Source organism: Triturus cristatus, chromosome 4_2, assembly GCF_964204655.1.
Source record: "Triturus cristatus chromosome 4_2, aTriCri1.1, whole genome shotgun sequence".
Taxonomy (NCBI): Eukaryota; Metazoa; Chordata; class Amphibia; order Caudata; family Salamandridae; genus Triturus; species Triturus cristatus.
This window is the reverse complement of record NC_140586.1, coordinates 780,136,194-780,712,909: the sequence shown is the minus strand read 5'-3', so window position 1 is coordinate 780,712,909 and position 576,716 is coordinate 780,136,194. Positions and strand designations below refer to the sequence as shown.

The 576,716-nt window shown below is 45.1% G+C and overlaps 1 protein-coding gene across 1 annotated transcript; it reads left to right on the top strand.

Annotated features, from left to right (window-relative positions):
* Positions 1-213,308: 213,308 nt before the first annotated feature.
* Positions 213,309-495,300, top strand: LOC146835036 (cytochrome P450 4B1-like). Its single transcript, XM_085602696.1, has 12 exons — positions 213,309-213,634; positions 228,998-229,142; positions 291,303-291,347; positions 298,082-298,209; positions 304,178-304,302; positions 332,763-332,914; positions 333,005-333,111; positions 398,457-398,647; positions 419,217-419,350; positions 454,699-454,763; positions 475,460-475,542; positions 494,797-495,300. The coding sequence occupies exons 1-12, from the start codon at positions 213,431-213,433 to the stop codon at positions 494,960-494,962; spliced, it is 1,545 nt and encodes a 514-aa protein (XP_085458822.1). The 5' UTR covers positions 213,309-213,430; the 3' UTR covers positions 494,963-495,300.
* Positions 495,301-576,716: the final 81,416 nt, after the last annotated feature.

Here is a 576,716-nt window from a genome sequence, read left to right as displayed (position 1 = left end):
ATATATGGCTCATCCATGGCGGCACAACGGTTTCTCAGGGTGGCACAGGGAAAGTGATGCATCTCTGCAGATGCATCACTTTCTTGTAAATCTGCCCCACAGTGTCAAGTTCTGATGGGAGGGTCTCTGAGTTTATCCTGCAGGGTCAAAACACATAATGGGCTCAAGCAGAGCTGTCTGTTGGCCCCCTTTTGTTTTCCCTATATATATTTGATCTCCTAGGTACTTTACACCAAGTGAGGGGGGTTGCCCCCAGAATTGGTGTGATGTCTATTGGCTCTTTAATATATGCCGATGATGTGGCCAGTTTTGATTTAACATCTATTGGTCTGCAAAGCCATTTGGAAGCTCAAGCTAAATACGCCAAAGCCCGCTTTCTGAACATCAATACTGCCAAAAGCAAGATTTGGACCTTTCACAAGAAAGGGTTAAGATTAAACAGGCGATTCCAATGGCTGTTTGGTTTAGTTTCCTTGTATATTTCCTCCTTGGCAGCGGTATTGAGGTGGGGCAAATCACTCCTGGGAAGCAGAGGGGAACAAGTGTACACTTAGGGCAGCTTTGAAGGTTGAAATATTTACAATTTTAAAAGAACGGTTAGACTTTTTTAGGTCCCTTGAGCAAGCTAATGAAGTGTTTAGGCTTAGCTTGAAAATTGGCTCCTGTTTGTCAAAGTCTGCTTTGAAGATAGTCATAAAGAGCTCTGTGTCCAATATTAGCTCGGCCAGAGATATTGCCTTAAGTCAGTGTAAGCTGTGAAATGAGGTGGTGTGTGGGAGTACTTTGGGGAACAAACTGCAGCCTTATTTAATTTGGAACTTACCTCTAGGGATCAGAAGGCTGATCCTCTTGATGAGACTGCACCTGTTGCCTGACGAGAAATTACAGGCATTTGTGATAAAATACAGAAAAAGGATAGAATCTGTGAATGTGCCATCAATGTATTCAGGATATTAATCATGTGCGGTTTGCGTGCCCGTTGTTGCGTAATTTTTTAAGACATATGTTTATTAAATTTAACATTCACTCCGCCTTTGAGGCACATTCATTTATTCTGTCCCCCAAAATAAAATGATTTGTAATAGGATTTATCAATTGTTTAAAACTTTCTTGGATATTTATTAGGAATGTTATTGTTATTTATTATTTTGTGATTTTTATCTCTTAAATCATCAGATGTGCTGTTATTTTTCAAGATTGTCTTAATTTTCCTTGTATTTTGTACATTGCATTTTTGCATGCTGCTTTTTACAAGATTGTTTTAAATTCTCCCTTTGCATAGTGCTTTATTTGTATGTATTATCTGTTTTTTGCAGCTGGTATTAAGCATGTTTACATTTTACAATGGAAAGTTATTTATGGAGGAAGTGGATTGAGAATCGATTGCCTTTAAATTATGACTGTACATATGAATAATGCATTAATGTATTATTTGTTGTTGTAGATTATGTGGACCTCTGTTGGAGTTCCGTACTTATTTATTAGATCATGATGAATATGAAAACTGAACAATGAGAAATTCATGAAGTGCTGACGAAATCATTAATGTATAATTACAAGTTATGGTTCTCATATAGTAGCATATGGAGTGATATCATAATATATCACTGTTTTGTCTTTCTGAGCAAAGTATATCTATAAAGTATGCACTCCTTTCTTTCATGTTTGGGTTGCATTAGTATAATGTTGCTTTTTCATATTTTCACATTCTGGCTTTGGAGTTTGTTTATGGTGCATAAGGTGCTGTTGGGTAGGCCCCATTTCCTTGTGTTGTTTGCTGCACACACACTGCTATGCATGGTTGATTGGTTTTAGTGGTGTAGGATTTTGACAGTTCTAATCTTAGGACTGACGTATAAATGTCTTTGTACAAATATATTTTTGTGTATACATGATTTTTGTGTGTAGAATTTTATACCCTTTCACTTGGGTCAAGGACATTTCATTTCATAATATTCCATCCCTGTACCCATTGATAATGATGACAATGATGCCTCTATTCCGACGACTCCTGTGATCTCCAACCAGCAGCTGAAAATGCTCTCTTGGAATATTGCCGGGTTCTCCAACAAAAAGGATGATGATGACTGGGCTGCCTTAATCTCAAACCATGTTTTGATATATTTGCAAGAGACTTTGGTCTTAGAAGCTATAAACCTGAATGGGTTTGTTGGCTATGCGATCTCTGCTACTCCTTCTTCTTCTTCTGGAAGAGCCAACGGTAAGGTCTAATTGCATACATTTGAGTAACCCTGGAGTACCAAATACGTCCAATCTCTCCTGGTCCAGCTGTCCAAGCACTCCATTTGAAGTGCCCAAGTGGCATTAACACTGTTTTTATTAACTTTTATAATGTGACTTTTGGTTTGGATGTATGTTTTAATATATATCCATTGCTTAGCTTTGTCTTCGGCCTGGATATCGAATGAGCTTATTTGACCACAGGGTTTCATATTGTGGTAGGTGGAGATTTGAATGCTAAATTTCCCGACTTGCCACAGACTAACGAATTTGCTATTTTTGAAAAAGCCTGTTTGATGGAGGTACCCCAGCAAGGGGAACAGAAAACCAAGGCTCTTTTAAATATGGTTAATACTGTAGATCTCTTTAATTCCTGAGCTGAGGTTGATCCTACTTATCTGCCGAGTGACACTTTTGTAAAGGGGGGGGACTGTGAGTCAATTATTGATTACATCTTTGCATCTTGGGCTCTAATGACGAGGGTTCGAGTGGGTGGCACCAGTGTGAAGGCACTGAGTGACCATTATCCCTTGTGGCTGAGCCTTAGTATCCATAAATGTTATGTTATGTTATGTTATGTTATTTATTCTTTTGTATAGCGCAACGGTTACTCAAAAAGAGTGTCCCGGCGCTTTTAGGTAAGGGGAACAGATTTCAGAATAACACAACACAGCTAAAAGAGGTTAAAAGATAAACAAAAAGAAAGCAAAACTACTGGCAGACCTATTGGGAAAACAGCCAGGTTTTGAGACCTCTTCTAAAATCAAGGAGAGTAGACGCACCCCGCAAAGGGAGCGGTAGTGCATTCCACAGAGGGGTAAGTATGGTTAGGGACAGCCCTGCCTCATCTTTAATAGTTAAGTCCCAGGAGCTTCGCTTAGTCTGGAGGCATGCTAACGTGAGTGCTTTATTGAACAACATGTGTGCCAACCGCCTTGGCGCAATCCTTGACTGTCTAAACCCCCTGGTTGACTTGCTGATAAGGATAACTGTTTTGCCCATCTAAGGCTAGCCATTAGAAATTGTCTTATGTAGAAAATTAGACCCGTTACCTCAGGGGCAAGGTATTTTGATTCCTCTTGTAGGAAGGCCTCCTCCAATCTGCAGAGGGCTTTGAAGGAAATTCCCAGAGATAACCAGAAGATTCATGTGCTTAGACAAAAAGAGATCAAAATGGAGTATTGGTGGAGGCTGGTACAGTCTTGTAGAGCGAAGGGTGCCACGACTTTCTGGAAGGTGCTTAAGTATATTGGTTCCATGAGCTCAAGTGATGACTCTGTCTTCACTATTATTAGCTCAGAGGCATGGGTGGCTGATTTTAGCACCTTATACCGCTCTTACTTGTCTCAAATAGGCCCGGAGGTAGCGGTGTAGTTGCCAACTAACATGAGCTTGGAAGAGATCTGGGATGCTATTATGAAGTCATCATCTACCAAGGCCCCAGGGCCAGGTGGGGCCCCTATATACATATACACAGCAGTCCCGGAACTCTGGGTCCCAGTATAATGCAATTGTTTCAATGCCTTTACCAGCACTGACCTCCCTGATTTGTGGCACACTGCTACCATTGTACCCATTTTTAGAAAGGGTGACTTGCAGTTTCCATGCTGTTATCAACCAACTTCCCTGCTGTATTCTGTTGTAAAAATCGCTGGGAGGATGGTGTTGGAGCGCCTGTTGTCCTGGGTCAGGGAGACAAACATGCTGTTGGAGGTGCAATATGAGTCCTGGGAGAGTCTGGGAACTGTCAAGTCAAGTCATGGATATTTATTGAGCGCACATATCACCCGGAGGTCTCATGGCGCTTGTATAGACTCCTCTAAAACAGAAAGACAGAAGGAAAAGGGAAAAGAAATACAATTAATGATCGAAACACCAGGTTTTTAATTCCTTGCAGAATCGATTATGATCTATAATGGAGAGTAGATGGGGTGAAAGTTTATTCCAAAAGGTAGGTGCCAGATATGAGAAAGATCTCCCGCCATTTCTGGTGGTACAAACTCTGCATGGAGTGAGGAGAAATTTGGTACTTAACCTTAACATCCTAATCGGCTGGTACCAGCAGAGTTTTTTTGCAAAATAGCCAGGCCCGCTTCTGCGCACGCTCTTAAGCACTAGACAAAGAACCTTGAACTGAATACACTTTTTTTATAGGTAGCCAGTGAAGGTGCTTAAGATGGGGTCTTAATGGGGATCTAGAAGGAAGGTTCAGTTCTATTTTGCAGAACCTGGTGCCTGGAAAAGAGCTATTTATTGATCGAGGCCAGTAGGGCATTTCCGTAATCAATATGGCTGATGATCAATCCCTGAACAAGTGGCTTCCTCGATTCAATTGGGATCCATTGAAAGATTTATTTTAGACTACACATAATTCCATAACAGGTGCCAATTACCTGGTTGACCTGATTTTTCATCGATAGCTGGTTGTCGATCATTACCCCAAGGTTCCGCACCACTGGTTTTGGGGAAGGGCAAGGACCCAGATTTCAGGGCCACCACTCGTTAGACCAAACTTCATGTGCCCTACCAAATAGAATGACCTTCATCTTGCATCCATTTAGCTGGAGATGGTTCGCACTCATCCAGCTATCGATTTGAGTCATGCAGTTTTTAAAATGCGTCTTTGTGTTAAGGGGATCAGGTCCCAGGGTGATCACTAGCTGGGTGTCATCAGCATATGACACCACGTCAAAGCCGTAGGACCTGATCACTCTAGCCAGAGGTGACATATAAAGATTAAAGAGCATAGGGCTCAAAATAGAGCCCTGGGGAACACCCATCTTTACTGGCCGGCTAGTGGAGCAATCCTTAAATTTGCATTTAATATTTAGCAAATATACCATCGCAAAGCAGGGCTCCCTCTGCCTAGCTTTCATGGACCTGTCGAGTGCCTTCAACAGTGTGGTACGATCCAAACTGTGGGCCTTGCTGGAAAGTTTTGGGGTGGACCTAGGGCTTATTCAATTCTTGCTGGCCCTTCATTTCGATCTCTCAGTGTCTGTAAGGTATGGTCCAGCTGAGAAGCTCACAAGCAGCTTTCCGTTGGAGAAAGTGGTACATCAAGGATGTGTGTTGGCCCCCATACTATTCCTATTGTATATAAATGGTCTTGAGGATGCACTATCTGCCTATGCTGCGCATGTACCATATGTGGGTGAGAAAAAAAGTTCTGGTGTTACCCATGCGGATGACGCCATCTTGCTTGGGAGAACCCATAAGAGCCTCAATATCCTTATTCCAGGAATTTGGTAACTTTATGGAATTCCTAGGGTTATCACTCTTAAACCTTCATCATGTTCTGTAGTTCCAAATCCGTGAAGATGAAGCACATGTTTCTGCATGGCCACCCTGTTGCTCCTTGTTGGACTAGGCCCTTTTTGCAGGGTCAACCCTGATTTTTTTGCCTTCCTCCTACCCTTTTTTCTGACATGGTGTTGGTGGGGCTAGGGCTCTGGGCACTGCTGTCCAGTGTAAAGTGCATGTGCTCTCTGTGGTACACATGGTAAGATTGGTCTACACCTGTTTGGCATATTTAATTTACCTGTCAGACCCTTGTAAAGTGGTATTTCAGATACCCGGGGCCGGTAAATTAAATGCTACTGGTGGGCTTGCAGCGCTGATTGCGCCAACCCCCAAAGTAGCCTTTCAAAACTGTCTCAAGCCTTTGCCATTGCAGGGCCTGCACGCGCAGTGTTACTGCCACTGTGACGTGGCACCTAAAGTGTGTGCCATGTCGGTGAACCCCCTTTTACTCCATGTCAGTCATCCCTAAGGTAGGCCCTAGCTAGCCCTATGGGCAGGGTGCATGGTAGGTAAAAGGTAGGACATGTACCTTAAGTGTGTGACATGTCCTGGTAGTCAACCAAACAGCCATTTGGTTTCTCACTGCTGTAGGAATGCATTGGGTATTCCCTGATAAGTGTTTCAGTGGTAATTCCTGATATGAGAGGAGCAGCGTGGTCAAGTTCGGTATGGTTGGAATAGTAATAATAAATGCTGCGCAATGGTGTGCGCAGATTTATTATCGCTATTTTAGAAATGCCACTTTTAGAAGTTGGCATTTCTGTGTGCTATGTGTCTGCCTGCCTGGTGTGTATTGCATGTCTGGCTCTGGAGTGACACGGGCTGGTGAGGTGTGTGTGGCTCCAGGGAGGGAAGGGTGAGTCAGTGCTAGGCTGAATAGGGGCTCTGTATTTGGAGTAGTGGGAGGAGTAGTCCCCTGACCCTGAATAGGTCTGAATAGGGCTGTGCCTGCCTGGGTAAATGCTGGCTCCTCCCCCTCTGGTGGTCTGATGACCGAGCCCCCACCTGACAATGGGGAGGAGGAGCCCTGTAAACAGAGTGCTCCAAAAAAAACCAGAACCAGTTCAGGCTGGTTTCCCAAACACTGTGCCAACGGCAGAACAAAGGAAAATGGGGTATATATGCAGGGGCTGTGACCCCATGAGGATGTGCTTCTGTGCGACTTGCTGCTGCTGGGCCCCAGGAGGAATCGCCATGATCGACTGCCTCTCTGCCAGAGGACCCAGTGAGCTGGCCTGCCTGGGCCAGCTTTGTGCCCTTGAACTTTGGGACCCAAAGCGCCTCATGAGCGCTGCACAGTTGTCTCATGTGCCCCAAGACGGGGAAGAGTGCTGGTGCTTCTGCAGCGTGGAGCTACGGAAACTTCAGAAGGAATCCCGACGTGGGGATTCCCCCGCATTTGTGGGTAATTCAAGGCAGGAGCCTACCCCGCATTGTGGGGGATGCGGGAGCCCAACACGCATTTATGCTGCTGAAAGCGGGAGCCTAACCCGCAGTTTTGATACCAATTTAGCTGGAGCCCATCCCGCATTGATGCCTTTCTAGCGGGAACCCACCCCGCATCCTGGTCTGCGTGGAAAAGGGGCTGCCGCACCACGGGTGGCGACCCGGAAGGCAGGCTGCCTGACTGTGGGCGGAGCCAAGACCCGGAAGCTGACAGCCGGCCGGTCGGAGGAGCGGCAGAGTGACGTGGCAATCCGGCTGACTGTGCCTGCTGGAGAGCGGGCCCCCGTGTGCTAGTGGAAGCCCCGCAGTTCGTCAAGAGAAGGACGGTGCCTGTACCCAGCCCAGGAAGGACCGGAGAAGTGAGGAGAGGCCCTGGGTGCTGGGACCCGCCGAGGCACATTGTCGGTGCCTTTCTGCCTCGTCGGACGAGACGAAGCCTGCACATCCAATGCCCCGGTGAGTGGGGGTTAAGTGGAGCAGCGTTGGAGCTCCAGAGGCACGATGGTGCCAAGGCTATCCTCTTCAGTTGCCCCGCTGGACAGCGGGCAGCTACATCCTTGGGGGCCATTCTTGTTCCCTGAGTTCCAGGGTGGGACTTAGGCGGCACGGAGAGTGCCAGTACCGAGTCAGTTTGCGCTGCATAGTGGTGCCAATTGAAGGCACCGGAAGGGCCTGACTGAAGTGGCCCCCCGAGGTACCGTGGTGCCAGAGCTGATTTATTTTTGGGGCAATATTGTTTTAGAGTCCCAGTGGGACTCAGGAGGCACAGTTGTGCCAGGCCTCATTTCCCCAGCTGTGCAGCAGGAGTGCGGGCAGCTGCAACACGGGGGCATTTTAGTTTTCATGATGAGGAGGGGGTGAGTTACACTCCCCCGTCCCCAGTGCATTGCGCACCTTGGTTGCCCTGACATTTGGGACAAAGGGCCTTTGGGCCCACAGTGAAAGGCCAGTTGGCCTGGGGTCATTTTTATGGTGAGGCCCAATGAGATGGTGTAATGTGTTTATGCCTAATATGATGATTACATAATGTGTTTAATGCTAATGTGATGCCTAATGCAAATGCCATGCTGTGATGTTTAGGCCTAATGAGATGGTAAGTGTTTATGTGCATGATGTTTCATGCCTAAGGTGATGCTAAGTTCATTATTCTACCAGTCACTGGTTGTGTTTTATATCTGCTACAAGTGTTTCTAAAGGTTCTGACAGTGGCCCGATTGGCCCTGTCCTGTATATAATGCCCCGTGACTATTACCTAGTGCCAGTTAGCACAGTGTATATTGTGTGATTATGATTCTAATGTGTTTTGGACAATACAAAGGCTATTTTTTATATAACTTTGTGTGGAGTTTCTTTTGTGGTGTGCCTAGTGTGTTGCTGCTGTGTGTGTGTGTGTGTTGCGCAAGCGCTTTACACATTGCCTCTGAGATACGCATGACTGCTCGTGCCAAGCTACCAAGGGGGTGAGCAGGGGTGATCTTCGGTGTGTAACTCCCTTGACCTGACTAGAGTGGTGTTTTCTGCCTGGCTTTGGTGCATGCCTTTGCCAACCAGAAATTTCTTACACTCCTACACAGGATTCTTCTTACTTGGGCGTGGTTTATGATGCTAGGGGTAACTGGGGACCCTGTAGATATTAAACTTCTCAAAGGCTTGCCAATGCTGCAGCCTATATTTACAACATGGCCTCATGCATTGGCAAAACATCCGTAGCCCCCCTCTTGGTGTTCCTTAGGAGCAAATGTCTACCTATCCTCAAATATGGGGCTGGTATCTGGGGATATTCTAACACCACCACCATTAAAATGGAAGAGATTAGGGTCCTGTGACGCATTTTAGGAGTACGGTTGGCCTGTACCACATACATTGACCACCAGAAGCTGGGAGTTGAGTTCATTGAAGATTGCATTCATCTGAAACCCCTGGTGTTATGATGCAGTATTTGGGCAAATTTGCACACAGGTTTTACCAGGAAGGCAATCTTTGATTGCCTAGCCTTCAATAGAGGTATGGCTATACCTTGGTTACACTATGTCAAGCAAAAATTTTCCATCTTGGGAGACAGGAACTCTTGCCACCCCCGGCAACTTCCTATCCCCAAGGCTGATATTACCTGGGTCAAGAAACCACTTCTTAGCAGCAAAATGCAGCTGAGAGAGGTGGGGATATTTGCCAAAACCTCAGTTAGGGAGTATGGGCCCTTGCAGACCACTTCCATTATGCAGCCATATCTGTCTTGAGTGGAAGCCATCTGGAACAGAGTCCTCTTAACCAGATCTAGACTTGACATTATAAGGTGGAATCTGAGTTTTCCATGGGGTCAGTTTGACCCCAATACTGTTTTAATCTGTCCTTGTGACTAGTGTTCGCCTCAGAGTCTTCTCCATTTTACTTTCTTCTGCAAGTTCTATTTAGTATTTTCCAACAGGTTTCTAATTCCTTTAATTCGAGCTTGTGGTATTAGAAGATGTGCTGAGGCCCTGCTTTACCTGCAAGGGTTAAAATCCCCTACACTTTGCATCTGTGTTTTTTCCTTTTTAGAGGGTACTAATGCCAGGAGAAAACAAATGTTGTTTTGATTGCCTGACCCACTTAGTTTGACCGGTTTTATTGATGACTGTGGGGCACTGAGTTCCATGGCAGGATTCCCTTATATCGCTCGAGTGGGACTTTGTGATTTTTAGAATTGTTTTATTGATATGATCATTAAAAGTGTTTTTAATGATGCTTTTTATCTTTGTCCCGTGCTTTTATGGTTGTGCTTCACTGCCGGAATAAAGTAGTATCTGATCTGATCTGACCCTTTCACTTATGCATGTTTTTTATGTATTGTTTACAACCCTGAGGAAATTCAAACATTTAAATGAAACACGTTGGCTGTTTTCAAGCTGTTTTAATGGAACACAACAAAATGCAATAAAGGAAATTTCAAGATACGCAGGATTGTGGACTCTTTAATGATTGGGTAGACCATTACATATGATCGTTTCCATGTGTTTCTGCTCAGCAGCTATACCATGCAACAGCTGGTACTGAAGAAAGTGTGCACCAAGCCTTGATTTAAGGAACTGGGTGGTGGGTGTGGTTCTAAGTGTCAGCTCTTGTGCTGGTTCTTTATGTGACTTGCACAAATCTGATGGACTGGCATGTGCCATCTACACTTCAGATGGCACAGATCATTTTCTCTGTAACTTCGAGGGTCTGGAACTGTGCTTCCAAGATGGTACTGCACAGCATTGCCACTGAGATCAAGCTAGCCTGGCTGATGAGGGGTGGTACCCCAAAACCAGTACCAGGATGCTTGTTTCTGGTCTAGGAAGGATCTGGCCTGGGAGTTCGAGCTGGACTTTTCCCATGGGGAGAAGGGCCAAGACTGATATGATTATGGCTGGGTCCAGACTGAAATGGCATGGTGAGTCCCAAAAACAATGAATTCAATCCCAGATCTCTGTACTGGGGTGAATGTTTGACATTGTTCAGCATTCCGTCCATCAATTGTTCTTTTTGCACTGCACAACATTAAACATTCAACACGATTGGGTAGAAATGCAGATCGGCCCTTAGCTGAAAATACACATTGTTGGCATGTTTCTTCAGGTGACCAGCACATTGTTAAGTGGGTTCACAAAAGACATATTAGGGGTGGCTTATAAATATTAAAATAGGGTTTTCCTATATGGCATCCACTTTTCTCTGCCATGTAGTGCATTTAAAAAGTTTTGCACCTGTCAGAAAGTTGATTATTAGTTGGGGTGGATGGTAGTACACCAGAAGTAATAATGGCACTATCCTTTTTAGGTCCAGTAAAGGTTTCAGTGATTTAAATCTGAGCTGAATCCCTAGTTGCTATGGCACAGATCAGAGAGGCTTAACTTAGGAAAAAGTGTAAAGCATTTGGAAGAATCATAAATCAAAAACGCAACTCAACAAAAATCCTACTCCAATTACAAAAATAGAGAATATTTTAACTAACAAAAACCCCCTAAATGAGTTTCAAATAAAAATAGCACCAAAAGTGCAAAGTGCCAAATGAGGGCAACTGGTCTAGCTAAAGTGAGTGAAAGTCAAAATATAAGGCCCAGCTGTCAGATACAGGGACCAGGTTTGTCCCTGGGAAAATGTACCATCTGACTTAGAAACTTTTATGAAGAAAAAGTGTTTGTTGATGAGTTGCCGGTGGGGCAAGCTGCAAGCTGGATCAGAAGCAGGGCTTGACAATGGCAAGTTGTTGAAGAGCTGGGTCTTGGTGTGGTTGTGAACAAAGGCAGGAACGCTTAGGGCAGACGAAGTCCGAAGTCTTTGCCCAGGGATGCCGATCTGATGCTGCTTGGTGATGGCTCCGGTGAAATAGAAGAAAAATTATGTATGAAACCATGTCTTAATGAAACCTTCAAGGAATTCATTGCAGTTCATACTAATATCACAATCAGAAAGTCACTGTACATATTTTCTTAGCTGTAGATAAGAGAATGCCCCCATCTTGGGGAGCCTGTAATCCCTATTCATGTTGTGAAAAGGTTAGAGTTCCATTCTTAAAAAACTGACCTAAAAAACTGACCTAAGTACTGAATTTTAGCTAAGTGTTAGCATTTAAGAAAATTATTTTGGAAGGAAAAAGGGGGTTAGAGTGTACTGATGAAAGCTGGGTACTTGACAGGTATCTCGAATAACCTGCCAAACCAAATGGTAGAATAACAATGTCTTAAATCACGTATGCTTAAAGTAAGCAGCATCAACCAATCTCAGGAAAAAAACCTGCCAAATCCCCTGCACTAAGCCACACCACTGTGAAGAGCCGGAACTTAAGTGCAGCTGAATAATAGTTGTACAAGAGTGGGAGCACAAACGCCCCACCCCCAGAAGGACGTTGAGGCTAGCGAATGGCACAACATGGTTGTTTGTAAGCCCAAAGCTCATTTGCAGAGATACAAAGGAATTTACCTAAATAAATGTAGATAACCAGGCAACATATAATATTGCATCTCCCAATTTGACCAAGATGTACTCTGTTTCATTTTCTAAATAGAGAAAGGGATTCTGCATATAGTGCTTCATAATTCAGGAATACGACAGTGTTCATATCCAACGATATATGAATATCCAAGTGTTTGGCTGAGGTTACATAGTGAGGGTCCTTATTAGATTCCTCTTTAATGATGACCTCCATTTTACTGCTGTTCAATTTATACCCCTGAAACATGAGCAAATACAATAGCTGTGTCTTCTATTGTAGGCAATGCCGTTGGCAGAGATTATATAAGCACAGCAATATCATCAGCATAGCATACAATCTTGGCCTCCCAATTGCTCAGCCACAGTGATGGAATTGAGATTGTCAACTTTAGTAGACAAATATAGGGATCCAAGTATATGGCAAAGAGCAACGGGGCAAGAGGTCATCCTTGCCTGGTTCACGACTTATCTGAATAGACTCAGAGAGCATTTCCATACATAAAACTTTTGCTGTCAGAGTTGAATATAGTGACTTGCTCCTGGTTGCAAAGCCCGGCCCTAATCACATCTCTGTCATGACCGTCTACAGGTACGGCCAGGAGATCCTGTTGAATGCTTTTACAGCTTCCAACAGGATCATCTTGGTGGATCCCTTTAGTTCCCTCGCACATCCAAAGAGGAGATAGCAAGATTGACATGAGAGGTGGAATGCTGCAAGGTAACAAATCCATGCTGCATTAGGTCTAGTAATGAGGTGATCATGGCAGCAAGTCAATTCAACAAGACCCGAGTATAGAATTTAGAATCAAAAAGAAATGGGGCGATATCAGCTACAATTCAGAGGATCTTTGTTTTTTTTACTAATATAAAAATATATGTTTCCTGATGTTAAAAAAGCAGATGGGTTAACTAAATCAGAGAAAAGAGGTATCGGGATAGAGTTCGGCCCTGCAGCTTTACTTCTTGCCAGTTGCATAATAGCCATTTCAATCTTTTTCTTAGTAATTATGCCATCCATAACTGCTTTTTGCACCTTTGTAAGCTGATTTAGTCTTGAGATCTGCACATACAAATCAATCATATCCTGAATAGCGACACATTCTTCCTTTTATGTCTCCAAATAGAAGTGATGGAAAACCAATAACATCTCAGGACCACTTGTAACCATCTTCACAACGGAATCTCTAATACCCTGAATCAAATTGTTATTACTCCTTTCCTTCAATTGGAAGGCCAAGACCTGCCCTTCCCTTTGCTATTTTTGAAGCACAATAAACACCACGCTCTGTACTTAGAGCAGGTCCTTTTCCCAATATGTTTCTTTAGCTGCTTCTGCAGAATAGTCATTTGCTGAGACAGCTTTAAAGTGCTCCCTGGGCAAGTCAGGAACCTTTGACAGTGTTCCAACTCAAGCTGGACAAGTCATTCCTGTAGCCTAGCCTCCGTAGCCTGCTCCTCCTTGCCTTTATGAATAGTATAGCTAATGGTCTGACCCCGAATAAAAGCCTGTAGAGCATCCCAGACCATAGCTGAACAAGCTGTCCCCCTATTATTAGGAGAGGCTGTGGCCTTACAGGGGATGGTGTGGCATAATGGCCAGAGCTGCCAACTTTGGAGCTGGGGATCCAGGTTGGTGTCTTGGCACTGGCTCAGCATCCAATGATTTCTGGGCTAAACACGAAATCTCCCACTTGCCTTGGAACACTGACTACACACTCTCACAGGTTATTAGCTGCTCTTTACAAATCCAAGTATTTATTAATTTATTAATACAAATAAGTTCACTCAAGCCAGAACCCATGAAGTTAATATATTGGGGGTCAATAGCAACTTACAGTCAAAAGTCCATCTACGCAATGGCAGAGAATCGGACATATAGATAGATTTAACAGAGTGACAATCACTGCTGTCAGGAAGCTATGGCTAACAAAAAACATATCCAGCCTGGAAGATGTGCCTTGAGGAATAGAACAAAACTTAAATCCTGGCTCATGACCGCAGCATGCACTCCAAACATCAGAGAAAGCATGTGTAGTGTTAATTTGCTGAACAGCTGCCCAGGATTTGGCCATCCTCCCCTGAGTGGCTACCAGAAGCTTTTGGATTCTCCCACTGCTCCATAACCAGATTGAAATTCCCACAGATAACAATTGGGTCTTGTCAAATGCTACGTTCACCTAGTAGGCAATTGAACAGGGAAGGGTCTTCCATATCTGAGGCATAAACACACAGACTATTTATGTTATACTAACATTACCTGTACATGGATTATCCATCTCTCAGACCTGTCAGGTTTAACCTGACATGCAGACCATCTTCTCTCCATAGAGATAAGGGTTGTCCCCCTCTTCAGGACATCGGTCCCAGCTGCAGCAAGGGTATGGCAGTCTAAACTATTAAGCTTAGTTAGTTCCCCAATGGTAATATGGGCCTCCTGAATACAGACAAGATGAGGGTTAAGCGTACAAAGTTCTTACCTCACATATCTAACTTTATCGCTGGAGCACATCCCATTAATGTTCCAGCTAAGGATCTGTTCCCCTGGTTGCAATCTGAGGCAGTATTATCTATTAATAAATTAAGACATATCCCTAAACATAAAATGATGGTTCAACTCCACTGCCACCCATACTATTCTTCCTCTATTTAACAGAATTAACCCAAGTGCACCCCCAAACCTTAGAAGGCTTACCCACAACCAACCGCAGTCCATCAATCCCTCCCACCCCACTTCTATACCCTCCCTCTAAACCACCCACCCCAGATCGCTCCAACCAAATCCATTCCTGTCCCACTCAATAGTGTAGGATTTTGTTGTAGCCCTAGGTGTGAAATCACACCTACACCACCAACATAGAATTGGCGCGCCTGACACCAAAACCCCCCTCCCTGTCCCAAGGTTAATCAAAAGCTCAATAGTAACAAAATATACTCCCCTACCGTGCCTGACTCACAGTTGGCAAAATAGGTCCTCTGTCCCTGGAGCAGGTCCCTTTGTTCTCTCCATATGACATGCCGTCTTTGCACAAGGTCCCCATCTTAACTTGCTTGTCTTGCCCCTCTTCTCCAGAGGGAGAGAGCACTGTAGAAACACACCCATCAGACTGGGTCCCGGGATCCCCACAAAGCAGCTGGCCCTCCAACGGTGCTCCATTCACAAAACCCAATGCTTTGGACTCCTTGGGCGCTTTGGGCTTCTTCTTGTGCAGTTCGGGAGCCGGCCCAGACGTAGCGCTACCTGCCTCAGCTCGCTGGTTCTGTAGCCCTCATGAGCCTGCAGTCTGTCCGGGCTGCATGTGTCCTGAACGCAGGTGTGAACTTCTGACTCCCGCTCTGATCCTCGTAGCCTTGGTTGGTCGCCCTCCTGAAGGGCTTGGCATCTTCTTCTCCACTTTCCGCAGGGCTTGTGAGTCAGCCCCCTTCATCAGGATGGATCACATGGCACCAGGTAGGGAGCCTGCAATAGATGCAGGGGTATGCCACCGCCTCCTTTCACTAGTTGCAGCAGAACAGGGGCTGGTGCAGGGTGGAAATCCTACCCATTAATGTTCTTTCACACAAAAGGTGGACGTGGAGAATACCGGCAAAGAAAAATGCACCAAAGCAAAATTTGATTAGTCTCAGGCCCGCACACTAGCTATGGCTTCAGCGATGGTTCCGTCATCTAGATAGGAGAGTCAGTAGCACTCTACTCCATACCCCTGAGAGGTGTAGAGGTAAGGTGAGTCAGCCCTGCACCGTCATCTTGCTGGGAATGACATGGTGAGCTGTTCCTATTTTCAAAAGAAATTAGTTTTAGTTTGTCTTGTGATGTAGAATGTGACATCCTGAGGAGAAAAAGATTTGTCCTCAACATCTAAAGCCTTCACACCAGAAACTCTCCTAAATAATAAAAGACACAAATGCATGGTTAATTTAGCTGACACTTATTTTCATAAAAGAATTTCATTGTTTTGCCAAAGAAAATGAAACGTGTCATGACCTTTACATCACGGAAACCTGAATACTTTGGGTTTGGTGGAGCTTTAAGTCAGATACATTTTAAAGCCCAGCAAATCAAAAAATGTTTGCCCCCTGCCTCTCCTTTCATTAGGATGTGGTCTTCAGAAATAGTGGAATGATATGAGTTTGTTGCTCTTTAAGCTTTACCTGAAAGAAAAAGGGATACAAAAAAATGTACAACTTCTACTTGAGGTGCAGATATGGGATCAATGTCCCATTCCACACACCAGCTAACCCAGGGAGTCCATGCTTAATATTAACGGAATAAGTGGAAGGAGCCAAGGAATCATCCGAAACTGCTGATGCCTGAGCCAAAAGTCCCTGAACATACCAGGCTGACCTGAAATCCTCTATAGCATGAGATGAAGATGGCATTGAAAAACAAACTCGTGGGACTGGACATGTGAAGGAGAATTGATTGCTATGGAAAAATGCCCACTGCTTCCACTTTTGGATCTGGTCTCCAGCTGAAGAAGTGTAGAAGCTTGAGATTGAGATGTGAGGCATAAAGATCTACTTGAAGAGGGCCCCATAGATGGAGAATGTTGTGGAACACTTTGGGATGGAGAGACCACTCACTGTTTTCGGGAAGAAATCGGACCCATGATCTGCTACGGAGGTAGGAAGGCCCGTACAATGCTCTGCTTGAAGGAGAATCCCTCTGTCTAGGCAATTGTGGCAAAGGTCCTTTTCTACATCTGCCAAACCCTTGGATTGTACTTCTTATAACCTATTGATACATCAAACAGCGAAAATATCGCCCATTGAGAGGAGAACAGAGCAATGTATTTTGGCTGCAGCTAGACATTTTTACTGCAAAGTAACCTGCAAGCGGTTCTAAACAGTTAATGTAATATTGAGATTCCTCTTTAGACCATTTTCCTTCTGTTAATGCAGGTATGCGTCATGCACCCTAACCTGTTCTGCGGGTGTCTGGCTGTAACATGAAACATGGGACCCGGCCAGAAATGAATTTCCCATTCCAGGCTTCCATTTTGGAGAGCCATCACTCCAACTCCTCTTTCACCTCTAGTGACAAGGAATTTATTGCTGAGTAGGGAAAGCCTTTGCAAAGAGGAAGAGCTTTTAGTCATGGGAGTACCAGATCATGAAGAGGAACAGGGAATGGTATGGATCCTTATAATAGACCTACAATCCTTGCTAACATTATAAGGGAGAAGTTGTTGAGTTTGAGATTTGTTTGTATCTCTTTATCAATTTGATTTTCTTTTGTGGGAGAAAAATTGCTGACTTTTTGCAATCTATGATGAATCCTAGAAATTGAATCACTTGGGATGAGTTTATGATTGATTTCTTTTGGTTTATGACAAAGCCCAAGTCCAAAAGAAGGGAAAGCACCCCTTGAGCTTGGGAGAATAAGAGTAGTTTGGAATTGCCATCACTAACATGTTGTCTAAATACATTGTCAGTCTATTTCTGTATAACCTTAGTAGTGCAATCACTGGTTTCCTCTTCTTGGTGAAACACCAGAGGGCTGAGAAAAGTTCAAAAGGAAGTGATTTGGATTGGAACTTGCTCCCTTTCTATAGAAATTGTAGATAGTGTGTGTGCGACGGATAAATTGCAACCGATAGAGAAGCATCTTTGATGTCTATCTTCACCAACCAATCTGTTTTGAAGGAATCCATTAAACAATAAATCCCCTCATTTTGAAGTGTTTTAGTTGCACAAAGTTGTTGAAAAGTTCACATTTATGACCTGACAATTGTCTTCATCTGCCTTTTGGACCAAGAAGAAGATGCTGAGTAAACCCTGGGTTTGGAAAGGTCTCATTTGAATTGTATCCTTGCAAATTAACTCTTAAATCTCTAGTGAAATCAACTCATTATCTAATACTATCGGATGAGGAGAAATTAATTATACTGGAGGAGAATAGAATTATATTTTATTCCTTTGTATCATCTGTGGAACCTATTGGTCCAATTTGATAAGCCTCCAGTGGTGGGAAAAGAGGGTGAGTCTCCACCCAAATTTCTCAGAGAAGAAAGTTTTAAAATGATTTGACCTGCTTGGTTTGGCTCATGCATTTCCTCTATTTCATTAAAACCTTCCTCGGCATCTAGCTCCCACGCTGTGGAATGAATGGCGCATAACCTGGCATCTCATTGAAACCGGCAACATGGTCTCCTCTAGGGGCATGGAGTATGTTGGAATGAGCTCTCCTGAGGAAAGCTGGTGAATGATATCTCCCTCCACCGGCTTTTTGAAAAACACAAGTTGTGTGAAAATCATGTCCAGTGACGTGAATTTCAGTACATATGCAGAAATGTCCTTCACAAAATGATCCATAATAAAGTGGCCTTCTGCTTCCGGACCTAAGTCTTTTTCTAACATTTCTGACAACTTGGTATCAATCCTCATGAGGATGGTTCTACTTCTTTCAGCCGAGATAGGCGCTTTTGCATTGTCTAAAATGCAAAAGGCCCGCTGCCTCCATCATCGGAGAAGAGGTAATTTTGCTAGAGCACCTGCAAGTGCTGCGTCCTCAGTAACCTCCGTTTTTTAGTTGAGTGGCCCAGAAAATCTAAGGATATGTCTTGGCAATGTCGTAGAGCCTTATGTAGCCCCTTTTAGTGTCCTTGTCTTTCCTAGAAGGGAAAGCAAACACAGCAGGATCCACTTCCAGAGCAACAGATTCCTCCTTAACTCACAGGCTTTTTGTGATGAATCGAATTCTTTCTTCATTGAAAAGATAGGACAATCAAAGACGGTATTGGTCCTAGCTCCCCTGTCAGTCCCACTCCTTTGGAAGACAGGAATCCACTCCATCTTAACGCCTTCCCTCCAATCACTAGGAATGATCTGTCAAAGCTACTAATGGAAGTCAAATCTGGTTCTCCCAGTGCCTCTGATTCAAAAAAACATTTTTTCAAAGTTTCCTGAATCAGCAATGGCTATACTTAACCTATCCCTGAGCCAGGGCATCATCCCTATTAGTTTTAAGGAAGCAGTGGTTCTGCCTCTCTTGAAAAATAGTGGGAGACGACCCTTCTATTTTAAAGAATTACTGCACAATCTCCCTCCTCCCCTACCTAGCCAAGATCCTGGAAGCTCACATCGCTCATCATCTCTGCTCCTTCATTGAAGGCTCATCTTTTTTAGACTCACACCAGGCGGGCTTCCGGCCCTTTCACTCTACGGAATCAGTAATTCTCTGCATAGTAGACGACATGAGAGAGGAGGAGGACAAGGGTCAGCCCCGGGTGTTAGTCCTTCTGAACGTTTCGGTGCCTTGAACAAAGTGGACTATGACATTCTTTTTGACTGTGTTGAGGCTGTGCCCTGGATTTGGATGAAGTATTTTCTATCGAACTGCTGAAAATCGGTTCACTCTCCCCCTTCTGCTCCTCTAAGGTTAAGCTCAGTTGGGGAGTGCCTCAGGGATTATCTTTATTTCAATCCTTTTTAATTTCTATATTCACCCACTGGTGAAAGCCCTACAAAGTCGGAAAGTAAAAATATACATCTATGCCGATGATTTGCAGCTAGTATTCAACCTCTTGGATACTCCTGACTCGACAGCATTCTTCCAGAGCACCATGGTCTTCATTCAGGAGTGCATGGACAATCACCAACAAAAGTTGAAACCAGGTAAAATTGAGGTGATGATGGTCAAGAACATACTACACTGCTGCAGTCTTTCATTTTGGTCCCGAGAGTTATGCTCCCCTCCCACTCCTAAAAAAGAGCTTCTGCATACTTATCGATGAAGATCTATCAATTAAACCCAACATTGCAGCAGTGACTTCTTCCTGTTTCTTTCAGCTCTGTAAAATAAAACAAATCTGAAACTTTATTCAATTGAAGACTTCATCCAGATTGCACTTGCACTAGTGATGTCCCGCATCGACTATGCTAACGCCCTGTACCTAGGTCTCCCAAAGGGTCAGAGCCAAAGACTGCAGATGGTCCAGAATCATGCAGCTAGATTGCCTCTCAACAACCTAGATACTGTCTCAATACACCTCTACTAAAGAAACTCCAAGATGCACAAAGAACCTTGTTTAAAACAGGCTGCACGATCTTCAAATTTCTGCAGAGTAAAAGACCCATGTTTGTCTCAACTAGAATATAGAACTATACTCCTAGGCACAACCTCAGGTCAGTTCAAATCAATTTCCTAGAGGTTCCCAAATTATATAGGAAGGTGCTAGGGGGAACTAGGTTTGCTGTGTTGGCTTCCAGCACTTGAAACTCTTTTTTACTGGCAACATAAGTGCAGCAACCTCATATGAGCAATTTTGAACTCTGCAAAAAACATGGCTCTTCAGACAAGCCTATGACTAAGCCATATCTCTGCCCTGCTGCTAGCGCACCCAGCGCCATAAAACCTTTTGGTGAATGTGCGCTTTAGAAGTTCCCTATAACATAACATACGATTAGGGTGCAAAGATCTGGGGCACTCGCTTGGAGTGTATTACGGTTGGCCTTGTTCATTGGCTTTCTTAACCAATGAGCAAGGAAAGAGGAAATGGCCGGAGACGGAGGGCATTAGTTTGCTCTTGGATGTGATATTACTGCTGTGTCAAAGAAAGGTGTATCTAAAGAATCATGGAGGAATTCAGAAGAAGTGGGATTAGGAGTCTTTGGGTCTTGGGAAGTCTGTATCTCCCCTAAGTCATCGTCTTCAGTGTGTGGAAGATGGGAAAGGAGAGAGGATACTGAGTCTGGATGGGAAGCATGTTTGTCCGTTTGTCTCCTAAGGAAAGGGGTACCTCCAAAGGAAATTATCCTAGGCCTTGTCGGGGGAAGAACTTGGAATCCTGAGTTTGAAGGGATAGACATAGCTGTTGATGGTAGATGTGACATAGATGTCTCTGCACTTATTTTTCTAGAGGGTACAAGTTTGTTTTTAGGTGAATGCGAACTGCATCCCAAACGGTTTGCGTTTATTCCCTTGGGCGAGGAGGAAGATACGTGATCAGTCTATCAAATGAAGCTGCAACTGAGCCCCTCATTGACTGCATTGCTGCTATTACAGTCCATCGAATGGCATCTCTTACAGTGACTTGTCCCTCTCTGGTATACTGCTGCTCAGTATGCCTTTCCCGGCGTTCCTTTTCTGCAGAGGAATCAGAGTCATGGAGCTCCGAATTGAAGGAGAATTTTGGAACAAAATTCCTTTTTTTAGCCCAATGTTGTCTCTATCCTCCATCATTCACCTTGTAAGCATACATTCGGAAGAACCAATCCTTCAGTGGAAACAGAAGGAAATAACTGTAAAAGTATAATAAAGTAAAATAGAAATGTTTTGGCTTGTTATGTTTTTTATATGAATAATACAGGTCAATTTCTTGGAAAAGGAATAATTTGGCTCCTTAGAAGGTGTTAGCAATAGTTTATAAATTTTAAACTTAAAGCAGTCACTAGGCTGACTCAAAAAGCAGAGCTCAGCCTAGTGTGGGTGAAGAAATAGCCTGAGGGAAGTTGAATGACCAATGTTTCAGGTTCCTTTTCATGGCTGCAGAGAAGAAGCGCAACCGCTGGTGAAGGCACTAGGAAGCCACAAAGTACCTCTTCCTGTGAAAGGCTGAGGAAAGCCCCGGGCGCCCATTGAAACAAACAAAGGCGCGGGCTTTTGAGCACGCGAGGGCTTACTGAGGGCAGAGCAGTTAAAAGAAAGCGAACACATTGCAAGGTAAACATTTGTCAAGTAAATGGCATATAAACTTTAAATTTTAACCCTACAATATATGATATACACTTTAAGGTGATTGTAAAATAAAAATAAATAGTGCAACACTTATCTCCGCTGGAGCAGCAATGAAGAGGGAGTTCGCTGCTTTGCAGAGATGATTATGCTGTGCTCGTGTGCCGATTGGTGGACTGCTTATGAGGTCACTGGCACTCTGCTTCACTGATCGCTTTATATCTTCATGATCATTATTGTTATCAATGTTACATGTATAAACATTTTTTTGGGGTGTTAGAGCGTAAATAGTAAAGAAGTAAAGTCATAATCAACCCTCTGGTCTTGTAACAGGACCAGAATGATCGAGTTTCAAGGTGAACAGAGAGCTCGGAACTATTCTGAGTGGGTGCAAACTCTGACTCGGTGCACAATGTCTCTCTGGTAAGGGGCACCATGCCCAGTTCGAGTGATGTCGCTGATTCTCAGCTCCGATGCTCTGAAAAGTGCTGAAATTGAGGGTCCAATAATTACCCCAACAACGAGTATGGCTATTTTGTGGGTGCGCAATTTGCACCAGGATTTGCTCTCAAAGCATATCGAGGGCCCAGCCCAGGACACATTTGTAATCCTCCATTTGTGTCGTTAATTCTGTGTGCGATTGTTCATTTGTAAAATGATCATTATTACGTGCATACCCATGTCTTTTGCAGGTGGCAATAAAGTGTTATTTACCCTTTTCACCCCGTCGCTGACACACGCCTTACTGGTGTTTGGCTGACGTCACTGAAGAGAAGGCACTGGTGAATTGTCAATGAATCCTGTTGAGTTCAACTCATTTTAGAGCTCAGTTACGCAGTACGTGAATATAGGTCAAAGAAAATGTAATACAACCTTTCGCCCCAGGGTGAAATTATGTGATGTTAACATCAGCAAAAAGAGAAAAGGGCGAGCAATTCTCTTGCAGCATTTTATGATATAGGTTGTGTATTTTCCAAATAGGAGCCTGGATCATAAGGTGTACATCCAGCTCGTTTGTAATCTTTTTGTGTTATGTTGCGTTGTGTACTTAGATAAAGGCCATTGAGTTGTGCTGTCTGTACAAAGGCCATTGAGCTGTGCTGTCTGTACAAAGGGCTGCAGCTCGCTTCCCTCGTTCCAATGGACGCACCACTGCTCTTGGCTGGGGTTAATCTCCAACATTAGTCAGGGTGGGAATGTGCTTGGCGCGTCACAGCTATTCAATGATACCTGATACATAGAAAAGGAGCGTCACAGCGCCCTTTCTCCCAGTGGTGAGAGGACGTACAGCAGTGTAGAGCACACAGTGCCAGCGGCCCTCCTGTAGCATGTCCTGCTGTAGAATGCTCGTTGTTCCAATGTAAGCATGGATATTAGGTTTGCACCTGCCACCATTGCAGCCCTGTTGCGTTGTGTTCGTTTATGGAGATTGGCAGCAGGAAAGCAATGTGTACCACCTGCGTAGACACAGGGCGTTGAACTCTGCTCCCTGTGCAAGGGTTGCCAGCCATTTCCTCCCTTCTAAAGGATTCATTCCTGCGCTTCACAGGAGCAGATCTCTGAACGTGCCTGACACATGTCTCTTAATCCCCCCTGGTTACTATTATCCTTCAGAGGGCTCCCTACTCTGAAACCTGTAATGTTGGGCCTCAGGCCCACATGACGCTCAAACGCTGACACGGACACGAGGGTTTATGGAGTAGTAACTCGCCACGAGCACGTGCACTCGGGCTCTTTTATTGACGGGGCCACGTCACTCGTGACGCCCGTGATGGATGGGTGTGGGGTGCAGTGTGACCAGCCCTCAAGGGAGTGGCTGGAGGTGCAACTTCCTGCGGGACACTAGAACGTGTCTCGCAGGACACTACATTCCTCCCCAACTTTATTGAAGGACAAGCAAAGTGTCAGTCCAACCTGTGGGGAAGAAAACAAACGGTTACCTAAGTACCACAGGGTCCATCAGTCTCTCGAGTCAGGTGGCAGGACGACCTCAGACATGGGCTGGTGAACTTGGCCAGCGGCAGGACCTTCTTTAGCCGACACCCGTACTTTAACCTGAAGGGCTCAGGCCACGACTGCTGGCTTGGAGACGTCCGCTGCATACCGACAGTTCGCTGGCAAAGACATGTCTTGTATGGCTTCCCTTTTGCTGACGTCGGTGATGGTCTGTGGTGAGTTCTAACAGTTCTTTTAGTATGCTGCGTCGTGACCATGGATGGAGTCTCATGTGAGATTTCAAGTGGGTGTTGCTGGACCGACTGTCCCTGTTGAACTACTTGGCGGTGACCGGTATCATGTCGGTGGGGAAATGTCTCTCCTTGCTCTCCCGCCTGGGGAGGCCCGTCGTCGGGGTTGCTGTGGGACTATAGGAAGGCTGCACTGGAGCCGCTGCTTGTGTGCCATCTGGTGGCAGCTGCAGGACCGCCGAGGAGCCGTTGCTTGGTCGCACGCCCAACCCTCATGGGTGGATGATTGTTGGTCAAGACTTGCACTCGCTGCCGCGGTTCCAGTGTAGGCCAGGTTCACAGGTGGTTTCTGGTTCCCTTTAGTCGGCTTGTGTGGCAACGGTTTCGGACTCCAGTCCATCGGTACTCGGGAAATGGTGTTTGACGCATGTGCTGATGGCTGGCGTGGTGATGGCTACCAGCCAGGTGGTGAGTCGGAATGACAGGTGGTGGTGGCTTGCTGAGAGAGTTCGGGTGTCAGAATGGACCTGGGCAGCCACGTGCATCCGCCTTGCTGATGTTGAGTGTCCGTGGCGGTTTAACACGTAGAGTGTGTTGATCCTCTCTTGCCTGGCTTGGGGCCACTGCCGATTCCATCTTGAGGCGGTGTGAGGACGGACACTCAGAGCTGATCTTCACCCGTGGCATCTGCGGACAGGAGCAGGGATGCCACTTGACTTGGACTGCTGACACTCGGGGAGTGGCCGTTCACCTGGGGAAGCGTTGTGGAGAGACTCGGTTCGCGACTGCTGCAGCTTACATTCGGTTCTCCCGTGAGGCTGTGTCCAGGGACGTTGGTCCGCCTTGGTGGCTGTCGGATGTGTCAGGGTGAGCTCTTGGCTTGCTGTGAGTCCTCGGTCTTCTCCCTTTACTGGTCTGTTCAGCCCACCTGTGTCTTCCGGTTTTCAGGGCGACAGGCTGTCACTCTTCTTTCTTCAAGGGCGTTGCGCTTGGGCCTCGAGGCGGCGCGGTCGTGGCGCCGGCTTCTGCCTTCGCTTCAGCGCGCTCCTTGCTTGCCGGGCGACGTGACATCCAGTCGCGTGTCGCTGGTGTTGGAGCGTCTGTTGCTGTGGCGGCCTGCCACGTGGTGTGTGCGACTCCTCTCTTGCCTGTCGTGGGTCACCGCCGACTCCATCTTGAGGTAGTGCTGAGGAGGACACTGTGTCACGGACACTGTGGCGCTTTCGGGCCGCTGCGGGTGCGACTCCTTTCTTGCCTGTCGTGGGTCACGGCCGACTCCATCTTGAGGCAGTGTTGAGGAGGACCCTGTGTTGCTTTCAGCCCACTGCGGGGCTTCGCTGGTGCAGTGGGGACGTGGTCGCTCTCTGTGCTGCGTTCAGCTGTGTTTCTGTGTAGAGATGTCTCTATCTCCCGGGCGCCTGCCCGTGTTGTCGGATTCACTGGTGCGGTCTTCTGCGTGCTTCGGACCACGTTTGCTACGTCTTTGCCTTGGGCGCTAACTTCCGGCACTGGTGTGCCTGTGGTGTGGTTGGCGGTGGTGCCTGTTCACCAGAAAGGGGTAGGTGATGTGACCTCTCCCCTGGCGGTGGCGTTGGGCAGCCACGTGTGGTGCGTGCCCATCACTAGTTGTCCTGGCGCTATTGCTGGGGCAGCTTCCCTTGAGACGTTGCTGTCTTAGCTGGTCGTCCCTTCTTGTTGGTGGTGGCTGTCCGTGTGTAGCTCTGAGCCTCTTGTGGCTTTTGCAGGGTTTAGCAGTCTCTCCCTGTACTTGCAGAATTGACAGGTAGCGCGCTTGCTCCTCTGAAGCTGGGTTGCGCTGGTGCAACTTGGGGCACCTTGGGGCTCTTAAGGGTGGCAGCTGCCTGGAGACTTTGCTGATTTAGAAGGCGTCCTTGCCGCGCTCACTTGCAGGGTGCAGAGGGCTGTTTCCTGGACATTCTTCGCGGAGGGCCTGGCTTGCTGCGTCTAGTGCCGTCCGTCTTAGCAGCTGGGCATGAGTAGGCAGTCTTCCTGGTGGTGGCAGGGCTCACTCTGGGACCTGTTGACTGCTGTTGCTGGCCGGTTCGCAGGACGTCGTGCTGTGCTCTAGCACTGCCGGTCTGTGGGGTGTAATGCAGCCACACCTGTCACTGGCCTGCCACTCCTGCCTGCTGTCAGTCACGGTTGGAAAGTCAGTGTGTGTGAGGTGGCTTCTTGTGGGGTTCTTGATTTCTCCCTCTTTTCCAGGTGTAGCTGACTGGGCAGGAGCGCATGGGATGCAGTCCTTACGCAGCCAGTCTCGCTTGTTGCCACTTGTTACAGAGGTGGCCAGCAGTGCCCTGTGCTAACGCTTGCTGAGTTCAGTGATGCAGAATGGGGGCTGCACTCCTCCTTGTACCACTTGTCATGCCACGTCGTGCAGGTGCTTGTGTTTTTGGTTAATTCCCTCTTACCCTGAGTGACTGTCTTGGAGCCGTTGTGTGTTCCCGTTCGTGCTGAGGTAAGGTTGGCTGCACTCACTGCTTGTATCGTCTCAGTTCCCTCTGTGTATGTGAGTGCTTCACCTCAAGGGCTCAAACACTGCCTGCAGGTTTGAACTGGCGGCCGTGGTGCCTTATGGGGAAATGCTTCCACCAGAGCTGCTTTGGTGAGGTGCTGTGATTCCGCCGCTAGGTGGCGCTGTTATCTGCTGGAGGTAGGTTTGCCGGTGTTTTCCCCTCCCTGTTAAATCAGTCGATCTGCTGTCCCTGGCAGCCAGGTGGCGCTGCCGGTAGTTTGGTGATCCTTCTCTGTAGTTACCGGGATTGAGCATGAGGACCGGAGCTGGTCCTGCGAGTGCAGCTGGATGAGCTCTTTCTCCCGGGCATTTTCCCCATTGCTGCTGTGGTGCGATGCTATAGGCAGCCGCTAGGGGCGCTGCAGCCACTTTGCGCGTCCTGCGACGATGGCCTGATGTGGTAAGAGTGCTGCGGGCCAGAGCACTTCCTGCCCCTGCTAGACCATGGCCCCGTGTTGCGCTGGATCAACTCACCAGGGAAAACGTGAAGATGAGTGCCGGTTGGCGCGCTGTTCTTTATTTTCACATCACGCTCTGGACGCGGGAAGCGATCCTTGCCCCCAACCCTCTTGCGTGTGCAGTACTTTCTTCTGAGAACACGGTGAGGGTGGTGCAGTCGTTCGCTTGGGCAGTGCGGCGTGACTCCGGTGGCCACTGCCAGAGTTCCGGTGCTGGGCAGATCAAACAGTCAGTATTGCATTGGCGCCGCACTTTTTGGAGTTCGATCGCCCAATGCCGGCCTGTGTGCTCTGCTGCAAACTTTTGTTTTGTCTTTTACCGCGATGGGTGTGATCCGCCAGGCAGTATCGGGCAGGGCTTGTCCTTGTGGGCCTCTCCGTGCTGGGGCTGGCGTGGCGTGTAGCTCGGAGAGTTGTTTGTGTTTTACCCGCCTCGAGGTGGCTCGTGCAGGTATCTTTCATCAGTCTCTGGTCGGTGCGAGAGCGGGGGAACACACGCATGCAGGCGGCCACCGGTGGGCTCCTCGGGAGAATTGCGGCTGTGCTAAGTTTGAGTGGAGATCTCTGCCTTCTCTCCTAGGGGCACCGGGACACTACCTTGTCTTTCTCCGTGCAGGAATCGGCAAGTGGGCAGCCTCTGGATACCTCCGGGTTGCAGGCCAGACATACGGCTGCCTCCACCGCGGCGCTAGCAGTGGCGCCACTTCCCGGTTACCCTCACCGACCTCTCAGTGGGGCTGCCTGGTGTCGGGGCTGCTGCAGCGGTGGTATGTCAGCGGTTGCGGTGCTGGGAACGCCCACCGGGTGACCTCTCGCTTCAGCTGACGATCTGCCTGGGTAAGTGTTCCAGCAGACTACGCTGATTTTGCCGCGTCGCCGTTTCGGCTCATTCTCTCACCTCCTGAAGGACGATGCTGCGCCGCGTAGCAGGCATGCGGGGACAGACCCACTTCGTCGCCAGTGTAATGTTGGGCCTCAGGCCCACATGACGCTCAAACGCTGACACGGACACGAGGGTGTATGGTGTAGTAACTCGCCACGAGCACGTGCACTGGGGCTCTTTTATTGACGGGGCCACGTCACTCGTGACGCCCGTGATGGATGGGTGTGGGGTGTAGTGTGACCAGCCCTCAAGGGAGTGGCTGGAGGTGCAACTTCCTGCGGGACACTAGAACGTGTCTCGCAGGACACTACAAAACCCATGAGTTGATTTCCTCACACATAACATTGCACACTACTGATGGAACGCCATGTGTGAGTGATCACTTTGCGAGAGTGAAGCCATAGTTTTTTAATACAAAACGATACATCACTCTCTTAACCCCTTCGCTGCTAAGCCTTTTCCCCTCCTGTGCTAAGCCTTTTTTGGGGTATTTGGGGTAGTGCGCGCTTAGGCCCCTGTAACTTTTTGACCACATTAGGTATCTACGCCAAATTTGCGTCCTTTTCTTCCAACATCATGGGGATTCTAAAGGTACCCATGGTTTGTGGATTCTCCTAGAGGGTTCCCAGAAATTAGTCAAAATACAGCAACATTTTGTTTTTTTGGCGAAAAATGGGAAAAACTGGCTGCAAATGAAAGCGTCTGGGTTTTTCTCTGCAAATGGTATCAAAAAAGGGTTTATGGGGCTGAAATCACCATTTCTCCAGCTTTTAGGGAATGACAGATTTTTGTCAGAAAACCAACATTTTTTACACAGTTTTGGCATTTTTCTGGGACATACCCTAGTTTTGCTATATTTTGTGCTTTCAACCTCCTTCCAGTTAATGGTAGAAATGGGTACAAAAGCAATAATGGATCCTGGAATGCTATACATGTTTGGAAAGTAGACAAAATTCTGAATTCAGCAAGGGGTCATTTGTGTAGATCCATCAAGGTTTCTTTATAGAAACTACCAGTTGAATATAGGAAAAATGAAAATTAGTTGAAAAAAGCAGCCTTTTGTGTCAACGTTTTCACCTGTAAATTCTTCTAATTATGACATCTCTTTGAAAGCAATGTACTGTTACATCCGCTGGACCTTCCTGGTTGTGGGGATATATAGGACTTGTAGGTTCACCAAGAGCCCAACGAACCCAGAGTAAAAAATTGAGCAGCATTTTGTAATGGTTTTTTATTATGTTCCGGGTATATAGCACTTATTGTGGGAAAATGTGTACATGGAAAAATCGGTATGAAAGACACCTATGTATTTCTGAAATGGGAACAAATTACAGAGTTTAGAAACAGTGCATATTTGCACATTTTCGAAATTGGGAATACTCATACTAGCATGAGATTTATTGGTCATTTTTCAAAATGACTTTTTTTTTACACAATGTCTTTCATTTGGACGGGAGAAATGCATCAAAAATCAATAGGTAATAACAGTTGCTTTACAAATATGAACTACCCTCAGTCTCCCGATACAAATGGTACCTCACTTGTGTGGGTAGGCATAGTGCCCACGACAGGAAGTGGCTCAAAACCTAACGTGAACACACCACATTTTCACAATGAAAATTTACACATTGTTTGCGAAGAGTCTAGCTGTAGTTTTTGAACCCTAGCTCTGCCGGCACCTAGGGAAACCTAGCAAACCTATACATTTTTTAAAACTAGACACCCAGGGGAATCCAGGATGGGGTGACTTGACTGCCTCCCACCATGATCTGTTACCCAGAATCCCTTGCAAACCTAAAAATTGACAAAAAAAACACTTTTTCCCCACATTTCTGTGGTGAAAAGTTCTGGAATCTGCGTGGATCCATAAATTTCCACCCACCCCGTGTTGCCCAAAGTCTTACGAGAAAAATGGTACCTCACTTGTGCAGGTTGGCCTACTGCCCGCGACAGGAAATTGCACAAAATGCAATGTGGTCACACCTCAATTTCGTAGTGAAAAATGACCCTTTTTTGGCAAAATGCCTAGCTGTAGTTTGAGCCCTAGCTCTGCCGGCACCTTGTGAAACCTAGCAAACCTATACATTTTTGAAAACTAGACACCCAGGGGAATCCAGGATGGGGTGACTTGACTGCCTCCCACCATGATCTGTTACCCAGAATCCCTTGCAAACCTAAAAAATTGACAAAACAAACACATTTTCACCACATTTCTGTGATGGAATGTTCTGGAATCTGCGTGGATCCACAAATTTCCACCCACCCCGCGTTCCCCAAAGTCCTACGAGAAAGATGGTACCTCACTTGTGCAGGTCAGCCTAGTGCCCGTGACAGGAAACGGCGCAAAACGCAACGTGGTCACACCTCAATTTTGTAGTGAAAAATGACCCTTTTTTGGCAAAGTGACTAGCTGTAGTTTTTTAACCCTAGCTCTGCCGGCACCTAGGGTAATATAGCAAACCTATATATTTTTGAAAACTAGACACCCAGGGGAATCCAGGATAAGGTGACTTGAGTGCCTCCCACCAGGGTCTATTACCCAGAATCCCTTGCAAACCTAAAAAATTGACTAAAAAACACATTTTCCCCACATTTCTGTGATGGAAAGTTCTGGAATCTGTGTGGATCCACAAATTTCCACCCACCCCGCGTTCCCCAAAGTCCTACGAGAAAAATGGTACCTCACTTGTGCAGGTTGGCCTACTGCCCGCGACAGGAAATTGCACAAAATGCAATGTGGTCACACCTCAATTTCGTAGTGAAAAATGACCCTTTTTTGGCAAAGTGCCTAGCTGTAGTTTTCGAACCCTAGCTCTGCCGGCACCTTGTGAAACCTAGCAAACCTATACCTTTTTGAAAACTAGACACCCAGGGGAATCCAAGATGGGGTGACTTGACTGCCTCCCACCGTGATCTGATACCCAGAATCCCTTGCAAACCTCAAAAATTGACAAAAAAAACACATTTTCGCCACATTTCTGTGATGGAATGTTCTGGAATCTGCGTGGATCCACAAATTTTTACCCATCCCGCGTTCCCCAAAGTCCTACGAGAAAAATGGTACCTCACTTGTGCAGGTCGGCCTAGTGCCTGCAACAGGAAACGGCGCAAAACGCAACGTGGTCACACCTCAATTTTGCAGTGAAAAATGACCCTATTTTGCCAAAGTGACTAGCTGTAGTTTTTTAACCCTAGCTCTGCCGGCACCTATGGAAACCTAGCAAACCTATATATTTTGAAAACTAGACACCCAGGGGAATCCAGGATGGGGTGACTTGAGTGCCTCCCTCCAGGGTATGTTACCCAGAATCCCTTGCAAACCTAAAAAATTGACCAAAAAAATACATTTTCCCCACATTTCTGTGATGGAAAGTTCTGGAATCTGCGTGGATCCACAAATTTCCACCCACCCCGCGTTCACCAAAGTCCTACGACAAAAATGGTACCTCACTTGTGCGGGTCGGCCTAGTGCCCGCGACAGGAAATGGCGCAAAACGCAACGTGGTCACACCTCAATTTTGCAGTAAAAAATGACCCTTTTTTGGCAAAGTGCCTAGCTGTAGTTTTTGAACCCTAGCTCTGCCGGCACCTTGTGAAACCTAGCAAACGTATACATTTTTAAAAACTAGACACCCAGGGGAATCCAGGATGGGGTGACTTGACTGCCTCCCACCATGATCTGTTACCCAGAATCCCTTGCAAACCTAAAAAATTGACAAAAAAAACAAATTTCCCCACATTTCTGTGATGGAAAGTTCTGGAATCTGCGTGGATCCACAAATTTCCACCCACCCCGCGTTCCCCAAAGTCCTACGACAAAAATGGTACCTCACTTGTGCGGGTCGGCCTAGTGCCCGCGACAGGAAACGGCGCAAAACGCAACGTGGTCACACCTCAATTTTGCAGTGAAAAATGACCCTTTTGTGGCAAAGTGACTAGCTGTAGTTTTATAACCCTAGCTCTGCCGGCACCTAGGGAAACCTAGCAAACCTATATATTTTTGAAAACTAGACACCCAGGGGAATCCAGGATGGGGTCACTTGAGTGCCTCCCACCAGGGTCTGTTACCCAGAATCCCTTGCAAACCTAAACAATTGACAAAAAAAACACATTTTCCCCATATTTCTGTGATGAAAAGTTCTGGAATCTGCGTGGATCCACAAATTTCCACCCACCCCGCGTTCCCCAAAGTCCTATGAGAAAAAAGGTACCTCACTTGTGCGGGTCGGCCTAGTGCCCGTGACAGGAAACGGCGCAAAACGCAACGTAGTCATACCTCAATTTAAAACCTTTTGGTGAATGTGCGCTTTACAATTTCCCTGTAACATAACATACGATTAGGGAGCAAAGATCTGGGGCACTCGCTTGTTGTGTATTACGGTTGGCCTTGTTCATAGGCTTTCTTAACCAATGAGCAAGGAAAGAGGAAATGGCCGGAGAAGGAGGGCATTCGTTTGGTTTTGGATTTGATATAACTGCTGTGTCAAAGAAAGGTGTATCTAAAGAATCATGGAGGAATTCAGAAGAAGTGGGATTAGGAGTCTTTGGGTCTTGGGAAGTCTGTATCTCCCCTAAGTCATCGTCTTCAGTGTGTGGAAGATGGGAAAGGAGTGAGGATACTGAGTCTGGATGGGAAGCATGTTTGTCCGCTTTTCTCCTAAGGAAAGGGGTTCCTACAAAGGAAATTATCCTAGGCCTTGTCGGGGGAAGAACTTGGGAATCCTGAGTTTGAAGGGGTAGAAATAGATGTTGATGGTAGTTGTGACATAGACATCTCTGCGCTTATTTTTTAGAGGGTACAAGTTTGTTTTTAGGTGAATGCGAACTGCATCCTAAAGGGTTTGTGTTTATTCCCTTGGGCGAGGAGGAAGATACGTGATCAGTCTATCAAATGAAGCTGCAACTGAGCCCCTCATTGACTGCATTGCTGCTATTACAGTCCATCGAATGGCATCTCTTACAGTGACTTGTCCCTCTCTGGTATACTGCTGCTCAGTATGCCTTTCCCGGCGTTCCTTTTCTGCAGAGGAATCAGAGTCATGGAGCTCCGAATTAAAGGAGAATTTTTGAACAGAATTCCTTTTTTTAGCCCAATGTTGTCTCCATCCTCCATCATTCGCCTTGTAAGCATAAATTCTGAAGAACCAATCCTTCAGTGGAAACAGAAGGAAATAACTGTAAAAGTATAATAAAGTAAAATAGAAATGTTTTGGCTCGTTATGTTTTTTATATGAATAATACAGGTCAATTTCTTGGAAAAGGAATAATTTGGCTCCTTAAAAGGTGTTAGCAATAGTTTATAAATTTTAAACTTAAAGCAGTCACTAGGCTGACTCAAAAAGCAGAGCTCAGCTTAGTGTGGGTGAAGAAATTCCCTGAGGGAAGTTGAATGACCAATGTTTCAGGTTCCTTTTCATGGCTGCAGAGAAGAAGCGCAACCGCTGGTGAAGGCACTAGGAAGCCACAAAGTACCTCTTCCTGTGAAAGGCTGAGGAAAGCCCCGGGCGCCCATTGAAACAAACAAAGGCGCGGGCTTTTGAGCACGCGAGGGCTTACTGAGGGCAGAGCAGTTAAAAGAAAGCGAACACATTGCAAGGTAAACATTTGTCAAGTAAATGGCATATAAACTTTAAATTTTAACCCTACAATATATGATATACACTTTAAGGTGATTGTAAAATAAAAATAAATAGTGCAACACTTATCTCCGCTGGAGCAGCAATGAAGAGGGAGTTCGCTGCTTTGCAGAGATGATTATGCTGTGCTCGTGTGCCGATTGGTGGACTGCTTATGAGGTCACTGGCACTCTGCTTCACTGATCGCTTTATATCTTCATGATCATTATTGTTATCAATGTTACATGTATAAACATTTTTTGGGGGTGTTAGAGCGTAAATAGTAAAGAAGTAAAGTCATAATCAACCCTCTGGTCTTGTAACAGGACCAGAATGATCGAGTTTCAAGGTGAACAGAGAGCTCGGAACTATTCTGAGTGGGTGCAAACTCTGACTCGGTGCACAATGTCTCTCTGGTAAGGGGCACCATGCCCAGTTTGAGTGCTGTCGCTGATTCTCAGCTCCGATGCTCTGAAAAGTGCTGAAATTGAGGGTCCAATAATTACCCCAACAACGAGTATGGCTATTTTGTGGGTGCGCAATTTGCACCAGGATTTGCTCTCAAAGCATATCGAGGACCCAGCCCAGGACACATTTGTAATCCTCCATTTGTGTCGTTAATTCTGTGTGCGATTGTTCATTTGTAAAATGATCATTATTACGTGCATACCCATGTCTTTTGCAGGTGGCAATAAAGTGTTATTTACCCTTTTCACCCCGTCGCTGACCCACGCCTTACTGGTGTTTGGCTGACGTCACTGAAGAGAAGGCACTGGTGAATTGTCAATGAATCCTGTTGAGTTCAACTCATTTTAGAGCTGTTACGCAATACGTGAATATAGGTCAAAGAAAATGTAATACAACCTTTCGCCCCACGGTGAAATTATGTGATGTTAACATCAGCAAAAAGAGAAAAGGGCGAGCAATTCTCTTGCAGCATTTTATGATATAGATTGTGTATTTTCCAAATAGGAGCCTGGATCATAAGGTGTACATCCAGCTCGTTTGTAATCTTTTTGTGTTATGTTGCGTTGTGTACTTAGATAAAGGCCATTGAGCTGTGCTGTCTGTACAAAGGCCATTGAGCTGTGCTGTCTGTACAAGGGCCATTGAGCTGTGCTGTCTGTACAAGGGCCATTGAGCTGTGCTGTCTGTACAAGGGCCATTGAGCTGTGCTGTCTGTACAAAGGCCATTGAGCTGTGCTGTCTGTACAAAGGCCATTGAGCTGTGCTGTCTGTACAAAGGCCATTGAGCTGTGCTGTCTGTACAAAGGCCATTGAGCTGTGCTGTCTGTACAAAGGCCATTGAGCTGTGCTGTCTGTACAAGGGCCATTGAGCTGTGCTGTCTGCACAAGGGCTGCAGCTCGCTTCCCTCCTTCCAATGGACGCACCACTGCTCTTGGCTGGGGTTAATCTCCAACATTAGTCAGGGTGGGAATGTGCTTGGCGCGTCACAGCTATTCAATGATACCTGATACATAGACAAGGAGCGTCACAGCGCCCTTTCTCCCAGTGGCGAGAGGGCGTACACCAGTGTAGGCACACAGTGCCAGCGGCCCTCCTGTAGCATGTCCTGCTGTAGAATGCTAGTTGTTCCAATGTAAGCATGGATATTAGGTTTGCACCTGCCACCATTGCAGCCCTGTTGCGTTGTGTTCGTTTATGGAGATTGGCAGCAGGAAAGCAATGTGTACCACCTGCTTAGACACAGGGCGCTGAACTCTGCTCCCTGTGCCAGGGTTGCCAGTCATTTCCTCCCTTCTAAAGGATTCATTCCTGCGCTTCACAGGAGCAGATCTCTGAACGTGCCTGACACATGTCTCTTAATCCCGCCCCCCTGGTTACTATTCTCCTTCCGAGGCCTCCCTACTCTGAAGCCCGTGGGTTGATTTCCTCGCACATAACATTGCACACTACTGATGGAACCCATGTGTGAGTGATCACTGTGCAAGAGTGAAGCCACAGTTTGTGAATACAAAACGATACATCACTCGCGTAAACAAGCCGTTACCGTTTCCTAGTTTGAAACATTGCGGACATCAACACTAACAATGAGCAATGCCCCCATGTGCGGGAAGAGGATTCCATGCGCATCAGGGTCATTGTTAGTTTAATTTCAGACACAAAGTCGCAGCTTGCATTGAATGAGAAGGGTGCTCCATCTTGATATGGATACTAACACTGTGCTACGAATTATAACCATTATGCCTGCATCAACATATGCCATTGACTTGCAGATCAGATGATGGCTAGCTCACACATAATGACGCATACATGTACATGCGCGCGCACAGTTACACACGCACACGCACGCACACACGCACACCAGCAGTATTTAAATGTTTTAATATTATTGCCCTGCAGCGTGTCCCTCTGCCTTCCATCAACTGTCCATCCCCTTGTGTCCGAGTTCACACATGGCTCCTGTTCCCATCACATGCAGAGGTTGACGTGGGTGGGGTCTATGTGGAACGACATGTTAATGCCTTTTTAATTTAACAAACATATTCCCCCTACGTTTTGTGTAAAAACAACCGTTCTGCAACCTTTAAGGCCAACAGTTGAAAAGGTTAAGCTGAGAGTGGAAGCTGGGGAGGTCTCTGGTGCAGAGCCAAGGGAGGGACAGAAAGCGAAAGAAGAGAGAAGCCTCGGCACCAGGGTGACTCTACCCGAGTGCAATTGGCTAATCAGCAAATGTAAAGGCAGCCTGGCAGCCAGTTTTGGCTTCAATTGATGGAGTCACTTGAAGCTTCCTGATGTCAGTGTTAGAAGTGGGGGGGAACGGAAGGGCACGGCGTGCCCCTACTTTTAAAAATTATGCTAGTCCGTTCTCCTACTTCTTGATTTTAAAAAAGCGTCCCGGGACTGCCCTAATTCAGGCCCGGTTCTAGTAAGGCTTGAAGGCAGGCGCCAAACGCCATGGGGCTCAAAGTGCTTCAAAGCCCGGGCGCGCGCACACAGTTTCATAGTACCCCCAGGGGCACCCCGCTCACCCCCCTCCCCCAAATTAGGTTACCCAAAGAAGACACAAGAAACAGTTGTAGTTGGGTAACAAATGCTGCAGGATTTATTACATAATTCCAGGATATGTAATAGGTGGGTTATCTTACGGGCGATCCAAGGGCAGGCGGCCATCTACTTCACCTGCCCCGCCTGATGAGCCGGGCAGCACGGGAACGACCCGCAAGTGCTGCCCCCCAAGTGATTCTTTTTTCGATCACGTGCCGTTGAGATTCTACTCACACCCCCCCTCTCGGGGCGGAGCGTCGCATAGCAAGCCCCCGGTTGTTCAGGCCCACAACCGCCCACAGGCCTAGCGGGGCGCCGACCGGCTTCCGGGACCTCTCTGGAGGCTCCTCGTTTTGGCTCAGGCACCACGTGGTGCCGCGCAGAGGTACCCTTTGTACCGGCCTGCTTCCAGATCGCCCTGTAACTCCGCCTGCAACGAAAAGAAAAACATTAAAACGTTCAGCCAAAAACCCCACCCCACCACACCACGCCGGGTAAGCGGTAGGGAGGGTAAAAGGCGAGGTGGGCGACAAAGAGGTCGCCAGTGAGGGTGGGGGAAGGCTAAATAGCCTTCCCCTCACACCTGGGCCCGGAAGTGACGCGCCTTTCGCGTCACTTCCGGCCCCTGACACGGAGGGGGGCACAATCAGGAACCTTGCCCCCGCCCCCCCCGAAGTATGGAGTGGGGAGGGGTGACCGGGGCCCCGGGGCCACTAAGGCGCCGACCGCCGAGTGGCCCCCTGCGGGGACCGCGGTCAGCGGCATAGTACCCCCAGGGGCACCCCGCTCACCCCCCTCCCCCAAATTAGGTTACCCAAAGAAGACACAAGAAACAGTTGTAGTTGGGTAACAAATGCTGCAGGATTTATTACATAATTCCAGGATATGTAATAGGTGGGTTATCTTACGGGCGATCCAAGGGCAGGCGGCCATCTACTTCACCTGCCCCGCCTGATGAGCCGGGCAGCACGGGAACGACCCGCAAGTGCTGCCCCCCAAGTGATTCTTTTTTCGATCACGTGCCGTTGAGATTCTACTCACACCCCCCCTCTCGGGGCGGAGCGTCGCATAGCAAGCCCCCGGTTGTTCAGGCCCACAACCGCCCACAGGCCTAGCGGGGCGCCGACCGGCTTCCGGGACCTCTCTGGAGGCTCCTCGTTTTGGCTCAGGCACCACGTGGTGCCGCGCAGAGGTACCCTTTGTACCGGCCTGCTTCCAGATCGCCCTGTAACTCCGCCACAGCCCTGGAGGCGGCTAACCGTCGCAGCCAGGGCCCCCCACCAACCTAGCTCTTTACCTGCACCCTCTATTCACCAATGCTTCGCTTAAATCCAATAAAACAGATCCATGCCTCTTTGGGAGAGGTGTACTCCATCCAAGTCGAAGTACCCCTTTACATTCCCCCGGATCATCTCATGGCGAATAAAGCCCAAACCCCTTTGGGCGGGACTCAAACCCTGTGAGATCCCTTATAACCACAGGCCCAAGACATACCAGTGAGCTATAGCCCTGGATTGTAGATGGCCCCATCTATGTCCCCAATCCCTAGACGCCATCCCAATCGGATGGGGTCTGTTGAAATAGAGGGGCCTGTGAAGATGTGCGATAACTATTCGCCCCCCCAGCGGGAAGGTTACACCTATTCACCATCCTGGGCCTGCCCGCTTTGACTATGACGAGAAGGGTTACTTAACATTTGTACAGTCCCCTCAGATAGTTAACCTGGGGCACAGGAGTGCACCTCACTGCCAGCGCGTGACCATGGGCAAGGGGCGACTCTTGCCCCTGCCCCCCATCCCTTATACCTTATAGGAATTATGCCCCTACGGATCGCTCAGTGATGATCCCATAGGCATACCAGCTTCGGGAATCTGTTTGGCTTAAGCGTTGCGCGCTGTCATAATGTCCCCTTGTATTTGCCCCGCTGACACCCCAGATATTGGGACAGCAGCACCAGTCTCCTGCAGCTGCCGTACGCGACCAGTGATTCCGGTAGGGGGTGCCACCAACCGCAATGGTCCTCCAAGCATTACGGAAAGCCCCTTTTACCTGGGCCTGTCTTCAATTGATGGTGATTACACCCAGCTGAAGGCCAGAGGCCCGCCTAAGGAGCCTATTCACTTGTTTTGCTACCCGGCTCCCTTGTGGGAGGGCCACAGGGTTAGGGCAACGCGTGTGCTCCCAGGGCACGGAGCTGCTGGAAAGCAGATATCTGATACTCACAAGCTGGTATCTTATCTGTTGCTAAATGCCCTACTGCAGGAAGTTTCCCAAGAACCGTAGGCTTCGCGGTCCCACCTAACTTGATCCCATCACCTGGGGGGAACCCAGTGGTGGCAGGACCTGCATGGTAACTCCATCCCGGCGTAGCTATCGCTTATTTGTGCCGCCGAAGCAGGCAATACCCCCTTAGGTCAAGTTCTACCCCTGGAGGATAACCTTGGGAGCAGACAAGTCTGTGGGAACCAACCGGAGACTTTGGTGCAAATACCGGCCCTATTCTGAACGTAGCGAGTGCTGCACGGTCAATAATGCCCTGATGCCCTGGGGCTCTACGTGGTCTTTACCAAACTTTGAACGACCGCACACTTGCTATATAACAACCATACCACCCACCAGCCGGGTGGAAGGTCTTCATCGCGCAACCCGAAATCTGTCTTTGGTTGCAGGGGAATGCCCCCCAAAGTACATCTGGACCTATTCCTATATGGTTCCTTCAGCTAATCCTCCTGCAGGCCTAACTCTTGGTTATGGAGCCCAGCTCAGTGTTCTGCAGGCCAAACGGCTTAACCATGAACTATCGGTCGATTTGAGACAGAGGAAAACCACGGGTTGCAATCCGCTCGCGAGCGGCGCACCCGCAACCACTTGGACAATCACGCCGGTAACCTTGCCGTGATTAGGCCCTAGTGATGCGCTATGTGGTGACCACTTATTCTTTTGCCGCTATGCCAGTGCGTCCCCGAATTCAATGGGATTGGGGCGCTGAGCTGCACCCATATCTACACCATCTAGTGGCTCCATCCAGACTTCCTTTAGCATTAGATAATAACTACCATTCTATCTCGGTTGCGTTGCCCTGCCCGACTAGGCACCCACCCGGGTGTCTAGGTTACAGTTAGATATGTGTGAGTTCCCCATGTCAGTGACCGTTGAAGGCGGCCCACATAAGCATGTTGGCGGGGCCAGTTGCGGGCTTAAGCATACCTCTTTAAGACTGTCGGCAGCGACCCGTGTTTAACTGTTACTAACATGGCAATGACAGTTCTACGTCAGGACTATCCCCACACTGGTCCGCCCTGCCCAAGGACTGATGCACCTGGGAGGGCGAGGCCGTAAGCAATGGGGGTGGGTGACGAGACAACAATGACAAGCGACCCACGCCCCCTTTCAGCAAAAGGTTGGAGACGAGCGACACGTGGTCACGTGTGGTCAGGATCGGACTGCGCGACCCTTACTGTAATTAGCCCTTATATGTCGCGCGAACTCGACCCGAAGGTAATGGCGCGCCGGTCATGAGCACCGTATATACATACATCATCAGGCACGTGGATAATAATTATCTGGCCAGAGTCACCGCGTGACCCGCCCGAAGGTGTTGGGGGTGCAGAACATGAGCCCCGTATTTACATACCTTATTCGGGCACGGTCGATTAGTGATTAGCTCAAACCGTACTGCGCACCAAATAATTAGAGCGCCGGACACAAGCACCGACCAAATAACCCGTTCAGGTGCAGGAGGAGTCGTAATGCCCGGGATCACCTAATGCGCGCGAATGTGGGCACGAGCAACTTCTTGTGAGTAATACATGTACCTGTATCATGTGTCTGCATCATAGGAAGCCAGCCACCATATGTTGCCTATTTATCTAGCGCGCGCTCGACCGGAAGGTATTTTGGTGCAAATTTTGTGAACAAATGCCTGCACTTGTATCAAGTATCTGCCTTATAGGAAGCCAGCACATACATGCTGCATATTTGTGTCGCGCAAACTCGACGCCAAAGGTATTGAAGCGCTGTATATGAGCACCGAACCTACACAAGCCGGCACGGGGAGAATAGGGGATTCGTACCATATAACACGATCGCCGTGCCAGGCCACACGAGCACCGCACCAGATTAACCCTTGCGGGGCGGGGGGGATTAGTAATACCCGTAATCGCGTGATGTGGACAGTGCATGTCTTGGTATCATGTGTCCGCCTTATAGGAAGCCTGCAATTACATGATGAATAGTTATATCGCGCGATCCTGACCGGAAGGCATTGGAGCACTTTAACATGAGCACCGTATTTATATTACCTCTTCAGGCAGGGGGTGTTTACGACATTCATACCATATTACCCGCTCCCCGCCCGAACCGCGCGAGTCCCGCACCAGATTCTCCATTGAGGTGCGGGGGGTTTATTAATGCCAGTAATCGCGTATGTGAAAATTGCATGCACTTGTATTATTTATCTGCCTTATAGGAAGCCAGCAATACATGTTGCATAATTATATAGCGCAAGCTGAAGGTGTTGGAGCGCCTTACCTGAGCACCCTATTTACATTACACATTCAAGCACGGGGAGCATACAAGATTCGTATCATACTAAACAATCCCCGTGCCAGATCCATTGTGCCTGCCGCACGCAGCCCACTGCCTGCCCCCCCACCCTCAACGGCAGCGTAGCCGACGGGAGGGGGGCGATAACCTTAACCAGGGAGCGCCACATGTGTTGCACCTCCCGCGATCAGCGGGGACCCAGGCAGCTCCCGGCCGTGCAGTGCTGGTGTTTTGGGGCCGTGAACCCCGCTAGTCTCCTACGTGCTCGAGTATATGGAGCAAAATCTTGCGAGCAATGCATGCACTGGTATCATGGATCTGCCTATATAGGCAGCCCGCAATTACATGTTGCATATTAATATAGCGCGAGATCGACCTGAATGTGTTGGAGCGCTTTACAGGAATGCCCTATTTACGTTACACATCCAGGCACTGGGCGCTTAATTCAAAATACAATATTACGTGATCGAGTGCTACTTCTACTAGTCCCTTTGCAGGCTGACTCGTCAACAGTCTGCATTAAATCACAAAGTAGAGACTGTTGATTTCACCCACGACCCAAAAATGTACATCTTAGCGTCCAACCATCGCATCATAAAAGTTAAATACTATGCATGTGCAGATGCAGATTTAAAGTGTATTGGGTTCCGAGTTGACAAGAAAGATTACAGCGATGTCACCTTCTATGCAGACAACCCTTGGTCACCCCCTTTGCACAGCCCTTTCAGCGCCTTATATGTTTGATGGTACTAGTGTTTGACCACTACGCCCTCTAGCTACCAGGTTTGCATTTTGACGTTTTAGTTAGGTCTTTACAAAGGATATATGCCAAATAATCACTATTTATTAACTACATCTTTATCGATTCGTAACTTTCGGTAAAGCTGAACTCCCCTCCACGGGGCACCCTTGAAGAAGCGACATACCCAGCTCTATAACCCTAGCCAGTAAAACCCATGCGAGGACACATGGATAAGCACTATCTCCAAATGTGATAATATTCTGGCCTGACGTCATTTCCTGACAATCCATTGAGTGCATTTCAGTGCGGGCATCGATCCCGCCACCTCCCGCGGGCCGAGCAAGTGCTCCGCCATAACGGAACTGCCTCCCCAGCGACACCATGCACCTCCTCGAGTCTTTTGTCTATCAAAGGCCACTCAAAACTTTTTTGGGGTGATTTGGCATAAGCGACAGGGTTCCATTTCCCGTGATACCATGCACGGGCCATTAAGCGTGGCACCAACAGACACGTCGTACACTGTATGGTACCTATACCGCATTACCTTTGTGGTATTGGTGGGTGGCTTGCCGTAGTACTGACCAATACTAAATCAGGAAGCCATGCACTAAGACAGCAGCAGCAGAGCATGCAGCCAGTTCAGACCGGGAATATAACACGTATATATCACGGGCAAATGGGGGATATCGCGACTAGGGTTCCCGCCTAACTCCAACCCGTGAAGACACCTAGTTCAACCCCTGCCATTTCCGACGACAGGATAAAGAGAAGGGCTCATAATTGCATATTATATAGCGCAAGCTCGACCCGAGGTATTGGAGCGCTTTACACATTACAGTGTTTACATTACAGATTCAAGCACCGATAAAGAGAAGGCTTCTTGAAATTAAGTAATTTGCTCATATAATATAGCGCAAGCAATACCCAAAGGTATTGGAGCGCTTTACATAGTACCGTGTTTACATTACCGATTCAGGCACCGATAAAGAGAAGACTTCTTGAAATTAAATAATTGCTCCTATTATACAGCGCGGGCTCAACCCGAAGGTATTGGAGCGCTTTACATATTACAGTGTTTACATTACAGATTCAGGCACCGATAAAGAGAAGGCTTCTTGAAATTAAGTAATTTGCTCATATAATATAGCGCAAGCAATACCCAAAGGTATTGGAGCGCTCTACATAGTACCGTGTTTACATTACCGATTCAGGCACCGATAAAGAGAAGGCTTCTTGAAATTAAATAATTTGCTCCTATTATACAGCGCGGGCTCAACCCGAAGGTATTGGAGCGCTTTACATATTACAGTGTTTACATTACAGATTCAGGCACCGATAAAGAAAAGGCTTCTTGAAATTAAGTAATTTGCTCATATAATATAGCGCAAGCAATACCCAAAGGTATTGGAGCGCTTTACATAGTACCGTGTTTACATTTACCGATTCAGGCACCGATAAAGAGAAGGCTTCTTGAAATTAAATAATTTGCTCCTATTATACAGCGCGGGCTCAAACCGAAGGTATTGGAGCGCTTTACATAGTACAGTGTTTACATTGAGGCCTGTACCTACAAAGCATACGCGCTACCCCTGAGCTACATCCCCTCATTGCGACGTTAGTGCAGCAGACGACACCTCCTCGCGCCCCCCCCCCCCACAGTATCGCGCCTGGGGGGCCCAGTAAAGGACGGCGCCACGGCCGCGAGGCACGCAACCTTCCTCGGCGACAGATTCGGCGACTGATTTGGCCCGGGTCACAGCACGAACTCGACCCGAAGGCCATGGAGCGCTATACCTGATCCCCGTACTTACATACAAATTCGGGCACGGGGCGATTAAAGGATTTGCCCAGAGCCCCTGCGCGAACTCGCCCGAAGGACTTGGGGCGCTGTACCGAGCACCGTAACTACATACCCACGCGGGCACTGGGAGACTAAGTGATTTGACCCGGTTCCCAGCGCAAGCTCGACCCGAAGGGCTTGGAGCGCTGTACATGAGCCCCGTATTTACATCTGCATTCAGGCACGGGGAGATTAAATGATTTGCCTGGCGTCACCGCACGAACTCGCCCACCGGCATTGTAGCGCTGTGCATGAGCACCATATTCACGGACATGTCCAGGCACGGGGAGATTAAGTGATTCGCCTGGCGTCACTGCGCGATCACGACCCGATGGTAACCGGACCGCCATGCGTGCGCACTGTATTTACATCAAATCCGGCCACAGGGAGATTAAATGCTTTGCCCAGGATCCCAGCGCAAACTCGCCCGAAGGTCCTGGGGGGCTGTGCCTGCGCACCGTATTTACGTATATGTTCAGGCACGGGGAGATTAAGTGATTCGCCCAGCGCACCGTTTTTCCATCAAATTCCAGGCACGGGGAGGTTAAGTGCTTTGCCCGGAATCACAGCGCGAGCTCGCCCGAAGGTATTGGGGCGCTGTGCATGAGCACTGTATTTACTTATATGGTCAGGCACGGGAGATTAAAAGAATCGGCCAGCGTCACAACGCGAGCTCGACCCGCCGGTACTCTGAGCACTGTGCATGAGCACCGTGTTTAACGGCGGCTGCCGAGTGCGTTTTGAGCTTCCCCCCCCTGCTTAACTATTCCGCCCTCTCTGGCCGCCGCACAAGCATGTATCTTGTGCCCCCTCCGCCCGTGGCAATCGTGCCACAGGGCCCCGTCGACCTGGTACTGCCCAGGGACAGGGCCGGGGCGGAGTGGGTGCAGCAAGACTCACCGTTAATGAAGAAGCACGACGACAAAGCGACGACCTAGATGCGGCGATGAGGCGAGGTGGGCGACAAAGAGGTCGCCAGTGAGGGTGGGGGAAGGCTAAATAGCCTTCCCCTCACACCTGGGCCCGGAAGTGACGCGCCTTTCGCGTCACTTCCGGCCCCTGACACGGAGGGGGGCACAATCAGGAACCTTGCCCCCGCCCCCCCCCGAAGTATGGAGTGGGGAGGGGTGACCGGGGCCCCGGGGCCACTAAGGCGCCGACCGCCGAGTGGCCCCCTGCGGGGACCGCGGTCAGCGGCAGAGATTAACGCAGCAGTACCTGAGTACTTCACAGGTCTTTAAAAGACCATTTACATGTTAACGAGGCTTTGTTTATTTTTTCACCCCTTCATCTCCAACAGGGGCATGGCGAAAGGCGACAAATCCTTTCTTTGGCCGCGGTAACCTTTGCCCACTGTCCTGCTGCGTGGATATTTCTTTTCCTGTGCAGCGCAGGAGAAAAGAAGTTTGTTTATTTTGATTCACCTTTTCCAACCCCTGCAGCTGCTTATCACTTCAGGCTGCGACACTAAGATTGACTAATGGAGTAGGTAGGAGAATGTGTCACTATTTGTATTTATTTTTAAAATCTGCACAGGCGCAGCAGGACATGTACTTTGTGTGTGCTTCATTTAATCCGTTTTTATCATTATCATGGCCGATGCAGGACAACAATAAGACAATAAAAGAAGCCCAGATACCGCTGGTGATTAATGATCCTGCTGGAGAGCCATCATTTCTCTGTTAATAGTTAAGTGCAGATGAACTGTATTTTATGTGGGTAGCTCAGTGGGTTACTGCCTTTGTCACAGAGATCCTTGTGTTACTTGCAGTTCAGAAGTTACAATCCTAACATAGGACAGTGACCAATGAACTGTCATCAAAGAGCTGCATGCAAACCTGAATGATATACTTAGAACTTCGCGTTTTTTGTTTTGTGATATAGTTAGAACTTCTCCAGTCTTTCATTATTCTAATGTTGCTAAAATGAGTATCTTTGGGCAGATATACATTTTTATCAGTAAAGCCAACCCCTAACCACTGGAGTACTCTTTAAATCTTGAGTGTGTGCTTCTCCAGACCAAACCCTCTTAAAATAACTGCCCACCAGTATGTATGACATGTGATTCATACACCTTGTAATCCTCATTGGCTTATGTGACATTCCCTGTAGGCTGATTTACATACTTGTATGATTCGTTGTCTCTGTATAATGTGTGCGTGGTGTAAAATACTGACACACACTATACTGATATGAGTAGCGCTACACAACAAATGAAATGCATATGAGAGAGTGGCTACGTAAAGCTGAGGGGCACTGTTGGAGGGTGGCAGTGAGGGAATCCAAGGAGGAGGTAGTGGGAGGGGCTATGAAGCGATGAGGGGCACTGTTGGAGGGTGGCAGTGAGGGAATCCGAGGAAGAGGTCATGGGGGGGAGGGGGGAGCTAGGGAGAGATGAGGGGCACTGCTGGAGGATGGTAGTGAGGGATTATGAGGAGAAGGTCATGAGGGGGAGGGGCTAGAGCAAAATGAGGGGCACTGGTGGAGGGTGGCAGTGAGGGAATCCGAGGAGGAGGTCATGAGGGGGAGGGGCTATGGGGAGATGAGGAGCACTTGTGGCGTATGGCAGTGATTATTGGTGTGGCGCCAAAAAAGACTTTCGCATCAGCACTAAAGCCGGCCTTGTCATGGCCTTTCTGTTTTTGTTTATTTAATTAGCAGTCGGGTCATAAGGGCTACTGTGGAACATACTTTAAAGTGTGTGCTAATTATATTTACTGCTATATTCAATGTTTTAAGTTTGAAGGTGATTTTACTAATGTTTTTACCGGGAAAAATGAAAGTGGAGCCCGATGGTGCCTGATATGGGGCTGGGGCCCAAGGTCAGCTGTGAGATAAGGTGCACTGGAGAGGAGTAGTGGATAATCAAGCCTGTAAGGGAGTGCGTAGCGGAGTCTAGGGTCAGGTGGAGGTAGCAATGAAGAGGGATCCTCCATGAAGGCTCGAACAGAGGGAGCCCAAGTAGTGTCACTTGCCTGATACTACCACCTCAGAAACCTCCTCTTCCCATCAAAGGAAAATTACATAGAAAAAACAGTTTTTGAGAGTGATAATATTTAGAAAGAGATTTGGAAAAGAGTGCGATTTACTGGGCCTTGTAAGACTAAGAAGAGATAAAGGAGGGCCCGGAGGATTTGCAGTCTGGGTGTTGCTACTCCCAAGATAATTTTGAAAAAAAAACTATAGGGTCAAATACTGCATTTTATTTTCAACACCCCAATTTTACACAAATTCTCCCCAAAGCCATTACTGTGCCAAGACAACATCCCCAGGAGTTGACCACATTTTTTTCCAAGATGCACAATATGTTCCTCCCATAAGTAAATATTTACCTCCACTTTGCCAAGGCCTGTGTTTTGTCCTGCTTGCTCACATGTTATCTCACTCAGGCTCACTACCCCCATTATTCATTCTCATTCACTTTCCCTTTTACTGAAAATTGCTCACTTGCACTCACTCTTCAACATTCGGTATCACATTCTCACTCACTCAGTCTCACCACTTTTTCCTACTCTGATTACCTCATTCTAACTTACAGTTTCACTTACTCTACGTGACTCCTTCTCACTCACTTTCTCTCACTTTCATCGACATACACTCTTTCACTCATGCTCAGTTACATTCAGGCACTCAATCATTCACACCCACATTTACTTACTCGCACTCATTCTTCTTTGCAGGACACTTGAATACATATGTGCTATACTATGTTTGAGCAGCTAGCTGGCTGACATGAATAAGAATTATTTATTTATTTCACTTGTAAAGCGCACTCTCACCTAACAGGCATCCTGGCGCTGACAATCAAGAGTGCACAATTTGTGGATAAGAAGGAGCCCTTGTGGGTTTCCGTGAGTCAGATCAGATTCTCTTGAAGAGTTCCTTTGTCTCTGAGCCCTGCTTAACACGTGTACAGGAGGAGCCCTATATTCATGTCCTCAATGTTTGAGACAAAAAATACTCATTGATTTCTGAACGAGAGTAAAAGCGTTAAGGTAACATGTCGTTCCTGCTTATATTTTGCATGCTTTACATAATCCTGCATTCCCTATGAGTATCTGCTTTTCCCAGAATGTTGTTACTTTTTTTCAGGCACTGCATAATTTGAAATGAGTCACATCCAGGTGCTTATAATGGGGCAGAATTGGGTTGTAGGTGAAGACAGTGCGAGTTTCACTCAGTGGGGCAGAAGGGTGTTCGGTGGGGATAGTATGTGGCATTATGGCCAGAGCTACCAAATTTGGAACTGGGGAACCTGGTTCAGCCTTCATGCCTTGTCCATCAGACTACTCCTGAGGGAGCACCCATGATAGACTTTAGAAGGCCCCACTAGACCTTAGAAGCCCTGGTCTCTTAGCACCAGCAGGTGAACCCTACCGGTGGCCAGTTGGGTAAACTTGAAGCCCTGTCCACCACAATTCATACCCAGGTTCACCACCAGTCTTGCGGGCAGGTCTACCAAGCAGCACACCCTAGAGCAGCAGTGGCTTTGTCACGCAGTAGTTTTCCTGCAATAATAAAAGTCTCCCACACAACCCCCACGGTTTTTGACGCATTCATAGATTGACAAGGACTTGTAATCCTGGGAAAGCGGCAAAATCTTGCGCTACCCCAGAGGAGGCATAGCTAGGAGAAATATCTTTATTTCTCCTTGCTTTTTCCTCTTTCAAACTGTGCTTTATTCTGCAGCCCACATAGAAAGATGAAAAAGCCTCTCAAGATTGTTTTTGTACAGGAAGGTGCCCCTTCCTGCACAAAAACAATCCTGCATGCAAAGGAGGCACCCTTGCACCCTTGCACCATGGGGCAAGTGTGCCTGCGTTGAAGCTAGGCTGTCGAAATGGCGCCAGTGCAGGGGGAAAAGACCGGAATGCACCATATTGGATAAATACGGCACATTCCCGCCCGTTCCCTGTGACGCAGGGCAGCGCAGCAAAGTAACTTGCTGTGCTGCCCTGCGCCACCATTCCCATAAATATGTCCCTAAGCTCACAAATAGTAAATTGACCACACTAATTATCTGTGTAAGAGCATGTATTGATAAACACAATAAGCCACTGACCTTTTTCTTGGACCTTGTTGAGTTGCCAAGCACAGCAGCAGATCTAATCTTAGATGCCTTACTTGCATGCTTAGAGAGACACAGTTTTACTGATGAGTATTTAAAAAGTCATTTGGTTCAGCTTGTAACAGATGGTGCTTCCAATATGATAGGTAGGAAATCCGGTGTGGCAACTCTTCTGAAACTGAAATATCCACAGTTGAGTGTATGGCACTGTGCTAACCACAAGCTGGAGCTTGCTGTGGGTGATGTTTGTAAAGAAGTCGCAGGCATTAATCAGCTCAAATTTTTTTTTGATAAACTATATACCACCTACCATGCCGCTCCGAAAAATCAGAGAGAGCTTGGGGAATGTGCTCTGGAGGTAGAAGTAAGACTTCTGGCAATTGGAAAGGTGCTAGATGTACGTTGGGTGTCCTCAAGTGAAAGATCTGTGAGAGCTGTTTGGAATAACTACAAAGAACTTATTAAACATTTCATGGAATCTTCCGAAGACTCAACGAGGAGTGACATTGAGCAGAGGAAATATGCTGGTTTAAACCGTTTATTAACCTCCCTGGTGTTTGTTGAAAATATGGGCATTTTATATGATGCTCTCATAGAATTGGGTGACCTATCCAGAAGGCTGCAGCGGCGTGATATGACCATATATGAGGCCGATCGTTCAATACAGATGCAGATTTTAGTGTTTGAATCAATGGCTGATGCACCTGGGCCCTTTGTTTGCTACAACTGCATTAGATGATGCTGAACGGATGCAGTTTGCTGGTGTAGGACTGCAACAGAACAAAGGCTGTGTTAGCATCAATAGGGCACAGTTCTTTAGGAGCGTAGCAAATAACCTGCGAAAAAGGATGACAATGTCTAATGCATCAAATGTTTCTAGATGCACAACCACAAACAATGATGAAATCGAATACAAAGAGTTAGTACATAGAATGAAACTCCTACAACCAGTTTATTGGCCAGATCCAGTAGACATCTTATACGGTGAGGGAGAATTACAAAACCTTTGTAGCAGGTTGCATGTATTTGAGACCAGGCAGTACATCCTTGGTTTCAGAGAGTACAAACAAAATAAAAATTGCATCTCTGAAAGCCTGAAACCATTAATGCACATTATAAACACCTTTTGTACCTCAACTGCTTAATGTGAACGGGGCTTTAGTGTAATGAATGATGTGCTCACACCACTGCGGAACAGAATATCAATCAATCGTCTGTCTTCTACAATGTTCATAAATATCGTGGGGCCACCTGTCATAGAATTTAAACCTGAATTTTATGTTCAGAAATGGTTAGAAAAAGGGAGGAGAAGTACAGATGAAAGAAACTGCATGGCTCGGAGACAAATGGCTTATGATTCCACTTATAAGCGTATTTGGAATATTCTGTGATTGGAAACATGTCCCACATTGTAAATGAATTAAATATAAACAACTTATATATTAAACCTCAAATAAACATGTTTATTGATTCTTTGAATTAAATAACGTTATAAGCTGTAACTGGTCAGTGAAATGCCAAACGTTCAAAAATTGGTATGTTTTGCTATTTCTAGCCACACCTCCGACTCCGCCCACTAATCCAAACCTTGGGTTAGTCCCGCCCCCTGAGTCTCCGCCCACAGTTCCCCTACTTTTTTTTCCCCACTTCGACCACTGCCTGATGTCAAAGATTTATTCTTTTTGAGAGGTAATGTAAAGGACTTACCTGGTGAGCTCTGTAGTGTGTGTTATAATGGACATTAGTAAACAATGTTTGCTCTATGTAAAGTTAAATTCTGTATTATTAAAATGTATTGGTCTGATTTAGATTTTGTTGAATGGGGGACTCGGTTCTCTTCCAAACCTTCGGCCCATCTACCTCATTCAGAGACAGATGAACCTTAACTTTTTATCTATGGGGCCCAATTGGCTTACAGAATAGGGCCCGTTGGGCAAAGGACATTACACCATCTGCCCTATTTATGAAGATAGTGCAATTTCTTTATGTCCGTCACATCTAGTAATGACACCTACACATTAGGAGAAACTCTACAAGGTGTGAGGGTCATTTCTTTGCTTTTCAAAAACAAAATACCCCTTTGGGAATATTTTCTGGAAAACAAAGAAATTAAAAAGTTTGGTGAATTGCACTCAAAACAAACAGGAAAAAGTTTGGCGAATTGCAGTCAACACTGACAGCGGCCGTCCACCGAACCTATTAAACATTGACAGGAATGTTCTGTGGCATGGCTTTCTTTCAATGTACAGAGTATACTGCTGGGCCAGCAGTCATCTGCAAATTTGATGGACAAGAGCCTGTCAGTGTGGCTGAGGTAACGTCCTCCTTCACCCTGGCAGAAGGCGGCGTAAACACTAGAGGAACATATTACTATAGATATATATATATATATATACTATCTACTGGCGACCGCCAGTAGATAATATATATATATATATATATATATATATGTTTCCATAGGAAATCCGCAACATTCTATTTGGAATAACTTTGGCGCCGGTTGACGAATCCTCGCGAAATTTTCAAAATAGGTGGGGCGCTCCGCTCCTACCCTGAAAGTCTCGGGGGGATTCGTCAAGCGGGGGCTGAGAAAAAAGGGGGGTCCCAAAACACGTTTTTCCCATGCAATTTTCCATAGGGACCTTTAGTCCAAGGTACAGCCCGAACGGCTGAACAGAATTACTTGAAATTTGGCAGAGAGGTAGTCCTCAGCTCAGGGATGTGCCTTTTGCATATATGGTGTCAATCTGTTCAGTAGTTCCTGAGAAAATCAAAAGTAAAATCACATACATATCTGGGCGGAGCCTAATGACACATCTCATCGTGAGATCTGATTGGCTGTCAGTACTTCATCCAAGAAGTGTTGGCAGCCATCTTGGGACCAATATACATGATAGCACCTCATTAAAAAGCATTGCAGTTAATAGAAGGTTTTAAGACTTTAGTTACATTATAAATCATTTGTTGATGGTACCATACTCATTTTAGGAATTGTGGTGTGTTCTAAGGTGATTTTACCATGTGAAAAAGCCTTCTGCTGTGATATCATGAACCATGTTTGAGAGAAAACTATTTTCTCATGCTTTTCCCACAGAGGTTTGGAAGGTGATCTATAAGCTAAACTGAGAGCATATTTTCTGTAAATTCACATTATCTTTCTCAGCCATGTAAGAATGAAGTCTGACATTCTCAGTAAAACATGTACATCCAACAAGGGCAGAGACTGTCAGTTGATTCCTTTGTGTTCTACTGCAGCTTCCCAGAGTGCTCTAAAGAACAACTAGAGCGCTAACAGTCTTACTTATGACAAAAGTGTGGCACACCTGAAGCCATCTTGATTGGAATAAAGTGGTAACACTTAAAACATTTAATTTACAAAGGAACAAAATGATGGGGTTCATTTTGCCATATAAATTATGATTAGTGCTGCAGAAAGAAAAACTAGGGCACATTTTGACTTCTGAAATCCTCTTTTATTTCATAAAAAGATTCTGACATGCAGACTGAAACATGCACTTTGAATACCAGCAGCAGACTTGCCTGGTGAGCAGTATCTTTACTACAGTGATCTAATGAGCAACTAGAGAGCTAACATTCAGAATGTATGGAAAATGTGTGACACATCTGAATGTCTTCTTGATGGAATCAAAGTAAAAAACTGAAAGTATTTCCTACTGAGGAGACTGTAGTAAATGAGGAAATTAGGAAACTTCATAACAAATAAATCTCCCAAGATGGCCACCAGAGACAAAATAGCCCAAATGTAGCCCAAATATCACCCAGATGTAGCCCAAGTATAGCCCAATGACAGAATGTCCCAGAGTGTTCTTAAGAACAACTAGAGCGCTTACTGTCTTACTTATGACAAAAGTATGGCACACCTGAAGCCATCTTGATTGGAATAAACTGGTAACACTTAAAACATTTAATTTAAAAAGGAACACAACGAGGGGGTTCATTTTGCCATAGAAATTATGATTAGTGCTGAAGAAAGAAAAATTAGGGCACATTTTGAGTGACTTCTCAAATCCTCTTCTATTTCATTAAAAAATTCTGATATGCAGACTGAAACATGCACTTCTAATACTAGCAGCAGACTTCCGTTGTGAGCAGTAGCGACCACGTCCCCACTGCACCAGCGAAGCCCCACAGTGGGCTGAAAGCAACACAGTGTCCTCCTCAACACAGCCTCAAGATGGAGTCGGCGGTGACCCACGACAGGCAAGGAAGGAGTCGCACACTCCACGTGGCCGGCCGCCACAGCAACAGGCGCTCCAACGCCAGCGACACGCGACTGGACGTCACGTCGCCCAGCAAGCAAGGAGCGCGCCGGAGCGAAGGCAGAAGCCGGCGCCATGACAGCGCCGCCTCGAGGTCCAAGCGCACCGCCCTCGAAGAAAGAAGAGTGACAGCCTGTCACCCTGAAAAACCGGAAGACACAGGTAGTCTGAACAGACCATCAAAAGGAGAAGACCAGGGACTCACAGCAAGCCAAGAGCTCACCCTGACACATCCGACAGCCACCAAGGCGGACCACCGTCCCTGGACACAGCCTCACGGGAGAACCGAATGTAAGCCGCAGCAGTCGCGAACCGTGTCTCTCCACAACGCTTCCCCGGGTGAACGGCCACTCCCCAAGTGTCGGCAATCCAAGTCAAGTGGCATCCCTGCTCCTGTCCGCAGATGCCACGGGTGGAGGTCTGCTCTGAGTGTCCGTCCTCACACTGCCTCAAGATGGAGTCGGCAGTGGCCCCAAGCCAGGCAAGAGAGGATCAACACACTCTACGTGTTAAACCGCCATGGACACTCAACATCAGCAAGGCGGAGGCACGTGGCTGCCCAGATCCATCCTGATATACGAACTATACCAGCAAGTCACCACCACCTGTCATTTCGACTCGCCACATGGCTGGCAACCATCACCACGCCAGCCATCAGCACATGCGTCAAACACCACTCCCTGAGTACCCATGGACTGGAGTCTGAAACCGTTGCCGCACAAGCCGACTAAACGAAATCAGAAGCCACCTGTGAACCTGGCCTACAATGGAACCGCAGCAGCGAGTGCAAGTCTTGACCAAGACTCATCCACCCATGAGGGTTGTGCGTGTTTTGGGACCCCCCTTTTTTCTCAGCCCCCGCTTGACGAATCCCCCCGAGACTTTCAGGGTAGGAGCGGAGCGCCCCACCTATTTTGAAAATTTCACGAGTCCCGCAGCAACCCCGACGACGGGCCTCCCCAGGTGGGAGAGGGAGGAGAGACATTGCCCCACCATCAGAGTACCGGTCACAGCCAAGCGGTTCAACAGGGACAGTCGGTCCAGCAACACCCTTGTGAATCCTCATATGAGACTCCATCCATGTTCACGACACAGCACACTAAAAAGAACTGTTAGAACCCACCACAGACCATCACCGACGTCAGTCAAGATGAAGCCAAGCAAGACAGCAAGACATGGCATGGTCAGCGAACGGACGGTATGCAGCGGGCGTCTCCAAGTTAGCGGTCGTGTCCTGAGTGCCTCAGGTTAAATTACGGGTGCCCGCCGAGAAGGTCCTGCTGCAAGCCAAGTTCACCAGCCCACGTCTGATGTCGTCCTGCCACCTGACTCGAGAAGCTGATGGACCCTGTGGTATTTAGTCAACTGTGTGTTTCTTCCCCACAGGTTGGACTGACACTTTGTTTGTCCTTCAATAAAGTTGAGGAGGAATGTAGTGTCCTGCGAGACACGTTCTAGTGTCCCGCAGGAAGTTGCACTTCCAGCCACTCCCTTGAGGGCTGGTCACACTGCACCCCACACCCATCCATCACGGGCGTCACGAGTGACGTGGCCCCGTCAATAAAAGAGCCAGAGTGCACGTGCTCGTGGCCAGTTGCTACAGTACCGATCCTGGTGTCCGTGTCCTTCCTTGTCATGATGGGGGCCTGAGGCCCAACATTACAGGCAGGTAGGAGAGTGCAGAGGCAACAATTTGACCACACTAGGCAGGCAGGAAGGGCAGTGGCAGCACAACAGACTATGGAGGGCAGTGGAAAGGGGGGCAGGGGCAACAAACCAACAATACAGGACGGCAAGAGAGGCTGTGGCAATATAATAGACCATTGTGGGCAGAAGGAAGAGGCAGCGGTCATACAACCATACATGCCAACAGACCCATTTCAGCCAGGAAGCATCCAATGTTTTTAAGCTCAAATGGGCTTTACTTGATCTGTTTCCTGTCTACAATCTTCTCTTTTTCAATGTAACTCAAAGGGGAAAATCAATACCCCAGTTTTATTTCAAAATCTCCCTCTTACCAAGTTCAAAATGTTCGCAAGTATGGTACATTGGATCATGGTAGGCAGGATGAATTGGGGTAGGGACATGGACTCGGATAACAGAGGACAGGAGGGACATTGAGAGGTGCACCAAACTGACCCTACAGGGCAGGCATCAGGGTTTGCAGCAGCACAATACACCACACAGGGCATGCGGGATGGGAGTGCAGCACAACAATCCATAGAAAGCAATAAGGAGGGGACAGGACCATGCACATGGACAACAGACAACAGAGGGGAAAGAGGCAATGGTAGCTAGCTGACCATAATGGACAGACAGGAGAGAAAGCTGCAGCATAACAGACCATAAAGGGCAGGAGGGACGGATCAGGGGCATTACAATGGAACTGCCAAGCCAGGAGGGAGGGAATAGGGGTCTGCACATGGAAACAGACGGCTGGGGGCAAGGGGGCAGGGCAGGAGCAGCAAGATGACCATGGAGGTCAGGCAGGATGGGCACTAGAAACAAGACACACCATGGAGAGCAACAGTGAGACTATGATGGCATACACACAGACCATGGAGGGAAGGGGGTCAGGAGCAGCTAGCTGACCACACAGGGAAGGTGGGAGGGGCCATGGCAACATGGCAAGCGGGAGGGTAAGGGGCAGCACAATGGCTATGATGGGCAAGAAGGAGGGTGCAGGGGCATGCACAAAGGACCATGGAGGATAGAAAGGAGGGTCAGGACCTGGGCACAGACAAGAGAGTTCAGGGGAAGGGGCCTCACAACAGACCGTGCGGGGCAGGCAGGAGGAGCAGTTGCAGCACAACAGACCAGGGAGGGCAGAAGGGTGTGGCAGTAAAATGGACAATGGAGGACAGGAGGAAGGGGATAGGGGCATGGCATGTGGACAGGCAGGGTGGAGGTGGCAGGGACAGGTTACAGTCATCTGACAATGCTAGGCAGGTGGGAGGGGAGCTCAACAGAACACTCAGAGTAGATAGGAGTGGCAGGTCCATGGAACATGGTGGTCAAAAAGGATGGAGCAGGGGCATGCACAAAGACATCGGAGGGCAGGGGGAAGGAGAATAGGGGCAGCAAGCTAAGCACAGAGGCTAAGCAGGAGGTCAATGATGGGCCATAGAATTGGGCAATGGAGGGCAGGAGGAGTGGACTGGTACATCCTGCTAAATGGAGGGCAGTGGCAGCACATCAGACCATGCATGGCAGGAGGGAGGAGGCTAGTCCATGGATTCAGACAACAGAGGATAGGGAGGAGGTGGATGGGGCAGCAAGCTAACTGTTCATAGAAGGTGGCTATTAGGAACTTTATTGTTTTTAAAATGTGTGTCTGTGCGAACTACTTAAAATATGAACTAGTATGCAGCATAATCTCACTTTTATTCAGGAAGAAGAGGACGTTTGGGACTGTGACTCTGGGCTCACTTGGCAGAAACATTCCCTTACCCTCCACCCCCCATCGCAAAATGTAATGCCCGTGAAAAGGGTAGGTGGACGCAGTGTTATATAGAACATAGTCCTGAGAGCACGATTGAAAATGAAAACTAGATATAGTATATGGTATAAACTATGCACCAAAAAGTGTGATATAAGATGAACCGGGCCTTGAAATATAATATGCAATACATTGTGCGCAATGACAGATTCATTGGAGAGCGCGAGATAGCACAGGCACTAGCGCTTGCTATGTGATATGCGCCTTGGAGTGTAATATGCACAGGGCAGTGTTGTGTAACCTAAGTAGTCTCTAAAGTTGAAATATAAAATATGTGCTGGGTAGTGTAACATTGCATATGCACTGTGACAAAGATATGGATCCCAGATTATAATATGTATGGCATAGCGCTGTGCTTTAACATAGGCATCGAGGAAGGCACGTTAGATGGGGCAATATAACCCGTGCGAAGGCAAGTGTGGCATGACATATTCATGGGGTGGTGTTACAGTGCACATGGGCTAGAGAGTGTCATAGCATATGCACTAGCTGGTGGAATACAACACAGAGGTGTGTGACACTCGGCGGGCTCTGGTGGGTGTAACACAGCATTGGGCTCAGCCAGGAGCACGCTGTGACTCTCAAGTGAGGTTTGTCTCCTTTCCAGAGAGTAAAATAAAAAGTATTACACATCCGGCGTTGGATGTGTGTTTTATTAACCGTGAGGGGGTTTCTTGCATAGTTTGGTCGAATTTTTGTCGAATCCCCTTTGAATGTCTTGGTGTGCATGTGTATTAAATGTGCCCGTCAATAGCTACCCATGTTTGTATAAATAAACGACAAGGGTGTCTACTTGGAGAGTACCCACCAGCGGGGGCGCCGGGATTAGGCACGGTAGGGTGTCAGACATGTCAGGGCTTCACTAGCGGTGTGAATACATTCTACGTGGATTCATTGTATGCATAGTCGCCTTTTAATGAATATCACGCAAATCGTCATGGTGATAGGTACATACGGTTTGTCCGGCATGTCCTAGGTGTTTCCATAAATATATATTTTTTTAGAATAATAAAAATCAAAGGCCGGCCCCGGGGGATGGGGTCCCCGGGGCCATAAGTGGCCTGAGGAGGGGGGCAACACAGCCCCCCTCCTAAAGAATAAAAAAAAAAAATAGGCCATGACCCGGGGGTTGGGGTCCCCGGGGCCGATTAAGGCCTTGGGAGGGCCAAATTAATTTTTTTCAACAAAAAAAATTAGGGTGCAGGCCCTGGGGGATGGGGTCCCCAGGGCAAAAGAAAGGGGGCCACACAGCCCTCCTTCTAAAAAAAAAAAAAAAAAAAAAATAGACCGGCATTGTGCCGGAGGCCACGCCCCCTCCTTGCAGCACTCTGCAAACACGCCCCCTGGCCAGTTGTAAGTTGAGAAATTAATTCCCCTTCAATACTGAGGGTCCCTGAGGGCCAACTAGCCCAACAGGTAACTCCAGTATGCGCCAGGGAGCTGCGTTGCAGACAGGTGTTCTGAGGCCACGCCCCTTTTTACACCTCCATGCAACGCAGCTCTGTGGCGCTTACTGGAGGTACCTAGTGGGCTAGTTTGACCATAGGGACCCTTAGGATTCAAGGGGACTTAATCTCTCAACTCAGAACGTCCACAGGGCGCGTTTACACAGTGGTGAAGGGAGGGGACGGGGCCTGAGGTGAGGTGTGCAAACACGCCCTGTGGCGCGTTTTTAAGTTGGGGAAATAATTCCCTTTCAATCCTGAGGGACCCTGGGGTCCAACTAGCCCACCAGGTGCTTCCAGTAAGCACCACTGCTCTGCGTTGCAGAGAGGTGGTGCAGGCCGTGCCACTTTTTACACCTCTCTGCAACGCAGCTCTGTGGCGCTTACTGGAGGTACCTAGTGTTCTAGTTGGACCCTAGGGACCCTCAGGATTCAAGGGGACTTAATCTCCCAACTTAAAACGACTACAGGGCGTGTTTACACAGTGGGGAAGGGAGGGGACGGGGCATGAGGTGACGTGTTCAAACACGCCCTGTGGTGCGTTTTAAGAGGTAGTTTTCATCCCCTGCCCTATTATATACTAGGAGCTTACAGAGGAGGTCATGTTAATCACAGGGGGACCCCAACGCATAGTGTGCCCTAGTGTATGTAGGTGTTTTCACTGTATTCTGAGTGTCTTTTAACATAGAACTGGCTCTAGGACTGGTTAGTCAGACTCAGTTACCACCAGTATCCGTCTGAAAAAGTTGAGGGTACAGGATGATTTTGCAACAAGGCTTGTTTCTGCTCTTCTGTTTGTTCTTTCTGCACGTTATACTTCTTCCTGCACTTTTCTTCGTCTTTGAGGACTTCTGTTGCTTCTTTCTGCATTTCTTTTTTTTCTTTCTGTGCGTTTTTCCTTCTTTCTTCACATGTCCTAACTCTGTAGGCATAGCTAGAAATTAGCATTTAAAAAACCTTTGAAATTCACTGAAAAAACCATAGGTTTCAGGCACATTATAGCTAGGAATTAGCATTTAAAAAACCTTAGAAATTCACTGAAAAAACCATAGGTTTTAGGGGCGTTATAGTTAGCTGGACTTTTCACTCGTACAAAACCATAGAAATTCCCCCGTTATAGTTAGTTCAGCTAACTATAACTCGCGCGCCCGCAATGCACTGCTGATGACGTCACATATTACATCACTCATGACATGGTCAGTGACATCACTCATGACATCACTGATGACATCAATGAGGACATCATCCTTGTGATAGAGTGGCAGACCTCCTCTCCCCCTAATATAACCTTTGATACACACATTCAAAAATAGAAATTAAAATTTTCAAAACAATGGACATACCAATACCAGTTACAACAACCTACTCAGTAATTGTAAGATCCACATCCACATCCACTCATTCACCAACAGTCCTATACAGTCACTCATACATGTACTCACTCATCATATGTACTCATACACCTATACATCCTGTTACACAACGCCACTCATCCATAAAGTTACTCACACACATAGTCACTCATGCTAATAAAGAATCAAACATCCGTTTACCTGCATACACAGTTATACACACACCACCACACTTACTTCTACAGAAACTTACACATACTTAGTCTTTTAAACAATCACTTATAGAAACACATACTTATTCATACCGGAACTCTTTCAAACTCTCACTCTCACATATACTCACTTATATACACCAATAGTCACATATACTAGTTTGAAACATATGTAGTTACTCAGAGAGACACTATTGAGACAGTCATTCACTCACTAACACACCCATGCACACACTCATCCACCCATACAGTCCTGCACACATGCTGTCTTCAACACATACAAACAGTGAGTCACTCATTCATGCACCTATGCACTACCTAATACCCCCCACCGAACCATACAGACATCAGATACGTATACTGATACTCAAAAACCAACTAATAACCTATATAGACCCTCATGTAGCTACTCACCAACCCATGCAGCCACTTATACACAAAGTGAGAGACTGATACAGATATTTACATATTTAAACATTACTCACTAAGCCATGTATTCACTAAGATACACTTAATCAGTCAGTTATACAATCAATTTTTCAAAAACAAATCATCCATTTAGACACTTATATACCCATTTATTCTTCCATCAACCTTGAGATATACATATATAAAACATATGTAATTTTCAGAAAAACACACATTCACTGGATGATGACATCAGTGATGTCATCAGTGATGTCATTTGAGATGTCATCAGTGATGTCATGAGTGATGTCACTGACCATGTCATGAGTGATGTAATATGTGACGTCATCAGCAGTGCATTGCGGGCACGCGAGTTATAGTTAGCTGAACTAACTATAACGGGGGAATTTCTATGGTTTTGTACGAGTGAAAAGTCCAGCTAACTATAACACCCCTGAAACCTATGGTTTTTTCAGTGAATATATATATATATATATTCACTGAAAAAACCATGGGTTTCACACACGTTATAGTTAGGAATTAGCATTTAAAAAACCTTAGAAATTCAATGAAAAAACCAAAGGTTTCACACATGTTATAGTTAGCTGGACATTTCACTCGTAAAAAACCATTGAAATTCCCCCGTTATAGTTAGTTCAGCTAACTATAACTCGCGCGCCCGCAATGCACTACTGATGACGTCACATATTACATCACTCATGACATGGTCAGTGACATCACTCATGACATCACTGATGACATCTCAAATGACATCACTGATGACATCATCCAGTGAATGTGTGTTTTTCTGAAAATTAAATATGTTTAATATATGTATATCTCAAGGTCGATGGAAGAATAAATGAGTATATAAGTGTCTAAATTGATGATTTGTTTTTGAAAAATTGATTGTATTACTGACTGATTAAGTGTATCTTTATGAATACATGGCTAAGTGAGGAATGTTTAAATGTGTAAATACCTGTATCAGTCTCTCACTTTGTATATAAGTGGCTGCATGGGTTGGTGAGTAGCTACATGAGTGTCTATATAGGTTATTAATTGGTTTTTTGAGTATCAGTATGAGTGTCTGAGTGTCTTCATGGTTCGGTGGGGGTTATTACGTAGTGCATAGGTGCATGAATGAGTGACTCACTGTTTGTATGTGTTGAAGACAGCATGTGTGCAGGACCGTATGGGTGGATGAGTGTGTGTATGGGTGTGTTAGTGAGTGAATGACTGTCTCAATAGTGTCTTTATGAGTAACTACATATGTTTTAAACTAGTATATGTGAGTATTGGTGTTTATAAGTGAGTATATGTGAGAGTGAGAGATTGGTAGACTTCCTGTATGAATAAGTATGTGTTTCTATAAGTGATTGTTTAAAAGACTAAGTATGTGTAAGTTTCTGTAAAAGTAAGTGTGGTGGTGTGTGTATAACTGTATATGCAAGTAAATGGATGTTTGATTCTTTATTAGCATGAGTGACTATGTGTGAGTAACTCTATGAATGAGTGGCATTGTGTTACAGGATGTTTAGGTGTATGAGTACATATGATGTGTGAGTACATGTATGAGTGATTGTATAGGATTGTTGGTGGATGAGTGGATGTGTATGTGGATCTTAGAATTACTGAATAGGTTGTTGTAACTGTTATTGGTATGTCCATTTTTTTGAAAATTTCAGTCTCTATTTTTAAATGTGTGTATCAAAGGTTATATTAGGGTGAGAGGAGGTCTACCACTCTGTCACAAGGATAATGTCATCAGTGATGTCATTTGAGATGTCATCAGTGATGTCATGAGTGATGTCACTGACCATGTCATGAGTGATGTAATATGTGACGTCATCAGTAGTGCATTGCGGGCGCGCGAGTTATAGTTAGCTGAACTAACTATAACGGGGGAATTTCAATGGTTTTTTACGAGTGAAATGTCCAGCTAACTATAACATGTGTGAAACCTTTGGTTTTTTCATTGAATTTCTAAGGTTTTTTAAATGCTAATTCCTAACTATAACGTGTGTGAAACCCATGGTTTTTTCAGTGAATTTGCAAGGTTTCTTAAATGCTAATTCCTAACTATAACGTGAGTGAAACCCATGTTTTTTTCAGTGAATTTGCAAGGTTTTTTAAATGCTAATTTTTTTTTTTTTCTTCTTTTTTTTTTTACATATTTTTATTTTAATTGTCTATCCTTTTTTAAAGACTATGGTTAAATTTTAAAAATTCTACAATATGTTTTTATTTTACAATTTTTTAAAAATAAACAGGTAAAATTTATTAGCAATACATTTTTTTTTTTTTACCGTGCGCATACGGTAAGTGCACGTCTCGCTGTAATTACGTTAGATTTCTACGCTGTTTGCGTTCATTTACGCAATTTGCGTAGATGCACGTCACGCGCGCATAGCGCGTAACGCGTACGCTGCACGCGCACGTTACGCGGAAGTGAAGGGGCGTGCCTGTTTTGCGCATGCGCGCGTGCACGTGTCTTTTTTACGCGCATGCGTACTTTTGCCGTAAGCGCACCGTAAGCGTACCGTAAGCGTACGGTAGGTCATGTGATCATGAAACACAACTTTTGATTGGTTGAAACTACTTTCAGTTCTAGAACTCTCCTACACCACACCCATTCCCCTCATTTCTGCTTGTGATCCCTTAGGAGAAGGAGCTGGGTTTTCTTTGTGATACGATGGCAGAACAGCAGAGCTCTTCTGAGAGTGAGGCTAGCAGCACTACCTTGAGGCAGAGAGCGAGGAAACAAAAGACCTCTTACATATGGGAGTATTTTTCTTTTCCAGAAGGCCAGCAAAAGGTAAATGCACCCTTAGTGACTTGTAAGCTGTGTAAGCGTGTACTTTCAAGAGGGAATCCCGACAGGAAGTATTCCTTTGGGAATCACACCATGATGAGACACCTTAAGGATGTACACAGAAGGACACATGCTCGACTTACTGAAGGTAACCCTTCAGTAAATCAACCAAGCACATCCACAGCAGCTCAGCCTGGACCATCATCTGCAGTGCTGAGTCCTTCTTCTGCAGGTCAGGTGAGCCCTTCATCTGTGGTGGGAGCATCTCCTTTTTCTGGTCCTCTGGAAATTAACCCTCGGTTTGCGAGGGTTGAAGTACGGTGCACCACTTGTCATGATCTAATTAGTTATAGGGAGACCAGTATTTCCCTAGTGAACAATAAAATAGATCAGCACACTTGTCGTACCATCTAATATTCCCAATCTTTCTTTCCTCTGTCCCTGCATGAACACAACGGCTCTTTTAAGAGCCAACCTTACCTTTCATCTTTTTTTTATATATGTTTTTAAAAACTTTTTTTTTTTAAAAAACACTAAAAATCAATTATCACATTACAAGGTCCTTGAGAGACTACAATTAAAAACTGAAAATGTGATTGTAGAGAAGTGGAAAAAAGGGACCATGATATTATTGACTTACCATACCCACTCCAAAAAATATTTATTCATTTAAATGTTTTTTTAATTGCTTTAAAAATGGTTCTAGTTTTCGAAAATTTTCTATCTCAATCTGAAAAAAAAGAAAAAAGTATTAATATTTAATAAAACATTTTATAATACAGTACACATATTTACATATTTTTCAAAAAATATTTTTGCCTTTTTTTTGCTGTTTTCAGAATATATTGCATTTCACTATAAATTGTGAAACCAATTGCATTCATCATTTAACAGCGGGCAAAAAAAAAATTAACAATCTCAAAGATTGTTTTAAAAAAGCCCACAATCTCTTTTTGCATAAACATAACTTTATAGAAATGCATAATATTCTTAAAAAATATCATCTAATATCAATACTTATTTCTTTAAAATACCGTCTGATATTTTTGTTTCATAAGTATAATCACAATAATATATCTCAAATAACTCCACAATACATCTGGTTCCATTTCCTTTAGGCCAAATAGTAATTTTAAAATTCTTTTTTGGTTAAATTTCCAATGGTAATCCAATAAAAATCTAAAGTTTAAATTGTACAGATCTCACCGATTCTCTGTAACATTTTGGTTACCGAAAGATTTATTAATAATTAAATAAGTCCACAATAGAATTGTTTACCTTTCCGCATGGCCAAATAGTAATTTTAAAAATCTTTTTTGAAAAAATTTCCAATGGCAATCCAATAACATTCCAAAATTTAAATTGTGCAGATGTTACCGATTTTTTCTACATTTTTGGTTTTCCAAAGTTTTCTTAAAAAATTGAAAAATTCCACATTACAATTGGTTACCTTTCCATTAGGCCAAATGATAATTTGTTAAATCTTTTTATTTGTAAATTCCAAATGGTAATCCAATAAAATGGTAAAATTGTTTTGTCCAGATGTTGCCAAATCTCTCTAAAATTTAGCTTTCAGGAAGATTAGATAGGAATTTGCTAAATCAAAAGGCAAACGTTGCTTAAAAATCAATTGGGAATCATTACACAGTGTCCAGCCTTTTTCACATTTAAGATAAACTGTGTAATGACCAGAAGTTACAGTAGGTCCATCATGGAAAATTATTGCAACTGTTACAAAAGTTTTTCCTGAAATTGATAATTGCTGTCCTGTAAACTTCTTTATTAAAGTATCCAATTTTGAACCATCAGCTCTACATCGTTGCATCATTAAAATTACATACTGTCCGTATTCCTTTAAAACTAACGTTGAAAACATGTCAGATTTACACTCACCGCATTGCATGCTATGATTAGCATCTTTAACTAATTTAGCAAAAGTGACTGTTTTACTCTCTGGCAATGTTAAATAAATAAACCTTTCATTATCAACATTAGAGCCACATATATTATAACAGTTTTCACAACTATGTTCCCATTTATAAGAGAGACCAAATAAATTTTCAATGGGAACCCCTTCTTCTTCCAGTACCTGAAGAAAATACATCAAGAATTCCTGTGCGTCTTGCTGTACATTTTGAGAAAACTGTGTTGGTCCTGAACATACATCTAAAACTTTTCTAATTTCAGTAGCACTTTCTATTTGAGTTTTATCATTACTCAGCTTTTCAAAAAGGAGACTCAGCACAGAACAGAATCTTTTTCCCTGATTTACTATTATCTGCTCTTGCAAACTTTCCAGATAAAATGCAATATTCAGCACTACATTAGCGTAGCAGTTGACACCAGAGCTATTTTCAAAATGACATCCTACAACCTGTTCTTCATTTTCCTTATTCTTTTTGCTTGCAATTACATCACTCCTCTTTTTTTTCCTCCTCTCTACATCTTCATTACAGATATTCTCATTTCTCCTTTTACGAGAAACTACACGTTTCTCCAACACAGGATACTGACCTAAATGAGGAGCATAGCTTCTTCTTAATCTATTATACTCCTTTACACAATTTGTATCAGCACTAACTTTTGAATCATCAAAGTCTATCATGAATAAACCTGATAATGTTTTCACTCGTGACAAAGCAACATATGCCATACCTTCTTTGAACACAGTTGAACCAATGTTCACAAATGCACAATCTACAGTCAATCCTTGAGACTTGTGAATAGTTACAGCATATGCTAGCGAAAACGGAAACTGCTTCCTACGTACATATAAGTCTTTCACAAGCATGAAACGAACTGAACAACGACAAATGTCTTTAACTTCTTCTATCTGATCAAATTTTATTTTTAAACATTCAATTCCATCTTTTTTCTGATAATTAATAAAACCCACAACTCTTCCCATAGCTCCATTAACTAAACCTTTTTCAACATCCAAATTTCTCCTTAAAAATACTCTACAGTTCATGCAAACATATAGATTTTTTTCTAATCCAGCTGTTTTGGAAATGTTCTTCTCTAGTGAATCCAATTTATTTTTCAGTGTGCCTGTTAATGTGACAGTAATTCTTCCATCCTCAATTTTGTCCACTGCTTCCAATTTCCTGATATCTTCCTTTTCCAATTTCAAAAGCTCCTCATTGAATATTGAGCATTCACGTAGAGTTGGCATTAAGCAGATGACACTTTTCTTTTCTGCAATGTTCTTGTATATCTTCTCTGCAACTATTTCTTCCTTTGGAAATAAATTATGTAGCAGCCGACTCTGTAATGCTTTTTTGCCAGCTTCAGTGAGTAGTCCAATTCTGATATCTTTCAGAATACTTCCATATTCTTCATCGTTTGCTTGCCTCATATTAGTAGTAAGTTCCTTGTACTCAAAGAAGGACCAAATATTTGTATTACCGATGCTTCCCAATGACTTCTTCGTGTCTTCATGTGTCATAGTATTAAACACTGGTTGTCCTTTAACTGGAGTAAGTTGCAAAAGATCTCCAAAAACTATGACGTGTTTTCCTCCAAATAACACGTCATAGTCTGTCTTCAGAATTTGCTGCATTCTTAAATGCACAAAGGCAAGCATTAAGTTTGATACCATGCTCACCTCATCAATAATGAGAACTTGCATCTTCTTCAATACTCTTGAAACTTCCAAGCATGCTTCTCCAGTTAGCTTGTTGTATTGTATTTTGTTCTCATGCTCCACTGGTAACATTAGCAAACGATGTAAAGTGATTCCTTTTATGTTATATGCTGCTAACCCAGTTGGAGCAGTAACCACACAAGACAAAGTAGAATCCGTTTTTTGCTGTAGGTAGCTTCTGATGACTTTTATTAGGAAACGTTTTCCAGTTCCAGCTTGTCCGCTTACATACATCCTGATTGGATGAAATGATGTGCATGAGCACTCTTTTTTTTCATGTAGAAATCCGTGATCAATTTTGTTTCTGATCTCTTCATAAATTTGTTGCTGCTCTTCGTTCAGTTGTCTTTCCAAATTTTGTAAGTCTATAAATTCTTCTTGAGCTTGATTCATAGCCGTTTCCACTTCATTCATGGCTATTGATGCTTCATTTTCAACGATTGGTTGTCCTAGGGGATCTTGACTGAGTGTTCCTGAACTTTGGCTGTCCTGAGAACTGTCTCTAGCTATTTCTGCTGCAATTGTAGTTTCCTGTTCAATTTCTTCATTTAACATTTGCAGATAACTTGAGAATGTACTGCATTGTATGCTGTCTTTGCAAGCATTAAAAGAATCTTCATAGCTTTGAAATTCTCCCAGTAGTTCATCCTCTGTACGCCATGGTTTAAACAGCTGTAAAAGAGCCAAGTAGTAAAATTCCTTTTTGTCAGTAGTGTCGCAACTCAGCTTCCTGTGATTTATCAAACTTCCTTTTGTTTGCTTCACCAAACATCCTTCTTCACCAATGACTTTATATTTTCCATTGTTGATGTCTTCTGTGGCTTTCCGTGAATAAATGTAGTTCTGCAGCACTTCATAGAGACACATGTTCTCCAGATGATGACTTCTCTTGGGATAATATGTGTCCAACATGTTTGATTTCAAAATATCTGTACTTTCCGGGTCATTCTCGGCCAAATATTCAATTTCTCCAACAGATTTCAGTACCCAATTTCTCATTGCTGCAAGGCCTAAACTTGCCCAAATTATTCTTCTTGATTTCGAGTAGAGACTTGCAGAAGATAACCTATCTGAACATTCGTAGGATCCAATTTCTCGATGCGATAACATCTTCAAACTGAAACTGTACAGCTTCTTACTGACAGTTTTCTCGTGAGAAATCTCTTCCCACATTTCCTTCAATTCTGTTTTTTCTGATTTCGTAATGTAAGACGTTACATATCGAGCAACAGCAATGGAATTGTCAGCTACATACTGTATATCCATGTTAGCGTTCCACATGGATAAAATCACTGGGTTGTAGTCATTTATATTTTTTGATTCTTCTTTTCTTTTAAGGTTGTAGGTATTCTTAGGTGATTTTCTTGTGATAGTATGTCTCACAGATGACATAAAACTGTTAACTCTTCCATTTGAAAGAACAGGTCTAGGAAATCCAAATCGACATTTAGTGTAGTATTTATCTTTGCTCTTGTATTTCCGTCGACAGTATTTTCCACACCGATGACTTTGGAAACGTAAAACTTGCTCCTTTAACTTTTTCTCTTCTGTGCTTTTTGGTATAGCACATGTTGCATATTCTTCAATGTAAGATAACACTGCTTCATCAGTATCTGTTCCAAACTTTGGGGCATCCTTGATCCACAACAGCATATGAATATGAGGAGCACCTCTTGCCTGGTACTCTTTTCTCCAAAAGAAATCCACTACTTCTCCTAGAGGTGGATTTTTTTTATTGCAGATGAAGGACATCATAGCCTCAAATCTATGATTGAAATATCTGCAAACATTAACCGGATCCAATGAGCACAGTTCTCCTGCTGTCTTGTATTCGATGTTTTTAATGTTTGAATTTGCCTCTCGTAGAAAATCCAGTAAATCATCCCAAGCGTACTCGGCACAGCTTAGGGTAACGAACCATGTTGGTGTTCCTAAATTCAGTAACATGCATTTTAATTCACCATGGCGTCGGTACCAATATTCATTTGTCCCACGCTGACAAGCCATCAGATTGATCAGTTGTGTTTCCAAATGATCATCTCGGTGCTGCACTTTCTCCATAAAATCCTTAGCAGACACATTTTGTAAATGTACTCCACTTTTTAAAATGTGATTTACTGCATAAGACAATGCAGACAAGTCGCTTTCAAATAAAAGATGCAACAAATAAGGAATACTTTGTCGAAATCTGGGATCTTCAGCATATAGTCTTGTAGTCCGATACTCAGAAGCTGGAATCTGTTCCGGACGTTCATCGTATCGTCCTCCTTTTCCTTTAGGAAACAGCTGGGGAAAACATCGAGCTTCCAAGCTCTCCTCCCATACACTCACGGGAGTTCCTTTTGCTTTCTTCATCTGAAATAGATCAATATTGTCTCCCATAACTTCTTTTGAATGAAGAGGATGTATGCTAAAATGTTCATAAATTTCTTCTTCCTTTGACTTGTCCACTTTTTCAATTTGTCCAGTTGGTGTTTCTGTGTCTTCTTGTAAATCTTCTTCTTCTTCTTCTTCTATATAAATTGATTCATACCATTTGTTATTCCTTTTCAAATACAAATTTGCTCTTTGTACTTTCCGTACATCTACCAGCTCCTGCCAAATCTTCTTATTCTTTGTAGGTACACCATTAACCAGAATAATTAATGGTTCAGTTTCCAAACTATCCGTATCAATAGTTTCCATATTTTTTTTCAAATCCAAGGGCAAATACACCACTCTACCTTTTAAACCTCTCAGTAAATCTGAAGGAGGTAATTTACCAGTTTTGGGCTCCATACGTACTATGGTCTGGAACGGATGAACACATTGAATGAGTATAGACTCATATGTATTTAATTCAGAAAGTTCAGCAGGAATAGCATCCAATTCTAAATTATTATGTACAGCTCTGGTCGGCATTCTATTTTCCTCTAACTTGTTGTAACAGTATTTACAAATACGCGGATCTTCACCCAATTCAAAACAATTTTCAAGAAATATATATGTGGCAAAATCCTTCCACTTATAATTATCTTCATTTTCACTCTTTCTGTAGAGATCAACATTCCTAGTTTGTTTTCTATAATGAGTTCTGCGGCAACAAATACAAGTAATATTTGGTCTTTCATTAGAGATTATTGCAAATTTTGTTATGTGATCATTAAATGTCTTACTTACAGAGGGTTCTACATTCACTTCCACTTCTTCCTCATTTACTGTGTCCTTCTCTGCACTGTTTTGTTCAGGACCAAAGTAACAAAACTGAATTTCATCAACAACCTTCTCTACATCTGATACCGTTCCACGGAACAGAGCCCTATTCAATTCATCTAAGTTTATTGCTGGACTTTTAGCAAAATACAACCGTCTCACAAACTTTCTCATTTCAGTATGATGAACAGCCAGCATCCTAAAATGATGGAAAACACTATTACACACTTTTCTAGATAGACAAGCCAGAGAATGACCCTGCAAACCAGTATTCTCTCTCACTCTGCATGGATCCAGACTTTGAAGCACCTTAATCTTCTGTTTTACACTTTTTTTACTATATTCTCTAAGAAACTCACGAAATTTATCAATAGATTCCTGACGCACAGTGCAAATACTACTACAATTCCAAGTGTACACTGGGGCTTTAGGACGTCTCCCCATAGCCTCATCCGCCATCACTTGTACCTCATCTCTTGGAACCATTATCTCCTTCTCCATTATGCAACCATTTTTCACTTCATAAGCACGACCTCTGGTGTCAACTGCATGCAGCAAACTATTACTTTGAAAATAACTCTCTTCATTAAAAAAAGGTTCACTACTTGAACTATGCATCCATTTTCCTAAAAACACTTTAGAAAAGTTTGTTCTGTTCACTACTCTTTTCCTTTTGCTATGTGATTTCAGTACATTAACCATTTTGTCTAATGTACGCATCCTATTCAAAATTAAAATGAATAGTTTCCTTTTTAATTCTAATGCCTTTGCTGCAATGGCTTCAATTTCTTTTTTTCTCTTATAAAACTTAGCCTTTTGCTTATATTTCTTCACCTCCTTTATCAAATTGGACATAACTCTTCTCTGAAACATTTTTCTACGTATCTCTTTAAACGCTGTTTTTCTGTTTAAGTTAATCTTTTTAGTTGCAGAAGGTATATTTGCATTAACTAAATTCTCAATTTTTTCCTGTCCTTTTCTATTGAAAACATTCTTTCCAGTACAGACATTTTGTACATTTTTCCTTTTTTTGAATATGTTCTTTAGAAAATTTTTTGTCTGCTTACCAGAAGATTTTTTCTTTTTCCCAACATGAGCATCTTCAACTAACTTAGGTCCTCCAGTTGTCTTCAAATATACGTTTTTTTTGTGGTCTTTTTTTACTCTGGATTTTGTAGGCATCTTAAATTTTGTTAACTGCTCTTCAGCAATACCTGAAAAAAACTAAAAAAAAAATCCTTTATTTTATTTAAATATATTACTACATTTGTTTTCACATTAGTCACAAAACGAAATTTCTTTGCCAATTTGAAAGCACACTTACTACTCTTTTTTTTGGCAAGTGATAATCACTTTTACAGACTGACACATTATGAATCCACTTTTCAGATTTTTTAAAAAGCACATGTCCAAACTGCTTTTTCAGACCAGCACCATTTGTAACCTGGGTGACTGCCTACACTCCAGCAAGGGCAACCAGCCTTAGTGATGCTGAATGTATTTGCATTACTGACTGAAACCTCAAACCCCACTCGCTTGTGAATACTGTGCATGATTCCACATGGTAAGCAGCTGGGTGTGTGCTAAGAGTCTGCTTCTGCACCAAAAAATGGCTCCCCCTTTCCATCTAATGCAACTGTGAAATCACCAGAGCAATACGCAATACATCTCTGCCTGTAATTCCTCTTTGCACACAGAGTCATGTTTTCACATTAGTCACAAAACGAAATTTCTTTGCCAATTTGAAAGCACACTTACTACTCTTTTTTTGGCAAGTGATAAACACTTTTACAGACTGACACATTATGAATCCACTTTTCAGATTTTTTAAAAAGCACATGTCCAAACTGCTTTTTCAGACCAGCACCATTTGTAACCTGGGTGACTGCCTACACTCCAGCAAGGGCAACCAGCCTTAGTGATGCTGAATGTATTTGCATTACTGACTGAAACCTCAAACCCCACTCGCTTGTGAATACTGTGCATGATTCCACATGATAAGCAGCTGGGTGTGTACTAAGAGTCTGCTTCTGCACCAAAAAATGGCTCCCCCTTTCCATCTAATGCAACTGTGAAATCACCAGAGCAATACGCACTAAATCTCTGTCTATAATTCCTCTTTGCACACAGAGTCATGTTTTCACATTAGTCACAAAACGAAATTTCTTTGCCAATTTGAAAGCACACTTACTACTCTTTTTTTTGGCAAGTGATAATCACTTTTACAGACTGACACATTATGAATCCACTTTTCAGATTCTTAAAAAAGCACATGTCCAAACTGCTTTTTCAGACCAGCACCATTTGTAACCTGGGTGACTGCCTACACTCCAGCAAGGGCAACCAGCCTTAGTGATGCTGAATGTATTTGCATTACTGACTGAAACCTCAAACCCCACTCGCTTGTGAATACTGTGCATGATTCCACATGGTAAGCAGCTGGGTGTGTGCTAAGAGTCTGCTTCTGCACCAAAAAATGGCTCCCCCTTTCCTTCTAATGCAACTGTGAAATCACCAGAGCAATACGCAATAAATCTCTGCCTGTAATTCCTATTTGCACACAGAGTCATGTTTTCACATTAGGCCCTTAAACGAAATTTCTTTGCCAATTTGAAAGCACACTTACTACTCTTTTTTTTGGCAAGTGATAATCACTTTTACAGACTGACACATTATGAATCCACTTTTCAGATTTTTTAAAAAGCACATGTCCAAACTGCTTTTTCAGACCAGCACCATTTGTAACCTGGGTGACTGCCTACACTCCAGCAAGGGCAACCAGCCTTAGTGATGCTGAATGTATTTGCATTACTGACTGAAACCTCAAACCCCACTCGCTTGTGAATACTGTGCATGATTCCACATGGTAAGCAGCTGGGTGTGTGCTAAGAGTCTGCTTCTGCACCAAAAAATGGCTCCCCCTTTCCATCTAATGCAACTGTGAAATCACCAGAGCAATACGCAATACATGTCTGCCTGTAATTCCTCTTTGCACACAGAGTCATGTTTTCACATTAGTCACAAAACGAAATTTCTTTGCCAATTTGAAAGCACACTTACTACTCTTTTTTTTGGCAAGTGATAAACACTTTTACAGACTGACACATTATGAATCCACTTTTCAGATTTTTTAAAAAGCACATGTCCAAACTGCTTTTTCAGTCCAGCACCATTTGTAACCTGGGTGACTGCCTACACTCCAGCAAGGGCAACCAGCCTTAGTGATGCTGAATGTATTTGCATTACTGACTGAAACCTCAAACCCCACTCGCTTGTGAATACTGTGCATGATTCCACATGGTAAGCAGCTGGGTGTGTGCTAAGAGTCTGCTTCTGCACCAAAAAATGGCTCCCCCTTTCCATCTAATGCAACTGTGAAATCACCAGAGCAATACGCAATAAATCTCTGTCTATAATTCCTCTTTGCACACAGAGTCATGTTTTCACATTAGTCACAAAACGAAATTTCTTTGCCAATTTGAAAGCACACTTACTACTCTTTTTTTTGGCAAGTGATAATCACTTTTACAGACTGACACATTATGAATCCACTTTTCAGATTTTTTAAAAAGCACATGTCCAAACTGCTTTTTCAGACCAGCACCATTTGTAACCTGGGTGACTGCCTACACTCCAGCAAGGGCAACCAGCCTTAGTGATGCTGAATGTATTTGCATTACTGACTGAAACCTCAAACCCCACTCGCTTGTGAATACTGTGCATGATTCCACATGGTAAGCAGCTGGGTGTGTGCTAAGAGTCTGCTTCTGCACCAAAAAATGGCTCCCCCTTTCCATCTAATGCAACTGTGAAATCACCAGAGTAATACGCAATAAATCTCTGTCTATAATTCCTCTTTGCACACAGAGTCATGTTTTCACATTAGTCACAAAACGAAATTTCTTTGCCAATTTGAAAGCGCACATACTACTCTTTTTTTTGGCAAGTGATAAACACTTTTACAGACTGACACATTATGAATCCACTTTTCAGATTCATAAAAAAGCACATGTCCAAACTGCTTTTTCAGACCAGCACCATTTGTAACCTGGGTGACTGCCTACACTCCAGCAAGGGCAACCAGCCTTAGTGATGCTGAATGTATTTGCATTACTGACTCAAACCTCAAACCCCACTCGCTTGTGAATACTGTGCATGATTCCACAGGGTAAGCAGCTGGGTGTGTGCTAAGAGTCTGCTTCTGCACCAAAAAATGGCTCCCCCTTTCCATCTAATGCAACTGTGAAATCACCAGAGTAATACGCAATAAATCTCTGTCTATAATTCCTCTTTGCACACAGAGTCATGTTTTCACATTAGTCACAAAACGAAATTTCTTTGCCAATTTGAAAGCACACTTACTGCTCTTTTTTTTGGCAAGTGATAATCACTTTTACAGACTGACACATTATGAATCCACTTTTCAGATTTTTTAAAAAGCACATGTCCAAACTGCTTTTTCAGACCAGCACCATTTGTAACCTGGGTGACCGCCTACACTCCAGCAAGGGCAACCAGCCTTAGTGATGCTGAATGTATTTGCATTACTGAGTCCAACCTCAAACCCTTAAACTATTCTTTTTTTATACCAGTACACCTTAATTTATCGTGAAAACATAGTCCATATTATTTTACATGTTCCTCACATTTAAATTTCTCCCAAAACAGAAAATAATAAACACAACTTCAACAAAAAGAATTGCATTTCTATTATTCATTTCTTAATTTACCATATACATCCCCTCTCAAACTCTAAACTCACCTTTAAAATTAGTTAGTTGTGAAAGAAATGTGGCACTCAAACAGCAGATTATCAGAGCCAGGATCTCTGTTCTTTACACCTCTCTCCTCTCAGCAGAACCAGATAATGGCAAACTTTCCCTCTCTTTTTCCACACATATACATGTTAATTTCAAATCTCAGTGCTTCCCCCTTTTTTTCAAATGTAATCACACATTTCTATTGGTTGAAAACCAACCCTTTTCCAAAAGTACCCTTCCCCCAACTTGACTTCTGCCTAGTACCCTTCCCCCAACTTGACTTCTGCCTGCTACCATAGCAACAGCTCATGGAACACTGCTGTGTGGAGTTAGGTCAGAAGTTCGCCAAACAATGTTTCAATTCCACAGAGCAAGAGTGCTTGACTTTTCTAACCTAACAGCAAATCCATAGTACTGTTCTTTGGTAACACATTTTTCTGTTCCAATACAAAACATGCTTCTATAAATTTACACATACAGCCTAGTTTTTAGTGTAGAATGGTATGAAACAGCCAATCAGTTCTTTTTTTAAAAAAAAATATGTATGCCTCCATTTCCAAACTGTCTTTCATTTCTTTTTACCATTCTACTGAAATACACCTCCTGAGTGCATCCAGATCTCCTTTGAAGATGTTCACAGTGTGGATTGTAGGACACAGCTATGTCTTCTGGAGTGAAAAGTTTGCAGAGAAAACAGGTATGTGAGAGACCTTGCTTTGCCAAATGTAGACATTAAATGGATTGGTCAGAGAGGGTTAAAGTGGCACCAATTGATGCCATTGGTGAAATCCTTCATGCAAAACCAACACCCTGACCTCATAATAGTGCACTGTGGTGGCAATGACCTAGGCACTTTGACTGGGGTAGGTCTGGAAATGCTTATGAAGGACACCTTTGCACAACTGTTTTCACTTTTCCCTAAAACTGCCTTTGTGTTTTCTAACATATGCCAAAGGCAAAAATGGAACTGGTCCAATCATTTCTGTCCACAGATTGACAAAGCAAGAAAGCACGTCAACAAATCTGTTTCTGCTTTCCTCCGTGACTATGGTATGTGTTCCATTTACCACAACAACTTGCGTTACGACATGCAAGACATTTATAGAGGAGATGGTGTGCACTTCAATGATGAAGGGAACAGAGTCTTCCTCTTGAACCTTAGACTCTGCATCGGTACTTACTTGTAGGTACCACTTAAAAATCACTTCATAAACACAACGGCTCTTTTTAGAGCCCCCTAATATCTAAACACTTAAATCTGCATTTCATTTCTTTTTTTTTTTTTTTTTTACCGTACGCTTACCGTACGCGTACCCCGCTATTTTTTTTAAAATCAATAGATGTTTTCTTTGTACTTTTCTGTCCTTCTTTGACCCCCTTACAAATGTTAGGGGGTCTGTAACTCTCCTCCTTGCCCCCTTTTCTTGTTATCACTCTTTTTTTTCTGAGTGAAACACACAAAATGGCGGCCGCCGCTTCCTGGTTTCGGCCGATTCGAATGTTTACTAAGATCTAAGAGCCAATCAGAATCGTGCTCGCGCACGCCACCGTACGCGTACGGTAAGCGTACCGTAAGCGCACCGTAAGCTGGCTCAGATATATATATTGATTTAAAGGCTATTTTCTCAGAATCTACTGAACAGATTTACACCAAACCTACAAAAGGCACTTCCTTGACCTGAGGACTACCTCTCTGCCAAATTTCTAGTAATTCTGTTCAGCCGTTCGGGCTGTAGCCCTGTCTAAAGGTCCTATGGAAAAATGCATGGGAAAAATGCGTTTTGGGACCCCCCTTTTATCTCAGCCCCCGCTTCACGAATCCCCCCGAGACTTTCAGGGAAGGAGCGGAGCGTAGCGCCCCACCTATTTTCGTCGTCGACCGGCGCCAAAGTTATTCAAAATAGAATGTTGCGGATTTCCTATGGAAACGTGGTCTTAACTATAACTACCTACTGGCGACCGCCAGTAGGTAATAAATATATATCTATCTATATATATATATATATATATATTACCTACTGGCGGTCGCCAGTAGGTAGTTATAGTTAGGACCCTGTTTCCATAGGAAATCCGCAACATTCTATTTGGAATAACTTTGGCGCCGGTCGACGAATCCTCGCAAATTTTTCAAAATAGGTGGGGCGCTACGCTCTGCTCCTACCCTGAAAGTCTCGGGGGGATTCGTCAAGCGGGGGCCGAGATAAAAGGGGGGTCCCAAAACGCGTTTTCCCCATGCATTTTTCCATAGGACCTTTAGACAGGGCTACAGCCCGAACGGCTGAACAGAATTACTTGAAATTTGGCAGAGAGGTAGCCATAAGGTCAAGGAAGTGCCTTTTGCAGGTCTGGTGTAAATCTGTTCAGTATTTCCTGAGAAAATAGCATTTAAAAGCATATATATATGTGGGCGGAGCCTAACCACACATCTCATCCTGAGATCTGATTGGCTGTCAGCACTTCATCCAAGAAGTGTTGGCAGCCATCTTGGGACCAATATACATGATAGCACCTCATTAAAAAGCATTGCAGTTAATAGAAGGTTTTAAGACTTTAGTTACATTATAAATCATTTGTTGATGGTACCATACTCATTTTAGGAATTGTGGTATGTTCTAAGGTGATTTCACCATGTGAAAAAGCCTTCTGCTGGGATATCATGATTGAGAGAAAAATATTTTCTCATGCTTTTACCACAGAGGTTTGGAAGGTGATCTATAGGCTAAACTGAGAGCTTATTTTCTGTAAATTCACATTATCTTTCTCAGTCATGTGAGAATGAAGTCTGACATTCTCAGTAAAACATGTACATCCAACAAGGGCAGAGACTGTCAGTTGATTCCTTTGTGTTCTACTGCAGCTTCCCAGAGTGTTCCAAAGAACTACTAGAGCGCTAACAGTCCTACTTATGATAAACGTATTGGCACACCTGAAGCCATCTTGCTTGGATTAAAGTGGTAACTCTTAAAACATTTAATTTAAAAAGGAACAAAATGAGGGGGTTCATTTTTCCATAAAAAGTATGATTAGTGCTGCAGAAAGAAAAATTAGGGCACATTTTGAGTGACTTCTCAAATCCTCTTCTATTTCATTAAAAAATTCTGACATGCAGACTGAAACATGCACTTTCAATACCAGCAGCAGTTTTCCCTGGTGAGCAGTAGCTTTACTACAGTGATCTAATGAGCAAAAAGAGTGCTAACATTCTGAATTTATGGCAAATGTGTGACACATCTGAATGCCTTCTTGATGGAATCAAAGTAAAAAACTGAAAGTATTTCCTACTGAGGAGACTGCAGTAAATGAGGAAATTAGGAAACTTCATAACAAATAAGTCTCCCAAGATGGCCACCAGAGACAAAAGAGCCCAAATGTAGCCCAAATATCACCCAGATGTAGCCCAAGTATAGCCCAATGACAGAATGTCCCAGAATGTTCTTAAAAACAACTAGAGCGCTTACTGTCTTCATTATGACAAAAGTAAGGCACACCTGAAGCCATCTTGATTGGAATAAACTGGTAACACTTAAAACATTTAATTTAAAAAGGAACACAATGAGGAGGTTCATTTTGCCATAGAAATTATGATTAATGCTGAAGAAAGAAAATGAGGGCACATTTTGAGTGACTTCTCAAATCCTCTTCTATTTCATTAAAAAATTCTGACATGCAGACTGAAACATGCACTTTTAATACCAGGAGCAGACTTCCATGGTGCAGTAGTTTTACTACAGTGATCTAATGAGCAACTAGAGTGCTAACATTCAGAATTTATGGCAAATGTGTGACATGTCTGAATACCTTCATGATGGAATCAAAGTAAAAAACTGAAAGCATTTCCTACTGAGGAGACTGCAGTACATGAGGAAATTAGGAAACTTCATAACAAATAAATCTCCCAAGATGGCCACCGGAGACAAAAGAGCCCAAATGTAGCCCAAAATCACCCAGATGTAGCCCAAATATAGCCCAATGACAGAAGTGTGCAAAACACTTATTATTTTGTGTTTTTGCAGTGTTATATAGTGCAGACTTGTCAGGTATTGGAGTGCTTTACATGAGCATTGGTTACATCACACAAGAACAAATTCATTTTGGTTGTAGACATGGGGAGACTAAGTGATTTGACCAGAATCACAGAATGTCGAGCTGAAGTAGAAACTTCAACCTGGTTCCCCAGTTGCAAAGCCTGCAGTTCTGGAAGTAACACCACATCCTCTCCCCTAAGTGCAACATTTAATCAAGTGGTCAACTGGATAAAAAAACATAAAGATAACAAATAATTTAAAAGTGCTTTGTCGCTATTTGAAAACTCAGAAAATATGTCCTTATTTTAGTCTTTTAGAGCACTAACCATAATTTTGATGCCAATAAGACCCTCTCATATATGTAATTTCTAAAGGAAATGCTCTAGGTATTACAGTTTTGATTACATCAAGATGATGTCAGGCGTTTCACACTTTTGTAATAAATATAGAATGTTAGCAATCTAGTTGTTCATTAGGATACTGTTGAGAGGCAGAGGCCAGGGGCACGGACTCTGAAAATTGAAGGCAGGTAGGAGGTTGCAAAGGCAACAATTTAACCACACTGCGCAGGCAGGAAGGGCCGTGGAAGCACAACAGACTATGGAGGGCAGTGGAAAGGGGGGCAGGGGCAACAAACCAACAATACAGGACTTGCAAGAGAGGCTGTTGGAGGGAAGATCTATTACGGGTCAAGGAAGCTAGGGGCGGTCCCCAGATCCCCAGGAGCCACCACAGAACTGAGCAGGAGAGTGAGTCAGGGACAAAAGGGGCACCTTAATTTGAGCCGGGGTGCCTAGGAACGCTTGCTCCAAAAATGAAGAAAACAGACATATGAGACATGGAATTGGAGGCAGAATACAATGGCAGTTTAATGAGAAGATGCAACTTCAAAGAAACCGCAGAATAGAGACATAAAGTACAAAATACAGAATCCAGATAATCATACAGCTGTCATAATATTCTCTGTATCTCAATTAATGTACTGACAGAGAGAGAGAGAAAACACATCTATAAATGCATCATGAGAAACAAGTTACACCAAGGAAAATGTTACCTAGGAACACTCACGTTTACTCTTAGAGCAAGCATTCCTGCAATTACAATACAAAATCTTTTAAATGCAAAAGTAAAGAGAACAATGGTTAAACATAACATGACATTTCATATAGGTAAAATAGAATAAGATACTTCAAGCAAAGCAGAGCAAGACATTTTAAGCAAAGGAAGACAAGAGCTCCCAGCTCTTGGGGAAAACCTGCACTGCCTGTTAACCTACATACAGACGGCGAGGTAGTCCGTCGATATCTGTGGGTGCTCCCTTTTTATATCATTTTGTGGGCTCCTTTGCACGCTACATCTACCTACGTATGCTACCCAAAAGCTTCGTCTGCAGATTTTACCAGACATTTCGTCATTTACCCACTTAATGCTGACAATGGACTGGGTAAAAAGGTCAGTCTCTCAGGCCAATCGCTTATCGTAAGTTCCATAGAGCAAGCAGAAAATAATGGGTATTGTACGGGAATTCAATATATTCATGTATAAAATCTCCTCAGTTCTCCTAACTTGACGCTCTGCGGTTGCCACTTCCTTAAAAGCGGGAAACCTGCCCAGGAAGCAAGTACCAGTCCAGGATGCAGCCTACTGTATGTCGACAGCTTCAGGGGGATGTTGAACTTTGATACCGAGCACGGAGCACTCGGGTAGGGTGGGGGCTACTAGTTTGGATCAGAAGGCCTCGCAGACCTGCCTTCAGACTGCTATACACTAAAATTGCAGAGCTATGGTCAATTTAACAAAGAGGCCTACATATTGAACAGAAGGGCCTACACAGGGGTTTTATGCTGGCTGAGTGGTAAGGATGTCTCAGGATAATTATATAGCAACACAGGACCCGCTGGTCAATTTAATACAGCCTACAAATGCAGCTGGCAGGGCAAGGACAAGGGTCTCATACTTCAGGTGTGGACAGAACGGGCCAGGGGCCCCCTGTGATACAAAATCTACCCTCCTTCAAGGCTGTGGCAATGTAATAGACCATTGTGGGCAGAAGGAAGAGGCAATGGTAGTACAACCATACATGCCAACAGACCCGATTCAGCCAGGAAACGTCCAATGTTTTTAAGCTCAAATGGGCTTTATTTGATCTGTCTCCTGTCTACAATATCCTCTTTTTCAATGTAACTCAAAGGGGAAAATCAATACCCCAGTTTTTTTTCAAAATCTCCCTCTTACCAAGTTCAAAATGTTCGCAAGTATGGTACATTGGATCATGGAACGAAATGGGATAGGGACATGGACTTGGATAACAGAGGACAGGAGGGACATGGAGAGGTGCACCAAACTGACCCTGCAGGGCAGGCATCAGGGTTTGCAGCAGCACAATACACCACACAGGGCATGCAGGACGGGAGTGCAGCACAACAATCCATAGAAAGCAAGAGGGAGGGGACAGGACCATGCACATGGACAACAGAGAACAGAGGGGCAAGAGGCAATGGTAGCTAGCTGACCATAATGGACAGACAGGAGAGAAAGCTGCAGTATAACAGACCATAAAGGGCAGGAGGGACGGATCAGGGGCATTACAATGGAACAGACAAGCCAGGAGGGAGGGAGTAGGGCTGGGGGCAAGGGGGCAGGGCAGGAGCAGCAAGATAGCCATGGAGGTCAGGCAGGATGGGCACTAGAAGCAAGACACACCATGAAGAGCAACAGTGAGACTGTGATGGCATACACACAGACCATGGAGGGAAGGTGGGAGGGGGTCAGGGGCAGCTAACTGACCACACAGGGAAGGTGGGAGGGGCCATGGCAGCACAGAAGACCATGCATGGCAAGTGGGAGGGTTAGTGGCAGCACAATGGCTATGATGGGCAAGAAGGAGGGTGGAGGGGCATGCACAAAGGACGATGGAGGATAGAAGGAAGGGTCAGGACCTGTGCACAGACAAGAAAGTTCAGGGGAAGGGACCTCACAACATACCACACGGGGCAGGCAGGAGGAGCAGTTGCAGCACAACAGACCAGGGAGGGCAGAAGGGTGTGGCAGTACAATGGACCATGTAGGACAGGAGGAAGAGGATAGGGGCATGGCATGTGGACAGGCAGGGTGGAGGTGGCAGGGACAGGTTACAGTCATCTGACAATGCTAGGCAGGTGGGAGGGGAGTGGCAGCTCAACAGAACACTCAGAGTAGATAGGAGTGGCAGGTCCATGGGACATGGTGGGCAAAAAGGATGGAGCAGGGGCATGCACAAAGACATCGGAGGGCAGGGGGAAGGAGAATAGGGGCAGCAAGCTAAGCACAGAGTTTAAGCAGGAGGTCAATGATGGGGCATAGAATTGGGCAATGGAGGGCAGGAGGAGTGGACTGGTACATCATACTAAATTGAGGGCAGTGGCAGCACATCAGACCATGCATGGCAGGAGGGAGGAGGCTAGTCCATGGATTCACACTACAGAGGATAGGGAGGAAGGGGATGGGGCAGCAAGCTAACTGTTCAGAGAAGGCGGGTATTAGGAACTTTATTGTTTTTAAAACATTGTGTCTGTGCGAACTACTTAAAATATGAACAAGTATGCAGCATAATCTCACTTTTATTCAGGAAGAAGAGGACGTTTGTGACTGTGACTCCGGGCTCACTTGGCAGAAACACCCCCTGACCCTCCACCCCCTATCGCAAAATGTAATGCCCGTGAAAAGGGTAGGTGAACACAGTGTTATATAGAACATAGTCCTGAGAGCACGATTGAAAATGAAAACTAGATTTAGTGTATGGTATAAACTATGCACCAAAAAGTGTGATATAAGATGAACCGGGCGTGAAATATAATATGCAATACATTGTGCGCAGTGACAGATTCATTGGAGAGCGCGAGATAGCACAGGCACTAGCGCGTGCTAAGCGATATGCGCCTTGGAGTGTAATATGCACAGGGCAGTGTTGTGTAACCTAACGTCTCTAAAGTTATAATATAAAATATGTGCTGGGGAGTGTAACGTTGCATATGCACTGTGACAAAGATATGGATCCCAGATTGTAATATGTATGGCATAGCACTGTGCGTTATAACATAGGCATCGAGAAAGGCACGTTAGATGGGGCAATATAACCCGTGCGAAGACAAGTGTGGCATGACATATTCACGGGGTGGTGTTACAGTGCACATGGGCTAGAGAGTGTCATAGCATATGCACTAGCTAGTGGAATACAACACAGAGGTGTGTGGCACTCGGCAGGCAATGGTGGGTGTAACACAGCATTGGGCTCTGTCAGGAGCACGCTGTGACTCTCAAGTGATGTTCGTCCCCTTTCCAGAGAGTAAAATAAAAAGTATTACACATCCGGCAGTGGATGTGTGTTTTATTAACCGTGAGGGGGGTTTCTTGCATAGTTTTGGTCGAATTTTTGTCGAATCCCCTTTGAATGGCTTGGTGTGCATGTATATTAAATGTGCCCGTCAATAGCTACCCATGTTTGTATAAATAAACGACAAGGGTGTCTACCAGGATTAGGCACGGTAGGGCATCAGACATGTCAGAGCTTCACTAGTGGTGTAAATACATTCCACGTGGATTCATTGCATGCATAGTCGCCTTTTAATGAATATCACGCAAATCGTCATGGTGATAGGTACGTACGGTTTGTCCAGCATGTCCTAGGTGTGTCTATAAATATATTTTTTTTAAAAATAATACAAAACAGTGGCCGGCCCTGGGGATTGGGGTCAAAAAAATATAATTAGGAGACTGGCCCTGGGGGATGGGGTCATCAGGGCCAATAAATTAGAATAAGAAGGGGAACCAAACAGCCCCCCTTCTTAAAAAACTAAAATAAATAAAAGACTGGCATCGTGCCGGAGGCCATGCCCCCTCCGTGCAGCACTCTGCAAACGCGCCCCCAACAGGCATCTCCAGTATGCGCCAGGGAGCTGCGCTGCAGCCAGGTTTTCTGAGGCCAAGCCCCTTTTTACACCTCTCTGCAACGCAGCTCTGTGGCGCTTACTGGAGGTACCTAGTGGTCTAGTTTGACCCTAGGGACCCTTAGGATTCAGGGGGACTTAATCTCTCAACTTAGAACAGCCACAGGGCGCGTTTACACAGTGGTGAAGGGAGGGGACGGGGCCTGAGGTGACGTGTGCAAACAGGCACTATGGCACGTTTTAAATTGGGGATATAATTTCCCTTCAATACTGAGGGCCCCTGGGGGCTAACTAGCCCACCAAGTGCTTCCAGTAAGCGCCACTGAGCTGCATTGCAGAGAGGTGGTCCAGGCCGTGCCACTTTTTACACCTCTCTGCAACGCAGCTCTGTGGCACTTACTGGAGGTACCTAGTGGGCTAGTTGGACCCTAGGGTTCCTCAGGATTCAAATGAACTTAATCTCCCAACTAAAAATGGACACAGGGCGTGTTTACACAGTGGTGAAGGGAGGGGACGGGGCCTGAGTTAACGTGTGCAAAAACGCCCTGTGGCCTGTTTTAAGAGGTAGTTTTAATTCCCATGCCCTATTATACACTAGGGGCTTACAGAGGAGGTCATGCTAATCACAGGGGGACCCCAACGCATAATGTTCCCTAGTGTATGTAGGTGTTTTCACTGTATTCTAAGTGTCTTTTAACATAGCACTGGCTCTAGGACTGGTTAGTCAGACTCAGTTACCACCAGTATCCGTCTGAAAAAGTTGAGGGTACAGGATGATTTTGCAACAAGGCTTCTTTCTGCTCTTCTTTTTGTTCTTTCTGCACGTTATCCTTCTTCCTGCACTTATCTTCGTATTTGAGGACTTCTGTTGCTTCTTTCTGCACTTCTTTTGTTTCTTTCTGTGCATTTTTTCTTCTTTCTTCACATGTCCTATCTCTGTAGGCATAGTTAGAAATTAGCATTTAAAAAACCTTTGAAATTCACAGAAAAAACCATAGGTTTCAGGCACGTTATAGTTAGGAATTAGCATTTAAAAAACCTCAGAAATTCACTGAAAAAACCATAGGTTTCAGGGGTGTTATAGTTAGCTGGACTTTTCACTTGTACAAAACCATTGAAATTCCCCCGTTATAGTTAGTTCAGCTAACTATAACTCGCGCGCCCGCAATGCACTGCTGATGACGTCACATATTACATCACTCATGACATGGTCAGTGACATCACTCATGACATCACTGATGACATCTCAAATGACATCACTGATGACATCACTGATGACATCATCCTTGTGATAGAGTGGCAGACCTCCTCTCACCCTAATATAACCTTTGATACACACATTTAAAAATAGAGACTAAAATGTTCAAAACAATGGACATACCAATACCAGTTACAACAACCTCTTCAGTAATTCTAAGATCCACATACACATCCACTCATTCACCAACAGTCCTATACAGTCACTCATACATGTACTCACTCATCATATGTACTCATACACATATACATCCTGTTACACAATGCCACTCATCCATAGAGTTACTCACACACATAGTCACTCATGCTAATAAAGAATCAAACATACATTTACTTGCATATACAGTTATACACACACCACCATACTTACTTCTATGGAAACTTACACATACTTAGTCTTTTAAACAATCACTTATAGAAACACATACTTATTCATACAGGAACTCTTTCAATCTCTCACTCTCACATATACTCACATATAAACACCAATAGTCACATATACTAGTTTAAAACATATGTAGTTACTCATAAAGACACTATTGAGACAGTCATTCACTCACTAACACACCCATACACACACTCATCCACCCATACAGTCCTGCACACATGCTGTGTTCAACACATACAAACAGTGAGTCACTCATTCATGCACCTATGCACTACGTAATACCCCCCACCGAACCATGCAGACACTCAGACTGATACTCAAAAAACCAACTAATAACCTATATAGACACCCATGTAGCTACTCACCAACCCATGCAGCCACTTATACACAAAGTGAGAGACTGATACATATATTTACATATTTAAACATTACTCACTAAGCCATGTATTCACTATGATACACTTAGTCAGTTACACAATCAATTTTTCAAAAACAAATCATCCATTTAGACACTTATATACCCATTTATTCTTCCATCGACCTTGAGATATACATATATAAAACATATTTAATTTTCAGAAAAACACACATTCACTGGATGATGTCATCAGTGATGTCATCAGTGATGTCATTTGAGATGTCATCAGTGATGTCATGAGTGATGTCACTGACCATGTCATGAGTGATGTAATATGTGACGTCATCAGCAGTGCATTGCGGGCGCGCGAGTTATAGTTAGCTGAACTAACTATAACGGGGGAATTTCAATGGTTTTGTACAAGTGAAAAGTCCAGCTAACTATAACACCCCTGAAACCTATGGTTTTTTCAGTGAATATATATATATTCACTGAAAAAACCATAGGTTTCATGCACGTTATAGTTAGGAATTGGCATTTAAAAAACCTTTGAAATTCACTGAAAAACCAAATGTTTCAGGGGCGTTATAGTTAGGAATTGGCATTTAAAAAACCTTAGAAATTCACTGAAAAAACCATAGGTTTCAGGGGTGTTATAGTTAGCTGGACATTTCCCTCGTACAAAACCATTGAAATTCCCCTGTTACAGTTAGTTCAGCTAACTATAACTCGCGCCCCCACAATGCACTGCTGATGACGTCACATATTACATCACTCATGACATGGTCAGTGACATCACTGATGACATCACTGATGACATCTCAAATGACATCACTGATGACATCACTGATGACATCATCCAGTGACTGTGTGTTTCTGTAAATTTTAAATATGTTTTATATATTTATAGTGAAAGGCCTGTGGAAGAATGAGTGGCTGTACAAGTGTGTGAATGGATGATTTTCTAGGTGCGTAACTGACTCTATAAGTGAGTCATTAAATGTATCTTACTTTAGACTAGTGACTAAACTGTGTGAATGTCTGTATGTTTCTGTCTGTTGGTGTATAAGTGGCTGCATGGTTTTGTGAATAGCTATATGAGTGTCTATTTGGGTTATCGATTGGTTGTCTGAGTATCTGTATGGGTGCCTGAGTGTTTGTGTGGGTAGGCTGTGTGTGACTCTGTGCATAGATGTGTGAGTGGGTGATTCTATGGGTGCATGGTTTTAAGAGTGCATCTGTGATGAACTGTATGGTTGAGTGAGTGTATGTATGGGTGTGTTAGGGATTGAATGTATATCTCAGTGGTACATTTATGACTAACTACATATGTGAAAGGCAGTATATATGCGTGTAAGAGTATATAAGTGGGTATATGTGAGAGTGTGTGATTGTGAGAGTGGCTGTATGGATGAGTGTGTGCTTGTATCAAAGATTGTATAAGAGCGTAAGAATGTGGTACTATTTGTATGAGTAAGTGAACTTGAGTGTGTATAACTGCATAGGTGAGTAAATGGGAGTGTGATTAATTATTTGCATGACTGACTAGGTGTGACAGTACCTCTATGGATGATTGGTGGTGTGTGAGTGTCTACGTAGGTGTATAAATGCATATGATAGTCTTGTACAGAGTGACTGTAAGTATGAGTGACTGTACATGTGAATGAGTGGAGGTGTATGTAGTTATTGGTATTGGAGTATCTATGGTTTTGAGAATGGACGTCTGAAATTTTGAGTTTGTGTATCAAAATTAAATTAGGGTGTGAGAAGATGCAGTAATTTATCACATGGATGATGTCATCAGTGATGTCATCAGTGATGTCATTTGAGATGTCATCAGTGATGTCATCAGTGATGTCACTGACCATGTCATGAGTGATGTAATATGTGACGTCATCAGCAGTGCATTGCGGGGGCGCGAGTTATAGTTAGCTGCCCACTGCCCAGTGGCAGTGGGCTGGCGCGCAGACGCTTAGAGAGCTCTCAGAACCTTTTCCTGCATCTCCTCAATTTTACTGTGCAGCGTCCCGCTGATTCGAGCGGTCGGCGCTTTCACCCTAGGCGAGGGTTTTAAAACTTTTATTGGTAACCCCTGTACTTTTGTTATGCAGGTAAAATAGCTATACCTTATCATTCCAGGTATTCTGCTGGCTGGGGGCTGTTTGAGATCGCCGGTCCCCGCCGGTAGCGGCCGCCATCTTTGATTGGGATCGTTTGATTGGAGTGGAGCCCTGAACTCCACCCTCGCTCCGCCCCTATTTAAACGGCCTCCATGTGTCGGCGCAGCGGATGAGCGCAGCGGGCGCGACGTAGGCGCGCCGGAGTTGCGCCTGGGTTAAGCCCGTCTGCGCCCGTCCGCGGCAGGCCGGGGCATGGGGCATGTCACTCTGCTCCCTTACTCATCTACACTCGCACCTTTCTAGTCTGTGCTCATGATCCTGCCCTCCCACCCCCCCTCTCCGTACCGAAACTGCTTCTTCATAATCTGTTCACGACTAGAACCTCGTTCCCGGAAATTTCCCCTATCTTTTTCGATAATGGCGTCCATTCTTCAAATCCCGCGTCCCGGGCCCAGTCTCTCCCTCGCTCTACTTCCTCCCCATTATCTGTGATGTATCTTAACACCCGGTCCCTGGTCTGTCATCAATCAGAAATATTTTACCTCCTGGACTCGGAACAGCCTGATGTCCTGTTCTTGACCGAGACCTGGCTCACTGACGATTCATCTCCTGACGTTCTGGCGGCCATTCCCCCAGGCTACTACATCCTGCAGACCAACCGCCCTGCTGGTAAAGCGGGCGGCGGCGTTGCAGCCATCATCAGACACCCCATTAGGTTCTCCCCAGTGTTCTTTCCTAGTATCGCCTCGACAGACTGTCTCGTATTAAGACTGGAGCAGCCTGGGTCTTCACTCATCTGTGTGTTGACCTATCGCCCCCCTCAATCTATGCCTGACTTTTCTATCCTGTTCGGTAACATGATCACCCAGCTTACCATCAGCAATTCCAACGTGTTGATCATGGGCGATTTTAATTACTGGCCATCAGACACTCATGAAACTGCTGATTCGCGTGCTTTTTCTGACCTAATGTTGAGCCTTAACTGCACTCAACATATACATGCACCCACACATGTTAAAGGCCACATTTTAGACCAAGTCTGGACCACCTCTCTTGCCATCTCTGCTCCCCTCATCGCCCCTTGTCTCTGGTCTGACCATCACCTCATCACTTTCTCCGTATTCCTGTCTTCCCCTATCACCGCTGCCCACCAATCCAATTTCCTGGCGCGCAATTGGAATAAAGCCGACCTTAATAAACTTACGGCTCTCCTGAGTTCTTCACCCCCACTCATGACTGGACCCAACATCTCTATCGACCTTCAGTCCAAAACCCTCACACACTGGCTTACCGCCGCGGCCGACTCTGTGGCACCACTAAAACCGGTTAAGACAAGGCGCAGGCACGATGCTCAAAAGTGGTTTACCGCTGAGCTCCGCGCACACAAACTTACTCTCCGCCAGGCAGAGAGACGCTGGCGCCGGGATTACTCCCCCGAATTGAAAATTATCTTCTCGTCTCGGCTGAAGGAGTACAAGAACGCTATTACTGTGGCTAAATCATGCTACTTCTCAGGCAAAATTTTAAACTCATCCAATAAATCTAAAGATATTTTTTCTATAGTGGATGAATTATCCAACCCGGAAAGAGTCATCTTAGCCCCTCTCCCTTCTCAATCCTTGTGCGACTCTCTTAATCAATTCTTTGTGGAGAAAATCACCAAAATTAAAACTAGCATTTCCACCTCCCCACCTGCCCCTACATCCTTTTGTGTCCCCAGTTATTCTCCCACACACACCTTTACTCACTTCCCTCCTATTTCCAAGGATAACTTTCTCTCACTCCTACACAACGTCTCTTCTGGCTCTCCCAGCGATTGTTGCCTCCCCTCGGTCCTTCGAGAAGTTTTTACCGCCTGTCCTGACCCCCCCCTTGCCCTCTTGAACAACTCTCTAGCCATAGGGGAGGTTCCGGGACCCTTCAAACAGGCCGAGGTGGTTGCCATCCTCAAAAACCTTCGGCAGACCCTTCCATCATGAGCAACTTTCGCCCTATCTCTCTTCTTCCCTATCTTAGCAAAGTTCTAGAGTCGCACGTCACTCACGCTCTCAGCTCCTTTGTGGAAGAATCTGGTGTACTGGACCCCCAGCAGGCTGGATTCAGACCTGCGCACTCAACAGAAGCCGTCATCCTTTCTGTTATGGAGGAACTGCGCAGGGGCGCGGACGTGAACATCTGCCAGGCCTTGGTCCTCCTGGACTTGTCGGCCGCCTTTGACACGGTCGACCATCAAATTTTGGTCGATCGTGTCAGGGAGGCTGGCATCCAGGGCACCGCTCTGGCCTGGGTCCGATCCTTTCTGACCCAACGCCATCAAGCTGTCAGACTATCCCAGTTTACTGCCTCCCAGGTCAAACTGTCCTGTGGTGTCCCACAAGGCTCTTCCCTCTCCCCCCTCCTTTTTAATTTGTATCTTTCCCCACTTATCCGCGCCCTCCGTCAGTTCAATGTCACAGCATTCAATTATGCTGATGACATACAACTAATTTTCAACATCAACTCCTCTGCTGACTCTATTGCCACCTTTCAAAATACCCTGTGCTTTATCAGCAACTGGATGAGCTCAAACCATCTGAAGCTCAACCCCGACAAGACCGAACTCGTTCTTGTCGGGGGTCCCCTCAACCCTTGGGATTCTTCTTTTTGGCCTCTCAGCCTTGGCAGTCCACCTAGCCCCGCCAACTGTGTTAAAAGTCTGGGAGTCGTCATCAGTAGTAATCTCTCCATGACGCCCCAGATTAGCGCGGTAGTCTCCTCCAGCCATTTCCAATTAAGGAAAATTAAGAAAATCTCCCGGCTACTTACTTCCGAGGCTCTTACCTTGGCCCTGATGGCGCTTGTAATATCGAGGTTAGACTACGCCAACGCGCTCTATGTAGGCATCCCAGCCTACCAACTCAGGCGGCTTCAGCTGATCCAGAATCAGGCTGCCCGCCTGATCCACTGCCTCCCTAGAGATCATCATGTCCGTCCCCTCCTAAAGAGCCTTCATTGGCTCCCTGTAGCCGCCCGCTGTAAGTTCAAGCTGGGTTGTATCATTTACAAATCTCTAGCCGGCCAGGGCCCCCTCTTTATTTCTTCCCTTCTTCAATCCTACGTCCCTTCCCGCACTCTCCGGTCTTCCCAAATGGTCTTGCTTTCCATCCCTAGATATAAGAGGAAGAAACACGGCGGGCTCAAGTTCTCCTTCCTGGCTCCCACTTTTTGGAACTCCCTCCCCTTGTCCCTGAGATTGACCACTTCGTACCCCAGCTTCAGATCTGCCCTTAAAACTTTTCTTTTCACAGAATCTTATCAATAAACGGCCTTTGCGCTATCTTCTGCTCTCTTTACTTTGGCGCCAAGAAACCTAATGGTGTTAGTTGCGCCCCTATAAATTTATTTAACATAACATAACATAACTGAACTAACTATAACAGGGGAATTTCAATGGTTTTGTACGAGGGAAATGTCCAGCTAACTATAACACCCCTGAAACCTATGGTTTTTTCAGTGTATATATATATATATATATATATATATATATATATATATATATATATAGTATCCACAATGACGCTGAACTCAAAAGATTCCTGTAAAGTTCTTCTTTCTTCAGAGAACTACACTGCAAACGAAAAAAGACACTATCCCCTGCACAACCTGAACAAGAAGAAATAAGAAAGGAAGAAGATAATTTAATAATAAACCTCTCTAATCATATACTAACGGAAGATGGGAGATCACTACTTAAATCACTTCAATTACGTAGATACTAGGATTGATATATACAAACATATCAGAAAATAGAAATTGGCAAAAATACATACAACTAATCCTATTGGACACAAAGATCATACACAAATTAAACCCATTAAAGACAAAGATAACACGTTAACAATAGAACAAATTCCAGATCTTAAAAACATGTTTGACCATATGTTTGATCTGAATGAGAGAGACATGATGGAGAGTGAGCTACTGCTGGAATTGGCTATAGAGACGGACCAACATTCATTCAGCAAATTCAAGAGTAAATCAAAGTACTGTCCATCGTTGTCACCTGGAAATAAAATCGATCTTTTCACGGATGCTGCTGTTTTGAAGCATGAAAAAATGACCAATTCTAAACATTCCAAATATGAAAATCTATCTCTGAATGAACGGAAAGCTTTAAACAACTTGATGAATAATGAACAAATCAGAATAACGCCCGCGGATAAAGTGCGAAATATAGACCTGTTAAACAGAAGCGACTATATGCGAAAGGCATACAGGCAACTAAAGGATGTGACCAAGTATGTGCAACTAAGAGCCAATCCCATCAATAAAATGACAGTCGAGTTGATAAAACAGTTGAATCAATGGTATGAAGCAAATCTCCTCAACAAAGATGAACACCAATTCTTATTGAAAGAGCAACCAACGAAGCCAACCATATATTTTGTGCAAAAAATCCAGTAGACCCTCATAAATACACCAGGTAGACCCATTGTTTCATCTTGTGACTCACTATATGACAATCTATCAACTTATGTGGACACCTACCTAGCTCCTATAGTCCATAGTCTGAGTTCCTATATTGGAGACACACGGAGACTTTTTACGCATACTGGCAGAAACCAATTGGAACAACAAGTACCTAATGGCAACCACAGATGTGGTGTCACTTAACACATCCATTGAACATGAAAAAGGACTACAGCTTGTGCCTATTTTTTAAGACAAAGAAACATCAAAGAACTACAACACTCGAAAATGCTATTGCAGTTGATTGAAATTTGTTTGACAAACAATGTGTTCCCGTTCAACCACAAAGTCTATCACCAACGTTGTGGTACAGCAATGGGAATTTTCTTTTCACCAAATTATGCCAATATTGTGATGGGTTGGTGGGAGATAGAAATAGCTTGGGGAATGGACAACCAAGAGGAACTGGAGAATATCACACTTTGGGTCAGAAATACAGACGACCTATTTTGATATGGAATGATATGAAAAACTTTCCATGAGATATTTCAAGAAGCTGAACCAGAACCATATAGGACTTTCCTTTACATGTACAGTTAGACAGACAGTGACTTTTTGGATACACATATCTATATAGATCAAGGGACAATTCACTGGACCTTGTTTAGGAAACAGACAGCTACGAACAGCATATTGCACTGAGAAAGCTTTCACTCCCTTCATTAATAAAAAGTATCCCATATGGTGAGCTCATAAGAATGCAAAGATATTTCTCTAAAGATGAAGACGCTGAAATCAAATGTGAAGAAACGATATTGGAGATGAAAAGGAGGGGATACAAACACAAGGATTTGATGACTTGCTTGAAAAAGATAAAAATGAAATCACGAACGATAACACTCATAACGAAAAAGGAGAAACAGCATCAAAAACCCGAACAGTTGCAACAGGAAGTCCCGAGATTGATAATTACTTACAGCAAAGAAAGCAAGCAAATAGTGAAGCAGCACAAAACCATTGGTAACTTATAAGAAAACTAAATATCTCAAGAACTAACTAGTGCCAAGCCATTTTACAAGAAATGAAAACACCCAAAAAACTGGCTATCAGAGACGCAGAGTGGATTTACCAAATGCCACAACTGCAAGACATGCAAAATTGGAATAAACAAAAGAAGTGTGATGGACAGAGAAGGTAAGACAATTCACATTAAGTAACACATCACATGTAAGACAACTCATGTGGTCTATGTGATAGATTGTAACTGTGGTCTCCAATATATAGGAAGTACAATATATATGCTAAAGAAGAGAATTCTAGAGCACATAAGAGCGGTAAAAAACAAGGACACCAATTACGCTACAGCAAAACATCTGATGCAGTGTCAGGAAGCAGACCAGAGCGTACTGATATTTTTTTGACTAGATATGATACCACAGAACGAACATAGGGGAGACAGGACTAAAAAACGGAGACAATTGCAATCACGATATATAATCAGATTAAAGACAAAGACACCGACAGGCCTTAATAACGATGAGAAACTTTTCATATACCTATGAAAGATTAAGACATATCCATTTTGCAATAGAGACCAAATGGGAAGATAATACTGTAATTGGAGAATTGATGAACTACTGTACTATACCTGTATGGCAGCATGATTGATACTACATTACTAATTACTATTGATACTTGGATCACCGGAGTATGGTTAACGATAAGAACTGGATCCTTATATAGTACATACAATTTGAGCACTTGCTGTATTATAACTGAGTGCCTTAAAATGTACAAATATGCATACATTCCAGTCGACCAATCATAAGGAATTACGTAGGTGAATTGGTATTCACCAGGAATTCATGAAATGCTTATTAACTTCATTTCATAAGTATGAACTGATGTTGTGTTGGTAAACTGGCATTACTAATTAGATCATAGTACAGAACATCATATACAACATTATAGTAAAAAACAAAGTTATCCATATACACACACAAAATGGTTTAAAAACCCAATGTGATTTTGTAATGTTATGTTGTTGAACTACAACTCCCACAATGCCTCATTATGGGCTAATGATGAGCATAGGTATATATATGAAAAGTGAAGAAAGACTCACTTACTGTGAAAAAGACCCTGTGAGGTCGAAACACATTGGTGTAGCAGTGCTGTTCTCTGAATAAAGAAGAACTTTACAGGATTCTTTTGAGTGCGACGTCATTGCGGATACAAAATGATTTATGGGTTCAGAGGTTCAACTCATCGCCAGCACCCGCAGTAGAGCACGCAGGGACTAAAACTGTTTGTGTAAAATAAATAAACATTTATATATCTATATATATATATATATATATATATATATATATTAACTACTGGCGGTCGCCAGTAGGTAGTTATAGTTAGGACCCTGTTTCCATAGGAAAACCGCAACATTCTATTTGGAATAACTTTGGCGCCGGTCGACGAATCCTCGCGAAATTTTCAAAACTAATGGGGCGCTACGCTCCGCTCCTACCCTGAAAGTCTCGGGGGGATTCGTCAAGTGGGGGCTGAGAAAAAAGGGGGGTCCCAAAACGCATTTTTCCCATGCATTTTTCCATAGGACCTTTAGACACAGCTACAGCCCGAACGGCTGAACAGAGTTACTTGAAATTTGGCAGAGAGGTAGTCTACAGGTCAAGGAAGTGCCTTTTGTAGGTCTGGTGTAAATCTGTTCAGTAGTTCCTGAGAAAATAGCCTTTAAATCAATATATATATCTGTGGCAGCTTACGGTGCGCTTACCGTGCGCTTACCGTAAGCTTACCGTACGCGTACGGTGACGTGCGCGAGCGCGATTCTGATTGGCTTTTAGATCTTAGTAAACATTCGAATCGGTCGAAACCAGGAAGCGGCGGCCGCCATTTTCTCTCTCGCACTCTGAGGGGGGGAGGAAAAACAAAGGTGGAAAATATGTAAAGGAGCATGTTAGACAGCTCCTAACCACCTACCATTGATTTACGTGCCCCACAAGACCCCCCAAGGCAAAAAAATCTATTTTATTTTTTTTCGAAAAAACGCCGATTACGCTTACCGTACGCGTACGGTAAAAATTAATTATAAAAAAAAATGTCCACAGTCACCCCTCCCCCGTGTGCAAAATGTGCCCGCAGGCCACTTTTTGTGCATGGCATATATATAAAAGGAACTATTAATAGATTAAGTTTCTCAACGAAGCGCATAATATGTCCTCCGTGTGCGGACGATGCGCGAAGCGCATCGTGCGTACATGGTCCATCCAGCGTAACGTGGGCACGTGGTGAGCGTAGCGCACCGCGTGCCCACCGTGCGTGCACGGCACTAACTGCGTAAAGTGGGCGCGTGGTGCGCGAAGCGCAGCGCGTGCACACTGTGCGCGCACGGTGCGCGAAGCGCACCGTGCGCGCACGGAACGAACTGCGTTAAGTGGGCGTGCACGCCACGAACGGCGTAAAGTAACTTAGCATTTAAAAAACCATACAAATTCACTGAAAAAACCATAGGTTTCACACACGTTATAGTTAGGAATTAGCATTTAAAAAACCTTGCAAATTCAGTGAAAAAACCATAGGTTTCACACACGTTATAGTTAGCTGGACATTTTACTCGTAAAAAACCATTGAAATTCCCCCGTTATAGTTAGTGCAGGCAACTATAACTCACGCGACCGCAATCCTCTGCTGATGACATATGTGTCTTTATCAAAAAAAAATATTTGTAATATATAATATATGTATAGCTAAAATTTAATGGAAGAAGACATGGGCAAATAAGTGTCTAAATACAGTATTAGCATCAGCAGAGGATTGCGGTCGCGTGAGTTATAGTTGCCTGCACTAACTATAACGGGGGAATTTCAATGGTTTTTTACGAGTAAAATGTCCAACTAACTATAACGTGTGTGAAACCTATGGTTTTTTCACTGAATATATATATATATATATATATATATATATATATATATATATATATATATATATATATATATACATATATATATATATTCACTTAAAAAACCATAGGTTTCACACATGTTATAGTTAGCTGGACATTTCACTCGTAAAAAACCATTGAAATTCCCCAGTTATAGTTAGTTCAGATAACTATAACTCGCGCGCCCGCAATCCACTGCCCATGACGTCACATATTACATCAGTCATGACATGTTCAGTGACATCACTCATGAGATCACTGATGACATCATCCTTGTGATAGAGTGGCGGTCGCTCGAGTTATAGTTATCTGAACTAACTATATCGGGGGAATTTCAATGTTTTTTTACGAGTGAAATGTCCAGCTAACTATAACATGCGTGAAACCTTTGGTTTTTTAAGTGAATTTGCAAGGTTTTTTAAATGCTAATTCCTAACTATAACGTGTGTGAAACCTATGTTTTTTTAAGTGAATTTGTAAGGTTTTTTAAATGCTAAGTTATGTATGTATTATTATATTTTTTATATATTTATTTTACAATAAACTACCTATGTATATAGTTATTGATTGAGTGTATCCTGTAATATGGAATGGCTTGTTTAAAAAAAAAAAAAAAAATGTTTTTTTCACCCTTCGGGGTCCTTCAGGGACCCCCTGACAAAGGCTAGGGGGTCAGGAACTCTCTACCCTGCCCCCTTTTCACGTTCTCCACCTTTGTTTATCACTGTCGCACTGTAAACACACAAAATGACGGCCGACACTTCCTGATTTCGACCGATTCGAATGTTGACTGACATGTAACCACCAATCAGAATTACGCTCGCGCACGTTAGGGTGCGCGCACCGTGCGCGCACTGTGCGCGCACAGTGCGCGCACGGTGCGCTCTTATAGATATTTATGTGCTTTTAACTGCAATTTTCTCAGGAACTACTGAACAGATTGACACCATATATGCAAAAGGCACATGCCTGACCTGAGGACTACCTCTTTGCCAAATTTCAAGTAATTCTGTTCAGCCGTTCGGGCTGTACCTTCGACTAAAGGTCCTGTGGGAAAATGCATGGGGAAAACGCGTTTTGGGGCCCCCTTTTTTCTCAGCCCCCGCTTGATGAATCACCCCGAGACTTTCAGGGTAGGAGCTTAGCGGAGCGCCCCATTAGTTTTGAAAATTTCGCGAGGATTCGTCAATCGGCGCCAAAGTTATTCAAAATAGAATATTCAGATTTCCTATGGAAACACGGTCCTAACTATAACTATCTACTGGCGTCCGCCAGTAGATAATATGTATATATATATATATATATATATATTCACTGAAAAAACCATAGGTTTCACACATGTTATAGTTAGTGGAAATTTTACTGATAAAAAACCAATGAAATTCCCCCGTTATAGTTAGTGCAGGCAACTATAACTCACGCGACCGCAATCCTCTGCTGATGCTAATACTGTATTTAGACACTTATTTGCCCATGTCTTCTTCCATACATTTTTAGCTATACATATATTACAAATATTTTTTTTTCATAAAGACACATATGTCATCAGCAGAAGATTGCGGTCGCGTGAGTTATAGTTGCCTGCACTAACTATAACGGGGGAATTTCATTGGTTTTTTATCAGTAAAATTTCCGCTAACTATAACATGTGTGAAACCTATGGTTTTTTCAGTGAATTTGCAAGGTTTTTTAAATGCTAATTCCTAACTATAACGTGTGTGAAACCTATGGTTTTTTCAGTGAATTTGTACGTTTTTTAAAATGCTAAGTTACTTTACGCCATTCGTGGCGTGCGCGCCCACTTAACGCAGTTCGTTCCGTGCGCGCACGGTGCGCTTCGCGCACCGCGTGCCCACTTTACGCAGTTAGTGCCGTGCACGCACGGTGGGCACGCGGTGCGATGACAAAGCAAGAAAGCACGTCAACAAATCTGTTTCTGCTTTCCTCCGTGACTATGGTATGGGTGCCATTTACCACAACAACTTGCGTTATGACATGCAAGACATTTATAGAGGAGATGGTGTGCACTTCAATGATGAAGGGAACAGAGTCTTCCTCTTGAACCTTAGACTCTGCATCGGTACTTACTTGTAGGTACCACTAAAAAATCATTTCATAAACACAACGGCTCTTTTTAGAGCCCCCTAATATCTAAACACTTAAATCTGATTTTCATTTTTTTTTTTTTTCTTTTCTACCGTACGCTTACCGTAAGCTTACCGTACGCGTACCCCGTGATTTTTTTAAAAATCAATAAATGTTTTTTTTGTACTTTTCTGTCCTTCTTTGACCCCCTTACAAATGTTAGGGGGTCTGTAACTCTCCTCATTGCCCCCTTTCCTTGTTTTCACTCTTTTTTTTCAGAGTGAAATACACAAAATGGCGGCCGCCGCTTCCTGGTTTCGGCCGATTCGAATGTTTACTAAGATCTAAGAGCCAATCAGAATCGCGCTCGCGCACGCCACCGTACGCTTACCGTAAGCGTACGGTAAGCGTACCGTAAGCGGGCTCAGATATATATATTGATTTAAAGGCTATTTTCTCAGAATCTACTGAACAGATTTACACCAAACCTACAAAAGGCACTTCCTTGACCTAGGGACTACCTCTCTGCCAAATTTTGAGTAATTCTGTTCAGCCGTTCGGGCTGTAGCTCGTTCTAAAGGTCCTATGGAAAAATGCATGGGAAAAACGCGTTTTGGGACCCCCCTTTTATCTCAGCCCCCGCTTGACGGATCCCCCCGAGACTTTCAGGGTAGGAGCGGAGCGTAGCGCCCCACCTATTTTGAGAAATTCGCGAGGATTCGTCGACCGGCGCCAAAGTTATTCAAAATAGAATGTTGAGGTTTTCCTATGGAAACGTGGTCCTGACTATAACTACCTACTGGCGACCGCCAGTAGGTAATATATATATATATATATATATATATATATATATATATATATATATATATATATATATATATATATATATGCCACAAGGAATCGCCTCACCAGCCGCACAGCATTTCAGCGCGAAAGACGAACACGGACCCAAAGTAAGTGCTTGGTGGTTTTATTCAATCAACAACCCAGTAGCTGCCATGACGCGTTTCGGCCTTCAAGAGGCCTTGATCACATGTATATATATATATATATATATATATATATATATATATATATATATATATTCAGTGAAAAAACCATAGGTTTCACACATGTTATAGTTAGCTGGACATTTTACTCGTAAAAAACCAATGAAATTGCCCCGTTATAGTTAGTTCAGCTAACTATAACTCGCGCGCCCGCAATGCACTGCTGATGACGTCACATATTACATCACTCATGACATGGTCAGTGACATCACTCATGACATCACTGATGACATCTCAAATGACATCACTGATGACATCACTGATGACATCATCCAGTGAATGTGTGTTTTTCTGAAAATTAAATATGTTTTATATATGTATATCTCAAGGTTGATAGAAGAATAAATGGGTATATTACTGTCTAAATGGATGATTTCTTTTTGAAAAATTGATTGTGTAACTGACTGATTAAGTGTATCATAGTGAATACATGGCTTAGTGAGTAATATTTAAATATGTAAATATCTGTATCATTTTTTCACTTAGTGTATAAGTGGCTGCATGGGTTGGTGAGTAGCTACATGGGTGTCTATATAGGTTATTAGTTGGTTTTTTTGAGTATTAGTCTGAGTGTCTGCATGGTTCGGTGGGGGGTATGACGTAGTGCATAGGTGCATGAATGAGTGACTCACTGTTTGTATGTGTTGAACAGAGCATGTGTGCAGGACTGCATGGGTGGATGCGTGTGTGTATTGGTGTGTTAGTGAGTGAATGACTGTCTCAATAGTGTCTTTATGAGTAACTACATATGTTTTAAACTAGTATATGTGACTATTGGTGTATATATGTGAGTATATGTGAGAGGGAGAGATTGAAAGAGTTCCTGTATGAATAAGTATGTGTTTCTATAAGTGATTGTTTAAAAGACTAAGTATGTGTAAGTTTCCGTAGAAGTAAGTGTGGTGGTGTGTGTATAACTGTATATGCAGGTGAATGTATGTTTGATTCTTTATTAGCATGAGTGACTATGTGTGTGAGTAACTCTATGGATGAGTGGCATTATGTAACAGGATGTATAGGTGTATGAGTACATATGATGAGTGAGTACATGTATGAGTGACTGTATAGGACTGTTGGTGAATGAGTGGATGTGTATGTTGATCTTAGAATTACTGAAGAGGTTGTTGTAACTGGTATTGGTATGTCCATTGTTTTGAAAATTTTAGTCTCTATTTTTGAATGTGTGTATCAAAGCTTATATTAAGGTGAGAGGAGGTCTGCCACTCTATCACAAGGATGATGTCATCAGTGATGTCATCGGTGATGTCATTTGAGATGTCATCAGTGATGTCATGAGTGATATCACTGACCATGTCATGAGTGATGTAATATGTGACGTCATCAGCAGTGCATTGCGGGCGCGCGAGTTATAGTTAGCTGAACTAACTATAACGGGGCAATTTCATTGGTTTTTTACGAGTAAAATGTCCAGCTAACTATAACATGTGTGAAACCTATGGTTTTTTCACTGAATTTCTAAGGTTTTTTAAATGCTAATTCCTAACTATAACGTGTGTGAAACCTATGGTTTTTTCAGTGAATTTCTAAGGTTTTTTAAATGCTAATTCCTAACTATAACGTGTGTGAAACCCATGGTTTTTTCAGTGAATTTGCAAGGTTTTTTAAATGCTATTTTTTTTTTTTATTCTTCATTTTTTTCAAACATATTTTTAATTTAATTTTCTTACCTTTTATAAAGACTATGCTTAAATTTTTAAAATCATTAAATATTTATTTTATATAAATTTTTTAAAATAAACATGTAAAATTTATTTCCAGATTATTTTTTTTTTTTTTTTTTGTTTTTATAGTACGCGTACCGTAAGCTCACGGTAAGCGTACGGTTTACGCAACGCCCGTAATCTATCTACGCTGCTTGCGTATAGTTACGTACTTTGCGTAGCCGCGCGTACTGCGCGTGGGTCGCGTGCGCGCTTACGCCACACGCGCACGTTACGCGGAAGTGCCGGGGAGTGACTGTTATGCGCATGCGCGCAAGCGCGTGTCTTTTTTACGCGCATGCGTACTTTTTGCCGTAAGCGCACCGTAAGCGTACCGTAAGCGTACGGTAGGTCATGTGATCATGAAACACAACTTTTGATTGGTTGAAAGTACTTTCAGTTCTAGAACTCTCCTACACCACACCCATTCCCCTCATTTCTGCTTGTGATCCCTTGGGAGAAGGAGCTGGTTTGTCTTTGGGATACGATGGCAGAACAGCAGAGCTCTTCTGAGAGTGAGGCTAGCACCAGCAGCACTGTCTTGAGGCAGAGAGCGAGGAAAGTAAAGCCTTCTTATGTTTGGGATTATTTTACTTTTCCAGAAGGCCAGCAAAAGGTGAATGCACCCTTAGTTACTTGCAAGCTGTGTAAGCGTGTACTTTCTAGAGGTAATCCTAACAGGAAGTATTCCTTTGGGAATCACACCATGAAGAGACACCTCCAGGATGTACACAGAAGGACACATGGTCATCTTTTTGGAGGTAACTCTTCAGAAAGACGAGCCAGTACATCCACAGCAGCTCAGCCTGGACCATCACCTGCAGGGCTTACTCCTTCTTCTCCAGGTCAGGTGAGCCCTTCATCTGTGGGGGGAGAATCTCCTTTTGCTGGCCCTCTGGAAATGAACCTTCGATTTCGGAAGGTTGATATTCATTGCACATTTTGTAAAGGTCTAATTTGTCATAGGGAGACCAGTGTTTCCCTAGTGAACAACAAAATAGATCAGCACATTTGTAGCTTTGAATGATTTTCCCATGCTTCCTTTCCTCTGTCCCTGCATGAACACAACGGTTCTTTTAACCCCTTCAGTGCCCATGACGAGCTGGACTCGTCATGGGCCGCGGTGGCGCTGTGCCCATGACGAGTCCAGCTCGTCATAGACCCCGCCCGCTAATGCAACGGCCGGCACTGGGCGGGGAAAGGGGCGGGCACTGAAGGGGTTAAGAGCCAACCTTATCTTCCATCTTTTTTTTACTTGTTTTTAAAAACTTTTTTTTTTTTTTTTTACCGTACGCGTACGGTAAGCGTACCTTTTTTTTATTTTTTAAAAAAAAACACTAAAAATCATTTATCACATTACAAAGTCCTTGAGAGACTACAATTTTTATTATTGACTTACCATACTCACTCAAAAAAATATTTATTCATTTGTTTTTTTAAAAAATTGTTTTTAAAATGGTTGTAGTTTCCGAAAATTTTCTATATCGATCTGAAAATAAAGAAAAAAGTATTAATATTTTTAAACCATTTTATAATACAGTACACATATTTACATTTTTTACCAAAAAATATTTTTGCCTTATTTTTGCTGTTTTCAGAATATATTGCATTTCACTATTAATTGTGAAAGCAATTGCATTCATCATTTTACAGCGGGCAAAAAAAATTAACAATCACAAAGATTGTATTAAAAAAGCCCAGAATCTCTTCTCACTTAAACTTATCATTACAGAAATGCATATTATTCTAAAAAAATATCATCTAAAAACAATACTTTTTTCTTTAAAATACCGTCTGATATGTTTGTTTGAGAAGTATAATCACAATATTATATCTCAAATAACTCCAAAATACATCTGATTTTATTTCCTTTAGGCCAAATAGTATTTTTTTTTTTTTCCTGGAATAAATTTCCAAGGGAAATCCATTAAAATTCTAAAGTTTAATCTGTCCAGATCTCACCGATTCTCTGTAACATTTTGGTTCACGAAAATTTTTTGAATAATTTATTTAGTCCACAATAGAATTGCTTACTTTTCCACATGGCCAAATAGTAATTTTTTAAATCATTTTTGAAAAAAATTTCCAATGGCAGTTCAATAGCATTCCAAAATTTAAAATGTGCAGAAGTTACCGATTATCTCTAAATTATTGGTTTTTCAAAATTGCATTAAAAATTAAAAAAGTCCACATTACAATTGGTTATCTTTCCTTTAGGCCAAATGATAATTTTAAAAATATTTTTTCTACAAAATTGCAATGGTAATCCAGTAAAATGGTAAAATTATTTTGTCCAGATCTTGCCAAGTCTCTCTAAAATTTAGGTTTCAGGAAGATTAGATAGGAATTTGCTAAATCAATAGGCAAACGTTGTTTGAAAATCAATTGGGAATCATTACACAGTGTCCAGCCTTTTTCACATTTTAGATAAACTGTGTAATGTCCAGAAGTAACAGTAGGTCCATCATGGAAAATTATTGCAACAGTTACAAAAGTTTTTCCTGAAATTGATAATTGCTGTCCTGTAAACTTCTTTATTAAAGTATCCAATTTTGATCCATCAGCTCTACATCGTTGCATCATTAAAATTACATACTGTCCGTATTCCCTTAAAATTAATGTTGATAACATGTCAGAATTACACTCACCACATTTCATGCTATGATTAGCATCTTTAACTAATTTTGCAAAAGTGACTGTTTTACTCTCTGGCAATGTCAAATAAATAAACCTTTCATTATCAACAATAGAGCCACATATATTATAACAATTATCACAACTATGTTCCCATTTATAAGAGAGACCAAAAAAAATGTCAATGGGAACTCCTTCTTCTTCCACTACCTGAAGAAAATACATCAAAAATTCGTGTGCATCTTGCTGTTCATTTTGAGAAAACTGTGTTCGTCCTGAACATACATCTAAAAGTTTTCTAATGTCAGTAGCACTTTCTATTTGAGTTTTATCTTTACTCAGCTTTTGAAAAAGGAGACTCAGCTCTGAACAGAATCTTTTTCCCTGATTTACTATTATCTGCTCTTGCAAACTTTCCAGATAAAATGCAACATTCAGCACTACATTTGCATAGCAGTTGACACCAGAGCTATTTTCAAAATGACATCCTACAACCTGTTCTTCATTTTCCTTTTTCTTTTTGCTTGCAATTACATCACTCCTCTTTTTTTTCCTCTTCTCTATATCTTCATTACAGATATTCTCATTTCTCCTTTTACGAGAAACTACACGTTTCTCCAACACAGGATACTGACCTAAATGAGGAGCATAGCTTCTTCTTAATCTATTATACTCCTTTACACAGTTTGTATCAGCACTAACTTTTGAGTCATCAAAGTCTATCATGAATAAACCTGATAATGTTTTGACTCGTGACAAAGCTACATATGCCATACCTTCTTTGAACACAGTTGAACCAATGTTCACAAATGCACAATCTACAGTCAATCCTTGAGACTTGTGAATAGTTACAGCATATGCTAGAGAAAACGGAAACTGCTTCCTACGTACATATAAGTCTTTCACAAGCATAAAACGAACTGTACAACGACAAATATCTTTAACTTCTTCTATCTGATCAAATTTTATTTTTAAACATTCAATTCCTTCTTTTTTCTGATAATTAATAAAACCCACAACTCTTCCCATTGCTCCATTCACTAAGCCTTTCTCAACATCCAAATTTCTCCTTAAAAACACTCTACAGTTCATGCAAACATATAGATTTTTTTCTAATCCTGCTGTTTTGGAGATGTTCTTCTCTAGTGAGTCCAATTTATTTTTCAGTTTGCCTGTTACTGTGACAGTAATTCTTCCATCCTCAATTTTGTCCACTGCTTCCAATTTCCTGATGTCTTCCTTTTCCAATTTCAAAAGCTCCTCATTAAATATTGAGCATTCACGTAGAGTTGGCATTAAGCAGATGACACTTTTGTTTTCTGCAATATTCTTGTATATTTTCTCTGCAACTATTTCTTCCTTTGGAAATAAATTATGTAGCAGCCGACTCTGTAATGCTTTTTTCCCAACTTCTGTGAGTATTCCAATCCTGATATCTTTCAGAATACTTCCATATTCTTCATCGTTTGCTTGCCTCATATTAGTTGTAAGTTCCTTGTACTCAAAGAAGGACCAAATATTTGTATTTCCAATGCTTCCCAATGACTTCTTCGTGTCTTCATGTGTCACAGTATTAAACACTGGTTGTCCTTTAACTGGAGTAAGTTGCAAAAGATCCCCAAAAACTATGACGTGTTTTCCACCAAATAACACGTCATAGTCTGTCTTCAAAATTTGCTGCATTCTTAAATGCACAAAGGCAAGCATTAAGTTCGATACCATGCTCACCTCATCAATAATGAGAACTTGCATCTTCTTCAATACTCTTGAAACTTCCAAGGATGCTTCTCCAGTTAGCTTGTTGAATTGTATTTTGTTCTCATGCTCCACTGGTAACATTAGCAAACGATGTAAGGTGATTCCTTTTATGTTATATGCTGCTAACCCAGTTGGAGCAGTAACCACACAAGACAAAGTAGAATCCGTTTTTTGCTTTAGGTAGCTTCTGATGACTTTAATTAGGAAACTTTTTCCAGTGCCAGCTTGTCCGCTTACATACATCCTGATTGGATGAAATGATGTGCATGAGCACTCTTTTTTGATATGTAGAAATCCGTGATCAATTTTGTTTTTGATCTCTTCATAAATTTGTTGCTGCTCTTGATTCAGTTGTCTTTCCAAATTTTCTAAGTCTATAAATTCTTCTTGACCTTGATTCATAGCCGTTTCCACTTCATTCATGGCTATTGATGCTTCATTTTCAACGATTGGTTGTCCTAGGGGATCTTGACTGTATGTTCCTGAACTTTGGCTGTCCTGAGAACTGTCTCTAGCTATTTCTGCTGCAATTGTAGTTTCCTGTTCAATTTCTTCATTTAACATTTGCAGATAAGTTGAGAATGTACTGCATTGTATGCTGTCTTTACAAGCATTAAAAGAATCTTCATAGCTCTGGAATTCTCCCAGTAGTTCATCCTCTGTACGCCATGGTTTAAACAACTGTAAAAGAGCCAAGTAGTAAAATTCTTTCTTGTCGGTAGTGTCGCAACTCAGCTTCCGGTGATTTATCAAACTTCCTTTGGTTTGCTTCACCAAACATCCTTCTTCACCAACAACTTTATATTTTCCACTGTTGATGTCTTCTGCAGCTTTCCGTGAATAAATGTAGTTCTGTAACACTTCATAGAGACACATGTTCTCCAGATGATGACTTCTCTTGGGATAATATGTGTCCAACATGTTTGTTTTCAATATATCTGTACTTTCTGGGTCATTCTCAGCCAAATATTCAATTTCTCCAACAGATTTCAGTACCCGATTTCTCATTGCTGCAAGGCCTAAACTTGCCCAAATTATTCTTCTTGACTTCGAGTAGAGACTTGCAGAAGATAACCTATCTGAACATTCGTAGGATCCAATTTCTCGATGCGATAACATCTTCAAACTGAAACTGTACAGCTTCTTACTGACAGTCTTCTCGTGAGAAATCTCTTCCCACATTTCCTTCAATTCTGTTTTTTCTGATTTCGTAATATAAGACGTTACATATCGAGCAACAGCAATGGAATTGTCAGCAACATACTGTATATCCATGTTAGCGTTCCACATGGATAAAATGACTGGGTTGTAGTCATTTATATTTTTAGATTCTTCTTTTCTTTTAAGGTTGTAGGTATTCTTAGGTGATTTTCTTGTGATAGTATGTCTCACAGCTGACATAAAACTGTTGACTCTTCCATTTGAAAGAACAGGTCTAGGAAATCCAAATCGACATTTAGTGTAGTATTTTTCTTTGCTCTTGTATTTCCGTCGACAGTATTTTCCACACCGATGACTTTGGAAACGTAGAACTTGCTCCTTTAACTTGTTCTCTTCTGTGCTTTTTGGTATAGCACATGTTGCATATTCTTCAATGTAAGATAACACTGCTTCATCAGTATCTGTTCCAAACTTTGGGGCATCCTTGATCCACAGCAGCATATGAATATGAGGAGCACCTCTTGCCTGGTACTCTTTTCTCCAAAAGAAATCCACTACTTCTCCAAGGGGTGGATTTTTTTTATTGCAGATGAAGGACATCATAGCCTCAAATCTATGATTGAAATATCTGCAAACATTAACCGGATCCAATGAGCACAGTTCTCCTGCTGTCTTGTATTCGATGTTTTTAATGTTTGAATTGGCCTCTCGTAGAAAATCCAGTAAATCATCCCAAGCGTACTCGGCACAGCTTAGGGTAAGGAACCATGTTGGTGTTCCTAAATTGCGTAACATGCATTTTAGTTCACCATGGCGTCGGTACCAATATTCATTTGTCCCACGCTGACAAGCCATCAGATTGATCAGTTGTGTTTCCAAATGATCATCTCGGTGCTGCACTTTCTCCATAAAATCCTTAGCAGACACATTTTGTAAATGTACTCCACTTTTTAAAATGTGATTTACTGCATAAGACAGTGCAGACAAGTCGCTTTCAAATAAAAGATGGAACAAATAAGGAATACTTTGTCGAAATCTGGGATCTTCAGCATATAGTCTTGTAGTTCGATACTCTGAAGCTGGAATCTGTTCTGGACGTTCATCGTATCGTCCTCCTTTTCCTTTAGGAAACAGCTGGGGAAAACATCGAGCTTCCAAGCTCTCCTCCCATACACTCACGGGATTTCCTTTTGCTTTCTTCATCTGAAAGAGATCAATATTGTCTCCCATAACTTCTTTCGAATGGAGAGGATGTATGCTAAAATGTTCATAAATTTCTTCTTCCTTTGACTTGTCCACTTTTTCAATTTGTCCAGTTGGTGTTTCTGTGTCTCCTTGTAAATCTTCTTCTTCTTCTTCTTCTTCTATATAAATTGATTCATACCATTTGTTATTTTTTTTCAAATACAAATTTGCTCTTTGTACTTTCCGCACATCTACCAGCTCCTGCCAAATCTTCTTATTCTTTGTAGGTACACCATTAACCAGAATAATTAATGGTTCAGTTTCCAAAGTATCCGCATCAATAGTTTCCATATTTTTTTTCAAATCCAAGGGCAAATACACCACTCTACCTTTTAAACCTCTCAGTAAATCTGAAGGAGGTAATTTACCAGTTTTGGGCTCCATACGTACTATGGTCTGGAACGGTTGAACACATTGAATGAGTATAGACTCATATGTATTTAATTCAGAAAGTTCAGCAGGAATAGCATCCAATTCTAAATTATTATGTACAGCTCTGGTCGGCATTCTATTTTCCTCTAACTTGTTATAACAGTATTTACAAATACGCTGATCTTCACCCAATTCAAAACAATTTTCTAGAAATATATATGTGGCAAAATCCTTCCACTTATAATTATCTTCATTTTCACTCTTTCTGTAGAGATCAACATTCCTAGTTTGTTTTCTATAATGAGTTCTGCGGCAACAAATACAAGTAAAATTTGGTCTTTCATTAGAGACTATTGCAAATTTTGTTATGTGATCATTAAATGTGTTACTTACAGAGGGTTCTACATTCTCTTCCACTTCTTCCTCATTTACTGTGTCCTTCTCTGCACTGTTTTGTTCAGGACCAAAGTAACAAAACTGAATTTCATCAACAACCTTCTCTACATCTGATACCGTTCCTCGGAACAGAGCCCTATTCAATTCATTTAACTTTATTGCTGGACTTTTGGCAAAATACAACCGTCTCACAAACTTTCTCATTTCAGTATGATGAACAGCCAGCATCCTAAAATGATGGAAAACACTATTGCACACTTTTCTAGATAGACAAGCAAGAGAATGACCCTGCAAACCAGTATTCTCTCTCACTCTGCATGGATCCAGACTTTGAAGCACCTTAATCTTTTGTTTTACACTTTTTTTACTATATTCTCTTAGAAACTCTCAAAATCTGTCAATAGATTCCTGACGCACAGTGCAAATACTACTACAATTCCAAGTGTACACTGGGGCTTTAGGACGTCTCCCCATTGCCTCATCTGCCATCACTTGTACCTCATCTCTTGGAACCATTATCTCCTTCTCCATTATGCAACCATTTTTTACTTCGTATGAACGACCTCTGGTGTCAACTGCATGCAGCAAACTATTACTTTGAAAATAGCTCTCTTCATTAAAAAAAGGTTCACTACTTGAACTATGCATCCACTTTCCTAAAAACACTTTACAAAAGTTTGTTCTGTTCACTACTCTTTTGCTTTTGCTTTGTGATTTCAGTACATTAACCATTTTATCTAATGTACGCATCCTATTCAAAATTAATATGAATAGTTTCCTTTTTAATTCTAATGCTTTTGCTGCAATGGCTTCAATTTCTTTTTTTCTCTTGTAATATTTAGCCTTTTGCTTATATTTCTTTATATCCTTTATCAAATTGGACATAACTCTTCTCTGAAACATTTTTCTACGTATCTCTTTAAATGCTGTTTTTCTGTTTATGTTAAACTTTTCAATTGCAGAAGGTATATTTGCATTAACTAAATTCTCAATTTTTTGCTGTTCTCTATGTTTTGTTACATTTTTCCGAGAACAGACATTTTGTACATTTTTCTTTGTTTTAAATATTTTGTTTAGGAATTGTTTTTTTTGCTTACCAGAAGATTTTTTCTTTTTCCCAACATCAGCATCTTCTACTAACTTTGGTCCTCCAGTTGTCTTCAAATATAGTTTTTTTTTTAGCGTTTTTTGAACTCGAGATTTTGTAGGCATCTTAAATTTTGTTCACTGTTCTTCAGCAATACCTGAAAAAAACTAAAAAAAAAATCTGTTATTGTATTTAAATATATTACTACATTTCTTTTCACAATAGTCACAAAACGAAATTTCTTTGCCAATTTGAATGCACACAAACTGCTCTTTTTTTTGGGCAAGTGAAAATCTCTTTTACAAACTGTCACATTATGAAACCACTTTTCAGATTTTTTAAAAAGCCCATGTCCACAGTGCTACACTCCACCAAGGGCAACCAGCCTTAGTGATGCTGAATGTATTTGCATTACAGACTTAAACCTGAAAACCCCACTGGCTTGTAAATACTGTGCATGACTATACACGGCAAGGACATGGGTGTGTGCTAAGCCTCTGCTTCTTCCCCCAATAATTCGCTCCCCCTTTCCATCTAATGCAACTGTGAAATCACCAGAGCAAGACGCAATAAATCTCTGCCTATAATTCTTCTATGCACACAGAGTCATGTTTTCACATTAGTCCCAAAACGAAATTTCTTTGCCAATTTGAAAGCACACTTACTGCTCTTTTTTTTCGGGCCAAGTGAAAATCTCTTTTTACAATTTGAAATCACTTTTACAGATTGACACATTATGAAACCACTATTTTTGATTTATTTAATTGCACGTGTCCAAGCTGTTTTTTTTTCAGACCACCACCATGTGCATTCTCTGTGACTGCCTACACTCCAGCAAGGGCAACCAGCCTTAGTGATGCTGAATGTATTTGCATTACAGACTTAAACCTGAAAACCCCACTGGCTTGTAAATACTGTGCATGACTATACACGGCAAGGACATGGGTGTGTGCTAAGCCTCTGCTTCTTCCCCCAAAAATTCGCTCCCCCTTTCCATCTAATGCAACTGTGAAATCACCAGAGCAAGACGCAATAAATCTCTGCCTATAATTCTTCTATGCACACAGAGTCATGTTTTCACATTAGTGCCAAAACGAAATTTCTTTGCCATTTTGAAAGCACACTTACTGCTCTTTTTTTTTCGGGCCAAGTGAAAATCACTTTTTACAATTGGAAATCACTTTTACAGACTGACACATTATAAAACCACTTTTTTTGATTTATTTAAATGCACATGTCCAGGCTGTTTTTTCAGACCACCACCATGTGTATTCTCTGTGACTGCCTACACTCCAGCAAGGGCAACCAGCCTTAGTGATGCTGAATGTATTTGCATTACAGACTTAAACCTGAAAACCCCACTGGCTTGTAAATACTGTGCATGACTATACACGGCAAGGACATGGGTGTGTGCTAAGCCTCTGCTTCTTCCCCCAAAAATTCGCTCCCCCTTTCCATCTAATGCAACTGTGAAATCACCAGAGCAAGACGCAATAAATCTCTGCCTATAATTCTTCTATGCACACAGAGTCATGTTTTCACATTAGTGCCAAAACGAAATTTCTTTGCCAATTTCAAAGCACACTTACTGCTCTTTTTTTTTCGGGCCAAGTGAAAATCTCTTTTTACAATTTGAAATCACTTTTACAGACTGACACATTATGAAACCACTATTTTTGATTTATTTAATTGGACGTGTCCAAGCTGTTTTTTTTTCAGACCAACACCATGTGCATTCTCTGTGACTGCCTACACTCCACCAAGGGCAACCAGCCTTAGTGATGCTGAATGTATTTGCATTACAGACTTAAACCTGAAAACCCCACTGGCTTGTAAATACTGTGCATGACTATACACGGCAAGGACATGGGTGTGTGCTAAGCCTCTGCTTCTTCCCCCAAAAATTCGCTCCCCCTTTCCATCTAATGCAACTGTGAAATCACCAGAGCAAGACGCAATAAATCTCTGCCTATAATTCTTCTATGCACACAGAGTCATGTTTTCACATTAGTGCCAAAACGAAATTTCTTTGCCAATTTGAAAGCACACTTACTGCTCTTTTTTTTTCGGGCCAAGTGAAAATCTCTTTTTACAATTTGAAATCACTTTTACAGACTGACACATTATGAAACCACTATTTTTGATTTATTTAATTGCACGTGTCCAAGCTGTTTTTTTTTCAGACCACCACCATGTGCATTATCTGTGACTGCCTACACTCCACCAAGGGCAACCAGCCTTAGTGATGCTGAATGTATTTGCATTACAGACTTAAACCTGAAAACCCCACTGGCTTGTAAATACTGTGCATGACTATACACGGCAAGGACATGGGTGTGTGCTAAGCCTCTGCTTCTTCCCCCAAAAATTCGCTCCCCCTTTCCATCTAATGCAACTGTGAAATCACCAGAGCAAGACGCAATAAATCTCTGCCTATAATTCTTCTATGCACACAGAGTCATGTTTTCACATTAGTGCCAAAACGAAATTTCTTTGCCAATTTGAAAGCACACTTACTGCTCTTTTTTTTTCGGGCCAAGTGAAAATCTCTTTTTACAATTTGAAATCACTTTTACAGACTGACACATTATGAAACCACTATTTTTGATTTATTTAATTGCACGTGTCCAAGCTGTTTTTTTTCCAGACCACCACCATGTGCATTCTCTGTGACTGCCTACACTCCACCAAGGGCAACCAGCCTTAGTGATGCTGAATGTATTTGCATTACAGACTTAAACCTGAAAACCCCACTGGCTTGTAAATACTGTGCATGACTATACACGGCAAGGACATGGGTGTGTGCTAAGCCTCTGCTTCTTCCCCCAATAATTCGCTCCCCCTTTCCATCTAATGCAACTGTGAAATCACCAGAGCAAGACGCAATAAATCTCTGCCTATAATTCTTCTATGCACACAGAGTCATGTTTTCACATTAGTGCCAAAACGAAATTTCTTTGCCAATTTCAAAGCACACTTACTGCTCTTTTTTTTTCGGGCCAAGTGAAAATCTCTTTTTACAATTTGAAATCACTTTTACAGACTGACACATTATGAAACCACTATTTTTGATTTATTTAATTGCACGTGTCCAAGCTGTTTTTTTTTCAGACCACCACCATGTGCATTCTCTGTGACTGCCTACACTCCAGCAAGGGCAACCAGCCTTAGTGATGCTGAATGTATTTGCATTACAGACTTAAACCTGAAAACCCCACTGGCTTCTAAATACTGTGCATGACTATACACGGCAAGCACATGGGTGTGTGCTAAGACTCTGCTTCTTCCCCCAAAAATTCGCTCCCCCTTTCCATCTAATGCAACTGTGAAATCACCAGAGCAAGACGCAATAAATCTCTGCCTATAATTCTTCTATGCACACAGAGTCATGTTTTCACATTAGTGCCAAAACGAAATTTCTTTGCCAATTTGAAAGCACACTTACTGCTCTTTTTTTTTCGGGCCAAGTGAAAATCTCTTTTTACAATTTGAAATCACTTTTACAGACTGACACATTATGAAACCACTATTTTTGATTTATTTAATTGCACGTGTCCAAGCTGTTTTTTTTTCAGACCACCACCATGTGCATTCTCTGTGACTGCCTACACTCCACCAAGGGCAACCAGCCTTAGTGATGCTGAATGTATTTGCATTACAGACTTAAACCTGAAAACCCCACTGGCTTGTAAATACTGTGCATGACTATACACGGCAAGGACATGGGTGTGTGCTAAGCCTCTGCTTCTTCCCCCAAAAATTCGCTCCCCCTTTCCATCTAATGCAACTGTGAAATCACCAGAGCAAGACGCAATAAATCTCTGCCTATAATTCTTCTATGCACACAGAGTCATGTTTTCACTTTAGTGCCAAAACGAAATTTCTTTGCCAATTTGAAAGCACACTTACTGCTCTTTTTTTTTCGGGCCAAGTGAAAATCTCTTTTTACAATTTGAAATCACTTTTACAGACTGACACATTATGAAACCACTATTTTTGATTTATTTAATTGCACGTGTCCAAGCTGCTTTTTTTTCAGACCACCACCATGTGCATTCTCTGTGACTGCCTACACTCCAGCAAGGGCAACCAGCCTTAGTGATGCTGAATGTATTTGCATTACAGACTTAAACCTGAAAACCCCACTGGCTTGTAAATACTGTGCATGACTATACACGGCAAGGACATGGGTGTGTGCTAAGCCTCTGCTTCTTCCCCCAATAATTCGCTCCCCCTTTCCATCTAATGCAACTGTGAAATCACCAGAGCAAGACGCAATAAATCTCTGCCTATAATTCTTCTATGCACACAGAGTCATGTTTTCACATTAGTGCCAAAACGAAATTTCTTTGCCAATTTCAAAGCACACTTACTGCTCTTTTTTTTTCGGGCCAAGTGAAAATCTCTTTTTACAATTTGAAATCACTTTTACAGACTGACACATTATGAAACCACTATTTTTGATTTATTTAATTGCACGTGTCCAAGCTGTTTTTTTTTCAGACCACCACCATGTGCATTCTCTGTGACTGCCTACACTCCAGCAAGGGCAACCAGCCTTAGTGATGCTGAATGTATTTGCATTACAGACTTAAACCTGAAAACCCCACTGGCTTGTAAATACTGTGCATGACTATACACGGCAAGGACATGGGTGTGTGCTAAGCCTCTGCTTCTTCCCCCAATAATTCGCTCCCCCTTTCCATCTAATGCAACTGTGAAATCACCAGAGCAAGACGCAATAAATCTCTGCCTATAATTCTTCTATGCACACAGAGTCATGTTTTCACATTAGTGCCAAAACGAAATTTCTTTACCAATTTGAAAGCACACTTACTGCTCTTTTTTTTTCGGGCCAAGTGAAAATCTCTTTTTACAATTTGAAATCACTTTTACAGACTGACACATTATGAAACCACTATTTTTGATTTATTTAATTGGACGTGTCCAAGCTGTTTTTTTTTCAGACCAACACCATGTGCATTCTCTGTGACTGCCTACACTCCAGCAAGGGCAACCAGCCTTAGTGATGCTGAATGTATTTGCATTACAGACTTAAACCTGAAAACCCCACTGGCTTGTAAATACTGTGCATGACTATACACGGCAAGGACATGGGTGTGTGCTAAGCCTCTGCTTCTTCCCCCAATAATTCGCTCCCCCTTTCCATCTAATGCAACTGTGAAATCACCAGAGCAAGACGCAATAAATCTCTGCCTATAATTCTTCTATGCACACAGAGTCATGTTTTCACATTAGTCCCACAACGAAATTTCTTTGCCAATTTGAAAGCACACTTACTGCTCTTTTTTTTTTCGGGCCAAGTGAAAATCTCTTTTTACAATTTGAAATCACTTTTACAGACTGACACATTATGAAACCACTATTTTTGATTTATTTAATTGCACGTGTCCAAGCTGTTTTTTTTCAGACCACCACCATGTGCATTCTCTGTGACTGCCTACACTCCACCAAGGGCAACCAGCCTTAGTGATGCTGAATGTATTTGCATTACAGACTTAAACCTGAAAACCCCACTGGCTTGTAAATACTGTGCATGACTATACACGGCAAGGACATGGGTGTGTGCTAAGCCTCTGCTTCTTCCCCCAAAAATTCGCTCCCCCTTTCCATCTAATGCAACTGTGAAATCACCAGAGCAAGACGCAATAAATCTCTGCCTATAATTCTTCTATGCACACAGAGTCATGTTTTCACATTAGTGCCAAAACGAAATTTCTTTGCCATTTTTAAAGCACACTTACTGCTCTTTTTTTTTTCGGGGCAAGTGAAAATCACTTTTTACAATTGGAAATCACTTTTACAGACTGACACATTATGAAACCACTATTTTTGATTTATTTAATTGGACGTGTCCAAGCTGTTTTTTTTTCAGACCAACACCATGTGCATTCTCTGTGACTGCCTACACTCCACCAAGGGCAACCAGCCTTAGTGATGCTGAATGTATTTGCATTACAGACTTAAACCTGAAAACCCCACTGGCTTCTAAATACTGTGCATGACTATACACGGCAAGCACATGGGTGTGTGCTAAGACTCTGCTTCTTCCCCCAAAAATTCGCTCCCCCTTTCCATCTAATGCAACTGTGAAATCACCAGAGCAAGACGCAATAAATCTCTGCCTATAATTCTTCTATGCACACAGAGTCATGTTTTCACATTAGTGCCAAAACGAAATTTCTTTGCCAATTTGAAAGCACACTTACTGCTCTTTTTTTTTCGGGCCAAGTGAAAATCTCTTTTTACAATTTGAAATCACTTTTACAGACTGACACATTATGAAACCACTATTTTTGATTTATTTAATTGCACGTGTCCAAGCTGTTTTTTTTTCAGACCACCACCATGTGCATTCTCTGTGACTGCCTACACTCCACCAAGGGCAACCAGGCTTAGTGATGCTGAATGTATTTGCATTACAGACTGAAACCTGAAAACCCCACTCGCTTGTAAATACTGTGCATGACTATACACGGCAAGGACATGGGTGTGTGCTAAGCCTCTGCTTCTTCCCCCAAAAATTCGCTCCCCCTTTCCATCTAATGCAACTGTGAAATCACCAGAGCAAGACGCAATAAATCTCTGCCTATAATTCTTCTATGCACACAGAGTCATGTTTTCACATTAGTGCCAAAACGAAATTTCTTTGCCAATTTGAAAGCACACTTACTGCTCTTTTTTTTTTTCGGGGCAAGTGTAAATCACTTTTACACACTGACACATTATGAAACCACCATGTGTAACTACAACAAAAACAATTCCCATTTCTATTATTCATTTCTTAAGTTACCACATACATCCCCTCTCAAACTGTAAACTCACCTTTAAAATTAGTTAGTTGTGAAAGAAATGTGACACTCAAACAGCAGATTATCAGAGCCAGGATCTCTGTTCTGTTCACCTCTCTCCTCTCAGCAGAACCAGATAATGGCAAACTTTCCCTCTATTTTTCCACACATATACATGTAAGTTTCAAATCTCAGTGCTTCCCCCTTTTTTTCACATGTATTCACACATTTCTATTGGTTGAAAACCAACCCTTTTCCAAAAGTACCCTGCCCCCAACTTGACTTCTGCCTAGTACCCTTCCCCCAACTTGACTTCTGCCTGCTACCATAGCAACAGCTCATGGAACACTGCTGTGTGCAGTTAGGTCAGAAGTTCGACACACAATGTTTCAATTCCACAGAGCAAGAGTGCTTGACTTTTCAAACCTTACAGCAAATCCATAGTACTGTTCTTTGGTTACACATTTTTTTGTACCAATACAAAACATGCTTCTATTAATTTTCACATACAGCCTAGTTTTTATTCTAGAATGGTATGAAACAGCCAATCAGTTCTTTTTGTTTTAAAAAAATATGTATGCCTCCATTTCCAAACTGTCTTTCTTTTCTTATTGCCATTCTACTGAAAGACACCTCCTGAGTGCATCCAGTTCTCCTTTGAAGATGTTCACAGTGTGGATTGTAGGGCACAGCTATGTCTTCTGGAGTGAAAAGTTTGCAGAGAAAACAGATATGGTGAGAGACCTTGCTTTGCCAAATGTAGACATTAAATGGATTGGTCAGAGAGGGTTAAAGTGGCACCAATTGATGCCATTGGTGAAATCCTTCATTCAAATCCAACACCCTGACCTCATAATAGTGCACTGTGGTGGCAATGACCTAGGCACTTTGACTGGGGTAGGTCTGGAAATGCTTATGAAGGACACCTTTGCACAACTGTTTACACTTTTCCCTAAAACTGCCTTTGTGTTTTCCAACATATGCCAAAGGCAAAAATGGAACTGGTCCAATCATTTCTGTCCACAGATTGACAAAGCAAGAAAGCACGTCAACAAATCTGTTTCTGCTTTCCTCCGTGACTATGGTATGGGTGCCATTTACCACAACAACTTGCGTTATGACATGCAAGACAATTATAGAGGAGATGGTGTGCACTTCAATGATGAAGGGAACAGAGTCTTCCTCTTGAACCTTAGACTCTGCATCGGTACTTACTTGTAGGTACCACTAAAAAAATGACTTCATAAACACAACAGCTCTTTTTAGAGCTCCCTAATTTCTAAACTCTTAAATCTGCTTTTCATTTATCTATTTTTTTTTTTTTACCGTACGCTTACCGTAAGCTTACCGTACGCGTACCCCGTGATTTTTTTTTAAATCAATAAATGTTTTTTTTGTACTTTTCTGTCCTTCTTTGACCCCCTTACAAATGTTAGGGGGTCTGTAACTCTCCTCATTGCCCCCTTTCCTTGTTTTCACTCTTTTTTTTCAGAGTGAAATACACAAAATGGCGGCCGCCGCTTCCTGGTTTCGACCGATTCGAATGTTTACTAAGATCTAACAGCCAATCAGAATCGCGCTCGCGCACGCCGCCGTACGCTTACCGTAAGCGTACGGTAAGCGTACCGTAAGCGGGCTCAGATATATATATTGATTTAAAGGCTATTTTCTCAGAATCTACTGAACAGATTTACACCAAACCTACAAAAGGCACTTCCTTGACCTGAGGACTACCTCTCTGCCAAATTTCAAGTAATTCTGTTCAGCCGTTCGGGCTGTAGCTCGTTCTAAAGGTCCTATGGAAAAATGCATGGGAAAAACGCGTTTTGGGACCCCCCTTTTATCTCAGCCCCCGCTTGACGAATCCCCCCGAGACTTTCAGGGTAGGAGCGGAGCGTAGCGCCCCACCTATTTTGAGAAATTCGCGAGGATTCGTCGACCGGCGCCAAAGTTATTCAAAATAGAATGTTGAGGTTTTCCTATGGAAACGTGGTCCTAACTATAACTACCTACTGGCGACCGCCAGTAGGTAATATATATATATGTATATATGTATATATGTATATATATATTTTGATGTCAGTATGTTATGCTATGGTCCCTTCCAAGCAATTGTGTTAGTCCACCCTTGTCAATACTAAAAAAAATGTCTCAGTTTTTCTCTGGCCGGGGATTATAACACACTTCTGAACAGTGGTGGCTTCTTTGCTATGGCGCCCCACTGCATTTGAGCAGTGCAAAGTAAAGGAAATATAAAATGATAATAACTTTGATTTATTTTCACTTTATGTTTTCTTTGTCGGTGGGGTTGCAGCTGCTCTACTCTCGAAGCAGAGCAGGGGAGGAGCGGTTTGCCCACTCGTAAGAAGCAATGACTGTTTGGTCGACCCTCTTGGGCCACCCAAAACAGTCATGCACACTTTCATTTTCCAGTCATGCATTTTCAGTTTTAATTGCAGCCAGCATGGAGAACATGCCCAGGCCCCCATTCCCTGGTTGAATGTCGAACCAAGGTGCTCAAAACCAATCACAATGTTGCATTGCAGCGTTGTTATTGGTCAGGGTAGCCTGGGTGCTCACCAATCACAATGCTGCATTGCAGCATTGTGATTGGTCAGAGGAGCTTGTCTGTTCTTGCTGGCTTCCTGTTCCTCGAGTCCCATGAGGAGTCGCGGGACCCGGTGGCAAGGTAATTGTATAATTTTTGCATTGCCCAACCCCGTACCCCTATGTATCCCCAACCTACACGTGCCCTCCCACCACCCACACACACACATCCAACCCCCACCCTGCCATCCACGAGTCATGCCGGCCCCCACTGTTTCTGAAAAAACCTGATTCAATAATATGGTCGCTTTATTCCTTCAGAGGATTTCCCTTTAAATTCCAGACTGGTTCTTTTTACTTTACCTTTTCTTGTCTTCACTTGGATTTGTTATTGTTAGACCTAGCTTGTCAGGCTGGTTTATTCCTAGACCTTTTGGTTTGTGGTCTCCTGTTTTGGACCCTGGTAAGTCCCTAGTACAGTGTACTGTGTTTGCCCAGGGCCTGGAAATCAAATGCTGCTAGTGGGCCTGCAACACTGATTGTGCCACCCACATAAGATGCCTGTAAATGTAACTCAGGCCTGCCACTTCAGTTTCTGTGCGCAGTTTGGCACTGCCATGTTGACCTGGCAAGTGCGCCCACATCCCAAACCCTCGCCTTTCCTTTTCTTACATGTAAGACACCCATAAGGTAGGTCCAAGGTACCCTTCTGGGCAGGGTGCAGCGTTTGTGAAAGGTGGGACATGCCCTGATGTGTGTGGCATATCCTGAAAACGAAATACTACCAATTGCGTTTTTCACTATTGAAAGGATAGAGTGGGAGTTTATTTATAACATCTTATAAATATAACTTCGCAGTGGGACAGGATAGAAAGATGGAGTTTAGTATGCTTGAACTCAGAATATAAAAATGCATATTTTAGTAAAGATGATTTTTATATTGTGTATTGGAAATACCACTTTTTCTTGCTATCTCCTTTCTTGGGTATTTTCTTGCTTAGCCATCCTGTGTGCCTCTGCTGGTTTATGGATTAACTGTCTGGCTTTGGAGTGACAGGGGCTGGGGATGTGCATTGTCTCAGACAGCCACCGGGGGGGGAGGGGGGTTCATGTGTGTCCTGCCTTTCCTGAACGAGTCAGGGCTGGGTTGAATAGACCTGGGTTGCATTCAGAGGAGGGGGAGGAGTTCTCATTAGCACCCGAATAGGCCTGGTCTGCATTTTGAGTGGTGGGAGGAGATTTCCCTTTCACCTGAATAGACCCTGTCTGCCTTACACAATGGTGTCTCGACCTCCTGCTGGGCAGCTGCACCAGAGAGGAAAGAACTGGTTTTAGCTTGGCAAAGAGCTTCTCTCCCACCAGATGACAAAGGAATTAGTTTTATAAAAAGTGGGGCCCAGAACCCTGAATTTAAGATTATTGCTGAACTAAGGAACCTGCCAGGAAGAAGAACCAGGAAAGCTGGAGGAGGAGTACCGCACTTGTGCTGTGTGCTGTTGCCCTTCAGTGGTTGCTTCTGTCTTGGGCAGGGAAAGGTCTGGACTGTGCTTTCATCATCCTGCTGTTACAGTTTTCTCCAAGGGCTTGAAGTAGAGCTTGCCTCCTGTTGGAAGTGTCAGGGATAGAAAAGACTACATAGATCACTTCTGGGAATCAAGAGGATCCTTGGCCAAGGATAAGAGATGGAGAAGCTAAGGAGGAATATTGCCCCTGTGCTGTTTGCTGTCTGGGGTTGGCCTGCAGTGGCTACTTGCTGCCAAGGAAAGGAGAAGGAATTTGCTGTTTGCTGTGTCCCCTGCTTGAGGAAGATCTCCATGGGCTTAAATAGAGCTTGCCTCCTGTTCTAAAGTTTCAGGGACACACAGACTTCACTCTGAGTCCCCCCTGAACTCCTTTTCTGGGAGTTCTGATGTGCCGAGAGGTGCCTGCCAGTGTTCTGGACCTCTGGAGGTTGTTTTGGGACTGGAAACTACAAGAACTGTGAAAATCGACGCATTGCCTATTTCTGACGCATCGCAGCGGTGCGAGAAGAATTTTCCGACGCATCGCCGCTGTCCAAGAAATGATGCAGCACCTGCTCGTGGCTGAAGTGTCTGCTGTGCGACGAATCCTGTGCTCCGATGTCCGAGATCACTGCACCGATTCCGATGAAGGACCGGTTGAAGAAGAACCGAAACATCGTATCGGATCATCATGCATCACATCGAAGCGCCAAGTCTGTTGCATCATTGTGGGACGCAGTAAGAAACCGACGCATCGCCTCCTCTCCGGTAAGGAACTGATGCATCACCTCCTGTGCGCATCAGTAAGGAACCGACGCATCACCTCCCCCGGAGCAAGGAACCAATGCATCACCTTCCCTGAGTGTAAGGAACCGACACATCACCTTCCCTGCGATCCTTTTTACTTGCATTTTTCGACGCATCCAAGACACTTTGGGGCATATTCACAAGAAACTATTGCCGAGTCAAAGGCACTTTATTGCAGCCAAAGTTGCGATAAATCTATCGCCCCATTCACAAGCTGGTGTTAACAGCCCACAGCACCAGTTTACCCGCGATAGCAGCCGCAAAAAACATCGCCACAGAGGCCCCCCGTAACTATCGCTAATGAAATGCAGAGTGGGCATTCCCGTGCCAGAAGCCGCGACAACATCACACCTCAACATTCACAACAACCAGACAGAACTGCGATAAAAACACAAAACAGGTGATAAGGCGCGTTAGCACCAGGAAATCTACACCTGCTCTGACCTGCTGTAAAGTAGGACGGCAGCCTGCACAACAAAAGGGAGACCAGCCCAGGGCCACATCGGAAGGGCAATAGATGCCATGGAGCCACCCATTATGCGGCCCGGACACCCAAGAGGGCAACAACACCCACCGACACCACCCCCAGGACCACCCCTCCTTGGCACCCCCCGACCAAAGACATGCCACATCAGCTACACCTAAACATGCACAAAATAATCTGCCTAACGTCGCACAATCACAACTGGTGGTATGCATGTGTCGACACAGAAAAGAGCAGCACATATTCACTTTCTAAGCAACAAATGAGACTTTGTTAAAATGAACAAAGAAATTACATGAAGACACATGGCCGCTCCCCTCGGGACAATCCGTAGGTCACAGCCTGCAAGACAAAAATCATGATGAGAAGGTGTGTCCTCCGCGCATCAAAGGAACGAGAGAGAGCGAATGGGAGGGAAAGTAAGAGAGGGGGAGAGAGGGAGAGAGAAGAAGAGAGGGGGAGAGAGAGAAGAAGAGAGGGGGAGAAAGAGAGAAGAAGAGAGGGGGAGAGAGAGAGAAGAAGAGAGGGAGAGAGAGAGAGAGAAGAAGAGAGGGGGAGAGAGAGAGAAGAAGAGAGGGGGAGAGAGAGAGAGAGAAGAAGAGAGGGGGAGAGAGAGAGAGAGAGAGAGAGAGAGAGAGAGAGAGAGTGCCATCCCTGCGCACACAGGCCACACTGCTCACCTGCTGCCACCGGTGTGTCTCCAACCACGGGCAGGTATGTATCGCAGTTCACCAGGTCACACATCTGAGTCAGAGCTGCCAGCTGAAACAGAGTCCAGATACATGACTGGCAGAGTACACATACCTGCCAAGACAACATTGCCTGCTCGCCCATGCACACCCAGGCAGAGGCACCCCAACCCCTCCCGCCGCCCATCTGAGCATGCCCCCATGCCCACCCAGGCAGAGGCACCCCAACCCCTCCCACCGCCCATCTGAGCATGCCTGCCCATGCACACCCAGGCAGAGGCACCCCAACCCCTTCTGCCGCCCATCTGAGCATGCCCGCCCATGCACACCCAGGCCTCACTGCTCAACTTCCGCCACCGGTGCGTAGACAGGAGGTCCCACCACGTGCTGCTGCAAGCCACAAGCCCAGGGCCCGTGGACGTGGCACCCTCCACACCATGCAGCCACGCTCCGCAGGCCAACAGGTCTCACGTTAGGTGCTGGGTCTTGATTACTCCATGGCAAAGGACATACCAGTGCACCCTGCACCATCTTAGGCTGCACACCCGCTCAGCCCAATGGGTGCCACTAACTCTGGGATCCCAGAAGCGACACCACGTGGCAGTAGGCCCGCGCTGCCCGGTGGCTCAGGCCTACACTGTGGTCCAGCAGGGCACACAAAACCTGAGCTGTCCAGACCGCCGGGACGGGGCAATTTCGTAGGCTGCACACCCGCCCAGCAGCTTAAGGTGCCACTGACTCACTGCACCCAAAGGCACCGTTCCTTGGCGGGGTGCCGGTGCCAGCTGCAATGCTCAGAGTGCCACTAACCCTGTGCAACCCCAGTCAGCACCACGTGGTGGCAGGCCTGTGCCGGCCACAAGGCCTCAGATGCCAATAACCCTGTGCGCAACAACTCATGGGCCCTTTATGAATGAGAAGCTTGGAGCAGCCGTCATCCAGTCACCATCAGAAGAGGGGAATGTGACGTTGTTGGCCCCTTATGTTAGCGGAGTCACATGGCCAGTGAGGCCTGTGCCGGATGGGTGTGGTATGTGTGCAAATCTGCCCTCAGGGAGTGGCTGTGACATGCTGACGACTAGACGAGTGACCTGCACACCACCAGCGAGTATGCCTTCGACGGGTAGCAATGAGGGCCCCCCCTCGGATCGTAAGCTGAGTGGTCTGGCCTGACGTATGCCGGACCAGCGCAGGGCTTGCCACAATGACTCGTGGGCTCAGGGTGTGGTCCAGTCCATGTCCGGACAAGGAAGTGACTGATGCGTGTGTCCCTGTTGCAGTGTTCACGGGACCAGGTACACAAAATGCAATGTCGCACCCTATGAGTCGCATCACACAGGATGAACATCATTGACGCAAGGGAAAGCACTGTCCCCACATTCATCCACACATCCATACCTGAATGATGTAAGACATGACACAGCAGTGCGTCACTGGATGTTTATTTGCACATCCAGTGCAGTCATGCAGCCGGAGCGGTACAGGGCAATGCTGAGCACACTACACAATATGAGCCTGTGGAGGGCCAGCCAGAGTCCATCCGGGGATTACATGTACTGCGGAAGAGGAAGGGTACAGTCCGCAGTCTGTCCGCCGTGGTATTGGTCGTCGAACAGGATGTGGCAGCCCATGTCGCTGTCCAAGGTGAGTGCATCGGAGTGTTTCGGGGGTCAGTGGAAGGTCATGAGGCCATGTGCGGCACCAAGCAGAAACAGGCCAGGTGGTGGAAATGAATGCTAGTGCTTCCTGATCACAAACCCATCCACGTCCTCGTCCCCGGATGTGTGCCCTGTCCCCCCCTGTGGGTGTTGCAGTCCCGGCTGCGGCACTGTGTGCCACTGACACATCAGGGGCCTGGGTGGATATGTCTGCTGCACTGTGAGGCACTGACACACCAGGGGGCGGGATGTGGATGGTGTGGGGGCAGCAGCATTCATCAGTGCCACGCCTTGTGGCGGCAATGCTATGATGGAGGTCTGCAGGGCATGATAGAGCCCAGCAACATTCCGATGATGTGCAGCGGTGGCTGCCATCCTTTTCGCCTCCATATGCACCTTGTCCTCCATGAGCCTCCGCATGTGTGCCACCTCACGGATGGTATCGCTGGAGCCACTCTGAGCGGACAGCTGTTCTACTCTTCGCGTCATGACTCCAGCTATGTCAGTCAGGGCTCGTTGGAGACCATGGGGCGGACATAGACACCCAAGGATGGTGTCCGGTTTGGCAGCCATGAGTTCGAACCCCACCCGCACCTGCTCAGCCGTCCCCCTCTGGCCCTCCAGCACACGGCGTTGGAAGGCCATTTGTTGTTCCTGGGGGACTTAGGAGGGTGTCGGGCTGTGGGTGCCTCCTGCTGGGTGGTTTGGGTGGTGGGTGGCGTCTCCTCGATGTAGCTGGGCTGCCCTGCTCCTGAAGGTGAGTCACGGATGAGGTCAATGATGTCTAGGAGGGCTTGTGCGTCGATGCTGGTGTTGTCCTCCTCGTCATCAGTGAAGAGTGTCTGGGACTGCTCTGCAGGAGGTGTTGAAGATGCCCCTGGGATGTGAAGGGGAGATGGTGTATTACAATGTGTCCACATGTATGTAGCCGCATGGTACAGGTTGACATTCTGACAGCATGGCATTGTACATTGTGACAGTCGGTGGGTCTGGGCGAGGTGCCAGAGTCATTGTGGGTGTGTACTGTGCCCTGCCTGATTGTGCATGTGTGCCATCATGGCCATCCCCACCCATCCCCCCAGTACCTGGTGGTCACTCACCCTGTTGTGGTTGTGTTGTGTTGTGTTCTGTCGAGCAGTGTCCGGTCCCCCGACTCCGGACACAGTATCCACACTGATGTCTGTCGACACCAGCTCCTCCATGTCATACAGGACGAGCTGTGGCACTGGGCCCCCACCTCCATTCTGCATTGCTGCCTTCTGGTTGGCGGAGAGTTTCTCCTTGGTCTTCCGCTTGATGTCATTCCATCGCCTCTTGACCTCGTCCATTGTCCGCTTGTGCTCTCCGACGGCATTCACCTTGTCGACGATGTCTGCCATATTCCAGTTGACGAAGAGTTGTTGATGGTGTTCCATCACCTCCGTGACTATGATCCTGTTCGCCTGTGGACTGAACTTCGTCTTCCTCGTCTTCTTGTCCTTGCCCTTCCCTGTCCCCGATGTCCCGGATTGGTCGTCCGGGGTGCTTGTGGGGTTGCGCTCGTCCTCTGCACCTGCTCCGGCTGCTTCCATGGTGCTTGGGTGTAGGTCAGTTAGGGTGTGGGTATTTTTTCTACTTTTATGGTGATTTTATGGTGATTTTTTCGGCCTGCCAGGTGTGTGTTGCAGGCCTGACGCTGCTTATTGCTGATTTCCTCAACGCGCTTTGGCCCATCGCGTGTATTTTGGTGTTGTGGTTTGTGGTTTTATCTCCGTCGTGGTGGTTGTATCGCGGACATTGTCTGTGGTGTCGGCGGACTATCGCATGGTACCGCCTTGTTGTGAATTCCACGTAGACACAGGGTTATTTTCCCGCGATGGACTGCCATATTGGAAGTTGCGTTGCGCTACTCTTGCGGTAGTTATCACACAGTCTTGTGAATATACCCCTTTGTGTAAAAGTGTTGCATCCACATTATCTTGGAACTGAACTTGTTCTACATTTTAAGAATCATATTTATAATACTTTATTGTGGATTTTTGTCGTTTGATCTTGTTTTGGTTAAGATAAAGATTACTTATATTTCTAAATGGGTGTGGTGTCCATTTGTAGTGTTTTGACTGTATTACTGTATGTGTTCACAAATACTTTACACACTGCCTCTGAGATAAGCCTGTCTGCTCTTGCCAAGCTACCAAAGGGGTGAGCCAGGGTTAGTTTGAAGTGTATCCCGCTTACCCTGACTAGAAGCAAGGGTCCCTATTTGGACAAAAGGACCTACCTCTGCTAAGTAGAGACCCCCATTTCTAACATTGGTGGTCAGCAGTGAGGATCTGGACTTGCATTTGTGTCTTACAGACAGTGATGGTTTACACTACTAGCATAGTGCAGACCATTACGCAATCACATGCTGCTTTTTTTGTTTTCTGGTGTCCTCCTTGAAGTATTTTTGATACTGACACTCTGGTTAGTTGTTGCCCCTGTGAAGTCTTGAGAAAGTGGAACTTGACTTCTGGCACATGTTCATCTATACCATGAGGGATCTACGTGTGTTCTGCATAGAAAGGGGGATGCCTGTGAAGAGAAGGTCCAGGGAGGATCTAGAGGCAGTCCTATTTCAGTATGAGCTACCCCGCTGGGGGCCAACACTACCAGTGGAGTCTGAGGAGGAGGACGTCCTTGAAAAGTGAGGGAGAAACAGAAAGAGATGGCTGGTTTCTAGCTTGTGAGCAGAGGCAGAGAGAGCTCGAGAGGGCTGATGCCAAGAGGGCCGTAACCCAGGAAGAGGAAATGTGTGTAGCTCAGGAAGTGAGCTTGGCTGGGCTGGAGTTGGAGTCGAGCTCAGGTGGTGGCAGCAAAGAGGTGTTATTTAGTGCTGAGGGAGCAGTACACACACCCAGAGATGTGGCACCTGACTTGAAGGAGGGGGTTGACACACACCAGGGGGTTCAGGTTTATGAGGTAGCTCAAGTGCTGTGCAGTGTCCCTGAAGTGGATTGGGGAACTGCCACAGGGAATCATATTCCTAGTGGTGGGAGGGACACTCTACTGACTCTAGAAGAGAGGTGTAGGGAGAGGGGTTCCCACATGGTAGAAGCCCTGGTATGTGGGTGTGGAGACCAGGAGAGAGTGGGTTGAGTGACAGAGACAGTCAGGCACTGTCTTGCCAGTCTCAGGAGAGTGATGTGGGGTACTTGTGCGAGGCTCTAGATGGTGAGGCAAAGGGTAGCTTGGTTAACAACTGTGTGGGGCTGTGTGATTCAATTGGTGGAGAGCATATTGCAAGTCCCTGTTTTCCAGAGCTATGCCAACAACTGGTGGACTGTGAATTCTCTGACCCCAGGGAGCTCACACTGGAGGCAGACCTTTTGGTGGATTCCAGAGGGTCTGAAGATTAATCTGGGGGTGATCCTAAAGGAGGTGGCTCAGGTTTTTCCCAACCATGTGGGGTAGGGGAAGGTTGTGGTGGCCAGTGCTTAATTTGTAAAATAATAAGTGCAGGGGCTCTCGTAATAAGGCCACTGCAGCTTGCACTACACATTGCCCCTGCCGTGCTGCCAATGATGGTAAAAACACAACTACCAACCATCCATCCCACTCCTACAACTGTGTAGCAGGGTGGGTTTAAGTGTTTTATTTATTATTCTTTCCGAGCATAGACACCTGCTTCAATGCGCTGGCAGTTCAGAATGATGCACAGTTCCTGAAAGCTGTACAACGTCCTAACTGTGAATCATCATGGTTATGTGAGCAGCGATGCAAGACTAATCCGAACACGTTTTGGAAGGCTCTTTTGTCGAGAAACTATGAGGCAGTCATGAAGTATTTATTACTAAATGTATGTGACCTTTAGTCCCCGGTGCCAATTGTTTTCATGAATAATGTTCTCTCTGACTCCAAAGTAACCTACAATTTTTGAGGCACCTTTTGAAGATGAGTTGCATCTTGTGTATAAGTGTAAGTGTAGACCCGGCCCTAATAATTAAATGCCGGTGCTAAGCACCGGAAAGCACCGGCACACATTAAGCACTGGTGGTGGCCCAGATAGGTCTCACAGTAATGGGAGGGGTATCGGGTCCCATGTTCTGTCTCAGAGGAGAAGGAGTGGGAGGGGGCTGTGTCCTGAGGTGCCTGAAACCCAGTCTCAAGGCCTGGTTGGTTCCATAAGGGAACACCAGGAGGGGGGGCCTGGTCTGTATCGGGAGACCATCCCCTGTGGGGGATCCCCAGGTGTCAGTTGAGCTGGGGGAGACCGCTCTAACTAGCATTCCACCAGCTCTGGTGTGTGGCATCACCTCTCCAGTTGGGAAAGGGCATGAGTCCAGAGAGAGGGGGACGCAGTGGAAGGACCAGTGGGTCAGGGGTTGCCAGTTCTGAGGTCAGAGCACCCCAGAACTGACCCTGGTGAGGCCACTTCTAGTCTGGGGGAGTGGGCTCTTCATTAATCATGGGCAATGGACTCTGCTCTGCTAGCAGAGGTTGCGGAGACTTGGTATACATAGCGGAGTTAGCCAGTGGCGTAGCTAGAGCTTGTGGCGCCCGGGGCTATCCCTCAGATTGCCGCCCCCCCCGGGGGGGGGGAAGGCATGCACTTCAAAGAGGTCTGAGAGACACGTAGTATCGCCGCTAATAGTTACCTTGATCATGCAAGTTACATGCACATACATGACACGGTCCAAGGCTACACAGTTGAATACACCGGCAGTACAAAAGAGAACACACAGACTGCATGATCTATCTGGGGACTCAGAAAAACCGCATGTGCCATCCATCAGAGAGCTGCGTGAACAATTACCTGGTAATCCCCTCAACACAATGCAAACATGCACATACATGACACTGTTCATGTAACCTTCATCTACAGCTGACATTAAATGACCATACATCATGGTCCCCCCCCATTAAAGCAGTGGGGACCTGCACAAACGTGATGTGCTCTGTGGACCCAAAACCAACTTAACAGTGTCGAAGCCTGTGATTCTTCATCTTTCAAAAACAGCAAATTAATTATTCACAGGGAATGACTCACTGTGTGCCCTTAAAACTAAACGCAGCACAAAGGGGTCAGTCAGCTCCACCTTGCCAACACAGACCGGATACAAAGCCCACTCTGGTGGCCCCAAAGGCAACAACCAGGGGTCGCTCCCTGTCATTACTTCCAAGCAGCAGCAACCAACTCCTTGGGAATGAAAAGACATGTGCTCTTGGTACCCAAAACCAGCTTGTAATAGTGCATCTCTCCTTCACAGCAGCCTCAGCACACGCATGGTGCACAGCCTGCCTGGGGGCCCAAAGCTAAAATACAGGGAGGGGCGACACATTATGATCACAATCCTTAAACACAGTTGTGGGGGCCATGGGAACTTGTTCAACTCTATCCAAGACCCGGGACAAACTGTTCCAGCGCTGCGGCACTCCTTGAATATTCAGAAGAAACAAGAAAAATAGGACCAGTAAAACTCACTCTTTTCCAAATCTCTTTCTAAATGTTATCACTTTCCATGTAATGTTCCTTTGATGGGAAGAGGAGGTTTCTGAGGCGGGAGTATCAGGCAAGTGATACTACTCAGGCTCCATCTGTTCGAGCCTTCATGGAGGATCCCTCTTCATTACTACCTCCACCTGACCCCGGACTCTGCAACGCACTCCCTTACAGGCTCCCTCTGTGCGAGCCTTCAGGGAGAATCCCTCTTCATTACTACCTCCACCTGACCCCGGACTCGGCAACGCTCTCCCTTACAGGCTCCCTCTGTGCAAGCCTTAAGGGAGAATCCCTCTTCATTACTACCTCCACTTGACCCCGGACTCGGCAACGCTCTCCCTTACAGGCTTCATTATCCACTACTCCTCTCTCCAGTGCACCTTATCTCACAGCTGACCTTGGGCCCCAGCCCCATATCAGGCACCATCGGGCTCCACTTTGCTTTTTCCCGGTAAAAACATTAGTAAAATCACCTTCAAACTTAAAACATTGAATATAGCAGTAAATATAATTACATGCACTTTAAAGTATGTTCCACAGTAGCCCTTATGACTTATAATCAAATAAACAAAAACAGAAAGGCCATGACAGGGCCGGCTTTAGCGCTGATGCGAAAGTCTTTTTTGGTGCCACACTAATAACCTCTTTCTCCGTAAATACCTTTACTACCACCTTCCAACAGTGCCCCTCATCCCTCCATGGCCCCCCTAGTGACCTCCTCCTCAGACTCCCTCACTACCACCCTCCACCAGTGCTCCTCATCTCACCCTAGCTCCCCCTCCACACCATGACCTCTTCCTCGGATTCCCTCACTGTCACCCAGGGCACAAGTCCTAAAAAAAAAAGAAGTGGGGGGACGCTGACTTCACAACAGCAAGTGATGTCACGAAAGATGGCTTGCACCATCAGACTCATTGCCTCCCCTCGCTCACCCCTTAGATGCCATTGCATCAGAGAAGCCAGCGCGTGAGCAGCGTTCTGAATGAGCTCCAATCTCGCCCCAGAGAGGCCAAAGAATAAATGTGTGGCTCCATTTGCTCCAGTAATCGAGCTCCTGTTAAAATAAGTGAGGGGACGCCGTCTACCCGCCTGGTACCCCGACTCGAGCCCTGCAGTCAGCCTCCACCAGTGCCCCTCATCGCTCCACAGCCCCTCCAACTACCTCCTCCTCAGATTCCCTCACTGCCACCCTCCACCAGTGCCCCTCATCGCTCCGTAGCCCCCCTCTCATATGCATTTGTTGTTTAGCGCTACTCATATCAGTGTAATGTGTCAGCACTTTACACCACGAACACATTATACAGGGACAATGAATCATACAAGTATGTAAATCAGTCTACAGGGAATGTCACATAAGCCAATGAGGATTACAAGGTGTAAGAATCACATGTCATCCATACTGGTGGGCAGTATATTTTGAGAGGGTTTGGTCTGGGGAAATACAACCTTAGGATTTAAAAGAGTATTCCATGGGGGTCAGCTTTACTGATAAAAACGTATCTCTGCCCAAACAAACATACTCATTTTAGAAACATTAGAATGATGAAAGACTGAGGAAGTTCTAACTATATCACAAAACAAAAAAACTATACCATTCATGTTTGTATTGTATGCAGCTCTTTGGTGACAGTTCATTGGTCACTGTCCTATGTTAGGATTGTAACTTCTGAACTGCAAGTAACAGGGGGATCTCTGTGACAAAGGCAGTAACCCACTGAGCTTCCACACAAAATACAGTTCATCTGCATTTAAAAACTACTAACAGACAAATTATTGCTCTCCAGCGGATCATTAATCACCAGCGTTATTGGGACATTTGTTATTGTCTTATTGTTGTTCTGCTCAGCATCAGCCATGATAATGATAAAAACTGTTTAAATGAAGCGCGCACGAAGTACGTGTCCTGCTGGGCCTGCGCATATTTTTAAAACAAAAATAAATAGACTCTCACACATTCTCTTACCTACTACTCCATTAGTCAAACTTAGTGTCACAGCCTGATGTGATAAGCAGCTGCAGGGGTCAGGAAAGGTGATTAGGAATAAACAAACTTCTTTTCTCCTGGCTGCATATAAAACGAATTAACCACGCTGCCGCAGCAGACTGCCCCAGGCCACAATTGGGTCCTCACGAGAGTGCGTAGTGGTGAAGCGCGTGACGCGTCACCGCTAGCTCTCATCGCGAGGGCCGGGCAAAAATGTAGCCCAGGGCCGTCATTGGTAGCGCTGGCGCGCGCTCTCCAAGATTAACGGCCCTGGAGCAGGCTGGGATGATCAACGTCATGGTGCGGTGGCAATGATTGCAATGCAGCAGCAGGCGCTGACGCACTGGCGCACTCAGCACTACAACCAGGTAGGTGAGGTGCGCGCAGTGCGCTGCTTGCACAGTGCACTCTTTAAAACTGGGCCGCCCGGCCGCGCGCGCCGGACTTTATAATTTATTTAGTGACACACTCAGGGCCGGACTGGGAACTGAAAGCAGCCCTGGCAAACTTTGCCAGACCAGTCCCCGTCCGGCATGTAGCGAGCGAGACCGACCGCTACTAGGGAGATTTGGGGGGGGGTTCTCCCTTCCAACCTCAGCTAGTCCAAGTACATACTTTTCTAATTCTATGCTGATACTTGAAATAGTTAATTTAACATTGGATATTTAGGGCTGCATATACTACGATGCAAAGAAAATAAACTTGGACTGCATGGCATTGCCTGGACCTGGGGAACTGGAAAGCCCAGCATTTGACAGGCAGTCCCCAGACCGCGATCTTCCCGGCCCTCTCCTAAACCGCACTGATGACATCACCATGTCTGCAACGAATGAGGCAATTCCAATAATTGATCACGTCATCCATGTACAACTGAGCCAGTTCATAGGTATAATGGATGGTTCCATCACAATGCCCTTGAGCCAGAGAATAATTAAAGACATCATCTTTGTGCCATGGTCACTACTGGGCTGGGTGCTTGTGGTCACTGCAGGAGTGCAGTGCTGCCAGAAGACCACATGCCATGACAATAGGTGCTACTCTTGTTTCCCAGACAGTACCTTGCATTCTGGGACATGTAGTTTTGTTTTTCCAGTTATGAGCCTGGGTCTAGATTTTCATGCAAAGTGCTGAGGCTAAAAGGTCACGATGGGGTGAAAGTATCACACGCTGCTCAGGAGTCATTTTACAGTCTGTTTTTCAAAGCTAATCATAATTGCATCAACCAGTGGTGAGAAAAATGAAGACAATAAATGTTTTTGACTTGTAGAGACACAGTGTTTTGGCCTCCTCAATAGCTACCACTCACTACACCTAGTATCTGTATGTGTGCCCACATACTTGGGTCTACAGGGTACTGCTGACATGATGCCAGTTACCAAGTGGCTTTTCCTGGTGCCACCAACTTTCTTTCCCATCCCCCTCCAGCAGCAGTGTGCCCCTGAACCAGCCGGCATCCCATGGTTGTACACACATCAGGGTGCCTAGTATGTTAAACCACTGAGACACACATAACCCTAGCACCTAATCTGCACAGACTACATACAAGTCAATCATGGCCAGCACCCTGTCCATGCTAAACATACGAAGGAAAACAGGATTTCCACACACAGACGTGGGAGGACACCTTACAAGCGTCATCTGTGGTTTGAATTCTCATTATAAATGCTTCGCTTTAAAATACCATAACAGAACACCAATATAAAAATAAATACAGGACTGCAAGTACCAGAATGCACTCTGCCTTGCAGAAGTCCTATATACAACAATGTGCACTGTACATGCAGTTTTCATTTTCATAAATGCAGGAATTCAAGTTCCATAAAGCAATATCCCATGAGAAGGTATGATATAAAAAATTCATGTAATTTTGAGTTTCATTCTGGTTCTGTAAGTACCAGAGATATGCTACAAAAATACAAACTGTACATGTTGCTTTGATTTTCATTTTATAAATGCAGGAGTACAAGTACCAGAATGCAATATTCCTCCTACGTGTATTATATAGTACACACCGAGTACGTGTTCTGCTGGTTTTCGTTTTACAAATGAAGGACTACACGTATCAAAATGCATCCTAGGTCAATTATAGCATAAAACACAATGTACATGTTATTTTCATTTTACAAATGCAGAACTACAAGTACCAGAATGCAATATTCAATGTACATGCACGATATAAAACAATGCACAGTTATTTTGATGCAGGACTGCAGCTACCAGAATGCAATATCGAATAGACATGAAGAACACAAGCTGCTTGTGTAGTTTAGATTTTCCTCCTATGAATGCAGGCTTGAAGTAAGAGCACACAAAGTGCGAAACAGGGCAAGATGATAAGTTGTTGTAAAAACACCTGAGGTGCTAATTCGCAAATCTCTAGCCACACACTGACCTGCTAAAAAAGGAGGGATGCATCTCACTCACTCAGCACTCCATCATACCCCAGGACCTAAGCTCCTCACTAACCAAGCACCTAGGAGGTATTACGTGGTTCTTGGTAGTGCTATAGATACTCATCGCACAGACCTAGCTGCAGATAGTGGTGTGATGCAGACCCCCCCTTCCCCAGCAAAATGAGCTGAGGGGCTACTGAAACTCATCCTCACAGAAATTCTCAGTATGGAGGCTGAACTGGGGGGCCTTAAAGATGGAACGACACCACCGCAAAGGCCTGCGCTGGGCCCCTGGCTGCAGAGAGACAGAAAGGCGTCGTGCCAGCGCTATGCAAATCATGAAAATAAAATGAAAACATATACAAAAGCTTTTTTTTAATTCATTAATATGCATGAAACTTTGCATACATTGAATATATTGATGTGACGCACATCCCTTTATAACTGAACAACACCTCTTTGCCAAGCAGTCCTTTCATTATGCTCTGAAGGTAGGGCCATGCTGACGTGTTACAAAGCCAGCAAAACAAAAAACAGCACGCCACAACAACGACGCGGTTTGTCTCAACCGGATGCCTGTGCCGGTCTCATCGCCTCCAGCATGGCTTGGCGCAGCATTAACGATATATTGGATTGCATTTGCATTGCATGCAATTTAAACGGCTGGCGTCCAGTCATAATTAAACAGACTCACCTGCGGGCCTCTCTTTCCCAGTCCTGTCTCTAGCCTCTGAGATGCCTGCCAGTGCCTTCTCGACCTCGCCTCGGAGTCACGCGCACTTTTTAATGCGCAAGCCCAATGCGCAGGTCATGATGAGAGTCACCAGGCAGCAGAGACCCCACCCTAAGGTAAAACTAACTGTAAAACCCCGGCGCGCAGACGCGGAGGCGGAGACATCTGCGCGCTGCGCGCCTCTACGACTATACGAACGTCATCATGGTCAGGTCAGGTGGTTTTTAATAAATTGTAATGTGTGTCACTCAGGCCCTGCTGCCTAAATGAAATTGAAATCGGCGGGTCAGCACTGCTCCGAGCGGCCGCCCTAAATATAGTGCCGCCTGGGGCGGTCCGCCCCCACCGCCCCCCCCCAGCTACGCGCCTGGAGTTAGCTACTGCACCCACAACCCTTTGATAAAAGAACTTTACCTTTACATGCTTAAAAGCATATAAACAATTCATAAAAGTGAACTTTGAAAAATACCAGGCAATGAGAGAGGTGATGATTTTGGGGTTACCCCTAACCTAGGGGAAGGGCAAGCAGATGCCTTGAACACAAAGAACATATCATGCTGAACGATTCGGTGGTGGTCCCATCCTCCTAGGACCACCCCAAGCAAAGTTATGGGCAAAAAATACAATGCCAACCAAAGGCCCAGCAAAGCATTATGGGGTGAGATTCTAGAGTTTAATGAATATTATAGTATTAGCTCTCAGCTGAGCCTGAGAGCCTGCCCCTTGAGGAATGTTTTGATATTGGATACTATAATATTCACTGCACTCTACAATCTCATTCATAATGCTTTGCAGGGCCTTTGGTTGGGATTGTATTTTTGCCCATAACTGTGCTTGGGGTAGTCCTAGGAGGATGGGACCACCACCAATCGTTCAGCATGATGTGCTCTTTGTGTTCAAGGCATCTGCTTGGTTCTCTCCCTAGGTTAGTGAGGACACCAAAATCATCACCTCTCTCACTGCATTTTCATTTTTGTGAGATGACTATATGCATTTTTCCTTGTAATGATAGAGGGCCTTGTTATTTTATCAAGGGTATATGTGTTTTCTGTTTTATTAATGGGGATGAGACGGAGTTTTGTTCACAGAGTGTTTGTTCAATTCTGCAGAATTCCGTGTAGTGGTAGTTTGCTAACTACGCCCAGCCTCAGTCTATATGCGCTGTCAGGTAGACAGGATGCTGGAGATCTGTGCCAGGCAGACTCTTGCACAACACCAGAGGAGTCTGTTTCCTTTGGTGGGGGTTGGTGTACTCCCCCAGAAGTCCTGGGTTGCAAGGCAGTGGTCCAGCCTACAGGTACAGACCCTGGGTTGGAAGGCCAGGTTCAGGGTGCACCTGCCCTGGAGAAAGGGGCAACTGCTAACAGGGCCCCTACCGGTTTGTCTTCAGGGGGCAAAGCTCCAGAGCGGAAGGTGCAGGGTCCCAGTAGGGGGTGGGGAGAGGGCAGCCTCTCCCCTGACCCCTGCCCAGTCTATGGATACAGATCCTAGGCTGGGATCCCAGTTGCAGGATTGAACCCCTGAATTGCTGGGCGAATTGCGCAGGACATCTGCCACAGGTGCCCTGACAATTCTGGAAGGGGGTACCACTCCAGGGGGGAGGGTGCAGAGCCCCAAGGAGGATGATCGGGTGTGGGAGAGCCCACCTTAGTCCCATGTCCAGTCTCAGGGTACAGACCCTGGGCTGGTGGGTCAGTGTCAGGATGTCATCCCTGACCTGACAGGAGGAAGAGTAGACAAAGGGTGCCAGGCACCTGGGGCTACTGCCCGCCACTCTATGACACCACATAGGTTTGATGGCCCCTGAGAAGCATAAGGCCTGGGTCTCATCACTGACAACTGTCAGTGGCCACTGTGCCTTGCTGTCCTGGTGGACAGAGTTGCCCCTGGGAGGGGGACAGGAGTCACACCCCAGGGGTGGACTGGGCCACACCACTGTGTTGACCATGTGGGTACTGTCTGCCAGTTCGGACACACCTGTGAGCAAGCTAAGGTTAGGTGCTGCACAGATGGTGTCCACAGCTGAGGAGAAGGGTTCCCCATGGGTTAGCTCAGTAGGCTATGAGAGTATGGACAGAGGGATCTGACTGGGTTCAGAAAGCATAAAACCAGAATGTACACCCGCTGTTGTGGGCCATGTCTAGGTTCTGTCGCCACAAGCATGGAAGGCTATCAAGGGGTTTGATTAGTCTACCCTGGCTTTAGGCTGGAAGAGGGCAATGTTAGACTTGGCTTGTCCAGCGGGTTTATCCTTAGACGTTTTGCTTTGTGACCTCCTGGTTTTTACTAGTTTTTGTTTGGTTTTATGCCTCTGGGCACTTTACCACTGCTGATGTTCACCAAGTCATTTTAGAATTTCGAATTGTATTCAGCGTTTCCAGAATTATTTTTTTCCTTGTACTCTCAATTAAGCAACATAGTGCTAAGCACACAACCCCAATCTCCATGTCCTCACCCATTGAACCCATTGACCAAGTGGAGCTAGTCCCAAATTATGAACACAACATCCTGCAGCTTGACATTTAGTTAGCTGGTGTTTGATGTTCATGATACTGCCCTACTGAAAACTTGTTACCCCAGAGGGATAGATTGCGCAAGAGACTCTAAGGGGATTCTGAACACTAGCTCCTTACTGAGTAAGTGATGTGCATTTTTGGGGGTTGCATTTCTACCCAGAAAGAAGTAGGATCGCCTGCTACTTTTATGGATTTTTACTGTGGTTTATTTTGTTGTTGCATATATAGATATATAATATGCTATTTGACCCCTGACAGGACAGTGCCCTTTAATAAGCTCTATGTCTGTTTGTTTACCAGAACTTGAGTTTCACTCTTGTCTCTTAATTAACAATGCAATCCTGCCAAAGGCCCTGGAACACCAGTGGGTAAAGAAATGTTGCTCACCTGAGAACTGCACAGTAACCGCTGACTGCTACAGTATAAGGAGAAAGGCCTGACATGAATCTAGATACAGCCCTGACAGTGCACCCACTAGTCACCGATGGCAAATCCTCCTATTTATAACTGGGAACTGTACAGCACCTGTAGTGAAATTGAACCTGCACTTGAACCGCTGCTTCTTTAGGTGTAGCCAGTCCTTATGCCAGCCCTTATGTGATCAACAGAAAAAAGGAAGTTTCAGGAGCACTACAGAGAGGCACTGTTGCTTCACTCATATGTTGGTTACCCTGAGTACCAAATTTGATTGCACTAAATTTGTGTCATTATTGCAGTTTTTGCCTTGTGGCAAAGCTTATCCTCACTCGAACCGGAATGAGTTGGTTATGGTAAAAAGTCATTGATCAAGGCTATAGGCCTTACCTGTTGACTGTGAAATAGTAGGCCTGGCTTGTTTTTTTATTGTAAAAATCATATGTAAAAGCCAATAGGCCTTTGAAGGAAGCTTGTAAGTAACACTGTGTTAAAACCAGTAGATCGGTACTTTCTTATTGGGAATCTCGGATTCCCATAGTAGGCAAGTTGTTTGAGGTTGGTTACCTCCTGTGTCAATCCCCAAGAGTGGATGATTTCCACTTTGAGAATCCTTGTAATGCCAGTTTGGGATGGGTCATAAATTGTTTTGCCAATTGTACATATTTGGGAGAGGGCCAAAATGTTGATTCCCTTGAGTACAGATTTTGATTGCCTTCTGCAGAAGAGGAGTGCTTGTATGGCATTTTTTACTTTCTGGGAAAGCTTATGCTTAAGGTAGCAGTGCTGAGTTGGTGATGGTAACACACCATTAGTAAAGGCAATAGGTCCAATTAGTTTATTATGAAGATTTATGACAAAGGAAGTAGGCCTGACATATTTATTGTCAAAATCATATGTGATCGCTATTAGGGGCCTCATTTATGAGGTTTTGCCGTAGGGCAGCACAGCAAGCCTTCCTCCTGCGCTGCCCTACGGCAAAAGAATGCAGCACACGTAGAAAAAGGAAAATGAGGAGAAATAAAGATATTTCTACAAGTTGCACTTCCCTTATGCGTAAGCTTTTGGTGCTGCCTCAGATTTGGGGCAGAGTCAAAAGGCCATGGATGTTGCTGAGAACAACCCCGGCAACACCAATTGCACAACCCTTTAACGCAGAACACCGAGTTAAAGGGACTGATATTTATCAGGCACCATTAAGTCAAAAAAAGTGGCTTAGTGCTGCCTGATAAATATCACGCAGGCTTCTGCGCCACGGAAAAAAAGTGACGTTCCCGAGGCACAAGGGTCCTCATAAATGAGGCCCTAGGACTTTAAGAGTGGTTGTCATTTGCATGTGCTAAGCTGGTAGAAAAGTGTTGTCTTACTGGGACTAATCAAAAACCAAAGGAAATGATGGACGGAGTGTTGAACATTGCAAGCACTCACCCCCAGTCAACTGATCTGGGTTTAATCCATCACCGTTCTTTAGCCCACTCTGCCACCCCAGTTCAGACATGGCCATATGCAAATCAGTCTGACCCTGTGCCTCATGGGAACAGTCCAGCCCGAACTGCCAAGCCATGTCTTCTCTGGACCGGAAACAAGCTTCCTAGGACCGGTTTCTGGCATTTCAGCCGTCTTCAGCCAGGCTTGCTTGAATCCAGTGGCAAAGTGAGCAAGGGACTCACGTCTGAGCATACCCTGCCAACCTATGGCGAACAAAGCAAAAACCAAAGGAAATGATGGACGGAGTGTTGAACATTGCAAGCACTCACCCCCAGTCAACTGATCTGGGTTTAATCAATCACCGTTCTTTAGCCCACTCTGCCACCCCAGTTCAGACAAGGCCATATGCAAATCAGTCTGACCCTGTGCCTCATGGGAACAGTCCAGCCCGAAGTGCCAAGCCATATCTTCCCTGGACCGGAAACAAGCTTCCTAGAACCGGTTTCTGGCATTTCAGCCGTCTTCAGCCAGGCTTGCTTGAATCCAGTGGCAAAGTGAGCAAGGGACTCACGTCTGAGCATACCCTGCCAACTTATGGCAAACAAAGCAAAAACCAAAGGAAATGATGGACGGAGTGTTGAACATTGCAAGCAATCACCCCAAGTCAACTGATCTGGGTTTAATCCATCACCGTTCTTTAGCCCACTCTGCCACCCCAGTTCAGACATGGCCATATGCAAATCAGTCTGACCCTGTGCCTCATGGGAACAGTCCAGCCCGAACTGCCAAGCCATGTCTTCCCTGGACCGGAAACAAGCTTCCTAGGACCGGTTTCTGGCATTTCAGCCGTCTTCAGACAGGCTTGCTTGCTCACAGATTAATGTACCAAGTAAGGGTTTTGTTGTTTGCTCCCCATATAGAAGATGCTTGTGTTAGAAAGTTTGTACTTTGAGAGAATCCTTGTTATCCCATTTAAGGAAGGATTAAACACTGTTTTGCCAACTGTAATGATGTACATAATGTATGACTGTATGCAGTTAGTTCTCTTGTGGAAAAACTAATGCAGATCACAGTTGGCTTAGGTTTGTTATGGTTAAAAGCTAGAGTAAAGCCTGTAGGCCTGATTGGTTCATTAGAAAAAATGGTATCAAAGGATATAGGTCAATTCATTTTATTATGGAAAGTTATAACAAACATAGTAGGTCTGATATATTTTAAGAGAGATTATGTTAAAGCCAATAGGCCTCTAAGTGTGAGTTCATATTTCAATGTGTTAAAGCCTGTAAACACATATTATCACGTGGGTTCTCGCAGATTCCTGTAGTAGGCAAGAGGTTTGATGTTGGTTTCACTTTCAAGTTTCTCTTTCAGAGAAACCCTACGGGAAGAAGATTTGCACTCTGATAATTCTTGTTAATATTCTTAAAAGGAGTTAAATATTGGTTTGCAATCTAATTTACTTAGATATTTATATGATCTGTATGTCTGAAGGTTGCCTTGTGGGAAAGCTTATTCAAAACTCAGTAGTCTTAACTTAGTTATGTTAATAAAGTCAGTGATAAGGGCTATAGGCATAAATGTTTCTCCAGGAAGACTTATTTTGGATGTCCTAGGTCTGATATGTTCATTATAAAAGCATATCACAATTCCAGTAAGTCTGACCAATTTTTTGTCAAAAGTGTTTGTTAATGCCAATAGACGTTTAAGTGTGGATTTTCAATAGACTGTGTTAAACGTTGTGGATATACATTGTGTTATATGGAATCTCACAGATTGCTGTAATAGGCAAGGCTTTTGGTATAGGTTACCCCTCTAAAAACACTTGGAGTTCAAGATTTGCAATGTGATAATCCTTATTAGGTCCTTATCATGAGAGTTGCCATTTCTTTGGGACAAATGTAATTGTGTATATTTTTGTCATTGTAGGACTTTTCCTGTTGGTTGCTGGTTTGTGTGCAATACAGGATGCCTCTGTTTGTTATGGCAGCAAACCATGAATATAGGCTACAGGCTTCATTTGTTCATTGGGAAAAGTCAGGTCAGATACCATAGGTCTATTCTATTTATTATGAAAAGTTATTAGAAACGTGGTAAGTGGGACTTCTATACTGTGAAATGCATTTATTGAAGCCAATGGGCCTTAAAGGGGTGAATGTTGTCACACTTTGTTGAAGAATGTAAACAAGTATTTTGTTACTTAAAATCTCACAGATTAATGTGGTAAATACGGTTTTGGTGTTGGAGTAGAGTGGTGTGGCTCACTGGTTAGAGGCAGCAGACCCGGAAGCAGAGGACGGCCTGGGACCAGGGTTCAGTTCCCGACGTGGCAGGGTCGTGGACCAGGGCCAGCGGACTCAATAATTCTTGCTTCGGTGCCTACTCTAACCAGGGATCACACTCAGCAACTCTGGGCATTAGCTTGCCTCATCTCCACAACAGCCCCCCACATTCGACGGGGATGCCTGGTTTCACCTTGGAGATACCCTGGAGGGACCATCTTGCAGGGATAACCAGGACGAGTTCCCCAGAGGTCTACAGCGCCATGACGCCTCAGGGCAGCAGTGTGCTTTACAAGACACATACATGTACATTTACCCCCTTGGTTTAACCCTTTGGAGTAGAAGATTTGTACTGTGGTAATCTTTGATAGACCTTTGTAAGTGGGTTAGTGTCTGCCTGGCATTTTAAAAGAAAATTTCAAACAACTCCACATACATACATATATATACAGAGAGGATCTTTGGTGGCATCTGCTTCTGACTTTTGAGGTGGCATTCTCTTTGCACTTCTCCCTGTTAGCCTACTTCTGCCATTGACTCTATTACCCTGCGAGTAATGGGGCGTGGCCTGATCCCATGTGCACTAGCTTTAGATACTTTAGAGCTCACTGAACCTGTCCTAGATGGTTTTGTCAGAGGGCCTGGCTATCATTGCGATAATGCTTCATCGCTGCATTTATTGAGAATTGTAGCATGCCTTTTGTTTTGTGCAATTTCTGTTTCTGGAAACTATACTTTACATTGTAAACATTTTTATGTGTATTTCAAGATATGAAAGTATTGTGTTATTACTCAATTATGGATGAATCTTCACATCTGCTTTGCAACTATGATAATTTTGTTGTACTGTACTTAAACTTACTTGCACCATCTCTCTTGAACTTGGAGTTGACTATTTGATCACGTCTGTCCAACAAGTCAAGGAACTTTCTGCTGCAGATTTTTTATGTTAAACAGTGGTTGCTAAGAACAGTCTCCATTTTCTCTTTTGGAGTGCTTATTTACCCATGCATCTGTATGCCCAGAGGAAAATACTGACAAATACTACATGCATCACAACTGGACAAGCATATTTAACCCTTCCCTCCCACTGGCAGAGAAAAAGAGGTGAAGCTAGGGTGGAATAGGGAAAAAGGTCACCATTTGACCATGGATGTAATGACTTTTCTCTGATCAGAAAATATGACTATTGTCTGAATTATTGACCGTCATGAGTATTGTGTAGTCAAAGCTGTCAGTTTTACATAACATGCTAATCACCGTCAATACTCTGTGAAATGAACAACCAAAATTATTGCTTTATATGATAAAAGTCACCTCAACAATAACATAAGGAAAACAAAAAGTAAATAGGACAACAAGGAAATACAGTGAGTGGGAGAACAGGAGCAAATCCCTATTAATAAATAGTCTTACTTAAATCAACTTTATTGCAGCTCAGTTGACCTATAAAAGTACAAGGTGAAAAGATCCAGTATTTGTAAAGCGTGAACATTTGCCAGAGGGCGTCAAACTGCTGAGGGCCGTCAGGAAGATTAAGCAAGCTATTGCCCAGAGTCACATGGTGCTGGGCTGACGCATGTTCCGGAGTCTGCCGCCCTGGCCGCTGCGCCACACCTCTCCCTACAAGGGAACAGTATATATAGTTAAAAACATTATAAATACTAATCTGAGTTCATAAATAATCATACAGCATTAATTGTCAAGTGAAATGCCACAGTGCTCAGATAAAACCAAACAAAAACCTCAAAAGAAGTCATAAAATGAAGCTTGTTAACGGTCCGGTATGTCCCCCTTGGTTATCTAAGCAGGAAATCAAACATATTGAGGACAGTCAATACACGATAAAAGGGACGACAATTAATATAAAATAAAATCCAATAAAAACCACCAAAGATTCCTAAAAATCACATAAGAACTTATAGCCCTCTGCTTAAAAGCACATTCAATATATGTGGCAGCAGAGAAGCAGATCTTGATAGTGGGTAAGGTTTTTTAGGTAAATAAAGGCGGCTCTACAATAAGTCATGTTGCCTGCCCTAAGAATGGGCAGCAAGTAGCGTTTCCTCAACAACGAGTAAAATTTACAAAATAAGATAAAATGTAAGGTAGTTTGTGGAGATTGGAAGTTGTAAACAATGCGTTCCTTGTGATGGAAAAGCAGCAAGAAAGTGCACTGTGCATAACCTGAGTCTCATCAGTGAAAATATGTAGTGTCAATTTCCCACGCATACTAAGTATGGCGTAGGACTTACAACAGGATAATTCCCCATATAGGTTGGGACTATTGGTTTATCAATACAAAAAACAGAAACCCATTCCCCCCACTGACACAATATATGTAGGCAATACGTCCATAAATTAAACTGTGTCCACAGACCAAACAAAAATAATTTTTTGAATTATTTTTTCACATTTTGATTTATTTTTCTAAAATGATGCTGTACATACTACTGTAACTGTTGTAGCAAAATTGCTACTGATATTCAATTAATACATATACATCAGGTACATTGTAAAATGGACTTTAACACAATAGAAAAAAGAAAACAATCATATGCGCAAATCCAACTGTAATAAACAGCCAGACAATGTTTAAAGTTGATTCAAACCTATCAAAACAACAGCAAAAAATACAAAATTATTGAGAAAATACAACATAACCAAGACAGTGAAGCGCCAACGCGCGTTTCGGAGATCCCAAGCTTGTAAGTGAGCTCCTTCTTCAGGGCACAAATATCTTTAACAGTCTCAGTAAGTTAAACCAAGTAATTTCTTTCAGAACTAAGTAATAATTTACATGTCGGGTAAGTAGCACAAAGTACGTTGAAGGTCTGTGGAACACAAAACCAAAATTAGAGTAATATAAAATACATAAAACTACAGGCACGGATGCAATCCAAAACTCAGATAACCAATGTGAGAGTAATAATCCGTCACCAGAAAACCGTGTACTATAAAAGACAATGAAAGTGACATAGTATAGATAACCCTCATTATAGATACCAAAGAATGGAGAAAAAAAGTAACCCAAGTAAAGAAATGTATATTTTCCAGAAATTTTGTATATATAAAAAGAGAGAGAGACACAGTAAAAAAGCATGTAATGAACCAAAGAAATTTAAAGTATGTGATGAACCAAAGAAATTTAAAATATAAAGAAGAACGATAAAGGAAACGAAAGAAGAACATTTTATCGTACTTAGGAAACGGGGAGTCTTCCACTCCAAGAGTATAAGTCCAAAATGTACTATTTTGTAATGTATTTTTTTACGGCTCCTCTCATCTATATACACTTGGTTTCTCTAGGTCTTAGAGACTCACGAGGGACCCTGTAATTACTCGTATCGCCACGAATGATTTATATTTGAAACCATACTTGGTGAGTCATTCATATATTAGCCATCCCGTCCCTCTTTTTCATAATAGATTTATTTAGGGCATTTAACCTTTTTTCTCTGTTCTTTGATCGTTAGGGACTTGGGAGGATACATTATACTATCTGGTATTTTCCATCATTGTGGACCCACCATTGGTGCGGGTTTGTCCCGTATTTGAGGTATGTTTGACTCTGGATGAACTGCGTGCCCTAGCCGGCATTTAGCGCTTGAACTCTTTTTAATGCTTACCTACCCTATATGTTGTAAGCTATTTTTTTCATCTAATACATGTCCTTGTTGAATAGGTTATAAAAACATTATCCTTTAAAACATAGAGACGTTCGAAGAATTTTTAATATCCAGATTACTTTTCTGACGACTTATATATAATCAACCTTTGGTGCCACACATGGTGAGTCATCTATATGTTTGTCCAGTGTTTTCTTTTCTTTATTTTAGGCGGTTTAAATTAATGTTCTCAGCCTTTGTTTAGACTTTGATAGACCTGGGAGGATAGGCAATATGATTCTGCTTGAGCATTTCTCAATATGTGGGACCATCTACTATTACGGTTTTTCTCTATGTGTTGAGACATGATAGTTTCTAATTGTTTTAGAGATTAGTTACTAGTGTTTGCCAATAGAACTTATTCGTGTTGGTGTGCATTTTCGCTGTGATGTGTAGGTCACTCTTTCTATATATGCTTTTTTGCAGTGAGTTCTAAATTTACCACTTTTCCTTATTCGTACCTGTGATTGTATTATCCTGTTTCTACATGATATTCCCTTACTTATTTAACAGGTGTGCTTTTCAGCTAAGAATTTTTTTTCTGGCTACAACTTTCTGTCCTGAGGGATACGTCAGATTTTTAAGTCACACTTATATTTTGGACTTATACTCTTGGAGTGGAAGACTCCCCGTTTCCTAAGTACGATAAAAAGTTCTTCTTTCGTTTCCTTTATCGTTCTTCTTTATATTTTAAATTTCTTTGGTTCATCACATACTTTAAATTTCTTTGGTTCATCACATGCTTTTTTACTGTGTCTCTCTCTCTCTTTTTATATATACAAAATTTCTGGAAAATATACATTTCTTTACTTGGGTTACTTTTTTTCTCCATTCTTTGGTATCTATAATGAGGGTTATCTATACTATGTCACTTTCATTGTCTTTTATAGTACACGGTTTTCTGGTGACGGATTATTACTCTCACATTGGTTATCTGTGTTGTGGATTGCATCCGTGCCTGTAGTTTTATGTATTTTATATTACTCTAATTTTGGTTTTGTGTTCCACAGACCTTCAACGTACTTTGTGCTACTTACCCGACATGTAAATTATTACTTAGTTCTGAAAGAAATTACTTGGTTTAACTTACTGAGACTGTTAAAGATATTTGTGCCCTGAAGAAGGAGCTCACTTACAAGCTTGGGATCTCCGAAACGCGCGTCGGCGCTTCACTGTCTTGGTTATGTTGTATTTTCTCAATAATTTGTATTTTTTGCTGTTGTTTTGATAGGTTTGAATCAACTTTAAACATTGTCTGGCTGTTTATTACAGTTGGGTTTGCGCATATGATTGTTTTCTTTTTTCTATTGTGTTAAAGTCCATTTTACAATGTACCTGATGTATATGTATTAATTGAATATCAGTAGCAATTTTGCTACAACAGTTACAGTAGTATGTACAGCATCATTTTAGAAAAATAAATCAAAATGTAAAAAAATAATTTAAAAAATGTTTTTTGTTTGGTCTGTAGACACAGTTTAATTTAGGGACGTATTGCCTACATATATTGTGTCAGTGGGGGGAATGAGTTTCTGTTTTTTGTATTGATTATTCCCTGACCACCTTCCCCTCCCATTCATTGTTTCAGGGTCCCTCTTTGTTGTATTATTGACTATTGGTTTATCTACAGCACTCCTCATTTTATTCTCCAGTCATCCCGATAAAAATGCATACTTCAGAGTCCTATTAGAGCTGGCTAAAGCAGTGAGAGGAGAGGTAATCAAGTCCTCCTGTTCCAAGCAGCTACTGTATGTACTTCACCCAAGGAATTCTCAAGCACTGGTCAAGTGTTAAGCAGTCTGCAAGCACAGCCCTGTTAAAAGATGTCTGGATTTGATCCAAATTCTAAGCCACAAAGGAGGGGTTGGATTTTAATAAAGTCGCTAATATAACCACGCCCTACCTCAGTGTGACAAACAAAGGAACTAGTGCTAGCAGCCTCTTAATGACACTATTCTAAATTTTTTCAAGAACCCCCTGATCTTCAATTTCTCACACCCCTGCCCTGTACGAGGCAACAGAACAGCATTTGGCTCAGTAGACTGGCAAGGGTTCCTTAATTGGTTTCTGACCAAGTTTATGGGCAAAATTACAATGGCCTCCACTGATTTGGAGAAGGCAGCAGCTCTACTGGTCTTCAGGAGTCCCCATGAGAGTTGTGTTAAAGGGGATACCAAGGTAGGTAAAAATAGGAACAGAACCAACCTTCTTGCTGTTCATTACAAAGGAAACATTATCATTCTTCCTTCCCCCAAAAATCATTATGTGGGTCTTATTTTGGTTGACCATAACATCTACACTTGCCATAAACTTGCAAAAAACGTCAAGCACACGTTGTAAACCATTTGCACTCCAGGCAATTAGAACTGTATTGTCCACATAAATTACTGTGGGGATACTCCGTGCACCTACACGAGGGCAATCTACCTTGAGATTAACCAGTTTATCCACCAAGCCGTTTATATAAATGGAAAACAAAAAACAAGCCAGGACTCAGCCCTGGCATATACCCCTTTCCAGGCTGAAAGGTGGTGTGGTTTCTCTGCCTGGGCCGTACATTACACTGGCAGTGACATCATTGTGCAGATCTCTTAGAAAATAACAATATAGAGATCAACACCCATATCGGCTATGATGTCTCACAATTTTGAACTGCTTATAGAGTCAAAAGCGGAACTCAAATCCATAAAAGCCAGATACATCTGCCACACTTGGCCACAGTGTATTTGGCAATTAACGAATATAGATTTAAGGACTGCTCGACTGTACCAAGACTGAGCGGAAGCCAAATTGAAGATCAGAGAGTATGTTACGTTCCTCGGCCCAAAGCTGCAAACGGTCCAACAGGATTCGACCCATAATCTTCGCGGTGGAATTAATCAGTGAAGTAGGACAATACCAATGGGGATCATCCTTCGAGCCCTTTTTGAAAATAGGAGCAATGGTCACTAAAGCGGCATTAAAGACGTTTGTCAGTAAAGGGTCCCACAGTTAGGTGTTGGCTTTAAACATAGTCATGTATTAATGTTTCAATTGAGATGATGAAGTAGCTTCCACCAAGATGATTATGTGTCCAGCTTATTGGGATCCAAGTAAGCAAGGATTGTCTATCTACAGGGGCGAATGATCCGTTCATTAAACCTCAACAAGGATCTCCATTCAACTAGCAGACGAGAAAAAATGCAGATGATGTGAATAATAGTCTCGGTTGCTAAATGACAATGCCTACTGACACTGCTATGTTATGTTATATTGATTTGTATAGCGCACTAATCAACCAAGAGTATATCCAGACCAGCCTCCAAAATTCCTTAGAGTGCTTGCCTTTGCTAGAATGAAGGAGATTAGCCCCAAAACGATCCTGCTGGTGTTTTTTGAATAACCTCAGGCCCTGTTTTTTTCTTAGGGCTATAATAGTATTCCCCTGGATTTTGTAATCAGATTTCATCTGTTTTGAACGCAATTTGTGGTTCAAATCTCTTTTCAAGCTTCTTGATGCTGTATCCTCCTAGGCCAAGTCTGACCAGGTAAGCGAGCCCTTTTTTATGTAGGAGTGTACACATAAGTCTGTAATGAAACAATTCCATTCATTCAATAAATTACCATCAGAGTTATTCCAATGATCCAATGTTTGAAGGCAGTCAGACATTATCGGCATCGCTAAAGATGCAGACCACTGCAGCCTTTTCCGATTTTCCGAATGTATTTGTGCCAGCAGTGTGTTTGATTTTTTTTTTAACAACAGATTTTATTTGGTTCTTTGTTGGAAAGATGGGAGAAAGCCCTACAATGACCTGTAGGAGAAAATAACATAAGATCACAATAATTCCAACATTTTGACCAAGATCCAACACCTGCCCAACATGCATGGGGTAAAACTCAAACAGAGTGCAGAGAGTGCTATATCTCATCTCACGTACATGTTAAAATATCATAAGGTCCCATTGCCATCTTATACGGGATGTTCCAAGCAGTATATATTGGAAAGCAAGGCACCATTCAGGGGTTGGTGGGCGGCAGGGGGGTGGCTCGATGCCTCGATATGACACCCAACGGGTCCAGATTTTTCTATGTTTAACAGGGCAACCACGAGCAAGGAACACTGCCATTTCGGCCCGCAGTGTGTTTGATTTTTGATGTAAGATAATCTTACTGGTAAGGCACATAACTTGTGGAGAATGATCACTTTCTGTTCTCTGGTCAATTTTATAGTAAATAACATTATTGAACAGAGATAGACTTGCTGCAGGTTAATGAATATTGGTGCTTGACTTTGTATAAATGAAGGTGCTGGCTGGAGGTTGGTCTTCAGGAAACCTGCCGTTGATGATTCTAAAGCCAGCTGCATTCAATAGACTTAAAATTGATGCACCAAGTTTATCAAATCGCTTAGTTTTTTTAGTCTCCTGAGATGGAATATTCCACAATTTATCCTGCAATGGGATTTGCTCATCTTCATGGTGAAAAAAACACAAAGTGCTAATCAAAATCTCCCGCTTTCAGGAAGTGAGCATCTCTAGGTTTTTGTTTCAAATCCATAAACATTGATTCTAATTTAGCTACTATACTCTGCTTTATTGTAGAATCTATAAAAATGGCTAGGATAATCAAAGCTACTGCTGAGGGGATAGCCAGTTCTCAAGTTTGATTGTCAGCACCCACTTCTAGCCAGAGTTGCGGCCTTCAATTGTAAATCCAAACATATTGACACCACAACCCTTTGGCCTGCCTTATTTAACTTGTTCTTTTAATGCACAATTTTGATGCACAGTATATCTAATCATGCCATGGGGACACTGCACCAGGTTTCTTGTACGATTATGTCTTAAAATGTTCTCAGGCATGTGATTGTATCTTCTTCAAGGATCAAATTTGATGAACCATACACATTCCATGAACAGATGTTTAATGACTCGATGGTTGAGCGGTTCGGTATTGAATGCGGTGGTTGAGTCCAATTTAATTTATTTTTGCACAAATAAATGTAGAATGCCGCCAGATCCAGTCCTGCATTGTTGTGTTTTGAACTTCTGTTTTTATGCAATGTCTTACATGAGACTGCGAGAAAGTGATTGTTAAATGTGCAGGCAAGCCATTGCCAATATCATTCTGCAATATTGAGTTGAATGAGCCGTGATGCTCTTGTGTTGGCTTAAAATTCAACTTCGAATCCGGATTTTCAGATTCTTGGTTCCCCATTTTCTAAAGGTAAGTCTTTTCCAACAACTCTGCTCTGCAATCCCTTCATTTGCCCATGTCACCAGGGTGGGTTCATTTCATAGAGGTCTGCTAGGGGGAAGGAACTTGATGACTTCTATGTGCGTTGTATTCAAGTGTGCCAAGAATTCCTGTCCTTGTAATAGCTTCATTATAGTACCGTGATTTAAGAATTTGTGATTGCCCTTAGATTGATATTCAGGTAGGGGCATCAGCTTTGCTGTAGGGATATCCGTAGTTTCATCATATTGGTAAGAAAGTGATATTCTATCATTGTGTAAGGTGCTGGCCTCCTTTTTGCAGCCCAGTATTTATGTTACTGTTGTCACTGCCTCATCATCATCATCTTAAATCTCTTTCTTTGGTGAAAGTTCCCACTGAAAATGTTTGCAGATTTGATTAAGGTTGATCATCGGGATAACGTCAAGTCTCCCTGCACTGGGGAAGGGCACAAACACCAACTATCAAAGATTGGGTTTGGTACCATATTTATTGTAATACAACTATTGACACTTATGCAACACTATTGTCTCTAGACTCTCGCCCTCGAGATACCTTGAAACCACTTAAGGACTACCTACAGATCCTTTAGATGAAACATTGTGGGGACATGGGTGAAATAGGGGGTAATACGAGGGAATGCTTATTCCACACAAGCGGACTACCAGGAAACTATTATAAGGATATAATATGATTCAGTATGGATCCTATTCAATCGTAATCTCCGACCAGAATGTTTTGCTATATGAGATACTCTGTGCACTATATTGTATTGTTGATTGCATATGCTCCATCAATGTTATGTACTCCTCTTATTTCTTTTGTTGTTAGCTTTCATTTTAATAGTGGAATGACATGTCACTTAACGCGCTGTGATGACACTGCATAGATTTGTCCTCTTTATTTATGTATTATTGTATTGTTTCTTTGAAAAATCAATTTAAAAAAAAAGGTTGGTCATTGGGATGATCATTCAAAATAGATTCTGGTAGAACAGCTGTGAACTCTTATTTAAAAGATCTCTCTCTATTAATGGTGTTTATGTCATGTGTTGGATCTCCTAATGTGGTAGGGTTTTTATGAGAGAATTTTTGGGGATTACCTGAAGGCAACTCTAATTTAGGCTTCTCTGTGGTTTTCTCAATCTAGGAGTGGCTAAAAGAGGGCACTCACAAAGACAAATTAGGTGGTACGTGTTCATTGATGACTTTGGTTCACTTTTTTTAAATATAGGGAACTCATTTAGCAGCCTCAGGTAGTTGACTGGTTTGCTAAGCTAAACATTTTATTTCTTGATTTCCTGAACCTTGTCCATTCACGTTTTGATAATGGTTTACTGCTGCTATGTCAGGGTCTGTTATTATTGTATTAACGTTGCTGTTGGGTGTGGACTCCGAGCTGAAAGTAACCCTGGGCGTAGTTCACGAATTAGCGCTACGCATAGGTACGCAAAGTGCGCTTCGCACTACACGAGCTACGCGTAGCACTTCGCAAACTGCGTAGTACCCTGTTCGCACTGTGCAAGATGCCATTTTCAATGATTTCCCAGTGCGGACAAGCATCCGGCACTGTGCAATCATTGAAAACGGCATCTTGCACAGTGCGAGCTGTAGTTTTCTGCCGCTCGAGTAGATTTTTACTCGAGCGACAGCTTTCTCAACGCAGACTGGTAGTTTCTCATCGCGAGTGGTCGCGAGCATACGCGACCACTCGCAATGAGAAACCTGACCTCCCAGCGTTGAGAATCTCGGCAGGAGGTTTATTTTCCACGCTCGCGATCGCCAATTTGATGTTGCTGATCGCGAATGAGGAAAAAGTCTCGCCGGGATGTCATTTTGCTTGCTCGCGGTAGCCAACTTGACGTTGAGGACCGCGAGCAAGCAAAAAATGACAGCTGCACTACGCTACGCGTGCTTGCACTTGCAATTCGCGTAGTGCGAAGTAGCGCAAACTTTGCGAACTACGCGAGCGTAGTGTAGTGCTTTGCCCAGGCTTAGCTGAAAGGCGATATCAAATCAAGAATGTCCTCAAATTATGTACAGCATGAAGCTCCACCTGGTGCGTATTTGAGTGACTTGAAGCGTGGTTTGCAGGCTGTCCACCGTACTTGCTAAAGGCATTGTTAAGACAGGCAAAGTGACATTGTTTTTGAAGCAATTGTTGTCTGCATTGCTTTGCTATCAAAATGTGCTGCTACAGGAAGTTGATTCAACAAAGGTAGAATTTTTTGATGATTGTGCGAACGATTGCGGATTAGGACACGTTTTTATTTCTAAAGCACTTTCATTTTAGTTCCATGTAGTTTTACAGAATGTATAAAAAAAAAACAATCCTAAAACATATTTCCATATAGTTCAAGGGTTCGTTGATAGCATCTGCCATATTAGGTTGTCTTTTTGCTTTATGTAGAATTGATGGTGTTTTTAATGTTTGTTACATTAACTCGGGTCCATTCCCTGAGTAAATTCCATGTTCCAAATTATACCTATATGCAAAGCCTTCGTAGTTTTTTCTTTATCATGCACCAGTCAAGACGAGCAGCCCTTTTCCATGCTTTATTGTTCTCAGAGGTCTGGGTCAAATTCAAACTTGTTGCTGCGTGTCACAGTACCCAGCATTACAAATACTGATTCCTCCAACCATTTAGCATGCTTGCACTCTTCACTCACCTAGTGTATAAATGGCACCTGTGTCTTTCTAAAAGGAAAAAGTTAGGGCCACATGTATGTCTGCTAGATTTTGCAATTTCCTAATTGCGACCTTTTGCGACTCACAATTATAAAGTTACAAAATGTGATGTACCAATGTGTCTCAGACACATTTAGCAGTTCCTTCTGGGGTCACAATTGACCTACCTCATCAGTATTCATGAGGTAGTTTACAATTTTAGACCCATTGTGAATTGCTAAAAACACAGGAATGGTGGCCGGCTGGGGACAGCAGAACGCCACATCTGTGTTTGCTTTAAATAAAGCAACTTTTTTTTTTTTAAATGCAGTCCGTTTTCTTCAAAGGTTTACGGGATGCGTTTAAAAAAGGAAAATTAAATGTTTAATTTTTATTTTTTAAGAGTAGGCAGTGCTTTGTGGTAGTTTTGTCAGTGCTATCTCTCATAATAGAGATGAAGCGTCCGGGGTGGGGGGTGGGGAGAGCGATGGTGATGTCCTCAACAATAAATGGGGACATTTGTCTTTAAAGGTAAGATTCAAAACAGCACTTCAAATAACAACCAATAAATAAGGACTGATTCAAAATGGGTTCAAGATCAGTAAGTTGGAAAAGTATGAAGGTTTTCTAAAAATATTAAAGTGTAATACAGAAGTAAAAATTTTAGTTATCCTCAATAAATCAATCATAAGGCTCAGAGTTCAATTGCCATAAAGGTTCCTAGCTTTTAAAATAGATGCAGCATGAGCAGAGGCAGCCCAAAGCCATTCAATTATTCAGCTATCTGCCCTACCTGCGGTCTGTATTGAATTTATTTCTTGGTTTCTTTATTTATTTTTCTAAGGTGCTCATGTGACCACAGTTAATTAAGACATTAAGGTGCCGATCACGATCCGGCAAAAAATTCCCCCGTGCGACTCGTATCGGGTCTTTTTACCGTACGAATCGTACAAGTGCCGTACGAACTGGCAATCACGATTCGCATGGTAAAAAGTCCATACGAACCGCACTGGGAATCATTCCCCACACGTCCTCGGGTCGGAAAATGTGTCCGACACGTCCTCGGACGATTTACCTCACAAACGTGAAAATCCAAGTCCGACCGAGGAATCACGATCCATCCCGTGCGTCCGAGCGTACAACCGTATGGAAAAAACACCGTCCGCACCGAACACCTATAGCAACCATGGAGACATGTGCCCGCATACGCGCCCAACACTCCCCCCAGCCCCCGTACGTCCGACACGTACCCCCCGTATATGTATACCCCCACCCGTCTAGGTACACCCCAGTACGTTCCAGTCGTACCCCCACCCCAGTACGTGTCGTACCACCGTCAATGTACACCCCCCCACCCCTGTACGTGTCGTACCACCGTCTATGTACACCCCAGTACGTTCCAGTCGCACCCCCACCCCAGTACGTGTCGTACCCCCGTGTACCTACACCCCAGTACGTTCGAGCCCCACCCCCACCCCAGTACGTGTCATAGCCCCGTCTACCTACACCCCAGTACGTTCCAGTCGTACCCCCACCCCAGTACGTGTCGTACCCCCCGTGTACCTACACCCCAGTACGTTCGAGCCACACCCCCACCCCAGTACGTGTCATAGCCCCGTCTACCCACACCCCAGTACGTTCCAGTCGTACCCCCACCCCAGTACGTGTCGTACCCCCCGTGTACCTACACCCCAGTACGTTCGAGCCACACCCCCACCCCAGTACGTGTCATAGCCCCGTCTACCCACACCCCAGTACGTTCCAGTCGTACCCCCACCACAGTACGTGTCGTACCACCGTGTACCTACACCCCAGTACGTTCCAGTCGTACCCCCACCCCAGTACGTGTCGTACCACCGTCAATGTACACCCCCCCACCCCTGTACGTGTCGTACCACCGTCAATGTACACCCCCCCACCCCTGTACGTGTCGTACCACCGTCTATGTACACCCCAGTACGTTCCAGTCGTACCCCCACCCCAGTACGTGTCGTACCACCGTCAATGTACACCCCCCCACCCCTGTACGTGTCGTACCACCGTCAATGTACACCCCCCCACCCCTGTACGTGTCGTACCACCGTCTATGTACACCCCAGTACGTTCCAGTCGTACCCCCACCCCAGTACGTGTCGTACCACCGTCAATGTACACCCCCCCACCCCTGTACGTGTCGTACCACCGTCAATGTACACCCCCCATCCCTGTACGTGTCGTACCACCGTCTATGTACACCCCAGTACGTTCCAGTCGTACCCCCACCCCAGTACGTGTCGTACCACCGTCAATGTACACCCCCCCACCCCTGTACGTGTCGTACCACCGTCAATGTACACCCCCCCACCCCTGTACGTGTCGTACCACCGTCTATGTACACCCCAGTACGTTCCAGTCGTACCCCCACCCCAGTACGTGTCGTACCACCGTCAATGTACACCCCCCCACCCCTGTACGTGTCGTACCACCGTCAATGTACACCCCCCCACCCCTGTACGTGTCGTACCACCGTCTATGTACACCCCAGTACGTTCCAGTCGTACCCCCACCCCAGTAGGTGTCGTACCCCCCGTGTACCTACACCCCAGTACGTGTCGTACCACCGTCAATGTACACCCCCCCACCCCTGTACGTGTCGTACCACCGTCAATGTACACCCCCCCACCCCTGTACGTGTCGTACCACCGTCTATGTACACCCCAGTACGTTCCAGTCGTACCCCCACCCCAGTACGTGTCGTACCACCGTCAATGTACACCCCCCCACCCCTGTACGTGTCGTACCACCGTCTATGTACACCCCAGTACGTTCCAGTCGTACCCCCACCCCAGTACGTGTCGTACCACCGTGAACCTACACCCCAGTACGTTCGAGCCCCACCCCCACCCCAGTACGTGTCATACCCCCGTGTACCTACACCCCAGTACGTGTCGTACCAATGTCAATGTACACCCCCCCACCCCTGTACGTGTCGTACCACCGTCCATGTACACCCCAGTAGTTCCTGGCGCACCCCCAACACAACCTCCTAAGTACGGAGCGCACCCCATGCCCCAACATCACAACCGCATGTACGAGTCGTACAAAGCCACACACAAGGACATAATCGTACAACCAAATGGCCCATGTACACACCGTACACACGCTCAAAACGCACGTACACAACAAGGACAAAACAAAACAACACAAGAATACACCATTCGAAAGGCACACAGCCACTAAACATGGCCAACAACCACTAAAATAACACAATCACTGACCTGCAACTGTCAAAAACAAACAGAGGCCCAATACACCACCACTCCTTATAACACACCCACCCAAAATTCAAACACTGCCACACCCACCCATGGACCAATAAAAAGGGCCCACACACACAAACCATGAGCCTTTGCAACAGACTCACTGCTGCCAGACACCACAGAACCAGACTACAAGCTACACCACACCTTACACTTGCACACCTTCACACGACCACCCTCACAAACACCCTCTCATCACATTCACACACACACACAACCATCCACACCCCCCCCAACATCCACACACCCCCCACACCCACACCATCCCCACCCACACCCCTCACCATGCCCACTACCAAGAATCCAAAGTTCAGTCACCGAGAGTTGGAGGTCCTTGTTGATCAAATCCTCAGAGTTGAGCCACAGATCTTTGGAACATTGGTCAGAAGCACCAGCCAGGCAGCCAAAACAGCCATGTGGCAGACCATCGTCGATGCTGTGAATGCCGTTGCGGACACCAGGAGGACCAAGCAGGATTGCCAGAACAGGTGGTACGATCTGCGGAGGAGGGTCAGAGCCAAGAGGCAGGAGGAACACGACCAGGCCAACGCCACCCGAGGAGGGCCCTCCCGCAGACCCGTACAGTACCATCCCTGGGAGGAGAGGGTGATGGCCATACTGCCGGTGGAGGCAGTTGAATGAGTAGAAGGACTCCGAGACCCAGGTGAGTACACAAACAACGCACCTCACATGGGGGGAACTGCAACCACAACCAAAATTACTAACAGGCACGCAACCACCACAAGCCATCGCATGACTCAACCACACTCCATGAGCAGGCACATGCCACTGCTGCCACCATGCCCCATGCACCCAGCTGGACAATGTCAAGTCACAGGCCACAGAAGACAACACATGACACGGTAACCCGGATGGCGGGAGGCTGGGCACAAAAAATCACATAGTGCGACTCCAAAGCAGACAACAATGCCCTCTGCCCATATGGCCTAGGTCACAGCCAGACAAACACTGTGTCCCAACACAGGAATGACTTGCCAGCAAATGGCGGACGCCTTGCATCAACACATGGGGGTGAAGGCACTGTTTTGCACATGACAGCAGCTAATGAACAGCCAACATTGTGAAAGAGTGGCAGCACACACCACCACAGCAGCAGCGCACAGACACACAGCAGACAAAATGGGTGCCTGGAGATCAGAAACAAACTCACATCAACAGGCCAAGGGCCACTCAAAGATCTGCCAACAGTGTGTGCCCAGGAAGCTGGGCCAAGGTGACAGAGGGTGACACACGGAGGGAGGGAGAGGGGGACAGAGAGGGAGGGAGAGGGGGACAGAGGGAGGGAGAGGGGGACAGAGATGGAGGGAGAGGGGGACAGAGAGGGAGGGAGAGGGAGACAGAGAGGGAGAGGGGGACAGAGAGGGAGGGAGACGGACAGAGGGAGGAGGCTGACACACGGAGGGAGGGAGAGGGGGACAGAGAGGGAGGGAGAGGGGGACAGAGAGGGAGGGAGAGGGAGACAGAGAGGGAGGGAGAGGGGGACAGAGAAGGAGGGAGACACAGGGAGAGCAAATCAGTCCTTTGGTGTGTGGGAATGTCTGCTCGTCAGCAGGTGGACTGCGTGCATGTAGACAAGGGTGGCCAGTGCCAGAACCCCCCCTCTTCATCATGGCAAAACGCAGGGCCATGTCCCAACCTGTACACGAGCACAAGGACAGCCACCTGCATCATATAAGTGTGTGGATCCACTCCATGTGCACATGTACAGTGCTACAAGGAAGGCGCAAATGCATGGCTCGCCACACCTGCACACTCCACTGCTGACTGCAGTCACACTTGACGCAGCAAGTAAGACTGTGCCACACATAGTTAAAGGGGCCAAATTGGTGCCCAAGGGACACACCCATGCACAAGTGCACTGTGAGTGGAATGCAAGACAGATCCTAATTCCAAGAGGAAATGTGCCAACTTTGAAACGGATGAAACATGGATGTTGCATGGACCAAAATTAACATTTTCTCTCTCACACACAGGTCAACGTCGTGCTGCACCCCCCAACACTGGGGGGGAACACTCACAGGACCCGGATCTGCAGGAGACCGATCCCACCGGCAGCGACCACTCTCACCACTCTGCGGACGACCCCGACCGACCTGGCCCCTCTGGTGTCCAACCACCTGCAGCACCTGCGTCAGGTACAACCGTGCCAACCACCACCCCCACTCCTGCCACATCCCAGGAGACACCCAGGATCCCTGCCCCAACACCACAATGCAGCCAGGCTCGCCAGGAGGGACACGGTGTCCCGGGCACCCAGGAGGAGGCAGGCGACAACGCCAATGCCACCCCTCAGGGGTCCCGGAGACCCGATGTGCCCACAAGTGCAGGCCAGACGCAAGTGGGCAGGGGTGGTGGGAGTGGAGGACGGCGGAGGCGCGAGCCTGACCAGTTGGCTGGGGATCCGGTATTTTCCCATGTCCGTAACATCCTGGACTCATACCGGCAGGACACCACGGGCATGGCCCAGGTTGTGTCCGTCCTCGAGGGGATCAAGGTCCAGCAGGCCCAGCAACATGCGGAGCTAATAGCCTGTCTACAGGTACACCAACGGAGGATGGAGGACAGACAGGCTGAGCAAGTGACGGCGTCCCAGGGGATTCACGCTACACTCCGTCGGATGGCCGACACCATGGCCGACCCTCCCTGTGCCAGAAGGCGGAGAACATCACCACCCACAGGGAGGGATCAGGAGGAGGAGGAGGAAACATCCGACGGAGCATCCCAGACGTCGTCACGGCCTGCTGCTGAGGTTCCCCGCAGGAAGCCGGGTCGTCCACGGAAAGGACCGTGAGGGTGGCTGCTACATCACCATCTCCCAGGACACCTGGCCTGGCACCTGGCCCACTGGAGCAACAGCATCACAGCATCAAGAGACATTCTCTGCCACATGGCCCTGCTGGTCACTGGCTGACCAATGTTGACAAAGACTGTGGCATGGACTCTGAGGATTTCCAATGGCAAGGACACCAACTCCCCTACTGAACTTTGGATTCCCTAATCCCGGAAAGCCCCTCACTTTGTCCCCCCCCCCCCCAATAATAAATCACACTATTAAGAGTAGATGCCTGCTGGTAGCATTACTACCTAACATGTGTCTTGTACAGTCTAAACATGCCTGAGTCATCTGTTCACTTCAACCATCCACACCCTGGGGCCTGAGTCTGGCACAGGACACATGGGTCACAGTTTATTAGGCAAGACAGACATGGAGCACCATACACACCCGTGATGGTCAGAACCAGCTGAGGGGGTGGCCGAACAACCGTGCTGACAGACACATTGAGTACAGCAACAGTCATGCGCAGAGGTCAGGGATCCTGGCCAGTGTCCTGGGGTGCACCCAGGTATGTGTAGACAGGTGGCAGAACCATGTCCTGCAAGCTTGAGTCCGGTGGATGCAGAGAATGGGGTCATGGACAACGTTGGATGCATGGGGATGGCACATGTCACAATACCCACACAGTCATGGACATCATGCCCAATACACAGTCTCAGCACACACACACAGCTTGCATCTTGCCACTCGACACATTGACACATAGCCACAATCAGGGAATACCATGCCAGACATGCAGGATGCACCGTGCCAACACACCAGCATTGACTGAGAAGAGGCACCTTGGAGGCATAGGGACACCTTTATTAGTCATGTTTTTGGGATTGCAGAGGCAACTTGAAGTACACATGAACACATCATGTGGAGTAACATGTGGGTCCAACACTGGCACCCCCCTTCTGCAGCACAAATGCGTGATAGCCATGGAACTGGCACACAAGCGTCGGCTAACAGCTAAACACCCACAGCTGCTCACGGAGAGCCTGCCATACACCATAGATCCGCTGATGTGGAAGTCCCACGCCATGTAAAGACAATGTTAACCGTATGTGTCCGAGGGCAGTGTCACACACATTGATGCCATCATCACAATCCACTATCCCATCACTGATGACTGACAACCAGGCAGCCCATCTATTCAGGTGTACCCAGCTGCATGTCGTGTCCCATGGGGATGCCACATGTCTGCAGAGGAACCAAACCCCGACCGGGGCAGTGTGCACACATCGTGAACAACTGCCACACCCAATACACCCCAGATGCATCCCTTACCCCATGGAGACTTCCAAACGTGTCCGTGCCTGTAACGCTGAGTCAGCCCACGATGTCATGTCCATGAGGAATAGCAGTGCCACAACAATGCAACCAGCAAACGGCATGCGCAGGTACCTGGGGAAGAGAGACACACAAGAAGTCAGCCACAAAAAGCACAGCCACTTGCATGTGCATTTACTCGACACATGTATGGATGACAACATGCTAGGTCACAATTATGACTGGGGAAATACTACCATCACTGCCACCATCACTCCAGTGACACACCCACACACACCTCTGACCCACGTGCCATACATGCAGGTGGAGACACACATCACAACGCATGCCACACGGGGACCAATGCGTGCACACTCAGACCCTGGTACTCACCACTAAGCAAAGAAGTCGCGTATGAGCCGAGTCCGGATGTCCTCTTGCGGCTCCACATCCTCCACATCACTAGCCCCATTGCCAAGCCCTTCGTCCTCCACGGGTGGATGGTCCTCGTCATGTTGATTCAGGATGAGTGGCACAGCTCTTTCAACTGCCATGTTGTGCAGCATGCAGCAGACCATGAAGATCTTGCAGACCTTCGCCGGGGCATAAGGGAGTGCACCGCCGGTCTTGTGGAGGCACCGGAATCGGCTCTTCAGCATGCCAAACGTCCTCTCTATCACTCACCTTGTCCGGCCATGGGCGGTGTTATAGCGGAGCTGGGCCGGCGTGATGGGGTTGCGGAGAGGTGTCAGCAGCCAAGGCATGTTGGGATAGCCAGCGTCCCCTACATGGGAAGCACATGGACATCTTTAGAACTGGTGAAGCGGTCGTGCTGGTCGGCTATACAGAATACAGGACAGACAGACTGTACCCACCAACAACACATGCCCGTTCGTTGCGCAGCTGCATCATCATATCAGGCATCCCGCTACGCCTCATGATGTAGGCATCGTGTGCTGATCCTGGGAAACGAGCACAGACATGTGAAATCACCATATTGGACAGACACACCACAAGGGCATTGATGGAGTGGTAGTGCTTCCGATTGCGGTACGCCACCTCCCGTGCGTGTGGTGGTACCAAACCTACATGTGTCCCATCTATGGACCCAATGACATGGGGCATCCCTCCCAGGGCATAGAATCCACGCTTGACCTCAGTCATCTGTTCAGGGGTTGGGAACTTGATGAAGTCATCCAGGTGAATCAACATGGCCTCCAAGAAATCATGCAGCACTCGTAGTGGTACGGACCGTACACTCGCATGTACGCTCACTATCACTACGAGTACGCATACGCGTGCAGACCCATAGTGATAGAGAGCGTACATGCGTGTGTACGGTCCGTAACACTACGGGTACGCATACGCGTGCAGACCCATAGTGATAGAGAGCGTACATGCGTGTGTACGGTCCGTAACACTACGGGTACGCATACGCGTGCAGACCCATAGTGATAGAGAGCGTACATGCGTGTGTACGGTCCGTAACACTACGGGTACGCATACGCGTGCAGACCCATAGTGATAGTGAACGTAGGCATGCATGTACGGGCCGTTGCCATGCATTTGGGGTGCCCTAGGGCCCCAAAACGCACCGTACCTGTGTGTGATGCTCAAAATTACATAGGGGACAAGTATTAAGGCCTACATGCATGCTGGTTGTCATGGAGACCAAGTTCAAATTTCGAAATTGTTCTGGAAGGTGCACAGCAGAAGTCAGTTGGAATTATTCTACTTTGTTGCAATGTGTTTGTGGGGCTGACATCATGCAGGAGAATGAAACCGATAGAGAACCCACAGACTGCTAGGTTTGAAGGGATTGGTGGAAACATAGGATGCAAATGTGAGTGACCAATCACTCTGTACTCCTGTGCATGAGACTGGGCAGAAGGGCACATATAAGGCAGCCAGGTCCCATGAGGGAGCACTTGCCTGCACATCTTTGCATTCGTCGACCCAGCTGCTGCTACTGATTCCCTGGAACCATGTCAAGGGCTGTGGAGAGGACACAGCCATTCACCCTGGAGGAGAACATGGCTCTGCTGGATGTGATCCTCCCACAGTACTCCATGCTGTATGGGCGACCAGGGTATCAGGTGAGTGCATAGGCCACTGCCACAGACTGTCCCTATGTTGTGACTGTGACTTCTGCCATTGCGTCCAGGTGTAACACACATGCCATGTACTGTCGGGGGGGTCCCAGGGGGGGGGTGCCAGATGTCTCCCAGCAGTGCCCTGAGACAGGAGGGGTGGGGGCCTATCACTCACAGCAGTGCCCTGAGACAGGAGGGGTGGGGACCTATTACTCACAGCAGTGCCCTGAGACAGGAGGGGTGGGGGCCTATCACTCACAGCAGTGCCCTGAGACAGGAGGGGTGGGGGCCTATCACTCACCGCAGTGCCCTGAGACAGGAGGGGTGGGTGTGATGCACAGTGTGAGCCTTGATCATTGATTGTGACATTGCCATCATTCCACCTGTGTACCCACTGTGGCACGTAATGCTTTTTCCCTCACCAGGGGATGATGTCCCTATGACAAAGGTGCAATGCGTTGGCTGCATGACATGCCTTGTTGTAACCAGCTAATTTGTACCCATATGTCTCTCTGTGACATGTGGCTGGTGTATTGATGTGGTGTCACTTGTTCCTCCTCACAGGTAGGCGCCACTGCCAAGGAGCAGATCTGGCTGACCGCCGTCAGTGCCGTGAGGGGTGTGGATGGTCGGAGGCGGAGCCTGCCCCAGGTGAGGAAACGCTGGCAGGATATCCGGTGCTGGACGCGGAGGATTGCACGGCTCCTGCTGGGGGACTCACCTGAGAGCCACAAGAACCGCGGCCGCCGCCGTCTGAGCCACCTCCACAGGCGTGTGCTGCCGGTGGTCTTTCCAGACCTGGAGAGGCGCTTACAGGCGATGCAGCAGCCGGAAGGGGGTAGGTACATGTGTGTTTGTTGTGTGTCACCGGCATTTGTAAGGGCACAGTAGCATGAATTCACTGGCAGGGTTTAAAGGTGCTGTGCAGATCCTGTTTGCCCCAGTATAGCGCTGTGCCCCTGCCACCCTTCCCCTCCTTGCAATGTGTTCCCTGGTCTGTGTGTAGTCACTCCTTCACAAGGTAATGTAGGCTGGCGCTTTGTCCACGAGAGAAATGACTGTAGCATCATGTGTGGGGGTGGTGTGTAACAGGTTGTGGGACCTTGCCTGTGCACTGTCAAGTTCACTGCATGTGGGTTCCATGTCAGTTGGCACTGATGCTGACTCCAGACATGGGAGTTGGTCTCTCATGTGTCATGCCTTACAGCGCGCATGTCCTATGTAGTGGCCTGTGACATGATGTGCATGAGTGTGCGATACACATAGTGCAGGGATGGTGACGTGTGTTGCAGTCATTACCATTCAGTAGCATGTAGTTGCGTGCCCACTACTGTCGCCTGGGGCACCTTTTCCTCAGTGGTGTATGTGTCATCATTAACGTGGCCAATCTCAGTGTCTACAGCGTAGGTTGTGCTCTGTGCCATTGTCCCCTGTCACCATGTATATAGACGTGCTATTTTGTACAGGTGTCCACTGTGCAGCCTGACCTGATTGTCCTTCTTCATACTCACAGTTGCCAGTGCCTGTGTGTCTTGTTATACTCATCTGAGGATGGGCACTGGTACCTCATTATTTGTACAGGCGCACCTTGGCTGTTTGGCGTACACTCTTGCTTTTTGCCTGCCCCTGTGTGTATCACCCAGACTATGAGATGTTGGTGCCACCTGTGTCTCAACAATTTGCCTCGTGTAGGGTCTTGTTGGGGCGGGCAATGCCTATGTGTCAAATCCTGATTTCTACTTGCTGGGTCTGGGCAGTGTGTGATGTGTCTGGACACACACGCAATGTGCAGTGACCGAGTCATGTTGGGCATGTTTTCAGCATTACCTATGCAGCATGTGTCTCAAGTTCATGGATATGGTCCCTGGTCATCGGTATTTTCGCCAACGCTGTGTGGTGCAGATGCAGTGCTGGATTGTCCCCAGGGCCTGGGTGCTATGTCAGACTCCGTTTCCTGTGTTTAGCTATTGTCTCATGCTCTCCATGGTATTTCAGTGGCATGGTGGCTCAACCAACTGTGTGTTTCATGCCCTACATCGGTACCTTGTTCAGTAGATGTTAGGGATCTTCCTTTTCAGGCTATGCAATGTTACCTATGTAGATTGGACTCATGTGACAGATGTGTACAGGTGTCTGATTAATTTCTGTGTCTCCAACCTGCCCACAGCATCGTCGGGGGACACAGAGGGAGACATGGACACAGACCAGGCGGAGGGACCGAGCACCAGTGCCAGCCGTGACATCGGGTCTGGCACATCGAGTGGGACAGAGGCGGAGGAGAGTGTGGCCGAGGACCTGTCGACTGGCACATCAGACTACGAAGCTGACAGGTCCGAGGAGGATGTCTCCGAGTGGGCGGAGGCTGCACCAGCAGCTGACAGCGGAACAACACCTCGCCCCGCCCCCTCAGTTTCCATCAGCCGCCTCCCACTTGCTCGTGTCCCTTCCCAGCGTGCCCGGTCACAGCATGTCTCCTTCCTGCCAGGCACCGCACCCCCTGCCCCTGTCTCCACTGCTGCCGCCAATGCAGAGTCTGTGGACATCCAGCGGCAACTGCAGGTTGGTCAGGCTGCGATCCTTAATGTCCTCCATGCCCACGGCAAAACCCTCACCAACATCGAGGCTTTCTTGGAGGGCATTCATTCATCGCAGGCTGACCAACGCAACTTGCTGAGGTCCATCGACTCCACACTGACTGCAGCAGTGGGTCTCCTGCAGCGCGACCTCCCCCCACCTACCCCTGCCCCATCCACACTTCCCACTCCCATGCCTGTCCCACGTACACCCAGACGTCGGCATGCACCCACATCAATGGACACGGGCACCACACCAGCAGGGAAGGTCCACCGCACTCCTCCTGACACGCACACACAGGGTGAGGTAGGCACACCCACTGGGTCGGGGGGCAAACGTGTGACACGCAGCCATAGTGGGAGTCCGCATTCCACCCAGTCCACTCCCTCCAAATCCCCTCCCCTCAGCTCTCCTGGCCACATCTCCCCCAAGGACTCCTTCATGGCCGCTCTGTCCCTGAGCCCCACAGTTACACCACCACGCAAGCGGTCAAGGAGGTCCCCGGTCAGGGTGGTTGAGTCTCCCCCCCTGTCTCCACCCTCCCCCGGTGGCGCTGCGACCCATCCCTCTGACCCCCCCCCTCCTTGGGGCATGAGGTCCCTTCGGGTGCAGGGGACTCCCTGGAGGACCTTGCAAAGGTGTGTAGTGCCATCCTGGCCTCCGCCTTTGGCACTGACCCACCCCCTGTGGTGGAGTCCTCCATCCCTGCACCCACAACGCCGCCCCTTTGCCCTGATGTCCCTGCGGTGCCTGTTGCTTCCCCCCCCCCTGATGCCCTCACCAGTGTGGAAGACGATGCCATTTGACTGTGCAGGCAAGGTAGGGGACACGCATCCCACTGTGTCCCCCATCCAGCTGAGAATCATTGACTGCCCTATGGGCTTTGGGAAGATTGAACTGCCTGCGATCCACGGACATTGTGCTCATGCTGATTAAAGCTTAATTTTGTTTTCATTATCACACTACTGCTATGCTGGTATTGGTGTTGGTGGGGCTGCTACATGGTTTTTGGTGGTGTGTAAGGGTTTGGGTGTGTGGGATATGTAGTAGTGTACTGCTCATTGGTGGGACCCTGTGATCTGTGTGCCATCACAAGGTGTTGGCTAACTTTCTTTGTTCATGTAAGCAGTTACTGCATGGTGCATTTGTCCCAGGGTGTATTCCTCTGTGTACCCAGCTTTCTTCCCTGCAGGGTGTTCCCAATGTTTAGCGCAGAGCTGTGTCTACATGAGCTGTGTGTGTGACGGAGCCCTTCTACTTTGGCCATGCATGCAGGGCCATGTCTCCACCTGCAACAATCGTGGCATCCTTGGTGATCACTGTACTTGTGTGTGGAGTCTGTTGACATGAGTTCATGGGGACATGTTCCCTTGTAGCCAGTATGCATGTGGATAATTCTGGCCTCACACACATGTGTTACACCCCTCCTGTCTCAGGGCACTGGTGGGAGGACTCTACACCCACCCCTCCTGTCTCAGGGCACTGCTGGGAGTGATAGGCACCCACCCCTCCTGTCTCAGGGCACTGCTGGGAGGACTCTGCACACACCCCTCCTGTCTCAGGGCACTGCTGGGAGTGATAGGCACCCACCCCTCCTGTCTCAGGGCACTGCTGGGAGGACTCTGCACACACACCTCCGATTTCAGGATATGTACGCTTGGCACATACACGGTGGGGGTACGCTCAATGCATTCGAGGTGAGGGTACGAGTCTACTTGCACTGGTGTGGTGGGGGTACGCTCCATGCATACGCGGGTGAGGGTACGGGTCGAACTTACACTGTTGGGGTGGGGGTACGCTCCGTACGTCCGCGGGTGGGGGTACGGGTCGTACTTACACTGTTGGGCTGGGGAGTACGCTCCTTGCATTCGCGGGTGGGGGTACGGGTCGTACTTACACTGTTGGGCTGGGGGGTACGCTCCTTGCATTCGCGGGTGGGGGTACGGGTCGTACTTACACTGTTGGGCTGGGGGGTACGCTCCTTGCATACACGGGTGAGGGTTCGAGTCGTACTTGCACTGTTGGCATGGGGGGTACGCTCCATGCATACGCGGGTGGGGGTACGGGTCGTACTTACACTGTTGGGCTGGGGGGTACGCTCCTTGCATACGCGGGTGAGGGTTCGAGTCGTACTTGCACTGTTGGCATGGGGGGTACGCTCCATGCATACGCGGGTGGGGGTACGGGTCGTACTTACACTGTTGGGCTGGGGGGTACGCTCCATGCATACGCGGGTGGGGGTACGGGTCGTACTTACACTGTTGGGCTGGGGGGTACGCTCCTTGCATACGCGGGTGAGGGTTCGAGTCGTACTTGCACTGTTGGCATGGGGGGTACGCTCCATGCATACGCGGGTGGTGGTACGGGTCGTACTTACACTGTTGGGCTGGGGGGTACGCTCCATGCATACGCGGGTGGGGGTACGGGTCGTACTTACACTGTTGGGCTGGGGGGTACGCTCCATGCATACGCGGGTGGGGGTGCGGGTCGTACTTACACTGTTGGCATGGGGGTATGCTCCATGCATACGCGGGTGGGGGTACGGGTCGTACTTACACTGTTGGGCTGGGGGGTACGCTCCTTGCATACGCGGGTGAGGGTTCGAGTCGTACTTGCACTGTTGGCATGGGGGGTACGCTCCATGCATACGCGGGTGGGGGTACGGGTCGTACTTACACTGTTGGGCTGGGGGGTACGCTCCATGCATACGCGGGTGGGGGTACGGGTCGTACTTACACTGTTGGGCTGGGGGTTACGCTCCTTGCATACGCGGGTGAGGGTTCGAGTCGTACTTACACTGTTGGGCTGGGGGGTACGCTCCATGCATACGCGGGTGGGGGTACGGGTCGTACTTACACTGTTGGGCTGGGGGGTACGCTCCTTGCATACGCGGGTGAGGGTTCGAGTCGTACTTACACTGTTGGCATGGGGGGTACGCTCCATGCATACGCGGGTGGGGGTAGGGTCCGTACATATCCGTCCCCACGCTATGTGATGTTTGTGCGGCCCGTACCCAGGCCTTTGCCACGTGGGTGCGATCCGTCCCGCCATTGTTGGGGTGACGTGTGTGGGCGTGGTCCGACTCGTACCCACGCTCTTCAGGCGTGGGTACGGGACGTACCTGTCTGGTTGTGTTGCCGGTCGCGTGGTGACGGACTTCCGTTGTGGCGGTCGCTGGCTTATCAGGACACGCCCCCACCCCCTCGTGGTGACCAGGGCATGGGAGTCAGGTATGTCCAGGCCATGTGTGGTGTGTGACTTATGTGGTTGTTTTGTGGCCTGCCCTGGTCCTGCCACCCCCACCCCACCCCACTTTCCCCCCTCCCTTAGTTATTCTGACCTTCTGCGGCGTCTGCGTCGTAACCTGTAGAGGAGGTGGACTGCTATGAGGGCAGGGATGACTCGTAGGTTCGGGTCCATGTCTGTCCGTCGCGTACTGGTACTCCTTGCTCGCGTCGTCCTGTCGCGTACGGGTCCTCCTTGATCGCGTCGTCCTGTCGCGTACGGGTCCTCCTTGGTGGCGTCGTCCTGTGTGTCCGTCACGTACTGGTCCTCCTTGTTCGCGTCGTCGTCTGTCCGTCGCGTACTGGTGGTCCTTGTTCGCGTCGTCCTGATTTCCCGGCAGTTTTTGGCTGCCGCAAAATATTCACCGTGCGGGGTGACGTCGGTGCGAATCGTGATTCCTGGGTCGTGAATGGCTGGCTGCGGCCGTCCCGACGTCAGGTCGGCGCTTTCCCGGATCGCATTGGTAGGTGTTTTTTTGTTCGGTCGGGCTTTTTTACGATTCGTACGGTAATGGTGTACCCGTGCGAATCGTAATTCCTTGTTTGTGAAAATTGACGACCGGGTACGCGTCGGGCGGAGATTGTGCTCCGTCCGACGGTTCGTACCCGGTTTTTGCAGGATCGTGATCGGCACCTAGGTCTTAAACACTTACTAGAAACGGTTGGTTTTATGGTCTTTGCTGAATGATAAGAAATTGATTTCCTGGTTGAGATGCAATAGGAGAGAGATCAAGAGGGATCTGAGACGATCGCCCAAACTGGTTCCCTTTGGAAAGACAATATTAAAAGTCCAAACTTAGGCTTCTAGTCAGTAGACGCAGAGTAAAATATTTAGTGAGGTAGACATGTAGGGATTTGTGAAACAAATTCAATTCTGTATCTAATGGGCAGAGAGGGGAGGGGTTTCAAAGCTGGGATTATGTGATCAGAATTATTTTGGTAGGAGATGGGATAAGCAGCATAGTTTTGGGCTCTTTGAAATTTGATGAAGGTTTTGGTTGGAAGGTCACATTGCACAAAATAAGAGAGGACAGCAGCTATAGTGAGACCAATTCATTTTTGAATTTGCAGTAAGGAGAGATTCCTAGACAGACTTTGAAGGGGAAAGAATGCACTTTCAACTAACTGCATTGATATGATTTGAGAAGGAGAGGTCATTGTGTAAGATCACTCCCAAGTTTCTGTCAGATTTAAAAGGGGTGGGGGAAAGGGCTAGGTTTAGCAACCAGACAGAGATCAGAGTTTCTTGTCTCTTTGGACTATGAAAAAAGATATTTGCACTTTCTTCAAGGTAGTCAAACACTCCACTATGACTATTTGGGTCCTTACACATTTTCAGGGGAATGTAGGTGTCAAGAGTGTACATAGGTCGTTATTGAGGATTATTCTTGGGGGGGCACATGTCTGTTGAAAAAAGTAGTCATCGACAGATTGTCTGTAAGACTCTAGCACCTAATTGAATACTAATATTGTACCTAAAATCCTGAGAATACAGAATACCTTTCACCTTAACTATTTACATTCTTAAGGAGAGGAGTGACTCTTCTAGTTTGGGCAAGATATCAGGAGACTGGGGGCATATTTAAGGGCACCTACAGCACATTAACACCTCCGGACAGTCACTTTTATGCCTGCCCATATTTACAAGGCCACATAAAGTCATCTTGTGTGGCTTGTCATGCCCTTTCACGCATTACACACAATGAGGAGAAATACCTTTATTTCTCCTTGTTTTTTGCAGCACACATAGGAGGAAATCACCATCAATGATTCTTTATGTGCAGCACATTACATAATGTTAGTTATCCCTTGCTGCACATAAATAATCATCCCTGAAATTCAGGAACCCTTGCACCACGTTGCAAGGGTGACTGCATTGGTGCCAGGCACCCAATTGTGCACCAGCGCAGAGGAAAGCACAGGGATGCATCGTATTGCTGTAAAAACTATGCATCCCTGCACTTTGCTAGTGCTGCAGCTCGGTGCAGCACGATGGCTTGTGGCGTCATTTTCTGGCAAAGGTATTTTTGTTTATTGAAGTAAAAAACCTTTGTCCTGACATACATGCCCGTGCATGGCAGTCATCTTGTAACACTTTTCGTTTCGCTCATGAAAACGTAATCCAGGATGGCATGCAGTGTGGCCATCTTGGAATGCTTTTTTAGGCAAAGGAAAAAGCATTTAAATATGGCCTTCTGTATGTGCATGCAAGATGGCTACTTTCAATCATTTCACTTTTGCTTCAAGAAAAAGCTTTGAGACACAATAAAGCATTGGCAAAAAAGCAAGCCAATAATTAGGCCTTGGTTCCCTGTGTCAGGGGAGGGATGTATTGGCTTTGCCAATGATTTCTTACGTTAGAATCTTGTTTGACTGGGAAAGTAAGAGACAGATGAAGGGCCATGTATATCCTTCCTTTCTCGTTCCTTTGTTCTACTATTTTCTTTATTGCTTTGCAAATACCATTCTACACTTAATATATTTTGTGATTACTATTAATGTTTGTTTTTGCCTTACTGCTGCAGATTTCCTCAATTTTTAGGTCTCGCATAGACAGTGCTTGCGCTGTCTCTTTGAGACATGTGGTTTACTCTTATTGTTCTTGGAGGCTGCCCATTACTTACCATTGGTGGGCTTCAAAGCCACTCTCAATTATGTACTTCCTGCTAGTCAGCTCTGCCATTAGCACTTCCCTCTTGTTTTGTGACCTTCCCCTGGATTATGGTTCTAGTACTTGTGTCCTCAAATTGCTGAAAATTTTCAGAGCTATTTTTAGGTCGAGCTAGACTGTGCGCATTCGCTGTCGCATGACCTGGTGTAATCACTGTACTGAGTGTAATCCCGCCTGCTGCATGGGATTGGTTCACTCCTCCGCTACTCTTCTTTCCGGGCTCCTTTTTGGTTACTTGTCCCGATACATAATTTCCAGTTTTTCCCAAGCTGTACCGACCACCTACAGTTTACTTATGCTGTAGCTGGTTATGTCTTCCCTTAGACACTACTTACTTTATTTCCTGCTAGTGGTTCCCCACGGTGCCTGCTTCATGGTATGCTGTCCACATTACTTGTATGTACATGCTGATTTGTCTCGTGCTGCTGATCCATCTTCTGTTTTCATGATGATTGAATGAAGGAGCATTTCAATATTTCTTACTTGAGATTTATGAAAGTAGTGGAGTAAGGCGCCCACCCAAGACTGCTTTGTTTTGGGGGCTGAGCAAGCGCCAGTGTGTTTATGACTGTCAGAGCGTGTGGCGGCTCCTGTGATGAAAGCAGATATTTATTCTAATTGTAATCCCGTGAGGGATGTGGGCAGAAAATCAGGGACAGTGCTTCGAGGAGGGCAGAGGGAAGCAGGCGCTTGAGGCAGGGCAAGCGGGAGTCCCAGAAAGAGACTGCTGGTGTCTAAATCAAACGAAACCCTCACACAATGTGCTATTTACCAGCTACCACACGAGCCACTCTAGATACTTCAATGCCTTGTGTTTTTATTGCATTGCTCTAGTTATTAACTTGTGGGGGATGAAACGTGGAGTCCTGCAGGTTGCACACAGATCTCAGTGCAGGTGCTCAATTAAACGTGTCATTTTATGTTTTTAAATCTGAACACGCGTCCAACACTGCAGGAGAACAAAACCGATCAGGAATGCATCAATATCACCATTTATAAACCTCTCAGTGATCATAAATATATTTTCAGGCACAGAAATAGACCACCAAACTGTATGTGCACGTACTGTGTTCTCAAAGTTACTGCCAAGACAAGTCCTCGCGCACTTGGGGGGCGATTTACAAGGCCCTTGCACCACTTTTGCGTCACTTTTCCCAAGCGTGGTTAGCGATATTATTATCTGCGCTACGCGGAATTGCGCCCTGCTTGCTGATAGGAGTAGCTCGTGCAACATTTCTCAGGTTATTTTACTGCGGAACGCCTACTATGCATCTCATTAACGGTGAGATTTTGGGCGTTAAGGAAACAGGCGCTGAGGCATGGATTCACGCAATAGCGTGACCTTGCTGATCATGCGATAAAATTATCGCCGCTTTTCACCCAAAAACGGACGCTAAAGCGGAAATAATTTTATTGCGGCGCCTTGATGATTTGCCCCTTCTTTTTTACTGCTTGTAGAGCCTTTGGTGTTGTTTGGCAAAATCTAAGCCTTTGTCATCTCATTCGCTTAAATGTGTGGTTGCAATGAAATTTGCCTTCATGTTCGTGTTCTTTATGGTTGTTTTTTTGCCATTAGTCCCCTTTATGTACAAGGCATCCATGCTTACATTTAAATGTTATGTGAGAGGTGAAATTGTTGTTTTAGGCATCGGGAAATTAATTGACTTACCCAGACCAGCTGTTGAGCCGGCGCAGAGGCTTGAACCTGGTTCCCCAGCTCCAAAGTGGGCAGTTCCGCCCATAATGACACACATTCAAATACGCAGGAAGGCACTGCAGTTTGAATACTAAATTACTGATAATGAAGGACATTGCCTTTTTCTTCCAACATTTGACTGTGAATGCTTGAAAGAAGACTCACACATACATTTTTAAAACATCTGCTTTATACCCTTGAAAACCGCAATCTATAACAAGCATTTGCAATGCAATAGGTCTCGCATTGTCAAAAATTAGAGCAATTGGAGTTGTTAATCTACTTAAGAAATAGACGGTAAAGTAAGGTAAAGCTCCTCCCGCGTCCTCTGTCTTTGGGTGCTTTGTGTCACTGCTTGCGGCTTCGCAGCACTTTCCACATTTTATCTTGTGCCCTGTGTTCTGTAGGTGTTTGCATAACCGGACACGGTATCGCCGAACTGCTTCCTGGATAGTTCCTGCAGTTGTACAAACTTTCCACGTTTGAAACGTCCCACTTTTCTGCTTTGTTCAGCCTCCCACTGGTTAACGGAGCTCTCCTGACAGGCGGGCGAGGGCTGCCGCTCGGGCTTCATTTGTACGCCCTATTCTTCAGCCACGTGTTTTCTTTTTCTGTAGTCCTCGCTATATTTAAAATCTTAGCACCTCCCTCCACACAGTCGCCGATCAAAAGAAGAGCTCACGTTCATGGCAGCATGCTTTTATTTTCACGCAAGAACTTTGGTTTAAGCGCTTCAACACCTCGCCAGGGGAAATGTGTGCTATATAAATGCAATTACAATACAAACCAAAAACATCAGTTTCACTTTATGGAAACTTTCACTATTCAGCATTGCATTTATTATGATTTGGCCTTTTGTTTCATTTGTTCATCACAACCTTTGTTTTCTTGCAACGTCCACTCCCGACACTGTGCGTACTTTGACAATGTTGCACTAGTAGTAATACAGCTGTGGAGTTGAGACAACGGATCATGGAAGCATGGAAGAGGAATGGCGCCCAGCGTTAGCCTGGATATGGGGGCCGGGCTAAAGCATACAGCGCAGCGCCTGTGTGCATTAAAGTTATGCTCATGGCGGTCCGCGATGATGGATTAAACCCAGATCAGTTGACTGCGGGTGAGTGCTTGCATTGTTCAACACTCCGTCCATCATCCCCTTTGGTTTTGCTTTGTTCGCCCTAAGTTGGTAGTGTTTGCCCAGACGTGGGTCTCTTGCTCACTTTGTCACTGGATTCAAGCTAGCCTGGCTGATGATGGCTGGTTAGCCAGAAACCGGTCCCAGGAAGCTTGTTTCCGGTCCAAGGAAAACATGGCTTGGCAGTTCGGGCTGGACTGTACCCATGAGGCACAGGGTCAGACTGATTTGCATATGGCCATGTCTGAACTGGGGTGGCGGAGTGAGCTAAAGAATGATGATGGATTAAAACCAGATCAGTTGACTGGGGGTGAGTGCTTGCATTGTTCAACACTCCGTCCATCATCCCCTTTGGTTTTGCTTGGTCCGTGAAGGGCGCCATGATGATAAAAAAGACAAAAGTGGGCGCCGTGCTAAAACATATAGCGCAGGGCCCGTGCTTATTAAACTTATGCACTTGATGATCCGTGAAGGGCGTCATGATCGTAGCACACCAAAAACAGGAAAAAATAGCCAATGTTTTGGGGGCCATTTCTGGTCATTTGTATGGTGGCATTGGGGCAGAAGGCACTAAAGGTGATGTAGGCACCCTATTAATGTTACTATGGTGCACTGCTGGTTTTCTGCCTAATGTAATTACGCTGATGTATGCATAATGTGTTTTTTATGCCTACGGTCATACTATGATTATGCCTAATGCTAATGTGCATGCCTAATATCATGCTATGGTGTTTTAGGTTCATGCCTGATCTAATGTGTTTTTGCTTCATATTAATGTGATAATGCTAAGTTCATGATCTTGCCAGTACTTACTGGTTGTTTTGCATTTATTAGCTGTGTTTGTGATGATTCTGGCAACAACCTTATTGGTGCTGCCTTGTACATAATCCCCTGTAAAATATGACCTGGTGCCAGTTGGCACAGTGTATATATCTGTGAATGTGATTCTAATGTGTTTTACATAATACAAAGGCTATTTTTATATAACTTTGTTTGGAGTCTCATTTGTAGTGTGCCCAGTGTGTCGCCGCTGTGTGTGTGTTGCGCAAACGCTTTACACATTGCCTCTGGGATAAGCCTGACTGCTAGTGCCAAGCTACCAAGGGGGTGAGCAGGGGTTATCCTCAGTGTGCAACTCCCTTGCCCTGACTAGAACGGGGATTTCAGCCTGGCTTTGGCGCATGCCCTGGCCAACCGGTAATACCCGTTTCTAACAAGCACCAAGGGGTGTTGTAGTAGCAGGAGGAGCATTACTTATTGCTGGCCTTGGGGCAATCAGAATCATATTACAAACAAAGCAATACCGTTTCTTTCCAGGGGAAGAAGGAATTTGGGACCCACCCCATGAGGAAGAATTTTGGGGACCTTCAGGGGACTTCTCTTTAGACTTATCCCTCCCTTTCTCTTTGGTTTTGGAAGAAACTTTCTTCTGTTCACCACCACTATGGGTCTTCTGTTTCACCCTGGTTCTAACCCATTTGTCAGCCTTCTTTCCCAATTCTTGGGGGGAAGTCAGATCTGAGTCCACCAGGTACGGGTGCAGAAGCTGGTGCTAACAATTATTAAGGATTTGCTCCCTCATAATCAAATTGGATAATCTTAAGTAGTCATGCACTTTGCTGACATGTAGCTAACCTTCCAGAGTCTTTGTGGCACTATCCACAAAATCTACCCAGTCCTAGGTCTGTGCATTCTGTATGTCTCTGAACCTAATCCTGTATTGTTCAGTGGTTAAGCCAAACCCATTAGTGAGGGCACTTTTCAACACTGAGTAATTATCAGGATCCTCTTCTCTAATAGTGAGGAGCTTATCTCTACCTTTGTCAACAAAGAAGAGCCACAAGATAGCAGCCCACTGCTCTGGGGGACCCTCTGAACTTTACAGGCCCTTTCCAAAGCAGTTATCCATTTGTGGATGTCATCCGCAACATGGTAGGTAGAGACTATATTGTTTAGGTTCTTCTGGTCAAAAAAAGTTTCTCTAACTCTAGGGACCTTGTTGCTGCCACCGTGGGAGTCTAGTCACAACTTTTTCCTATCTCTCGGGACTTCTAGGGACTCTTTGTCAAGGGCCAACTGCTGTTGCCTGAGCCTAAGCCTAGCTTTCTCAAGTTCAACAAGTTAGTATTCCCTATCCAAAGAGTTCTCCCTCTTTCTAGATATGGAGGTCCCTACTGACTGTCCTGAGCCATTGGATTCTGCAGAAGAGGATCTACACCTCCTTGGTCTACTCTGCACCCTCTCAGGGGGAACAAAGGGGGCATCCTCTTGGCCACCTGCAGTATCCTCTGGGAGATCTGAGTTATTCAGGTGGGAGTCGTCAGGTTAGATTCACGGTCAAAGAGGGGTCCCCCTCCTGGACTATCTTCAGACCCCTTCCCACCCACTCTGTCCTGTTCATCTAATTCACTTGTTTTTCTCAGGTCATCTAACAGTAACACCTCTAGGAGGTTTTTTGTTGTGGCTCCTTTCCCTGCCTTCAACTTTCTAGAGGCACACAGTGCTTACGGTGCCTGGAACGAAAGTTCACTGTATCGAGCTTTCAGAGAGCCACTGGCATCTCCTTTGGAAGACATACTAAGTGTGGTGGGTTGTTGCACCTACCTAACCTAGTGGGAACTAAACTCTTTGAGGTTGGAGAAAGGGTATGCTATAGACTTAACTACCGAACCCTAAGTTCAGTAGAACGTACTTATTCTAAGCTTATATTATATGTACTTAGTATTAGTGGTGGTTTTTCAATTAATCAATACAAAGATTTATCTGGTAAAACAAATGCAGGCTTGAATCCCAACCGCTGCACACCAATGTGAGAAGCTGGCCTGGTATATGATGTCCACTAATGTAAGTGGGCACCTTGCACAAGTCCAGACAACCCTTATGGGGATTTAAGAGGTCTTAGACAAACTTAGAAAGCTCTCTAAGTGGTAGCTGTGGAGAGCAGCCTTCAGGCTTAGTCCAGAAGGAGTGTAAAGCAGCTTGTTTTTCCAGAAAGTAATCTTATAGTGTAGATTAAGTTAACCCCTTCAGTGCCCATGACGAGCTGGACTCGTCATGGGCTGCGGTGGCGCTGTGCCCATGACGAGTCCAGCTCGTCATGAACTCCGCCCGCTAATGGAAGGCGCGGCACTGGGCGGGGAAAGGGGCGGGCATGCAAGGGGTTAAAAGAACCACACCAAGTATTTATAAAAATATGCATTTATTATATAATACTCTCTAGTACATTCAAATATCTCCTACATGGAGATAAACACAATGCACACAATAATTTAGCAGAGAAACACAGTAAATAGCACAATATACACAGTGGGCCCAATGGGGGACCAAACCATATACTAAGAAAGTGGTATAAGAACCATGACTTTGATCAAGACAGGGTCGAGAGGACGTAGAAGTGCTGGGACCCCAAGGAACCACCCATAGTGAGTAGATAGGGACTCCACAGAGAGCGTGTGCAGTGTGGGAACACGACTGCGTGCTTCGTACAACTCTAGGTGTATGTCGCGGTTGGATTTTTAAAGATTAAGGACCCTTCCCAGTGGACCCTAAAAAAAACCAGTGGAAGACAGAAGGTTGGAGAGTCATCCCACCTGTGGACACCCTAGTATCCATGTTACCTACAACAGGGAAGCCGGGTGCATACGTGTGAAGTGGTGTCGGAAACCGCAGTCGAACCCAATGGAGGACTTCAGGAAAGCACTGCTGTTGCAGAAGGAGAAAGTGTTTGGAGGAACCCATAGGTGGATTCTAGATTAGAGGTACCTGCAAGCAGAGGGGACAGAGTATATGTCACTCAGGAGTGACCAAGAGACTTGGAAGATGAATGCTCTCTGATGTTGGGTACTGCAGGATGGAGGATGATGACCTTGACTCTACAGCTGTGAGGACCAGGCAATGGTGAGGAGGACCAGGAGCCATGCAAGCGCTCTCCCATGCAGGATGTTGAGTGCTGAGGGGTGGGTGACTGGCAGGAGTGTTGCAGATTGGGGTGTACAACATCTCCTTACTTCCACGGATAGAGTAATTTCACAGTTACACGCACATACACTCATCATACACTAGGGCCCATTTCACTAACATACACTCAAATACTCTACCAGCACTGAACCTGTGGAAAGAAAAACTCCTAAACACCCCACATCTACACTGAGGTCGAAAAGACCTAGTTATTGTAATTGTCCTGAGTCATAATCTAAACAATCTATACAACAATAATCAAATAGAGTACTCAATAATTGACAAGAAATGATCACCAACACCGTATTTAAAATTATGATTCTTTATCTAAAATTAGTTAAAAATAATTAATCAGAGTAAATCATTTTCTCATAATTACCTATTCTAGCTAAATGTCAGAATGGGTCATCAGGACAAGTCTCTCAGTAGAAGTCTCCCGAGTCACCGTCCTCACAGCATCGATCCTCACCAACGCAGATTTGGGAAGAAATGGCAAAGTGGCCTCCCACCCTCTCTAGGCTAACAATATTTATAAAGAAACTTGCAATATTATAGAAACATAAAATGTTCTACACGTCCGCCGAACCGCTGAGCAGAGCGAGCAGGAAAGGATGTAGCATCGCTACATTTGGAAAATCTCCGCTCAGAAAAAATCACAAAAATAAAAAGACAGAACAGGAACTAAAAAATGTATCTTTCAACATCCACATTTCCTCGGAACTAACATGATGACTTCAGAGTCCATTCAGTTCATTCTTTATGGCTCCTTTGTCCTCCAAGGTTATTCGGACGTTTCTTGGTGACTTGCCCAGCACTGCTACTGTCCTCACAGAAAATTTTAACCAGGCGAAGACTGTGGTCAGATGACTTCGACCATATTCAGCAAGGCCCTCTCATCACAAATCTCTCACTCGAGGCCAGGCTGCAAACGGCGGCCATTTTATTCTAGGCCAAAATAGACCATCTTAATTAAAAGAGACAAAAACAACGTTACCACAGCATAGTGATTAAACAGTGTTAACCCCACTAATACCCTTATGTGTATGTAATTATCTAGCCTTTGCAACACAGAAAAGCATTAATTTAAAAGCGTTTCGTGCTTTAAAATAAACAGCACTCAGCAACGTTTATTTAATAAAACATGCACATTTATTAAATAGCAATACGAAAGCATTCCCTCGTGTCAGTTTTCTTCTCATTAGTACATGTTGATAAGTTTAAACATATACACAAAACAAATAATTAGTAATTAATAATTAGTAATTTAAATTATGACAAATAGACAAACCAGAGCTTAAAAACCCAATAGATTTTCATCAGAAAATTCTGCTCCAGCAATCCCCCCTTTGGTGATTTTATCACCAAATAACCCAAAAAAAAATTTCTAGTGAAATTTAGTCCCATTTTAGGAGAAATTGGAAATGTCTTTTTCTCCTTACACAACACTACACACCAGACACTCTTTCATCATCCCTCTTTGTTTCTAAATAGACACTCTCCCTTAATTCTTCTAATTCAATTTCTTGTGGTTCTCTTTTCAACCTTTTATTTCTCTTTTCATTGTTTCTTTAAATTAATTTCTTTTTCCCTCCCCTGTTTTTACAACACAAACACACCAATCTCAATATCAATAAAGCAACAATTATACAAGTTAAAGGAAACAATATCTTACCTATAATAGTACTACCTATTTTTGCAATAAAACTCTGAACAGCAACTATTTTATTAGCTATTTTAGTCCAAATACTTTCAGCTTCAAGTGGTACTAATTCTTCATGCAAATCAGTAATATTTTTGATATAGACCTTCAGGTCTTTGCTTTCGTCTGGAATGTAAGTGCAACAATGTTGAACTTTCAGCATTCCACAAACTCCACCCTCCTTAGCTAATAGAATATCAAGAGCAAGTCTATTTTGCATAGACATGGCACGTACGGCAATTAGTTCCGTATTCACCAAAAGAAACCCTCCAGCAGTATTTGTCGATAAGCGATCCACCACTGCTGACAGTTTCCGAATCCCATAAGCATTCAAAGAAATTCCCACTGCTGGAACTAAAGCTCCAAAAATGTCACCCACTATTTCAGACCAAGTTTCCCTCTTGAAGCGCATTAGTAAATTAATATGTTCTACATCTTCTATTCTATCTATATGAAAGATCTTTGGAAAGACCAAGCCCACATAACACGTGCCATACCAATGGTCAGGCAACTTGTAATAAGCCTTGTTCCCACAAACATAATACACTCCTGGAAAAATTGTATCTTCTCCACCTCTGAAACCCCATCCTGTTGCAATGAAGTATGTATCATGACATTCACTACTCCCAACAAAATATGTATCATATTGGGATTTCCCTCTTGTAATGCACAGCTTACCCTTCTGTGGTGCATCTAGAGCTAAAGTTGGACTAGCTCCATTTCTCAATTCTTTTCCCATCTCAATGTCCCAAATTGTCTCACTCACTTTGTATTTCCCTGCCTTTTCATGCATACTCAATCTCCTTTCCTCCACCATGTTTAGGAAAGCTTTCTCCTCTTCTTCCAAACTACAAGTTAAATTATTCTTAAAAATGTAATCTAATGTTAATTCTTCTTTCTCAATAAAAATCTCACCAAAAATGTTAGCTTCTTTAGCTGGATTCAGCTCTTTGTTCATTGGCAAGTCCCCAAAAATACTATCTTTGTTAGACATCTTATAATCTATTTTCCCTAACAGATAAAAAACACTACTTAATACACTACAAGAAATTCCATACGTAGCTGGTAAATGGTGATAAGTAACACCCTCTGAAACGGATGCAGGTAATTGCATACAAACATAGCAATCCCTAACTTCCATTGTTTTCACATATTCGTATAGCAACTTTGAAAAAACATTACTAGAAAAATCATTAATTGACCTATCTTTATGCATGTAAGTATTACTAATTCTAGTTGGAACTACTTTTTGAGAACTCTTCTCCACATTTGTCTCATTCTCAGTATGTATTTCAAATGTACCTATTGAAACTCTAAATGTAACTAATAAAGCTAAAACACCCCATAGTAGCATTAATAATCCAGTACAGCAGCAGCACATTCTACACCATCTTCTTAAGAAGGCACATCTACTTTGATTATTCTCTATATTAGCCATTTTACTACTTTGACCTTGTCTTTTGACTTAGCCTCTACTACTCCACTACTGAAATTTCTCGAACTTTGGATTACTTCAGACAGCTGAAATTTCAAACTTTCTCCTTTTCACTTTTCTCCAAGTGATTTCTTTAGTTCACTCAATTTGGATATTCATCACTTTTCACTCCTTCTTCTTCAGCAACATCAAATTGTATCAGATCATCAACAACATCCTGTGCATCCGACTCTTCTCCAATGTCAGTTAGGATAACTTTTAAGATTCCAACAGATTTTTCCTTTTCCTCAACCACTTTTCTCAAGATGCCCTCCAGATTGTCTCGATTCACTGTTTCTTCTTCTCCTTCTTCAGACAGTGCCACATAAGACCATTCCGGTGATCTGTACTTTTGGTTGGGTCTTCTAATTCTCTTTATCTCCTCAGGTTCTCTTGACTCCTTTTTCTCCTTCCTCTTTACTTCGTTTTGACTCGACACCTCATTCACTTGTTCAGCTTTCGATGTATTCCCTCTTATCAGTCTGTATCTCAGCCTCTTTACTCTGTTGTTAGGCCAAAAATCTCCTCTTACAACCTTTTTCGGTCTCGTTTCTGTATTATTTCTTTCTCCAATCCAAGTTCTCTTTCTCAGAACTCGACCCTCTGATTTTCCATTCTCACTTTCATCCGATTCTGTTTCAAATGCCTCTTGTTCTTCAGCAGTTTTCTTTCGCTCCACAGTCTTTTTCACCACTATTTGAGACTTCCCTACTTCTTTCCCTCCTCGGGTCTCCGACACGCAATCTTCTTGCTGTCTACTTGTCCCTTCACCTAGCTTATCAGAAGTGTTCCCTACACCTCCTCGGGGGTCTTCCGCAATCTGTCCCTCTTTATCTTCTTCTGACCCTACTTCTTCAGGTATAATCTCAAGTGGTTCTTCAATCTCCTCCTCTTCTGATTCAGGAGTAATTTCTGTGGAACTGCTCTTTTCTTTTCTTTTTCCTCCACTGCTTTTTGGAACTTCAGGCTCTCTTTCAGAATCTGATCTCCTTTCTGAGATTCTCAATGGTTCTCTTGAAGCCTTTTCTGCTTCTTTTCCTGAACTTTGATTTTTTCTCACTGGTTCTGGGTCTTCATCATCACTGGAATCTGACTCTTCAAAATACTCTCTACCAGTCCCATCTTTTGGGTTTGGAACTCTCAGAGTATGACTCGCATGTACCCAGTTTTTCACACCAGCACACTTCACTGCAGTTGTCGTAGTTAGAATGACTTGTCATGGTCTTCCCCACCTTGGAACCAAGCAATTTCTTCTTCTGTGAACTTTAATCCTTACCCAGTCCCCTGGACTCAGGTCATGAGCTTGCTTCTTCTCAAGTGTAGTAGCTTCTTCTCCAATCTGGTGAAACACAGAATGAACTGCGTCAGCCAGGCCTTTACAGTAATCCAAAATCATGTCATCAGTTATTGTCATCAACTTATTGACAGGTACATATGCATGTCGCATTGCACGTCCCATTATGATTTCGTGCGGACTTAAACCAGTAGTTCTATCTGGAGTAGATCTAATAGTCATTAGCACTAGAGGCAAGACATCCGGCCATTTCATACCAGTGGCTAAACACATCTTACCAATCCTGTTCTTGTGCCATTTATCTGCTCAACAACAGCAGAAGCCTCTGTTCTGTATGCACAATGTAGCTTCTGCTGTATGCTTAATGCTTCGCAAATCAAACTCATGAGTTCATTATAGAAGTGTCCACCTCTATCAGACTCAATCGTCACCGGAAATCCGTACCTAGGAATCAACTCTCTTAACAGTAACTTTGCCACTGTTACTCCATCATTTCTCCTAGTCGGATAAGCCTCAACCCATCTTGAAAACAAACAGACTACCACTAGTACATACCTCAGTCTGTTCACTTGGGGCATTTCAATGAAATCAATCTGCATTCTTGTAAAAGGACCTCCTTCTCTGCCTATTGTTCCCAGACTCACCACTGTCTTTTTCCCAGTGTTAAATTGCTGGCAAATCAAACATCTTTGACAAATACTTTCTGCAATTGTCCTGAACTTTGCATTGTACCAGGTTTGTTTAAAAGACCTGATCATCGCATCCCTTCCCAAATGTCCCTGGCCATGATACATCCTTGCCATTGCTGACAGCATGGAGTTCGGCATTACTGGTCTGCCATCTCTATAGACCCAAACATGATCTGTCTCTCTTGGGGCACAACCTGCCTTGATCCAATCTTTCTTTTCTTCCTCCTCTGCCTCATCCTGCAACTGTTTCACTTCATCCCACGTCTCTAAGACATTAGTAAACATCACAGAACAAAAAGACATTTCACCTTCTCGTTCCCGATTAATTGACTGGTTATTCTTGGCGCAATATTGAGCAATGTTATTTGCATATCGATTGCCAACTGTCACAAAATCATCTCCTTGTCCATGAGCAGCACATTTCACAACTGCTAATTCTTTAGGCAGCTGTATCGCCTCAAGTAATTTTCCAATCACTTCAGCATTCTTTATTGGAGTCCCACTCGACGTCAAGAAACCTCTTTGTAGCCAAAGTTGGCCAAAGTCATGCACAACTCCAAATCCATACTGACTATCAGTCATCACAGTCGTTCTCAAATCTTTCCCAATTTCACAAGCTTTTGTCAATGCCACTAATTCAGCAACTTGCGCAGATTTCACTCCTTTCAATGATGATGCTTCCATTACTTCTGAAACCTTGCACACTGCATATGCTGCACATAGCACACCCTCATCATTCCTCAGGCATGATCCATCCACAAACAACACATGATCACTCTCATGCAAGGGAAGATCCCTTATGTCTGGTCTCGGTTTTGTACAGTAATCAAGCACATCCAAACAATTGTGATCATCTTCTGTTTTCACACCCACATTTTCAATATCCGGCAACAATGTCGCTAGATTCACATTCACACATCTCTCCAAAGTCACATTTGATGCTCCCAGAATGACTTTTTCATATTTAGTCAACCGACTATGTGACATGTATTGAGTTCTGCTTCTTGTCAAAAGAATTGCCACATTATGAGGTACGAATACCCTTACAGGATATCCCATTATGATTCCCTCACTCTGTTCCAGGCTTCTGCATGTTGCAGCCACAGATTTCAAACAACCTGGTAAACCTACAGCTACAGGGTCAAGTGTCGATGAGAAGTACGCAATAGGCCTTCTCAGTAATCCATGCTTCTGAATTAACACTGAAAGTGCACATCCATTCCTCTCACTACAGTACAATTCAAATTCCTTTTCATAGTCTGGCATACCCAAAGCAGGGACTTCACACATTCTGCTTTTCAACTCTTCAAATGCTGCCATTTGTTCTCCATCTAGTTCCAATGGGTCTGTCATCTCACTTTTTGTCAGCTTAATCAGTGGCTTTGCTATCAGCGAGAAATTAATTATCCACTGACGACAATAACCCACCATTCCCAGGAACATTCTCACTTCCCTCTGGGTCTTTGGGGCCTTCATTTCCCTGATAATCTTAATCCTGTCATCAGTCACTTTTCTCAGACCTTTTTCAATATTGTGTCCAAGATAATGCACCTCTTTCTTGCAGAATTGCAATTTGGCTGGAGATACTTTTAAACCTCCATCTGCCAGATGATTCAGTAAAGCTATAGTATCTACTTCACAAGCTTCACGTGTCTTTGATGCCACAAGTAGGTCATCAATATACTGCACTAGTACTGAGTTTTCAGGCATGATCAAACTCTCCAATGACTTTTTCAATAACTGATTGAATATCGAAGGACTCTCTGTATACCCCTGTGGGATACGACACCATGCTAAAATACGCTGGCCAAATCTAAATGCAAAAATCGTCTGGCTGTCATGATGCAATGGAATTGAAAAGAAAGCATGACACAAATCAATCACTGTATACCACTCAGCATCATGTGGAATCTGATACAAAATCACTGATGGATTTGGCACAATAGGACAACATGCTACCACAATTTGGTTAACCTTTCTCAAATCTTGTACAATCCTGAACTTCCCATTAGGTTTCTTTAGCCCCTTATCGGTGAATTACACGGACTACTCAGTAGTTCTCTCAGAACTCCCTGCTGAATCATTTTCTCAATTGTAGGAGTTATTCCCTCAATTATTTCTGGTGTCATTTTGTACTGAGGAATGTTAGGATAAGTAATTCCCTCTTTCACTGAAATTTTCACAGGATCTACATTATTCATCAATCCCACATCCTCTCCAGTAAAATCCCAAACTGTCCTTTTCACTGTGTCTCTCAGCTCTTGAGGCAAATCCTCCGGATCAAACACAGCATATGCACCAATTAACTCACTCTCTCTATTTTCTAGAGCCATTCGGTATAAAACATCCTCATCTGGTGTTTCAAAAGCTATTCCATCTGGTGTACAAAAAATTGTACAATTCATTTTACATAACAAATCCCTACCTAACAGGTTCACTGGACTTGTGTCACAGACGATAAATCTGTGCATGTCTGAAAATTTCCCTATTTGTACTCTTACTGGTTCAGTAAGACGTGTCCTGATTTGTGTATTGGCTACACCAACTACTTGGATTGCTTCATCCGAGAGAGGAAGATTTCTAATATCTGTTGATCTGACAGTTGATCTTGTTGCACCTTTGTCTACTAAAAAAGTAACACCTTCTTCATTTATTTTTCCATCCACAAATGGTCCTGCCTGGTCTATTTCTAGAGTTGCACCAAGTATGCACTCTTCCTCCTCTCTTCGGCACCGTCAATAATCACCCTCAGACTCACTCCCTTCATTCTTTAACAAGTACTGTTGTACCTGGTTAGAACGCCTTGGTTTGTTTACCTGCTCATCATTGTAGAATCCCGAATCCGGATTATACTTTTGTGATCCTCTATTCTGCGGCAAGGGCGGTTTTGGCTCTTGACTCTGCTGTCTCACAACTTTCTGTTGTTGCTGCTGTTGATTATTCCCTTCGTTCTGCACCTGTTGATTTAAGGATTTTCCCTCATTATTCACTAATGGTGGATTGGTACACTCAGATCTCCAATGTCCCAGTTGGCCACAGTTGTGACATGGGAACTTTTTTTTAGCTTCCTCAAGATTCCCCTTTCCTTTCCCTGCATACCTAGGTCTATTCCCTGCATTATTTCCTGCATTATTCGCCTGTTCCACCAACTGTGCTTCCTGTCTTTCCGCAACTTTCACTTGTGCCCACATTGCTTTTTCTTTCAGCTTTCTCTGTTTTGCTTCAATCTCATCACTGAAGTATTTTGCATGTCTCAGAATCTCATCTATTTTCTTACTCTGCCAATCCACAGTATGCTCACGAATTCTTTCACTAATCTCAGGTCTCAGGCCATATACAAATCTGTATACAAAATGACTCAAATCCTTGTCACCCAGGTGTTCATCTCCACTGAATTGCTTAAACGCCAGTATCAGCCTCTCGTAAAAAGCATGAACTGATTATTTTGCTTCCTGATGTGTTCGATCTATTTTAACCCAGTCTGTCTCTTTTGGAGGTACTTTATTCTTCAGGTATACGATCACCTGCTCATACTTTCTCATTACTTCTGGATCTGGTGCTCCTGTTCTCTGATCTCTTGGATATTCATCAGTAGGCCAACTCACAACTATTTTACACTCAGCCCACAAGTCTGCTGGAACAATTATATCAAACAGACTATTCAGGTCAATCCACAGCACTTTTGACAATTTCACAAACCTGTCTACCTGCCTATACCACTCGACGGGCTTTTCTCTCAATCGAGGGAAATCATTCGTAAATGATAAAATATCCTGTCTGGTCCATGGAACATGTACATATCCTCCTCCAGGTATTTCTCTCATAGGATAAGTATCCACTGGTTTCTCTTTCTCTCTCACAGGAAATGCTGAATAAGTCCTATCCCCTGATTCTTCTCTCTTCTTGTACCACCTATCCTTCCACTTCTCAACATCGCCCCATTTTCGCAATAAAGCGATCATCTCCTTAATCTGTCCTGTTCTACCAGTACCATTCAAATTTTCAATATCTTTATCTGTGAAATCCATCCTGTAAGACTTCTGCAAAACTTTCACTTTATCAATGTCAACTCCATAGTCATTTGCTATTGCTCTTAATCTGTCATGTGTATTTTTAGTTCTCCAGGTGATATTTTTACACATAAACAATAATTCACCATCATGATGATTTTTTAGAATTTCTGTTGGAACTGTCCCTGCAACAAGCTCTTCTAATTCTACTCGTAACCTAGCCACATCAATTGCTTGTGAATCTTTATCCCTCTTTTGAAGAACTTTCATCCAATCATTCAAATCTTCAGCTGTTATTTCAGTAGATTTTCTCACTGGAACCACTTTCTTCTGCGGTTCTAAAATTGGCATCCCCGAACAACTAGCTTCACCAGCATCCAGTCCTGAATTAGACTGTACCTCTAATCCTTCACTACATGTGTCATGTCTGAATTTTCCTGCCCTTTTTCCTGAATCTCCTGAAGGACCAGCCAAACTTGTCAATCTATTCCCAACATATGGAATCACCAAACCATTCTCACCCGTCCTCTGCTTGTCAAACACAGGCATAACCGGACCTATGGTTACGGGTACCGTAACAGCGTCTAGATTCTTTGTCAGCTCTTTGATCTTTTCAGTCAATTCCGATGTAGTTCTGGCTAATTCTCTCATATTTTCGCCACTGCTTCTATTCTCTCTTTCCCTGAAAGGATTACCACTTCTTAACTCAGGTGTCACATTTTCTGTCTCAATGATACGCACTGTATCTCTTATCGGAGAAACAACTGGTGTACTCTCTTCTGGTTCCGGTCTATATGGAGGTGGTCTTTTGTAAATCATGTCATTTAAAACCTCATCCTCATATTCATTAACTCCATATCTTCTCACTTCTGCCTCAGGAACCCTTTCTGTTCCCTCTTCAACTGTTCTCATAGGATATAATCCCTCTGACATACTAGCATCTCGCCATCTCGTCATTCGATCATGATGAGTTTCACGACCATGTCTCCTCCCGAACATATACCTATAGTTGCCTCCAGACCTCTGTTTCTCTCGCTCATGCACTTCCTCTTCCCATTCCACTAAAGCCTCGAACTGTGTCGGCCTTGGTCTTGGGTCAAGACATAACATCTTTTCCCGTAAATTTTTCAACACGGCCAGATTAAATGAACCATGTTCTGGAAATGCTAAAACACCATCTTCCTTGGTATACCTAACCCAATTTTCCAACCATATACAGGTATGATACCCATATCTCGCAGCCATGAAGGATGCAGGCGTTTTCGATGGAGGTAACAATTCACCCTCTCTCGTTTTAACATCTTTATCCTTATCAAACCAATTTTTAATCTTTCTGAACAAAGATTTTTTCTTTTTCTCTTCTTCGTAATACATTTTAACGTTTACCAAAACCTTCTAATCCCTTCCGTAATACAACTTAATAGTACGATGTTTTATCCAATAACAGCGCGACTCACACTAACGCACCAATCCTGGAGCGTCTACGTCACTTGAACAGCTCTTCCAATCCTTGCGCGGCTCACACCAACGCACCAATCTCAGCGCGAGCACTATTCTGATCTAATATCCAATCAGAGCGCGGTCTGTTTGACGTCAGCAGTCGCTGAAGTCGCTTCTGTCTCCTGTCTCTTGTCACTCGTCTACCCCTCCTTTACAAAATTTCTCAGTAGACTCCGTGTCAAATTTTCACAAAATCTATTAGTTACAACATATAAACATCTCCATTGTCTGCTTCGCTAACCACAGAATAGTAAAGAAAATCTATTTCACAAGAATCCCGTTGACACAGTAGCACATCCCTCTACTCTGCCCTTCTAGCATACATTCATTAATTGTTTCCTCTAGGACTTGTCCAAAGAGTCTTACAATCAACTAAATATGAGCATTCACGCACATTCATACAAGAAAATATATAGTACATACACACAGAAACCTGCTTTTCCCGTGAACAGCGAACAATCTGCTCCACTACAGAATTATAACACACATTAACCAAGCAGCTTACCTCTGCCCAGTTTCTCAAACAAGCTCAGAGAATACCTATTACTTCTCCCGCAATAAGCTTTAACGGCGAACCTTACGGATCCCTGGGACTTAAGACCAGAGTTTCACAGATAACCTTCACTACCATACGCACTCCTTATATACCAGAAATATTTCTAATAGTAACATACAACAATGTCACTGATTCCGAACCCAGACAATGTGACGCGCAACTTCGATTGTCACACGTTTTTCCTACAATCCAGTCTTTCCCGAGAGCAGCATATACTTCCCTCTGCCCTACTACGGAACTGCTACTAGCTCCCAATTTCCAGAAGCACTACATATAACTCAACATGACGACTCCAACATATAGTATTAGTACATATACCAACATTAATCAATAATCAATAAGCTAATGTACAAGCAATCTAATCAGATCAAGACAATCATCAATAACCATCCTCACTCTGCTACCAGGAAATTGTTGCAGATTGGGGTGTACAAAATCTCCTTACTTCCACGGATAGAGTAATTTCACAGTTACACGCACATACACTCATCATACACTAGGGCCCATTTCACTAACATACACTCAAATACTCTACCAGCACTGAACCTGTGGAAAGAAAAACTCCTAAACACCCCACATCTACACTGAGGTCGAAAATACCTAGTTATTGTAATTGTCTTGAGTCATAATCTAAACAATCTATACAACAATAATCAAATAGAGTACTCAATAATTGACAAGAAATGATCACCAACACCGTATTTAAAATTATGATTCTTTATCTAAAATTAGTTAAAAATAATTAATCAGAGTAAATCATTTTCTCATAATTACCTATTCTAGCTAAATGTCAGAATGGGTCATCAGGACAAGTCTCTCAGTAGAAGTCTCCCGAGTCACCGTCCTCACAGCATCGATCCTCACCAACGCAGATTTGGGAAGAAATGGCAAAGTGGCCTCCCACCCTCTCTAGGCTAACAATATTTATAAAGAAACTTGCAATATTATAGAAACATAAAATGTTCTACACGTCCGCCGAACCGCTGAGCAGAGCGAGCAGGAAAGGATGTAGCATCGCTACATTTGGAAAATCTCCGCTCAGAAAAAATCACAAAAATAAAAAGACAGAACAGGAACTAAAAAATGTATCTTTCAACATCCACATTTCCTCGGAACTAACATGATGACTTCAGAGTCCATTCAGTTCATTCTTTATGGCTCCTTTGTCCTCCAAGGTTATTCGGACGTTTCTTGGTGACTTGCCCAGCACTGCTACTGTCCTCACGGAAAATTTTAACCAGGCGAAGACTGTGGTCAGATGACTTCGCCCATATTCAGCAAGGCCCTCTCATCACAAATCTCTCACTCGAGGCCAGGCTGCAAACGGCGGCCATTTTATTCTAGGCCAAAATAGACCATCTTAATTAAAAGAGACAAAAACAACGTTACCACAGCATAGTGATTAAACAGTGTTAACCCCACTAATACCATTATGTGTATGTAATTATCTAGCCTTTGCAACACAGAAAAGCATTCATTTAAAAGCGTTTTGTGCTTTAAAATAAACAGCACTCAGCAACGTTTATTTAATAAAACATGCACATTTATTAAATAGCAATACGAAAGCATTCCCTCGTGTCGGTTTTCTTCTCATTAGTACATGTTGATAAGTTTAAACATATACACAAAACAAATAATTAGTAATTAATAATTAGTAATTTAAATTATGACAAATAGACAAACCAGAGCTTAAAAACCCAATAGATTTTCATCAGAAAATTCTGCTCCAGCAGGAGCACCAACAAAACTTGGCAAATGCAACCAACGCATGAATCGATTAAGGGGCAATGTCGGGACCTGCAAGGTCCAGGGGACTCACCAAAAGCAGAGAAGTGAGGGCAGGCCTGAGCAATCAGGGGAGGCCAAAAGAAACAACAATGACCCTCAAGTGGACCCACTGGCCGGAGGCACTGGAGTCATGAGAGGACCTCAAGCAGCTCACCAAAAGATGCAGGCCACGATGCACACGATGTGGTGTGGTTGAAGATTCTAGTCACTGGAGGTGCATGAGGTTGGGGCGACTTGGAGTCTGAAGATCTTCTTGGAAAGAAGTCAACAAACCTTTGCAAATGCAAGTTGACCCATTGCACAGGGGTTCAGTTATTGCAACCCCCACATGGTATATTGGCCACAAACTTGGTGAGAGGGCAGGGCAGGCCTTGGGAGCTGTGGAAAACCACAACCTATGTTGCGGAGCCTTTGGAGTCCGGAGGAGCTTAGGATCAACAGACCGGTCGACTTAGTTGCTGTGCCTGCGAATGCAGGGGAGTAATTCTTTCACTCCAAGGGAGATTCCTTCTAGTGTCTTTGATGCTTCACAGGCCTTGAAAGGTTCCTGTATGATGCACAGGCACAGACGATGCAGCAGACTGGAAGGGAGATGAAGTCAGGCCCAAACAAAGTCCAGCGACGTTCAGGGAGCCCAGACAGTAGAAAAGTAATGGTGTCTGATCTGAATCTTATTCCACGATGAATCTAGGGACCTACACCCAGGAAAGCCCTTAAGTACCCTAGGGAAAGGTTTGGGAAGATTCAGGCGACCCTCCCTGGGGACGGTCTGGACAGGGGGGAGGTTACTCCCATGTTCTTTGTTCGGTTATGCGCCAGAGCATGAGCCAACGGCTCCCAGAAGTGATTTGAACTGGACTATGCACAGGGAAACCAAATGTGCCCCTCATGCAGATTGAGTGGCGCTGGCAAGCGCACACACCCCCCTCCAATAGCATAATAAATCCTGTCTGGGAGGTGGTCACACTTCCCTGTGACAGGATGCCTATTGTTCTGCCTTCCCCTGCTCGAGGTTGGCTCAGAAGGAGGAGGGCAGAATCAAGTCTCTGGTCAGCAGCAACCATTTTGTGCTGTCCGGGTCTAGAAGGCTGGTATGGGGAACTCTGAGAGCCTAACAGAGGGCTCTTCCAGTGCTTGGAAACATACTCCCACACCGTTCATGGTGTGGGGGTAGGATTCCAACATGTTTGATATCAAACATGATAGGATTTGTTGCAGCCAGTTTCGAGATGGTCATTGCGTAACTACGCGGTGCCCCTCTATAAAGTATATAGCTGCTTCACTGACAACCCGGGAGAATGGACTCCGTAGGCTGTAGGGTGTCCTGCTCATGCAGGGTCACCCTCTCACTTAGAACCAAGCACCCTGCTTCAGGATTGCAAAGACCTGCTATAGGGTGAGTTATAGGTTTTAAGTGCAGTGACCCTAGATATAGGAAACCTATATCTTTAGTAAATGATACAAGCAACAACTTACACAGGCTGCAATGGCAGGCCTGTAGTTTCATTTTGAATGGCCTCTCATGGGTGGCATAATACATGCTTCAGCCCATGGGAGACCTCTGGGGTACCTATGCCCTGGGTACATAGGTACCATATACTAGGGACTTATAAGGGTACCCCAGGATCCAATCTGGGGGTACCTAAGTACTGAACATGACAGTTTAGGGAGAAAGCAGATAGACGTAGGTCCTGCTTAGAAGGATCCCAGTCAGACTAGTCAAAAACCAGCAGTGCACCAGGTAAAAGGATGGAGGTAACCATGCAGAATGATCCTACCTTCCTGGAATAATGTTTAAATGCATTTTTTGCAGGCAAGACAGTGACCTGCACCTAAATGTGAACTGTTGCTTCAGTACAACTGCTCTTGTTCAAGGTTTTCACCCAGTTGTCTCAGCAGAATCGCTCATAATGTAAAAATATTTGTTCTGGGACAGATAGTACAGGAAGCTCCATGTTATAGAAATATGGAAATTTTCTTAATGTTTTTAATTGAAACTCTTTCACAGTGTTACATTCTGATTGGCCTATTTTGTGGAAACCATGTATTAGTCTATTAAATGTATTAAGTTCATTGTTCAGAATCCTCTAAATGTGCAATTTGTATTAGTGAGTGGAGTCCCCTATCATACTCACTTTAGGGGAGCAATCCATGACAGATTACTTTCCTATTACTTATTTCTTAATTGCTGACCTGAACTTTACTAGGTTATTTCATTGATACTGCACTTTAACTGATCTTTGCACTCTGATTTTTTGATTATATTTCTTGATTTCTGCCTTACTAAATCCGAAAGTATACCATTATGGTTTAAGACTTCTCTGTCTGTCATTTTTGGAAGCTCAAATGGGTTCTTCGTACCTAAACTGAAATTGTCCTTTTAGAATGCTTCAACGAGATACAGGTCCCACAAGGAGCAACAACATCCGTAAAGGGATTAACACCACTCCTGTTCCATTAGTCACGCAACAGAGTAAGGTGGAGCGCGTTGTCACAGCCACTCCTTCTCGGCAACCCTGCTCGCCTAACCTGTGTTCAAAGAGAATGTATGACTCTAGTGGGCATTGCTAGCAGACAGGGTGCAGTGCTAAAGCCAAGATTGTAATGTGGAAGAGGTGTGGCGCCGCGGCCAGGGTGAGTGACTCCGGAATCTGGGGATCACGGTTTGTTCCCCGGCGCCGGTGGCAGATTAGCCCAGCACCATGTGACTCTGGGCAATAGCTTGCTTAATCTTCCCGACGGTGCCTAGAGACCCTTACGGGTGATTGTTTGCGCTTTACAAATGTGGATTATTATAATTATAATGTGGGCGGCCTGTAGCCCACAACATGATCTAAATAAGCAATTGCACTGCACACCTTTATATACCCATTTAGCCGCCACCCCCATTTCAAATGTGGCCAAAGCTGTCATATGTCCTCTAGAAACAGGAGACCCGGCAAACTGCTAGAAATGCTCACAACCTGCTGCATACAATTCTTGTCTATCCACTGTGAATTTGTGCTGCAGGGTTACACAACTGATTTTCAAGATATGGATATGGGACAATTGGGTTTGTGGCTGGGACGGTGGCTTGCATGCAGTGCAAGTGGAAGCAAGCTCTGTACCAATGTGTGCAACATGATATTAACATACCAGGACATTTTAAGAGTTTAGATGATACCTAGTATGTAAAGTACACAAGTTTGTGGTGCCCGTGTTCACATACACAGGATATAAAAGCAGGCATCTCTTAAAGCATGCATCCCCGTGGGCTACTGACCTGGCTTAGTCAGCCAGCTAAGTCAGTTCTCTGAGTAATGGAAGCTTGCATTAATGCTGATGGCTTCAATGTGCATGATCTGTGCACAAGGGCAACCTTTAGTGGCACCTGCATTATTGCCTGTTGACTTAGAGGAGAGTTTGCCATGCTGTGCTTTGTTGTTATGTATGAAGCGCAGCTATATTTGTTCCCTGATGCATGACAATATATTCATTAAGAAACATATGGCCTCATGTAGAGTTTAGCAGACAGGATACTCTGTCAACAAGTGGCAGATACCCCATCAACCACACAATACCCTTGTAATAGAGCAACAGGACATCTGTTACATTTCTGATGGAGTATCCTGTCTGCCAAACTCTAAAGAAGGCCCTTAGTTTATGTTTACCATAGTGTGCCTCCTTCATAAAAAGGCACTGGTCAACAGTCCCCTAATAAAGCACCTATGAAAGATCTTTGAAACAGATTAGACACAGGTTAGCTATTTACCTTTTACAGTCGATTCCTGAGTTGTTTTACGGTTTAATACATTGTGTTGTGAAGTGTTTTTATTGTCTTGTGGTACTTGGTTTCCAGAATGCTTTTCTAGAGCCGAAAATAATCATTCTCCCAGGCGGCTGGAGAAATAGCAACCAGTAGGATAGTTCTGGTGTCATAGTCCTTGGTATCTATACTCTGATTAACCTAAGGGATGTTTTTTACGTCTAGCCCGCAGACAGCTTTAACCTGCCTGATGCCAGAGACCTATTGTATACAATAACATTACCCAAGGTGGGCTTTGGTTGGCTTCTTTGTCGCTTTCCTTTGTTTGCTTCTTAAAAAATGTATCTGCTTCCTCTTCTTTTATATTTCCCATCCCTGGAACACAGCTTCTTGACCATCTTTTGAATGGATAACTTGTATTCTTCCACTACTCACATCATGGAACTGTTTTTTCTTCATCTTTGAGCACTACATGGGAGTGCATTTGATTTCTTGCTCTCTTCCCTATGTGAAATATCTCCACTGAAATCCCTGACCTGCGCTCTGTGTGTTGCTCTCCAGCTCTCCCAGCTCATCCAAAATCATAGATGCAGATACATTTTGCCAGATTTGACCAAAGACCAGACTTTATAAGCTTGATTTTCTTTTATCTCCTGCATATTGCATCACAGGTCAAGCTTTGGCACACAAATGTGGCATTTATGGTGCTGGGGGAGTAGAGCACCAAATATCCAGGGCATCTGTTCCAGTTCTGACTTATGAAGACACCAATTGACAAGGATTTTCCTTTAAATTCTGAAAGTTCCTCTGACAGGGGCTATGTTCCTGCAACTAATTTTATGTGTTATTTTAAGCTGAATTCTTCAGTTCACAGTACAATTTGCTTGTGAAATTTGAACAAAATAAGCCATGCCGTTTATAAAACTTGAAAATATTCTTCAATATGCGGATTTAAGATTCTGTTGTAATTTAATAGTAAGTGTTATAAGTTTACAGGCATGTTTTATAGTGTACATGTTATTATCTATGCAATGGTTCGCTCCGCTCCCCCTGCCAGTCCCCAGTTGTTAGTCCCTCCCAGGGAGCTCAAGTTAGAATGTTGGTGTACCATCCTGTCAGATGGAGAGTGGCAGATTCCTGAAAGGTATGTATTTGCTTTTTCTCCAGTATTTTCATTTTTTTTCCTTTCACCTCTTTTAACAATGCTTTGCCAACAAGCACTGGCAAAGCCAGTGCTTGTAGGTAAAGTTGCAAGTCTAACATTCACATTACAAAGGCAACAAAGCTAATCCTTGTATATCAGGTAACGCCGCTTTAGCTTGTGGGTTAGCGCTATTAAACGGTCTCTAGGGCCGGTAAGACCTGCAAGACCTGGGAAACCGGAGGGACGGTATTGTCTGACATGGTAAGATCTCTGAAACTTGAAGCTCTATTGTGATAGGCTTAAGTAACTATGTTTGAACCTGAGTGTGTGTGATATTTTTAGCATGATAGGCAGCTCTGTTGTCTGATGACTGAGCCTGCGTTAACTCTGAGATGAGGCTTTGGCCTTGAAGATCTCCAGCAATGTGAGAACTGCCATGGAGGCATTCAAATACTGTGTCAGTCTGCTATTAAGACGAGTAACCTTGGGTAATGATTAACCTACATATGTCAAGACATCCTGGGCACCAGCTTTGGCATCTTTGGTGTTGCGAAACCTAATGTTTATTCCCCTGACAGGGACATTTTGAATGTCTGTCTCTGCAGAGGGGCACTGTGTATCAGAGAGTCACTGCATCTTCTGTGCCACAGATATATTTGCTTTATGTGCACTCAGTGTGTTGAAATGTGAATGCAATCTTCTCACAGGCTAATGATTCATTCTCTAATGTGAAGTTATGGTGTGCCTGGTACTGTGGCAGAATCTGGAGCACTCTAATAGTTCATTAGTTCCCCTTTGGAGTTTCCTGTAAAACTCATTATTTTCCACCTATTTCTCTAGAATTTTCATGGAGGAGCGCCCCCTGATTCTCAGTGCATCTCAGTGGGTCTTGTGTATACACATGTTTCTACTGCTGATTTTAGTTCCCAGTTCAGCACCGGAGCAACATTAATATTTAGTTGTTTGCTACTGGACAATAGCAGCCAGCAACATTCCATCGAATGTAATTTAAAAATATATATTTTTCAATAGGAAAATGTTTAAATTTGAAAATGTGAAATGTTTACAATCGCCTTTGATGATTCTATGATGTTTTAAATTTGAAATGTTTACAATCGTCATGGATCCTGATCAACTGGATTGTCCATGTTTTCAACATGTTTCTAAAAAAATCCACAACAAACTGGTACATTGATAAAACTTATAAAGTGCAAGTACATCAAAGTTACATGTCATCATCAGTTAAAACTCCGGCATTGGAGCTCGAAGTAACTCATATTTAGTCCAGTAGGAACAAGAAGGTATTTAAAAATGCAAAATGATAAGATTGATTTATAAGACTCAAATGAAAAGCAGCACAGTAGGTAGAAATTGCCAAATTTCCAAACAGTGCTGGATCTGAGGAGTATATTGAATAAAAGTTCTGCCAGAAAGTAGGAAGTGGCCAAATCAATGTGTGTGGTTAGGGCACTTTGATGGTTTTAAACATTTCACATGAAAGCAATTTAAGTTTGAAACACATGGTTATGCCCACAATAAATACAATGTAATGTACAAAAGTGTGTTCAATTTGCATATAGTCTAAGAAACTTTGTTCATACTTAAAATGGGATGAATAAGCACAAATTAAACCGATACCTGAGGATTGTAGCTTCATTACATAGCCGACACGAAGCTGGGAATATAAGGTCTGATTTGGAGGTTGGCAGGCGGGCCATTTTATCACAAACAGAGGGATATCATGTCCGCCTTACTACTAATGCATTATATCCTATGCTTCTTCTAATAAGGCAGGAGGGATATAAGAGTAAGCCTAGTGCCTAATTCTAAATCAGGCCATTAGTGTTGCTAGACAGAATGTGAAATAATGAAAAAACTATATCAACACAGTTGCTATAAAAAATTCTAAGATAATGCAAGAAAAGTATTTGAATCAGACCTATGTGTTCAACTAGAAGGATTAACACAAGTACAGGTGACATGATGGATAGATATCTGAGGAGATGGTTTCTGATAACACAAGTTATTAGGGTGTTATGAAATAACCAGCAAATGGCTTGAAACAAATCATAATATTTCACCTAGACACAAGTCAATTGACATAATGAAGCTCTTTCACTAGCACAGGCCCTGCTCAACCTTGTTTTCTGAAAGAATGAGTAAAATATGTATTTTAGGTCATTTTTCTATACTACTCTTAATATTTATCATATTAAGTAGTAGTGTGAGGGTCTTTGGGATGTGCCTGAATCTCATCTCTTCACATGCAAGAATGACGTTTGACTGATTCTGTCCCAGCCCAGACTTCCTACGAAGCTGTTGCTGAAATGTAATGAATACTGTCCAGACCTGCTGATAATTCAGCCTCTGGTCTGCCAAGTGAATGAATCCAAACCAGCCTTGCCAGCATTCCAGAGCCAAATCTATCATGCAACTGGCCCTCACCAAGCCCTCCAGCCTCTCAAGAGGGGCCCTGGCATGAGACCATTTTTCAGTCCTGGCCAGCCAGCCACTGGTAATGCTGACCTGAGTTATTCTCAACTTCAAGGCTGCCTACCTTAAATAGATCACCCTGACCAGTGACTGAGATGTTGAACTTTCTGGTAGTCCAGGCTTTTTAGCTAACATGTGTTTGCCTCCTGGAACTAACAGTTCAAGAAGCAGAGCCCACACACCATAGAGGCCCCTTCTTTTGTAGGGGTACGACTGACACATACATGCATGAAACGGTTGTTATGTACAAGGGTGCTAATGTGTATTGGCAATATTCATTTTGTTGTTGAAGCAGAGAAGAATGCAATAAGATGTTAATGATTTATTTGCCATTGGACAAGGGCTGAAACATTAGGGATGTGTTCGATTTTAGGTGTCTGGTAACTTGCACTCGGGGAGGGACTGCCGAACTGTAGTTTCTGATTGCAGAGGTCCCGGCTCGAGTGAGGGCCCACCGCCACAATTGGGGGCCTCCGCCATGAGTCTGGAGGCCCTTTGTGAATCAGGCCCACAGTCACTTCACAGGTGTATACTGAATCTTAACATTTATAAGGATAGTATGGATAAAAAATAATTTTAAAGATTTGTTTTGTCATATGGTAGGCTTCTAATTGGCTGTTATTGGTAGCTAGGTATACAAAATTGCACATATGATTTTTCAGGTTTGTTTTATTAATACAATTGCAATATTACTATCAGCTTGTGGAAACCTATATGTTGTTATACCTATATATGCAGAAGCTAAGTTCCTGGATTTGTTTCCATTCAGAGTGGAGTGATGTATTTAATGGGGATAACATGCACCAGTTATTAATCCAGGATCCATACAATGGTTCCTCTTGACAATTAATGAGATTTTTTTTAAAAAATTATAAACGTGAGATTTTTAGAATTGAGGAACCCGAATAAATGTGTGTGATATCCTATTTTTACAGATTCATCAAGTGAGGATAGCTTAAAGAAAGTTTTTTTCCCTTCTCATATGGTATAAGACTATTCTACAGTGTAATCTGCAGCATCCACACAGAGAGAAGAGTATTTTAATATGCCAAGACTGAAATTCACTGATTCAATTATGACATATATATATACTATAATGAATAATAAAATGTAGCTTAAATTATGTAGGGGTGATCGATCATCACCCTTAAACATCGATGTTGTGTCCAAAAATAGATATCTCCCATAAACACAGAGTGAGAATTATAGACCTCATTTGAACATGATGGAACTTGACTTTTATTCTGAGCAGGAGATGATCAGGACATATGCTTATTATGAATAATATATCCATTGTGTCAACCTGATACTGCAGAGTTTGGTTCTGTATAACTACAGACCAAAGAAAACCACATATTTTAGTGAATTTCTCCTAGATAAAAAGAAAACTGTGATACAACCTCCCCTAGTATCACTACCTGGATGAGTCACATATAAATGAAACCATTATGGTCTTGTGCAGATTGTTTAAAGTAATTTGTCTATTGTTATATTCGAATCAGGGGTGTATTATTTTTAATTTGCTAGATAACCTTTGGGTTTGGTGGATCTTAGAGAAATGCCAGGATATAAAATAGGTTGTATAGTAAATTCTGAGGTTTGCACTGATAATACCTTTTTCTAAGTGGTTTAGCCTATTTATACATGTTTCGACATTGTTATAGTTTGAGAAATCACTCATGAAGTACATATTGGGTGATGGTATTTAGGAATGTCTGATTTGTTTGGTGTTATTTAGGAATATCTGATTTGATTGCCCTACTGAAGGTAGCAAGAAGAACACTGTACCCTCGAAAAAACATTATATTTAGGATTTTTTCATCCTATTGGATGCTACACAACAGAATATCCAACATTTGTAACTAGTTGATGAGATCAGCACGGAAGCTTTTGTATATTTTATTTACAGCTTTTATCATTGTTGATGATAATGTAGTTACATCCATACATAAAAAATTATAATAATGGCACTGTACTTTACACAGGAAAGTACATTAGCGATAATGTTGATATCATTAACGCATGTAGAGCTGCTAAGCGTGAAATAGAACCGATCAGAGGAATGCACACTTAGAAAAGAAAGCAGGGGCATGGCGAAAAAGTGTAACTGAAAGAATCATTACACCTGTCAGCCTTAGTGTGGTCTTCCCCCAAACTTTTTGTCTTCCTCTTCCATTTTTGCTAATCTCACTTTTGTGGGTCCTAGGACTCTGCACTTTCCCACTGCTAACCAGTGATAAAGTGTGTCCACTCTCTAAAACATGGTAATATTGACCTACACCCAACTGCCACATTTAATTTTCTTACAAGTCCCTAGTAGAATGGTACTACATTTATCCAGGTCCCGTTAATTAAATGTAAATGCTAGTAGTGGGCCAGCAACACTCATTGTGCCACCCACTTAGGTAGCCTGTGTGTGGAGTTTTAAACTGCAATTTCAACTTGGCAAAATAAATATTTTACAAGCCCTAACCCTTCCTTTTTAGTACATACAAGTCACCTCTAGGTGATCACTAAATTGCCCATAGGGCAGGGTGCAGTATTTTTAAAATGTTGGACATGTACTTTTAACACATACATGTCCAAATAGTGAAAAACTCTTCAATTACTTTTTCACCACTGAAAAGCCTACCTCTCCCATAGGATAACATTTGGTTACCTTATTACATTTAATTAATCATAACTTTCAATTGGGAGCAGATCGGAGAATCAAATTTGGTGTCGAAAAATTATAATTTAAAACCCTTTTTGATGGCAAAGTCTAATTTTAAGTCACAACTCTGAAAATACCACCTTTAGAAATTTTCATTTTCTTGTCCAAAAAATTGAGTGCCTTCTACCAGAATCCTGGGTTGCATGACTAGTTGACTCTGGCAGTTGGTCTTCGTGTATTGCTATTAGAAAGTGAGACACAGGGGGAATAGGTGTTAGCAGTGTCAGAACGACATGTGCAGGCAGGCACTAGAAGCCTTCACAGGGCAGACAGGGAGGTGACTGGACACCGAACACCACTTCCTGTCAGGGAGCTGGGACACTAGGCATTACTACCTACACCAACGAGGAGGAAGGAAGGGCCTGCGTGCACTGTGCTGACAAAGCGAATAAAGGATCTTGCGTGTACTCACCAGCCTCCATGTGTTGTCCTTTCAGGCTAGGGCTAGGGCACAGGGGACGCAACATCTGGCAACAAAGGTGGTGAACTACTGAACGATACACGACGACGTGCGCTCTGTGTCCTTGCAGTTAACAGAACAGTGCCAGTAGCCCACTGTGATCCATACTCAGCAGAAAGACATTAGTGGACATCGGCTGCGCTCGAAGCGACGTCGGGAGCCGATCCCGTACGTGAAGTATAAACAATAAAGAAAGCGGTAAGCGCTGCCCGCCAGGTAAAGCATCCAGCACTGCTCTGCTATCATTATAATTCAAGGGTGCCATCCCTATTCTGCAAGTCACGAGCAAGCAGTGTGCACTAACGTGGCCTACGCAACCAGCTACAACTGTCTCAACTTCCCTCAGCACAGCCGCCCGAGTCTCCTGTGTTGATCCGAGTTACAAACAATATCTTGTGAGACCTCTGCGGTCCTTTTGGAGTCAGGTGCAAAAGCCAATCAGCAGCAAGGAAGTGCCAGGGGCCACTTTAAAGTCATGCCCACCGAGTTGATCGCATCCACAAACAAGATCTTGCAAGACCTCAGGGGCCATTTTGGAGTGAGACATGAGAGCCAATCAGCATCAAGGAAGTGCTGACCGCCATTTTGAAGTCAGGCACACGACTTACAAGCAGAGAAGAGCTTGCCACTGATTTCAAAGCTGTCAAAAAGTGGTGAGACCGTGTTAAAGGCCAACAGTGGCCATCATTAACTAAAAGAACACTGCAAACTATAAGAACATTGTTGTGACTAGCTACTCCAGTGATGACAGAGGAAAGCAATGAGACCACAAATCCAAGCATGATTTTCTGACAACTCCTGCCTTTCAACCTCTCTGACTTTCAGGCGAAGGGTGCTCGCTGGTAGAAATAGATCAGGCAGTTTGAAAGCTACATGTGTGCCACATGAAAAAATAATACGGATGAACAAAAGAGAGACATATTTCTGCTTGTGACCTTCCCATCAAGAGCAATCACAATGTACAAAGGTTTGATAAAATGTGTCACTGACAGTTTTGACCCCCAGAGAATTGTAGATTTCGAACTCTACCCATTCAATATGGCGTGCCAACGAGCGGATGAATTCCTTGACAATTTTTTGAGCAGGTTATGCAAACTGGTCAGCTACTGAGAATTTGACAAATTTGCCAATGAGGCTGCAATACGGCTGCGCATCATTGAAGGATGTCAATTAGTTGGATTACGCACAGGAATCCTAAAAGAAACATACATGTTAGAAAAAGTACTAACAATGGCTCATACAGAAGCCAGGGCCACATTGCATGTCATACAGTTGAAAAATGGGAGAGCCCGTGTAATTGAACAGGCCAATCACATGGAAGGGAGCGACAGCACACATGACAAGACATTGCTGCCACTGAAGGAGAAACACAAACAGAGATGATATTGCTGCAGATTAGAATACCTGCATGTTGGCACGTGCCCAGCAGTAGGACACACATGTCGAAAATGTAAATAAGAAAATCATTTTGGAAGCGTCGGCATGGTTGGACACTTCAAGTTGGAGTGGTGGCGACCTGCCAGACCATGAAGAGTGTCAAGCAGACACGCATGGCCCATGGAAACACACAATTGCAGGCTATTATCTGACTCTGATGCCGCTCATGCATGAGAGACCACTGATATACCTCATGTCGGACATCTCAGCCCAAAACAACCCATCTGAACAAATCCAGCTCATTGACAAACAACAAATAAAGAAGACAGCGATGGTGGATCTACAGGTCAGAAATCACACATCGAGTTTCGGACTAGACAGTGGAGCCCCATGCAAGATTATGTGCATGCCAGAATATGAGAAGATGAAACACAAGCCTCCTTTGTCACCATCCACTGTCGATGTTTTCACATGGGGCATGAAGAAACCTGTAGAGAGCATAGGGAAATGTATGGAGACACTCACATATAATGAAACGTCTGTGCAAGAAGAGGTGCACGTCCTACGGGAAGACATCCAAGCGCCATGTGTACTCAGCAAAGACACCACTCAGGTTATGCGCCTCCTAGCAATGACATGCCACATGCCTGACCATCACAACATTGTGAGAGAGCACCCTGCATTCCTCAAAAGGCTGGGGAAGCTAAAGGGCATGCAAATTGCCCTTAACATGAACAAAGCAGTCAGACCAGCAGCTCAAAATCACAGCAGAGTGCCTGTGCACTGCCAACCACAGGTGGAAGGAGAACTAAAGAGCTTGCTAACACAGGATATCATCAAGCCTGCGATGGACGATGGGTGTCCCCAATCGTGGCCGTACCCAAAAAATACAACAAAAATATGCATCTGTGTGGACATGCGCCTACCAAACACTGCAATTGAAAGGGAATGGCCCCCACTTGAATGTCATGTTCAGCTGCCTCGCTGGAGCCTGCATCTTCTCAAAACTAGACCTATTCAAAGGTTACCACCAGCTGGAGCTTGACCCACAATCACGCTACATTACAACATTCTTATCCCACCTGGGACTATTTCTCTACAAGCGACTACACTTTGGGATATTGTCAGCAGCTTAAATATTTGAGGAGATGGTGTGACAGGTGATCAGGCCCAAACCAAAAAAACGATCTAAATTAAAGTGAAGACATCCTAGTATTTGGCCGCATGAATGAAGAGCACGACAAGGCACTAAGAGAGGTCTGCAGCTAGCTAGAAATTGCTGGCCTAACTCTGAATGAAGATAAATGCGAGCTGAGGATGGGAGAACTTGTGTTCTTTTGCCACATTTTCTCACAGAAAGGAATATGACCAGATGCCAGCAAAGTGGAAACATTGCACAAAACACGGCCCCCTGACGTAGCAGAAGTGAGCTAATTTCTTGGACTGGTGAGCTACTGTGCTCGATACATCAAAGACTTCAGCACAGTGAGCATTCACTTTGTGCACTGACTAAACAGGGACAGTCATTCCTCTGGACCTCGGAGTGCGACAGGGTGCTTGAAGACATCCGGCATGCAGTCACGGCAGTAGACCACCTCGCCTACTTTGATGTGTCCCTATGCACTGAGCTCACTGTAGACCCCAGCCTGGTGGGGTTCGATGCCATTCTCGCACAACATATGCCAGGAAGAGGCTCGCCAAGACAGATTGTTGTATATGCAAGTAGGAACCTGTCAGACATAGAAAGGGCATACTCACAACCAGAAAAATATAGCTTAGCAGTACTGTGGGCACGTAAACACTACCACATGTTCATGCACGGGAAGCCATTCACCATTGTGACAGACCAGCAAGCACTGGTCACGATATACGGCAACACGAACACAAAAATTCCACTGTGCATTGAAAGATGGAGTATACACGTGATGCACTATGAATTCAAAACAGTGCACAGAACAGGAAAGAAGCACAACCCTGCCAATTACATGTCAGTGCATCCCCTGACTCGTACAACAGATATGACCTCCATGGCTGAGGAGAACCTCAACTTTGTGCTGCGAAAAAGCACACCTGCCCCAATAATGATAGAGGAACTGATGCAAGAAACAATGAATGAAGCCAAGCTCCAAGCAGTCAAAGCAACAATACATAGGTGGGGACGTGAACAACGGCAGTCAAATAAGTGAACGGGTCAGAAGAGAAGAAATTCAAACAAATACAGGAATAGCTGTCTGAAACGGAGCGTGGAATACTACTTCGAGGATCCAGGATAGTGATACTAAAGACCCTCCAATGGCAGACAGTAAGTCTGGCATGTGAGTCTCACAGAGGCACAGTGGCAACAAAATAAATGCTGAAAGAAAATATATGGTTCCTGGGACTTGGCCGTCTGTTTGAAGACATGATCTTATGCTGTCACCTGCGGCAGACAACGGGAACACCACCAAAACGAGAGCAACCACACATGTCTGACCTCCCCGAGGCAGTGTGAACGACACTGGATGCTGATTTCTATGGGCTGCTGGACATTGGTGGTTACCTGCTAGTCTTCATCGAGAAATACTCCTGGTTCCCCATATTACGCCAAGTGTCATCAACGTCAGCTATTGCCACCCTACCAATTTTAGACTACATATTTGCAGCTTGGGGTGCCCGGCTGATACTCAAGACAGACAATGGGCCACAATTCTCAGGATAATAATTCCACAAGTTCATGGCCTAGCTGGGAATACATCACAGGAAAATGACACCCTTTTGGGCGCAACCACATGGCATTGGGGAAAGGTTCATGGGCAACATAAAAAAGTATATCCAATGAGCAAAACTGGTGCAGATTTCAGTAGGCCAAACCCAGTGCCATATACTTAGGGACTACCGCAACACTCCACACTGTTCATGGGATGATGCCTCGCAAAACTGGTACCGGGGTGAACAAGCAGGACCGGCCTGTGTCAACTGGAAGCCAAAGTACCACCTGAACACAGTGACTTTGGTAAAAGAGAACAAGAGGCACTGAGAAAGATGAAACAACACGCTGATACTTTGCGGCATACCACGGCATCTGAACTAACGTAAAGAGATTTAGTACTAGTGCGCCACGGCAAACGCTAGTGCGCCACGGCAAACAAGTCTCTACTTGAGCAAGCCACTAATGATAATAAACGTGGAAGGGCTCATGATCATCACAGCAGCGTCAGGATCCTACTCTGGCACTAGAAACAACTCTCACTTCAAAGAACTCACAACATCAGAGGATGATGAAGAAGAGGCACTGCCAAGGAACAAAGAGAAAGCTCCGAATGACGACACTCAGGAATATGTGGACAGAGCCCCTGACAACAGCGAAGGACCTCTTCGGGCTTTATTAGCAGAGGAAGAACAGGGTCAGGAAACTGAAAGCTCCCATCCAATGAGAGTGACTCGAAGACCAAAAAGACTCATTGGAGTACTATAATGATGGGTCGAATATTTCAAATGTCTGAGGCAGGGCAAACAATGCATAAAATATCTCTCTCTATCTCTTTCTAGGTTTCGCCTTTACAGCGCTTGTGCTGTACTTGAGAAATCTATTTTAATGTAAACTTTAAACAGACCCCCCAGGATATTGCGGCATAGATTTGCAAATTTTGCGGCACAAAAAAGTGAAATTTTGTGGCACAAAAACAAAGATTTTTCTGCATTATTGCAGCACTTTATTTTACTCGTAATCATTTCTTTTAAGTCTTAAATCAATGGAAACTGTTTTAGCAGAGTATCCCACTTTCAAATAGGCAGGTTTAAAGTGTCTGAGAGTATTTGTTTGTTATGCTAAGACCCGAGTCCTGTAGTGGCTGCCAGCAAACTTTTTTTATGTTGCTGGCAGCCAATCAGACAACTTACTGAACTCTGACTTCCACAGGAGCGAGACGGCCCAAGTAAAATAAAGATCCCAGGCCATAGTCATAATTTGAATGGTGCAGCAGGTGCTGTACCACCGGGCCCAACATTTGTCAGAACTCTTCTAAACACATATCACTGCTATATTTGACTACTAAACAGACAGTCACAATTGCAGTTACCTTGCTGAAAGGGACTTGGGGGCATATTTACAAGCCCCAATTGCCACAGAAACGCCACTTTTTCGGACGTCCCTGTGGCGATAGGGGCTTCGTCTGATTCACAAAGCGACCTTGTGAATAAGGCCCCCTTTCACGCTACACTTAGCGTGAAAGGGGTGGGCAGTGGGTTTTGCGGTGGGTGTTCCACCGCAACACCCATTGAATTTGATGCTGCCCCATATTTACAACGGTAGCGTAAATATGAGACAGCCCCAAAATTAAGACCAGGGAAAACCTGGCCTTAACTGGAGAAATACTTCATTGCTCCATTGTGCAGCACGCATAGAAACAGCAAAATGCCACTGATTATTTATGTGCATGAAGGGACACCTTCCCAGACATAAACAAACGCAGGCATCTTTGCGCAATGGTGCAAGAGTGCCTGCGTTGGCGCTAAGCAGCTACATTTAGCACCAGCGCTTAGGGAAAGGCAGGAGTTCACGGGTATTCTTGTGAATATGGCGCATCCCTGCATTTGGAAACTGTCAGAGCACAGCGTTAGCCTTCTTGATTCAACGGTGTGCTCCGAAAGTTTGCTAGTAAAAATGCCCCTTGATTTGAATGGTACAACAGATGAAGTAGCACCAGGCCCACAAGTTGTCAGAACTCCTCTTCACATCTAATATTGCTATATTTTACTACTATACAGGCAGACACAGCTGTAGTAATCTTGTAGTTAAAAGGATCTTGATTCAAATGGTGCAGCAGGTGCAGTAACACAGGGGCCAAAAGCACTAGGGACCCCACCAAATGCAGAATATTGCTAAATTTTACTATGAAACAGGCAGTCACACGTGCAGTTATCTACAGACACTAGGGCCATGAGTTAAATTGTGCAGCAGGTACATTGATACTAGGGCCCAAAGCTTTAAGAACCCCTCTAAACATCTAATATTGCTATATTTTACTACTAAACAGGCAGTCACAGTTATCTTGCAATTGAAAGGGCTTGATTTAAATAGTGCAGCAGGTGCAGTGGCACCAGAGACAAAAGTTGCCATAACTCCACTAAATGCCAACTATTGCTATATTTTACTACTAAACAGGCGGTCACAAGTGCAATTGACTTGCAGGCAACAGGGTCATTGTGTAAATGGTGTAGCAGGTGCGGTGGCACAGGCCCAAAAAGTACTCCTCTAAACACCCAATATTGCTATATTTTACAAGTAAACTAAACAGACAGTCATCAGTGGAGTCATCTAGCAACCACTGGGGTCATGATTTCAATAGAGCAGCAGGTGCAGTGGCACCAGGCCCAAAAGCTTCAGGCACCCTACTAAACACAAAATATTGCTATATTTTATTCCAAAAAATTCAACCACGAGTCTAATTACCTTGCAGACAACAGGGTCATGATTTGAATGGTGCAGCATGTGCAGTAGCACCGGGCCCAAAAGTTGTCAGCACTCCTCTTAAAACATAATATTGATATATTTTAATACTATACAGGCAGACACAGTTGCAGTTACCTAGAACTAAAAAGGGGCTTGATTTGAATCGTGCAGCAGGTGCAGTTGCACCAGTGACAAAAGCTCTAGGGACGATACTAAACCCAGAATATTGCTAAGTTTTACTACTAAACAGGCAGTCACATTTGAAGTTATCTTGTAGGCACTTGGGTCATGATTTAAATGGTGCAGTAGGTGCAGTGACACTGGGCGCTCAAAGCTTTAAGAACCCCTCTAAACATAAATATTGCAATATTTTACTACTAATCAGGCAGTCACTAGTATGATTACTTTACAGAACTCCTCTAAACAGATAATATTGTTATTACATCAATTAATATTTTTATTTCCCTCTGATTTCCTTTTCCAACATTTTGCTATTACTTAGCCACACTATACCACTAGTAACAGCACAACATATTGCCTTTTTTTACAGAAACAAGTCATAGCAATTTAACAGACTTTCTGTAACTTATATTGTACAACTACTCAGCAAGCTATAACAAAAAAACAGCTTATTAAATCACATAGGTGAAACCAAATGCATTTACCAGTGTTTGTTTTTTTTCTTTTCTCCTGTCTCATTTTTCTCTCACATTTTATTATCATTTGCTTACTCTTTCCTGCACAGGCAGGCAAGGAAAAAGTGTTTATTTGTCAACAAAGGGTTGAGCTATCGGAACGACGTGCAGGCAGGCACTGGGACCCTCCACAGGGCAGAAGGGGAGGTTACTGGACATCGGAAACCACTTCCAGCAAGGGAGCGGGGACACTAGGCATTACTACCTACACCCATGAGGAGGGAGGAAATGACTGCGTGCACTGTGTTGAGGAAGCGGATAAAGGATCTTGTGTGTATTCACAAGCCTATGTGTGTTGTCCTTCTGGGCTCGGGAACAGGGGCCACCTTTGACTTGATGAGGGGGAGGAGTTATCACCTAGGAGACTTGCACACCACAAAGCCTATGCATGAGAACACTCACAAAGTGCTTGACACTGGTCTTTTGTGTTCCCAGACAAGCTGGGGCCAGGGAAGGGAGGCAAGAAATTCCAAATACCTCTAAGGGGAAAGAAGGGGGGAGGATGGGGGGCATCCAGAACCTTCTCCTACTTCACAGTGAGCACCAAGTATAAACATTGGACCCTTAGACGCAACTCTTCTCACAACGCTCAACAAACCAGTCTCTGTATTCGGCCTGCACTCCATCACAGTCGACCGGAACATGTGACTTTGCCTCAGTCCGGCAGGACCAGATAGCCACAGTTTTAGCTTCTAGGCTCTACTTTCACTTCAATCTTTAAAGTATCATATCTCAGGTTCTACTGATTGAATTTTTGTTGTTTTGGTCTCAAACAATTGATTACATTTTGCTAAAAAAAATTAATTGGCTTCGGATTTCTCTTGTGTAGTGTTTTCACTTTATCACCTTTTGAAGTGCTGCATAAAATACTTTACACATTGCCTCTAAATTAAGCCTGACTGCTTTTGTGCCAGGCTACCAGAAGGTTACGCATGGGTTCATTTGGGGTTTGCTTTTCACCCTGGCATAGACTGTTGTTGCTGTTGTTTGATCCCCTTCAACCAGTAATCTAATATCCGACACAGAAGAATCACAGTGAAGTGCAGAGAGATGCACAAACAATGGCGAATAAGTAACTCAGGAAAAAAGAGACTTTTCAAGGACCTAAGAGATCGAAACTCGCATAATACAAAATCTGAGTCGAAAAAGGAAGCGTGAGCCCTGGTCTGAACATAATAGAAGAACGGAGAAGCTCCTACGTTCACAATTAATGAAAGCAAAACAAGAATAGGAACAGTTGGTAAAGGGAGTGAAACCCGCATTTGAAGTGATGTATAAGATGAGACTTCCATCTAGTGGGCAATATGTGTCACGACAACTTTGCGTTCTTTGTTAATAAACGGTGAAAGGCTTAATGGCGAAGATTCAATATATTTGTAAATCAGTGCATGGTGATAATTTCGTGCTCTGAAAATAACGGAAATTAATTGATTCATTGATTAAAAACATTATTGAAGCACTTTGTGAAACGGTCACCCATGAATGTGTGATAGAAAGGTAAGTCTCTAGATAACCCACTCCTTGAACAAGCCAGATAATACGAAACGACTAGGTAGGAGACATATTTTTTTTGTATTTAATGCTATTAAATCTCTGGCCAGAACCAGAGGTTAGCAAGCCAGTAGGTTTGGTTTGTTTTTGACTCCTGACCTGTACATTATAAAGCCTGCTGCTGTGAAAAAAAAAGAAAAATTATTTTTGCGCACAATATATATATAAGATAAAAAATAGGGGGCATATTATCAAGACAGGCGATAAAATTACCGCCGCTTTAGCGGCAGAAAACTGTGAAGGACATTTAACATGGGCTTCAATTGGAATCCCATAGAGCATATGATCAAGCCCATTATCGCTAAAGCGGCGATAATTTTAGCGCCGTGCTTGATAATATGCCCCTAAATGCGTGATGATTCAGTGGACTTTTGAGATTTAAAATAGTCCTCATGCATTACAAAGCAAACGCTCCAAAGGAGGCAGAATGGCACCAATCAACCAATCGGTTGCAGTAAAAGGGGCTATCCCTCTTTATAAAGCCAAAGCCCATGTTATGTATATTGTAAAGTTTTAGGACAGGAGGTATTGCTATTTCAGCTGTCAAGCTGGACCTAAAAAAAATTACTAGAGAAAAGCTAGGAACGCAGATGCAAAGGTTCTGATACCATGCCTTCTCAAAGAGATCCTGAAACACATTGTACCAGTGTTGAATTGTGACACTACGGGTAAAAACACGCATCAAGTGCCACACTCATAGCTTCTGACTCTGCTGCTTTGCAAAGCGCTTTCACTGGTAGCTGCCTTCAGTAAAGTTCAGCACAAGGGGCCTGATACACAAAGGCAAACTTACACTTTGCACAAGTTTACTTTTTTTTTGCTATTCGCAAAATACCCGTTAATAGTCACTTTACTAATGCAGAGAGTCCACAGTAGGGCTGAGATCTTTACTTAGCGCAAAGGCCAGGGGAAGTTAAAATGGTGGTACATAGGCATTCTCATGCAACCACCCATGCCTTTCGATGTAAAACCCAATCTACAAACAATAGTAGACAGGGTTTAGCATCAAACGTTAACACTATTTGAAAGGAAGAAATGTTTTATTGATCCTTTCTTTTCCAACTTTGCATGCGTGCTGCACTGTGCGGCAAACATAACAATCATTGGCATAGCCAACAGGTCTCGTCTTTGGGACCTTGTAAGTGTTTAGCCATGCAACAGTTGATGTTGTTGCTCCAAGGATATTCTATTGCATAACTAAATACTTATAAGGTCCCAAAGGCGAGACCTATTGGCTATGCCAATGCTTGTTACATTGTGGTAATCAGCCAAGTTGGTTAAGGGTTCATCATGATACAAGTGAGGAGCTCCAGCTCTGTGGGATTGTTCAGCATCGAGGGGAAGAGGTCTTTAGCTGAATGAGACACCTGTGTGTCAACACATCCATAGCCATGTCATCCAGATATTCCTGATATGATTTGAAGGTCTTGCTTATAAAAAGATTGCTCAATGTGTGTCTCTGGAGTGTGCACAGCTGCTTCACTACCCCTGGGTCAAAAGCTGGCATATTTTGAGGGTTGTTCAATAGCGACATTGCGGGGGAGTACATCAGTCATTGCATACATCGCACCCAGTCTCAAACATGCCCATACTGTGCGTTCAACAATGTGTATTCCTCTGTTGGACTTAAGGTGCTTTTTCAACTGTGTAGTTTTCAATAGTAAAGTAGCCGCTAGTCTGCAAATCCTAATGGGATGGGTGGCTGCTATTGTGGAACCAGTGATGTGCAAACTGCGCCTGCAAGGCCAAGTAGTACACTTAAAAGTTAATTACCTGTTTCTGGAAGTCTCGGTTTCACTAAATGAGGAGGAGCGAGAGACAGAGCGGGAAGAGGGGGAACAAAGAGGGGGTGGGGGCAGCTGCGAGTGGCAGGAGAGCTGGACACTGTCCTTGTCTTCTCGGGGCACGAAGGAAAGGACAGAGTCCTTTTCCTTCTCTGACCGTCCCCAAAAGCCGAGCCTTAACTATCGGCCTTGGCGATTTCTGCTGTCCTGAGACGCATGTTTAAAATAAGTATGGGAACGGACTCTGTGAAATTAAAGAAGTTGGGGCATGCCGTGCCGTGCCGATCCCGCCCACTTCGACCACTGCTTGCACCCAATACACCATGGGAAATATGTGAGCTTTTTAGAAAGTACTGAAGGGATACAGAATATTCTGGAATGGAAAGCATTATTAATGTGATTTACCGCTTGCTGCACCCTTATTTAAAAAAAATAAAAAAATCAAGATTATGACGTCTTTACGAAGGGTGGTGCCACGGTTTATAGTCACTCACTACCCACCAGGAATGATCTAATGTTCCCCAGCTGACACAAACTCTTCAGTTTATAGGCAATTCTGATTTCTATGATAACATTTTAAAACCTTAAGAAAAGCATAGGGAAGACTGTCTCGGTCACGTGTAATATCAAGAGGGTGCCTTTCGGAACGGTGGGAGTGTCTCGAGAAACTGGAGCTCTCCTGCTGCAATCTGACACTGCCTCGCGCCTCACTCAACCTGCATCAATGCCCGCCTTAATGACTGACAGCTAAGCCACGCCCCGGAGACGTTCAAGCCTTGGGCATTTTGTCACTATTGGAGATTAATCAAACACTTTTTTAGTGCGTAACAGAGTCCTTTATTTTAACGTTTGCACTGTACGTGGTTGATGTGTAAGAGGACGCATCGGTGAAATATCCATTACATTTTATTACACTCACTGCCTGACTGGCAGAAAGACCCACTGACCCACAAACGCGTGCTGAAAGTAAAAAAAACCAAGAATTGGCCGCGCGGCAGTAAAAGTAACACCGCGCGGCCGTAAAAGCGAGTCATCACGATCGCGATCGCTCTGAAAGCGAAAGTGATCGTGATCGCGATGACGCGCTAAAGAGCACAAGTTTTCAAAGTGCTGCTGAAGGCTAGTGGTTTGCTCGTGCACGCTCGCGTGAACGCAAGCGCTAGGCCAGCCAGCAGCACTTTGAAAACTCACCTCCAAAATGTCTCTCCGTGCCAGCGCATGCGCTGGGCTCAGCGAGACCTAAAAAGTAGGAAAAGCTTTAAAGTGTGTCTGAGCATAGTATCTTGTACTGAAAGGGTACCCTTCCTGTACAAAACCTACGGTAGACTCAGGCACACACCCTGGCACTATGGCACTAAGGTGTGTGCCTGGCGCTGGGCAGCTAAAATCTGCACTGGCGCAGGGGAGGGGAGAGAGCCATATCGCTGTGGTGCTCTCCTGCTCCCTCCCTGTCACGCTATACAGCGCTGCATTTTTGGTTGCTGCGCTGCGTTCTCTGATTTTTTGGAGAATCTGGACTGTAGTTTGTGAATAGCAACAAATAATAAACTTACACAAAAGTGGAAGTTCACCATTGTGAATCAGGCCCAATGAATTCAGGGGGTTTCGCTTTTGTTCCAACATTTTTGCTAGAAATCCTTCCATGTAATACATCTCGGGCTTTGTACTTCTTATCTCTGTGAAATACCGCTGACAAGCTTCAGCTTGTTGGGGTAACAAAAGTTCACTCCATAGTCTGGTTAATGTTTGTGAGGGAGGCGTGTCTCTCTTGCAGCGAGATCACTTATCTGCACGTTCGGCTGCAGGGGAGAGAGAGCTCTGTCGGACTCTGCAGAGCCTGCCCCATAGCCCCTGCAGCATGGCCAGTGCAGTGGAGAAGCTGCTGGCAAGCACTGGCTTTAAGCTAGATTTCTTTGGGATTTTACAGCTTTCGCTCTCCATATGCCTGGTCGGAGTTGTGATGAAAGTGGTGAAACTTTTTCTTAAAAGAAAGGAGTTGGTCAAAACGTTTGCAAGCTTCCCTGGGCCTCCAGTCCACTGGCTGTATGGAAACGCCCATGAGGTACGTCGGGGAACATGGGGGCCAATATGCTGTGTTGTAAAATGGTCAGTAACAGCTGATGTCCATGTGGCAGCAGGGCAGATTGAAATACTTTGCAGATTGATATGCAATGGAAACTCATTTTTAAATCACCCCATCTGATCGAGTGCGCAGAACAACAATGAAGGTGGAGTGCATGTAAAACAGAATAATGGCAGAACTAGCTTTACTTACTGGGAACACAGTAGTGACCATGTTGTTGCTGATGTCATCTCTCGCGACTTGAAGTTCTATGCAGTGTATGACTTCCACCGGAAGCAGCTGTGCCCGATAAAGATTTGTGGCCCCTGTTGTACTCTTGTTGCATCACGCCTGTTCACAAGCAATTTGTGTGTCCTCTCACGTGACGTCACGGTTTCTGCAGTATATATCCACCACCACCCTGGACCTTGGAACGTGGAGGTGTGGGAGGCAGCAGCAGCTGCTGGGGTATTAAAGTGGTGGGGCGAGGCAGGGAAGGCAGTGCAGGGAGGCAGGGCGGGGTCAGTGGGGGAAGAATGCAGCAGCTGCTGGGGTATTAAAGTGGTGGGGCGAGGCAGGGAAGGCACTGCAGGGAGGCAGGGCGGGGTCAGTGGGGGAAGAATGCAGCAGCAGCTGCTGGGGTATTAAAGTGGTGGGGCGAGGTAGGGAAGGCAGTGCAGGGAGGCAGGGCGGGGTCAGTGGGGGAAGAATGTTAAAGATGCTCAGCTGCTATCTGCAGCGTCGGTGCTCGTCTGACCCCTGCTCCTCGACTCCCGGCATGCCTCAGGCTCCCCTAGGCCAATCCAGATGCTGTTTTCATGCTCGTATTACCCAGCATGACCGCAGCGCCGTGATTGGTGTGAGCGCCCTAGTTAGGCGCTCACTATGGGACTGCGACTCTCTGCCTGCTCTCAACCTTGCTCTCCACCTGGCGGTACAGCACAGCTCGGGTGGAGAGACCGAAGCGCGCCTGGCGGTTTCGCTGGCCTTAGACGGCTGGCCAAATTGTCAAGAGCACTTGAAACAGTGCGACCACTCCTCCTCCCTCCCGCAGCTATGTTGTGTCAGACGGATGGCCCCACCCTGCCCTCGGCTCGGCTGCAGGAAGTGAGCGAGGAAAAATATAGCAATGATAAAGTCCGTTATTATCATTTTGTTTTTCATTCCAGAAAAGCAGTGGGGCGCTGCTCCTCTAGTTGGGCCATAGCACGCTGTCAAAGAGTGCATCCCCCAAGGCAAAAAACCCCTGCAAATCAAGCCGAGCAGAGTTTCCTCTCTCAGTTATAGTTTTGGTAAAGCCTCAGTGCCAGAATTCATTGCCGTTGTCACTGTCAGTTTAAAAGCAAATACATGTTCTCTAGATAGCTAACTAAATAAATAAATGAATATGATATAATCAATTATGTTCATGGGGATCTAAATTACCATTATTAGACTAGTTCAAATGCCTATAGTTAGTGCAGGCCTTTGTGGTCCTGAAAACCCTGAGTCCAGAACTAATGGACTTTTTTGGGGTGAGACTCTGTGAGCACAGGCGTGGAGCGACACTGTGTTTAACCAGTGTCAACACACAGCTGCATACAGAACACTTCCTAAGAGAGGCTAAAAGACCTCTATTGGTTCTGCTGCTCTATGCCCGGATCCCCAGGGAGATGCTTCCTGCTGTTGTGCAGGAGGTCATGGGTCTGATTCCTTTCCCTTTTTTGGTCTTTGGCATTTAATTGAAAGTTTTTTTGGATCCTTCATCTATTTTTTCTTCACTCTATCCTATCTTGTCTCTCGATTAGATTTCTTTTTTTTCTCACCCCTGGTAGTTTGTGTGCACACAATGTTGAGGACAGACCCAGCTTGGCAGACTCCAAAGGCAGCCATCCAGATATCACTCTTGCACAATGAATGGGTCGAGCTGGACAGGAGGCGCCCTGCCATCGGGCGGTGCATCATCAGTGCAGAGAGTAGGAAGTGCAGAGATGGGGGGTAATGTGTGGGTCTTGGCCGGGTAGGTGAGTGGTAATATTGGTGAAAACAGGGTGAATCCATGTGAGATTTAAAATTATTAGCTTATATTCTTAGACACGTGTCTAAACGCCGGTCTTATGCACTTTCTATACTCTATATTAGAAAGGCCGATTAAGTTCTAAAAAACAAATCTTAAATTTTAACGTCAGCGAATGAAATAACCGCAGGACATATCATGTTATCATGCGCTCAATGATATTTCACGCTCTGTGATTCTCTATGGGAGACACTTCTCCCTCATGCTGAGGATTCCAAGCTCCACAGTGATTGGCTGGAAGCATCTTTTCATCATCCTCTGCCGCACATATGGTGCTCACAGTTTTGTTCTGTGAGAGGTATAAACTGCTATTGCTTTCTAAATTGCACCAGCTTTGAATTAACGTATATATTTCACAATTGGGAGGTTACAATTTCTGGCGGTTGCCTTACTTGAAATTATTAACAGTATTTCAATTTATTCCGGCTACAAAGTGAACTGGGATAAAAGCTAGGCTTTTCCACTTTCTCCTGATACCACAAAAGCTTCAATAGATGGCTATCCTTTTTGTTGGAAATCATCACAATTGAAATATCTAGGAGTTCTAGTTAATAGAGGCCTATCCAGTATGGTCTCAGACAATCTCAATCCTCTTATAACACAAATGGAAACTGATTTTGCTAAATGGTCTCTTTTAGGCTTCTCTATGTGGGGAAGGGTACAGGCTGTTAGGATGGTCAACTTGCCTCGTTTTACTTACATATTGGGAATGCTCCCAATAATTATCCCCTTATCTACTTTCTTTATGGTATTAGACATCCACATTCTTCCCCTCCACATCCGGTGATGCGAGCTACTTACCAAGCATAGCATCGAACACATCGACTGGTACAAACTTCTTACCGCTTGCATTATAAAGCTCCACTTTGGAACATTGAGAGTATTCGAATAAATAATAAAGCACTTCAATGGTCTACTTGGATATCATGTGGTATTCATACACTTGATCAGGTCTTATCAAATGGAGAGCTACAATCATTTGACTTGCTTCATAAAGAATTTGATTTTTCATCACATCAAATACCATAATACTCACAACTACAGCACTGTTTAAGAAGAAGTTTAGATTCTTCCCCCTGGATATTTAACCTTTCACCAATATTGGATTATCTCTGTGTATGGGGATGACACAAAGGAGTGATGTCAGGCTTGTATGATGTTTTACCTTGTCACTTATTTTCACAACCACTTGCTAAAACGCTTCAAATGAAATGGCAAGAAGGCCTACACATTACTATTGAAGATAATGTATGGTTGGATATATTGGAAGATCTTGATAAAGGCACTCTAGAAGCTCGCTTGAAATTCAGCATTTTGAAATCTTGCATGACTGGTATTGGACCCCTTTGCAATTACAAAAAGCAGGATTATTGTCGCACTCTAAATGTTGGAGATGCTCAGAAGTTAATTGTGATCTTCCCCATTTACTTCATGATTGTCCCTCCATACTGAATTATTTGGCTTCATAGGGACCACACTACAGAAAACTATTTTATCCCTTCGTCTTCCACCACCCCTTCTATTATTTTATTACATGATTTTAGAACTTTTCCTTCCATTACACGACCTCAACGCAGCCTTTTACACACTGCACTCTCTACTGCTAAACTATGTATCTTAAGACATTGGCAATCATCTAATCCTCCATCGAATGAAGAATGGCTTGTAACGATGGTTCACACAGCATCTCATGAACGTATTATATATCGACTTCAAGGTTAAGAGGAAATTTTCCAACAAGTATGGAACCCCTTACTTCAAGACCCCTCAGCACCCCTTCTCTCCTTTCATATATTCTCCATACCTTCTACCTCTTTATGTTAAGACAAGGAGTCTATGTCTATATCTATATCTTTTAGCTATACATATATATATATATATATATATATATATATATATGTATATATATATATATATATTCACTGAAACCATAGGTTTCAGGGACGTTATAGTTAGTTGGACATTTCACTCGAACAAAACCATAGAAATTCCCCCATTATAGTTAGTTCAGCTAACTATAACTACCGCCCCCGCAATGCACTACTGCTGACGTCGCATATTATATCATTAATGACATGGTCAGTGACATCACTGATGACATCTCAAATGACATCACTGATGACATTACTGATGACATCATCTAGTGATTGTGTGTTTCTCTAAAGTTTAAATATGTTTTATATATATGCCTAGGTGTATTGAAGAATGAGTGGGTGTATAAGTGTCAGGATGGAGGATTTAGTATGTGCGTGACTGACTGTATAAGTGAGTGATTAAATGTGTCTAACTGAATGCATGGGTTAGTGACTAAACTGTCTGAATGTGTGTATTAGTATGTCTGTTGTTGTGTAAGCTGCTGCATGTGTTGGTCAGTAGCTATATGAGTGTCTATATGGGTTATTGATTGGTTGCCTGAGTATTTGTATGGGAGACTAAGTGTGTGTGTGGTGGGTCAGTGGCGTAACGAAACTTGAGGGGGCCCCCCTGCAAGGTACGTGGAGGGGCCCCCTCCGGACACAATCAGGAGCTTTCAGCAGGCCCGTAGCCAAAATGATATTTTTAGGGGGGCATGGCCCTCAGCTATGATGAAACATTAAAGCTGTGCACTATACCTATATTCTTTCCCAAGTATTTGTAGGGGAAATGTACAGTATGCAAGATTTGAAATTGCACATTGCTTTTGGGTGCTTTTTCAAACAACAGAAATTCTATCTTGGTTGGGTCCAGCTTCTGCTAGGTGCTGGGCATCCAGGTTTGCATGATATGGAGGCAGTGTTTGAGGCACTGGATGTTAGAAGTGGAGGAGACTGTCAAGTAAAACTATGTATCATCGGTGTGTTGAAGGAAGCTGAGAGGTCCAGAAATGTCAGTAGGCAGTGGTAACTTCATCTGAGATTAGGAGGGCATTGTTTACGACGTGTAAGGTAGTAGTCTCAAAAGATCTGAAGCCAGACTGGTAGTCGTACATAGGTAAATGGCTTGATTTTCAAGTGCAAGGCATTCCCAAATGGTGACCATGCAATAGTAAATTAATTTAATTATGCACAGACCCTTGGCTGGTGTTAAAGTCTACTCCTCCTGTCCCTAAACTGCAAGAAGTGGGACTCAGAAACTTTCTGGCGGCTTTCTGCCTGGAAGACTGACAGCCCGGGATAGCCGCCAGAGCTCTGTGATTGATGTCAAATCGCCAGTCGTGCTGGGATGTGAGGCAGTGTGCTCCCAACCCCCCTTCTGTCGGTCTCGACTTTCTTGTTTGCCCCATTGAAGGAGATATGACTTCAAGAAATGTTTCTAAGTCTGAACGTAGAGGGATACACCAGGATCCATGCCAAACAGCAGCCGATCAACCTTGAGGCCTTCCGAGGCATGGACTTCAAACTTCGCCCGCTCTCTTTCCCGCCTTCATCGACAATCGCACCGTGATTCCGCTCATGAGCAATCCACCGTCATCAAACACCACTTCAGATCCAGCTTGCTCCGCCGATGACTCTTCAGAGACCACATTTTCTCCATAAAACTTTCTAATTCAGAAGGTAAACCTTCCACTGGCAGGAACCTAGTTCCTGCATCCGACCCACGCTCCATCACGGTCGTCCTTAACTTTTGATTTTGAACTGGTCTAACACAATCAGATGCCCACGATTGACGCTTATTCATATCTCCGGTTCTACTTATTGGATTTTTATCGCTTTGGTATAGTCTTGTTTATTAAATTTTACTATATTTTCCTAAATTGGTTTGGGATTTTTGTTTTGTTGTGTTTTCACTTTATTACTGTTTGAGTACTGCATAAATACTTTACACATTACCTCAAAGGTAAGACTGACTGTTGTGTGGCAAGCTACCAGAGCGTTAAGCATAGGTTTATTTAGTGACTCCAGTGGTTTATGCTGATAAGGCTTGTGATTATTATTTGAGGTGGGTTTTCACTCTCTCAACCAATACTCCCAAGTTCTTACAGCAAGCAAAACTGGGAAACCAAGGCTGCAGAGATTTTGTTAAATTCAATCATGGGTAGGTATTCAAGCCACTGTCTTAGCAATGTTGGTTTGGACTGCCTTAAATACCCACCTCTGTAAAATCCATTATGACAGATGTTAATTGTGAATGATGCCACCAGATCTAAAAGAATGTGGACACTGACAGCCAGCATACACCTCCCCTCTCAGGTTACCCAGATTCAACAGCACTATCAGTCCCATTCTATAGTGTGGAAGAAAGTCTGCATATACATGATGAGGTAGGCCATACTGTGCTATGCGATACTGTTTTGAGACCAAGATGCCCAAATCTAAAGCTTATTTTGAAATGGGAAGGAGAGAAATAGTGTGGTAGTTGCAAAGATCTATTGAATCAAGGGGTCACTTCATTTTCCTTTCCTCTCCCACTTTGATTTATTTGCTCCCATCTTTGCCTGTCATCCTGCCTCTTCCTTAACAGCATTGTGTTTGTTCTTCTCTCGCAATTTGTTCTCTGCAGTCCATCACTGTGGTCCTTCAGCCCAGTCAAGTCAGTTTCTCACCCAGATTATTTATGACACTGTGGTGGAGTGTATATTTCTCACCCAGATTACTTATGACACTGTGGTTGAGTGTATAATTCTCACCCAGATTACTTATGACACTGGTTGAGTGTATATTTCTCACCCAGATTACTTATGACACTGTGGTTGAGTGCATAGCTCAATGGTGTAGGGGTAAAGAAATCGCTGAAATATTTGCAACAGAATGTAAAAGAAGCAACAAATAAGGTTTCTCTCATAGGGTGCAAGGGACAGAAACAACAGCATTTTAAACTTAACTCATATGCAGTAATTGTACTGCACAGATAGCAGCATTACAGTCTTCTTGGCAACACAAACCAGATAGAACACAGGCTAGAAGGTGAGATTTCATCACACAGAGAAGAGGTATACCTTATGCAGCAGGACTAGAAGCTTCGCTCACACAAGCAGTAGAGGTAAAACACAAAAGTACCTTTGCAAGTTTTCTTCAAACATAGAAACATTGGCAGATGCAGTGCAAGCTTTCCTCAGACTAGGACAAAAAAGACATAATATAGACAGCAACTATAACAAGCACTGGCAAAGCCAATAGGTCTTGCCTATACAAAAGCTATTGGCTTTGGCAATGTGGTATTGCCATGTTGTATGCCAGTGTGGCTGCTATCCAGCGTGGCAACAAGTTAGTGGCAGGGGTGTCCTAGAGTGAAGTGGGGGAAGTAGAGTCCCGTACACTGTATTAGTTGGAGTAGAGTGGAGTAGGGGGGAGTAGAGTGTCATAGAGTTGAGTAGAGGGGAGTAGAGTTCTCTGGTTCAGTGGCAGAGAGTGTCATAGATTGCAGTGGCAGAGTGCACTACCGTAGAGTGGTGTAGAATGGAGTGTAGTGTGGTGGAATAGGGTAGAGTGGACTGAGGTAGTGGGGTGGGCTGGACTGGAGTAGATTGGGGTGGAATGGATTGGGGTAGGGTGGGTTGGATTAAGTGGAGTGGGTGGATTGGAGTGGGTGGACTGGATTGGCATGGGGTGGATTGGAGTGGATTAGATTGGATTACAGAAGGGTGTATTGAATTGAGGTGGATTGGATTGGGTGGGGTGAACAGATTGGGGTGAATTGGATTGAGGTGGATTGAATTGGGGTTGGGTAGATTGGAGTGGGGTGGATTAGATTGGAGTGGGGTAAATTGGCTTTGGGTGGGATGGATTGGATTGGAGCGGGGTGATTGGATTAGGGTACAGTGGTTGGATTGGAGTGGGGTGGAATGTTTTGAATTAGAAGTGGGGTAGATTGTTTTGGAGTGGAGTAGGGCACATTGGAGTGGGGCTGATTGGAGTGAAGCAGATTGTGTGGATTGGAATGGGGTTGATTGGGGTGGGGCAGATTGTTTTGCATTGGAGTGGGGCTGATTGTTTTGGATTGGAGTGAGGCAGATTCTGCTGAATTGGAGTGGGGCAGATTGGAGTAGTGCAGATTGTTTTGGATTGGAGTGGGGCAGATTGTTTTGGATTGGAGTGAGCAGATTGTTTTGGATTGGAGTGGGGCACATTGGTGTGGGTCACATTGGAGTGGGGCAGATTGTTTGGATTGGAACGGGGCTGATTGGGGTGGAGAAGATTGTTTTGCATTGGAGTGGGGCTGATTGTTTTGGATTGGAGTGGGGCAGATTCTGCTGAATTGGAGTGGGGCAGATTGGAGTGGTGCAGATTGTTTTGGATTGGAGTGGGGCAGATTGTTTTGGATTGGAGTGGGGCACATTGGTGTGGGTCACATTGGAGTGGGGCAGATTGTTTTGTATGAGAGTGGACTAGATTGGATTGGGGTTGGCTGGATTGGGATGAGGTGGATTGGATTGGAGTTGGGTAGATTGGATTGGGCTGGATTGGATTGATGTGGGGTGGACTGGATTGTGGTACATTGGAGTGTGGGTGGATTGGGTGAGGTGGATTTGATTGGATTGGGGTGGGGGATTGGAGTGGAGAGGTCTGGAGTGGGACAGATTGGAGTGGGGTGGATAAGAGTGGGGCTGTCACTTTTGGATTGGCGTGGGGTAGACTGGAGTAAGGCAGATTAGAGTGGGGCAAATTGTTTTGGATTGGGGCAGATTGCTTTTGATTGAAGTAGGACAGATTGTCTTGGTTTGAAGAGGGGCAGATTATTTTGGATTGAGTGGGGCAGATTGTTTGAATTGGAGTGGGGCAGATTGTTTTGGATTGGAGTGGGGCAGACAGGTGGGGTAATCTGTTTGAGATTGGGGCAGATTGTTTTAGATTGGAGTGGGGCAGTTTGGAGTAGGGTAAATTGTTCGACTGGATTGGGGAAGGTTGGAGTAGGATGGATTGGAGTGGGGCAGATTGTTTTGGATTGGAATGGATTGGAGTGGACTGGATTGGAGTGGGGTGGATTGGATGGGGATGAGGTGGATTGGATTGGGGTAGATTGGATTGGTGTGGGGTGGATTGAATTGGAGTGTGGCAATTGTTGTGGATTAGAGTCTGGTGAATTGGGATGGAGTAGGTGGATTGGGGTGAGTTAGATTGGAGTGAGGCAAATTATAGTAGGGCAGATCAGAGTGGGCAGACTGTAGTGGGTAAATTGTTTTATATTTGAGTTGGGTGGATTAAAGTGGGCTGTCTGTTTTGAATTGGAGTGGGGCATACTGGAGTGGGGAAGATTGGAGTAGGTAGATTGTTCTGGATTGGTGTGGGTGGATTGGACTGGGCAGATTGTTTTGGATTGGAATGGGGCAAATTGTTTGGATTGAAGTGGGGCAGATTGTTTTGGATTGGAGTGGGGCAAATTGTTTGGACTGACGTGGGGCAGATTGTTTGGAATGAAGTAGGGCAGATTGTTTTTGATTGGAGAGGGGCAGATTGTTTTGATTGAAGTGGGGCAGATTGTTTGCATTGAAGTGGAGCAGATTGTTTTGGATTGGAGTGGGGCAGAATGTTTGGTCTGAAGTGGGGCAGATTGTTTGGATGGAAGTGGGGCACATTGTTTTGGATTGGAGTGGGGCAGATTGTTTTGGATTGGAGTGGGGCACATTGGAGTGGGGCAGATTGTTTTGGATTGGAGTGAGGCAGACTGATGGGGCAAACTGTTTTGGATTGGGGCAGATTGTTTTAGATTGGAGTGGGGCAGATTGGAATAGAGTAGATTGTTTGGGAGTGGTGTGGGAAGATTGTTTTGGAGTTGGGCAGATTGTTTTGGATTGGAGTGGGGCAGATTGTTTTGGATTGGAGTGGGGCAGATTGAAATGAAGGAGACTGTTTGGGATTGGAGTGGGGCAGTTTGGAGTGAGCAAATTGGAGAGGGGCAGATTGTTTTGAATTGGAGTGGGGCTGATTGTTTTGGAGTGGGGCAGATTGTTTTGGAGTGGGACAGATTGTTATGGATTAGAGTGGGGCAGACTAAAATGGGACGAGTTGGGAGGATTGGAGTGTGGAGGTTTGGAGTGGATTTGATTGGGGTGAGGGATTTGGATTGGGGAGAGTGATTTGGATTAGAGTGGGTTGGATTGGATTGGTCTGGTGTGGATTAAATTGAGTGGGGCGGATTTGAGAGTGGTGGCTTTGGGTGTACTGCATAATTATGTGTTAAAGAATCATTTCAGAAATTTCACATAAAGAAAGAAAGAATATCGCTTTGCAATAACATAATCCTAATTTTTTAGAATAGTGCCCATGATCAAAAATAATATAAAACATGAGTGCAAAGTGAGAAAAGAAGACTTGCCAAAATAAAATAAAGTTAACTATAGAAATTGAACATTTGCAATTTTATTTGTCCTGCTGGGTATGTTTTTGCCAGTCATACGCCATCTGTTTGCAGGGCACTAAAAGTTAAAAAGAACAAAATAGTTCCTCAATCATCAGGAGCGACGGACGGACACTGATTAAGTTGAATCAATCAGTGCTTGGTCCCTGCTCCACAGAGATGAACGGAAATTACGTTAGGCATGCAGTGACAAATTACTGGGCTGTAAAGAAGAGTGCCACGCAAGCCGACAAATGGCAAGAAACTGGAGGGCTCCAAGCCCTTTTCTCTATACAAGAGTGTCTCGTAAGTGAGGCGCATACTCTCGCAGGCTGGACCCTAAAAATAACTCTTAGGAAAAGCAGCTGATCCATGGAAATTAGTTGGGCAGGCATCTCTCCCACAACATGGTGCATCACAGAAAGGAGTTGTGCAAGTGTCCTTCACATAGTTATATGAAGTAGCAGGAGAACGCTCCCTCACAATATAGGTAGAGAATGGTAGGAGATGAGTGAAAAACTTTGCACAAAACATGAGCAGCATGGGCAGCAGCTCTTAAAACAGGTAGGTCACTGGAAGTAAATGATATATCATGCATATTTGTAGAGCGCACTATCACCGTGTTTTCAGGTGCTGAAACTCACCTCTACAAAACAAATACCGTAGATGACATCTGTGCAAACCTCACTATCATTTACAAAATAGACAGACAGAGGGAGGAAAGGGAGGGGTGTGGTGCAGCGGCCCGGGCAGCTGACTTCGGAGCACAGGGCTCACGGTTCGATCCCCAGCTCCGGCGGCAGCTGAGCTCAGCACCATGTGACTCTGGGCAATAGCTCACTTAATTTCCACGACAGCCCCCAGCGCCTTGAGACCCATAGGGTGGGTAGTTCGCACTTTACAAATACCGGATTTACGATTTTACGAAGCAATCATCATTTCAAGACTCCCTCACAAAATATGTACATACTGCTAGCAGGGACAGGTGTGCAAATCTACCAAGGGGCAATAGGTCATGTAGCTGGCTTTAGAGCTGTCCTTGATTTCACGTAACAGCACCTTACATGAACTGATGTTTACAGACATGAATTTTGTGGTAAAACAGAAATTCAAAGTGCAATTGGATTAAAAGTTTGAGTGGTTGATTTTGTTACACATAATAGGGCCCACTGGCACCATTTAAAAGTGTGCAAGCAACAATTCTGAAGTGTGAAAGTAATACCTGATGTTCTGGGAATACATTAAAACACCAATTGCAGTTATCATCCTGACAGTGTAGTCGATTGTTGTTGTTATATTGTACATTAGCGATCCAAACTATAACATGCAAGGATTTCTGGCATCGCGCCTGCAGGACTAACTATGCATTTCAAACATTTCTTTTGTTGTATTTATTGCTCATTGCAATATATCATGAAAGTTGTCCAGTGGTTCCCTTTCTGCTAGAGTGCATAAGTGAAAGAAATGCAAAACTTACCCACATCACAGTTTTAAAGAGGGTGTCATGTCTGGAGAAATATTCAGTTTCATTTCCTGTGTGTCGGAAAGATTCAGACAGGCTACAGGCAAAGAGAGAGACTTTCTGTCCCTCTTTGGAATTGCCCGCTCCTTTTCTCTAGTCAGGTGAGACTCCCAGCACGCATGCAGAGACAATGCTGAGAGGGTTAACTTTTCATGCACGTGGTGTGTTTTTGAAGGGACCTCATTGCAGAGATTATTTTTCTTTAGTAAGGCTGCATTTCAAGGTTGAATATTTTCATTTTACATTGTGCACATTCAAATATGAAGAGTTGTAATAATACTGCACAAGCTGCCTGCGTCCGGCCGGAGTACTTTGCTGAGGGGGCCCCCTGGAGCTTGGGGGCCCCCCCGCACCGCAGGGGCTGCGGGGGCGTGTGTTACACCCCTGTGGTGGGTGGGAGGTGTGTGACTGTGCATAGATGTGTGAGTGGTTGATTCACTGGGTGTATGGGTTCAAGAGTGCATGTGGAAACAGCTGTATGGGTGGGTGAGTGTGTGTGTATGGGTGTGTTGGTGAGAAATTGGATGTCTCAGTGGTACATGTACATATGTAAAAGGCAGTGTATGTGAGACTTGGAGTATATAAATGACTATATGTGAGAGTGAGTGACTGTGAGAGTGGCTGTATGGATGAGTGTGTACTTGTATCAGTGATTGTATAAGAGAGTAAGTATGTGTTAGTATATTTTTGAATAAGTGAGGTAGTGTGTATAACTGTATTGGTGAGGAAATGGGAGTGTGATTGATTCTTTGCATGGCTGACTAGGTGTGTGAGTAACTCCATGGATGAGTGGCAGTGTGTGACTGTCTGTATAGGTGTATGAGTGCATATGATAGTGTTGTGTTGATGAGTGACTGTATGTATGAGTGATTATATGGGTGAATGAGTGGATGTGTGTGTGTAGACCTAGGAATCAGTGAGTGCGTATGTAGTAACTGGTATTGGTGCGCTGATTGTTTCGAAAATGGTAGTCTGTATTTTACAGTGGGTGTATCAAAGATTATATTAGAGTGTGAGGAGGTGCATCAGATTTTGACGTGGATGATGTCATCAGTGATGTCATTTGAGATGTCATCAGTGAATTAATCAGTGATGTCAATGACCATGGATATGTGACGTCATCAGCAGTGTATTGCGGGGGCGCGAGTTATAGTTCGCTGAACTAACTATAACGGGGGAATTTCTATAGTTTTGTGCGAGTGAAATGTCCAACTAACTATAACGTCCCTGAAACCTATGGTTTTTTCAGTGAATTTCTAAGGTTTTTTAAATGCTAATTTCTAACTATAGCGTGCCTGAAACCTATGGTTTTTTCAGTGAATTTCAATGGTTTTTTAAATGCTAATTTCTAAGTATGCCTACAAAGTTAGGACATGTGAAGAAAGAGGAAGAAAAGCGCAGCAAGAAGCAAGACAAATGCAGAAAGAGGCAACAGAAGTCCAGAAAGACGAAGAAAAGTGCAGGAAGAAACAAGAGATGTGCAGAAAGGACCAAGAAAGGAGCAGAAAGTCCTCCTGTGCCCCCAACTTTTTAGTGATGGGTACTGGTGGTAACTGTGACTAACCAGGACCGGAGCCAGTGCTATGCTAAAAGACACTTAGAATACAGTGAAAACACCGACACACACTAGGGAACACTATGCGTTGGGGTATCCCTGTAATGAGCAGGACCTCCTCTGTATTTGCCATGAGTTAGTGCCTGGGTCATTGCACGAGTACATGGGTAGTGACTGGATGATTAGAGTACTGCAAGGAGAGTGCATGGTGAATTTATAAGTGCCTGGGTTTTGGCGGGGTGATTGGATAAGTACATAATGCTGAATGGGTGATTGGAGGAGTGCATGGGTGTTGACAGAGGGATTTCTGGAGTGCATGTGTACAACCTGGGTAATTGGAGGAGTGAATCAGTACTGTGTAGGTGGTTAGAGGTCTGCATGGGTAGTGCACAGGGGATTGTAGCAGTGCATGTGTTAGTGCCTGGGTCACTTCATGAGTACATGGGTACTGACTGGAAGATTAGAGTACTGCAAGGAGAGTGCATGGTGAATTTATAAGTGCCTGGGTTTTGGTGGGGTGATTGGATAAGTACATGGTTCTCGCTGGGTGATTGGAGGCGTGCATGGGTAGTGACAGGGCAATAGCTGGACTGCATGGGTACTGCTCAGGGTATTGTAGCAGTGCATGAGTTAGTGCATGGGTCATTGCATGAGTGCATGGGTAGTGACTAGATGATTAGAGTGCTGCAAGGAGAGTGCATGGTGAATTTATAAATGCTTGGTTTTGGTGGAGTGATTGCATAACTACACACATGCCACATCAGGCCCTCCCCCCTCCCTTCACCACTGTGCAAACGCGCCCCCTGGTGGGTTTTAATTTGGAGGATTAATTCCCCTTGAAGCCTGAGGGTCCCTGGGGGCCAACTAGCCCACCATGTACCTCCAGTAAGCACCACAGAGCTGCGTTGCAGAGAGGTGGTTCGAGGCCATGCCCCTTTTTACACCTCTCTGCAACGCAATTCTGTGGTGTTTACTAGACGTACCTGGTGGGCTAGTTGGCCCCCAGGGACCCTCAGGATTCAAGAGAACTTAATTCCCCAACTTAAAATGCGCCACAGGGCGCGTTTGCACAATTGTCACATCAGGCCATTCCCCCTCCCTCCACCACTGTGCAAACGCACCCCCTGGTGCTTTATAAATTGGGTGATTAAGTCCCCTTGAGTCCTGAGGGTCCCTGGGGGCCAACTCTCCCACCAGCTACCTCCAGTAAGCGCCAAAGTAGAAGAAGAAGACAGGTTTGTTTCTGAGATTTACCACACCTTCGCAGACTTGCTAAGTTTTAGACTTATTTTGCTCTTATAATTCAATTCTTAAGGGAGTCCTAAGTTTGCCTTGTTTAAGAGCAGACTTTCTTATAACTGTTTAAAACCAAATAAATCTGCAAACAAACCAGGATCCTATGGGCTGATCACTTTAAATAAACCAAGTATAAGATCCTGGCAAACACTGGCTTGCTTCATTGGGTTGGATCTCTGACTCAAGCAGATGAGTACAAGTAGGTATTGTGATGCTAATCCCTATCATCTTGAAAAGACAACTGATTATTGTTCAACACTGAAGATGCACACTGGTTATTTTTTGAGATGCCAGGATTTTGGCCAAGCTGGGTTTTGTGATTTGGAGGTTTATCAATCCGCACAGGGCAAGCAGAGATATCAGTCATGGTGATGGTCCTCTCCAGTGGAGTGGAAGTCATAGTTTTCCATGACCTTTTGGGCTGGTGGGCTACCTCCCACTTCTGTGCGCCTTCGCTTTGCATCCTTGCATTCATTTGAGTGGCATTAAAGAGCCTTAAAGTGTAAGGAAGTTGACAAAATATTGCTACAAAAAATGAAAGTTAGTAAATGAATATATAGATTCATTCAGCCATTGGTATAGTTCTTCAATCTTTAAATATCAGTCCCATGGCTGGAGATTGTCTTGCATTTTCTTGATTATAGCTTGTCTTTAATTCGCTTTCATCATATTTATTTTCAGTTTCAACAAGATGGAAAAGAGCTCGACAAACTTGTTTCTTGGACAAAGAAGTATCCATATGCCTTCCCTGTTTGGTTCGGAAATTTCACACCGTTTCTGTTTATTAGCCACCCAGACTACGCCAAGGCTGTGTTTGGCAGAGGAGGTATGTAGTTGTATACAATCTAATCATTGTACAAGATTTTGCCAAAACTGAAAAAAATAATAAACATGTGGTTCTTTGCTTAACAAATATTCATGAAACACAGATTGCATACATCTTTTAAACAGGGACAGTATGCAGGGCCCTGCCTTGCGGTGGAGGGATGGGTGGACACAGCACTGGAGGAGCCCCTCATCCAGTCATCCAATGTCCATGGGATCTGACAAAATAAGCCCCAGTGGCTGTTGCCGCCTGGGCATGGTCTGCCCTGTGTGGTGTTGGCAGGGTGGAGAGAATAAAGCAACACAATTGTAATATATACAAAGTGAAATAGAGAAGTACCACCAGAAAAAGACAGAGAGGACAATGAAGAGAGGGAGGAGGAGTGTGTGAAATGCAGGTTATAAAAAGAATGGTAAATGAGAAATAGCACACAGAAAGTAAGAGAGAGGAGAAAGTGGAGAAAGAATTCGAGCGAGGTCATAAGGAGAAAAGGTGAGCACAAATAGAGAGAGACAAAGAGAGAGAGAGAAGCAAGCTATAGAAATCCTGGTAAGTAAGAAAGAGAAAGTTGAGAAAAGAGGTGGATATGAGAGAGACAGTAGAGTAAAGAAACAATTTAATCTATTGACATACACACTTCCTAGACTCAATGGCGTAGAAATACCTGTGGCCGCCCTGCTTTTGCCGCCCCGTGGGCTGCAGGTAAGAGCGGGGTGGGGGTGGTGGGGGTGCTGGCTATCCCTGCTTTGCCGCATTACAGACTGCAGGTAAAGGGGGGGGCTGTCAATCCATGCTATGGTGCCCTGCGTAAGAGCAGGGGGGGAGAATCGCCACCCCCAAAACTCCCCTTGCTATGCCTCTGCCCACACTTTGGATGAATGCTCTTTTACTAACTCGCTCAAGCTGTTCTTATCCATTTCCTTTATCCACTTATGTGTACTCTAATCCCTCGGAAATTTGCATTGCCTCTTCAAGCGTGGGATCCTTGATCAACAGTTTCTCCTTAATTCTTTGATTATTTGTGCATCTTAAAATTTGGTCCTGTATGAAGTTTTCAAACTGGCATGTTAAAGACAGACCCCTTAATGCTGTCACATAAAATGCAGAATCTTCATCTGACCTTTGCACTCGGGGAAAAAACCTATGATGCTCCTATACAATGTTCACTTTTGCTATGAAACGCACAGCTAACATTTGTAAGGACATTTCGTAAACATTGTTGGGTTGTCCATCTCCCATCCCAAAAGAGATGTCCGGGAGGTCTTCATACAACCTCGTCCATTGATACCAAGTTGGTGGATTAAAATTGCTTGTCTTCTTACCGGACCATATTTGTAGGCATCAATTGCCAACATTTAAGTGACAAACAACTTTTTCCACTGTTTCCATGGTATCGACGGTTCACCAGGAGTAGCAAGAAACGTTGATGTTGGAGCTAAACCTTGACCAGTCATCCCAACAAATAATCATACAAATAAACAAAACGTTTGTATAGTCCCAACCTGTCAAGGAAATATAAAAGGTTAGCGAACATAAAAAACTAACATAACTGACCAAAATAACTAATTACCAAAACAAATGAACATAATGAACCAAAACACGCATAGGCGTGATAGATTCTTATTTTGGATGTTTATTTTGCATAAATTCCCTTTTCCAAAATGGTGTGCTTTGCCAAGGTGCTTTCCTCAAATGTCTGAGCTTAATATAGAGACACTCTCCCTGCTCCCCACCATTGAGTACTCAGGGGCAGATTTACAGGGACAGTTTCCTTGCCCAGCGCCAAATATCTTTGCTTCACCATGGATGAACTCTATTTACAATACAGTGCTCCATGGCGCAAGGATTAGCAGATGCGTCAGAAATCTTAAGCATCTGTTGGCCCAAAAGTGACGCAATGATGGAGTTGCTCATAAAAGTGACAAAAGTCCAGGAATGCGCCACAACAGATAGGTGAGTCCCATTCAAAAAGCCCTAGGTCATTCCTAACGCTTGGTCTGAGCAGGCGTAGGGATTTTGACGCAGTGAGGGCGTAGAGTGTAAATTTCACTGCATCAGTTCTACATGGCTCTTTGCATGGGAACGCCCACCCTGCATACATTTTACCTGACACAGTTATAATGTGACGCAGGGCTTTACAACGTGATGCATCTCCCTACATGCGTCACTGTAGGTGAGTAGGATCTGCACTTATGTTGCCCCCACTTTTTTTCTGATGTTAACACTGGTTTCTGGCTATAGTCTGGCTGGGTCCCTGCTAATCAGGGCCCCAGTCTCTCTGTTCTCTCTAAACAACTTAGAGTGCATATTAGATGCACTAGTGATTGGATACTGTGGTACCTTATGAGCCCCTAGTATATGGTACCCTAGGTACCAAGGGCATAGGTACTTCACAGGCCTACCAGGGGCTGAATCATGTATTATGCCACTCCTGGGAAGCAGACTAAATCTGACACCACAGGCCTGCTACTGCAGCCTGGGTGAGGTAGTGTTAGCACACCTCACTGAGGTATAGGTTCCTATATCTCACCATACACACACATATAAACCTATCAGTCACCCCTAAGACAGGCCCTATCAATCCTGAGGGCAGGGTGCTGGGGTTACAATGTGAGGGGGTGCCTCTGCATGAGCAGGACCCCTCTGCAGCTGGCAGAGTCTATTCTCTGTGGCTGATTGTGGATGCGGTTAAACCATATACTCTTAAGTGCATTATAACCCAACGGTAAATGCTAACTTTGGAACAACTGCATCAAAACATGTCGTGTTTGGTGTCAAACAACTTGGAATCATACCCCCACACCAGTAACTGGTGTTGGAGTACTATCCCACCCTTCTAGAGGGGACGACATGTACCCACTGTGGAAACACGGTAGAAATCTGAAGGAGCCCTGGCATCACAAAATGGATTCCACCAGCACAGACACTGGGCTGCCCTCCTGCTGCTGACTTAAACTCACAGTGGAGGAGGCCCAACAATAGGCATCCTGTCACAGGGAGGTGTCACCACCTTCCAGACAGGATTTAGTGTATTGGGGCTGGGTGGGTGCACTCCTAGAGTGCTTTGAAGTCCTGCACTGGGGGAGCAGTAGGCTCCTCTGTGCATATGCCAGCTCAAACCGGTTCAGGGGCTACCTGTCCCTGCTCTGGCATGAAACTGGACAAAGGGAAGTGGGTGTAACCACCCCTACCCTGACCCTCCCAGAGGAGTGGTCATAAAGCTGGTCCCTCCCTTTCTTTTAGTATAAGATAGGGAACCCTTGCCATTGCAAACTAGATAACCCTGGATGATGCTTTACAAGAAGAATCCTGGCCCTTCGACGTTCCACTATCTTTGGAAGATGGAAGAATCTCCCTTGGAGTCAAGGAGTGACTCCCCTGCTTGGCAGGCACCAAAACCTCTAATCAACAGTCGCAAACTTTCCCACTCCCGCCAGAGTTCGAAGTCCCTGCAGCCCCAGAAGTAGATTTCCTGACTCCCCAACGGCCATTGTGAGTCTACAGCAGAGCTGAGGCGAGTGGACCCCACGAGTGACAAGGAACAGCAATACCGGAGTAGCATGCACTATTGTCAAATGCAACCCCTTCACGACGTTCTATGAACTTGTGCATTGGACCATTTGTGGCCTAAGCCTCCAACAGGTAGTGCACCGAAAATCAGAGGCCTACCCCATCCTGAGTGACCGTGGGCTCCTGTAAAGCATTTCCTCATGAGGCGTCTTCACAATCCCTTGCCCATTGGCTTGTGGGTCCCCTGAAGACTTTCTGATCAAACAAAAGGACTCCCCTGGTTGCTCCAGGCCTGCCCTCATTCACCTTTGCTGGGTGAGTCCCTCAGTTCTTGCTGGTTTGCACCACTGACTTTATTCCATTTCCACAAGACTTGCTGTTGCCAAGGCTTGTTGGCTCCAATCCGGTTGCTGACACCTCAGTAGGATGCAGAAGTTGTGGGATACTCTGAATCCAGTGGCTGGTCATCGTCAATGCCTCCTGGACCTCATGGGAGAAGAGTCAAAACACCCTTGCTCACCAGAAATCACCCGACTTCCGTGGGCATCCATCTTCCTGGCTCCGGGTCACTGGCAAGTGGCTGTGAACACTGTCCCTTCTGCTTTCAGGTCTTCTTCATCTTGAATCCAGCCTTGGATTCCACCGGGCACTTCTCCAGTCTTCGCAAGCAGCAAATCTTCTTTGGCTTCCATAGAAAACAGCGACCCGACACCAAAAGACACCTATGCACCCGGCTTCCCTGGGTGAGGTAACTCATGCACTCCAGTGCCCTAGTGTGTGTTGGCCCTCGAATTACTTACCTTGTAAGTGGCTTGCTTGTAGACTTCCTGGAAGTACCCTAAAACTTTAAAAATCCAACTGCGACTTGCTGCATTGATATCAATAGGGAACCCGTGGCTGTGTTCTCACACTGCACGCGTCTCCCGTGGGTCTTTTACTTACCTGCCTTGGGTGGATTAGTGAAGCCCCAGCGATTCTACAGGCCCTAGGCCTTGTCCCTCTGCAAGTCAACTTTCCTAAACCTCTTTTTTAGTATATGGTCTGGTACGCCCTTAGGACCCCAGCCATATTTGTGCTTAACTTATTGTGAAACGTTGATATTTGAATGTGTTCCTGACTTCTAATCTCATAAAGAGATTAGTAGAGTGTGTCTAGTAATAAATACATATATATTTGATATATATACCTGTGTGGTGTCCTTTCATTTGGTAATTCAAGAGATTATAAAGTAAAACAAGCTGCTTTACATTCCTCTGAGACTTAGCCCGAAGGCTGCTCTCCACAGATACCACTAGGATAGCTTTCTTTAAAAGGTTGTCTTAAACCTATCTACCATAAGAGTCGAATTGGACTGGTGCAAGGTGGCCACTATAAATAGTGACCAGCATATGCCAGGCCAACTTCTTACAGTAACGTTTGTGGTATCTTTGTCATCACCATGACATTACCATAATTACTGTTGGTAGATGCTTGCTACTGTTCTAGATTGTTGTGTGAAGCATTCAGGTAGAGAGAGGTCTTGTCAGGGAAGGATGTACCTGCTTACTCCAAGAAACTACTTCTCTTACTAAACACCTTCCTGGAGTCTTACTAAAAATTGGCGACCGAGGATCGGATGAGAATCCATTTCAGAGACTCTTATAAAAGGATTGTTTTCTTCAGATTTTATTCTGCACATATTCATCAAAATTTGCGGAAGGAAAATCAAGTTGAGAATGAAAAGAGAAAATTCTTACTCTACATGAGCGGATCGATTTGGAGGAGTAAGCAGAGAAGAACCGCTGAACCAGGGAAAAATCATTGCTGCCATTTAAATTCAGACCAGGTCAACCCTAAATTCTTGGATCTAATTTGAGGTCGTAATTTAAGAAGATTTGCAACGTCGGAAATCGTACATGTTCACCGTGGGAGTGTTTCAGCAAAATCGTGAGTCAACTTATGTGTGGTTACAGACAGAATTCCACAAAAAAACTCAATCGTGCTTACCAGTGATAATCTACAGTTAACACCGCAGCAGCATCTTTTGAAGCGACGGCATTCCAGTGAAGACGTTTCAGCTCGCAGTCGACTTCTTCCATTCCAGTTTGTGTGGAAGAAGAACACGGAGACGGTGAGCGTAAGAGAACATTCACGGACAAGTGCCGACGCGGGGAACAAACGTCTGCACGCCATTGCGTCATCACGTAAGGTCACGCAACGTGATCTTACGAAGCCGCCATTTTGAAACTCCAACATTGCAATGAAACGAGCATAAAGAACAAGTATATTGCAACTATTGTCAACAATTCTCCTCACAACAACCATCGGAAGCTGAACGCTCGACTTAACGCAGCATTAACTTTGATTTTTCAACGTTTTAAAAAAAAAAACATTAAGACTATGCTCACGGTGATATGCACACCTTCATTTGAAAATGACTTATTATCCTCTCAATGAACAGCATGTCGTAATTCAGGTAAAACGTTCACCAGAACGTGGAAACAATTTTAATATTCTGTGTTTTACACATCAAGAGTATATTTACAGTGACTTGCACCCCTTTGTTTGGAAGTTGCACTTCATTCTCAATGTGAATAGAATACTATAATGCATACTCAAGCTGATTGTATACATGTCACTAATTATTATCACTATTATAACATTGATGTGTACTTAGGCAATTCAAAAAATTAGAAGTTGTAGAAAGGGTGTATTTATATTCAGACTTCTTTCATAATATCCACTTTTGCGCATAAGAATTGCAAGTCATGGATGCGGACTTGGGTTACCAGTTCCATTTCTAACTCGCCCAGGTGAACCTGCATTAAAATGGTTAGATTTGAAAGATTACTTTCTAAATTACATTTCAGCATTAGAAGAAGAAAATGAAGATGAATTTACTCCTTCTAGAAAGAAGAAAATGCTTCTACACAGTTTAGGACCTGAAGGCTCTAGGATTTATTATCAAATGGAAAAAAAAACTAGACCAAGTGAAAACTCTAATGTATTCATAGATGCTTTACATGATCTCGATGCTTATTATCAAACCACAGTATGTGTTGGAATTAATAGGTATGAGTTTTTTCAACGCAAACAACAACAAAATGAATCTGTGGAAGATTATGTATCTGCATTGAAGAAACTTTCCATTAACTGCCAATTTGAAAATTTACATGACAGTTTCATTAGAGATCAGTTAGTAATGCATTCGAACAACAGTGCTATACAAGAAAAAGTATGGGTCTGCGGGGATTCACCTTTAAATGAAATAATTGCTATTGTTAAAAAAGGTGAAATGTCAAAAAGGTGTGCACAAATGGCTTTAAAGAAAAGTGATGACAATAGTATTGTAAGCAAAATTTCCACCACTAAAACTAGTAGTAAAAGTGTAGAAAAAAATAGTTATAGAGGCACAAATAAAAAAATTAACAATCACAACAAGAGTGATTATGAAGACACAAGACCAACCTGTTATAGATGTGGGTATAAGGGTCACACTGCTAGAGACAAGTGGTATCCTGCCTTAAAATCTAAATGCAGTTATTGTGGAGTAATTGGTCATTTCACCAAAGCTTGCAGAAGAAGAATCAACAAAAACAATAAGAGAATTGTAAGTTGTATTAACGATAGCAAAAATGAAGAAACTGATGGGAATGTTGGTTCGAGTGATGATGAAATTCTCTGCATTGAAGATTATGGTCGAAATGAAAATATGATTATGAATGTAGGTTCAACAAAGAAAAAGAAACCGTTTTGCAAAATAAATATTGGTGGCATAGACTTACAAATTGTTCCAGATTCTGGTTCACCCTATACCATCATACAAAGAGCAGTATGGGAAGATACATTTGAAAAAGTAATTGCTCAAGACTTAAAACCTCCTGATATACAACCAGTAACGTATACGGGTGAAAAAACTCCAATGGTAGGTTTTGTAGAACTAGTTTTCAGATTTAAAGACAGGTGTACTACAGGAAAATTATACGTTGCCGAAAAGGGTCCATCCGTTCTAGGCTGGATTGATCAAGGAGAACTTGGCATTATACTTAACCCCAATACTCAAGATCAATTCTTATTATTGGATGAGCCTGATAAGAAAATGGTAGATGACATGATAAAACAATTCCCCAATGTATTTTCTGGTGAATTAGAAGGGTTTGTCCACAAAATAGTCCTCAAGGATGATGCAATACCGGTTGCTCACAAAGCCATGAACATTCCTATTAGCATAAGAGATAGTGTAATTAAAGAACTAGACCAATTAGAAAAGAAAGGAATAATTGAACCAGTGGAATGCGCAGAATGGATTGCTCCCTTGGTCGTTGCGCGCAAACCCGACGGTCGTTTGCGCCTATGCATTGATCTGAGAGATCTCAATAAAAACATTGTAGTTGACAAATTTCCATTGCCCAGAATCGATGAATTATTAGCTCAGTCAAAAAACATAAAATGGTTTTCTACAATAGACTTAACCTCAGCGTATCACCAGATCCAGTTGCACGACAGCAGCAGAAGCTTAACTGCTTTTATAACTCATTTTGGATATTATCGTTTTGTGCATATGCCTTTTGGGCTGGCTTCTGCTGGAGGCCGTGTTTCAAAGGCTAATGCACAAACTATTTAAGGGGTTAAAAAGTGTCATATATTTTCAAGTTGACATTTTGATAATGGGTCGAGACAGAAATGAGCATGATGAAAGACTTAACACTGTACTGTCGAAATTAATAGAGAAAGGTTTGACTGCAGAAATTAAAAAGTGTAAGTTCAGGATGAGGTCTGTCACTTATTTAGGACATGAAGTTGGTGGGGATGGTATATCTCCAAAGAAAAGTCTTATTGAAGCAATCAATGGAGCTCCATCTCCTAAGTCCAAATATGATTTAAGATCATTTTTAGGGATGGCAGAATTTTACTCGAAGTTTGTAAGAAATTTTGCCACCAAGACTTACAACTTCAGGCAGCTATTGAAAATAAAGCACGAGTTTGCTTGGAATAGTGACTTAGAAAATGACTTCATGAAAATAAAAAATGATCTGTACTCTGCCTTACCCCTCCAAGCTTTTGATAATTTGGCGCCAACTATAATCACAACTGACGCTAGTGGTAAAGGGTTAGGAGCAATTCTATCTCAAATTGATGACAATGGTGAGGAAATAACTATTTCATTTGCTTCTTGTTACCTTTCACCATCTGAGGAAAAATACTCCGTTAAAGAAAAAGAAACGTTAGCCACAATATGGGCAATGGAAAAATTTAGACAATTCGTATGGGGTTCCAGTATTGTAGTTCGCACAGATCACAAACCCTTGCTTAAAGTACTAACTTCTGAAGGCATCTTCAAGACTACACCCAGAATAGCAAAAATTAGCTTGAAACTTCTTGACTTTAATTACAATGTAGAATATTTACCAGGCAAGAGGAATCAGGTAGCGGCTTATCTGAGCAGATCGCCATTACTTTATGATAGTTTTGAACAAAATGATTGGGATGACTTCAATGTGGCAGCAGTATATTATGAAAATATGGCCATTTCTAAGGTAGAATGGGATACTGAATATTCACAAGATGAATTTTTTAAAAAAAATACACATTTTATAACCAAGGGTTGGCCTATCAAAAACAATAATCAAGGCGATTTAAGAGCCCTTTGGGAAATACAAAGTGAACTTTCCATTGATGATTCAGGTTATATTTGCAGGGGTGATAGAATCATTGTACCTTTAAATTTGAGATCAAGAGTTTTAGAATTGAATCATGAAGGTCATCTCGGCATTTCTAAACTAAAAAGTAAATTGAAATTATCTTATTGGTGGCCAGGTATCGATCGAGACTCTGAGAGATTTGTTAGAGATTGCTCCATTTGCCAAGACTTATTAAGACCCACTCTGGGCAGCAAATCACTTCCTAATGGACCATGGGAAAATCTAAGCATTGATTGGTTGGGTCCTATTGATGAGAATGATGGTAGTCATAAGTATATCTTAGTAGTAATTGATGACTATTCAAAATGGCCAGAGGTTGAAATTAATGAAATTTGTGACACTAAACATACTATTACGTTTTTGGAAAACATATTTGTACGCAAAGGAATACCAAAAATAATCCGGAGTGACAATGGTCCACAATTTTCTTCTAACAAATTCAAAAACTTCTTAGAAAGGAATGGAATTTGCGAGAAGAAAACCCCAGTGTACAACCCTGCAGGTAATGGCATTGAAGAGAGATTCAACAGAGTCATTATGGGAAGTGTACAAGCTTCGTTGAATGCAGGTAAATGTTGGAACAAATAACTTTTTAGCACACTTTGGGCCTATAGAATCACACTAACTGGTACAGGATATAGTCCCTTTAGAATATTACGTGGCAGAGAACCCTTTTGTAAAGACAATGTTGCATGGTGTGACATGATGACGTATGGAAATTGGTCACCTGCATTGGTTAGAGCCAATCTAAGGAAGATGCATGATACATGCAAAATGAATTTTGATAAAACTCATAACACTTCTGACTATACACTAACAGTTGGTGATTGGGTTAAAGTTAAATTGGCTACCAAAGTAAGGAAAGGTCAAAGCAAATTCTCCACACCTTTGCAGGTAATCACCACTTATCCCAAATCAGTCAAGTTAAGTGATGGTAAAATTTGGCATTACAATAGACTTTCAAAATGTAGTATTCCAGGCCAAATCAATGATTCTAAAAAAATCATTTCAGATATGAATTGGTTGTGGGATGAGGTCGCTAGTCCTAATGTCAGTAATATGAAAAGTACCGTGATTCAATCCCAAATTGCATCATCCAACGGTGGGGCTGGTATTTCAAGTAACATTAGAAGAAAACACATACTGGTAGAGCAATTGTCATGCCACTGAAGTACCAAAAATATATTATGCATAATGAAATAAGGGAAATGGGTTGCTCATAAGTCATAAAACCTGTTCTTCTTGTTATGATCTATACTTACCTTATTTGATTTAAATTTCTATGTACACCACTATGTATTATTTTGACTTTGTATCAATACGTTGTATTCTATCTTAAATTTCGCTATGTTATTTCTGTAAAGGAGGGAGATGTGGTATCTTTGTCATCACCATGACATTACCATAGTTACTGTTGGTAGATGCTTGTTACTGTTCTAGATTGTTGTGTGAAGCATTCAGTTAGAGAGAGGTCTTGTCAGGGAAGGATGTACCTGCTTACTCCAATAAACTACTTCTCTTACTAAACACCTTCCTGGAGTCTTACTACAACGTTGTAAATTGGCCACATTGTTTGTGCCGCAGCTGTGTCAAAAAAGTGATGCAATGGTGCGCGCAAGGAGGCGAAAGTGGCTTGTAAATCTGCCCCAGAGTGATTGGTAAGGTACATTCCTGGCTGTTGAATCCTAGAGACGGCACCATTGCCTTCTAAAGACTTTCATAGCAATGGAATGCAGACTGTGGGAAACCTCTTGCAATGATGGTGAGCAAACACAAACATTCTTTGTGATGAGGTATACAATGGCACTTCGTCACAAAGCCTGCACTAAAACTTTGGAGTGCCGAATGTTCCTGTGCACGCGTATGAGGCTCGCCGACAACAATGCGTGTTCTCACATGCACGCTCCTATAGTTCTGAGGTAACGAATGGCGTAAATCCGCGTACTGGCATGCGGCTCTGATGGGAGGCTATGATTCAGATCCAGACTTTTACATGTCACACGCTCACATGGCATCTGCTTGCAGCAGCTTTAAGCAGTGTGATCGAACTAGCGCTGCACACCGGCCAGCTCATAAACTTATGCCATTAACGTGCAGAAGACACAAATATACTTCATCCAGTCCATCACTTTCAGTCCCGACACATTCCTTTATATTGTGCACTGTAGTTACGTCTCACAGGACACAGAAGTCCAATCTATGTGTGCATTCTCTCTCCTCACCTTCTCTTCTGTACACACTAATTATTAGTTCCTCACTTGAGTGCCAGATAGTTGAGTTGGTAGTTACTATCTTTTATCTAGGGTTGGAGGCACTCCAATGTCTGTCCCCTGCACAGACCTCTACTTGTTGCCGGTTATGTAAAGATCCACCATGAATAAGTAGTTGATTTCCAAGTTTATTCTCCATAAAGTTACCTCCAGATTCACTGTTACAGTTTCTCTTTTTAAACCCCATCTTCATAAGAACACATTCCAATCGCCTGTTCTAAGTTCTGTGTTACATAGGTAACACATCTGTGCTTAATTTGTACAAAAAAATCAAAAAATCACAGGACCCTTATTAGGAGGCCACTGCAGCTTGCACCCGGCGTCCCCAAAGTCAGTGCCAACTAAACTACTAATCATCTTTTACAGGAGTGACCATTCCAGGCCCCCAAAGCTGTACAAATGGCTTGCGTGGCAGGTGTTAGTTGTTGCCGATGCCTATTGAATCAATAAACAACTGTTGTTATGCTCAGCCCCAAATTAGCCAAACAGTGCCACCATATGGCAGACTGTCATAAGTGCCAGTGTTGACAATTAAGTGCCAGTGCCGAGCACCAGAAACCACCATCTCAAATTAAGCAATGGGTAACATTCCAGCAGTTCTACAGGTAGGCATGAAATAAGAGATTGAGCAGGGAAAAGATACTGGACAGAGCAGATGTGTAGGATGGAGTATGGAAGAGACACAAGAGCAGGTTGGCAAGGACGAAGAGAGGTGAAAGAGGGGACGTTAGAGGGCGAGGAAGAAAGCTAAAAGGATGAGAGACAGTAAGCAGGGGCAGCCCCAGTAGTGCAGGGGGGCAACCATCCCGGGGGGGCACAATCCTTTAAGGGGCCCCACTCAGCCCAAGGTCAATGAATATCCTTGAGATATGGGGAACTCTGGGGCCCTTCATTACATACCGCACGGAGGGCCCATCTTCTTCCATTACTCTACTAGGGGAACCTTACCATTTAAGGCACTCGGGCACCCCCAAACCTCTTTCCACTGTGACACTCTGAGGGTCTTAAGTTGTCTCTGTACTGCAGCTCCAGATCCTCATAAAAGCTCAAAATTAACCTACCAAGAGATGTATTTCGATGCCCAGCCCTTTAGACTTGCCCAGTGTGTGTTGTTCTGGGTGTAGAATCAGTGCCTAATTTGAGCCGGTGCTTTCTGGTGCTCAGCACCAACACGTAATTGTTGGCACTGCCTCTAGTGACACTACACCACATGGTCTTAGTGTCTCTTTAATTTTGAGATGAGCACAACAACCATGTTTATTAAGTCAATACACATTGAAAAAGAATAATACCAGCCTCTCATGCCATCATTATAGCTATGTGTGCCTGAAATAGTCTGAATTATCGCACTTGTAGGAGTGTGATGGTTAGGTGTTATGTTAGTTATTCAGTGGCCTCACTGGCAGGGGGCAATGGGGGGTGCAGGCTGCAGAGACCTTCCGAGGAGGGCATTGGCACTTCATTTTTTACAAGTTAAGCACTGGGAGGAATAGCATTGTCTTAAGAGAGAGTGGGGTCCTTAAATCGCAGCTAATGGACTCCAGCTTAGGTCAGCGCTCAGAAGCCACTAGAAGGCGCTATGTCAAACAGTGATTAACAGTGCAGAGCCTGGTGGAAGGCCCTACACTTAGATGCGGAGTACAAGTGCCCCGGGAGGTGGACTTGATCGCACTCAATAAAACACGACAGCCTGGGGTTCGGAATTACCCAGGTGCGACAAACAGAACCTATTCAAGTTTTCACCCGTTACAGAACAACATGGATTGTGGTGTTTACCGCAACAAAATCCCACTGTCAACAATTACTGGGCCTCCCCGCCCCTATAAAAGCACAGCAGGTTTGGCCTGTCCAAACTTAACAGGAGGAGTAGACTTAATCGTACACATTTATTTGCCCCGTATGAGAATGTCCACACAGCTCGTAATTCTGTGTCTTTTGGGGTTTGCACAAGGGTCAGAATTTTCCAGCAAAGCCATAAACTAAGCCTGCGTGTAACTTATGGTTTGCCACGCGGTGGGAATTGTGATTCGGGGCTGAGAGCAAAGGGATGAGTGAGCCAAGAAGGAAACACGAGAAACGAACCTGCAGGGAGGGGCGGCCAGAGCAGGGTAGAGGTCAGCAAAAGAAATGCTGAGTAATGACTTGCTGATTTTCCATCAGTCTTGGAATGCATACACAGGTGCATGCTCTGGTCCAAGTTAGCCATTCTTAAGATTCCTTAGTGTTTTATGGTATTAAATTGTATGTCAACTTAGTGCAAGGTCCTGTTGGGTGCATACAGGGGCCTTATGCCTCATGCAGCACATGAGAATGGCCTGAAGCAAGGATGCCTTCTGGCTCCTATGCTATCCGAGTTTTACATATATGACTGTCTAGGAATGTGTGACACCACTCGCACAACCCCCATACATGTGATAAGTCACCGTGCATGCTGGTGTGTGTGTGAGCCCACTGGAACTACCCGGTAAAACGCTGGCCCTGGCATAAAAATGGGCATTTATGGCATGCGTGGGCATCTGTGACATGGTGGTTCTGTATTGGAAATTATAGGCCCTGATACAATGGTACCAAGTCTTGGTATATATGGACACCCATGGCATGCTGGTGCTCATCCCTGGTGTAACACTGCACCTCACATATTGGTGGTGATTTTTGGCATGTTAGAGTGCTACTCTTAAGGGTGGATGGACAAACGGGTCATCAGGAATCCAGACTGACAAACAATTCTGAGGGAACCATATGATTTTCTTGTGGAGCCATTCCCTCATGTGTCCCTGGACACAGTCACTCACTCACTACTCTTATTGAGTGCAAGATGGGGCTTATGAACACATTTTTCAGGGATGCTTTCAGGTACCAGTCCACCAATATCTTGGGGCATTTATGTGTGCCTCACGCATGCGTGCTGCAGCCAAAGATGGACACGACTCTGTTGTTCTCCGCCAGTAAATATAGCAGCATCCTACAGATATGTAAGGATTCTTAGGAGGTTATTCAGACAGCACTGCATGGCAATGGTTTAGAAGAGAGAAGATAAAAGAGACCCAGGTGTCAGTAGCTGTTCCTTAAGGTTGATCTGTGTTCTGAGTCTATAAATTCTTAGTCACCAGAGCATAACTCTACATTACAGTAGTGTAAATCCAGAACACGTGGTCTGTGTAACTTGTGGGATAGACCGGCTCTCTGAGCCTTTGTGAAGGTGGGGGTGGGGTGGTGACAAGACAGGGTGGGGCCCCCACTCATCCCGCCCTCCCGGGGTGGGCAAAGTTTAATTACACTACACTGCCTCCAAACAATAAAGATGCAGGCAGCTCTCTCACATCTGTATCCGTCTGACTACACAAAGATGCAGGCACAGAGAAGATGATGGACTACAATGCAGCCTGCTAGAGTCTCCGTAGTTCTGCTTTCATTGCAGTATTGCATTGTTTTCTACACTTCCACTGTGTGCCAGGGATCATCATGACCACAACAGCCATTGAGAGCTCACGCACCAAGGAAGGCAGAAGGAATAATAAAACAGAAGGAAAAAAAGAGAGGGGAAGAGCAAGGTTAGCAACATAGGCATTGTTCCATAACCGGTCTGAACAACAGGCAAGATGGAAAACTCCTTATGCAACGGGAGAGGTGCAGTTAGAGCACAGATTACTTGGGGGGGGGGGAGGTGGGGTGTGACTTGTCAAGTGCAGGCAACGGGATGCATGTTCTGCGCCTAACAAAACTCTAGGCATAAGGCAGTTTTGAAGAAAATTCGTTGTTTCACCGGATGCCAATGGAGATTGATTCTTGCCTGGTGACGTTACTTGAATCGTTTAGGTTGCATACTAGCCGAACAGCAATTTCTGGACCCTTTGGGGCCTGCTCAGGGAGGATTCAGACTGTTGCAATAGCTGGTCCTGGACAAAGCACAGGCTGATGCCACCTGGGCATGGAGCTGGTGAGGCACAAATAGCAGGGTTCTGTTTTATGAGCCTCGGACAGTAGAAGCTTGCACATTGACACGGCATTAGTCTGAGCTTTAAACAGAGGGGTGAGTACAGAATGACCCTTGAGAATTTAACTTCAGTTGCTCAAGAACGGACTTTTCCCATTGGAATAGGTCACAGGCTGTTCTGCCATACTGTAATAGTGTTACAAGCTAGTAAAACTAGCCAAATTCAGATTTGTTGCCAATGAAGCTTAAATGCCACCCAGCCCTTGACAGCAGAATGACAGGTGGACAGGTAGGCTGTGAGTGGAGGAGAGAGGTGAATGAAGCACACAATTAGCTGTGTATCTGCAGTGGAAGAGATTTCAAGACAATAAAAGGATCTCATAATGTGGGTAAAGAGATTTTGCTTATCGGTGCAGTCGTTGTTGAGTTTCTTTACATCCAAGACAGCTTGTCTATGCACATTCTCCTTTCCACGAAGATACATTAATATCTTTACAAATAATCTTTTATGTATGACCCCCAGGGATGCCCCTTCTTTCTAGGGCACACGGTGAAACCTTTCAAGTTCAGTTTTTGCCCCTTTAGGGTTAGACGCTCTACCCTTGAGCTATTATTTGTATCTTCTATTTAACTTTCCTAGTGATACTGCTTTTCTTTGGACCCTTTGGCATGTGTCTGTGGCTTAGTGTTTTTTTATGTACTGAATTGCGTAAAAGCCAATTGTCTGAATATACTAAATTTAAACACACATATGTTTTGCAATGTGTACATTATACAAGATGCGGATATAAATGTTTGTCGGTTAGCAAAAGAGCCCAAGTGATACATCTGCTTTGGGCTAAATATCAGAAACCCGAGACAGCGGTCAATACTTCGCCAATCCCTATATTGGGAAGTTCCATTTTAAGTTTTCCATCGTTCTCATGGCAGTCGATAGGAATATCACCAACATCAGAGGTGGCCTGGATTCTGCTAGCGATCTAGAGCCTTATCACATAGGGGAGCACTAATTTAAGACTGGGCGTGGGTAACATTTAAATTACTCTCGTGTTATTGGCATAATTTCTGGAATTTTGCATTATGTTTGCTAAGTAAACTTTCTAAAATGGTGCCACATCACGTAGTGATGCTGCCATTCATGGCAAAATTATAGTGCGGGATCAGAGAAGCAACACAAACAGCAAGAAAGCAAGCAACTGTTACTTGCGGCAATAGTTTTTCGAACTTTATTAATGCAAAATGTGTCCTTGCGTCAAAAATTGAACTAGGTTGCATTTCATGCTACAGCATAGTGCTAAAACATGGATTTGCATTTTCCACAATTAAGCATCATTTCACCAACATTTTATGTAGTTAAAGTTATATGAATTTTGCAAAGCTCACTTTAAGATGCTTTTACTGGTGCTATTTCATAATCTTGTTATAAGTTAAGGCAGTTCGTGTTCCAAACATATTTACCACCATATTATGAAAGCAGGATTTTGAATGTGGTAAAGTGTGACTAGAACAATTGTGCATATTTGTTGTGTGGCATTTCCCTGTGGTAGTGAAGAGTTATGTTGTTTTCTTCCTCCTGGTATATATGTTCTGCATTACTGAAATGTAATGTGTTGTAAAATCGTTGTTGTGTTGCATTTTGTTTTGACTGTTTTGTTGTGATGTGCATATGTTATTTTGATATACTGTGTTGTTTACTTTAGAGAGGCCTACAAACACTGCTATGTTTCTAGCCAGAAGCAGTAATGCCTTGAAAGTCTCTGCAAGAACCAACCATTTACCACAGTCTACGATGGTCAAAATAGCATTGCTCCATGTCTTGCTCTGTTTAAGACACCAGTCAGTCCAAAACTATGGTAGAGACTGTGGGGCATATGTACAAGAAAATGCCAGCGCGCGGTGTTACTTCAAATTTGGCAACGCCGTGCTCTAACTTTTTTTTAAACTCAGGGACGCATCATATTACCAAAAATACGGCACACGCCTGTGTTTCTCCTAGACCTGGTGCTAAAAAAGCAGCCTAGCTCCAGAGCAGGCACCCTGCCACTATATTGCAAGTGTGCCTGCAATGCAGGGGCGATTGGTGATGTGCAGGAAAACAATCAATAATGGCAATTTACTCATTCTATGTGTGCTGCAGAATACAGCACACATAGAAAGACCACAAAACGAGAAGAAATTAATAACTTCTCCTCGTATCGCCATTTTAAGACCAGGTATGCCCTAGCTTTAGTTTTGGCGCGGCGCCAGACTTGTAAATCTGTGGCAGCGTCCAAAAGCAATGGGTGTTGCGGTGAAACATCCACTGCAACATCCATTGCACGCCCCTTTGTCTCAGAGGACTGCGCCGGAAAGGAGCATATTTACAAGGTTGCGTTAGGTCACGTTAAGTGGCTTAGCACCATCTTGTAAATATGGGGAATGCTGCTATGCCACTGGAGCATCAGAAAAAGTGATGCCCCAATGGCGATAGGGGCATGTAAATATGCCCCTGTGTCTTAACTGAGCACTACCATTTCTCACTTTATATGACACGGTCTCCAGTTTCTGCCGCAGTGCTGGCCAGATTACTGCCCGATTAACCCGATCCTTCCTTCTTCCATACTGCATTACTCTGACTTCATCTCATTGGGACCATTACGCCTGCACTACCCCCATAGGTTTCCATTTATTCCTAACATACCAGACAGTTCTCGCTTTATAACTCCTCCCTCAACAGGCTCTTTCTCAATCACAAACTGCAACCCCTGAAAGAGAGTAAGACCTCATTCTATTAAATGCTAACTGCTGACATCAGGGTTTGACCTGCAGATACAAATTTGTATTCAAGTAGTGCAAACTCAGCCTTTCATACATCCATGGACAATATGTTCATTTATTTATTTATGCATTTTTATAAAGCGCAGACTTTACCCGGAGGTGTCAGAGCGCTGAACAATAGAACCAGTTACATTACATGAGAGAAATGTTACAAAATAGAACGTACACAAATAGCAGAACACAGAATCAAACACAGCAGGCAAGAGGAACACAATATTAAACACAGCAAGCAAGGAATGTACAAAAAATAAATAAAAATAACAAATTTACAATGACTAACGAACTTCCTGGCGAGGTCTGAGAATGAAGGAATTAGTTCTGAAAGTGTCTTTGGAATAGAAGAGATTTGAGGTCCGCTTTGAAGATCCGGATGGAGGTGGTGGCACGGAGCAAAGGAGGAAGCGAGTTCCAGATTCTCACCGCATTACCTGAGAACGATTGAGCCATCAATTTTTCCCTTTTGAAGGTGGGGGGCTGAAGCACAAACTTTTCCGCATTCCGAGAAGGTCTCAAGCCTCCGGACAATTTCAGTTTATTCGCCAGATAGGGGAGGAAGAGTGCAAGGCTTTGTGGGTGATGCAAGCCGTTTTGTAAATAGCTCTAGCCTCGAAGGTAAGCCATCGGAGAGAAGACAGGATAGGAGTGATGTGGTCACTTCGTTTGGATCCTGAAATGAAGCGAGCTGCTGAATGGAGGATGTATTTAAGGGGGGAGAGGTGAGATTTGGGAAGGCCAGTCAGAAGAGAATTACAATAATCCAGTCTAGAGAGAACTAGCGATTGGACCAAGGTTTTTAGGTCTTTCTCCGGGAAGAACCAACGAATCCCCCACAGAAGGCGCAGCTGATAACTTGCGTTCTTGGCCATGGAGTTGATGTGTGAGATTAGGTTGAGTTTTTTGTCAAGTGTGACACATAGGGATTTAGCACAGTCGACAATGATGGGTTTACTGTTGAGTAAATTCAGCTGATCCATCCAGGATTGAACAGGAGGCGGGGAGAGAGAGGTAGAAAGGAGGAGGAATTCAGTTTTGGAGGGATTGAGAATGAGTTGGTGAACTAACATCCAGTTGTGAATAGAGTTGAGAGTAGAGTTGAGTAGTGAGAGATCTTGAGAGGAAGACACCTTGAGGTAGATTTGGGTGTCATCTGCATAGAGATGGTAGAGGATTCCAGATTTGCTTAGGAGGTTCCCTAATGGTTCCAGATAGAGATTAATCAGAGTGGGTGCAGGGATGGAACCTTGAGGGACGCCTTGGCCAATCACCAGTAGAGACGAGAGACTGTTCGCAATCTTGATCATTTGGGATCTGTCCGAGAGGAATGAGGCAAACCATTTAAGCACTGTGCCTTCCACGCTCAAAGGTTATATTTTTATAATCATTATAACAAATTACAATCAGTCTTACCACACACATTGCTCTTGCCAAAATACACATCTAATCACTTTCTATCAGCCCTCGCTCTTGAACTTTACCCATACCTTCCAAGAACCATATCTCACACACACAATTATGTAAACACACGCACACACACATACAAAGTTTTCAGGGACATTATAGTTAGAAATTTTCATTTCAAAAACCTTTGAAATTAATTGAAAAAGATATAGGTTTTAGGGTCTTTATAGTTATAAATTAGCATTTAAAAAATCTTAGAAATTCACTGAACAAAACACAGGTTTCAGGGACGTTATAGTTAGTTGGACATTTCACTCGTACAAAACTAGAGAAATCCGGCCATTATAATTAGTCGAGCTAACTATAACTTATGCCCCCGCAATGCACTTCTGATGATGTCACATATTACATCACTCATGACATGGCCAGTGACATCACTGATGACATTACCGATGACATCGTAAATGACACCATCCACGTGATAATCTGATGCACCTCCTCACAACCTAATATAACCTTTGATACACCCCCTCTAAAATACAGACTACCATTTCTGAAACCATAGACACACCAATACCAGCTACTATATACCCACTCACTGATTCTGAGGTCTACACATACATCCACTAATTCACCCATACAGTCACTCATACATTCAGTCACTCATCAATACAGCCATATCATATGCACTCATATACCTATACAGACACTCACACACCACCACTCACCCATAGAGTTACTCACACACATAGTCAGTCATGCAAAGAATCAATCAGACTCCCATTTACTCCCCTATACAGTTGTACTCACACCACCTCACTTATTCATTCAGATACTAACACATACTTACTCTGTTATACAATCACTTACACAAGCACTCACTCATCCATACAGCCACTCTCACAATCACTCACTCTCACATATAGTCATTTATATATTCCAACACTGATTTTCTCTAGTTTTGTATGAGTGAAATGTCCAACTAACTATAACATCCCTGAAACTTGTGGTTGTTTTCAGTGAATTTCTAAGGTTTTTTAAATGCTAATTTCTAACTATAACGTACCTGAAATCTATGTTTTTTTCAGTGAATTTCAAAGGTTTTTTAAATGCTAATTTCTAACTATAACATCTCTAAAACCTATGTTTTTTTCAGTGAATTTCAAAGGTTTTTTCAATGAAAATTTCTAACTATTACGTCCCTGAAATATGTGTTTTTTCAGTGAATTTCTAAGGTTTTTTAAATGCTAATCCCTAACTATAACTTCCTTGAAACCTCTGTTTTTTTCAGTGAATTTCTAAGGTTTTTTAAATGCTAATTTCTAACTATGCCTACATATGTAGGACATGTGCTGAAAGAGGAAGAAAGACGCAAATAGAAGCAAGAGAAATGCAGAAAGAGGCAACAGAAGTCCAGAAAGAGGAAGAAAGGTGCTGAAAGAAGCAAGAGATGTGCAGAAAGGACCAACAGAAGTGAAGAAAGAGGCCTACTTTGGCTATACCTTACAATAGGCTCATACAAAGTAGCCTAATAACTAATCCATCTCCCAATATGTCTTAAACTTCACTTTTCTCTTGAAGATTCAAAATTCATTGACTACTCAGAATGTTAGGCCTACCAAATATAAAACAGAAATCCTAAGGATATCACTGTTATAAGTCTGACCAAGTTTGTGAAGGTATGCATGCGTGTGTCTCTGCTTTTACCTAGTGACATGTTACATAAAAGTAAACACACAAATACTTGAATACCTGTGTTTCAAACAGCATACTCTGTAAATTCGGGTACAAAAAGGTAGAAGCAAGAGAAGTGCAGAAAGAAGCAACAGATGTACAGAAAGAGGCAAGAGGGGTGCAGAAAAAAACAAGAGAGATGCAGAAAAAAGCAATTAAAGTGCACAAAGAACCAACGGAGGTGCAGAAAGAGGCAAGAGGGGTACAGAAACAGAAAGGAGAAGTGCAGAAAGAGGCAAGAGAGATGCACAAAGAGGGAAGAAGGGTGCAGAAAGAGGCAAGAGGGGTGCAGAAAGAATCATGAGAAGTGCAGAATGAAGCAACAGGCAACAGAGGTGAAGAAGGAGGCAAGAGAACTGCACAAAGAGGCAATAGAGTTGCAGAAAAATACAAAAGATGTACAAAAAGAGGGAACAGGGGTGCAGACAGAGGCAAGAGAATTGCAGAAAGAGGGAAGAGGGGTGCAGAAAGAGACACGAGGGGTGCAGAAATGTACAAGGGAGGTATAGAAATTTGCAAGAGGGGTGTAGAAAGAAGCAAGAGCAGTGCAAAAAGAAGCAAGAGAGATGCAGAAAGGGGCAAGAGGGGTGCAGAAAGAGGCAACACAGGTGCAGGAAGAGGCAATACAAGTGCAGGAAAAGGGAAGAAGGGTGCAGCAAGAAGCAAGAGAGGTGCAGAAAGATGCAAGAGGGGTGTAGAAAGAGGCAAGAGAGGTGCAGAAAGAAGCAAGAGAGGCACAGAAAGAAGCAAGAGAAGTGGATAATGAACCAACAGGGGTATAGAAAGAAGAAAGAGTGTTGCATAAAGAGGCAAGAGGAATGAAGAAAGAGGCAACAGAGGAGCAGACGGAGGCAAGAGAACTGCAGAAAGAGGCAAGAGTGTTGCAGAAACAGGCAAAAGAGATGCAGAAAGAGGGAACAGGGGTGGAGACAGACGCATGAGAACTGCAGTAAGAGGAAAGAGGGGTGCAGAAATGTACAAGTGTGGTGCAGAAAGAAGCATGAGCAATGCAGAAAGAACTAACAGAGGTGCAGCAAGAGGCAAGAGGGGTGCAGAAAAAGGCAGAGGAAGTGCAGAAAGAAGCAAAAGAAGTGCATAAAGAGGCAAGAGAGGTGCAGAAAGAGGCAAGAGCAGTGCAGATAGAACAAAGAGATGTGCAGAAAGAGGCAAGAGAGGTGCAGAAAGAGGCAAGAGATGTGCAGAAAATAAGAAGAAGGGTGCAGAAAGAAGCAACAGAAGTGCAGGAAGAGGCAAGTGAGGTGCAGTAGGAGGCAAGAGAACTGCAGAAAGGGGCAAGAGAGTTGCAGAAACAGGCAAAAAGGGTGCAAAAAGAGGGGACAGGTGTGCAAACAGGCAAGAGAGGTGCAGAAAGAGGGAAGAGGGGTACAGAAAGAGGCAAGAGGGATACAGACATTTGCAACAGAGGAACAGAAAGAAGCAACAGCAGTGCTGAAAGAACCAACAGAGGTGCAGAAAGAGGCAAGAGGGGTACAGAAAGAGGCAAGAAAAGTACAGAAAGAAGCTAAAGAGGTGCAGTAAGAGGCAAGACAACTGCAGAAAAAGATGGGACAGGTGTGCAGACAGGCAAGAGATGTGCAGAAAGAGGGAAGAGAGGCACAGAAAGAGGCAAGAGAGGTGCACAAAGAGGCAAAATAAGATGGATACAGAAATTTGCAAGAGAGGTGCAGAAAAAGGCAAGAGCAATGCAGAAAGAAGCAAGAGAAGTGCAGAAAAGAGGAAGAGAGGTGGAGAAAAAGGGAAGAGGGGTGTAGGAAGAGGCAAGAGGGATGCAGAAATTTGCTAAAGAGGTGCAGAAAGAAGCAAGAGCAGTGCAGAAAGGACCAACACAGGTGCAAAAAGAGGCAAGAGGGGTGCAGAAAGAGGTAGGAGAGGTACAGAAAGAAGCAACAGAGGTGCTGAAAGAGGCACAAATGTACAGAAAGAAGCAAGAGAAGCACAGAAAGAAGCAACAGAGGTACAGAAAGAGGCAAGAGAGGTACAGAAACAGGCAGGAAAGGTGCAGAAAGAGGGAACGGGTGCAGAAAGAGGCAAGAGAGGTGAAGAAAGAGCGAAGAGAGGTGCAGAAAGAGGCAAAACGGGTGCAGAAAGAAGCAAGTGAGGTATAGAAAGAGGCAACAGAGGTGCGGAAAGACAAAAGAGAGGTGCAGAAACAAGAAAGAGAATTGCTGAAAGAAGCAACAGAGGTGTAGAAAGAAGCAATAGAAGTGCAGAAAGAGGCAAGAGAGGTGTAGAAAATGACAAGAGAACTGCAGAGAGAGGCAAGAGGGATGCAAAAAGGGAAGAAGGTATAGAAGAGCAGGATCTGCTTCTTATAGTTACCCCCACTTTTTACTGATGTATCACTGTTTTCGACTTACACTGACTGGGTTCCTGATATTGAGAACCCCAGTCTATCTGCTTTCACCTATAAATTGATTGCATGTACTTTAGGTACACTCCAGATTGGATACTGGGGTACCCTTATCAGTCCCTAGTATATGGTATGCACCCAGGGCATAGGTACCCCAGAGGCCTCCCATGGGCTGAAGCATGTATTGTGCCACCCCTGAGAGGCCATTCAAAATGACACCACAGCTACTACAGCCTGTGTAAGGTGGTGCATGCACCCCTTACTTAGATATAGGTTACCTATATCTATTCTAAATCACTGCACATATAAACCTATCAGTCACCCGTATGGCAGGCCTTATCAATCCTTAAGGCAGGCTGCTGGGTTTTGTGTGAGAGGGTGCCCCTGCATGAGCAGAGCCCCTCTGCAGCCTTCGGAACCTATTTTCCGGGGTTGTCTGTGATGCAGCCAACCATATATATTTAAGTGCATTATAACCTCGCGGTAAATGCTAACTTTAAAACTGCTGCTTAGAAAAATGTCGTGTTTGGTGTCACCTTCGAAGCGTAACTGGTGGGGGAGGTATGATTCCACCCTTCTAGAGTGACTTATGTGAAACACCGGTACACCCGGTACAAGCTTTCTCAACCTGGGCATCACAAAATGGATGCTGCCAGCCACAGACACAAGTCTGCCCTCCTGCTGCTGAGCCAAGCTCGAGCAGAGGAAGGCGTGACAATAGGTTTCCTGTCACAGGAAGGTGTGACCACCTCCCAGACAGGCTTTAGTGTATTGGGGCTGGGTGGGTGCACTCTTAGAGTGCCAGAAAGTCTGCAGTGGGGGCACATTTGGTGTCCCCATGCATAGTCCAGCTCAAGCCAGTTGAAGGAGCCATTTGCTCCTGCTCTTGCACGAAACTGGATAAAGGACATGGGTGTCCTGACCCTCCCCTAGGTGGGTCCCCAGAGTTAGTCCAACCACTTCCTTGGGTATAAAGTAGGAAACCTGACTACAGGACTTTGGATTTTACCCGGACTAAACTCTGCAAACAGAAACCAAGTACTTTGATGGTCTACACTTCGCTGGATGACAGAAGAATCTTCCTTTGAGTAAAGGAGTTACTCCCCTGCAGCAGCAGGCACCTAAATGCATCTGACCAGTTTGTATATCCCAATCTCCTGAGGACTCCGAAGATTTCTGCAACACAGGAGGTGGGTTCCTGAGTGTCTCAGAGGTTGATCTGCTCTCTCAGCAATCCTGAGACTAGTATCCCTCGTGGGGACCGTGCAACCCGAACCCCTGTGCACTGTGTATTTTTGCATCAGCATATGCTTTTTGGCAATCCTTGAGGCTGTGCTTTGGATTACATGTAGTCCCAACTCCGAGCAGTATTTCCACTGAAGATCTCTGGCCTCCACTCCACGAGTGCTCTGTGGGCTAGTGCATTGTGATTCTGCTCGAGGTCCCTTCGCGATCCCTGGTCCGTTGGCCTGTGGGTCCGAGCGAGGGTCACTTTGAATTTCCTTGGCCCTCCCTGGTTGCCTCAGATGTGCCTTGACTCCCCATAGCTTGAAGAGTCCCCAGGACCTTGCTGGTATTCACCATAACCTGTTTTATCTGCCCGCGTGGGTTGCCTTTGCGAAGGTTTGTTTCTGGTCAATCCGGACACTGACCCCTTAGCACTCGACATTCTTCATGGGAAAGCTCACCTCCGGACTTTGGTTGTCGTCGACATCTCCTGGTCCTCTTGGCTGCAGAGACAAGCATCCTATCTTCCCACCTGAATCACCCGACATCGGTGGGCATTCGTCTATCGAGCCCCTGGTCACCCTGAAGTGACCCAGACTCTGTCCCCTCTACTTTCCAGGCTTTGATTCCACTGGACACTTTTCATCTTCCGCAGTACTTCTTCGGATCACGCCATTGAAAACGACGAGGTTTTCCGACACCACTTGACCCCTATGCACCCGGCTCCTCTGGGATAGGTAACACGGGTACCTCGTTACTCACAAGGGTGCTGGCCTTAGAACCTTCTATGTTCCAAAGGGTTTGCTTGAAGCCCTCTCCGAAGTGTCCTTAAACTGTAATTTTCCAACCGCGACTTTCCCATAGAGTTGTACGGAGCCCGCATCTATGTTCCCACACTGCACCCATCCTCCGTGGGCTCCCTGTGTCACTCCTGTGGGAGGTTCCTTGGGGTCCCAGCAAATCTATGTGCTCTAGGCACTGTGTCTAGAGAAGTCGTTGTTGTTATACCATTTTTTTAGTATACGGTTCGGTCTCCCCCTGGAGCCCGCTGTGTATTGTGCTATTTACTGTCGTTCTATTGATTAAGTGTTGTGGGCTTTGTGCTCTAATCTCGTATAGAGGTTAGTAGAGAGTGTTTAGTAATAAATACATTTATTTTATATAACACTGGTGTGGTTCTCCTTTTATTTGGTCACTTAGGAGGTTCTGATCTGGTAAAACAAGCTGCTTTACATTCCTTCAAGACCTAGTGAAGGCTGCTCTTCATAGCTACCACTAGGATAGCTTTCATAAAGGTTATCTTTAATCTAATCACCATAAGGGTCGTTTGGACTGGTTCAAGGTGCCCACTTTAACTAGTGAACAGCATATACCCAGCCAACTTCTCACATTGGTGTGCAGCAGTTGGGATTCAAGCTTGCTATTGTTTTACCAGATAAATCTCAGTGAGTGACTTACTGAAAACCGCTAAAAGTATTAGGCACATATAATACATCAAGATTAGAATAAGTAAGTTCTACTGAACTTGGAGTTGGGTAAGTAAAGGGTATAGCACACCCTTTCTCCAACTCAAGAGAGTTTAGTCTCCACTAGGCTAGGTAGGTGCCTACACCACACAACACTAGTATGTCTTCTAGAGGAGAAGCCAGTGGCTCTCTGCCAACTAGGCATGACCATCTCTCATTCCAGGAATTGAGAAAAACGTGTACATCTAGGAAGTTGGGCACAGGGAGAAGTGCAAGCACCCAACGTCTCATAGAGATGTTGCTCTTAGATGACCTCAGAAAGACCCCAGGGTCTGATGAAGTAGAAAGAGTGGGTGGGGCAGGAGGTGAGGACTGAGCAGGAAGTGAACACTTCTTTGATCGAGAATCAAATCCTGATCCGGGGGATCAAAATTATTCCAACCTGGAAAATCCAACTCTTTCTTTAGGTGGGGGGAAGGCCCCAGTGGCCCTCTCTTTACTCCACCAGGAAGAGTACAGAGTTTGCCTAGAGGACCAAGAACTCCCCCTGTGGAGTCCAGTCATTCAGGTACTTCTGTAGGGACCTCTGTATCTAATAGGAGAGAATCCACTTATGATAAGATGTGCCAATTACTAGACATTGAGAGAATCAAGCTCAGGCTCAAGAAAGAGCAATTGGCCTTAGACAGGGAATCCCTAGAGCTCCAGAAAGCTTCTAGAAGATTGGGACTAGAGTCCCATGGTGGCAGCAACAGTGTCCCTAGAACTAGAGAGTATTCACATGATCTTAGGAACCTGAACATGATTGTCCCTCCCTATCAGAGTGGGGATGACATCAACAAATGTATAACTACACTAGTGAGGGCCTGTAAATTACAGAGGGTTCCTCAAGAGCAGTGGGCAGCTATCTTGTGGCTCTCCCTTGCTGACAAAGGTGGAGATAAGCTCCTCACTGTTAGAGAAGAGAATGTTGATAATTACACAGTCTTGAAGAGTGCTCTCATTGATGGGTTTGGCTTAACCACTGAGCAATACAGGATTACGTTCAGAGACACTCAGAAGGCACAGACTCAGGACTGGGTTGACTTTGTAGATTGTGCTACTAAGGCTCTGGAAGGCTGGTTACTTGGCAGTAAGGTGTGTGATTTTAAAGGATTGTACAATTTAATTATGAGGGAGCAGATCCTTAATAATTTACCAAAATCAGTTGTTGCTTCAGTACCTGGTGGACTCTGATCTGACCTCTCCCCAAGAATTAGGAAAGAAGGCAGACAAATGGGTCAGAACCAGGGTGAAGCAGAAAGCTCAGAACCAAGGTGGTGACTTTAAGAATCAAGATTCTGAAACCTCATATAAGGGTGGGGAGAAGGGGAAAGACCAAAAGTCTTCACAAGGGCCCCAAAAGCCTTCATCTGGGGGGGCAGTCACAATCCAACAAGGGAAAAGGCAGAAAGAAACGTTGGTGTCATATCTGTAAAGAGACGACCCATTGGACAAAGGATTCTGCATGTCCAAGGGCCAAGGAATCTACTCCAGCCACCACTGCCCCTAAGACAACTGTTCCCGCTACCTCAGTTCAAAGTGGTGGTACACCGAATAAGGGTGTAGTAGGGTTAACCCTGGGATCTGACATGGATTCTGGCCTAGTCAGAATTCCAACTCAGGCTGTGTTAGTCTGTGATGGAGGCATGAATATTGCCTCCTTATTTGTCAGTTCCAGTAATCTGGGCAAATACAGACAACAGCCTTTGATCAATGGTAAGTAGGCCATGGCATGCAGGGACATAGGTGCAAGTGTCACAATGATGACAAAAGATCTTGTGGCCCCTGAACAAATCATACTTGGTGAAATGTAGCAAGTGACCAATGCAAGCAATGTCAGGACAGACCATTCCCTGGCAGTTGTGAATTTCACCTGGGGAGGGGTAACTGGCTCTATGAAAACTGTGTTAAGTGCAGACATCCCTTTAGAATGCTTATTGGGCAATGATTTGGAAACTTCAGCATGGGCTGAAGTGGAACTCAGGACACATGCAGAAATGCTGGGCCTCCCTGCAGATGTGTTTGCCATGACTAGGTCACAGGCAAAAATGTCTTCCACTGAACAGGCCCTGGATCATGGAATAATTGGCCAAAGTGCCTTCCAAGGGAAGGAGCAGTAGGGGTAAGGCAGTGTCTTACAGATCAGTCTCTTGAGGGAGATGATCTTATTCCTGAAGAAGGAACTGTCTCAGAGGAATTTGATCCTGATCAGGTTGAGGTCTTGGGGACAGGGGGCCCTTCCAGGACATATCTGAGCCAGGAGCCATTGAGCTGCCCCTCTCCTGAACACCTTAGACAGCAAGCTGCTGCTGAGGCTGCTGGGAGTGCCAGTGATACAGGATCTACTGGGATGATGGACTGTTATACTCAGAGGGTAGAGACCCGAAACCTGGTACCACCAGGAGGTTGGTTATATCTCTGAAGTTTAGGGGCTTCCTATTGACACTGGCACATGATATCCCATTAGCAGGACACTTAGGCCAAAACAAGACCTGGGATAGAGTTGTTCCTTACTTTCATCGGCCTCACATGTCAGAGGACACAAAGAAGTTTTGTAGCTCCTGTATCACTTGTCAAGCCAGTGGTAGGGCAGGTTGTACTACAAAGGCCCCCCTGATACCACTATCTGTGGTGGGGGTTCCCTTTGAGAGGGTGGGGATTGACATTGTTGGTCCCATGGATCCTCAAATTGCATCTGGGCACAGATTCATACTAGTGGTGGTGGACCATGCCATTAGGTATCCAGAAGCAATTCCACTTAGGACTACCACAGCTCCTGTTGTGGCTAGAGCCCTCCTGGGAATCTTTTCCAGGGTTGGTTTTCGTAAGGTGGTAGTATCAGGCAGAGATGCAAACTTTATGTCTGGTTACTTGACTGCTATGTGGAAGGAGTGTGGAGTAAATTGCAAAGTTATCACTCCTTATCACCCACAATGCAATGGGTTAGTTGAGAGATTCATCAAAACCCTCAAGGGCATGATTAAAAGTCTCCCTGAAAAGCTCAGACATTGATGGGACATCCTTTTGCCCTGCCTTCTCTTTGCTTACAGAGAGGTTCCTCAGAAGGGGGTTAGTTACAGCCCTTTTGAACTTCTGTTTGGACATCCAGTTAGGGGTCCTTTATGTTTGGTGAAGGAGGGATGGGAGTTACGTCTCAAACCCCCTAAACAGGATATTGTGGACTGTGGAGGAGTGTGGCTCAATGGTTAGAGCGGCAGACCCTGAAGCAGAATTCTGGCCAGGGACCAGGGTTCGATTCCCGCCTCGGCGGTGCTCGGGCTCAATTTCCTCAGACCTGTCTATTCTCGCCTCGGTGCCTATTGTAATCACGGGCCCCACGCTGCAACTCTGGGCAATAGCTTGCTTAGCCTCCACACCGGCCCCAACAGCGCTAAGGATGCCTGGCTTCACCCTGGGGGTGCCCAGGAGTGGACACTTCACAGGGAAAGCCAGGAGGGGTTCCACAGCGGTATGAGTATCAGCGCCAGGAAACCGCAAAGGCGACACCGCAAGGTGGCCGTCTGGTGACAGTGCGCTCTATAAGTACCTTGACATTTACATTTATGTACTTGGTCTCTGCTCCAGGATGGCTGAGTTCATGAAGAAGGCATCCAAAAACCTTGAGGCTAGCCAGGAATTGCAAAAGACCAGGCATGAACAAAAGGCTGTTTTGACTGTTTATCAGCCAGGACAGAAAGTATGGGTGTTGGAGCATGTGGCCCCAGCAGCCCTCCAAGACAAATGGAGTGGCCCTCATACAATCATTGAGCAGAAGGTAGAGGTTACCTACCTGGTGGACCTTGGAACTCCCAGGAGCCCCCATAGGGTGCTCCATGTGAATAGGCTCAAGCCATATGGGGCCAGGGCAGAAATGGGCTTGCTTGTGGCTACTGATGAGAGACAGGAGGAAGAGAGTGATCCACTCCCTGACCTGCTCTCACAGTACCCTGATGATGGTTCAGTTGATGGTGTAGCCTTGGCAGGCAGCCTCACTGACCAGCAGCAAACTGAGTATAGGAAAGTCCTCAATCAGTACAGACACATGTTTGCACTGACTCCAAGTCAGACTACCTGGTGCACTCATGAAGTGGACACAGGTGACAGTCTGCCTGTTAAAAATAAGATTTACAGGCAACCTGACCATGTCAGGGACTGTATCAGGAATGAAGTCCAGAAAATGTTGGCGCTTGGAGTAATTGAGCCCTCAGATAGCCCTTGGGCTAGTCCAGTAGTCTTTCTACCAAAACCTCACACCCAGGGTGGTGAGAGAGATGAGGTTCTGTGTTGACTACAGGGGTCTCAAAGCAGTCACTAGGACTGATGCCCATCCAATACCCAGGGCAGATTAACTTATAGATACGTTTGCCTAAGCCAAGTATCTGAGTACATTTGACCTGACAGATGGCTACTGGCAAATCAGATTAGATGAGGATGCAAAGCCAAAAACAGCATTCTCAACCCCTAGTGGGTACTACCAATTTGTGGTGAAGCCCTTTGGCTTGAAGACTGCACCTGCCACTTTTCAAAGGTTTGGGAACAAAGTCCTTACAGGCTTGGAAGCCTATAGTGCAGCTTATCTAGATGATATTGCTGTCTTTAGCTCCTCCTGGGAGGATCACCTGGTCCACCTGAGACATGTTTTAGAGACCCTGCAAAAAGCAGGCCTCACTAATAAGGCCACCAAGTGCCAGATAGGGCAGAGTAAGGTTGTATACCTAGGCCACCTTGTGGGTGGAGGTCAGGTTCAACAATTGCAGAGCAAAATCCAGACCATCATGGACTGGGTTGCTCCAACTACCCAAACTCAGGTCAGAGCTTTCTTGGGCCTGACTGGGTACTACAGAGGGTTTGTCAAAGGATATGGATCCACAGTGACCCATTTGAATGACTTAACTTCCAAAAGAATGCATAAGAAAATTCAGCGGACAGTTAGCTGTCAAAACGCATTTGATGACCTGAAGCAGGCCATGTGCACTGCTCCCATTCTGCAAAGTCCTGACTATTCCAAACAATTCATTGTTCAAACTGATGCATCTGAGTTGGGGGTAGGGGCTGAGTTATCACAACTGAATAAAGAGGGTCAGGATCTACCAGTAGCTTTTATTCGCAGAAGGCTGACCCCCAGAGAGCAACGTTGGTCAGCTATTGAGAGGGAAGCCTTTGCTGTGGTTTGGGCCTTGAAGAAGCTCAGTCCAAACTTGTTTGGCACTCACTTCATTGTTCAGACAGACCACAAGCCCCTCTTATGAGTAAAACAGATGAAGGGTGCAAACCCCAAACTTTTGAGGTGGTCCATTTCCCTACAGGGGATGGACTATACAGTGGAACATAGACCTGGGAGTAACCATGCAAATGCAGATGGACTCTCAAGATATTCCCACTTAGAACATGAAGACTCAACTGGTCAAGGTTAGTTTAATGTCCCTACATTTGGGGCAGGGTTGTGTAGGAGAGTAGGATCTGCTTCGTATAGTTACCCCACGTTTTGCTGATGTATCACTGTTTTCGACTTAGACTGACTGGAATCCTACTATTCAGGACCCCAGTCTATCTGCTTTCTCATCTAAACTGATTGCATGTACTTTAGGTACACTCCAGATTGGATACTGGGGTACTCTTATCAGTCCCTAGTATATGGCACACCATCCACCCAAGGCATAGGTATCCCAGAGGCCTCCCAGGGGCTGAAGCATGGATTGTGCCACCCCTGAGAGGCCATTCAAAATGACACCACAGGTCTGCTACTGCAGCTTGTATAAGGTGGTGCATGCACCCCTTACTTAGATATAGGTTACCTATATCTATTCTAAATGACTGCACATATAAACCTATCAGTGACCCCTATGGCAGACCTTATCAATACTGAAGGTAGGGTGCTGGGTTTTGTGTGAGAGGGTGCCCATGCATGAGCAGAGCCCCTCTGCAGCCTTCGGAACCTATTTTCCGGGGTTGTCTGTGATGCAGCCAACCATATATATTTAAGTGCATTATAACCTTGCAGTAAATGCTAACTTTAAAACGGCTGCTTAGAAACATGTTGTGTTTGGTGTCAAACACCTTGGAATCATACCTCCCCGCCAGTAACTGGCGGGGTAGGTATGATTCCACCCTTCTAGAGGGACTTATGTGAAACATCGGTACACCAGGTACCAGCTTTCTCGACCTGGGCATCACAAAATGGATGCTGGCAGCCACAGACACGAGTCTGCCCTCCTTGTGCTGAGCCAAGCTCAAGTAGAGGAAGGCCTGACAATGGGTTTCCTGTCACAGGAGGTGTGACCACCTCCCAGACAGGCTTTAGTGTATTGGGGCTGGGTGGGTGCACTGTTAGAGTGCCAGAAAGTCTGCACTGGGGCACATTTGGTGTCCCCATGCATAGTCCAGCTCAAACCAGTTGACGGAGCCATTTGCTCCTGCTCTTGCATGAAACTGGACAAAGGACATGGGTGTAGCCACCCCTCTATCCTGACCCTCCCCTAGGTGGGTCCCCAGAGTTAGTCCAACCCCTTCCTTGTGTATAAAGTAGGAAACTTGACTACAGGACTTTGGATTTTACCTGGACTAAACTCTGCACGCAGAAACCAAGTACTTCGATGGTCTACACTTCGCTGGACGACAGAAGAATCTCCCTTGGAGTAAAGGAGTTACTCCCCTGCAGCAGCAGGCACCTAAACGCATCTGACTGGTTTGAATCTCCTGAGTTCCTGAGGACTCGGAAGATTTCTGCAACACAGGAGGTTGGTTCCCGAGCGTCTCTGAGGTCGATCTGCTCTCTCTGCAATCCTGAGACTAGTATCCCTCGTGGGGACCGTGCAACCCGAACCCCTGTGCACCGTGTACTTTTGCAGCAGCATATGCTTTTTGGCAATTCTTGAGGCTGTGCTTTTGGAGTACGTGTAGTCCCGACCCAAGCAGTATTTCCATCGAAGATCTCCGGCCTCCACTCTACGAGTGCTCTGTGGACTGGTGCTTTGTTATTCCGCTCGAGGTCCCTTCGCGATCCCTGGTCCGTTGGCCTGTGGGACCTAGTGAGGGTCACTTTGAATTTCCTTGGGCTTCCCTGGTTGCTTCAGATGTGCCCGGACTCCCCATAGCTTGGAGCATCCCCAGGACCTTGCTGGTCCTCACCGTAACCTGTTTCCTCTGCCCGAATAGGTTGCATTTGCCAAGGCTTGTTGGTGTTCAATCCGGACACTGACTCCTCAGCACTCGACATCCTTCATAGGACAGCTCACCTCCGGACTTTGGTTGTCGTCGACGTCTCATGGTCCCCGTGGCTGCAGAGTCAAGCATCCTATCTTCCCACCTGATGCACACAACATCAGTGGGCATTCGTCTATCGAGCCCCTAGTCACCCTGAAGTGACCCAGACTCTGTCCCCTCTGCTTCCAGGTTCTTCTCACCTCGGATCCACGCTTGGATTCTTGCATCACATAATTGAAAACGACGAGGGTTTCCGACACAACTTGACCCCTATGCACCCGGCTTCACTGGGATAGGTAACATGTGTACCTCGGTACTCACAAGGGTGCTGGCCTTAGAACCTTCTATCTTCCAAATGGTTTGCTTGAAGTCCTCTCCGAAGTGTCCTTAAACTGTAATTTTCCAATCGTGACTTTCCCATAGAGTTGTACGAAGCATGCGTCTGTGTTCCCACACTGCACCCATCCTCCGTTGGCTCCCTGTGTCACTTCTGTGGGTGGTTCCTTGGGGTACCAGCGATTCTACGTGCTCTAGGCATTGTGTCTAGAGAAGTCGTTGTTGTTATACCATTTTTTTAGTATATGGTTCGGTCTCCCCCTGGAGCCCGCTGTGTATTGTGCTATTTACTATCGTTCTATTGATTAAGTATTGTGTGCTTTGTGCTCTAATCTCATATAGAGGTTAGTAGAGAGTGTTTAGTAATAAATACATATATTTTATATAACACTTGTTTGGTTTTTGTGAGAAGTTGGCCTGGTATATGCTGTTCACTAGTAAAAGTGGACACCTTGCACCAGTACAATTCGACTCTTATGGTAGTAGGTTTAAGACAACCTTTAAAGGAAGCTATCCTAGTGGTAGCTGTGTAGAGCAGCCTTCAGGCTAAGTCTTTAGAGGAATGTAAAGCAGCTTGTTTTACCTTATAATCTCTTGAATTACTAAATGAAAGGACACCACACAGGTATATATATCAAATATATATGTATTTATTACTAAACAACTCTCTACTAATCTCTTTATGAGATTAGAAGGCAGGAACATATGCAAAATCAACGTTTCACAATAAGTTAAGCACAAATATGGCTGGGGCCCTAGGGGCGTACCAGACCATATACTAAAAAAGAGACTTAAGAATAATGACTTGCAAAGGGACAAGGCCTAGGGCCTTCAGAAGTGCTGGGGCCTCACGAAACCACCCAAGGCAGGTAAGGACCCACGGGAGACGCATGCAGTATGAGAACACAGCTGCGAATCCCTATTGACTTCAATGGAGCAAGCCGCGATTGGAAATTAAGAGTTTAAGGATACTTCAGGAGAGTCTACAAGCACATCACTTACAGGGTAAGTAGTTTTAGAGCCAACACCAACAGGAGCACCGTACTGCTGGAGCCGGGTGCATAGGTGTCTTTTGGTGTCGGGTCGCGGCGTCGTTTTCAATGGGAACCAAAGAAGACTTGCTGCTTGTGAATACAGGAGAAGTGTCCGGTGGAATCCAAGGCTGGATTCAGAAGAAGGAAGACCTGAAAGCAGAGGGGACAGTGTTCAAAGTCACTTGGCAGTGACCCGGGGCAAGGAAGATGGATGCCCACAGTCGTCGGGTGATTTCAGGTGATCCACTGGTGTCTTGACTCTTCAGCCATGAGGTCCAGGAGGTGTTGACGACAACCAGGAGCTGGATATGGCGTGTCGCACAAAGTCTGTAGCTTACTGCGGTGTCGGGAACCAGATTGAAGCCAACAAGCCTTGGTAACAGCAAGTCTCATGGAAAGAATAAAAAGTCAGCGGTGCAGACCAGCAAGGTCTGAGGGTACTCACCCAGCAAGGGTAAGTCAGGGCAGGCCTGGAGCAATCAGGGGAGCCCTTTGGAACTGTAGAAAAGTCTTCAGGGGACCCATGAGCCAACCAGCAAGGGATCGCAAAGACCCCTCAGGAGGATTCACTCAACAGGGGCCCACGGTCACTCAAGATTTTATAGGCCTCTGATCTTCAGGGGGATTCCTGCTGGAGGCTTGGACCACACTTGGTCCAATGCACAGGTTCGTAGAATGTCGTGAAGGGGTTGCACTCGAAAATAGTGCACAGTACCGAGGTATTGCGGTTCCTCGTCACTCGTGGGGTCCACTTGCCTCAGCGTCACTGGGGACTCACGATGGCCTTGGAGAAGTCAGGAAATCCTCTTCCTGGGCTGCAGGGACTTCATGCTCCGGCGGTAGCGGTGGAGTTTGCGACGGTAGTTTGTAGTTTTTGGTGCCTGCCAAGCAGGGGAGTCATTCCTTGACTCCAAGGGAGATTCTTCCATCTTCCAGAGGTAGTGGAATGTCGAAGGTCCAGGATTCATCTTCAGAGTGTCGTCCAGGGGTATCTAGTTTGCAATGGCAAGGGTTCCCTAACTTATACTGAAAGGAAGGGAGGGACTAGCTCTATAACCCTACCTATGGGAGGGTCAGGGGAGTGGGTGGCTACACCCACTTCCCTTTGTCCAGTTTCGCACCAGAGCAGGGGCAGGTAGCCCCTGAGCCGGTTTGGACTGGTGTATGCACAGAGGAGCCTACTGCTCCCCCAGTGCAGGACTTCAAAGCACTCTAGGAGTGCACCCACCCAGCCCCAATACACTAAACCCTGTCTGGGAAGTGGTCACACCTCCCTGTGACAGGATACCTATTGTTGGGTCTCCTCCACTGCGAGTTTCGGTCATCAGCAGGAGGGCAGCCCAGTGTCTGTGACTGGTGGCATCCATTTTGTGATACCAGGGCTCTTCAGGATTCTACCGCATTTCCACAGTAGGTACATGTCTATCCCTCTAGAAGGGTGAGATCATACTCCCACACCAGTTACTGGTGTGGGCGTATGATTCCAAAGCGTTTGACACCAAACACGACATGTTTTGATGCAGCCATTCCAAAGTTAGCATTTACCTCGAGGTTATAATGCACTTAGAGTATATGGCTTGACCGCATTCACAAACAGCCCCAGAGAATGGACTCTGAGAGCTGCAGAGGGGCCCTGCTCAGGCAAAGGCACCCCCTCACATGGAAACCAAGCACCCTGCCCTCAGGATTGATAGGGCCTGCCTTAGGGGTGACTTATAGGTTTATATGTGTGTGCAGGGAGAGATATAGTGAACCTATATCTCAGTGAGGAGTGCTAGGACCACCTCACCCAGGCTGCAGTAGCAGTCCTGTGGTGTCAGATTTAGTCTGCTTCCCAGGGGTGGCATAATACATGCTTCAGCCCCTGGTAGGCCTGTGAAGTACCTATGCCCTTGGTACCTAAGGTACCATATACTAGGGACTCATAAGGCACCACAGTATCCAATCACTAGTGCACCTAATATGCACTCCATGTTGTTTAGAGAGAACAGAGAGGCTGGGGCCCTGATTAGCAGGGTCCCAGCCAGACTCTAGCCAGAAACCAGTGTAAACATCAGAAAACAGTGGGTCAACATAAGAGGCAGATCCTACTCTCCTACAGTTCTCCTTTCATTTTGTCACTTAGGAGGTTCTGATCTGGTTAAACAAGCTGCTTTACATTCCTTCAAGACTTAGCCTGAAGGCTGATTTTCATAGCTACCACTAGGATTGCTTTCATAAAGGTTAGTGAGATGCAGAAAGAAGTGAGGGGTTGCAGAAAGAGGCAATAGAAGTGCAGAAAGAAGCAATAGAGGTGCACAAAGAGGCAAGGGGTGCAGAAAGAGGCAAGAGAAGTGCAGAAAGAGGCAACAGAGGTACAGAAAGAGGCAAGAGAGGTGCAGAAACAGGCAGGAAAGGTGAACAAAGAAGGGACAGGGGTGCAGAAAGAGGCAAGAGAGGTGCAGAAAGAGAAAAGAGGGGTGCAGAAAGAGGCAAGAGATATGTAGAAAAAAGCAACAGAGGTGCTGAAAGAGGCACGTGAAGTGTAGAAAGAGACAAGAGATCTGCAGAAAAAAGCAACAGAGGTGCAGAAAGAGGCAAGAGGGGTACAGAAATAAGCAAGTGAGTTGCAGAAAGAGGCAACAGAGGTGCAGAAAGAGGCAAGAGAGGTGGAGAAAGTAGAAGAGATGTGCAGAAAGAGGCAAGAGAATTGCAGAAAAAGAAAGAAATGTGCAGAAAGAACCAACAGAAATGCAGAAAGAGGCAAGAGAGGCGCAGAAGGAAGCAAGAGTGGCTTGCACACCATTAGTACCAATTTAACACCCACATTTCGCAATAAGTAACAGGTGACCATTCTAGGTTTGCAAAGGGCCTTCCACCACGCTGTAACACTTGTCACTGCATTTTTGGTAACGTTTGGGCTGTTTGAGCTAGAAACATGGCTTTTTTTGTTCAAATCTGCAGATTAGGGAGCAGATGATGAATTATTTGGCTAATGCAGAAAATTTATAATTGTGCGAAAGTCGGTGTAGCCAAACAGTTGCATAATTCCAGTGGCCCTGCTCATTTTATGCTTCACAGACGGACTGTCCCCAGTGTCCACATCATGGACACACCACTGAGTGACACCAGGGGTCAGGGAGAACAGATCATCAAACTGCCCCAACAGTTGCCGGCAGTCACTCTGCTGTTCAGGAGTCAGCGCGAGGGAGAGTGTTACACCATCCACTTAGCCATCGTGTTCCTTCGCAGACAGGGGGTCAGGAAGAGGCTAAGTCTCTTCCTCCATTCCAGCATCTGTTGCTAGGAGCATACCCACTTCGGACCTCTACAAATGGGGCTTCCGTCAATTTGCATGCAGGACCCGCAAAGGGTTCCTTGAAGACTACAATTCCACCAAGTAGGTGACTTTACTCTTGCGCTCCACCTCCTCAAATGGTCTGGTCCACTTATCCTGGAGTGCACAAGGCTTCAATGGGGCCATGACCCATATGTTCTGTCTAGGCTGAAACTCGATCTGAGTGGCATTCTGATCATACCAACGTTTCATCTCATCCTGGCTGGCTTCGAGATTTGACTGAGCGAGTTGTCTGAAGCGCTTAGTCTGGTTCCTGAAGGCCAGCATGTAGCTATATACATCCTGGGAGGTTTACTGGGAGCTTTCCCCCAGCCTTCTTTGACCAGACTTAGAGGTCCTCTTACAGGATGCCCATACATGAGCTCAAAGGGACTGAACTCTAATGACTTTTGCGGTATCTCTCTGTAAGCAAACAAAAGGCATGGCAAGAGGACATCCCAGTTATGCCTCATGGGTTCTCCAAGATCCATAATCATGCCCTTCAGGATCCGGTTGAATCTCTCAACCAGCCCATTACCTTGGGGGTGTTAAGGAGTGGTGAACTTGTAGATGACACCGCACTCCTGCCACAGGGACTTCATATACTTAGATATGAAGTTGGTACTACGGTCTGACACCCGTCATGGGAGCCATCACAGTACGGAGAGGAATGGCTTCCGGGTACCGTGTGGCATGGTCCACCAAGACCAGGATGAACCTGTTGCCCATGGCTGTCTTGGGATCCAGAGGCCCCACAATGTCAATACCCACCCTCTCAAAGGGGGGTGCTGACCACAGGGAAAGGTTGGAGAGGAGCCCTACACTTCCTCCCACTCTTACCACTTGCCTGGCAAATCTGGAAAGACCTACAATGAGTATCAGAACTCTTACACATTTGGAGCCAGTAAAAGTGGGTGACAAGCCTTGCAAAGGTCTTGTCTTGCCCCAAATGTCCTGCCAAAGGCACGTCATGAGCCAGACTCAGTAGGAAGGCTCTGAAGCACTGGGGTACCACCAGCACACTGGCTGATCCAGGCTCAGTAACCTTAGGCTCGCTATACAGGAGACCATTCTCCCAGTAAATCCAATGTGATCCAGACTGATCACCTGCTGCCTGGTTTGCAGCCTGTTGCTGCAAACCAACAACAGAAGGCACTTATACTGCTCCTGGCAAAATTCCTCCTTGATGGGGCCCCCTTCCTGCTGCCAATGGGTCGGCTCAGGCAGGTCCCCCGTTCAGCCACTTGTTCCCTGTAGGTTCCAGGCTATCCCCATCAAGGTTTGCCTCCTCCTGAACTGTGGGAACTTGGGGGCTGGTTGCCTGCACCCCCTGCCTCTTCTCTTTCTGGCAGGCACCTGGACTACTCTTTCAGGCCCAGGTTCTCTTGAATGCCCTTACCGGCTGCCATAAACTCAGTGGTCACACACGCCCCCTCAGGCAGACCCAACATCTCTAAATGAGACCTCCGCTCCACCTTTGCCCAAGGGGAGCTCTCCAAATCATTGCCTAGCAGACAGTCAACAGGCATGTCTGACATCACAGCTACTTTCAAGGTACCTGAGACCCCCCGCCCACTCAAAGAGAACCTATGCCGCTTTGCAGAGGCACTCTGAGTTGTCAGTGGCAACATCTGGGTAGAATGTGTTGGGACCCACCTGCTCCTCGGACACCAGCCGACAACTGACAGCTGTCACACTGGCTCCAGTGTCTCTCAGATCCTCCACACTATGGTCATTAATAGTCACCAACTGCCTGTACTTCTTAGTGTTATCAGGCATGAGCTCTTGGGACCATCTCACTGTCTCCTAAAGAGACCAGGGATATTTCTGTGGGACCCCAACCCTCTTGGGCACCTGACTCCTCCCCCATGGCTACACTAGCCATTTCCCAGGGCGGTGCACCAGTGGGACACCTATGATCCCCTTGGAAGTGGCCCACCTGACCACAACCATAACATGCCCCGGGATCCCTATGAACAGGCTTATCTGTCGGGACCCATGGCTTCTTTTCAGTTGGAGGCTGGGAACCCTTACCTTGGTTTCCTTGGGGGTTACTTTGGCACCCTTTTTGGAACTTCTTCTGTTTACCCTTGTCCCCCCACTCCTCTGCTGGGGACCCTGTCCACCTTTGGCTGAGTCTCCCACATGACCTTTTTGGACCCTGGTACTGACCCAGAGGTCCGCCTCCACAGCAAGCTTCCTAGGGTCAGTCAGCTTACTGTCAATCAAGTGCTGACGTAGCTCTGACAAGTGCTCCCATGCTCATAGAGCTCCTGCAAATCATTCACTTTCCTACCCTTCAACCAACCATCCAGCAATCTGCAAAAATAGGACACATATTCCAATCAAGTACTTACCTCCAGCTTCCTACAGTTTCTAAATTGTTATTCCTCCGTTCTGGTGAGGCCTCTCACAGAGATTTTAAATTTCCTGCACACAGCTTTAAGTTGTGGCACAATGCAGGTATCAACCCTCTCCTATTCAAATTCAATATCCACAGATGCAAGTGATGCTGGTTTACTCATGGTGAAAATTAGCAGCTCTCAAGATGCAAAAACTTCCAAGGAAAAGGTTCTACCAAATGTATGTGGCCCCGTAATGGTCTGCACTCTACTAGCAGTGTACACCAATCAATGTATGTAAGTCACAAATGCAAGTCCAGATCCTCACCGCTGACAATTTTAGTTAGAAATGGGGGCCTCTAGTCGGTAGAGGTAGGTAACTTTGTCCAAATAGGGACCTTGCTTCTAGTCAGCGTAAGGGGGACACACTTCTAAAATAAACCATGCTCACTCCCTTGGTAGCTTAGCACGAGCAGACAGGCTTATCTCAGAGGCAGTGTGTAAAGCATTTGTGAACACACACAGTAATACAGTGAAAACACGACAAATGGACACCACACCAGTTTTGAAAAACAAAGGGCATATTATCAAGACAGGCGAAAAAATTATCACCGCTTTAGCAGCAGAAAACTGCAGCTAAAACGGCGATAATGGGCTTGATAATATGCTCTATGGAATTCCAATTGAAGCTCAGGTTAGGTGTCCTTCACATCTAACATGGGCTTCAATTGGAATTCCATAGAGCATATCATCAAGCCCATTATTGACATTTTAGCGGCAGTTTTCTGCCGCTAAAGCGGCGATAATTTTATCGCCTGTCTTAATAATATGCCCCCAAGTAATCTTTATCTAAACCAAAACAAGAGCAAACAGCAAAAAATCACTATACAGTAATGAAAATATGACCTTCAGATGGTAGCAATACTTCAGTTCAAAGCAAATTGCAGATGCAACACTTTTCTCACAAAGTACCTTGGATGCATCACGCAAACAAACAAAACGGGCCACAGGAAAGGTGATGCATCGGTTCCTTATATTCAGGGAAGGTGATGCATCGGTTCCTTGCTCCTGGGAAGGTGATGTGTCGGTTCCTTAGTACTGCGCAGGGATGGTGATGCGTCAGTTCCTTACCGGAGAGGACGAGATGCTTCGGGTTCTTACTGTGTGGGGAGATGATGCGTCGGTTTCTTACTGCATGTGGTGATCTCAGACTTCGGAGATCGGTGCACTTAATGTGGCGTGCGGTAATATCTCGAGCCGCGGGCAGGCACTGCGACAATTCGTCGGCGATACATCGGAAACAGGTACGGATGTGTTTCGCTTCTCGAAGTTGCGTTACTTTTCCCAGCTCCCAGCCGCAAACAGCCTTCAGAGGTCTAAAACAACAGCAGGCACCTCTGAGCAGTTCAGAACTCCCAGCAGGAAAGTTCAGGGGAGCTGGTGGTGAAATCTTTGTGTCCCTGATACTTCAGAACAGGAGGCGAGCTCAGTTTCAAGCCCTTGGAGATCTTCTTCAAGCAGGGGACACAGCAAACAGCGAAGTCCTTTTCTCCTTTCCTCTGCAGCATGTAGCCACTGCAGGCCAACCCCAGACAGCAAACATCACAGGGCAGTACTCTTCCTCAGCTTCCCCGGCACTTCTCCTTGGCAAAGGTTCCTCTTGATTCCCAGAAATGATCTAAAGGTCTATGGTCTGGGCCCCAATATTTATACTACAAAATCCTTTGCTCTCTGGTGGCAGAGAAGCCCTGTGCTTGGTCAAAGCCGGTTCTGTCCTCTCTGGTGCAGCTTCCTGGCAGAAGGTGGAGACAGCATTGTAAAAGGCAGAGAAGGCCTATTCAGGTGAAAGGAAATCTCCTTCCCCTACTCTAAATGCAGCCCAGGTCTATTCAGCCCATCCCTGACTCATCAGGCTCTCTGGAGCCACTGCTCCTCCCCAGCCCCTGACACTCCAAACCCAGACAGTCAATCCACATCCTAGCAGAGGCACACTGTTTGGCTAAGCAAGAAAAGATCTACATTCTAAAAGTTGTATTTTCAAACACAGAATGTAAAAATCACCCTCACTAAAAGATGCATTTTAACATTCTGAGTACAGTCATATCAAACTTTATTTTCCTACATTGTTCCCAGGGGTAGTTATGTTTATAAGATGTTACCAGCAAACTCCCCATTGTATCCTATGGGAACAGGTCACCTTGCAATGTTGTAAAACAAAATTGGCAGTAATTTAGGACATGCCACACACACCAGGGCATGTCCTACCTTTCACATACACTGCACCCTGCCCACATGGCACCTTGGGCCTACCTTAGGAGTGACTAACATGTAAGAAAAGGGAAGGTTGGGGCCTGGCAAGTGGGTACACTTGCCAAGTCGACATGGAGTTACTAGACTGCACACAGGCTCTGCAATGGCAGGCCAGAGTTGTATTTACAGGCTGCTTATGTGGGTGGCACAATCAGTGTTGCATCCCACTACTAGCATTTGATTTACAGGCAATGGGCAAACACAGTGCACTAGGGACTGACTAGTAAATCAAATCAGCCAATCATGGAAACACCAATCCATAATAACAATTTACAAAGGGAGCACTTGCACTTTGGCACTGAACAGCAGTGCAAAGTGCCCAAAGCATCTAGACCAGCAAAACAGAGTCCAACACACAGGAGTCAAAGGTAAAAAATGGAGGGGAGACCCACGCCAATGGGGGTAGGTCTATAAGATTTAATTTGGCACAATTAATAAAAATCATTGCCGTAATGGAATTAAACATTATCATTCATATACATAGGTAAAAATTGTAACATATTAAAGAAGTCAACACTGATTACTGCGAAACAGCAAGCAAAGGGAGCTTCAAACAGTAGTTTAAAGCCTTAAGTGATAGGCATAAAATCTGCATTCTTATTGTGGTCTATCTTTCCTACAGTAAAACTTAAAGCAAAGTAGACCATTAAAAATAATTATAGCCCATAATTGACTAAAGAGTGTCACACTGGTTCTGAAAATCAAGGTTTACAAACGGTACCGCAGCAATTTATTCCTGACTGCAACATTCATAAGGTTAATTATTATCCACAAGGCCCAAGATACTTTTGACCTCTTGACGTTAATTGCGTAAATTCTCCCTTTAAATAGGTTTTAATGCCTCCTTACAAGAACGGATGTTAAGGATTCTAAACATTGGCCCTAACCAACGTTTTCTATGCTAAGAGAGCTTTCCACTAATGCCCACAATATGGGTTAGGGATTCTGTGGAGTAATTTCATAAGCGACATGCAGAGTCCGCAAATCCCTTGACTCTACCATATCTATAACCTTTTAACGGAATCAGGCCAAATCATAGTGACATCAGCTGATGTTTCTCTGGCTTTAAGATAGGTGAAGTTAAGTATGCAGGCAGTTGCCTAGGTTTGTAAAGTTTGCATTCCAAGATACCATGAGAGCATTTGGCAACTTCATATAAGTCTGCCAGAGCAGAAATAACTTTCGCCTGCTTGGTTAGTGCCCTCGCAAATAGTTTCCGGGTCAGTTGGGTGTCCCACAGATCCATCACATACAGATTGCGCAATGCCTGCATGAGGCGAGTGTTCTAAGCTTCAAGCATTAGTTCTTGCCACATAAAGCTCCGGAGAGGTCCATCACAGGCCATCTTCGCTTTGCTGCAGTGTTAGAAAGTGGGTTTCTGGGTGGCAGATGTATGCACCTTATCCAAGCAGGAACCACAATCCTAGTCAGGGTAAGTCAGAAACACTTTAAATTAACCTGTGCTCTCCCTCTGATAGCCTGGCACAGAACAGGAAGGCTTAACTTATGAGGCAATGTGTAAGGTTTTTGTTTAACACTTCAAACAGTAAAACAGTGAAAACACCACAATAAAATGTACTTTTCCTGGTTAGAAAAATAGAGCTAAATTTAATGAACAACAAAAGATAAAAACTACAATAATCCAATAAAGAGAACTGGAGTTCTGAATTTTAAAAAACTATATTGAATTATAGTGCTTAAAACCAGAAATCACCAACCTGGCCACGCTATATCGGTCAAATCCAAACGTTCATACTGACCACGATGGAGCGCAGGTCAGATATAGGGAACAGACTTGGCCTGCTGCAAAGTACCTCAGTTGCATTGCCGTCAGAATTGAGATGCTCGAAGCAAAGGGGCGATGCATCATGATCGAACCACAGGAGGAAGGCAAAGTGTCAGCTTCAAGATGCGCAAAGTTGAGGATGTGTAAGGAATGGAGGTGATGGGCCGGGCAGTCGGTGATGTGGTATCCTCGCAGAAGTGGCGATACATTGTTGTCGATGAAGATGTGCCAGTTCCAAGTGGTGCAATGGCGTCGATGCGTGGATTTCTGCTGGAGCAGCACTTTATACCCACTTCCAAGGGTCCAGGACTGGGTTGTCACCACTTGGCAGGGCAAGACTCACAGTTGGCAGAGTCCAGGTGCTGTAGCAGGGTGAGTTGGAAGTCTTTGATGACTCTGAGACTTCAGAACAGGAGGCAAGCTAACAAGCCTTTGGGGTCACTTTGGTTCTGGGTTCAAGTGATGTGGGTGCAGTCCTTCTCACTCAGGTCAGTGCAACAGAAAAGCAGTTCTTCCAGGGCAGCAGGCCAGCAGAGTGGCAGTCCTTCAGCAGCACAGCAGTCCATCTTCCTCGTAGAGTATACATAGGTTACAAAGTCTACTGAGTCAATGGAATCAGAGGTCCAGTACTTGCACCTAATTGTGCCTTTCAAGTGGGGGAGACTTCAAAGAGTGGCTTTGAAGTGCACAGAGGTTTTCCCTTCCTAACCTGTCTCCAGACTCACTACAAAGGTTTAAGCAGTGCTTTGTGTGAGGACAGGACCCAGCCTATTCAGATTTAAGTGTGAGGCTGTGCCCGGCTCCTCTCTCCCATCCTGTCCAGGATGGCCCATCAGGATGTGGATGGCCCATCAGTCACATTCAAGCTCCCTTTGTGTATGGTTGTCTAGAGTGAATGCACAAAGTCCAGCTGTCAACCACCCCAGACATTAAATCCAAATGGTCGCACACTGCTGACCTACCTGCGTGTTACCCCAAAGAACTGTGGTCCCTGTAGTTAGCGTTGGCGGATACACCTATGCTCGTGTCGTGAGTGCAAGTGTGAATAGCGTTAGCCATCCCTGGACACGTGTTTCGAGGTAGTTGCCTCTCGTCAGCAGGGAGTAGGAAAGAGTGTAGGGTTGCAATGTAAGCTGCTAAAATCATTATCAGGTAAAGTACCTCTCATAGCAACGCAGGTGCGTAACCTGAGTCCGTCGACTCCCCGGCTCAGAGAGCCACTAAATAATTAAATCCAAATGGTCGCACACTGCTGACCTACCTGCGTGTTACCCCAAAGAACTGTGGTCCCTGTAGTTAGCGTCGGCGGATACACCTATGCTCGTGTCGTGAGTGCAAGTGTGAATAGCGTTAGCCCTTCCCTGGACACGTGTTTCGAGGTAGTTGCCTCTCGTCAGCAGGGAGTAGGAAAGAGTGTAGGGTTGCAATGTAAGCTGCTAAAATCATTATCAGGTAAAGTACCTCTCGTAGCAACGCAGGTGCGTAACCTGAGTCCGTCGACTCCCCGGCTCAGAGAGCCACTAAATAATTAAATCCAAATGGTCGCACACTGCTGACCTACCTGCGTGTTACCCCAAAGAACTGTGGTCCCTGTAGTTAGCGTCGGCGGATACACCTATGCTCGTGTCGTGAGTGCAAGTGTGAATAGCGTTAGCCATCCCTGGACACGTGTTTCGAGGTAGTTGCCTCTCGTCAGCAGGGAGTAGGAAAGAGTGTAGGGTTGCAATGTAAGCTGCTAAAATCATTATCAGGTAAAGTACCTCTCGTAGCAACGCAGGTGCGTAACCTGAGTCCGTCGACTCCCCGGCTCAGAGAGCCACTAAATATTTAAATCCAAATGGTCGCACACTGCTGACCTACCTGCGTGTTACCCCAAAGAACTGTGGTCCCTGTAGTTAGCGTCGGCGGATACACCTATGCTCGTGTCGTGAGTGCAAGTGTGAATAGCGTTAGCCATCCCTGGACACGTGTTTCGAGGTAGTTGCCTCTCGTCAGCAGGGAGTAGGAAAGAGTGTAGGGTTGCAATGTAAGCTGCTAAAATCATTATCAGGTAAAGTACCTCTCGTAGCAACGCAGGTGCGTAACCTGAGTCCGTCGACTCCCCGGCTCAGAGAGCCACTAAATAATTAAATCCAAATGGTCGCACACTGCTGACCTACCTGCGTGTTACCCCAAAGAACTGTGGTCCCTGTAGTTAGCGTCGGCGGATACACCTATGCTCGTGTCGTGAGTGCAAGTGTGAATAGCGTTAGCCATCCCTGGACACGTGTTTCGAGGTAGTTGCCTCTCGTCAGCAGGGAGTAGGAAAGAGTGTAGGGTTGCAATGTAAGCTGCTACAATCATTATCAGGTAAAGTACCTCTCGTAGCAACGCAGGTGCGTAACCTGAGTCCGTCGACTCCCCGGCTCAGAGAGCCACTAAATAATTAAATCCAAATGGTCGCACACTGCTAACCTACCTGCGTGTTACCCCAAAGAACTGTGGTCCCTGTAGTTAGCGTCGGCGGATACACCTATGCTCGTGTCGTGAGTGCAAGTGTGAATAGCGTTAGCCCTTCCCTGGACACGTGTTTCGAGGTAGTTGCCTCTCGTCAGCAGGGAGTAGGAAAGAGTGTAGGGTTGCAATGTAAGCTGCTAAAATCATTATCAGGTAAAGTACCTCTCGTAGCAACGCAGGTGCGTAACCTGAGTCCGTCGACTCCCCGGCTCAGAGAGCCACTAAATAATTAAATCCAAATGGTCGCACACTGCTGACCTACCTGCGTGTCACCCCAAAGAACTGTGGTCCCTGTAGTTAGCGTCGGCGGATACACCTATGCTCGTGTCGTGAGTGCAAGTGTGAATAGCGTTAGCCATCCCTGGACACGTGTTTCGAGGTAGTTGCCTCTCGTCAGCAGGGAGTAGGAAAGAGTGTAGGGTTGCAATGTAAGCTGCTAAAATCATTATCAGGTAAAGTACCTCTCGTAGCAACGCAGGTGCGTAACCTGAGTCCGTCGACTCCCCGGCTCAGAGACATGTATTTGCGACAGGCTGCAGGCACAGAGGTCTAAGAGCAAAAACATGACATCTTTCTAAAAGTAGCATTTTTAGTACTGGAATGATAAATTCATCTTTACCATTTAAAGAGGATTTATCGTTAAAATTTCATAGGTACTAAAAATGGCAGCTCAACCTTCTTTCAATTGGGAATTACACTTATTAGAGGTAACAAGGAATCCCTAATTATAACCTACGGTAAGGAGCGCCTCACAGTAGTGAAAAACGAATTTGGCAGTGAATTGCAGAAGAGATTATTTTTAATGCTGCAGCCTTTTTTGAATCCTTGTCTGGAAAGATGGGGTTAGTTTCTTCTTCCGGGCCCACATTTCCAGCTCTACATTGAAAATTTTAGCAAAACATTTCCCCTCTACATCCAAAATTTCAATGAGCTTAAAATTCACTGGGAGATTACATTCCCCCTTTTTACAGATGGGGGAACAACAGGGGCCCTCTCCTGCTATCTAGGATGATGTTACTAGCGAGGCATTGATTGAATAAAGCAGTTAAAATGGCTGCCCAGTTGGTGTGGTGTAATTTCAAAATAGCTGCCAGCAGGCTGTTGGGGCTGGGGGAACCATTCCTTTAAATTGGAAGGAACACATTTTATACCATTTTATTATTCAACAACGTTAAACAGTTTGAGGACTCACGGTAAAGATGCTCACCAATGGTTGTATCCTGACCATTGCTTGAGGCCTTAGCTATGTACAGGCAGTCTATATGATTCACTCATCCTGAGGCTGAACTTCTACATAGGGTATGGCTTGGTTTCCTGGTTAAGGATTCATTGATTATATGCCAAAACCTGTCTGGCGCTTTCAATTTAATGGCCATGTGTTTCTTTACCCAAATTCCCTAACGTCATTCCTCTTCTTTTCCCACAGTTTTTCTTATATTTAGCTTTTATATATTTAATGGACTCTTTTTTAGCTAACAGTTTCGAGCTATCTTCAATCCTAACTTTTAAGGCTGTGTTTAATAATTTTTTCATTTGTTTAACTTCTTTCAAAACATCTTCTGAGGCTTTTACCACTAGGATTCCCGGATGTGCAGGTGGCAAGGATTCAGCTAGCCTGTGTAGGGTTGTGACCATCTCCTACCATCATACTGGATGCATGATCTCCAGTTGGCTGTCTGGGACTGGTGAAATCAAGCTTAGCTCGCATATCTCCAACTGCCATTTAATTTTGTGTACTGGTTCAAGGAAGTCTGAATCTCCAATGAGGTTTATGGGGAGAGCTTTAATGATTTGTAATTCCAGAGCACATTCTAGCCAAGAATGATCACTTGCTAATGATGGAGAAACTTTAAAACCTCTGTTCTGGTAGAAGTGCATGATTGAGACCTACATATAATCTAGCATTGCAAGCAGGCCGGATTGCAAATCTGCCTGAATAAATGTGCATATAGGCTGCAGGATGATCACTTGGGCTTCTCCCAGTTAGCATTTGGAAACTCAGAACTTTGAGGAATGTTTCCAATCTAGAGCCATGTGCATCCTTCCTTTGAAATTGCATGAGTTTTGGTAGGATGGTCCAATAGTTTTTATCTCCATTCAGCCATTGTGAATCAGGGCCAATATCAAATAATTAGCACTAACATTTCTGGCATTAGCCATTTTGCGTTCCTATATTCCAGCCTTAATGCTCTTAACATTGGGAGGAGAACATCTAAGGATCTTTTCTGGAGTAATGGGTTTGGATGGATATAGATGCTGTTGATTATTAAGAGTGTGGCTTGAACCTTTATATTTAAGTTTGAGAAATTGCATTTTGGATGATCCATTGGGCCCAATGCATTGATGAGGACTGGCCTCCATTCTTGGAGTTGAGCAGGGAATTGTCTGCCCATATTGTTGGCAACACAGGTGAAGTCTCCCGGATTTGGCTTGGGCAAAAAAACTACCGGATATTTCTGTGTAGCAGGGTGGGAGATTTTTATACCCCAGTCAGATAGTTTCCCATGATGGCTCTCAAAATGTCGGGCCAATTGTGAATTAGTGAATTGTATTTCAGTACATTTGTTGACTTTGCCTGGTCTAGGAAGCTCAAAGGCGGAAGAAGTGATATTGTTAGAGGTGATATCTTCCATGCCTCAGAGTGCTAAGCAGTTATTTCAAGCTATTAAGGATGTCCTCTTTACCAGGTTAACTATTATTACATTGGAGGGGACATTCCTTGATGTGTGGGGACTTTTGCCTTGAAGGGAACTGGGCGTACCCAGACCGTGGCTTCCAACTGTCTGCTTTTTTGGTGAGATTATTATTAGCACTATTGTTGCTGTTGTTACTGCTGCCCTCCTGTTCAGCCGAAACTGCCTAAGCATGACACAGGCTAGGCATATTCAGCTTGTTTGTAGCAGCAGCTGAACATATGCCTCTGGTAGGAGATTCACCCTTGCTCAGAGGGTGCCTTCAGCATCTCGTTCCTTAGGTGATCATCAATGGTAAGCCAGATCCTTTCTTGATTACTATTTAAAGAAGTAGGAGATCTTATTACAAACATTGGCTACCAGATCTTTAGAGGCAAACCCCATTAAGGAGGTGTATAATCTGCCCCGCTGTCTGCTGAACCTTTAGTTTTATGCTCAAAGATGACATAGAGGGGAACAACCTTTACAACGCAACTTTTACAACGCACTACCATTACAACGCATTTTTTACAACGCATAATCCATTACAACGCATGATATTACAACGCATGACACTACAACGCATTTTTAAAAACTACCTTTACAACGCATTCCATTACAACGCATACTACCATTACAACGCATACCATTACAACGCATAATATTACACTATACTATCCAACACTTACCCTACTGATGCACCCCCTGGAGTTAGAATAGTAATTTTTACCCCTATACTATCCAACACTTACCCTACTGATGCACCCCCTGGAGTTAGAATAGTAATTTTTACCCCTATACTATCCAACACTTACCCTACTGATGCACCCCCTGGAGTTAGAATAGTAATTTTTACCGCTATACTATCCAACACTTACCCTACTGATGCACCCCCTGGAGTTAGAATAGTAATTTTTACCCCTATACTATCCAACACTTACCCTACTGATGCACCCCCTGGAGTTAGAATAGTAATTTTTACCCCTATACTATCCAACACTTACCCTACTGATGCACCCCCTGGAGTTAGAATAGTAATTTTTACCCCTATACTATCCAACACTTACCCTACTGTTGCACCCCCTGGAGTTAGAATAGTAATTTTTACCCCTATACTATCCAACACTTTCCCTACTGTTGCACCCCCTGGAGTTAGAATAGTAATTTTTACCCCTACACTATCCAACACTTACCCTACTGTTGCACCCCCTGGAGTTAGAATAGTAATTTTTACCCCTACACTATCCAACACTTACCCTACTGTTGCACCCCCTGGAGTTAGAATAGTAATTTTTACCCCTATACTATCTAATACTTACCTTAAATGTAATTTAATATTATGCGTTGTAATGGTATGCGTTGTAAAGGTAGTATGCGTTGTAATGGTAGTGCGTTGTAAAGGTATTTTTTAAAAATGCGTTGTAGTGTCATGCGTTGTAATGTCATGCGTTGTAATGGATTATGCGTTGTAAAAAATGCGTTGTAAGTGCATGCGTTGTAAAAGTGTGCGTTGTAACGTCATACATCCTGACATAGAATTACAGCCCACATCAGATCTGTTTGCTGGTGCTTTCTTTGAGCAGGATCTTTGTTTCTTATTTATATTACAAAGGCGCTTTTTGTTTTTCTGAGAAAGGGGAGGCAACATATTCAGGTTTTTATTTCCCTGATTGAGAGCTGGACTTATCCTCTCATCTGTAGGTAACTTGCTGGGTGTGCTTTGTGATACAAGAGAGACGCTTTGAGAGGGTCCTACAGCTTCTTTGCTATCAAATCCAGTCTGGCAGTTAAAAGGGGCTTTAGAAGAAACCACTTCAGCATAACTTGGACCTGGCTTTTTAGCCGGCAAGATGAGAGATGATAGTGAAGGGGCAACAGGGGCGAGATGCTGTTACCTAACGGGGGGACCACTAGGCAGGATCTTAAAGGAGAGGTTCGGTCCCTGAGTGTCCCTTGTCCTGCCTCTGGCAATTTTGCCTTTCAAATCTATAATTAAGGAAGACATTATTTCGGGAATGGCTTTCAATTTCTCTACCAAAGGCTGCAGTGGCATTTAGTTTGTACGCTAAATGATTCATTTTGAGCCTTTATAATTAATATTGTTCAGTTTGTCACTTTTGGAATCAATTGACACGATCATGGTGGCCAGGTATTGCACTACTGTTATTTGAATTTCTAATTTGTCTGCATGTAGTATTGCTGCCTGTGCCTAAGCTAAAAGCACAATATTGATTGCCTCCTATCCATGCTGTAAATCCCTCAACAGCTGGGCACTATGATCCTCCTTTCTAGTGTATGCAGCGGATGGACCCTAACCTTTATGGAGGAATGCGGGGCAGACATGCTCCTCAACCTAAGCCTCTAAACACTCAGAGATCTCTTAAAAGGCCCCATCCAGGGACAAGGTACTCCATTGGTCATTCTGGGAGTTATCAGAGGCTAAGTTTGACTCTTTCTCGTGAGGGTGGGACATTTCACCTGAATTGGTTTGATTGACTAGATGCCAACGGGTACTTTATGCACCTTATGTCCCTATGGACTTTTGTAAATGCATTCTGAATTTTACTAATCGAGGACGAAGCTGATTCCTTTCAGTAAAACAAGTCAAGGTTGTATTTTGACATAGTCTCACCCCAAGACCTGTGTTGATTTATTATTACAAACGAGGGTACCCAGCATGTGCTGGGGATAATAGCGCTGAGGGGTTCTGGCTTCGTCCCTGGGTACTCCTCGCCTGCTACTTCCAGAGCTGGATGAATCTGTATCAGAAACCTTAATACAGCTATTCATGCTATTATTAAGCGGCCGATTACGATGTTGTTAGAAAAGCATTTCCACTGAATTGGGTTAGGAATGCTTTCCGAACGATTCATATTTGTGGAGTTCTAAAGACCGATTACGATGTGTCTGGATGCTTATTGACTCGGTTCGGTCAGACTTGCATTGACTTCAATGGGAGCCTGAGTCCTGAACGAGAACACAGGCTCCCATTGGAAAAAGGGGTGGGTGGGGAAATCTTGCACTCTGTGGCGGGCACCTCATGGTGCCTGCAACATTGTGCATGGTTGGGAAGAGGGGTACCTTAGGTACACCCACAGGCCACATTCGGTCACCTCTGGAAACCGTCTCCATTGGGCTGTACGATTCGGATCCGAATAACTCAGGCTGCCTGAATCCAATTCGGAACCGATTTGGACAGCCTGGATGGCTTCCTTGCATTGTACTCTGTCATCCAGAAAGGTGACAGATTCGGAAGGAAACAAGGGTTCCGAATCGTATTCGACAATACCGAACCCCATCCAGAGCCATTCCTAACGACATCACAATCGGCCCCTAAGTCATTAATCTTCTTGTTTGGGTGAGCTAGCAGGTACGCTCACACGCATCCCTGTGGCATCATATTTGAGGGGAGGCCCTGGACTGTCCTTGGGCAGAGATGTAAGAACATTAATAGCACTGTCACTGACTGATTTCTGGACGCTGTCACACAAAACGGTAACCAGTATCCGGCTGGTGAACAGTAGTGATGTATGCCTTTGTCTGCTTTTTTAGGTCCAGACACATCCTTGGCAAGAAAGGCCATTGTTTGTTCCTCAAGGGTATGCCCATTTTCATTCAAGTTAGAATTCCGGTTCTGCAGAAGATTGCTTTTATTTCCTTTGCGCTGGAACAAATATGTTTTACTTGTTTGCTATTTCCTTATTTGATTTGTTGCCTGAGCATGGGCTTGTAGATGTAATGAGCGCTGGGTGCGCATCTTAGGCTGACTTTGGGAGTTAACAGAAAAGTCCTGGAAGTTTCTTCAGAGAAGAGATTTGTCCTGGCGAGGACCAATGAGCTGAAGAAGCTCAAAGGCCCAGAAGAGGAGCTTCATCTGATAACAGGGCCAAGTCTCACAATTTTTCACCAGGGTAAAATTGCAATTTTAGCACTTTTCAGCTTCGCAACTTTAATAGATTCTGAATTTAGGGATTTAACGAGTCAGATGTCCGGCATAATGAGGGCTGTGGTTTGGCTTGCATAGCATTGAGGGGGGGGGGGGGTGAGCCCTTCTTAAGCAATAGCTACAGTCCTTGTCAGGGGGAACCACAAAAAGTCACTAAATTAACATGTGCTTAACCTTCTGGTAGATTGGCATAAAAGCAGTCAGATTTAACTTTGAGGCAAGGTGTAACCTATTTATGCCACACTTAAACAGCAATAAAGTGAAAACACAACACAAGAAAAATCCTACACCAATTTGGAAATATAGACTTACAGATAATAAACTATTTGACACCAAAATAATAAACCTCCAATCAGTAGAACCCGAGATGTGAAATTTTAAGGTTTGTAAATGCATTCTGAATTTTACTAATCGAGGACGAAGCTGATTCCTTTCAGTAAAACAAGTCAAGGTTGTATTTTGACATAGTCTCACCCCAAGACCTGTGTTGATTTATTATTACAAACGAGGGTACCCAGCATGTGCTGGGGATAATAGCGCTGAGGGGTTCTGGCTTCCTCCCTGGGTACTCCTCGCCTGCTACTTCCAGAGCTGGATGAATCTGTATCAGAAACCTTAATACAGCCATTCATGCTATTATTAAGCGGCCGATTACGATGTTGTTAGAAAACCATTTCCACTGAATTGGGTTAGGAATGCTTTCCGAACGATTCATATTTGTGGAGTTCTAAAGACCGATTACGATGTGTCTGGATGCTTATTGACTCGGTTCGGTCAGACTTGCATTGACTTCAATGGGAGCCTGAGTCCTGAACGAGAACACAGGCTCCCATTGGAAAAAGGGGTGGGTGGGGAAATCTTGCACTCTGTGGCGGGCACCTCATGGTGCCTGCAACATTGTGCATGGTTGGGAAGAGGGGTACCTTAGGTACACCCACAGGCCACATTCGGTCACCTCTGGAAACCGTCTCCATTGGGCTGTACGATTCGGATCCGAATAACTCAGGCTGCCTGAATCCAATTTGGAACCGATTTGGACAGCCTGGATGGCTTCCTTGCATTGTACTCTGTCATCCAGAAAGGTGACAGATTCGGAAGGAAACAAGGGTTCCGAATCGGATTCGACAATACCGAACCCCATCCAGAGCCATTCCTAACGACATCACAATCGGCCCCTAAGTCATTAATCTTCTTGTTTGGGTGAGCTAGCAGGTACGCTCACACGCATCCCTGTGGCATCATATTTGAGGGGAGGCCCTGGACTGTCCTTGGGCAGAGATGTAAGAACATTAATAGCACTGTCACTGACTGATTTCTGGACGCTGTCACACAAAACGGTAACCAGTATCCGGCTGGTGAACAGTAGTGATGTATGCCTTTGTCTGCTTTTTTAGGTCCAGACACATCCTTGGCAAGAAAGGCCATTGTTTGTTCCTCAAGGGTATGCCCATTTTCATTCAAGTTAGAATTCCGGTTCTGCAGAAGATTGCTTTTATTTCCTTTGCGCTGGAACAAATATGTTTTACTTGTTTGCTATTTCCTTATTTGATTTGTTGCCTGAGCATGGGCTTGTAGATGTAATGAGCGCTGGGTGCGCATCTTAGGCTGACTTTGGGAGTTAACAGAAAAGTCCTGGAAGTTTCTTCAGAGAAGAGATTTGTCCTGGCGAGGACCAATGAGCTGAAGAAGCTCAAAGGCCCAGAAGAGGAGCTTCATCTGATCACAGGGCCAAGTCTCACAATTTTTCACCAGGGTAAAATTGCAATTTTAGCACTTTTCAGCTTCGCAACTTTAATAGCTTCTGAATTTAGGGATTTAACGAGTCAGATGTCCGGCATAATGAGGGCTGTGGTTTGGCTTGCATAGCATTGAGGGGGGGGGGGGTGAGCCCTTCTTAAGCAATAGCTACAGTCCTTGTCAGGGGGAACCACAAAAAGTCACTAAATTAACATGTGCTTAACCTTCTGGTAGATTGGCATAAAAGCAGTCAGATTTAACTTTGAGGCAAGGTGTAACGTATTTATGCCACACTTAAACAGCAATAAAGTGAAAACACAACACAAGAAAAATCCTACACCAATTTGGAAATATAGACTTACAGATAATAAACTATTTGACACCAAAATAATAAACCTCCAATCAGTAGAACCCGAGATGTGAAATTTTAAGGTTTAATGTAAGTATAGTGCCTAAAAGCACAATTAGTCACGGCTATCTGGCCATAAGAGACAAGGTGGGTGTGACAACTTCAGGCCAACCACGATGGAGCCAGGCCAGAAACAGGGACCAGGTTAGTCTCACTGAAGAAGTTATCTTCTAAAGTCCAGCGTAGAGAGTTAAATTTTTGGTGCAGGAGGCAGCAGGGAGGAGGGAGAGTGTAGCAGATGGTTGTAGCCATAGTGCTAAGAGCAGGCCAAGCATAGGGGACGGTCGTCGCTGTTGTGTAGATCCTGTCTGGCTTTACGGATGGTCGTTGATGGAGATTTGGATTGGCGTCACAGTAGGCTGTTGAAGCTGTAGCGCGAAGTGCAGATCTCGCATTGCCAGTCATTGCTGGTCATCACTGCAGCACATATAGTTGGGTTCACTGCAGCTTCACTTTGGCGTTTGGCACGGGTGACAAGATCTTGGTATGAAAGGGCCAGTTTGCGGTAACAAAGAGCTCAAAACGTCAGAATTTATCATTTTCTTCAAGGAAGAGCTCAACTGATGTCACACCAATTGTCCAGGGTCTGGGAGCCACCTCTTAGGGATCAGGAGAGGGCCTCTGGAGCTTGTTGTGCCACTGTGGCTCAGAACAGGGAGTCAGTCAATTGACCCTTGGAGTTACTTCAGCCTGGGATGACGGGTGTAGGTCCCATCTTCCTTCGGCAGGCTAGGCCTCAAGCAGCAGGGAATTCCTACTTCTATAGTATCTATAGCTCTAGGAGTGCATTGAACAGTGGATCTGAGAGTTGCCTTTATATACTTAGTGCCCATTGTGAAGGGGCATAAACATCTGGAGTTTTCCCCCTACAGATGTGTCTTGAATTTCCTGCCTCCATGCCATGTTCTGAGTCTGTCTGCAGGTACAATAAGCTAGTGTGAAATCCTCATGTAGTAGGTGACAGCTATGCCCCCTCATTAAGCCAGGATGGCCCATCCTCCCAAAAAACAGACCTCCATTGTGATACTCTCCGCTCGATTGACACAAAGGCCAACTGCCAGCTATATCTAGTCAAGTGTCCCAGGAAACAGATTGCAGGCACAAAATGGGTAGGACAAGTACATGCCAACTTTCTAAAAGTGTCATTTTCAGAATTGTGGCTTAACATCCAACTTTACTATTAAAGAAGGTTGTAAATCACAATTCCTCAGACACCAAAGATGACTTTCCTACCTGCTCCCAACTAAAAGCTAGCACTTTATAAATGTAATAAGGAAACCCTATATTATTCTATGGGGGAGGTAGGCCTTGAAACAGTATAGAAAGAATTTAGACGTTTTTCACTACCAGGACATGTGAATCCTAAAATTACATGTCCAACTTTTAGAATACAATGCACCTGTCCAAATGGCCTACCCTGGGGGTGGCACACATATGTATGTATATATATATTGAGCTACTGGTGGTCACCAGTAGGTAGTTATAGTTAGGGCCTAGTTTCCATAGGGAGAGTATTTTGTTTTGCCAATATCTTTGGCAGCATTTGACAAATATTCACAAATTCTTCAAAATTAGTATGACACTCATATCAGCTGCTGTATTAGCAGTTTTGGGGTGATTCGTGAAGCGGGGACCGAGAAAAAGGGGGGGATCTCAAACACATTTTCCCTATTCAATTTCCCTTAGGGATTTTAGACACAACAACAGCCTGAACTGCTGTATGGAATTACACCAAATTTGGCAGAAAGGTAGGTTTTGGGTCAAAAAGCGACCTTTTTGTTATTTGGTGTAAATCCATTCAGTAGTTTTGAAGATATTAAAAGAAAACAAAATGTGTATGTCTAGAGACGCAAATCCTCCTGATCTCATGCAGAGATCTGATTGGCTGCCAACACTTCAACCAGGACATGTTGGCAGCTATCTTTGGAATTGGACTCAGCTGAGTCCCAAACAAAAAAGTTTTTAAAAAAATAGAAGGGTGCAGGGTAGGAATACACTGACCCCCAAGGCCTGGTGCTAGAGTCCCTCAGAGACCCCGTCTGGCCCAAAAAGCTTTTTTATTTTTTATTTTCATGTTGAAAATCGCAATTGATTCATGAAGTTTTGGCAAAAATAAAAAAACAACTAACGCAGTCTCACGCGCTTGTTTAAAAATGGGCAGACGGGTGGACCAGGTGCTGGGTGCTTTATTATAATTTACATAAGGGGATGGAGCATACAAGGCCCCCATTCCCATGGCCAAACTTGGCCCTGGCGACCGCCACCTCCCTGGGGATGGATGATTGAATAATAAATCAGAGGACGGCTGCGCGGCCCGGCCCTCCTCCTGAGCCTTTTATGAGTCCATGGGACCCCCACCTCCCCAGGCCTTTCTTTAAAAAAGGAGAGGGGCCACACGGACCCCAGTCTTTTGACCATAAAGACCCCTGGCACCACCACCTCCCTGGGGCCACATACATAAGAGAAGGAGGGGGTCAAATCTGCTCCCCCTGTACCATGCAACTTTAATAGCTTCTGAATTTAGAGATTTATAGAGTCAGATGTCTGGCGTAATTAGGGTTATGGTTTGGCTTGCATAGCGTTAAGGGGGTGTGACCCTTCTTAAGCAATAGCTACATTCTTTGTCAGGGAGAACCACAAAAAGTCACTAAATTAACATGTGCTTAAACTACTGGTAGCTTGGCATAAAAGCAGTCAGGGTTAACTTAGAGGCAAGGTGTAAAGTATTTATGCCACACTTAAACAGCAATAAAGTGAAAACACAACACAAGAAAAATCTTACACCAATTTGGAAATATAGAGTTACCATGTACGCCCCAGGGACCACCTTCTCCCCAGGCGTTATTTTTGTTAACAGCGGGGCTGCGTGGTCCCCAACCTGGGCTATTCCCAGCCCCAGAGACAACCAGCTCCGCGGGTCAGGTCCTTGAAAATGAAAGTAAGGGGGGCAGCACTGCCCCCTCCTGGACCAATTAATGGCCCTGGGGACTGCCACCCCCAATGCCAGCTCCCTATGTCCCGGGGTGCCCACCTCCGGGGCCCCACATTACCAAGTTGTATGAGCCTAGGCAATTGCTTTAATTCACTTTCCATCCTTTTTCTTCATTATCACATATAAAGGGACATCGCAATGAATTACTTTAGGATGTGCACTGTACACAACCTTCTCCTGTGTTTGATTTCATGAACTATAACGTTCATGTATAATAACAATTCAGGCAACCCAAAGGGTGTACATAACAACTAACTTGCCTCTTAGTTCACTATTGCTATTGTTGTCAGGGTGGGAGGCTGGTGGGGAGCGGGGTAAGGATGAATATTTCTATGTTCATGTTTGAAAACGATAACTTTAAAAACAATATTTCTCATTGCACTGATATTATTTGATGTAATAAGGTGAAACAGTTTTGCATATTGACGAAAAACGTTCTTTGAATTTTGAAGCCACTTTATCCTAACTTTACACATTTTCTTTAAGGTGTCTTTAAAAAAAGTGTTCTTAAAGTTAAGTGGTATAGGTCAGGAGGGCCACATGTGGCCCCCGTGCCGTACTTTAAGTATCACTGCTCTAGGTTGTTCATTGAAAGTCAATTGGATGCTCTCAGACTGTCCTGATGCTTACACTGAAGATCACTGAAAATCATTGTACAAGTAAACAACACTAAAAGCATGCATATTTTGCACCTTATGATCATTTATTTTTATGTTTAAATTTTTGTTGAAAATCATTTTGATTTTCTGAGTTTGACGACGAAAGGGCAGAATCAGTTTTCATTGCTGCTAGTTCCCAATATTTTCAACGAATCAGATCTGAAGATTGGTTAGATTCATTGTGGAGTTTTGGAAAAATGTCTTCCAATCAACCCTTTTTAAAGAACTGATCAATCATTTTACTCATTCTCAAATGATACGTTTCTTCTTAAAATACAGTTCTTAGCACACTTTTGTGAGCACGCCTGTAAGTAACCTCGAAGTTCATAAATTCAGTTTTCGGTCTACTGCAAAAATGCCAATACAAGTTACAATAAAACACCACCATATGTTGATATTGTCCACTATGCAGTCTACAAATATATGTATAAACTGTGTATTTCTGTGCGAATTTGCTATGCATTCCATCCCTTTGTTCTATAAGAAATATATTCCTTCAAATTCAAAGCAGCTTTAGAGAGAACCAATATTAGCAGCAACAGTGCATGGTCCATTTAATCAAATTCTTCATAGTTTAGAAGGTTTCAATAACATCCAATCCTTTTAAGAATTGTTAAAAGAAACAGATTCAGATTTACTAATCACCCTCTTGATTGGAACTAATTGAAGCTCCAACTTTACCCACTCTTGGGAGGTATCTGGATTTACCTGGGTGAAGTGTCTCTTATGGACAGATGGGTGTCCTGTCCTTGATCAACATTATTTGCTGTAACAATGATAAGGTAATGGGTGCTCTAATAATGTTAAACTAGTAGGCCTTGGTAGTAAACATCATTCATTCTGTTCATTCAATTGCACCACTATATGTGCCTCGGACCACCACTCCCTCATGATGTCTGCTCTAATCCAATCAAAGCTACCATTCCAGCAACTAGTGACCCCATGTTCTGTACATCCATCCTAGCCCAGATCACCTCTCTCATACCCCTCGCAGCACATCAAAATGTACTTATGCCCTATTTGTTGCATGTCCAATTAAGGGCCCGATTACGATGCTGTAAGAAATGGCTCCAACCAGCGTATCATAATTTCCTGTTTGTAATAATTTCCGACCGACCCATTTTGATGGAGTTGGTCGGAAATGATTCCAAACATCCCAAACAGGAGTTCCGAATGGCTTACAATGGGCTCAGAGACCATCCACCATTCGGAAGGCCTTCAGTAATCCCTCGGCCGGCTGTTTCCGGACGAGGGATTACGATGGTAGCTTCCCACTGCCTCTCTGTGCTGGCCTTTCTGACACAGAAAGGCATTGTGAATCTGTCTTTGGGGGCCCCCAAAAGGGCCCCATGGGTGCAAGGTGGCCTAAGGGGCACCTACGGTGCCCTCCTCTTGATCCTTGCACCCCGTGGCAGGCACTTTGAGTTGCCAGCCACTGGGTGCAGGGATGAACTGCACCTCTGCTCTTTACCATGAGAGCATGCAGTCCTTTCTGAATGCATGCTCTCATGGTAAAGAATAGGATCGCGACTGAACAGGGTTCGGTCGCATCCTAATTCCTGGGCTGGAATCGAGGACAGGAGGTCGTTCGGTTCCAGTTCCGGTCCGTCCGACATCGGAATCGGGGCCTAAGTCTATTTGTGCAGGGTGAAGGTGATTGGGCCGTAGCAGGTGCCACATCTCACAGTTTCTCCATAAGGCAACCTTCAACACCTGATTTGACTGATTGTATCACAACACAAAGATGTAACCTCCATTCGAAGTCTTGTTGGCAGTCTCGCCACAGAGTTGCTTCGCCAAATCACCACCAGCTCAGTTTTATCCTGACTAGCATCTTGCTTCCATTCACATCTCAAGAGATTTAACCTGCATTGTCATACATTGATAGTATCCAAAGCCTGAAAGTCAAACACAACCTACACCTTCTTGACAAGAACAGGATACAATGACCCGAATAATCTCTATCGAGTCTGTTAGATACATAATGCTGTTGAAAACTTTAGTGGTCACTCACAGCAGTGCTGTGATAGTTAGTGTAGAGACGCAAATTACATACAAGGCCCTAACTACAAGTCTCTCAAACATTTGCTTCTACAAAATGTAAGAATCTTCTCTTCCTCTTGTGACAAGAGTGTAGAGCATCATGACAGATCAATACCTTGACTACTTAAGAGTTTGATACATAGTGATGCTTTTTTATGTCAGATTGACACAAATGAATGCAATCCTAATTGCAGAATGGATCGAATTTACAAAGCGGGGGAGGTCAGAGCAATGGACACTAAAAATCCTGCATTTTCTTGAAAATTGAGATGAACCAGTAGTCAGAGGCTTTTTTGTTTAACGTAATGAATTGTTGCTATAATTGAAAACATATAAAAAGAGAAAAGTAAGAGGTTTGGGATTTTAGACGGCTTGTAAAATGTGTATAACAGGTCTTCAACTCAGTACCATTTATTTCCCAATTTGTAGATCCAAAGACCAACCTTGGAATGCGTTTTGCTGTGCCGTGGATTGGTATGTATACCATTTTGACATCAAAACTGCTTCATTGTGAAATAACAAATATTTTTATTAGGTTTATTTTAGGCGCCTGTGTCATTGTAGCCTTGTCTTCGCTTTTGTTGTAGTTTTTCAGTTGCTGAAATGTTTATAACCTGCTGAATAAAAACACAACCATTGGCAAAGCCAATAGATCTGGCTTCATCATATTAACACACATGTAAACAGTCACATGCAGTAAAGTGCAAAGTCTGTGATTTGTCTGTGCAACCGTCTCTTTATGTGTACTCTATATGTATGCTCTCCTTTTTAATTCTGCAAGGTTCCAATGCTGCATAACACCAAAACTGCAGTTTCTGAATAAAAAAAGAAGCATTGCAAGCTTACATTTGGTTCAAACAAATTGGTTTCTATTCACCAAAGTCATTTTAGTGTGTGTGTGTGTAGAGTAGTACTACTTCATGTACTCCAAAATGCAATTCACACATCAATTGCCAGAGATCGCTGTCCCTCCTATCTTTTCTGTATGTAGATCCACGTCACAAGTGCGTAGGTCTCCGCATAGGAGATTTCTGCATGAAGAGTTCTGATTTTAGGGACAAAGGGGAGTGATGGGAAAATAGTGCCTGATTACTAATGAATGGGTGGGGGTATTGGGATAATAAATGGGGGGGGGGGGTTTAGGGAGATGTGCCAATGGAAAAACAACCTACTCATGAGTAAGGCAATTTCAATTCATAAACCTACATCTACTGCAGTAGTAGTATTGACAAAACAGGCTTAAATGTACTCCAGCCAAGCCTTGGAGTGAGGCAAGCATCACAAATACCCCACAACTGTTACTGCAACATACTCTTATAGAAATTATTAACAACATATAGGAAAAATTTAAAAATACATTCAATTAAATTACATTTTAAATTAAATGTTTTTTTATATATTTGTTAAATGTTAGAATATTTTTTTAAATAAAGTTGATTATTATAATCTAAATTGTATGCATTTGTAACAAAGTAATTTAATTCAACTGGCAATTTAAATCAAAATAGTTTAAAATGATACTAATATAAAACATTACTTTCAACCAAGATTGTAAAAAATATAACACTACATCCAATCCTGTAAGGGAAGGGGGAATTAACACTGTAATTAATATAAATTGTTAAAAAAAATGTATTAAAAATTAAAACATTAATTTGAAGTATAAATAAATAGGATGTTAAGATAGTGAGTTTATATGTTGTGCTCTGTCAGAGCCCTAGGTGAAGACGAGTTAGGGAAGGACATTTTAAGCATTTGTTAATTAAATTAGTACATGTTACTTTTTCATTTTTCATTACATTGATCAATTTTCTTTATTACTTTATTATACATACCAAAGGCAGAAATTTCTAGAAACATCCAGAAGATTACTAGCACTTTTACAGTTGTAGATCCAATCACAGGAGTCTCCAACCCTTCATTTGACTGGGTGGAGACGTTCATGTCAAAATCTATGTGGAGATCTCTGCACTGAAAATGTGAATTCCATCCTTGAGGAAATCTCCACTTGGGTGTAGGTGGAATTCTGTGCATGGAGAGGTCTCCACATGTAAACTTAGCTTTGTGAAAAGTGCCCATTGTGGTGTAAATATCCTCGGTGCAACATCATCATTACTGGGGGAATCTTTTAGAATTAAAAATGACATTTACATGCAAAAACAAATTCAGGCACAATTCACTCTTTTGGAGAACACGAAGCTGGACTGTGGTATCAAATTTAGGAGCACAATTGGTTTTAGGTGCAAAATCACTCTTCGTGCAGCTTCAAAAGGAGTGTCTAAACATTTTTAAAAGTACAAATCCCATTTAGCAGCAAATAAGAACTAGGTCCAATATCACACCCATGGAAACATTTTAGGAGCATAATTCACTTGTAGGTGTAACATCATCCCTGGAGCAACATTAGCAGCAATGTGAAAACATTTTTGATACCAATACATGTTAAGGTGAGACACATTATAAGAGTAAATTCATATTTAGGTGCACAAATACAAATGCTAACGCACCCTGTGTGCAGGTTAGAAGCAGTCTGTTATCAAATTAAGGTGCAAAATTACTCGGTACAGAGAGAGAATGACTGTTAGTATGATTACACATTAGGTGTAAAGGGTGTGCATCATTACGACATCACATTTGGCTGATAGTAAGATGGAAGTCATTAGGAGAGGCCAAGTAAAAGGAGCCTGCAATACTGTACTCAGTGTTACGAATACCAGGAGTATTGGCGCTAATAAGTTATGGTATTTCTAGAGGACCACAAGTTGGTTGCCTATACATCACATATACAAAGGGAAATAACATGCGGAAATCTACTGCACCAATCTACAAGTGTAGACTAATAATCTCATTGAACCTTGCTTGAGCAAAGTCATCTAGGTATGTCCCCAGTACAAAATGCAGTAATACTTCTCCCAGGAATACTGGGTCCAGTTACACTTGAACACTTGGGAATCCTGATGGGGTTCATAACTCTGTACACCTGCCCTATCGAGAACTATGGGCCTCTTGTAATAATTAATTTAGGTGCAAAATCACCTTGGAGCAGCATCATGAATGTGAAAAGAAATTGGAGCACAAATCACTTTTTTGATGGAAAATCACTTTCACGTGGAAAATCACTTTTAAGTGCAAAGTTGTTCTTGGTGCACAGTAAGCAACATTGTAGTATCACATTTAAGAGAAAAATCCCTTTTACATGCTAGTCACATTAAGGTGGGCAGTCACCATTGGGCAATATTAGTATAAGCATGGAGATGCATTTATATATGCTACTCATTTATTTTTAAATCACATGTAGCTGCTGTGAGAAATCTGGACCTGTTTGCAGTGCCCCCCACTGTTTGCCCCCATTTTGACTAGTAGTTGCTGCCTTTCTGACTATGGTTGCTCACTGGACCCAGCTAACCAGACCTAGGGCCAGTGTTCTGATTAAAATTAAATGGTTAGGTATAATTATATTTGGCCTCCTTTAAGTCCCTAGTCTATAATAAGGCAGGGGAGTTCAAACTACCTATAAGTCCCTAGTATATAATAGGGCAGAAAGGTTTAGAGCCCAGGAGATTTCCTGCACTAGAGTTTGCACTGCTGTGTTGCCTGTTGTCATTTTAAAAGCCAGCCCAGCCTTGCAGGCTGATTTTAAATTGTAATTATATGCAAATTCAACTTTAGAATTAAAGGTACTTTGGTTTTAAAGGTACTTCCAAAGCAGTAAACTACCTTATTTTTACATATAAGTCACCCCTAAGGTCTCCCCAGGGGTAGGGAGCCATGTAACAATAAGCATGGGCATTATAAAAGATGTTTTATATGCCCTAGTGAGGGAATAACTGCCAATTTTCCCCATTGTAGATAAATAACTCTGTAGGTTAACATTGGAATATTTTATTTAAGTATAAATATTGCTAGGAAGGAGCATAAATATCATTCAAGTACTTAAAAAGATAGCTATGATAAATCCAACAACTTGGATGTATTAGATCTATAATAACTATTACAGAAAATAAGTTATTAAACTTTCTTTTTGTAAGCCAAAATCTAGCCTTTCAGCTGCTGTCTCCTGATTGTCTAGTCTCTGCCAGGATGAGCCAAGTTGTCTAAATGAGGTGTGAATTAGCCTGCTAGAGAAACAATGGGTTTCCTATCCTATAGGAGGAAAACTGCAGAGGCAGAAAGCAGGAAGGTGGGAGGAGTGACCAAACTGGTCTTCAAAGGGAGAATGACACTTAGGGACAGCACAGGCTCATCCAAACATCGTCCACACCCAGCCACACAGGAGCCTCTGTAATTAGATTAGAGAGAAGGCTGGAAGGGGAGTGTTAGGGAATCTTAGCCACACCAATAGATTGGCTTAGCCTGATGTAAACTCCAAGGAGAGACTTTCCACCTGTTGGATTTTGGAAGAATGGTGCTTTCTGGGGCAAGCATATGCCCCTCTTTGGAGGAGATGGTCATACACCATTGGTCAGGGTTGCCCCCTTGCTTGAAGCCCACGAACACTGCATAAATATGGAAGATTTGCCAAGCAACTCAGATATGCTGCCTGAAACTACAAGGAGAAGAAGGACTGCCCTGCTGGACACTGGCCTGTACTCCAAAGGATTGCTCTCTGAAGGACTGCACCTGCTGCACACTTGGAAACACAGTCTTGCTTCAAGAAGGATTAAGGAGTGAACTTGCTGCAAGCTGTAGGTTAACTGAGCTCACCTGCATAATCTCCACCAAGAAGTCCCCATCCAGGAGTTCATCCAGTAGACGTTTAAGGATTTGGCCAGGTGCGTTGTGGGACTTGTAGTCCCAACATCCCAATGGTCATCTCAGAGAATCTAGACCACTGGATTGTTATTGTGGACACTTTGAACCCTTTAGGAGGAACTTCAGGGAGAAGTTCCAGAAGTATGGAGAAGTTTGGAGCAACCTTTGTAAAAAGCTCCATTAACTGACTGGGTGCATTGCGGGAGTTGTAGTCCCAGACCGCAAGAGGCAAAGTAGAGCATCTGAACTCTTGGCTGGTGCTGTTGACCACTTTCCTGGATCAAGAAACACTTCTGCAAGTAAGTGTAAAGAACTCTTGACTTTGCCTGGGTGCAGCACAACTTTGAGTGCTATTTGCTTCTAAGTGCTAGTTTTACTTTAATTCTTTAGAAATTCATATCTCTGGTTTCCTATATTGGATTTTGTCATTTTGGTGTCTATTTGTTCATTAAAATATAATCTAGTTTTATGAATTGGAGTTGGTTTTTATTGTGTGCTGAGTCTTACTTATTTAATGTACTGATGTTTTAAAGTGCTTTACACACCTGTCTTTTAAGTTACACCTGCATGTTCGTAGCCAGTTACCCAGGGTTGAGCAGGGGTAAAATTTACTGAGACCTTGACAGACATTTTTATTGTGTTTGCGGCCTTATTACCAGTGGTAAGTCACCACTTTTCACTACTAATAATCCACTTTCCAACAGCTGCAAAATCACTCATCGCTTAACATCTGAGGAAGTGTGGAAAAAGATTAGAACCAAAAATTATAATCAAGCTTAAAACAGATTTAGATGCAAAGTAATGTTTATGAGAAAAATCACATCTAGGGCCACTATCACTTTATGTCCAATGTTAACAGGAGTGTGGAAGCACTTTCAAGTCACAAATCACATTCAGGGGCTGATTACAATGTCGGTTGGCAAGCCTGACCGCTAGTCGGGAGCTTTCCAAACGCGGTTGGAGGCTTTCCGACCGACTCGGTCTGTTTGCCGTCCAACCGAGCGATGACAATGTTGGCGATTGGAATGTAAACCGGCCTGTCATTCCGCCTTGGTTCCGACCGTCTCTCGGAGTCTTCTTGTCAGTCGGAACCGCACCATAATCCCCTATGGACGGCATTTCCGCAATCGGGATTGCGATGTCGGTTTCTCACATCCTTTCCATTCCAGCCTTTCCAACATGGAAAGGCTGTTGGAAAGCGACTTTGGGGGCCCCTAGCAGGGCCCCTTTGCCTCCGCACTCTACGGTCGGTGGTTGAGGGGGTAGCTGGGGTACCTCTCTGTAAAACCCTGCACTGTGCGGCAAGCACCATGGGTGCAGAGTTTTACACACACACCCTTATCTCCATAGGAGCCTGTATTATGGACGGTTTATGGCTGTAACACAGGCTCCCATAAGGAACAGTGGGAATCAGACCGAACAGTGTTCGGTCGCATCGTAATCAGGTGGCGGAACCGCTAACCTCAGGTCGGTCGCTCCCGAGTCTGAGACGGTGTCGGTGTCAATCAGAGGCAACTCCGACCGACATTGTAATAAGCCCCTTAGCATCAAAAAACATTTAGAACCATAATCACCCTTGGTACATCTTCAATAGGTCTGAAAACACTGTAGGATCAAAAATAACATTTAGATGCAAAAGTACTTTAGGTGCAAAATTCCTCTTGGTGCAAAATGAACATAATTATGTGAACATTTAGGAATACAAATATTATTACAATTATTTATTGTAGAATCTCACATTTAGGTGCAAAATCACAATTGGTGCAAAGTAAGTAGCATTATAGTAGCAAATTGAGAGGAAAATCACAATTAGGTGCAACATCACATTAAAGTGCAACATGACATGTAGGTGCAAAGCCACCCTTGATTCAAAACCAACAGGAACAGAGAACTATCTACAGGAGCCCAAATTGCATTTGGTGCATATCCCATCAATGTACAAAATCATCACTGGTGGGACGTCAAGAGAACGTTTAGGAGTGCAAATCACATTTAGGTCCAACGTTGCATTTAGCTGTCAAATCACCGTTGTAGTAACATAAATAGAAATGCAGAAATAGATTTAGGAGCACAAATGTGCCCCATTACAGTGCATGGACACTTCTCTTCACCATTCATGCACTGTACTGGGGAACACTCTTTAGGCAGGTGATCTAACACACCTAAAAAAACACAACAGCTAAGGATGACCCAGAAATACTAGTCTGGCCTGCCCCAACATATGAATTCGACTTTGTTTAAGCAATGGGTGGAGCTGCCTACCCAAACCGACCAATGGTTGACGAGCTCCCTCTCTGTGAATGCTTTTGGTGCTTATGACGAGCTGTTGTACACGGTTAAAGCTGACTATATTCACCTTTACAATTCGGGAGTATGAATCCTTACTAGAAAATAATAAATGCACAAATAACGTTCTTTGCCCTTTTGATCAGAAGTACTTTCTCTGTGTTCTTCAGGGAATGGACTACTGGCTCTGTCTGGACAAAAATGGTTTCAACATCGACGCTTGCTGACCCCAGGATTTCACTACGATGTCCTGAAGCCCTACGTGAAGTTGACTTCAGACTGTACCAAAGTGTTGCTGGTAATTAATATTTCTGTGAACCTCTTTACTCTTGTTGCAAAGAAGAAATTCAGCAGAATGTACCAGGGTGTCCATTAGATCCACTTGCTCGGGATGATGAGCAGGGTCACTGAAGCAGCAAGTATAATGAAACCCCTAAACAAGGACTGGACAAGCGTTGCAAACTCTCCATATCTTGTCTGTCTCTTAGGAAGACATTTTCCTATAGGCATAATCCCTATGCTTGAGCCATAGTCTCCATCCTTGTGGTTTGTGTTAAACGGGTTTACATACAGAGGCAGTGTGCGGATTTAGGCCCTTCCTCTGGTTTATAAGGCCTCCACAAGCTCCCTAGTAGATACTATAGCTTGGGTGACAAATATCTTCAATTAGAATATTGCCAAAAAACATCCATTATTTATTATTTACCTGTGATCCAGGGACCTGCCAGAAGCATAAGCAGAGGCTTATGAGAAGAGAAAGATGAGGCAAGATCAGAAAGAAATTGGAACAACTCCAGGTGAGGCTAGAAGCAGTCTGTTTACTCTAGGAGGTTTTGGTATGAGCCGGTATATTGCCTGAGTCCACATCCATATTCCACTGAGATCTGTTGTATTGTGGGCAGGACTTCAGTAGACTTTTGGAGATGGTAGTAACCCTGATAGAAGTAGCAGGTGTCTAAATTTTGAGGAAATGAGTCTAAAGATAAGACCAACAACCTACCCAAAGTGACAGTATAGCGCCTTCAGAAGACTGAACAAAATCATGCATTTGAATAGGTATGTCTATTTTAGGCACCGATTAATTTCAGTCAATACCCTATGGGAACCCTGAGGAGCTTATAAATCCTTGCTAAAGGATTCCTGTTATATGTTTATTTCACATTTATGAGTAAGGTCTTTATTCCATGTTAGCTATTTATTCCTTTTCACTTCCCATGCATGAAATAGCTTGTTGGGCAGATTCGCCATGGCTCTTTCATATCATATTAAAAGTGACAGTTTTAGAATGTACTTTCTTAATGGAAAATGAAATTAATTTGTGTCTTCTGTAACTAAGTGGAAGTGAAAGACCCAGCTCATATCATTGGGTGAATCTAACCTTCCTATAAAACTTCTCAACAGAACCACATCCTTCCCAGACTGTCTAAAGATGGGCCAAGTCATTCCCATTATAAAACAAGCATTTGCAATGCAATAGGTCTCGCATTTGCGAGAGTTTGAGCTATTTTTATTGTAAATGACATTGCCTTTTATGTATGTTTTGGTTTTTGAAACATAAATAAAAGCCATTGTCATTTACAATGCCAATAGGTCAAACTTGTGTAAATGCAAAACCTATTGCATTGCAAATGCTTGTTGTTATCGAAAAACCCTTTCCACAGCACATACTGGCTCTTTTAACGTTACTCACAAAAACAAACAAGTACAGGTAAAGCATAAGATGGCTTTGTGGTTTTTTTTTTTCTCCATATTTATATATGTCCTGCCGACATCCTCTCCCTAAAGCACAATGCTCCAGCACTGGAATTATAATCAACATAGTGGCAGAACTTAAATCCCAATGGCAGGAGTCAGGAGGCCTCACAAGGAACATATTAACCTGTAATTATGTGCTAACATCTGTTGGAGGAATATGGTTAAAGACCAGTGTGCACACTGATGAGAGGCATGTGAGTCCAGGACAGTGTCTCCTATGAATGAGCAGTGCGGACCCTGAGTAACAGTCTATTGATCATGCAGTTTTGCCATCTGCACTAGTCCTGTTATCATCAGCGCTATTCTTATTTTTGTCATCGACACTAGTCTTGTTGTCATCGGCACTAGTCTCGTTGTCATCAGTACTAGTCTCGTTGTCATCAGTACTAGTCTCGTTGTCATCAGCACTAGTCTCATTATTGTCATCAGCGCTATTCTCACTGTTCTCGTTAGCACTAGTCCCACTGTTATCATCAGAGCTATAGTCATTGTTATCATCAGTGCTATTCTCATTGTTGTCATGAGCACTAGTCCCATTGTTATCATCAGAGCTATTTTCATTGTTATCATCACCACTAGTCCAGTTGTTATCATCAGGGCTATTCTCATTGTCAGTGCTATTCTCATTGCTGTCATGAGCAATAGGCCCATTGGTATCATCAGTGCTATTCATATTGTTGGCATCAGCACTAATCCCATTGGTATCATCAGTGTTATTCTCATTGTTGGCATCGGCACTAGTCCCATTGGTATCATCCACACTATTCTCATTGTTGTCATGGGCACTAGTCCCATGGTTATCAGTGCTATTCTCATTGTTGGCATCGGCACTAGTCCCATGGTTATCAGTGCTATTCTCATTGTTGGCATCGGCACTAGTCCCATGGTTATCAGTGCTATTCTCATTGTTGGCACCAGCACTAGTCCCATTGGTATCATCAGTGCTATTCTCATTGTTGGCATCGGCACTAGTCCCATTGTCATCATCAGTGTTATTCTCATTGTTCGCATCTACACTAGTCCCATTTGTATCATCAGCGCTATTCTCATAGTTGTCATGAGCACTAATCCCATGGTTATCAGTGCTATTCTCATTGTTGGCATGGGCACTAGTTCCATTGTTATCATCAGTGCTATTCTCATTGTTGGCATGGGCACTAGCCCCGTTGTTATCATCAGTGCTATTCTCATTGATGGCATGGGCACTAGTCCCATTGTTATCATAAGTGCTATTCTCATTGTTGTCATGGGCACTAGTCCCATTGGTATCATCAGCGCTATTCTCATTGTTGTCATGGGCACTAGTCCCATTGGTATCATCAGCGCTATTGTCATTGTTGGCATCGGCACTAGTCCCATTGGTATCATCAGCGCTATTCTCATTGTTGTCATGGACACTAGTCCCATGGTTATCAGCGCTATTCTCTCAGACTGGGCCGCTTTCCTGCTAAATGGAAACATGCCTCGTTGGTCCCTATCCTTAAAAAGTCCAACTTGGATCCTGACCAACCTAGTAACTACAGACCCATTTCCCTCTTGCCCGCACCAGCAAAAATCCTGGAGAAACTGGTGCATTCTCAGTTGGCGAACTATATTGAGTCTAATGGACTTCTCCATGATTCCCAGCACGGCTTCAGGTCGGGCCACAGCACGGAGTCTGCCCTTATTGAAATGGCGGACTCGGTGAGGTGGACGCTTGACCAGGGGTCGAGGGCGGTGCTAGTGCTGCTAGATTTATCAGCAGCATTCGACACCGTCTCTCACAAGATCCTGCTGAGCAGGCTCGAGGACTTGGGTGTGGGTGGTGTGGTGCTGAAATGGCTCACATCCTATCTTTCGGACCGCACACAGCAGGTTTTCACCCCTCCCTATACCTCCCCCGCCAGATCACTTAAATGGGGAGTTCCCCAGGGTTCTTCCCTGAGTCCGCTCCTTTTTAATATTTATTTTACCCCTTTGGCTAAGCTGATCGCTCAGACAGGGATTAAATCCACCTCCTATGCTGACGATATTCAGCTTCTTTTTACTTTTGACACCCCCTCTGCTTCTGCCTTTGATCTGCTGAAATCCTGCCTCAGGGACATTTCTAGCTGGATGGACGCTAACTCCCTCCGACTCAACGCAGGAAAAACGGAGATCCTGTTTTTTAACTCTCCTTCTCCCTTGGACTCTAGCCTTTGGTGGCCAGACGATCTAAGCCAAGCCCCTACCCCTAAAGACTCAGTGAAAAACTTAGGGGTACGTTGGGATAACCATCTTAGTTTCATTAATCAGGTACAGACAGTGGCTGCTTCCTGTTTCGCTAAAATCAGGACCATTAAACGCCTTATTAACTACCTGCCGGCGGACTGCCGTAAAACTGTTATCCAGGCATTGATAATTTCCCATCTCGATTACGCTAATGCCCTCTATCTTGGTATCTCAGCAGGCCTGTGTCATAAACTTCAGACAGTCCAAAATGCTGCCGCTCGGCTTGTAGAGAGAATTCCTGCTAGACACCATGTCTCTCCACTTTTACGCAAACTGCACTGGCTACCCATTGCTAAAAGAAGTGTCTTCAAAGCAATGACGCTGGCCTTCCGAGCCTCTCAAGGCACCGGATCGGCACACCTGAAAAACATCTTGCGACCGTATGCCCATTCCAGGACATTGCGCTCCAACTCCCTATTCTTCTTGCACACCCCACGATTTAAACGAGTTTGTGCTGGTGGAAAAACCTTTGAGGTCTGTGCCTCTCAGAACTGGAACAAACTCCCGCTAGCTCTACGTACCAGCCAATCAGAACCAGCATTTCGTAAACTGCTGAAGACACACCTTTTCTCCTCCTAGACAGGTCCTCCTTTTCTGGCTCTCCTTTCCCAGAGTTCTCAGCGCCGGGACGCCCCGTTGGGGCAGCTGTGCGCTTTATAAAATACACAAATAAATAAATATTCTCATTGTTGGCATCGGCACTAGTCCTATTGTTATCAACAGTGCTATTCTAATTGTTGGCATCGGCACTAGTCCCATTGTTATCATCAGTGCTATTCTCATTGTTGGCATTGGCACTAATCCCATTGGTATCATCAGCGCTATTCTCATTGTTGGCATCTGCACTAGTCCCATTGGTATCATCAGCGCTATTCTCATTGTTGGCATGGGCAATAGTCCCATTGGTATCATCAGCGCTATTATCATTGTTGTCATGAGCACTATTCCCATTGGTATCATCAGTGCTATTCTCATTGTTGTAATCGGCACTAGTCCCATTGTTATCATTAGTGCTATTCTCATTGTTGGCATCGGCACTAGTCCCATTGTTATTATCACTGCTATTCTCATTGTTGTCATGGACAGTAGTCCCATTAGCATCATCAGCGCTACTCTCATTGTTGTCATGAGCACTAGTCCCATTGGTATCATCAGCGCTATTCTCATTGTTGTCATAGACACTAGTCCCATTGGTATCATCAGCGCTATTCTCATTGTTGTCAGGGGCACTAGTCCCATGGTTATCAGCGCTATTCTCATTGTTGGCATCGGCACTAGTCATATTGTTATCAACAGTGCTATTCTAATTGTTGGCATAAGCACTAGTCCCATTGTTATCATCAGTGCTATTCTCATTGTTGTCATCGGCACTAGTCCCACTCTTATCATCAGTGCTATTCTCATTGTTGGCATCGGCACTAGCCCCATTGGTAGCATCTGCACTATTCTCATTGTTGGCATGGGCACTAGTCCAATTCTTATTATCAGTGCTATTCTCATTGTTGGCATCGGCATTAGTCCCATTGGTAGCATCAGCACTATTCTCATTGTGGAACCACTAACGGATATACTCTGCCCTTACCAAGGTGGTCAGACATTGGTGCCCAGGTGCCATATAAGATCAAAAGCAAATCTAATGCGAGCAGAACTGGGTGAAGATGAGCCCTCACACCCACAACTTTATTCTCAAATGTATAAGGATGGGTTCAGTGGAAGTACCGTACTCACACACCTATTTTGTGCAACCATTAACTCTTACGTCTTAACAGTATTATAGGCCCCAGGACAAAGCACTGCACTGGACCCTGCCCACACAAATACTCACAGGAATAAAAATGTTTCATGGAAATTTTGTGTTAAATTCTGATCTGTGCCTATGCTCATGGGCCACCCGGGCAACTGCCCAGCGTTCCAATGCATTAAGAGGGCACTGACTGCCATTAGGCTAGGTTCGGGCTATAAACGCTTAATGGTGTGAAGTGATAATTGTACATAATATTCAAGAATGTTGTTTATGGGTGTAATAATTAATTCATAGAGTTTATGTACTTCAAAAATAAACAATTAATAAAGCAAAAATAAACTATTAGTACAATTGAGATTTTCTAACACAGCGTATGCATCCTCTCCCTGATGTTAGAAAGGAGACTGGGGATGTGAATACTGCCTAAGGTACAGAATGCAAAACCAAGTATACAGTATGGCTTCTCTTATTTAAACCTTTCTGCTACCCTTACACCAATATGTTTATTTTTCAATAGGATAAGTGGGAGAAGCTTATCTTGAGAAATAACTCAATAGAACTTTTCGAACACGTCAGTTTGATGACATTGGATACCATCTTGAAATGCGCCTTCAGTTACCGTAGTAACTGTCAGACAGATAGGTGAGTAATTTAGGAAATTTCATTTCAATATTATGTTTCATCCCACTAACCTTTTGGGAACCCAGGCTATTTCATACTCCTGCTTTTGAAGCAGAAATAATAGTTTGGTGTCAGATAGATTGACTACATGTCCTCAAGGTAATTTGAAGAGCATAGGATTATTAAAAGAATGCATCTCTACCTATTTTATCTAGAAGCTCTCAGCTCATTTATTTATCCAAACTGTTGTCTCGCATGATGCTACCTTTCTTTAAAGGACCTTAACAAGTCCTTAGTATGCACAGCATTGACTCTTAGGGGGATATTCTAAAGAAAGTGTGATAATTATTGCAAAATCCGCTTAACACAACTTCGCACATCGCAGACTATCACGACAAAATAACACCATGTTAACGTTGTATTCCCAACCCGGCGGCACCATGTGATAATATCACGTTAACGTGCCAAATGACCGAGTTAAAATTAACGCAATGGCAAAAAAATGGGAAACACGAACGCCAAAAAAGGTGCAATGCCCCAAATCACGATACAAAAATCAGCAACAACCAGCGACAGGCCTGCAATTCCCACGCAACATGCGGGAAAATTCACCATAAAAGCAACAAAAAAAACACACCAAAACCAAATCACACTGCGTAGCACCATGGATGCACCCGGACCAAGTGCAGAGCACAACCCGAACCTCACAAGCCCCACAGCGGACCAGACAGGAACCCCGTGTTCGGGGACGGGCAAGGAGAAGAGGAAGACGGGGTTCAGTCCGCAGGAGGACCTGATCATCGTCACGGAGGTGATAGAATACTACCAACATCTTTTCGTCACCTCCACTACGTCATTGGCAACACAAATGGAAATATGGCAGTCCATCGTGAACAACGTGAATGCAGTCGGAGTGTCGATGAGGTCAATGGAGGAGGTAAAGAGGCGCTGGCATGATGTGCGAAGCCAAACCAAACAGAAACACGCTGCCAATAGGAAGGCAGCAAAGGCAACTGGAGGTGAGAGTCCTGTGCCACAGGAGGAACTGGATGAGCTTGAGGAAATGGTGGCCACAGCCATCAGTGTGGAGATGGTGCAAGGAGTTGAGAGCCCAGACACAGCTCGATATGACCTGACCCAACAGCAACAGAGTGAGTAACGACCAGTGACTGGGGGGACGGAGGGAGATGGGCACAATGGGACACATGCACAATTATGTGAAACACCAAGTAGGCCCCCATCCACTATGTGCACAAAGGGGCCCCCCTCCCTATCACCAATTCCACAACCTACCCATGCACATGTGCTGAATGCAGCAAAGCAGCAGCTCTGTGAGCCACACTGACAATGCAAGTGACACTGCATGACCGACAGCATGGCTGCAGTCAAAATAAATGACATGGGGCACGACACGACACTGAGGTGGCCCAGTGTGGATCACATCCTGAAAGGAGCAGGTCACACTCTGACACATCCACGTGCACATACAACCCCTGATGTCAGCAACACATCTGAAGACAAACAAATGACCCAAGTCGCCAACATCTCAGCACCGTAAAAGCACGCAAGTCAAAGGCACACCACCTCAAAGGGACAAGGGGCCGCCAAATCAGAGCTGCAGGGGAGACTCTCCCACAATGCAGCACACACACATAGCAATCACAGCACATCAACATTGATGATAATGTGGTACAAAGTGCAACACTTTCACTACAGGACAGAGGACACAACTGGTGCCGCTTGTGGTAGAAACTGGCCAATCCCATCTGGAATTGCAGGAAACTGTGATATGGCAATGTACAAGTACAACCTCACATCCGTCATGTAGTCGAAATGTCCACTGTCTCCATCAAATAGCCAGCTCCTCCAAAACAGTCCCAATGTACATTGTTATGCTGTCTGTCTGGAAACATGTACAATGCGTCAACATACATGAAACACACTGTCAACCTGCATCTCCCCTTTACATTGCAGAGGGACAATCAACACCTCCTGCAGAGCAGACCAGACATCTCTTCAGTGATGATGAAGAGGACCCCCTGGCCATCTGCTCCAACACCCTCCAACGGCCCATAGACAGCCTTTGCACCCCACCTCCAGGAGCAGGGCAGCCCAGCTGCATCAATGTGACCCCACCCCCAGCACAGACCACACAGCAGGAAGCACACACCACCACGGCTGGCTCACAGGACCCCCACGACCAACACATGGCATTTCAACGCCATGTGTTAGGGTGCCAGGAGAAGATGGCTGATCAGCTGCGGGTGGGGTTCGACCTCATGGCAGCCAAACTAGATGCCATATGTGAGTGTCTAAGTCCCATCAGGAACCACTTACAGTCCCTAATGGACACCCACTGTCCATTCCATGCTCTCCAACAATCCTTGGCTGACATCGCTGGGGCCATTACTCGGATACAAGAACTGTATTGTCAGACAGGTTCCAGCGATGACAGCACAGATTTGGCACAGATGCGGAGGACAATGGAGACCATGGAGCCGATGCAGGCTGGAAGTATGGCTGCCACGGCTGAACACTAGCGAGATGTAGCTGGGATCTTCCATGCCCTGCAGATCCTCATCTTGCCATTGCTGCCACAGAGCCTGTCCCAGATGGCTGCTGCAGGAACTTCGACACACACATCTCCGCCCCTGATGTGTCATTGGCACACAGTGATGCAGACCTACCACCTTCGCCCCCTGATGTGTCGGTGTCACACAGTGATACAGCCATAACACCACCACACACACCTGACACACCAGACACAGAAGACATGTCAGAGGAGTAAGATGTGCATGGTAATGACTATTTGAGAAAGGAGGTAGTAGCAAACATCCCCACCATATGGTCTGTCCCTGCCTGGTTCAGCCCTCTGCATCATGCACTGAACAACCCCTTCCACTGTCCCCCAAAACACTCTGCGACATTCACCTGATCCACAACATGGACTGGCATATCTGCTCTGGTTACTAATGACACAGCAATCAGGTTGAGGACTGAATTCTTCCTCTTCCGATCAACTTTTCATTTCCCCAAGAACTCTGGTTGGCCCTTGTTGGACTTGGCCCTTTTTGCAGGTTCATCCCTGAACTTTTTGCCTTCCTTCTGTATTTTGTCTGACCTGTTTTTGTTGGTTTTATGACTCTGGGCACTTTACCACTGCTGATCAGTGCTAAAGTGCATATGCTCTCCCTATGGTAAATTGATGTATGGATTAGTGACTCCATGATTGGCTGGTTTGGTTTACCTGTCAGACCCTATTACAGTGCACCAGGAGTGCCCAGAGCTGGTAATCCAAATGCTGCTGGTGGGCTTCCAGCACTGGTTGTGCCACCCACAGAAGCAGCATGTAAAAGTGTGTCTAAGGCTTGCCATTGCAGAGCCTGTGTGCAGTCTTTTACTGCCATGCTGACTGGGCAAGTGCACCCACTTGCCAGACCCTAAACCTTCCCTTTTCTTCATGTCAGACACCCCTATGGTAGGCCCAAGGGCAGAGTGCATTGTAAGTATAAGGTAGGACAAGCCTTGATGTGTGTGGCATGTCCTAATAGTAAATTACAGCGATTTTCGTTTTTCACTATTGCAAGGCTACCTGTTCCCCATAGGCCAGAATGGGCAGTTTGATTATTACATCCTATAATCCTAACTGACTCAGGGAACATGGTAGAAATTTGAGTTTAGTATGCCTGAACTCAGAATGATAAAATACATCTTTTAGTGAAGTTGGTTTTAACACTCTGTGTTTGAAAATACCACTTTTAGAAAGTAGGTATTTTCTTGTCTAACCATCCAAACCTGCCTCTGCTAGGCAGTGTATTCCTTGTCTGGAGTTTGAGTGACAGGGGCTGGGGAAATTCCAGGAAACAGGGCTGAATAGAGAGATCTGCATCTAGATGGGTGGGAGGAGTTGCACCTGGAACCTGAATAGGGCTGTGCCTTCCCTCCACAATGCTGGCCCTACCTCCGGTGGTGCGTCTGATTTCTCTGCCCTGCACTCTGAAAGGAAAAAAGGAGTCTTATCAACAAAGTGCTCCAGGACTGACCAGAACTGGTTTGGACTAGGCAAAGAAGAACACAGAGAAACTGGGTATAAATATTGGGACCCAAACCCAAGCACTTTAGATCACTTTGGGAAACAAGAAGAAACCTTTGGTGAGGAGTGGAACCAGAAGAAACTGAGGAGAGACTATCCCTAAGCTGAAGTGCTGCTTGGGGGATTGGCCTGCAGTGGTTGCCTGACTGCCAAAGAAAGGAAAAAGGACTTTGTGTGCACTTTTATTCAACTTGTGAAGGATCTCCAAGGGCTTGGAAAAGAGCTTGCCTCCTGCTGAAGTCTCAGGGCCAACAGACTTCACCCACCAGCTCCCCAAGAGTTCTTTTGAAGTGCCTGTAGGTGTGCTGGACGTTTTGAGGACTTGCATGTCGCAAGGAGCTGGAAGTACGACTCAAGAACAGGAAGCGTGTCGCCGAACTGCCACTGCCACTTCACAACAAGAAGCGCCTTGCATCACCTGAGAAGAGGATCGACGTCGCAGCAGACGCCGCCGCATCACCGGGAAGCGTGTCGCGGAAGAATCGTTGAGTCATCGCAGGTCCACCGAAGTGCCTCGCATTGCCAGGAGAAGAGGATTGAGGTAGCAGCAGATGCTGCCGCATCACTGGGAAGCGTGTCATAGGGCCTGTTGCGGCTCATCGCAGGAGATGAGGATCGACGTTGCATCAGACGCCGCCGCATCTCCGAGAAGCGTGTCGCAGGGCCTGTCGTGGCTCATCGCCGGAGAAGAGGATCGACGTCGCAGCAGACACTGCCGCATCACCGGGAAGAGTGTTGCAGGGCCTGTCGCGGATCGCATCGTTGTGGAAGCAACTCTCATCGCCAGGGGAGAGGATAGACGTCGCAGCATACGCCGCCGCATCACTGGGAAGCGTGTCGCAGGGCCTGTCACGGCTCGCATTGTGTAAAGCATCTTGCATCGCTAGAGAAGAGTATCGTCGTCGCATCAGGTGCCGCCGCATCACCTGGAAGCGTGTCGCATCAAGAAGAAAGCGCCATCTTTGTTTCTTTGCACCGGATCTTCAACGCATCACCGTCCTTACAACACTTTTGTTGCCCTGCGTGTCGCATCTCAAGGTACATTGAACTCTGAGTGTCGCATTTACCATCTTAAGGGAACTAAGCTAAATTCTACCAAGTAACAGTATTGTGGATTTGTGTCGTTTGTGGTCTTGTGATAAATCTATATAAAGAATACTTATTTTTTATATAAAACTGGTGTGGTATCCATCTGTAGAGTTGTCACTTGATTACTGTATGTGTTCACAAATTCTTTACACACTGCCTCTGCGATAAGCCTGTCTGCTCGTGCCAAGCTACCAAGGGGGTGAGCAGGGGTTATTTTAGGAGTGTAGCCCCTCACCCTGACTAGACACAAGGGTCCCTATTTGTAACAGGTCACTATATGTACCAACTAGAGACCCCCAAATCTATCAGCCCTCCACTGGGCAACCATGTAATGGGGGGTTGGTATGGCCAAGTACTGCTTCAGGTCCGACACTCCACAGAATGTGAATAAAACATTAAAATCACACAGATGTGTCATGTCTATTTTCAATCAAGTATAAAAGAATGGATGAATGGAGGGTCATTGATCACACAAAAAGGTACAACCTGGGAAATGACATCAATGTGCATGTTCGAGCCTGACCCACATGGCTAATTAGATGACTGTGACGGTATGAACTAGCTGTGGCCTCATTGCTCAAGAACAACAATCTTGCAACCCCCAACATAGCCCCACAACCCCCCAAAATAGGGCTCTGTGTAAAAATGTCACATTCGGTGGCAGGCCTGAAGTAGTGTCCACCCTCACATGTGACAACAGAACATCTCTTTGCATACCTACTCACACTCAACTGTGTGGACACAGCCTGTTTTGATGGATCACATTGATCCACATGGCAAGAAGTTGGACACCATACTCACATTGCTGAAGACACATAAGAACACAGGTCTACCAGCAACTATCCCGACCACAATGTCAGGCTCACAGAGGTGGAGCTGTCAATAGGGACTCACTCCCAAGTGAAATGCGACAGTCAGTCCCTCTCTGTGTACGGACAATGCTCATTGAAGGCACACAATTTATCATTCTAATCAACACTCATCACAGTTGTACACTAGTGAAGTTGAGTAGACTTTATTAGCATGTGCGTATCAGTACGGGCACGACAAGGGCCACAACATGCAGACCAATGCTTAAGACACTTACAGGCAGCATATGAACATGTCGAGGTGCAAGAAATGGGGAGGCAAAAATGAACACCAATCATTACAGATGGCAACGGTCTCAGCCCATCTTGTCTTGCTGGATGAGTCATTTGATGTTTGGCGTCTGCTCATTGCCCCGTGTCAGGGGACACGACTCACAGCCCATGGGATCTGCATAGTGCTGTACCACCGGACTGCGCCGACTGTCTGCTCTGCTGACAGTGAGCAGGTGAAAGTGTCCAACAAGGTCACATGTCGTACTACCTTGCCATGTGTGTACTCTCCCTCCAGGAGTATGTCAGATTTAGGAACATTGCCAAATGACGCTGTGCAGCTCCGTGCATGTGACTGCCTCACCTTGCACAGGTGTGTGTCAACACATGTAGGTGCACGCACATGCATTCTGAGTCCAGGCGAATGTAGACATGTCCACTGTTCTGGTGGGATATGTGACCATTCCTCCAAGATGCAACAAGGTGTTGGTACCTGTGCTCTGGGTTACAATTCGTTGCTGCTGTAGGAATGTTGTCACTCATCCATGAATGCGAGCGCAGCTTCATGGGCAATCAGTTCCAAGAGGACGTCATTGTCAACTTCAACGAACACGAGGGAGACCCAATCCATTAACTGGTCCAGACAGATGTGCTCCGTCCACGCCATTTCACCAATCCCCAAAACAGACCAATAGGGGAGCGCCTCGATTTGGTCACTGCACACGATGACTTGTGCAATCTCCCATGCCCAACTATCAGCACATATGCCAAATATCAAGGCATCACATGCACGGGTATCACGGTTACACTCCTGGTCGTGGGCCAACAGGGGGCGCACACACAAGTCATAATCCAGTTCAGCTACCGTTGTGTTGGATAGGCAGACATCCATGGACCACTCGAATGTGCATGATCGAAAGAGGAAAGAGGGCTGGATGCAGGTGACGTACGCAAGATGGAAGCTCAGATGGTAACTGATGAGCAACACTGCCAGTGGCAGTGCTACCAACAAATGCAGCATACGTGCACGGTACAGTTCAACGTGACAGGGGTTGTGCATGTGCCCAGCATGGCTTGCCATTGGGTTTGTTGGTCTCATAGACCCGGCACTCTTCTGACCGGCGGCAGTTATGTGGATGTTATGCCACAGCTTGGAGCAATGAGTCGTATGTGTGTGCGAGGTTTGGACGTATGGGTTGTTTTGTACTTAAGTGTCAAGGGCATCCCATTCAGGAGTACCTCAAGTAGGGACTACTGTGTGTGGGGTGTGGACAAGTTGGTCTTTCATTAGCGCAGTTCGCATTAGCGCAGTTCGTGGTGTGAGAGTCATCAAAATCTGGTATGGTATCTCTCTCAGAGGGTGCCAGCCTCATTCAAGACCAAGGATGGAGGTGCAGATGTCCTTCCGCCTTATGTATTGAGACAAAGGAGCTTTGAACCCTAATGTTAGTCTGACCACTGCTTGCATTTTTTAAATGTGATGTGGCCTTCGTGCTGAAATTCATGACAGGCCTTCGGCTTATGGTGCACCAATAGCGATACACACACAACACTTGACATGTAAGAGCCCAATAGGCCTTGAGCTCCTTGTACAATGTCCCTCTTTCTCTCTCTCCCTCTCTCCCTCTCTCACTCTCTCTCTCTCTCCCTCTCTATCTCTCTCTTTCTCCTTCCGTCCTTTGATGAGTGCATGACACACCTTCTTATCTTGAATTTTGTCTTGCAGGCTGTGACTTACAGATTGTCCAGGGATGACCCGCCATGACTCTTCCAAAAAGCTGTTTTGAGTCAAATTTGAATGTGATATTCTGTTTGGACTTTCAATGGTGAATGAATGATTCTCCTTTTTCGGTCCACACATGAATATTACTTGTTGTAATTGTGCGACATCAGGCGAATGATTTTGTTCATGATTTCATGAAGTTGATGTGTAATATGTTGGTCCAGGGGGAGAGGGGCTGGGGGTGGTGGCGGTGGGTGTTGTGGCCCTCTTAGGTGTCCGAGCTGCATGATCGTTGGCTCCATGGAATCTGGAGTTCTTCAGCTGTGGCTATGGGCTGGGCTCACTTTTATGGTGCAGGTTGTCGTCCGACTTTACACCAGGTAAGAGCAGGTGTTAAATCCCTGCTGCTAACGCACCTTATCGCCTGTTTTGTGATCTTATCGCACATCTGGCTGGTTGTTGAGAATGTTGTGACGTGGTGTTGTCGTGTTTTTTTGCACGGGAACGCCTTCTCTGCATCTCATTAGCATTAGTTGCCGGTGTCATCTGTGGTTTTTTGCAGCTTCTATCACAGGGAAACTAGTGATATTGGCTGTTGGCACCAGCTTGTGAATGGGACGATACGTTGGCAGAGATAAAGTGCAGATAACTCGGCGATAAGTCCTTGAGAATATGCCCCTTATTTTCCTATTTCAAGGGGATGATGGGACGCAGTTCCAGGAATTACCTCTTGCAGTCTCCTTTTCTTTTGTTCTTAAATAAGCTGCCTTAGGAGTGCTTCTGTCATGTTTATGCTGGATACCAACATGCTAAATTATAAAATTGTATAAGGGGTGGGTGTACAAAATGTTTTAATGGCAACCTCACTCTCATCAGACTGAAAACTAGTAAGCGTATAATTACCCTGTCTATACAGATAGACAACTTGTTTCGGCTATAATTTTTGCCAGTGAATGGTCAATAGGCTTTCACTAAGGCAATCGTCCTCAAGAATAAGGGTGGGCAAAGTTGGCGGAGTACCACTACGCGGAATACTGCAGTGGGAACTCCGCTCCGTAACTCAGTTCGATCTCATCCCAATTAACAAAACAGAAACCTCATATACCTTTGGTAAAACAACAAGTAAATCTATCTTTACATGCTAAAAAGCATATAGTCATCTCACAAACGTGCAAATGAAAATACAGCAAACAGTGAGAGAGGTGATGATTTTGGGGTCCTCCCTAACCTAGGGAGAGAACCAAGCAGACGCCTTGAACACAAAGAGACTATCATGCTGAACGATTCAGTGGTGGTCCCATCCTCCTAGGACCACCCCATGCACAGTTATGTAAGTAAGTAAGTAATAGTTTATTTGCATAGTTGATTAAAACCATTGCAATACAAGCTTTAAAATTTGTGTCTACATTTAAAAAACAATATGTCACAACAACCTTTAAATTCCATCTATATACAAACGAACAATTTATCACCACATACAATTTTTCCTTCCAAATTAAATCATAAGATCTCAATTTTTAAACGACTGTAAATAGATATAATTTTTTCTGTGATATTAGAGAAAACTCCCTCATGCATAGGTCTTAAAAAATGGTTCATGGTTCTCCAGAATCTTGCACCGTCACTCTGTTTGGAATCCGCATATAGTTTTGCCCATATGTTTTCCTCCACAGATCTGTTGGCTTCCCATTTTGTTTTTTTCAGCAATGCCTTCGCTTTTCGTAACAGGTCATGTTTTACAATTTCCATTGGATTCTGCCATAATTGTCTCATCGTTTGATAGATTGATTTTTTTAAACTCTTGATCTTCTCTTTATGCTCTCATGTGAAATTTTTCATGGTGCTGCAGCCCAATTGCACATGTTGCTTGGGTCTTGTAGAGTAGGTTGCCATAGTTGAAGTTAAATGCTCTCATTTCTCAATTTCGCTAGAGCCAGTTCTCAAGTGGAAAAGCTGTCTAGCCTTTTCTAGTGTGCTTCCATCGGTTGCTACTGAGTATTTGATCCTTTTATAGTTGATTGTTTGGACTGACTCTTCGGGCACTGAGGATAACTCAAATTTAGGCTTGATGTTATTAAGACAGTTTGTTGGGGGCAATGATCGCTGTCTGCTTTTTTCCCTATACGAAATGAAACCATTTGTTGAAATAAGGATAATGAGATAAAAGTATAATCCAGGGTTGTATTGATTCTAGTTGAATGAAAAGTAGTAGCTGGGGGGTTGTCTCCAGTAAATCTTCCATTTAATGCGCTAATGTTAAAGAGTTCAAGGTCCTGTAATATTTGCTTATCCAGTTTAGTCTTTTTCAATATTTGCGACTTCCCTTGGAGTGGTATGTCCCAGGCTGAATTTTGAGTAAGGTTCTCGTCATCTGACGAGATTCCCATAAGATTGAGATTAAAGTCCCCGGTGATAATAAGATCTGTTGATGGTAGTTCCTGTATGCAATCCTCCAAGAACTTATATAGATCTTTAGCTGCCTTTGATTTCCTTTTTGGATAGACATAGGCGTTGATCAAGGTGAGGTTAGTTCCCCCCGTGCCTGTTTCTGATTGCGAGATGTAGAGGTTAACTGCCATTGAATCAGAGGAAGTTGGTCCTACTTCTTTGACCACATGGGCGCTTGTAGCTGAAAAATAGGTTGCTAAACCACCTTGAAGATGCCCGTATTTCGCCCTCCTTGTTGCACCAGTAAAAAAACGCAGGAATCCTTGAAGGTGAGGGGGGGTCTGCTTGCCATGTTTCTTGCAGTGCCAAAATATCAAACGACCTTATATAGCTGATAAAGTCTGGATCAGGCATTTTGGAGGCCAGACCATTGACATTCCATGAGCATATTCTTAAATGATTGTCCTCATTGTCCCCAATCGATCTTAAGTGTGAGCCTGTTTGTCAATTTGCATGGGTGTTTAATGCTCTGGCGATCCATCTTAGATCACTTAGTCCTGTTGGAGATGATGCCCCATCTTCGGTACTTCTAATAGTGCTGTGATGTTGTATATTCCTTACTCCACTTGTCCCTACTGCGCCTCTAAGTACCGATATTCCGTGCCTGACTGCAGAAGCCTGTGCTCTCTCTGTAGCTACAGGAATTAATAATCCCGGGTATCTTGGTTTTATGTAAGGAGTTAATGTTTTAGTCTCTGCAAGTATTTTATGTGCGATTAATGATTTTCTCCATGTTGCTTTAGTTTTTTCGCCGCTTGATACATCATCGGCTATGAATTCGATTGAAACCAGATCTGCGGATGTCACATCTTCCAGGGAGGGAATATGAGATAGCAGCCGTAAGATGTTGCCTCTGTTCAATATGTCATGCCTGCCTTTCGATATATAAACTGGACTCAACCATATTGTGTTTGTTGCGCTTCTTGAATCTCCTGGGCTCCAAGACTTTTTGTTGGATTTGTTCGATTGAGTAGGTTCATGACCTTTTGTTTCTAACAGGGTTGCCTGATTTATGGACACTGCTGCTTCATCTCTTTCTTTGTGTTGAATTGATTGCTGTCCTCTTAAGTTGAACATTTGGTCATCCTCTCCTTGCCCGGGGACACCTAGCGTATTCCCAATTCTTTTGTGGGTAAATATATTTCATCTCTTTGGTTCATCCTTCTATGTGTAGATGTAGTCGCTTGTATAACAGAGGACAGTTTGCTGTCGGTTGTCTCTATAAGATTACTCCTTTTTGTTTTTGTTGGCATTTTAGGCAGTATCCTTTGGTCCATTTCGTTCTCAGGCCTTGATTCCAAAGTGCCTTCACCGATTGTTGTTTTTTGGAAATGGGACAAATTATAGTATTACTCTTTTGTGATTTGTTCTGCTCAATTTCAGATTGTGTTTTTCCTTTTTTGTTACTTGGAAGTCAAGTTTGTCCCTTCCTGATGCGTGGCTTCTACTTCCTCATTTTTAGTATTCCCAAGGGTTTGCGTTTTCTCAGTTGCGCCCTTCACTTTGTTGGCAGACTGCTTTATTGTTTTTGTACTTAGTGCATTTCGTCCAGGGGACCCACCTATGCTTATATCCTTTCCGGACTCTAGTTCGCTTTGTGCTGGTGGCGCTAACGCTAACGTCCCAAAGAGACGCTTGAATCCCTCATGGTTTAGGTTTGTTTTTTGATTACGGCCTGTCAGTTTTTTTGCTCGCCTTTGTTTTGCGTTCAATGGTTTATCTACTTTATCCTCCAGTAAGACTTCAGGCAACTGGCTATCTGGTGTTTTGATTTCTCTGGCGTCTGGATCTCTAGTCGTATGAGCCTGGGTTTCCTTTATCCCAAGGCCTCCCATTTTTTTAGCTTTAGTTTGTGCTGTGTTTGTTGGATCATATATTTCATCTTCCGTAAATCTCTCCAGAGATTCTTCTTCTGGGCCCTTCGTGGACTTTTTAATTTGATCGCACAAATCATTCAGCATTGCTGGGAGAGAGGCCAATTTGTCAATAATAGGACCACATCCACAACTTAAGTTTGCACCTTGCGAGTGGTCGTATTTGTTTTGTAGAAGTGTGTTTAATGAACCCAACTTCCCATCGATGGCAACCACAAAGACAGCCAAGGTATCTAATAGCGTCAGTTGGGTGTCCATTTTATCGGATTGGTAATGGAGAGCCTCTACCAAGAGTTGCATTGTTTTTAACAAGCTAGGCCAAGCACTTTCCTGATTTATATATTTCAATGGTTCTTTCTGGTTTACTGGATTTTTTGCCACATTTTGTTCTCCTTTACATTCCCCCTCCTTATGTTGATCTTGGTTACGTTCAGGTGTCCTTCTCGAAGTGTTCCCTGTGGGCTCACTCCTGCATTTCTCCTGGGAATAGCCGGCCATGAGATCTTCCCACTCTTCCTTTCCCAGGTATGAAGAGATTTCTGTCATTTCTAATGAGACAATCGTTAGCTTGCCCCCTATTTCTTTTGCTCCCGCTGTATTTAGCTTTGGATTTTGAACTGTCGCTTGTTCGTTCTGATGAAGAGATGGTGTTGGAACTGCCTGAGAGATTTCTATTCCTCTCCATTCCTCTCTTGCCATTGTTTGGTCTGGGCTTCGCAATTCGCAGATCGTTGCTACATCAGTTGGGCCGCCGTTACCAGTACTGTTATTGTTTTGCGTCAGTCTTCTGCTGCCAACGGTGTCGTTGAGGTTTAACTTTTCCTTCATGTCTACTCCCAATGTTCCTAGTGCTTCCATAGATCTGTGTACTTGGATTTATCCAGTGTCAATTATCTGCTCCTTACCGGTGGTATTAGTATCATGTGTCATCCGAGGTTTGTTACATTGTGGAGTTGATGTTATTTGTAATGAGCTGATGGCGGTCATAATATTAGTCATGCTTGGACTTCTCTTTATGTCATTAATTCTATGTGCACCAGTAAATTGCATCAGTGGTATTTGCTGTGCTGGCTGCACAGTTATGGGCAAAAATACTATACCAACCAAAGGCAGTGCAAAACATTATGGGATGAGATTCTAAAGTGCAGTGAATATTGTGGTATCCAATATTGAAACATTCCTCAAGCTGCAGTGGCACTCTCATGCTGCAGTGGCTCTCCCAGCTGTGATGAGCATGATATGCTCTTTGTGTTCAAGGCATCTGCTTGGTCCTCCCCGTAGGTTAGGGGAGAGCACAAAATCATCACCTCTCTCATTGCCTGATAGTTTTCAAAGCTCACTTTTGTGAATTGGTTATATACTTTTTAGCATGTAAAGAGTTTTTGCATGAATAGCAAATCTCCACAAACCGCTTCATGAAGCTTCCCTCATATCATCCCAATTAATAAAACAGAAACCTCACATACCTTTAGTAAAACAACAAATAACTCTATCTTTACATGCTAAAATGCATATAGTCATCTCACAAAAGTGAAAATGAAAATTTAGCAAGCAGTGGGAGAGGTGATGATTTTGGGGTCCTCCCTAACCTAGGGAGAGAACAAAGCAGATGTTTTGAACACAAAGAGCACATCAGGCTGAACGATTCAGTGGTGGTCCCATCCTCTTAGGACTACCCCAAGCACAGTTATGGGCAAAAACACAATCCCAACCAAAGGCCCTGCAAAGAATTATGGGATGAGATTCTAGAGTGCAGTGAATATTATAGTATCAAACATCAAAACATTGCTCAAGGGGCAGGCTCCCCAGGCTGAGCTGAGAGCTAATACTATAATATTCACTAAACTCTAGCATCTCGCCCTTAATGCTTTGTTGGGCCTTTGGTTGGCATTGTATTTTTGCCCATAACTTTGCTTGGGGTGGTCCTAGGAAGCTGGGACCACCACTGAATCGTTCAGCATGATATGCTTTTTGTGTTCAAGGCATTTGCTTGGTCCTCCCCCTATGTTGGGGGGACCCCATAATCATCACCTCTCTCATTGCCTAATATTTTTCAAAAGTTCATTTTGTGAATTGGTTATATGTGTTTTTTAGCATGTAAAGGTAAAGTTGTTTTATCAAATGGTTGTGGGTGTAGTAGCTAACTCCGCTACGTGGTAAAGTCAGAGTTTTTGCATGAGTATCTGTGTTGTCAATGTAATGCGCAGCTCACAAATATCTGCAATCTCTGCTAGCGGAGCGGAGTTCATTGTCCACGGTTATTCAAGAATATCTTCCTCTCTATGCAGCTAAAGGAAAGATATAGTACGCAGTGTTACCTACTAATCTTGTGCTTGTACAAAGATAGTAGTTAACATACTTGTAAAATAGACAACACATGATGTGCTATTTCCTTCAATGAATTGCATAGGTGATGATACTCTTTAGGGAATAACTCCGGGTCATCCTCTTGAATACTTTGAAGAACGTGTTGTAGTTTTATTCTAGGTCTGGAAGAAATGATAGTTAGCTGGTAAAACTCACTAGTTTTGCATTACGTGAAATGTGTGCAATTTTCTAGAAAGTATACATTTTGCAAATTTCATGACAAAAGCTAATCTCACATAAATGTTATGGAATTTCACCCCTCAAAAATTATGTGATTTCGCCCAGCCATATTCATAGCTTATTACACCATGTTCATTAGGGAGGACAAACTGTAAACCACCATTCACTATTGGCTTCTCTATTCCCCCAGTGTTTACTCTTGTCAACAAGTCCTACCTCAGCTCAATCACAATGCTACCAGTGACCTAGGAATTGGAGTACACCAATGTATCTATTCTAATTTATTTCTTCAATAAACTTTCATCACAAAAATAGGAGCTAAAGTAATATTTTCAGCAGCAACGTAAGTCAAGGATCTTTTCGGGGATATCAGTCAGAAAACATATCTCAGACATCTATAGGCATTGTTGCTATCACAATTTCCTATATCAAAAGAGGAACAAGGGCACCCAAAGGAATTAGACAGGGACCTTGGGTAGATACGTATTACAGGAAACAGTGGTCCCTGAAAGCAAAACGATAGAGCAAAAAATGAATATAGTCAAAATTGAAACTATATTATAGCCAATGTCCAGCCGGGCATGGCAACTTTAATAAGTAGAAGTTCTTAACAGTGAACCAGAAAATGCAAGTAGAATTTCGGTGGGACACAAGCCTGTATCCTATGACTTACATATCAAGTTGACAAAAAATGATAAAACACATTCAGGCAATTACATTGATGTTTCTTTTTTGAAATAATGAATAGCGAAACATCTGGTATTCAGATTGCCACCTTCACACTATATTACATACAGCAATATTAAGGTGTAGGGTGGGCAACAGAGTCGACGGCGTTTCGATCCTTATGAGAGAGATACAGGATCATCATCAGGACTTAATTAGTTAAATTGCCCTTATTTAGAATGCCTGAGTGAACATCGGACAATAAGGCAAACGTGAAACCAACATAAATATGGAAAAAAATAATAAAGGGAAGGGAAGGGAAAAAGGGAAAAGAAAATAACAATCAATCGATTTATAATTACATTTAAACATAACATTTCGCATCAAAATGGAACTACGTCAGATATGGGGCTCGTTCCTGTGTGCATTCTCATGCAGAAGTGACATAGCGAGCATTCGTCTCATGGCAGCCAATGTCTAAGCAGAAATACGGAAATAAACACTGTTTAAAGGTAACGCTATAGAAAGGTAAAAGACCTCATGCTAGCCGTAGTATGCTAATCACTATCACTTGTTGCGCGGTGCGCTGTGAACCCGTGAGGCGTAGGAGGGTGCTAAGTGAAGAAGCCTGTGGTATCTGAAGGGTAATAAGAGGGGTGACAGGGAACGGCAGTGGAGTGGGGGTGAGTGGATGGGGAATTACCTCATGTTGCCATGGAGGCAACGGAGAAGGTGCCGATTCGCGATCTGGCAACGTTGCGTGAAAGTTATGAGTTAAGGTAGGAACAATGCCTGTGAAGAAATGGATAATATTAGTGGGGCGAAGCGTAGTGGTAAATGCGTAGGATGTGCCGTAAATGAAGGGCTTACCTACGGACAACTACTTCCGGAAAGAAGGACACGGATAGGTCTGGTGAAAGAAAGTGAAAGATATCAGTATCCGAGAAAAAAGAGCGGGACATCCGGGTCGCGGGTCCGTAGTGGCAAGGCTTACCTCAATAAACTGGAAGAAATGGGTTCCGTGGCCATGCAGTGTGTTCGGACGATGCCGGATCAACTGTGGAGGCAGAGTTGTGATGCTACGTAATGTAGGTGTTTACGGTCATGTGGGTGGTCACATGGGTGATCATGTGATCAGGGAGCAACGCCGTGCGAGTGAGAAGGCGATGGTCTGGAGAATCGAGGCGCCATGTTGGAAGGGTGAAGAGGAAGGGGTGGTTAGATGATGAGAAAAGTAGCCGGCGAGTAGAGGGGTGAATAGAAGGGAAGAGAAATATAAAGGCATACCAAGACAGTGAACGATATCCGTAAACCGCATACTGCAAAAAAAAAATTCTTATATATATACATATAAATTAAACATGTAATTTAGGTGGAACAATAACCATCAGACATCCAGTAGTGGGAAACGAATAACATTGTTCACGGAGCCTAGCAACGAGGTGTGGTACCCAAGAGGGTGTGACCTTGATTAGGTATTAGTCATTGTTCAGAAAATTGTAGAGTGAAATGAATCCAAAAAAGTTCATAGCAAAGCGGTCCAGTCCTCAAGGCGATTCAGCCCTCTGTGTATGCTTCCTGTCTTGAGAATCCATTTCAATTCTTCTTTGTTCAACAGTTGGGCGAGATCAGCGCCCCTGGGTGGAATCTTCACTACAGAGATTACGGTCCAGCGTATTTCATTCTCAGTGTGGCCCTTGGCCTCAAAATGTTCGACCAATGGAGCGTTTGGAGTTTTGCATCTTAATCTGCTTCTGTGCTGGCAGATTCGTACCCGGATTTTTTGTGTGGTCTGACCTATGTAAATCATATCGCAGGGACATAAGATAGCATAAATCACATTACAGGTGTTACAGTTACTGAATTGTGTGAGTGGTTTACGTATATTTCCATATACAAATTCCTTGCAGTCATTGGTAAAGCCACACACAGAACAATTGCCACATTTATTATGACCAGTCACAGATGGTAACGACCAATGGTCATGAAGGGTACCCGTGTTTGTGGTGCTAGGGAGGGCTGCTCTGACCAAGTGGTCCTTAATGTTCTTGTTTTTCTTAAAAGCAAAGAGAGGTTTCTCCAGGTTAAGTATTCCAGCATTAACTACACTCCAATGCTTCAGAATGCTTTTTCGTAGTTTGTGTGAGGAGAGGGAAAAAGTTGTAACGCATACTATGCGATTCTCTGATTTTTTGTTTTTGGGTTCCAAGAGAGTGTCCCTAGGACAGTACCAAGCTCTTTTGAGGGAGTTTCGGATCAGTCTTTTGGGATAGCCTCTGGAGGTCAACTTGTTGCTTAATATTTTAGCTTCCCTGAAATAATCCTCCTTAAGGGTGCAGTTGCGTCTGATGCGGAGATACTGGGAATAGGGAAGGGAGTCTCTAAGAGCTCTGGGATGGTTGCTGCTGTATTTCAACAGAGTATTACGCTCAGTTGGTTTTCTGAACAGGCTAGTGATTAGATGCCCATCTCTGTGAGTTATATTGAGGTCAAGAAAAGGAATGGATATTTTGTTGTGTGTGAGTGTAAATTTCAAACCACCACAGTTGTTGTTCAGCCAGTGAAGGAAATTTTCGAGCATTGTCTGGGTGTCATGCCAAATAAGGAAAATATCGTCTATGTATCGTTTCCAGAGTGACATGGCAGAGAAAAAAGGATTGAGTGGGACCAGTATACAGTTCGTCTCCAGAGCATTCATGTAAAGGATCGCCAGATTCGGTGCAAAAACTGCTCCCATCGATGTTCCTTTAGTTTGCTGATAGTAATGTCCGTCAAACAAAAAGAAATTCCTGGTCAAGCAGATCTCAAGAAGTTGCAAAATAAAAATAGTTGGAACTGCGTGTGGTCTGATGCGTGTCTCTAAAGTGTTTTCAATAATGAGCAATGCATCTCGTTGGGGGATGTTAGTGTAAAGAGACTCAACATCGAGAGTGCAGAGTGTATCTGTTGAGGGATCAAAGATGTGGTTTTCTACCAATGTAATCATCTGCATACTGTCTCTGACATAATATGGTGTAGATGGGACGAACTCCTTTATGAAAAAATCTACATATAGGCCAAGTGGCTCTAGAATGGAGCCGCAACCGGAGACGATAGGACGTCCAGGGGGGTGTTCAGTGTCCTTGTGGATTTTGGGTAGGGTGTAAATAACTGGTATCCGAGGAGCCTTAGCATTCAAAAACTGGTATTCGAGTTTAGAAAGGAAGCCTTCATCTAAACCAGATTTGGTGGTTTGATGGATAATTTGTTTAAGTTCATTAGTGGGGTTGGTGGGTAGTCTACAGTAATGATCTGTATTCCCTAGCTGTCTTAATATTTCGTTTTTGTAGGTAGTGGTTTCCTGGAGTACTATTCCACCACCTTTATCAGCAGGTTTGATGACTATCGTGTTGTTAGTCTTAAGAGTGTGAAGTGCTGATTTTTCTGCCAGTGAGATATTGTAAGGAATATAGTGGTGTTCTTTGGCCAGTTGTGATAAGTCATTTAATACCAACTTTTCAAAGGTGGAAATCTCCGGTGGGACCATATTGGCCGACGGGGAGAAAGTAGAAGGAGGCCTCAAAGGAGTGTTGGGTGCTTTGGGTGAAAAAGGATTTAACAGGAAATAGCTATGTAATCTCAGTTTGCGAAAAAATCTCAAGACTTCTGTCTGTAGGTCGAGAAAATTAGTTTTTGTGATGGGTACGAATGAGAGACCCTTGCTAAGTATCGATAATTCTGAGTCATCCAAGTGGTGTTTAGTGAGATTGAATATAGGGAGTGAGAGATTGGATTGTATCTGGGTGAGGGAGGTGGCGGTGTCCATGTGCTGTGATTGGTCTACCAGCGGTAGTAATTGCGTCGGGTTTGCCGTTCGCCTGGTTGGTTTTGCCAATGGGCACGTTTCAGACCCCCTCTCCTTGGTGGCTCGTGCTGGCCACGTCCTAAAAAAGAGGTTGAAGGTTGTGGATTAACTGGTGTTCTATTGGCTCTACTGGTCCCTTCGCCTGGGTCTGAGCTATCAGAGGATTCCACAGAAGTGTCAGAGAATCCAACTAGAGTTTGTCCTCTATTGAAACGCCCCCAGGGGCGGTTGTTGCGTTGGTTATTGTAGGATCGATTGACGTAGAAATCTTTGGTGAGATAGGGGTAAGTACGTTCAGTAGAATAGCTTTTAATATCTTTCTTTACTTTTGTAGATTTCTTATTCTGTTCTATTCTATAGAATTCTTCCACTGTTTTTTGAACTTGTTCTAGCAGCTGCTTACTGTCAGAAATCGTGTCGTTGCTTGTTATTTGTCTTTCAATATCTGTTATCTCTTCAAGAAGTTTTTTGAGTTCCTCTGTGGCTATGTCGATACCTAGGACCATCCAGTGCCTAGAGCACGTTGTGCTAATGTAGCTAAAATTTGTAATATATTTGGGAATGTCGGTGAAAATTCCAGGTATGTTCCTGACTTGGAGGCCTGCGGGGATAATATCAGCTTTTAAATACTCTGTGAGCATTCGTATCATAAGTTGTAGCCTGACTGATTTCTTTTTTGTTTTCTCTAATTGTTCTGGTAATGTGGAACCAGTTTCTTGAGGAGCGTTGGCGGAGTCAGAGAAGAGGGAAGGACCTTCTAAAATCTTTTTGATGTATTCATCTGTGTATAAGGGTGCGTGATCTGACATGACACGAAGTGATGCGAGGGAAAACAAGAAAGAGTTAGGGATATGGTAGTCGGTAGGGAAGGGAAGTGACCCACTATCTAAACAAGAAGGGGAAATAGGACCATGAGCCCTTGCAATCCAGCGATTGCGCTTACTATATCAAAAGAGGAACAAGGGCACCCAAAGGAATTAGACAGGGACCTTGGGTAGATACATATTACAGGAAACAGTGGTCCCTGAAAGCAAAACGATAGAGCAAAAAATGAATATAGTCAAAATTGAAACTATATTATAGCCAATGTCCAGCCGGGCATGGCAACTTTAATAAGTAGAAGTTCTTAACAGTGAACCAGAAAATGCAAGTAGAATTTCGGTGGGACACAAGCCTGTATCCTATGACTTACATATCAAGTTGACAAAAAATGATAAAACACATTCAGGCAATTACATTGATGTTTCTTTTTTGAAATAATGAATAGCGAAACATCTGGTATTCAGATTGCCACCTTCACACTATATTACATACAGCAATATTAAGGTGTAGGGTGGGCAACAGAGTCGACGGCGTTTCGATCCTTATGAGAGAGATACAGGATCATCATCAGGACTTAATTAGTTAAATTGCCCTTATTTAGAATGCCTGAGTGAACATCGGACAATAAGGCAAACGTGAAACCAACATAAATATGGAAAAAAATAATAAAGGGGAGGGAAGGGAAAAAGGGAAAAGAAAATAACAATCAATCGATTTATAATTACATTTAAACATAACATTTCGCATCAAAATGGAACTACGTCAGATCAGGGGCTCGTTCCTGTGTGCATTCTCATGCAGAAGTGACATAGCGAGCATTCGTCTCATGGCAGCCAATGTCTAAGCAGAAATACGGAAATAAACACTGTTTAAAGGTAACGCTATAGAAAGGTAAAAGACCTCATGCTAGCCGTAGTATGCTAATCACTATCACTTGTTGCGCATTGCGCTGTGAACCCGTGAGGCGTAGGAGGGTGCTAAGTGAAGAAGCCTGCGGTATCTGAAGGGTAATAAGAGGGGTGACAGGGAACGGCAGTGGAGTGGGGGTGAGTGGATGGGGAATTACCTCATGTTGCCATGGAGGCAACGGAGAAGGTGCCGATTCGCGATCTGGCAACGTTGCGTGAAAGTTATGAGTTAAGGTAGGAACAATGCCTGTGAAGAAATGGATAATATTTAGTGGGGCGAAGCGTAGTGGTAAATGCGTAGGATGTGCCGTAAATGAAGGGCTTACCTACGGACAACTACTTCCGGAAAGAAGGACACGGATAGGTCTGGTGAAAGAAAGTGAAAGATATCAGTATCCGAGAAAAAAGAGCGGGACATCCGGGTCGCGGGTCCGTACTGGCAAGGCTTACCTCAATAAACTGGAAGAAATGGGTTCCGTGGCCATGCAGTGTGTTCGGACGATGCCGGATCAACTGTGGAGGCAGAGTTGTGATGCTACGTAATGTAGGTGTTTACGGTCATGTGGGTGGTCACATGGGTGATCATGAGATCAGGGAGCAACGCCGTGCGAGTGAGAAGGCGATGGTCTGGAGAATCGAGGCGCCATGTTGGAAGGGTGAAGAGGAAGGGGTGGTTAGATGATGAGAAAAGTAGCCGGCGAGTAGAGGGGTGAATAGAAGGGAAGAGAAATATAAAGGCATACCAAGACAGTGAACGATATCCGTAAACCGCATACTGCAAAAAAAAATTTCTTATATATATACATATAAATTAAACATGTAATTTAGGTGGAACAATAACCATCAGACATCCAGTAGTGGGAAACGAATAACATTGTTCACGGAGCCTAGCAACGAGGTGTGGTACCCAAGAGGGTGTGACCTTGATTAGGTATTAGTCATTGTTCAGAAAATTGTAGAGTGAAATGAATCCAAAAAAGTTCATAGCAAAGCGGTCCAGTCCTCAAGGCGATTCAGCCCTCTGTGTATGCTTCCTGTCTTGAGAATCCATTTCAATTCTTCTTTGTTCAACAGTTGGGCGAGATCAGCGCCCCTGGGTGGAATCTTCACTACAGAGATTACGGTCCAGCGTATTTCATTCTCAGTGTGGCCCTTGGCCTCAAAATGTTCGACCAATGGAGCGTTTGGAGTTTTGCATCTTAATCTGCTTCTGTGCTGGCAGATTCGTACCCGGATTTTTTGTGTGGTCTGACCTATGTAAATCATATCGCAGGGACATAAGATAGCATAAATCACATTACAGGTGTTACAGTTACTGAATTGTGTGAGTGGTTTACGTATATTTCCATATACAAATTCCTTGCAGTCATTGGTAAAGCCACACACAGAACAATTGCCACATTTATTATGACCAGTCACAGATGGTAACGACCAATGGTCATGAAGGGTACCCGTGTTTTTGGTGCTAGGGAGGGCTGCTCTGACCAAGTGGTCCTTAATGTTCTTGTTTTTCTTAAAAGCAAAGAGAGGTTTCTCCAGGTTAAGTATTCCAGCATTAACTACACTCCAATGCTTCAGAATGCTTTTTCGTAGTTTGTGTGAGGAGAGGGAAAAAGTTGTAACGCATACTATGCGATTCTCTGATTTTTTGTTTTTGGGTTCCAAGAGAGTGTCCCTAGGACAGTACCAAGCTCTTTTGAGGGAGTTTCGGATCAGTCTTTTGGGATAGCCTCTGGAGGTCAACTTGTTGCTTAATATTTTAGCTTCCCTGAAATAATCCTCCTTAAGGGTGCAGTTGCGTCTGATGCGGAGATACTGGGAATAGGGAAGGGAGTCTCTAAGAGCTCTGGGATGGTTGCTGCTGTATTTCAACAGAGTATTACGCTCAGTTGGTTTTCTGAACAGGCTAGTGATTAGATGCCCATCTCTGTGAGTTATATTGAGGTCAAGAAAAGGAATGGATATTTTGTTGTGTGTGAGTGTAAATTTCAAACCACCACAGTTGTTGTTCAGCCAGTGAAGGAAATTTTCGAGCATTGTCTGGGTGTCATGCCAAATAAGGAAAATATCGTCTATGTATCGTTTCCAGAGTGACATGGCAGAGAAAAAAGGATTGAGTGGGACCAGTATACAGTTCGTCTCCAGAGCATTCATGTAAAGGATCGCCAGATTCGGTGCAAAAACTGCTCCCATCGATGTTCCTTTAGTTTGCTGATAGTAATGTCCGTCAAACAAAAAGAAATTCCTGGTCAAGCAGATCTCAAGAAGTTGCAAAATAAAAATAGTTGGAACTGCGTGTGGTCTGATGCGTGTCTCTAAAGTGTTTTCAATAATGAGCAATGCATCTCGTTGGGGGATGTTAGTGTAAAGAGACTCAACATCGAGAGTGCAGAGTGTATCTGTTGAGGGATCAAAGATGTGGTTTTCTACCAATGTAATCATCTGCATACTGTCTCTGACATAATATGGTGTAGATGGGACGAACTCCTTTATGAAAAAATCTACATATAGGCCAAGTCAGTCAGTCAGGCTACAACTTATGATACGAATGCTCACAGAGTATTTAAAAGCTGATATTATCCCCGCAGGCCTCCAAGTCAGGAACATACCTGGAATTTTCACCGACATTCCCAAATATATTACAAATTTTAGCTACATTAGCACAACGTGCTCTAGGCACTGGATGGTCCTAGGTATCGACATAGCCACAGAGGAACTCAAAAAACTTCTTGAAGAGATAACAGATATTGAAAGACAAATAACAAGCAACGACACGATTTCTGACAGTAAGCAGCTGCTAGAACAAGTTCAAAAAACAGTGGAAGAATTCTATAGAATAGAACAGAATAAGAAATCTACAAAAGTAAAGAAAGATATTAAAAGCTATTCTACTGAACGTACTTACCCCTATCTCACCAAAGATTTCTACGTCAATCGATCCTACAATAACCAACGCAACAACCGCCCCTGGGGGCGTTTCAATAGAGGACAAACTCTAGTTGGATTCTCTGACACTTCTGTGGAATCCTCTGATAGCTCAGACCCAGGCGAAGGGACCAGTAGTGCCAATAGAACACCAGTTAATCCACAACCTTCAACCTCTTTTTTAGGACGTGGCCAGCACGAGCCACCAAGGAGAGGGGGTCTGAAACGTGCCCATTGGCAAAACCAACCAGGCGAACGGCAAACCCGACGCAATTACTACCGCTGGTAGACCAATCACAGCACATGGACACCGCCACCTCCCTCACCCAGATACAATCCAATCTCTCACTCCCTATATTCAATCTCACTGAACACCACTTGGATGACTCAGAATTATCGATACTTAGCAAGGGTCTCTCATTCGTACCCATCACAAAAACTAATTTTCTCGACCTACAGACAGAAGTCTTGAGATTTTTTCGCAAACTGAGATTACATAGCTATTTCCTGTTAAATCCTTTTTCACCCAAAGCACCCAACACTCCTTTGAGGCCTCCTTCTACTTTCTCCCCGTCGGCCAATATGGTCCCACCGGAGATTTCCACCTTTGAAAAGTTGGTATTAAATGACTTATCACAACTGGCCAAAGAACACCACTATATTCCTTACAATATCTCACTGGCAGAAAAATCAGCACTTCACACTCTTAAGACTAACAACACGATAGTCATCAAACCTGCTGATAAAGGTGGTGGAATAGTACTCCAGGAAACCACTACCTACAAAAACGAAATATTAAGACAGCTAGGGAATACAGATCATTACTGTAGACTACCCACCAACCCCACTAATGAACTTAAACAAATTATCCATCAAACCACCAAATCTGGTTTAGATGAAGGCTTCCTTTCTAAACTCGAATACCAGTTTTTGAATGCTAAGGCTCCTCGGATACCAGTTATTTACACCCTACCCAAAATCCACAAGGACACTGAACACCCCCCTGGACGTCCTATCGTCTCCGGTTGCGGCTCCATTCTAGAGCCACTTGGCCTATATGTAGATTTTTTCATAAAGGAGTTCGTCCCATCTACACCATATTATGTCAGAGACAGTATGCAGATGATTACATTGGTAGAAAACCACATCTTTGATCCCTCAACAGATACACTCTGCACTCTCGATGTTGAGTCTCTTTACACTAACATCCCCCAACGAGATGCATTGCTCATTATTGAAAACACTTTAGAGACACGCATCAGACCACACGCAGTTCCAACTATTTTTATTTTGCAACTTCTTGAGATCTGCTTGACCAGGAATTTCTTTTTGTTTGACGGACATTACTATCAGCAAACTAAAGGAACATCGATGGGAGCAGTTTTTGCACCGAATCTGGCGATCCTTTACATGAATGCTCTGGAGACGAACTGTATACTGGTCCCACTCAATCCTTTTTTCTCTGCCATGTCACTCTGGAAACGATACATAGACGATATTTTCCTTATTTGGCATGACACCCAGACAATGCTCGAAAATATCCTTCACTGGCTGAACAACAACTGTGGTGGTTTGAAATTTACACTCACACACAACAAAATATCCATTCCTTTTCTTGACCTCAATATAACTCACAGAGATGGGCATCTAATCACTAGCCTGTTCAGAAAACCAACTGAGCGTAATACTCTGTTGAAATACAGCAGCAACCATCCCAGAGCTCTTAGAGACTCCCTTCCCTATTCCCAGTATCTCCGCATCAGACGCAACTGCACCCTTAAGGAGGATTATTTCAGGGAAGCTAAAATATTAAGCAACAAGTTGACCTCCAGAGGCTATCCCAAAAGACTGATCCGAAACTCCCTCAAAAGAGCTTGGTACTGTCCTAGGGACACTCGCTTGGAACCCAAAAACAAAAAATCAGAGAATCGCATAGTATGCGTTACAACTTTTTCCCTCTCCTCACACAAACTACGAAAAAGCATTCTGAAGCATTGGAGTGTAGTTAATGCTGGAATACTTAACCTGGAGAAACCTCTCTTTGCTTTTAAGAAAAACAAGAACATTAAGGACCACTTGGTCAGAGCAGCCCTCCCTAGCACCACAAACACGGGTACCCTTCATGACCATTGGTCGTTACCATCTGTGACTGGTCATAATAAATGTGGCAATTGTTCTGTGTGTGGCTTTACCAATGACTGCAAGGAATTTGTATATGGAAATATACGTAAACCACTCACACAATTCAGTAACTGTAACACCTGTAATGTGATTTATGCTATCTTATGTCCCTGCGATATGATTTACATAGGTCAGACCACACAAAAAATCCGGGTACGAATCTGCCAGCACAGAAGCAGATTAAGATGCAAAACTCCAAACGCTCCATTGGTCGAACATTTTGAGGCCAAGGGCCACACTGAGAATGAAATACGCTGGACCGTAATCTCTGTAGTGAAGATTCCACCCAGGGGCGCTGATCTCGCCCAACTGTTGAACAAAGAAGAATTGATATGGATTCTCAAGACAGGAAGCATACACAGAGGGCTGAATCGCCTTGAGGACTGGACCGCTTTGCTATGAACTTTTTTGGATTCATTTCACTCTACAATTTTCTGAACAATGACTAATACCTAATCAAGGTCACACCCTCTTGGGTACCACACCTCGTTGCTAGGCTCCGTGAACAATGTTATTCGTTTCCCACTACTGGATGTCTGATGGTTATTGTTCCACCTAAATTACATGTTTAATTTATATGTATATATATAAGAATTTTTTTTTTGCAGTATGCGGTTTACGGATATCGTTCACTGTCTTGGTATGCCTTTATATTTCTCTTCCCTTCTATTCACCCCTCTACTCGCCGGCTACTTTTCTCATCATCTAACCACCCCTTCCTCTTCACCCTTCCAACATGGCGCCTCGATTCTCCAGACCATCGCCTTCTCACTCGCACGGCGTTGCTCCCTGATCACATGATCACCCATGTGACCACCCACATGACCGTAAACACCTACATTACGTAGCATCACAACTCTGCCTCCACAGTTGATCCGGCATCGTCCGAACACACTACATGGCCACGGAACCCATTTCTTCCAGTTTATTGAGGTAAGCCTTGCCACTACGGACCCGCGACCCGGATGTCCCGCTCTTTTTTCTCGGATACTGATATCTTTCACTTTCTTTCACCAGACCTATCCGTGTCCTTCTTTCCGGAAGTAGTTGTCCGTAGGTAAGCCCTTCATTTACGGCACATCCTACGCATTTACCACTACGCTTCGCCCCACTAATATTATCCATTTCTTCACAGGCATTGTTCCTACCTTAACTCATAACTTTCACGCAACGTTGCCAGATCGCGAATCGGCACCTTCTCCGTTGCCTCCATGGCAACATGAGGTAATTCCCCATCCACTCACCCCCACTCCACTGCCGTTCCCTGTCACCCCTCTTATTACCCTTCAGATACCACAGGCTTCTTCACTTAGCACCCTCCTACGCCTCACGGGTTCACAGCGCACCGCGCAACAAGTGATAGTGATTAGCATACTACGGCTAGCATGAGGTCTTTTACCTTTCTATAGCGTTACCTTTAAACAGTGTTTATTTCCGTATTTCTGCTTAGACATTGGCTGCCATGAGACGAATGCTCGCTATGTCACTTCTGCATGAGAATGCACACAGGAACGAGCCCCTGATCTGACGTAGTTCCATTTTGATGCGAAATGTTATGTTTAAATGTAATTATAAATCGATTGATTGTTATTTTCTTTTCCCTTTTTCCCTTCCCTCCCCTTTATTATTTTTTTCCATATTTATGTTGGTTTCACGTTTGCCTTATTGTCCGATGTTCACTCAGGCATTCTAAATAAGGGCAATTTAACTAATTAAGTCCTGATGATGATCCTGTATCTCTCTCATAAGGATCGAAACGCCGTCGACTCTGTTGCCCACCCTACACCTTAATATTGCTGTATGTAATATAGTGTGAAGGTGGCAATCTGAATACCAGATGTTTCGCTATTCATTATTTCAAAAAAGAAACATCAATGTAATTGCCTGAATGTGTTTTATCATTTTTTGTCAACTTGATATGTAAGTCATAGGATACAGGCTTGTGTCCCACCGAAATTCTACTTGCATTTTCTGGTTCACTGTTAAGAACTTCTACTTATTAAAGTTGCCATGCCCGGCTGGACATTGGCTATAATATAGTTTCAATTTTGACTATATTCATTTTTTGCTCTATCGTTTTGCTTTCAGGGACCACTGTTTCCTGTAATACATCACCATTTCCTGTTCACTCCTTCACCATGACCCTCAGTCTGCTTCATACATCAGTTTCAGATTCAGTATCATCAAGACAACAAAAGCATTTAACTAAGGTACCATTAATATGTACTTTGTCAAAAAGTAGCCTCTGCAGCTTTTCTACCTTTTTTCTATTTATGTTTCAGCAAGAACCCTTATATCCAAGCCATCTATGACCTCTCCTACCAGGTGGATTTCAGAATCCGACGCTTCATGTATCACAATGATCTGATCTACTATCTCAGTCCTCATGGTGCTTGCTTTCGAAGAGCCTGCAAGGTGGCACACAACCACACTGGTAATAATGAAATCCTATATTCCTTCACTTGCTGTATCTTTACTGATTGACCTGGAAAGTGTATGCTAAACTGGCCTACTCCTATCACAGATACAGTGATCAAGCAGCGAAAAGAAACATACAAAGATGAAAAGGAGCTTGAGAAGATCCAACAAAAGAGACACTTAGACTTTCTTGATATTCTGCTGAGTGCTAAAGTAAGTCTTTTTGTCTCCTGCCTATGCTTTAATCTGTTCATATTGTTCTGTTTCATTCAGAATCTATCCCTCCCTATATCCATTTACCTACCAATTAATCCAGTTGTAGTTGTACAATTCAACCTATCAACCTGCACACCATTCTTACACACAGGAACCAGTTTCGCAGGTGCAAAGCATCCTTCCAGCATAACCAGAGAGCTCTTGGATGGCTTTTTTTGTAATTGTAGTCTGGTTAATTTTTGCCATTTCTGTTAGCTAGTGTCTGCTGTCACTGTTTTTGCTGACAACCTTTCCTCCTGAGCAGAACACAGGGGTCCAGGTTCCCATGCAATGAAGATTTCATAGGAATAAAGCATTGATCTGTCCCTACACTAGCACGAACATGACATCCCTAATCAAGCATACCGCGGAGCAGGATCAGTTAAGGTGTCAGCGTGTGGAGCCTTCCTTAAAAGTCTCTCCACCTTAGGTGGGTCAAGCAGCATGGAGCTACTGAGACAGAACTCGTTCCAAGATGCTCTCTCTCCAAAGGCAAAAAAAGAAGTGGGGCTTTTTCCCTAGTTACCATGTACCATCATTATAGGTGGCTTCCCAGGATCCTTTACAGGTCAAGCCATTTGGCCAGGCCACATCCTCACAGGTATTTTCCCACTGGACCGCGATGCTCCCGAGCAGTGGCGAGATGACCTTGATTCCCAGGCTCTCTCCAGTGAGAAAATATAACAGTTCTTCTTGTCTGTATCAACGGTCAATATATCCCCTTCTCTCCTTGCCCAGCTCCTAAAACAAGGACATTATTCTAACAAGGATGATTCTTCCACCTGCAACACCAGCGTGTGAAAGAATAAAGACTAACGTTCACATGAAATTCAAATATTAATTCAAATGCGAGAGCTTCCAGGAAAAACACATCTCAGGCCTACAAAATCCAGCTAACATAATAAAAAATGGTACATAGACTTTACGAGATTGCCTATAAAATAAACACATTCACTTAGTGTGACTGTGTACATCTAAATTAACATGTTCCATAAGCACATTGAATACATGAATAATTGTCAGCTGTATACACAAATTCTGCCCGTTAATGGTTTCAGCCAGTTACATCTATTCATAACGGAATTTCTCCACGTTTACTTTGAGGTATCCTTAAACCCATCACGATTTCACATTATTACAATTCACATTCTAATGTCTCATGTTAATACAATGAAGAAATATATGTGGATGCGGACAACTCGTGATTATTATGCCCGCCCCTACAAATGAAAATGGATTTTGCGCTACATCACAGTATTGTTCTAAAATTCTGCATTTCAATCAGCAATCCCCTTTGTTGGTGCCTTCCACCTCTACATTTGTATAGGGTTCTTGTGAGACATTGATTTTTTTGTTGACTGGGGTGTTAGTCCTAGTCAAGCAAAAGCCACAATCCTTGTCAGGGTGAACCACAAAAGTCACTAAATTATCCTATACTTAACCTTTGATAGCTTGGCATGAATGCAGTCAGGCTTAACTTAGAGGAAATATGTAAAGTATTAATGTTGCATACAAACAGTAATACAGAGAATACACAACACAATAAAAATACAACACCAATTTAAAACAGGCATTGGCATAGCCAATAGGTCTCACCTTTAGCACCTTATATGTGCTTATCCAGAGCTATCAGCTTTGACAATGTGTTTAAGCTATGTTGTAGAGCAGCGTGGCTTCTGTGCAGCATGTTGAGAAGTTATAATAAAAAGGTATTATAAGCACTTTTGTTACCTTATATATAACCAAGAAGACATCTTCTAGTTTTTTGTTCTTACAATGCTGGCAACTTCTTCCTACCAGTTCTAATCTGTTCTAATGCTGGTTTGTTATAGTTTGTTTGTTTTAGGGATGGAGCATAAACAACAAGAGTGTGGAGGTTGTGAAAAGGTACCTGAATTGCAACACTAGCAGCGAACGGAGATTGGGGGAGCATCAACAGATGCCAGATTCTGAAGGGAGACTGAGGTGGTGCTGAGTGATGCGGAGGTGGTGGTGTGCTGGTGCGGAAGTGCTACTGAGTGATACTACGGTGATACTGAGGTGGTGCTGAGTTATGCTGTGGTGCTGAGTCAATCTGAGGTGGTGCTCGGTGGTGCTGAGCTGGTGTTCGGTGGTGCTGATCTGGTGCTCAGGAGGTGCTGATTGATGCTGAAGTTGTGCTACGCTGATGTTCCAGTGGTGCTGCATTGGTGCTAATCACTGCTGAGGTGGGGCTGTGCTGGTGCCCAGGTGGGGCTGTGGTGGTGATGTGCACTAAAGCGGAGGTGATGCTGAGATGGTGCTGAGCAATGCTGAGCAATGCTGAGATATGCTGAGGTGGTGGTGCAGAACTGGTGGTGCTGAGTGATGCGGAGTTGGTGCTGTGCTGATGTTGAGATGGTGCGGTGGTGGTACTGAGGTGGTGGTGCACTGATGAGGTGGTGCACTGATGCGGAGAGGGTGCTATGCTGGTGCTGAGTAAAACTGAGGTGGTGTGCTTGTATGGAGGTGCTGCTCAGGTGGTGCTGAGTGATGCTGAGGTGGTGCTGAGTGATGCTTTGGTGGTGCTGAGTGATGTCAAATTGGTGCCACACTGGTGCTGAGGTGGTGCTGCCATAATGCTGAATTGGTGCTGAGTTGGTGCTGCACTAGTGGTTTTGCATTGATGAGGAGGTGGTACTGTGCTGATGCTGAGATGGTGCTGTGCTGATACAAAGGTGGTGCTGCGCTGGTGCTCAGGTGGCGCTGGGTTGGTGCAGTGGTGATGCGCTGATGCGGAGTTGGTGTTGCACTGGGGGTGGTGCACTGATGCTGAGGTGGTGCTTTTCCGGGTTTCTGTTCCTCCCTCTTTCTGTTTTGTGTGCTTTTCCTTCTGTGGCTCTCGGGAAACGTCTGATGAGGAGAATTAAGTACCAGTGCCCCTCACCAGCTCAAATTAACCACTGGAAGCATGTAGTAGTGGTCAGTGCTTGAAGTTGCACTGGTGGTCAGTGTAAGAGCATCTACTAGTGACCAGCGCTAAGAGCTGCACTAGTGGACAGTGCAAGAAAACGACATTAGTGAGCAGTGTGAAATGTAAACAGTGTGAGGAATTGGCATTATCTGACAAAATAATTGGTACTGGTTGAAGCGTACATGTTCAGGGTTCTAAATAAAACACTTCTAGGCGTATTAGGTATACCCCTAATCCTTCAGAGCACCTAACTGCAATTCTGTTACTGTGGGTGCTACAGAGGGACACCATATTACTCGCAGGGGTCCAGCCAGGCATCAGCCAGCCCCTAGAGAAGCCAGAGAGGAATGCTGAGCACCAGTGGCTTGGCTGTGAGGAGAGTTTAGAGAGCTCGGAAAAGCATGGGGAACTTCTCAGCTTTTGTTTATAGAGCACAGAGGAGAGCGGGTAAGCCATAGGCAGGCTTCGGAGAGGAGTTACAGTGGCGAGCCCTGAATGCCACAGACCCCCAGCCCCTGTCCACAGGCAGACAGAAGAGATGCCTACACCTTGCTTGGACGGCTTCTCCAGATGAGGCACCCTAGAGGTGGGGGTAAGAGGGCACCCCCTCATTTTCGTGCCACCTTGGAGAAATTCTTTAAGCTTAACTACTATTTTTTTATTTACAAAATAAAAAAGACCATTTGCAACACCAATAGCTCCAAATGTCACTAATGCGAGACCTATTGAATTGCAAAAGATTGTTAATGTCTGGGCAACGGGAAGTCACAGTGCGACTTTGGAAAAGTTTTCACTGTTCACTCCCCGGAGTCTAGGATGGAATGAGTATCTGCTTTTATTTGTGTCCCAGAATTATTGAAACCAATTAACCTGTGATCTCTAAAGAAGGTGTAAAAGAGGATCTTAAAGTACAAAATAGTAAGATTCTGCAGTTGGATCTTAGAGAACATTTTATATGGCGCCTGCATTCAGGAACCCAGTCATGTACTTTTTTAGGTCTCGCTGAGTCAGCGCGCATGCGCTGCTCAGAGAGACATTTAGTAGGTGAGTTTTCAAAGTGCTGTTGGCTGGCCTAGCGCTTGCGTTCACGCGAGCATCGTGCGCGCAGCCTGCAGCTTTCAGCGCCGGCGGCGCCATCTGGAGCTTTCACTTTTTCCGCCGTCGCGCACGCACCCCTGTTTTCGCTTTTGCCGTCCCACTCGCGTGTTTGCCTGTGCGCACCCCTGCTTTTATGCTTTTCGCACAGTCACTTTCTTTTTGCTTGTTGGGCTTCTGAATGGTGTGTTTACTTGCATTTTCCCAGGCACCTTTGGGATCTGCAAGAGCTGGTCTGGCTTGAAGGGTGTGACCCTTCCTGTGTCCCTCGGACGTCACTTCCTCCCTGTTATTCATGCAAGGCTATGCTGGCCACGTCTGTCTGCACCTTTACCTTTGACCCTGTTTACAAGGAGTCTCACTGCGGCTATCAGACGCTGCTCCCATAAAAGGCAATGTTAGAGCGTCCTGGGTGATTTCATCGATACTCGTTTTGCTGACACTCGAGGGGCACTGAGTGTCACTGGCCAAATTAGAGCGCAGTCTGGTCGTAAACTTGGCAAAACAACTGCCTGGTGAGGAATATGTTTGCACAGGATTTCCGCTGAGTTTCTGGACAGATTTACACGCTTGCACGTACAATAAGGAAGTGGTTTATTTCCATGTAAAGCACTAGGCATTATGCACACAGGACTCGTACTAGGCAGTGGTTAAAATGCTGTTAGTGTTATAACCACATTTTCTGGTATTTTGCACTCAGGGAGGGTCGAGGTCAAAAGTGGTGTAAATTCAAGGAGAGCTAAACTCTCCTGGGATCCTTTAGACCCACATGGCAAAACGGCTGCAAAAAATATTTCCAGCAGGCATCAGGTGTGTTTTGCACCCGTTTATTACGTGTGCTTACAAAGTGGGATATAAATTATACCATATAATGTGTGCATTGTTTAGACTCCCTCGACCCTAGGCACTGATAACAGGCGTTAGTTATTATCCAGGTTAATGGTACACATTTTATCCTCCTCGAAAGAGCCTCGCAGGTTTCAACCTGTGGCGTTCAGGTTGCGCACCATCTCGAAAACGGATGAAAATTGTTGACCAGACTACTACATTAGCCCAGATTTTTGACGTGATGTTCAGTGTTTTCGTGAGCAGGCTTTACTAGTGAGGCCCTACTGGTCATCCATTTGCACAGCTCTAGACATGTGTCCTGAGATGGACACATTCATAGGAAATGTATTCTGCTTTAATGAGCTGCGCTTATATTCCCAAAGGCTCACACGTCTGCTTTGAGTGTTGTATTGATAAAGTGTGAGCATCAAGCCTAGTTCTTTTCACTTTTTCTTGGAGCTACCACTTAAAAAAATGAATCAACCACCATTTCCTTTCCATAAAACTTTCCTTTCTCTTATTCATTCTCATTCATTTATCTTTCCAAACAGCCTACACCCCTCACCCCCACAAAAAACCTAAACATCCTACCTTGAATTTCCTTTCTAATGTTTTAAAGCCCCTGTAGAAAAGGAGGTTTCCCCAACAGATAGTTGGCATTTTCAGAACTTCTGTCTTGCCCCTGCCACTTTAAGGAATAATGTACTGGATCTCTGGAGAAGCCCTGTCCTTCCACCAGTTGTTGTAAGGTGCTGGTACTTTTGTTTTGGCTGCTCCTGCTAAGTTACTCATGGGTCTTACAATCCTTGAAAACAAAGATCCAAGGAAATGCATGGGGTCTACGTGAGGCCAGAGACAGACTGACCAATGTCTGTTAAAGAAAGCCAGATCGGTACTATATTTTCAGGATAACTGCTTGTTTGGTAAATTATTGCCATATAGATGTATTGAAAGAAATGTGCCCCGTGGGAGAATCTGGCACAGATCCCACGCATATAAACGAAAGATGGACACACTTGAGGCTCAGGGTGTTGACGCTGTTAGATTTTTTAGATCTGTCTGAACAGCACGGCTGTCTCTGACACCTGTTGTTACCAATTAATTCCAGTTTTACATAGAGAGAGCTTTGACACCACCCAGCAGAGTATTTCACTCCCACCTCTTGCTATTGGCTGTTTGATGTATCATTCTGGCTCCTATAGAGTGTTTCCATTGAAATATATGAGGGACTGTTTTGCAACTCAAAAGTACACTAGGATATCACACATTAAATTATTTATCTCATAGATGCACATACCTAAAGCAGTGATTTTTTAAAAACTTTTTTTCACTGGAGGAGGCTTTTCAAAATGTTTTGGTCAGGGCTGAAAATGCAAGACACACTTATTGGCTTTGCCAGTGCTTGTTTCACATGAGATTTTTCCTTCCACTCTCTACGCTCTACCTCTCTACCTCTACCTCTCTACTCTCTACCTCTACCTCTCTACCTCTCTACGCGCACACATATGGACATATATATATATATATATATATATATATATATATATATATATATATATATATATATATATATATATATATATATACAGCAAATGGGAACCTATTTTGTTGGATTTATAACGGCTGTCTCCGGTCGTGAAATTCGGCCCACCGCGGTAAAGGTGGATCCTTCGAGTACTGATTTAGTGTTCGAGTGGCAGGAAGGAAGATGTGCTGACGCCATGCAGGGTGGTGCCAGCACATTCACGAATGACAGCAACAAAGCGGGGCAGGTGGCAGCAGGTTCCTGCACTTACCCACTGGGGGAAGAACTTGTTTTAATTTTTGAAAATGTGGCGCGCCCACTGTGGATGACTAATAGCGCACTACGACACCCAGAAGGCCGTGTATTCGGCCACGCCCACTGAGGCAGGTTTTGGAATGAAATCGTGCACTATGCAACAGCGCTATCATTTTCTGCTGACAACACGCCACAGAAGAAGGGACTGTTAGATTCCCGAAATGCGTCTGGCGTATGGATTCTGTTTGATGCGGGACTCTGTGAAACCATCTGCTTGCATACTGCCATTAAATGGAGTGAAAGATATTTATCTTCTTGTGGCCTTATTTCAAATGGGAACCTGTTTTGTTGGATTTATAACGGCTGTCTCCGGTCGTGAAATTCGGCCCACCGCGGTAAAGGCAGATCCTTCGAGTACTGATTTGGTGTTCGAGTGGCAGGAAGGAAGATGTGCTGACGCCATGCAGGGTGGTGCCAGCACATTCACGAATGACAGCAACAAAGCGGGGCAGGTGGCAGCAGGTTCCTGCACTTACCCACTGGGGGAAGTGGCGCGCCCACTGTGGATGACTAATAGCGCACTTCGACACCCAGAAGGCCGTGTATTCGGCCACGCCCACTGAGGCAGGTGTTGGAATGAAATCGTGCGCTATGCAACAGCGCTATCATTTTCTGCTGACAACACGCCACAGAAGAAGGGACTGTTAGATTCCCGAAACGCGTCTGGCGTATGGATTGTGTTTGATGCGGGACTCTGTAAAACCATCTGCTTGCATGCTGCCATTAAATGGAGTGAAAGATATTTATTTTCCTGTGGCCTTATTTCAAATGGGAACCTGTTTTGTTGGATTTATAAGGGCTGTCTCCGGTCGTGAAATTCGGCCCACCACGGTAAAGGCGGATCCTTCGAGTACTGATTTGGTGTTCGAGTGGCAGGAAGGAAGATGTGCTGACGCCATGCAGGGTGGTGCCAGCACATTCACGAATGACAGCAACAAAGCGGGGCAGGTGGCAGCAGGTTCCTGCACTTACCCACTGGGGGAAGAACTTGTTTTAATTTTTGAAAATGTGGCGCGCCCACTGTGGATGACTAATAGCGCACTACGACACCCAGAAGGCCGTGTATTCGGCCACGCCCACTGAGGAAGGTGTTGGAATGAAATCGTGGGCTATGCAACAGCGCTATCATTTTCTGCTGACAACACACCACAGAAGAAGGGACTGTTAGATTCCCGAAACGCGTCTGGCGTATGGATTGTGTTTGATGCGGGATTCTGTGAAACCATCTGCTTGCATGCTGCCATTAAATGGAGTGAAAGATATTTATCTTCCTGTGGCCTTATTTCAAATGGGAACCTGTTTTGTTGGATTTATAACGGCTGTCTCCGGTCGTGAAATTCGGCCCACCGCGGTAAAGGCGGATCCTTCGAGTACTGATTTGGTGTTCGAGTGGCATGAAAAAGATGTGCTGACGCCATGCAGGGTGGTGCCAGCACATTCACGAATGACAGCAACAAAGCGGGGCAGGTGGCAGCAGGTTCCTGCACTTACCCACTGGGGAAAGAACTTGTTTTAATTTTTGAAAATGTGGCGCGCCCACTGTGGATGACTAAAAGCGCACTACGACACCCAGAAGGCCGTGTCTTCGGCCACGCCCACTGAGGCAGGTGTTGGAATGAAATCGTGCGCTATGCAACAGCGCTATCATTTTCTGCTGACAACACGCCACAGAAGAAGGGACTGTTAGATTCCCGAAACGCGTCTGGCGTATGGATTGTGTTTGCATGCTGCCATTAAATGGAGTGAAAGATATTTATCTTCCTGTGGCCTTATTTCAAATGGGAACCTGTTTTGTTGGATTTATAACGGCTGTCTCCGGTCGTGAAATACAGCCCACCGCGGTAAAGGCGGATCCTTCGAGTACTGATTTGGTGTTCGAGTGGGATGAAGGAAGATGTGCTGACGCCATGCAGGGTGGTGCCAGCACATTCACGAATGACAGCAACAAAGCGGGGCAGGTGGCAGCAGGTTCCTGCACTTACCCACTGGGGGAAGAACTTGTTTTAATTTTTGAAAATGTGGCGTGCCCACTGTGGATGACTAAAAGCGCACTACGACACCCAGAAGGCCGTGTATTCGGCCACGCCCACAGAGGCAGGTGTTGGAATGAAATTGTGCGCTATGCAACAGCGCTATCATTTTCTGCTGACAACACGCCACAGAAGAAAGGACTGTTAGATTCCCGAAACGCGTCTGGCGTATGGATTGTGTTTGATGCGGGACTCTGTGAAACCATCTGCTTGCATGCTGCCATTAAATGGAGTGAAAGATATTTATCTTCCTGTGGCCTTATTTCAAATGGGAACCTGTTTTGTTGGATTTATAACGGCTGTCTCCGGTCGTGAAATTCGGCCCACCGCGGTAAAGGCGGATCCTTCGAGTACTAATTTGGTGTTCGAGTGGCAGGAAGGAAGATGTGCTGACGCCATGCAGGGTGTTGCCAGCACATTCACGAATGACAGCAACAAAGCGGGGCAGGTGGCAGCAGGTTCCTGCACTTACCCACTGGGGGAAGAACTTGTTTTAATTTTTGAAAATGTGGCGCGCCCACTGTGGATGACTAACAGCGCACTACGACAACCAGAAGGCCGTGTATTCGGCCACGCCCACTGAGGCAGGTGTTGGAATGAAATCGTGCGCTATGCAACAGCGCTATCATTTTCTGCTGACAACACGCCACAGAAGAAGGGACTGTTAGATTCCCGAAACGCGTCTGGCGTATGGATTGTATTTGATGCGGGACTCTGTGAAACCATCTGCTTGCATGCTGCCATTAAATGGAGTGAAAGATATTCATCTTCCTGTGGCCTTATTTCAAATGGGAACCTGTTTTGTTGGATTTATAACGGCTGTCTCCGGTCGTGAAATTCAGCCCACCGCGGTAAAGGCGGATCCTTCGAGTACTGATTTGGTGTTCTAGTGGCAGGAAGGAAGATGTGCTGACGCCATGCAGGGTGGTGCCAGCACATTCACGAATGACAGCAACAAAGCATGGCAGGTGGCAGCAGGTTCCTGCACTTACCCACTGGGGGAAGAACTTGTTTTAATTTTTGAAAATGTGGCGCGCCCACTGTGGATGACTAAAAGCGCACTACGACACCCAGAAGGCCGTGTATTCGGCCACGCCCACTGAGGCAGGTGTTGGAATGAAATCGTGCGCTATGCAACAGCGCTATCATTTTCTGCTGACAACACGCCACAGAAGAAGGGACTGTTAGATTCCCAAAACGCGTCTGGCGTATGGATTGTGTTTGATGCGGGACTCTGTGAAACCATCTGCTTGCATGCTGCCATTAAATGGAGTGAAAGATATTTATCTTCCTGTGGCCTTATTTCAAATGGGAACCTGTTTTGTTGGATTTATAACGGCTGTCTCCGGTCGTGAAATACAGCCCACCGCGGTAAAGGCGGATCCTTCGAGTACTGATTTGGTGTTCGAGTGGGATGAAGGAAGATGTGCTGACGCCATGCAGGGTGGTGCTAGCACATTCACGAATGACAGCAACAAAGCGGGGCAGGTGGCAGCAGGTTCCTGCACTTACCCACTGGGGGAAGAACTTGTTTTAATTTTTGAAAATGTGGCGCGCCCACTGTGGATGACTAACAGCGCACTACGACAACCAGAAGGCCGTGTATTCGGCCACGCCCACTGAGGCAGGTGTTGGAATGAAATTGTGCGCTATGCAACAGCGCTATCATTTTCTGCTGACAACACGCCACAGAAGAAAGGACTGTTAGATTCCCGAAACGCGTCTGGCGTATGGATTGTGTTTGATGCGGGACTCTGTGAAACCATCTGCTTGCATGCTGCCATTAAATGGAGTGAAAGATATTTATCTTCCTGTGGCCTTATTTCAAATGGGAACCTGTTTTGTTGGATTTATAACGGCTGTCTCCGGTCGTGAAATTCGGCCCACCGCGGTAAAGGCGGATCCTTCGAGTACTAATTTGGTGTTCGAGTGGCAGGAAGGAAGATGTGCTGATGCCATGCAGGGTGTTGCCAGCACATTCACGAATGACAGCAACAAAGCGGGGCAGGTGGCAGCAGGTTCCTGCACTTACCCACTGGGGGAAGAACTTGTTTTAATTTTTGAAAATGTGGCGCGCCCACTGTGGATGACTAACAGCGCACTACGACAACCAGAAGGCCGTGTATTCGGCCACGCCCACTGAGGCAGGTGTTGGAATGAAATCGTGCGCTATGCAACAGCGCTATCATTTTCTGCTGACAACACGCCACAGAAGAAGGGACTGTTAGATTCCCGAAACGCGTCTGGCGTATGGATTGTATTTGATGCGGGACTCTGTGAAACCATCTGCTTGCATGCTGCCATTAAATGGAGTGAAAGATATTCATCTTCCTGTGGCCTTATTTCAAATGGGAACCTGTTTTGTTGGATTTATAACGGCTGTCTCCGGTCGTGAAATTCAGCCCACCGCGGTAAAGGCGGATCCTTCGAGTACTGATTTGGTGTTCTAGTGGCAGGAAGGAAGATGTGCTGACGCCATGCAGGGTGGTGCCAGCACATTCACGAATGACAGCAACAAAGCATGGCAGGTGGCAGCAGGTTCCTGCACTTACCCACTGGGGGAAGAACTTGTTTTAATTTTTGAAAATGTGGCGCGCCCACTGTGGATGACTAAAAGCGCACTACGACACCCAGAAGGCCGTGTATTCGGCCACGCCCACTGAGGCAGGTGTTGGAATGAAATCGTGCGCTATGCAACAGCGCTATCATTTTCTGCTGACAACACGCCACAGAAGAAGGGACTGTTAGATTCCCAAAACGCGTCTGGCGTATGGATTGTGTTTGATGCGGGACTCTGTGAAACCATCTGCTTGCATGCTGCCATTAAATGGAGTGAAAGATATTTATCTTCCTTTGGCCTTATTTCAAATGGGAACCTGTTTTGTTGGATTTATAACGGCTGTCTCCGGTCGTGAAATACAGCTCACCGCGGTAAAGGCGGATCCTTCGAGTACTGATTTGGTGTTCGAGTGGGATGAAGGAAGATGTGCTGACGCCATGCAGGGTGGTGCTAGCACATTCACGAATGACAGCAACAAAGCGGGGCAGGTGGCAGCAGGTTCCTGCACTTACCCACTGGGGGAAGAACTTGTTTTAATTTTTGAAAATGTGGCGCGCCCACTGTGGATGACTAAAAGCGCACTACGACACCCAGAAGGCCGTGTATTCGGCCACGCCCACAGAGGCAGGTGTTGGAATGAAATTGTGCGCTATGCAACAGCGCTATCATTTTCTGCTGACAACACGCCACAGAAGAAAGGACTGTTAGATTCCCGAAACGCGTCTGGCGTATGGATTGTGTTTGATGCGGGACTCTGTGAAACCATCTGCTTGCATGCTGCCATTAAATGGAGTGAAAGATATTTATCTTCCTGTGGCCTTATTTCAAATGGGAACCTGTTTTGTTGGATTTATAACGGCTGTCTCCGGTCGTGAAATTCGGCCCACCGCGGTAAAGGCGGATCCTTCGAGTACTAATTTGGTGTTCGAGTGGCAGGAAGGAAGATGTGCTGACGCCATGCAGGGTGGTGCCAGCACATTCACGAATGACAGCAACAAAGCGGGGCAGGTGGCAGCAGGTTCCTGCACTTACCCACTGGGGGAAGAACTTGTTTTAATTTTTGAAAATGTGGCGCGCCCACTGTGGATGACTAACAGCGCACTACGACAACCAGAAGGCCGTGTATTCGGCCACGCCCACTGAGGCAGGTGTTGGAATTAAATCGTGCGCTATGCAACAGCGCTATCATTTTCTGCTGACAACACGCCACAGAAGAAGGGACTGTTAGATTCCCGAAACGCGTCTGGCGTATGGATTGTGTTTGATGCGGGACTCTGTGAAACCATCTGCTTGCATGCTGCCATTAAATGGAGTGAAAGATATTTATCTTCCTGTGGCCTTATTTCAAATGGGAACCTGTTTTGTTGGATTTATAACGGCTGTCTCCGGTCGTGAAATTCGGCCCACCGCGGTAAAGGCGGATCCTTCGAGTACTAATTTGGTGTTCGAGTGGCAGGAAGGAAGATGTGCTGACGCCATGCAGGGTGGTGCCAGCACATTCACGAATGACAGCAACAAAGCGGGGCAGGTGGCAGCAGGTTCCTGCACTTACCCACTGGGGGAAGAACTTGTTTTAATTTTTGAAAATGTGGCGCGCCCACTGTGGATGACTAACAGCGCACTACGACAACCAGAAGGCCGTGTATTCGGCCACGCCCACTGAGACTCTGTGAAACCATCTGCTTGCATGCTGCCATTAAATGGAGTGAAAGATATTTATCTTCCTGTGGCCTTATTTCAAATGGGAACCTGTTTTGTTGGATTTATAACGGCTGTCTCCAGTCGTGAAATTCGGCCCACCGCGGTAAAGGCGGTCGCCAGTAGATAGTTATAGTTAGGACCGTGTTTCCATGGGAAATCTCAAAATTCTATTTTGAATAACTTTGGCGCGGGTTGACGAATATAGTCCGATATAGTTAGTTGTACTAACTACATCTCGCGCGCCCGCAATCCACTGCTGATGATGTCACATAATACATCATTCATGACATGGTCAGTGACATCACTGATGACATCTCAAATGACATCACTCATGACATCACTGATGACATCATCCAGTGAATGTGGTTTGGTTCGTTATTTAAATATGTATTATATATATATATAGCAATTTGCATTGAAGAATGAGTGGATATATAAATATAAATAGCTGGATGGAGGATTTAGTAGCAGTGTGAGTGACTGTTTACTTGACTAATTTATAGTGTCTCACTAAATATATTGGATAGTGACTAAACTGTGTGAATATCTGTATCACTTTGTCTGTTGTTGTGTAAACTGCTGCACTAGTTGGTTACTAGCTACGTGAAAGTCTATATTATTTATTGATTAGTTAACTGAGTATTTGTATGGGAGAGTGAATGTGTGTGTGGCTCGGTGGGGGGTGTGTGACTGCCCAAAGATGTGTGAATAGGTGATTCAGTAGGTATCTGAAGTTAAAACTACATGTTATAACAGTTGTTTGGGTGAGTGAATATCTTTATGGGTGTGGTGATGAGTAGGGGTGGGCGGAAATTGCGAAATTAACTTTCGCAAATTATCGCGAAAATTTTTAAAATTATCGCAAACAAGCGGAAATATCGCGAAGATGGGGAAGTTTTTTTCCTGAGTGTTCGCGAGATTTTCTGCATGGTTGCGGGTCGCCAACTTACCCATGTGGTTGCTTGCGGGCGCGGCCATCTTGTTTTGAGTTGTCACGCGGTGCATGATCGCGAGAAGAAAGACGTGATCGCGCAACGCATGACGTCACTGCGGGCGCGAACTGTCGCGAGACAGCGCAAATGGCTAAAAACAATACAACATCTCATGGAGAACGCGACCGGATCAAGAAAACTTGTCGGCGAACGCAGGGATTCAGGTAAGGCGATCGCGCGCGCGCGTGAATGTATTATTTTACAGCGCGAGCAAGAAACAAATTATCGCCAAGCTGCGGAAACCGGAAATTTTGACATTTTCGCGCTCTCCGCGGAACGCGAAAATGTCAAATTATCGCAATTTCCGCGAACGGAACGAAATTTTCGCCCAGGCCTAGTGATGAGCCAATATATCTCTCAATGGTACATGTCCAACAAACTAGGAAAATAAAAGCCAGTGTATGTGTCAGTTGTTGTATATAAATAAGTATACATAAGACTCAGTGATTGTATGAGTGACTATGAATAACTGTATACTTGTAATAGTGTTTTTATAACACACTAAGGGGCCGATTCCGATCCTGGAAAAACCGGGTACGAACCGTCGGTCGGAGCCCTTTCTCCGTCCGACTCGTACCCGGTAAAAACACCATACAAACTTGCAAGTACGATTCTTACGGAAACACTATTTCCGTACGAGTCGGAAAAAACACCGACCGACAGCAAAATCCATACGAATGTGATCCGGGACACCGCGGACGTGACGTCCAGACGGAGTTAGGCATGTTTTTACATCCCAGCAAGTACGATTCGCACCGACAGCAGTACGGACGGCAATATTTTTACGGCTCCCAAAAAGTGCCGGAAAAGCGAAGGACGCCGTCTCCCCCCCCAGCCCCCCGTATGTACGTGCCGTCCCCCCCCAGCCCCCCGTATGTACGACACGTACCCCCACCCCCATAGGTACGACACGTACCCCCACCCGTGTATGTACGACACGTACCTCCACCCCCGTAGGTACAGTGCGGACCCCCAGCGCGTGTCGTACATACACGGGTGGGGGTACGTGTCGTACATACATGGGTAGGGGTACGTGTCGTACATACACGGGTGGGGGTACGTGTCATACATACACGGGTGGGGGTACGTGTCGTACATACGGGGGCTGGGGGGGTACGGAGCGTACGTACAGGGGGCTGGGGGGGTTGTTTGGCGCGTACCGGGCACCTGTTTGGACGTCGCCATGGTTGCTATAGGAGTTCGCCCCGGACGGTCTTTTTCCCATACGGTTGTACAATCGGACGGACGGTAGGAATCGTACTTGCGCACTCGGACTTCAGTTTTCAGATTCGGACGTTAAAATGTCCGGGGACGTGTCGGACACCTTTTCCGACCCGAGGAGGTGTCGGGGAATTTACCCAATGCGATTCGTATGGACTTTTTCACATACGAATCGTACTTGCCAGTTTGTACGGGACTTGTACGATTCGTACGGTAAAAAAACCAGATACGATTCGTACGGGGAATATTTTTCCAGGATCGGAATCGGCCCCTAAGTATGAGTTATCTATATGAATAGATGAAGTGGTGTTTTTATAAGTGTTTAGCTAAGTAAAAGTAATTATGATCCATTGTTTGCATAAGTGAGTAGGATGACTTCATAAGTGATTAGGATGTGTGCTGGTGTGTAATGTCGATATAGGTGTATAAGTATATTTAATAGTGTTCTATTGATCATTGACAGCATGTATGAGTGAATCTATAGGTAAGTGATTAGATGTGTGTATAGATCTAGGAATCACTGAGTGGGTGTTTAGAAACTTGTATTGGAGTGTCAATGGTTTTAAATCTGAAACTCTGTATTTTACAGTGAGTGATGAAAGGTTAAACTAGTGTATGATGAGGTGTATCTGATTTTCACGTGGATGATGTCATCAGTGATGTCATTTGAGATGTCATCAGTGATGTCACTGACCATGTCATGAATGATGTAATATGTGACATCATCAGCAGTGGATTGCGGGCGCGCGAGATGTAGTTAGTACAACTAACTATATCGGAGGAATTTCAATGGTTTTGTTCGAGTGAAATGTCCAGCTAACTATAACACCCCTAAAACCTATTGTTTTTTCAGTGAATTTCTAAGGTTTTTTAAATGCTAATTCCTAACTATTATCAGGCCTGAAACCTATGGTTTTTTCAGTGAATTTCAAAGGTTTTTTAAATGCTAATTCCTAACTATATCAGGCCTGAAATCTATGGTTTTTTCAGTGACTTTCAAAGGTTTTGTAAATAACAATTTTTAATGTATTAATTGTTATACTGATTTTTTTTATACTGATTTCCTACATTTTTTAAACTATTTATTTTTAGATATATATTTTTTAATTACATTATACATTACAATACAAAATATACGTTCTCAGAATGAATTACTTTAGTTTAAATACTTGGCAAATAGGCAACAGACTTTTAAGTACAGTAGTTACAGTTGTTGCAATGGGCAACACAATTTCAAACACAAAGCAACATTGAGCTCAATGTGAATTTCTAGTTAAATGCAATTAGTTACTTTATGAATTACTTTTCTAACCACAGGACTGGATCCTAGATTCAGTCCTTGGACATCTCCTGTAAACAGTTGAGTAAAAGCGTTTTGGTTACAGTAGTTATTTTTAAGGAATATTAATGTATTTTAAAAGTTGACACAAACATTTTTTCACATAGAATCACCAATGTTATCCTATGGCAGAAAATTCACTTAGCAGGTAAGTAGTGTTATCGTTCCTTTTTCTTACTCAGTGGTGGATCCTGGATCCAGCACTGGCCAACCTCCTGTAGACAGTTGAAAGAATGTGTTTGAGGCATACAGGCGATATTTTATGAATATTTTTAGTTTGTGAAAATAGACACTTAGAAACTTTTCTGCTGAAAACCACACAATGGATTCCTATAGAAGGAAATACAAGTTACTGGTAAGTACGCTTAGAATTACTTTTCAGAGTCAGTGCTGGGCTAAAAGATGCAGCCCGGGGTTCTCTCCTGATAACAGGTGAGTAAATCGGAATTCGTAGTTCGGCTGATTTTAGAGGAATATTTGTACGTTTCAAAAATGGACACAGAACATTTTCTGGTGAAAACCACACAATGGATTCCTATGGAAGGAAATACAAGTTACTGGTAAGTACGCTTAGAATTACTTTTCAGGGTCAGTGCTGGGCTAAAAGATGCAGCACTGGGTTCTCTCCTGATTACAGGTGAGTAAATCGGAATTCGTAGTTCGGCTGATTTTAGAGGAATATTTGTACGTTTCAAAAATGGACACAGAAAATTTTCTGGTGAAAACCACACAATGGATTCCTATGGAAGGAAATACACGTTACTGGTAAGTACGCTTAGAATTACTTTTCAGGGTCAGTGATGGGCTAAAAGATGCAGCACCGGGTTCTCTCCTGATTACAGGTGAGTAAATCGGAATTCGTAGTTCGGCTGATTTTAGAGGAATATTTGTACGTTTCAAAAATGGACACAGAACATTTTCTGGTGAAAACCACACAATGGATTCCTATGGAAGGAAATACAAGTTACTGGTAAGTACGCTTAGAATTATTTTTCTGGGTCAGTGCTGGGCTAAAAGATGCAGCCCTGGGTTCTCTCCTGATAACAGGTGAGTAAATCGGAATTCGTAGTTCGGCTGATTTTAGAGGAATATTTGTACGTTTCAAAAATGGACACAGAAAATTTTCTGGTGAAACCACACAATGGATTCCTATGGAAGGAAATACAAGTTACTGGTGAGTACGCTTAGAATTACTTTTCAGGGTCAGTGCTGGGCTAAAAGATGCAGCACCGGGTTCTCTCCTGATTACAGGTGAGTAAATCGGAATTCGTAGTTCGGCTGATTTTAGAGGAATATTTGTACGTTTCAAAAATGGACACAGAAAATTTTCTGGTGAAAACCACACAATGGATTCCTATGGAAGGAAATACAAGTTACTGGTAAGTACGCTTAGAATTATTTTTCTGGGTCAGTGCTGGGCTAAAAGATGCAGCCCTGGGTTCTCTCCTGATAACAGGTGAGTAAATCGGAATTCGTAGTTCGGCTGATTTTAGAGGAATATTTGTACGTTTCAAAAATGGACACATTAAATTTTCTGGTGAAAACCACACAATGGATTCCTATGGAAGGAAATACAAGTTACTGGTAAGTACGCTTAGAATTACTTTTCAGGGTCAGTTCTGGGCTGAAAGATGCAGCACTGGGTTCTCTCCTGATTACAGGTGAGTAAATCGGAATTCATAGTTCGGCTGATTTTAGAGGAATATTTGTACGTTTCAAAAATGGACACAGAAAATTTTCTGGTGAAAACCACACAATGGATTCCTATGGAAGGAAATACAAGTTACTGGTAAGTATGCTTAGAATTATTTTTCTGGGTCAGTGCTGGGCTAAAAGATGCAGCCCTGGATTCTCTCCTGATAACAGGTGAGTAAATCGGAATTCGTAGTTTGGCTGATTTTAGAGGAATATTTGTACTTTTCAAAAATGGACACAGAAAATTTTCTGGTGAAAACCACACAATGGATTCCTATGGAAGGAAATACAAGTTACTGGTAAGTACGCTTAGAATTACTTTTCAGAGTCAGTGCTGGGCTAAAAGATGCAGCCCTGGGTTCTCTCCTGATAACAGGTGAGTAAATCCGAATTCGTAGTTCGGCTGATTTTAGAGGAATATTTGTACAATGGTGAAGGAAGGGGGTGGGGTCTGAGGTGACCTGTGCAAACACGCCCTGTGGCGCGTTTTAAGTTGGGGAATTAATTCCTCTTCAATCCAGAGGTCCCCTGGGGGCCAACTAGCCCACCAGGTACCTCCAGTATGCGCCAGGGGGCTGCATTGCAGAGAGGTGTTCAGAGGCCACGCCCCTTTTTACAACACTCTGCAACACAGCTCTGTGGCGCTTAGTGGAGGTATCTGGTGGGCTAGTTGGCCCCTACGGGACCTCTGGATTGAAGAGGAATGAATTCCCCAACTTAAAACATGCCACAGGGCGTGTTTGCACACATATCACCTCAGGCACCCCCCTACCTTCACCACTGTGCAAACGTGCCCCGTGGCGCGTTTTAAGTTGGGAGATTAGGTCCCCTTGAATCCAGAAGTTCCCTGGCCGCCAACTAGCCCACCAGGTACCTCCAGTAAGCGTCACGGAGCTGCATTGCAGAGAGGTGTAAAAAGGGGCATGGCCTCATTACACCTCTCTGCAAGGCAACCCCCTGGTGCATACTGGAGGTTCCTGGTGGGCTAGTTGGCCCCCAGGGACCCCCAGTATACAAGGGGAATTAGATCCGCCTCTGCAAACGCGCCAGGGGGCGCGTTTGCAGAGTGGTGCAAGGAGGGGGCGTGGCCTCCGGCCAGATCCGTTCTTTTTTTTTTTTTTTAGAAGGGGGCTGTGTCGCCCCCCTTCTTTTTCTAATTTATTGACCCCAGGGACCCCATCCCCGGGGCCTTTTATTAAAACAGTTTTTTTAATTTTTAGGAGGGGGGCCACGTGGCCCCCCTCCCGGGCCACTTATGGCCCCATGGACCCCATCCCCCGGGGCCTGGTCATCTAGTTGGGGACCGTGGGGGTTCCCCAAACCCCCCACGGTCCCAACCGGCTCCCCGCTTCCTGCGGGAGCTGGCATTGCTTTTCCACATGGGGAGCAGCTAACATGCTGCTCCCCATGTGGAAAAGCAATCTGCTTTGCTTCATTGAAGCGAGAGCAGGTTTCCCTGCTCTCGCTTCAATGAAGCAAAGCAGTTTGCAATGGCAGGGTGGGAGCCGCGAGTCTCCCGCCCTGCCATTGCAAACAGCAGTGTACCGGGGGTGGGCACCCCGGGACACTGCAGGAGCCGGCCCTGGGGGGTGGCGGTCCCCAGGGCCATCATTGGCTCCAGGAGTTAATTTAATTTAATTTAAAGCGCCGGGGGGTGGTGGTCCCCGGGGCTTGGGGATCCGTAACGGACCCCCTATTTTAAATATTTAGTGCCCCGGGGAGATGGCGGTCCTCGGGGCTGCGGGGGGGCTGTGAGCCCCCCCACATACATTTCCATAAAGCCCTAGGGGGTGGCGGTCGCCGGGGCTTGGGGGAGCTTTGAGCCCCCCGCCCATGTTTAATAAAGACCCGAGGGGTGGCGGTCCCAGGGGCTGGGGGGCCCCTCTGGGCCCCCCATTATCATTTGCATATTGCCCCCGGGACTTGGCCCCCCCCGGGGGCTAAATAAAAACGAAGTGCGGGAGCCCGCGCTTTGTTTTTTTTTTCCTCAGCTGGATGAGCATCCCGCGATTTAAAAAACAAAATAATAAAAAATAATATATTAAAAAATAATAATCCCTGTGGGACCCCCTGAGCATGCCTAGGGGGTCAGGGTGTTTCTACCCTGCCCCCTTGTCGCGTTTTGCGCCTTTTTTTCGGTTTTCTTGTGCCTCGGTTCTACCGCCGCAGGTACGCAACAACACAATCCCCGCACACAACACAACACATAACTCATGGGCTGATACAGGGTCCCTGGCCACACCAGACACCCTGGTGGGAACAGGAACACATCCACAAGTGTACCCACACAGTTCCTACCTGCCACCAAGTCACCCCTCCGCAGCAAGCCAACACATCACTGCAATCTCCAAGTAATGTCCCGGTCATATCACCGCAGCAGTCAAGACAAGGGAAAACATGCGCTCAATGCCTCCACCACGCACACATCCCTGTGTGCCATGCCCACCACCACACTAGCCCCCCCAACATGAAGGGACATCCCATGAGCCCCCCGTGCACCCCCATGCACAACAACAAGCTAGGTGAATCCTCTCCCTGCACCACACAACAAACTAGGGAGACAGCCGCAGCAGGAGTGGCTGCAGAGGAACACACAGCACATAGCACCAGCCCAGGGCGACCCACACACCACAACAACACCACATTCATGATAAGAAAGCTGAGTGCAAGCACAAAATGAACACACACACACACAAACACACTAAACAAACATCCAACTGGACACACAGCCTGCCAAGTCACACAGACATACCCCACACTGACACACAGCCACATACATACACCACATGCCACCAGCAATGGAGCACAACATATAGGAGAGCCAAAGTGAGGTGCACACAAATGGGAGGCCAAGGAAACAACCAACACGCATGTGTACATCACATGCAAGACAAGAAACAGAGAACAAAACCCTCGCCCCATCAAAGCACACATGGCTGGCACAGTGAGTGAACACAAACCACAGTCACCTCAGTGAACCAACTCAAGTAAACAGCAAGGCAACACATGTATAGGCACAGGGATGAAAGGAAGGCCCTGAAGTCAAACTGTGAACAGCCACACATATGCACACAACAACTTCACAGGAGTATGGCAGCAGCACAACACACAGGGCACATTGGCACACTCCATGACTGTCAAACACAAGTAGGATTCTCCACACATAACCCCCTCACACCTGCAGCACATAACCCCAGTGCCAGACACACAGAAGGGTGTCAAGAATGCCCAGTCAGTACACAAACAATGACACTCCCTGGGGGTATCCACAAACATCACACACACACAGGGATGCCAGAATCAATGGCTGCACCAAAACAACAGCCAAACACATAACTCAACAGAAACACACACAGAACCACAACAAGACCGCACATGACCTGTGCAGCCAAACTGTGGGAAGGCAATGGGAGCACGGACACAGCAGGAGTACACAACCTCATCAGTCAGGCACAATGCACAGACAACATACCACAACACACACAAGAAATGCTCCATCACAGAACGACACAGCCACATCAAACACACAACAGATGCACATGACAATAAATCACATAGCAAACACAGCAGGACATCAGGGGATGAACACCAGGCCAGGACAAGGCAACATACACCCACAGCACTGCATGCACAACAAGCAGTGTGTGCACACAAAACATTACAGTCCCACACAGCCATGAATGACACACCATGAACACCAACAACAACAATCAAAACAGCACACTGACAACATCACACCCAGGAAGTCAAGCAGTACGCCAGCATACACACATACACCCAACACAACACCCACAGATGCACAATTCTGGGACACAAAAGTGGAAACAACTTGACCACAGGACTGGCCAGCACAGACAGTTGAACTGCACTTGAGCAACCATGACTGCTGAACTGTACAAGAACAACACAGATAAACAATTGGGGAAATGGCATGAGTGGCCAAAGATCTACACCACAACGCAAAGTTTCACAAATGAAGTGATGGGGAGGCACATACACAGGCAACACAAGGGGAGAGCTGACATCAAAGTGAAGTGGTGTGCAGTTCAGAAGTGGACATGGCAAGAGTGTACCATACACAAATAGAGGAAGTGCTGACTCACAATGTCAAGGCATCTGAAGCACAGATAGGGGATGGAATGACACCGCATACCACATGCCATACTGGAGGCAATAAAGCACCATGTGATAGCAATGCATGAGAACATCACACCCTCAATGTCAGTGTGGTTGAGCAGGTATGCACAGTGAGTACAAACAGTATCAAGACACACGGCTGTTCAACAAAACAAAACCCTGACTTCCATTCACACACTCTGCATACTCACAATTGGCAAAAGCAACAAGTAGGAGTCAGCCAAAACTGCAAGGACACACCAACACACTGCCCAGTGCACAACATACAACTCACACATGTGCACACAATCACAATCACAGGCCTGAACAATCCAAACAATAGGCAACCAACTCTTGGGTGACACATGTGTGTAGTTGACATTGCATGGGTGTGAGAAGGTGGCCTAATATATGCTGTTCACTAGTTCTAGTGGGCACCTTGTATGAGTCCAAACAACCCCTTATGGTGAATGGTTAAAGACAACCTTATTTGAAAGCTATCCTAGTGGTAGCTATGGAGAGCAGCCTTCAGGCTATGTCTTGAAGGAATTTAAGGCAGCTTGTTTTACCAGTCTATAATCTTGAATGATCAAATGAAAAGACAACCACACCAGGTATGAGACTGCAGTTCGAAGTACTTAAGTTACAAGATAGCAATCATCAGTAATAGCTCAAATACACGTTTGGGCCCTAGGGGCGTACCAAACCATATACCAAAAAAGTGGTAGAAGGACCACGACTGGGATAGACACTAGGCCTAAAGCCTGTAGAATTGCTGGGACCCCAAGGAACCACCCAAGGTAGTGACACAGGGGACCCACGGGGACTGTATGCAGTGTGTAAATACAACCGCGGGTTCCCGTTATCTTCTATGGGCAATGTCACGGGTTGGAAATTTAAAGATTAGGGACACTTCTAATCGAGTCAGGACCAAACCCTTTTGGACTTAGGAAGTTCTAGGGCTACCACCCATGAGAGTACTGGGGTACTCGAGTTACCTCACCCAGGGAAGCCGGTGCATAGTGTCTTATGGTGTCGGGTCGCGGCATCGATTTCAATGGGAGCCTGCAAAGAACTGCTGCTGCCGTGAAGAGGAGAAGTGTCCGTGGAGATCCAAGCCTGGATCTGGGATGGAAGGAACCTGAAAGCACAGGGGACAGAGTCTGCGTCACTTGCCAGTGACCTAGGGCAGGATGGACCAACGCCCACTGATGTCGGGTGCTTCAAGTGAGTTGATGGTTGTCTTGACTCTTCAGCCACGAGGTCCAGGAGGTGTCGACGAAGTCCACGAGACGGATTTGAGCTGTCCCACGAAGTCTGTCGAGTGCTGCGGTGTCGGGGACCGGAATGGACCCAACAAGCCTTGGCAACGACAAGTCACTGGAATTTAGAGAAAGGACTGCGGTGCAGACCAGCAAGGTCTGTGGGACTCACCCAGCAAGGGTAAGTCAGGGCACGTCTGGAGCAACCAGAAAAGGAGTTGCCTTCGTGGGGACCTGCTAGCCAACGGGCTAGTGATCGCAAAGGAGCCTCGAGAGGTCGCACTTGAAGCTGGCCCACGGGTCACTCGTGGAGTGGAGGCCAACAATCTTTGGTGCAGGAGGTGCTCAAGGCTGGGGCTACTCGGAGCCCAAAGCACAACTTCGAGGAGGACCAGGAAGATAGTGTTGCTGCAAAAGTTCACAGTGTCCAGGGGTCACGATTCCACGTCACCCACAATAGCCATGGGCCTCAGCTTTGGTGTGGACTCAGGGTAACCTCGGGAAAGTGTGAAAATCCACATCTGGTGATGCAAAGACTTCAGCGTCCGGGGGGAGCTTCAGCGATGCAGACCGGTCAGTTGCTTCTTTGGTGCCTGCCAAGCAGGTGAGTCACTCCTTGACCCTAAGGGAGATCTCTTCAGTCTTCTAGTTAGGATAGAATGTCGAAGGTACAGGATGTACATTGCAGAGTTTTGTCCAGGGTAATCTAAAGTCCTAGGGACTGGATTCCTATACTTATAGTAAGTTTTGGGGATGGACTAACTCTAAAGCCCCACCTATGGGTGGGCCTGGAAGAGGGGTGGTTACACCCATTTCCTTTGTCCAGTTTCACGCCAGAGCAGGGGTAGGTAGCCCCTGCAACCGGTTTGAACTGGGCTATGCACAGGGACAGCAAACGTGCCCCCAGTGCAGGATTTCAAAGCACCAGAGAGTGCTCCCGCCCAGCCCCAAAACACATCAGCCTGTCTGGGGAGGTGGTCACAGCTCCCTTCGACAGGAAACCTATTGTCAAGGCCTCCCCTGCCGGAGTTTCGGTCAGCAGCAGGAGGCCAGACCGTGTCTGTGGCAGAGGCATCCATTTTGTGATGCCAGGGCTCAGGAAAGTCCTACCGGGTTTAGCCAGTGTGAACATGCGTCTCCCTCTAGAAGGGTGGAATGCTACCCCCGCCGCCAGAATTGGCGGGTGGGTAGTATTCCAAAGTGTTTGACACCAAACACAACATGTTTTGATGCAGCCATCCCAAAGTTAGCATTTACCGCGAGGTTATAATGCACTTAAAAGTATATGGTATGGCTGTATCACAGTACAGCCATATGGAAGTATTTCCGAAAGCTGCAGAGGGGCTCAGCTCATGCTTGGGCACCCTCTCACATAAAGCCAAGCACTCTGCCTTCAGGATTGTCAAGGCCTGCCATAGGTTTATATGGCTTATAGGTTTATATGTGTCTGTATATAGGTGTGGATATAGGTAGCCTATATCACTGTAAGGGGTGCAAGCACACCCTTACCCAGGCTGCAGTAGCAGACCTGTGGTGCCATTTTGGAGGGATTCCCAGGGGTGGCATAATATATGCTGCAGTCCCTGGTAGGCCTCTGAGGTACCTATGCCCTAGGTACATAGTATACCATATACTAGGTGCGTACAAGGCACTCCAGAATCTAATTAGATATGTACCTAATGTACATGCAAACCATTTTAGAGAGGAAGCAGCTAGGTTGTGGTCCTGATTAGCAGGGCCACAACCAGACTAAGGTCGAAAAGCTGTGAAACACCAGCAAAAAGTGGAGGTACCCATATGAAGCAGATCCTACTCTGCTACACATTCCCCCCCAAACGCAGGGACATTAAACTAACCTTGACCAGTTGAGTCTTCATGTTCTAAGTGGAAATACCTAGAGAGTCCATCTTCATTGGCATGGCTACTCCCAGGTCTATGTTCCACTGTAAAGTCCTTCCCCTGTAGGGAAATGGACCACCTAAGCAATTTGGGGTTTTCACCCTCCATTTGTTTTAGCCATAAGAGGGGCTTATGGTCTGTCTGAACAAGGAAGTGAGTACCAAACAAGTATGGCCTCAACTTCTTCAGAGCACAAACCACAGCAAAGGCCTCCCTCTCAATGGCTAACCAACGTTTCTCTCTAGGGGTCAGCCTTCTGCTGATGAAAGCTACTGGCTGATCCTGACCTTCTTCATTCAGTTGTGACAGTACAGCCCCAACCCCCAATTCAGATGCATCAGTTTGAACAATGAACTTCTTGGAGTAGTCAGGACTCTGCAGAATGGGAGCAGTACACATGGCCTGCTCCAGGTCATCAAATGCCTTTTGACAGCTAGCTGTCCACTGAACCCTTTTGGGCATTTTCTTGGAAATTAATTCATTCAAGGGTGTCACTATTGATCCATACCCTTTGACTAATCTCCTATAGTACCCAGTCAGGCCTAAGAAGGCTCTCACTTGAGTCTGGGTAGTGGGATTTTGCTCTGCAATGATTGAACCTGGCCTCCACCTACAAGATGGCCCAGGTACACAACCTTACTCTGCCCTATCTGGCACTTAGTAGCCTTGATAGTTAGGCCTGCTTTTTGCAGGGTCTCCAAAACATTCCTTAGGTGGACCAGGTGAACCTCCCAGGTGGAGCTGAAGACAGCAATATCATCTAGATATGCTGCACTAAAGGCTTCCAGACCTGTGAGAACTGTATTCACCAACCTTTGGAAAGTGGCAGGTGCATTCTTCAAACCAAAGGGCATTACCACAAATTGATAGGGCCCACTAGGGGTAGAAAATGCTGTTTTTGGCTTTGCATCTTCAGCTAGTCTGATCTGCCAGTAGCCAGTTGCCAAGTCAAATGTGCTAAGGTACTTGGCTCAAGCCAAAGTATCTATAAGCTCATCTGCCCTTGGTATTGGATGGGCATCAGTCCTAGTGACTGCATTGAGACCCCTGTAGTCCACAAAAAACTTGATTTCTCTTTTTCCACCACTGGTGTGAGGTTTTGGCACAAGGACCACTGGACTAGCCCAAGGGCTATCTGAGGGTTCAATCACACCCAAGTCCAACATTTTCTGGACTTCTGTCCTGATACAGTCCCTGACATCGTCAGGTTGCCTATAAATCTTATATTTAATAGGCAGAATGTCCCCAGTGTCCACTTCATGAGTGCACCAGGTAGTCTGACTTGAAGTCAGTGAGATCATGTGTCTGAACTGATTGAGCACCTGTCTGCAATCAGCTTGTAGCTGGGCATTGAGGCTGCCTGCCACTGCTACACCATCAACTGACCCATCATCAGGGTTCTGTGAGAGGAGGTCAGGAGCTTGAGAGGTAACTCCCATCCTTCCTTCAACAAACACAATGGACCCCTGACAGGGTAACCAAACAGAAGTTCAAATGGGCTGTAGCCAACCTCCTTCTGAGGCACCTCCCTGCATGCAAATAAAAGGCAGGGCAAGAGCAGGTCCCATTTTCGCCTAAGCTTCTCTGGGAGTCCTTTGATCATGCCCTTTAAGGTGTTGTTGAATCTCTCAACTAAACCATTGCATTGTGGGTGATAGGGTGTGGTGAACTTGTAGTTCACTCCACACTCCTTCCACATAGCAGTCAAGTAACTAGACATGAAGTTTACACCCCTGTCAGATACTACCTCCTTAGGAAAGCCTACTCTTGAGAACACACTCAAGAGAGGTCTTGGCACTACAGGTGCTGTAGTGGTCCTTAGGGGAATTGCTTCTGGATACCTGGTGGCATGATCCACTACCACCAGTATAAACCTGTGCCCAGATGCTGTTTGGGGATCCATGGGACCAACAATGTCAATCCCTACCCTTTCAAAGGGCACCCCCACCACAGGTAGTAGTATCCTGGGGGCCTTTGTAGTGCCACCTGCTTTGCCACTGGCTTGGCAGGTTACACAGGAGCGACAAAACTCCTTTGTGTCTTCAGACATGTGAGACCAGTAAATGCAAGGAACAATTCTGTCCCAAGTCGTATTCTGGCCAAGGGGTCCTGCTAGGGGAATATCATGGGCTAGTGTCAATAGGAAACCCCTAAACTTCAGAGGTATAACCAACCTCCTGGATGCACCAGGCTTGGGGTCTCTACTTTCTGAGTAAAGGAGTCCATCATCCCAATACACTTTATGGGTGCCACTAGCATTCCGAGAAGCCTCATCAGCAGCTTGCTGTCTGAGGGTTTCAAGAGAGGGGCAGATGTTCTGCTCCTGGCTCAGATCAGACCTGGAAGGCCCCCCTGTCCCCAATAACTCAACCTGGTCAGGTTCAAGCTCCTCTGGGACAGTTCCTTCTTCAGGCCAAAGATCATCTCCCTGAGGAGACTGATCAGTATCCTGAGCCAGGTGGGAAGGCTCTGCCTTAACCCTACTGCTCCTCCTCTTGTGAGGCACCTGGTCCATTATTCCAGAATCCAGGGCCTGTCCAGCTTTTGACATATTTGCCTGTGAGCTGGTCACAGCAAAGACATGTGCAGGGATCCCTAACATTTCTGCATGTGTCCTGAGCTCCACTTCAGCCCAAGCTGAATTTTCTAGATCATTGCCAAGCAAGCACTGTACTGGTAGGTCTGCACTTACTACAACCTTCTTAAGGCCAGTTACCCCTCCCCAGGAGAAGCTAACAACTGCCAGAGAATGGTCTGTTCTGACATTGCTAGCATTGGTCACTTGGTACATTTCACCAAGTATAATCTACTCCATTAATTAAAGGCTACTGTCTGTATTTGCCCAAGTTACTGGGACTCACAAAGGGGGACATATCCATGCCCCCATCACTGACTAGCACAGCCTGAGTTGGTACTCTGACTAGGCCAGAGTCCACCTCAGAACCCAGGGTCAACCCTACTACACCCTTATTCTGTGTATTGCCACCACCAATTGTAACTGCACTAGGGGGAGCCGGTGCCTTAGGGGCATTTGTGGTGGTTGGAGTATTTTCTTTGGCCTTGGTGCAGTCACTAGTCCAGTGAGTTTTCTGTTTACAGATTTTGCACCAAGGTTTCTTTTGTCCTTTCCCTTTGTTAGCCTGTGAATCTCCACCTGAAGAAGATTTTTGGGGCCCTTGAGAAGACTTCTGGTCTTTACCCTTGTCCCCACCCTTATCAGAGTTTTTGGAATCTTGCTTCTTAGGGTCACCACCTTGGTCCTGTACCTTCTGCCTCACCCTGGTTCTGACCCATTTGTCTGCCTTCTTTCCCAATTCTTTGGGAGAGGTGAGATCCGAGTCTACCAGGTACTGGTGCAACAGTTGATTTTGACAGTTATTAAGAATCTGCTCCCTCATTATCAGATTGTACAATCCTTTGAAGTCACACACTTTACTGCCCAATAACCAACCTTCCAGAGCCTTAGCAGCACAGTCAACAGAGTCAACCCAGTCCTGATTTTGTGCTTTTTGGGTGTCTCTGAACTTTAACCTGTATTGTTCAGTTGTTAGGCCAAACCCATCTATTAGAGCACTGTTCAAGACTTTGTAGTCATCAGCATCCTCTTCTCTTTAAGTGAGTAGCTTGTGTCTATCTTTGTCTGCAAAGGAGAGCCATAAGATTGCTGCCCACTGACCTTGAGGGACCTTCTGTACTTTAGAGGCCCTCTCCAAGACAGTTATCCGTTTGAGGATGTCATCCCCACTCTGGTAGGGAGGGACAATCTTACTTAGGTTTCTATGGTCATAAGACCTCTCCCTATCTCTAGGGAAATTGCTGCCACCAAGGGACTCTAGTCCCTCCTTTTTACTAGCTCTGTAGAGCTCTAGGGCTTCCCTATCTAAGGCCATCTGCTGCTTTCTGAGGTTGAGCTTGTCTTGCTCATACTTCAGCAGTCTCTCTCTCCTCTCCTGGGAGGTTTCCCTCCCCCTGTGAGAAGAAACAGAGGTTCCTATAGAGGAGTTAGACTGGATAGATCCCCTTGACAGAGATCTATCCCTTCTAGTCCTGTTGTCACGCCTTCCAGGAGGAATAAAGGAAGTGGCATTATTGTCATCCCCTTCATCATCATCCTGGTGGTCTGTGTTCACCATAGTCTGGTCATTGTCACCAGTCTGGTCAGCATTAGAGTTAGGGTCAGGGGAGTTTCCACCCCTAGACCCACCCTCAGGTGCTGCCCCACCCACACTATCTACATCATCAGGCCCACTAGGCCCTGTGATATTATCCAGTTTCAGTATCTTTATGAGATGCTGGGTGGATGGACTTTTGCCTGTCTTCAGCTTCCTAATGGAACATATGGCTCTAAGCTGAGCAAAGGTGAGATCCTCATATTTATAGGGAAGGAGCTCACTGGTTCCTGGTAGGGACCCACTGGTTCCTGGCTGGTTAGACATTACTAATGTGGTGTGGTGTATTGCACTACCTACACTAGTGTGGCCTACTAAACTCTCTTGAGTTGTAGAACGGGTGTGCTATCCCTTAACACACAACTCTAAGATAAGTAGAACTTACTGTAGCTAAACTTGATATTATATGTACCTCAGGTACGTTTAGTGGTTTTCAGTTGATCAATTCAATTGAGATTATCTGGTAAAACAATAGCAAGCTGGAATCCCACCTGCTGCACACCAATGTGAGAAGGTGACCTGATATATGCTGTCCAATAGTTCTAGTGGGCACCTTGTATTAGTCCAAACAACCCCTTATGGTGAATGGTTAAAGACAACCTTATTTGAAAGCTATCCTAGTGGTAGCTATGGAGAGCAGCCGTCAGGCTAAGTCTTGAAGGAATGTAAAGCAGCTTGTTTTACCAGTCTATAATCTCTTAAATTATCAAATGAAAAGACAACCACACCAGGTATATATTTAAAATATATGTATTTAAGTTAACGCACACCCATCTAGTCTCTTTATGAGACTGGAGTTGGAAGTACTTAAGTTACAAGATAGCAATCATCAGTAATAGCACAAATACACGTTTGGGCCTTAGGGGCGTACCAAACCATATACCAAAAAAGTGGTATAAAAACCACAAATGGGATAGACACTAGGCCTATAGCCTGTAGAATCGCTGGGACCCCAAGGAACCACCCAAGGTAGTGACACAGGAGACCCACGGGGACTGTATGCAGTGTGTAAACACAACCGCGGGTTCCCGTTATCTTCAATGGGCAATGCTGCGTTGGAAATTTAAAGATTAGGGACACTTCTAATCGAGTCAGGACCAAACCCTTTTGGACTTAGGAAGTTCAAGGGCTAGCACCCACGAGAGTACCGGAGTACTCGAGTTACCTCACCCAGGGAAGCCGGTTGCATAGGTGTCTTTTGGTGTCGGGTCACGTGGTCGATTTCAATGGGAGCCTGCAAAGAACTGCTGCTGCCGTGAAGAGGAGAAGTGTCCGTGGAGATCCAAGCCTGGATCTGGGATGGAAGGAACCTGAAAGCAGAGGGGACAGAGTCTGGGTCACTTGCCAGTGACCTAGGGCAGGATGGACCAATGCCCACAGATGTCGGGTGCTTCAGGTGAGTTGATGGGTGTCTTGACTCTTCAGCCACGAGGTCCAGGAGGCGTCGACGAAGTCCACGAGCCGGATTCGAGCGGAGCTACAAAGTCTGTAGAGTGCTGCGGTGTCGGCGACCAGAATGGACCCAAAAAACCTTGGCAACGGCAAGTCACTGGAATTTAGAGAAAGGACTGCGGTGCAGACCAGCAAGGTCTGTGGGACTCACCCAGCACGGGTAAGTCAGGGCACGTCTGGAGCAACCAGGTAAGCCCAATCAGAAAAGGAGTTGCCTTCGTGGGGACCTGCTAGCCAACAGGCTAGTGATCGCAAATGAGCCTCAAGCGGTCGCACTTGAAGCTAGCCCACGGGTCACTCGTGGAGTGGAGGCCAACAATCTTTGGTGCAGGAGGTTCTCAAGGCTGGGGCTACTCGAAGCCCAAAGCACAACTTTGAGGAGTACCAAGAAGATAGTGTTGCTGCAAAAGTTCATGGTGTCCAGGGGTCACAGTTCCACGTCACCCACGATAGCCACGGGCCTCAGCTTTGCTGTGGACTCAGGGTAGCCTCGGGGAAGTCTGGAAATCCACCTCTGGTGATGCAAAGACTTCGGCGTCCGGCGGGAGCTTCAGCAATGCAGACCGGTCAGTTGCTTCTTTGGTGCCTGCCAAGCAGGGAAGTCCCTCCTTGACCCCAAGGGAGATCTCTCCAGTCTTCTAGTCAGGATAGAACATCAAAGGTCCAGGATGTATGTTGCAGAGTTTTGTCCAGGGTAATCTAAAGTCCTAGGGACTGGATTCCTATACTTATAGTAAGTTTAGGAGATAGACTAACTCTAAGGCCCCACTCATGGGTGGGCCTGGAAAGAGGGGTGGTTACACCCATTTCCTTTGTCCAGTTTCGCACCAGAGCAGGGGCAGGTAGCCCCTGCAACCGGTTTGAACTGGGTTATGCACAGGGACAGCAAACGTGCCCCCACTGCAGGACTTCAAAGCACCAGAGAGTGCTCCTGCCCAGCCCCAATACACATCAGCCTGTCTGGGGAGGTGGTCACACCTCCCTTCGACAGGAAACCTATTGTTCAGGCCTCCCCTGTCGGAGTTTCGGTCAGCAGCAGGAGGCCAGACCTGTGTCTGTGGCAGAGGCATCCATTTTGTGATGCCAGGGCTCAGGAAAGTCCTACCGGGTTTAGCCAGTGTGAACATGTCTCTCCCTCTAGAAGGGTGGAATGCTACCCCCCTGCCAGAATTGGCGGGGGGTAGTATTCCAAAGCATTTGACACCAAACATGACATGTTTTGATGCAGCCATCCCAAAGTTAGCATTTACCGCGAGGTTATAATGCACTTAAGAGTATATGGCATGGCTGTATCACAGAACAGCCATAAGGAAGTATTTCCGAAAGCTGCAGAGGGGCTCAGCTCTTGCTTGGGCACCCTCTCACATGAAACCAAGCACTCTGCCTTCAGGATTGGCAAGGCCTGCCATAGGAGTGGCCTATAGGTTTATATGTGTCTGTATATAGGTGTGGATATAGGTAGCCTATACCACTGTAAGGGGTGCAAGCACAACCTTACCCAGGCTGCAGTAGCAGATCTGTGGTGCCATTTTGGAGGGCTTCCCAGGGGTGGCATAATATATGCTGCAGCCTCTGGTAGGCCTCTGAAGTACCTATGCCCTAGGTACATAGTATACCATATACTAGGGATTTATAAGGCACTCCAGAATCCAATTAGATATGTACCTAATGTACATGCAAACCATTTTAGAGAGGAAGCAGCTAGGTTGTGGTCTTGATTAGCAGGGCCACAGCCAGACTAAGGTCGAAAAACAGTGAAACACCAGCAAAAAGTGGGGATATCTATGTGAAGCAGATCCTACTCTCGTACAATGGGCACACACACATCAACACCCATGACAAACTCACCCCTTCACACTACTCACTTCTTCACCACCCAAGTGCACACATTGAAAGTAACCCATGTGACTAGGATGACTGCCCATCACAACATGACCATAGAGCTACACTGCTGGGCACACAGAAAGTGAGAACACACATACTTGATGACCCTGGCCAGCCTGCCTGCAATCCTGTGGAAAGAATTCCACACTGTGCTGGCAGTGCCCCCAAACCTGACATGTGTACAAGATATCCAACATGAACAAAGAATAAAAATGACAATGGCGTACCATCTAAAAACAACATAATTGCACCCACAAGTATCACAGTCAGAAGAACTGAAGTCCCTGTCACCCCAGGACAAAGTTGAACAAGTCAGACAAGCCATTGGCAATGTTGAAGTGGCACACAGGGCATGTGCGACAGTAAACCATATACACACAGGAAAAACTTTACTCAGGAAGGACAATGACAAAACAGACAACAGGAGCAACTGTCTTTATTCATAAATTCGCACAGATAGGCATCAATATTAGACAAGAGCAAGGCACAAAATGCAGAGCCTGTACCTGAGAAGCTGCACAGGCAGGGGGCACACAGCAGTGAACGTCAAAGTCAGTGGGCAGTACAAAGTGCAGAGTGAGTCCATGAGAAGCTGCACAGGCAGGGGGCAAACAGCCAGGCCAGTGGCCAGTCCAAGGTGCAGCTGAGGTACTTGAGAAGCTGCACAGGGAATAGTCTAACACAGCAGTGAACAACAAGGCCAGTGGGCAGGACAAAGTGCAGAGTGAGTCCATGAGAAGCTGAACAGGGAATGTGTGCGACTGTACCCTGCCATGGTCAGCAACACAGTCAGGTGTGTCACGATGGGCAGCACAGGCTCCGCTGTGGGAGAGACAGGTGTGTGAGTCTGACCAACATTCAGACTTGGCTGTCAGTAGGACTGGGAGCTGGCTGTGTGTCGGGCACAGTTGGAGCACTTGACTGGGGAGAGAGAGGCCCAGCTGAGGTAGAGCTATCAGTGGCTTGGCAAGCCGGAGGGCTGCTTGGACCAGGTGGTGTAGTGGCACGTGGAGGTGGAGTCATGCAGACGTGAGACACAGTGTGCATGGGAGATTGTGGAGGGGTGCCTTTCCACTTCTTGTGGATTCTAAATGGCTTGCCTGACTTTGGATCAATGGGAAGTGGTGTGGACACAACAGGAACACTCAACACCAAGGCTGCAGCAGGTGCAGATGCTGGCCCTCCCCCTGGGACCTGCTGGATCCAGCGGGACGCTTCGCCTGGCCTTGCCTCTGCCCCTCCATCCCCTGTTTAACAGGTGTTCTCCTTACAGTGCCCTCCTTTCCCTGCTTCACTGGGCTTGGAATGGGAGTCGAGGTAGTGGGTGAATTGGACTTGGGGCCCTTCTTATGTGTAGCCTTGGCAGGGACCACCTTGTCAGTGGTCACGGAAATTGTCTGCTTGTCTCTGTGAGACGCTTTTGGGGCAGGAGAGTCCTTGGCTTGGGGATGCCTCTGAGGCATGTGACCCTGAGGTCTGCTTCTTTGCTTTTTGGGTCTTGTGCTCTTTGTGCTCTGGGCTGGCCATGGTTTTCTGTGGGGATGGTGCCTGCAGCCTGGAGAGCTTGGGCTGCTGCTGCTGCTGTGTGCTACGTGTGCCTTGAGGTCTGTGGAGTGTGGTCACTATCGTCAGACGTGGCCACTGGCATGAGGCTGGACAAAGGGACCGGAGCTGGACTACGAGATTGTGACAGTTGAAGGGCTGCCGTCACTGCAGAGGACATTGACTGGACAGTCTGGTGCAGCCCACCCACGTCTGAATGTATGCCCTCCATGAAAGCAACCACCTGTGCCAATTTTTTGTCGTGGTCTATGGATGCATCGAGGAGAGCTGTCTGGCCTACACACAGCTGGTGCAAAAGGTCCACAGACTCAGCACTGATGGCAGCAGAGGGGACAGGGCAGGGGAAGTGGTGCCCGGGGTGAAGGACACTCTTCCCCTCTTACTGGTGCGAACACAGGCAGCGGCGGGGTCCATGTGGCTGGTAGGGTGGGCACTGTTCGCTGTGTGGTGGAAGATAATGCAGAGTCCCCGTTCCCTGTGCCCGCCAACATTTATACATCACCGCTGGCATCAGAGGAGGTATAACTTTGCGTCTCGGGCTGTGATTCCTCCAGCAGACTCCGGTCCCCCTCTGAGGCGCTGTCACATCTGTGTCACTGGACTCCTGTGCAGGTGTTGTGCTTGTTTCTCCACCACTGGTGTCCGTCCCCTGTCCCTCCATGACCACGGGAGATGCTGCATGTGAGAGAGAGATGTAGGATCAGTTCAGCGGCAGCAACAGGACAAACATATGCAAGCAAAGCAACACTGAGGATGACTAAATCTACATGTTGCACATCAACCTGTGCAATGACATTGTGCAAACATACTTCTGTCACTCAAACAGTGCGTGTAAACAAGAAAACCAGGCATAAGTGAGCCATGTGATGACCACACAGCACAACATTTGCATGTGGCTCCGTTCAAACAGTAATACAAATAGCTCAGACATGAAGCCCTCCGCACAGAATACTATTGAAATGCCCAGGACCCGAATTCCCTTAGCTAGTACAGGTAGGATAAATGCATGTTAGCTGCACCCAGCACAGAGGCCACTCACAAGCCACTGCATCACACTACCAACATCACATAGCCCAGCTCTGGCACAGGCTTGGTACACATGCAGCCCCACACAGCCAAAGTCACCCTTCCCAGAATAATCACCCCCACTTTGCTGCTGATGCTCCTTCAATCGTGCATCCAGCTCAGGGTGTGTCACCGCCAAGATGCGGCACATAAGTGGTGTCATGCGGCGCCGTACCAACCGGCCACTGCGAGGGAGCAGCCCCAGTGTCATCTCTGTAACGTTCCTTGCCAGCCGTGAAATGTCGTCCCACCTCTTGTGGCAGTGGGTGCGCCAGCGGTTTGACACACCCAGGGCACGCAGTGAGTTCTTGGTCTCCTGTGAGTCAGATGGGAGACGGTCATTGTAGTGCACCCCGAAAGCTTTGTGTTAGCTGTATGCCATTCACTGTTTGTACATTTTTAATTAACAACAAGAGCACCCATATAAGGTCGACCAGGGACCCTGGGAATCATGTAATTATAGACAACAAGAAAGTCGCTAGGAACGAATGAATGGAGAAGGGAATCAATAAGGACCCAATCAGTGCTTATTTTTAAAGACTTGTCCAGCCGGACACTGGTTATAAATTTTACTGATATAGTAATGAGGCAGTAATAACAAAAAAATCCTCAAAGTAGGACACAAGCCTGTGTCCCGTACAATTAATAAAGAGAAAAACAGAAACAACAAAAAGGTTCAGGCAAACAATGTTTGTTACAATTGGCAAAAAATAGAGAGTGAACTTAACAAACATTACATGGGACACCCTTATGTATAAAACTTAGTATTGCTATAGGAACATATAGGGTGTGTACAAGTGTCGACGGCTGCCGTATCACCGGACCTCGCTCCCCGCATTGCCGGAAAACACGAAACCTTATCTCACCGCGCATTGCCGCGGATTATATCTAACCCCCCTGACGATCCAAGACCCTGTTATCAATACAGTCGCGGCCATTGCCGTCATTACGGACCACGCACCCAGCTTTTCCTGTATTCTGTCAATTCCCTGACTCTGTCCTCGTGACGAATCCCTTACTCGGGGCTCCAACTGCCTCCAATTCCAGCTACGGACTCATTGTCACCTGTTCCTTTGCTACTCAGGTTAAACTGTACAGGCATAACTAATGTTGTCCTGATGATGATCCTAATATTTCGGTTGTAGGATCGAAACGCCGTCGACACTTGTACACACCCTATATGTTCCTAGCAATACTAAGTTTTATACATAAGGGTGTCCCATGTAATGTTTGTTAAGTTCACTCTCTATTTTTTGCCAATTGTAACAAACATTGTTTGCCTGAACCTTTTTGTTGTTTCTGTTTTTCTCTTTATTAATTGTACGGGACACAGGCTTGTGTCCTACTTTGAGGATTTTTTTGTTATTACTGCCTCATTACTATATCAGTAAAATTTATGACCACTGTCCGGCTGGACAAGTCTTTAAAAATAAGCACTGATTGGGTCCTTATTGATTCCCTTCTCTATTCATTCGTTCCTAGGGACTTTCTTGTTGTCTATATTCACTGTTTGTACACCACACAGTTGACTAATCATCACATTTTGCTGTATGTGCACTACTGTGCCTCCTGACATGGTGCTGTGGTCCATGCGTTACTTGTCCATGGTGTGAGTTGTCAATACCTACCATGCGCAACGTGCATGATTTCCGAAGACAGGGACATGTTGGCATTCAGGGACTAGAGCAGGAGAAAATTTCTGTGAGGACTCTTTTTTGCTTACTCTGCCCTGTCACACGTTACATCTGGCCATGAACAGGCCATTGTCATCTCCTGCATACCTTAGTCTTGTCATGTGCATATCTGCACCAACATGCATTCTTGTTTCTCTTTTGGTCTGGCCCCATGGCACTTACACATGGAATTCAGTGCTGTGCATGATTGTGCCCAGACTTCCTTCTACATGTGCATTGGTGTGTCACACTTTGGTTGCTGTGACAGTCTCATTGGCTTAGCTGTGTGCACACTGTGAGTGGCAATAGGATCTGTGTGTATGTGTGTGCAATGAGAGGGCTGGTGTTGTCATGTGGCACCATGCCTTTTGCAGACACTGGCTGTGTGCACATACTGGCTACATACCTGTTCTGTTTCCCATTTGGCTTTGACTTGACACATCTGTGTGTGTGTGTGGTAGAGGCTTGCATCCTGCTCAGGGGTGTGACTAGCAAGCATGATATGTTTACCTACCAGTTACTTTGTTTGTGGTGATACAATGGCTGACACATGCATCTCAGTGGGAGGGGAGGCTCCATCATGATGGCCTGGGGGACGAGTTGGCCTGGGGTGTGTTGTTGTTCTGGCATCCCACCCCCAAACAGACCTCCCAGGGAAGATGTCTGCCTACCTGTTAGTTTGTTTGTAGCATGCCAATGGCTTAGAACTGATTATGGGTTGTGTGGAGTGCTCCATCCTGCTCAGGGGTGGGACAGGGGGCATGGTAGGAGTTGTAATGCAGGCCTCCCACCCCCACACAGCCTCCATAGCAAGATGGCTACCTACCTGTTAGTTTGTTTGTAGTGGGACCATGGCTTCCAAATTCTTTTGCGTTGGGGTGGTGCTCCCTCCTGCTCAGGGGTGGGACAGGGAGCATGGTGGGAGTTGTAGTGCAGGCCTCACACCCACGCACAGCCTCCATGGCAAGATGGCTACCTACCTGTTAGTTTGTTTTTAGTGGGACCATGGCTTGCAAATGCTTTTGGGTTGGGGTGGAGAGCTCCATCTTGCTCAGGGGTGGGATAGGGGGCATGGTGAGAGTTGTAGTGCAGGCCTCCCACCTCCACACAGCCTCCATGGCAAAATGGCTACCTACCTGTTAGTTTGTAGTGGGACCATGGCTTCCAAATGCTTTTGGGTGGTGTGGAGTGATACATCCTGCTACGGGGTGGGACAGGGAGCATGGTGGGAGTTGTTGTACTGGCTGCCTGTGCACATGCCCCCATGGTAATGTTGCTAGCTACGTTTGGGGTGGATATGAGTGAGTGAATGTTGGCTCTGTGAAACGTGTTGGGGAGTGTGTGGTGCATATGAATGTTCTTGTGCCTAGGTGGTGTAGCTTTGTAGTTGTGCAAGCCAGTACATATCAGTGTGGTGGTAGTCATTTGTTTGTACTTAGCAGCCTCCACACTCCCGGCTACTCGTGTGAGACTCTCTGGATGCAGTATGGAGAGCACCTTCTCCTCCTATACAGTGAATGTTTTTGGTGGGATGGGAGGGCCACCACCAGTCCTCTGAGCCAGCTCATGGTTCTTGCTCCTCTTCTGTTTGACAACCCTCTTCAGGTCATGCCAACGCGTCATGATTTCATTTTTGGATCGCGGGGTGGTCCCTACTGCATTGAACCTTTCGACTATCCTTGCCCACATTTGGGCTCTTGTGGCTAATGTTGTCTGTTGAACCAGGCTACCAAACAGTTGTGGTTCCACTCTAACTATCTCATCTACCATTACCTTCAACTCACTCTCTGTGAATTTTGGAATTTTATGTGTTGCCATGGTGTTTGATGTACAAAAGGGTTGTGGGTGCAGGGGTGTGAGTGGTGGAGGGGGTGATGTGTATGGTGTGTGATGTGCAGGGGGGTCAGAGGTGCAGGTGTGGAAGTGGTGGTGGTGGTGATGTGTGTGTGGTGCAATGTTTTGCCTCTCCTTTCTGATATGGTTCAAGCCCTTCTCTTATGGAGTGTTGCAAAGGATTGTGGTCTGGGAAGGGGCTGGTTTGATACTCAGCTATATGGGTGTGTCCAAATGGGTTACTGCTGTCAAGTGTGTTGTGTGGGTTGTCCTGGGATTTGTATTTGAGTACTTACCATGTGGTTTTGTCATTGGGGTGTGTCTGTGTTTGGGGGGGCATGGCTAGTTTGCTGTGTGCACTTTGTGGCCTTGTTGTCGGTTTTTTCTTTGGTCCGCCATATTTGTCACGGATCGCCGCAGCGGTGGGTGTCCTGCAGCTCTTCCGCCAGCTCTTCCATTCATCACTGTTAGTGACCGCGGCGGTCGGAAACTGCGTAATGTACCGCGTGGGCATCGGGCTTATCCTAATTTTCTGTGTGGTGTCTCCGCTGCCCTGGAGGCGGTTTGATTGTTTTCCGCCACAAATGTGTCTGCCGTGGATGGGTTTTGGCCATCTCTGCCCGCTACGGGTGTTTTTTCTTGGCCTCGTTCTGCCGCGGTCAGTGTTTTTTGGCCTTTGATCCTAATTTGGATGCCGGATTTTCCATGGTGCCGGCGGGTGGTTGATTTCCGGATTCATCCTAATAGGCCCCAGAGTGTGTAGTTAGATCAATTATTTAATTTGCAGTTACTTATAGGAGAAAATACAACAAAATATTTACACAGTACTGTTTAGTCAGGCTTTTGGCTGGTGTTTGTTGTATGATTTAACATAGCAAATTTTGTCAGGGCCCAGCTTGTGCACTGGCTCTAAGATCCGAACCTCGGCTGTCTCTGTAAATTTGTTGCTCTACTCTAAATGAAGCTAAAATAAATATGGCATTTCTGAATCAGTCATGCAGAGAATCTGAAGATTTTCGAACCACGCAGTGTTTTAGGCAGAATCATCATACGCGATTTCTAGATCATGTCAATTTTTGTCCATTATCAATGGCATTATAAGATGCCTTTCTGACCAACTATGAAAACCGAAACAATGGGGAAAAATAAACCATTCGTTAGAGATGCAACTCTCCTCCTACACTGCCCTGTGACTGCCGCCCTTTCAGAACTGACATTAACTTATTGGCCGATTCAAGTCCATATCTTAAAATAAAGTAATATGATTGGCTTAAGAGCCTCAGCCTCCTGATCCTTGTGCTTTGCCTGTGACCTCGACTTTATTTTCCCTAGAGTTAGCTCTTTAGGGCCTGTCCTGATGAACTTCCCGAACCCCCCACAAAAACTATCCAAGATGCCGACGCGTGCAACTTCACACCCAAAACAGCCCCTAATCACTTGCCCAGTTTCACATGGTTCTCCCTAAACTCAATGTGCTGCCAACATATGGGATGTGACATGCTCTTAAAAACTCTACAGAACAGTGTCCTTTCCTTTAAAACCCTTGTACCCGGGTCCCAGCCCCCAGCGCTCACCGATTTTTGAAACTCCCTCACTAGGTTTGGGGTCATGGTACAGCGCCTGTATGGGCTGGCAGACCAACTGCAGGTTTTGTTTGGCCTCCATGGCAGCATACCCCGGGCAAGGCGGCTCTTCACACATGGCTCCTTCTTAGGTGCACACCTCCTCCCATACACCGCTTTGCCATCCATTGAAGGCTCGCGCTGTTGCTATCCCCAGGCTCGAGGATTTCTCCGCTAATGAAATTAGAAACCTAGTAAAAGCCCTATTCTGCATCACACTGAACCCACTGGCAGGGTTTCTAGGTTTCCGGACACTGCTAGGGGGGTCTCTCCATCATCCAGTGCCACGTAGAATCATTCTGCATCTGTGATTCACTTTAAATTACAAGGGGCAGAACAATCCCACAACTAGATGACTGAGTAACTCCAGCTGGGCAGCATACTCAAACACACTTATAATCAAGCTGCCTAGGCCCGCCCCACACCAACAACCTCAAAGAGTGAGCCTGTGCTGCTAGGTGCCCCCGCAACTCCTTGTACTTTGTCCTAGTCACTGTTACTTACTCTTTGATCATTTCTACAGGCTGTCGCTCTCTGCTGGAAACAGGCAGAAAAAAAGGCTCCAAAATTCTGCAGTAACTGCCCAGGACCTATTTAGAATTAAACGTGTAATACTTTTTATGAATGACTTTAAATACAATCAAAAACAAATCTCCAGCTTTCAGAAAGCCCATCTCCTACCCCCAAAAATACTGAGAAACTGGAATACAATTTACCTCTTCTCTAGAACTTGCTTAGTATCTACACCTCAGATGAGAGTTTAGAGCAACATTCCCACCGCCCTCACAATGGTCAACGATCCAACACCCTACTACCCAGTCACATCTTTGCAGTTTCTTGACCTCTACCTCTTTGGTAACTCTTGGTCAAATATGCCTCGCCGCTCCCCGGAGTTCCATGCAACTTTACGGTTTTAAAGCATCCCCTCGTTCTTCAGTCACTCATGTCCACGCAAACTCTGAAAACTTCCACCACTACATAACCAGGACTCACACTTTGCCACACGAACTCAGCGGCCGTCCACAAACTGTAGATATGTATGATATAAAACAACCACTACATGGGTGAGTCACAGCTGACCCTTTACTTACAGCCAGTGCTTTAAAATGGGCCAGTACTGTCGGGTACAGAGTACCGCCACTTTTTTTATTTTGAGAGAGAGTGTACCTGCACTTCTCAAGAGAAACGTAATACTTTGAATTGGAGAGAACCGGCACTTCTCATAAACGAGCAGGTACTCTGGTATAGAGTACCTGCACTTCTATTTTTCCATTTGAAGTACTGCGGCAAGCTCAACCTAGCCCCTCCTTACAGCCCTTAACATTGTCCCCACTTACAGGACTCTCACTCAGCACACCAAAAACCATGGACGTAAACTTCCACTGCCAACCCCCCCAGCTCCTTTTACCTTTTGCCGACAGAGCCCCTGCTTGCGGCGCTGGACCCAGGTTCGGTTCCCTGGCGGGCGGTGGCAGAGTTGGTGGCAGCGGCGGGGTCCATGTTCTGGGAAGCCATGATTAGATCAGAACTCACTAATTCGGGTGAGCTGATCTCTGTTGTGTTTCAGTCTCCGAGTTGTCTACCCCTCCTTAGCTATCTCCTCCTCTCCGGTTCCGACCTCTCTCTCTCTCCTAGTCCCATGCAGCAAGCATGTCACTTCCCCTCCTTGTCCTACCTTCAGGAAGTACAGGTAGGAGTGTGGATTAGACACCGCTAGAAAGCCGACAAGTGACAGGAAGTTAAACTGGTAGCCATCTTTGAACACCTTATAAGACAATAATAAGGTGAGGAAAAAAGTTTAATCTTTTGTTTAAACTATGGTTTTCCATCAATGCCCAGGGATGTTCTATCAGACTACTGGAGTGTTCCTTGCGCACTTTTCCAACCGGAAATAAAGTTGAAGTATTCCTGATTCAGAGAGGTTGGGCGGCAACTGGTTAATCGTTTGTTTAAATTCTGGTTTTCTATCAATGCCGAGCGATGTTCTATCAGACTACTGGAGCGTTCCTTGTGCACTTTTTCAACCAGAAATAAATTAAGTGATTTCCTGCAATGCATGCGGGTGATGAGCATGAGGGGGGGCGGGGTAGGAGGTGGAGGGGCCGGCTTGAAGGCATTGGACTGCGGGAGAGGGGGGAGGGGAGAGGAGGGGGAGAAAAGTAGTCTGTGCAGTAATGTAATGTAATGTAATGTAAATTGGAACTTATAAAGCGCTAAACTGTCACTCCGCGAGGAGAATCCTGGCGCTAAGGAGATTGGGGTGAGAAAGGGTCCAGGGCGTACTCGTATTTGCTATGTTAGATCATTGTAAGACACCAAGCATCAGGGGCATTATAAATCCATGTCTTCAGAGCCTTCCTGAATTGAGTTTCTGTTGTTTGTAGTCTTAATTTGAGTGGGAGGGCATTCCAGGCCCTGGTCCCTAGTGCGGCGACAGTTTTTCCACCCTTTGTTATTAGTTTAAAGGTGGGAGGTTTGAGGAGGTTAGCTGTTGAGGATCTAAGAGTCCTAGTAGTGATATAGGGGGACAAACGGGCTGAGAGGTATCTAGGTCCTGATTTGATTGTGGCTCTATATGTGATTAGGAGGATTTTGAAGAGAATTCTCTTGTGAATCGGAAGCCAGTGTAAGGCTTTGAGAGCAGCGGATGCTGAAGCTCTACGTGGAAGCCTCAGGACAAGCCGTGCCACTGCGTTTTGAACCACCTGTAAGTTTTTTTACTGTGGATTTGTTGGCTCCTGCAAAGAGGCTATTGCAGTAGTCTAAGCGCGATAGAATAAGGGCCACTGCAACCGTTTTCTTTGCATGAAGTGAAATCAGATCAAATAATTTTTTTAGTGCTCGAATAAGGCTGAAGCAGGACCCGGCGATTGCCAAAGCGTGCGGGAGGAAGGAGAGTGCAGTATCGAACTGTACCCCTAAATTCTTAGCTACCTTAACCATATCTGGTGGGGAAGTAGTTCCCTCTGGCCACCACATCTCTGGCTGGAAGGTTACATCTTTCCCAATGGGAAGGATTTCAGTCTTATTGGTATTACATCTAAGGTGATTGTCCCTCATCCACTGGACAACTTCAGAAAGGCAGCATTTGAAGTTCCATTCGGCGTCGGTATTGTTGTTATCGAGGGATACAATCATTTGAGTATCGTCTGCATAGGACGCTACTTCAATTGCGAAGGAGCTTATGAGGGAGATGAGTGGGGTCATGTAAATGTTAAACAACAGTGGGCTCAGTGAAGAGCCTTGTGGAACTCCTGTTGTTATACTTTTCTCTGTTGAAAGGAAAGTGCCAAGAGTCACTGCTTGTCTGCGGTTAGTAAAAAATGATTTAATCCATTCCAGCGCAGTCCCTATGATTCCAGCACGTTCGAGCCTCTTTAGAAGAATGTCGTGCGAAATGGTATCGAATGCAGCCGATAAATCGAGTAAAATAAGGACTGCTTTCTTGCCTTTGTCAGCCAGCATTTTTAAAACGTCACTGACTTCCAGAAGGGCTGATTCTGTTGAGTGCTTGGGGCGTAAACCTGATTGTTGTGGGTGCAGGATATTAGCAGTGTCAATGAACTTAGTAAGTTCCCTATGTACAAATTTTTCTGTAATTTTACCTAGTAGAGGGAGCAATGAAATAGGCCGGAGATTGGAGAGCACGGAGGGATCGATGTTTTGTTTCTTTTTGAGAGGTTTTACCAGTGCCAGTTTCCACTCGTCTGGTACTATTCCCGTCCTTAATGAGGAATTAACTATATGATTTACAACCAGGTTGACTATATCAATGATTTTATGAAAGATTATGGGGGGGCAGGCATCTAATGGAGAGCCAGATTTATAGGATATGATAACCTCATGGGTCCGTTCTAAAGGTACCGGCTCGAAGGTTTTAATGCAGTGAGTAGTATCGAGGGCAGCTGATTCAGTAATATCATCTTGACTGGGAATGGTTAAAAAGTTCTTTTGGGTATTAAGAATTTTTTCTTCGAAGTAAGATGAGATGTCATCACACAAGGTTTGTGAAGGGGGCAAATCATTCTGCTGCGCTTCGGGGTTGGTAAAAGATTTAATGATTGAGAATTTTTTTTTTTATCTGAGTTTGCCTCTTAGAGTAATATTCTTGTTTGGCAGTTCTGATCTGGAGGTGGTAAAGTTTTCTGCTCTTCTTATAGGCTGTTCTATCTGCACTGCTATAGGATCTTCTCCATTTCCGCTCCTGTTTCTTACAATTGAGATGATCTAATGCTAGTTCGGGCGTTAACCAGGGGGCCTTCAGGGTCTTTGATTTCTTAGCCTTATCGTGTTTCTCTGGTGGCATTAGATCATAACAAACCATAGTAAGCCAGGAGTGTAGGAGGCGAGAGTCCCCCCCCTGGATTTCCTATCAGTGCGGGCGTAAGTGCTTGTGCGTGGGCTGCCAGCTTCGTGCTATCAGCTAGTTGAGCCCATTTGCGTCTGGATTGAGGTTAGGGGATAATATGGCAGGGTTGACTTTTCTGTAGGGCCCCGACTGTGAGTGGAATGAAGAAATGGTCTGACCATATCATCGGGAGCGGGGTGTCTACTGATAGAGACATAAAATTGGAACAGACTCCGTCTAGAATATGACCCGCCTGATGTGTTGGGGCCTTTACCAGTTGGTGTAAAGTAAGTAACTCTGTACTTTGGAGAAAATTGTCAACTCCTGGTTCAGTTCTAGATTCTAAATGAAGGTTAAAATCGCCTTGTAGTGTAAAATTAGCATATCTAAGCAAGAGGTGGCTTAAAGAATCTCTGAGTGAGTCTGTGAAGGCGGCGCTTTGGCCTGGGGGGCGATAAACCAGTGCTCCTGAAAAGGATGTAAAGGCATTTAGGGAGATGCAGAAACCTAAGATTTCAGCACCCTTAATTGAGTCCAGGTCAAAGCTGGAGCAGTGTAGTGAGCCATGTAGGATGATGGCCAAACCACCGCCTCTGCTATTCAGTCTGTCCTTCCTGTAGATTTTGTAGTCAGGTGGAAGCATGACCGCACCATCGGGGTTACACCAGTCTTTCAGCCATGATTCAGTAATAAACAGGAAGTCAAGTTGCTGGTCTAGGATTAGGTCTCTAACATCCTGACAGTGTTTACTGAGCGATCTAGTATTAATTAGGCCTCCTTTAATTTGAGGTTTTTGTACTGCGGTTGGTAGGCTTGTCCTGTTTATAGGAATGGGAGTGCCCCCAATGAAATCTGTTCTGCAGCTATAGCAGGACCAGTCCCCCCAGAGTTTATCCGGAGCAATCCGGCACTTACAGTGCCCCTTATGGTTTAAATGTTTCAGTGCCTCAGGGCTGTAAATATAATCCGGCTTAATTTAGGCAGTAAATCCTGCCCCTGTCGCCTCCTTGGCGCGGACGGGCGCAGACGGGCTTGCCTTTGGCGCGCCTTCGCTGCGCGCGTCCGCTGCACGTCCGGCCCAGCATGAGACTAAATAGCTGGCTGTGCGCGGGAAGAGCCGAGGTTCCGGTCTCACTACCGGAAGTAAACCTGGGCAGAACAGATCAGCCTGAGGGGGTGTGTCCGCTTCCCTCCACTCAAACGGCAGGGTGCCGGCGTTGGACCGGGGAAGCGGAGACAGAACAACGAGATCAGCAAGAAGTAAGTAAAAAAATGCTTTAAAGGGTTTGGTTGCAGTGATTACCTGAGACAATGCCTTCAGCAGTAATAGTGTGCGTGCGAGCTACTGGGACCGAATAAAATGGCAGGGTTTCCACAATTCAAAAGTTAAAAACGAATTATTCACTTAGTAAAATTTCACAATTTAAAATAAACAATAAAAAACGAGCTATTTTGAACAGTGATAAAAGTAACACAGCGCAATGCGAGGAGAGGGCTTCTCTCACCTTCCTACTCCGCTGCGCGTCTGGCCCAGCATGAGACTAAATAGCTGGCCGTGCGCGGGAAGAGCCGAGGTTCCGGTCTCACTACCGGAAGTAAACCTGGGCAGAACAGATCAGCCTGAGGGGGTGTGTCCGCTTCCCTCCACTCAAACGGCTGGGTGCCGGCGTTGGACCGGGGAAGCGGAGACAGAACAATGAGATCAGCAAGAAGTAAGTAAAAAAATGCTTCTAAAGGGTTTGGTTGCAGTGATTACCTGAGACAATGCCTTCAGCAGTAATAGTGTGCGTGCGAGCTACTGGGACCAATTAAAATGGCAGGGTTTACACAATTCAAAAGTTAAAAACGAATTATTCACTTAGTAAAATTTCACAATTGAAAATAAACAGTACAAAACGAGCTATTTTGAACAGTGATAAAAGTAACACAGCGCAATGCGAGGAGAGGGCTTCTCTCACCTTCCTACTCTCAGTGAAGGACCAGTAGCCATGGAAGGACACAAATGACGACATGCTCGTCATAAGGCGGGACTAACAAGGCTAGAACCAATGGAAAGGCAGCATTTAGGACCTAAGCCTATCCATTAGATAGGCGGAGAGTGGGCGGCGCTTTCATGAAGCTTCCCTGCTATTGTGTATACTGCATGCCTCACAAAGCGAGCAGCGCATGCACTACAACGCTAGGCGAGACCTAAAAAAGAGATCCCCAATAAACAACAAACCCCCCAAAAATGTATTCATACCAGTAAAGGGGCCAATAGCCATAGGCGTGCCCAACAGGGAAAGAGGAGGGACATAAAACACGCTTACCCAATAGCAAGTAGGACATTTTGAAAGACACACTCAAAAACAAATAGGAAAACGGAGGCGGGGACTCCCCCACTAAAGCATATACTGCTTGTCTCAACGAGACAACGCATGCGCTGCCTAGGCGAGACCTAACAAGTGGTGCAAGCTGCCAAAAACAAGATTTACAGCCTTGTTTATAATTGCATTCCGACTGCCTGTGTGAGCAAACACCAGGGGAGTGAAGGCATTATGGCATGTCTGCGGCGTGATTTAATTTTTTTACTCTCGCTGCCAAGCCAGGTTCTGGGGATGAGGGCACTCATTGTAGGGGAAAACGCGGCGCCCCCTTTCAGTCGTCTACTTTGTGCTGTGGATTAAAGAAAGCGTTTGATGTGCTGAGTAGGGAGAGCGGTGAAAGCATGGCAAATGACACCTCAATACTCAGTGAGGAGTGAGTGTTTACGAGCAGCCATGGGGACTGGGACCCGGTAACAGTCTTTTTTTTTGTAATTTGAGGTGAGGTTGTGTGCCGCCACGCTAAATGCGAAGTGCCAGGCCTTGCAGGGGTTGGGGGAAGGGATGATTCAGGAGAATTGTTAAAGAAGCACTGTGCCTTATACTCTCCAAAAATATTAAAAATGCAAGTAGCATGCTGCTGTGCCGCACACTGGTGCAGGGCATAATTTAAACAAGCGAACTAACTCTGAAACAGACTGAGGGGATTTGCATGGGCATGCAGCCACATAAGAGGGAGGAAAGCTCCATTAAAATGCAAGCAGTTGCGGGCGCCAAGCTGAACACAGGCAAACACTAAAACGAGCAGGAAAGGAGGAAAAAAAAGATCCCCAAACTACAAATCAACAACTAAGGGGCCGATTCCGTTTTCGGTCGAAAGGGCTCCGAATGATGGTCGGAGCCCTTCCGACCGAATCGGAACGTGTCGGCCAGATTCCTTTCCGACCAAGCCATTCTGATGGGCTCGGTCGGAAAGGAATCCGACTCGGATTTCCGGATTGCGACCGACAGGCTCGGTGAGCCCGTCCGCTGTCCGGAAATCCCTCAGTACTCCCCCGGCCGCCTCTTTGCGACCGAGGAAGTACAATGGCAGTTTTTCACTGCCTTTTCGTACCGGTCTTTCAGGCACAAAAAGGCAGTCGGAAACTGTCTTTGGGGACCACCAGTAGGGCCCCCATGGGTACGAGGCTGCCGAATGGCGGCCTGGGGGCACCTAAGGTGCCCCTCTGTGGATCCCTGCACCCGGTGGCAGGCACCTTGGGGTACCGGCCACAGGGTGCAGGGATGAACTGCACCCCTGCTTTTCACAATGCAAGCATGCATTCCGCTCGGAATGCATGCTTGCATTGTGAAGTATATGAGTGTGACCGAATCCTGTTCGGTCACATCGTACTTGCAGGGCCGTAACCGACGACGGCAGGTCAGTCGGTTACGGCTCCTGACTGATGTCGGATGGACCGGAGTCCGTCCGACATCGGAATCGGCCCTAAAGCGTAATAATACAGAACTTAGTCCCTGCTGTCTGGGAAAAACAGAAAGACAAACAGCAGGGGCAAAGAGAAGGATTGACCATTAGTAAGAGAGGATTTTAAAAGGACACTGAAACAAACAAATGGCCTGGAGGGGGATGGCTTTAACCCCACAAGATAAATTACAATAGGTCTCGAAGGCTCGACCGAAAAATAGAGTAAATATTAATACATTATTTGACACCAAAATGACAAAACTCCAATCAGTAGAACTGGAGTTTTTAATTTTTGAAGTTTAAGGTAAAAAATAGCACCTAAAAGATTACAGTGCCTACCTCGGACAGCTAGTTGAGTGAAACCAGGCCAAAGTAAAAACATATATGGCTGACCACGGAGTGCGGATCGGAGAAAAAGAGTGGATTGAACCTAGTCAGGACATGAAACAAATTCAGAAGAAAATGTTCTCTGTAGGTAGAGTTCACAGAGAGCACAGGACCCACTTCTGGGCATACCTGTCCCACTCGGGGCGACAAATACAAAAATAACAGTTGATGAACCGAATTCAGAACAATATCATACATTCACCCAAGTAAAGAGATCTAGGCCTAAATCCATCGTTTCCTAAGTTCCCATGAGGCACATGGTCAAGACTGATTTGCATATGGGCAGGTCTAAACTGGGGTGGCATGATGAGCAAAAGAATGATGGATTTAACCCAGATCTCTTGACTGAGGGTGAATGTTTTGATTTGTTCTGCATTCCGTCCATCAACTGTGTGTCTTTAACTTTCTACAAGTGGCTTTGTAGAAATTGTAACTTAAAACCTGACTTTACCATGAAAGAGGGCTTTAAATTACTATTTATCAGGCACCAACAACAAAATGCTGGCCTGCTCCCAATCAAACATTAGCACTCATTAAATGTAATTAGGCATCCAATTATATTCTATGGGAGAGATAGGCCTCACAGTAGTAAAAAATAAATGTAGGAGTTTTTGATTACCAGGACATATAAAACTTAAAAGTACATGTCCAACCTTTTAATTACAATGCACCCTGCCAGATGGGCTACCTAGGGCCTACCATAGGGGTGAGGTATATGCAATGAAAGATGTGTTTAAGGTTTGGCAAGGAGGTTATATTACCAAGTAGAGCTAGCAGTTTAAATCTGCATTCAGGCTGCAATGGCAGATGTGGGGCATGTTTTAAGGGGATGCATAAGTGGGTGGCATAATCAGTGCTGTAGGCCCACTAGTAGTATTTAATTTATAGGTCTTTGGTATATGGTATGCCACTCTACAAGGGACATATAAGTTATTTAAATATGCCAATCAGGTGTAAGTCAATTTTACCATGTTTAGGGGAGCGAGTATAAGCACTTTAGCACTAGCTAGCAGAGGTAAAGAGTCCTAAAGACAACCACAACGAATTTCAGCAAAATGTGGCTGGCAAGGGCAACAGGTTTTGGGAAAGAGCACCCTAAGGCTGACTGGTCTAACAGTTCTACTATATGGGTATTTGTAGATCACTTATCTACACCTTAACCAGAGGGTTTGGTCTATAGATAAGCTTCTCTTGGCAGTAAAAACGAAATAAACTGTCTAATATACCAACTAGAATAAATATATTTTCAGTGATTTTCTGAAAACTAAAATGAGGCATATTTCATGAGGAAGAGACTACCACACTGTCTTACTAACTGTAAGATATGTTCCCCTATCTGGATGTTGTAAAGGATGGACTCTGAAAAGATTGCTGTGAGGAAGGGTGCAGGTCTAGCCTCAGAATTTTGCTTGGGCAATTTCTTTATTTTGCAAGTGTTATGTTATTTTATATTATACAGATTTGTAGAGTTCACTTTCATTCAGAATGGTATCTTAGGGCTGAGCAGGTGTGAGTTTAGCCAAATGTCTAGTAGGACTACTCGAAAAGCCAGGTCTTAAGGTTCTTGAAGAATTCAAGAAAAGAGGAGGAGGCTCTTATGTGTTGTGGCACATCTTTCCACATTTTAGGAGCGATGTAGGAAAAGGTGTCTTATGCGTGGGATGCGTGCAAGTGTGAGTCGGACGAGAGGAAGTGCCTGGAAGGTTGTGAAAGTGGATGTGATTGTTGAGTTATCCTGGGCCAGTGTTATGTAGTGCTGTGAAAGTGTGGGTGAGGTGCTTAAATAGTTCTTGTTTGTGTATGGTGAGCCAGTGGAGATCCTTCAGGTGTGGTGTGATGTGAGTGTTGTGTAATTCTGTCAATTGTCTATTTAAGGTTTTGTGTATTTTCAGTTTTTTTTATTGGTTATGCTTTTCTACAAAGCAAAAACCAAAGGAAATGATGGACAGAGTGTTGAACATTGCAAGCACTCACCCCCAGTCAACTGATCTGGGTTTAATCCATCACTGTTCTTTAGCCCACTTTGCCACCCCAGTTCAGACATGGCCATATGCAAATCAGTCTGACCCTGTGCCTCATGGGAACAGTCCAGCCCGAACTGCCAAGCCATGTTTGCCCTGGACCGGAAACAAGCTTCCTAGGACCGGTTTCTGGCATTTCAGCCGTCTTCAGCCAGGCTTGCTTGAAACTAGTGGCAAAGTGAGCAAGGGACTCACGTCTGAGCATACCCTGCCAACTTATGGCGAACAAAGCAAAAACCAAAGGAAATGATGGACGGAGTGTTGAACATTGCAAGCACTCACCCCCAGTCAACTGATCTGGGTTTAATCCATCACCGTTCTTTAGCCCACTCTGCCACCCCAGTTCAGACATGGCCATATGCAAATCAGTCTGACCCTGTGCCTCATGGGAACAGTCCAGCCCGAACTGCCAAGCCATGTTTGCCCTGGACCGGAAACAAGCTTCCTAGGACCGGTTTCTGGCATTTCAGCCGTCTTCAGCCAGGCTTGCTTGAATCAAGTGGCAAAGTGAGCAAGGGACTCACGTCTGAGCATACCCTGCCAACTTACGGCGAACAAAGCAAAAGCCAAAGGAAATGATGGACGGAGTGTTGAACATTGCAAGCACTCACCCCCAGTCAACTGATCTGGGTTTAATCCATCACCGTTCTTTAGCCCACTCTGCCACCCCAGTTCAGACATGGCCATATGCAAATCAGTCTGAACCTGTGCCTCATGGGAACAGTCCAGCCCGAACTGCCAAGCCATGTCTGCCCTGGACCGGAAACAAGCTTCCTAGGACCGGTTTCTGACATTGCAGCCGTCTTCAGCCAGGCTTGCTTGAATCCAGTGGCAAAGTGAGCAAGGGACTCACGTCTGAGCATACCCTGCCAACTTATGGCGAACAAAGCAAAAACCAAAGGAAATGATGGACGGAGTGTTGAACATTGCAAGCACTCATCCCCAGTCAACTGATCTGGGTTTAATCCATCACTGTTCTTTAGACCACTCTGCCACCCCAGTTCAGACATGGCCATATGCAAATCAGTCTGACCCTGTGCCTCATGGGAACAGTCCAGCCCGAACTGCCAAGCAATGTCTGCCCTGGACCGGAAACAAGCTTCCTAGGACCGGTTTCTGGCATTTCAGCCGTCTTCAGCCAGGCTTGCTTGAATCCAGTGGCAAAGTGAGCAAGGGACTCACGTCTGAGCATACCCTGCCAACTTATGGCGAACAAAGCAAAAACCAAAGGAAATGATGGACGGAGTGTTGAACATTGCAAGCACTCACCCTCAGTCAACTGATCTGGGTTTAATCCATCACCGTTCTTTAGCCCACTCTGCCACCCCAGTTCAGACATGGCCATATGCAAATCAGTCTGACCCTGTGCCTCATGGGAACAGTCCAGCCCGAACTGCCAAGCCATGTCTGCCCTGGACCGGAAACAAGCTTCCTAGGACCGGTTTCTGGCATTTCAGCTGTCTTCAGCCAGGCTTGCTTGAATCCAGTGGCAAAGTGAGCAAGGGACTCACGTCTGAGCATACCCTGCCAACTTATGGCGAACAAAGCAAAAACCAAAGGAAATGATGGACGGAGTGTTGAACATTGCAAGCACTCACCCCCAGTCAACTGATCTGGGTTTAATCCATCACCGTTCTTTAGCCCACTCTGCCACCCCAGTTCAGACATGGCCATATGCAAATCAGTCTGACCCTATGCCTCATGGGAACAGTCCAGCCCAAACTGCCAAGCCATGTCTGCCCTGGACCGGAAACAAGCGTCCTAGGACCGGTTTCTGGCATTTCAGCCGTCTTCAGCCAGGCTTGCTTGAATCCAGTGGCAAAGTGAGCAAGGGACTCACTTCTGAGCATACCCTGCCAACTTATGGCGAACAAAGCAAAACCCAAAGGAAATGATGGACGGAGTGTTGAACATTGCAAGCACTCACCCCCAGTCAACTGATCTGGGTTTAATCCATCACCGTTCTTTAGCCCACTCTGCCACCCCAGTTCAGACATGGCCATATGCAAATCAGTCTGACCCTGTGCCTCATGGGAACAGTCCAGCCCGAACTGCCAAGCCATGTCTGCCCTGGACCGGAAATAAGCTTCCTAGGACCGGTTTCTGGCATTTCAGCCGTCTTCAGCCAGGCTTGCTTGAATCCAGTGGCAAAGTGAGCAATGGACTCACGTCTGAGCATACCCAGCCAACTTATGGCGAACAAAGCAAAAACCAAAGTAAATGATGGACGGAGTGTTGAACATTGCAAGCACTCACCCCCAGTCAACTGATCTGGGTTTAATCCATCACCGTTCTTTAGCCCACTCTGCCACCCCAGTTCAGACATGGCCATATGCAAATCAGTCTGACCCTGTGCCTCATGGGAACAGTCCAGCCCGAACTGCCAAGCAATGTCTGCCCTGGACCGGAAACAAGCTTCCTAGGACCGGTTTCTGGCATTTCAGCCGTCTTCAGCCAGGCTTGCTTGAATCCAGTGGCAAAGTGAGCAAGGGACTCACGTCTGAGCATACCCTGCCAACTTATGGCGAACAAAGCAAAAACCAAAGGAAATGATGGACGGAGTGTTGAACATTGCAAGCACTCACACTCATTCAACTGATCTGGGTTTAATCCATCACCGTTCTTTAGCCCACTCTGCCACCCCAGTTCAGACATGGCCATATGCAAATCAGTCTGACCCTGTGCCTCATGGGAACAGTCCAGCCCGAACTGCCAAGCCATGTCTGCCCTGGACCGGAAATAAGCTTCCTAGGACCGGTTTCTGGCATTTCAGCCGTCTTCGGCCAGGCTTGCTTGAATCCAGTGGCAAAGTGAGCAATGGACTCACGTCTGAGCATACCCAGCCAACTTATGGCGAACAAAGCAAAAACCAAAGTAAATGATGGACGGAGTGTTGAACATTGCAAGCACTCACCCCCAGTCAACTGATCTGGGTTTAATCCATCACCGTTCTTTAGCCCACTCTGCCACCCCAGTTCAGACATGGCCATATGCAAATCAGTCTGACCCTGTGCCTCATGGGAACCGTCCAGCCCGAACTGCCAAGCCATGTCTGCCCTGGACAGGAACCAAGCTTCCTAGGACCGGTTTCTGGCATTTCAGCCGTCTTCAGCCAGGCTTGCTTGAATCCAGTGGCAAAGTGAGCAATGGACTCACGTCTGAGCATACCCAGCCAACTTATGGCGAACAAAGCAAAAACCAAAGTAAATGATGGCCGGAGTGTTGAACATTGCAAGCACTCACCCCCAGTCAACTGTTTTGGGTTTAATCCATCACCGTTCTTTAGCCCACTCTGCCACCCCAGTTCAGACATGGCCATTTGCAAATCAGTCTGACCCTGTGCCTCATGGGAACAGTCCAGCCCGAACTGCCAAGCAATGTCTGCCCTGGACCGGAAACAAGCTTCCTAGGACCGGTTTCTGGCATTTCAGCCGTCTTCAGCCAGGCTTGCTTGAATCCAGTGGCAAAGTGAGCAAGGGACTCACGTCTGAGCATACCCTGCCAACTTATGGCGAACAAAGCAAAAACCAAAGGAAATGATGGACGGAGTGTTGAACATTGCAAGCACTCACCCTCAGTCAACTGATCTGGGTTTAATCCATCACCGTTCTTTAGCCCACTCTGCCACCCCAGTTCAGACATGGCCATATGCAAATCAGTCTGACCCTGTGCCTCATGGGAACAGTCCAGCCCGAACTGCCAAGCCATGTCTGCCCTGGACCGGAAATAAGCTTCCTAGGACCGGTTTCTGGCATTTCAGCCGTCTTCGGCCAGGCTTGCTTGAATCCAGTGGCAAAGTGAGCAATGGACTCACGTCTGAGCATACCCAGCCAACTTATGGCGAACAAAGCAAAAACCAAAGTAAATGATGGACGGAGTGTTGAACATTGCAAGCACTCACCCCCAGTCAACTGATCTGGGTTTAATCCATCACCGTTCTTTAGCCCACTCTGCCACCCCAGTTCAGACATGGCCATATGCAAATCAGTCTGACCCTGTGCCTCATGGGAACCGTCCAGCCCGAACTGCCAAGCCATGTCTGCCCTGGACAGGAACCAAGCTTCCTAGGACCGGTTTCTGGCATTTCAGCCGTTTTCAGCCAGGCTTGCTTGAATCCAGTGGCAAAGTGAGCAAGGGACTCACGTCTGAGCATACCCTGCCAACTTATGGCGAACAAAGCAAAAACCAAAGGAAATGATGGACGGAGTGTTGAGCATTGCAAGCACTCACCCCCAGTCAACTGATCTGGGTTTAATCCATCACCGTTCTTTAGCCCACTCTGCCACCCCAGTTCAGACATGGCCATATGCAAATCAGTCTGGCCCTGTGCCTCATGGCAACAGTCCAGCCCGAACTGCCAAGCCATGTCTGCCCTGGACCGGAAACAAGCTTCCTAGGACCGTTTTCTGGCATTTCAGCCGTCTTCAGCCAGGCTTGCTTGAATCCAGTAGCAGAAACCGGTCCTAGGAAGCTTGTTTCCGGTCCAGGGCAGCATGAGGCACAGGGTCAGACTGATTTGCATATGGCCATGTCTGAACTGGGGTGGCAGAGTGGGCTAAAGAACGGTGATGGATTAAACCCAGATCAGTTGACTGGGGGTGAGTGCTTGCAATGTTCAACACTCCGTCCATCATTCCCTTTGGTTTTGCTTTGTTCGCCATAAGTTGGCAGGGTATGCTCAGACGTGAGTCACTTGCTCACTTTGCTACTGGATTCAAGCAAGCCTGGCTGAAGATGACTGAAATGCCAGAAACCGGTCCTAGGAAGCTTGTTTCCGGTCCAGGGAAGACATGGCTTGGCAGTTCAGGCTGGACTGTTCCCATGAGGCACAGGGTCAGACTGATTTGCATATGGCCATGTCTGAACTGGGGTGGCAGAGTGGGCTAAAGAACGGTGATGGATTAAACCCAGATCAGTTGACTGGGGGTGAGTGCTTGCAATGTTCAACACTCCGTACATCATTCCCTTTGGTTTTGCTATGCTTTTCTACATTCATTTCTCCTATAGATCGCTGATTCCATTAGAACCTGATGTGCATGAACTGCAAAACAGATATGTGTTGCAACCAGAAGACATTCTCTATTCACACAAGTGTCCTGCCAATATCTTGCATGGTTTTTCTGCATGTATGCCCTCATATGCCATGATTATTCATGTGAGATTCCAGCGAAGTCTTTTTCGAGTAATTTGCATAGTTTCTTATACTTTTTGGAAACAGTATACATATTATGAAAAGGAAATAAATTGCAATGTTGCCCACCCCCCTAGGAATATACTTTTTGAAAATATTAGTCAAGAAAAACAAGCATTGCCAAAGGCAGTAGATTGGTTTATGGGGTTGTCAATGCATGATTTGTTTTGTTATGTTCTTTGAAAAACTTTATTATTGGAGGAACTTACAGGTCCTAGCCAAATTTTTTTTTTAAATGGCTAAAACCAAAAGCACATTTGTGGTCTTATAAAGCACCCATCACTATAGTAGTCCCTAGCACTGAAGGCAACTACTCGGTGTGTGCACGTGCTCTTGTGAAAGAGCAGTATGCCATCACTCACAGTGATGTTAGCCAATGGCTGAAGTAGGCTGACCCATTTCCCCATTTTGTATGCTGTAGTGGGTGGGAAGAAAATGTGAATGACTCAAAATGTCCAATGGATGAAGAGGGCTGGCTCAAAGCCCACATAAGTATACTATATAGTTTTAGTAAAATCAAAAGTCTTGTCTAACACAAGACCTAAAGAAAATTATTAGTTAGAATACCTGACGCATCATCACAAAAAGAAGCCTAGCATTATATTTCTGAATATGCCATAGTCGTTTAACTGATGCCAAGCAAAGACTGAATGACTAAAGTCAAGACTGGAATGAATGAAGGTTTTTATCACCATGAATTTTTTAGTAAGGATTAAAAGTTTTATAAAAAAGAATGTTTTGTTGTACTTACCTAGGGGGCCCATGGTCTTTTCATGTGTCTGGAGTATCCTACATATCACAGAAATTTACAGAGGTTACAACTATTTTTGTCACACAAAACATGGAAAACCACATACAAGCAACCTCATCCTTTCAACATAATATAAAAAGAAAATGTACCCCACGAGTTAGTCCACCAGAATAGCGACTACAAAATATCGCCGGTTGAGTTGCGTGGAACCCACTGGGATGCGGGTCCCAGGTCCAGTCCACGACAGTCAGATGAATCTTACCTGCCACGTAGGAACCAGGTGCAGAGTTGTCCTGGCTGCCCATGTTGCTGAAGCCGGAGCCACGGGGTAGCTAGTTTTACCACATAGATGTGCTGGTGAGGGAAACGGATATAAAAAGCTTGCAACAGGGCTAGTGAGGTGATGAGTTGAAGATGCTATGGAATTCCCTCAAGGCATAGCATCAAACAAAGGTAGTGGTAGCCAAACTGGCCACCCAAAAGCCTTGCATTTGTCACCCCGAGTGGAACGGGTATGCCTAGATGTGGATCCTGTCCTCGCCATGCCACTGGAGTCAAGCTATACTGACCGATGAGGGGTGATAACCCGAAACCAGTCCTAGCGTGCTTGTTTCCTGTCCGGGGAGGACCTGGCCTGGCAGTTCGGGATGAACTGTTGCCACTAGTGCAAGGGAGTTCTGGAGTTGCCTTTAGTTCTCATATGGGTTCAGATCTCTGGTCCAGGTCGACTTACAGTTGTGTAGTTGCAGGGTGATTGCCACAGATGCAGAGTATCGCTTCTGTGCTTTGTACAGGTCCTGACATCGCAGACTCAAGTCTCTTCTTTGTCCTTGGTTGCAAGTCGAATCATATCTGATGAGCTGGTATCGGTGGTGCACCTTAAATACCAGATGTAGGGGTCTTAGGGGTCTGGGTGCAAGTAGCCAATGGGCTTCTATCCCCAGTGGCTAATCCGCCCCTGAGATGACCACATCTGGTGGTGTGCCACCTTTTCTACCCAAAATCCTCTATTTTGCAACTTTCAAAAATGGCAGAAACCTTTCTTGGCTGTTCAGACCAGGTAGCCAACCCTAGGGGTGTGGCTAGACTTCTGGGGGTGTGCACCTCCTGACTACCTAATTTTCTCATCTGCCCAGGAGCAAATGTGCCTGGGGACAAGGGGGGCGGCTGATTTCTCCTTTGAGAGGCAGCCTGAATGCATTTCAGGGGTGGTGTAAGCTTTGAAGTTCACCACCTTGATGTGCTACGTCACTAGGCATCCTGTCAGGGAGGGAGGTGTCACCTCCTTCCCAGCCAGGCGTTTGTTTCTGACTTCTGGGAATACTCACATCACCTGACAGAGGGTTAGATTCCTGTCTTGGCAGCAGCAGCTGCACACTCTCAGCCAGGGCACAGGAAAGGCAGAGGCAACCAGGTGTGCTTGTCACATCAAATCCAACATGGGAAGCATGTCAGTTTAATGATACAAATTGTTTAATACTAAACATGAACCTTTTTAGTGGGACCATAATGGAGCTGGCAACCTCAGGGTGCCTGGGTGCCAGCCTATATTATCCTATGGCACGCTAAACACTTATAGAGGCCCTTAATGGAAAGAGGCTACTATAGGGACCTATAACTTGCACTTCTGTGTCCACACCTTTAATATAATGCACCCTGTCTCCTGGGCTCAGGAGGCCCACAGTAGAGGTGACTGGCATATTAAAAATAGTGCTGTGACCTTGCCACTCATGGTGAGAGCAAAGTTGAGTTTGAGCAGTTTGCGCTGCTCATGCAATTTGCAATGGCAGGACTGCTGTCATCTGTTTACTTGGGTCACTCATGGTGGCACAGTCAGTGCTTCAGGCCCTGGTGACCCCTTTAAATCCCATGCCCTGGGTACCACTGGTACCACTTACCAGAGACTTATAAAGGGGTTAAAGTCCTTGACAATTAGGGTTGCCAATTCACGTACATCATATTTAAGGAGAGAACACTGGCACTGGGGACTTGTTAGTAGGCTCCAGTTCACTTTTAGAGTCATAACCATCAGCATTGGGGCAAAAAGGGCAAGGGTGACCATAAAATGAACACTTTCCTGCAAAAAATAAACAATTACAAATACATTATTAGTTATCAACATTAAAAAATATAATAATTTTTTTAATACATTTAATTTTAAATAAGATCAGGCAATGAAAGTGAAAATTAGCAAACATAAAAAACTAGCAAAAATCTGTACCCAATAAATATTAAAATAATATACACATAAGTTTTAAAAAACATAATAGAAATAATACCAGAAACAAAAAAAATAAATTAAAAAGTGTATAGCAAAACAATTACGTATTAAAGGTAAATAATACATATATAAAAGCAGTTTACCCCCTAAAAATAGCATTTCAAAAACAAAATACAAAACATAAAAACAAACACAAATAATTAAAAAAAATAAAAAAATATGAATCCGCGATTACTCACATTAGGGAAAGCACTGGATTTCAGAGGGGTTATAGTAACTATTCCCACTCTAGCTTAAGTAACAGTAAGGAAAGCGTTTCACTTTGGAGGCTTTATATGTACTATTCCCACTCCAATCTAAGCAACAAGAGTGAAAGTGTTATACTTCGGAGGGGTTATATTTACTACTCTCATTCTAATAAATGTATCAGTAGGAAAAGTGTTGGACTTTTGAGCAATCAAATTTACTATTCCCCCTTTAGTCTATGCAACATTAGAGAAAGTATTGGACTTTAAACTGGTAAGATTTACTATTTCCAATTTAGTCTAAGCAACATTAGGGAAAGCACTGTACTTCATATGGGTTCGATTTACTCTTCCCACTCCAGTTGAGCAAAGGTAGAAAAAGCGTTGAACTTCGGAGGGTAAAGATTTGCATTCCCACTCCAGTCTAAGCAACAAATATTTTATATAAAAAATAAACAATTAAAAAATATATAATTGTTTATCAATTAATACATTTATTAAGATTAACAATTAATTTAAAATAAATATACTTTCATTACCTTCCTTCCGGGAGGGCCTGCCCCTTGAAGAATGTTTTGATATTGGATACTATAATATTCACTGCACTCTAGAATCTCGCCCCATAATGCTTTGCTGGGCCTTTGGTTGGCATTGTATTTTTGCCCATAACTTTGCTCGGTTGGTCCTAGGAGGATGGGACCCCCACAATCGTTGAGCATGATATGCTCTTTGTGTTCAAGGCATCTGCATGATCCTCCCCTAGGTTAGAGGGACCCCAAAATCATCACCTCTGTCAATGCCTGATATTTTTCAAAGCTCACTTTTGTGAATTGGTTATATGCTTTTTACCATGTAAAGGTTAAGTTGTCTTATCAAAGAGTTGTGGGTCCAGTAGCTAACTCTGCTATGAGGCGGAGTCAGAATATTTGAATGAATACTGTGTTTTCCATTTAATGCGTAGTTAACAAATCTTCATTGCCCATGGTTAATAGAGCCAAAGAACATCTAGTGGGAGGAGAGCTTCAGAACGAAAGGCAAGAGGGGATGGAGTATCCAAACTGGTCTTAAAAGAGGGATTGTCAGTTAGGACAGGACAAAGGCTCACCCCCACGTTTTGCACCCCCAGGCAGACAGGAGCCCCAGTAATCGAATTAGCAGCAGGGCTGGAAGCAGAGTGTTATGGAAATGTAGTCACTCCAGTGGGTTGGCTTAGCCAGATCTTAACATCCAGGAGAAAGTTTCTCCATTTTTAGATTTTAAAGAATAGTGCTTTCTGGGTCAAGAATCTTCCACATCTAGAGGAAGTTGTCATACCTGAGGGGGGCACCCTGCACTCCATTGGTCAAGGGTGCGCCCCTGCTTGTCGTCCTAGAAGCACGGATAAATATGGGAGAGCTGCCCAGCAACTCAGATCCTTGCCTGAATAACAAGGAGAAGGACTGCCTTGCTGAAACCCTGGCCTGCACCAAGAGTATTGTAATCCAAATGACTGCCCCTGCTGAATATTTTGGAACTACAGTCCTAAGGACTTTGCCTTGGTTTGAAATGTGAAGGAGCAGACTCCCTGAAAACAATAGCTGAAAAGAGCTCCACCTGTATTATCTCCAGCAAGAAGAAACCAGCTGACCACCTTCAGCTGGACTTTAAAGGATTTGGCCAGGTGTATTGCGGGAGATGTAGTTCCAACATTCCAAGGAGCAACTCAGAGCCTCTGGTCTGCATTCAACTGCAAGAGACCCAGACACAATTTCAGAAGGAGGCAGGGATACCCCTGCATGTGGAAGGGGGAGGAGTACGAGGGGGTAACTGGCTGTGCACCAACTTCTATAGCTCAGTTAAGATATTTGTATGATGGAGGCAATGTCAGTTAAAGACAAATAATGAAATATAAAACACTTGTCAAGGCAAATCAGTTAAATGGTAAGAGATCTGCCAGTAGCTCAGAAATACCAATTAATTCCGTAAAAAAAATCAACAAACAAATAGGGCCTTATTACGATGTCGGTTGGATTTGCATACGACCAACACCGTTTCGGGGAAGGAACCACCCGACCATAGGTCGGCGGTTCCGATAACCCCATTAAAATCAGGACTCATGGTGTGGTTGCAAACTTCAGTTTTTCAATGGGAGCTTGTGCAGAGGGCTGAAACCGCCTGCAGCCCATGCTCCCATTGAAAAAGGAAAGTTTGTAAACATCCCTGCACCGTGTGAAAAGCACCATGGTGCAGGGATGTTAGATCCAAATGTAGAGGCCACGGAGGGACAGGGCTGACAGGCTCCTTGAGCCTGTCTGAACTGCATCAGATTTCCACTCCGGTTTAAACTCCAACCTACCATTATCCAAAGGAAGCGGTCAAAGTTTAAACCTACCATGTCGGTCTGAAAGCCTCTGATCAGCAGTCAGAGGCTTTCTGACCGACATCGTAATGAGGCCCATAGTGTCTTTAGATTCAGCCTTGAGTTTAAATTTAAACTTGTGCTTCGCATTGTTTAATCGCTTATCACTCATGGTATGTTGATATAATGGTATTGCTCAGTAATTGTATTATAAACTCTATACACATATTTGCATCTAACGTTAGCAGACACAAGCTGCATTGAATATTATGGTCCTGCGGTATGCAGATTATTTTTATATTGTTTTTTACAATATTCACTTGGAACCTCAAATCCATCAATCAAGTTTTTAGCATCATCTACATTTTTAGTATTCAGATACAATCTAAAATGTACACGTGCAAGCTGCTATCATATATCACTAGCTCACAATCTTGTGTGCTTAAGGCGAGGCAGGGAAGAAACTTTCAGAAAACTTTACAAAGTACTCAGTACGTTATTGATGATTTTGGACAGATGTATCCAGTAGAGCAAAGATGTCTGGTTCAACACCAGATTTTCAGGATCACCAAATATTTTGCATACAAGTTCTATTTTAATTCATTGGTTCCTATTCACGAAGGTATATTTACAGATGTAGTTTTAATTTTTTAAATCTTCTGCTACCCAAAGTTGCAAGTCTACACATTTTCCCTAGTCATAATGTCTGGCTGTAGATTTGCTTGTCTACATGCACACCCTCAGTTCATGTGGAAAGACATCTAAGACTGAATTTCCAAGTGTAAAATTATTACTGCTAAAATTTCACATGTAGGTGAAGAACTTCACCACCATGGCGGAGATATCCTTATGGAAAAGTATTGCTAAATAAATAAAGCTCATTAATATTACAAAAAATAAAAATATAAATATACAATTTATTAAAATAAATGTGTTTACCCTAATAATATTTAAATATCATTAAAAAATCATATTAAGGGGCCTATTGCAATGTTAGTTGGAAAGCCTCTGACCACAGGTCGGAGGCCGACGGTTTAAATTCCGACCGCCTAATTACAATCTAGGTGGTTGGAATTGAAACCAGCCGGTCATTGCTGCTGGATTCCGACAGGCTCTAGGAGCCCATCAGCCAGTCGTAGACCGGCCCGTAATCCCACTAAACGGAATCTCCCATTTCCCTATTGGAGCTTGTGCTACGGCCGGATAACAGCCTCAGCACAAGCTCCCATTGGGGAATGTGAGTATGCGCCCACCCATGTGCAGTCGCATTGTAATTATGGGGTCTGGACTGCCGACCTGGGGTTGGTCGGTCCCGAATTCGTGATGATGTTGGTCGGAACATAATCAGGCCCTAAATGTTTATAAAATAATTATAATATATACATTTATTCTCTCAATAATAGGGGTTGATTACGATGACGGTGAGACCGCCACCAACAATCTGTTGGTGGCAGTCTCACTGCCATTGTAAGCATGTATTCCACCCGCAACATTAGGATGGCGAGCGGAGGGGTGGTAGACTGCCACGGATCCGACTGGCTCCATCAGAGGGCACTCCGATCCCTACAATGGAGGTGGTGCCTACCAGGCATTACCGTAGAGATTAAGATGTCCCTCATCACCAGCCGTTTCATGGCAGGTTACCCGCCACAAAAAGGCTGGTAGAAAGGGACATTGGGGGCCCGTAGCAGGCCCCCGTTTCCCCTTAGCCCTCAGTGTTGGCTTTTGGGGAGCACCTAAGGTGCCCCCCTACATATCCCTGCACAATGGAGCAGGCACTGCATGGTGCCTGCCACATAGTGCAGGCATTACCACAATGTGTGATTTTTGGCCTGTGGCGTGTGCTGCAGCCAGCAGCACATGCTGCAATACATGAAATACACTTTGCGACCACCTTGAAGGCAGTCACTTTGTAATTCGAGGTTTGGGACAGCCGACAGCTTGTCGGGCAGTTCCATCCCCGATACGATGGCGGTCGGACATAAGTCCACCCGCCATCGTATTCAACCCCTTAGTTTTTATACAAAATGACTTAAAACCACCCTGATTTTTAAATTGTATTTCTAATAATATTTAGTACATTGAATAAAAAAATGATAATTAAAGTTCATTTATTTTTACAATTTTATAAAAGGTATTTTAAGTTTTTTTTAAATCAGTTAAATACATACGTTTGATCACAGAATTTTGTAGTGCAATGTGTGCAGATTTTTTTTATATGGGTATCATAAAAATCTGAAGGTCTTGGGCACTTGCTCAACACCCATGATTTGACATTCAAGATAGCTATCTAAAAGGCAAAGGACTAACTCAACCCACACTTCAAATTCCACTGGTGGGACGCTAGAAACCGTGGCAGAATGAATGCATCAATGTATTGTTTTGGGGATGGCTATAATAAACAATCTCTCAAAGAACGAATACTTTTTTTATGTACTGATGAAAGTTATTTTACCTCTCTTCATTTCTAGTTTAAATTTTTATAAGAAGGGACATTTATAATGTTAGGATGTGTGATAACTGGAGACATGTTAGAGATGGATCTTAAGTGAAATATTGAAGAATATATACAACGGTTTAAGATAATTTGGTTTTAATACTTTTAATCAAGCCACAAATTTCCACGGTAAGCTAATAATCTTATGTGATTGCAAAGAATCTGTCTAGAATGTATGGAAAGATTCATGCATTTCAATTAACAAAAATTGCATAAATTTACCATCCCATTGAATGGACATCCTTTTGTTTGTTTATATTTGTAAATCTTGCTTAAGAAGACTTTTTAATGCTGAAATTATTTGAGAGGAAGTGATTGGAGATTAAAGTGTATTTGATTGGGATTTTAAATGGTTGTGTTGCCTATTTGGCATAGTATCAAACAATAAACTTACACATAAACTGAAACCAAATGGCCATCCTGCCAGAATAGAAATGCAGAGAAGGATTTTACAAGCAGAATAATAGTCTGGGTAGTTTGTATTCTTAATCTGTTTGATGTTGTTAAATGTATTATAAAATTACAACTATTTCCTGTACTTTTCTGCTAATTAAGTAATCAGTCACAAAGATCTTAGATATTCCCAAAATAATTCACGGCAGCTCAGGCAGATTATTTATCTAGCATCAGGAAGCCTTTATAGTGATTTGAGCTCTTTTAAATGAACAATTATGTTCAATTTATATTTGAGTAGAAAAGTATATATGTTAATTTTATTGCTTGGCTAACATGTGTAAACATATGATCAAATTTTCACATTCTCAGGATGAAAATGGGGAATCCTTATCAGACATGGATGTACGTGCTGAGGTGGATACCTTCATGTTTGAAGGCCATGATACAACATCCAGTGGCATCTCCTGGATCCTATACTGCATGGCAAAGTACCCAGAGCACCAAGAGAAATGTAGAGAAGAGGTTAAAGGAATCATGGGAGATCGAGACACAATGGAATGGTGAGAACTTACCATTACTGGACTTTTTCTAATAGAGAAATTCAGAATTATTTTGCTAAACATTGTTACTGATGATAAGTGTTGAGACAAAATATTGAGTTGGAAATATTGACTTGCAAAAGTATCTAATCAAAAATACCGTTACATGGAAATATCGTCAGCAAGAATATCGTTGTCATGGATTTGAAGGCAAGTAATACAATTTTTTAATATATCTAAGGGCCTCATTACGATGGCTGTGGGACCGCCACCGTCAGGCCGTCGGTGGTGGTCCCACCGCCATCAGACAATGCTTGATCGCCCGCCATGGATCCGACGGGCTCAAGGAGCCTGTTAGTCTGTCTGAGGGACTTGTATCCCTACAACAGTGCCTTAGGGATTATAATGTCCTTTTCCATCGGCCGTTTCATGGCAGTTAACCTGCCATCAAAAGGCAGGTGGAAAGGGACTTTGGGGGCCCCAAGCAGTACCCCTTTCCCCCCTGCTTCTGGCCTTGGGTTCTGGGGGCACCATTGGTATCCCCCTACATATCCCTGCACCATATGGCAGACACTGCATGGTGACTGCCACATAGTGCAGGCATATGCAAAATGTGTGTTTTTTGGACTGCGGCTTGTGCTGCAGCCAGCAGCACACACCGTAATACAAAAAATACACAATGCGACTGCCTTGATGGTAGGCGTATTGTCATTTCTATAGCAGGACCACGGACAGCGAGTCGGCGGTCCCATTCCCGATAGGATGGCGGTTGGACGAAAGTCCGACCGCCATCATAATCAGGCCCTAAGTCATTAATATCGATTACAAAAATATAGTTGTTTATAATATAGTTTTTTTATTATTGTTATGCATTTTGGTATATATTTTAAATGTATATGATGTAATTTTCTTGTATAAATATTGTTTATGTTTGTAAATGTATTTGTAAACTTTTTTGTAGTTACTAAATTTAATGTGAGTAATTTTTGTTATTTTTAGTACTGTAGGGGGTAGTGGGTGTTTAGGGGCGCAGGGTGGGAAGTAATTTAATTATAATAAAATAAAGATTCATTTTTAATTAATGTTATTTTTTAATTAATAATTAATTATGTTAATAGTGTAAGTATTTTTTTTTATTTAAATTTTATTTGTGGGTTTTGGAGTTTATAAGGGGACAGGATGGGAAGTAATTTAATTTTAATGAATTAATAATGAATTGTTAATTAATATTAATTATTTAATTGATAAATAATTATGTTAATTGTGTAAATATTTTTTTTAATTTTGGGGTTCATTGTGGGGTTTATAGGGATACAGTATGGGAATTAGATTAATTCTAAGTAATTAATATGAATATTTTTATTTATTAATGATTTTTTTTTTTTAAATACATTTTTTATTATTTTCCATTTCCATCTCCACTTCATCTCTTACACAGGTGTTGTAAGCATTATTCAGGAAGATTGTGCTCCACCCTTCATCCCTACAAAGTTGTCATATTATGCATCCACAATGATTTACATTATTACCCACAGTCTCGTTGCCTATTATTCGCCAACTTCCGCCCTACCATCCCCTTTAAGCCCTTTTCCCCACAACCCTCCCGAAATCCAGAACTACTATTTCTACCCACCCCTACCCTCCCCACCAGTGTGCTCCCCCCCAGTCGTTAATCTCAATGTGCCTTGATCTATAGGTGTGTGTTCTCTGTTTATTTATTAATGATGATTTCATTCAGAATTATTTATATTAATTGGGCAATTATATTTTTTTAAGTAGAATTTTATGGGTGGGTTTGGGTTTTGTTGGGGTAAAATGTAGGAAGTAAATTAAATTTTAAATAGAATAATATTTTAATTGCTAATAATTATTAAAATTAAAATGTATTATGTTCTTTGTGTAATTAGTTTTCTATTACATATTAGGAGTGTGTTGTAGATTTTGTGGACAGTTTCACGTGCAAATCGTAAAACACAAGTCCGAGCGCGCAAGTACGATCCCGACCGTCCGTCCGAATACACAATCGCACGTAAAAAGGCCCGTACAGAGCCAATGCTGGTGCACACATGTACACGGGTAAACTCATGCCTGTGTACGAGCCGTACAGCCCCCCCACCCCCAAATATGTCAGCACCGTACACCACCCTGTCCGCACTGTACCCCAGCCCCGCAACTGTACGCGCTGTACCCCCCATGTACGTGCCGTACCCCCCCCTGTAGGCGCATCACCCCCAAATGTACGTGCCTCACCCCCCATGTACGCGCCGTACCTCCGCATGTACGCACCGTACCCCAGGGCCGCACGTGTACACACCGTACCCCCACCGCATGTACGCGCCTTACCCCCCCATGTACGCGCCGCACCCCCGCATGTACGCGCCGTACCCCAGGGCCGCACGTGTACGCACCGTACCCCCACCGCATGTACGTGCCTTACCCCCATGTACGCGCCGCACCCCCGCATGTACGCGCCGTACCCCAGGGCCGCATGTGTACGCACCGTACCCCCACCGCATGTACGCGTCTTACCCCCCAATGTACGCGCTGCACCCCCGCATGTACGCGCCGTACCCCAGGGCCGCACCTGTACGTACCGTACCCCCACCGCATGTACGCGCCCTCCCACCCATGTACGCGCCTTCCCCCCCATGTACGTGCCGTACCTCCGCATGTACGCGCTGTACCCCAGGGCCGCACCTGTACGCGCCGAAACCCCACCGCATGTACGCGCCGCACTCCAACACCGTACCCCAGCACCCACACCCAGCATTTGCTTATGTACGGATCGTACCTACGCGAAAATGACTGTTACAGAACCAGAACACTGTAAAACAGCACAAGGAGGGTCAATTCGACTCGCACAACACCACAAAACACGTCTACATGACAAAATACATCTCAATGACTGACCTGGCACATCCAAACAGGCAAACAGAGGCCCCAAATCACAACCACCACTTATAACACACCCACCAAAATTCAAACACAGCCACACCCAAAAATGGATCAATAAAAAGGGCCCACACACACAACCCATGAGCCTTTCCAACAGACCCAGTGCTGCCAGACCCCACTGAGAAACAACTCCACAGAGAAACTACTCCACATCACTCATACCTCCACTACACCTTCAATCACACACCTTCACACAACCTCATCCACAAACATCCCCCTCTTCACATTCACACACACATCGTCACATTCACACCCACACACCCACAACCATCCACACCCACACCCACAACCCACACCATGCCCACAGACAAGAATCCAAAGTTCACAACGGCGGAGCTGGACCTCCTTGTCAACTAAGTCATCAGAGTTGAGCCACAGCTGTTTGGAACATTGGTCAGACAGACCAGCATATCTGCAAAATCTGCCATGTGGCAGAGGATTGTCGACAAGGTGAATGCTGTTGCGCCCATCCAAAGGACCAGTCATGAATGCCAAGCCAGGTGGTATGATCTGCGCAGGGCGGTCAAGAGGAAAATGAATGAAGAATATGCCCAGACTAACATCACTGGAGGTGGGCTGCCCCGCAGACCCGTACACTACCATCCCTGGGAGGAGAAGGTGATGGCCCTGTTACCGCCGGTGGGAGTACACAGAGTCGAAGGAGTCGCAGAGCCTGGTGAGTACACAAACAACTTACGTAACATGGGGGCAATGGGGTCCACACCACATACACACCAAATGCACCCGACGTCCCCCAAGCACTCACCGCAAACAACCACACTCAAAAACCACGCTGATGCCACTAACGTCACCATGCACCCTTCACAAATCAAGGCAAGGCCATGTCCAAGCCTACAACAACCACAAACACAAGACTGGATATCCGGGAGGCTGGGAGGGTGGGCCCCACACAACACATTGTGGAAATGAGACGCAGACACCAATGCCCTCAGCCCATATGGCATAGGTACATAACCATGCACAATGCACAGGGACTGGCAAAGTTCTGACAAGGTAGATGACACTTGGCCCTGCTGTATGCAGCACAAGGCCCTCCTGGGACCACTGTACACTCAAACACCAACTCCACAAGCACAGGTATCTAGTACAGGAACTGACACTCACTATCATGCCAGCATGCACCATGAGGGGACAGACACATCACCTGGGAGACCCAATGACAAATCACACTACACACAACAGCAGGCCCGGTCACAACCCCCCCCCCCCCCTAACACAAGCACACACACCCGGGGCAGGCAACGGATTTACACACTCCCACAATGGACATGTGACACAGCAAGACCGATCCAGAGCCAAATAAGCATCAGAGCAAACAATCTACAGGTCAAACAATCAGGAGAACATCCCAATCTGTCCCCCGCAACATACCCATCCCCAAGTGGACATTGAGAGGAATGCTAGGCACATCCAACTACCTGGAGGAAATGTGTCAACTTGAATATGTATGAAACATAGATGTCGCATGAAACACCATTAACATTGTCTCTCTCTCACACACAGGGCAACGTCGTCGATCTCCCCCCAACACTGCGGGGGAAGAATCACAGTCCCAGGCACCGCGTGAAGACGATCCCACCGGCAGTGACGACTCTCACCACTCTGTGGATGACCCCGACCAACCTGGATCCTCTGGTGCCCAAGCCCCTGCAGTACCTGCGTCAGGTACATCTGTGCCAACCACCACCCCCATTCCTGCCACATCCCAGGACACACCCAGGAGCCCTGCTCACACTGAACAACACAGCCAGTCTGACCGGGAGGGACAAGGTTCTCCGGGCACCCAGGAGGAGGCAGGCAACCCTGCAAATGCCATCCCTCAAGGGTCCCGTAGACCCGATGTGCCCACAACGGCAGGCCAGGCTCAAGTGGGCAGGGGTGGTGGGAGTGGAGGCAGGCGGAGGCGCGAACCTGACCAGCCAGCTCAGGACCCCGGTATGTCACACATACGCAACATCCTGGACTCATACCGGCGTGACACCAGAGGCATCAACCAGGTCGTGTCAAGACTCTCCGAGATGCAGGGGACCCTTGCTGACATTAAGAACCTGCAGGTCGAGCATCATGCCAGTCATCAACAACACCAAGGACGGATGGAGGCAAGACTGGCTGAGCTCCTGGCGGTGCACAGGGACGTGAGCCAATCACTCTGTCAGATCGCCCAAAGCCTGGCAAACCCTCCCTGTGCCACCAGGCGTAGACCAGCACCAGACACAGGGAGGGAGGAGGAGGAGGATTCATCTGACGGAGCGTCCCCAGCATCGTCAAGGCCTGCATCTGAGGGTCCCCGGAGGAAGGTGGGTCGTCCACGGAAAAGACTGTGAGAGTTAGCGGACCATCCCCATCTCAGAGGTCACCTGGCCTGGCACCTGGCCCTCCGGCTGCAACAGCAGCACCTCATCCAATGACATTCTCTGCCACATGGACTTGCTGGTCACAGTCTGACCAATGATGACCAACACTGTGGTCTGGACTCTGATGACTTCCAATGCCAAGGATACCATCTCCCCCTGTGAACTTTGGATTCTATTCCCCCGGTACAGCACCCAATTGTATCTACCAAACCACTTACCCTATCGTAAATAAATATTTCACTTTGGACATGAGACGTTCCTGTCATTTTGCATCATTCAACGACATATGTGTGTGGAAATGTCAAACTATGCCTGAGTGTTGAACCAACTCCAGCCAACCATACCCTGGGATCAGAGTCTGGTACAGGACACACATGGGTCACAAGGTATCATTCAATGTAGGCATGGAGCACAACACTCACCTGTGATGGCCTCCGGCTGCTGAGGGGGGGCTTGCTAAACTGTGCGGAGAGACCTATTTGGGAGATCATCATCAAGGCGTAGAGGTCATGGCTCATGTGGAGGTTCCGGGGAGGGAGTCCCAGGTATGTGTGGCCAGGTGGGAGAACAATGTCCTGTATGCTGGAGTACGGTGGATGTGAAGAACGGTGGCCAGGGCAAGGTTGGATGCACGGAGATGGCCCAACGGGATCTAGGATGACAGACGTACAAGGTTGGTTGGGGTCGGGGTTGTGGACTGCCTCCTGAGTGTGGGTGGGGAGTGTGGAGGTCACCCTGCAGCAGGCAGTGATCCATTTCAGCTATCCATGGTGGTCGGTGAGGTGGCTGGGGCGCAGAGTGTTGAATCTGAGGTGTGCAGATGCACCCTGGAAGTGGACCCGTTTCCTGGGAGTTTGGATGTACTTGCTCCGTAGAGGGCAGGGCAGTATGTGACACGGATGTTGTCATGGACCTGGGGGATGGTCTGTCTTTTCTTGGAGTGGATCTATCTGTGGATCATGTGCATAATGCAGAGGGCGTTGCAGCATGAGGTACAGATGCTGTGGACTAGCATGGCATATGTGAGCGAGCCAAACATGATGCACACCATCTTGTGTGTGTGGTACTGGGTGCTTGTGCAGGGCTCTTGCGGGTGGGACACAGGCACTTGACCCAGCTGGAAGGGGACAATCCTCAGATGTTCACCTCAGTCCTGTACAAGTCCAGCCTCAGGGTGCTCGTGTGCAGCCATCCATCAATAGATCTCATGCATACTTGAATGACGGAACTGCCAATGTCTGTCTTTGTTGAGGGTGAGGAGCACCTGGCTGTCAATGGCATACGAGCTGATGATGAGGTGCTGTGCGCATGTGATGGTGGAGAGGGGGGTCCTGGACACTCTGTAGATTGACATGCTGAGAGATGATACCTGTGCCATGTCCCAGACAATGACACCATACTACATGCTGAAGCCTTGAGTCCCACTCCCATGCTGGCTACAGAGCCGGTGGGGAGTATTAGGGACGTGACCTGGTTGGTGTGACAGGGCCTGGAAGGTGGGGCAGCGCATTGTAGGCAGTTGGAGTTGCACACTCAGCATGCAAAGGTGTCGTGTGTGTGCCCAGGGTATGTCTGACAGCAGGCGTTAGATGTGCGGATGGACATAGCTCGGAGTGTGGCTGATACATCAGACTGTAGTGTGATGTGGGTAATTCAAGGACAGGATGGTGGTGCAATGTGCACCTTGCATGTGCTGATGGTCCAGCCTTTGGCACCGCATGGCGGCAACAGGTGTATAGACAAGCTGAGGACAGCAAAATGAATGGATGGAGGGAGGAAGTGAGGAGCATCCTGGAGGCGTGTGTGTTGCCAAATCTGGATACTCTGTTGGCCCTTGCTCCAGGGGCTGCAGCAGCAGGCGGCATCCCCTCGCAAAATGACAGAATTTGCACACATAGACTAGGATGTCAGATGGACAACTGCAACAGGCGCGTGTGTAAAGTAAGGAGTGTCCAGTGTCACATGGCACACCCAGAGACAATGCATGCACAATCACCAAAGAAGCATGACACCGGATCAGGAAACTGAAGGCCGACCTGCGCACAGGAGACACACCCTCAGCAGCTGTTGGTGGCCCATTGTGCGGACCAACATGCCAAAAAACATACACGACCATGTACTTCATGCCCAATAGGGAGCCTAACCCATGAGCAACTGCATGCATGTTGCTAAACTACACATGGACTCCTATGCATAATCTTCCACAACTATGCCAGATATGCCGCATGCAAAGTGGCAAGAGACCTGCAATGACAGAGATGAGGCACCTTGGAGTGTGACAAACACCTTTATTACTCAGCCGCACACTAAGGGAAATGCATCAATTGGAACAGACTCACAGGTCATTTGGCTGACCATGTCTGACCTACACTGGACACCCCATTCAACACACAGATGTGTAAATCCTACTGAGCTGGCACACAAGTGAAGGGGTTGAGCCTAACATCCCTTGCTGCACACGGAGAGTCTACAATTCCCCATTGAGCCTCATATGGGGATGTCCCACACTATGTCCACCATTAACATCCCGTATGTTCCTTGGAGCCGTTATACACACATTGATGCCTCCATCAGAATCCACACACCATTACAGATGACTGCCAGGAAGGGTGACCATCAATTCATGGGAGCCATGCAACACATCATGTGGCCCATGGTGAGTCGACATGTATGCATGGTAACACAACATGCACAGGAGCAGTCCCCACATATCACAAACACGTACCACCCCCAAAATGCCTTGCTGCACTCCTTACCCCAAATTACTTGTCACCATGTCTGTGCATGTAACTCTGATCCAGCACACGTTGCTATACTCATGAGGAATAGCAGGAGGGCAATGATAACATGAGAAGACGACAGCCGCAAGAACCTGGGGAGGACAGACACACAACAAGTCAGCGAAGAGCCAGTAATCCGCAGACATGTACATGTACTCTACAGGAATGATGTTGTCACCATGCCCTTAACAAATTTAGTGTCCCAGCTAATATGTGTGGAATGACATCATCACTTGAATGACACATCAGAACACACCTCCAAGTCACTTAGCACACAGTCAGCTCGACATACACATTGCAACACATGCCACACAAGGCTCAAAGCTTGCACACTCAGACACAGGGACTCACCATCATGAGAAGAAGTTGCGGATAAGCTGACTCCGGATGTCCTCATCCTCATCCTCACTTGCCCGAGCCCTTCATCCTCCATGGGTGGATGATCCTGCTCATCCGGATCAAGGATGAGTGGCACGGCCTTCTCCACTGCCATGTTGTGCAGCATGCAGCACACAATGAAGATTTTGCAGACCTTCACCGGGGCATATGGGAGTGCGCCGCCGGTCTTGTGGAGGCACCGGAATCTGCTCTTCAGGAGTCCAAACGTCCTCTCAATCACGTGCCTCGTCTGCCCATGGGTGTCGTTGTACCGGTGTTCTGCGGCTGTTCTGGGGTTGCGGAGAGGCGTCATCAGCCATGGCATGTTGGGATAGCCAGAGTCCCCTACATGGAAACATCAGGTGAAGAAGTGGGTCAGGAGATGCCGTAAGAAACAAAGATAGCGCTGAACACAGGACTAACAGAGTATACCCACCAACAAGACATGCTCGTTCCGCGTGCAGCTGCAGCATCATTACTGGCACCCTGCTACGCCTCATGATGTATGCATCGTGTGCGGACCCTGGAAAACATGCACAGACATGGGAAATCAGCATGTTAGCAAGACACACCACAAGGGCATTAATGGAGTGGTAATGTTTTCTGTTTCTATAGGCTACCTCCTGTGCCTGTGGTGGTACCAAAGCCACACGTGTCCCATCAATGGCCCCAATTACATGAGGCATCCCTCCCAGGGCATAGAACTCACCCTTGACACCTGTCAACTGCTCACGAGTGGAAAAATGGATGAATTCATCCAGGTGCAACAACATGGCTTCTATAACATCATGCAGGACACGGCTGAACATAGTCTGGGACATGCCACCGACCTCAGCTAGGGTCAATTGAAATGTGCCAGTTGCAAAAAAATGTAGGGCTGCCATCACCTTCACCTTGGGGGTCAGAGCTGTAGGATACCTTTGTTGTGGTTGGAGGTGTGGTGCAAGCCGGCGGGTCAAGTCCTCTATCAACTCTTCCGAGAATCTGTATCTGAGTATGCAGTCATGTTAACGCATGGCATCCAGGTCTGGCATTCGTCTGGGGAGAGGCGGTGCCCTGCAGAGATTTGGAAGGAATAACGAAGAGTGAGTACATTACCACACCAATGTCACTGAGGTGAGCACATGGTCAACAGCTAATACACATCTGCTTAATACAGAGTCTGTGCTGTGCAATACATCCAGGACACGTGGGCCAGCAAGGTGATACTCCTACGAACAGCCAGCCACAATAGTTGCATGGCAATGTTGACGTGACATGCCATGAAATAGCTGTTGGACAGTGTAAGTGACAAGCCAGAAACATTACATGAGTGACAGACATCCACATATCAGCATTAGAAGGATGTCATCTCATACAGACAGCTGGCGGGAGTCTAGACGCACAGGTCACATGTTATCTGTAAATGGACATATTACACACATTTCCATTAAGGGGTCCATGTCAAAAACTTATGTCACAGACATTGAGACAACGCAGACATTGTCTCATGTCAGGAAGTCATCTGCGAAACATCATGACACATGTAACGTGTGAGTCCACATGTGGCATGGTGTGCGTATATGTGTGTCATGCACAAATGCACACATAAACATGTTGGATGCTGCAACAGCAGATGGAGTTGATGGAACACCAGCGGAAAGCTCATGGGAACACATGACACACACATGACATAGTCACATCGTGGCACGCTGGTAGTCACCTGTCAGGTGTAATTATCCGTGTACCTGGCATCAGGGGACAGTTGCCGGTGTTGCAGACTGTGCCATACCAGTGATGCAGTGCTTGACACGTGTGTCGCACATGCACACATGTGCAAAGTGTGAAGGGAAAGTGTGCCACATAGTGCCCCATCACACATGACATGTGTAAACAGCTCATCACACATCTATTGTGCCACAACATGAGGAGACATGTGCCACATCACTGCCTGACACACCTAGGCCCTGCATATGAAGGACTGCACTGACAATGACTTGATGTACAGCCTTGTGCGAGTCTGACACCTCCATTCCTTTCGTGTGCGCCTCCTATCACCAGTTTAAGCAGTGAAACGCAGTACACACGCTCTGAGGGCGTGTGTAGGGCCCGTACTAACGTGTGTACGGGCCGTACACGCGTGAGTACGTCCCTATCACTACCGTTGGGGGTACCGCATGCCCCAGTGATAGGCACGTACTCACACGTGTACGGCCCGTACACGCGTGAGTACGTGCCTATCACTATCATTGGGGGTACCGTAGGCCCCAGTGATAGGGACGTACTCACGCGTGTACGGCCCGTACACGCGTGAGTACGTGCCGTATCACTAGGGCCTACGGTACCCCCAACCATAGTGATAGGGACGTACTCACGCGTGTACGGCCCGTACACGTGTGAGTACGTGCCTATCACTGGGGCCTACTGTCCCCCAACAATAGTGATAGGCACGTACTCACGCGTGTACGGCCCGTACACGCGTGAGTACGTCCCTATCACTATGGTTGGGGGTACCTTAGGCCCTAGTGATACGGCACGTACTCACTTGTGTACGGGCCGTACACGCGTGAGTACATCCCTATCACTATGGTTGGGGGTATCGTAGGCCCGAGTGATACGGCACGTACTCACGTGTGTACGGGCCGTACACGCGTGAGTACGTGCCTATCACTATCGTTGGGGGTACCGTAGGCCGCAGTGATACGGGCTGTACAAGCGTGAGTACGGCCCGTATCACTGTGTGATGGTGCCCTAGGGGTACGTGTGAAAAGCGCCGTACCTGTGTGGGGATTTAAGAATTACAATGGGGAGACATGAGGGACAAGTATTAGGGCCTAAATGCATGCTGGTTGTCATGGATACCGAGTTTCAAGTTCAAATTTTTACACCATGTGATCTGGAAAAATCAGTTGGCCACATTTAACAATGTTGCAAAGTGGTTGTTGACTTGACATGATGCTGCTAAATCGAAAGATGCAAAGGCTGTCACTGGTGTATGTTTAAAGGGATTGGAGGAAACGTAGGATGCAAATGAGTCTGACCAATCACTCTGTACTCCTGTATATGAAATAGGCCAGCAAGGCAGATATAAGGCAGGCAGAACCCATGAGAGGGCACTTGCCTGCACAACATGTCAATCACCCAGGAGGAGAACGAGGCCCTGCTGGATGTGATCCTCCCACAGTACCCCATGCTGTATGGTCGACCAGGGGAGCAGGTGAGTGCTGACTCCAGTACCTTTGCCTGTGCACCTTTATTGTGTCTGACACTTCTGGCATTGTGGCCAGGTGTGACAGACATGCAATGTTGGGTGGAGTGGGTCCCGGGGGGGGGGTATGGCTTATGTCTCTCATGCAGGGCTTGATGTAGTTCATGTGTGCACTCCTCACTTGCATTGTGCACATTCCGCCAGTCAAATCCTCTTGGGCATTCTTGTTCTATTGTCCTGCGGTGATTCAGTGGTCACCCCGGTGTGACAGGTGACTGCACCCACAGAAGTATGTGAGAGTTGAGTGGAGCTGTGGTGAGAGTGGTGAGAGTGTCCAAATGATGTGTACGCCCCCTGGACATTGATGTGTGTGAATGTTTCTTGTCATGTGGATGAGTGTCTATGTGGAGTGTTGCACCACAGCTGCATGGAGGAGGCAACTGCTCAATCCATCTGATGTGTGAAGTAAGCCGTGCTGTGTGTCTGACTTGCTGAGCTAGCCCAACACCTGTGACCCCCCCTGGCAAGTGGCACATGTGCAGAGTGAGGTTTGCATCCGCTGTTGCCAATGGCAGGTGATTGATGTTTGCCTGTGTGTGTCTGTGTACTCTGCTGATGTTTCGTCAGTGGCCTTGCGCATGTGACTGCTTAGCATTGCTGTCCATCAGCCTTGTGTTGCTTGGGATGCACAGTGTGTGCCATGATCAGGGATTGGTTCGCACCCCTCATGCCACCTGTGTACTTACTATGCCATGTAGTGCATTGCTGCGTTAACAGTGGAAAAAGTCCCTATGACTGAGGTGCTATTACTTGCCAGCATACTATGCCCTGTTCTACAAATCTAAGATGTTCAACTGTGTGTCTCTGTGACATGGTGCAGGTGTAGTGATGTTGTCCCACTTTGTCATCCACACAGGTATCCCCCTACCACAAGGGGAAGATCTGGAAGGACGCCGTCAAGGCCGTGCAATCGGCGGAGGGTCGCAGTCGGCTCCTGCCACAAGTGAGGAAGAGATGGCAGGACATCCGGTGCTGGACCCGGAGGATCGCCTGGGTCATGCTGAAGGAGGAGGCTCCTCGCAAGCATGGCGGGCGCCGGCGCCTGACCCACCAGATGCGGCATGTCCTGGCGGTGGTCTTCCCTGACCTGGATAGGCGAATACGGGAGTTACAGCAGCAGGAAGGGGGTAGGTACATGTGTGTTTGTTGTGTGTCGCCAGCTTTTGTTGCTGCTCAGTCGCCTGGAGACACTGCCAAGGTATATATGAGCAGTGCATATCCTGTTCCCCCACAGTCAACCTGTGCTGTTCTTCCTCCCATCCCCTCCTTGACATGTGTTACCTGGTCTGTGTGTGATCACTATTGCACATGGTCATCTAGGCTGCCAGTTTATCAAGGTGCACACTGCTTTCAGCATCATGTGTGGGGGTGGTCTGCCTGTGCCCTGTCCTGTACAGTCATTAGGGGGTGCATATTTGTTGCCACTGATGCTGAGTCCCAACATAGGAGTGTGAGGTTTCAAATGAACAGACTTGCTGCATGCATTACCAATGTTGTGGCCTCAGACATGATGTGCATGAGTGGGATATATGCATAGTGCCGGGACGGTTGCTCCTGTAACAGTCAGCTCATTCCAGGACCATGGAGCAGTGTGCACACTACAGTCCCCTGTCACAGCCTGCCCTCCTACTCATGTGTGTCATCCAACACTGTGCACATTCACTGTGGGTTCATAATGGCTCTGCCTCTGTGGCATTGTTCCCTGGCCTGGGTAGTAGTTTTCACATGTGTGATACATTTGCCCACTGGACAGGGATACAGCAGTTTGCTTGTGCATACTCACACTGGGCAGTGCCTGTGTGGCTATTCACAACAATCTGTTGATGTTTGTTTGTGACCAATATGTTTTGGCAGCCCTACAAGGTGATGTTGTGTTAATGAAGCTACTTTTCAAGCACAGTTATTGTAACCCTGAATAAGAGCTCTCACTTCTTGATTGGTATCAGTCACATTGACTCAGGTATGGGTGGGTGTGCGCGGGAGGGGCGTACATGTTCAACCCTGATGTTTCATTGCCAGTTCTGACTTGTGTGTGATGATTCGCAGTACAGAAAGTCATCGTGCAGTGCCCCCGTGATGTTAGCCAGTGCTTGCTGTTGGTGCTTCATTGCCTGTGTCAGTTCTTGGCAATCATGTATCCTGCTTGGACATTTTTGGCACCTGTGTGTGGTTCAGATGCTACACAGTTGTGACTTTGTGTGCTGACATTTGTGGGTACATTCTGGCTTGCCATGAGGGGGAACCCACAGTACAGCTAGGCTTTTTTGCTAAACAATTGCAGGCCCATTAGCTCATGCATTGTCCTGGGTGTGGACATGTGTGCCACTCCAGATGACAGTCAGTAGGTCATATGTGTAGCCAACTGTGTGATCAGGTGACGGATAGCCATGTGACAAATGACATTATTCAAGTTGTTACTCTGGGAAAATGTCCATTGGCACTCACTACACCTGTCAACAAGTCTCAATGTTTCATATGCTTGACCTTGTTGTTTGGTTGTCAAGGACAATGATGTGCCTGCATGACAGATGTCTCCCAGGGAAGTGCACAAGACACCACCTTTACACTTTCCAGGGACACGCTGGCACATTTAAAAGTAATGCACAGTTTGGACAACACTTGTTTGGAGTTCATACATATACATGTTCCCACAGTGTGCTAGCATTTGGGTTAGTCCTTGGTTGTTGCTGATACAAAATTACGAGTGTCAAGTCATCCAGCCACCCTGGTGCCATGTATATGTACTTACTGCTACGCCATTTCTTCCTAACAGTGGCTGATTTGAATGAGTCTGGCAACTCAGACAATGACTGTGTACATGTAGTTTAGTGTGCACCTCCTTGTGTGACTTCTGCTATACAGACACATGTGTGTTGTGTTCACAGAGTGCCACATTCACACATGCTAGACATGTCCATTTTGTAAAGGGTTGTGATTCTCCAGGAGTCACAATGTATTTATTTGGGGTGTCAAAAGTACTCACAAGTCTCTGAGTCTGGGGACACCTTCTGCATTGGCATGTGGTATTTTGCCTTGGGTGCGACAATACTGTTTGTTTCCCAGTGAACAATAGGTGGCATGCCTTCATAGTCTTGCTGTGCTCAACTGATCCCAGACACTAGCTTCTCATGATCTTGTGAATTCAAGTAATTTGCTGTTGTGTCCTAATTTTCATTGTTTGCAAGTGGCATGGTGCATCAACCAACTGGGGAGTGCAGGGCTTACATATGTGGGGAGTATCCTAGATGTTACTCCTGATGCCTTTCCTGATATGCACTGTTGCCTATTTTGTTTGGACTCATGTGTCAGATGTATACAGGTGACTGATTTTTTCCTGTCTCTTCACCTTGCCCACAGCATCATCGGAGGACACCGAGGGAGACACCGGCACGGACGTGGAGGAGGGATCGAGCACTGGTGCCACCACTGCTGAGGAGTCGGCGGAACCAAGTGGCACGGAGGGCGAGGGGAGTGAGGCGGAGGACCTGCCCAGTACGAACACAGACTACGAGGCAGACGGGTCCGAGGCTGAGCTCCCAGAGGGGGCGGAGGCTGCTCCCAGAGCTCAAAGCAGCAGTACATCTCTCGCCGCCCCCTCCATTCCCATCACCGCCCTCCCACTTGCTCGGGTCCCTTCTGTCCGTGCTAGGCCACACCGTGTCTCCTTCGTGCCAGGCACCGCACCCCCTGCCCCTGTCCCCCCTGCTGCCCTCACTGCCGAGTCTGTGGACATTCAGCGGCAGTTGCAAGTTGGGCAGACATCGATCCTGACTGTCCTCCATGGCCACACCAGACTGCTGACCCAGATGGTGTCGTACATGGAGGGCATGTCAGCAGCGATGTCTGACCAACGGATGTTGCTGAGGTCCCTGGACTCGTCACTGACGGTAGTAGCGAGTCACCTACAGTGCTGCCTCCCCCCCCTACCCCTGGCCCATCCACAAGTCCAACACCCATGCCTGTCCCAAGCACACCCAGACATCCACACACACGCACCCCACCAGACACAAGCAGCACACCACCACGTAAGGGCAAGCGCACACCTCCTGACACGCACACTCAGGGGGTAGCAGGCACACCCACTGGGTCTGGGGCACACAGGCAGGCACGCAGCCACAGTCCTCGTCCACATGACTCACTCCCCAGTCCCTCCGATGTCACTCCCCTTGGCTCCCCTGCCCCAGATTCGGAGAAGGAGGCCTACTTTGCTGGGCTGGGCCTCAGCCCCACTAGTTCACCTGGACGCAAACGGTCAAGGCACTCCACGGGTAGGGCAGTTAAGTCCCCCAGCCCGTCCATCACCTCCCCCAGTAGCGCTGCAGCCCACCCCTCCGACCCGCCCTCTCCTTGGGGCCTGTTGTTTCTCCGGGTGCAGGGGAGACGCTTGAAGAACTGGCAGAAGTGTGCAGCGCTGAGCTCGCATCCACCTTTGGCGCTGCCCCACCCCCTGTGGTGGAGTCGTCCGTCCCTGCACCCACCACACCTACCCTTCCCCCTCCTGTCCCTGCGGTGCCTGGTCCTTCCCCACATGATGCCCCCCCCCTCCCTCCCCCCAGTCGACGAAACACTCTTGTGATGTGCAGGCAAGCTAAGGGAGACGCATGGCCATGTGCCCCCCCCCAAGGACTGCTGATATGGACTGGCCATTGGCCTTTGTGAATAGTCTCGTTTACACATTATTATTTTCATGCTGAATAAAGCATTTTCTTTTTCTTTGGAAAAGTCTTGCATTTCAGGTATTGATGTTGATCTTAATGCTACAGGAGTTGGGGTTGTGGGCATGTGTTATGTTTCAGGGATATGTTGTGGTCTGCTGCTCATGAGGTGGAACCTGGTATCTGCATGCCATCACGCGATCTCTGCAAAGATTCTTTGTTGTGTATGCTCTTTGTGTTTGGAGACATTGTCCCAAGGGGTGTTCCTTCCTCTGTGGCACCTGCATCTCCCCTGCAGAGAGTTGCACAATTGTTGTGTTGCCCTGTGTCTACATGTCCTTTGTTGGTGATGGATCCCTTCAACTCTGGGCATGCCTGCTCAGCAATGTGTCCGCCTGCATTGTCTGTGCCATCCTTGGTACTCACTGTACTTGTGTATAGAGTATTTTGCCATGCCTTCATGGATAAATGGTCCCTTTTCCGCACAATGCATGTGTGTAATACCAGCCTAGTACACATATGGTACTTGTTCTGCTGGGTATTTGAACACCTGACTCACAATTGTGGGCATTGTATCTGTGGGAACTCCACACTATTCCTTCCATGACAGACAACATCTTGGTGGCTAGCCCAGCACCTGAACATTCCTATCAGTCCTGGGATGTGCGTGACAGTGTGTGTTCTCTTTGGCTCTCTTAGTTTGTTAGGCAGTGACATGACTATACAGTCTTGTGGCATGATCTCAGTGTGTGTATTATGCTGCATCTGCCAGGGGTGGGTATGCATGTGTTATTTGTCCTCACACCCAAATGTGGTGTGTCATGCAGTGGGGGTTAGACCTCCTTCCTCCTGGGAGTGGGACAATGCTGTCAGTGATGTGTTGTTATGGTACTATCCTCATTGTCCTGAGTTAGGGATACGTACATTCACCCATGGAGCTGTGGTCATCTGATTATGATGTACACCCCCCCCATGTCTCTGTCCACTGCTGGGAGTCCTCTGCACCCACCCCTCATATGTCTGGGCACTGCTGGGAGTGATGGGCACCCACCCCTCATATGTCTGGGCACTGCTGGGAGTGATGGGCACCCACCCCTCATATGTCTGGGCACTGCTGGGAGTGATAGGCACCCACCCCTCATATGTATGGGCACTGCTGGGAGTCCTCTGCACCCACCCCTCACATGACTGGGCACTGCTGGGAGTCCTCTGCACCCACCCCTCACATGTCTGGGCACTGCTGGGAGTGATGGGCACCCACCCCTCATATGTCTGGGCACTGCTGGGAGTCCTCTGCACCCACCCCTCACATGTCTGGGCACTGCTGGGAGTCCTCTGCACCCACCCCTCACATTTCTGAGCACTGCTGGGAGTGATAGGCACCCACCCCTCACATGTCTGGGCACTGCTGGGAGTGATGGGCACCCACCCCTCATATGTCTGGGCACTGCTGGGGGTGATGGGCACCCACCCCTCATATGTCTGGGCACTGCTGGGGGTCCTCTGCACCCACCCACCCACCCACCTGCACCCTTGCTGTGGTACACTGCTGTCCTGGCCATACACCACCCCCAATTTACAGCTGATGTGCTGCACCAAGCCGTACACCTACATCCGTGGCATGTGTACGCCTTGTATCCATCATGTGTTGGGGCTGTAGGGGTACGCATGTACGGCCCATACCCACGCTCTGGGGGCGTGGGTACGGTCCGTACATGCGTACCCCTACGTCACCACTGCAAAGGTGGTACGGCCCGTACCCACGCTCTGGGGGCGTGGGTACGGGCCGTACATGCGTACCCCTACGTCACCACTGCAATGGTGGTACGGCCCGTACCCATGCTCTGGGGGCGTGGGTACGGGCCGGACCACCATTGTGGCGGTGACGTAGGGGTACGCGTGTACGGCCCGTACCCACGCTCTGGGGAACGTGGGTACGGGCCGTACCACCATTGTGGCGGTGACGTAGGGGTACGCGTGGTACGGCCCGTACCCATGCTCTGGGGAGCCCCTGGGGGTTGTTCTGACCTTCTGCCGGGTCTGCGTCGGTTTCTGTACACGAGGTGGTAGGCTATGAGGGCCGGGATGACGCGTAGGTTGGGGTCCATCGCTGTCCGTCGCGTACCGGGGCTCCTTGTTCGCGTCGTCCTCAATTTCCCGGCAGTTTTTGGCTCCCGTAAAAAATGCTGCGTGCGGAGTGACGTCAGCACGAATCGTACTTGCTGGTCCGTAGAACGCTGCCTGACTCCGTCCGGACATCGCGTATGCACCGTCCAGATTCAGATCTGTATGTATTTTTTTGCCGGTCGGTGTTTTTTACGACTCGTACGGAAATGGTAGTTCTGTGCGAATCGTACTTGCGAGTTTTCCCGGGTACGTGTCGGACGGAAAAATCGCTCCGTACGACCATTCGTACCCGGGTTTTACCGGATCGGAATCGGCACCTTAATCATGTATTTTATATTGTTTTAATTTATATAATTATGTTTTTGTTTATTTAAAATTATAATATTTATAATTGTTAATGATTTTTAAATATAATGTTTTTAATAAATTGTAAAAATAATATGTTGTTTACTATTTAATTTCAATTAAAATGGTTTGGTTTTTAAATATTTTATGTTACTGGTATATTTATATATATATATATATATATATATATATATATATATTATTTAATATTTTTTCAATTATAATATAATTTAAAAAGTAGATATGAGTATGTGTGTTTAACCTTTTTTAGTTTATTTATTATATTTGTTACAATATGCATTAAATATATTACATTTTTTTATTTTATTTTTTATATTTATTTGAAGAATCAATATTTAATTCAACAATATTAATGCAAAAATATTTTTTTCGATTGATATTTTTGGACTTACCTTTTCAAGTACAGGTTATCAATATTTTTGTAACTGATATTCATGTCTCGATAGTTTTGTAGTTCGATATTATTGACCTCAATATTTTGTCAGTGAACCATCACGGTAGTGGTTACGCTAGGAAGGGCAAATGACAGGTCTGTATTAAAATGGCTATTATGGACTTTTTATTCCACAGGATTTAGAATACCACCCATAATAGGTCGCACTGCTAGGAAGAATACCAGTTGGCCATTTTCAAGTGATTTCTTTTGCATTTAGCTGTTGGACATCTACTGAAATGCTATGCATACAATTAAAATTGATTTCAGGTGCATCTTGGAACCAGTACTGATGTGATGTTGAGGTCCACATTTTCATATCACTACATGCACTTGTATTGTCCAGTGTCACAAATCCCCAACTAGGCAAATTAATTCAGTGGAAGCCATTGAATTTCCAAAGATTTTCATGATGGGCATACCTTATTTTTCTTCAAAACTGACATGTATTTCTTGTGCAAACTCTAGACTGTATACAAGGTTCACTGGTTCCTCAAAGTAAGCTTCCATGTGAAGTTTCACAAATCTTTTCTTTCTTCTTACGTATTGGCCCCATTTTCATTACCTGCACTTGGACATAATGACCTCTTCCTGTTACATTGCTGTATGAGTGTCTACAGTCCACTCACTTACAAATAAAAATCTAAGTTAAGTATCACTTGCATACAAAATGGATTTATTATGCAACTTTATTTTACTTTTAGCTTATTACAACACTTTACACAACTTAAAATGTCCTTTACTGCCTTCCAAGACAGAAAACCTTAAAACCTAAGGTATCCCTTCATTGTATATCATCTTAACTTATATTATAATCATACTTATATAATTATTTGTAATTTTTAACATTAACGTATGTTTAGTCTTTTAATTACAATTTGACTTGGATTTTCACATTTCATTTTTTATATTTGTAAATGCATGGTTGTTTAAAGTGTTGCATCAACATCCAACACAAATGTCTTCACAGCTAGCTGTTTGTCACACTAACCTGTAAAAGGTGAGACAGAATGTAAGCTTAAGAGCAAGACTGGTGTATCTTTATAAGTCTACCTCAATAGGTGGTGTGGAAACGTTGCCACTGCTTTCCCAGGCAGGGCACTGCTGACCATGACTGTAATATACCTTGATTTATTGCATTGTACCATGTACTTCACGCTGATATGGACAAAGAGTGACAGAGACAACTCTAAAGAAAATACTAAAATAAAGAATCAAATATATATATGTACACCTGCCACCTATTCAGAACATCTACACTTTGTTTCTTACAGGGATGACCTTGGTCAGATGACATACACTACAATGTGCATTAAGGAAAGCCTCCGCCTATACCCACCGGTACCTAGAGTGGGTCGGCAGCTCAACAAGCCAATCACATTTCTTGATGGACGAACTTTACCAGAAGGTCAGACTTATGCTCCTGAAATGATTATTATCTTATCTCAGTTTCACAGATGTTCAGCTAAACGATGTGATTTTTACAGATCCTACAATTGTGATTAATATGACTCGTTTCTGGTGTTTTCTGGCTCCTGGTTTTCCGGGTCTACTCCTTTCCAAGTCTCAATTCAGCCTTCCCTCCATTACTGGTTCCCTGATTCCATGAGCCTGGTTTACTCTTTCTTGCTTCAGGCTATTTAAACTCTGTGACCTCAGTGTGAAGGGTCTCACAAATGGCCTTGCTGCTGAGTCTGCTTGTGCTCTTTCACAATCCTGCTGGTATATTTCCACAATTGCTCATTCATTTATGTTTCCATTGTTACTTGGTTCCATTTTACTGTCCTGGATAGCTATTTGTATTTGTCTTCTTCCTCTTGTTTATCCTGCCCCTTTCTACACGTGATTGCCTTTTTCCTTGTTCTGACTGCACACTTCCTGATCTGCCCCGTAAATTAAATTCAAATTCCTTGCTTTTTGGACTGTGATTCTGTACTAGCTGCATATCCTTGTCCTGTTCTAGTTAGTGTACAGATTTCCAGCCTCATTTCCTATATTCCAGTTCTGTTGTCAATCATGATTCCAGTCCTCTTCCTGATCTTGATTTCAATACAGTTTTACATTGACCCATGTTCCAGTGTTCTGTATTTCCCTGCTCTGTTCCCTGTTGTACGTTCTTGTGTTTTTATTATTATTTTAGTTATCATTGCTACCAAGGGTGCAGGTTGGATTCTGAGGCTTGTGCCTCTGGCACAGAGGCCCACCCAAAACTCTTTCTCCATAAGAAATGCTGAGTGGGGGTATGCTCCGTACCTACACGGGTTGGGGGTCCGCACCGTACATATGGGGGTGGGGGTACGCTCCGTACCTACACGGGGTGGGGGTCCGCACCGTACCTACACGGGGTGGGGGTCCACACCGTACATACGGGGGTGGGGGTACGCTCCGTACCTACACGGGGTGGGGGTCCGCACCGTACCTACATGGGGTGGGGTCCGTACCGTACATACGGGGGTGGGGGTACGCTCCGTACCTACACGGGGTGGGGGTCCACACCGTACATACGGGGGTGGGGGTACGGCGCGGACATGTAGGGAAGGGGGTATGGCGCTTACCGGCCCCCCTTCACCTCATGCATCGTGGCGTACTTAGCTTTTCCAGCACTTTTTGGGTCCCGTAAAAATATTTCCGTCCGGAGTGCTGTCGGTACGAATCGTACTTGCTGGTACGTAAAAAGCTGCCTAACTCCGTGCGAATGTCTCGTATGCGCTATCCCGGATCACATTCGTATGTATTTTTTAGTCGGTCGGTGTTTTTTACGAATCATACGGAAATGGTGTTTCTGTACGAATCGTACTTGCATGTTTGTAAGGTGTTTTTCCCGGGTACGAGTCGGACGGAGAAAACGCTCCATCCGACGATTCGTACCCGGTTTTTCCAGGATCGGAATTGACACCCTGGTGTTCCACTGAGAAGATCTTACAAGCTAGCTAGCAAGTAAAGTGACACGTCTTGAGATGATGAAGCGGGCACTGTTGTGTTAACGGTGCAGATAATTATAGGAGTGAAGGGACTCCGTGCTTTTACATTTCCTGTTCTTATTGTGTTTTCAGAGTTAAGAGGATTTTTTTTTATTACAATCAGGACTTATTAAAATAAAAAAGTATGAAAGAGCAATCAAGCAGCTGTGTTCAAATCTCAGAGTTCAGTGATGAGTATAAGGAAGACAAATTATATTTTTATGAGGATTTGTAAATTTAGTAGGTCTTTTGCACAGGGTAATATATACAGAATCAACATAATCGCTCATGATGATGATTTGAACATTCACATAGGCTTGTTTGGAACAATATGGAAAATCAAGTGATATGTGAATTTGCTGAGACCAGGGGGCCCATTATGAGCCACCGTAACGGTGAATGGGACCGACCAACAGAGATGCGTCGGTTCTGCTGTCCCCCATAAGGATGCGGCCACCACCCTGGCGGTCCCATCCCGCACATTTAACATTGTGGTGGCGGTGCTGTATGCAGCACCCGCCACAATGTTAAATGTGCATGTTGTGTATTGGCATGCTCAAGGTGACAGGTGCCTGCCACCTTGTGCGTGCCAATGTAGGGGGTACCATAGGTACCCCCAAGTGCAGCCCCACAGCCCCCAAACCACGGGGGCATGCAACGGGCCCCCACAGCAATTTCCGCATGCCTTTCCATGGCGGCATCGTTGCCATGGAAATGCCTTCTCCTCCTGGCATCCTGATGTGGATGGCGGTGTCTTCCAGACACCGCCACCATATAATTCCCGAGTTCCGCCCGGCAGGCATTCGGAACGATTAAGCCCCTCCATTGTATTATGGTGGGGGTAAATGGAGGGCGGGCGGGGATAGATGTCGGGTGGATCGCCGCTGCCGGTCGTGCGGTGGCGATCCGCCCGACATCATAATGGACCCCTATATTAGCATGTCTCATCTTTTATATTAAAGAAATAGATTGAGTCCATTGAGAAGAAGAGATGGGCCTTGAACAGGTATGAAAGGTTGAGCTTTAGAATGGGGGATATTTATCTTTATCTTCACTCAAGGAGAGAGTATCACAGCCATGAACATTGATGGCTGAAATAGAGTTCTGTGTATGCCCAAATTTGAGTGAGTGTTAGCAGTTAAACAAAATAGACTGATTAGGATGAATGTTCAGGTCCTGTGTTTCTCAAGCAAAGGCTAAACAAGTAACAGTGGCCTATCCACTTTGCAGAAAGAATTCATGAAGTAGGCAGGCTCTTTTCATACATCCCAGAAGTGGGACACAGAAAGGTAATCCCCTAATGATGATGTTGCTACATGGCCTCCTCTGACTGCTTAAAGGAGACTCATTTTCCGAGACTGGTCATTTAATTGTGTTTGCCTGGAGTCTAGTCGCAAAGTAGCTCCTTAGTTTTCTGAAATAAATGTGCTATAAATTGGCTTTTTTCGACATTTTGTGGTGAAGCTTGTTTTAGCATGTATGTTAGCCAACTCCAGGATAGCAACTTCAGTTTCCTAGGCTTCATAAATTTATGTAAAATCTATCACAGGGCAGATGTCATTTTCTGCACTGTAAGAAGGTAATGCCTTCACTTGTAGCCCAATGGAGTCCATCCTTCCTCCCTCCATCCTGCACCTCAAAGAGATTTCTCACTCAGTCCACTTGCTTGTTGAATGCAGTCTCATTCATTTGTAACTGTAAAAACGCTGGCTACTCCATTTGTTGTTCAATCATTTGTAACTATAAAAGCACTGGCTACTCCATTTGTTTTTCCAATCCATTGGAGGGCTTGTTAGTTCCACTTCAGTTAAGTGGATGGTCACCCATGTTCTGAATGGTGAGTAAGGTTGGACATTTAAATGTGCATAGTAAGAAACTGTGGTTCCACCATGTGTTGCAAAGCACTGCTCATGGCCACCCATCTTACAATCTTTCAAATGGACAATGGCCCTTTACACACAGTCACTGACATTCCTAAAAGGGAATCCATTCAATTAACTTGGCCAATGGAGCCTCTAAACGCCTGCTACTAGGCCACCTACAAATGAATGTTGATTCAATGCCACTTAGAGAATGCATTTATTAGAAAGGGAAATTATGTAGTGTTATAAAAATACTACACAAGTCAAGCCAGGATTTTATTTATATATGTATGTGTCTATTTATAAAAAGATGTCAGTGCCCTCTGTAGAGTAGTAGGTAACAATACAGAATGTAATGGTGTGGGGCCTAGGCCCCAATGCGTAAGTAGAGAGGACAGAGACTTGGTTAGTTAGGGCACGTGTGCCCGGCCCCTTTTATTATCAGGGTCACACGTCCTGTGACGCCTGTGCTGGTTGGGTGTGGGGTGGGGTGTGAGCCTGCCCACAGTGAGTGGCTAGTACATTAAACAACTAGAACAGTGATCAGCAGGTCACTACGTCCCTCCCAAACTTTATTCAAACTGGAATAACAAAGTCCAACCTGTTGGAGAGAATAAAACAATAAATAGGAACTTCCACCGAGTCTGTTCAGCTGCTGGCAGAAACAAGACGACGTTACAACTGCAGCTGGGATCACCAGTTCTGCTTGGCCCAGTTCAGTGTTGCCCTGCGGGTCCGGTACTCCTTACTCCAGGCGTGGAAGTTGACACCGTTGTCTCTTTTTGTACAGTTCTCTGTGACGGTGCAGGTGGAGTGATGGTGAATCTGGTAGATATCAAGTTTTTACAAATCAGTCCTGGTTGTTGTTGCATCTTCACAAAGGCAGCATTGCTCCTCGCTACGGAATGGTGGAGTACTTGCAAACATCCCTCTCTCACTAGGATGCCCCTCTTGAGGGTATTCCCCCTCCAACGGGATGTCCCAGAGGCCCTCTTCACCAGGCTTCCACTGGACAGGGTGTACTTCGCCGTGTCACTCCAATGCCACCCTCTAGGTACGTGGAAGAAGTGCTACAAGTCCCACCTTCAAGTCCCTAGCTGCACCTGAAGAGTAGTTGTTTACTCCTGCCACTTAGCACAGGATCTTCATCTTCCTGGTTCCTGCAGAAATACGGCTGTAGGCTCATCTGTCATGGCGGGACCTGCTCTCACTGGCGTCCCTGAGGCCCTTGCCCCTTGGATCTCCACGGTCTGGTGTGGAGTGGTCAAGTCCTGTTCTTCCGGACGTCCGAGCACTCTCGCCATCCAGTCTCCCATTCGGCCCCAAAGGTGGGTGTCACAAATGGTCCAACTAGCTCACCTCTGCCATCATGGGGTTTGCTTGGCATTCCGAAGACTCATGGATAGCTTGGTTCTCCAAGTGCCACCGATGTTCTACAGGTACTGTGCTCCATGCTCGACGTTCTTGTACTTGGTCACCTCTAGCTTCTGGTGTGCCAGTTGTCAGATCACACACGCCTCTCTTCTTCTCTCTTCTTCTTGACGTTTCTTCGCGATGGCGTCATGCCACATAATTTCATCCTTCTTGTCCATTCACTTCGCAACTCAGTCTAGTCCCATCAGGTCTTGCACTTCTTCTCTGACCAGGCTTCTCCGTGTGACTTGCACTTCACACGGGTCTACCTGGTCCTGTCCTACCCCTAGGACAATGCATATTCTTCTTTTGGTGACCAGACCTGTCATTGAGACCTTCTTGCTTTCACTCCTTCTCGTACTTTTCTATCATGACTTCTGGTCAATCTTGTCAGACCTCTCGGTCATCTTCTCCATGACCTTCTGGCAGGTCTTCTTCTTAGACCTCTGGCAGGTCATCTTCTCAGACCTTTGGCAGGTCGTCTTCTCAGCTCTGGCAGGTCGTCATCTCAGACATTTGGCAAGTCGTCTTCTCAGACCTCTGGCAGGTTGTCTTCTCAGACCTCTGGCAGGTTGTCTTCTCAGGCCTCTGGCAGGTCAACTTCAAAGACCTCTGGCAGGTCGATCTCTTCTCGCTCTCATAGGTCATCTTCTCTCTCTGACCTGCTTCGGACGGCTTGCGCACTGACTTCCACTTGCGGTGGTGTCCTTTTGCCACTGGGTGCACCTGCTGCGCACTTTCCTCAGTCCTTCAGGGACTTGCTGCCTTCTCTCCTGGTGGTGAAACTTCCTGTGTCCTTGATGCTGCAGTGACCACCTATGGCCACTAGGCGTCACTGCATATGTCCTTCCCTGCCCCTGGCAGCCTTACATATAAAGTTCCTTTAACGCTTACTCACTGATTGAGTATGTAGACCTTTATGCATCCCTCACATGACAGTCTTGGGGGTCTGCTAGTTCAGTTTAGGCAGGTAAACTCCCCCCCACCCACGTTCAGCTGCAGCAGCTGTCCCAGTGCTGCTGTGCGTTTAAGTTTTCCACTGTGCCCTGTGAGAGTTGCATTTGGAGAGGGGAAACACTGCAGTTAGGGCTGCCCATTCATGTCCTGCTGGCACTCAGTCACGTTCCCTTTTACCTCTCTCTTCATTTTAGTTGGGTTTTTTCCTTCTTGGAGGCACCCACTTGCCAGCAGGGCAGCCCTCGATCAGTCAGCCTTTCTCTGTAGGTCACAGCAGCTTTCCTTCACACTGTTGCGGCCGTGTGTCCATGTTCATTATTCCTTTTAAGCTAAGCGCGATGCCGCACACTGGCCACTAGATGGTACTGCCGCTTTAAATTACAAGGCCCTGGCAGCTTCCGAATGCTGCGGGCCTCCTTGCTCTCTCTGTCCTGGAGATTCCTTTGCCCTAACGAGACCTCTTCCTCCCACCTGCCTGCAACCAGGATGTACACGCGGGCACAGGGCGGGCTGCCACCGACCTCCTCTAGGGCTGGTGTGGGTTTCTCTCTCTACACAAGCGCAGCCCCTCATTCCAGCATCAGATGCTCCCTGTGCCTCGCAACCTCCTTCTGCGTGTGGCTCTGATTATCACTGCAGGCCTTATGCCGCATCTGCAGTGCTGGGTTGCGGGATGTGCCCAGTCTAATTTTTCTCCTCCCGCCGGCCGTTACTTTGTCCACTCTAGGGTGGCGGGGAGGTAGGACGCTTGGAGACTCTGATCCGTTCATGCGGTCGCAGCAGCTCCCCACACTCTCCGTGCCGTACAGCCTATCTTTGACATTCCTGCCTTTTTCTTTCCATTCAGGAGCTCTCCCCTGCAGAACGCCTACCCTGCACCAGTGGCAAGCAACGGGACTCTCCTGAGCGCTTTCTCTTTTGCCTTATCTGCTGGACCCTCGATCACGCCACAGGGTGGCTCTGCTCATGGGTATTATTGCACCCATGCCATTCTTTCACTTGCTGCGTCATCGCACAGCGGCACCAGCTATGCCACTCACCCTGGGACACAAGCTGACTCCGCACAACATTCTCCATCTTGGCCGGTCGTCACAGCAGACGCAGCAAGGCCTTTATTTTGTTCAGGCGCCGTCAGCCTCATAGTGCCAATATCGGCAACAGTTATCACAAAGCACATAAGTACATAAGTGCATAAATAAAAACACACGACACTGTAATGTAAGTGGAGAAATATTGCTGCAGGTTTATTAGCATACCAATATGCAAACAAGGTGGGTTATCTTACGGGCGATCCCAGGGCAGGCCAGCCCTATGCCGCCTGCCCGTCTGATAAGCCTAGAGTCACCATGGCAACGCCAACTGGTGTATACCAAATATTGGGAGGGTCCACCCCTCCCATCCGTGGACCACCAGTCCACATGCTTCACACGCCCCCCCCGTGATGGGTGAGCGGAGCATAAATGGCAGCCCCCGGTTGCTCAGACCCACAACCGCCTTTCGGTTAACGGGGCGCCGTCGTTCTTCCAGGGGACCCGCTAAACATCCCTGGGTATCCTGGCTTAGCACCCCATGGTGCTGCTGCATGCTGTACCCCTTGGTAAGTGCAGACCCTGGATCGCCCTGTAACTCCTCCTGCAGCACAAAGTAACATTGTTAGAAAAAACCTGCCCCCCCCCTTTTGTCCCTCCGGATGCCGGGTAAGCGGAGGGGCGGGCAAGGCGAACGAGCGGACAAGAGGACGAGGAGGGGGCGGAGACAGTATAAGTACCCCTGTCTCCTGCCCGCCCTCGCCGGAAACAGCTATCTGTTGGGGTCTCCCCCGGACTAGCCCAGGGACTCGACCTCCCACCCCTGTGCCTTCCTGTGGCACTAAGGCGGCCGCCCTCCAAGGGGCGGGCCGCTGCGCGACCCCCCCCCCCCGGGCAGCCTTACATAGTGCCAATATCGGCAACAGTTATCACAAAGCACATAAGTACATAAGTGCATAAATAAAAACACACGACACTGTAATGTAAGTGGAGAAATATTGCTGCAGGTTTATTAGCATACCAATATGCAAACAAGGTGGGTTATATTACGGGCGATCCCAGGGCAGGCCAGCCCTATGCCGCCTGCCCGTCTGATAAGCCTAGAGTCACCATGGCAACGCCAACTGGTGTATACCAAATATTGGGAGGGTCCACCCCTCCCATCCGTGGACCACCAGTCCACATGCTTCACACGCCCCCCCGTGATGGGTGGGCGGAGCATAAATGGCAGCCCCCGGTTGCTCAGACCCACAACCGCCTTTCGGTTAACGGGGCGCCGTCGTTCTTCCAGGGGACCCGCTAAACATCCCTGGGTATCCTGGCTTAGCACCCCATGGTGCTGCTGCATGCTGTACCCCTTGGTAAGTGCAGACCCTGGATCGCCCTGTAACTTCTCCACAGCCTTGGGAGTGGCCACCGTCACTACCAGGGCCCCCCACCAAAGTCCCCTATTATTTGCAACCCGCAGCTGCCAGTGCTTCCCCTAGATCTAGTAAAAACAACTCCATGCCTAGATCCGAGAGGTGAACCCCATCGCCTGTCAGACATCCCGTTGATTTGGCGTGCAGAAGGCCATGCCTGATGAAGCCAAAGCCTCTTTGCTCAGTGAACTTGCGCATGGCGCTGTTAACTTTTCTTCTAGACACTTCGATGGCGTCCCCTGAGCGAGCACCATGCCAAATCGCGCGTGGTGTCATCTCCGACCACCACAGTTCACATGGCCCCAACAACACGCTTAACTTGCAGAAAGTATCCCTCATGTCTTGGAGCAAAGCTCTCCTTCCTAATGATGTGAGGTCATTACCCCCCAGGTGGACCACCAAGAGGTTGGGCGGGAGCCACCCCCCCTGGAGTCTCTGCTTCACTTTCCGTAACAGTTCGCACCAGCGCAAGCCTGAGAAACCCAACCACGTGATGTCTGTGTTGGCAAAGCCATTCTGCCACTCTCTTGCCTCCGCCCAATGTGCCAGTCTTGCAATAATTGAGTGACCAATTACCCACACCTTCATACCTAATAAAGAGAAAATTGGTTTTGAGTATATGTTTATTAAACGTAAACATCAGCAAAACAAAAGCACATCTACAGTCAAGGTATACGTCAATCAGGAGCCAGAGACAGGGGGGAGGCCTGACAAGATTGTAGGTCCCGAAATAGACAGTCCAACCAATGTGTCCCACTGCCCGCACGGCCACTCCTAGGGCCGAATGTATCGCTTGAAGCAATGCGATTGCCAGCGCCCCACATTCATGATACCTTCTGCGGGCAGTCCTGCTAGGAAAGCTGTGGTGGCCGCACCTATGCGGAACGAATGGCTGCTGAATTTTTTGTCCCTAACCTCATGGCCAGACAGCCTTAGGCAGGCCTTGAGGATGTGGTCCACTTGGAATCTAGTGACCGGGAGGCCATCCTGATGCACCAGCAGGTAACCCGCCCCCCGCGGGCGAAGCGGCAGGTAGGTTCTGACCCAAGCTACCGGGCAATACCTCTCATCCCCCAGGCTGTGTAGCACAAATAACCTCCCCCGCCCTAGCTGGTCAGTCTTGGACTGTCTCATGACTATTTTCAGGCACCCCGGCTCCAGTTCTACGTCTTTTACATTCAAAGCCACCCCCGAGGAGTCAGATTTTGAGCGAGCCACTAGTTCCCCGATCCTAAAGGCCCCAAAGAAGGCTAGGGAAAAACAGGCCGAGAACAGTGTAGCTTCGTACCCTGAGTGGGTGGCCCTACCCATGCAGTCTAACATCCCTTGTAACAGTGAGAAACTAATGGGGGACCTGGGATCAGGGGATCGTGGAACCAGTTTGGCCCACCCTCGCAAGGCTGCTTTGATCACAAAAGCCTTGGTGGGATCAGACTGTCCCCTCAGTTTGGCGTGGTGGCTGATGGCAGCGAGGTGACCAGTTATCCAGGAATGTGTTTTGCCCTCCCCTCTGGCCCACAGCAAGAATTGTTGGACTCTAAGCTCCAGGGCCGCCTGATCCTCCTCCCAGCCCCCTGTAATTGCACTGAAAAGAGTGACACAGCTCCCATAGCGCTTTGCAGTTCTGGGGGCTAGGGACCGTTCTCCCAGCTCCCTCATCCGTGGTCCCACTTCAGCAGCCGCCACAAGTGCGGCGGGAAAGGAGTCCCCTCTTGACGTGCGCTCGGCCAGGCCTCCCGGAAGCGGTGCCACTGGAATCGAGACAAAGAGTCAGCGGCAACATTAGAAATCCCTTGAATGTGCCTGGCCCTGCACTCTACGTTGTTAAATAGGCAGGCCCTGACAAGCTCTCGCAGTAGACACAGGACCAGGGGGCAGCTGGCAGACTGGGAGTTGATGGCCTGCACCACCGCCAGGTTGTCTGACCAGAAAAGCACACGTTTGGCGGACAGGGCCCTGGGCCAGAGATGAAAAGCTACCACAATTGGGAAGAGTTCCAGGACGGTGATCTTGGACGTGACCTTTTTCTTGTGCCAGGCGTTAGGCCACCTCTCTGCACACCACTCCTTGTCCAAAATCACTCCGAACCCTTCCCGGCCAGACGCATCAGAAAAGAGGGCCAGCTCCCGACTGTTGGCCCAGGGGTCGCGCCAGATGACTGCCCCATTGAAGTTGCCTAGGAAGTCTGCCCACATGATCAGGTCTTCACGCATCCCCTTGTTCAATTTAACCATGTGGTGCTTCCTACTCACAGAGGCCGTAGCTCTAGCTATCCTCCTCGCAAATGCCCTGCCCGCAGGGATGACTCTGGCAGCAAAGTTTAGCTTCCCCAGGAGGCTCTGAATGGCTGCCAAGGAAACCTTCTCCTTCCCTACCACTTGGCCAATCTGATCTCTCAGGTCCCACACCTTGTCGGCTGGCAACCTGGCCTCCCCCGCCACTGTGTCCAACTCAATACCCAAGAAAGAGAGAACCTGAGCCGGACCCTCCGTTTTCTTAGGGGCTAAGGGAACGCCAAGGTGATGCATCAGGACCTGAAAATCATCGAGGGCTGCCCTGCATTCCTGAGTGCCATCCCTCCCGATGAATAAGAAGTCATCTAAGTAATGGGAAACCCCAGAAACGCTGTAGGTGTGCTGGAAGGCCCATTGAAGGAAAGAGCTGAAGGCCTCGAAGAAGGCACAGGAAACCGCGCACCCCATGGGCATGCACTTGTCAAAGTAGTACATGCCGTCCACCTTGAAACCCAGCAAGTGTTGGCTGCTGGGGTGCACTGGTAGTAACCGAAAGGCCGACTCAATGTCGGCCTTCGCTAACCATGCTCCTTTGCCAGCCCTCCTTTCCAGGTCAAGTGCGACATCCAATGTACAATAAGACACAGAGCTTGACCCCTCCTGAAGGCCGTGGTTTACTGAGCTCCCTTCTGGGTAAGACAAGTGGTGAATCAGTCTGAAAGACCCTGGTTCTTTTTTAGGGACCAAGCCAAGGGGGGAGACTACAAAGTTATCTAACGGGGGCTCCCTGAAAGGACCCGCCACCCGTCCCAGCCTCAGTTCCTTCTGAACTTTTTCATTTAAAACCTGTGGGAGAACCCTGGCAGATCTGAGGTTCTCCGCATCGCGACTGGACAGGGGACCTACATAAGGGATGGTGAAGCCCAGCGAGAAGCCTTCTAGCAGGAGGGCACTGTCAGAGGAGAGGGGGTACAGTCTGAGTAATTCGAGCATGCGGTCAAGGATGACAGGGGAAGGACCCTTGATGGCCAGGGGCGCAGGAGCGCTGGCTACTTGAGCGGTGGGAGGGAGGGGGAGGGGAGAGGCCGCAGCTAGGGGAGGGTGCGGGGGGGACTCAAGAAGATGGTTTGAAGGAGTCAGCAGGCTTCTTGTCCTGTTTGGCTTGGCACGAGGAGGCGGGGTGGCGCCCCCCGCACTTGCTGCATGAGTGCTGGAAACGGCACTTGACCCCCCAAGAGCAAGCGCCGGCATTGAACAGGTTGCAAGTCCCGGGCGAGACCAGCTTGGCCCACCCTCCCCTGCCACCTCCTCTGCGGCCCCCCCGAAAGGACTGCCTCGCGTGCTTAACATTGAGCTGGGAGCTCCCTGGCTAGCCGACCCCCCCCTCCTGACCCTTTGGGAAGCGGGGCAGAGCTCTGGGATCCCCGAGACCCCATGTGGTCCATCCACAGCTGTACCTCTTTCTGGTCCCATTCCATCTCTGGGCAAATGGCCATCTTCTTTCTGAACTCCAAGTCATAATTGAGCCACCCTTCCCCGCCCCACTTCTGCGCCTCCGTGTGAATTAACCGCTGGTACAGTACCAAGGCCTGCCCCTGTTCAGGAAATTTTTCAAGTATAACCGATTGAAGAATGGAGAAGGCGGATAGCCAGTTATCTATGGTTTTATCCGGCCACTGCTGGAACCTGACCTTCTTATCGTCTTCCTTCCCCCCAAGCCTACGCGCGTCTTGCCCATGCTGGCCCAGCAGCAGTAGTGAAAAGATGTCTAAGAACTCGCGCCTCCAGATGAATTCCTTTACTGCTAGGGGGACCTCCCAGATCAGCGAGCTATGGCCAGACAGGAGCGGGGCATGAGTAACCTCCTTCTTGGCTGCGACCTGCAGAGCTGGCCCTGGTACTGCTGCGCTAGCTAGCTGTGTGGACGCGCTGCCCCCTGGGGCGGGGGTGGGGGCGGTGGACACAAGGACGGCAGCAGGCTGCCCAGTAAGCGGCTCACCTCCTGCTGGTTGACGCTGCTCACCCCCTGCCGGGAGGGGGCCTGGTGCGGGGGGGCCAGCGGGAGCCGCCATCTCCTGCCTGACGGACAGTTCCGACCCTGCCACCGCCGCCGGTTCTGCACTCCTGGGCAAGGAAATAGGTGGTGTGCACGGCACCATGGACAGCTCGGGGGCCTGACGACATGTCCCTTGTGGTGCCCAAACAGTGGCTGCAGCGGAAGGGTTCCCTCCCGCACAGTCAGCAGTCGGCCGTCCCCCGGCTGAGGCTGCACGCGAAAAACCAGCCCTGACCTCTTCCATGAAATTCTTAAGGGTGTCATTAAGATTGGCCAGGTCCTCCTTGGATGCAAAGTTAGCAGAAGGAGAGCTTAGACTGCTGGGGGGTGCCGGGCCGGCCGGGGACGGCAGGGACGGATGCCCGGAAGAGCCCTTGACGGCGGGCACCGAGCGGATCCTGTGTGCAGTTCCTTCAGCCGGGAAGTCTCTAACCGTGGCCCTGCGAATTCGTTTGGGGCGGGGAGGTCCTGCCTCCTCAATCGACTCTTGTCCCGTCGTGGGACCCCCAGAAATGACCCCAGAGTCATCAGGGCAGCTGGCCTTGAGGAGGTCTGCAGCCCAGGCCAGTCCTTTGGATTTGGCTAGATCAATAATAGCTGCTATCTGTGCGTCTTACGAATTGCCCTGCTGGGTTTCATCGACCTGGGACGGCGTCGAGAAGAGCGCTGGGGTACCCTCACTATCCATCTCGGACTGGGTCCTAACCTGAAAGAGAAATGAACGTAAGCTGCGGCCAATACCACTTGAGACCGGCCCCTGCCCGCCCTGAAACCAATCCGCGCCGTCACACCCGCTACTACTTACTCTCACGGAAGCGAACGCACCTCCTTCGGCCCCGAACGTATGCTGTCCCAGATATCCTGCATACAAAGAACAACAACTGTTAAAAAAAAAAACGCGCCCCAGGGCGACCTTGTTCTTGTCCGTGCAAGCCGAGAGCCTCCTCTCACCTTCCCTCCCCACCCCTTTGCACACTTACACCCCTTACCGGCAGCAAGCGTGTTCGTCTGATACACCTAACCCTTGGCACGATCTAGGAGGAAGAAAGGAGAGGGATGAAAACGACACATTCTTTTTTTTTTTTTTTTTTAATAACCTCCCTGCTGCTATAACCTACATACATGTCCCCAAAGCAGCACCTGCGCAAGGAAGTGAATGGGGAGGGGAGCCTGTGGAATTGTAAGAAGTGTTAGTGTTAGGATTACCAACTTGTCACAATGCAGCGTTAGCGGGCTCGGACCCCTGTCCTGTGAGAGCCTTGCTAACCGAATGTCTTGAACCCAGTACTAATACTTGGCGACACAGAATCTCTTTTTTTTTTTTTTTTTTTTGCACCTGGAGAGAAAGTGATCGCGCATAATAATGGATGTTCAGCATTAATAACAGGCCCGGGTTATCTCCCAGTTCCCCCGGTCACCTCCGCTCCCTCGCTGATGTTGGGCCACCGAGGGTGTGCGGGGAGGGCGCGCGCGCCACAACTGAAACCCCCCCCCCCCCCGTGCTTGAAACCGCCCCGGACACGACAACCACTCCGCCAAGTCGAGGTATGACGGGGGGGTGAGATTCCACATGGCGCAAAGGGACGAAGCGACCACGCGCCTGCCAACTCGCGACCGAGAGCGCTCCGGGTGCAGGGAGGGCGCGCATACAGGCGGAGCGTGAACATTTCCCCTTTTTTTTTTGCATGGAGTTCCCGCCCGAGGTGTCCGACAGGTTGACCGAAGCCCACACAACGCGCGCCAGACTAGCAGCGCCGCAGGGAGCACGCACCGGAAGAGACTACCCAGGCAGGTAAGTGACTGTGAGGGGGGAGAGAGAGAGAGGAAACACATAGAGGTGCCAAAAGCATCCAGGCAACCGGCACTGATTCCCCATCTGAATGTTTAACTCGTGCGTGTAAACATGCTAATTCACGTAAAGGCTGCTGTTAGCAACGCACCTAAAACACAGTAATTCTACCCGCAAACCAGTGTATTGTGCTTGCTTTTCCTGTCCGCTTCGATGGACGGGTTAAAAGTTAACTTACTGACTATTGCTGGATGAGCTGTACGAATACACGAGCGCCCCAAGGCGGCGCTCTTGGTACCCCGGGCAATGCCCACTGTGGCCTGAACGTCTCCGACCTCGCGACGCACCTCCCCCCCTCCCCCCCGCGGGCACCTAAAGATGGCGGCTAAGGGGGCAAGACGCGATTCAAGCGCATGGCGAGATCAGCTTGCTGAGATACCTGCCGGCTCGCACTTGCAGTTAACGTGCAGGCCTCCCCAACCCCGCGAATCCCACGTCCGAGGCCCCCAACGGCCCGAGGGCAGACCACGCCACCCGTGGGGGGGAGGGGAGAGGAAATTCGCACCGCAAATGCGTACCGAAGCACACCCGGGGGAAAGTTGCTGTTTTATGCCCAGGAAGTCAGGGCCGAGACTCATTCCCCAGAGTAAAACTGTGTGCACACCCGGGGAAAAATGAGATACTCCCCCCCAGCCCCGCGATCGTCAGTAATCAGGCATTTATCGGGGCTGGGGAGGGAGTGAGAGGGTGAGCGTGGGCCGCCGACCGAGGTCTGAATCCACGCCATCGAAACCTCCCTTTACCGTGTCCGCAACCAGCCCTTGTCGCAGGACTCGTAACGAATGCCAAGCCAGGCTGAAGATAAAAGGAGCCTGGCCACAGGGTAACTTTCGATTAAGCACAAACGGCGCTTTCCCCCTCAACGTACACAAGATCCTGTCCCCCCGCCACAAACTCTTTCCCCGAGCACGGCCCCCCCCCGCCCGTGGTACGCCTGAGGAAATATGAATTTTGTGATCAGTTATGTCCCCTATCGTAGACCCCAACTGCTCCATGTACATACTATAAGTACATGTATGTTCCCTCCTGCTCCAGTTCTGAAGACGCAAATATATGTGCGTCCACCGTCAACATGTCCTCTTTCAGAACCACCATGAATGGGTCAGATATTCCATTCCTAAGTATGAAAGGCCACCGACTTTATGTGGTTCACTTTCCACATTTTACAGATTCAGGCGAGTAGGCCCGAATTCTGTCATCAAGCCTTTTCCTGCCTTCTGCCTCTGAAAGCTCCAGTCTGAGCCTGCATCTGTGTCCATGAACTTTGTCCTAACCCCCTGCGCGGCTAACGGTGCCTGATCCAGCCTGTCGCCTGCCAAGAACTGTATTTCACCTTCAAGATTATCTTCTCCGCTCCTCATCCGATGCATTCCTGTCTAGTAGTTTAGGTAAACATTCCTCCAGCTACCGCGCAAAGGGCCAGGCCTCGCTGTCCTCCTGCAAGTAATTCATAGCCCCGTTACCATGGAATATTCCTACCCCCTCGCATCTAGTGTAGACGCTTAGACGCTTGTACACGCACTAACAGTCAGTATAGTCAGTATAGAATAAGATTCTATCCTAAGAGACCTCTCTTTTTGGATAACACAGTTCTTTAAACATAGGATATTAGATATGATTTGGGATTAGGTTGACATAACCCCAGACTTCTGTCTCCACATGTAGAGCTAAATGTCAAGTCCCCTTCACCCTCTAGTTGCACGTCAATCACACGTCATGCGGCTGCGCGCGCATCTCTGCCAAATATTTCTGCTGACATTGCAGGATTCTCTTATGGATCCACCCACTTGTGACATCATGTATGATGACGTTTATTAAATTACGCCCATGTATACGCCTCTATTAGCTACGTATGCACAGTTTATCTGTATTATCAGCTGTTACGCCTCTTGCATCTGTTTCACTGTAATGTATTTTCTATAAAACTGCCTATCTGTCAATAATATATGCCCTTCCTTCCTGAACTTTCGTGGTGACGGAATAGAATGCCTACAATTCGAATTGTATTCCTTTGTATAGGAATAAAGCCTTTTAAAACCTCTAATACCACGGATTCTGCCTCTTATATTTACTGAGTTATTCTTAATAGACTTTACCGCATAAAAAATAGTACCGGTAACGAAATATTTACCACATAAATTGGCGCCCGAACAGGGACACTTTCTCATCTCACGCGCCGGCGGTGCGTTGCAGGCCCGGTCTTCTGCCACAGCTGAACGGACAAAAACGCGTATCTGCAGGATTTCCTGTATCTCCCTCCGGCCAAGCGGGGACGACTGAGGCTGCGATCAACACCCAGACGAGGCGGTGAGAAGTGCGAAGTATCCCGACCAGAGCCTAGCTGAGAGAGCAAGATCCGAGGTATACAGAGGCCCACCAGGTTCCGAAGTTCCGAGTCCAGTCGAGTCGAGTCCAGTCCGGTCCAGTTTCAGTTCCGTTCCGAGGCCTTCCGTTCCGAGCTACCCGGTGAGTACCATTACCGGGGAGGCATTTAACGTGCACATAGTCTGTGCCGGTCAAGACGGGTTTGGGTACACAAATCCGGTCTGCACTGTTTTAGCAGTGTATCTGTACTGTTTAGCAGTATATATAGTATGTCTTGCATATAAATAAGTATTATTTAGTGTCAGTATTATGTCAGTAACTAGTTTTCTATTAGTTATCATTGTTCGTAAAACTGTTAAGTGTTAAATGTTTTAAATACGTTCTATATATTGTGGTGTGAATGACTGTTCATTATTGTGTTTTCTTGTATAAAGTGTGTTCTAGTAACAAGGTCTAAAGATGCCGCTCTTTTCGAAACTAAGACAGATCAAAACTAGAAAAGGTGTACTCGAAGAAGCTGTTCCCATCCCACCGAGGGACACTCCAGGGTACTTTATGTATCATAAGCATGGCCTAGATGCCGTATTATTTCTTGATTTATGGGTGGACTACACCAAAGAATTACCAGAGAGTCAGAGATGGCCCGCAGCGGGGACCTGGGATGCAGATTGCATCATGAGAGTAGAAGAAGAATTATGGAAAAAGAAAGCCAGACAGTCACAGAAAGATGCCATTGAATTATGGCGTAAAGAATCATATAGACGTACAGAAAAAGCACTCAGACAGGAAGAGAAAGGTAGAGAGAATTCAAATAAAACTCGAGAAAATCTATTACTTGAGGAAGGTACCCGAGTAAAATCAGAACAAGTAGATAGACAAAGAAACGCTCTTATGAATGGTATGTATCCTCTTCTGGCCGAAGGGTTACCTAAGGCCACTCCGGAAATACCAAAAGACTTAACTCCTCCATTGCTCCCGATAAAAGCACATCCCAAAACACATCCCAAAACAGCAAAGGACGTTTTCCTTTCCTCCTATTTAGATGACGCAGCTCCCGAGTATGCTAATGCCATACCACCCACACCGCTTGCCGATGGTGTTCAACACCAAGAGCATCCGTCTGTATCCCCGCAACTACAAACTCCTACACAAGTTCCAACAGGCCCGTCCATTTCTACAGTTTTTCCCGCATCTACAATCTCTATCCTACGCCCAACGAATCCTTTCGTGCCTAGCACCTCAGATGGTGCTACAGGAGGTACGACAGACATGTTTGCCACACCGCCGCGAAATAAACAGACCCTTAGAGATTTAGCACTCCAACGTACACCCCAATTAGCGACATCCGACATGTTTAAAGAACAGCTTGTGGATTGTAGATACGACCCAGTACCAGGTAGACAGGATAAATTGCTCATATCATCACTACGTATAAGACGAGCTACATTATATTTAATGACGATACCAGGAATGGGTGAACACCTAGACAATATATATCGCTTTGTCCAAACAGGGCAAGGTCCAGAAAGTATTAACGAAGCTATGGAATACCAGAAAGTGGATGTCCAAAGACAACTACTACGTTTTTTCATAAATTGTGTAATTAGGAATCAAGACAGGCCAGGGGCAGATCACGATACCATGCAAAGACTTGCCAAATGGGGTCAGAACATATCAGAAGAGAAACACGATAGACAGGCGTGTATAATCGCCATGTGTCGAAAGATCCGCAAGGAAGTAGAACGAATACATAAAGAAAGACGAGAAACAGACAGAGTAGAATCAGAAGAAGAGGAGGAGCAAGAATCAGAGCAATTAGAAACGATAGCTTATGTAGGTAGAGGAAGACCCCATAATAATACCAGAGGTTTTAACGACCCGATACGTCCAATACGTCCAGAATATAATAGACATTTTCCAAACCCTATGTTAAATACAAAATCCCCTGAACACCTATTCCAAGCCGCTGATAAATTACTCCGAGATCGAAGGGGGTACCACATGCTCGATTCCATGGACGAACAAGAATTAGCCAGGTCAGCAGTACAATGGGCTGACAGTCCCGGCGAATACAATAATGATGTACTTGCACACACGTTTCTGAATCTAGACCCATATGAACAGCGTTTAGCTAGTATATACATGATTCAACACCTCCTTATATTATATAAAAGCCAACACTCCGATCCAGGACCCTTACCTGACATATTGACAGAACTACTCACGAACATATGGAGAGGGTCAGGTACTGATTTGATTAAGGAAATTCTAGAATCCCGAAACCAATATTTAAATTTCGTATGCCCAGAACACGTCTCAGTTCCCATTATGGGAAGAAAAATGTATCACATAGATAGACAGAACCCGTTACGCGAAGTGCACCCAATTAGAGGTGCCGGTGATAATTTTACACGCGTGTTTGTGTACACGCCTATAACTAAATTGGAATTATTAGAAATGAAGAAAGTAGTACCCAGCCATGACAAAGATCCAGCAGGTTTCCACCGTGAGATAAAAGACATGTTACTCATGGGAGAGTATACCTACCCCGATATTATGAAAATATTAAAAGTCCTATTACCCGCCGGTGTTTACGAAAAACTCAAAGAAAAGGAATGGGAGGTGGGAGACCAAAAGATAGATTGGACAGCATTAGAAAACGAAGAAAAGGCCAGAGCTGCAGGAGCAGGGCTTGGGGAAAAGACTACAGCACTAGCAGGATTACTAATACAGGTACTGCCACGTTTATTAACCACGAAAAAGGAAGACTGGGGTGCAATCTCAGCCTGTAAACAAAAACCAGATGAAGACACTAGTGATTTCTATTCCCGATTTGAAAAATGTTTTAGTATAAATAGTGGCATAAAAGCCAGTAGTGAGTCATATCCACATCTGTTTGTGACAAAATTAGTTGAAAATTCTCTGCTGCAAGTTAAGAATAGAGTATTGAAATTCGAAAGTACCTGGCAAGGTAATACCCCATCACAGATGTTACAGATGTTACAATATCACCACAATAGAATTAGAGAAGAACAAGAACACGAACAAAGACGTATGAAAGATACAAAAATGAAAATGCTTGTTGCACAGTCAGTTCCAGCCGATAGTCATCAAAAGGGTGATTCCGCAGGTCCTGCGAAAGGGACATGCAACTATTGTAAACAACCAGGTCATTATATACACGACTGTCCAGTCCTGAAACATAATATTGCCACAGGTAGAACCCAGGAGAGTCCACGTCCACCTAGACAGGATCAGAATCAACAACAAATACCTCAGCATGCACAACCTAGGTTAGCTCCGCAACAACTAGCTCCGCAACAGGCAGCTCCACAACAGATCGTAGCACCACCACAAGCGCAGCCTATTGCTGCAACCGAAGCAACAACACAACAGATGTATCAGTATGCACAAACAGATTATCCCGATTATCAGCGATACTCATGAGATAGCCTAGAGAGGGAAGTTGGCTTACCCCTTATTGAGGTTCCAGTAGACCAAGAGGGACCTTATGTACATAGTGAACTATTAGGGGAAGACAGAAAGTTTTTACTTGATACAGGGGCAAGCAGAACAACTATAAGACGCAGTGAAGTTCCAGGGGCACCCCTCTCAGGCTCACAGAATATTTCCCTTGGATTCTCAGGAAAACCTATAATCAATGACGTAACACAACCTCTTCCACTTACAGTCGGTCCATTGACACGTACTACAGATTTATTGCTTACTAAATCATGTCCAGAAAACTTGTTAGGTATAAAAACATTGAAAGCTCTAGGAGCCATAATATGTTGTTCTCCGGAAGGAGTACGACTATTTTTACGTGACTTTAAAGGTCACTACGTGTCCAGAGACATGGATCACCGACTGCAGAATTTACCTACACATTTATGGGCACAAGGCCCCACTGATGTTGGTTGCATGAACATTACACCATATCGAGTCACACTGAAAACAGGGATAGTACTACCACGAATGCGACAATACAAGTTACCACCAGATGCTGTAGTGGCTTTACTGCAAATCATTGACGAGCTCATTGCACAAGGAGTGGTTGTCGAAACCGACTCCAATGTATGCAATTCCCCGATAATTCCGATTCTTAAAAGAACGGATCCAAAAGCACCACCAGTATATCGATTAGTTATTGATCTGCGCGAATTAAATAAATGCATTGTACCACAATACCCTGTGGTCCCAGATATCTCTTCATTACTCACAGCTATTGACTCAGAAGCAACGTTTTTCACTGTAATTGATCTCAAGAATGCTTTCTTTAGTGTCCCAATCGATCCGGAAAGTCAATATCTGTTCGGTTTTAGTTTAAATGGACGAAGTTTTAAATTCACACGCGCACCTCAAGGATTTACAGAAAGCCCCAGCATCTATAGCCAAGCACTGAAACGAGAACTTGACAGTATCCACATGCCAGTTAACACTGCCTTGCTTCAATATGTCGATGATCTGCTGATCACCGCCCGAAGCGAACCTGAATGTGAGACAGCGTCACTGACGGTTTTGAAATTTCTGGCTGACAAGGGGCACAAGGTGTCCCCTTCTAAGCTGCAATTCTGTGTCCAGCGAGTTGTTTACCTTGGGCACTCACTGTCCAAGGAGGGAAGGCAGCTTACATCCGATCGCATCCAGTTAATTGCTAACATGCCGCCACCCAAGACACAAAAGGAGGTGCGGGCTTTTATAGGCCTCACTTCATACTGTAGGCAGTGGATCCCTCAATATGCATTTCTAGCAAAACCACTCATCCAGTTGACAACACAGGAGGCAGCCACATCGACTGTCCTCCCTTGGACTCAAGAACATACACACGCCTTTGAAAGCTTAAAGAAAGCTTTATGCCAAGCACCTGTCCTGGCAACACCATGTTACAGTAAACAGTTTACACTCTTTGTTACAGAACGCGAAGGTACTGCCTTGTCAGTACTCACTCAGGAACAAGCAGGATCACACAAACCATGTGCTTATTTCTCTAGTACATTAGATCCAGTAGCTCAGGCTCTTCCTGCGTGCCTGAAATCAGTGGCAGCAACAGCTTTAGCAATCAGACAAAGCGATGCCATAGTGTTAGGACACCAATTAACAGTACACGTACCACACGCAGTAGAGGTTCTTTTGAACCGCACACAGACACAACACTTGACTATAGCGAGACTCACCGGTTACGAATTAACATTGTTTCAGCCACATATAGAAATCAGACGTTGTAATACGTTAAATCCTGCCACACTGTTACCAGTAGGCGGAACAGATCCATTGGCACATGATTGTGTCGAAGTCATCACTATCACGACGAAACCCAGACAAGACTTGACAGATATCCCTTTGTCAGATCCAGACTTGACATTGTATGTAGATGGTTCATGTATGAGAACAAGTACAGGAGAGTTAGTGGCCGCTTACGCAGTCACAACAGACACTGAAGTCATTGAAACAAACTGTATTAACACTTTGTCAGCTCAAGCAGCAGAGCTCATCGCTCTAACACAAGCCTGTATTCAAGCCACAAATAAAAAAGTCAACATATACACAGATTCACGTTATGCATTCGGAGTCGTCCATGACTTCGGCGTACTGTGGCGAGAGAGAGGTTATTTAACTTCTCACGGTGCCCACATCCAACACGGACCCCTCATTCAAGCCCTATTAGACGCGATTCATCTACCTACTGCAATATCGATTATGAAATGCAAAGCCCACACAAAGGTTACCGATATCATTTCTCAGGGTAATGACCTAGCTGACAGAACAGCTAAACAGACTGCTCAGAATCAGACTCACACAACTGACATGACAAAGACAATAGTTCCGACACCAACACATTGCATGACAGTTAAGGATCCCACCCTTGATGTAATTGACATACAGACACATGCTACATCAGAAGAAATAAAGAAATGGACTGAATTAGGAGGGATCCAAACAGATCAAGGATGGATGACGAAGGAAAAATCTATATGGTTTCTTCCCGACTCAATGGTCCAAGTCATCATTAACACTATACATAGTCCAGCGCACCTAGGAGAAAAAGCTATGCTAGACAGCATTCAGCACATTTGGTTCAACAAACATTTACGAGCCGCAGCTAAACAAAAAATTCGTACCTGTATGATATGTTGTCAGTTTAATCCAGGTAAAAGCATCCCCGTAGAACAGGGTGGATTTCAAACTCCCGATCATGCTTTTGAAGTCCTCCAGATGGATTATATCCAGATGGAACGATGTTGAGGATTCAAATATGTTCTCGTAGTTGTCTGTGCTCTTTCCCGTTGGACAGAAGCATACCCGGTTTCAGATTACACTGCCCCGACTACTGCCAAACAGTTAGTTCGAGAATTCTTCCCACGGTACGGTTTACCACGTGTTGTCTACTCAGATAACGGCCAGCCGTTCTCATCCGAACTAATGAAACACGTTTCCCTTCTATTAGGTTACCAATGGAAATTCCACTGTGTCCGACATCCCGAGGCAGCAGGTCTCGTGGAACGCCATAATCAAACTCTGAAAATTAGATTGTCCAAAATATGTAGAGAAAAAGGAGTCGATTGGATAGTAGCCTTACCAGTTGCGCTCTTTTACATGAGAATGGTAGCACATTCTCGAACAGGGCTATCCCCGTACGAGGTGATCTTCGGTAGACCACCAAATATGTGGGGGACGCCTATACCTCGCAAAATCACTGATGTTGACTGTAATATGCTGACAGATTACCTGGCTTCCTTGATGTCTGCACTACAATCTTGTCGTTCACAGGTATCCGCAGCTTTTCCCGACAATACTGAGGTGAAGCCCCATGACGTGGTTCCTGGGGACCTGGTGCTGGTCAGGAATTTTGACCGGAAGACCCAACTGGATCCTAGGTGGAAGTCACCGAAGTTGGTTCTACTCACCACAAGGACAGCCGTGAAAATCGAGGGACGGAAAGGGTGGTTGCACTCGAGTCATATCAAGAAATTTTATGGACTACCATCCAGTGTAGATACTCAACCCTGTATTCCCTCACAGACAGACTCAAAGCTCCCCTTGGCTGAATTAACAAAACCAGAACTTTACAAACTAAAATTGAGGTCTAGTAAGTCAGACAATTTGATTGTTTAAGTCCTCTCCAAGGTGAATCGGTTGGATTTGTCTCTGACATGTATCCTCTAGACCGGAATAGAGAAAGAAATCATCAGATGCAGCTCAAGAAGCAGGCGTATTGTAAATCATTTCGTAGTCACTGCACAGTAACATTATTAATTTTGTTTTTTCTAAGTCTTCTGATCATCATTGTCAGCATACTATTGTACATGTATTGTCCTATTCCTAAGCGTGCTTACAATATAACTGCAGAACATTCTTTTAGCGAATTACCTCCACATGAATTGTCTTATAGATTTGCGCTGCGCAACAACACATTCATTAGTATGTTACATCATTCCCATCAAACCAGCAATGCCACAAATTGTTGGATATGTGGCCGACTCCCTCCCTATCAGAACTATAAGGGAGTTTTGCCCCTCTTTCCCTATCCGTTCACACACAATGGCTCCTGTGGAGCATGGTTTAGTTTGATTAATTCCCTAGATTCAAATTCCGCAGTTTATCAAGACAACTGGGTATGGGGAAACCTGAACTTAGTTTTGCTTAAAGTCTGCTACCCTAACAAGGAGGGACTTCCCAAAAGAACAGGAACTGATCTAGAAAATGAAGTATATGGATTAGGTAATTTTACACTTAACCTCATGATCCTGAACGTTGAATCTGAAGCTACACCAATCTTGCCCGCCATGTCAGTATTCCCAGTAAAAGGGGAATTATGTGTAAGAAAGAATGGTTCCATACACATGGGCCATAGTAAATGCACCACTGTAATAAAATTCAGTGATCAAGGCAAGTCTACATTCAGAGCTTCTCGCCATTCCTACTTTATATGTGGCCAGACCGCATATCTACGTCTACCTCTAGATTGGGATGGTACCTGTTACATAGCATTCCTTCTGCCACCTGTTTTCCTAGCTCCTCCTGATTATCATAGAAATACCCATTTAGTACACAATAGACAGCAGAGAGATCTCCCAATTGTCGATTACACTGAAACAGCATGGGAAAAATACACAGATTTCAATAAAGGTTTCTTTCCCTATATAGGTACAGTCACTAATAGTAAGCTGATACGTAGATTAACCAGAACCCTTGAAGCAGTAGTGAACGAAACTATTTCCGCCTTAGGCAATTTAACAGAAGAGCAGTCTGCTATGCGGATTGTTGTGCTTCAAAATCGTCTTGTCCTTGACGTCAGCCTGGCCGATAGGGGCGGAGCTTGTAGGGTCATCGGATCAAGTTGCTGCATTTTCATACCAGAAAATTCGCCGTCAGTATATAAAGCCATAACTCGCCTTCATAAGATTGTAAGCCAGATACACCAGAGTCCAGGCACCTGGACTTGGTCCGGTTGGTTCTGGGGCGTGTTGTCAGCCTGGGGATGGAGAATCCTATCCTTCCTAGGTATTGGCTTTCTCATACTATTCAGTTGCTGCTTATGTCTACAATGTGGGCCAGCGATTTGTGGTCTGTGTGCCACCTCGTGTATCCCACATCCAAGTTTTCGTTCGAGATCCCGGAAGAAGAAAGAAGAACAAATGATGCTATATGAACAGATCGATGGATTGATGAAGATCGATATCTCCTGAGGGTCCGTAGGGGACAAGGAGGGAATGAGGAAATATGAATTTTGTGATCAGTTATGTCCCCTATCGTAGACCCCAACGGCTCCATGTACATACTATAAGTACATGTATGTTCCCTCCTGCTCCAGTTCTGAAGACGCAAATATATGTGCGTCCACCGTCAACATGTCCTCTTTCAGAACCACCATGAATGGGTCAGATATTCCATTCCTAAGTATGAAAGGCCACCGACTTTATGTGGTTCACTTTCCACATTTTACAGATTCAGGCGAGTAGGCCCGAATTCTGTCATCAAGCCTTTTCCTGCCTTCTGCCTCTGAAAGCTCCAGTCTGAGCCTGCATCTGTGTCCATGAACTTTGTCCTAACCCCCTGCGCGGCTAACGGTGCCTGATCCAGCCTGTCGCCTGCCAAGAACTGTATTTCACCTTCAAGATTATCTTCTCCGCTCCTCATCCGATGCATTCCTGTCTAGTAGTTTAGGTAAACATTCCTCCAGCTACCGCGCAAAGGGCCAGGCCTCGCTGTCCTCCTGCAAGTAATTCATAGCCCCGTTACCATGGAATATTCCTACCCCCTCGCATCTAGTGTAGACGCTTAGACGCTTGTACACGCACTAACAGTCAGTATAGTCAGTATAGAATAAGATTCTATCCTAAGAGACCTCTCTTTTTGGATAACACAGTTCTTTAAACATAGGATATTAGATATGATTTGGGATTAGGTTGACATAACCCCAGACTTCTGTCTCCACATGTAGAGCTAAATGTCAAGTCCCCTTCACCCTCTAGTTGCACGTCAATCACACGTCATGCGGCTGCGCGCGCATCTCTGCCAAATATTTCTGCTGACATTGCAGGATTCTCTTATGGATCCACCCACTTGTGACATCATGTATGATGACGTTTATTAAATTACGCCCATGTATACGCCTCTATTAGCTACGTATGCACAGTTTATCTGTATTATCAGCTGTTACGCCTCTTGCATCTGTTTCACTGTAATGTATTTTCTATAAAACTGCCTATCTGTCAATAATATATGCCCTTCCTTCCTGAACTTTCGTGGTGACGGAATAGAATGCCTACAATTCGAATTGTATTCCTTTGTATAGGAATAAAGCCTTTTAAAACCTCTAATACCACGGATTCTGCCTCTTAGATTTACTGAGTTATTCTTAATAGACTTTACCGCATAAAAAATAGTACCGGTAACGAAATATTTACCACACGCCGACCACAGGGCCCCGTCTCCTGGTACTGCCCAGGTACAAGGCCGGGGCGAGAGGGAAGTAACCGGCAGACTCACCGAAGTAAAGACGGGCGACACGACGGAGCACGACGAACTGCAGGCAAGGCGAACGAGCGGACAAGAGGACGAGGAGGGGGCGGAGACAGTATAAGTACCCCTGTCTCCTGCCCGCCCTCGCCGGAAACAGCTATCTGTTGGGGTCTCCCCCGGACTAGCCCAGGGACTTGACCTCCCACCCCTGTGCCTTCCTGTGGCACTAAGGCGGCCGCCCTCCAAGGGGCGGGCCGCTGCGCGACCCCCCCCCCGGGCAGCCTTACACTTCTCCTCCCCACCCCACTTTCCTTGTCTGTTATGCGTGTCGGGTGGGGGGTCGCTCAATCATGTCCACCGTACTGCCGGATTCCGGGGCCGTCTCTTCTCCCCTCTCACGGGCTCTTCAGTTGGCCCAGGTACCTTCACCTCCCACTCAGTGGGCTCTTGTGATGCAGGGTGGGCTCCCGCTCTGCTCCCACTTCAGTTGGGGCCTCAGCAGGCCTTCGCTCTGGCCTCTCGCCCCCACCACGCAATTCCTTCTGCAGTCAGATGCCGGCATACCTTCACGGCACATCAGGTGCAGGGTGGGCTCCCGATCACCTCCCTCATCCCCGGGTCTCTTCACATGCCCTGTGGGCCATCAGGCGCATACTCTGCCTGCTCGCAGGGGGTGCCCTCGACACAGGCAGCACTCTCACCCTCAAACACTAAACAACAAGGTGACTGCACAAGCGGGCTCAGCCGGCTCATCACCAATGTAATGGTGTGGGGCCTCAGGCCCCAATGCATAAGTAATGAGGACACAGACATGGTTAGTTAGGGTGTAGAAAATGCCCAGGGCACGTGCACCCGGCCCCTTTTATTATCAGGGTCACATGTCCGGTGACGCCTGTCATGGATGGGTGTGGGGTGGGGTGTGAGCTGGCCCACAGGGAGTGGCTGGTACATCAAACAACTAGAACAGTGACCAGCAGGCCACTATATAGACTAAGCAAATGACCCTTTTGCAGCTTAAGAAGGGTGTCAATGAAACTAGTCATCCTTTAAGTCTTCATACTTCAGAATAAATGTGTTAAAATAAAGAAATAAGTGGTTAAAACTATATTTAAATGTAATGAAAATGTTATCCAGAAATAGGAAATCTATATTTAGGAATCATCATTTAGATTAGTTTTTGTTCATTGACATGGAAGACACATTTGGAAATGATAATTAAAGTCAATAATGGGTATGGTCTAGAGGCAATTGAATAGGACGTTCAGCCTTGGATAGGTTTAAGGCAGTCATCTATGCTTGGCTCTGTGTTGGTCCCAACTGCTAGAAGTGGAAAGAGAGATGTAAACTATGCATGATAAGGGCTTTAATTATGGGGTCAATCCCACACTATCTCGTCCGCCTTACTAACAGAATTGCCAATTCGGCCAACTTTCACCTTTGCACCTTCCTTTCTCCAAGATGGCTGCTTATGCATTGGTCAACAGTTGACTAGACCTTAGCCAATGGATGGGATTTCTCAATTTTCACTTGACCCTATCAGAGAATTCCTGAATGGAGCAGCCAGATTTCTGTCATCCTGAAGAAAATTTGATCGCATCATCTAGTCTTAAGAAACTACTGGCTCCCCCATCACAAGAATCAAACCCATCATCAACCACCGCTTATAAAGCCATCCACCTGAGGCATATGCTCTCGCCAACAAATACATTGGCGTCTAAGAGTAATTAGGAGCAAAAGCTCTTTCTATCTGGAATTAGCTCAATTCAAATTCAGGCCCTGAATCAAACCTTTTCTGACACTTTCACCACCTTTTGGCACTCCAACAGTAAGCACACATATGGAGTGGCAAGGGCAATGGTGAGTGCAATCATGGCGCAAACAATGGAGAACAGTCAGTTTATTCAAAATATTTATTAATTAAGTCTGCAAATATAATGTTGTGGGTGTCAAGAGATGAGTCGCCTATAATTGGTTGGCATACATCATGAGTCCTTTTAATAGGTGTATTGTGGTCCACACATTGTGGCATGGTTCATCATCAGACCACAAACCCCAACGTCTAGTTTTGTTGCAATGGGCTTTACCCAAATTAATTTGAGAGCTCTTGATATTATATATGTAGGAGATCAGTGGGGTATGTGTTTAAATTATATTAACCAATTACATGAATAATTTATTCCTTAATGATTGGTCAGATGAGATTAAGAATCAGAAGGGGGATGTTTTTGATGATTAATATCTCTACATTCACAGAGAATTGCTTGTCAATTAAAATGGAAAGACCAAGAGGTACAGAGAGAGAAAAGAATAAGATGGGCATGGATAGCAATGCTGCCAGATATTTTCTGCGAGACATTGGGTTGTTGGTTTACTGGGGTGTAAGCCCTGGTTAAGCAGCAACCCCAATCCTTGTGAGGGTAAGGCACAAGCAAACCCCAAATTAACCTGTGCTCATCCATTTGGTAGCTTGGCACAGAGCAGTCACTAAACTCAGAGGCAATATGTGAAGTATTTGTGCAACACTTCATATAGCACAACAGTGAAAACACACCACAAAAGGAGCCCTCAACAGATTTAGAACAATAGAGTATTTGTAATAAATAAAACAAGACCAAAACAACAAAATTCCAATTAATAGAACCAGAGATAATAAATTTTAGGTTTTTCAGTGAAAATAACGCCAAAATGCACAAAGCGCCATGAACCGGCCGGCTACAGGGACCCAGTTAGGCGAGCTGAACAAAGTATACCTAATATCGTGGTTGTGGGGCATTGCATGGATCCGAGTCAAAGATGAGCCGAGTGCCCTAAGCAATGTGTCGGTTCTGCGGTGAGGCGAGGCTGCGGTGCGAGGTCCTGTTTCGTCATCGCCGAGGAGCCCATTGACGGGGATTGTAATGCAGAGTCCTTGAGTCAGGGATGTGACACACAGCTGTCAACGCATCGGTTCTGAAGAGCTGCAATGCTGAGATGCAGAGTCTGGTGTTGAGAGATATGAGAATCTGGCTGTAAAAGTTGGCACGGTTGGCAATAGGTCAGATCCGAGGAGTTCGGTGGAGGTGCAGGTCTTTGTGTTGGGTCCAATCCATGCAGCAGCTGTGATGCGTCGGTTCTGCTGGGGGATGCACCACTCAGCAGAGAAGGTGTGTTGGTTCCGCTGACAAGCACCTTAGGCCCCCTTCTGAGGGGTCAAGGACTGGGGTGGAACCACTTGGTAGGATAGACTCACAGATGGCAGAGTCTAAGTGAAGGTGCAAGGAGGTTGGAAGCCTGTAATGTCCCTGAGGCTTCAGGTCAAGATGCCAGCCAACTAGCCCTTAGAGTCATTTCGGGTTCCCAGGTTCAAGTATGAGGTCCTTCTTTTAAACACAGTTGTGCCTTTGAGTTAGGGAGAAGCTTCTAGAGATACGCCTTTGATGTCCACCCTTCCCTGGCTCCAGACTTACCTTAGGGGATATGCAGTCCTTTGTGTGGAGACAAGACACAACATATTCAGGTGTAAGTGAGGCTGGGCACAGCTTCTCCCTCCCATCTTGCCAGTGATTGCCCATTCTGTCACACCTAAGTTCTCATGGTGTGTGGCTGTCTAGGACGAATTCACAAAGCCCAACTGCCAATTAAAACCAGTTGTAACCAGAGACAGGCTGCAGGCAACAAATAGCTAAGGCAAGAAAATGCCAACTTTCTAAAAGTGAAAAATATGTACTAGAGCACGGTGTTCTAGACAGGATGTGCACTACCTGGTACACTCAATTGTGAGTGTGTGTTATCAATTCGTTACACAATTTATATACTTATATACTTAACAAAATGAAAAACAATGTTCAGCTAATTGTAATACTCAAAATGTTATTTACATGATACGGTGCCCGTGTGGCCTGTATTATGTAGGTAAGACCGAAAGGTCTCTACGAATTCGCATTACAGAACACAAAAGTAGAATCCGCACTAGAAATCTTAGTTCCCCTCTAGCAAGTCATTGGGCAGATGCACATCATACTATAGCACAATTAAGATTCAGCGTCATAGAAGTGGTTCAGGATAATAAGGACAGGGACATGGTCAAGTACATTACACAGAGGGAGACTTTCTGGATCAGGTACTTAGACACCATTAATCCCAAGGGTTTGAATGACCGCATGGAACTATCATGCTTTTTATAGAGCATTACTTCCACACCACAGGTTAGCAGATCTAGCTCAATTTGGAAGGATGACAATGTCGAGAGCTCCCAATAGCCCTTCGGTGCCACTCACAGTATGCTGTCTCCATTCACTTTTCAGTTTAATTATAGGGACACACGCAAATATGTGTTTGTTTTCATCTGATGTCACATGTTTAGAGATGTGTACATGATTTAAAGAGGCTAGATATTTTTTGATAGTAAGATATCAATTGTATACTCCTTGGTTTTGTTCTGCTGCATAATCATTGTTCATCAACCGTTACAGTGATGTTATTCAGCTTTCTATTTTCACACATGATTCACAATTGGAATCAGTTACATGTTGGTCATAACCGCATAGCATGAGGGATCTTCATGCACGCAAATCCATTAGATTAATTGCAGATTGACATTTCTGTATATGTGATACTATTATTATGAATGCTGATTGCAATCAGACACAAAAGTATGTGATCTTGCTCATGTCTGACATAATAATACAGTTAACAAAGTTAGTTCTTATTAATTTCAATGTAGAGCTAATTTTATATTGTTTTACGAGGATAACATTGTTATACATTTAGAATTCAATTGTTATATGTTCAACATTGGATGACGATCATATTCAACAGTTGATGTAGAATTATCATACACTCATGATTAATTTAAACGTCTAATGTATAACACTGGATGTATGTCATATTCATCACTCGATTCAGATTAATGAATTTCATGTAGATTTAGGAGCGAGTACTATTTCAGAGCACACAGCGTTTGTCTTCGTGTATACAAGTTTACCATTAAGCATTGCTAATACTAATTAGATTCTCTGCACACAATTTCAGTCATTTTCATTCTTCACCAGTACTAATACCCGAATAACCCAGCACAGCTCGGCACATGAACTTCCATAAATTTTGTGTTATCCAATGGTAACATTCTTTTCCAACATGGCCGACACATATCATTTGTTAGGCACTCATTTACAGTCCGTTCTCGGTTTTAGTTGCACCGACGTAACACACGCTGAGTATTCATTTAGTCTGCATCATTCACGGGGCGTTTTTTCACCTGGGCGTTCATAGGGAAGCGGGAACCCTGGAGATATTCACTGTAAATAACTCTCGGGCTACGGAACTTTGTTGAGCAGTAAGATGACATTTTTGTAATCTTTATTATATCTTCGATTAAGATGTATTTCACAGAGAGCATTTCACACGTATCTGCGGTGCTTTGGATTCATGCAGTTGAATCTCCAACGAGTTTGAAACAACACGCTTTCTGATGGGTTATTGTCCGTGACTACACACAACCAGTTATACATTCACGGCGTCGTAAACGCTTGGTGAGTTTCTGCTACTATTACACCTTGCAATCATATGCGAAGTTCACGTTAGGTGAACACTTGCAGTTTATATCGTTTTTGTTTTACAGGCTGCTAGCGATATGTTTGGATAGCAGTCCTGGGCACGAATACAGGTTTACACCTGGTTTGTTCATGGGTAGATACTGTTTTCTTTGAAAGGGAAGCCACATGTTATTTTAAACACGTCATGCACTGGGGTAGCTGGCACCCTTTCGGTTTTTGGTGAGCGCGGCTCTCGACTTCTGTTTTAACAACCACTTTCATGGTCTATCACTAATTCTCAATAGACATTCGTAGCATTGTTTTAATCCTCCTGGATAATAGAGGGCCACTCCTTTCACTCAGCATTTGGCTTTCACAATTGATAATTCAAGTCATAGTAACTTTTTGAATGTGACAAACTTTATTTGTAAATTTCATTTGTAGATACCCCCTGAAGAAGGGTGGCGATATCACCCGAAATGCATTGGGATTGAGAGAAAGTTTTCTTTCCACTGATTTTGTTCTACCAGATGGATTGTTGGAACTTATTTTGAACTTGGTTTCCATTCAGACGTGCCAATAAAGGAAAGCACATTAAGAAGAAGGACACAATGTTGGTTCATTGCTTTACTGTTTGGACAATTTATTTGCAACTACAACAGGATGCTCATGTATCACATTGTTTTTCATTTTGTTAAGCATATAAATTGTGTAATGAATTGATAACACACACTCACAATTGAGTGTACCAGGTAGTGCACATCCTGTCTAGAACACAGTGCTCTAGTATATATTTTTCAATAATTAGGTGGCAGGGTAGAACCACCCCAGGTAGTGCACACCAAACTAGAATAACTGCAGTGTATTGAGTTTAGTTGGTCTACTAGTTTAATTAGAGTGCACGCTTAGCTGTCATTATTATTTACTAACTTTCTAAAAGTATCATTTTCAGAACTGCAATTTAAAATTAGACTTCACCATGAGTTAGGATTTTAATTTAGGATTTCAGAGACACCAAATATGAACCAGTAATCCCTTCTCATTTGGAAATTACACTTATAAAATGTAATAAGGTAATCAAAATGCTATCCTATGGGAGATATAGGCCTTGCAGTAGTGAAAAATGAATGCACTACCAGGACATGTAAAACTTAGAAGTACATGTACAACATTTTTCATATATTGCACCCTGCCTCCTGGGCTGTCAAGGGGTGACGTATATATTTAATCAAAAAGGTTTGAGCCTGGCAAAAGGTTTATTTTGTCAAGTCGATGCTGCAGTATACAACTGCAAACACAGGCTCTGCAATGGCAGGCTTGAGCCATGTTTAAAGGGCTACTTAAGTGAGTGACACAATCAGTGGGGCAGACCCACTAGTAACATTCAATTTACAGGCCTTGTGCACATGTAGTGCACTGTACTAGGGACATAAATGTCAATTGGGTATGAACCAATATTGCTACGTTCAGAGGAGTGAGCACATACATTTAGCACTGATTAGCATTGTTAAAGTGCTCAGAGTCCTAAGGCCAGAAAAAATGGAGGAAGAAGGCAGAAAGTTGGGGGGAAGACCACCCCAAGGCTGACTGATCTAACATTTTCTGACAGGGGTAAGTTACTTTTAAAAATACTTGGTTGTTATAAGGAAAATAAATTAACGTTTGGTGCGATAGCATTACAGTTCTATCACAAATTTCACAGAAGAATGAGGAAAGATATGACCTGGTAAAGGGCGAGCTAGATAATCACCTATCAGTTCAGTGAGTAACTTTTACAAGGCTTTCACTAATAGGGCCCACTACATGCCCATTGCAGGTCCCATTCTGTATTGCTAGGGTATTCCCTGCTGCAAGGATATGTGCTCCTAGTTCCCATTTGAGAAGAAGCACACGCGTGCAAGATGCAGAGTACAATAACTTCACTATTTCAGCAGACCAAGAGGTATATTGTGGGGAGGTAGTGATGCACTGAAGTGGACTGCATGGGAGGATGACTGGTGCTTTACCAAAACTTGTAGGTAGCTAGATTTGTCAGTGAAGGCTTTGTTGGTTGCTTCAGAATCTTCTAACATGGTGTAGTGGGGCAGGTTTGTGAAAAACATTAATTTGCTAAGGGTATGAAGAAGTGGTAGAAAAGAATTTGAAGAGCAAATTAAGGTGGGAAAGATGACAGAATGGTTTAAGCACCACCGTGTACAGAACATAAGGACATCACCATTAGACATATTCCAAAAATGGAAAGTGTAGTTCAGTCTTATCTACCATTTCTCTTTCTCTAATTAGTTTACTAGTCAGGTGGACTTTCCAGGATGTGGCCAAGGCCATAAACGTGGTCATGGAGTGTGGGCGGGGGAGAAAATAACATGTAACATACAATTGGCCTTTAGGTTGATACACCAGTCCGTCAAAAGGAAGCCTATGTCTGCAGGCGTTTTGATGATCAGCAGCCTTTTGGGAGCATCAATCATAAAACTTCTACCTGGTTCATCAAATAATGATGTTGCTTGAGGCTTAAAAGCTGAAAGTTTTACTTTTGATTTGTCAGCAGATGAACATTTCCACCCTGCCCTTATTATTTGATTCTTTGTGGGCTTGTGTTTGTCAGAGTTAGGGAGCATGTGTTCCAAGCTTATAATATTTTATTTTAGCTGCCCAAAGTCCTAGGATGTGTGATAACTGGCGTAAGTAAAACTTAATTTTTAAAGTTCAAATGGTGTTTAAGCTCATTTGTATAGGGTATGACTAAATCAATAGACACCCTGGTTCAGGCTTTTTCATGGATGAAAAGCCCTTGTTAATGAAGGACTGGAAGGTCAAGAAGACCAAAGGGTCAATGTGGACCATAGGTAACAACCAGTCATTCTAGGGCAGAGGGACTTTAGAAAATATAGGATGCAGAAAGTGGGAAGGGGCTTAGAAATGACACATGAGTCATATGCTCTCATTACAAGTTTGTTTGGATTTTGATGCAATAAGTATCGCATTGATACATTTCAACACGAGTGTAGGAAATATAGAGATTACCAATTTAGGAATATACGTTTTTATGTTTACCAAAGTCCCCACCTGTCATCACTTTGAGGTTTTTTAAAATTCTCAAGGAAACAATAAACACATTTTATAAGGTGGTTGGAAGTTCACCTTGTAACATCATCTCCTTTTTGTCTTTTTCCAGGTACTATTATCGCATTTAATATTTATGGGATTCACAGAAACCCGAGTGTATGGGAAGATCCAGAGGTACTTTTACATTTACTTCCTGTGATAAACTACAATTAATGCTGCCAAAAGACTTGGTTTAAGCAGGGAGCACTTCAACAAAAGTTTCACATGCACTCACTATATGGCAAACAAATCACTTTAGATGTATTTAACCGAAGATAGGAAGATATCAATAATAAGGAAGTTTTTAACCAAGGGGTTCCCAGGGCGTCAAAGACACAAGAGCAAATGACAACTTGTCTATTATTTCACTTGGAACCATCAGGGGAAAATGACCACATTAGTGCGGTAAAGACCATTGTGATGGCTGTGACCCCTGCTGACAAGGCATCAACCCACCATACACCCCTCTAAACTTTGCAGCGATAGGAAGACTGGACATTTTATAGTTTTGTCAAGTGTTTCATCGCCGCTAACCTCTTAATCAGGCCCTGAGTCTATATTAACAGAACCAAAACCAATGTCCTAAATTCATACCATCAGTGTCAGTACAGACCAAAACTGAGGGCTCAAAGGGTAACTGTGGAGTGATTCGAACAAAACCCAATGCAGGGAAAAGGTTGTTTGACTTTACAATGCATGCTTTTACCCCGCATGCCATTACAATGCAAACCGTTACAACGACTTGCTGTCGGGGGTGCGCTGGAGTCTGGAATAGTATAATTTACTATTCCAACTCCAGTCTGTGCAACAGTAGGGACGGTGTTGGAGTTAAATCTACCCCCCTACAGCAAGCCATTTTGTTATAATAGCATGCGGGGTAAAAGCATGCGTTATAATCCATGCGTTGTAATGGTTGTTTCCCCAGGGAAAAAGCCTTACGGAACTTGAACGCACACTCCTTAAAGTATTTGTACATATCTTTTACTTGTAGTATGTGCTAGCCTCCCAAAGAATTTGAGAACTTGTAGTGTTCACTGTTGAGAAGGCTCGTGGCAGTTTGATTTAACTAACGTTTTCCAACAAAAACTGTTTAGTAAGTACTGGCAATTTCATGTATTTTGTCAATTATTATTCAAGGTAAACTTTTCAGTGAGCTGTTCATTTTATCAATTTGACTTTAATACCAGCCAGGAACCAAAGGTGCATGTTCAGAGAGTTCAACCAGCCCGAGAGTTTTTACATTACAGAATATGTATGCACAATCCTTAACATAGGTGCACTAATCCCTTAGATTGGTACAGCTGCTACCTTTCCAAATCATTCTGATAATCATAGTGTTGAATGTCCTCAGATGCATACTATTGTACTAGGACGTTGTGGTGCATATTCAATGATTGTGAAATCATCTAGTGGTCTATTTATTTTAAAGAATGAATAGTATTATGTATTTTATAAATGAAGAGAGAGGAGTACAAACTGCTGATGAGGTTATGTGCTCTGAGCAAGTGTTATAATTTTTGGTGTTGCTATTGCCTCTCAAGTACTTCAGGTACACCCCAAGCATTCCCTAGACATTCCTTGTGGCAACAGTGGGTCCTGCAATTTGATACTAGGTGCATGGTGTGGTAGGCCAGACCGGGACACACGGAGTTGGGTGGCATGTGATGCTTGCAAGAATAGTCTTGCCAGAGCACCACACGTTTCACAAGTGAGAGGTGGCCATATTGTTCGGCACCCTCACCACCACACCTCAAGCTGTGCATGTGCTCTGTTCCAGCAAGGTTCTTGGAATAGCGATCAAAGGACTTTTAACAGGGGGAGTTAGAATGAAGCAGTGGGGGAGGACGTGGATAAGACTATGAGCAGTGAAAACTGACTTGCAATGAACCACCCAAACTCAAATTCCTCAATCAAGCCATCTTCAAAAGGTGCTGCTATTTTGTTAGGAATCGGGGTGTAGTCTCCACAATGAGAATTCTCATTCAGAGATTCCATCCAGAGTGCGGAGACTTCCCCATGACTGCGGGCCTCTGCCACAAGTGTGCATGTCCTTTGTAAATCAGGCCGTAATTCTGTTTTCAAGGGAAGTTAATAGAAATAAAAAACCCATCACCATCAGAGAAGTCTTGGGAATTACTGAACTCTCTTATTGTGTATTAAAATATGTACTAATTTGTCCTAATTTTGTCTGACTGTGAATTCTGTAATCATTTTAGCATAAGAATAGGTAATTGACATCTGAGTTTATAAGCCTTTTATATTGCTTGGGCTCGATTCACAAAGGTAATCTTACACTTTTGTGTAAGTTTACTACTTTTCAGTATTCACAAAGATAAACTTCGACCAAAAGTCTAACTTTACTACTTTTTGGCATTCATTTAGGTAAACTTAGAGCAAAAGTCTAACTTTACTACTTTTCTGTATTCACAAAGGTAAGTTACTTCTAGTAAAGTCAGTATAATATACTATACAAAGGTAAACTGAAGGATGCAAGAAACTTTACACAAGGCCCACGAGCATAGCAAGACCCAATTTACCAAATATATTCAGCCAGTTCTTCAAGCAGTTGATCACTTGACACACCTATAAAATGATTGAGTGATACTAATAGTCACTGTGCTGCTTTTGGCCTTTTTCCAATAACAAGGTATAGGTTTATGCTTCCCCAGTCAGACCACAGTCATCTTATTTTGCAGGTCCTCTTTTGAATTTTGTCTTGGTCCCTTTCCTAAGCAATCCTTTCCCCCATCACCACAGGTACATTTGGACTTCCAGTTCCATTAGAAGGATCTGGAGATTTGTGATTTGCTATCCTTAAAGGGGTTTGCAGTCAGGGTGTTGATGCATTGGAAAGATTACCATTTGTCTAACCACACCATAGAACCTGGTTTGTTACTTGGTCTAGTATCATCTGTTGTCATCATCCCCACAGTTTAATGCTCTGTGAATTCCTGTTCCCCAAATACCTGGTCAGAACAAGTGAAGAAAAACTGAAAAGTTTGTTGGTTCCATCACCTTTCACCTCAACAAGTTACGTGACCAAGCCTCTGTCAATGATTTTCCGAGGTCTAAAACTTGCTCTATGGTCTTTTTGAGTACATGCACTGCTGCTTTAATTGTTGCAGTTCCCATATGTATTATCCTATAATAAGTCCCAGAAGTACTGTATGTTTACTATTTAAAATAGGAATTGGTGTGGAAGAATACAACATTCTTACATTGCAGAAAATAGACAAATGACTCAAACTAAACAAGGATAAAATTAATTGTAAATCTACATGCTAATAAAAAACAGATGCTTCGGAAGTTGTATCATTATGAAGGACCATGGTGCAAGCTGATATGATGTGGTGACCTGACCTAAAACATTTCAATAGATAACACCTATGTCAGCACACCAATTTCCTGGTCAGGAACAGAGGTATGGATGTTCAAAAATCAGTTCTTCGGGAATCGTTTAAAACCAGAGATATTTATTGTGAGATAACACCAAGTAAATTAACTCAGTCAATGCAGAGACCATCTTTGCTTTACCAAATATCCAAAAGACTCAGTATGGTCATTTCATTGAGGGCTGCTAAAGACTTTAAACTAGTGTGCAAAAGCTCTGATTCAAGTAGCTTACATGGCAAACAACGTGATGACCTCTAGAAACAAAAAATGCCAGCCTCTCATGATAAAGCCACTTTTTAAATCCATGAGTATCATTTATATGTATACAGTTGCACTTTGAAAGGATCAGACTGGGGCAGACAGTTGTCCTGGGCACGAAAATAAAAATGTGACCCCCCCCATTATTAAACTCTAAAAAAGTGTCCCATGTTTGAAAATTGGGGCAGTTTTGTAATAGTAAAGACCTGCTGTAAAAGTGTTTTGTAAGGTATAGAAGACTGCATGAATTTGTGTTTGATGAAGGCAATGTTTGTTTTAATATCAGAATATAAGGGAAATCAACAGTTAAAACTGGCACAGCAATCCATAAAACTGGTCCACAATTATTCCAAAAAACAGCCTACACACTTACCTGTGACCAGTGGCAGTCTAATACTGCACTTGGCTAACTATCAACATCAGGGTGGGTTTCACCACAGCCATTTATCATGAATACCTTTACCATGCATTTTTGATAGCACATGCATTAACCATGCATCTGCCTTTACCATGCACATCTTTACCACACAGGTAATATCTTTTTCTTGGGTGGAGATCCACAAACCCCTCATTTTTTCAAAATGCATTATTTTTATTTTTGTGGGAGGGGAACTCCCGCAAACACCCCACTTTATTAATTACTGCTACCACCATATACTCCTATCACTGATAGACCCTAAAAACACCTTTAATACCCTGTACCCTTACTCACCTCTAAGCCCTAAAACCACCTGAAGCAATGCTTTCTGGGACTGGTGGTTCAGTAAAACCCAAGTGGGTCGCCGCCGGCACTCACATTAAAAAATGTCTTTAAAAGGATTGCCGATGTTCGTGCCTACACCGCTGCAGATAACAGGCGCCTCCTGTTCCACAGTTAGCTGCCCCAATAAAGCAGCCGCAGACCCGCAAGAGTTTCGCGGTGGTTCAATCCCGCAACCAGGCTAGCCACTATACAATATGCAAAAAGAGTTGCCCCTAGGTGGGATGCACTCCCAGGTGGAGATTACGCCAAAGCAAGGGCACACGGCATGAACAAACTCCTTTTTTGGTTTCCTGCCTGAAGCGTTTTGGGCCAACACCCTCTTCAGTGGTAGACCATGTGACGTGACGGTATGCGGCAACCACCAGTAAATCCCCATAATAATTATGCTCAGGTGAAACACCTGAAGCAATGCTTTCTGGGACTGGTGGTTCAGTAAAACCCAAGTGGGTTTCTGCCGGCACTCACATAAAAAAATTTCTTTAAAAGGATTGCTGATGTACATGCCGGCACCCCTGCATATAACAGGCACCTCCTGTTCCACAGTTAACTGTCCCAATAAAGGGGCCGCGGTGGTGCAATCCCGCAACCAGGCTAGCCGCTATGCAAAATGCAAAAAGAGTTGTCCCGAGGTGGGATGCACTCCGAGGTGGAGATTATGCCAAACCAAGGGCACACGCCATGAACAAAGTCCTTATGCTCAGTTGCCGCACGCCGTCACGTCAAATGTCAGACGCCCTCTTCAGTGGCACACCATGGGACGTGACGGTGTGCTGCAACTCAGCATAAGGGCTTTGTTCATGGCGTGTGCCCTTGCTTGTCTGTGCGCAGTCTGGTACTGCCATGTCGACCTGGCAAGTGCACCACTTGCCAGGCCCTAACCTTCCCTTTTCTTATATGTGTCAACGCTAAGGTAGGCCCAAGGTACCCCTGTGGGCAGGGTGCAGCTTGTATGAAAGGTAGGACATGCCCTGATGTTTGTGGCATGTCCTGATATTGAACTACTGCCAATTTTGTTTTTCACTATTGAAAGGCTATCTGTCCCATAGGATAAAATGGGAGTTTATTCCCATTGGGACAAGATGGAGTTTAGTTTGCCTGAACTCAGAATATAAAAATGCATATTTTAGTAAAAGTTTTTTATATTGTGTGTTTGTAAATACCACTTTTAGAAAGTGGGTATTTTCTTGCTTTGCATTCCTGTGTGCCTCTGCTAGGTTTGTGGATTGACTGTGTGGCTTTTGAATGACAGGGGCTGTGGATGTGCATTCTCTCAGACAGCCACCAGGTGGAGGGGTTAATGTGTGCCCTGCCTTTCCAGAATGAGTCAGTGCTCGGCTGAATAGGCCTGGGCTGCATTTAGAGTAAGGGGAGGAGATTTCTTTCACACCTGAATGGGCCTGGTCTGCCTGGGACAATGCTGTCTCCACCTCCTGCTGAGCAGCTGACCCAGAGAGGAGAGAACTGGTTTTGACTGGGCAAAGACCTTCTCTGCCACCAGAGAACAAAGGAATTTGTGCTAATAAAAGTGGGGCCCAGACCCCTGAACTTTAGATTACTGCTGAATATAGGAACCTGCCAGGAGAAAGAACCGGGGCAGCTGGAGGAGGAGTGATGCCCCTTTGCGGTGTGTTGTTGGGGTTGGCCTGCAGTGGTTGTTTCTGTCTTGGGCAGGGAAAGGACTGGACTGTGCTTTCATCATCCTCCTGTTAGAGGTTTCTCCAAGGGCTTGAAGTAGAGCTTGCCTCTTGTTGGAAATCTTAGGGATAGAAAAGACTTCAACGATCATTCTGGGAATCAAGAGGAACCTTTTCCAAGGAGAAGAGCTGGAGAAACTGAGGAGGAATACTGCCCCTGTACTGTTTTCTGTCTGTGGTTGACCTGCAGTGACTACGTTCTGCCAAGGAGAGGAGAAGGACTTTGCTGTGTGCTGTGTCCCCTGCTTGAGGAAGATCTCCAAGGGCTTGAAATAGAGCTTGCCTCCTGTTCTGAAGTCTCAGGGACACAAAGACTTCACCCCCAGTTCTCCACCTGAACTCCTTTGCTGGGGGTTCCGGCCTGCTGAGAGGTGCCTGCCAGTGTTCTGGACCTCTGCAGGTTGTTTGGGGATGGGAAAATGTAAGACCTGTGAAAGTCGACGCATCGCCTGTATCAGATGCATCGCATCGAAGCGCCAACTCTGTTGCATTGTTGGGAGACGCAGTAAGAAACCAATGCATCACCTCCCCACGCAGTAAGAAACCGATGCATCACCTTCCCCGGAGCAACAACATTGACGCATCACCATCCCTGAGTGTAAGGAACCGATGAATCACCTTCTCTGCGACCCTTTTTGCTAGCATTTTTCGACGCATCCAAGATACTTTGTGGAAATCTGTTGCACCCAACATTTTCTTGGAACAGAACTGTTTTCTACCATTTTAAAGTCATTTTTGATTACTGTATTGTGGATTTTTGTTGTTTGAACTTGTTTTGGTTTATATAAAGATTACCTATTTTTCTAAACTGGTGTGGTGTCCATTTGTAGTGTTTTCACTGTAATACTGGATGTGTCAACAAATGCTTTACACACTGCCTCTGAGATAAGCCTGTCTACTTGTGCCAAGGGGGTGAGCAGGGGTCATTTTAGAGATGTATCCCCGGTACCCTGACTTGGTAGAAGGGTCTTTACTTGGACAAAGGTGCAAACCCTTGTCAACTAGAGACCCCCATTTCTAACACTCACCATACAGGTACTCACGCTGCCACACACTCAGCCATACAGCTACTCACACACCCACTTATTCACCTACAACCTCTCATATACCCACTCACTCATGTGTACAGCCTGTCAACACACTCACTTACATATTCAATCACTAACTCACACACCCACACAATTACTTATATACAAGCACTCACACATCCGCTTACTGACAGACAGTCGCTCTCCAATACAACCACCCACCCACCAACTCACTTAACCAGACACCCACTCAAACAGCCACTCACTCACCCATACAGCAACTTACACTATACACCCAGTTACCCAACCATAGAGTCACTCACACCCCTATTCACTCACTCATACAGCCACTGTCACACCCACCCATTTACCAATAGAACCACTCACACAGCATCACAATCAGCCACACAACTACTCACACACCCACTTACATAGCCATATAGCCACTCACACACCCATACACAGAAGGATACATACAGGCACACAGCCACTCACATAATATAAGTTAGAAGTAGAATTACTCAGTAGTAGTGCACCTAGTATACTAATTTAACTTTTGTAATTGGTTAGTATATATGTTTAACACCCATGAACTATTCTTAAAAACACTTACACTCACTTGATGATATAATTAGGGATGTCACTGCCCATGTCATGAGTGATGTAATCTGTGAGGTCATGTACATTTCCGGGCATAAGTTATAGTTAGCTCAGGTAACTATAACTGCTGAATATCACTTGTTTTGTACAAGTGAGATCTGAGCTTAACGAAAACCTCCCTGTAACCTTTAGTTTTTCAGTGAATTTCTAAGGTTTCTCAAATTCTATTTCCTAACTATAATGTCCCTGTAACCTTTGTTTTATTTCAGTGAATTTCTATGGTTTTTAAAAATCAGATTCCAAAGTATAACATTTTTGTAACTTTAGATTTTTTAAGTGAATTTTAAAGATTTTTTATCGTGTATTTTTATATATAATGCCTCTGTTACCTTTGTTTTTCTTGGCTAAATTGGTATGGTTTTTTCAATTTTGTATGGAAAGTAAAAGTTCCCTTTAAGTTTTTAACTTACATTTTCATTTTTATACCTATTAGTGGTTATCTCAGTGGGAGACTGACTATCTGACTGATTCTGTAAATGGGTTTCTGAGTGTGTGAATGGGTCTGTGAGTGGGTGCATAAGTATCTGAGTGCATCTCTCAGTGGGTATGTGAGTCTCTGAGTGGTCTGTTACTGGGTGCGTGAGTGTGTGAGTCGGTCTGAGACTGGGTGTGTGTCTAAATGGGTCTTATGTGGGTGTGTAACAGTGTGAGTGAGTCTGTGATTGGATGAATGAGTATCTGATTGGGTCTGGGACTTGGCGCATAACTCTTCATGCATCTGTGAGTGGGAACGTAAATCTCTGAGTGGGTCTGTGTGTGAGTGCTTGAGAGTCTCAGTAGGTCTGTGACTGGGTCTATGAGTGTGTAAGTGGGTCTCTAAGTGGGTGAGTATCTCTCTGTATGACTCTGCAAGTACATGCATGTGTCTCTAACTGCATCTGTGTATGAACGCATGCGTCTCTGAGTCTGTCTGTCACTTAGTCCATGAGTCTGAGTGGGTCTGTGAGTGATTGCATAACTCTGTGAGTGGGTGTGAGAGTGGGTGAGTGAGTCTCTGACTGGGTCTGTAAGTGGTGCTTCAGCATCTAAATGGGTATTCAGTGGGAGTGTAGCTGACTGAGAGGACCTGTGAGTGTGTAAATGAGTCTCTGACAGTGCCTGTGTGTGAGTGCTTGACAGTCTGAGTAGGTCTCTGAGTGAATACATGAGTCTCTGAGTAGGTCTCTCAGTGACTCCATCAGTCTATAAGTGAGTCTTTGAATGAGTGCATGAGTCTGTGAGTGGGTCTCTGGTTGGATGCATAAGTCTGTAAGTAGGTCTGTGAGTGGGTGCATGAATCTCTGAGTGGGGCTGTGAGTGGGCATGTGAGTGACTAATGGGTCTTGAGTGGGTGTGTGGCAGTCTCAGTGGGTCTGTGAGTTGGTGCATGGGTCTGTGAGTGCATCTGTGAGTAGGTCTGTGAGTGTGTCTGTGAGTGGGTCTGTAACTCTGAGTTGGTCTCTGAGTGGCTCTGTGAGTCTGTGATTGGGTTTCTGACTGAGTGAGTGACTCTCTGGATAACACTATAAGTACATGCATGAGTCTCTGACTGCATCTGGGTGCATTAGTCTCTGAGTACATCTTTCACTGAGTACATGAGTTTATGAGTGGGTCTGTGAGTGAGTACATAAGTCTGTGAGTGGGTCTATCAGTGGCTGTGTGAGTCTATGAGAGGCTCTGTATGTGGGTGAATGAGTGCCTAAATAGGTCTTGTGTTGACGTATACCTGTCTGAGTGACTCTGTAAGTGGGTGCATGAGTCTCTGACTGCGTTTGTGAATGGCTATGTAAGTCTCTCAGTGGATCTGTATGTGAGTGCTTGAGTGTCTCAGTGGGTCAGTGAGTGGGTCTATCAGTCCGTGAGTGGGTGTGTGACTGTGAGTGGCTCTATTAGAGGGTATGCAAGTGTGAGAGTGGATATGTGAGTGGGTGCATGTATCTGAGTGCATCTGTGACTGGATGTGTGACTGTCTATGTTAGTCTGTGAGTGCATGCATTAATGTATGTGTGAGTGCTTAAATGTATATTTTTTCAATTTATTTCAGTGGAGTTCCCGACTCCACCGTGACATTACATGGGGGCACGCTGAGCACCAAGAATTACATTATAAAACCAATAACAAGTACAATAGCCCCATGAGGTCATAGTACTTCAACCCTGACCCCTTCCATATTCTTTCCAGTTAACAACTATTCCTCTAGACCAACCACCATTTCATAAAATGGCAGCCCTTTTTAAAACAAATTGGTTTCGGTGTGTTCACGCCTCCACTGTGAAGTTACACGGGGGTCCGCGCTAGACACCGTGATGGAGTCGCGACTCCATCCACATGGAAAAAAACTTACCTACACATTCTAAAACTTATAAAGGGCGTCTAACATACCCTTATAATACACCTATGGGGTCAAGGTACTCCTACCCTGTGCTTTTCAGCTTCTAAAATCATCCTCCAAGACCACCTCCACTGCATAAAATGGTGGGCACAACATTTTCCTGAGCTTGAGGTCAGACTATAAGAGCCCTTCTCTTGCCGTGTGCTTCATGTAGCTCTGCGTCGGAGCCGCAAATACTTCGGGCCTCCATATATACAACTGGAAATTTCTTTAAATAACTCCAAAACTGCTGAATGGATTTACACCATTTAACATAAAAGTTTCTTTCTGGACCAACAGCTACCATTCTGCAAAATTGGTACAATTCTGTTCAGTAGTTTGGGCTGTAGCCATGTCTAAAGTTCCTATGGAAATTAACATGGGGAAAACACGTTATGGAACCCCCCCGCCCCCTTTTTCTCAGCCCCCACTTGACAGATCACCCCAAACATTTCAAGACAGCAGTTAAAGTTAGTGGCAAAGTAGTTTTGGAAATTTCACAAAGAAATGAAAAAACGCTCTTCCTATGGAAACTACATCCTATCTATAAATACCTACTGGTAGCCGGCAGTATGTAATATGTATATTCACTTGAAAAACCAAAGGTTACAGAGTCGGTATAGTTAGGAAATATAATTTTAAAAAACCTTAGAAATTCACTGAAAAAACAAAGGTTCAGTTAGGCTCAGATTTCTCTCATACAAAACCAGTGAAATTCAGCAGTTATAGTTACCTGAGTTAACTATAACTTACATCTCCGCAAGGCACTGCTTATGACCTCACATATTGCATCACTCATGACATGATCCATGACATCACTGATGACATCTGAAAGGACGTCACTGATGACATCATCAAGTGAGTGTAAGTGTTTTAAAGACTTTATGGGTGTTAAAAATATATACTAATCCACGGCAAAAGTTAAATTGTATACTATGTGCACTACTACTGATTGATACTACTTCTAACATATAATTAAGTGAGTGGCTGTTTCACTGTATGGATCCTTGTGTATATGAGTATGTAAGTGGCTGTATGGGTGTATAAGTGGGTGTGTGAGTAGCTGTGTGGGTGAGTGAAAAGCTGTGTGAGTTGATGTATTGGTGAGTGAGTGGATGTGTCAGTGGCTGTATTGTGTGTGAGTGTCGGTGTGGGTGTTTCTGTGTGTGTCAGTGGCTGTATGGGTGAGTGAAACAATGACAAAGTTATTGGCAAAACAAAAAACGCTCTTCCCTTAGAAACTACATCCTATCTATACCTACTGGCGGTCGCAAGTAGATAGTTATAGTTAGGACCTAGTTTCCATAGGAAAAGCATTTTTTGACTTGGCATCGTTTGACCAATCTGCATGAAATTGTTCTCAAAAATTGTTACGGGAGGAGGAGCCTAGCGCGCAACCAAGATGGCCGCGTAGGTGCGAGGCTCCCGAGGACCTCCGCGACCTCCTGAATTAATCCTGCCGATATCCTGTTCTTGTTGAGGGGACTGTGTCGGTGAACCCGAGCTGAGGCGCCACCCGTTTTTTGGGCTCGAATCGGACCCCGAACACCGGTGGGAGCATCGATTGAAGGTTGCGGCCTTCTCCTCGCGGGCCCCCCGGATTGGAGTAGTGGGGCGATCCGGGGACGAAGTGAATAACAGCGGCGAGCGGGGCTGGGCGACTCGCGTACCCCGCACTTTCACTTTCGCTTTTGCGCCCTCCTTGCCTCAGGCGGGGTCGGGCTGCGGAGCGGGGTGCGGTGGTGTTGCCTTGTCCAGGTGCCCGGCTGACCCGCCGGCGGTGGGTTGACCCGCGGCCCGGTGGTCGCCCCCGCCCCCCCCCCTGACACCCGTGATTTGGTGTGGCGGCCCGTTTGGAGATCTTGATACGACGGTGGAAGGGCCAGCATGTCCACCAAACAAGATGGCGACCGGGCGAAGATGAAGACAACCCGCCGTGGCACGGCGCACCAGGCCAATAGTATGGATCGCTATACGCTCCAGAAGGGTTCTCCGGAGACATCGCGGTCATCCCTGGTGGGCCCGACGGAGGCGCCTGCCCAACCGGTGGATCTGACCCTCCGGGACGTCATGGGCGCCATCGCAGAGATGAAGGCCTCAGTGGACCAGCGTTTCGACACCTTGGCGCAAAAAATTGACTCGGTCCTGGTGGATGTGGGCCTTGTGAGGGCAGACTTGTCAAAAACGAACGACCGAGTTGACTCCCTGGCCCACACCACAACGAGCCTCACTACGGACGTGGTGGCCCTCCAGAAGGAGGTGCGCCGGCTTGGCCAGGCGAGCGCCCTGATGGACCGGCGACTGGAGGATTCCGAGGGTCGGGCCCGGAGGAACAATGTTCGCATTATTGGTGTGCCGGAGGGCCGGGAGGCGGAGGCGGCAGATCTCTTCGTGGAAGAACTGATCCTGACCCATCTCCAGCCCCGGGGGCTGAGTAAGCTTTTTGCGGTGGAGCGTGCTCACCGGGTCCCTGGGGGCCGCCCTAAGACCGGTGCCCCGCCGCGGCCTATTATTGCCCGGATTTTTAATTTCCGGGACAGAGACGCCATCCTCCAGACCTCCAGGCAACAGGGACCGGTCAGGCTGGACAACATGGATGTACACTTCTACCCAGACTTTACTCCGGCGGTCCAGAAGCAGCGACAGAGCTTTCTTGGTATTAAACGTCGCCTAAGGGACCTAAACCTCAAGTACTCAATGCTCTTTCCGGCTAAGCTGAGGGTGGAGGTGGATGGCCGTACGCACTTCTTCGACCGGCCCGAGGTGGCTGGGGACTGGTTAGATACTTTGCCTGGAGATCGGGGTGGGGGGGGCGCGGCTGGCGGGGAGGGCCCGCCGGATCAGAATTGAGGGGTGACTGTATAGGCCTTGCTCTGGATATTGTTCCTTTACCATATATTGCTTTCGTATGTTCCCCTCCCATGGAGGTCGGGTGGGGTCTGCTGGGGGCTTCCCTCCTCCTCGGGGGGACTAGTTAGTACTTAGCTATGGGGCGACAGGCACACTGCACTTTGGGGGGGCTGTCTGGGCTCATGCAGGGGTGCAGGGAGGGGGGAGTTTTGTTGGGACCGGGGGGTGGGGGGGGTGTGTTGTTTGTTAGCACCGCAAGGCAAACCCGCAACCGTTTTGTTGTTTTTAAGATGCTCGGTGGGGGGCGACCGATTGTTTTGACGTATGATGGGGGGTAGGGATTTGATTGTGTTGTCATGGAATGTTAACGGCCTGGGGGATAGGATTAAGCGTGGTGTGGTCCTGCAGTATTTAAAACGTATTTCTCCAGATGTTGTCTTCCTGCAGGAGACACACCTTATAGGTAACACCTTTCATGCAATGAATCGGCGGGGATATCGTTTGGCGGCCCACTCCGGCTTCACTTCGGGCTCGCGGGGGGTGGGTATTATGGTCAAGAACTCGCTCCCGTTGGAGATTGACGAGGTGCGCCATGATGAGAGGGGACGTTACACTGTTCTGGTGGGACGAATGGAGGGTAGAGTGTTTATCTTTATATCAGTGTACGTCCCGCCTGGGTTACAAGCCACTACATTTGCGGACCTGGGGCGCCTCCTTCTGGACCTTCCGGGTGGCCTGTTGGTGGTTGGAGGGGACTTTAACGCGGTTGCCTCTGGGTCTATGGATCGCCATCCCCCTAGGGACCTCCCCCGGGCACAGGCGTGGCTGCCCGGCCTTTTAGACACGCTGGGCCTGGTGGATTGCTGGCGCTTAAAGCATCCCGTATTGCAACAGTACACCTTCCACTCGGGGGCCCATGGTAGCCTCTCGCGGCTTGATTACATCCTTGTCCCGGCGGCCCAGGCAGGGAGGGTGGGGGAGGTGCGCCATTTGGCACGGGGTATCTCAGACCACTCCCCATTGTTGTTGCATTTCGATGTCTTCCCGAGGGGGGATGGCGGAGTGGCCCCGATCAATGCATGGTATTTGCGCGACCCCACCATTCGTGCCGACTTGATCAAAGCCTTACAGCGCTATTTCGATGAGAATGTGGGGTCGGTCCCGTCTGCCATCTCCCTGTGGGAGGCTTTCAAGGTGGTTCTTAGAGGGGAGGCTCTCTCCTTTATTTCCAATGCCCGGCGGCGCGAGCGGGAGAAGGTGACCCGGGTTGAGGCCGAGATTGCAGAACTGGAGGGTGACCTGGGGAGCGGGGTAACAGACGCCAAGTTGCATGTTTTGCACTTAAAGCAGGCGGCCTATCGGGCCCTCGTCACGGAGGCGGCCAGGGGCCTCAGTAGAGAGCAGCAGGGGCGATTGTATGATGTGGGTGACAAGGCTGGCAAATTGATTGCGTGGTTGGACAAGAGGGAAAGAGCGAGCCGCGTGGTGCCTTTGATTGAGAGCGTGGATGGTGTGTGCGTCACTGAGCCGGAAGCCATTGTCTCCTGCTTCGCGGATTATTTCCGCGAAGTCTACTCCCCGGTTTCTCCCTGCTCGGAGGAAGATTCCCATGCCTTGCTTCGGGACATCGCACTGCCCTCCCTTACGGTGGAGGACAGGGATTCGCTGGATGCCCCGCCCACCTCGGACGAAATTGCCTCGGCTATTCGCTCGGTTGCATCCGGCAAGGCCATGGGCCCCAATGGTATTCCCATTGAGCTATACAAGCTACGCCCGGATGTGTTGGCGCCCCACCTGCGCGCGATGTTCCTTGCGGCCCACTCGCAGGGCTCCCTCCCGCCGGACCAGCGTCTGGCTACAATTGTGGTGATCCATAAGGAGGGGAAGCCCCGTGAGCGGGTCACATCCTATAGGCCGATTTCGCTCCTGAACGCGGAGCCCAAAATCCTCGCCAAGGTGTTGGCCAACCGGTTGGTTGGCGTGGTGGGCGATTTGGTCCACCAAGACCAATCGGGCTTTATACCACACCGCAACACGGCGCTTAATCTGCGGCGCTTACACGGGGTGCTCGCGCGTGTCCCATTTGTGCGGGAGCCGGCCATCTTGGCGTCCTTGGACGCCACCATGGCGTTTGATACGCTCGAATGGCCATATGTTTGGGCGATGCTGGCGAAGTTTGGGTTCGGCCCGGGTTTCGTCAGCTGGGTCAAATTGCTATATTCGGGCCCGTTGGCGCAGGTGGTGGTGAATGGGCGAGTATCTGCCCCATTCGCGCTGGGACGGGGCACGCGACAGGGTTGTCCCCTGTCGCCTCTCCTGTTCGCCCTGGCCATGGAGCCCCTGGCGGAGTGGTTGCGGTGGCACCCTTCTATCCGTGGTCTCCGCTGGACCCCAGAGCATGAGGACCGCGTGTCCCTCTATGCTGACGATATCCTTTTGTATCTCGCCTCCCCGCGCAAGTCACTGATCGTCCTGGTTGATGTTTTGCGCTCCTTCGGTCGCAACTCAGGCCTGGTCATCAACTGGGCGAAATCCTGTGTCTATGTGCTCTCCGGGGAGGCCCCGGTCTTGCCACGGGACTGTCCGATCCAGATTGCCTCCCAGGGTTTCCGGTACCTGGGTATATATATCACTCTTGACCCGGAGGCCCGCTATGAGCGGAACTTGCTGCCCCCCCTCCAGCGTCTGAGGGAGGACGTGGTGCGCTGGCGGCGTCTGCCGCTCTCGCCGCTCGGCCGAGCGGCCTTATTTAAAATGATGTCCCTGCCGCGCTTCCTCTACGCCCTTCAGAATACCATGGACCTGGTCCCGGCACGCTACTTTCGCGAGGTGGAGGGCCTCCAGCGGCGCCTGTTCTGGGATGGGAGGCCGCGTATTGCTCTGGCTAAATTGACGCTCCCGTGGTACGATGGAGGGGTCGCCCTCCCGGACATCAAACGGTATTACTGGGCCTCCCAACTAGCTGCAATTAATCATGGCCTTTACGGGCCCGCCTTGAACCCGGCATTTGAGATGGACAGGACGCTTCTGCCCGGTGCCGATTATAATCGAGCGCTCTACTCTGGCGCGCCCGACTCCCGTTTGACGGGACCGACGCGTGTCATGGTGCGTGTCTGGCACGCGGCTAATGCAGCTATGGGGTGGAAGGACCGTTTGACCCGAGCGTCTCCGCTGTATGCATCTGAGAGGCTGGGCTCCCTGTGGACGTCGAAGGGCTTCGAGAAGTGGGACACGATCGGAATCAGCACGGTGGGAGATCTCTGGACGAGGGGGGGATTCAAAACTTTTGAGACGCTGCAGGCGGAGTTTCAGCTGCAGGGCAGTGAGTACTTTCGGTACCTACAGGTCCGCCATGCGCTGGGCTCCGTCTTCCCGGATGTTGCATCCATTCCGGAGTCTTCCCCCCTGGAGGACAGAGTGCTAGATGGCCATGTCCCGGACAGCACGATCTCCCTCATATACAAAAAATTGATTAACGATAGATCGTGTCTGCTGACTAGTCTCCGCGAGGCTTGGGTTGCCGACGGGCTGGAGCTGGACGACGAGGATTGGATCTCCGCGGTGGCCTCTCCGAAAGAGGTGGCCATCCCGGCTCGCCTTCGTTTCGTCCAGCTCAAGATCCTTCACCGGGTCTACATGACGGGGCCAAGGCTTTTACGTATGGGTTTTGCCGGTGATGGAATGTGTAAGCGTGGCTGTGGTGCGTTGGCGACTTTCATGCATATACTGTGGGAGTGCCCGAAGGTGGAGCGATTCTGGCGTGGTGTGCATGAGGTTCTACGCATGGTTACGCGTGTCGCGCTGCTGCCTGAAGCGAGGAGATGCTTGCTGAATGTCTGGGAACCAAATGACTACTCGGTCCCGCAGGCGCGGTGGGTGACTCTGGGATACATGATAGCCAAGCGTGATATTGCCCAATTGTGGGGATCCCAGAGGCCCCCTGCGGTGTCGGCCTGGAAAGAGCATATGGATTGGTGTATGTTTCGTGAAAAGGTGGTGTATGTGGCGAGGGGTAAGCCTGGGGCGTGGATGAAACTCTGGGGCCCCTGGAACGCCTACCGCGGGGGTATTTGTGAGCCGCCGCTGCTACCGGCGGCCTCGCCGGCTCCGTCTCCCTAGATGGCGCCCCTCCCTTGGCCGCGGGCGCGCGGTCCCCCAGTCCCTGATCTACTCCCGTCCCCCTCTTCAGAATTTTGCTGCTGGTTTGGATCCCCCACTTATGGAGCACGTGTTGTCACTTTGGATCGAGGGTTGCCTTGCGGTTGTGGTTTGTTCACGTTGTTTTGCTTTAAGAAAATGGAACCGTACTGTGGGCATGGAGCTGTGAGGCCTGCACCATTGATCACTCCTGTCTTCCTACTGTGCACCGCTGAGAAAGTTTTTGCTGTATGTATGTAATATGCTTTTGATGCTCTAGCGGCCGGCCGTGTGGTTGTAGGCCCATACCTGTAACTTCTATAAACTGCAATAAACGGTTTCAAAAAAAAAAAAAAAAAAAAAAAAAAAAAAAAATTGTTACGGTGGGTACTATTGATTGGGAAAGTTTGGGGGTGATCAGACTAGTGGGGACCGAGAATTTGTGGAGCTAAATAAGGTCCATATGTTATGTTAATGCCCATAGGACCATTTAGCCAACACTACAGGCCGAACCGCTGATCGGTTTTATACCAAATTTGGCAGGGCGGTAGATGTTGTTCAAGGAAGTGCCTTTTGCTTATTTGGTGTAAATCCGTTCAGTAGTTTTTGAGAAATGTATGGTGAACTTATAGTGATATCGCTGGCCGCAGACATTTTGTGATGGTTTCGCAAGTAATCACGAATGCACGTGCCAACAAGAATGCTCTGATTGACTGGAGGCAACCTGAATAGAAAGTTGCAACCACAATTTTATCTATTGGGTACGGTTCCCAGGGCTGAAACTCTGTGCTCACATAAGGGGTCAGGGTGGAGATACTCTGACCCCATGGTTAAGAAATGGAGGTGGTAGTGACAGAAGTTATGTGTCCAAAATTTTATCATGAGTGAAAATTGCGACGCCACCGAGACTGCTAACGCGGCCCCTATGTGCCATTGCAGGGACATCGTGACTATCGACATAGTCGCAAATATTGGTGGAAATATTTAAAAAATATATCAATGAATCATTAGTATGCATTGTTATAGAGCTATTGATAAACGTTTTAATAGAGTTATTTATATAGTGAGATATCTACTGTGATGGTAAGAATTAATTATATGGTTATAATTTTTTTATGCGGTGGTGGCTATTGAATTCCTGCTTTTGCTTTCAGCTTTTGTGACATAACCGTAGGGATAGCGATGACCGACGTCATCGCGATCTCCGGCCTCACAGCGAAAATGGAAAATAGGTTTTAGAGATGGTTGTTCTAGAAATACTGTTGAAAAACATGAGTTTGAAGTGTACAGTAATAAACCTCTCATGTGCAGAATACTGTAATGTGTGTGCATATATGTGTTTTCACTTTATGAGAAAAGCACAATCGTCTCGGTTAATGACGTCATCACGACATCCCGAATAACTGCAAAAATGGAAAAGAGGTCTGAAAAATGGTTTTTAAAGCATCTTAGTACAAAAATATGAGTTTTAATATGCTTTGAAAGAAGTATGTATTTAGTAATGTGTGTAGGGCAATGTTCAGAATGGATTTTTTTTACATATTATTTTTAAATGTGTTGGTGGTCATTGAATGTCTGCATTTGCTTTCCTCTTTCGCGGCGTGTCCAGGGGAATCGCGCTTACCAACATCATCAAGATCTCCGCCGTCACTGCGAAAAAATTAAATAGGTTTTACAGATGGTTTTTATAGAAATACTCTACAAAAACATGACTTTACAGAATACTGTAAGAAACCCCTAGTGCATAAAATAGTGTAGTATGTGTGCATATGTGCGTTTTCACTTTATGGAAAAGGCATGATCTTTGCGGTTAACGACATCATCGCGACGTCCCGAATAACCGCAAAAACCGAAAATAGGTCTGAAAAATGTTTTTTAAAGAAACTTAGTACAAAAATATAAGTTTAAACATGTTTTCAAAGAACTATGTATATAGGCATATGTGTAGGGCAATGTTCAGAATGAAATTTTTTACATTTTGAAATGAGTAGTATATAATACACAATTTCCAATTATAGAAAGAAAGTACGAAACTCTTAGAGGTTCGCTTAAAAAAAATGGATGTTACAATTTAGAAATAGAATTTTGAAATACCTTAGATATTAAAAAAACCAAAGGTTACATGAACATTATAATTAACAATTAGCATTTAAAAAAACGTAGAAATTCACTAATACAAAACCAGAGAAATTCATCAGTTATAGTTAGCTGAGCTAACTATAACTCGTGCCCCCACAATGCACAGCTTATGACCTCACATATTATATCACTCATGACATGGTCATGGTCATGGGGATCACCACCTCCCAGGGGCTGTATTTAAAGCTAAAGTGTGGGGGTGAATGAGCCACCCCACACACTGCCCCAGGGACCACCACCTCCCCGGGGGTTAAATATTGTTGGAGGGGGACGCGCAGCCCCCCTCCAGGAGCCCTCCATGTCCCTGCGGACCGCCATTCCCCAGGGCCGGCTTCAGCAATGTCCTGGGGTGCAGTTTGCCATGACTTGGCAGGAGCATTGATCCCACCAAGCCATAGCAAACTCTGCTTCGCTTCATAGAAGCAAGAGCATTGAAATGCATGTTTGCAGCTCCCTCTGCCCAAAAGCAATGCCAGCTCCTGCAGTAGGCGGGGAACCAGCATGGACCGCAGGGGCCTTAAGGTTCCCCACACGGTTCCCAATGAGTTGGTGAAGCCCCGAGGATGGGCTGGGGAGAAAGGCCGTTTGGCCCCCCTTCCTTACTAAAAATAAAACATACAACTAGAAATTGCCCGGGCCCCCGGGGATGGAGTCCTCGGGGTTGAAATTGGCATGGGGAGGAGGGGCCGTTCAGCCCCCCCCAATAATTTTTTTTTTAAATGTAGAAAACAATTGGCTGGATTTGGGGGATGGGATCCCCGGGGCCGAAATCGGCTAGGGGAGGGTGGGCACGGCCCTCTCTACTTTATAATTAAAAAAAATAAAGATAGGCCATCCTCGTCGCCAAGTGTAAAGAGGCACTTAGAGTCAGTGATAATTGCGGGTTCTTCAAGTTTATTGCAAGTAAAAGATCCCATCCACCAGAAGCTGCTGTAAGCATCGAAAGCTGGCTTCAACTGCTTCTCTCCTTCACATCATTCCAAACCCCTCAATCATAAACATTCCTTTTGTCCAGGCAACGTGAGAAACATTCTACGATGCCACACCTATCCCTGGGGGATGGGGTCCCTGGGGCAAAAGTCGGTCTCGGGACGGGCTCACTTTTTATTTTAGTAAAAACCAAAAAAAGGGTAACTGAAAATGAGAGCTTCCGTTCCCCGGAGTAACAGTGCTCACAAAGGTGGCCTAAATAAAGTAGTCATAGCTCACCTTCTGTTTGAAAATACAAGTGATGTATCAGTGCTACAGAGTAGATTTCTTTCACAACCACTGGTTTCCAAAACAACTGCCTAAATAGATAAGAATATAAGTACATGTTACAGATGTATGCATGATCTTTTGGGACTTCATATTGAATTTCCTCAGATAAATTCTCAGAGTTTATCTATGTATCAGTAAAATACATTTCTTACTCATGACGAGCAGGTTTATGAACACACACTACTTATAACAAATTTAACTGATAAGAAACTCAAGCTCTGTTCATATGTGTGCCTTATGCTGTAAAGTGACTGTACTTTCCTGTGTCCTAATTAATGAACAACATTTTCATGTTGCAGCGCTATGATCCATTGAGATTTTCAAAAGAGAATTCGTCCCACAGGCACTCACATGCCTTTGTACCATTTGCAGCCGGAGCAAGGTATGTACCTCTAAGACTATAATCTTTGTCTGATGGAAATAAAGTTGTATGTAACAATAGGTCTTAGCCACTGAGACTGACGGTCAAATTTAGCAAGAGCATGCCTAGCCCTTGTATCATGCAACGTGACACAAGTGCAGCACAAGCTCCTAAGTGAAATTTATTATGCTACACAGAGCCACCTTGAGTGGTTCTGCATGGCATTGTAAATCTGGAGTAATGCAAGGCAGCGTAAGTCACTGCCTTGCATCAATCTGCGCCGGGAAGGCTTTATATGAGTGGAGAGTGGGTGTTCCCGCGCATCTACCAATGTATTTTGGCACAGCCCCAGATTTACTAAAACTAGTAAACTTGGGAATGGATCAAAATAATACGCCTTCCCAAGAGAGGTGCAACAAGGACATATATCTTTAAAAACAAAAACACTTAGAAGGAGAAAAATGCCTCAGGACCCTCTGTAAACCCTGGTGCAAGGGTGCCTGCGTGGGAGCTTGGCTGCACTCTGTGCACCAGTGCAGGGAGAGAGCAGGAATGTGTCATAACTTAGCAGGTATAGCACATTCCTGCTCTTTTCCTGCAATGCCGGGCAGCGCAGCAAGTTGTCTTGCTGTGTTGTGCTGCATGACTTTGTAATAAATCTGGCCCTGGCTCTGTTCCTGGTATTATTCGCTATTTGGCTGGTAAAAAAACAGAAAGGGTATCCAATATGTCCAACTGGAAGCAAAGGTAAATTGTAATAGCACAAATAACTGCAAACCTTTCAAAATATGTAGTTGAAGGTTCCCAAAAAAACAAACTTCACGGCCTGGGTATGAACATCTGCAGATATATTTAAACAAAAGTCTCCTTGGATAGACTAGTAAGTGAATACTATGTCACCTTCATTATGCATCTTTTTCCATGCAGCATCTTTACCACTTTACCATGCAGTTAAGTACCATACATGCCACTATTATATTATTATATTATATCGTATTATATTATATTATATTATATTATATTATATTATATTATATCATATTATATTATATTATATATTTAAAAAATGATTTGTGTCATTTAAAAAATGTAATGAGTCTCTACTTTTCAGGGTGTGTAAGGGGTAGTGGAGGGTTTTTAGGGTTCAGCATGTATAGGCTGTAGTAAGGGGTTCTTATGGTAAGGAGAGGGATAGGGCTAAAGGGTAGTAAGGAGTTTTTAATTTTCAGGGATGGGTAGGCGTAAAGTGTAGTAAAGGGCTGTATGTTTCACTGATGGGTAAGGGTGAGGGCAAGTAAGGGATTTTTTATGGTGCAGGGATGAATTGGAGTAAAGGGTAGTATATTTGTGTGTGTGTTGGACCGGACCCTTTCAGTAGGGTCACTCCTAAACCTTTGACCTCCTTTGCTGAATCCATTTTTCTTACTCTGATTACTTTACTCTTGCTAACCATGATAATGTTGGCCTACACCTGAGTGATATATTTAATTCACTTATAAGCCCCTAGTTAACAGTACTACATGTTCCCATGACCTGTAAATTAAATGCTACTAGTGGGCTGCTGCACTCATTGTGCAAACCATTAAAGTAGCTCCTTAAAACATGCCTCAGACCTGCTACTGCATCCTGTAGTGCAGCTTTATTATTAGTATTTACTGTGTATGGGTGATAAAGCCCATTACAATATAAAAACATACCTAATTATGTAAAATCACATGCTAAAATCAGACTACGAGTTAAATATTGTGACCAATGAGTTAAATATGAACAATTCAACTTGCTAAAAAATAAAAAAAATTACTACAGCTTTAAAACGTGGTCCATAAATGTAACAAAATTGCAGTTTAGCCTAATATGTTGAACATTTAATGTCTGAATCAAAGCCTTTATTTATCAAGTTCCTTCGAGCCTCCAGCAAAAGTGAGCATATACATACAATGTGCAACAGTCTCTTCATTAAAATCACAAAGTCTGCAATTTGCATCATTCCATGGTGCTTTTCATCTTGGTGATGGATGGATCCGGCTTCTCTCTCCCCTATTTGATTAGAAGCTTTTCATCTTGGGATATAATCTTTTGTAGGAAAGTTATCCATCATGCATGAATGAAACTTTAATTTAAAAATATTGTTGGCACTGAAGAAAATCATACGAATTTTAAACAATTGTTCAAAACTCTTTTTACACTTTTCTTAACCAAGTATCTAAAGACTGCATCCAAATTTGTCGAGGTCCACATATTGTTACGGCCAATTGACTTAGTGAAGATTCTTGCTATTTTTGCCAGGAGTTATGAGGTCTAGAGTGCAGGATTTCTTGCCATAAATGGTAATTCAACTTGTTCCTTGGAACCTCCTTCATCTCTTTTACAGGATTTTATAAATGCACCTTGCCGAGCTAGTTGTTGCAACAGAAGGCCAAACACCAGGCTTAACTGAGCTTGCCCATTGTTCTCCATCAGACCAAGCAGTTGTTTGTGAATGGAGACTTCTATATAGAGTCCAATAATGTTGCCTCCTTCCCTCTACAGATTTCTGATCTGTATGTCAACGAAGGGAGACCTTTGCAATGCATTACTCTAAAGATGGAGTCCAGTAAGGTGCAGCTTAAGTGTTATTTGCAATGCTGCAAATGCAAAGAACAAGGATCTGGACTTTGACTTAATTGCTTGCATATTTTAAAGGAACCCAGTTTATCAAATGTGATACCCAAATAAATATATTTTGTGACAGTTTACCACTTCTCTTCTAGATAAACAAATTGCAGACTTTTTAAACAAATTCCAAATGTCAAAATGTTGGTCTTTTTCAGTTAATCTCCATTTTATTTGTTTTGGTAAAGGCTGCAAAGGCACTTAACCTTTTCTTAAGACCAACCGAGGTCTTGCTTAGCAACACAATATTGTTTGTGTAATGAAGACTTGAAATTGGCAGAAAATGTAGTCGAGAAGGGTTGAAGAATTCAGCAAGCAATTAATTCAAGTCAGGAGAGTACATAATAAATAAGAGTGGATCCCCACCTATCACTGCTTAAGACCAACTCTGATCTGAATCTTCTTAGTTAAGGTAGCTGCATTGCCCAACAAAACAATGACCCATGTGTCTGTGTATAGCATCTCAGCTGCCTGGTGTAGTGATCACGAAATATTCTATCCTTTAAGCTTTGCCCACATTCTTTGTCTTGGGACCTTATCAAAGGCAGATTTTAAATCTACACAACAGTCATGGAGAGGATGTTTTACAGCATGGACCTTCTCTGTCAGGATGCCTACAGCAAAAAATTCAAACTCAAACCTTATCCTTTTTGGAAGCTCATCTGACTCATTGGGATAAGATTTAATTGCTCCACCCATGACTGTAGGTCCTTTAATATAAGCGAGGCAAAGCATTTTGCCTAGATGTCTATGAAGGCAATTAGCCTGTATTTGGCTGGGTCTCCTGGGTTACCGTTCTTTCTATTGCAGTTTTATATTGCCATGTCGGCCTGTAAAAATAAACCTTTTGTCAGGCTTAAACCTTCCTTTTTCATACTTATACGTCACCACTAATGTAGGCTCTACAATCGTCTAGTGCAGGGTGCACTGTATTTAAAACACAGGACATGTGTGTTTAAGTTTTACATGTATTGATAGTGAAAAACTCCCAAAGTCGTTTTTCAACCATGGGTTACCTATTGCACTTAAAAAGTGATAACTTCAGTTTGGGATCAGATAGAGAAATGCCTCTCCCACTCATTTGGATTGTAATTTAAAATACTCTTTATTGGAAAAATCTGATTATAAGATACCATTCTGGAAATGCCTCTTTTAGAAAATTGCCTTATTTTCTACCTAAACCAAATTAACCTTTCTGCCAACGTGCAGGACCACATGACTGTGAATGGCTCTCCTGTGGTGTGCTGTGTATTTTGTTGTGCAGGGTGTCACTTTCCAGAGCAGCATGTCCTGGGAGGTTCTATTCTGCCTTCCTGAACTTCAAAGAGTAGTCGTGAGGTTGTGCCCGCCCACTTCCTGATTTCTGGAGATGCTGACCATGCCACTGACGAATGCAGGTCACACATAGGCTGGCCTGCTATTTTGCACCGTAGGCAGTTTGGAGCCAAACCAGGAAAAGGAGATGGTCAGGCAAAGGAGCCACCCTACACCCACAGGCTGGCACTACATATAACACCTTCAGAACCTCTCATGAGTATACTCCTGTACCTGTGGAAATTTCAGAAGAAGGTCTTCCCTTCTATCTGAAGAAGGAAGACTGGGCCTGCTTGCCTTGAGCCCAGGATCCCCAAAAGTGACCCAAAATGTCAGTTGGGTGACCTCCTGTTTGAGCTATAAGGACACAACAAGCTTACAGAGGCCTCCCTGCAACTGCTTAGCTGACCAGCACCTCCTGGACCTGCTGCTACACTCTGCTGGATTCCCAAGGAGGTGCTTGACTGGCATCCAAGTGTACTAATACTTCCTCAAAACAAAACTCCATCAGAAAATCCAAAGGTTCGGGCTCCTCGCGGCTCTGAGCTGACTATTCGTGTCAAGAAACTGCGGTCTGTAATACCCGGCAACGCAAGTGACGGCCTGCTCTTCGCATCAGCTACAGCTGTCCGCGTCAGCTATTACCACCGCGTCGCCTACCAATGCAAAGCTCCAGTGATGAGCTGCTCTTCATGCATTAAAATCAGCTGGTTTATAGGGAATGTAAACCCACCACCACTAGTCACACAGGCATCCCCTTAACAAGGCAGGTGCAGAACCACCTCTGTTTTACAAGGAGCAAAGAGGCATCCTTGAGATTTATGTCAGGACAGCAAGAGGATGCTCTTTTAGCCCCAACTAAGCTGTGCTGGGAGGACATGATAAACACCGGATGACCCAGCAGCCGAACGTCAGAATGGGCCTGGATTGCAACTGCCCTGTCCAGCCAGAATACCAACAAGTGACCAATTAGAGCTCCACCCAATCAGTCGCAGAAAGGCAAAGAATTAAAGATCTGCTTGTGGAATATTGGGGGCCTGAACAATAAAATCGATGGTGTCGATATTGTATCGTACTTGAAGCAATTTGATATTATATTATTGCAGTAAGCTTTCTCCCAAAATCATGTGCCATTAATAGGATACAATGAAAATGTTAGCTTGGCTGTCAAATCAATGCAGTGTGGAAGTCCTAAAGGAGGTCTTTCCATATAAATTGTCATGAGTCGGCAGCGCGAATATTGCGCACTGCATTATTGGAGCACAGCTTCTTCACAGACCTCATGGAAGGACCAAGGATGAAGGGAACACGTGCCTTCTCATCATACACGTCTACCTAAACCCTCGCCTGAAAGAAAAGACCCTTGAGGTTGTTGACAAGCTATGTGCGGCTTTAACAGACCAGCAGGCTGCTTACACTGCTGCAGATATAATCCTAACCTGGGATTATAATTCACATCTGTTTTACAACCTAGAAGAAGAAGCGGATATACACGGAATGGGTATCAGAGAAGTGATACCGGATCAATTCATGCATCAGTAAAACGCCCCTCGAAACTAGTGAAAAATTTGTTAGATTTCTCACATTATTAGGCCTGAGGGTTCTTAGCAGCAGTTTTCCCGGTGACAAGTTGCCTGCGTGGAAACTGGTAATGGAAAATTGTGTCTCCTATTTGGATTACACACTGGCGAATGTTGCTCTCATTAGCTGCAGCAAACAGCTTCAGATTGATCAATGGGCAGAAAGTGATCATCCACCTCAAACCCAAACCCAAACCTTCTCAAGCAACACCTAGACCCCCCAGAGCCCTCAGTTCTCCTGTCTGACGGCCACACTTTTAACTTGAGGAGGATTGGATGGGACGAAGCCATAGCTCCAGATATCCTGAACTGCTGTTACACATTCATGCAAAATACATCAGACTCAAAGAATCCTACAGACAGCTGGTCAGAACTGGTGCAACATATCAAACTCCGATATCCAAGGAAAATCAGCAAAAACAGCCTACTCTGTCAGTTCAGATAAAACACTGGCTGCCACCAAAAGTGGGACACTGCAAAAGGACTGGGAATATCCTAACAAGGCATTTAAGAGCTACCCCACATTGCCACTAATAAATATGAAAGTAAAGAGCCAGAGGGATAAATGAAAGAAGGAGCTCTGGGAATATAAAAATGCAAAACATGATGAACTCTGGGCAAAGCTTGTTTGCACCAGCAATGATGATGGCGCATGATTAACACAAAAAAGCATGGACCTCAGAAAACCCACAAGACTTACATCCCCGAGCAGGCGCAGGCAACTTTTTTAGTGAAACATTTTTGGGTCCATGAGGTTCAGCCAGGAAGCATGCCCTAAGTTAAATGCAAGCAGAAGTAACCAGGATTGTAACACGGAAGACAACATTGGGGGCAGTCTAATAGATGTTGATCAGCACGCCACATACCATATTGGGTTTACAATTGAGGACATTTAGAAATCACCTCTAACTTGTGCACTGATTGTGTGCCAGGCCCGAATGGGCTACCGCAGGCACTCTTTAAAAAAGACCCATAATTATGGGCCAACAGGCTTACCATACTTTATAAATATATCCTGCAGGCAGAACTCCCTGATTCCTGGAGGGGATTAATAATTCCCCCAACATACAAAGGTGGGAACTCATTGAAACTTAACATCTACCTTCTCATCGCTTTGATATTGAACCCAAATATTTTGCATCTTTATTAATAAAGGACCTTGAGCTATGGGTTAACTATTGCAGTATCATTCGGGCCAGGGGGAATTATACACACCATCTATGCCCCTGGGGGGAAATCCACTACTAGCGCCACTAATGGACAAAGCTACCACTAAGAGGGCAACAACACATGATTTGGTGAAAGGGGGTGACCTTTATCCAGAGGCAACCTTCATGTCACTTCAGCAGATGTGTAAAACTCAGACACCCACAGCATTAGACACATTATTGTACTATCAACTCAGAGCTGCATGCAGGGCTAGGTATACGGACTTCCCAAGGGACCTCCTACATTGCCAGCATTAGAAAATGTATTGTCAAATCCATCTCCTCGCAAACTGATCACGCGTATATATAGTATAACACAAAAGGACTCCCCCATTATTCTCACTACAACTAAAGCAGATTGGGAAAAAGAGGCAGGCATATCTATTACAGATAAACAGTGGTGACCCCTGTGCCCCACACAGCCGGTCGCTCCTCGCCCTCTCTGCCCTGCTAGTGCTGCCTGCCTGACGCTTCCTGCTGCCTGCTTCCCGCACTTTTTCGCCGCCGACGCTGTCCAGTGACTTCTTTCCCGCCGCTGACCCTGCTGACCCGCCTCCCCTTCCGGCCCATTGGACACCCCGCTCCCGCCTCCCAGGGGCTCCTCCCCCCCGGCTCCTTTCTTAAGGGGGCCGCAGTGGGCTGGTCAGTGTGACCCCTGTGCCCCACACAGCCGGTCGCTCCTCGCCCTCTCTGCCCTGCTAGTGCTGCCTGCCTGACGCTTCCTGCTGCCTGCTTCCCGCACTTTTTTGCCGCCGACGCCGCCCAGTGACTTCTTTCCCGCCGCTGACCCTGCTGACCCGCCTCCCCTTCCGGCCCATTGGACACCCCGCTCCCGCCTCCCAGCGGCTCCTCCCCCCGGCTCCTTACTTATGATACCCCCAGAGCGACCGCGCAGCGGACGCGCGCAGCGGGAGCACCGAATGAGCCCCGAAGGTGCGCCAAAGGTAAGCCCGTCTGCGCCCGTCCGCGCCTGGACCGCGCCCAGTGCCAGGACCCCTGGCCCCCGCAGTCACCTGCCCACCCGCCGGACCTACGACGCCACCGAACTCAACGCACTCAACGCCGGCCGAGTCCCGAGCTGCTACCAAGCCACCCCGGGACGCACCCACGGACCCTTCTGCTGCAACGCCTGCAAATTCACCTGCATCCAGACCTGCACTACACCAGCACCAACCAAGACCAAGACGAGCAACAGCAACAGCCACCTGAAGTGCATCCTGCTCAACACCCGCTCCGTCCACCGACACGCCATCGAACTCTGGAACCTGCTCGACACCACAGCCCCAGACGTCGCCTTCCTCACGGAAACCTGGATGAACGCCTCCTCAGCGCCCGACATCGCCATCGCCATCCCAGACGGCTACAAGATCATCCGAAGGGACCGCATCAACCAGACCGGAGGAGGCATCGCCATCATCCACAGGAACACCATCCGTATCACGACCAACACCGACGACACCCTCACACCCACCGAGCACCTGCACTTCCAGATCCACATCAACCCCAAGACCCCCCTCAGAGGCACCCTCATCTACAGACCCCCAGGACAACGCACACAATTCAGCGAAGACATCGCCGAGTTCATCAGCCCACACGCCCTCGCCTCCGCTGACTACCTCCTCCTCAGGGACCTCAACTTCCACCTGGAGAACAACAACGACCGCAACACCACCACCCTGCTGGACAATCTCGCAAACCTCGGACTCAAGCAACTGGTGACCACCCCCACCCACTACGCGGGACACACACTCGACGCCATCTTCTCATCCAGCAAGGACATCTCCTTCAGCCACGCCACCGGACTCCACTGGACGGACCACAGCTGCGTCCACTTCAGCTTCAGAAGGACCACGATCCACCACCACCAGCAACAGGTTGCACGCCGCAGCTGGAACAAGATCACAGCCGACCAGCTCGCAACCTCCCTGAGCAAGAACCCACCCACCAGCGCAACGAACCCCAGCCAAGCGGCCACCAACCTCACGAAGTGGATCAGCAACTGCGCAGACGACCTCGCCCCTCTGAGGACCCCGCCTAGCAGACCCGGCAGCAAGAAAGCCCCATGGTTCACCGACGAACTCAAGAGCTCCAAGAAGAACTGCCGAGCCCGAGAGAGAGACTGGCGCAGAGACCCAACACCTGACAACATGACGGCCCTGAAGCTCGCCACCCGAAAACACCACCAACTGATCCACGCCACCAAGAAGACAGCATTCAAGGAACGACTGGACAACAACGCACACAACAGCAAGGAACTCTTTAACATCGTTAAAGAGCTCTCCAACCCCAACGCCGGAAACAACGACATCACCCCTTCGCAAGACCTCTGTAACTCCCTCGCCTCCTACTTCCACAACAAGATCGCGGACATACACAACAGCTTCAGCACTCTACAGTCGCACGCCACGTCCGAACCACCGCCCCCCACCACCACCCTCCGCGCCTGGACCCCGATCAGCTCCGAAGACACCGTCCGCACGATGAACACCATCCACTCCGGGTCTCCGACCGACCCCTGCCCCCACCATGTCTTCAACAAGGCCGACGCTGTCATCGCACCCCACCTGCGAGACATCATCAACACCTCCTTCGACACCGCTACCTTCCCGGAGAGCTGGAAGCACGCCAAACTCAGCGCTTTACTAAAGAAGCCATCAGCCGACCCCACCGACCTCAAGAACTACCGCCCCATCTCGCTGCTCCCGTTTCCAGCAAAAGTCATCGAGAAGACCGTCAACAAGCAGCTGTCCGCCTTCCTCGAGACGAATGGATCCCTCGACCTCTCGCAGTCTGGCTTCCGAGCCAACCACAGCACCGAGACCGCCCTGATCGCAGCCACCGATGACATCCGAACCCTGCTCGACAACGGAGAAACAGCGGCCCTCATCCTCCTAGACCTCTCCGCAGCCTTCGACACGGTCTGCCACCGTACCCTAGTGCAGCGCCTCAACAACGTCGGAATCCAGAAGAAGGCACTGGAGTGGATCATCTCCTTCCTCACCGGAAGGACACAGAGAGTCCGCCTCCCACCGTTCAGATCAGAAGCCACCGAAGTCATCTGCGGCGTTCCTCAAGGCTCCTCGCTTAGCCCAACCCTCTTCAACGTCTACATGAGCCCCCTCGCAGCCATCGCACGCCAGCACAACCTCAACATCATCTCCTACGCCGACGACACCCAGCTGATCCTCTCCCTCACCAACGACCCCGACACCGCCAGAGCCAACCTACACGAAGGGATGAAAGAGGTAGCCGAATGGATGAAGAACAGCCGCCTGAAACTGAACTCGGACAAGACGGAAGTCCTCATCCTGGGTTCCTCACCCTCCGCCTGGGACGACTCCTGGTGGCCCCCCGCCCTAGGCAACGCACCCAAACCAACAGATCATGCTCGCAACCTGGGCTTCATCCTGGACGCCTCCCTCTCCATGACCAGACAAGTCAACGCCGTCTCCTCGGCGTGCTTCAACATCCTGCGCATGCTACGTAAGATCTTCCGGTGGATCCCCACCGAGACCAGGAAAACGGTCACCCAGGCCCTCGTCACCAGCCGTCTGGACTACGGCAACTCCCTCTACGCCGGAACCACCGCCAAACTCTAGAAGAGACTCCAGCGGATCCAGAACGCCTCTGCACGTCTCATCCTGGACATCCCCCGCCGCAACCTCATCTCCGGACACCTGAGAGACCTGCACTGGCTCCCGGTCAACAAGAGAATCACCTTCCGTCTCCTCACCCACGCACACAAAGCCCTACACAACCAAGGCCCAGGATACCTCAACAGCCGCCTCAACTTCTACGCTCCCAAACGCCAGCTTCGATCGACCAGCCACGCCCTCGCCGCCGTCCCCCGCATCCGAAGAGCCAGCACAGGAGGAAGGTCCTTCTCCTACCTCGCCGCCAAGACCTGGAACTCCCTCCCGACCCACCTCCGCCTTACCCAGGACCACCTCGCCTTCAGGAAGCAGCTCAAGACCTGGCTGTTCGAGCAGTAGCGGACCCCCTCCCCTAGCGCCTTGAGACCCTCCGGGTGAGTAGTGCGCTATACAAATGCTTTGATTGATTGATTGATTGGCAAATCTTCTGTTCCCAGCTGGAGCACCTGTCGCCAAATTATAGATTGTGGCTTGTGCATTTTAATTTCCTGCACAGAGTCTATCGCACACCACCAAAACTATACCGTATGGGCCTACACCCAGATACGTACTGCTGGTGATGTGGTGCAACTGCAGCCACATTTACGCATCTGGCATGGAATTGTGGAGCAATAGCACAATACTGGGCGTCAATTTTCTTACACATCGGACAAATCACCGGTTTTCACCTTCGGGCCACACCACTGGTAGCATTGCTGGGTTTCGTGCTGGAGGTCCCGAAAGGTTCTCGCAAACTCACGGCTATGCTGCTGTTGCTAGCAAAACGTCAGGTGGCTATGCACTGGAAAAAACAACATCCTCCTACAGTTGCAGAGTGGCTGAAAGCTGCCACATACTGCAAAGACCAACTAACTTGCTATTGGGAACTAATGCCCTAAAGACATATGGCTCCCCTTGTGAGCTGGTTGTCGACCGGCGGGACAGACCTTCAGGGAAATAGTGTTGCCTGAGGGCTACTGTGCTAAACGGGTCTATTAGTCCTTACCATATTTCTGTGCAGTTGGGGATATGCTTAATGTTATAGGAAGTTGTCCGATGCAGGCGGGGTTTGGGGACCTGTGCAACAATGATACGCTCACGGAGCAGCAGTGACGTCGTCAAGTCGGCAGATATTAAGTTGTTAACGTGTGGAAATGACAGGTGGGGTGGGGGGGGAGTTATAAATGTTTTAATTGTTGGACACGGGTTTGTACACTTTGGATATTCCATGCAGATTTTTCCACAACAAATGCAATATTAACACGCAATGTCTTAAATCGCTGTCGGGCCTTTGGGTTGTCGGTGTAACAGCTGTGTAATACCATTTCTACTGTAAGTCATCCTTAGCTGCCGACCTCAGGGTTGTGGGCACATAGTTATGTACAACGTGTTACCTGCAATAAAGTTTTAAAAAATATATACATATTGCAGTATCATTCCCCTCAATCAAACAGGGTTTTGCCAAAACTAGGGCTTCTTATCGAACCTAATGGCTGTCCAATCCGGACTCATTCATCTCTATATGTGTATTTTATTGATTTCTGGGTAGCTTTTGGCCGAGTCTGTGGAAACTGACTGAAGGAGAAGTTAAAAGTTTGAGGCTGCCTATGGAGTTCCTGAGACCAATACAGCTGTTATACACTGGATCCTGGCTGCGAACACAACTGGGGAATGAGAGCATCCTGTCAAGGAAAATTGTCACTGCAAAAGCCCTAAAACAAGGGGGCTTCTTGCCCCCCCCCCTGCTTTTTAATTTGTTTATGTCTGATCTCACAGGAGCGTTGGATAAAGTTAATTCATACCCCCCACACCTCTACATTCTCTGGAACAAATACTTATCTAATCTGCTCTTTGCAGATGATCTCGTTCTGCTGAGTCGTACCGGAGTGGGTTTGCAAAGATTAATGAATGCCCTGCTTGAATATACAAATCAAAATAAACTGGAGGTGAACCTGAAAAAAACTAAAATCATCACTTTTGGGAGGAGACGAAAGAAACTCGGTACTTTGCAAATGGGCAGGTCCAACATCAAAAAGTTTTTGGAATAGAAATACCTAGGGGCTTGACTAGATGCAACGGGTCTTACACGAAGCAAAAGTCCTCAATTTGAAATAATCATGCCCTGCAGCCGCCCTGTCGACCCTAGGGTAAAAGTTGTGGTGCCAAAGCATGGTCCCGATACTGCAGGATATGAAGGAGAGGGCCCTACCGGTTCTGTCATATTGGAGTGAAATGATGCTGGACTAAGACATAGAATTGTTAAATATCCTGATAGCAAAATTCTGCAAAGGCGTTCTTCACCTCCCAAAATCACTGGTGCAGGTACGCCTAGAGTTTGATCTTCTCCAACAATTGACGTCCACGAAAAGCAAATTCATCAAGCTGTGCCACAGAATCCGGTCGGAACATTCTGACAAACTGAACAGTATAATAGAACAGCAGTGGCAAAACCACCCATGCCCAATACATGGACACATGCTTGGATGACCTTTGCCTCCATGAGGTATGGAGCCTGGGAACACCTCAGAATGAGTTCAAGAAAGTGGTGAATGCTAGTGCCCGGGTCCTGGGTACAATGGCCGACAAAGAAACTCTATTGCAGCGATCCCATGCCTGGATGATCTTGTCCTCATATAATCATCCGGTTGAGCAGCCTTACCTGGGAGAAAATTATCAAAAATATACAAAAAATAGACTTCTAGCATTTCTTCTTGGAGCCCTCCCAACCTTCGACTGCTGTGCGAAGTGGAACACTTAGCCATTGGAGACACAATGTAGACTAACAACCCTGCTCTATATTTTCTGTGCCCCCTTTGTTGCCCGCAAAATTCAATGCTGAACATCAGTTTGTCAAGTTCATGTCAGTATTCTCTCAGATGATGAAACTGCATGATTTGGAAAGGCTGAAAAGTACCTGCCTATATGGCACCTGACTATGTATTCAATATGAGGGCCTTGATATGTTTCAGCATAATACACAGTAGCAGCAATTTATAACATCATTTTTTTTCAACATTCTTGCTCGGTTTTATGGATTCTCGTCCTGCTCTTACTTGACTTGCACATTTTAATAACTGTAGGAAAGCACTGTCTCTTTAAAGATAAGACATGGGACACAGTTATGCTTGAGTTAAAATTGCAATAGAACCGTGTCCATATATGTTTGTTGTGGCTTAGCTTCTCTCACATGCGTGATCTGAACGTTTTATTGTTTTATACATGCTGAATCGTAAAGGCTTTTAATAACCATACAATAACGTATTATTGCTATTAATATTATTATTACCTTCTGACTTAGCCCTTTTAGTCCCAATCAACCAAAGAAGTACACTAAAGCCACCAAAGACCTCATAGGCAGCACGTAGAGACTTATAGGGTGTCAGGCAACAGAGTCTAGTCCAAATACAGTCACCACTGGTCAGCCGGGCAGTTGCCGGTAAGGCCTCTTGCAGCTTTTTGTATCCCTGTAGGTTTAACAGGATGTCAGCCTTAAAATTCTTAAAGTTCACTTCTTTGTCCCGGGTACAATGAGAATGTCCAGTCTTGGAGGCCACCTCTCAGGTCACAGACAGTGGGTCCTGTTCTCTTCTGAACTTCCTCTGATCCAGGAAGTGTTCTGTCCTCTTCTGCACTGCCCCAGGAACAGAAGTGTTCGAACGTCTTTTGCTCTTCTTCAGCTCTAGCTGTTTTCTGTAGTGGGTGCCCGAAGATCCACATTTTTGTCTGGCATGAGCTAGTGGGTAGGGGTGACTCCTTGGTACACACTAACAAATGGGTAAAAGTTCCATGTGCAAACCCTGCCCCCAAGTTCCCTGTGTTAACCCTCCCCATTTGGCCATTTTTAAGATGGTGAAATACTTTGGCTATTCTAAACTTGGGCTCTGGGGGATGGTGAGTTGTGTGGAGAATGTACTATGGAAATCCTAGTGTCCTCCCACATCTAACACCAAAATCAAGTTTGAAGCAGCCACTGACACCCCAATAATCCAAGACACAGAGTCTAGAAGAACAAAAGCAGGGTTTTCCAGCACACACGCAATAAAAACATAGCAATTGTACTGGCATCCTGTTCCCGTCCGTTCAAGTGCACTCCCAAGTGTTATATGTAAACCCAGCAGACCTGTAAAGCAAGATTTGACACTCCAAAAAGAATTGACATCGCAGTGTCAAAAAGGATGCCCAGATTCTCAACCCTTTATATTCTTTGAGGTTCACAGGAGTCATCTCAGTCTTTTCAGGTCAACCCATTCTTTGCTCGTGTGGGTATATAAAACTTTCTTCATACCCATTCAAATGTTAATCGCTGGCTGGGAGAAGTTGGAGAACAAATGTAAAATAGCCTCCATGAACTTCAGGCTGGAAAAAGGTAACTTTCTAGAAAACATTTTAATATTTAATAAGGGAGGTGTGTTTTGACTGGTTGAATAAGGTTTATTTTCACAGGTTGAATTGCAGTTTTTACAGTGGTACATTCAGTCAACCCATGTTGGCAGCACTTAACTTCCAGACCCAGGTTACACTTTGTTCCATATAGTAGGGATTTATAGGCATTTTAAATCTGCCAATGAGAAATATACTTACTTAAACATGTTTAAAGTGGGGGCACAGGCACTTTCCCCTTGGCAGGCAGGGTTAAAGTGCACAGATTTCTAAAGGGTCCATCAAAAGACAAACAATATGGGCTGACCATGCAGAAAACGTACATTATCTACAATATTGTACAACTAAGTTCTCTGACTGCTGAGTATGCTTCAGATGAGTACCATGTACTTCCCTCTACCACTTATGCCCACCCTCTAAAATAGAGTTTGAATCTACTAATATCAATATACAATCAACTTTCCTGCTACCTAAAATGTGCTGTGTCAAAATAATTCCATTGATGACTGCTCCAAAACTCCATGCATGTTTGACTTCATGTTTGACTTCCTTCTTGGGGTATCCAATGCAGTTTCGGAGCTGACTGAATCATGATTTGTATGGCATTCTGATGACATATTACTCTTGGTGGTGGCAGGGAAAGTTGAGTCCATTTTATTGCGCTAGGACATTATGATTACAGTGGAGACTGCAGGTGATTGCTACGTACTGTCTATAATGTGAATGGAGGCCCACCTTTTATGCATACGTTAACTCAAAGATACATTTCCTCATATTTAAGAGGATAGGTCTTCATGTAAATGAGGGAACACCTTTTGCCCCTGTTCTGGCACCCTATTACCAATTCAGGTGCAGGGGGCAACAGGTTCTGAGTCATACAGATTGTATCACATAGGAAGTGTTGCAGAGTGAGTGCGTCTCTAAGAGTGCAGCGTGAGTGGATATATATGTTGAAGGGAGCCACCAGCTGTCCTGCCACAGGTGTGTGCAATCACACACTATAACCACCTGTGTGTGGCCCCTTTCACTCCTTATATTCATGGTAGACAGCTGCATTGAAAGACAGACTATCAAACCGCTGGCCCTGTTAGAAATGGGGTCTCTAGTTGACAAAGGTTTGCACCCTGTCCACGTAGGGACCCTCACTCTAGTCAGGGTAAGGGAGTCACACAGCTAAGATAAACCCTGCTCACACCCTTGGTAGCTTGACACAAGCAGCTAGGCTTATCTCAGAGGCAACGTGTACCATACCAGTTCAGAAAAATAGCCAATATTTATCTGAACAAGACCAAAATGACAAAAGTCCAACATACATACGTAAAGATTTCACTTTTCAAAGGTTAAGCAAATGCAGTCAATAGAAATCCATGGATGTTTCACTTTTAGCACAAGGTACCTGGGATGTGTTAAAGTTCAAAGTCGAAAACAGGCGCAGGGGAGACAAGGCACTGGAAAAACAAACCGATGCTTCCGTTTCTTACCCCAGCGGAGGTGATGTGTTGGTTCCTTACTGCCAGGGGAGGTGATGTGTTGGTTCCTTACTGCCAGGGGAGGTGATGCGTTGGTTCCTTACTACTATGCAGGGGAGGTGATTCATCGATCCCCGGACACGTTGCCTCAGTTCCTTACTCCTGGGCAATGTTGATGAGGAGACAGCGTCGAAGTACGATGCGTCAAAAATCCAGACACGCTGTGCTGATGCGGCAGCAGTGAAGCAGGCACCGTGCTGATTTTTCAGCCACACAGCAGTGCTGCATTGAGAAAATGAGTGCTGAGAGTCGATGTGTAGATTTTGTCAGCGGTTTGCACTCCCAAGAGCCCAGTAAATAAATTTGGCACCACTTGGCAAGTCAGGGTTCTCAGCAGACGATCCCAGGCACTCGTAGGTAAAGTATTTGATGGCCCTGAAACTTCTTAACAGGAGGCAAGCACGCACAAGCGCTTGGCGAACCTATGAAGCAGGATTCAAAAGCAAAGTCCAGCCCTTTCGCTCCCAGGACAGAAGCAGCAAGCAGCAGCCAGCACAACCAAGCAACAGGAAGAGTGCCAGTCGCTCCTACAGCATCCAGCTCTTCTTCCTAGCAGAATGTCCTTTAGTCCAAATGTGTTCTGATTTGAGAGTGTCAGAGGTCCAATACCTATATCCCTTTCTGCCTTTGAAGTAGGAAAACTTCAAAGGAACATCTTTGTAGTGCACATGACACTGGCTTTACCTGCCCTGGTTCCAGACACACTACAGGGGGCTTAAGACAGTTTTGTACGAGGACAGGCACAGCCCTATTAAGGTGTCAGTGACAACTTCTCCCACCACTCTAGCTCAGGAAGGTCCGTCAGCCTGGTGATAGCCCATCAAGATATGCAAAGCACACCTCAACTCCCTTTACGTGACTGTCTACTGTAAATTCACAATAGCCCAACTGTCCTCCTAACCCAGACATGGATTCTACAGACACAGACAGGCAGAAGCACAGAATGTTTAAGCTAGAAAAAGGAACTGGCAAGTTATCACAAAATATGTTAACCTATGTGTTTTCCTTTTTGGGCAAGCAGAATTCAGAACTGCAAAGGATATAAAAAATATGTAAAACGAAGATTTGTTGATCACTATTATTAAAGAGAGTGTTCATATAAATTAAGTGTTGTAAAGAGTAGTAGTCAGTACTGGCAATTTGTTGGTGGTATACACTTTCTAAAAATGACATTTTTAAACATGCAATTTAGAAAGCAACTTCTCCAAAAGATGTACTTTTAAATTGTGAATTTAGTGACACCATCTCCAAATCTCTATCAGCTCCCAATAAGAAATTACACTGAAAAGATAGTCCTTGCAATAGTGAAAAAACGAAATAAGCAGTGTTTCACAAACAGGACACATAAAACACACCAGTACATGTCCTACCTTTTAAATACACTGCACCCTACCCAGGGAGCTGCCTTGGGCCTACCTTAGGGGTGACCAACATGTAGTAAAAGGGAAGGTTTGGGCCTGGAAAGAAGGTGCCCCTAAAGGCTAGTCATGTGGGTAGCACAATCAGTGCTGCAGGCCCACTAGTAGCATCCTTGTTACAGGCCCTGGGGCACGCCTAGTGCATTTTACTAGGGACTTACTAATAAATCAAATATGCCAATCATGGATAAACCAATCACCAATACAATTTAGACAGAGAGCATATGCACTTTAGCACAGGTTAGAAGTGGTAAAGTGCCCAGAGTACTGAAAGCCCACAAAACCAGGTCAGGAAAAAGAGGAGGGAGAAGGCAAAATGTTTGGGGATAACCCTGCAAAAAGGGCAAGGTCAAACAGGCCCCTATTTCAATACTGCACCATTGCGTTTGCAGCCAAGAGTTTGGTCAGCATTTTTTTTTCATAATATGGAGCACTGTCTTCAACTGCACTGGAAACACCCAATAAAGATTTGCCCAGGATAGACTTGGCTGTGAGCCCTGTTATTGTAATATGCCTTTTGGTGTCCAAGTTGGGTTCCTGAACCTCTGTCACCTACTTTGAGGAGATGATAAAAACACAGCTCCAAAAGGAGTTGGCTTGTACATTTTCCTACCACAAATTAATAACAATAGAAACAACAGTGGACGAACTGTACTCGCAGGAATAATGCAAGTCTTCTTTTTTTATGAGGTCTATCGCTTGTAGTTGAACTTTTCTATGGCACATTCACCTCTCTCTAGACTTTCAAATGCCCACCCTTCCCCATCACTGGCCTGATTTAACAAAAATCCTGAGATGCCACAAGCAACATCATGGCAGAAAAACATGTTTCTAGATGATGTCCATGAAGTGCAAACTTTTTAGGACAGTCAGAGAGCACTCTTTCAAAATATTGCTATTTTTGTGTTGCAACATTGTCTTATTGCTCTTCGGGCTTTAATAGGGACAGCCACTGCACTGACTTTGTGCCCATGGGTATTAAGAGCACTAGATTACCTTGCATAAGGTCAGACTAATTTTATTTAAGCCACATGGAGATTAGACGATTTGCCCAGAATCACAAAATGTTGAGCAAACGCTGGTCTCGAACCTGGTTCTCCAAGTGTAAGGCCAACAGCACTGATCAATAGGCCACATCATCTCCCCTACTACATGAGAATAAAATCTGAAAATAAAAAATGAAAGATTAGCGTATGTTAAAACTCCCAAATCCTAAGAAGGGCAAAAATGTTAGTTTTTTTGTCTATATGAGTATAATAATAGCAACAACTGTACAACAATGTCATCATCATCATAATACTAATAATGTTAACAACAAATAACAATAAAAACAACAATGATAATAATAATAATAATAATATCAATTATAATATTGGTAACAATCATAATATTAGGAACACTTGCATTATTATTATTATTACTAATGTTACATACATTTCATTATTAGAAATATTTGTGTTATTATTGCTAGCTTTATTGTATTCAAATAGGTTTCAAATATGTTATAAAAGATAAGGGGCATTATCATTTACCACACTGATCAATCCAACATCTTTCCTCAGAAACTGCATCGGACAAAACTTTGCCATGAACGAGATGAAAGTGGCCGTCGCGCTGACCCTGCTCCGCTTCAAACTTTCTCCAGATGAAAGTAAACCTCCCATCAAAATCCCTCAACTCATCCTACGCTCCAAGAATGGGATCCACCTGAAGCTGGAGAAAATCTGATTATTGGATATTGGTTAAATACAGAAATTGTGACTTAACAACTGCTCGGTATAGACTTTTTACAAGATCTTTAGCTGGGACAGAATTTCGAAACACTGCTATTTAGTAGTTTATACTTGTATTTAATTTCCCATGGAACTAACTATGTAAAGTATTAAGAAAACACAATATTATGTTATAATATTATATGTTAAAATATGGAAACTATCTATATTTCAGACTGACCAAGATGATCAATGTAAATCTTAATTAAATATCTGTTTACATTACTTGGCATTAGAACTCATCACCTATATGTAAACCGTACCTAAATAAATGAATTAAGAACGAGTCTTTAACTTGGTTTCAAATTTCAGTGATGATTTAAGTTACTGCTGCTGATATCTGATGTAAAACCAGATTACAGTGTAGTATTCCTACAATACTTCCTTCGTTCATTGATCCCCACAGAGAAGTGATCAGGCTTCCACCCAAGTATGTGTACATTTCTAAGGTTGTCTGGACTGAGCCTCACATGGCTACAAACCAGCAGGCATTCTTGGATGTGTAATTAAATGATTAAAACCATTTTTAAACTTGGATGCATTTCCTCAATTTCCCATTTCTAAGTTCAATATTAATTAACCATGAGTGTTCAACTAGAATTTATTTGGTATGACTTTGCTTGCTGCCTTACATGGTCACCTTAACCCATGAGTAAGTAAAAACATGGGTGCAAACAGCATCAAAGCCCATTTTAGCACGTGATCTCATAGGGAGCTAGGCACAAATTACACTTGCTCTATTTTTTGCACAGTTACCTCAAACTTGTGACTGGTGGTAATTAATCATGCAAAACAGGGGACAGTTTAAACACTTCCAGCTCAAACACAGCTATTGAAAAATGGGTTGATTATTTTCTTGCCCACAGGCTTCAGCAACTGGACAACAGTAGATTGCATATTAAATATAAGATCTCAAAAACAATCCTTGGACTGAACCCAAAGGAACGAAAGAGGCTTTTATGAAAGATGTTATAAAAAGCACAAAAACTGCTTATAATATTGATGTTGAAACTAATTTAAATATTTTGTAGGAACTATCATAAAAAAATGGATTCTCTATTATTTTCCAAGAAGTGCATGTAGTCATTACCTCCTTGAGATGAGAGACAATTCTGGGCTCTGATGGGTACTCCAAAGAGTATGATAAAAAGGTCAGTAAAGATGTTTTTAAGGTCTCAGTAAGAGCCTCATTTTTGAGGAATTAGTGTTGGGCATTGCCGCGATTCTTCTTGCTGCACTGCCCTACGCAAATGTGAAAGGGCAGGAATGCACCGTATTTATGAAATACAGTGCATTCCTGTCCTTTCCCTCTGAGCTGGTACACAATTTGCTGCCTCAGTTGCAAACAAAATAGTTTTTGTGTAGCAAGGGGCACTTTCCTGCACAAAAACAATCCTTAGTGGTGTTTTCCTCTTTATAAATGGAGGCCTGAGTCGTCCTCAGTTGAGCGGTACCCCTGACTCATGGTGCCATTGGGGTGGAGGTTGGGGTCAGTCAGCACCTAGTTCTGTTTTTCTCGTGCTCAGTATTGTTTGGCCGGGCTTTGGGTTTAGGTATTGAGGTACGCGCTCTGTGTTGTGACAATACCGCTTCCATAACTGCTTCAGCTCATATGGCGTCTTCACTCGTGGTGCGGCTGATTCTCGTTTTGCTCGGAACCCCCGTGACTCAGAAGTACCTCTCAACTAAGGGGGACTCAAGCCTCCACACAAAATAGGCTGAACCCATCACAGTACTTACTATATTTGCAAGCACCCACTTGGTGGCATACGTTGAGCAAAAGCTGAACCAAGTAACTTATCCCCTACAACATCAAGCCCTGAGGAAGTTCTTCATTAAAGTAACAGGCCCATCCAGAAGGTCGAAATGCATCAGCGTGCTTTTAAGGATCTGAGGGCACCCATTATCCATTATAATATGAATAAACATCTGGGAAAGAATGAGAATATTCCAATCTCTTTACTCTATGGCTTTTTAAACCAATCCTATAGGACCTTTTGGCATCAGACAGACCATATAGCTGAGGGTGATAATATATATACCCGCTGGAGTGTAAACTCATCAATGTGACTGGCCATTTCACTATTAGTGGGATACCTTATTTATATGTTTGTCCAGTTTGGTCAGTAAGATAAACAAGTACTATATATGTTGGACACTTATGTATGTTAACCTGTAAATATATAGTAATTGTCATTTATGTGATAATCAAAGTCTTTGACTTTTATAAGTTATGCCATTTATGTGTGAGTTTAAATATTGCTTTTGTGGTCTTAAGTTACAATTTATGTAAAGTGTTGTCCTGTACTCCTGTATTAATATAATTTGGGGACGGAGCCGTCCACAGACAACAAATTCTCTTTGTGTTTCAGAGTTTAATGCTTTTTCATCACCTTTTATGTTCCAATCTGTACATCCAATGCAGTTTGGAATGTGAGAAAGTGTGGTATACCAGTGAGAGGATTTCTATATAAATAAGAGATACAGTATTTTCTCCAATAAATGTCGGTATTGAGAGGTGCGGAAATATTATGTAGCCCCTTCAAAACATTGGATGCATCTATGGTTTTAGGTGCTTCCCCCTTTTTGTTTCTAGCATAAATACTTTACACATTGCCTCTCAAGAAAGCCTGACTGCTTTTAGGCCATGCTACCAGAGGGCTAAGCACAGGTTAATTTGGGGTTTGCCTGTGTTTCACCCTGCCAGAGATTGTGGTTGCTGCTTGAGTAGGGTTCTACCCCCCTCAACCAGTAACCCAATATCCAACACACATTAGTGTTGGAGTCAGTAATAGATCAATTATTTGCAACCAGAATTGCGGTTACAAACTGTTTATATATATGTTACCAACTTGCAATTTGTTAGGAATTCCCAAAATATTTGCCTTCAAAATTGGAATTCAGAAGGTGTCAGACACCCCATTTTTAAAATCGGGGAAACGTTTCAGAATTGCAGAATGGGGTTCCAGCGCCCACTCACAGAAAAATAGAACATTGGGGAAACACAGTATCCAATAATATTGTAAACACACTTATACAGGTAGGACAGAAATTGTACTACTCAACTGTTTCCCTCTAATGCTCCACAGTACTGAGGAGCATTAATTCTCATCTGATGTTATTCATAAATGTACCAATGATAAAGCTGTAAGCCTGAATCATTTGTGATGAGATGCTTTCCTGAGCCCAAGAATAGAAATTGGATTACCACATGCAGTGCACACCCTGGTCTCGATTCACAGAGAAAGTAATAAGTTGAAACTCACATATTTATACCTATTTCCAACTGTAGACAAAGATATGTCTGAAAATGGGCAGGTTATCGGCTGGATGGTCGAATAGGAATCCCTGTGATTGTAGGTGGGAAAGGAGAAGGTTAGGTTAGTGAAAGTTACTGACAGACAAGATGTATTGAAAGATGGGCATCATAGAGAGAAATCACTGTGGGAGAAAAGTGGGTATGAGATTGTTTGTGTGGAGTTGGTTGGGACTGTCAAAGAAAGGTTATTGACAGGACAAACATGACAAAAAGCAACATGGAGACTAAGTAGGTGGTCAGTGTCTTGAGGCTGGGACCTGCTTAACAAGGAAGAGGTGTGCAGTATTGTCATCAAAGATCATTGTGACATAGAGGAGTGGTTGGAAAGGTTAGGCCACGCCTATTTAATCCAGTATTATGCTAACACTTGCCTCAGTATTCCTACATCCTAATGCTTTTGGGGAATCTGAAATGCAGCAGGGTTATCTCCCTTAAGTCTTATAGATATATATTTTCTACTCTTAGACAATTGGGCACTCAGCCAACACACTTGGGCATCAAAACATTGTTACGTCAAACTTCAGCTATTATTTGGTATCAAACAGACCAACTACAATGTCATGTGTAGGGTGAAGGGGCTGAATGTCTGTTCAGGACACCATGCAATCCTTTGAACAGCTACTGAGGTTGAGGCTGATTTGCCTTTTCTCCTCTTTCCCACCTCCTCGTGAGCATAATTGGGCTCCAAGTCATAAATGTGAATTTGTTCACTTCAATTAGTAAATAGAGTAGTAGAGTTGTGTGTGTTGCTGTTTTACCCAATTACTCCATGTCACAACTCCCTTGTGAATCTTGAAGGATGACAAGTCAGGGCAGCTAAGTATGGTTAGTGTCTATTGCTCGTGTCTGCACCCTATGAAATATAAGCAGATACATTATGACAGCATCACGGTTCCTTGACACAATATCGATATATACAAAATATCGGAAAATTAAATAACCTTAACAAAAATATCGGCTCCGTATTCTTAACATAAATACCGCTGTAAAAATAGTTTTTTACTAATATCGAAAACAAAATTATCAGTAAAAAAAATATTGTTACCTTTAAATAAACATAAAACAAGACACAAATATCATCACACACAATTTCGACTACAATATTATCCCCAAAATAATTGCATTACCATAAACATAAAACAACACATACACATATTTTAACAAAAAAATATTACATCATTAAAATAAATATAAATCACCCCAAATACCCTCATACATTTATGCAACAATATAAATCTAAATATATATTATATATGAATTGAACACCATCTCGCCTGTATATTCCATGCATGTTGAAGTGCAGATCATCATTGCAAACAGAGCACAAATTATAGTCTCTGAGGAATACTGAAACAGTTTTATGAACATGTTTCCTGACTTTCTCTCTCTATATATAGATATTTTCCCCATGTTAATTTCCATAGGGTTTTTAAACACAACTACAGCCAAACAGTTGGACGGAATTACACTAAATTTGGCAGGAAGGTAGGTCTTGGTACGCAGATCGTGCTTTTTGAAATTTGGTGTAAATCCGTTCAGGAGTTTAAGGGATACTAAAATAAATTGTATATATAGGAATGTGGACTCTCCATGTGCGGATTCACGCACCATAGCAAAGTCCTGATTGACTGACACTACCTTGACAGAAAACATGCGGCCACTATTTTGTTAGGGAACGGTTCCCAGGGCTGGAAACTTGTTTGCATATTTACTGAAGGGGTAAGCATGTGTCCTGGGGTCAGAAATTGAAAAAGGCTTTGTTTGGCCAGTCGCGAGAGCCAAGGAATTGTTGCGGGGTTCAACGTGGCCCCCTAGGTTTAACTCTGCAGGTGGATCCATGGATCGAGCACGGCTCCAAAATAAATATACAGATACTGTCACATACACTCACATACCCATGCAGACAGTCTCACATCCACTCTTATACCATAAAAACACTGTCTCATCCATTCACAAACCTATACAGATACTCTTAAACCCATTCACAAAGCAATACAGAGACTCTCACACCCACATGTACACCTATATAGACACTTTTACACCCACTTACATACCCATACAGACACTGTCACACCCATTCAGATACCCTACATACACTGTTACACCCATTCACAAACGCATACAGGCACTCTCACACCCACAGTTACAGTTACATCTATACAGATACTTTCACACCCAGTCTTACACCCATGCAGACACTGTTACACCCATTCACAAACCTATACACACACTGTCATACCCATTCAGAAAACTATAGAGAGACTGTGTGATGCAGAGATATAAACTATAAAGACACTGTGATACCCATACAGATACCCTCATAGCCACTCACAAAGCTATGCAGACACTCTCAAAGCCACTATTACAGCCCTATAGATATTGTTGCACCCATCCACAAACTCATTTACACACTGCCACACCCAGTTTTACACCCATACAGAGTCTGTTACACCCATTCCCAGACCCATAAAGAGATCCTCACACCCACACTTAATCCTATAAAGGAGCCTCTTACACCCACTCACACACCCATACAGACAGTCACACTGATATCTTAGAGACACATTACACCCATTCACAAACCCATACAGAGACACTCACACTCACACTTACACCCACACAGAAATTTGCATAGCCACTCACATAATGATACAGTCTCACACCCACTGATATGCCCATGCAGACAATGTTTCAGTCACTAAGACACTTATGCACTTACAGTGATTCCCATTTAGAGTCTGTTATACCCACTGACAGACCCATTCAGAACCCTCTAGTAGAAATATTAAATGTGCTCTTTTGCATTGAATATGTCCTTTTGGTTTGCGGAGCCATGATGGATTCACGGACTCAGTCATTAAAAAAAAGAAAAAAAAGGAATAACCATTAAAAGTAATAGCTGTTTTGGAAATAAGGTGGCTCTTAGAAGAGCCATTGTGTTCATTGTGTGTATATGATCACTACATATACGAGTGGATGCAGAGTTTCAAGTTGCCTTCGCCCGTGAAGTGAACACCATCTCTCCTGTATATTCCATGCATGTTGAAGTGCAGATTATCATTGTAGACAGAGCACAAATGATGGTCTCCGAGGAATACAGAAACAGTTTTATGAACATGTTTCCTGGCTTTCTCTGTCTGTGGGCAAAATTCAGAAGACCACTTCCATTTCTTCCTATGGCATATGTTAGATAACACCAAGGCAGTGTAAGGGAAAAATTGAATTATTTGTTCAAACGTATTCTTCATTAGGATTTCTTGTCCTACCCCAGTCAGTGTGGCCAGGTCATTGCCCCCACAGTGCACAATTATGAGGTCTGGGTGTCTGGAATCCATAATGCTTTAACCAATGGAAGCATTTGCTGCCACTTCTACCCTCTCTGGCCAAACCAACTAATATCCACATTAGGCAAATTCAGGTCTCTGTCAATCCTACTATTTCTAGCAAGCTCTATAGCCCAGAAGACAAAGCTATGGCCTAATACCCACACTCTAACCATTTTGAAGGATGGAGAAGTAGTACACAGGAGAAGTCTGGAGATGTCTGCAGCTGAATGGGTCAGTTTTCAAAATAAAGTCGATAAAAAGAGACACTAGGAAGTAAAATTGAAATGATCATATTTAATTGGATGCTCCAACTATGGCACTGTTTAAAATAGGCTGTGGTATAAATTTAAAGTAAGTACACGTCTGATTGGCTATGTAGGATATGTTTCTAATTGCATACAGTCAACCACACCTACTGCCTTGGGTTTATGAGTTAGCATTCTTCTTTAGAGACTGCTGTGAAGTTGTGACTTACTGCTAGCAAAGAATGTTACAATTTTGGTCACCATGGAAACAGCTACAAAAGTATAGGGGGGAGGGAACAAACAAGCATAGAATGTCAATGTGAGGAGGCATTGTCCATGAAAGAAATAATGAATAAAGATTGCCTAAATTCAGGGATTTGTGGGAATTGGTATGTAAGTGGTAGGGTTTGGAAAAAGTTTTCAAAAACGTTTTCAGTTTGACAAGTCGATCCACCACAAGGTTACACTGTGTGCCATGCTGAGTGCCTCAGATCCACTAATGAATCCGCGAATCCTGCCCAAAACCCCTACCAAATTTGGCTTTCTTTAGATGAGTCAAACAAAGGTTTAGTAAATGTGACCATTCAGAAAAGCTGTTTGATTAGGAAGAAATTGTAAGAAGTGCTTCTATTTGTTTGCAGCCACTGTAACCTTGAAAGCAAAGTTGAAAAGGGTGCCATTAATGGTTGCCTTGCATGAGAATGGTCAACCATTCCTCTGATTGATTTTTGTGTGCTTTCTTCATACATGTTTGACTACCTGAAACTAAGAAAGAAAAATTCACACCAACAATCACATATAACAGGTATGTGAATTAAGCTGCAGTATAAAAATATAGTTGATAGAGAAGGAGTCTCCATATATCCCTACCCGAGTGCTGAGATCAGCTAACCTCGCACTGTTTACTGTGCCTAGGTTTTGCAGAGCTCGTCTTAGGGGGCGCTCCTTCTCTGTTTTAGGTCCAAATCTCTGGCATTCTCTTCCAGTAGCTCGCAGATCCTGTAACTCATTGCTTCATTTCCGTAAGAACCTAAAAACTATGCTCTTCAACTGCCCTGACAGCCTTTGCCACCTTAGGTATTCGCCTTGCTGTGCCCCAGCTATTTGTCTGCTGGTAGTGCCGGGAGACCCTTTTGGGTAGCTGCGTGCTCTATAAGCTTCTTAAATAAAGAAGGAGTGAGTGTTAGTGAGGAGGATGTAAGAGAGCAGAATGTTGAGAAACACTAACACAGTGATGTATTAACTGACATACTCACTCAGTCGTACACACTCTGACACACCCTAGGTCTCACTAATACATACACTAACACACCTATGGACACACTGATGCATTCTCTGACAAAATCACCGACTCCCTCATATACACATTGAGACACTTTGGGACTTACTGGCATACCCATGGACACACCAATCCATTCAATAACACATTCAAACAGTTACACACACCCTGACACACTGTAGGACTAACTGATACATACACATGGATTCATTAATGCATACACTAACACACTCACACACTTACTTCTACAGACCGTAGGGCAACTTAGGACTCCCTTATACATATACTGACACACGCATGAACACACTGATGCATTAACTGAGATATTTACTCACTCACTTATACAGACCGGCTCACCCTAGGTCTCCCTAATACATACAATGACACACCCACAGACACACTGATGCATTAACTGACATACTCTCTCACTCAGTTATACACACAATGAGATACTCTACAACTCACTAATGCATGCACTGAAACACCCAGGGACACATTAATACATACCGTAACACATCCATTGAAACAATGATGCATTCTCTGACAAAATCAATGACTCACTCATGTACACACTGAACCACGCAGAGACTAATAGATGCATACACTGACCTATAGACACACCAATCTATTCACTAACACATTCAAACAGTTCATCACACACACTCTGACATACTCTAGGACTAACTGAGACATACACTGACATAACCATGAATTCACTAATCCATTCACTAACAGAATCACACACTTCTATACACACTGAGACAACCTAGGACACCCTAATACATACACTGACACACACATCAACACACTGGTATATTAACTGACATACTCACTCACTCAGTCATACCCACACCGATACACTCTACAACTCAATATTATGTACCCTGACACACATATAAACGCACCAATTCATTAATTAACATACTCACTCACTCAGTCATCCAAACTCTGACACATCCTGGCTCTCACTAATACATACACTGACACACCCATGGATACACGGGTCAATTAACTGACATAATCACTCACTCAATCATACACACAGTGATACTATACAACTCACAAATGTATTCACTGACAAACTCATGTACACACTGATGCATTCTCTGACAAATTCACCCACTCACTCATACACACACTGAGACACTCTCGGACACACTCATACATACACTGACACACCCATGGACACACGAATCCATTTACTAACACATTCATTCAGTTACTCATGCACACCCCCAAACAACCTAACACCCAAGGAATCACGAATACGTACACGGAGACCCTCACAGATGTGCTCATGCATTCACTCAGATAGTCACACAGTAACTCTTACATACACTGAGACACTGTGGAACCCACTCATACATACAGTGACACACCCATGACTACACTGATGCCTTCACTGAGCTACTCACGCAGTCAATCTGATACTGAGACACTCTGGCACTCTCTCATACATACACAAACACACCCTGGCACACACAGATACATACAGTAACACACTCATGCACACTTATGCACTATATTTGCGAGAAATGAATAAACGCAGAACCACAGCTCTTTTTGGATGTTGTACGGTTCTAAATAGAACTTTTTTTACACTGTTCTTTATATTTTTTCAAATTATAAAACTAAAGTACCGATAAGAACATGGTACAAAACTCTAGTAAAAGAACTAGAAAGAAAACAAACATGTTTTCTATCTTAAGCATTACACCCAAAAATTCTGGATGATGTAATCCCCCTCACAAAATTTACAGGGATGAGAGTTTAATGCCCTTGTGATCATATGACTGGAGTACAAAACCATAGAGTTGCGGAAGAATGGCATGTCTCGGGAACTGCGGAAGTACCATGGATCTAAAAAATAATTTGAAAAAAAGAAACCAACATATTTTCAATAACAAAGAAAAAATTACCAATACTTTTTATTTGAAAAAAACATTTAGAAATGTATTATAATATATAAAAAAAAGTATTTCAAATAAAATATGTATATATATATATATATTATCTACTGGCGGTCGCCAGTAGATAGTTATAGTTAGGACCGTGTTTCCATAGGAAATCTCAAAATTCTATTTTGAATAACTTTGGCGCCGGTTGACGAATCCTCGCGAAATTTTCAAAACTAATGATGCGCTCCACGCAGCCCCTACCCTGAAAGTCTCGGGTGATTCGTTAAGCGGGGGCGGAGAAAAAAGGGGGGTCCCAAAACGCGTTTTCCCCATGCATTTTCCCATAGGACCTTTAGTCGAAGGTACAGCCCGAACGGCTTAACAGAATTACTTGAAATTTGGCAGAGAGGTAGTCTTCAGGTCAGGCATGTGCCTTTTGCATATATGGTGTCAATCTGTTCAGTAGTTCCTGATAAAATTGCAGTTAAAAGCACATACATATCTATATGCGCGCACCGTACGCGCAGCGTACTTGCACGGTACGTGTACGGTGCGCGCACCCTAACGTGCGCAAGCGTAATTCTGATTGGTGGATTTATGTCAGTCAATGTTCGAATCGGTCGAAATCAGGAAGTGTCGGCCGCCATTTTGTTTGTTTTCAGTGCGAGAGTGGAAAAGAAAGGTGGCGAACGTGAAAAGGGGGCAGGGTAGAGAGTTCCTGACCCCCTAGCCTTTGTCAGGGGGTCCCTGAAGGACCCCGAAGGGTGAAAAAAACATTTTATTTTTTTTCAAAAAATCGCAAAAGAGGAAAACGTGAAAAGGGGGCAGGGTAGAGAGTCCCTGACCCTCTAGGCCTTGTCAGGGGGACCATGAAAGAGCTCTTAGGTAGCAAATAAAAAAAAAAAAATTCAAAATATATCGTGGGGTGCGCGCACGGTGCGCGCACGGTGGCAAAAAAAACATTAAAAAAATTGATTAAAAAATCAAGTATAAGTGTTTAGATGTTGGTTGGCCCTAAAAAGAGCCGTTGTGTTTATTGATTGTTTTTTGTACCTACAAGTAAGTACCGATGCAGAGTCTAAAGTTCAAGTGGAAGACTCTGTTGCCTTCATCAGTGAAATGAACACCGTCTCCTCTATAAATGCCTTGCATGTTGTAACGCAAGTTGTTGTGATATATAGAACCCATACCATAGTCTCTGAGGAAAGCAGAAACAGACTTATTGACGTGCTTCTTGCTTTGTCAATCTGTGGACAATATTGGTTGGACCAGTTCCACTTTTGCCTTTGGCATATATTAGAATATACAAACGTAGTTTGTGGAAAAAGTGACATCAATTGCACAAAGGTGTCCTTAACAAGCATTTCCAGACCTACCCCAGTTAAAGTGCCTAGGTCATTTGCACCACAGTTCACAATTAAAAGGTCAGGCTGTGGGAGATGTAGAAAGGATTTCACCAAGGGCATTAATTGGTGCCACTTTAACCCTCTCTGACCAATCCATTTAATGTCTACATTTGGCAAAGCAAAATCTTTGAAAATACCTCTTTTTTCTGCATACTTTTCACTCCAGAAGACATAGCTATGACCTACAATCCACACTGTGAACATCTTTCAAGGAGATCTGGATGCACTCAGAAGGTGTCTTTCAGTAGAATGGCAGCATGAAAAGAAAGATAGTTGTAAAATGGAGGCTTACATACTTTTTTTTAAATAAAAAGAGCTCATTGGCTATTTCAGATCATTCTACACAAAAAACTAGGCTGTAAGTTTAAATTTTTAAAAGCATGTTTTGTATTGGTTCAGAAAAATGTGTACCCACAGAACATTACTTTAGATTTGCTGTTAGGTTTGAAAAGTCAAGCACTCTTGCTCTTTGGATTAGAATCATTGTGTGCTGAACTTCTGACCTCTCTGCTCACACCAGTGTTCCATGACCTGTTGCTATGGTATGAGGCAGAAGTCATGTGGGGGGTAGGGAACATTTGGAAAAGGGTTGAAATTTGCAACCAATAGAAATGTGTGTTCCCATTTGAAAAAATGTGGGAAGCACTATGATTTGAAGTTAACATGTATATGTGTGAAAAAAGAGAGGGAAACATTGCCATTTACTGGTTCTGCTGAGAGGTGTACAGTTCAGAGATTCAGGCTCTGATAATCTGCTGTGTGTGTGCTACACTCCTTTCTCAACTAACTACTTTTAAAGGTGAGTTATGAATTTGAAAGAGGATGTATGTGGTGCATTTTGATAAAACAAAATGTAAATGAGATTCTTGTTAAAGATTAAAGTTGTGTTTTACATTTTATGTTTTGGAAGAAATTTAACTGCCATGAACTTGTCAGATAATATGGAGTATGTCTTCAAAATAAGTCAAGGTGTACTGGTATCACCCAGGAATTCTGTTTTCTGTCTAGAATCACACCATGAGTCTGTGTGCACACAGGAATTTGTTGACAGAGATTTAATTTGTGGTGGTCTGGTTCTGTAAGACTTGCATTCGTAGGAAAGGGGCAGCTTGTTTTCTTGAACTGTGATGGTTTGCACTGTGTGGTATTTCAGATAGCAGTGTGTAATGCAAACACATTTAATGTCTCTAAGGCTCATTTCATTTGCTGTAGTCTAATCACTCACCCTGGTTCCATATGCTCATGCTCTCAAGTAGCTGTTAAGACATGTGCTCTTTTCTACCTCTCTAATCTATAAGGAAAATGTGTCAGACCCTTACAGTAATTATCACATGCAAAACCACAGCAGAAAATGTGCTTTGAACTTGTCAGATAATATGGAGTATGTCTTCAAAATAAGTCAAGGTGTACTGGTATCACCCAGGAATTCTGTTTTCTGTCTAGAATCATAACATGAGTCTGTGTGCACACAGGAGTTTGTTGTCAGAGATTTAATTTGTGTAGCTTTTATTGTGTAAGACTTGCAGTCGTAGGAAAGGGATAGCTCATATGATATGTTTTGAAAAGCTCTTAAAAAATATAGTAATATATATATAAATTACATAAAGGTATTTTTTTTTTTAGTTTTTTTCAGGTATTGGTGAACAACACTGAAATAAATTAAAGATGCCTATAAAATCAAGAAAGAGAAAAGAACAGCAACAACATCTATATTTGAAGACAACTGGACAAAAAAAATAGTTGAAGAACCTCATGTTGGAAAAAAGAAAAAGCCTTCTGGTAAGCAGACTAAGGATTTTTTTTTTTTAAATCTTCAAGCAAAGAAAAAATTTAAGAAATATATCCACTGGAAATAGTGTTTCAAGTAGAAAACAACCAGACAATCAACAGAATATACTAAATGCTAATGTACAATCAGAAGTAAGAAAGAATGATTTAAAAAGAAAAATGGATTTTAAAAACATTCGTAGAAAAATGTTTGAGAGAAGAGTGATGTTCAATTTGCTGAAGGATGTGAAAAAATATAGGAAGAAAACCAAATTTTATAAGAAAAGGAAACATATTGAATCAATTGTTGCCAAGGCTTTGGAATTAAAAAGAAAACTATTCATTTTAATTTTGAACAGGATCCCTGCATTAGATAAATGAGTAAATGTAATGAAGTCAAAAAGCAAAAGAAAAAGAGAAGTGAAAAAAAAAACTTTTGTAAAGTGTTCTTAGGAGAATGGAAGCATAGTTCAAGTACTGAACCATTTTTTAATTAAGAGAGTTATATTCAAAGTAATAGTTTGCTGTATGCAGTTGACACCAGTGGTCGAGCTTATGAAGTTAAGGATGGTTGTGTAATGGAAAAAGAGAAAATGGTTCCAAGAAATGAGGAAGAATTGTTAGCTGATGAGGTTATGGGGAGACGCCCTAAAGCCCCAGTGTACACTTGGAATTGTAGTAGTATTTGTACTGTACGACAGGAATCCATTGATAAATTTCGTGATTTTCTAAGAGAATATAGTAAAAAAAGTGTAAAACAGAAGATTAAGGTGCTTCATAGACTAGATCCATGCAGAGTGAGAGAGAATACTGGTTTGCAAGGACATTCTCTGGCTTGTCTTTCTAGGAAAGTTTGTCAAAGTGTTTTTCACCATTTTAGGATGCTGGCAGTTCATCATACTGAAATGAGAAAGTTTGTGAGAAGATTGTATTTTACTAAAAGTCCAGCTTTAAAGTTGAATGAGTTGAATAATGCTCTGTTCCGTGGATCTGTAACAGATGTGAAGAAGGTTTGTGAGGATATTGAGTTTTGTTACTTTGGTCCAGAGCAAGAAAGTGCAGGTAATGACACAGTTATTGAAGAAAATGTGGAGGAGAATGTAGAACCCACTGTTAGTAAAACATTTGAAGATCAAATGACAAAATTTACTATCATCTCTAATGAAAGACCTAATATTACTTGTATTTGTTGCCGGAGAAGCCATTATAAAAATCAAACAAGGTATGTTGATCTCTATAAAAAAAGTGAAAAAGAAAATAATTCTAAGTGGATGGATTTTGCTACATATTTGTTTCTGGAAAATTGTTTTGATTTGGGTGAATATCACCGTATTTGTAAATACTGTTATAACAAGTTAGAAGAAAATAAAATGCCAGCAAGAGCTGTACATAATAATTTAGAATTGGTTGAAATTCCTGCAGAACTTAGTGATTTAAATACGTATGAGTCTATACTCATTCAATGTGTCCATCCTTTTCAGACTATAGTTCGTATGGAGCCCAAAAACAGGCAAATTACCTCCTTCAGATTTACAAAGAAGTTTAAAAGGAAGAGTTGTCTATTTGCCATTAGATTTGAAAAAAATATTGAAACAATTGATGCAGATAGTTTGGAAAGTGAACCATTAGTTATTCTGGTTAATGGTGTACCTACAAAGAACAAGAAAATTTGGCAGGAGCTGGTGGATGTACGAAAAGTACAAAGAGCAAATTTATATTTGAAAAGAAATAATAAATGGTATGAATCAATTGATATGGATGAAGATGAAGAAGTGTTACTAGCAGACACAGGAATACCAACTGGGCAAATTGAAAAAGTGGATAAGTCAAAAGAAGAAGAAATTTATGAACATTTCAGCATACATCCTCTTCATTCTAAAGAAGTTATGGGAAACACTATTGATCTGTTTCAGATGAAAAAAGCAAAAGGAACTCCCGTGAGTGTATGGGAGGAGAGCTTGGAAGATCATTGTTTTCCCCAGCTGTTTCCTACAGGAAAAGGTGGACGATATGATGAACGTCCAGTACAGATTCCTGCTTCCGAGTATCGGACTACAAGATTATATGCAGAAGATCCAAGATTTCGTCAAAGTATTCCTTATTTGTTCCATCTTTTATTTGAAAGTGACTTATCAGCACTATCTTATGCAGTAAATCACATTTTGAAAACTGGAGTACATCTACATAATGTGTCTGCAAAGGATTTTCTGAACAAAGTGCAACAGCGAGATGATCATTTGGAATCACAATTAATAAATCTGATGGCTTGTCAGCGTGGGACTAATGAATATTGGTATCGACGCCATGGAGAATTGAAATGTATGTTACGGAATTTAGGAACTCCTACATGGTTCCTTACCCTAAGCTGTGCAGAGTACGCTTGGGATGATTTACTGGATTTTCTTCGAGAGGCAAATTCAAATATTGAAAACATCCAATACAAGACAGCAGGAGAATTGTGCTCATTGGATCCGGTTAATGTTTGCAGATATTTTAATCACAGATTTGAGGCTATGATGTCCTTCATCTGCAATAAGAAAAATCCACCTCTTGGAGAAGTTGTGGATTTCTTTTGGAGAAAAGAGTACCAAGCAAGAGGTGCTCCTCATATTCATATGCTGTTGTGGATCAAGGATGCTCCAAAATTTGGAACAGATTCTCATGATGCAATTTTATCTTTCATTGAAGGATATGCAACATGTGCTATACCTAAAAGCACAGAAGAAAAAAAATGAAAAGAGAAAGTTTTACGTTTCCAAAGTCATCGGTGTGGAAAATACTGTCGACGAAAGTACAAGAGTAGAGATAAATTCTACACAAAATGTCGATTTGGATTTCCACGACCTGTTCTTTCAAAAGGAAGAGTAAACAGTTTTATGTCAGCTGTGCGACATACTATTACAAGAAAATCGCCAAAGAATACCTACAACCTAAGAAGAAAAGAAGAGTCAAAATATATAAATGACTACAACCCAGTCATTTTATCCATGTGGAATGCTAACATGGATATACAGTATGTAGCTGACAATTCTATTGCTGTTGCTCGGTATGTCACATCTTACATCACTAAATCTGAGAAAACGGAATTGAAAGAAATGTGGGAAGAGATTTCTCACGAGAAGACTGTCAGTAAAAAGCTATATAGCTTCAGTTTAAAGATGTTATCGCATCGAGAAATTGGATCCTACGAATGCTCAGATAGGTTATCATCTGCAAGTCTGTACTCCAAATCCAGAAGAATATTTGGGTAAGTTTAGGCCTTGCAGGAATGAGAAATCGGGTACTGAAATCTATTCGAGAAATTGAATATTTAGCAGAGTACGAACCTGAAAGTACAGACATTTTAAGAACAAACATGTTGGACACATATTACCCAAAGAGAAGTCATCATCTTGAGAACATGTGTCTCTATGAAGTGCTGCAGAACTACATTTATAAACGGAATGCCACAGAAGACATCAACAATGGAAAATATAAAGTCATTGGTGAGGAAGGATGTTTGGTAAAACAAACAAAAGGAAGTTTGATTAATCACAGAAAGCTGAGTTGCGACACTACTGACAAGAAGGAATTTCACCACTTAGCACTTTTACAGTTGTTTAAACCATGGCGCTCAGAGGATGAATTACTTGGACATTTTCAAAGCTATGAAGATTCCTTTAATGCATGCAAAGATACCATTGAATGCAGTACTTTCACAACTTATGTAGAAATGTTAAATGAAGAAATTGAACAAGAAGCAACAATTGCAGCTGAAGTAGCTAGAGACAGTTCTCAAGACAGTCAAAGTTCTGGGACACTCAGTCAAGATCCCCTAGGACAACCAATCGTAGAAAATGAAGCTGCAATAGCCATGACTGAAGTGGAAACAGCTATGAATCAAGCTCAGGAAGATTTAATAAACTTACCAAGTTTGGAACAGCAACTGAATGATGAACAAAAACAAATTTATGAGGAAGTCATAAAACAAATTGATCATGGATTACTACATGAAAATAAAGAGTGCTCATGCACATCGTTTGAACGAATCAGAATGTATGTGAGTGGACAAGCCGGAACTGGAAAAAGTTTCCTGATTAAAGTAATTAGAAGCTAACTACAGCAAAAAACAGATTCAACTTTGTCTTGTGTCGTTACTGCTCCAACTGGGTTAGCAGCATATAACATAAAAGGAATTACCCTCCATCGTTTGCTAATGTTACCAGTAGAGCACGAGAACAAAATACAGTACCACAAGCTAACAGGAGAAGCATGTTTTGAAGTTGCAAGAGTATTGAAAAAAATGAAAGTTCTCATCATTGATGAGGTAAGCATGGTATCAAACTTAATGCTTGCCTTTGTGCATTTAAGAATGCAGCAAATTCTAAAGACAAACTATGACGTGCTATTTGGAGGAAAACATGTTATAGTTTTTGGGGATCTACTGCAGCTCACAACCAGTATTTCAAACCCTTACACATGAAGACACGAAAAAGTCGTTAGGAAGTATAGGTAATCTGAATATTTGGACATACTTTGAGTATAAAGAACTCATTACCAATATGCGGCAGGCAAATGATGATGATTATGCAAGTATTTTCAAAGATATCAGAATTGGACTACTCACAGAACATGGCAGAAACGCATTACAGAGTCGATTGCTATGTAATTTGTTCCCAACAGAACAAATTGTTCCAGAGAAAATATACAAGGAAATTGCTGGAAAAAATACTGTAATCTGCTTAATGCCAACACTACATGGATGCTCTATATTCAATCAAGAACTTTTGAAATTGGAAAATGAAGAGATTGTCAAACTGGAAGCTGTGGATAAAATACAACATGAAGGAATAACTATTATATTGACAAGCAAATTGACAAGTAAATTGGATTCTCTAGAGAAAAACATCTTGAAAACAGCCGGTTTAGAAAAGAATCTTTATGTACTGTCGAGTAATTTTAAGACGTAATTTGGATGTAGAGAAAGGTTTAGTGAATGGAGCTATGGGTAGAGTTGTGGGTTTTGTTAATTACCAGAAAAAAGTTGGAATTGAATTTTTAAAAATACATTTTGATCAGATTGAAGAGGTTAAAGACATTTGTCGTTGTTCAGTTCGTTTCTTGCTTGTGAAAGACTTATATGTACGTAGGAAGCAGTTTCCATTTTCTCTAGCATATGCTGTAACTATTCACAAATCTCAGGGATTAACTGTAGATAGTGCTTTTGTAAACATTGGATCTACTGTGTTTAAAGAAGGTATGGCATATGTTGCTCTGTCACAAGTGAAAAAATTATCTGGTTTATTCATGATAGACTTTGATGACTCAAAAGTTAGTGCTGATGCAAACTGTGTAAAGGAATATAATAGATTAAGAAGAAGCTATGCTCCTCATTTAGGTCAGTATCCTGTGTTTGAAAAACGTGTTGTTTGTCGGAAAAGGAGAATTGAGAATATCTGTAATGAGGATGTACAGAAGAGAAAACAAAATGAGAGTAATGTGATTCCAAGCAAAAAGAAAAAGGACAATGTTGAAGAGGTTGTTGGTTGTCATTTTGAAAATAGCTCTGGTGTCAACTGCTATGCTAATGTAGTGCTGAATGTTGTATTTTATCTTGAAAGTTTGCAAGAGCAGATAATACTAAATCATATAAAAAGATTCTGTTCTCTGCTGAGTTTTCTTTTTGAGAAGCTGAGTAATGATAAAACTAAAATAGAAAGTGCTTCTGATGTTAGAAAACTTTTAGATGTATGTTCAGGATGTACACAGTTTACTCAAAATGTCCAGCAAGATGCACAGGAATTCTTGATGTATATGCTTATGGTACTGGAAGATGAAGGGGTAGAAATAGAAAATATGTTTGGTCTCTCTTATAAATGGGAACATAGTTGTGAAAACTGTTTTAACACATGCAGCTCTAATGTTGATTCTGAAAGGTTCATATATTTAACTTTACCAGAGAGTAAATCAGTGACTTTTAGTAAATTAGTTAAAGATGCCAATCACAACATGGAATGTTCTCAATGTAAATCAGACATGTTTTCAACGTTATTTTTAAATAAATATGGACAGTATATAATTTTAATGATGCAACGTTGTAGAGCTGATGGTACAAAATTGGACACTTTAATAAAGAAGTTTACAGGACATCAATTATCAATATCTGGAAAAACTTTTGTTGCAGTTGCAATAATTTTCCTTGATGGACCTTCTATAACTTCTGGTCATTACACAGTTTATCTAAAATGTGAAAAAGGCTGGACACTGTGTAATGATTCTCAATTGATTTTTGAGCAACGTTTGCCTGCAGAATTACCAAATTCCTACTTAATTTTTCTGAAACCAAAATTTTAGATACAAATTGCAGCATCTGAACAAACCATTATTGCGATTTTATTGGATTACCATTGGATATTTCATCAAAAAAGAATTTAAAAATTACCATTTGGCCTCATGGAAAAGTAAAAATTTCTCTTGTGGACTTCTTTGACAGATATTATTTTGGTGTATGTGCTTAAGCAACAAGATTTACAGACGATATTTATTGCAAAAAGTTATTGTTCTTAGATGATATTTTTATTAAATATGTTACATTTCTATAAAGGTATGTTTTACTGAGAAGAGATTCTGGGCTTTTTTTAAACAATCTTTCAGATTGTTAATTTTTTTGCCCGCTGTTAAGTGATGAATGCAATTGGTTTCACAATTTGCAGTGAAATTCAATATATTCTGAAAACAGCAAAAAAAGGGCAAAAAATTACTTTGTTAAATATGATAATATGTGTACTGTATTCTAAAATGTATTATTAAATATTAATACTTTTTTTCTTTTTTTTCAGATTGAGAAATAAAATTTAGGAAAATTAATCCTTTTTTCTAGCAATTAAAAAAAAACATTTATTTAAAATGTATTTATTTTGTTGGTCAGGTAAGTTTGAAATATCTGTATTTCTCACCCCTTTACTTTCATGCTCCCTTTTTTTCACTTTTCCTCACTCTGCTTTTCTCATTCCCCTTGTGGTCCCTCAAGGACCATGAAGGGTGAAAAAAACATTTTAATTTTTTTTAAAAACACAAGGGGTGCGCGCACGGCGGGAAAAAAATAAAAAAAAAATGATTAAAAAAAATAAAAAAATGTAAGAGGTAAGGTGGCTCTAAAAAGAGCCATTGTGTTAATACAGAGACAGAGGAAGGAAAGAATGGCAATATTATAAGGTGCCACACTTGTGCTGCTGTATCTTATTATCTATTAAGGGAATACTGGACTCCCCAAAAGCAATAAGAGCATAGCAAGTATTGCACCGTATATGTACCCTCTGAAACCGAGGGTAAATGTCCAGAGGAGCAGAAGAGGGTGACGCTTCCACCGCAGAGGAAGTGCTCGGCTGAGCTGCCGATGATGTACTCGGCTGAGCTTCTGCGGATGTGCTCGGCTGAGCTGCTGGAGGGGTTGCTCTAGTAGCTCGAGCAAAAGTCGCAGGATGTACATCCCTAATGTGCCTGAACATAGTGAAGATACTAAAAGAGTACTTCTTCTTAGGATATCCTCTAGATAAGACACGCCCACAAAGTTTGCAGGTGACTAATGGAGCATTGACTTTCTTCTGCCCCTCTGGAAATGTAAAATATTGCCAGACAAAATAATCTTTCTGTTTCCTCTGTCTCTGTCTGATAAGGCTCTCCTGCTCACTCCCAGAAGATGATTGCTGCTCTGCCATTGTATCACAAAAACAGTTCAGCTCCTTCTCCCAGGGAATCAGAAGAAATAATGAGGGGAATGGGTGTGGTGTTGTAAGTTTCTGGAAAAGAAAGAACTTTAAACCAATGAAAAGTGTTGTTTCTTGATCACATGACTTACCGTGCGCGCACCGTAAGCTTGTGGTGCGCGCACGGTACAAGTACGCATGCGCGTACGTAAGACGTGCGCATGCGCGTAAGGAGCACGCGCGTGCGACGCACACGCGCATACGCATTAGGGCACGCGTGCATGCGCGTACGGCGGTCCCGCATAAGGAGTACGCGCGCATGCGCAAAAAGAAAACATGCGTATGCGCGTACAGAGCCCGCGCGTACGCATCGCAGATGAAGTACGCATGCGTACGTAAATCGCGTACGCATGCGCACATGGAGCACGTACGCATGCAAAGTACGTGCGCGCACCGTACTTGTACCATACCGTGCGCGCACCGTAAGCTTACGGTGCGCGCACGGTAAAAATCCCTTAAAAACAAAAAAAAAAAATGTTTAGAGGTTTGTAGAAGATATTAACTATGCTGTTCAACTATATCTAAACATTTTTTAAAAAAAGGTGAGCCATTTCATATTGCAGGATACAGTAAATCTATGATTATATACATAGGTAGCATATTGTTAAAAAAACAGATCTAAAAAAAAAAAGAAATTAAAAAATTAGCATTTAAAAAACCTTGCAAATTCACTGAAAAAACCATAGGTTTCACACACGTTATAGTTAGGAATTAGCATTTAAAAAACCTTTGAAATTCACTGAAAAAACCATAGGTTTCACACGTTATAGTTAGGAATTAGCATTTAAAAAACCTTGCAAATTCACTGAAAAAACCATAGGTTTCACACATGTTATAGTTAGCTGGACATTTCGCTCGTAAAAAAACAATGAAATTCCCCCGTTATAGTTAGTTCAGCTAACTATAACTCGCGCGCCCGCAATCCACTGCTGATGACGTCACATATTACATCACTCATGACATGGTCAGTGACATCACTCATGACATCACTGATGACATCTCAAATGACATCACTGATGACATCACTGATGACGTCATCCATGTGATAAATTACCACATCTTCTCATACCCTAACATAACCTTTCAAACACCGACTGAAAATTTCAGAGGTACATTCTCAAAACCATACGTACTCCAATACCAAAAACTAAATACTCACTTATTAAATCTTAGGTCTACATGCAACTCCACTCATTCACCTGTACAGTCACTCAGACTTACAGTCACTCCATACAAGACTACCATATGTATTTAGACACCTATATAGACACTCACACACCGTCAATCATCCATTGAGGTACTAACAAACCTAGTCAGTCGTGCAAGTAATTAAACACAGTCCAATTTACTCACCTATACAGTTAAACACACTCAAGTTCACTTACTCATAAAAATAGTACCACATTCTTACGCTCTTATACAATAATTGATACAAGCACACACGCATCCATACAGCCACTCTCACAATCACACACTCTCACATATACCCACTTATATACTCTTACACACATATATACTGCCTTTCACACATATAGTTAGTCACACATGTACCACTGAGATATACATTCAATCCCTAACACACCCATACATACACTCATCCAACCATACAGTCCCTCACAGATGCACTCTTAAAACCATGCACCAATAGAATCACCCACTCACTCATCTATGCACAGAGTCACACACACCCAACCCACACAAACACACAGGCACCCATACAGATACTCAGACAACCAATCGATAACTCATATAGACACTCATATAGCTAATCACAAAACCATGGAGCCACTTAGACACCAACACACAGACACATACAGACATTTACACAGTTAAGTCACTAGTCTGCAGTAAGATACATTTAATGACTCACTTATAGAGTCAGTTACGCACCACAGAAAATCATCCATTTACACACTTGTACACCCACTCATTCTTCAACAGGCCTTTCCCTATATTTATTAAACATATTAAAACTGTTCCGAAACACACATACACTGGATGACGTCATCAGTGATGTCATCAGTGATGTCATTTGAGATGTCATCCGTGATGTCATGAGTGATGTCACTGACCATGTCATGAGTGATGTAATATGTGACGTCATCAGCAGTGGATTGTGGGCGCGCGAGTTATAGTTAGCTGAATTAACTATAACGGGGGAATTTCATTGGTTTTTTACGAGCGAAATGTCCAGCTAACTATAACATGTGTGAAACCTATGGTTTTTTCAGTGAATATATATATATATATATATATATATATTGCACACAAGAAGAGATGTCGATGCTTCAAGTCCGTGAACTGCAAGCTTTATTTCAAGTACACAGAGGCAGCATTCCACTCTTTCCCTGACGCGTTTCGACAAATAATTGCCTTGTTCACAGGTGAGTTGAAAATAGTGCTTGATATCATTGGCCTTAAGTACCCTGCACATGTGACCTCAGTTGTCAGCATACATCATCCATGATGCACCATGATTGTAAATACCAAATCAGTCATGAAATTCAAAGCATAAGTATTCTGCTAAATAGCATGAAATTCAAAGCAAAGTGCATTATTGGTGCAGCATGTTTTAAAACAGTCACGTAATGTAAGGAAGGCATCCAAAATAAATACCTGTCCAACTCCAATGCTGCCATATTAATCTGTTAAAAAGCGCAGTTTGTCACGGAAGTAACAAGATGAAAACTTCCATCCTGTTGCCCTTTCTCACCTCCTTAATTGCATATCACCAGGAAAATTCCATTATGGTACAAAGGGTACAAATGCCTTCCTTACATTACGTGACTGTTTTAAAACATGCTGCACCAATTTCTGTGGTTTTGTTTGAGCAAAATATGAGCCTAACTATAACATATCACATCAAGGAGGGAGAGTAGAGGTAGGTAGAGAAGGACTCATCCTCTACAATTCTGTCAAAATAACCAAGAAAAGAGTCCCTCCTGCTGGAGAAGAAAAAAAGGGGGAATAGTAACCTCTAAGTAGGACTGGAAAGAGAACATTTCTTTCAAATAACCCTCACCCACCAGGGTTGCCCCTTGGTGGTATGCTTCATCATAGGTTTCAGAGACGCGGGAGCACTTTGTAAAAAGGATGTTCCTATACACCCACACACCTATGTCAGTTGGACACGTGAAGTGGATTATCTATATGACAAAAACCTTTTAAAAAATCAAGCTAGTGGGAAAAAATACCTTTTCATTCCCCTAGTTGGTATGCTAAAATCTGGGGATAAATGGGAAATGCTTGAGGCTTTTCTTCAGGACCTTAAAGGAGAAAAATTGCTCCCACTCCTAAAGTTCTATTAAATTATAATTCACAATAGGAAACAAAAAATACAGAAAATAAAGATTATACAGCACCTAATAGGTCTGTTCAAATTGAAAAAATCCTACAGAGGGTTGGAAAGAAAAAGGCAAAAGAATTAAAAAAATTCGCGACCGATAGGGCCTGCAGTCATGTAAAAATCGTTAGTGATTTAGTGGATATTGGGGTAAAGATTGTTCAATTATGTGAGCACTCAGGGAAGTTAAATTGCAGCCTAAAGGAGATGAAAAAATGCTCGAATATGCCAGGCGAGTACTTACTTCCTCAAGGCTACTCTCTCACTGGAAAAACATACCTGATTCTTGCTCCTCAAAACACTTCTCGCTGGACTCATGAGGCCCATCCACGGTCTCATAATAAGTATGTAGACAACATAAACGTGTATATAATTATATGTAACTGTATGTTTTGTCTGTCATTCCATGTTGGTGTGTCTCATGTGTTATACGTCACGATACACTGCACAGAGTGCTCGCATAATTGAACAATCTTTACTACAATAACTACTAAATCACTAACAAACAATCTTGCATAGATAAACAAGAAAAAGAGCCTGCACACCGTGTGTTAATTTCAATAGATATTTAATGGCAACGCGTTTCAACCCTGCCAGGTCTTCGACATGGATGTTTTTTTGACACAGTGCACAAATCCCATTTGTAAAGACAGCTGTGATAGCCATAGAAGACATACTTTGAAAAAGAATGGCAGGAGAAAATGCAAACAATATGCATAAACGTAGATTTTCATGTCATTGGAATATACAATAAATGAAATGTGAATACATAAAATCAAAATGGTTTCTGTTCAAAATTATATGCATGATGGGGATACCTATATAAAAAATTAAAGATTGCCAAGTGGCTCTTTAAAAACAAAGGCTCCTCACTCTGAACCATAAACAACTGACTTACAATAATGTAACCCAAGTTGCACCTTAATTTAGCAAACAAACCAAATGAATGTAGCACAAGCCACAATTTAAAGTAAAACTGTTTATAAACAACAAAGGAATAGATTCCTTAAAAATAATAGCCAAACGAGTATTATGAAATATATTCTAACCTACAAAGCTCCAACAGAAGTATAGCGTAACCTTAACCAATATTACAAATATTTTTTTATATAAATAGTAAACATCATTTTTTATTATATCAGTCAAATATTAAATAAAACTCCAATTTTAATTGAAACTGATCAAATAAAATAATATGTTAATTGTTTATATAAAAAACCTAAACCTCACCAGCAAGAAACTTCAAACAACAAATTCAATTTGCTCTGGAAAATAATTACAACACATAAAATATATATTATCAAATGGCAATCACATAACACTTACATTAATGATTAAATAGAACATCTCCCACCTAAAACAAACAAATTACATATTAATTACTGTTCTGTACCTGCAGATCATCCTCCATATCCACGTAGTGTTGTAAAATATAGTAAAGTAAAGTATAATCCACCAACAACTGGAAAAAAAAATCCTATATGTCCCAAAAAATACAAAGATAAAACCATTCCAATAGAGAGCCATCAAAGCAATCCAAAGTATCCAGGAACCATAAAAACCCCCAAAACTGTTAGAAAAATAAAACACTCCTGGAAACCTAAAAGAAAGGAAATTGAATTAAAAAATATTGGTTTATTAGAAACCAAAACAAATTTCCTTTACAATAAATTGCTAATGCTTAATGTCCATAGGACACGTTCATAAAGAAAAACCTGCAAAGTAAAACACAATACCCAGCCACAAAAAGCAATACATATACATCACACTTAATCATCAGAAAGCAGCTAACATTGCCCAATATAACCAAACATATTGATACATTACTAAACACTGTGCGAAAACCTAAATCAACACACTAGTGAAATATACTACAATTATGACAAGTAAATGTACTAAAAAAACCTCAATTACTTCCTCTATATATCCCAACCATCAAAACCGTCAAAAATAACATTTAAAAAGGACTTACCTGTTCCGACAAACAGCAGCACCTTCTTGCGACCTAGACCCCTGTAAAATAAACTAAAAACGATACAAATAGATTATACGAATAGAAGGTTGCAGTAAAAAAAAAATAGCAGCAGCTAAATGAAACCAAAAAAATGCCATCTCCCTATAGAAAAGAATGGGAATATAGGTTTAAATGTTTAAAATAATTTTACAAAACTATTGAACATGTAAAATATTTTTTGTCTAGACCGCTCATTTCCCCACTCCTGAGCTGCTTCATGATGGCATCCTTAAAATCCAGGGGACTTCCTCTCATTCACTGTCACAGGAAGAAAGAACAGAGATGGAATGGGTGCCTATAAAGGTTTTCTTTAGGAGCAAAGCACTCTGAAAGGAATATGATTTAATACCTACTGACAATGAAATTAGAGACGGTGAAGTACATGCAACTGTGAATAACGTAGAGCACTTTACATTCAATTCTGGCTTGAACTGAGAACCAGTGTAAGGATTTCAGAATGGGGAGGCTCTACAGAATTATGTGTTAGCATGATAGTGCAAGTGTCTTAATTTTGGATGGTTGAAGCCAATGAATCAAATAATAGTATGGGACGGATATTGGAAGATATGGTCACCACAAAAACACAGATGTAATTTGCAACTACTTATATTTTAGGCAGTAAATAATTTTATGAACTGGCACATTTTCCAGTAGGTATACACACAGAAATCTGTTTTGGAGTGTGTCGCAATTCAACCTATCCCATGAATATTAATGCAGTAATTCCACAAATTGCGACACACAGTGATTGGTTGTCACCATAAGGATGGTGGCCTGCAAGGGTCAGCAAGACCACCATGCCTGTAATTGTCTTTTAATAAAGTATTTTTTTTTTAAAGACAGCTTTTTTCCCTCAGAGAAAATAGGGCTACATTAACCCCTTCGCTGCTAGGCCTTTTCACCTGGCTATTTGGGGTAGTTTGCGCTTAGGCCCCTGTACCTTTTGACCACATAAGGTATCCACGCCAAATTTGTGTCCTTTTCTTCCAACATCATAGGGATTTTAAAGGTACCAAGGGTTTGTTGATTCCCTTAGAGGGGACCGAGAAATTAGCCGAAATAAAGCCACATTTTGGTTTTGGGTAAAAAATTGGAAAAAAGTGCTGAAGATGAAAGTTTTTTTGCTAATGGTATCAACAGGAGGTTTGTGGTGCTGAAATCACCATCTTCCTAGGTTTCAGGGCCAGACTGACTTTTGTCTGAAAACCAACATTTTTTACACAGTTTTGCCATTTTACTGGGACATAGCATATTTTTGCTATTTTTTGTGCTTTCAACCGCCTTCCAGTTAATGGTAGAAATGGGTATGAAAGCTATAATGGATCCCAGAATGCTATACATTTAAAAAAAGTAGACACAATTCTGAATTCAGCAAGGGGTCATTTGTGTAGATCATTCAAGGTTCTTTCATAGAAACTAACAGTTGAATATAGGAAAAATTAAAAATGAGTTGAAAAAAACTGCCATTTGTGCCAAGGCTTTCACCTGTAACTTCTTCTCAGTATGACAGATTTTTTAAAGCAATACATCGTTACATCCGCTGGACCCTTCTAGTTGTGGTGATATACCGGGATAGAACCCAGTGAACCCAGAGCCAATAACTGAGCAGCATCTTGCAATGTTTTTTTTTGTGTACCGGGTATGTTCATTTGGGAAAATATAAACCGTGAAAAATCAGGATGAAAGACACCTATGTATTTCTGAAATTGGAACAAAATATAGAGTTTAGAAACAGTAGCTATTTGCACATCTCTGAAATTGTGGGTACCCATACTAGCATGTGAATTATAGTACATTTTTCAAAGTAATTTCTTTTTTACACAATGTCTCACATTTGGAAGGCATAAATGCATCGAAGGTCAATAGGTAATAACAGCTGCTCTACAATTCTGTGTTCCCCTAAGTCCTCCGATAAAAATAGTACCTCACTTGTGTGGGTAGGCCTAGTGCCCGCGACAGGAAATGGCCCAAAACGCAATGTGGACACCACATTTTACAGTGAAAACTGACCCTTTTTTTGCAAAGTGCCTAGCTGTCGGTTTTAAACCCTAGCTCTAGGGAAACCTAACAAACGTATACATTTTTGAAAACTAGACACCCAGAGGAATCCAGCATGGGATGACTTGTCTGGCTCTTACCAGGTTCTGTTACCCAGAATCCCTTGCAAACCTCATACTTTGTAAAAATAAAAAGAACATTTTCCTCACATTTCTGCGATGGAAAGTTCTGGAATCTGCGTGGATCCAAGAAATTCCTCCCCCCCTGCATTCCCCAAAGTATTCCGAGAAACATTATACCTCAATTGTGTGGGCAGGCCTAGTGCCCGCAACAGGAAACAGCCCAAAACGCAATGTGGACACACCACATTTTTACAGTGAAAACTGACCCTTTTTTTGCATAGTGCCTAGCTGTAGATATTAAACCCTAGCTCTGCCGGCACCTGGGCAAACCTAGCAAACCTATACATTTTTTAAAACTTGAAACTCAAGGGATTCCAGGATGGGGCGACTTGTGTGGTTTTCACCTGGTTCTCTTATCCAGAATCCCTTGCAAACCACAAAGTTTGTAAAAATAACAAATTTTACTTGAATTTTTGTAACGGAAAGTTTTGGAATCTGCGTGGAATCCACACATTTGCAGCCACCTTGCATATCTCTTCTGATAAAAATGATACTTCCCTTGTGTGGGTAGGCCTGGTGCCCGCGACAGGAAACGGTGCAAAATGCAACATGGACACACCACATTTTTACAGTGAAAACTGACCCTTTTTTGCAAAGTGCCTAGCTGTACATTTTGAACCCTAGCTCTGCCGGCATCTATGGAAACCTAGCAAACCTATACATTTTTAAAAACTATACACCCAGGGGAATCCAGGATGATGTGACTTGTGTGGCTCTCACTAGGTTCTGTTACCCAGAATCCCTTGCAAACTTTGTCAAAATAAAAAACTAAATTTTCCTCACATTTCTGTGATGGAAAGTTCTGGAATCTGCATGGATCCACAAAATTCCACCCACCCCGCATTCCCCAAAGTCTTCCGATAAAAATTATACTTTACTTGTGTGGATAGGCCTAGTGCCCGCAACTGAAAAGGACCCAAAACGCAACATGGAGACACCACATTTTTACTGTGAAAATTGAACCTTTCTTGGCAAAGTGCCTAGCTGGAGTATTTGAACCCTAGCTCTGCTGGAACCTAGGGAAACCTAGCAAACCTATACATTTTTGAAAACTAGACACCCGTAGAAATCCATGGTGAGGTGACTTGTGTGGCTCTCACCAGGTTCTCTTACCCAGAATCCGTTGCAAACCTCAAACTTTTGTAAAACAAAAACACATTTTCCTCACATTTCTGTTCAGGAATCTGCGTAAATCCACAAAATTCCACCAACCCCGCATTTCCCAAAGTCTTCCGATATAAATGATACCTCACTTGTATGGCTGGGTCAAGTACATGCGACAGGCAGGGGCCGAAAACGCATTGTGGAGACATCAAAATCACCTATCACAAAACTACCTGGTTTTGCAGGGAGGGGGGCACCTGGGTTTTTGGCCCCGGGGTTCAGCGACCATCTATGGAAACCTACCAAACCCACACATTTCTGAAAAGCAGTCATGCTGGGGAGTCTAGGGAGATATGGCTTGTGTGGATCCCCAAACGTTTCCCTACCTAGAATCCCCTGCAGATCGTTTTGTGATTTTGATGTCTCCACAATACGTTTTGGGCCCTTGCCTGTCGTGGGTACTTGACCCAGCCATACGAGTGAGGTATCATTTATATCGGAAGACTTTGGGAAATGGCTTAATGAAAAAGTTTTCTGGTTTTTTTACAGTTCGTTTTAGAGTTGGCAGTGGTTCCCTGGACTGCTCTTTATTCCCCAACAACGTTTTTTTTCCATTCACAAAGTGTAAATGGTCTCATGAGGACCCATTACCTTTAGCAAATTCATTACAACCCCTGCAAGGGAGTTGATCACTTTTCAATGTTTTGTGACTGGGTTTCAGCTGCAAAACATTTGGACATTGCATACTGATTCTGAATTTGAAATTGAAGCCTACAACTTGCCCCTTCCTAAAACTGAATCAGAATGGAGTTGCAATCCTATTTTAGGAGTTGGTTAGAGTTTACTTATTCCTAAAATGAGATTAGTACATTTAAAAAGCATTTTGTTGAATTGGAGTGTTTGCAAGATTGAAAATTGTTTGTAAATCTAGCCATTGATTTGTAAATAAATACTGTCACCAAATCTAGACTAAAGCTATCACAGTAGAACAACATTCTTCCTTGTTGAGAAGAGGAGAAAATAGGATGAATTCTTTTCAGGTAAAGGTGCAACATCCGGACACTACAGTTGATACCTGAAGATCCCTTAGGAAAAGGCAAGAGATTCACCACTCCCAAGGTGTTGACGATTGAGATGGGGTGGGAAATAGACCAAAATCAGGCTGTCATAATGAGGGTTGCCAAAGGTTGGGGTCCCACCGCAACCAAAATATCAAAGTTATTCGTGTTCGATTTTAGCGAATTCTGTCCGATTACAATATGGACTGCTGAGAGACAGTTCTGTATTGAAAGATCATCTTTTGAGTGGTTGCTCAGTCTCAATAAAATTCAGGTGTCATCTGCGTAGGTGTAGAGTCAATGGCCATAAAGGAGATGATTGCTGCAAGAGGTTTAAGATATTATTTAAACATAGCAGCTAGAGAGGAGCTTGGGACACACAACAAGTAATTTCACGAACGGAAGAGAAAAAAGGAATATGTTTTTTGTAGTTTTTTATAGTCTTCCATCTTAGAAAGAAGAAAAACAGCTTTTGTGCCATTGTCATAGCTTTATAGCCCATTGAGAAGAAAAAATGGTTGACAGAGTTAGATGTTTCTGACTTATTGAGTAAGATTAAGGCCTCAAAACAAAAATTGCCAAGAACCAATAAGGTAACTGCTTTGGTATATCTATTTAGTCATTAGCAAGTTTGAGCATCTGCTAGAGCTACATTGTGTTTAAGGAAGAAGTAAAGCTTCCTGCCAACATAGGGCTCAAGCATTTTTACTATAGCCAATTAGAGACATACCTGATGGTGTTGGGAATCTAGTGCATGTTTCTTCAGTAGCAGTAGAACAACCCTGATCTTAACAGAATGATGTACCAGCCAGTCCACAGACAGGAGTTTAATACATTAACCTCTTAATTCCTGGGCCTCCCCGCTCCCTGAGCTGAGCCCTTTTTTGCCTATTTGCGGCAGTTCGGCGCTTAGTGCTCCATAACCTTTTTCCTCGTCAGTTATCCATGCCAAATTTGTGTCTTTTTTTTCCAACATCCTGGGAATTCTAAAGGTACCCAGAGTTTGTGGATTCCCCTTGAGGGTACTGGTGAAGGTTTTGAAGAAAAATCACAAAAAAGTGGTCTGGATAAAAATGTCTTTTTTTTCTCCTAAAAATGTCATCAACTAACGGTTTGCTGTGCTAGAGTCACAATCTTCCCAAGTTTCGGTAACATGCAGAGCTGAATAAAAAAAAGGTTTTTTTTTACCTCCGTTGTGGCATTTGTCAAAGAGTTAGGTCATTTTTCCTAGTTTTTGTGCTTTCAACCTACTTACAGTTTGTGGGGGAAATCCGTGTGAAACTCATCTGAAAAGTAGACAAAAATTTCAAATTCAGCATCAGTGCATATGTGTAGATCCCTTAAGGTTTTCTCAAAGAAACTAAGGGCATCATTATGATGCTGGTCGGACCAGCATCGTGTCGGAAATGAGACTGCCCAACAAGGAGTTGGAGGTTCCGCTTCCCTGATAATAATGAGAACGTCTTCACAGTAGTCGGAAAGTGAATATTTCCTACGGTGGCTTGTGCCGCAAGCTGACCCACAAGCCGCAAATGGAAATAAGCACTTTTTAAACCACCCTGCACTGTGTAGCAGGCACTATGCTGTGTTTTCAACACGATGCAGAGATATTTGGGTTACAGGGAAAATATTGGGTGCACTGCTAGGGGCCCCACACATCCCTTTTTGTCTGCTTTTCTATGGCGGTCGGACCGCAACAGACAGGCAGACGGAAAGGGACATTGTAATCCCTTCGGTAGTAACTGAGAAGACACCGCCCCTATAGTAGGGATTACTGTCCATCCGACCATACGACAGGCTCCTTGAGTCCATCGCAAAGCGTTGGTCGGTTCCTCCGCCTGCTGCCTCTGATCGCATGCATTGTAATTCGGCAGTCGAACCACAACAGCAGATGTTGGGTGGACCGCCACTGATGAGCTGTCGGATGGCCTTCTGCTCGAGATTGGAATAAGGGCCTTACTATTGAAATAAAATATTATTAAAAATGAGTAGGAAAAAACTGTCATTTGCTATAACATTTTTATCTGTAACTTTTTGTCATGATGGACGATCTACAAAAGCAATATACCATTACATCCTGTAGACCCTTCTGGTTGCAGGGATATATAGGGTTTCTAGGTTCTCCAAGAATCCAAGGTAATCAGAGCCAACAACTGAGCTGCACTGTGTAATGGTTTTTCATTGTTTACCGAGTATAGACAAATTCAGATGGTGAAATCTGTAGAGTGGAAAATGGGCATTAAGGAAACCTGTGTTTTTCTGAAATGTTATTATTATTATTATTATTATTATTGAGTCTTATATAGCGCGTGTTACCCTTAGGCATCCCGGCGTTCTGCCAGAGTAACAAAACACACTATCAGCACGACTAAGCGGGGAACAGGTGAGTCTTTAGGAGTTTGCGGAATCGCAAAGTACACGTTTCAGCACGAATAGCAAACGGAAGCGAGTTCCATAGTGCTGCCACGTTAACAGAAAATCTTCTTCCACCAATTTTGGCTTTTTTTACTTTCGCCTTTTGAAGAAGATGTTGGTGGTCTGAACGGAGAGCACGAGAGGCCTTGTAGGGTTGAGCCAGATTCCGCAAACTCGGAGGCCCTTTTCCCTGGAAAAGTTTATGGGCCATACAAAGTGCCTTGAACTTCACCCTCTCTTTAACTGGGAGCCAGTGAAGCGCCTTCAGCGCCGGTCGAGCTGACTGCCACCTAGGAAGGTCCATCAGAAGCCTGGCGGCAGCATTTTGCACTTGTTGCAATTTCTTAAGAGTTGACTCAGGGGCCCCCAGAAACAACGCATTACTATAATTCAGGCGGGAGATAATAAGGCCCTGAATAAGTAACCTCCTGGAGGCCATCGGGAGGAGGGGTAAGATCTTCCGGGCTGACCGGAGCAGGCCAAAGCACACGCCGGCGGTCTTCTTTGCGTGTGTCTTGAAGGATAAATCCTGCTCAAGCCACACCCCCAAACTCTTGATCTCCTGTTTTGGGGTAGGAGGCATTCCCAGACAGCTGGGCCAGCTACCAAGAGGGAGAGAAGGGGAAGAATTCCCCAGCATCATTAGTTCGGTTTTAGAACCATTAAGTTTGAGTGCTGAATTACACATCCAGGTAAAAATCCTGCTTAAACATGTATGCAGCACATCGGGGTGATTCACCGGCTGGGGAAGGCCAACCACCAGCTGGGTGTCATCAGCATAACTGATGATCCTAATGCCCAGTGGGAGTACTACACTCTCCAGTGGGGCCATATAGATATTAAACAGTGTGGGGCTCAATGATGAGCCCTGTGGCACACCACACTGGAGGGGAGTCGAGGTTGATTTCTCGAGTCCTTCCCAAACCTCAAACGTCCGATCCTTCAAAAAGGACGTGAGCCATTTCAGGGCCAATCCGGAAATCCCTGCTCCCGACAGTCTCTGGAGTAACAGCTGATGGTCTACGGTGTCAAACGCCGCACTAAGGTCCAGGAGGATCACTGCCACCGATCCCCGTGCTCCTGGCACTCTCCACAACTGCCAGTAGGGCAGTATCCGTCCCCTGACCCGGGCGGAATCCCGTCTGGGAGTCACCTAGGAGGGAGTTGGATTCCAAGAAGCCCGAAAGGCGCCTATTCACCAATTTCTCTGCCATCTTGCTAAGGCCCGGGAGCAAGGAGATGGGCCTGAAATTAGCAAGGTCGGCAGGGTCCAAGCTGGGCTTCTTCAGGAGGGCCTTGACTACCGCTCCTTTCCAGCTGGGAGGCACAATTCCTTGGGAAAAAGGATAAATTCAAAAGATCCGTCACTGGGCCGCCGATGACAGAAGCTACTTGCTTCAGATATTTCACCGGTACCGGGTCTCGTGGGGACCCACTCTTCAAAGTTGTCAAGACCTCAAGAGTCTCGTCCACAGTGACCGGGCCAAAAGAATCCAATCCAACTGTCCTCTCACTACTCTGAGGCCCAAGATTACAATCAACCGATGCGTCTTGTACTAACCGAGGGAGGGACCCCAAGATGTTCTCTATTTTAGATTTAAAAAACGTAGCTAGTTCTAAACATTTTTCACGCGGGTTATCATGCGTGACCGGAGGTTCAGGAACATACAACAGTTCACTTATGACCTTAAAAGACTCTTTCGATGACATAGAAGAGAGACTTATTCTCTCCTCGTAGAACTTGCATTTTGCTGCCCTAATGGCAGTTTTATAGGAGTTAAGTAAGGTCCGGTATTCTCTCCGGCTAGCTTCATCCCAGTCCCTCCTCCAAATCCGTTCCTGTCTCTTACAGCCCTTCCTCAAGGCTCTCAGCTCTAGCGTATACCAAGGTGCTGAGCCCACCCTCTTACCCCTAGTGAGTAATCTTTTCTTAGGGAGGACAACATCGAGCGAGTTGATCAGCCAGGTGTTTAGATTCGCGTCGGCGGCTAACGTGTCACACTCAGGAGGGGGACGAGTCGCCTCCAAGTGTGCTGCCCATGTGTCCACTGGGAGCCTAGACCAGGCTCTTGCCACCATATGGGTTCTGGGAGTGGGTGCTGCTGGGGCATCAAAGTGCCATAGGGCCGGGACCATAAAACGATCTGTCCAGGGCACGGGCAGCGCAGGCAGAGCTATAAGGTGGTCCGAGTTCGAAAAAATCGGGTCAAGCAAGTGGCCCTTCTCGTGCGTTGCACCTGGATTGATCAAATTAATCTCAAATGCTTTCAAATCACATAGAAAGTCCAATGCCAAAGAGTCCAAGGGGTCATCAAAATGGATGTTAAAGTCCCCCAATGCCACAAAGTTAATTGTGGAAGAGGCAAGAAGCGCAACCGTTTCAAAGAAGGAACTGCAAAAGTTGCCCATAGTCCCTGGAGGACGGTAGATAAGGAGGCCTGCCAAAGAAGTGGTATGCGAAAGCCGTATAGAAAATTGACAGCTCTCACAATCGCTTATCCCTCCCTCCTGGACCTTACAGGATAACATATCCCTATACAGAATGGCCACTCCACCTCCCCGCCCTGTTGGTCTATCTAGATGAGATATGAGGAAACCTGGTGGAAGTGCTCTAACCATATCAGGCCCAGAACTGGACGAAATCCAAGTTTCTGTTAGAAACAAGATGTCCAGTTTATGGTCGAGTATGAGAGTATGAATTTCTATCGCATGACTGGGGAGGGATCGACAATTCAACAATGCTATTCCCAGCGCACAATAGTCGTTGATTGGTACCCGACCCATATTACATACCCCACAGGGCCGGACCAATTGCACTCCCTTATGCACGTCCCTACATGTAGCATGTTTCGGTGGCCGCCTGAGCAAGAGCTCATCCCTCGAGTACCTCAGGAGAGCCGGAGATAACCGTGATTGGGGCAGCAGGACCGGCCCTAGGCCCGTCTGGGCCCGGACGGGCACAGACGGGCTGAACTCTGGCGTAACTCCGGCGTCAGTCCGGCGTGACCGCTGCGCGTGACCGCTACGCGCCGACATGACTACCTATAAGCGTGCGAGGCGAAAGAGAAACGGGACTACAGCACGAGAAGGATCACCCACCCCAATATGGCCGCCAGGAGTCGGGGGCAAAGGACCCGCCAAGTGCGGTGATTTAAACAATTATAATGCGAGTAAGGTGTCAGAGGTGCGAGTATGCGAAGGCAGAATTAAAAACAAGGAATAAGTGACCCAACTTAAATCAAAGTAAAAAGTGCAAAACGGGAGATTAAAATCACACACTTCCACACACAGGCGCTGCAGATGTAATGAAACTGCTGGACACAAGATATGGAGTTTAGGAGCCGTGCTTATTTGTAAATCTCTGGATTTGTGGGTACTCATACTAGCATATGATTTAGAGGGTATTTTCGCAAAATGTCTTCTTTCTTACCCACTGGCTACATTTTGAAGGCACAATTGCAACGAAATCCAATTAATAATAACAAATGTTCTACTCTTCTACAGTCCCACATGTCTTCAGATAAAAGTGGTAACTCACTTGTGTGGGTAGGCATAGTGCCTGTGACAGGAAACAGGCCAAAACGATGGAATCATCAAATTTTTTCCAATGAAAACGGACACTTTCTTTGCAAAGTGGGCAGTTGTGGGTTTTAGGACCTAGCTCAGCCGGCACCTAAGGAAATCTGGCAAACTTGCACATAAAACTAGACACCTGGAGGAATCCAGGGTGGGGTGAATTGCATGTCTAGCAGCAGCTTAAAAATCATGTTTTCTTCAGATTTCTGAGATAGAAACTTCTGGAATCTCCGAGGAGCCACAAACTAACTTCCACCCACCATTTCCCTAAGTCTACCGATAAAAAAAAAATGACACATCCCTTGTGTGGGTAAGCCTAGCTCCTGCAACAGGAAATGGCCCAAAACGCAACATGGATACATCACATTTTTTCACTCAAAACTGACCCTTGTTTTACAATGTCGTATCTCAGGACAGCTAGCAAACTTGCAGATTTTAAAAACTATACACCTGCGGTAAACCAGGGTGGAGCGACTTCTGTCACTCTCACCAGGTTTTTTTCTACTCATAATCCCTCGCAAACCTCAAACCTTGACTAAATAACGAATTTTCCTCTCATTTCTGTGATGGAAAATTCTGGTATCTGCAGGGAGCCAAAAACTTCCTTCCACCCTGATTTTCCACATGTACCCCGATAAGAATGGTAGCCCATTTGTGTGGGTGGGCCACGAGACATTTGAGATGTCATGAGCGATGTCATAAATGACGTCATAGAACATGTCATGAGTGATGTAAGATGTGAGGTCATAAGCAGTGCATGGTGGGGGCACGGGCACCCACCACACACTGGTTGGGGGCTGCCGGGGAGCTGAAGTGCCCCGTTGACCCCAGCCAGCTCTCCCCATGCTGCGGGACCTGCCTTTGCTCCTGCCCATAGGGAGCAGCTGTTTATGCTGCTCCCTCCAGCCAGGAGCAATACTTTGTTCTGTTTCCCTGCCCACGTCAATGCAGGCAGGAAAACAGATCAAAAGTCTGCTCCCAGCCAGCGAAAGCATTTTTAAAGCTCAAACATGCTAGAAGCAGACTTTCCATTTGCTCCCACATGGGGGGAGGTTCAAAGATACGCCCGCTAGGAAGGGGCAAATACAAGATCCTCTGCCCACGCCAGTGCGGGCAGGGAAACTGTTGTGTCCTGGTGGTGTCCTCTGGGGGTCAGAGTATGTGAGTCAGCCCTAGGAGCTGGGGTCCCCAGGGCCATAAAAGGCTCAGGGGGGGCTATGCCCTTCTATGTTTAAGTTTTACATGTCCTGGTAGTTAAATACTCTTTCCTACTTCTCCTCCTATTTCCCTACTGCAAAGGTATATCTAGAAGAGGAAAACATTAGGATTGCCTTGTTACATTTTATAAGTGTAATTTTCAATTGAGAAGAAATGGGAACCCCAAATTTGCTGTCTCTGGAATCACAATTTAAAAACACAATGTTAGAACCGGCGGTCTCTAGTTGGCAGAGGTATACACTTCTGACAAATAGGGACCCACCAACTCTAGTCAGGGCAAGGGGATTACACACTCAGATAACCCCTGCTACCCCCTTAGTAGCTTGGCAGAGCAGACAGGCTTATCTCAGAGGCAGTGTGTTAAGCATTTATGACCACATACAGTAATAAAGTGAATACACTACAAATGGACACAACACAGAAGTTATTATAAAAATAGTATTTTTATATAAGGCTTAGCACAAGACCAAATAACGACAAAAATATACCACAATCTTAATAAATACTCTTTGGAAGGAAAAATAATAGTTCATGGAAAGTTTCTTCTCAGGAAATAGTTCTTTAGCAACAAAAGTAAGTATTCTTCTGAAACACAGTTCTTGGCAACAATATGACCCCCACAGGAGTAACACGACGTAGAGTTTACGATATTCCCAAGGTTCGGCGTCGGCCACGAGGAGCGCTACATCGAGCCTGGAGTTGCAACAGAACCCACAAACACAGTACCTTTGGAAATGAAGAAAACGATGACCCACGGCGTCGAGATGTCGGCGTCGAGGTCGGCGTCGAGGTCGGCGTCGATCGTGCCTCGGATTCGGGTCGATCTGCAGCGGCGTCGAGAGGTGTCGGGCCGGAGCAGCGCTCACGGCGTCGAGAAGGGCGTCGAGTCGATGCGATCAGCAGCGGCGTCGAGACGGGGTCGCTTAGAGCTGGAGCCGATACTCACTACTCACTGGCGTCGATACCGGCATCAAGACGGGGTCACTTGGAGATGGAGCCGATACTCACTACTCCTGGCGTCGCTACTGGCGTCGATCGGGCCTGGCGGCCGGCGTCGAAGACTCGGAACACTGGAGCCGTTACTCATGATGTCGAGCTGGATTCGGCGGCGTCGGCGGCGTCGAGACTGCAGATTTCCCCTGTGCACTGGAAATAACACTTTCCAGCAACCAGCAATTCAGTAGAGGGTGAAGTCCTTTGGCCCTGTGACTTCAACAGGAGGCTGGCACTCTTCCAGCCCTTGGAGATGTTCTAGCAAGCTTTTGAGAGTACACACCAAGTTCCTCTCTCCTTGTTCCTTGGCAAAAATAAAGACGCAGCTTCAGGTTCCCCCCAGCAAACAGCACACTGGCAGAAGGGGCAGGCAAGTCCTTAGATCAGCAGTCTTCTTGTCCTTGGTAGAGGTTTCCTTGTCAGAAGTGATCTGAGTTCTTGGTTCAGGGGTCCTTCTCTTATACCCCTTTTCTGCTTTGTTCCCTTTGTCCAAGCAGGGAAATTCCCCCCATCCTGGGTTTGTTGTGGGTGTTGCCAGGCAGAGGCACCTGGCCTATTCACTGAGCAGGGCAGGATCCTCAGCCGCCCAGCAGGAGGCGGAGCCAGTATTGTCACTGGCAGGAGCAGGGCAATCAGTCGCCCGGCAGGAGGTGGAGCCAGCATTGTGTCAGGCAGGGCAGGCTATCAGGGACTACTCTTCCCCCACTCTAAGTGTAGATGCCTCATTCACCCCACACTGACTCATTCAGACCTCTGGAGCCACCCAGCCCCTGACACACACACCAAACCAGCAGAGACCGGTGGATAGTTGAACAAGAAAATAGCCACTTTCTAAAAGGGCTATTTTCAAACACAGAATTTAAAAAACATCAATCCTAAAGGGTGTGTTATTAAATTCTGAGTTCAGGGATACTAAACTCGACCTGCTACCATGCTCCCTGAGTCAGATAGATTATAATGGAGTTAATAATCAGTCTGCCCAGTCTGGCCTATTGGAGGCAGGTAGCCCTTCAATAGTGAAAAACGAAAATGGCTGTAATTCACTATTAGGTCATGCCACACACATCAGGGCATGACCTACCTTTTACCCACAATGCACCCAGCCCTAGGGCCTACCATAGAGGTGTCTGAAATGTGGCAAAGTGAAGGTTTTAGAGACTGGCAAGTAGGTTTCCTTGCCAAGTCGACATGGGAGTCAGGGACTGCACACAGGCTCTGCGATGGCAGGCCTGAGACACATTTTACACGCTGCTTCTGGGGGTGGCACAACCCGTGCTGCAAGCCCACTAGCAGCAGTTAACTTACATGCCCTTGGCACACGCAGTGCACTAGACTAGGGTCTGAACAGTAAGTCAACCAAGCCAATCATGGTAACACCAATCAATGTAACAATTTAACATAGGGAGCACTTGCACTGTGGCACTGAACAGCAGTGGCACAGTGCCCAAAGCAATATTCTAGCAAAAACATCGTAAACAGAGGAGGCAAACGGAAAAAAATGGAGGAGAGACTCATGCCAATGATCCCAGGTCTAACACACAACTTATGATGCAGTTGTATTTTAAGTTGCAATTCTGAAAATGCCACTTTTTGAAAGTTAATGTGATAACTAGAACCAGTGGTCTAGACACAGTGCACACTACTATATCCCAAATGGGGTTTCAGCTTATACATCAGTATACATTGTTAAGCTACATAAACAATAAGCTTAAATTGCACTGATAATCAGCAAACAATGCAGCGTTCAGTTGGCCGGATAAATCAAATTTAATCAAGTTGATTTAGTTCCAAAGATGAGATCCTTGGACATGAATCATCCTTACAAATGCTGATCATAATTTTCTTTTAATACTGACAGTTCAATCCAATCCAATGTATTTTGGGCCAACACAGAGGCCCTTCATCAGGGGTATCTCTGACACAGTAATGCCTAGCGAATACAACAATAGCAGTTCTATGGTCTGGTGTGCTTCATTGGAAACCTTTGGACTCCCCACCAAATGTGGTCTATACTGTCTCTTTCGCGACAAGCCCATCACCAAATTTACACCAAATCACCTAAGCACAATTTGCGGACTATGATCTAATTTCCTTCCAAATTTGATGTGATTCTGTTCAGCAGTTTATGTGGTAGCCCTTCCTAAAGAAATGTATGAAAAATACATGGGTATTTTGTGTTTTGGGATGCATCTTTTTTTCTTGACTCCCGCTTGACGGATCACATCGGAACGTTCCATACAGAAACTAGGCAAAATAGAGCACTTTCTAAAAAAGGTTTCATGGAGATTCGTGAAACGGGGCTGAAGTTATTAGCAAAACAAAAAAGGCATTTCCAATGGAAATGCTGACCTAACTATAACTACCCAGTAGTAACTGCCAGTGGCAGTTATAGTTAGCATTGTGTTTCCATAGGAAAAGTATTTTTTTGGCTTGCTCATATCTTCAGTGCTGTTTACCGAATCTTCACAAAATTTTCCCAAAAGTAGTCTCATCCACTTCATGTCTTTCCTGGGAAAGTTTAGGGTGATCTGTCAAGCAGGGGCCCAAGTAAAAGAAGGGTTCCCTAAATACGTTTTCCCATACATTTTTTCTTAGGAAATGTAAACACTCCTGCAGCTCAAACAGCTGAACGGATTTACAACAAATCTCTGTCAAGAAAGCATACTTTTTGTGATTTGGTTTGAATCCATTCAGTAGTTTTTCAGACATTAAGGCTCAAAACCTTTGAATATTTCATGCCACGGGTGATCCACAGAGAAAGCGGATTGGCTACCACCACATCAACAATGATGGGGCAGTCATCTTATGGCACAGGACTCATGGTGAATCCACGAATCGCTTGCAAAATTTAACAGAAATGTCCAGACTCCCACGCTTTTAATATATTAACCCCCTCAGGTGGGTCAGAGCCAAGGGAGGTGGCACTTAGAGTTTTATAGAGGACATAGGTGCGCAGCCCCCTCCCTGAGCCCTTCTGAGGCCCCTGGGACATCATCCCCTGGGGCCAATACAAAAATAAATGAACCGTACCTCATATGGCTCTATCCCCCGGGGCCACTATTTATAAAAGGGGGGGCCATGGGGTGCCCCTCCCCAAGCCTATTAAGGGGGCACAAATTATAGTTGACTTAGGGCACGAGTTATAATTACTTGAGATAACTGTAACTATAAATGGTGAATTTCTGTATGTTTTAGAGTTTAAAAATGCTACATTGTTACTGAACATTTCACCAAACTATCATGTTACTTTTCTACTTTAACACTAGGTTGTTTTAGGGAATATATGTATAAATAACTATCATGAAAATTACCACACAGCTTATTATATATAACAGGATAGAACATTTACTCCATAAGATAATTGAGCCTGCAGGTCAGCTGCTGCAAATATTAGCTCCAGTCTCAAACTGTCATACCATTGCACAGTTTTATGACAGCAGCACAAGAGAGGAGAAATACAAGGACAACAATGCAATGACCTTTTCAAAAGGGATACAACACATCTGCATGTTTTCACAAAAAATAAGGTCTAAAACACGTTAATCATGTAAATATTTGGTTGGTCTAAATGTCCTACCACTCTTTGTAACAAATATTCTTTTCACTTGCTTCACCTAACAAGCCAAGAACACCATTAGGCAATTGTGTTACCTTCAATCGGCCTGTATATCTATAATTATGAAGTGGTATGATCAGTATATGCACACTCACCACTGGATATTTCACAAGGAATTATTTCAGAAAATCTATACAGCACCGAACTACTATCTGAACTTCCAACTGCAATTTCTTTGAAAACCTAAGGCCCTCATTATGATTGCCATTAGAACAAGCATCTGACCACCATCGCCTCGGGAAGGAGTCCTACTGACTATATGTCGGTGGTCCCACCTGCCCGATTAAAATGCGACTGCCGTGCAGGCAGTCGGAAAACTGCTCTTTTTCATTGCGGCTTGTGCTTCAGCCCTAGGAAAGGGCCGCAGCACTAGCTGCAGTGGAAATGGGCAGGTTTCAAATATCCATGCACTGTGTGTCTGGCACACGGTGCATGGATGTTTGGAGGGCACCATATGTTCCCCCAGGCCACATTACAGTGGCCCATGTGGGACCCTCTTTGTGCCCCCAAATTCCCTTTCCGTCTGCCTTCAAATGGCTTAGGGACCGCTATGTAAAGGCTGAGTGAAAGGGACATCCTAATCCCTGCGGAGGTACCTCTGTAGGTACCGCCCCCATTGTAGGGATTAGGCTCCGACCGGTGTCCCAGCGTGCTCCTTGAGCCTGTCGGAGGCGCTGGTCATTCCCCCGCCCAAATTGCTCCAACTTCCGGAATTGTAATTCAGCGGTCTGACAGATACTCTAGATATCAGGTGCACCGCCACTGACAGCCTATCGGTGTTGCTCTGCCCAACATCAGAATGAGGCCCTAAATTATGTTTTGACTGCCATAGACCATCTCTAAGCCAGAGTGAAAAATTTCAATTTTGTTAATCGATAATTGAATGAAAAATACACTTTTATTCATTAATATTTACATATCATTTACAGTAGTTCTGCACACAATTGAAGTGGATTTTCTACAAGTGACTGACTCTGTGTTTCGTTTCTCTCTTTCTGCATGCATTCAAAATGTGCACCAGTGAATATGCCTATGCAGCAAAATGAGTATTCAGTAAATCCTGAGCTCATTTAGTTTGCAGCAATCCAAGAACCTTTTGTTTCATCTGTTCATGGCTCAGAAGCCTGTTAATAATAGTTTGTTATTGTTTTGTGTATAATAAGATTTGTAGCGACACATTCATTGACTTGATGTCAAAAGTGCATTAAATATTATAATATTTAGGGGACGGCATTGTATGGTTTTATGTGATGCTGCATTATTCTTTATTATGAATGGTTAACTCACGGAAATATGTTGCTTGTTTTATGCTGACTGTGCAGTTTTTGCTGGATATTTTCTTATATAAGATTGTACATCTTTGAGGTGAGCCTGAGCTGTCTTTTCTTGCGACTCTAGAGACAGACCCTCTGTCGGTCATGCTTTGAACTTAAAATTATTTTGAGATTCTTGTTTGAGATTGATTCTAATGCCAGAATTCCTGTTATGATCAAATTCCTATTATTATTTTGCCTGCATTTCTTTAGATGAAATATATTTTTGCCTTCTGTAATGGTTTCTGTAATATTTTAATAAACCTACAACTGTTTTTTATTTGCTTCCGACTCCAGAGGGAATATTTTCCTTGAATGCTAATTAATTCGTGTTCATATAGGTACTGTTTAGGGGCAGATTGCATCCTGTATTATTGGGGTTGACACTGCCCTGATCCTGCGCAGGCGCTTTTTCTATAAATTATCGGATTATCAAAGAGAGCATCATCATGAACTTGAATCCAAAAATAGCTTTACTCATTCTCAAACCCCTCTTCTAAAGCAAACCCAATCACCAATGTTCAGATTCAACTCCTTGAGACCAAGGGTCTCTTTTACTATATTTTGACGCATGCCAGCCCAGCCTTCCTGCTGCACTGCAGTACATTAAAAAAGAGGGCATGCACCGTATGTACAAGACACAGAGCCAAATATAATCAATGGACTCCCATGAAGCTGACGCTCGGGGCTTCTTGTTACTAATCGATGAGTCGCATTGTGAGCCTCACGGTGAAATGCTCTATCCTCATGTTTTGCCATGACATGTACATGTATTGATGCAGCAATTTATTTACGACACTCATACAACTGTCAGTTCCTTCCCATCACTGGGTTCCCGGCTGGGTCCCTCCCTTTTAGTTAGACGTCCTTGGGGTGCACTCAATTCACTCTGACAGCAGATTCTTATTTCTGATGCCCCTGCCTTGCTAGGTCCTGAAGAGAACCCTCATTGTTGGCGGGGTCGAAACGTCGTCGACAAATTTAAAGTGAACTGTTTATCAGCCGCTATTACTGCATTAGAAGGCTGTGCCCATTCGTTATTTGTCAACTTTGTAGATATTGAAACCGTCTTTTTATGTCACAAAATGTCACAAACTGTTATGCAGGTTTCATGTTCACTGAGGACACTATGCACCTAATCCTGAATATACATTGAAAATTGTGTATATAAACACTTGAACTTACAAACACCCCGCAGTATGTAGTGTTATATCTCTCTTTGACATCCACCTACCCCTTTTACCGCCATTGAGCCTCTGATTAATATTGTCTATTAATTGCATTTGTCCACAGGAACCATTGTTTCTGTTTATATAGTATCTACAAGACACAGCGCATTCCTGTCCTTCTCCCCTGCATCAGGGCACAAACAGCAGCCGTGCGTCAACGCAGACACCCTTGCGCCATGGTGCAAGGGTGCCTGCGTTGCAGGGATGATTGTTGTTGAGGATTGATGTTGTGCAGGAAGGTGTCATTATTAAGGTTTTGCTACTTCTATTTGTGCTGGAGAATGCTGCACAAATAAAAAGAGCAAAAACTAGGAGAAATAAAAGTAGTTCTCCTTGTTGCGCCACTCCTACGCCTACCCTGGGAGGCGTAAGATTCTGAAGCATTCCCAGGTTTTCAGGTTCCACTGATGTTGTGTGGGACCACCTACAACAACACCCATGGCTTAACGCTGCCTTGTAAATATGGTACCCTTTCTTGCAGGTATCTGCGTGAAAGGAGCATGCAATGGGTGTTACTGTCAGCGTTCCACTACAAAACCCATTGCTTCTTGATGCTGCCCCAGATTTACATGGAACTGTAAATCTGAGGCAGCACCAAAAACTAACGTCATTCAAAAGCAGGCATCAGATATGCGCATCGGGGAGAAATACTTTTATTTCTCCTTGTGTTTGCTCTTTATATGTGTTCTGCATTCAGCAGCATACATAGAAAGAGCATATTGCCTTTAAAGATTTTTTATGTGCATATCAACAATAATTCCCTGCAACACAGACACCCTTGCACAGTGGTGCAAAGGTGCCTGCATTGCAGGGAATCATCTCTGCAATGCAGGCACCCTGACACTATGGAGCAAGGGCTTCTGTGTTGGCGCTAGCCAGCTTTTTTAGCACAAGGGAAAACACAGGGGAAGGGCTGTATTCTTGTAAAAACGTCGCCTCCCTGTACGTGCAGCGTAGCGCCAGTTCCTTGTACATATCCCCCCAGGTAACCTAAAGGAAGCAAAATGATGCACTTCTGCTCGACAATTTATCAGTTCTGATTAAAGAACTCCTGTTCAAGCTCAGACCAGATGCAACCTGGCCACAGCTATGTATCAGACCACAAAGATGTTTAGGATGTGGCCAATCATTCACCACATGTTTACAAATGTTCAAGAATACACTGTCATTTATACAACTTTCCTACCACTCTTACTCAATTATGCATCTCATGCAACTCTCAAGTGGATCCACATTAGCCACTCCACATGCAATGGTTGGCAAATACCAAGGGTGCCCTTTCTTGATGCCATCTCAGGCCTTTTTTCCATCACGATCTACTTCTTGTTTTTTAATCTCACTTTCCACATTAATTTTAATCCCGTCTTTCCTCCTTTGTCTTCCTCTTTTTGTCTTTCTTATCCGTATTTCTCGTGCTTACGCTGGGTCAAAGTCTGATGATGAAAAATAAGCAAAGGTCCCCAAAAAATAAGTGCATATGCATAACAGCAGTACATATTAAGCACTGGGTAACAGTAAAAAACAACAGTTGAGTGTTCTATTCTGCATTTTCTTCTGCGACAAAACTGTGATATATACAAGCGGTACCACAAACTATTACCGAATACCTTGTGATCACTCTCCGCAACGTGACCTCAACTCCTTATAATTTATTATCTGAAATGGTCCCACTAGCTCCTCAAAGTTCAGTTGGGAAGGAAGGGGACAATCAGGATTTGTCAAAGTAAGTCATATTTCCTACAATAATTATTTTGTTAACATCCTGAGTAAATCTAAATCTTAAAAACAAGCCATTTCCTTAGATGCTAAGAAGGCATTTGATCATATGAACTGGCCCTTTATTTTCTCAACCCTCTCTTGGTTTGGGTTAGGTCTCAAGTATATTAACTTAGTCTCTCTTCTATATTCCTTACACAAAGCTCCAGTTTGCCTAAATGGTTTAATATCCTCATTGCTCTCTTTACACCGCGGAGTTAGACAGGGCTGCAGTGCTTAATATGTAAAGAAAAGAAGAGCCACGCTCTCGTCAGGAGACCACTGCAGCTTGCACCCCACATTGCCACTGTCTGTGCTGCAAATGATAGTAACAGCACTACTACCAACTATCACACTCTTACAAGTGTGACAATTCAGATTATTCCAGGCCCCCAAAGCTATAAGAATGGCCTGGGCGGCAGGTAATAGTAATTTTTTATGTATACTGAATTAATAATTGAATGTTGTTGTGGTCATCTCAGGCAGCGCCACCTTGTGGCACACTACCACAAGTCCCTTCTTATCCAAAATTCAACAAAATCTGGACATCCATGGGTTCCGATACAGTGACAAACAAGTAAAACTCTCTGTTATATTATTCTATTCAGGCCCTCTCTGCAAACCTCTTTTCTAAACATTCATGTAGAGGTCACTAATCTTGCTTCTCTTTTGGGATATACTCTAAATTCTGATGAATGTGACTTACTTTTGGAGCCCTCTCTGCAGTATCTTCCCCAAACGTTTTGCCTTCAACTTCCTGCTTTCTGAACCTGTTTTCATTGGCTTTTAGGAATCTATTCACTTTATCACTACTAACCAGCGTTGAAGTGCTTGTGCTCTCTCCTGTAAACATTGTAAAAATGGCTTACACCCAATTGGCCTATATAATTTACTTGTAACACCCTAGTAAAGAGTGGTACTACATGTACCCAGGGCATGTAAATTAAATGCTTCTAATGGGCTTGCAACACTTATTATGCCAGTATTGCAAAGTCATCCTGTGTGCCTTGTGCACCCCCATTTTTTGCTGCTTGGTACTGGTGGTAACAGACCCTGACTGTCCCTAGGCTCTGTCTAACCAGGCCCAGGGCTAGTGCTATGTTGAAAACACAGGGAAAATACTCACATGCATTAGGGTACACTTACAATTGGCATGACCTACCCTAGATGTCCCTAGTAAATAATAGGGCATGGGGATTACAACTTCCTATAAGTCCCTAGTATATAATAAGGCATGGCAGTTTAGAGGCCAGCAGCCCTTTCTGCACTTGGTGCTAAGAGCACTGTGGAGTGAAGATCTCCACCGTTTTTGCATATTCAGCACCCCCAAGGACCCCTCTAGGTGTCCCAGGGATAAGGAGACTTGTACCTATGAGCAGGGCCCTTATAAAAGGTGTTTTATATGCACAGGTGATGGAGAAATCGCACATTATAGTTTACTCATTGTAGATGCCTTGCCCCATAGGACAACATTGCAATAGTTTAGGAACACATAAAGATTACTAGGAATTGAATACATAAAAGATTTAGGAGAATTGGATTGATAAATCCAACAATATGCTATTATTGAATCAATCCTAAATTTTACAGAAAATAAGTTATATGACGTTCTTGTCTGTAAACCAAACTTTAGCCTTCCAGCAGTCTTCCCTGTCTAACAGGATTAGCCAGACTGCTTTGATGAAGTGATAAGTGGCTCACCCGGGGAGAGGCTATCTGCTGAAAAGAGCTCTGCTACACAGGAATGCCAGAGCAGGGGGGAGGGGTCGTAAAGCATGAGGCTTCAAGGGAGTAGCCGGACAGGCAGGGAATGCCAGGTCTGCCTACCCCATTCCCTCTGACCCCACAAGATAGGAGGCTTAAGGAAGGAATCGCCAGATTTAGGAGGTGGAGAGCTATGGAAATGAGCCACACTGAGAGTTGGCTTAGTTAGCTCCTTATGCTCTGCTGAGATTTCAGCCATGATGATTTTTGGAAGACTAGTGCTTTCTGGGAGAAAATGATGCCACACTTAGGAGGAAGTGGTCATGCTCTGGGCTGTTGCCTTGCACCTCATTGGACAAGAGTGCTATCCTGCTTGACCCTAGAGAACACTAAATACATATGTGAGAAGTGCAGACCCTCTCAGATCTGCTGCTTCAAACTGAGAGAAGAAGAAGGATTGCCATGCTGGAAACCTGATTTGCACCACAAGGCCCTCCATTCTAACTGACTGCGCCTGCTGCACTATCTGGAACTAAAGCTCTGTGGATGTTCCTTGCTTCTAAAGGATTAAAGAATGGATTCCCTGCAAGCTACCGGTTAACAGAGCTCACCTGCATCATAACCACCAGGAGGCTACTGCCTGGAGTGCATCCAGTAGACTTGTATGGGTTTTGTCCAAGTGCATTGTGGGAATTGTGGTCTTAAACCTTCAAGGACCATCTTGGAGCTTCCAGACCCTTGGATTGTGTTTTGGACCCTTTGGACCCTCAAGAGGAGCTCCAGGAATAAGTCCCAGAAGTTTGGAGAGGTTTGGAGCAACTTTGGAAAGAAGCTCCATAAGGTGACTCAACTGCAACACCCAAGCCGGCCCCCTTAAACTGTGCCCCAGTCCGGATTCCAGGTTTGTCCCACTGAAGAGCTCCGGTGGACTGACTTCCAAAGTTCACCCAGGAGCACCTGGAAAGTCAAGCCAAGGAACCCTCACCGATTCCAGACTGGTGAGGAGCATCGAGGGCCCTTGCAAGAAAAAGTCCAACGGTTAATGTGTATCCGCGCAGGGCTCCAACGTGGTCGGCCTGAAAATTTGACTTTGTCCTGGTCAAGATTTGTATTGCTGCTTCCCTATATTGGATTCTTGTCATTTTGGTGTCATTTTAAAGATAAAAATATTTCCCTTTTGTATAAATCTGTGAGGCATTTGTATTGTGTGCTGTGTATTAATTATTTACTGAATTGATGTTTTTAAATGCTTTACATACCTGTCAACCAAGGGTCGAGTATGGGAATAATTTATAGAGACCTATACTAGACCCTAGACTGTGTTGGTGGCCTTATTGCAAGTGGTAGATGCATATTTACCACCAATAATAACCCACTTTCAGCCACCTAGTTAAGTAGACTTTTTAAACATGTCTAAAATCTGCATTGAAACCTGTTGGCAGTTTCAAACTGCAAATTTGACATGGCTAAATAAATCCTTTTTCTGGCCTAAACTCCCTTTTTATAACTTATTTGCCACCCATAAGGTAGGCCCTAGATAGCCCATAGGCAGGGTGCATTGCAATTAAAATGTTGGACATGTATACTTTTCAATTTTACACGTCTTGGTAGTGAAAATCTCCCAAATTTGTTGTGTCCTACTGTGAGGCCTACCACTCCCATATAATAACATTGGGTTATCTTATTACATGTAATAAGTTGTAACTTTTAATCAGGAGCAGGTAGGAAAGTCATGTTTGTTGTCTGAGGAATAGTAATTTAAAATGCTCTTTAATAGTAACTTCGGATTTTAAGTCACAATTCTGAAAATAGCACTTTTAGAAATTTGGCATTTTCTTGTCCTAGCCATTTGTTGCCTGCAGCCTGTGCCTGGGGCAGTGCAAGGACCAGAGTTGCCACCCTGTGGTTGTGACAGAATATCCCCACAGGACATGCTTCATTTTTTGATGCTCTGCATTTTTTATGACTTACCTAGAAAGACCTTTTTAGTCCCAATATTGAAAACGGCTCATTTTAGGCAAGTGCTCCCTGCTTTTTTATTTTTTACAAATGCTCTGGCAACACTATTTTTTATGTCCTTAGGTTTTTAATATCTGCTGTCAGGCTTAGGTCTAGTTGTGACTAATCACCTTGTTTTTTACATATTACTTATGGGACTATGCACTTGTAATGTTTCGCTCACTTTTCTGCCCATCAAATGATTTTATCAGATGAGATTATCCATGGTCAACCAGAGCGATTCTTTTCTACCTGGTATTGTTTGTGTGATCTTCACTTTGGTTTGTGTGCCCAGCCCAGGCCTTTATCGTAACTGACTTGTTCTGAGGATAGTTTTATTATATTCAGTGTGTGCTTTTATAGTTTTATTACGTGAAACCGAATAAAGATTATTTTGATTTGATGATTTGATTTGACTAATTATATTTGGAAGTTGGCCTTTGTGTATTCCTCCCTGACATCATCACACTAGAAGGTCTCGGTGTTGGCAGGATGGGCCATCTCTGCAGGTCAGGTAGAAGCGGTGCTGTCACCTACCACACTTGCTGTTCAAAGGCACTGGCCCTGCTCACACACAAAGGAATACAAGGACTACACACAAGCCTATTGTGCCCCCAGCCAGACTGTGGCTAGGGCAGGGAGGCAAACACTTCCAGACACATCTATAGGGCGAAACTCCAAAAGTATCTCCCAATTTAAAGTGGGCACCAGCAATTAAAAAGAGGACCCTCAGGCCCACTCATCAGTACACTCCTGGACCTGTGAATACTACACAAGAAGGATACCCTGATGCTTGAGGCCTGCCCTGTTTGGTGAGAAGGAAAAGTGGAACTTCACCCTTCACTCCAGGCGGAAGTGACTCCAAGATTCAGCTGACTGACCTCCACTTCTGAGTTACAGGGACACAACAAACTCCAGAGGCCTCTCTGCAACTACCCAGCTGACCTGCTGCAACTGGTTCTGCAATTGGTCTTGCCTGAGCTCTAGTGGCTTCCAGTGGAGTAACGAAACCTGAGGGGCAACCCAGCAAAGTATATGGAAGGGCATCCCGGACTCAGTCAGGAGTTTTTAGGCCAGGGGCCTGCTGCTGTACACAGTGACAGAGGGGCCCAACCGGAGCTTGGGTCTCCCCCTGCACCGCTGGGCATGTGGGGGCTAATGTAATGCCTCTGGTGGCTTCTGCTAGAGTGAGTTCCTGATCCACAAGAGGGACCCCTAAGGTCCTGGACCTTTGGTGTGGCATCAGGTGATCTCCTCCTAAAAGAAAATCCTAAAGATTTTTGGCTCTTCGCGATCAGGCTGGTTCATGGCAAGGTTTTTCAGCCTGTGCCGACTGCCAATGCGAAGCTCCGGTGAACCCAATTTTTCACATTACGGTGATGGCCAGTGACAACCGGCATAGCATGATCCACACTCCGTTGTGGCCGCCAATGCAAAGCTTCATCAAAGACCGTCTGTGATTCCCAACAGGACTTCATGTTACAGCAGCGACTCCAGCCCTGGTCTTCGATCTACAGTCACTACGATCCGCAACTCTTTTTTATACTCCTGGCGGCCTCTTTCACCATGAAATGGACTCTTCACGCTGGGCTTTAGAAGGTAACTATTAAAGCTGGACTAATCTGGTCCCTGTATCTTGCCAGCTTTCCTTTGTGGTCGGCCTGAACATTGTGACTTTCACCCCGTCTCACACGACCAAATAACTGCGAGTGGCGCTTTGTGCTTTTAGGCAATATACTTCCATAAACCTTTGCAATTGCATATCTCTGGTTCTGCTAAATGAATTTTTGTTGTATTGGTGCTGAATAATTTATTACTTTTTACTGTACTGTTCTAAATTGTTGTGAGATGTTTCTGTGTTTTCACATTATTACTGTTTAAGTGCTGAATAAATACTTTCCAGATTGCATCTAATTTAAGCCTGACTGCTTTTGTGCCACACTACCAAAGGGTTAAGCACAGACTAATTGTGTGACTTTTGTGGTTCACACTGACAAGGATTGTGGCTGTTGCTTGAGAATGGCTCACACACCCCTCAACCAACAACCCAATTTATCACAATTTCTCTTAATGAGAGGAGTTTTCATACAGAAATTATTTCTGCTCATCTCCTTTGGAATCAGGAAAAAAATCTAATACTGTGGTCTTTCGTTTACTGATTCAATAAAAGGTGACTGTTTCTCTACATATAAATGTTTTTATTACTTCTCTAACATCCCTCGTGTCCAGAGGCCATACATGAATTTTATCACTGTGGGGTAGATTAGAAGCACTCAAAATGATGTTAGTCCTGTGGTACTCTTTTATTTTTTCACTATTCCAATTGACATTCCATCTACTTACTTTGGAAGCCTCCTTTATTCACCCATTTTCTTTTTGTGAATTTATATTATTTACTCAGAAACCTTTCTCTATGTCTCGCCCTAATATTAAGAATGCATGTAAACTCCTATATCCTATATTCATATCTCATCTCTCGGATAGAAAACAATTTCTTCAATCCTCAATATGGTTTAACAACTTATCAAGATAAACAATAGGACTTACTTCTGGAAGACTTGGTAAGAGAATAGTTTACTACAGGTCCACCAATTATAGATAATGGCTCAACTACTTTTCAACCTCCCTCCCTCCTACAGTACTTATATGATTCAATAACCTCTGTGCTTTCTAATTCATACTAACAATTTCAATCTAACCACACACCTAATAACACTCTCCCTCAATTAGCAGCATTACTTTTGTCTACCCTTTCAGCATTTCATATTTATAACACTCTTAATGTCCCCTCCTGACAATCAGGATAAGACAGACATTGAATCACAATGGGGACGAGATTTTAATAATTTTTTCAATCCCTCATGGAATAAAATGTGGCTTAAAATAACGAAATCGGCTCAGGCAGCTAACAAAATATATACTTTCTTTTTTATTTATAATAGACTTATGGTCACCCCAGTTACTTTACGTAAAAGACATTCAAATATTTTTCCTTCTTGTTGGTCTGGTAAATGTTACTTTTTCTTACCTAAACATATTTTTTATGCCCTTTCACTCATCAGTTTTAGATGAAGATTTGGATACAGATGAAAAACAAATTGCACCCTCACATACCCTTTAACATTAAAAATGTATTTTTAAGAATTCTTTGAAATGATTGTTCCTGTTATCCAGTGAATGTTGATATTTTAGATTTACTACTTGCAGTTTCCTTTTAGCAAATGACTACATCTTGGAAGGATTCCATAGCTATATCATTTCAATCCTGATGGTATGATGCCTGTTATATCAATGGACTTGGCAGAGCATATGCCAATCCACATTACTCTTGCTATTATACGAGACATTCTTTGGTCACCAGTAAGAATTTTCCAAGATTCCTTTGCAAAGGCTGTTGATTTACATCAACCATTGACTGAAGAGGTGTCTAAACCTCCTTAATTTCTTACTAATGTCAGCACTATTTGTACTACTTCATACTATTGTTGTTATTGTGATACATTTAACTTATACCGTTCTTTCTTCTAAGAAGGGAAGTTGCATTTTACAATTAAATAGGATACTCTTTTATAATCCTTTTCTTGACATTTTCCTTCTACTTTCTCCTTCTCATCTTTTCCACCGTTATTTTTGTTTGTTCCTTTATATATTATTATTTAGTGTATCAATATATTATTATGTCTATGGTTGTACTGTTTTTCTGATATGTATACTACCTTGTTATAATATAATAGCTGTTGTCATTTTTCCTTTAAATTAACTTTATTGTTTAATACCTTTTTTTAAAGTTCAGTTAAGCCTTCCTGATGAGTCCCATGTACCTAAATATCACCAGTTCTTTCTCCGAATATCAGGCAATAAACCATGTGCAAATGTGATCCGACGCTACTCATCTATCAATCATTAGTTGCAGCATTAACTATAGTTCCATTTCACTAGCCAAGAGGCGTGTGGCGTGCCGATGGGGGCGGGGGAGAAGCCCTAAGTTTAAGGAATGGCTGCGGGATATGAGTACTTGTCAGGAGAATGTTCTGCTATATGCTGAATTGTTGCCGCCTGTGTCCCGGCCCCCTGATATTTGGGCCCCCCTGACGAGATACCTCTCGGCACATGAGACTCAAGATGTACCTCATAGCGGTGCTGAGGGATAGTGGCAGATGGCTTATGGGAGACACGGAGGTGGGACTGCCTTCTCCATCGGGAGGGTTTACTTGTGGGTCTGTTTTTTTTTTTGTTTTTTTTTTATGCCTGTCTATGAAGGGTGGCATTGCCACGACCTCCAGGATGTTCCCAATGCAATGTAATGTAAACTGTGAAATGGTGTTCTTGATGTCTCTCCTTATATGACTGACAGAGATGCTTGCTGGTTTCCTCCCTGCTGTATCAAACAATTCAAAATAAAGAGTTAATAAAAAAAAAAAAACTATAGTTCCATTTCTGTTAGACTTGTCACCTTTAGGGTGGTCTCCCCCACACGTTTGCCTTCACCATTTCTATTTTGCTGAATTTGATTTTGTTGACCTTAACACTCTGTGCAATTTACCACTGCTTAAGTGCTTGTGCTACCTCCCTACAACATAGTGAAATTGGCTTACACCTGAATGGTATATTTAATTTTCTTATAGGTCCTTAGTAAAGTGGTATAACATATATGCAGAGCCTGTAAATAAAATGCTACCAGTTGTCCGGCAGTTCTCCTTGTACCACCCACTTAAGTAGCTCTTTAAATATGTCTCAGGCCCCCAATGCAGTCTCTGTGTTTTAAACTGCCATTTCGATCTGACAAAAAAAAGGTTTTGCCTGTTTTACATGTCCTAGTAGTGAAAAACTCTTACATTTGTTTTTCAATACTGCAAGGACTACCTCTCCCAAATGATAGCATTGGGCTACCTTATTACATGTAATAAGTGATCATTTCCAATTGAGAGCAGATATAAATGTTGAGCTTGGTGTCCAGAGAATGACAATTTAAAATCATCTTTAATAGTAAAGTCGGATTGTGAGCACAGGAAACACAAGGAGATGATGGACGGGGTCCTGAAACTTTTCGAACACTCACCACCAGTCACAGATCTGGGTTGAATCCATCATCGTTCTTTATCTCACTTCGCCACCTCAGTTCAGACCCAGCTATATCCAAATCAATCTTGACCCTGTGCCTCATGGCAACAGTCTAGCCCGAAATGCGAAGCCAGGTCTTCTCCAAACTGGAAACAAGCATCCTGGGACCAGTTTCGGGGTAACACCCCTCATCAGCCAGGCAAGCTTGAGTCCAGTGGCAAAGTGAGCAAGGGACCCACGTCTGGGCATACACTGCCAACTTTAGGGCGAACAAAGCAAACACAAGGAGATGATGGATGGAGTGCTGATCTTTTCAGACACTCACCCCCAGTCACAGATCTGGGTTGACACCATCATCGTTCTTTAGCTCACTCCGCCACCTTAGTTCAGACCGAGATATATGCAAATCAGTCTTGACCCTGTGCCTCATGGGAACAGTCCAGCCCAAACTGTCAAGCCAGTTCTCCCCTGAACCGGAAGCAAGCATTCTGGGACCGGTTTCGGGGTAACACACTTCATCAGCCAGGCTAGCTTGAATCCAGTGGCAAAGTGAGCAAGGGACCCACCTCGGGGCATACCCTGCCATCTTAGGGCGGATTGTGAGCCACAGGTCTGCAAATGCCACTTTTAGAAAGTTGCCATTTTCTTGTTGCAACTATTTGGTGTCTGCAGCCTATTCCTGGGTCACATGGCTAGTTGTAGTTGACAGTTGGTCTTTGTGTATTCCTCCAAACAGTGAGACAAAGGGGGGTAAGGTATTGTCAGGTAAGGCCATCTATGTAAAGATAAGGGGGAGGAGCTCTCAACTCCCACACTTGCACTACAAAGACTCTGCTGCAGCACACTCACAACGGGTTTCAACCTAGTCTTTCGTTATGTTATGTTAAGTGAGTTTATAAAGCGCATGGCTGCCCCAACATCGGGGCGTCCCAGCACCAGGGGACCACGGAGAAGTAAACATGAGGAACTAAATGGAGGAGAAAAGCCAAGTTTTAGTTAATTTCCTGAAGGCTCAATGATCTTGTGTGCTCTGCACAACAAGAGGGGCGGCATGCCACAAGGCGGGGGCCAATGCTTTAAAAGAGCATCCACCTGCTCTTTGTCTGCACACTCTTGGAATACTGGCCAGATGCATATCGCCTGAGTGCAAAGCCTGCCCTGGGACATATGGAGAGCAAAGCCCTTGTAGAATTTGAGGGGCTTGGCCATGCAAGATCTTATGCATAATACAGAGAGTCTTAAACTGAACTCTCTGTTCAATCAGCAGCCAGTGCAAATGACGGAGAAGGTGGGAGGTATGACAGTGCTTCCGAAGGGCAAAAAGAATGCAAGCTGCGCATTCTGAACCCGTTGTAGTCTTTTGGTGACAGTTTTATTGACTCCAAGTAGGAGCCTGTTAGAATAATCCAGGCGGGACAGCACAATTGCTTGAACAATCATTTGGCGAATAGGTGCATCAAAGAAGCCAAGAATTGGTTTCACACCGCGTAGGAGGCCGAAACAGGTTCCTGACACTTTTTTCGCGTGGTTCTCCAGTGAAAGGGCATTGTCAATCAAGACCCCTAGATTCTTGACCACCAATTTAGGTTGTGCAGAGGCGCCTAAGGCCTTCGGCCACCATTGGTTGTCCCATTGGTGGGTATCCCGACCTACCAAGAACACCTCAGACTTGGCAGAGTTCAATTGCAGACAGTTGTCTGCCACCCAGTCTGCAATGGCCAGAAGGTCCTCTTGGAATTGTGCTTGTTCCTGATTAATGTTGTTAGAAAAAGTGAATAGCAGCTGGGTATCATCAGCGTATGATACCAACTTGATGTTCCGTGCTTTTGCTAAAAGGGCCAGTGGTCAGACATAAACATTAAACAGCGTGGGGCTCATGGCAGAGCCCTGCGGAACACCACAGCTGAGGGGACAGACGCTGTAACGGTAGGGAGGGCCATGGATTTGAAAAGTGCGTTCGGCCAGAAAAGATGCAAACCAGGCTAGAGCCTTGCCCTTGACACCAATCTCCCCCAGCCGTTGAAGTAATATTCTGTGGGAGACAGTGTCAAAGGCTGAGCTGAGGTCAAGCAACACCAATGCTGCGGTATTACCTTCATCCAGCACCGTCCGCAACTGTTCTGTAACCGCCAGGAGGGCAGATTCCGTGCTGTGTCTAGATCAGAACCCATTCTGTGATCCATCCAAAATCTCATTCACCTCCAGATATTGAGTCAAGACAGTGTTTGCATGAGACTCCATCATTTTAGCCAAGTATGGGAGTAAGTTCTCCGGCATGGTCGTGTCTAGTGTAGGCTCCTTCAGCAGGGGAACCCCCTTAGCGTGTTTTCATGATTTTGGAATCTCCGCAGTTTGATGTGACCTATTAATCAATTCCCATCCCTCCATCAGAAGGCAGTCATGGAATTTTTTAAAGAGGTCGGTTTAAGTGGGTCATCCGGGGAACCAGATTTGGTCTTGGTGGTAAGCAACTCCAAATCTTTAAGGGACATAGGAGATAGATCTTGTAGGGAATAGGGTATGATTGCCATAGCAGGGTTCTCTAAAGGTTTGGGGGCTCTTACCCTCATTTCGAGGGCACTGTAGATACCTTCCACCTTATTAATGAACTATTTGGCCAGTGACCCACAATGTTAAGGCTGGTCGAGATCAAATTAGAATAAAATGAAGCTTTGGTTTTTTGTACAAATTTGTGGTAGGCTTTAATAGCTGTCCTATAAGTGATTTTTCCAATAGCATTGTAGTCAGATCTCCAAGCCCTTTCTAAGACTTTAAATTTTTTCTTTTACTTGATCAAGGTCTCGTTGTACCATGCGCGAGTTTGGGTACGCCTGGCACTACTCATTTTCTTCGGGATGCATTGATCCAGCAAAATTGTTGATCCAACCCCTGAACGAGCTATCTGCTGCCTCTAAATCACTGGGCAGTCTGGGCGAGACTGATTTAATGAAGATAGAAAAGTAGACACGTCCAATTTGTGCCATGGGCGCTTTCAGGGAGAGTGACATGGGGTGTGCACAGGGGTGGCTGCAATACTAAGGCGTAGGGAAATGAGAGAGTGGTCCGTTCAGGTAAGAGTAAGAGGTGTATCAGCTTCTAATGAAAGAAGATTAGAAAATACCGGATCAAGTAGGTGTCCTACAGCATGTGTAGGACCCTCTACTAGCTGAGTTAGTTGGCACGCACGCATATCACACATAAAATTGCTAATCATCTGTGATTTGGAGCATTCTAAATGCAAATTAAGGTCTCCTAGAATGCTTAAATTAGCAGCTTCTAGGACAAGATTAGATACAGTGTGTACCAAAGGTTCTTGAAAGGTTTTAGAGGGGCCTGGAGGGCGATAAATTAGAAGTCCTGTAAAAGTGAACTGATGTGACAGTGTAATTTTGAACAAGGCACTTTCACAATCTGGAATGGACGGAGGAGTGAGGGTGCACGGGTATGCTGTTTTAACTATCACCGCTATACCACCCCCCTTCCCACTAGTCCTATTCTGCGTATATATTCTGTAACCCGCTGGAAGGGCAAGGGAAGGAATTGCCACGGAGTCGGCTGTCAACCAAGTCTCCGTCAAAAATAATAGATCAGGTATAGAGTCCTGCAATAAATCCAATATTTCTGCATGATGTTGTACAATAGATATGCAGTTAAGGCTATAAATGCTCAGCTGTGTTATGCCAAAAGTCTGCTGCGGTGGGTTGGATCCCCTGATCACCCTAAACCCACATTTGTTACACTGCCCTTGTGGAGTATCATGGTGCCATTTAAAAAATCCACAGGGCACTTTGGGTTGAAGTGAAAATAAGAGTTTCCGCGTGTACATTTGCCTATAGGGGCCCCAGATAAGAGCCTGGACAGGGAGGAAGGAAAATCCAGACATTCATGTTTGGGGGAAACTCCAGAAACTTCTTCCACTTCACACTTATAAATATTGGACCCTCAGACCTAACTCTTCAGATAAATTCTGAACCTGTTGACTCTGCCAGAAAGAAGGACTGCCCAGGTGTGATATCTGCCCTGCTGCCTAAGGCCTGCTTTGCTGACCAAGGACTGCTTTGTTGCCTAAGGCCTGCTGTTGTTGTAGCATGACTTGTCTGCTGCTGTGAGCTGCTTTACTGAAACCAGTATGCCTGTGTGGACACATGACTCCAGGAAATCTCCAAGGTCCAGTTGACTGGCACCCTTTTCATGCCAAAGGGACATAACAGGCTTCTTCGATGTTGATGCAACTCTACACATCTTGATGCAGCGCAAGGCAGCTCAACACTGGCACCGGCTCAGCTTATCGCATCTCACCCTCAACATCGACACTTTGCAGGGCAAGCCCTCGCAAGCCCTGTTGCTCCTTTGACAAAGATCCAACCGACTCTGGCCCAGTGTGACACATCTTGTCCCCTGTGCTGATGCATCGCATTGCTAGACTTCGCTGCCCCAGTGGTTTCCTCGACTATGACCCCTTATCCTGCTCAACGCATCTGGTGGCCAGACCTCACATTGCAGCTCCTCAGCGAATATTCCATGCAGGCCCGAGCAGGTCGACACAAGAACTTCTCATCTCAATGCCAAGGCCACAAGGACAACATTCAGTCCTGCATCCAGACCCGTGCTGCTCTGAGGTCGGTCTCAACTTGTAACTTGGACCCAGTCTACCGCTACCAGATAACCGCAGTTGATGCTTTTTTGCTTCTTAGCGATTGGTTTCCAGAAAACATTTAAAATTCCATATCTCCAGTTCTACTAATTGGATTTCTATTGGTTTGGTGTCAAATAATTTATTACAATTTGCTTTATTTTTCTAAATTTGGTTTGTGAATTTTATTTGTATTATATTTTTACTTTATTATGTTTGTGCACTGCATAAAAACTTTACACATTGCCTCAAATTTAAGCCTGACTGTTTTTGTGCCAAGCTGCCAGAAGGTTAAGCACAGTTTATCTTGCTGTCTTTGAGGGTTCACCTTGACAGGCCTTGTGGCTGTTGCTTGGGCAGGGTTAGCATCAGCCCATTAGACTGAAAGATCTTTAGCTACCCCGTCATCTCCAGTAGCCCGAGCTATGGAGTGTGCAGGCAGTTCATCAGCTTTCCTAGGCTGGGGCTGGGCAGGGGTGGCCTCATCCAAAGTACTTTGCAGGTCTTCAAAGACCATTTATCTTGATTTAGGTTTTCGTCTGTTTTAATTGCTACCTTCCCCCCACTCTTGTTATGAACTGTTGCTGCAAGAGTGGGAGAAAGGATGAAAGGATTTCATTCACAATACAAACGTGGGCATGTAGCACTTGAATATAAAGTCCACAGCCATTGCCCTGGTTTGCCTCTAAGCTGCCAAACAGGAACTGAGACCCCTACGCGGTAGATAATTCATTATTTAAAAATGTGCCAAAGATTCACAATTCAAAAAGTATATTTTTTTTACCTTGTAAGCGCTTCACTTAAGTACACTAAAATGAATTTCTCATTGGACTGACTTTTATCAGGATTCACAGTTTCCAAATGTAAACTTTGAAACATTCATGCCTGCGATGAGGATGCTATTAGCAGGGCAACTGGAATTATGCGATACAGGCGTTTTATGAATAAAATTGGATTTGCCGCATTTGCCACATAATCCTCCGTCTGCTGCATAATTTGTAGATTTTGACAACTAATAAATTGTTCCTAGGTCAAACGGATCAAAATTTACTAAAAAAATGGCGATACGTGTTCCTACACTCTGGAAGGCCCTTCACAAAGGTGGAATGGTCATATTTCAGTTACTTAATGCAGTAGTTAGATGTTAAATTGGTACTAATAAGATGACCATGTGTACAAATGACAAAATAATAAGGTAATACTATCACAAAAAGTGCCTCATTATGCCACATAATTCGCCTTTTCTTGACGCATAATTTTATCAAAACTGCTGCATATTTTGGTCCACCTCTGCTGCATAATTCCAGTGACCCTGGTTAGTAGTGAACCAAGAGGCAAGTCTGTTGCCATGTGAACCCCGGTTAGATTTTTATAACATATGGAGCAACAGTGAAGTTTGTTAAAACCAATAAAGTGAAGTTTTTGTCGAGGGCACATCCTAAAAAAATCTGTTTTTTTCCAGGCACTCTTAAAAGGGATGGTAGAACACAAGGAAGCACAGTGAAATAGGGTACTTGCCTGGGGTAAAACAGATTTTGTCTACCAGGTAAACCGTATTCGAAACTTGGTTTGCTGGTTTACGGTGCAAAATGTAGCCACTAGATGATGGGGAAAGGGCTTAGTGACTGACATAAGAGCGAGGGTGGCAGAATCCACAAAAAGTCTTTGTTCAAAGTTAAAAGAGGACTTTTTCCAGAGCCAGAGCTCAGCATCTGTCTCTGCCCTTCAATGACTCTTCCACCTCTAGAAAACTTTAGCACAGCACACATTAAACTACTGAACATTTGTGAACATGCTCACATCTGCAAATGCAATCACAGAATATCTGTTCTTCCAGCAGTACTAGATGCTTATTGAGTTCAATTTCATCCGTAACTACAGGCACAATGCAAGAGGGGAGAGTGAACTAAGACTGTGGGATGGCATGGGAAAGAATCTTGAGATGGGACTGTAGAGGCTTGTGTGGGAGCCGGGATCAACCTTAGTCTGTGGGGATCAGCCAGGTGAAAGCAGGTGAAGGCACCAGGATGGGGATCAGAACACAAGACTTAGGATGAAGCACTGCAACTCAGGCTGTGAGCTTGTATTAGAGTTGACTGGGTGTGCAGGCTAAGGGTGTGGTACAGGTGTGGTAAGAATTGAAAACTCATGAGGTACTTGTTGGCCCTGCACTGAGCCCCATTGGTCTTCAATACAGCTACTGTAAAGAAAGGTGGGGTGGTCACCTGTTGCCTGACATGCTGTTTTTGCTGCTTCCGAAGCCATGATGTATACCAACATTTGGGCCCTGTTGGACTGTATAGTGTGTTGAGACTACAGCTGGTGTGTGAGATGGGAGCAGTCCGTGGAGGAGCCAGTGAAGTTGAGGAGAGTGAAGTGTGGTTGTAGATTGGTGTAGGAGGAAGGACTAGAATGAGGCTGTTGCGAAGCAGGACTGCTGGCTACGGCTGCAGTACGCAACACTTCAGGAGTTTAAGGAAGATCAGGCAAAACAAACTTTTTTGTTTTGAATGCCACTAATGCAAATGGGAAGAAAAGGCTAACAGGCTCAGATGCCACTCCCTCATACCGCTGGACATAGCAACCATTTTGGATGGGAGAAATCCCTTCTTGGGAAGTTTGATTCACCAATACTTCGACCTGTTATGCTGCTGTTTACTCATAGAGCTATATTTTTAGCCAATACTATCACATAATTGTGACGGTGTCTTCTCCTTGCACACTGTCACGCTATTGCTTTCTAATGGGGTACCCATGTTAGGTGTGGAGTCAATAGAACAATCAAATGCTGTTATCAAGGTCAACATGTGGTAGGAGCCAAAGTCTCTTTGACAATTGTGTTTCTTAAAGCTTTTTTCTGTCGGTCACAAAAGAAATGGCGATAGCCAGACCTAAAGTACATCCCAGAAGTTGAGACAGTGTCCTGGGCACACATTAGAGTGTAAACATACAGTTAGGTTTCCTTCTTTAACCCCTTCCCCGCTCATGACGGAAACACTCCGTCATGAGCCACGGTTGCGCTGTGCACATGACAGAGTGGTTCCGTCATGCCGCGGCCCTTGGCTGCCGCTCCGCCCACGCGGGGCGTTTTCCCCGCCTGTGCGGGCGTCCAACGTAAGTGGGCGGCGCAGTGACGGAACCACTCCGTTGTTAGACGGCGACCTCAGAGGAGCCCGGAAAGGGGTCCTGACTTCCCTGAGTCCCACCCGTGTTGTATTGTAGCCGGGCACTGGCGAGAGATTCCCCAGGGGGAGGAATCTCGCAACTAGGATCGTACTTCTGGCACCACACGACACAGGGAGACCACACTGGGTATTCTCAGAAACAAGCTTTATCAAATTGGTATCACTGCAAATATGTACAAGATGAGCACGGGCTCAAGAGTCTCGGAAAGGTATGGGGTAGCGGGACAGTCTCTGGTAACGGTACAAAGCAGGGACGTATCCGGCGCACAGCTCACAATCCTCGAGCTGGGGGATACGTGGTCGGAGTCGGGGTCCGGCGGGACCGTGAGAGTCTGGGGGAGCCGCGAGTCACTCAGCAGGGCTCAGGTACAAGTCGGAGGTCTTACGATCTTCAGGGAGCCGCGAGTCACTCAGCAGGGCTCAGGTACAAGTTCGGAGGTCTTACGATCTTCAGGGAGCCGCGAGTCACTCAGCAGGGCTCAGGTACAAGTTCGGAGGTCTTACGATCTTTAGGGAGCCGCGAGTCACTCAGCAGGGCTCAGGTACAAGTTCGGAGGTCTTACGATCTTCAGGGAGCCGCGAGTCACTCAGCAGGGCTCAGGTGGGTTCCAGTTCCAGGAGCCGCGACCACGTCAGCAGGCTCTCGTTGTTCCAGCGTCGAATCTGCCGGACAGTCTCAGAGCACCCCTTGTTATAGGTCGACCCCGCTTTGATGTCCGGAGTCTGCGCAGGCAGGGGTCTTGTCACCTGGGGGCCGCTTGTCGGGGTTTCCTGCTATTGTCTTTTGATCCTTTCAGGGCCGGGTCGGGAGGAGTCCCAGACACCCAGCAGGCACGGAGCCAGCCCGCAGGGAGGCCGGAGGGCCGATCGAAACCCATCGTCCCAGGGGAGTTCAGAGGTGCGATAGAAACTGCTCCTCCCTCTCTCATCCCCTGGAAGCGTGATGTCCTCCAGCCGGAGTGGCGCCTCGAGGCCCGGGTCGCGCTGGGGCCGGGCGGCCATCTTGTTGCAGGGAGTGGGCACGCGGGCCCGGGGTGGCCGAAAGGAGAGAGGCCATGGACAGGGATGTCCGGGGTTGGTGCAGGTGTCCTGGTGGGAAAGGTCGGCTGGGCCGCGTGCTTGGGCTGCAGGCACCAGGTTTCGGTGGTGCGGGGGCACGGAGGGCCATTCTACGAGGCCGGGTCCAACACGTGTCCCCCCCAGCTGAAAGCCGGAGAGAACTGCCCATCACCTTGGGGGGTTCTCTTCGCTGAGGCGGAAGAACCGGGAGAGGCCGTCAGCGTTGGCGTGGTCCGTACCAGGGCGGTGTTCTACGGTGAAGTCCATTCCCTGGAGGGAGATTGACCACCGCAGTAGCTTGGGGTTTTCTCCTCGCATCTGCATGAGCCATCGCAAGGGCCGATGGTCAGTTTGGACCCTGAAATGAGTGCCGAACAGGTAGGGTCGTAGTTTTTTGAGTGCCCAGACCACGGCAAAGGCTTCTCGCTCTATGGTGCTCCACTTCTGTTCTCGGGGTAGCAGCCGCCGACTGAGGAAGGCGACGGGCTGGTCTAGGCCTTGATCATTCACTTGGGACAGGACGGCCCCAATGCCATGCTCGGAGGCATCGGTCTGGACTATGAACTCCTTGGTGTAGTCGGGAGCCTGGAGGACGGGGGCCGTGCACATGGCCTTTTTTAGAGCATCGAAAGCTTCCTGGCAGGCAGCCGTCCATTGCACCTTCTTTGGCTGTTTTTTAGACGTGAGTTCCGTGAGAGGGCCGACCAGGCTGCCATACCCCCGAATGAATCGGCGGTAGTAGCCCGTGAGTCCCAGAAAGGCTCGGACTTCCGTTTGGGTGATGGGTGGGTCCCAGGCCAGGATGGCGTCGATCTTCGGCTGTAGAGGAGCGACCTGGCCACTCCCGACTTGGTGCCCCAGGTAGACTACGGATCCTTGCCCGATCTGGCACTTGCTGGCTTTTATGGTGAGGCCTGCCTGGCGCAGGGCGGTTAGCACTCTCCGGAGGTGCTGGAGGTGCTCACTCCACTCTGAACTGAAGACAGCGATGTCGTCCAGATAGGCCGCGCTGAACTGTTCTAGCCCGGCCAGGACCCTATTTACCAGTCTCTGGAAAGTGGCCGGGGCATTTTTCATCCCGAAGGGCATCACGCGGAAGCGGTAGTGCCCCTCGGGGGTGGAGAAAGCAGACCTCTCCTTGGCCCCTTCGGTGAGCGCAATCTGCCAGTAGCCGCAGGTGAGGTCGAAAGTGCTGAGGAACCGGGCGGCCCCTAGTCGGTCAATGAGCTCGTCGGCTCGTGGAATGGGGTGGGCATCGGCTCGGGTAACGTCATTGAGCCCCCGGTAATCCACGCAGAACCGGAGCTCGGGGGCGACACCGGGGGCTGCTGCCTTCGGAACCAGGACCACGGGGCTGGCCCAGGGACTGTCAGAGGGCTCGATCACCCCCAGGGTCAACATCTTCGAGACTTCGGCTTGAATACAGGACCGGACCCGGTCAGGAACCCGGTAGGCTCGGTGTCTCACCGGCGGGCTGTCCCCGGTGTCCACATCGTGAACACACCAGTTGGTGACCCGGGGGGTCAGGGAGAAGAGGTCAGAAAATTGTCTGAGGAGTTGGCGGCAGTCCGCTTGTTGCTGGGCAGTGAGGGCTGGGGAGAGGTTCACTCCCTCCACGGAGCCATCCTGCTCCTTGACACACAGGAGGTCCGGGAGGGGATCCGACTCATCTTCGGCCCCGTCATCGGTGGCCAGCAGGAGGCTCAGTTCTGTCCGCACGAAGTGAGGCTTGAGGCGGTTCACGTGCAGGACCCGGAGGGGATCCCGAGGCGACTGGACGTCCACCAAGTAGGTGACTTGGCTCTTCCTCTCAACCACTTTGTAGGGCCCAGTCCATCGGTCCTGGAGAGCGCCAGGCTTCACGGGGGCCATGACCCACACCTGCTGGCCCGGCTGGAACTCGACCAGAGTGGCATTCTGGTCGTACCAGCGCTTCATTTCTTCTTGGCTCGCCTCCAGGTTGGCCTCGGCCAGTTCTCGGAACCTCCTGGTCTGGTTCCGGAGGGCCAGGACATATTGGAACACATCTCGGGGGGTGGTCTGGGGTGCTGCCTCCCACCCTTCCTTAACCAAACTGAGGGGACCTCAGACGGGGTGCCCATAGAGTAATTCAAACGGGCTGAACCCTAAGGACTTCTGGGGGACCTCCCGGTAAGCGAACAAGAGGCAGGGGAGCAGGACGTCCCACTTACGCCGGAGGGGCTCTTCTAGGCCAGCGATCATCCCTTTCAAAGTCCTATTAAACCTCTCTACTAGGCCGTTCCCTTGGGGATGGTACGGGGTGGTGAACTTATAGGACACCCCACATTGTTGCCACAGGGACGTCATATACCTTGATATAAAATTAGTGCCGCGATCGCTCACGACCTCGCGGGGGAAACCCACCCTGGAAAAGATCCCCATCAGGGCCCGGCCCACCACGGGGGCCGTAATGGTGCGCAGGGGAATAGCCTCTGGATAGCGGGTGGCGTGGTCTACTAGGACCAAGATGAAACGGTGACCTTGGGAGGTGGGGGGGTCCAGTGGCCCCACGATGTCGATTCCGACTCGTTCGAAGGGGGTACTGACGACCGGGAAGGGTTGGAGGGGAGCCTTGCGCTTCCCCCCACTCTTCCCACTGGCTTGGCACGTGGGGCAGGACTTGCAGTGTGCCTCTACCGCTGCTTTCATCTTAGGCCAATAAAAATGGGTCACGAGACGGCTGTAGGTCTTGTCCTGACCCAGGTGACCGGCGAGGGGGACATCGTGGGCTAAGCCCAGGAGGAAATCCCGGAAGCGGAGGGGTACCACCAGTACCCGTCCGGATCCCAGCTCCACTGATTTCTGCTCACTATACAGGATGTTATTTTCCCAATAGATTCGGTGCGTTCCGGTCTGGTCACCTGCGGCTTGGCCCTCGGCCTGGCGCCGCAGCCCGACCAGGGAAGGACAGGTGGCTTGCTCCCGGCAAAATTCTTCCCGGGTGGGCCCGCCCTCGTGGCGCCAATGGGCCAACTCGGGTAGATCCCCCAACTCGGGGACCGGGGCGGGGTCGGATGGTGCGGGTTCGTCGCTGGCGACGGACCCTTCCGATGGGGGAACGGGAGGACCCTCGGCGGGGACGGTACGGGCTTCTTCGACCGGGGTGCTCTCGACTTCTCTCCGGGGAGTGAGTCGGGCTGTCATAGATCGGGTGGTGGCACACACCCACTCGGGGAGTCCCATCATTCCTAGGTGGGCCTTGCGCTCTACGTGCTTCCAGGGAGAACTCTCCAGGTCGTTCCCTAAGAGGCAGTCGACCGGCTGGGAGGTTCTTACGGCCACCTTGAGTTTACCTATCACCCCTCCCCACTCAAATGGCACCAGGGCTACCTGACACATACTTTCTCTATTGTCTGCAGAGATTACGGGGCAAAAGACATTGGGGAGGATCTGCTCCTCGGGAACTAGGTGCCTGAGGACACCGGTGATACTGGCCCCGGTGTCCCGCAGGGCCTCTACCTGGTGGCCATTGATCTTGACGAGCTGCCCATATTTCTGTGTGTTGGACGGTAGGAGGCTACCAGGGATCATTTCCCTATCTCCCAGGGATACTAGGGCCATAGCGGCGGGTTCCCACTCCTCGGCTTCCTCCACCTCCTCCCCCAGGGCTACGTTGGCTATCTGTCTCGCAGGGGTGACTTGGGTGGCCATGGGGCACTCTGGGTCATTGGCGTAGTGCCCGGGTTTCTGGCAACGAAAACATGTAACGGTCACCCGGTGTCCTCGTCTCCCAGGGGGCCCTGTTACTGGTGGGGGGGGCGCCGGGAAAGGTGGAGGTGGTGTCTTCGGGGGGCTAGGCTGGGACTCTCTCGGCCCTCCCTGGTTCCCTCCCCCTCTCTGGCGGGGTGGTCCCTGACTGGTTCGGGGGTACTCTCCTACCATGCCCCGGGAGACCCGGGTGTTGGTCCAGCGGTCGGCCTCCACAGCCAGCTTCCGGGGATCTGTGAGCTTGCTATCCAGCAGATGTTGCCGAAGCTCTACGAAGCAGTTCGCAGCCAGATGTTCCCATAACATGAGGTCAGTGAGTTCGGCAAGGGTGGTGACCTTGCTGCCCTTGACCCACCCATCGAAGGCCCGACTAAAAAAGTTTACATACTCCACCCAGGTGGTGCCCGGGATCTTCCTGCAGTCCCGGAACCGTTGGCGGTACATTTCTGGGGTGAGGCCGTATCTTGTGAGGAGAGCCTCTTTCATGTGGCTGTAGGAGGTCTGCAGGGAGAGGGGTAGGTCGAGCAGGGTGTCCCTTCCTTCGCTCAGAAACCGCCCCCACAACCCCGCCCCCCAGTCCTTCTGTGGAATCCGATGGGAGGTCATGGCGACCTCGTAGGCCCGAAACCATTGCTGAATGTCATCGTTTTTATAATATTCTTTGACCACATCCTTGGGGATGTGGACCTTCTGTTCCGCTGGGGGGGCCGTCTCTCGGTTCCCCGAGGGCCTCCCGTCCTCATTTCGGGCCTTGAGCTCGAGTTCTTTTAGGCTGCGTTCGTGCTCTAGTTGGAGCTTTCTTCCTTCGTGCTCCCGTTGGAGCTTCTTTTCTTCCAGTTCGCCTTGTACGCGCATTTGCTCTACCGCTAGCTTTTTCTCCGCTAACTTCAATTCGCCCTCGATTTTGAGTTTGGCTAACTCGAGTTCATGACTGCGGCTTCTCTCTCTGTCCGCGAGTTCTCCCGGGGATAGGCCCCCGTCTGGTACAATGCCTTGCACCTGATTGTCGCTGCTTTCACTTGGAGGGGGTTCGGCTTCGTCGGGGCGCTCCCCCGTGCCTTCCGGGCGGGATGCCCCGGTCTCCACCCAAGTTTTCAGTGCTTTCTGCAAGTCTTCCTTAGTGTTGAGGCCAGTGGTAGCTATTTTAAGTTCTTTGCAAAATTGTTTTAGCTCTTTGTGTGTGTATTCTTCCAGATGCTCCACCTGGAACACTCTGTTGGCGTTGGTTTCTGCGGAGCTCATGGCGCTTCCTTCTGCCATCTCTGTTGGTCGTGCGTCCGTTGTTCACTGTACGATCTCTAGGTGATGGGCCCGAATCCCGTCGCTTGCCACCAATGTTAGACGGCGACCTCAGAGGAGCCCGGAAAGGGGTCCTGACTTCCCTGAGTCCCACCCGTGTTGTATTGTAGCCGGGCACTGGCGAGAGATTCCCCAGGGGGAGGAATCTCGCAACTAGGATCGTACTTCTGGCACCACACGACACAGGGAGACCACACTGGGTATTCTCAGAAACAAGCTTTATCAAATTGGTATCACTGCAAATATGTACAAGATGAGCACGGGCTCAAGAGTCTCGGAAAGGTATGGGGTAGCGGGACAGTCTCTGGTAACGGTACAAAGCAGGGACGTATCCGGCGCACAGCTCACAATCCTCGAGCTGGGGGATACGTGGTCGGAGTCGGGGTCCGGCGGGACCGTGAGAGTCTGGGGGAGCCGCGAGTCACTCAGCAGGGCTCAGGTACAAGTCGGAGGTCTTACGATCTTCAGGGAGCCGCGAGTCACTCAGCAGGGCTCAGGTACAAGTTCGGAGGTCTTACGATCTTCAGGGAGCCGCGAGTCACTCAGCAGGGCTCAGGTACAAGTTCGGAGGTCTTACGATCTTTAGGGAGCCGCGAGTCACTCAGCAGGGCTCAGGTACAAGTTCGGAGGTCTTACGATCTTCAGGGAGCCGCGAGTCACTCAGCAGGGCTCAGGTGGGTTCCAGTTCCAGGAGCCGCGACCACGTCAGCAGGCTCTCGTTGTTCCAGCGTCGAATCTGCCGGACAGTCTCAGAGCACCCCTTGTTATAGGTCGACCCCGCTTTGATGTCCGGAGTCTGCGCAGGCAGGGGTCTTGTCACCTGGGGGCCGCTTGTCGGGGTTTCCTGCTATTGTCTTTTGATCCTTTCAGGGCCGGGTCGGGAGGAGTCCCAGACACCCAGCAGGCACGGAGCCAGCCCGCAGGGAGGCCGGAGGGCCGATCGAAACCCATCGTCCCAGGGGAGTTCAGAGGTGCGATAGAAACTGCTCCTCCCTCTCTCATCCCCTGGAAGCGTGATGTCCTCCAGCCGGAGTGGCGCCTCGAGGCCCGGGTCGCGCTGGGGCCGGGCGGCCATCTTGTTGCAGGGAGTGGGCACGCGGGCCCGGGGTGGCCGAAAGGAGAGAGGCCATGGACAGGGATGTCCGGGGTTGGTGCAGGTGTCCTGGTGGGAAAGGTCGGCTGGGCCGCGTGCTTGGGCTGCAGGCACCAGGTTTCGGTGGTGCGGGGGCACGGAGGGCCATTCTACGAGGCCGGGTCCAACATCCGTCATGAGCACAGCTCAACCGTGGCTCGTGACGGAGCGGTTCCGTCACGAGCACAGCGCCACCGCGCTGCCCCCAAACCCCCCCTAGCGCCGCGGCGGAATTCCTGCCGCGGCGAAGGGGTTAAGTCTCTTAAATCATACCCATGACACCCGTTCTGACCGGGTTGGAATTATCACCGGTCCAACGGTGAGAATTATTAGCCTCTTATACTCCTCCATTTTTTAATTTTGATCTGTTTGCGACCGATTACGCTGGCGTTGTCCTCCTCCAACACCCCGCCGTTTCCTTTTTCTCCCTAGATTTGCACGCTCATTCTTCCTTTCCATGCAGGTAGCTCATTTTTATCTATATCACTTTCTCTATGTACGTTTGCATCTACCATCCGGTTCTCGTTGCACTCACGTTATTAGTAACTTAACTTCCATTAGAGTTGTCCTCCTTTATTGATCACTTGACGTGGTTATGTTTACTTAGGTGTTATGCATACAGCACCACTGTTTGAGATTACTTATCCTTAGTTTTCCTGTTTCTTTTCGAGCGCCTACCCTTAACTTTCTATTCATTTGGGACTGCTTTCTCTTTCGAATGTTTGGTTATGAATGGACCTAGGCAGAAACTATTTTGCGTTTATTTTCCCATGTGTTGAAGATTTATAAATGTTACATAATTTACCGAAATACATTTTGACTAATTAGGTTCGTTTGATTTCACATGCACCTTCACGCACGCTATTCGACTTGAGCACCGTCATATTCAGGTGTGTTTGGTATGAAATGAATACATATATGACCACCTGCCGTTCTTTTCAGTGCTGATATTCACCTTAACTCCCCACCCAATCTGTCTTTCCCGTTTGCTGTGATGTCACTTTATTTTATCTTTCCACAACTCCTGTATGGTTTCCACGCTATGGGGTGCTTTCAGAATATTTTCACACATATGTCATGTGGAATGAGCTTTAAACTATGTGCATTTTCCCATTTACTATACCACACCTCTTATGTTTTCCCAGCCCTGAAGAGTCCTGGGATAATTGTCCCAAGTGACGAAACACGTGTCGGCTGGTTGTTTTCTTTTCTGTTCATCAAAAAAATTAAATATCCAACTTAAAGAATCTACTGATGTCGACCACAACTTACTTTGCTTTAAGAGACTTAAAGAAGGAAACCTAACTGTATGTTAACACTCTAATGTGTGCCCAGGACACTGTCTCAAGTTTTGCTGTGGGTCCATACCCACACATTTACAGGGGTTGTTGGGTCTCCCCTGACCTGTGAGCACCGTAGCTAATCCATATTTCTCATACACACTGCTTACCAGCCAGAGCGCCAGTCTTCCTGTTCCACTGAAAAACCCTACGCAGAACCGATACATCCCAGAAGTATTAAAACACATTTAATTTGGTGCTTAAAAACTCACAAAATACCACTATACTTTAACAAATACATTAACTCTTCAAGAATAGCACTAGGAGTTTTGTCACTTGTTATTATCCAAAGGTTGGGAAGCGGGTTTTAAAACAGTATTAGTTTTATTTATTTTTTAAATCATTTTTTTCCTTCAATGCCTTTAGTGCCTCTTGCATCATTCCTACCTGAACCCATTGTGCCCTTGACTCCCATTGAAAAGTTAGTATTAAGTGAATGACACTGACTTTATAGACATCGGTGTCATACAATGTATAGTTGGTCACTCTGAATACATATCATTTCTAGCAGAGGGAATGTGTCAATTCAAGTTCAGGGGGGCTTGGGGCAAGCAGGAGCTGCTGGGCCTCAGCTGTGAGGGCAGGGGTGGTTACCTTAGATGTCCGAGAGTCTGTCCTACTTTGGCTTCACAAACTGGGTCACGTATATCCCCTTTAGCATTTGACTCAGTGGTAGCACTTTGGAGCATGTACACACTTCTCAGGAAGGTAGTGTAGGGGCATGGAAACTCAGAACTGAGATCACCCAGCAGATCAAATTTCTGTCCAACCCAGTGTGTTATTTGGATAAGAAGCATCATTTAATAAACACACTTAACATGTCATACTGCCACAGGTACAATAATATGCACTTCTACTTAGTCTACTGCACCTTGGAATATTGTCTTTACTGTCTTCCTCTTCTCCCTTTCACACTAGTTCATCTTCTTGTGAATCTAGGCATGTCCCCATTAAGTTATCTTTGTGGTATATTAATAAATGCTCAGGTGCCATTATGGTTGTGCTTAGTTCAGTAAAGTCTCCTAGATACAGTCTCACCACAATGAAGGTCTCTATGTGTTTCAGTATCACCTGTCTATGATCTCGCCCACTTTTAGGATGAGACAGCATGGGTGCAGGAGTGGCCCTTGGTTTGGGTAGGTCGCAGCAGGATAGGTTGCATTCAGAGTTGCAGCCGTGAGTTTTTCGGCGAATGCAGGTAATAGAAGTCAGTGAGGACTCACGGCAGGCATTTAGACCTGCTTCTGGGTCACTGGGCAGCAGATGGGTCACCACTTACCCAGGTGTCACAACAGCATGCTAACAGCCACAGGATGCACTGTGTAAATAATGCAGTGGTGACCAGCATGTGAACAAGTCTTGGCTACGATGGTGACGTCCAACATGGACATCGTTTTTTACTTCTGTGGCGAAGTCAGCCACAGAAACAGTGCTGGGTTTTGGTGGCTACATTCACCATGGGCACAGCTCTTGATTTAAACAGCAAGGTCAACCGTGATTGTTCCTATTGCAAGGCCAGCTTCTGCCCGTGATTTCCTCTTGGAACCATACTTTTGGAGACACTGCACCGACCATCTTTGGACTCACAGATCACTTTTTGAAATCTTCTTCCTCCTGATAGACCCTCCACACTAGAGTCTGGCAGTTTCTGACACTACCTAGACAGTCACACCTCCTGTGGCTTGACAGGCTCTTGCACTCTCTCAGGAGGTAGGCTGGCTTCCGGGCGCTGCAGGTCAGAGGTACAGCTCTTCCAGCAAGTAAAGTCTCTAGTTAATGTACCCTCTCCTCTTGGAAGCTGTCTGTCACACAGACACCAGTTCTGGTTGTTGTACAACAGTCCTCATCCTATGCTGCAGAATACTTGCTTACTTTGTGAAAGGACTCTAACTGGAGCAACACGGATGCAAGTTGTGTCCACATCTATGCAGTCAATGCAGATAAGGAAGGTGGATTCTCTGTGTGCAATCTCAAAACAGGTTTGCAGCGGTTCTTCTTCAAAGTGTCCTCTCTAGGCTATTCTCTAGATAGAGCCTTTGTGTGGAGTGATGCTCTTCACAGCAGGGTTGTCTCCAGCTTGGACATCAGAGGCCCAAAGAGGCATGACATTTCTCCAACTGTCTTTTCAACAGTGATCGGGATGAAGACAAAAGGCTGACTTTACCTAAAAGATCTTTCTCACCCTGAACATCAAAGATGAGAGTCCCACTACGAACACCTAACAAATGACAGTACCACAGGAAAACTAATCAGCAGCTCCACTCAGCAGAAGCTGCTGAAGTGAATTTTAAAGGAGCCTTATCGCCTCCCTCCATTTTCAGGAATGACAGCAATACTCTTTCACTGTCTGTGAAAAGGAGCAGGATAGGGGCTTCCCAAATGGGACCTGCATGCCTCCATTACACTGGCTCACTCATGCTCATGCTGCATGTACTACACTTGTGCTGCATGTACTACACAAGCCACAAACACATACAATCCACTTGAATGTTAGTACAAGGATTATGGGTTACACATCGATGCAGAACTTTACACAAGAGTTTCCAGCTACACAGATAGGTCTGATCACAACTATGAATTCACATAACACAGTATGCTTTCACCACCGCTGTACATGCTAAACCCATGACAGGGGTGGTAGTCCACTGTCAGCAAAATGAGAACACAATTGGTGCATCCCTCCAGGTCACAGGACAGCTGCAGGACTTCATTTGTGTCAGGGACAGAGATAGGACTCAGCACATGTTATATTAATGTGAGCCAAGAGCCAAAATTCACAAACTGGGGTATAAATGAGTCACAGTCAAGAACCAAGAACATGGAAACATGCATGCACACCCTACAGGGAACATTCTCAATCCAACAGCATGTTCCGGCAATATTATGTTTTCCTAAATTTATATGGCTTATCTTATGGTCTTGTCACTGCATATATGTTTACTTTACTCCTTTAAATATGCTATTTTGTGGATACTAATGTTATGCACCCCAATGTACCAAATCTAGGCCTAGGTAGCTACACAACCTTTTGCCTACATTTGTCCTATCTTGCTTTGCATAAAGGTTCTAGCACTGACCTTTTACTCAGTTGTGTGCTGAATAAATATCAGTCGGTTTCCTTGAAACTAGTGTTGTGTAGTTCCTATATTACCTATACAGGATCTGCGCGTTTGGATAACATAAACTGTGGTTCTGGTGGTAGACTGATTTGGTGCACCCCCACCGGATATGTTAGCCTGTCTGTATCAGCTAGCTCACAGTGCCACTAGAGTCTCCTCTTATCTGGGAGAGAATAGTTCTTGGCAACCTCAGAACATGACAACCCTGATCCCCCAGGATAGTGGAAACAATATACTACCTTTCGCTCTGTCACTCATGCTCACTTAGTTTGTCTCAGAGAGACACACAGAATAAACAGTCTGGGCGTTTTCAATAAGTATTTATTGAACAGTTGTTATTCTAGTGGAGAATAGATGAGCTGCAACAACCATTAGACAGTAGCAGAGATATATGATTAGCAATACTACAAAAGTAAAGGGATGGTATAGTTCTACCATCTTGCAGAAATCATGGCTGGATACATGTACATAAAACACATTATAAAAAGTGCGTACTCCTACAATGCCTCCCTAACCGGATGTACCTAAATGTACCTAGCATCTATGTAGGTGTTATGCCAAGAATCCCTCTAGGATCTAGTCCACCCCATTACCTGAGAATTATAGAATGTGGGACCCCGTCCTGGTCTCTAGTCAGACACCCCGCGAGGGATGTTAGACAACTGCTAGATGGAGCGTCTGACTGAAGAGTTACATCCCCCCAGAAAGTCAGGTCTAGCTGCGCCCCTAGTTAACAACCCCCTCAACAAAAACCCAATGTCTCACAATGACCCGTTCTTGCTTTTCCTAATGTAAAGTTTGTGAGAAGTTTTTTGTTTTTGGACTTTATTGTAGGTTGGATGCCTCAGACATGACTGTTCATGGAAGCCACCAGCTAACAAGGGCCAGTCCCTGTACCCTGTTGAACCCCCATCTACATGCAGGCTGTATCACAATATGCCCTCTTTCTTCTAAAACACTGTTGGCTCTTATTTTCCCCTCCAAACGGAGACTGATCTGCCATGTGCCCCTCAATAATCTACAGGACAATTCTGTGGTATCACATTTGACGCCCTTGGGCATTGCTCCAGCATATAGCAATCGTTCTTTAAAAGAATTATTATGAGACTAAGAGGAAGAACAAAATAGTCATTAGTTAGAAAACCAATACAGCCCATTCATTTATTATGCATTTTAAAAATGCAGATATTAAAATGCATTTTTATGTTATCTATTTTAAAATACATTTAGAACGCATACCGTTACAGCACATAAGCGATTTAATTGTATTTTTAAGTTAGATTAATTGAAAATGTGATGTTCGTCTATTTATATAATTAATTTTAAGCTTAAAAATTCTGTGCCCTGATAGTTCTGTGTTCCAAATCTACATTCCATCATTGCTTCTAATTTATATATATGCCTGAAATCAAAATAAGTTAAAATTACAGCTTTACATTATTATCTTTTTGGGTGAAAATAACTGTAATATTTATTGTTTAAAATGCTTCTCACAGGGCACATGTTGGATGTACATGTGGGTAGATGGCTTCCACCCACTGTTTCCACAGGGTGGACACCCTCGACCCTGCCACAAATTTGGGCATCACTGATTTATGCTGAATTGGTTGATCCCAGTGTAATAATCAGACACCAGGGCACAGCGACTACACTTTGTCTGCTTTGTTCTGAGCAGCAAGATGCAGTCAGCAGGGGGCAGTCAGCAGGGGGCTTTGCTATTGTAAATTTCAACTGGGTCCAAAACAAAGGCTGAATCTAAGGGTACACCAGGCCTCTTTTTTTCCAAGTATCCTAGCTGGGAGATATCTGGTGCTCACACCTAGATACAAATGCAATGAAGGGGAAACAAAGGCACGCAGCTTGTTATTATTATTTCATAAGTGTTCATAAGAGGATTTGTTTGTTTTGACTTTTTTCACTCCCTGTATATAAGAGATATGCCTGCACTGTAAGAATGTAAGATGTGTTTGTCTGTCCCAATAGTTGCACAAATAACAATTTAGACACCACAATTCTATTTGTTTTCTTTTATAGGCTACTCCTTTATTGCAGGGTGTTGGAGCGCTTTACATTATACATACACATTATACATTGCCAATAAATCATATAAGTGTGTAAACTAATGCCCAGGATGTGCTACATAAGACAGTGAGGGTTACGAGGTATGAGGGTCACATGTCCGTCATAGCTCACTGTGCTAAACTAGAAGGATTACAGTTTATTAACTGCAAATAACAAAATTATCTGTGTTAAAAGCAGTAACCCACTTACCTATTTATATAAAATAAAAATCTGTCATCTACATGTTACATGATGTGCTTAGGGGGAGGTGCATTAACTTTCTATGCTACTTTGATTCAAAATAGGGGCGACAGAAATCACAGATTTCCCTAGCAAACGTGTTATCCTCCAGAGTTATTTTACCATTATTATTTTTATTCTCTGGGATTTACTGGGCACACAAAGATCTCTGCAGCAGTTGTGTTAACTCCATAAGATATTTTAAAATGCAGACTTTGCAACCCATTAAGCAGAAAAGATGTATTGCCATGTTTTTCTTTGCTGCTATTCTTTGTGCTAGTGTTTTTTTTTAAAAATGTACAAGTTGAGGCCCTGATTTAGCATCAGGGTTGCATCTCTTTTTGGCACAATCCTGACGGGCAATTGAATTTGTTAAATCTCATATGTGCTTACATATACTCATGATAGGCCCTCTAAACATATATGTGAGGTCTAAAAATCTGATGTCACTCCTTGTGAGGTCAAGGGGTCGTGATGCCACTTCCTGTGATGTCACTTCCTATGTTACGTGCCATGGTGTCACTTGCATATTGCCTGACTTTGTTAGTGCCCCCCTCCACTAATTTTTTATAGGGTTTGTGCCCTGGTTTCTCGTTACCCACCAACTAAAATGGTATTCCGACACTGTCGTGCTTTAAGAATTATCAAGCCGAGCTGTGTGTATGGACTTTATTTTAAATCTACACTGTCATTTACTGTATCCTAATGTGAAAAACAACTAATGTCGAAAAATCTAACTTTTATAAGGACTTTATTTATATTTGTCGAATATAATTAAGTGCTTAATAAATTTTTTCACAGTTAAGACTTTAGAAAAAAAAGAGTTAATGCAGGCGATGTAAATACAAATTGTGGGGCATATTATCAACGGCCAGCGATAATTATCGCTGGCCGTTCTTTGCGTGAGAATTGTTATTGCCGGCTATCGCTGATAATTATCACCATGCTAGCGCTATATTAACAACGCAGAGCGCAATGGCGATAATTATTCCTGCGATAGCGTTGTTTTCCATGGAACATCGCTGGAAAACCAGCGATGTTCCATGGAAAACGGCGATAACCTTGCTGATACGACCCTGTGGTCGTATCAGCATGATCCACCTCCAATATAAAGTATAGGTAAGTCAGCAAAAATGCTTGGGCCTCCTTGTAAATATCCCGATGTGCACATCAGCGATATTTACAAGGTTGTTCTGCCCAGTGACGCCCACTTTGTATCTCATTAGAGCTGCAAAGGGAGGCGTCGGGTAAAAGGGTGCTAACATGGCCTTTTCCCTAGACAATGGAAACTTGCCTCGATCCTACCACTTCTAAAAAAATCCAATCTGCCAACTAATGATCCCAATAGCTTTCGCCCGATCGCCAGACTTCCCCTTCCGGCCAAGTTGGTCGAAAAATTCATGAATAGGCAACTTAGTCTATTTTTGGCCGATTCCCAAGCACATGACCCCCCGCAATACGGGTTCAGGCCAGGTCACAGCACGGAGTCCGCCTTGATTAAGGCCACGGAAGAAATCAGAGAGGCAGTGGATCAGGGAGGGAAAGCAGCGCTGATCCTGCTTGACCTATCGCAGCATTCGATACGGTCCACCATTCTTTACTTCTGAACCGCCTAAAAACGTGTGGTATTGGCGGAAAAGCATGGGACCTTATTAGATCCTTTCTCACAGATAGGAAACAGGTGGTTACCTTAGGGGAATTTCAGTCCAAGCCTTTCTCCACACCCTGTGGTGTCCCTCAGGGGTCTTCACTTAGCCCCACCCTCTTTAATATTTATGTAAGCGCATTGGCACCTGTTATCAGTGCCTACGGTTTCGGTATCACTTCATACGCAGACGACACTCAAATCGTGGTCTCTCTGACTCCAGGGGGGGAGACTGACACGGAAGAGCGTCTGCGGGAGTGTATGTTAGCAGTTGGGAGCTGGATGGCCAAGAACTGCCTTAAATTGAATTCAGACAAAACAGAGGTCATTCTCTTCGGAAATATCTCTAATTTCTGAACACCAGCCTGTTGGCCTGATTCCCTGGGTATGCTACCAGTTCCGGTCGTAAAAGCAAAAAACCTCGGCATAATCCTGGATGATAGACTAACCTTGGATTTCCACATCAAGGAGGTGACATCCAAAACCATGTACACCATTAGGATGCTGAGGAAAGTGCTACCCCTGCTGCCTCAGGACAGCAGACACACTGTGGTCAGGGGGTTGGTACTTGCTAGACTGGATTATTGCAATGGACTTTATTTAAATGCTCAATGTAGGGCACTGAGTAAACTTCAGATTCTGCAGAACGCCGCAGTACGCCTTCTTATGGGCAATTCCAGATTTGCCTCTGCATCCCAGGGAAGAAAAACCTTGCACTGGTTCCCGGTCAAGAGCCGAATTCGGTTTAAGGCTTTGACCATGACCTTCAAGGCTCTGCACGGTTTAGGCCCAGAATTTCTAAAGGACAAACTACATTGGTATATGCCCGGGAGAAACCTTCGTTCAAAAGCAGCCAACCTGGCTCAGGTCCCACGTATTAGGAAAGCTCGCTGGGGAGGCAGGAGCTTTATCTACGGGGCCGCTAAAGCATGGAACGAACTTCCTCCTTATCTTAGGACCGTGACGGATCTCCTGTCATTCAGAAGGGAACTTAAGACCTGGTTGTTCTGCAATGAGTAATCCCGCTCATCCACTCACTCTTTTTTTCGACTAAGGACTCTCTGGTTTTTCAAGACAGCGCCAGGACACCTCCGGGTAATTGCTGCGCTTTACAAAATTCAATAACATAACATAACATGGGCATAATGCATGTTATCACCCTCTTGTTAATAGGGAGAAAACATTATCTCCGCTTTTTTGGCTTTTAAAGCCAAAAAAGCAGAGATAAGGCCCTTGATAATATGCCCCTGAGTGCGTTGTTTAAGGCAGTAATGGAAAAGGATTCATAGTAAGCCGATTTAGATACATTTGGGTGAGTGGCGGGTATATAGTACTTAACTACAGCATACCTGCCAACTTGAAGAACAATCTTACAGTGTAAGGAGGGGCGCGACCTGGTGCAGAGAAGTACCTAGGCGGCACTTTTGAACCGCACCCGCCCCAAACCCACTCTTCCAAAAAACAAAAAAAAGTGGCCCATGTCCTACACCTGGTGCGCAACACCCATTGGACTCAAAGGGCTTCAGCCCCCCCCCTCCCCCGTCGTGTGTGGCAGCCCGGGATGAGACTGCTTCCAGGGCACACACACAGCCGCACCCGAGCACTTCACAGGTGTTTACAAGACCATTTGCATGTACACAGCCGCACCCGAGCACTTCACAGGTCTTTAAAAGACCATTTGCATATTAATGTGGCCTCGTTGTTGTTTCACCCCTTCTAAGAGCCCCTGCAGCTCCACTCTGCCTATTGATTAAAGATTCAGCCCCCCCCCGAAATTTGGCTCTAGTTGCGCCTCTGTCCTACACCATTAATGGAAGTGGGCAGTTCAAAGCCTCGTTAACGAGCTGGAAAACCACTATTTAGGGAGGTTTTCAGCTTGTTTTCCCTGCCACCATGTGCTATTGGATCTTCGCCGGAGACACTGCGAGGGCCAGGCTCATGTTTGGGTGGGCCTGGCCCACCCGCTCGAACCGGGCCTGGACTGTGAGGGGGCCGATATCATGTGTCACACTGTGGTCTTGTGTCAGTTGGCAGACATGCTACAGACTGGAGATCGGGTGCAGCGGTACTTAAAGGCTGTTGTGTAGATCTATGAAAGTGATGGTCGGATCCAGACCAGATTTTCGCACCATCCTCACATTTTCTTGCATGCAATCAGTGCTTGCTCTGAAAAGAGTCACGGATGCGGCCTTCGTGGGCACACGTTCGACACCCATGTTGTGTATTCTAAGGGGATGTGATACCAAACGTGGCAACACGTTCGACACCCATATTGTGCATTCTAAGGGGATGTGATACCAAAGGAGATGATGGACGGAGCGTTTGAGCAAATCGAACACTCACACCCAGTCAACTGATCTGGGTTTAATCCATCATCGTTCTTTAGCTCACTCCACCACCCCAGTTCAGACATGGCAATATGCAAATCAGCCTGACCCTGTGCCTCATGGGAACAGTCCAGCCCGAACTGCCAAGCCATATCTTCCCTGGACCGGAAAAAAGCATCCTGGGACCGGTTTCGGGTTCATAACCCTCATCAGCCAGGATATCATGAATCCAGTGGCAAAGTGAGTAAGGGACCCACGTCTGGCCATACCCTGCCAACTTAGGGCAAACTGATTTGTATATGGCTGGGTTCAAACTGGAACTGCATGGTGAGCAAAAAAACGATGGATTTAGGCCCAGATCTCTGTACTGGGGTGAATG

Excerpts from the sequence above, each read along its gene's own strand:
- LOC146835036 (XM_085602696.1), top strand. The coding sequence starts at position 213,431 with ATGGCCAGTGCAGTGGAGAAGCTGCTGGCAAGCACTGGCTTTAAGCTA. Across the intron at positions 229,143-291,302 it reads GGCTGTGTTTGGCAGAGGAG|ATCCAAAGACCAACCTTGGA; the intron begins GTATGTAGTTGT and ends CCCAATTTGTAG. Across the intron at positions 454,764-475,459 it reads GTGTATGGGAAGATCCAGAG|CGCTATGATCCATTGAGATT; the intron begins GTACTTTTACAT and ends TTCATGTTGCAG.